Genomic DNA, 573,599 nt, shown 5'->3' with positions numbered 1-573,599 from the left:
CTTACAAAACTGAAATTAAGTTAGTTACTCAAATAAGTTTACTTCTACGTGAAGAATGCCTGAAATATCTATATTTTAAGGTATTTTACAGAATATAAACTTCATTCATAAATAATTGAACATGAAATTCAAATTCGCATGTGGGTTTCGGATTTGATACCCGGCCAGACAAAAATATAATGAATTTTGATACCTATTCTGAGTCTAGGTGTTTATGTATGAAATTGTTATATACAATTTCAGTCACTAAAACATTTTGTAAAATATTAAATTTCTTCAAAATCGACAACCCTAGCTGCCATCAGATAATCCTCCAAGATTATCTATAAACACGTAAAATCATTGAAGGCGCAAAGGTTATTAATAACGGAATTCCGATACACTGACTCATAATTTGCAACCATTGTTGTTACATGGAATATCTAATTACGCAAGATACGTCCCCGGAGGTGTCTACAAATGCCCGTTATTAATAATCAATCTATCCAAGGTTTTTTCAAGAAAAGATCGTCAAATGACAAGTGCTTCCTGCTTAACCCACTAGGAATTGTCAAATTTCGATCATTGTTAAAGAAAATGGATAGCTTATTGATAACGAGCGATATAGAATCGTCAAAGAAGTTTTAGATTTGTTCAAAAGTTCCCTGCTACGTCACCGTCCTGTAATTTGACATTAGGATCCGGTGAACTGCCATGTTTATAGTTTTTCAGGCAGGATTGACTCCTATATTGTACGGTTTATATGTCGAATGACTAATTTCCTTATTCGTCAAGCCCGTGCGAAAAATGTCTGTCCGGAAATTCCGGAAACTCCGGATATAATTGCGGATTTTGTGCATTTTATGCACGGGCAGATCCGTGTAGTAAATCTTAAATGCAGGGAGAATATTTTAAAAGAGATACATTAAAATAAAAATATTAAATGTATGCTTTGAAGGTGGTAGAGTCCTTTGTGGTTCGACTCTGGCGGCACCACCAATACAGCTATTTCGTTAACAACAGCGTTAAGCGCTGCTGTGTTCTGGTTTGAAGGGTGTGGTAAGGGAGAAATACTCTTCCGAGGCGTTCCAGCTTAGTCTTCAGGGGTAGCGGCGCATCTATGGCCGACCTCAGTTGGAATATCTTATCCTATCTGTGGTTGATTACAGATGTCCATGGGCGGCAGTAGCCACTTACCATCAGGTGGACTGCATGATCGTCTGCTACTCCCATATTATATTTAAAAACATGCAATTCACAATTTAAATATATTTATTGTAATTACCTACAACATTTTATACAACAGTTCTACGCAGGTATTGAGCAAGTTAAAATTTAATGTTGTGCCTAATACTAATTTTACGAAAAAACTGACCGAAAAATAATACGTCTGAAACTCAGAATTTAATCTTTTTAGCGACGCAACCGTGATTCATAATTTATCTACCCAATACCCAACTTCTACCAAAGTTAGATTAAGTATTAAATTTAAAGAGCCTAAACTTAGTTATCTAGATACCTAGTGCGTATCCTACACTACAACGTAATTACAAAGCCTAACCTTAGCTTCCTTAAATAGCAGTCTCAATTCAGTCATAGTTAGGTAGATTTATTAGCTCACACCGACGCTTCATTGTAGCCGCGTCAATCAAAGCCGGATAATATGTACGGAATAATGTACGATAGCGTCAGTTTGTGCGTAAGTATGAAGTATGTTCAACTAACTGTCTAAGTTACATATAATCTTCTTATATATAAAATTCTCGTGTTAGTTACCGTACTCCTCCGAAACGGCTTTACCGATTTTCACCAAATTTTATATGCATATTCATTAGGTCTGAGAATCGGCTACTATCTATTTCATACCCCTAAGTAATAAGAGTTGTTCACCCTTAACATTTTTTTATTTATATGGCAACACAACGTTTGCCGGGTCACCTAGTAATATATAAGGTTATGTCAGTCCGAAACAGTGGGTACGGACATGTGTCAAGTTTTAGGTAGAACCCTTCGTTCTACAATAGATGGAGTTAATAAAAATGGTTATAGATGTCACATACTCTACTTACTCGTACTATTGGGTGGACATGCTTGTTTTCTACTTAAATGGTATAAAAAACATGTTCCTTAAACAATTGCTACAAGCTTAATAATGCGTTTGATAATTACTTGCAGATATTTGACAGTTGTTCAATGTCAGTTGGATATGCAGATAATTCCAGATTCAATGTATTTACATTTGTTATATGCAGATAATTCCAGATATATTATTCCACCAAGCAAATCTAAATATAAACTTAACAAATAGGATATTTAGTTAGAATATGACACAAATTATTCAACACATATCTACTTGTGTGCTTAATTTTTTTGTGACATGTGAAGCTTTATCTAAGTGATGTAGCAGAAGATTCCGGGTTCAATCCCTTGTTAAGGCATTCTAATATTTTAATAAAATACCCTGATATCATCAAATCTTCATTAATCTTTTTATAGTTACCTCTATAAACGACTTATACGAAACCATCAATTCAATTTATTAATGTGCCCTATTTAAAATATCATGTTTAAGCCGATTATAATATTAACAATGATAATAATTTAAGATGAGCGTATCTTAAGGTTTTAGGCAATAAAAATAGAGACTCTTTCGTTTGGTAGTCTAATACCAGAACTATTAGTACCAAATTAATGTACCCGGAAAGATTAAAATGAAAAAAAATACAAGTAACATCTTCGAAGAACATTATTAAGACATCACATATTAATAAAATGGAGCACTAATACTTAGAATCTATTATTGATATAAAATTAAGTGACTCAGGCAGTCATTTTGATAGTTTTAACATACAAATTCAACTACAGCGCCACCTATCGGACGCAAAAGTATCATAACTTTCAATTCTGAAACCTATTTATTTTCTGAAATATACTAAGTAAAACTAACTGACAGTTGAGGTCATAATTACTATACTTTCATATTAATTTAGTGAAAAGCTGATATTATGACAGAAACTTCCATTTTATTTATTTGTATAGTATACGTATTGATCATGTACAACAGACTGTACAATACTGTACATACATACACACAGTAAATACTTGAGCTGTATATGTATATTACGACATACATGTGTTTGTAATTCGTTTAAATGAGAAAAAATGTTAAAGCGATTGACATAATCAATGCCTTTAGAACCATGTCAACAAGATACCTGCCCATAAGAGACACGAGAAGCGTTAATTAAATCGATACTCATTAATACCTAACAGTTCATAAATTAGAGGCAACGTAATAATTACATGGGGAACATTTTACGTGGAAATAAGTTCGTGACATAAAAAATGTTTATACATTTAAAAGAATGGGTGGAGGCTTCTTTAAAAAATGTTTTATTTTTAAATAGTTCTGTTTTTCGTATCATGTTTTTAGGCAGAAGACAGCAACGCTTAAAACTGCTGCTGCTGTAGGCAGAAATAAGTGTGGCGGTGGTGCCACCGAAATCGAACCACAGAGGGTTCTAGAACCTCTAAACATGTAACTAAAAGTAAAGACATTTCATATACGAGTATAGTTCGCGCCAAACTGCTAGTCCACTCTGAAGTTGTTACGAGCATAGTCATACTTTGCTATGGCGACGGATTCCTTTCTATATTCACAAAACATCCCACAATTTTACGTTACGTTTACTCAATCCATTATTATTTTCCGTTTGCTTAGTAGAGTAAGCGTAACAATAAGTAAGTGCTCAAGTCTTTTTGTCTACCTCACATGTTCGCCCAAATAGAGAGACAAAACATAAAGCGCCATTTTGTCAATTTAGACATTTAATGTTACGTTACTAACACTATAGTTCTGATACAATCCGCTAGAGGCGCTGATTGGAAATTGTATTGGCAAATACGTAAACAAATACCAAAACAGTCATATTTGTCAAAACGTAAAAACTCATGGCAAGGGTACAGAGCGGACTAGCAGTTTTACGCGGAATATAACTATTAAACAGCACAACCATAGTAAACGTACGTACGTAAACGTACCTATGATTATAAAACTCTACACCTACGTAAATAGTATTGTTATACAATGATCAGAGAGCGTGAACCGACACACGTTTCTAATTTAATTTTACATTCAGTTAATATAATTATACAATGGTTACTTTAATAACTATTCATATTATCTAGCTGTCTTCAACTATTTCCTTAACTTGAATCACATGTGTTGTGTGCAGCAAGTAGTATTCTTATGTAGACGTACGGTTTGGTTTAAAATAGTTATAATATTTGTGGTTAGTTTTTATGCTATTGTATTTATGTAGTTTGCGAAATTTTTCTTTTATTTCTTTTTTTTTTTTTTTGAGATATATATTTTACTTTAATAAATGTAATAAATGTAAGCGTGCAAACGTATTTCAAGATATTAGAATCTTTGTGTTCAATATCAGAGGCACCACCGCCTCACCAATTTCTGTATAATAACAACAGTGTTAAGCGCTGCTGTGTTTCTGTTACTTAGTCATCATTAGAGCAACAGGTGAACTGCATGCTCGCTTCAGTATTATAAAATAAATAGAAGAGTTTTAGGAATAGTACTTGTCAGTCCATTACAGAGTTACTACTGGGCACGAGTATCGTTACATATGCAAGTTTTCTCACAATGCTTCTTCACCGTAAAATCAAACGTAAACTATCATTTTTAATGAATATAAAGATAATAAATGTATGCCTGGGATTCAAACTTCCAACCCCTCGATTGAGAAGCCGCGTCTCAATCACTAGGCTATCACTGCTTATACTCGTAATCATAACTGCATATCTGGTTGTTATGCTAATAAATGGGCAATTTCTATACATCGCAAATACGTAATTTACACATACATTTGTAAAGCAACCAGTCAGTGAATGTGGATATTGCTTCACAGATAATTTGGTCGGAACTGACAACTGCCTGAGGCCTGTACTTTAGTAATTTATGAAGAAGTTCCTTAGAGTAGATTAGAGTATGTACAGTCGGGTTCGAATAATTTGTCAAAGATACAGAAACAACAAAATTAAGTAATAAATGGTGTACAGACTAAAAAAATCTCTTACCGTGAGAAAAAAATAAATTATAACGGAGAAAATCCCAGATGACCATGACAACTTTAATAGATAAACATACATTTATCAGCGCGAAATAACCAAGAGCCGTGAGAAGAAATCTTGAAAGGTCGTGAGATAGATATTGATGCCTGCTGTATGCGGTGAAAATTTCTACCAAAACCAAAAACATTAGAAATTAATTATCACTTACTAATTATTCACTCACTTGCTATACCTATATGCATCAGTTCTTTTTTAAATTACGGTTCAAGACGTACTGACAGCAGAGGCTTATTAACAGGATTCTATTTTTACCCTTTGTGTACGGATCCCTAAAAAAGCTCTATAATATTTGAGAAGTCTACCAATCCGCAATTGACCAGTGCAATGGACTGTGGCCTAAGCCCCTCTTGCTCTTAGTGTCCACCCGTGCACAGCAATGGGGCAATAATGGATTGATCACCAATAGACCCGACAAGAGGAGGAAAAGCCATCCACAAAGTATCTCTGAATAACAGACGTCTGAGTAGCAGACGAGCATGCAGTCCAACTGATGGTAAGTGGCTACTGCCGCCCATGGACATAATCAACCAGATAGGATTAGATATTCCTACCTGAGGTTGGCCACAGATGCGCCGCTACCCCTGTGGACTAAGCTGGAACGCCTCGGAAAAGTATGTCTCCCTTACCACACCCTTCAAACCGGAACACAGCAGCGCCTAACACTGCTGTTATTAGGTAGAAATAGGTGTGGCGGTGGTGCCGCCGGAGTCGACCACAAAGGGTTCTACCAATGTTCAATTAATGTGTCATTGTGAAGCAGAATGAAAGATTTTGTATGAAAATCTTGACAATATCTGGTCTTAGGCTCTGTCAAATATCACTTTTGGGAGGCCATACATAGAGAGATTATTAATAACATTAATATTTTTGGGCACAACAAATAATGTGTAAATATTTGTAGTTGACAGTACATTTCCAATCTCAGTGGATCAAGATGAACATAATCCGACAATATTAGTCCTCGGTATTGCACATAGCTGTTATTAGTTAAATTTATCGATGTTCTCGTAATATTCGAAACCAGACTAATTTCTTCACACGTGTAGATAAAGAACCTAATCCTTAATTTATGTTATAATTTTATTACATACATAAATTCGGTCATGGCGCAATGAGCGTCAGTCCGATTTGTCAAAGGGTTCCAGTTTCGTCCCCCGGTTAGGTAATGGTAAATTTAGTTGTTCTTTCTTGATCTAGTTGTGTATAAATTATTATTGGTTTTGTATATCTTCGACAAGAATAGAGTATAAAAATCCAATGGTAGGGCTAAAAGCTTCCAAAGAAAAAGAGCATTTATGTGATTTTTAATGTATGACGCACGTCACGGATTTGAATCCAGATATACTGCTTAAGAGATCGACATTCAAACAATTTTCTATCACTTTATACGTTAAGTATTATAAAATTATAAAAAATGACCAGGATTCTATATTAAGGCTCTTGAACTTATCAAACCTTAATGCGAGGCTACCGCGTATCCTACTCAAAACTTTTCAGAATAATACAACAAATACTAACTCTACGTCTTTTTCGTAGAGTCTTCAATTGAATGTATCCTATAGTAATGACATTTTAAAATAATACGTTGGAATTTGATACGAAATCATCGTTGAAATTAAATATCAATTGTATCAAAATGTATACCTTAGCGTAACTAGGCAGCGATTTCTTGTTTCTATAAGTATTAACTAAATTAAGTTAACCAGCCTTCACTGGATAGTAATAGGTATAACTCATAACTTAAAGGTGCCTTTCCACCAGAGATTGATTTTTATTATTTACATTACCTTCCTAATCCTAATGAAAATAGTTCCTTTTTTTTTCAAAATTATAAAATCAACCAAAGCCTACATATCACCTGATAGAAATGATCACTGCCGCCATGAACATCGGTTCCCAATTTTATACTGAAAGAGAGTTTTATCTAAAGCCGATTGCAGATGCTTTACCCTTCTTGAGGACTAAAATGGTCGCTTAGAATATGTAAAGTAGAAGATCACTAAGAAAGATTTCCTAGATTGCCTTTATTAAGGAAGGAGGGGTTACTACAACTACTTACTAAAGTGATAATATGCCTAATGTAAACTTTATAAAGTGTATCATTTGAAATGAAAGAGTGTAAGCACTCCGGTCACCTTAGCATTGCGTCGAATTATTTCAGTACAAAGAAGCTGAAGAAATCACCTACATTAAACCTTGAACATTTATGACTTTAGCGCAAAAGTTTCCATTAAGATGTAAAGTAGGGTCCGTTAACTACGAGTCAATGAACTTAGTTTGATGGTATCATGGTTCAGGTGTAGCAAAAATGAAAACAATGTTACACCATTTGGACGGAGCTCTACCCAGTGTAGTTCGACGCGGGATATTCCACCGCTTCACCTTTATCTAGCGTGTTCTTGCGTTTTAGTGGAACAATGTTAATGCCTGCTGACTTACATATGAAGCGACAAACTTAGTTGTCAGGAAAAAAAAACCAATCGGTGATTGGCTTCTGGTAGAGGCTCTGTTCTATATGAAATTGGTTACAGATTACATCGCCGACGACAACCACTTACCTGTCAACCTAATAAATAACTTACATTTAACCCCTTTCCACCGCCGGATGCGGGTCTTCCTCAGAACTGAAGGAGATATGAAACAGAGTCATAGTCAAATAACAGTAACCCAGAGCGTTATTATCGTAGGGCTGAAAACTACTGTAATTAGGCAATAGGTTTGGCGTTGGTGCTTCCAGAGTAGATCCATAATGGGTTCTACCACCTAGAACCTTGATATATAGTAGCGTAGGTTTATATAGAAAACATTAACTTTTAAGTTTCTTGTAGAATAAAATATTCAGTAACATTTCGTTGCCAAATCTATTATTAGAATAGTTACATTTATAAAAAGGACCTTTTTACAAGGCTATGGCATTTAAAGAGATGGGCACACACTCTGATCTAGTTATGCGGTAACACCGATAAGTATATTGATAAGCGGAGCGGGTATGAGAGCGGGTATAAGAAACAAAATAGATACAATAAATTATTACTTTTGGTTTATGGTTTATGAATAACCAAAACCAGAAAACGATATTTTGTGTTAAGTACCTAATATCGAATACGATTAAGGCGATTGTCACTTGTTTTATACTTTTTTGAAGTACTCATGGTAAGTGGTCACTGCCGCCCTCGGATAATTGTAACCAATAACCATACAGAGCAAAAGTTTTACCTAAAGCCGATTACACATGCGTTGCACTCACAGACCTATATCTAAAGTTGCACTCCTAAAGACTATGGTGGTCGCCTGATATACTAGCCAGGTGGCATCCACATTGTTACAGGTCGTATTATACGTATTAAAAACTAACTCTCTTCTTAGTAGCCGCGACTTCACTTTCATTCAAATGTTTTAATCCATGCCTGGAGAACAGAACTTTTCCGCCTAAAAGGTATATGTGCCTTTTCTAAACCCCTGACAACGTATGTACAAAGTTTTCCTAAATTACGGTTATGTAGTTAATGCGTAAAATTGTAGCAAACAAGAATGATTCGCATTTATAGAATTAGGATTAGGATATAACAAGTACAAATTACCCTGGTTAATAATCTCATCTTTTCTACATCCGCGCCGTAAAATTAAACCAATCTTCAATAAGCCCCCAGCTATATTACTAACCAATATTATAAGTAACACAGTAATTTATCGCCAGTAATTATTGTACAATTACCGTTCCATTTGGGGCTAATTTGAATAAAAAAGGTCACATTAAAATCATCGGCAAATGTTGATGATACGGAAATCAGTTACTTGTTATTGTAATTACTAACTCTATAATTATCTTTATCAATTTGTAAATGTCTGTACTTATATCTCGTTGAACATATAAGGACAACAGGTATTTATAACTATGAATAATGACTTTATCCTATTTTGAAAATTATGAGATTTTTTCCAAAATATGCGATACCCATGCTCTTTGTATGTAAGAGTATGTACTTAAAATTGGAGTAAAATATCTTATTTTGTATTTTATACTTTCTTATACGATCATCGGATCAAAATATGACCTTACCTGAGAAGACCCAACACCGAAACTCAGCGACTTGATCTAAATTACAGCATATGTTTTGTTTATTCTCTATCTACTATTTTTTCTTACAACAAATAAGCCAAATAAAAATACAAATAATAAGCCACCTTAAGTCCTTACATTTAACTCAACAACAATTAATAGTTACTTATTATGTGTTAAGGATATTATCTAAGTTAATTGGATCTACATCAACATTTTTTCATGCGTTGATATAGTTAATAGGTAACTCGGAAGTGGCACGACTTCTTTCCTACAAATGATTTAAATCAAATCAATTTATTAGGATTACACTTATACCAGTGGCATGCTCAACTATGGCTCAGGCCATCATCGTGACCCCTGTTGATCTGAGATAGCTCCACTATAAAGCCAATTATCTGTTGTAGGGACATCTACACCCACCTATATTTATTCTATTACAGGTTTAAAATTACATTAAAGTTTGTGGAAGTGGAAGTGGATACTCCTTAAAAGAACTTAATAAATGTTAAATAAGTATATATTTATTACTTATAACGCTAAATATAATATGTTTATATACTGCGCGTAAAATAGCAAACAAAGTATTTGTCTGATGGTAGGTAAGTAAGCACTTGTACCTGTAGTCCCGGGACTATAATAGGGCTACGGTATCCCCTGCCTGTCGTAAAAGGCGACTGAAAGGGGGCTTCCGGGCTTGCGGGCGACAAGAGTGGGAGCTCGAACCGTCCAACAAGCAACCCCGGGAAAGACGGCGATGTGTGTGGCCACAAACTGTTGTAAACACCAGGTGTGCGGGAGAAGCGTAAACTGCTCCCCCCAGGGCAGAGACCGATAGGGGCATCACGCTTGGAGGACTCCGGTTGTATTCCATCGGAGATCCCGGAGTTCTCCACCAAGAGCTGAGGACGGCCACCGGGGAGTTTTAGTGCGGTAAAAGTCCCACATAACCCGGCCTCGCTCCCACGTTGTCGGGTACCTTTTGAAGGTTTCTCCCTCGTAACACTCTAATAACAATAGGTACCTACTTCGTACTATCTATTACAAGTCAAAAATAGGTGCCCATGTCATAGTGCCCCCGCAGGCGCATTCTAGTATGGAGTTCTACCAATGTTAAACTTATAATTAGCCACAACTAAACGCTAACGCATGGAACATGATTAAATACATCGTTAATACCATCTAATCCATCCGTTGTTGAAACATTCGTATAATTAACCCATACGCTAATTACTACCTGATACAAGTTCCGTAACAATTGTTTTCCGATCACAATGCCGTAATATGGAGGTCCATATTACGGCAGTTAGCCTGTTACTGACTGATCTGTGACCTTAGCAAAAAGTTGATACGACCTTCGTTTTGTAAGGATGCAATTTTCAATTAATATTATTGTTGTTAGCATACGTAGTGGTGATGAAAGTGACGTAATAAATAATTAAACTATTTATCTTAAATATTTTAACTTATTTATTTTAATTCTAAAAGTAGAAATTAAAATACAGGTGAATAATTAAAAGTATTAATAGTAGAAGAATATAAATTGAAAGTAACGCCATCTATCTAGAAACTGAGGAGTTAGTTACTTAGTTCAATGCAATGGTGTAAGATGGCGCTATGCTCCATTACTTTTACATAGATTTTTTAAATAGAGCTTTGTTTTATAGAAATTTCATACACAAAGATGTAGAAGAATTGCTAGTGAAATAATAGTATTTAAATAAAATATTACTTGAAACATGAAAGAGGCAGTGAATTTTTAAACAAATGAGGTTAATGCTAGTAACTCTTATGATATGCTGTCTCGCTATTCACTTCCGAGTTATAATAGTTATTATTTATACATATGCATTGACTGGTACAATTAGATTTAGTGTGGTATTACGTCCAATATGGAGAAGCATCTTACTCAAAATAAGAAGGGACATGGGGTGGTTTAGTCTAGCATGCTGGCTGGTAATAATAAAATTACAGATATAAATTTAACAAACCTATGAAAATACTTTGAAAAATTTACACCTAACTATGTTTTCCTTCGCCCTCAAAGTAAGTTAATTATTTCCTAAAACACATAATATTATTAATCCTCAAAATATACTGATATGTGTCAGTTTTGAAACTTGATCTTCAACAAAATAGAAAAGCCACTGAGCATCTATATTCGCTACACAATTACTTACTCAACCTGACAAAAAAGTCTAGATAGCCGTCACTAAAACTAACATTAACAGGAAACAGATAAATTATAAGTATTAATTATTTACGCAATTGGGCGTGGTAGTGATGTTCAGCATAAACGGTTACGTTTGGTTGCTAACGTTAATTAGCGGTTATCAAATGGTTGTTATGTGGTTGTTATTAGAAATTAATTATCACTTGCTTCAACGTTGAAAGGAAATATCCATTTACATTTTACGTACTGATAATTCACTAATATTAATTAACAATTTGTAAATTCTACCAATTTGACATCGTTGTACACTTTGCTATCTACCAATTTGGTACGGCCTGTAATTGTGAGAAATTAATTAAATATTCTGTAATCCCAGCAGTAGTATATAGAGTATATCTTATATATAATATTCTCGTGTCACAGTGTTAGTTACCGTACTCCTCCGAAATGGCTTTACCGATTTTCACCATTTTATACGCATATTCAGTAGGTCTGAGAATCGGCTAGATACTATCTATTTTTCATACCCCTAAGTGATAAGGGTTGTTCACAGCCAGTGGTATATAGTAGTATAAGATGACGACAACTGTCAGTGGTATCGTAGTGGTTTGAAACTAGGCCTCTTAATCGGAGGTCCCGGGTTCGAACCCCAAGCACCTCTGATTTTTCAAAGTTTTGTGTCTATTAGAAATGAATGATCACTTGCTACAACGGCGAATAAAAACCTCGTGACGAAACCTACACACATACTTACGTTATTTAAAAAAAATCTGAAAACAACCAAACAAAGATGTGTTTTAATGTATGTGAAGTCTACTATCTCTTACTTGGCCAGAGTGATGAGTCCCTCATATAAGCCCCTCTCGTTCTGGGAAGAGAACCGTGCCCAGCAGTGGGACAGTGGGGCAACGAGTACGAAATCTCATCTCATTTTGTTATCACCTCCATTTATTACATTTCTTACATAATGAGAAAGAAATACCAAAGAAACATTTATGAAACTTGTGAAAGATAAATAAATAGACCCGATAAGCCTATTCAATCAAGCCTATTGAATCTTTCGCCACTAACCAAGGCGTCGATCACTCAACATGGCAACAACTTTACAAGTTATTACGCAGTCCACTTGACCCAAAACTTTACTAATAGTGGAAATAAAGATATGATATATTACCAAGAAAAGACAACTTTTTAAAATGGTATTAGATTTCTTTTTTGTTGTTAGTAGCATGCAGTCTAACCCCATAGAGGTCTGTTATCAACCTCAGGCTACCCCTGAAGACTAAGTTGTAATACCTCGTATAAATGTCTCTACCTTAGCACATCCTTAGGTAGGGTAGGGTAGGGTAGAAATTGGTGTGGCGCTACCTCTGGAATAGAACGACAAAGTCTTTCTACCACTTTCAAAGTGTTCCCTGACGTGGCTCTACTATTTTCTTCATATAGAGCTACTGACGCAGATGCACGTAATTTTGTAATAATAAATAATTTCCTATTAAAATCCTGAGTTTTTCTTCAATTCGTTTAAGGATATAAATAAATTATAGTTTAAAAACTAAAAGCCCTGTTAAAATCACATAACGAAAATCATTAATCCTCACGATCCTGATGAGGAGAACGGCACAAAATTATTGAATGTCATCGGTTCTTGATAAGTGTTCAAAATTTTAAATTAATCGGACCGTTCAAAGTTGGTAAAAATCGAGTTCAAAGATTACGCTACATACATACACATCATCACATGAACTCCATTACTGTCCCACAGCTGGGCACGGGTCTCCTCTCATAATAAGAAGGATAAGGCCATAGTCCACCGCGTTGGCCAAGTGCGTATTGGTAGACTTCACATACCTTTGAGATTATTTTTATAAAGCTCTCAGGTACGCAGGTTTCCTCGCGACGTTTTCCTCCACCGTTTAGCAAGTGATAATTATTTTTTAATACGCACATAAGTAACTTTGAAAAATCAGAGGTTTGAACCTCGGATCGAGCGGCCGAGTTTCTTAACGACTAGGCTATCATTACTTACACTACATACAGGTCAAACTAATAAAAGCGTGGTAAAAATAACAAAATACCAACAACAAATACTTAAATAGTTGTACATAAAACGTTAAAAATATCAGCGCATGCGCATTCCTATACATAACCTGCAATAAGCCAAGTGAATGTAGTCCGGAGATCTGCGCGCGCAATACTGCGAATGTGCGTCTTTATACAGTATTAATTGGATATACAGGCTGTTGTAGATAATTATCCCTATTCTCTTTACACTTTGTATTTGTTATGTCACCTTTTGTTTTTAGCGTTTGGTGGTAAAAGTTAATTACACTTTCATTAAGTAGAATAATTATTATATCTATATCCTCGTAACATATCATTTTTGTAAATTATATCGCTTTATTTTAATGGTTTATAGATATGTTTTAGTATTTTTTTCTGATAATAATCTTTTATAATGTTATATATTTTTTAAATATTAATAGTGCTATTTTTTATCTTGTAATAAACAATAATTGACAATATTAAAGAATGACATCTCTCAAATAATTTAAATAGTATTATTTATATTCTTACTTCTTATTATTATTCTAGGATGAAGTTTAATCTGTTCTACTCGGACAAAAACTCTTATAAAACAATCCTAACCATGTGAAGTTCATAGGTTACGTATAAATTAGTAATTATTCATAACAAAAATCAACTACCTGAAAATAATTAAGCGAAAAGGGAAATAGTGTGTAGTGTATCATCTTGTGGGTAGTTTGTCTCGAGCGCATATGACACCGAATGAGAGCGGACTGTGTGGGGGCAGTCATGCTAGACCGTCGGTGTGGACGGGCGTGCTGGTGCGTCAGCGAGCCAAAGGGGGTTTAAGTGATATTACTATCCCGACGTTGAGTCGGGAACACTACATAGTGTATAAGGCTATTTATCCCCCGCAATTTAGAAAAATCCAATACGATTTATATGTGTAAAATTAAAATATGTCAAGCCATAAGCGCTGTAGGGCGTGTCAAAGAATAAGTCATACAAACATACACAGCATACATACGCAAAAAAAACTTTACCATCCTCATTCGGGTAAAAAAACTTGAATATGTTTATGAAAACATATATTTTTTTAATTTAAACATTTCAGAAAAACATCAGGTTGTAGATGTACATTCGCTATATTGCATGCCCTATCGTGTATCTTACGTAAAGGAACCTATGCACTGCACTTAAGATATTATAAGATTTATAAGTACACTAGGCTTCGAGTGCAGTGGCATGTCACGTGGGAGGTCAAAGTTCGAATCCAAGTCATCATCGTCATTTCAACATATTCGTATTTAAAACATATTTTTGTTTCAATCGCAAAGGAAGGTATAGTAAGGGAGATTAATATTCAAGGTACGTAACAAGTATAGCTCTCTTTTCATTCTGATAAAAGCCCAGTTCCCAACAGTGGGACAGTGATGGGTTGAATGGGTAAAACAATTGGAAGTACTTTTGACTGTTAAATTTGATCTATACCTACCTACTCCAACAATTGAACTTGGTATTAAATAGTTATTATTATTTTACAAGTAGTTAAGATATTATAATAACATATTTAATTCGAGCCTCATTACGTCGAAGATTTAATAAACTATTTTAATCGTTAAGTATTTATAGTCCGCGTAAAACTGTTAGTCCGCTCTGAATATAGAAATGAATCGCGTCGTCATAGCAAATTGTATGACTACACCTGCTCGCAACAATTTCAGAGCGGACTAGCAGTTTAGCGCGGACAATACCATAACAATCGGTGTGTTCTAGGTTGGATTCTTGAAGAAACAGACATTTAAATAAATAAAGATTTCATTTCCCGAATATGATAATACATATGCATTTATATATTTTATAAATTCACCAATTCGACGTGGTGAACAGTAGCTTAAATTTTCTCATATTGAGAAGAGACCCATTCCCAGCAGTGGGACAGTAAACGGTGTGCTGATGATTCACACTTTACAGGCATACTATATGGTCCTTTACAACGCGACCTTATCTTCTTACGAGCGAGTCTCATTACTGAATTATCTCATTCACTATGATATAGTTCAAGATCCTCACGTCATATCTACATTTAATCGGTGCATGTTTCTCTTTCTGTGTGTATTGTTACATACATTATAAAAACGTAAGTAATGATTCATGTATTAAATGATCTTTTTATTTGTATGTAGTTGCAAACAAGTATGCAGTCCACCTGATGGTAAGGTGGTGGTCCATCTGTTACAAGCAGTCATAGCTCAGTGCTACGATTCTCAGCCTGTCATTCAGAGGTGCAAGTTTTAAATCTCAGGCACGCAACTCTGACTTTTCACTTAGAAATTGATTATCTCTTGCCTAAAAAGGGGAAAAAATACCCCTGTCACTTTCAAAGGAGACCCGAGTCCAGAAGTGGGACAGCAAGAGGCTGACGACAAGGATCTATCACCATCATGTCGCTGCATGCTTGTTAGCTATTTCAATCCCATACAAATTGGCCAAGTGCGAGTCGAGCTCGCACAAGGAGGGCTCCGTACCGCCAACTATTCACCTATATCATGGCAGCCATAGAAGTAACCTCATTGTGAAATTTGTCCACCTACTACGATTCAATGGAAAAATCGAAAAACGGACTGACTGAAAGACGAACAGACATCGAAAGCTAAGTAATAAGGTTCCGTTTTTACTCTTTGAGTACGGAACCCTAAAAAGTATTATCATTAACTACATCTTAACATTGCAGCTTTAATTGATAATAACAAGTTCATAAGCCGTTCTTACGACCTTACCTTCGTTTTGATTTGAAACGTTTATCCAAATAAAAACAAGTTAAATTTAATAAAAACATCATTCACATGCGATCGACAGCTTTTAATTAGTCAGTAGTTAGATTTACGATTGCGTGGTGTAAGTCATGAGCGATTAGCGATTAAATAAGTGAAGGAAAAACCCTGTGTGGTTCGACTCTGGAAGCACCACCGCAACACCTATGTCTACTTAATAACAGCAGTGTTGAGCGCTGCTGTGTTCTGGTTTAAAAGGTGTGGTAAGTTTGACATATTTTCGCGAGGCGTTCCAACTTATTCTTTATACGTAGCAACGCTTCTGTTATTGACCTCAGGCAGGAATCTTATTTTATCTAAGATTGATTATAGATATCCATTTTTTTTATAATATAGGAGTAGCGGACAAGCATGCAGTCCACCTGATGGTAAGTGGCTACTGCCGCCCATGGACATTTGCAATCAACCCCAGATAGGATTAGATATTCCTACCTGAGGTCGGCCACAGATGCACCGCTACCCCAGAGGACTAAGCTGGAACGCCTCCGAAAAGTCTGTCTCCCTTACCACACCCTTCAAACCGGAACACAGCAGCGCCTAACACTGCTGTTAGTAGGTAGAAATATGTGTGGCGGTGGTGCCGCGGTGGTGGTCCATAGGTGATAATCACCATTTACCTATAATTTACATAACAATCAGATGGACTGCATGCTTGTCTGTTACTACATAGCGTCGCGACTTGCGGCGATAGTCACGTACCCTTACCATGTATGGGCCAATACGTAAACAAAAACATAAAAACTCATGGTAAGGGTACTGAGAACTAAGTTAGAAGGTCTTGGATAAGTATATCTCCCTTACTACACAAAGCAAAGTTTCGTACTTTTTTAAGTGATCCGTTAGTGACGCTGCGCGCTTGAACTTAGAAGTTCAATGCTACAATTTCAACACATTAGCGATGATAGAGTGGCTAAAGATGTATATGTTTTGTAATGTATTGCAGATAAACGTAATGTAGTTATAGGTTTCATTTTGTAATACATGCCATGGACTACATAAATGAATAGACCTCTCATTCAGATAAGCGAACGTCACAGTTTCTATAGATCATAGCAAAATAACAAAGTTAGGAAATGTTGACCAGGGTCGAGGGTTGGATGGGTGATCTAAGAGTCACAGTCTGCTTCCTGTCCCTTTGCTCTTAAAACACTAAATAAGTCTGATGATGAAGTCTTATTACAACTAGTATCGTTTGACCGGATGCCACCGCCACACCTGCTTCTAGCGTGAATCAGTTCTTGCGTGTCGGTTTCGTGTGAGGGTCCGCTGAATTACATAAATTAGCCAAGTGCGAGCCGAACTTGCACACAGAGGATACCATAAAATTTTCATTTATTTTTTATTATTAGTATTTGTTATCATATTAGACATAGAAGTGAATGCATTATGAAAATTTTTACTGTCTACCGGGTTCAATGGATACAGCGAAAAACGCCGAAAAATATTGTTTTCTTGTATGGCAGCCCCCATTTATTTTCAGGATTTCTTTATTTTTAGTATTTTTTAGAGTGGCCACCGTTATGCATCCTCTGTAAAAAAATCAAGTGCCTATCTCCTACGGTTTCATTATAAATATTCTGTGAAAATTTCAAGCTTCTATATATATTACTGTTCCAGAGATAGAGGCCTGTGACAGACGGACAGACAGCGGAGGCTTAATAGGGTTCCGTTTTTACCCTTTAAGTACGGAAACCTGGTACACGAAGATGGTCAGAAATATCTATGGGCAGCAGAGGTCGCCGTGGCTACTATCATATATACACCATACCGGTTTACTTCTTCTTATAAAAATACCTAAAAGTAACCCGGTATTACAAATAAAGTTTTGTAATCCAATACCAAATGTATCTTTTGCAATAGCACTCTATTCCGTTACTTAATCTATGTTAGATAAAACATTTCTTTTAATTTTAAGATAAATATTTATAATAACATTCTATGCGATTAGCGTTGAATACACATAATTGCAGGTTCTATTCGAATGATATTATTTTTTTCTTTTTAACAGTCTTGTAATTTTGTTATTTATAATTCAGTGTAGAAACTTGTGAAATATAAGTTTAATGCAATTCTTACGCCTCTTTGAGTATGGATTAAAATTAAAGATTGCATTTTAAAATACTATTTCTGTCGGGTTGATTAAGACAGGCATATTTATCCGAGCGCTTCTGACATAGTAGGTGCTCAGGGGTAGCTATGCAACACTGAGAACTGTATAATTACTTAGTCGTGAACCTATTACTACCCCACTGTCGGGCGCGAGTTTCCTTTGGGAGCGAGATAGATGGTTTTAGGCGCCACCACGCTGGCCAATTGCGAATCACACACCTTTGCGGGAGCGTGAAGTTTTTTCACTATGTTTTCACCTTTAAAACAGTTTGAAAAACATTTCTAATTCCCACATACCTTCGAAAAAACGATGGCACTAGAAAATCGGATCCCCCGATCGAGAGGCCAAGTTTTTTTTAATAATATAGGAGTAGCAAACGAGCAGTCGAACCTCAAAGGGTTCTACGACCGTTCAACCAATACCAATTCTAGTATGAGACTTTAAAAGTAGAAAGTATCAAAAAATCGTCTAGACATCCTAGACCATATATTTATAGAAAGCAATACATGAGTCAATATTTCATTTGCACAAAATAAAATGAAAATAACATACACATACAACAAGATCGATTTATTCTCCATTTAACCGTTAAATTCTATTCTGTGACCTCAGTTCCGGTCTCCGTTCAATATGGCATGTGCTCTATATCCTATCGTAACTCTACATCGACGACTCTACATCGTCAATGCAATCCAAACTTTCTTCAACCGTAATAAAGTTTATTTTAATGAAATATTGAATATATCACCGTTGTATTTGTATTTCAATTGATTAGGAACTCTACCACTGGTGTATTTTAGGTTGGGATAGAGTTTTGTGGTAGTAAAAGGATTGTAGGCATGTATATTATGTATAATTGTTCGACAATAGAAACGTGAACGGATCGTAACGCTATTGTCGCCGAAATGCTCGAAGATGAACTTTAAAGTTACGCAATGCTGAAAAACCAGTTACAATTAATATCTTTGAGGTAAAGTTTTTGAAGTTATATTTGAGTTGACTGCGAGTTTTATGTCAACACTTTCAGATCAAAACATATTCAGTCGCGGATCTGTATAGCTAAATTTCCAATAATCAAAACCAATATGTTGAGATTTTTTAACTCAGCCAGTTATTATTTTTTAAATTGCTGCTAATCATTTTGTATGTATGTATGTCTTGTTGATAGGATGCCTTGCAGCCTAAACAGTTTAATTTTAACATATGAAGTGTCGTTGGAATCGTCTATAAAAAGGTGAATGGAACATAGGCAACATTTTTAATCATTACGTTTTTGTTTTTATAACAATTCTCTTGTAAATATAATGCCTCATATGAGATTTTAGTATATATTTAACATGATCGACATAATTCGGATGCGCATATATTTTTCGCAACATTAGTATTGTAGTAGTACTAACACAAAACAAATCTGCATCTTCTGGCATACTTCAATATATTATGGTTCGGAAGGATTTATCTTACTTTTTAATCTGAGATGCAATATTAAATCTTCAATGTGTAATATGTGAATAATGTGTTACTTGTAACGCTTCTAAGAATTATCTTTCATATGGAATTTTATAACTAATAAGGTAAATGTTTATTTCCTCTACATTTCTAGAGTTCAAGCTCAGCAGGATATGACTCTACCATCACATGGCTGTTAACATTCCTTTCGACTCTATAACTATGTCGCACGCCGCACTAATGATATAATCGTATTTATGTTAGGTTATGGTACCTCAGTGGAATGAATTTTGATCTTTCTCTTTACAAGTCCAAGGTTCATTTATCTGGTACATCTCTGTTTTTTTTTTTCAAAATTATATCCATATTTAAAATTAATAATAAAATTTTATCAGCTTCAACGGTGATGGAAAATATGGTGGAATGATTTTTAAGATTCGACCCTGGAAGCACCACCGACACACCGATTTCTGCCTATTAATAGCTGGGTAAAGTGCTGTGTTCTGTACCCTTACCATGAGTTTTTACGTGTCGACAAATATGACTGTTTTGGAATTTGTTTACGTATTGGCCCATACTATTTCCAAGTTCCGACACAATCCGCTAGGGGCGCTGATTGGAATTTGTATGGGCAAATACGTAAACAAATACCAAAACAGTCATATTTGTCGAAACGTAAAAACTCCTGGTAAGGGTACTGGTTTAAAAGGTGTGGTAAAGGAAACTTGTACGCTACATTTCTAGTCATTCCTCAGCGCAGCATAGCAATGCATTTGTGAACAACTTCATATTTGACTGTAAATTAATTGGAGTTAATTATAAATTTACATACTTAGGTAGCTGAGGCCATTTACCATCACGAAGAGGAAAGCGTTTTATTTTGCTAGTCTTATTTAAAAAAACTTATACGAAAATTATTAATAGTATTTTGGTATCCTGCTTAACAAAAAGCCGTTACTTTTTAATCACAGATGAACAGTTATTTTTTTATTTAATTACAACAATTGTAACTAGATGTTTAGTTCTCATTTTTAGGCTATATCTAGATAAGCATAGATCTTTAGATAACTTAGGTTACCTAGCCTTTATTGTCTCATTTCCGACAGATTCTAGTTCCGTTAAAAGATTAAATCTTTTATATTTCTTTATGATTACACAATAAATCGTAATGTGTTACGTTTAAAATATTTTTGAAAATTATTGGAATTGAGTACTGAGGAACTACAGAGTCACAATATGTTGAACTAATGAAGCGCACATAACTCCGTGATTGGTGTATATCGCGTTCGATCTGTATGTACCCTTACCATGAGTTTTTACGTTTTGACAGATATGACTGTTTTGGTATTTGTTTACGTATTTGCCCATACAAATTCCAATCAGTGCCCTTAGCGGACTGTATCAGAACTGAAAAATGTACTACATTTTTGCAAATATTCGATAGGAGAATAGATTAATTAATTAAAGCAGTTTCTGTCAATTTAATTTTTTTTATCTGTCTGTTTGTGTGTTTGAAATCGCTTGAACCCAAAGCTACTAAATTGAAATCCATGCATTTGCCAAATATTCACAGTTCGTATCTTTACTTAAAATTTAGTTTTTTTTATTTCATTCGATTCGATCTTCTTTTTCAAAAGTTATTACAATTTAAAAAGTATTTTTTCTAACGTAGCATGAAATTTCAGTTTACTGGTGTGCTCCTGGAGCTTGATTGCTTAATAGAATAAACTTGTTTCTGCCTGAAAAATATCTCGAAGGGTACAGATACGCGAAGCTGCCATTATTGTACTGGTGTATAGATTTTTGTACATAAGAAAATATTAGTAAATAAATTGAAAATTGGCAACCCTATTTTAGTAGGCTCGCATTGTCAGTGTTAGTTTAATAGGCAAATGTGTAAATTGGCCGTTATACAAATAATTGTGCCAAGATTTCGCACAAATTGGAGATCGTGACTTAGATGTTTTCGCGTATCATCTAAGTATGCATTTAGTGTTCATGTGTTAAGCGCTAAACAGAAGCTATTGGGATAATACTTACATAACTTATTGGCTATTCAGTTACAAAATCGAAGTATTAATAAAAAATCTTTAATTTTAATAGGACTTGTGTAGGCTATAGAATTTGTATTACAATTCTTCTATATTATCATTACTTCACGAGCATGCAGTCTAAATGGTAAGTGGCCACTGCTGCCCATGGTCATCTATAATTAACCCCAGATAGAAGTACGTGTTCCTACCTGAAGCCATAGATGCGCCGTTACCCCTGAGGACTAAGCTGGAATGCCTCGGAAAAGTATGTCTCCCTTACCACACCCTTCAAACCTGAACACTGCAGCACTCGACACTTACAGCTTAACTTACAATGCATGTTTAATTAGAAATTTAGTAACAGATTACTGACTGACGAGAATCAAACCCGGAACCGTCCGCGTGTCAATTAGATACGATGACCACGACTCCACGGGGGTCTTTTATTGACTTTTAGTCAATCCTTCCATAATTACCTTATTGAAATGATCTTTCAAAATACCACAGATGATATCAGACTCACGCAAACAATATCGTCCCTAAATTATACCCCAGAGCGATTATAGAAGGTCCTTGTCACCTATAAGCTTGCCCACTGGGTTCGCTTCTCTATTATTTAATTTAATAAAATCACTTAATTAAAATACTGTCCCGTACAGTATATTAGTGGCTACTGCTGTCCTTTTGTAATCAACTCCAGATCTCCAGTAGTGTCTGAGGTAGGCTACAGATGCGATGCCATTCCTGAAGACTAAGTTGGAATGCCTTGTATAAATGTCTCTTTTACCCTACCCACTCTACCTACTACACTACCTATCCTACAAACCAGCAACAGCAGCGCTTAGCAGCTGGCTGTAAAGTACATGTACGCTGAAGTGGTCGCTGAAGCAGAAACACAGAGGTTCCTACCAACTTTTGTTTGTTTTCTCTGCCAATTGTCACATTTTCAGTGTAGAGGTAGAAAATAGCTTGGACGTTCTAAACGTTCCACCAACACAAGCCCAAAGAATCCGTATCTAACCTACTTTATTGAAAATTTTAAACCTATACCGAATTAAATATGTTATTAAATGTCCTTGGATGGCAGTTATCACTTAACATGAGAAGAACTGCACGTTCATCAAATCCCTGGATTGCCGACACAGTTCTTACTATTGCAGTTGTTTATGAATGTACAAATTGTGAAAATGTTTACTGTTTCAATAAATCTTTAAATCTTTAAAACAAATTGCATTATAACACTAATTAACTACTCTCTAACTCTAACCTTATTAGTCTTACTAATCTCGAGTCTTACTCGGTAGATTGATAAATATCTATTGACTTATCTATCCACCAATACAAACAAACAAACAATTACACCGCTTGTATATGCGTTTAATTAATTATGGACTCCCATAATAATAAATGCTACAATGCCAGATAGAGCTTAACTAAGAGCTGAACTCAATACAACTTAATTAAGCGATGATACGACTGAATTCATTAAAAATAAATGACGTTTAAGCTTGTAAAGCTCTCTTCACAATAAACCATGTTTGGGTTTTAAAGCTTATGTCATCTTATGTCGCACGATGTGAAACAACTCTAAAACAGACATTATCTATCTATAAGTCTGATTCATAATTAGGTGTCTAAAATGTAAACAAAGAAATGTCATTGTCAAAATACGATTACAGGTATTGCAAACTATAACACATTAACAAGAAACGAAAACTTTCACAAACTCAACAAAAAATAAAAATTTAATAACTGCACACAAAATAAAAAAAACGCGCTATGAAAACTAGAAAACATTAGAGTTCGACAACGATCACAAAAATGAATAATATCAATTACGAAACCTAAAAATGGCGGCACAAAAAATGTTTTGGATCCCGATTGTGTTACCATTATCTCAATTTAATTTTCTATCATAAATCTTGTTTTTTATTATTATTAGTGTATTTAATAAATTGAGTTAATATGAATATTGCAAAATGTGAAATGATTTTAATTTATGTAGGTTATTATTTTAGTATCGTTGGATTAATTTAATATGGTCAAAAATAAGAAACTACCATTTGAAACATATTTTCTTGATAGGTCAACACCTTTGTTTACATTTTGGACACCTAATTATGAATCGGGCTATATATGTTTAAATAGTAAGGATAAAAGAATTATACTATTTCGTTTTAGTAGATTCTATGAGCTTTAGCAGTATCTAAGTAAAGTATTATTAAAGAAACATACCAACACACAAGAAACCACACTCCTATGAAATAACGCCTGTGTCATTCCTCCAATTAAAAAAAAACCATCAACATCATATTTGTTGAAATACATCCGTCAAGCTGTATGGGTAGGAGGACGTGCCAAAGTATGAGACACATATACCTATATTAATGTATGTACTCCTACTGCTACTGGTTCTGGGTGATTATGCACCGTATCTTTGTAGTTCGAAGAGAATAGAGCTACGGTATGCCCTGCCTGACGGATTAGGCGAACAAAAAAGACCTTCCCGGGTCGCGAGCGGTACGCGTTTGAACCCTTCAGCCAGAAGGTGGGATGGATATCGCTTAGTCACGTTTTTAATCTCCCTACTCCATGGCCTGTATTATGCACTGATCCTTTATTTTAGTGAAAAAGTTCCTGTATTTCAGTGCTTTCTCATGATTTTCCAACGAATAAATCATTGAACCTACACCACCGAACTAACAGTATAACGCCGCACTAAACACACTAATCTAACAATCCTTGCATCAAACATTTCGCGAGCGCACCAAACTCAACTTTAAAATCGCGAGGAAAGATTCCAAACAATTCGTAGGGATGTACGTAATGGTTTTGAACGTGGAATTCCGTGGAACTCATGAGTATATAACGCAGGTAATGCTGAACGGAGGTACATTTCTCTACCGACTTCTGGAGAAGACGCACCGACCACGATGAAATTCGTTAGTATTTGTGCAAGTGTTGTGTTATCGTGAAGTGGTTATCAGTTGGCAATACGCAATATCGATGTTATGTTTCGTGACATCGAGTTTATGTCGAGTGGTAACATTGTGTCAAGTGCCTTCTAGTTAACTGTCCCAAATTAAGGCTTTTTCACTTAAAGTAGCAGTTCTTTCTATTAAAAGATTTAATCGATGTTTGCTAAGTGTTAAGGGTTCAATAACATCGAAGGATTAGACATGGCATAAGTAAACCTTATATATGTACAATCGATAGCTGTGAGCTCTGAAAAGTTTGAATGGCTCATATTGAATCAAGATGGGGTAGGAATGCCTACTATCATTTCTACATTTGCAATTCTCACCAGTTCAATTACAATCCTGATATCTGAAATTATAACAAATGCACTTTCGCGATCGGGACGGGTATTACATGGATAGGACTTTTATGCGGTAAAATGTTTAAAAACAGACGTTCTGGAAGCTTCTAATGCTAGTCAAATATCTCGAAACTCGAAGCCCTTATTATATTTAATACCTTCATCATCATCATCAATCCATTATTGTCCCCCTGCTGGGAAGTGAGAAGGATTAGACCATAGTCCACCGCGCTGGCCAAGTGCGTATTGATAGTCTTTGAGACTTTTTTTGTTGTTTGTCGATGTTTTCCTACACCGTTTAAGCACGTGATATTTAATTTCTAATACGCACATAACTTTGACAAATCAGAGGTGCGTAAGGAGGTAACCAGGGATTTGAACCTCGACACCTCGATCGAGAGGCCGAGTATCTTAGCCACAAGACTTTCACTGCTTTTAGTTATATATATTACCTTATTATATCATCATAATTCTACCATCTCAGTTGAACAAAGCAATTTGTAAAAGTCGTAACATAAACGTAAGGTGCGTGATCGATTTTGGTTCATAGATTGTCGACCTACTAAAGGTCAGTGAGTCAATAGCAGGATTTAATAAATGTTAGTGTTGTACTATTGCTGTTGAACTGTTAATGACGATTTAATAGTACTTGGGCTTCATGGTTATGGGTTCCATCTCTGAACTTTTTTGTAGGATCCGTTTCATGTGCCCATCCATGTACCATTTTATGAAGTCCATGGAAAATGCTATAACTTCAAATATTTAAACAAAACCAGCAATTATTAATTAAAAACAAAAACCAGGCTGCTAAAAATATAGCTTATAAGTAGTTACTCCCGCAGTTTAGACGAATTCAACAATACTTTATATGTTAAAATCCATCAAACCATTTGGCCGAAGAATGTGATAAGTACATTTATTTCTGCGCTCGAAAAACATTACAAGTCGGGTAAATAGTCTCTATTCCTATTGCAACATCAACGTGTACGTAATGATGTTAAAATCAAATTACTGTCTTAACAAACAGGATTCGAATATTGGATACTGATACCCGTACAAAGCAGTGATATCCTAATGGTTCAAAAACTCGGCCTCTCGAACGGAGGGTCCGAGGTTCAAATCCTAGGCACGCACCTCTGATTTTTCAAAGATATGTACGTATTAGAAATTAATTATCACTTGCTTAAAACTGTGAAGGAAAACATCTAGAGGAAACCTACATACCTGAGAGATTTATATAAAAAAATCAAAAAGTATGTGAAGTCTACCAATACGCATTTGGCCAGCGCGGTGGACTATGGCCTAATCCTTCTCATACTGAGAGGAGACCCGTACCCTGCAGTGGGACAATAATGGGTTGATGACGTGACCAGTATTTATCATTATGATGTTTGCGGAAATTGTCTTAAAGTTTAGGCCTACAAATTAAACCAAATAATTAAAATAATTACTCTTAAATCATGACATTGGGATTATCACGCACTTTTCAAATTAAAGATTGAAGATCAATGAATCAATTAATGAATTAAATGTGATCTTGAAAGATGGAATTTCAATTATCTATATCTTTTAATCGTGCACATCTTAATCTATTGTAAAATCAATCTTTTATAGAGCTTCTTAATAATTGGTTTGGCATTGCAGCGTTTAAATTTTGGACTTGATATTTCAATTTGATCGATTTATTTCATTACTTTATAACGCTTTTATTTTTAATTATTGGCATTCATAGATTATATTATTTAATTATATTGTCCGTTAACGATACACAAATACCAACGTTTATAAATAAGTAATTAATCAACTTTGGTTTTTTAAGTATACTTCTTAAGACTTCATTATATAATCTCAAAAGTACCCAACCGAATTTTACCAACGTAGTAAACTGTGGTCTAATTCTTTGTATTCCGAAAAAGGACCTGTGACACCAATTGAAGGTTATAGAGCTGTTCGTGGTTCGACTTCAACGACACTACCGCCACACCTATTTCTGCATTAAAACAGAAGTGTTAAAAGATGTGTTCTGGTTTAAAGTATGTAATAAGAAAGTCATACTTATCCGAAGCCTTAGGGATAGCATAAAATTACTGTTCGATTTGATAAAGGGATGAGTCGACCTGGGATCGATAAGGTTCAGCAGTAGCCACTTTTCATCAAATGAACTGCATGCTCATTTGCTACGTCTACACAATAAAAAGAATAATAACACCCTCAACCTGAATTCCAGGCCATCCTCCTCACCGTAGCATCAATGGCCAGCGCGGCGCGCTTGGACCAGGTCTACCTCCCACCCCACTCAGCGGCATCAGGCGGTGCGAATGCCGGCCTCCAAACCCCATTCGCTAGCCCCGCGCGCTACAGCGACCAGAGCTTCGCTGCGTCAGACCAGACGAACGAGAAGAACCACGCGGAGATCCTCAAGTTTGAGAACGAGATGAACGAGCAGGGATACCGCTACGCGTACGAGTCCAGTGACGGGACGAAAGCTGAACAGGAAGGTGAGTTGATGCTTATTCCCGAAAAGGTGAGCCTTAGAAGTTAAATTCCAAGAGATGTCACGAGCTAATGTGTTCTGATTTAAAGTTGGTAACGTGGAAAGATCTTAATGAGGCATCTCAACTTAATTATCTGTGATCTTCCCTGTCAAACATGCAGAGGGTTCCGGATTCAATCCTAGCCTGACATGCCATGAAATTAATTTATATTCATGATCTGCGTTTCGATATTCTTGTGTATCCATTTCACCCATGACCACTCATAGCCACTGGTAACCTTTTTAACATTAGGATTTGCATAAAACAATAACCGCTCTGAACATTGTTTGGGCCCATTGCTTATTAGTGCAGCGTTTGGAGATATTTCATAGCTCCCAAAAGAGTAAGACAAAATATATAGCCAAAAAGATATATTTAAATAGTCGCAGCCAATTAAATCAAGCAATAAAATTAACTTCATAAGTTTTACTTAAATTGCAATAAAATTACGTAAGTAATGTTAAAACAAGTAACAAATTATCAAGTGAAAATTATATTACATTGCATGTTAATTTAATATTAGCGTTTTAACGTACAGATTTCCATGGGTGGCAGTAGCCACTTATCATCAGGTGGACTGCATGCTCGTCTGCTACTCCTATATTATAAAAAAGAATAGTTCTCGTAAACCACAGGGCGTATATTGTAATCGTATCGTAAATAATGTACTATTATTATGAAGCGATAAGGTATGCCTGCGATTTCGTTCGTGTAGATTAGCACGTTAATTATATAACGCTACCTTCACGGTACAAGTGCTTGTATAGTCCGCGCCAAACTGCTAGTCCGCTCTGAATATAGAAATGAGTCGCGCCGCCATAGCAAATAATATGACTTGTAGTTACGTAGTAACTATTTATTAATCTGTGACTACAACTGCTCGCAACGACTTCAGAGCGGACTAGCAGTTTGGCGTGGATTATACCGTGCTATCTATCAAGTTCACAAAGCACACCTTCAAACTGATGATCCGCGTGTCGGAGCGGTCATCATACCGGTCTGACGCGCAAATGGTTCCGGGTTCGATACCCGGTGAGACAGATATTCGTATTATGAATTTAGATATCTGTTTCGGGTCTGGGTGTTTGTGTATTCGTCTTTGTGTGTGTCTATGGCACTCACGATATAGGGAATCCTAGTATGGGGTTGTGAAAAAAATACTGAAATTTATTAAATTTTGAGTATTAACTGCTGAATCAAATTAAACCAATGTTATAAATGACATCTGAGTTTAAACTGTAATAACCTTTTATACAGTTATAATTAGATTTGGTTTGATACGATTTTAAATACAGACAAAATGACAGACGAAAGTTCTATAAATGTTAGAAATTTCTAAATATTATTACTTATTCACAATTCACATAACTACTTTTTTGCGAATACATTCCACGTATAGCGAACTTTACATTCTTATTATATGTAGGTATAGATAAAATCAAGTAGTTAAATCATTACTTTTAATTAGAAACGTATAATAATGTGTGCGGATAGTGAGTTAAATATTATACTTATTAAAATTGAACAGTAAATTACTGGTTGTTTATTTAAAAATGTTAACATTATATTACACTAGCTTTTCCCCGTGACTCCACTCAAGATCAGAGGTCGTTGACAATACCTAGATGTTTTTATCTATCCCTCGGAAAAATTACTTTTTTCCGGAATTAAAGTTACCCTATGTCCACACCCTTCAAACCAGACTACAGCAGTCCTTAAACCTGTTATAAGTCAAAAATGCAAGTGGCTAAGGTGACTCCGTCGAACCATGAAGGGTTCCACAATTGTGTACTATCTCCAATATTAAAACATCATCTCTGGATTCCAGGTCAAATCATCCCAGGTGAAGCGCCAGAGGAAGGCTCCCTCCAGGTGTCAGGATCGTACTCCTACATCGGGGACGACGGGCAGACCTACACCGTGACCTACACGGCCGGTGAGAACGGCTACCAGGCCTCCGGCGACCACCTGCCCACGCCCCCACCCATCCCTGAAGCGATATTGAAGAGCTTGCAGCTCACTGCTAGTGAAAGTAAGACAACTAATTGACTAAGTAGAATTTTTCGACAAAACAAAAGTATAAATATCTACCCCTTTTGTTTAGAAAGGCAAGGTTCAAATCCCAGACTCACCTCTAATTATTCGACATATTAATTATGTCTATAAAATATTTAAAAAAATAAGTATTTCTTAAATGTATTTGAAAACTACCAATCCGTACTCGGCGAGTGTGGTAGTCTACGTTCTTCACCCTCTTCGAACTGAGTGTGTCAAGCATGAGGATAGCATTGGGGTTAATATCATTTTGAAATCCTATTGTCAAACGAGATAGCAGTTCATCTAATGCTAAATGGTCTTATGGACATCTGCAATCATCATCATCCACCCATTACTGTCCCACTGCTGGGCACGAGTCTCCTCTCAGAATGAGAAAGATTAGGTCATAGTCCACCGCGCTAGCCAAGTGCAAATTAGTACCTATACTTCACATAACTTTGAAAACTTTTTTTTAAGATTTCTCAGGTATGTAGGTTTCCTCATGGTCTTTTCCTTCACCGTTTACGCAAGTGATCATTAATTTCTAAATCTGTATCAACTGTAATCTACTCCAAATAACTTTGAAACATATAAAATCTATTTTTACAGGTAAATACAACAGCCAGAAAAGCAGTTACGACGCCGACGCAGGGTATTAGAAGAGTGTAATTGGGTGCATTCCACTAGACGACCGCAACGACCGAATCTATTCTGAAACATCGATGATGTGCATCTCAGATTTGAATTCGAAACTCCTGCGCGAAATGCCAAATCTTACTTCGCAATTACTGTTCATTAGTTAATTATTGCCACTTTTTATTAATAAATAAAAAGTAAAAGAGCAGTTAGTATCGCGGTCGTTGCGATGCGCAAGTGGAAGGTGGGGAAATCCGACAGTCAATACCATAATACAGTCGACTACATATGAACAAACTTTATTTACATTAAATTTTGGACTTTTTGACTCAATATGTAGTGGATTGTAAAATGGTAAATAAGTGTTCAACTAGTATAATTATTTTTTGTAATAAACCAATTTAAGTGTAAATATAATTTTAACGTAACTTTGAGTTTAAACTTACATTCAACCTATTTGCATCGAATTCAAGTCTTCGCGTATTTCTTACTTTCACTGTATTGTTTGAAATAATTAACAAAAATATTTACATCTACAATGGATATAATTACCTATCAACTAAATACAGGTAAGGGCTCAAAAACGTCTGCATTAAATGTGCTACAAATTGGTTCAAAAGTGCTACTCTATTTTGCCCTAGTATCAAACAACATGTTTCATGTGATAAAATTATTCGAAACTTTGAACGCCTGCTAAAACATAATAGCAAATTATCAATTGAGAAACATACAGTAAATTCTAATAGTTGGACTGAATCATGTTACTAGGATTTGCGTTCATCATCAACCCATTACTGTCCCACTGCTGTGCACGGGTCTCCTCTTAGAATGAGAAGGATTAGGCCATAGTCTACCGCGCTGGTCAAGTGCGAATTGGTAGACTTCTACATATCCTTGAAAATTTTTTTTAAAGATTTCTCAGGTGTGCAGGTTTCCTCACGATGTTTCCTTCGCCGTTTAAGCAAGTGATACTTATTTTCTAATTCACACGTCTGCTCTTAAAATAGAAAGGCCATAGTCCGCCATGTTAATCTCATTAGAAAATATCACACACTTTTAATAAAATTTAATGTGTTATGCCATTCAATGTTATGCCTGCCAAAGATCGAATTTTGATAATTTTTGCCCATTATTTGTTTTTCTTTCGGATTTTGGTAAGCAAAGTTGAATAGATAAATTACAGGCGTTAAATCTTAAGGATAGCATGACGTCAAAATATGACACCCGGTTTATTTTTTTTAAAATGGTAGTACCCTTTGCGGGTCGACTCCGGCGGCACCACCGCCACACCTATTTCTAATAACGGCAGTGTTTAGCGCTGCTGTGTTACGGTTTGAAGGATGTCGGGACGGGTAAGGGAGACATACATTTCCGAGGCATTCCAGCATAGTTTTCAGGGGTAGCGGCGCAACTGAGACCAACCTCAGATAGGAATCTAATCTTATCTGAGGATGATTACAGATGTCCATGGGTGGCAGTAGCCACTTACTATCAGGTGGTCTGCATGCTCGGCTGCTACTCCTATATTATATGTATAAAAAATGAGTTGACTATCCATGGATGACATTGATCAATCTACATCAGATAGACTGCACGCCCATTTGAAAATTTAATGACACTCGCAAAACCTATGAGATAAGAGCGTAATAGCTAAAATTAGTAAAATACATTACGTGCGCAATGACATCACTTTACCTATGAAATAGCAATAGTGTGCAAATGTTTGATTTTATCAAATTAACTAGAATACCTACTGACGTAATACAGTAGTTAGAAATCGTTAATGATAGAAAATAGAGACAACATCAATTGTGTAAACGAGCACATATTGTATTACTCGTATAAAATTGTTTTTATTTTGCAAAAGATAAGTAGTGAATGGCTTAAGGTAATGTCAGTCCTACCATCCTGCAATCGTCGTCATCGACCACCCGTACTGTCCCACTATCCCACTACTGGGCACGTGTTTGGCCAGGGTTTGACTACGCTGGCCAAGTGCGATGTGGTAGACTTCACACACCCTTCCGAACTTTTAGAACTCTCGTGCGTACTGGTTTCATGACGAAACTGCCAGTCCCGAGGACTACATTAGAATGCCTCATATTAGTATTACGCTTTTTAAACCAGAAGTAAGCGGTGATAGCCTAATGGCTAAAAACTTAATTTCTCAATCTGGAGTTCCGATGTTCGAATCCCAGACACGCATATCTGATTTGTCAGTACCAAATGTGCGTATTGGAAATTGATAACCTGCTTAAATGGCGAAGGAATATTTTTTTGTCTGCCTGTATGTCTGTTGAATCATAGAATACGGTCATTTCTATTGTAGGACGGAAATTAGAATATATCAATCAATTATCTAGGCAAGCGTATTATTATTCACACGTGCCTTGATACGTTCGGTCGCCTCGAGGCTCTGTCGGCCTCGGAGTCACAAATTACTATTATACGGCAAACAGTGACACCGCGGAGTACGAATATTGTAGAGACTTTATAATATCAGTGATGTTTTGGTACATTTTTTGGAAGAACAAGCCGTAAACGAGCATGCAGCTCATCTGACAATAAGAAAAATGATCTATGATTTTAGACTAAAATTATCGCGGAATTGAGACATCTTACTATGTAACGTATTATGTACCTACTCAGTTTCGCCGTGACCACGATTCATGCAACTGAGTCGAAATATCAGCAATAAAGAAAATAAAAAAATACATATCGTGAATACCCATTACATAGTAAAATAATAATCTTCGTTAGGTGATTTCAGTCCTAGTTACCTAAAGACGATCACCGATGCGCTACTCATCATGAAGACTAAGTTTAAATGCCACGTACAATAAGTAAACAGTCTCTACCTTAAGATACCTTTCAAAACAGAATATCGAGCGCTTAAAATTACTTTTACTAGGTAAAAATAGGCATAGCAATCACAAAGGCAAATCATTCTGGGCTCTATTAACTTCAAATCATTACAAAATGATAAGCATAATCATAATTATTCATACTTATATTCCGGGCTCTATAAAATTCGTAATCCATGTTTGTATGAAACAATTCGTCACGGCTGAATAGTGACTTCATTCATTACTCTAAATAGGTTAGTATATTAATTATATGGCCGTAGACGATTTCATAAATAGTAAAAGAGTGTCTTTTTTTACCGGACTGGCGACTATGGAGGGTAATGTATGAGCGAATGTATGGATGTCTATGTCAATATTTGGCACCCCCTACAGTACCGTTAGTATGAGTTTTTACGTTTTTACATAAATAACTGTTTTTGTAATTCGACCCCTCCTACGTATAACATCGTAACTGCAAAATGACAACTTTACAGGAGAGCGTTTCAAAGTTTCTAATATGCTAAAATGCGAATAAAATCTGCTATTCTGCAGGTATCTCTATGAAATTTGGTATATATATTTTATTTTATAAGTTTTATAACGTTACTTGTGTCGATAAAACACATTAAAATAGGGCTGTCTTATTTTGACATTATGACAAGCGCCCCCAGCGGACTATATCAGAACTGATTGGAAATGCATGGGAATTACGTAAATAAACCCAACAACAGTCATTTTTGTAAAGACCTAAGAACTCATAGTAAGGGTACAATACAACCCGCTTGGTGGATTTTAACGAGGTGTCATTCAATTCGTTTAAAGTGTAGAAGTGATATAGGGTATAATGTTAAGTAATCGAGTCATTTGTTTTTATAATGTTTATCCTTAAAGTTTTGCGGGCTCATTAATCTACGAGTAAACTCGGTTGTTATTAACGGATAACAGTCGTTAGATCTCGTCGACCTAATGAACTGTTAAAACATCCTGCATTGATTGCCCTCTTCAAACTTCCTCTACCAATGCTTCGTACCCACCTATAGGAATGAATGGATAACCACGATCCTCCAGGTCCAGTTGCAGATTGCTAAAGAGCTACCAAGAATCAGAATTTTAGTTGTCACGTGCCTTTCCTTGTCAAAAAATCGTATTTTAACTTTTACTTATTTCATAAGTTTCAACTATACCAATTGGCACTTGCCCATCATGGTGGTCTATTTTCTAGGTACCTAACCTGCTTAAAATATAACATTTGTACCTATTCTACTTATATAAACTTGTACTAATTTACGCGGAGTATTATAGGTAATTGATGAAATTAGCCAGTCACCAGATAGAATCCCAGGGGAAAACATCGTAAGAAAAGAAATCGTAAGAAAAGAAAGGTGTATAAAGTTTACCAATCCACTCTTGGCATGCAGACTATGCCCTCAACCATTTCACTCTGAGGAGTGACCCGTACCCACTTGCCGGGTACGGGTCACTCCTCCTTATGTATCACTATAAAAGAGTTCACAACGAATTGTTAATAAATAAAAAAATACTGAAAAACCCAAACAAATAAGGTGATAAGAACTCCAATAACATATTAAATTAAATGTTTTAAATTTGGGGAAACCCAGTATATTTTATCTATGAGATATTATTATGACTATAATAGAGGAGTGTCTGTGAGTCGTTATGATAAAATATTTTGTCCACATTTTTGTGTCTATGAGATGAGAATCTGTATATGAGCCTAACTTTAGTATTGAAGGCATTATGTAGAGAAAACAAAAACGTTTGATAATGGTGCCACAAATGATAAATTTAGAAATAGTAGTATAAGTTTTACTGGTAGAACATTTTGTGGTTCGACTCCGGCGGCTCCACCGCCACACCAATTTCTATTTAATAACAGCAGTGTTAAGCGCTGCTGTGTTATGGTTTGAAGGGTGATATATTTTTCCGAAGCGTTCCAGCATTGTCCTCGGGGGTAGCGGTGCATTTGTGGCCGACCTCAGGTAGGAATCTAATCTTATCTGAGGTAGATTACACATGTCCATTGGCGGCAGTAGCCACTTACCATCAAGTGGACAGCATGCTCATCTGCTACTCTTATATTATATAAAAGTATATATTGCAAATTATCATACACATATTAAATAATTGATATGAAATTAGCGAACATTCGACATGCATATTCTGGGAATTGTTATCAAATAGCCTTGGATCTGAACTTCAGTTGACATTTTGTTTTAGCACTAAATGATAAGGTACCTTTGGATAACGCTAAAAGAATATCAAATTATACGAACCTAAGTAATAACTTTAAATATGAAGAAAAGCATTTTAAGTAAGTCCTTGATTTTATTTAGTCTAGAATAGTTTGGTCAGTAGCCCGTACCTACAATCCTCTTCCAATTTAAGATAGTAATAGATACTCTTTGTAGTTCCACTCCAGAGGCATTATTTCCACACCTATATCTGCCTTTCAAGTGACGTGTCAAGGGCTGCTGTATTTTTGAAAGGGTTTCAAGATAAAGACAATTTTACGAGACATTCCAACTTAGTCCTCAGGGGCAGCGACTAATCAGTGGCAGACTTCAGGCAGTTCTCTAATATGGGAATTCATTATACATGTCCGTGGACAGCAATTGCCATTTATCATGTATGTGCCTTTTGCTACACATAAAAAAAAACTTATTGTCTTATTTAAAAAAATGCACTTCTCAGCAGCGTACTCCGGGATTCATGCTGTGGAGACGATGCCTAATAGGGTGACACAAAAATCATATTAATCAACCTACATGCGCATTGTACTAAATCACTTAAAGTACACCGTTATTGTAACATACATCCATATGTATAATAAGTAGAGATGCGCCGAATATTCGTTTGTTATTCGGTATTCGGCGTATTAGGCATCTTTTTTGCTATTTGTATTCGGCCCAATTATTCGGTTTTGGTGCCGAATATGTTCGGTTCGAGTATTTCTATTTTCTTGTATACACGAAATGGTACAGGACATAAACAAAAACTTCTTATGTAAGATTTATGTTATATTATAAGTCAAACTCAAATCCTATTAAGAATGTGTTGAATAAAGCTAATAAAATAAAGCAATTAAACTTCAAATGAACATTTATTTTTTAATACTCAAGTCAACACATTTATTACTTAATCTATAGTTAGTATAGTCACCATTTTTTTAAACCTTAAATCAGTATTTATTTTTAAAACTCAAATCAACATTTTAAAGTGTTAACGAACACACATAACTGGCAAATTGACAATAAAGAAATGGTAAACCGAATAATTCGGCCGAATATTCGGTTCGGTAAAGGTTAAACCGAAAATTATTCGGTACTCGGTTATTCGGTGAAACCACTATTCGGCGCATCTTTAAAAATAAGTATTTACGGTAATAATTTGATAGATACAAAGTTGAGGAAACAAGTACGGCGAGCGGAACCGCACGCATAATCTAGTTAGGGTAATAAATGGTAATTTCGTGGAACGTATTGTTGTTTTAATTATAATTGAGACTCCGGCGCCGTGCAGATTGATATGTGATGTCACCAGAGTTGTGAATGAAGCTTTTATTTATAACGGAATAACTTTACTCTTGTAACAAACTGTTATTAACCTGCTTGTACATTTGCTTATTTATTTTACTTCAATTAATACAGTTCAAAACTCAATTACATTAAATTAAAGACAACTCTCAAGTCGTGCATCTCGCTCAGTTTTTTAACCTGATTTTTTAGTTCATATGAATGTAAGGGTAAATTCTTGGACCGGAACTATTTAAATTAGCAGTTAACAAATCGCGACCTCTTCGCTCTAAACCAGGGTCCTCGGCGCTTCTTAGATGACTCCGAGATCACCAAATAACTCAAACTTGTCGGGAAGTTCCCTAGCTGCATCCCTTCGCCTTGTCTTATCTCTCTCTGTCAAAACCCCTATAATAATCCTTATAATGATTTGGATTTGTAATGTTTTAATAAATATATTTTATGATGAGTTTACTTTGTCAACTGAGATGTAGGTATTTTCCCTACTGAAATGAAGAAAGAATCTTACCTGAAATCGTAATGCGTTGTTAGCCCTGTACCCTTACCATGAGTTTTTACGTTTGGACAAATATGACTGTTTTTGTATTTGTTTACGTAGTGGCCCATACAATTTCAAAGTTCTGACACAATCTGCTAGGGGCGCTGATTGGAAACAGTAGGGGCAAATACGTAAACAATTACCAAAACAGTCATATTTGTCAAAACGTAAAAACTCATGGTAAGGGTACTGAACACTAAACTGAAGAGCCTCTTCTGTTTCTGCTTTAAATACCTTAAAAACCTGAATAACAAAAATGATATAACATTATAATATAACATAAATATATTTATGTATCGGTGATACCGCTGGAGTCAAATTCTACATTTTTCAGCAAATGAAAATGGTGTATATTAAATGCGTGCAGTTAAAGTAAGAATTGTATTATTACATCATTTCTATGATGTCATTCCGTAGTATCTTCGTAGTAACCTTCCAATTCTAAGTATGATCAGACATTGTCGTACTAACACTTCTGTAAAGGTTAACATTCTTCTTACGTAATACCACAGTATAAGGATATACAGTATTTTATCTTCATACAAACGCACGAAACGCAAGCCACGCCTACTCGCCTCGGGCCGGTACTAACTCGGTACACGAACATTCGTGAATGTGCCACGGTGACGAGCGGGTGATGTGACGGTTTTGTAAGATATTTTGTTGTTTCAAGAATAATATGGCGAAGAAAAGTTATAGATTATATTGTGTTGTTTTTGGTTGCTTCAATTCGTCAATAACACATCCAGATATAACATTTCTTAAACTGCCTGGAAACTCCGAAAGGTAAGACAATTACAATGATTTTTATGTTAATACTAGATACTTAATCTACTAGGTACTACTACTACTAAATTAGATTAGTTTTTAATTAATACAATTTGATATTTTAAAAAAATACGTATGATTGTTGTAATTTTGGTTCAGTAGACAGGTGTCAGAGCTTGTTATTTGAGGTTATCCCTCTTCTGAATTAATAGAATAAAACTATTTCTTCGACCAATTTACAACTTTTATTATTCCCGCGCAAAATAAAACTCGAAACTGTTGATAAACGAAGGGCTTGCTTGCACAACGCACGCGTCGTATTTATTCGTCGTCGCGCGGCGCAACAAAGGCTGAGGGCGTGGCTTAGCGGCCTTTCGGCACCCGTTTGTTCGCGCGATATGCCGCCGAGGGACTATTCTGTAGGGGCCCTATTCTGTAGTGCGTTACAATGTTAATCTAATAGCGCATATATTGGCCATGTTTTGCCCTTTTTAGTGCATATTTGCATGCATATTTCGACATTTTGATAGTGCATATAAGGTAAAGTCACCTATTTCCGCGGTATTTTCACCAAAACTAGAAAGAGCGTCAAATATTAAGTATTTACTGCGGCTGAAAAAGGAATTAGATAATTTTATCAAAAGCTTTAGTATTTGTTCTTTTGAAATAGACTCGACTTTTTACGGTAAAATTCGCTGAAACCACTATTCGGCGCATCTCTAATTAAAATTATTATTTAATATTGTAATAAAAATTAAACTAAATTTTGCATAATTTATGTTAATTTATAAGCTATCATGTCGAACATATTTCATATATTATTGTTGTAACTGTCAAGTACCCAATTATAAAAATAGTTTCTATTACGTAATATATACATATTAAAAAACATAACATGCATTTTCATTCAACACTTTCTATATAATTAACTATAGCATTCATTTGTTTAAATAAAAAAATACAACATTTACAATCAAAAAATTAAAAAGAAACTAAAGTATGCAGATGTAATTAAAAACTGTAGGCAGGTAGCCCTAACGCGTTACCGTGCCCAGCGCAACCGTAGGTATCTAATTCAAGGTCAGGGCAGAGTTAAATTACTGTATATCCATATACTGTGGTAATACTATTAGATACTTGACTGCATCAGTCCAATATAGTTACTAAAGGCAATTTGTTGAAAATGTTGGAATATTGTAGTACCTTGTTAGAAATACGTACTTATTCAAATAATCGTTACTTTCTGGTTCAACTACATGGTGGATGAGAAAAATACTTTAAGACGTCATCACTCATCAAGCAAGTTTTTAAGATGACCTAAGGAACCGACTAAAAGTAAGGATATTTTATCGGAATTAGTAATCCTGGTCCAATCGCTGCATTTTAAGGGATCAGGTAAGCAATGCTGTTTTAATTAGGTATATAAGTAGGTATATAAAATAGAAATGTATAACAACAACAACAAGAACAATATACTCAACTTTTTTATAAGTTTGTGGTAATGGCAACTTAATGACTAATACTACTTAATTTCAAAAACGCACATAACTTTGAAAAAGCAGAGATTTTGAAAAATCTGAGATTTGAACCGCGGCCCCTCGATTGGTGGCCGAGTTTAAATAACTGAGCTATCACGATAAATTGCACGTTTATTATTAGATATACGAAAAAGTTAAAAAAAACACATCTGTACTGCTGTCTCATGATTTCGTTATTAACGTTATCAACGCTGGTGGTAGAGTCGGCGACATCAAATTAATGTATTTTCCGAATATAATTGAGAGCAGTCGTAACAAGCTTAAATTGAATAGCCGTACGCATGATACGAAGATCTGTATAGTATATATCAATATTGCATACATTACATACTGATTCTTAAATTGTATGTTCTTAATTTTATGATACGATGTATTGTAAACTCAGTGAATTCAAAAATACATAAACATTTGGAGGTTTACTTTTAAGGTTGGCTGAAAACATTATTACCTATTAATACGTAGTTAGGGCCACTTTTAAGAGCTCATATTTTTTAAAGTCGTCAAAATGTGACACATACATATGCTTGAAAAACATTACCTACCCGCCGTTGTCGGGTAAGAGCAACCATATTTCATAAATTGTAATTACCTGTTTTGTCCATTTATCTCATGTTTTGTCAATCTATTTCGCGTACGTTGGTGATCACTAATTAATAATAATTGGAAACCACGCAAGGAAAACCAAGTGTAAAACCTAGCTTCGCCTAAAATGTTATTACTTACAGTTAGTCGGTCCACATGCGCGGTAGTAGTTAGTTTGAGCTTAAATCAAATCGCCGTCTGAAGTGCGCTCGAAATAATTCTTGCTGTGTATTTTAGGTCCAACGCGAGCCGAGTGCTTTAAATTAGTCTTGCCGTGTATAGGTCCAATACGGGAAATAAGTGCTTTAAATTAGTCTTGCTATTTTAGGTCCAAAAAGAAGTGTTTTCATTGAATATTGCCGTGTGTGGTCCAACGCGGGATACAAGTGTTTTAAATTAATCTTGCCGTGTATAGGTCCAATACGGGAAATAAGTGATTTAAATTAGTCTTGCTGAGTATTTTAGGTCCAACAGAAAACAAGTGTAGTGTTAGTCTTACCGTGTATGTTAGGTCCAAGAGGAAAGTGTTTTAGAGTTATAACAGAACAAGAGTTAAGGTGGAGATAACGGGGTGGAAAATTGTGTAAAATTTAATTAGTGTTAAGGTGTAAACATGAAGCCTATTTTGATTTTATTAATGCTTGTGATAATAACGGATTTTGGTAATGGAAAACGTGTATGTTTATTTAAATTTTACTCCAATATGTTAAAAAATATGATTTATAACTGTTTTTTGTTGCTTCTTTTCGTTAATTAATTTGAGTAAGTTTTGTCATATTTTTATAAACATATTACTTTTTACTGTATTTTTTACTTTTTTACTTTTTTATAGTACATAATATATTCATTATTATTTAAATAATCCAAAAATAGATCTATTTATCAGACTAGTAATGTGTGACTCAAAATAAATACCTACACTCAATTAAAGGTAAAGTATTCGCACGTACAGATTATATCCTGTATGAGATAGGTGAGGTCAATGACCTATAGTCAACTAGGTCTACGTCTAGAATTTCTCAGGAAACAAAAAATGAAAAATTTAATAAAAAATATATCATCTCCTACCACAAATGAAAGATAAAACACAGTCGAAAATGTAACTATAAGTTTTAAAAAGTTAAAATTAAGTATTTAAATAATAATAATACGCGAATAAAACATAATGAAAAACACATTATTTATGTTTAATTTCCAAATTTGTATCGGAAGGTCTGACATAGTTATCATTGAGATAATTTTTTCCTTATATTACGTTACCCTATAGGGCTGTAGAGTTAACATTGTCAACATTTTTAACCGACTTCCCGAAGGAAGAGAGTTATCTATTCATACATAATTTCCATGCATCACAGGTGACATAATATATTTGAGATGTACTTATTACTAATTGGTAATAACTTCATGGACCTATGTCCGGTCTACTGCTACTCATATTTTATAGTTAATGGCCTATTTTTTTTATTTAATCTAAAGTGCTTTTTTTCTAAAAACAATATTACTTTGTATTGTAGTGCACGTTTTGCACATGTAAATTGTAAAATGCTATTTCTCATAACATAGTACCTACCGCAGCTGTACCTTAGTCTTGAAACAAGTCCTCATAAATATATTACAAAACATATAGACTCTTAATGAATTATCTACACTTCCGATCTATATTTGATTAGTCAAATAGGTCCTTTAGAAAGGTATCGAATTATCAATTTTTATTATATTAAACACTTTACTCGATTATAAAAAACTTAACTTAAGTAGTATTTTATAATATCTTCAAAATTTTTTTAGTACTACGGTTGCGTGGCAGATAATGCATTTAGGATAACCTTTTATCTGGCATATTTTTATAAAGTCTTATTCAATAACTACCTAGGTTCATAATATATATCAAGGCATTCTACAAGTTACGATTTCTATAACAAACAAAAGCGTAATTTTAGATTATTTAATTTCCTTTTTAAATTAATAATTGCTAGTAAATAATGGCGTAAGACTTAATGGCGTCAAGTCTACATAGACAAAGTTTCCCTGTCTTGTTTATGTCATTTAATGATATTGGAATTTACCTTGTACTTTTACGTCAATTTACCCCTCTATACGTCATCAATACGTAATTATACTTCATATATATTATACATTTGGATTTCCCACTTTATGGTTCCAGAATTAAATACCCAAGTACGCTATTCAGATTTTTCGGTATTATTTATTTATTAGAATATAATTATCAAATGCTTTAATGGTACGGATAACGGAATGTTGTATGCTTGAAAGCTCTGTACAAGTAGTAATCAAAAGTTTGTAAAGTGTAACAAATCGTACTTGGTCAGCTAGGTGGACTACGGACTTGTCCCAGTAGTTCCGGGACTAGAATAGGGCTACGGTATCCCCTGCCTGTCGTAAGAGGCGACTAAAAGGGGGCTTCCGGGGTTGCGGGCGGCAAGAGTGGGAGCTCGAACCGCCCGGCCAGCGGCCCCGGGAAGGACGACGGTATGTGTGGTCGCATACCGTCGTACACACCAGATGGTGTGGCGAGCGTCAAGCTCACCCGGGCGGAGCCCGACGGGGCAACGCGCTAAGAGGACTCCGGTTGCGTTCCTTTGGAGATCCCGGAGCCCTCTACGCAGCGCAGAGGACGGCCACCGGGGGGGTTTTAGTGCGGTAAAAATCCCACCTAACCCGGCGTCGCTCCCACGTTGTCGGGTACCTTTTGAAGGTTTACCCCTCGATAACAAAAAAAAAAGGTGGACTACGGGCTAAATCGTTATCTTTGTGAGCGGAGACCCGTGCTCAGCAATAGGAAACTCCTTAGGTGTGGTAAGGCATCTTTGATCACTTTCGATGTAACATATTTTCTAATGTGGAATTGGTTACAAGTTCCCATGAGCGGTCACTTACCAGGCCTAAAATCAAAGATTATTTAAATATTACACAGCAGTCTAATTTCCTTACAAACTTTCCTTACTTCGCGGACTAAGAATTTTAGCACACATTACTCTGTTTTATCTCGTTGGAAGTATAAAAATAGAACACTTCATAATTGTAGCACATTGCGGTACGGAGTTCGACGAACTACTATTTTAGTTTATGAGGGCTTTACTGTATTTCTCAGTAGGGGGATAAATATTTTATTGTTCTAGAAATAAATAAGTTACTCACATTTCGCTTAAAACTGATTCTACAGATATTTGTGCCATGGGTGCTACTAACACTCGTCATCAACCCTTTATTGTCCCACTGCTGGGCACGGCTCTCCTCTAAGAATGAAAAGGATTAGGATGGCCTAATCCTTTTTAAACTTAGAGATTAGTTATAGTTAACTATGGAGTGTTGAAGGTGGTAGAACCCTTTGTGGTTCGACTCCGGCGGCACCACCGCCACACCTATTTCTACCTAATAACAGCAGTGTTAGGCGGCAGTCTATGGGCAGCAGTAGCCACTTACCATCAGGTGAACTGCATGTTCGTCTGCTACTCCTATATAATAAATAAATAAAAAAAGTCCACCACGCTGGCCAAGTGCTTATTGGCAGACTTCACATACCTTTGAGTTTTTTTTAATCTCTCAGGTATGCAGGTTTCTTTACGATGTTTCCCTTGCCGTTTAAACAAATGATAATTAATTTCTAATACGCACGTAAGTTTGAAAATTCAGAGGTGCATGCCTGGCACTGGAACTGGCACTGGTGTTTCTTAACCACTAGGCAGCTACTTCACTATCACTAATAAACCCAAGTACACCAATACCTAGATTTAGATCAGCAACCTAAATTTTCGATTCGTTTACCAAAGCTTTAGCGTGTACTCATTTTGATAGTCAATCAAATATTATTGACCTAAATAAAGCTCGAATCCAAACTGTAAGATTTACCTGACCTCAACCCAAATACAAGTAAAACAGAAAAGCATCATTGCTACCAGTGCTAAAATTTCCATGGTAATAGTTACTTCAGAAAGGAGCCTTGTAATTGACGAACCACTAAGCGGAATTACAGCATCAACGGCTATTCAGACATCTAAATAATGAAATTAGAATTCCGTTTTGTATAGAGTGTCTTTTTATACAACTTATTTATACAACATATCCACGGCAACAATGATATGGGGAATCCTTGTGGCTATGAATGTAGAAAGTAGCATAAAAATAACTAAAGTCATCATCATCAACCCATTACCGTCCCACTGCTGGGCACGGGTCTCCTCTCATAAGGAGAAGGATTAGGCCATAGTCCACCGCGCTGGCCAAGTGCGTATTGGTAGACTTCACATACCTTAGAAAACTTGTTTTTTACCCGACTGCCAAGGAAGGGTTATGTTTTTCGCGCGTATCTTGTATGTTTGTCTTTCTTTATTTGATCCGATCTAACAAACGGCTGGATGAATTTCAACAGTTAAAGTGTCATTATATTTGTCTCAATGACCCGAGTGTCCTTAGATAGGTGTTAGTAAAAAAAAAAACAAAATGGCGGATTTTTGGCGCGAAATAGTAACACATTTAAAAAAAAAGTTAACCGAACCTATCGAGTAGGGTATCAAATGAAACGAAATTAAACGGAGATTATAAAAACATATTTGTATATATATAAAACAGTTAGGTGACTGACTGACTGACTAACTAAATGACTTTTTCATTTTTCAGAAATCAACGTACAGCCTAAACCAAGGACCTTACAGTTCTGAAATTTTGCACACAGGTTCTCTATATAGCTTGAATAAGTACTAAGAAAGGCCTTTTGGAAATTCTACCCTTAAGAGGGTAAAATAGGGGAAAACAGTTTTTTTGAAATCCTTTAATTTTGAAGCAACTACTATAAAATTTTGTATTTGGCTTTCTGGATAGGAATAAGGACGCACTTATTTATCCCCCTCCGAAAAATCAACCCCGTAGAGGGTAAAATAAGGGTTAAAAGTTCATTTGAACAATCGTCAATTTTGAAGCAAACACTATGACATTTTGTATCAGGCTTGTTGGATAAAAATAATGAAATGCTACCTCTAACGAGGTAAAATAATGACCGAAACTTTGATTTACTGAAGTTATATATTTTGTAGACCGTAAATGGTGAATTTTTTCGCAAAATAGTAACACGTTTTAAAAAAGTTAACCAAACCTATCGAGTAGGGTGTCAAAATAAAGGAAATTAGGAGATTACACATACTTTAAATAATATATCTTATATATAAAATTCTCGTGTTAGTTACCGTACTCCTCCGAAACGGCTTCACCGATTTTCATCAAATTTTATATACATATTCAGTAGGTCTGAGAATCGGCCTCTATCTATTTTTTTTACACCTAAGTGATAAGGGTTGTTCATCCTTAACATTTTTTTATTTATATGGCAACACAACGTTTGCCGGGTCAGCTAGTACATATATACTCGTATATACACATCGAGATGACTGTCTGACTAAATGAGAGAGTTGCTGTGCCAGAGATCAACGCAAAGGGAAACCGCTGAACTTAAGCGTGCTGGAATTTTACACATAGGTTCTTTATATAGCGTAAATGAACACTACGAGGATAAAATAGGATAATATTGTTTGAACATCTTTTGTTTTTGAAGCAGACACCTACTATGAAACTTTGTATTTGGCTTTCTGGATAAAAATAATGAAATGCCTATTTCACTGCTTTTGGAAATTCTACTTCGGCCTTTTTGGTGCAGTCGGGTTTTTGATTTTTAAATTAATTTTTTAAGAATTCTCAGGTATGCTCACGATGTTTTCATTCACCGTGATAATCAGTTTCTAATACGCACATAACTGAAAAATTAAAGGTACGCGCCTGGACTTTGAACTTCGGGCCCCTCGATCAAGAGGCAGAGTTTCTTAATCACTAGACTATCACTGCTTATTACTAAAGTCAATCGAATAACTGACCAATCTTTAATTTCAGTACGTAACGCGGTCAAGAGAGTCAGCATCAGTGGAATACCTGACGAGAAGCAATCAAGTCATTAACATCCCGATAATTATCCACATGGACCCCGTGCTTACGCTTAAGCTGTCCCGGGAATATGGATCCAGGAATAGAAGAAAACTGAAGGAGATATCCCATAAGCTCTTAAAAGAAGTAGAGAGTTTCTATCAACATCGAAGTCTGAACCAAACGATAAGGTAAAATATTATTATTACATAAAAAAATACAGTCGGAATTGAGCCTGCAGTCCACTTGATGTTAAGTGGCCACTATCACACCGGTGGCACCACCGCCATACCAATTTCTGCCTCATAACAGCAGCGTTAAGCGCTGCTGTGTTCTTGTTTGAAGGGTAGGGTAAGGGAGACATACTTTTCTAAGTCTATCCAGCTTAGTCCTCCGGGAATATGTAATCCTATCTGAGGTTGATTCCAGATGTCCATGGGCGGCAGTAGCCACTTACCATCAGGTGGAATGTATGCTCGTCTGCTACTCCTATATTATAAAAAAGACAACTCCAATCAACCCCAAATTGTATTGGGTCCCTTAAGTCGCAGCGAATGCTTTGCTACTCCTGAAGAATAAGTTGGAATGTATTGTATAACATGCACTCTCTTTGCATACTCTGCAAACTAGAACCAATCAGCATTTGAATTGTTGCTGAGGAGCAGAAATTATGTGATGCTAAACAATTATCTCTTATCTGACCTGACCATCCTTCCTAAAGTTACGACTGTTTGACTGGAATAAACTACCAAGAACTAAATTGGGCCACCTCATCTTACATATTTTAGTCACATTACATGAAAAGAGGAAATAACTAATAATACCAATTAAAATTTTCGTCTGTTACAACACCAATCTATTTGTATTCCAGGTTCAGGTTGATAGAAACAAGGTTTTTGAGGAACAAGACGAATATCGTGGCAATGGACGAAAATGCCAGCAAGTACCTGAAGAGCTATTGCGATTGGCAAAGTAACAAGAAGATGTTTAGGAAAAAGTGGTACTACTCAGTGTTGCTGACAGCTTTGGACTTGTACTATGTGAACAATCGAGGTGAAGAAGTCCGGAGAAGTACAGGTTGATATCCATATTATTTATCAGAGATCAGGCAGATCAGCAGACTGTTTACTTTTTCGTATAGATGAACCTCACGATGAATGGGCTATATGATGGAAAGTAGTCACCTTCTATAGGCCTTTGCTACACCAGCTACGTCTGGTACATCACCGAATTTGAAGAAGAGCTCTTTTTGCACCTTTCTTGTAGAAGCCCATATATTTTTATAATATAAGAGTAGCAGACGATTATGCAGTTCACCTGATGGTAAGTGACTACTGCCGCCCACTGTAATCAATCCCAGATAGGATTGGATATTTCTACCTGAGGTCGGCCACAAATGCGCCGCTTCCCCTGAGAACTAAGCTGGAACGTCTCAAAAAATTATGTGTCCCATACCAGTCACCCTTAAAACTAGAAAGCAGCAGCGCTTAACACTGCTGCTATAGCCAATTGCAATTTTGTAGACTGTATACTTTTTTTAATGTATAAACGATAATGGAGATGGGCTCCTGCAGATGGACTTAGTTTTACCTCATCATTAACTCAAGAGATAGCTATATTTTATAGATTATTTAATGATTGATTATTAAATAGGATAATTGATTATTTAATGTGATAATTGATTACTTAATGTGTCAAATAAACGTCATCAATAATATCAACGCCATCGAATGACATGGAATTTAAATTTTGATTTTCAGGTCGGGGTTACATGGGAGGTATGTGCAGCATGAGGAAAAGCTGTACATTGATTGAATGGCATCCGAAGAACATAGGATTCTTACTAGCTCATGAAATCGCTCACAGGTAAAAGTCATTGAAACGTCTTCAGGATCATTCTTCCTCATCATCACCATGGTCATTGACATTATCATATATGGATACCTGTTTAAAAATAAATTATATAAAATATTTTTTGCTCTATTGTGATTTGTAATGGGCTAATGTAGAAATACACTAAAGTAACTTACTTCTCAAATGTGTCTGAGAAGGGCCCAGAAATATGCAATCAACGCTACAGTTAAAGTTATCGTCGTTTTATCGTCATCTTTATCATTTTTAACATATAACAATTATCAAACTCATCGCCATCTTTGAAACCGTTATTCCATCATTATCAAAATTGATTAACTCCACAATAATCATTATTCTCAATACTATTAATTAGGATAATGTATTGACGTGACTATATTTTATACTTCACATTCTAATAATCGTTATAATGATGAACAGAATCGTCTTCTTTATCATCATTACTACATTAATGCATGACGATAACTAGTTTACATCATGTTTAGTCAGCCATACAAATATATTTTTATTAATTGAAGTAGTAACCAAACGATCATGCAATTCCTTTTCATTGATGGTAACTGGTCGATACCACTCATGGACAACCGTAACCAACTCATATAGAATAATGGTTTTACCACTGAACCAATTGATCACAGATACTTTGATCAATATGTGAATCAATATGTGAATAACTTTGATGAGTAGACCATCATGACCATTAGGAGTGGCCTAATGGTCATGATGGTCTACTAATATTATGTATTCATAGCCTTCCACTGAAATCCCAGAACGGCTTCTCACTAGGAACAGATTTGGTAGTACGTCCCCTTCTGAACCATATTAGTTCTACTATCATTCAACCCCATATACTAACCATAAAATTAATTCTATTTTTTTTATAAGAACTTTCATTGATTTTCAGTCTGAATATTAACCACGATGGACCTCCTTTCAACCACTGTAAAGGCAACAACTTGATGAGTGTCCGATATAACGCTGGCAAGCATCCGAAGACCTGGTCTCCATGTAGCCAAATGGCACTGAAACGATACTTACAGTAAGTAGTCAATAACTTCAAATATATTATAAGTGTAATCCTCAAATTACTCAGATATACATAGGCTGTATCCATCGGAGTAATTAGAGGATGTTACTATAAAGAGGACTAATAAATTTTATTAACGCCTTAAATAAACTGCATAGCAAATCTTTCGTCTTCAATATTTGTATTTATTAAAACTTTATTTTAAGTAACATTTATTATTTGAGTAAAGAATTGACTCAAAATAATAAAATACTATCATTTTTTCATTTTTATGTTTTAATAAAATATTATTGTTTTAATTGCAGGAGTGGGAAATCATGGTGTATAAGAACAGAAGATAACACGGTTTTCAACACTAGTACTTAAGTTAAAAAATAACCAGAGATATAGCTACCAATTGCAAAAACAAAAACACTTAATTACTTAAAATATGTCACTCCACAATTTAAACGAATCCAACGACACTTCTTATGTTAAAATCCTTACCCATAGTATGAGATTTTATGTTTTTACAAAAATTACTGTTTTTGTATTTGTTTACGTATTTCCCATACATTTCCTATCAGTTTTGATACAGTCCGCTAGTGGCGCTGATTGGAAATGTATGGAAAATACGTAAACATATACAAAAACCGTCATTTTTGTAAAAAGGAAAATAAACTCATACTAAGGATACTGTTAAGCTTTTAGGGCTGCAGTACTACGTACGTACTGGCTACGTAAAATGTACATATTTCAGACTTATGTACGCTGTAAAAACATTACTCTCAGTCTTAGCCAAATCTCGAATCTTGAAACGCTTATTAATATTAATTTAAACATAATCTATAATTCCTTTACAATGAATGTAAGAGGATAAAAGATAACAATGAGCATAGATAATGTCCTTTTATATGAAAGGAGCAAATATGCTGATCCTCAAATTAAGTCTATTATTTTTCTCCTAATCACCGAAAGTATAACTTTAATAATTGCATTTATTTTTAAAGATTTAATGCTTGTAGCATTTGTGATATTAGGGTTACTTTTGTGTTCTACACTTAATATAATAAACGATTCCTTAATTTACACAGTGTTATTATTTCTAAGGTATAAACCAATTTTCATTTTAAAAAAGAAATATAATTTCAATGAAGCTTAAAACTGTATTGCTTTGAACACATCAAATATATCAGGTGTTTGAATTTTTAAAATTCTCAAAAATATTTTCATTATGTATAGTTTTTCAACTTTAACATCTAGGATTTAAGAATTAATATGAATTATTTAATGAAAAATAGTTTTTTTAAATGTGAATAATGCTTTGTTATTACTAATTATATTGTAAAGATAATTTTGAAGGCTAAAAGAAACTACATAAGGCTCTATAGTAATTGTAAACATTTTAACAACGATAACACATTATAGGTAGGACAATTAGATAATAGGTATAGTCCACGCAAAACTTCTAGTCCGCTCTGAAGTTATTGCAAGCAGGTGAAGTCATACAATTTGCTATGGCGACGCGATTCATTTCTATATTTAGAGCGAACTAGCTGTTTTATGCGGACTATAACTAAAATAGGACAGGGAGAGGAACATAGATAAAAAGGCACACATGCCAGACACATATATACGACAAAGAGAATCTTATACACATATATACGACACAGAGACTCTTAACGCTTTGAAGGTAGAAAGTGTTATTTACTTATTCATTTAATCAGCATATAAAAGTTGGACACAAGCACTCACTAATTTATTTGCGGATCATATCTCCGTTACTACATCGGAAGCACCGAAGCAAAGCTTCGTTAACAAAGCACTTTCTCTCACGAACAATAGCCGAATGTTTGTTAACCGAATTGAGACAGAATTTACGTTAATCCTCGTGATGTTTCGATTTGTTAGTGGATATACTGATTTCATTAGGGTTTACGCAATTGTCGGAATATATCACGCCAAAGGTTTTATTATAAGACTGAAGCAGGAATAACGGTTGTAATCGATTGTAGCTGGTCACTGCCGCCCGTGGACTTGTAACCAACTCCATACTAAGTCCAAGATGTGTCCAATATGTCAAATTCAATCCAACTTAACTCTAAGATGGTCTTATTATAAGTCAGTCGATATTAACACCCTTCCACCGAAACACAGAACTGTTTCACGTTAGATGGATGTGGTGGTAAGTACCATGTCAAACCATACTCAGCTTTTATAGGCATATCAATGACGATACTGGAACTTCTACTAAATTTAACAAAACTGTGATCACTCTCAGACTAAACTTCAACATTATTTTTTTGCGCCCAGACAATAAAAGGACCATCCTGCGAACAGGGAAGGGATGACTCCTCATAATGTTCACTATCACTATCACCAGCGCTACGACGATGCCTGGTAGTGTGAGACTCATTCTTAAGGGATGCCTACCTACTGAACACCCCTTTCACGCTTTAGTTCTCGGGGACTCTACAGCCGACGTCGGATGGCGACCTCTTAGTATCAATATTTTCTAGGGGGGTTCATTATAAATGTACATAGGCACTAATGACTCCTTACCACCAAATGGACTGTACGTTCAATTGTTCCTTCAATTTCATAAAGAAAATATCTAATAACAATTCAAGTCACGTCTGTCCGTGCATCTCGCGTTACCATGTTAGTATTCTCTTGTTATACAAAACCGAAAGTGCCGTTTGCAGCGAAAGTGCTTTGTTTTATTGCGAGTTAGTATTATTGCATTAATGTACAGAACATTAGTATATATGTGCATATGTCACTCTAGAAAATATATGCTTTTCTTAAGTAATAGGTGCATTTTCCGTTGTTGGTTATGGATACTAAAACGTATGTCAATTGAGTACTAACAATTATGTGAGGAAAGACCGTCTTGTCGCTAAGTCAATGATGATTTCCAAACATCCTTAAGGTAGACAAATTAGTGGTATAAACAGGAGATGTAGAGTCAAGAATGCTTAAAAATAATTAATTGAAAAGGGAAGTAATGTAGCCTATTTCGCCTGTGGGGGTGACATAGGCTACATGACGCGAATATAAGGCATACTTTAGGCGAATCCTACGAAATCCGATTTGTTAAAATCCATCAAACAGTTTGGACTGTAGGACGTGCCCAAGAGTACATACATACGTCACTCATAAAAACATACTTACACTCATAAAACATTACCTTCCTCAATCGGTTTAAAAAACCGTGGCGGTAATGTTATTACAGTTAACCACAAAGAGTTACATCTGTAATTCAGATCATTATAAGTTCTGTAACAAAATCGAAAGTAGCTTTTTCTGCGAAAGTTAATAAATGTACGAGTAAAAGTATTTAGCTGAAAGCGCAACTTTATCATTGGACCGTTTTAATGACGGACAGACCGACAAGAGTAATGTTTGGATGTGAAAACTTATTATTGTTACAGTAATTACCGACAATAAGTCAATTTATATGTAATTGTGGAATAACAGACTATGTTTGCTAAAGAGAAATGATTACTGTAAATAACTGTAGATTTTATCTGTATCGTGATTGCGTATGATTCGTTAACCCCTATTACTATTTTATTTCTTATTTATTATTATTTATATTATTATTTTTAGTATAGTTGTACCGCCTTCAATTTTTCTGCACATCCCTAAGGTTGACTGGGAGATAATGCTATTTTGCATTAAGTCCGCCTTTTGTACCATACTGTTTTTAACATGGTCAATAAAGAGTAAATAAATAAATAAATTACTGGGCATGGGTTTTCTCATAAAATAACAAGGATTTGGGCTGTAGACGACAATGCTAATCAATTTCAGATTAATAAATTTCATACAATTTTCAGAATTTTACATATTTTCCGGTTTACCTTACGATATTTTACTTAGAATTTTAAAGAAAGCTATAATTAGTTTCTGAACACATTATTTCGAAAAGTCATTGCTAGTTCATACCCCGGACACCCAGGGTACAAGGTTTTTTGAATCAAAATCCTCCGAAACCGACCATCACATTTTTCGAAAAATTTACCTGATATAGCGAAATATTTCCCCAATTAGAAAAATTAAAAAGTTGCACATTATTCTAAGTTAAAACAAATAAAACCCTTGACACACAAAAACCCAGTGACCTACAGACAAACAAGACAAAACAACTACCGTTATAATTTACAGCACTTTCATTATAACATAGCTGACAATGACTGACAAACGGTAGGTGGTCACGGTCGGGAAGTTAGTAAAACGACAGTAAACTTTAGTACTAAAACAATAAGATATACTTAAAAGTGGAAAATGGTAATGATTTTGTATATAGTACCGTTTTTAAGTTTTAAACGTCGTCCATTTCTATGGCACTGCTGGGCAAGGATCTCCTCTCAAAGTGATGAGCATGAGGCATAGTCCACCGCGCAGGCTAAATGGGAATTGGTAGACTTCGCATCTCTATGAATATCTTTGAACTCCGAGGTGTGCATGTTTCCTCGCGATGTTTTTCTTCAAAGTGTTACCAATCCGCACTTGGTCAGCGCGGTGGACTACAGCTTTAAACCCTTGCTACTTAAAGTAGGCCCGTAACCAATAGTAAGACAGTAATATATTGATGGTGATATAGAGATTGCTCTACATTGGTGTCCTTATGAACTGTACTTCAAAACACAAACTCTCAGTAACTAAATGCAAGAAAGTAAAAAACACTGAAACATTTTAATATCAAATATCTAAAATAATCAACATTGTCTTTAATTTATTACTAGGCTCTACGTCTTGTATTAAACTAATGTACAGAATCTTCTGTTTTAAAATTGCTAGAATTCTTGAAGACGTGTAAGGTAGATCACGATTGTTGGTTGCAAAACCTACTCACAATGTAAGCTGCGCAACAAAGCATGTGAACTGAAGCTCTGTAAGTTAAACCTTCCGTTAAATTATTTTCAAAGATACGAATACTGTACGTTCAAATAATTACCAAGGATTATTACATTACGAGTTAGCCAACGAGTATTGATCATAAATCCACCAGTAAGCTCTGCAACAAAGTTTAACCAAATTTATGTCTATTACGAAAATAATATAATTTAATTTTAATATTCAATGAAAATGTGAACCTTCTTGTCCTACAAAGCACGGAAACGCCCCTGAAAAGCGACTAGCAGTAACCTTGAATTCATCAAACTCCCAGCTTTTTTATAATATAAAAGAAGCAGCAGCAGCAGTCCACCTGATAGTAATTGACTACTGCTGCCCATAGATATCTGTAGTCAACCCCAGATTCGATTACATATTCCTACCTGAGGTCAGCCACAGACGTGCCGCTACCCCTGAGGATTAAGCTTGGACCCCTCGGAAAAGTATGGCTTCCTTACCACACCCTTCAACCCAGAACACACCAGCGGTTAATACTGCTCATATTAGCAGAAATAGGTGTGCTTAAATTGAAAATCGCTTAAATCGCAAGCCTGCACTGCTACTTGCACGAACGATTTACTTTAAACATATTTTATAAGACAATTGCAGTAACGTTCCTACAATGATATCATTCGTACAAATCAAAAGTTGGCCCAATAGCTTAAGACGAGGCTTTCTCATCCAGTTTCCGAGATCGGAGGAACAATGCACACTCAGAGAAAGCCTATGCAGACAATGGCGTGTAACATATCCATACATTAGGACTTGGGATGCATGGAGACTTCTTTGAAGTTTAAAAATAATTATATTTAAAAACAAAAAACCCGCTATAATCGTACAAGGATAATTGTTAATCCTGACGTTACATACAGGTCAAGCTAATAAAGGCGTGGTAATGAAACTATTTAGTTGCACTATTTATGAAGTAGAATGACAGATTGGCGTTACGATTTTTGTAAAGGGAAAGGTTATGCTGGACTGTTAACTTAAATACTCGTATATTTAGTTATTATCCATTTCAAGATAACATATCATACGATATGTTACGATATGATATTATATGACGGGCTCTACTATTTTTATGATTAAAGTGTATTAAGGTAATCGTTCTTAATAAGTCGTTTAATTACGCGAAAACAACTTAATATTGTTTTTGATACAAGTAATATACTGTGGTAGTATAAGTGAGACGTTTGAATAGTCTTCAAAGGTAGAATTGGCAAATTACGTGACCTGAGTATAACCTCACGTAAGACATTATGAGTCTTACAGAGTAATGGTGTTTAATACATTCTTGTCTTACGAATGATAATAATATATTTCCAACAAAGTAATATAAATATGTCCATAATTCATGTGGCTGCTTCAATTGTAAGAATCAGGGTACCAGATTCAGTAGTGGAGACTTAAGATACAGCAAATGTACTTCATTTCAAAATTGCAAAATTCATCCATACATGCACTGTTAAATGCACAAAAACCGACACACACACACACCCGCACACACAATCTACCACATATGCAAAAATAACCATCGTACACCCACTCATACACTCGCACACTTACATGTACATGTACACACACATATGCACTACTACACACACGTCTACTTGCTTCCATACAAATGTTTATTGTTTAGTCTTCCGCGGGAGGGCACTGGTGACCTGTAATTCAGGTATTTCTTACCTTCAATAGGCACCAGTCTTTCACTACGTAAGGTTTAAGATATTAATATGTTGTAATCATGCAATTTAACATAAGACCCTTTTGTGAGAGAAATAAACTATTTTCATTTCATTTCTTTTCACTATTCCACAGACCTATATTGGGTACAAAACAAATACAGGTCTGTGTGTGTGGTCACTGTTACAAAAATAAAAATGATATCATAAAATTTATCTATTTATTTATTCATAGCCTTATTTATGTATTGGTTGAATTCTTATATCACCTAAAAGTCCATCAAATTACATAATACTATTTATGGGTTTATCTTAATTTAATGCCCATTTTTAGTGAACCTAGTTGAATCGTAACATCAGATCGAGTATAATTTTTGGCTTCCATATTAATGAGACTAAGATAAATTATTTTTTAAATACAATGTAATATTATGCATATAAATGTTGGTATTACACATGAAATTAATGATTATGTAGGTATATTTGTTTAAAATTCAATAGGGTTGAATGCACCTAATTTGGAATTTTTATTTCATATTAAATTTGCTAAAACAAAATGCAAAACTTTAATGTGATTAACTGTGTTTGACTGCTACAAAAAAAGGGTTGATTAAAAATAATGATGTAAATATATTCAAAGATAGTTATATTTTTTCATTCTTAATTCTGCTATCGGTCAGCTATGAAATGTATAATAATAAAGAAAATAAATAAGAACAGTCACTATATATCAATTTTAAAAATTCCTTAAATAAATAATGTAATGACCACTCCATAGCTCCCCTGTTCCGAATTGCTCTACATGTAATTGTCGAACTGGAACTCCTGTTTGGAGCCGATTTTCACATTTCACAATAAGTTAGATTGCATTAACCCTTAACTTGGCAAGTGTACTAGAGGGCACATGAAATTATGATATGAGTTTCGGCATGTGCCCTATAGAGCACGGATCAGTTTATAGATAATACAATAAATAAATATTAAATATCAATGTGTTTTAATAATTTTAGCTGTAGCTCATTTTATAAACATTCATCTGTCAACGTCGTAGTGTTAGTAAAACGTTTCTTTTAAACATTATCCGCCAAAATGTCGAAACGTCAAGTTCGGACCTCGCGCCTTACGATAAATTAACTTGTACTTTTTTATTTAGTTGTTTAACATGGTATCTTACACGAATTTTTTATTGTTAAATAGTCAATTAATGATTATATTGCTTTATTTGATCAGCATTCATTATGTATTGTTAGATATTTCGCTGTAAAGTTAACTGTGCCCTGAAGGGTACGCTGCGAACCTTATAGAAAACTTGTTTTGTACCCTGCAGGGTACCATGCCAAATAGGTTTACTTTAATTTATGTGCCCTATAGGTCAAATACTTATTTTACATTGATTATTTTTTGTGCTCTTGACCGTACAAATATACATAGATACATACATTATAACTTTTTTTTAATAAATTGCATTTTGTTTTAGCGTATTATGGATGCTATAATACCTCAAAAAGACTCAGACACAGATTTTGTTTGACGTGACGTTTGTGAGGTTTCTGATGATACTATTTTCATCATTTTGAACAAATATATATTTGAGCAAACGTATTGTGTAAGTGATACCGATTCGTCAAATCTAGATGAGATACCCGAGTCACCCAAAAACATACAATGCACAATCAACCCAGTCACATTTTTGAAAAAGAAATCGCCACTACTTTTTCAACCTGCAGTTCAGTACCGACACCAGCAGCATACATATCTATTAACTTATCATCTGTAAATTCAAATAACGAAATATCGTCGTATCAAGATAGCCCATCTCAGGAAGGTGGCGAAGCCCAATCTTCATTGATGGTACTTCACTGCAATAATACCCCACCGTTAGAAAAATCAAGTCACTGTCCGTCTGGTGCTAGTGATCTCGAAATGGATAGTGATCATGAAATTACTACGATCGTTCCAAGGAGGTCAAAGAGAAAAATAAGTGCTTCAGCCAAATCTAAGTTTTATAAAAGCTCTATCGCCCAAACCTACAACATCCAAAAACTGTCAAAGTAAAACATCAAAACAAGTAAAGGAAAGAAATAATGATATAAACCCGAAAACGAAAACCAAAACTGTAAATACAAAAGAAACATAAAATTTAAATAGGCGAAAAGATTTATTTTTGCATTAAATCCATAACACTAGAGAAAATAATTTTACACAAACGGAGAGAACTCGATCACCAATTGAGTATTTTAAATAATTCTTTAGTGACAAAATAATACGAAAAATTCGAGAGCAGAGTTTTCATAGATAATAGATAGACTAATATTATAAAGAGGAATATGTTTGTTTGTTTGATTGTAATGAATAGGCTCAAAAACTACCGGACCGATTTTAAAAATTCTTTCACCATTCGAAAGCTACATTATGCAGGAGTAACATAGGCTATATTTTATATGAAATATATTTGATAAATAGATTTTGAGGCGGTACAAAGTTTGCCGGGTCAGCTAGTAATTCATAATTGTGTTAAATTTTACGTTTGATATTTTTGATCTCATAAATGAGGCTGTTTCAGTTAGATAAACTTTAAAAAAAATAAACTAGTAATTACTTTTATTTGTTCAAAGTTAATTCTAGACAAGATTTATCTTTTGAAGTGTTAATTTTTGTTTAAATTTATAAGTTTTGTTGATATATCATGATATTACGTAATTTCCTTTAATAAATTACTTATTTTGTGAATACAAAATATTGTTTTATTGCTATTTTGTATAATAAAACCACGTCAACATTATTGTAGGCAAAAGCGGCAGCCCATATAAATGTGCCTTGCAAGGCACAAATAACAGTGATTACTAATTTATGCGAAATTGGTGATGTACCTATGGGCGGCGAGACCTTTTATAATATATAATATTAATTATTATCATGTTATTTTGATTGTCAATGTGGAATTAATATTTAGATTAAAATATGGACGACTTCCGGTAGTACTTCAAAACACTTTGTTAGTCATACCAAATAAATTATATGAATTATAATAATATTAAAATATTTATTCTCGTATTTTTAAAACAATATTTTAAATATAATGTTATTTTATTAATAGTTAAATTTATTGTGAATCACGTCACTTGTTATAACAAAACAAGTGATGTGAGAGGGTAGTTCTTACGCTGTTTGTCACTCGAGTAGTATTTAAGTCCACGCGCTGGTAGAGCGTGATTCATTCGCATTTAATCAGTCGTGTAAGCCGTTACTCTGCTCGAAATTGTAAATAAAAGTGATTCTCATGTTAAAGTCGTTTCGTTCAGTTTATTAATAAAGTGCGGTATTGGGATATCGCCGACAGCAGCGGTGGGATGGACCTACGTGTCCACATGGTCATGATGGAGATCAATGGTGACGTTTATTGGTTCGGGGCAATGGCGCGCACATTTGGCGCGCGTGTTTGGTGATTTTCCTGGGATTGCTTTGAACGAAGCCTTAGGAAGCCACGCCGTTGGCAAAGCGTTTGACAGCCGTTGGATGCTTTGATTATGGCGGGACTGAACGTATGGAGCAGTGTAATTTTGGGGTGGAGCCTGGTGTAGTATGACAGTTTATTTCATACGGGCGACACGTTGTCATTTTGATACTTATAATCACTTGGGTGGTCTATTGTTTAAATTTATTTCTATCTTGTAATTTTATAATGTTCACCTAATGTTTTGAGTGTTCACAGGATAAGAATTTACTATGGCTGCTTATTAGTGGTATTGCGACAACGCTGGACTTGTGTTGACCGCGAACGTACCGGAAGGTGGCAAATGTTACGGGTCGCTATAAGGCCGGATACTTTTAGACTGGTAAAACCAAGATACTTTTTGACTGGTAAAACTAAGGCGGTATGTTGGTAGGAGCCTTTTCGGTAAGTGACTTTATACTTAAAAAATTGAGGTACTTGACGGTTTGTTAATAATTTGGCTACAAGAATATGACCACTGTTGGGAAAGAATTTACTTACGAATTACGAATTTTAAGATGTTTGCGGGTACACTCATTATTTCTTGTAAAAAAATTTATTTTGAAGTTTATCGTATTAATGCAATTTTAATAATCTACACGTTGTTCAATGGAGACACTGGTGTGTAAAGGCTCAATAGATGTGTTTATGATATGGGTTCAGCGAAGATACGATACCATAGCGTTCAGTGGCGCTCATGTTTGAATTTAACGGTGTGTTGTATTGACCAAGATGAAAGTGATTTAGGTTAGAACATTTAAATTTTGAGTTTTAATGTCCTTGATGAACTTCCAGACTTCTGTCATTTTGTTTTTCTATATACAAATAGGGTATATTACGGGGTAATTGGTGCTAAGCTGACTAAATTTATTTAAAGTAGTTACAATAATGACTTGAGAACTTGAGTAAGCACTTTGATCGGACTGTACCAGAGGTTGTCGTGTAGCCGTATTATGCGGTGGGCAGGCAGCTATGGCGGAGGTCTAGTTTCAGTAGAAACTATGTGTATTCATGTAAGTGGATTTGCGTTAATAAAAAGTAACAAGAGGTTACTGGGTTATCCATCAATCATATGTAGTGGTTTAATGTCTCTAATTATTTGATGTATTTGGTATAAGTAATTTTAGTAATTAGAAGGAATTGGTCAGCTAAGCTCTTAGTTTATAAAAAAAAAAAAAAAACAAAAAAAAAAAAAACAAAAAAAATAGTTCATTGGAATTTATTTTACGCGTTTGAGTTTAATGTTAAGGGACTAATTCTTTTGTTTAAATGGTGTTGTAGAAAATGTGGAATCTTATACAGACAATGCGACCGATCGATTTTGTGTAAAATTTTGTTTAATCAGAAAAGTGATAGTAATGTAAAAGAGGTCGAAATTGAGTACGGTTGTATTGTGCGTTGAGAGATTCATGTGATTTGAAATAAACTATTTATCATTAGTCTTTTAGTTTTAGCGTGGCGAATAACCTTAACACGAGTTAGTCAGGATTGGCCGAGCGGACATTCTAATATTCGCCGTTTGTTTTTCTGTCTTACAGAAACAGCACACGAGGACGTTTGACTTATCACGATGGCCATGCCACGGATGGCCAGTGGAGGGTTGGTTTGAGTGCGCTAAGTATGAGATGGCACTAGCTGGAGAGACATAGGGGCGGTTTGTCGATACCTGCTACAAATAAGTGGTCGGGGTGCGCGTGGTCCTTGGGTGCCACAACGCCACAATTTGGACCGCTGAACCTTCATTTCAATTTTTGTAACAAATTATTTTCTTTAAAAAAAAAAAAAAGAAAAAGATGCAAATTTGCACACGTGGAGCCGTATGGGCACTGGGTAAATGAGAACTTTGAAACAATTTGTAACTACGCTTTATTTATTTCCTTTCCGCATTTCCTTTCCCATAACGCTGGCCGATCACCACGCGTTTCCTTTTCCCGGTCTTGGGGGCTAGATCCCAGGATGGGTGATGCCTATGTTTCCACATTTCCTGTCCCATAACGCTGGCTGATCACCATGCGTTTCCTTTTCCCGGTCTTGGAGGCTAGATCCCAGGATGGGTGATGCCTGATTTGTGTGTTGGCTAGATCCCAGGATGGGTGATGCCCGATGTGTGTTATTGTGTTGTGTTGTGTTGTTGTTGTCTTGTCCGCATTTCCTTTCCCTGACGCTGGCTGGCCACCATGCGTTTCCTTTTCCCGGTCTTGGGGGCTAGATCCCGGGATGGGTGATGCCGGTTATTGTCAGCTTGATCCCAATATGGGTGATGGTTGTTATGGTTGGTTTGATTTGGATCCTGGGGCTTACTGGTACCATATTGCAATACTGTTTATCTTATCTCTAATTTAAGTTTACAAATATTTATGTTCAAAGAAATGTTTTATTGTTATTTTTAGTTTAAAATGTTTTTATTATTTTGTTTTCTCTCTGTATATGTTCAAAGAAATGTTTTATTTTTGTTTTTAGTTTAAAATGTTTTATTTTTTTACGTTCAAGGAAATGTTATATTTTTGTTTTACATGTAAAATGTTTTATTGTTATTGATTCTCTTTTTTTTAAGTTACAAAAGAAATTTATTATTTTTATTTCATTTGTAATAAGCGCCGAGAGCGCGCTTGAATCAGTATGACCGTATGGGCGGCGAGGCATTTGATAACTATGTTTATGGGCGGTGAGGCATTTGATAACTATGTTATATTTATTGTGGGTTTATTTTTGTAACACCAGAATTGCGCAGAGAGCGCGCTGAGTCAGTATGGCCGTATGGGCGGCGAGACCTTTTATAATATATAATATTAATTATTATCATGTTATTTTGATTGTCAATGTGGAATTAATATTTAGATTAAAATATGGACGACTTCCGGTAGTACTTCAAAACACTTTGTTAGTCATACCAAATAAATTATATGAATTATAATAATATTAAAATATTTATTCTCGTATTTTTAAAACAATATTTTAAATATAATGTTATTTTATTAATAGTTAAATTTATTGTGAATCACGTCACTTGTTATAACAAAACAAGTGATGTGAGAGGGTAGTTCTTACGCTGTTTGTCACTCGAGTAGTATTTAAGTCCACGCGCTGGTAGAGCGTGATTCATTCGCATTTAATCAGTCGTGTAAGCCGTTACTCTGCTCGAAATTGTAAATAAAAGTGATTCTCATGTTAAAGTCGTTTCGTTCAGTTTATTAATAAAGTGCGGTATTGGGATATCGCCGACATACCCTTTGGGGCACTGTTAATATTGTATATAGTAACAAACTAATGTTATAAAAAATATTAATTACATGTATTTAAGCCCCCCCTAAAGCTATTTAAAAATAAATAACTTGTTAATTTTCAGTTTTATACTTTGCCAGAATACTGTACCAACGTGTGCTATGCATTTTGCCAAGTTAAGGGTTAATAATGATGGCAGGCCGTCTTTTACCTTTCAGACATAAGAGAACCTTTTTTCCGACTTTTGGTTTATTTTGGAGACGAAATGTAAATTCTTAATCCATTACGCTACCTCTCCTCAGTCAGACATATGGACTTACATTATTCTTTACTATTATTTGGTATATATTTTCTTCTCTAGATTTACCAGGTTATATGAAATAACACGGGCACACCCAAGTGTAAACTCAGAATGATAATGTTGCTTTCTTGTAAGATGTTATTATCAGTGTCTAATTGAAGGAATTCTCTAATTATCCTGCATGTATTAAGTATTGCAGCTTTCTGTACTGTAATGTAACTTTGGGAGATTTATCGTTTTAAGACATAATTGTTTTGGTATAATTTATTATTATTCCTTCCTCTTTATCTTTTAAATCAGAACAAAGAACGCTGCACTGTAGGAACTATTAGATATTTATTCATAAGCCTCAAATTATGGTAATAGTCGTATCACAAAATTCTGTACACGATTTCCCTTAAACCACATAAAGTGAACTGCCCATTACCTGCTTCATGCAAGTCTTAAACCACCAAATCTATATTTGAGGCGAGACAGCAGTATTTCTTGTTTAATTTATATATATTTAAAAAACGAGGAGATATTACATGTTAGAAGTAATTCCGTAAACCGAATTATTATTAATTGTAGATATTGTTTGAAACAAATTGAGTTGCATGACGTTTTCAAAATTTGCAGTTATGTTATGTGTGGAATTTCTTGCCGGGAAAAAAATATTTGGCCGTTACTATTATAATTTATACGGCTAATTTAGTGAATTAATTAAAATAGCTTCTACCAAAAAGTGGAACATCCAATACAGGAAAGAAAATTGTATTCATTTATATTATTTTATTTTAGAATAATAAGCACGGAATACGAACTTACGAATTGATTATTACGAACGATACAAAATCATGATTTACTTACATATAAAGGTCTGTTTTTGTTTAAATATTTTTTAAACAATTACATCGTTTAATTACTGGTAGTACCTATAATATACCTATTTTTTTGGAAACGGGAGTTTCTCAAACATAATTATAGTATTTGGCGTTATTTAAATTTGAACACAAAGTCATGTAGCGTGAGGTTAATTGCATATCAAAGTGTTGTGCCGTCAAAATCGATAGTGCCGAAAATCTTGAAGGAATTTAATTTCAACTTAATATTATATTATTTTTTCGGTACATTTTAATTATTTTTACGGCTTTCATTAATGCTTTTTAAATTTTATTATTCTATCTACATTTAATTGCGTAAATCAAGTGAAATTTATACTGAACTTATTATTATTATGTCTAGAACAACTACTTTATTATTTTTACACAGGTGATATAAATCTCAGAATTTATCTTACAATACTTTTAATTTCTCCAAATTGACATTAAAATCTAACATCACTATCGATACAGTCCCAACCCTACCCACTCTAACCGCGTTCTAAATCAGCTGCACCAAACAGCGCAGTCGCGATTCGCGAAACAAAGAGAACTGCCGCGGGCTGTTAATACTATAAAATAACAAACGAACGTAATAAATTCGCAAATAAATATAAGGAACTAAAATTTTATTTATAAAAAAATATATTTTATAAATTACAAGATTACAGACATGGCAGTATAATGTCATTTTCAAGTCATCATTAAAAAAATACAAATGTCAGTTGCTTAATTTGCGCGGGAAAGTTTTATCGCCGCGAAATATGAACTTTCTCACTGATTTTTTAGATAATATGCATTGTTTTTGTTTAGAAACAATAATAAAAATGTGAGCTTGCTATTTATGATTATAATTATGGTTTGAATAAGTGTAATTTTGTAAATAACGTTATGTATTGGAGGCGGGTGATCCTGGTTGCCGCACTTTCGTCCATCTTGAATGTCGGAAGCGAGGAATTTGGGAATAATGTAAGTTATTGTTTACTATTTTATAATTCATTGTTTTTTATATGTAGAACCAATATGTCCTTTTATATTTTAATTGTAGGAAATTGTTTTTTCTGAGGAAACTTTTTAATTTCATGTATCTTGTATATTCTTTAAGACTAAACGTTTATGTGACTACAACCCACATAGATAAGTATAGATATCTCACCGCCTTGTAATTGAAGAAATTAATTTACGCGAAACAATGCCGACATGCGCAATTAAGTGGTGCAAAACACGAAATCGAAGAAGAAGTAAGGAGATAATATATCGTTTCATTCGTAAATGATCTAAAAGCTACATTTTTTTGATATTTTTCAAACACGAAAATAGATAACAGTGACAATTTCAATTGTCAAAACTAGTTACTTTTTCTGGTTAGTAGTGAGTAATCTTTACTAATCTATGACAACCCCTATAAGTTATTACCCGTAATTGCAATACAATTTAGAACCCAACATTATATACCATAGGGATACAAAGCCACACCTAAACTCAAAATTTGAATTCGTAGGCTGTTACTTCAATGTAGATACCGAATCTGATATGATAATTCGTTTTCCACGATAAAAATCAGTACAAAATGTTATGATACATAACCTAACTTGTTAAACTAGTTTCAAATTACACGAGCAAAAATTAAACAAGTTTTACAAAATGAAGATCGATGATAAATAGAAAAACATTCACTGATAAAAAATATTAGTAAATAAACATTCGGCACTGATATTTTGAACTTGACCTCACGTGGTATATAGGTTCTTTACTTGTTTAATTGTTGTTGGATTATCCGTGATGCCATCACCTTTTTGTAGCCCTAGGTAAGTAGGTATATTCCTGCCCCGTGATATTGCTTACATTGTTGAAACAGAAGTGTTTATATGAGATACTCCAATATAAAATTAAAGTCAAATCTTAATTAAGTCGCGGTAGAACCCTTCATGAAACATGCAATGACACCACCGCCACACCTATTTCTATTTTATAAGAGCCTTATAAAGGTGCTGTTCTGATATTAATTGTATGTCTGATATACAAAACTTCAAACATGAGTCGATCTCACTTTCTAGGGTCAGCAATGTATTTGTGATCGACTTCAAGACACGCTGTCCTATGTATTTTTAAATTACAGTACCCATACCATGAGTTTTTACGTTTTGACAAATATGACTCTTTTGGTATTTGTTTACGTATTGGCTCATACAATTTCCAAGTTCCGACACAATCCGCTAGGGGCGCTGATTGGAAATTGTATGGCAAATGCGTAAACAAATTTGTCAAAACGTAAAAACTCATGTTAAGGGTACAGGTGTCCTTCGGTGACCGCTTAACAAGTGCTTAACGATCAAGTGGTCTGCGTGCCCGTTTGTTGCTTATATATACAACACTTTGTGGTTAGAGGTACGTCAGCATCTGTGAACGGCTTCATAGAGAAATCCATTCCTCAGGAGTTGTTTAATAACATCTTAAGACTGCATTAACCATTTAACATCTTGTGCGCTAACCAGTATAGTCCGCGCCAAACCGCTAGTCCGCTCTGAAGTTGTTGCGAGGAGGTGTAATCATACAATTTGCTATGGGGACGCGATTCATTTCTATATTCAGAACGGACTTTCCTTCTTCTCTCAATCTTCTTTCGGACGGACAGCTTTTTTATTAGAACTAAAATATATATATAAAGATATATGTAATACTATGTTAACCTTTTTAAAACTCATTCGACAGTCATGCCTGTTCCGGCTAGCAACGCCTGCTCATTCCAAACCATCCTTAGGAGTCACCAAATTGAGCCAGATTTGTGTGGGCTACATCCTGCATCCTGTGGGATACATTGGACACGTTGCCCACATTCCGAGGTCAAGGTTTATTAAAACAATGAAAGGAATTTAGACGTTGGGTCATATTTGAATTCTTAGCTCTATATCTCAGGCCTTGAACCGCGCAAAATGTCGTGCACTTGTTTATAATAGGTTCTTTATCTTTGCACGCGTCTTTGCTTGTGATAAACCTCCACATTATTTTTGCTTATATTAAACATACTGCTTACTTAAATGAGAGCTATGATAACGTTATAGGTATAACTTAATTTGTAAAGACAAATGTCAACGCACCTGTGCGCAATATCAGGATTCCTCTTCATTTTTTTTTTATTGACAGATACTTGTAAAAGACAGTCACCAATTGGAATAGGCTACTTTTTGTCCTAATATCGTATAAATATTTGCCAAGATCTACCAAGAGTTACCAAGACCAAGTGCTTAGTTAAAACTACCTTACTAACTGACTTTCCTTCAAACCAAAAAAAGCAGTCAGCTACAGTAAAGTAAAGTAGTTGGCGTCCATATCAATCCAAGATTTCTAATTTTTAACTTGGTATTATAGTACGAAATACCAAGCATCAGTATTCAGTGAACAGGAGTAAAAGTTCGAAATAGTATAGCAAGAACGCGGTCTGCATAATATGATGCGGTTTAAAAATTCCTGTGTCGTCTCGATGTACTGAGCTTTTATTTCAACATCCGTATCAAACGTGCATGCAATATGAATACTATTTAGAAAATCATTTGAGTTTCTCAAAAAGTAATTAAACGTCAAATTTTCATAGAGAAAGACCACTAAAATATCACTGCTATTCAGCCAATATTTAAAACTCGAAAGCCTCTTCAAAGTCCAAGTGAACTCATATAGACATAATTAAATAGATACCTAAAGCAAGATAATTATAATTATATCAGTCAAATAGATCCTATGTAAAGCAAGCCAACAAATATTATTGGCCTTGTTATGTTGCGCGCTGCTCTAAGCCAATCAGAGGCAGTTCTACCAAATATACTAACTAACTCTTCTTTGAAGATGTTGATGTTACAGATTTATGCGTATAAAATTTATTATGTCCTTAATTTGTCTATACGTGGTCTATTCTGAAAATCCTTGTAGGTTTATTATAACTGCTATCAAATTCGTTAATCTTTAAAACGTGTGGGTTCAAACCACATAGATAACACACAATAAACATTAACATTCTGAATGGACCAAATTTAATTATTATACGAGCTTAATAAAGTTCTAACTGGATCAGTCTCATAATGCGCTATAAAATAGATTAACATCTTTGCGAATATAACTTTCGAAATCCACAGTGGGAATTACACGTATTAAAAGTAAATTGTGAGATATGTGTCTCATTTATTGTTAGTATGTATTATATACACTTGTTATGTATTTTTATGTAATTAATAGCAAACGTACATACATACTGACCATTTGATATAAAGTGATCCTTTTTGTGAAGATATGTTAATGACAACTAGCAAGACAGGTGTTCAACTAAAGATGGATTACAGGCTCGTCCCTGAAGGATTTGTTGTAGTTCCTTAAATTAATATCTCTTTGACATATCTTTCAAACCAAATCTTTACAATTCGTGTAAAAATTCCGGGTTATTCAACAGACTTTTGTTTTTAAGAAAAAACTACTTGATATTTCATAATGTCACAAAATTTCGATATAAGCCCATAATTTGTAATTCTGTCCGAATGTGTTTATAATACTTAATAAGTGTTTATTTAATAATGATTAGTTAAAAATCAAAAGTATTATATTTTCATATAGGTTTTTTTTTTCATTTTAACATTTATATAACCGTGTTATGTACATACATAAATAAACTGCAGTCGTCCTTGTAATGTCCTTTACCTAAACACATTCGTATAGGTCCTTTGACATTTCGCAATCCCGAAATACTAAGCCTGCCTCGAATATTAATGCGCTGTTCCTGTGGTAAGTCTATAAATATAAAACAATTGTTACCAAAATGCTTGAGGTTTTCAAATCCGGTTCAATGCCGTTAGGATCTAAATCAAGCGTAGTATTTAGTATAAAAAGGAATTTGTTGTAGAGAAAGGGCCATCGTGTCGTTACGCACGTGAAGAACATACGAATAACTGTAGTAGGTACGCTTAAACATACATTTGCACTATATATACATTAGCGTATTAAAGTATCCACAAATCTAATAAATTATTGCTTATACATATTTGTAAGATTTGAACATTTGACAACCCAAACAATATGCCTATCAGGTTTGTGTTCAGCGTTTGGCCATGGTAATTTATTAATGATAATTGTAAATGTTAACTTCAAAAGGAATTGTAGGCTGCAAATTGAAATGGCAAATTTCAGCATTTTTGAAATCGCAACCATTTCTAACATCACAATATTACGGCTAGAAAGCAAGAAACAAAATTTCATTCAAAATTAAAGTGCGTTAAGATGCCTTGATTTTTGATGCCAGATTTTATAAAAACAACGTGTCTAACTAGACGCTTATTGTTAAAACTAAAAATCTAGACCTCTTATATCATTCCCACAATAAGGACGAATCCAACGACGTCATATATAAATCCGTCAAGCTATTTAGGGTATAGAATGTGCCAAAAAGACAAACATACACGTACATACTATGTATTACATAAATACATACGATCCAATGACATTATCCATGGAAATAAAAAGTACTAAAAGGTAAAAAGGTACTATACAAAACACTCCTCACAAACCAATACAAATCCTCTATCGCAAAGACAGGTGACAATCAACTTAAGTCATATTGATGAGTAGTTTATATAACTACATAAAATATCTCTTCAATCTCATATAGGTACCTAAGAACAAAAAATATATAATCCTGATCGTCCAGTCAAGTTCAGTGTCAAGCACCAACTATGGTGCGATCTGTAACGGTGCAGCACAGCAATCAACGCTGTGTGACGCAACGATTGCAGCGACTAGATTTACTGCATTCTCTTGTAATACTTGATTAAGGTTTAGGTTTAAGTTGGGTATCGAAATGTCAAACTTAATATTTAACGGGTCCTATTATACTTAATATTAGCTTGCTTAGCCTGTGTTAATGATCTGTTAAAATTAAGTTCTGCTGAATTTAGTAAGAAACGTTCGGCAACGGGAACTTGCTCGGGAGTGGTTGAACGATTATTGTTATACATATCGCTTTATAATCTTTGTACTAATCATAAACTGTAAATATTTTAGCGATAATAACTAGATTTAACAATGGAAATACCTACTATGGCACTTCCTATATCTGCCTTATGGAAACTTGAAGATGCAGTTAGTATCTACTAGTTCAGTGTGTACATCACTAATTTAGGCAGCTATAGGTATTGCGTTAATTTTGAAAATACCAGTTTTAATACCAGTTCGTTAAATTTATTAAAAGTTCATTACTTAATGTAAAAACTTTACAAAATTGAACACCATAGACTTTATATAGCTAGTATTCTTAACTTAATTTAATTGTTAATTCACTGAGTAGTGTTGCTAGCAGCCTGTGAGGTCCATGCCGCAACTTTGCTAGTAGCAATATTTTTCTTGGCAATTATCCACAATTTTTACACATAACTTTGTGTGACGACAAAGTTCAGTGTCAAGAGACAGTCGCAACCATTTAAACACCGTAACGGCATCTTGCAATCAACGTTCCGTTTCTCGGTTGCGCAATTTGCACTGCAATTGTAATTGTAGCATTCCAGATTTAGTGCGAGGGATTAAAGTTGTTTCTATCTTTTCTGATATTCGCGAAAGTTATTTTGATCTGGTCAAATCAATGATCAGGTCAACTAGCCGACTATTCATACGTTTATCAGTTGTCATGTCAATATATGGGCTTTTTAGGAGCAGATTGGCGTTTGTAAGTAGTTTCAAGACATGTTATTGGAATTAAATTGATCAGATCCAAAAAATTGGATCCAGATCCGTGAACCAAGGTTTTTGAAGTTGTAGTCAATCAGTAGTATATCAAAATCTCGTAATTAATATACGCGCAACACATCTGAAGCTAGAAAGATAATATAAGGTCTACGCATTATTTTTTACTGTTTCTTGTTTTATAAGTTAGCTCTTTTTTTACAATATAAGTGACCTCACTTCATAATAATTGTAAGTTCCTGGTTTCTTCAAATCTAAACAACAAGATAATTACTAATTTTTATAATTTGACCTTAGCTTGATTATTTATATATATTTTTTCCTAATCAGCAACGTCAAGATGTTGCACTGTGACCTGAATTGCTTGTGGATGTGAGAGAGCAGACACAAGTGGCAATTCATCTTAGTCCTTAGGAGTATATTACGAACTTAAAGTCCTGCTCCTTAAGTTTCATAAAAATAAAGATAATTGATATTTAGTTATCTTTCAACTCTTTTCCTCCTCTCAACAGAACAGGTCGCTGTTGAAATTATATAGAAAAATATTGTTAAGCAATCGTACCAATAAGGCACGGTCCAAGTAACACCAGTTTGCTCTATATAGCCCAGCAATTACTACACAACCATTACCTATTTCGTAGCCACTCATTGTAGCATTCCAAATACTATTTTCGAATTCAATTCGGACCATTTATGACTTAAAAACTCATGTGTATTCTGAAACAAGTTCCGGGTATGTTTTAATGAAAAACATTTACATATATTGATCTCACAAATAGTGCTATTCTATAAAATGCAGATTGAAATCTCGATTGCTCAGAGACGAAAGAAATTGAGACAAGTGCACTTAAGTTTCGAAAATAATTGATTTCAAAGTTCGAGATGCCAGTTACATGTAATATTATTAGTCCTCACACACACAATTCTTCATCATATCTCCATCCTCGAAGATGCAGCGCTACCGTCACTGCGCATTTTATCTTATGTATAAAATTCTCGTGTCACAATGTTAGTTACCGTACTCCTCTGAAACGGCTTTACCGATTGTCATCAAATTTTATATGCATATTCAGTAGGTCTGAGAATCGGCTACTATCTATTTTTCATACCCCTAAGTGATAAGGGTTGTTCATCCTTAATATTTTTTTTATTTATATGGTACCACAACGTTTGCCGGGTCAGCTAGTCAATTTTATATAAAATTGAAGTAGTAAACGAGCATGCAGTCCACCTGATCGTAAGTGGATCGTAACTCAATATAGGTCAGGGTTTCACGCTACTGATTCACCGCTATTTTATTTCGCTATTTTATTATTTATTTCGGGAGTACCTCACCAATTGAACTTTAATGGTCGTACCATCTTTCAAACAATAAATTACACTGCACATTTTACTATCGATTTTATAAAATGATCTTTCAGAATAGCTCCGTCGACAGTATTATTAATCGAGACATTTAGAAGTAGAGTAATTTATGAATGTATGAATGATTCATTCAATGATAAGCAATTAAATAAGATGTTCAATAAAAAACAGTTAAGTAAATACATATTCGTATGTGATTTCATGTCATGTAAATTAACAAACATATTTATGCGTTAATCGAATATTTATTATAGAAAACTTAATAAGCATAATCAATAAATACATAATTATTATAAAATATTAATTAATTACAAAACATTTCATTATATTTCACAAATCGCACGGTGCGATGTTATACAGCCTTAAAATGAAATAAGTAGTTCAAGAAGCTAATCCCCAAAGGTTCCGTTTCTTAAAATCCACGTGGATGGAAAGCATAGGTATAACTAGTGTCCATATAATATATTAATATGTATGACATTTATATGAATGAATAAATAAAACAAATGAGGTCGACAGCCGTATGACCACGGCCTCCTTGACACGCGTTGTCCAACTTAAATTAATAGTCCATCACATTACTCACAAACATACATTCATAACACTAATATTACAGTAAAAGCTAAATACACTAAGACATTAAGGCGAATTCACGAAGCGTTTATTATTCGCATCCGCGTGCGGATACGTCACCGCAATATGGATAGAAATGGGAAAATGTAGATACGTACGAGTAAATGATAGTTTCCGTTTCACCGCACGATTTATTTTCGACGCGTTTTTCGATACATCGTTGGATAACTTGGTGATATGGTGATATGCATGAGAAAAATCTAATTTAACTAAATAATTAAAATAAATATATATTGAGGTACAAATTTTAGTGTTTGTAGATAAATTCGACGATTTTTTTCCACTTATGTCATTGTAATTTTAAAAGAGCAAATGTGTGAATCAGTTAGCATTTAAAAATTAAACAGGAACTGAATTGCAATATCTAGAATATTATATTCAATATGAAATGACCATAAAACTATTTAGTCTTTTCTTATTGCTATATGTGTAGGTGGTAGTACGTTTTTACAAATTTTAATGGACATAACTACGTAATTTTAACATAGTTTGCATTCTTTCGTTTTCATGTGAAAAGGCCTTAAACAACGCCCCAAAAGCATTAAATAAACAGGTTCTTACAAAACAATACATAACATAATTGATAATAATGTTTGTTAACATACATATTTAAGAGCTTTTTATTAAAAAAAAACAACATAAAACTTATGTATCCTGTTCCTGTAAATAGGTAGGTAAGTAATGGAAAAATCAGACGATGAATTACTTAAGCATTATTATTAATTATGTTGTTGTGTTTTATGCCTCTAAAGCGGTAGGTGATATTAAGAATATTAATAATTGATTTCTTTTCCTTTTTTGTCTTAACACGTTTTTAATAAGAGGTGTCCTGATTTGAAATCATGGCGCATGTTATTTTAAGCCTTATTTGTTATGGTAAAATGGCTCCTTTTTTCTCTTTTCTTATTTTTAAACATAAAGAAGTTTCACAACTTGCACATAAATGAATCGTATTATGATTTATCTTAAAATAAGTAGAAATATAATAATGACATTATTATGTAGGTATGTGTAGATGTAGTTATATTTAGATAGGTTGGACAACGAAGACTTTTATATTGCATTTAGATTTAAGACAAAATTGAAGGTCAATAAACGTCATAGGCTTCGAGAGTAATGTTGATTTATAGGCCCCATAAATTAATTTATCTTTACAATATCTATTCATTATTATCGAACTGCGACAATATATTCAGAAAATAAAGTCGTGTAAATAACTCGATAAAGCTCTGTAAGTTAATTGTCATTTTATTCACGATACTTGCTGGTTAAAATTATAATCACAAAGTTTTACAAAACAAACCAACATTGAAACTATACATATGTATGGCTCGTTTCAATAAATATGAAATAACCTAATAAAATAATGCAAATTGTCGGTTTTATGAGTATTTAGCATATTTTTAGAGTGCGAACGAGAGGTAAATTTTTACGTTACAAGCACAGAGCATAATATTGAATTATAGGCACCATCATTTATATTTACAGGCACCATAAATAAATTTATCTCTACAATATTATTACAGTACTGCATCAGTGGTTTTCGGAAATAGTGTAATGTGAATAATCAGTCACAGTTCAGTAACCTTATAGTTATTTTTTTATTCGAAATATTGTATAGTTAATATTATGATAGCGATTAAGCTCTACATAGATAATCTAAATTGATGATTATTTCATTATAAAATCAAAATAAATAGAATAATTCAATTTCATGTATTGATTTGATTTGATGGATGTATTCAAGAGAATAAATAAAGATTAGAATTTTATTTCAAATCTGATCAGGTACGAAGTAGTATCAGCGATATAACCTCAGGTTCTAAACTTAAATCGGTATATCATGATTTTTGATAACTGTATCGACAATAATTTAGTTACATGTACGACTTGATAGACTTAGTCGTACATGAAGATTAATTAATTATTTTTTATGACAAGGTGATGTATTTTCTAGGTCAGCGCCTAACCTTAGGTCATGACATCTTTCAGCTGCGATTATATTCGAAATCTAGCACTACGAGTAAAGCGTTAATAAATAGTTAGTACAGACTAATGAAGAATATTAATCTTATCTAGATACATAAGGCCGACAATTAATTCGTTTTTATTTACATTAAGTGGTATCGGATGCCATTATTTTCTAACTCTGAATCATAAACTCTTGCATAATATTAATATAAATGCACCTTGTTGTATATATATCATTAATTTCCTCAGTGATTTTATGTGTAAACATAATTACTTATAGCAATACTTTTTTTGTTTTTATTAAACGCCCAGTGTATAACCTTGCCGTGTCTTTAAGTACTCTTTTATTTATAATTAAAAATCTATGATATGTTTTGGTAAATTAGATATTTATTACCGTATCGTGGATTTCTTATGGGTAATTAAAATTCTTAGAACAAATGTACATTTTCTCCAAGAAACGACTATAGGTAGTTACATGAAATATATAAGTCACTGTACCAATAACAAAACGTTTAAGAACAACCATGAACGTTAGCAAAAATCTAAAAAATAATCTAAGAACAGTTTAACGAAAGAAGGACAGACGTACACATACTTTGCATTTTATTACAATTATTCTAAGCTTTTTGCTTATTATAATTCAATGCTCTGTTTCTCATCGCGGTTCGTAAATTCACAGCGCCCGGGAGTGCGGCAGCCAAGTCTATCGGCAATTGCTCGATTGTTCGTGTCTACCTGTTAGGATAATTTTGGGTAATTTCGTAGCGCGAGATCGGTGGTCGTGACAAATTTGACGGGTTGGTGAGCGCACAAATTGCTGTGAATTTTGAGCACGATTTTTGATGTAATGATATTATATGCATGTGTGTCGTGTCGTGTCGTTGTTGCGAGGTTTTATGATTTATGGGTAGAAAGGCGGTAGAAATGTTGGTGTAACTGTTGTAGTAATATTACCAAACCTTCTATTCTAACCTTAAATGTGTGTGTGTGTGTGTGTGTTTTTAATCGAAACAATAAATGGGCATGCAGTTCGTTCTATGAAAGTGATCCCTTGATTATGAAACTTTAAAAAAAGACCTTAATTATGAACCTTTAGTTTCACTACACGCGTAGTTACCTTTAAGAACTAAGTTGAAAGGCCGTGTGTGTCTTTAACTCATACATTATTTAAACCAGAACACAGCACGCCTATGAGATATAAGACAGACATAGGTGTGGCGGTTACGCCATTATATAAAATAGAAGAATAATTTTATCTTTACCTTTATCTACCTTTAACTGCAAAGGGTATGCTACGGCACATATTCTGATAATCTTGACATATAGCGACGAATCTGTGAACTTCAGATTTATATCTCTTCTATTATATTTGAGTTAAAGGGTATCCAGGGAATATAGTTGTCACTTATGCGATGCTACATTCGTAAAAAAAAAACAAATGACGATTATTATTGTTTGCTTAATTCTACCAAAAGCCTACTACTAAAAGTTATTGAATAAGCCAGCAGTAGTACATACACCCACTTTACCGGCAGGAATTTATTTTGTAATCAATTTCGGGTTTTCAACAGCTCTATAAACATTGTTGCCAGATTGCATTTGGGCAAAGTACTATAAAGGTATATTATCTACTAGAAATTATTTCGAATTTAGACTGGAATTTAGATGGAATATAGGTACTTAGTTTAATATATGTCGTCAACAACTTTCAACGTATTAGAGCTATAATAAGACATAGATCTATAAAGAAAAAGGATCATTTACTCCATTTAGAAATCTACCCTAGACCTCAGAACTATAGCAGTTGTAACATCATTTTATAAATTTTGTATCATTAAAAAAACAAATCATAGGTAATAACAATCACTTTAAAATGACAGACACAAACCCCTTCATTTTATCCAAACACAAACCTACAGATAGTTCCGTTATGAGTGGGAACTTGGTGTCCATTTCCATAGCCTGACTGACCTGACCTTCGATGCACCACCGGTGTGATCATTCTCTTGCATAATTGAGCCATTCCCACTTATCTAATGCATTCTGAGCATTGTGAGCTTTGCATAAATTGTAGCTAATTGATATTAATGATGACTTTAACTACTGACCCTTTGTAATTCGAGCGCGGAGGTACCGACATACTTCTGCCTTATAATATGGTGTTATGTCATGCGCATGGATTCTGCTTTGAAGAAGGTAGGTACTCAAAGTGTATTAGATTAGTCCTCAGAGGTAACTAGGCACTTGTGATTGACCTCAAGTAGATCATCAGGGAGTTGGTTTTGTATTTATCTTTGTTAAAGATGCGAAATGTCATTATTTTAACTGCATTTTCATTTACCACATCCAGATAAAACTAATCGTATCTAATACTTTATTATGACAATGTTTAAGACCTTTAGTAATTACTAATAAAAGGCAGTCCAAAATAGTCCTGAAATGAAAAACCTATTGTACAAGAATACAATATGTACAATAGTATGGATATAGTTACAGATAGTTCATAACCAACCATGACCACTTAACAAAGATAGATTATATATTAGTTTACGTCTCCATAAATAGACTCAATCTTTTTTCTTTTCAAAGATAATTTGACACAACCATACACGGTCATAGCGTCACTAATAGCATTCAAATGTGTCGTGCGTCTGTCTGTAGTATAACGAATGCTACCTCCAATCAACAACTTTATGTCAGCGTAATAAGGCACGTCAAACTAAACGTTCGAGTCGTGATACTAGGGTTGTCAACTTGCAAATATATTTTCGAACACGTATCAGACGACCATTATTGTCCTTAGAAGTGACATCGCATCTGTGATCGGCTTATTTATGGAGTACCCCCGTTCTACATGAAATTGATTACAGTTGTCCATTGATATCAATGACCACTTGCCATGAGACATGCTTGTATGCTACCTTCATCTTATAGAAAAAGCGCAAGTTAAAATTATAGCTCACTACAAAAAACTACCCAAGTATTTTATAAAAACCAATCAATAAATTAGTTACTAATTTAATATATGAAATGAATATTATTGCATCTTTAATAGTACAAAATATATGTGTACCAACTATTTTGATAGTACCTAAGTAGTAGAAACCCAAAATACATATAGCACAATACCAACGTGCGGTTGACAACCCTACATAAAACCTCTTGTATTTTGTATAACGGAACAAAAAGTTTAGTTAAATGTAGGTTGGAGCTTTCTTGTGCAATTATTACATAATGCTTTCAGTTCTAATAGGAACGAAGCGTAATGTTAAGATTGTCGATAACTCTGTTCTTTACTTAAATAACCTTTTATGTAAGGAAAGTGCCATTGAGGTCGCGTAACACAGTGGTCATCGTACCGGTCTGCCACCCAAGGTTCCGGGTTCGAAAGTTCGGTTCGGATAAGTATATGTAAATGAGGAAGTTAAATTCCTATTCTGCGACTGAGCTCTGAAAGTTCATGTCTTTCTATGGGTTCATGGGTTTGGCACCCATAACTCAGGGACTCTTAGTTTAAGATCGTAAATATCGCCACCCATTAAAGTCACCAAACTGTTATTCTTGAGACGATCACCACATTGAACAACTGCGGATTGCTAGACTTCATATATACCTAAGCATTTTTTGAAGATCCCTCTAGTATGTAGGTTTCCTCACGACGTTTTCCTCCAACGAATCATTTTCTCGGATTAAATCTACTTAAACCTTAAGCACTACGCACCAACATACTTTACCAAGCAAATCTTACCGTGACTATCATTTTGTATGACTAGAAAATCACACCAAACTGAACATTACCACTACAGTGCACCATAATAGTTAAATTAGTTCTCATGAAATTTGTTATTTTAGGTAAAACGCTCTACTTAACAATCTTGCAATCTTAACGAAGAACTGCTTATCTAATAGAACCTTGCATAAAACAGATAACATAAAACAACAATATAATAGTTAACAGCGTAAATAAGTAGCTAGTTATTTCTTCAGAAAAAAACTTAACAGAAAGAATTTCCTAAAAAGAAATTTCTTATTTATGATTTACGAACTTCGTTAGCGTAAACGGAACAATGTTAAATTGACCTTAATCTATCCATTATTGTACCTATTATTGTCCCACTATCAGGCACGGGTTGCTCATTAAAGTGAAAAGGGTTTTAGTCACAGTCCACCACGTTGCTAAGTGTAAATTGATTGACTTCATACACACTTAAAGTAATTTTATAAAGAACATAAATGTATAGGTTTTCTAACGATATTTACCGCGTGCCACAATTACTTTCTAATACGCACATGAAATCGCAAACCCCGAATATGAGAAGCCTTTATAAACTTAGCCGATATAGATTTAAATATTAATTGTTTTTTGAAGGTGGTAGAACCCTTTGTGGTTCGACTCCCGCGACACACCTATTTCTACCTCATAACAGCAGTGTCAAGCGCTGCTGTGTTCTGGTTTGAAGGGTGTGGTAAGGGACACAGCTTAGTCCTCAGGGGTAGCGGCGCATCTGGCGCGTATCTGGGGTTGATTACGGCTTTCCATGGGCGGCAGTAGCCACTTACCATGAGGCGGACTGCATGCTCGTCTGCTACTCCTATATTAAATTTAAAAAGAAGCCTTTACATACCACTTGGCTAATAAAAATAAATTGGCTAAGATTAATTACAAAAATTCGCCAACATCCGATTAAAGCGAGTAAGAAATCTCCATCGGGCAGTGAAAATAGAAACTGCAGTGTCTCGATACGCAACGTTTGTTCGCAGATGAGACGCCGAGATTGCACTCGCTTCCTTACACCACCGTAGAAAGCAGATATCGGAGTATCAGTGAATGGAATTTGTATGAATTTGAATTTTAAATTATGTATGACGTAAATAATAGATAGATAATCAAAAGGCGAAATAATAATATAAACTCCTCATTATATAAAAAATAGTGACGATTCCCGTTTATTGTCAACTTTTTATCTCTAATATATAAAATTCTCGTGTCACAGTTTTCGTTGCCATACTCCTCCGAAACGGCTTGACCGATTTTGATGAAATTTTTTGTGCTTATCCGGTATCTATGAGAATCGGCCAACATCTATTTTTCATACCCCTAAGTGATAAGGGTTCTTCACCCTTAACATTTTTCAATTTATATGGCAACACAACGTTTGCCGGGTCAGCTAGTTACCCTATAAAAATTTCAAGTGTCTATTACGGTAAATGATATATAGCCCTATGACAAACGAACAGGCAGCGGAGGCTAAGTAATAGGGTTCCTTTTTTACGGGCTCTTGCCCTTTAGGGTACGGAGTCCTAAAAACTAAGTGATATAACGTCAAACACCGGTCGTCAAAACTTGGATATCTCTCTTCTTTAGGACACTTGAATTTCTTACGCTTCAATTCTTCGGAGGACAAATTAATCATTGGTCCACTAGTTATTAAACCTTGCCAATGGTCTTACGAGCACTTTGAAGACATCTGACACGGATTCGCCACTGACCTGACCTTCCTTCACCAAACCGCAAAGCAGTGGTGTTAAGTGTGTAGGTCACCGGAGGTCACCTCTATTTTTTTAGGAAATATTGGTATAATTACATGTAAATAAAGTATAATTTGAAAAAAAAACTAAAAAGCACTCTGTAGTAGCTAATCAAATTATAAGTGTAAAATATTTTTTAACTAAACTTTTATTACACGATAATAGTTCTCTAACTTCATATAATCAAACAATTTTTGGATAAGCCCAAATCCAAAATAAAGTTATTAAAAAAAAGTTGTGTGTAAACAAGCACGGGGCGTTTCATACAATTATTTTTAGTATAATAAAAACGTTTAAAAAGGTTAACAGCAGTTCAGATGAACCGCGCGAATCGAATGAGTTATTATGACAACAAAAACAAGTAAAAACATCGGCCTACTTACAAGATCGATCCACTACCGTGCCTCATCAAAGCGGCAGATCACAGACATTGCATAATTTGATACAGATCAAATCCGTACTATACCAACAGTTCCGATTATGATCGGTGTTGTAACAGTTTTTGAGAGAGAAATTATTTTTTGTTGAACGGGCAGTTAACCGTATCGGGGTGTTTTAGTCGCCATGCGCCGCTAATTCCGCAATACATATTGTAATGTTAATGGTCTAAATTAACTTTCACTGGTACTGCATAATAGTGGTATGGTTTGATGTTTAATAAATGGGTAATAGCGTTCTAGTTACTCGTTTATGAGTTTTATTATAAGGTTTTATTGGACTCGCCTTGTTAGTTCGTTAGTATATGTGTGTCAAATAATTCAACGACATTTTAAGAAACTTGAACTGAAATTTTGCATACACGTTTAGATTGGAGAACAATACATGATATGTGTGCAATGACGTCACTAAGCTATAGTGACATACGTACTTTTAAATTCAATATGACCGAGTCCCCAAGGTGGGGGACAACTTTTTTATGTACCCGATGATAATAGCAAAAAGACTTACTTTTAGAATCACGACACAACACTATTAAGGTGGTCATACCATCACTTTTATTGTATTTCGTAGATACCATTATTTTCATTAACTATTTCATCATTTTTATTTATTGTAAAGAATTGACGAGGAATTCGCTCAACACATTTTTTATCGAACAATAATTGAAAAATCAGCTTAAACTTACTAACAATATCTACGGCAGATTAAATAGAATGTTACATTACCTTCCACACAAGGTGATCAGGCGGAATGACTTCGTGACTTCAACGATCACTAACTATTCTTATGATCGCACGAATCCTATGCTTAATAGAATGTGCAATAACTGAATGAATTTATATTATTTTGATCGCTCATTTTGGATATGATTTTATGATATCCGCATTACATCACATTTTTATACTATACTTTAGCAGTTGAAATCTTTTTTACCCTTTTTTGATGTGAAACATCTATAGCCGCACGTAAAACCGATTTCTGGCGTGGCGACGCTATACGATGGTATATATATATACAGTCTATATGCAGTAGTGTGTACGGTGTGGCGACGCGTCGCCATGCGCAATCGACTGTGCGAATTAAGTAGTCACGATTTGAAATAAATTCTTAAATTTTTGTATTTAATGAAAATAAATGTTTATTCAATAAATAGTCATCGTTATCTGGAAAAAAAATCGTAATATTTTATTTTATCATTATGACATATTTAGTTCCTATCACAATATGTTCTTTTCTGCATATTACTTTTACAAAATAATGTCGATGTTTCACATCTGCCAGGCGTCCCGTGACGGCTCACAATTTTTTTTCGATTGTATGAATGTTCTTTAACACGGCCTGCAGCCTAAATACCTTGACGAATTTTAACATGAGGTGTCGTTAAATTTGTCTAAACATTGGGAGTGGCATAGGGTATATTTTAACGAAATTTAAATATTAAAATAAAGGGTAACCTATCTATAAATGACCTACATTTGTAATTTTTAGAATGTCAGCATGCAGTTTGAATATCTAGTCGTTATCTGATATAAAGTAAATCACTGCCACGCATCGACTTTGTAACCAACTCCATATAGGGTTTCTATATTTCGGGATGCTACCGCCCGGTTGAACCATACAGGCTCTACTATCTTTCAAGATGAGTTAAATTTGAAGATACAATTGATAAGTAAGTAATACATTTACTTATTAATTGTAAGTGCCGCCTATCTTAAAAAATCATGAAACCAATCAAGGTTATTTTGCTATTGTACCGACTAACATCTTATATGATAATTTTGTATACTAGTCTTATAATGAGTACTATATAAACTTTTCAAATATACACAGATACTTTAAACATATTTTTCCTTCGCTTCACTCATTAAATCAGATTTAAATACGCATGCATAAATGATAACAGCATTGATTATTGATATGTAAACAACATAAAACGTCTATTCACGAGAGAAACGGTACAAAAACTCGAGTAAACAATTATGTAATGATAGTTGACGGCCAGTGAGCAGGTTGCCTTACGCGGCTGATCGGCGGTCACTGACACTGATGCACCGATGCAAGGAAGTAAAGCCGCGTACAGACGTTAACACTAAACACTGCAATTTAAAAAAATTGGAAAATAAAAACGGCAGACCAATCTAAACTAGCGTGCACAAGTGGATTGTGCAGGAATATCAAAATTTTGCTCTTACTGTTGCGTGTCCCGTGAAAGGCAAAATTTTGTGACCTGTTGATTACTGTCGCTAATAAATTTGAAGTCCTACACTACATTGGTTATCTTAATATTATTTCTTTATTTTGCATTTAAACCAAGGTCTATTTAGGTTATACAAAATAAAACTTAAATAAGAATTTTCCTTGTTTTCCTTCCAAGTAGAGAACACGCATTTAAATATGCGCTATTTGGCTAAAAGCCCATGGGCTATTTGCCAAGTAGCTATTGTGCAGTTGGTTAAGCTTATGCTCAGGTATCCAATTTGTCGTATGAGCGACCATGGACGTATCTGATATTACTGGAAGCCGACCAATGATCGATTGTACGTATTAAATCGCATCTGAATAAACAAGCACATACATAATAGCAGCTGAACTTTTAAAAAATCGCGTCAACCACTGCGATTTAAAAGATCAACTGTTCTAGTGATAATAGCCAATTAGCGCTCAGCCTTAATTATAACTACTGGTTAGTATTGTAAACACAACCTTAGCAGCATCTCGCTTGCAGGAATGTTGCGAGTGTCACGTTTCCCGCTCTTCCGATTACTGATCACGCGACTTATGTGCATCTATTACGTATAAGAAATTGTATTGATTACCCATACTAGCAAGTAGCTGTTTTTGTAGCCATCCTATCTTAGTAAGGTACTTAGCGTACTTTGGCATTTTATGATGTCTATTTAAACAACTTTAAAAAGAAGTAAGGTATACGTTTGTCCTGTGTTTTTAAAGAGTACCTTTTAGGGTCGTTAAATCTCAAAACCTTCAAATGATACTTATATTTATCTAGTTGAGATCGAGTAGTTTTACTTAAAAAGACGAATAATGTATATTGATTGTATATCAATGGGTGAATTTTTCAAACGGGCCTTCAGGGCCAAATCTGAAACTATAAGGATTAGCGAAAAATGCTGAAAGGAGTTACGAGGCCGATTTTGATAAAACTGCATCATTACTTTTTTTAAAATATCTTTTCCCTAGCCGGGAATCGAACGAGTTCGTTTTGAAGAAATACACCCTCTATATTATTCCACTGTCTGATAGTGTTGCTTATAAGGATCAAATTCTGGGAAGGAACATTGCTCAGGCAGTTAATTGTTTTATGTTCAAATTATTTAATCTAATGTCGAATTTGATATTTCAAAGAAGTTACTCAATACCTGACCTTAGAACAATAATAATTCCAGCACATCGTCTCAACAAATAATTTCGCACGTTGCACCCCACAATAGGTTTACGAAACTCTTTGAATAGAACAATTTGTTATTATATTTTGATTATACCTTATATTATTTTAATAAGTGCTGCCATATCTATATTTTTTCATTTCATGATTTTAATTTGTCGTTATCGTTGTCGTCAATTCATTACTGTCCCTCTGCTGGGCATGAATCTACTCTAGAAATGAAATTATTTAGTTTACTAATTGGTATGTTTAGTAATTGGTAGAGTTCATATACCTTCAAAAGCTTTTTTTAAATATCTGTCATTGATGCAGGTTTCCTTATAATGTTTCCTTCACCTTTATAATAAATGATAATTAATTTCTAATTCGCACGAAACATTGACAAATTTTAAGTGTGTCTGGGGTTCGAACCTAGGATCCCCTGATTAACAGGGCGACCTTCATTATCACTATGCCTTTGCCTTATTTGACTGACTGCCTTTACATTTCAATTTAGTATACATTTCAATTTGAACATTTGAAACTTCTTTATTAGTTGTATCCACCACGTGTTATCGTATTATATAATGTTAGCAAATGTGTAACAAATCTCTTGTAAGAGACGTGACAATGTGCATTCAAACAACCGGTAACACACGCTTCATTAAAGGTTACTGTTTTGCATAACAATTATTGCGCCTAACTGAATAGAACCAGTTTTGCGGTCATTGACGGATAACTACGTAGACTCCTAATACAAGATATAAGCTCTTTTCTGATTATTTAAGGTAGAGTTAATATGAGTAACGACTATAGAAATAACTTTAATCAGCCAATAAGATCACAAAATCTACAGGAAAATCACACTTTTTACTACAACTGTGCCAAGAACATAATTACCTGTTTCCTATTAAATAAAACTATTGCATACGAAACAGTTTTTATGCAAAAAAATGCCATATACATATTTTTCTTTAAGGATATATTTTTTTTAAAAAGCATCAACATATTTCAACATAACTGTTTTAAAATAACGCTCTTTTATTAATTTGTTTCTAATTCCTTTACGCCCACTTATCGACTTAATTTACTGTCTTAAACACACTAATTTACATGCTCTCATTTAGTGATACAAATACCCGTGACAGTCAATTTATAAGTGTTGCCGTAGGCCTATACAAAATTAACACGTTTTATTTCATTCTATAGGTACAAAATGAGTGAATAAACATCTCATTTCATTGTAGGAGTCTATTTGTAAACTCAATCTACGTTCACAGCACATCGCGCCGGTTCCAAATTGTTATGAAACCCCTTCCTACCAGCTCTCGAAACCTACATAAATTTGAGCACTAGATCTCGCTACAGTTAAACTGAACTGACGCTGCAATATTACTATATTCACGCCACTGCATTGTTATAGCTAAGTAACACGATATCTTTACATATAGATAAAAGTGCATGTATTTTAAAATAGAGTGCTTTTAATATCAATGTATTTTGTACGTTATGAAAACTTAAAAAGTAGTGTAGTGAATATAAAATGGCATACAATTATCTTATAAGAAAACCAAAATCACACAGTTGTTTTATTTTATTTTATATTTATAACCTCTCAAAAAACATCCGTTATTTGTTCGAAAAAAATACATTATTATATTTTTATTGCTACAAATTTACCTTACCTCATTAATGACAATATTTATTTTTCTTGAAAATTTCATCTTAAAGTTCTTTCTACGCTTGACATTATTTAATTAATTAAAATTTTCATCAACATTTGTACAAACAGATAAGTCTGTAAATAACTAAAAATAAATGCCTTTTAAACTTAATTCTTATTTCAAAACATGAAAACATTTTAATCTAGCTAATCATGAAAGTTTTCATAAAATACTACTTTGAATACTAGCAAGTTTCATAGAACCAACCATAGCTAATCTGAGTGATCACAGAAAGCCTTTCTGTACTAAGGTTCATTGCTTCACCCCGGGGGCAGATTTCTGCAATTACGTTCACTCGTCTTCGAGTACAATGCAACACTTGCAATTTGTATCTACAGGATCTTTTCGAGCTGATTTCTGTGTGATAAATGAGAAATGTTAAGCTTTATTTCATTTTAAGAAAAATATGTTTGTTTATTGTTTTTCTAACTGATAATAATTGGGATTATTATTTGAGATTCGGACCGTCAGAGGAGCTCAAGTTTAAATTTCTCTATTTTGTGTGATGTTAATTGCGTCTGACATACAAATTTAAAATATAATGTATTCTAAGTATACTATGTAGAACTCATTTATAACCTTTAATTCTCCCTACTATTTTCCATATTGTAAAAACAGATGGGTAGGATAAAATTTCATTTTAACTACAAAAACTTACATTGCTGCAACTGATTTAATCTGGGACTTACTCCACCAATTCAGATCGGTGGTGTAAGGAAGGTTAGTATCCAAACAGTTTCGGATATTTGCAAATCAAACATAAGGTATTCGGAAAAGTTTAACGACTGGTAAGCAATGATAATAAAATAATCAAGTCGCCGAGCCGAGACGACTTAACATGCCCTTAACTTGCCCTCCCAAGAACGAAAGCATTGTAGCCACCTGCGGCCACCCATCCAACTCCTAACTGCCCAACGTTGCTTAGCTTTACATGTAATTGTATTATTACACACATAATAAACATGCAAAGATATTTATCTGAGGAACTCAAAGCCTTGGCCGGTTTTCGTGCGCTATCGTAAGAATTTCGACAAAAATAGTCGCGGATCTCCAATTACTCGTAATTAAATAAAATCTTATGACGAAATGATTTGTGCGTATATTGCGACATAGGTATTTAAATAAAGCTATGCATGCAATTATATTATTTAAATTACGTTTTATTACGGTTATTGTGAAATTTCGTTAAGTGAAAGTGTTCTTTGAAAGTAACACTATGTTTGGATATGTTGATGAAAACTACTGCAAACTACTGCAGACAGATTTTAATTTTCTTATAGAAATATATATTATCAATAAATAGAACTCAATAGAATTATACCATCCCTGCACACCTACCATAATGAAAATGTCGGTTTTAGTATTGTTTTAGTTTATAATATAATATATAGTAGACATACCACTTATCAATGACAATAAGAAGCAATTTTATTGTCGTTGTTGAAACTAGCCACAAAATTGTGTTAACGAAATGATATCAGGCGATCGATTCGATTCGATACGCCAGATTATCGAAATCATGGGGCAAGCACGTAGTATGTCGATTTGGCCATAGGTAATGTGTATGGAATATAGTTGTTTCAAAATATATTGCAAGTGCGCACAATTGTGTCCAATTGTATGCAAAATTGCCTAAACGTATGCAGTACCTACGTTATTTGAAATTCGCATTCTGGCTTAGTCCTCGAAATGTTTGATTAACTTCTGATAGGATACCTGTTTCGTTTAATATGTTCACTTACCTACAAAATTATCAAATAGTAGATTTAAATATTCAGAGTATCTATCTGGAGGCACGGCAGTGCCTCCGCCAAGTCGAGCCAAAATTATAATTGAAGTAAGAACAATAAACCATGTAACCCGTAGCACGCTCACACCTAGGTACAACTTAATTAGTCTATTACCCATAACTAATTATATTTAAACTGATCAATATTACTCTTTGTAAACATTACCAGCACAAGTAATTATGTCAAAAACTTAATGACAGATATTTGTAAATAATTATATTTTACATACGTATTACATAACAGAAGTAAATAACCAATTAGTGCCTATATTATGTTAAAACAAATCCAATGATTTCCTTTTCCTTTATTTGATTATTTATTAAGTACAATACTTTATAATCTTGTACAATCCAGTAAATGACTAATTCCAACTGGAAATCTATTACTTTGGTTAAATGTCACGCTCAAACGTTAAAAGTCAAGGTGGTAGGACATTTCTGACGCTACCGGAGTAATTAAGAATTATGACCCGTTTTGACCGGAACTGTTCTTTTTTAGAAAGAAAAACCTAAGCAATTAATTTAAATGAACCAATTTGTCGGCTACCTGATTTAAGGTGATTTTATCTGAATATTTAGTAAGAAAACTGTAATAAAGTATGGTAAATTTAGTGTTTTTAAGACGCTTTCGCTTTCTACTCTTATGGTGTCTTGCGTCTTCTGGTGTCATGCGTACAAAAATAAATAAGTACACAACTACTGTTTTTGTGTACTTATTTATTTTTTGAAACGGAATCTAAACTCTAAATTTAACGGAAATCTTAACTCATAATTAAGATGTTTACTTAACAGGAAATCGGCTGCAGTGATTTAATATGCGCGGGGTTTCGAATCACGGACCTCTAAATTTCTAATTATGTCTAAAATAGATATTGATTATATCACTAGCTATAACGATCCTTAAAAACATCATGAGAAAAATTACTTGAGAGTTCTCAAAAATATTTTTCAATAAAATGTTAAGTGTTAATTCCGTCAAAAAAACGTTTCCTAACGATGGAACAATATTGAGTTAATTATGGACAATCCAAACAAACTAAACCAAGTATTCTTGGGTTAAGCCACTTGCTTGATATAATTTAGGTAACCCCGAAAAGCCTACATTTACGAGTACGTAAACAACCTAAACCAGTACCACTTAAATCTACCGCAGTGAAGGGACGAAGGGGTCCCAATTAGATCTAGTCTAAAGCGGTCTCTAGCCAATATTCGAGTATTAGTGGAATATTAAACTGACATGTCTAAATTGTAGTCCACGGTCATATCAATGTAAGTAGCAAATTTGAAGTAAGTACCTATTTCTTTATTTAGGATATATATTATAGGTACTGCTGTTTAGGACTACGTAGTTTATTGTAATTTAATTATTTATGAAATGCTCGGAAAATTAAGTCTGTCTTATTATTATTATTTTTATTTATTTCATTAATGGGTTAATTCTACATATAATCTTTAAAACGCTGATAAAACGATTATACTAAATTTTAATACATATCATTTATTGTATTTATTTCATTAATTATGTTTTCATTATTTATTTGATATTAAAAAATGCATCATTTATATAAAAAACAGTGGTAGCCTATTGATTTACAGCTTGGCTTCCCGATCAGGTAATCTGAGGTTCCGGAGTTATCACAAACTTTTTTTTCAAAACAAGTTTTCGGAACGTGGGTATCTCTTTGTTTACAACGCAAATAAATTACGTCCTTAACTTAGGTGCTCGTAAATTAAGAATTTAGAATACCATTAACATTTTAATCACCTTGATTTAGGAGTGCAGATCAAAATCTTCTGTTTTTAAATGATTTACGCCTCTTACGGTGCAGGGGATACCGTAGGCCTATTCTAGTCCCGAAACTATAGGGACAAAGCAAACATACCTATATATAAGGTTAGCTAGGCACCTGTGATTTCTATTCTATCCGATGGCTCAATTGATACTTCAATTCCATAAAGGAAACGCGACAACTTTTGTAAAATTCATACCTCACCTAAGATACCGAGTAGGTATCATACCATCTAAGAAAAATATCAACACCCATTTAAAGAAACTAGCAATTGAGTAATGCATTTCTCTAAACCATATAAGTAGGGGACCTTGAGCCAAGACCTTGTACAATTTACGGAACCATAACCACAATAAGAAACCCATCCAACATCCTATCAGGGCATTCGCCTCAGAGTTACTCGTACTATGAAGAAAGTGGACCCTCACTTTCTTCGCTCGGACGAAGTAAAACTAGACGGGCAATACGTGCAATCATAAATATTTATTATAGCTCTAGTTACATTTCTATTACAGTAAAAATTACACTGTCTAATACTAATTTATGTCAGAGATACTTTAATTAATCTGAGGGATGCTAAATTATGTCTGAGGGATTCATCTCTGATAAACCTCAGGTAGAACTCTTGTCCCTTTTAGGGCATTGACCACACAAGACTTGTTTTTTTAACAACGGGTTGATTAATACATCGTAGTACCACAGTATAAGGTATATATCCTTATACTGTGGTAGTACTGAGATTGGATACGGTTTCTGCGAAATCCATAAGTTTGTAATTTCGCTTGTGATGTTGCATATTACGCGACAGAGGTACAAGTGTAAAAGTAAAATTCTGCTATTCTTGCTCGGTCCATTTATGAAAATTTAAGATCAACATGTGTAACCTCTCATTGCGGAACTTTTCTTTAATAATGTAAGTGTCTACTGCCGCCCATGGGCAACTGTGATCAACCCCAGATAGGATTACATATTCCTAATGTGGTTGAATCATACCAAACCACATTCTTCATTACATAATAAAGTGTTTTGACGAGATAAAGATATTTGATCGATAGATTTTTAAAGTTCTGCGAGGTAATTTTATCATAGTTTTATTATTATACCTATTTTTCGCAAAATAATATGTAAATGTATGTCATAAAACTTTTTATAAACAAACTTTTTAATGGCGTCATGTTTTGGCGTTTGTTTTTTCCATTTCTTATGAAAAAGCTGTTTCATATTATATCCCTTTTATGAGGATTCATAGAAAATAATTGTCCGCCATATTAGATCTAAAATGACGTCGCTAAGCTAATCGTACAGTATGATATTGCACTAAACTAAACATGTATGCAAATTTTTCTTCTGCATTGATAATAACTAGTTATGGTCTAAGATTCAGTTGTAAAATTTTACTCTCACATACGAACAAGGAATGCAAGATAAATAAAATCTTTTAAAAATGGATACCTACAATTTGATATGTAACAAAATAATGATGAACTCTCGTACACAAGTGGTATTGAATACAACAATGTAGCGTCAGCCGCTCCACTATTCGTTTCGACACCTGCTGTGAAATTTTCAATGTTTTGTACTGTTTGCTAAGTAGGGGAAAGATTAACTATGCAAACGGTCCATGCTTGCAATTGGGTTTATTTTTTTATATTCATTTTCTAAGTAGATATATAGGTACATGCTTTAGGTACCTATTTGTCCCATTCTAACGCAAAGTAAATATCTGCAGTTTTTACAATTCCTGTATGGGATAAATTTGTAAGCTGTTCCAGGCGTTTACGTAATAATTATGCCTATAAATAAATTAGAAATCATAATTTTGAAATTAGGAGTAGGTAGTTTATATATTGCTTTGAAAATATATAATTAATTAATTATACAACGTTTCAATATACATAGTCTTACATTGGCTTTTAATTTGTTGTGGGTTCCTTAAACACCCAACCTAGACAAAAATTTAAATTCATTTAGATATCCAGCAGGCCGTAAAACACGCTTCCTTCAGCGTGTCGGACCAGTATATTATACCCACACAGGCTTCGTATTTGTAACGAAATTTGCCTAAAATACAGTAACACAAACTGTATATATTATAATATTTGACGTTAGCAAACCGCATTGCGTATAATCAGTTTTAATATATAGTGTTAAATGCATAGGCGCGGCCACCGTCCACTGGTCGAGTTTCTCAAACACGCCCTGTAGTACGATTTATGTTAAGAACTGAAGCGATTTATTACACCATACCTATGAATGTTACGAAATATCAGTTTAAAACCGATGTCGCACAGGAAACGACCTTAGACGCGATGTTAACCATTACCGTCCAAGTATATTTGTCATAATATAGTCGTGTACTACGATCATGAGCTCTGTAAGCGACTTCAAGGAAAAGAAAAGTACTACGATGAGTACCTATGACGAAGTGCGACGAGTCTATCGACAAAGTTGGAACATCTTATATTGGAAAGTCTGCCTTTTAACATTATTTAACAAGAACACAGACTAGAGGTAGTGACACTGGCGCAGAACTGACAATAGTTTTACCATATTCATTGATTGACCCGCAAACTACAAACTGGCCAAAGAGGCAAGACTTTTTTATACTTTTAGACAAATAATATTAAAAAAATATCTGAACTAGAAATGAACAACAAAAGGTACCGTAATAAATTTTGAAATATTACTCGTAATTCGCTCAGCTTTGTAAAATTGTACCATGCCTACAAATACTCCGTTTATAATTATTTCTCTATCAAATAAACTTTTCCCTAGCCAGCCGGTTCCTCCATATTCATTTCCCCTGTACAAAATACCACCTATTAGACACAGACCACACAGAAGCGACAAAAGGCGAGGAACAACGACTTCTATTTATAAATACAAACGTGTCGTGTTACATCTGTTTTACGTTGTGTACGCTAAATGAAACAGGTGTTGGTTTTGCTTTTAGTCCGCGCTCTACAACCCTTCTGTCTGGCGATATATTGAAACACATTAGACGTATATTGTACACTTTTTGTGCCCTAAACCGTTTATTGTAACTGTATACAATTATTTTGTTTGACGTAAATGGACTCATAATGCATTATTTAGACACGTGTTCCATTTGAAAGAGTCATTAAAGCACTGACCAAAATTTTAGACACAATTATAATCGTAACCGATAACATGCTGAATGACCTGATTTTTTGCGTGTATTTTAAACAGGGCTGTGGCCGGACTAATAAATTTGAGTCCAATTCTATAAGTACAAATACGTACTTAGTGGAAAATTATTTTTCATACATACATCTGTGATTAAGATTTCTATTTTGGAGCGATGTTTTGTATTTTTATCTTCACATATCCTTGTTATGCGGTATCACACAAAAATCTGTCAAACAATAAAATAAGGAAACGTAATAAAAATCCCCATTTTGTTTCTATTAAAGTTTGGTATTTAACGTATTTGGTCAAACTTTAAATACCAAGCTAATAATGTAATTTGAGGACATTTTAAATGAACCATTGCTTTATCCTTCCTATTTCCATGTGAAATAATAAGTAAGTGGCCACGTAACTATGTACATAATTATACAAGAAGTTACAAATAATTGCGTTTTTGTATGAAACTAATTTGGATGTTAACGTGAACACGCAATAGGACATATATATATATATATAATATACAATTATATTCAATTAACATTTTTATTACATGCATATTTTTATCAAAATAGATTTTTATGACAAATCTAACCTTCGTAGAATACAACAATGAATTAAATATTACGGAAATCCATATTTTTGACAAGTCATAAATCATGGCAATATGTTCCCAAAGTGTATTTAAGTTTCTTGTTTTCATGGCTAGAGAATTTAAGATAAATGCTCTTTATAATATGATTTCGACAGTACCACTCCTTTATTTGCCCTAAAGCAACAATATACAGGTTGCCTTTGTGACTTAAGGCTGATGTATACGAAGTGTCCTTACTTAGTACTTAACGGAAGCCAATATAGTGAATTTAATTATTAACGTTGGATTTCATTAACTGTCTTCGAAACACAGGAGGCTCTTTTACGAAAACAATCAGTCATAATTGCAATATTTTACTTTCTCTGAGCGACGCATGAGATGCTACACTTTGTACAACTCTTGGATCTTGAATCTTACTCAAGTCTTTAGTCTCCAAGTTTTAGAAAGATACATAGAGAAGGTAATAATTCACATACATTTTAATTAATCTTTTCTTCTATAATTCAAACTACCTTTTCACAATCAATGTTCAACGTACCATTAGGTACACCGTAGATAAAGAATTGCCAACAAACAATTTGACACCATAAATCACGTTAATGTGTAATCGTAATCCAATTTCTAAACCCTTTCTTGTTTATGGAAATCAAAACACAATATCGCACCCACTTTGATAGGAAAATAACTTAGATATTAGGTAATTGTTCCACTATAGCTATATAAGCTGCAGCAAGGGATATTTTAATAGCGGAGCGGATTGTTTATGCATGTTATTTTTTGTCTCAACCTGCCTAGAACACCTCTCTGTATATAGTTTAGGTACCTGTTATACAATGATAACAACAACTAAAGTTTTAACATGCCCTCCGACCCAAAAAATAATGTCCTACAGGTATTATATTTTAACCAAAATTTTATATAACTAAAGTAACTATTAGGTACGTATATACGAAAAAAATGGACACATGTTAACTATTTTGATAGTAACGATAGTAGGTTCATAGAAAAAAGATTTATGGGGTTAAAAATGTATCGCCCATCGTTCACCGCTTTCTATCCGACCCATAGTAATAAGGTAAGGCACATTAATTCCCATACGCGGGCACATAACTCACTCGTTGCTAATTACATAAGGCACGTAACTGTTTTGCTGAAATAATTGCAGCATTGTGCAATGTGGTGTAGTGCTCTGGTTGCTCGTGTCCCATGCAAATCGGAATGACGGTTGGTTGCAAGCAAGGATGTAGGATTTGACTGTATGTCGAAATTAATTAAAATAAAATTGACGAACGATAAAAAATATTTGCTTGGAGGAGCGGTTACTAGCTGTCTTAAATGCAGAGATCCAGATTCGATCCCGGGCAATTTTTGACATTTGAGTGATAAATTTATATTTCAGCCCTCTGTTTAATTCTTTGTGTATTCGCCTTTGTGTACGTCTATGATACGTGTACAGAGAATTTTATTGCGACGTGTATGTAGAGAGCGTAATTAAACTAAATCTCAAATTCCATTCCCGGATATTCTTACAATATATCCCTGGACTAATTTAAATTTATCACTATATGATCACTATGATAAATTGAAAGTTTTGTTCTAAATGAATTCGTTTACACGTCTTTGAGCATGCCAAGGAACCACAAAACAGGGAATCCTGGTATGGTACTACAACATTTTACAAAATATTTATTTCTAATTTGCACCTACTTAGCAATTAGATCGATATCACAGACAGACCAAATTCAATAGATACGATAATGTTAACTGTAGATTTATCGAGCTACTAGCATTGCACAATGTAGCAAAGAAACAAGATTGATACTGACAAGTAGTTATTGCGTATAGTTTACGACTAATTATAATAAGTTTGGCGACATAGTAATTGCTTTTAGAGACTGTTATTGATATGCAAGGTGTTGAATAGAGCGAAGGTAGAGTTTGAAGCATTGAATGTAAGTATCATGTACGAGTTGAAAATTTTAATGATGTTGACAAGTAGATTGCTTTATTTACAATACAAAGTAATTTGATTTTAATTGTTTCATTAATAAGCATTTGTACTCTAATAGTTTGAAATTCAACTTCACACACTAGGGGTTCAAGGTTCTCCTATTTTTCGATGTTGTATTAGAAAATAACGTATTGGAAATATATTTTCTGTAATAATCTATCCCTTGTTATAACGGTGAAGGGAAGCTCTGTGAATAAACCTATATACATGAAAGCTTGTTTTAAAGATTTCACCAATTGCACTAATGGACTAAGGCATAAATTCAATGTGGACCCATGTCCATCAGTAGAACAGAATTTGTTTGATGATAACTAATTGTTTTATGGTATTTACAAGCGTGGTAACCTAATGGAACTTTTTTCGTGCGGACGAAATAAGGTCATGTCATAACAATAGGACAAGACTCATAAGAATCATCGCAAGATGCATCAAACGATGTTAGAACACGCACAATTAAGGCTCATGCACACGACGCATGAAATTAATTAAATTGCATTATGTTATTTGTCTGGCCTAACGAGTTTTATTTTTGGGTCCCGTACCTATCCAAGGCATAAAAACCGAAGTTTATTACTAAGCATCCGCTGTGTCTCCTTCTGTTAAATTTTCACAGTGCATATAATTAATGGCTACTACTCGTATAATAACGAATACTGAAAATCTTATATATAAAATTCTCGTGTGACAATGTTAGTTACCGTACTCCTCCGAAACAGCTTTACCGATTTTCACCAAATTTTATATGCATATTTAATAGGTCTGAGAATCGGCTACTATCTATTTTTCATACCCCTAAGTGATAAGAGTTGTGCACCCTTAAACTTTTTTTTATTTATATGGCAATACAAAGAAAGTTTTCCGGGTCAGCTAGTAAAAAATATAAAAAAATTGTTGGTACGGAACTCTCGATGTGCAAGTTCGACTTATAATCTCAATCATAACAACCGAGATGAATTTCTTAACGTGCCTTCCGAAGCATGGAAATGCTCATGAAATAATGGAAACAGTGATCACCCGACCAAGAATAAGGGTGATTGGTGTTTCTTAACCTAAACCTAGTTAACCTAATTACAAGTAATATGATCGCCGTTTTAATTTAAATTTTCAAGGTGCTAAAACTCTTTTTCATTTATTTCTGCCTTATACTTCATCAATCCTATTTAGAGTGAATAACAGTAGGTACCTATCCTGTGAATATCAGTTCTGATACAACCCGCTGATTGGAAATTTATGGGCAAATACAAATAGGTACATAAACAAATACCAAAACAGTCATTTTTGTAAAAACGTAAAAACTCATACTAAGGGTACTGATGCCCATGTGTAACAGTGCCTACTTAAAATCCGGTAATAAATTGGTTGTAAATAGAATATTTCTTTTGATTTCGTTTATTTAGACAAATAACTTTTGAACGATCCACTTAGTTTATGCATATACCATACTATGACACAATATTTAACAATCGAAATGCCTTAAACTTAACAATAATGTATAAAGCTTCCTTCAAAATCTATTTCCATAACAGTTTGTTCAGTCAGCGCCTTAATGCTGACAGCACAATTACAACAATAATGACGTTTTATTGCTCCGACCCTGTGCCCAACACGCTTGAACCATCCTAGTTCCTTATCTCTGCCATTTCTTAAATTGTTTACGTGTGATCTTGAATAAAATTAAACAATTGTGCATTTATAATATGTATAAACGTATTTATGATTACAGCATCAAGTAATAACAGCATACCTACTCTACATGCTAAAGTACGCTCTCGTTGTGAGGGAAGATGCCCTACAAAAGTAGTGGTGGGGTTGCAGGCATAACTCCCTTAGTTAGAACCCTTTGTGGTTCGACTCCGGCGGCACCACCGCCACACCTATTTCAACCTAATAACAGCAGTGTTAAGCGCTGCTGTGTTCCGGTTTGAAGGGTGTGGTAAGGGAGACAGACTTTTCCGAGGCGTTCCAGCTTAGTCCTCAGGGGTAGCGGCGCATCTGTGACCGACCTCAGGTAGGAATTTCTAATCCTATCTGGGGTTGATTACAGATGTCCATGGGCGGCAGTAGCCACTTACCATCAGGTGGACTGCATGCTCGTCTGCTACTCTTATATTATAAAAAAAAAAAAAACTCTCAGTGCAGGCTTTAGATGCGGGCGGTGGCTGTAGCAGCACCAGACTTAAACACCAAATTAACTCCTGAGCCAATTTTTATTTAAAACTCTATACCCTATAACCTATTTCCAATATGCCCCTTTTACATTACATAATTGATAAAACATGTAGACAAAATATTTTTTCAATATGATATTCTGACACATTCATTTCACATACTCTATGCGTGTAGATGTAAATGAATAATATATCATGTAGGTATTACTCGCCCAAAGCGTTTCGGAGGCTAAGGCCGGCACTGACTACTATATTTAGAAATATCTACCTTGTTTAAACATAGTTTTTAAAAATCTATCATTAAAAAGCTATTAGGTACCTCCATAAACATAAGCGATCATGAAAACACCGAAAAACAAAAGCCTAGACTAAACAAACATTACCAGTTCGAAGGTCGATAAAGTAATCATTCAAATTATGATGATACTATATTTGCATACGCGGAAATTTGTTTTTCTCTCGCGTGCCTCCCGGTCTTTTGTTTAGGTTCTTTGTCTACATAATCAAAACAATGGATCCTTTATGCGCTAATCGTATAATTAATTGGTGATTACACTTGCCTAAAATAAGTTTTTAAGACATTCATTGTACTAAAAGTATAGGTACAGTAGTCATGTACAACAGGTATACATTAGGAAAATTGGATTTAATTAAGATTTTATTCCTTATGTTGAATAAGTTTAGTTTCAAAAAATATTCTTTATTACTTTCATGACATTTGGTTGCATTGTCGCTTTATATTATTCTAAACAAATAGGGATATTATAGCTTTATCAGATTAGATTACATTACGATGGTACTTAATTTATAAGTAATTATTTCAATACAATAACAAGGAGCAGGCATTATTTGTAAAATTCAATATCGCCCCCAAATCTTCCCAAGGCATTTATGATTATTTATTTATTTCCAATTACTTCACATAAAATCCTTATTTTGTCGATATATTTTTTGTTATACATTCGACTTAGGTCATTCACACCGGCTCACTCTTACATACGTTCAATATTTTTCACTTGAACCTAAGAATAGGGTGTAAGAAAAAGTTACCTATAGAAAGGTTTTCTCATTAACAAAAAGCTGTAGAGAACGCGTTGAAGTCTATTGCTCCAGTGATGACGGCTGTTCCAGTTCACACGGAATTCAATTGATTTCTAATTAGATGCGAATTTCATAGATACTACACAGATATTTGCATTCATTGAACGAGATGTTTAAAATAAACGTAAACTACGATAAAATCGTATGAATTATTGTTTGCAACTAGTCCTAGGAGTTCAATCTACTTTCACTAGTAGGTACGTGAAAGTGGATTTATGTTTGATTTTTCAATATAAAGTTCATATTAATTCGTTTCAATAAAAGTTAAATAATTAACAATTGTTTTAACGACGAAAAGTATATTTATGAGGACATCTACATTTTTTTATGAAACGGAACTTTAACGTGCTCCTAGTCTACCAATCCGCACTTGGCCAGCATGGTGGACTATGGCCTAATCCTTCTCACTCTGAGAGGAGACCCGAGCTAAGTAGTGGGACAATAACGGTTTGATGATGATAACGTGCTCCTGCTCTAGGGCAGTACTGTGGTGATGTGGCTACCGCTGTCAAGTGTCGAAAGGTTTTCTACTTTTACACACAAATAAGATATTTCTATACAACGGCCATACCAACTAATTTTGAATACAATTGTTATACTCCTCGTATACAAAAGATGTTGCATTTTTCGTCTCGCATCAGCACTTAGCTGGGTTTAATTACGTTCGAACAAAGGCGTCGAGGTTGGCGATTTTTAAGATATCTTTTGTGTGTTCGTCGGTACTTAAGTTAAGGATATCTCGTACTCATCTTGTATAATTAACTTTGTATAAAATGTATTTTTGTGAAAAGCAGGTTTTTGTCATTGTGTTCTAATTTTTTACTCAATTAAGGCCTTTATTTCGTTTTAGTTCTCACTACATAGCTGGTGATTTTTTGTACAGGCATTCTTTTCATTTGTATATTTATCATACATTTAAATGTATTTATATTTCTTTCTTTCATACTAACGTCTTTGAACTTTGCTAATCTGAGTATGTTGGAAGCTAAACCATGTTTGTAATTACCTTTTGTAAAATATTTTGGTTATTATATTACTATTTTTATCTCATTTGCTAATTTTGTTGGACTTTTATATTCTCTGCGCTTTATTAAGGCGATAGAAAAACTTCCAGTATAACTTCGGTATTTTGAATCTATCTCTTAAAAAAACCTATCCGATACTTTTTGCGCCAAATTCCATTGTAATCGATCAAAATAAAATTCCATCTCTATTCTATTTATAAGCACAAAGTGGGCATGTTTGCGACCTAACACGAAGTCGGTGACCTATAATACCTAATAAAAAGACCGATGACATTAAAAACCTAATCGCATGTCGGATCGTGAATGGGCGGGTTTACGGATCAATTTGACAACTGTCAAGGTGAAATAACAATTGGTACCCATATTGTTATGAAGCGAACAGAACCATTTATTTTTTATTCTAATTCCTAGGTGTTTGTGTGTATTATTTTTTATTACTCTTTTATTTCTTATTTGTTAATATATTATTTTTACTCACATTCTAAAGCTGACCACACCCTTTAAAGCTACTACTGTTACAAGCTTACTATTTGAAGGCAATAAATCTTTCGTGGCCCGACCCCGAAACTACCGCCACACCTACTTTTGCCTTTTTATAGCAGTGTCAAGCGTAGATGTCCACGAAATGATTTAATAAAAGAAATACATTTTCTCAGTACCTTTAGTATGAGTTTTTACGTTTTTACAAAAATGACTGTTTCTGTATTTGTTTACGTATTTGCCCATGCATTCCCAATCAGTAATTTTTGTAAAAATGTAAGAACTCATACTAAGGGTATAGGACGCTTTTACTTAACCATGTGTAGCAACGCATCAGTGATCGAGCCAAGTTAAAACTTCATATTTCGGATTGATTACAAATATATTTTAGCGGCAGTGAAAATTTACCATTAGGTGGGTTATATTTTCCGCTTCAGTTTAATAAAAAATCAAAGTGTCCAAGTATAAGATTTTCCGCTTTTATCAGTACCCTTACCAGGAGTTTTTACGTTTCGACAAATATGACTGTTTTGGTATTTGTTTACGTATTGGCCCATACGATTTCCTAGTTCTGACACAATCCGCTCGGGGCGCTGATTGGAATTTGTATGGGCAAATACGTAAACAAATACCAAAACAGTCATATTTGCCGAAACGCCAAAACTCCTGGTAAGGGTACAGTTCCAGTTTCGATTCCTAGGCAGTCAACATCTAAATGATGTATTTAGGTTTCTATTTCGAAGTATATGTTATTTACTAATCCACTGTCCTCTTGATTTCAGTAACATAATCTAATCTATCTTATAATCTGTTGAAACGTTTACGTTACGTAAGTCAAAAGGTAACGATCCGTTAAACACTTTCGTTGCGTTACTGACGATCCGTATTTTTGTTACCGACAAATTTCAGGGACTAAACATTTGCCGACCCATTGTATAGGTGCAAAATAAGTGGCCGCCCATGGACATCTGTAATCAACCCCAGATACGATTAAATATTCCTACCTGAGGTCGGCCACAGATGCGCCGCTACCCCTGAGGACTAAGCTGGAACGCCTCGGAAAAGTCTGTCTCCCTTACCACACCCTTCAAACCGGAACACAGCAGCGCCTAGCACTACTGTTATTAGGTAGAAATAGGTGTGGCGGTGGTGCTACCACCTTCAAAATAATGCTCCTCTAATTGGAATGCAGCAGCTTTACACGGCTATACCTAAGGCTAGGTGTGTTAATAGTAGGTACCACTACAATTCAGCAATGAACATTTCTACTTGTAATTGTTTGGCAACTTTAATAACTCATTCATTCACTCATTGTTGCCATATTTTTTAAACAAAAGTACATTAAACAAATAAACTTTCACTCTCAGCTTTGCAACGGCAAAATTAATGAAATTGGGTAATTTTAGGTAGAAAGTCCAAAATTACAGCGCGCTGCAGCGTGAAGGCCGTAAAACTTTTGATTAATTTCATTTTTAATTAAGCTAAAATGAATAATTAGGTATAGTTAAGTAAAGAAATAGTTTGGAACTCTTATCAAGATTTAGAGTAATTTTTAAGCAAAATTATTTGGTAATTTGTTTCATTTAAAGTTTATAATGTCATAATGTGCACTAACGGATTAAATAATAAAAGCGAGTTAAAAACACGTGATAAATTGCCGTCATCGCCTAGTTTTGGTGGCCTCAATAAAAAAGTCCGAGCTTCGAATCCCAAGCATCCCTCTCTGATTTTTCAGAGCGTATTTAAATTAATTATCATTTGCTATAACAATGAAGGAAAAAATCATGAAGAAATTTCTCAGGGTTCTTTAACGTTCTCTCAAAGATGTGTCAAGACTTTCAATTCGCACTCGGGGTTAGCGCTGTGGGTGATGATAAATTTAGACACACAAAAATAGTATTTTTACATATTGGCATGAAAATGTGCACTTAGGCTTAAAAGTTGAAATTACCTACATTCACTATGAAATCACAGACAGACAACAGCGTCTTATTAGGTCCTTACTATTTTACAACAAACTACGGGAAACAAAGAGTGGAATTAAGAGAAAGAATACCGACAACTCTCTACAAAAACAATACAATATTCTTAACCAAACAATACTGTTCAATGAGGTTTGGTTTAAGTTATAAAATTCGGGCGATTGATTATTTGACGTTTATGTAGACGTGTGTAAATGTAAATTGACGGATGCGTATGCGGATTGGATGGATTTGTTAGTAGTTAGGGTACAACAATGGATTATACTATACTTTTCATTAATATATTGTCTTTGCTAATATTCACTAACCACTTACTTGTTTAATGTAGACTTGGATCTTGGAATTTCTTCACCATTGTTTAAGCATCATAACCGACGTCGGTTAGGAAGTTATTAAAATTATAATATTTATTGATTAAATAACAAAATAGGATATTTTATGGCAGCATTTCTAGGCCATAACGTGTAATTTTAAAATAATTGTACCGTATCACTTTTAACACTAAACCTTGATCGCATAATTTTCTTCACTTAGACCATCTACCAATTTCGATTAAGACCAGCATCCGTGTGAATAGTAGCTATTGTCAAAATTTTTATGTCGAGGCTGTCCTCCGAGCCTAATCTGTGTAGAACAATAGATAGCTGTTTGATTTTAGACGAGGTTAATGGTCAAATTTTCTTTCCGTGGTTTTTGTGCATCAATGTCGTGAATATTGCCGCTTCCTGGCTGTAATTGTTGATGCGTATTTTACAGTATAAGCTTACTGTTATGGTATTCTGTAAAACTGCTATAAAAACCTTGAATGATAAATTCGCGATGATATATCGCGGCTTAAAATGAATGTGGAGATGCGATGAAGTATGGGTGAGGAATTCTATATTACCTACGTACCTATACTTAGAACCGATAGAAATAGTTGTCCGAGAATAACGACAAGTTGCCTTATTAACGAAATCCAAATTCGCTTTCAATTACTTCAGAACAATCTAGATTATAGGTAAAGGATCGTTATTCAAATTGATTCGAAGTTGGTATTGACAGGATATCACTTCTACTTCGACATTTCCTATAATATTAAACGGTAATAGTTTTGTCCATTATTATTATCAGGGCTCTTATTTCATTGTCTTTCGCTGCATACAAACCATACCTTTTTGTGGTATGGTTTGTATGCAGCATAATATTAGTACCTATTCACTTAACTTCCAATGGTCCTTTGTGTGCGATAACTGTTTATTGATTTTTTGTTTTCATGTAGATTAAAATTATAATCAAAATTTTATCTTCACCTCAAAATATTAACATACTATAAATGCATATTATTTTGGATACAAGATAATAAACGAACATATTCCTTTGTTTCAGGAACACACGAAACAACTTCTAGATCATCTGACTGAGTCAGAAAAAGTATTCCTATTTGGTGCCAATCCTAACAGTAAGTAAAATAATAATTAAGTTACAACGAACCAAGGGAACGCTTGCATTAGATGGTCGTGATCGTTAGCTACATAAAGTTCATAATTCTAAGACAAGAAACAAAGTAAAGTTTACGATATTTCCGTTTACAGAAGCACAATTCGACATAGCACATCTAAAACAACCGAAGCGTCGAAAACGATCTCTCTTCCACGAGAATGAAGACTTAATAGCGTTGAAGAAGCATCTAGATGTAAAACTGAGTCCTAGAAATACTTTCCTAGACCCCCAGTTCCTACTCATGAGAAGATGGTCCAACGGTACAGAAGCTGTGCTGGACCAACACACAGACGAAGAATTAGATAACTGTTACTATAAGAGCGATAACGCAGCTCTATACGCTTGTAATGATGTTGTAAGTAAACATTTGTATGTAAACCATTGTTCTTTAAGTGATAATAATATGGGAATTTTTCTTTTTAATTCACATTGTAAAAATAACAAATACATTATGTTTGTAGTTAAACTTTGTACGTACAATCTACGGAATCAGTTAATTAGATTCATTAGCAATACGCCATGAAGTAAAATGTACATAAATGTATATTATTTTCAGAGAGGGCTAGTCAAATCAAATGACAGTTACTATTTTATACATCCACTACCGGATAGATTTCACAATGATGACTTTAAGCACCACGTGGTAGTTAAAAGACATATAGATGATACAACACAGGGAAACAACGATGAGAATGGTGATGTATGTGTGGAAAAAGTTAATATCAATGAAGTAACATCAGAACCTTTAAGGATATGGACAAAACATAGAAGAAAACGAGACGTACACTTAGAAGAAAATAAAGGCACTAACTTAGATATACTAAAAGAAAATTTAGTTAATAAGAATAAGACAATCGGAGATACCGTTAAGAAATTAATTACAAAACAAACACGGCAAAAAAGAGCTATATTACCCGCAATCTTTGTAGAAACTGCCGTATTCGTAGATAGAGATTTGTACAAACATATGACTGTCAATTTTCCAAAAGATACCGAAAGAGAATTAGTGAGATTTGTATTAGCTATGATAAATGCAGTACAACTAATATACCATGATCCCAGTTTGGGGAGACCAGTGAATTTTATTTTAAAGAGATTAGAAATTTTACACGAAGATCCTGTGAATTTGAAGAGACCTCATGATATTGATAGATTTTTAAGTAATTTCTGTACGTGGCAACGCCTTGAAAACCCACCGGGAGATAATGATCCGTTGCATTGGGATCACGCATTGATTTTAACTGGATTGGATTTGTATGTCGTAAATAAAAACGGCAAAGTGAGCAGCCAAGTTGTTGGTAAGTTTTAACGACCATAAAATTGATGTTTCATTCAGTAAAATATCTCTTATTTCCTGCAGAATTCTTGATTTAGTAAAGGAACTTTTTGTGTTAACGTTTTAAATATTTGTTTTATTTCTATACTAAAGAATTTCATAAATACTTCAATACGATAATAGCAATTCATTACAGATTATCAACGCTCTCATTTTCGTCACATTACGTACCTATTTATGGCAATATAAATGATCTGTCGCAAAATGACTCGTCATTTGTTGTTTAATATCACACTTATTATACTAATGACAGTATTAGTTAAGGTACTTTCTCAAGAGACACAGATCACTGGTTTGATAAAATTACAACACAAAAGAATCTTTGAATCTGAGTAACTTGGTGGATAATTACTTAAGAGACTAAAAAGTATAACAAATTGTTGTGAGGAAACGTATATAAGTAAATTCTTCGTAAAATATCCAAAATTCTGAAATCTTAAAACGAATGCTTAGAATTTAAAAGTCTTCTTATTCTAATTAAAGATCCTCCTGATAGAACGGTACGTTATTAATGACGAATGTACTCAGCATAGAACTTTTCAACGAATGATTAATATTATCCGATGTTTTCAGGTCTTGCTCCGGTAGCCGGCATGTGCACAGTGACCAGCAGTTGTACAGTCAACGAAGGGAGACACTTCGAAAGCGTTTATGTGGTCGCGCATGAGATTGGACATAAGTGAGTTATATTTTTTTTAAAATACCTACTTTTTTGTCAGAATTGTCAGAAAAAAACGAATTTTAATTCTCTTACAGTTTAGGTATGCGGCATGACGGGCCTCTAGCAGACAACGGCTGTGATCCCAGCGCCTACATAATGAGCCCCACCCTCGGCAGCGGGAAGATCACCTGGTCAGAATGCAGCAGAAACTATTTACAGAAATTCCTTGAGTAAGTATCTTGTATCTTGATAACGTCCACTAGACCACTGATGAAGAATTGGTATTTTCCAGTGGCACCCAATTGTTTGTCAAATTCATTGGCAACCACATACTATTCAAAATACTATTTTCAGTAGTATGTGGAAGATAAGCAAGCGTATGATCACAACCAGGGTCATCTTGGTCTTTGGTCTGGTTCATGTCCATGTTTCTTGCAATTCGAGACGACCTAGAAAGTTCCATTTTTGGATGTTCACGACTTTTACTATTGCTCCACGTACGTCAAGTAACGTCTGCCTTTCAATATGCTCATCAGTAATTGGCGGTAGCCATTTTAGGAAAACAGGTAGAATGTATGTCATTACACCTTTTAGAAGACACATTTTGTGGAAAACGTATTATTTGGTATAAACAACTATTCTGTTTACTTAAAAATCTTGTTCAAATGTGATTTGTTGCAAGTTTTAGACACTAATGGACATTTACCTTTTATCAAGTTCAACAGGAGTATATTTATTTATGTCTAAAGTGTTTATCTATCTATTACAGTACCGTCCAATCTCGGTGTCTGCTGGATCATGGCAACTCTGCAGGTCAGTTGGATCACAGCGCTGAAGGCATCCTCCCTGGAGAACGGTTCGATGCTGATCAACAATGTAAGTATTTGGATACATCTTGATATTGCAAAGCGACATCTTCTAAACTGACACTACCTTCAGTTACGTTTATTGGACCTCTTAAATTTCAGGTATGCTCAAATATGGGCGTGGAAGTCGGCATTCAGGCGCCCAAAACTTAGAAGACATTTGCAGAGATCTCCATTGTCAAAGGGAAAGATACACGTGGACATCGCACCCGGCTTTGGAAGGAACGAGATGTGGTGATGACATGGTAAATATCCCTTAAGCAAAACGATTACATCTATTCGTCACCCATGAACGAAGTTCTTTTTTGGCGACGTTTCTGATTTAAGTTTCTGAGCCACATTAAAAAGTAGATTTAGCAGCCCAAATCAATAATCTTATTCTTACATCGACTTGATTTGAATTTAAGCATTGTGGGGTAGTTACAAATATCTTTACACTTTTAAAATTCCCATACTTCCAAAGAGGTAAAAATCGAGGGGTACGGTTGAAGTGAAGTTGGAACAAGGTTAAAAGAGAGAATAGAGATGGATGAAGTAGCAAAAGAAAGTGGGGATGAAACCGATTTGTAGAGATGAGACAGTCATAAATTAAAAATCCGATTGCACTTACTGAAAAAGCATAAGATTATATATTATTATAGAGGAGGAAGTATCAAAGGAAAACAGGGATAGAATTCATTACACAGTAATTCATATTTGTAGTGTGCAGAAGTTCCTGTGTTTCGCTGGACAGGTGTGGATAGTGACTGATTATCATATTAGGCAACTATTTTAGTTCACAGAAGTCACGACGCATTTTATCACTTTCACGTAAAACCTCTATCGTATTTCGAGTCTGCTGTGAATGTACGCGGTTGGCAATATTCACTAAGCTCATTTGCTGCTTCAAGCTTCTAAAAACAATAATAATGTTATATTGTCCCCAGTATTGTCGCGGCGGAGAATGCGTGGAGCGCGCCGGGTCAACAGTGAAGCGCGGGTCGTGGGGCCGCTGGTCGCGCTGGTCGGAGTGCGCGTCGGCCTGCCTGCTCGACGACGCGCTCGCGCCCGCCGCCGCCGGCGTCGCGCTCGCCACGCGCCGGTGCAACCGCCCACGGTGAGGGGGGGAGGGAACTGTGTGTAGCGCGGGGCGGGGGACGCTGAGGGAGAGGACAGGGGACTGTGTCCAGCGCGCCGGGGTGACGGTGAGGGGGAGGGGACAGGGAACTGTGTGCAGCGTGCCGGGGGAGAGAGAAGCGCTGGGCGGTTTGCGCATTAGTGTCACATAGCCCCTAGCACTGTTATGCCGAAGAATGCTTAGAGTCAGGGGAATGGGATATCAAGGATATGGGATAGGTCAGGTCAGGTTATAAAAATGACATGAAATAAACAGGATAAGATGTTCAGGCAAAAACAACTACCGATGAAGAATCATTTAGGTTAGGAGCCTCATTAAAGAATTACATAATATGAGGATCATATTAAAGATAAGAATCGAAATTAAAGTAAATCTTTGAATTTTTAAATTGATTAAATTATAACCCTATATTTTTCAGACACGACAACAGTTACTGTATTGGATACGACAAAAAATACCAATCCTGTCACGCACACCAGGTAATTTACAACATAATTACCAAAACAAGTTGAATTCAATTTCATACATTTGTTCAATAATTCTTGTTTGTTTTGTACAGTGCGGAAACGTTCCCAGAATGACAGTCAGAGAATTTGCTGACCAGATCTGCTCCAGAGCCAGAGATGTGGATCCGGATTTGATTGGAACTGGCTTACAAAGAATAGACGCTGAAGGTATGAATACTTACTCAGTCTTCAAAACTCCAACTGATTTAAGGGTCTGCCACAATGCGAAGCTACCCCTGAGGTCTAAGTTAGTGCGCCGTGTAAGACAGAGAGACTAAGCACACCCTTCAAACTAAGTTGTATACTCTGCATGTTTCAAATCCATCCAAAAGTAAATTATCAAATTTTCCAAAACTTTGACGAGGTAAGGTAAAATATGTGTGAACTGTGAAGAATGTGTCAGACAAACAAGCCAAAAGTCGTAGAACTTTTACTTCAAGATACATGTACGTTTTTCAGATGTAAGCAGCGCGTGCGCAGTGTGGTGCGACACGAGGGGCGGAGGGTACAAGTCTCGCGGCTGGACCCTGCCCGATGGAACTGCTTGTTCGCGGATATCCCCCATGTTCTGTATCTCTGGGGTCTGTCAGGTAATTCTTCTTTTTCTGTTCTCTTCTGTATGACTTCTTTGACTTGTAGCGTCTCTGTTTTTTCTCGATCTCCTATCTCTTAATTTATGTCCACACGGGCAATACCAAGAGTTTATTGCATTTTGTACAATTTCAGCCATGTTATTCCATAATCTTAATTTCTTCTTTCTTCCAGAAATTTGCATGTTCGGTGAGCACAGACACAGAATTCTCATTACGACCAAGCGATTGTGAGTGGGAAGCGTTACAACTGCAGACAGCTACACCACATAGCACGTGAGTGCTTCCTATTATTATTACAAACAGGGTGAATTTTTCAAATGGGTCTTTAGGTCTAAATCCGAAACTATAAGGGTTAGCGGAAAAATACTGAAAGGAGTAACGAGGGCGATTTTATTAAAAACTTAAAACTGCTTCACTAAATTTTTGAAAAATCTGTTTTCCTAGTCGGGAATCAAACGAGTTCATTTTGAAAAAAGAAACAAACGCCTGTATTATTCCATCATCGGATAGTGTCGCTTATAAGGATCAATTTCTTGAAAATAATGATAAATGCCAAATTAAAGAAAAAGCCTCCTATTGAAGAAAATACATATTTTTTCATATAACGTTGGCAACTATGTTCCCGCCGATCATTAATCTGAAGATTTTGCTCGTTAAGCAGCTGGAAGTTGACGAAGTAAGATGCGAAGTAGTTCATTTAGGAGCTGCGAACTAAACTGAGCGATCCAAGACTTTTAATTTCGATTTTAGAACAAAGTCTTCGGGCACCTGGCGTCGAGCGGCGGACAGCCAGTGGCGGCCCACCAGCGGCTGCCACTACCACTGCATCGCGCCCGGCGCCGGCGTGCGCCTCGTGCGGGCCGCCACCCGCCCGCTCGCCTCCATACAGCTGTGCCGGCCCGACGCCACTAGACCCGACCTGGTGAGACATCCTCCTGTCCAGCACACAGTGCGGGCCGCCACCCGCCCGCTCGCCTCCATACAGCTGTGCCGGCCCGACGCCACTAGACCCGACCTGGTGAGACATCCTCCTGTCCAGCACACAGTGCGGGCCGCCACCCGCCCGCTCGCCTCCATACAGCTGTGCCGGCCCGACGCCACTAGACCCGACCTGGTGAGACATCCTCCTGTCCAGCACACAGTGCGGGCCGCCACCCGCCCGCTCGCCTCCATACAGCTGTGCCGGCCCGACGCCACTAGACCCGACCTGGTGAGACATCCTCCTGTCCAGCACACAGTGCGGGCCGCCACCCGCCCGCTCGCCTCCATACAGCTGTGCCGGCCCGACGCCACTAGACCCGACCTGGTGAGACATCCTCCTGTCCAGCACACAGTGCGGGCCGCCACCCGCCCGCTCGCCTCCATACAGCTGTGCCGGCCCGACGCCACTAGACCCGACCTGGTGAGACATCCTCCTGTCCAGCACACAGTGCGGGCCGCCACCCGCCCGCTCGCCTCCATACAGCTGTGCCGGCCCGACGCCACTAGACCCGACCTGGTGAGACATCCTCCTGTCCAGCACACAGTGCGGGCCGCCACCCGCCCGCTCGCCTCCATACAGCTGTGCCGGCCCGACGCCACTAGACCCGACCTGGTGAGACATCCTCCTGTCCAGCACACAGTGCGGGCCGCCACCCGCCCGCTCGCCTCCATACAGCTGTGCCGGCCCGACGCCACTAGACCCGACCTGGTGAGACATCCTCCTGTCCAGCACACAGTGCGGGCCGCCACCCGCCCGCTCGCCTCCATACAGCTGTGCCGGCCCGACGCCACTAGACCCGACCTGGTGAGACATCCTCCTGTCCAGCACACAGTGCGGGCCGCCACCCGCCCGCTCGCCTCCATACAGCTGTGCCGGCCCGACGCCACTAGACCCGACCTGGTGAGACATCCTCCTGTCCAGCACACAGTGCGGGCCGCCACCCGCCCGCTCGCCTCCATACAGCTGTGCCGGCCCGACGCCACTAGACCCGACCTGGTGAGACATCCTCCTGTCCAGCACACAGTGCGGGCCGCCACCCGCCCGCTCGCCTCCATACAGCTGTGCCGGCCCGACGCCACTAGACCCGACCTGGTGAGACATCCTCCTGTCCAGCACACAGTGCGGGCCGCCACCCGCCCGCTCGCCTCCATACAGCTGTGCCGGCCCGACGCCACTAGACCCGACCTGGTGAGACATCCTCCTGTCCAGCACACAGTGCGGGCCGCCACCCGCCCGCTCGCCTCCATACAGCTGTGCCGGCCCGACGCCACTAGACCCGACCTGGTGAGACATCCTCCTGTCCAGCACACAGTGCGGGCCGCCACCCGCCCGCTCGCCTCCATACAGCTGTGCCGGCCCGACGCCACTAGACCCGACCTGGTGAGACATCCTCCTGTCCAGCACACAGTGCGGGCCGCCACCCGCCCGCTCACCTCCATACAGCTGTGCCGGCCCGACGCCACTAGACCCGACCTGGTGAGACATCCTCCTGTCCAGCACACAGTGCGGGCCGCCACCCGCCCGCTCGCCTCCATACAGCTGTGCCGGCCCGACGCCACTAGACCCGACCTGGTGAGACATCCTCCTGTCCAGCACACAGTGCGGGCCGCCACCCGCCCGCTCGCCTCCATACAGCTGTGCCGGCCCGACGCCACTAGACCCGACCTGGTGAGACATCCTCCTGTCCAGCACACAGTGCGGGCCGCCACCCGCCCGCTCGCCTCCATACAGCTGTGCCGGCCCGACGCCACTAGACCCGACCTAGTGAGACATCCTCCTGTCCAGCACACAGTGCGGGCCGCCACCCGCCCGCTCGCCTCCATACAGCTGTGCCGGCCCGACGCCACTAGACCCGACCTGGTGAGACATCCTCCTGTCCAGCACACAGTGCGGGCCGCCACCCGCCCGCTCGCCTCCATACAGCTGTGCCGGCCCGACGCCACTAGACCCGACCTGGTGAGACATCCTCCTGTCCAGCACACAGTGCGGGCCGCCACCCGCCCGCTCGCCTCCATACAGCTGTGCCGGCCCGACGCCACTAGACCCGACCTGGTGAGACATCCTCCTGTCCAGCACACAGTGCGGGCCGCCACCCGCCCGCTCGCCTCCATACAGCTGTGCCGGCCCGACGCCACTAGACCCGACCTGGTGAGACATCCTCCTGTCCAGCACACAGTGCGGGCCGCCACCCGCCCGCTCGCCTCCATACAGCTGTGCCGGCCCGACGCCACTAGACCCGACCTGGTGAGACATCCTCCTGTCCAGCACTACCACTACCACTGCATCGCGCCGGGACCAGAATAGGGCTACGGTATCATCTGCCTGTCATAAAAGGCGACTAAAGGGGGGGCTTCCGGGGTTGCGAGCGGCAAGTGTTGGAGGTCGAAACTTCCAGCAAGCGACCGCGGGAAGGACGTGTGGTAGCATACCGTCGTAAACATCTGGTGTGCTGGAGGAGCGTAAAACTGCCTGATAGGGCATTGTGCTTGGAGGACTCCGGTTGTGTTCCGCCAGAGATCCCGAAGTTCTCCACTAAGCACAGATAACGGCCACAGGGGGAATTTTAGGCCGGTAAAAAAAACCCACATTAGTTACCATAATACCTTTTGAAGGTTCCCTGTCGTAAATAAAGGCTCTTAATCTACGTCCGGTTCTGCAAGACCAAAATAACCAGATTCGTAAAACCCTTCATTGAAAAGAAACCACCCAAACAATAGACGTGATTTGTTACCACTCCCCTCTCTTGACGAACATCGAACCATCATGACATGATGACGTAACCCCGAGCACTGGAGGGGCGGCCGGCTAGTGTCACCGGCAGTTCGATCGTAGCCTCCGACCGACGCGTACGCGCTCCACGTACACGGCGGAATGCTGTCGACTGTATTTAATAATGCCACTATTATAAAATAAGGATTGAGTCCATAGTGTTTCTTTTCGGCGTAAAAAATATTTCCTATGTATATAATACCCACGAAGCGCATATAAATTTGTAATAAATGAAAAATTTGAAAAGACTCCTACGATATTGCTTAAAAATTTATCCAGCGATATCAATCCACTAAATATCCATTTAAAATAAAAATGCCAGATCCCAATTAATCGTAAACAAATATTGTATCCAGGGTTGCGCTCAGCGGAAGTCGCCGTACCAGTACGCTACGATGGTGTGCTCGAAGTACAAGGAGAGAGTTAGAAGACTGTCGGGTCTTGGCATGCAAATATCTCCGGCTTTAGGTAAGCATAATAGTTTTTTTTAATGTAAAGTATGTTAGAAATGTCAAGTAGTATGCACATTAATCATTCTACCGAATGTAAAATAGTCATGGCCACATTTGACACCAATTACCATATGTGCAAACATCAAACAGGCGAACTGGCAGACTAAAGCACAAGAACAGATTATTTGGCGTTCATACAAAAATAAGCATGAATTTATAAACCTTTGCTGTATTTTTAAGGTTTTTAGGTAATGAGTATCGCTCTTCTATTATAACTTACAATTAAATTTGGTAAGTAAGATGGAATTAACGCACGAACCATAATGAACACCTACCTAATTTATAATAACACATAATTCTAAGCTTTATTACAATTACAGAGGACCCCGACAGACCGTGCCGTGTAGCGTGCCAGGACGAGCGAGTGGCGCATCGGTTTTACTTAGTCAACGGACACGAAGGCTGGTTCCCTCTGGGCACTTCCTGTGGGAAGAGGAACGCTTCATACTGCGTTAGTGGGAAGTGCTTGGTATGTTAAGTCATAAAATACCGTTTAAATATAATAGATAAAATTTGTCCTTCGAGCCGGATTGTCCGCAGTAAGTGGAGACTTCAAATATTGAGTTTACATTTCTTTTGGCACTTTTCAAAACCAGAACAAGAGGAATTTTTAGTGTGGGGGAATTTACGCGCTAATGTAACACATATTTTTAGACTTAGATAACCTTGCATGTTCTGATGTAACACAATGTTTTTAGGGTGGTATATTTTTTAGCTTCATAGGTTAGCGCGTAGCTATATCACGTAATATTTCTGTAATATTTATTTTCGTCTACTAGTCGTTTATAAGTTAACATTTGTTTGCATGCACGTAGAATAATAGAATAATAACAATAAACTTTACAATAGAAATACACTATCTGTAAACCAATAAGGAATCTACGCGAACAAATAAACAAAACATTATTGCTACCTACCAACAATCTCTTTCCTCCTCCAGGAGTTCGGTCCCGACAACACCCCGCTATCGGAGATCACGTTCACGCTGCCGCTGCTGACGCGCAACGAGAGCGTGACGGTGTCGCGGCGCTCGGCCACCCGCCGCCACCGCCGCAGCGTGCTGCGCGGCCGCCTCGCTGTGAAGGCTGCGCTCGATAGAGAACACTTGGATCAGATTATTGCTACGCTTAACTTTACAGGTAAGCAAGTATTCATGGGTCGTCATTGGTTATGTTTACCTGCTGTAAATAAGTTTGAAGCTGAAAGAAATCATTGCAGTTCAAATCTGAGCTATAGTCCGCGTAAAACTGCTAGTCCGATCTGAATACAGAAATTAATCGCGTCGCCATAACACATGGTATGACTAAACCTGCTCGCAACAACTTCAGAGTGGACTAGCAGTTTGACGCGGAGTATACCTTCGTCACATCTGTTTATGCAATATTTTACGCTGCTATGGTTCTGTTTTGATAAAAGGAGAAAAGAGCAGTTTTAAATTAGTCTTCTAGTTTAGCAACACATCCGTGGCCATTCTAACTGATGTTAATCATATATGTCGTAGTAAAAAACATAATTCATAATTTAAAAATTAAAAAAAAAACTCTTATTTAGTTAATCATACAAAAAAGTTATTATTGCAATCTATCGTACAGTAACTTAGCCATGAACTTTCTGTAAGGCGTTTAAATAAATCGGTAAAATTGTTAATCTTGATGATCCTGATTCCTAATTAGCAAACTATTATAATGGGGCAAACTATTAAAATCGTGTATTGTCATCGGTTCTTAATAATTATTAAAAATTTAGAATTGAACTTACCATTCAAAGTGGGTGAAATCAAGTTAAAAGATTCTGTTACATACAGGTCAAGCTAATAGTAGTAGTAATAGTAATAACTCATAAAGCAATAAATAACAAAGCTCATACCTTCCAGATAAAAACCGCGACCACATAATCTACCTGGACTCTATACCGGAGAACATCGAACTGGACTTCAGCAACCCCATCCACATTTCCCCTGAAGACACGTTACTGAGGAAGATACCACGACCCACTTGGGACTGAAATCTATGTCAAACATCCTCCAAGGATAAATGTTTACATTACTTTATTTTAACAGGATTTTCTAGGATCTGGATCCTGTGAATGTACATACCATACGTACCAGGATTAGTAGGTTCACTAATTATCCTGGTTAAGTTTTAAATATTTCTAGATATCACTTCGAGAAAAAGGCATGAAAATTGGCTCGAATTCTAATTTAATGTGTGTAACATAGACCATTGTATTATACTTTAAAATATAACTGTGTGCGTCATATAATGCCGCAAATAAATCTTGGCGATAAAGCAACACAGTCGAATTTAAAAATGTCATTTATGCTGAATTTTCCTGAACTAAAGTGTCAGACATATATCTTTGGAAAAGAAAATAACTACTGTAAAGTCCATTTTAGAAATATTTAAATGTTATACAAAAATAACAAACTCTACTCTCTTAGAGGCGAAGAAAGCATTGTTACAATGGTGCTAAAAGGTTGTGAATGTAAATATAAATGTATGTTAGTCTGTTAATTATATTTTTGTATGTGAATGATATTCCTGTCAGTTGAAATAAATTATTTTATATTGGAAAACTAAGACAGAGCATTATACTGTTGTGCCCATCATAAATTAAACGAAAGATTAGTAAAAATATGATTAAAAAATATTCTTATTTTTTAAGTACATTTCAGAAATATACGGCTCAAAATATATTTTTGATTATCTGCAGCGACATTTTTGTGTTATCTATTACCTGTACGCTGTCAAAATACAGAGTAAAATTAAAACAAAATTTTGTACGTAATGATATGATGGTGTACATAATTATATTGTTCTTTAAATTATATTTATAAAGTACGTAAAAATTGTAATTAGTTTTATTATCATTGAATGTAACCAAAAAACTTGTAAAATTGCGCTACTGCTGACTGTATGAGTATTGTGATTTATTATTTTATTTATTATGGAGATCTGTTTATATTCTCATTAGTTATAGTTACAATAAAATAATGTAATTTAAAAATATGTTTGTTTTCACCAACTTTGTAACAAGATGTTTTCATACATATCATTTATTCATTCACATTTGTTCAGTAGTTAACAATAAATCTAATAGTATGTAAAATTACCTTAGAATATAGAAGCTTTAAATTCGCAAGTTTAGTACAGCGGGATTTTTATATAGGTGTAGTGGTACCCCCGAACAGACTCTACCACGGTCAAGTCAAGTATGTATAAATATTTCCCAACTACTTTTACTTATAGCTGAAGATAAATTAGCTAATAATAGTAACGATCAATAGAAGTTTATTTTTTTAGCTTATAACAATAATGTTGTACATGTTTCATGATACTTTATGTAAGAGAAAAACCGTCTCATAAAAAAAACTAAAAGTATATTACTTATCATTTATTTTGTATAACTCTTAGTTTGCACATTCTTAATGGCTGCAAATAGCTTCGCCGGGTCTGTCAGGAACCACTGCCAGAGTTTCCTCAAGTTGCGCTTGTCACCATTCTGTTAAAAATATATAATTCTGAAGTAGTCTAAGGAATGAAACGTGAGTATTCAACAAGCACAGAATACACTGAGTGGTAAGTGGTGACATAAACGTCTGTAATCAACTTCAATTGAAGAATGGAGCTGTATATAATTTCGCGCTCCGCATTTACGATCCGCATCGCATTTTTAACAAGGTAGTTTTAGATTCGATCCCAGGTTAGCCAAGAATTTAAACGATGCATTGTATTTCTGTTCTGGGTTCTGTTTGTGTATATTTATAATCCACGGCACAGAGCATAATAAAGTGGAAAAGGACTTTTAAGTGGACGCCGGTTGACATATGAGGCGACTATCTTAATCTTTAAAAGTAGAAATACATCTGCGATCACCTTCAGGGAGAACTCATTCTATATGCAATTCATCACACATCTATGCAGTAACCATCTAAACAGCGGGGTTGGTATAATTTTAATTTTGTCTCATTATATTATGATATTATTAATAATAATATATTATTATGAAACATATTAAAACAATCCGGGGGGTATTCACCCCCTTGAGAATTTGCCCGGGCAAAGAGGGTACCCTCGAGACCCGAATAATCCCTACCCACCCCCCATATTGCAAACGCATACGCGGCATATGAGAGACCGGTGGGTATGAAGTCCCATCTTGCTGCAGTAACCACTTACAATCAGATGAATTTCAAGCTCATTGACTTGCATGTTATATAAATATCCTGAAAATTCGACCCTCACCTTAACAGCCAGGAACAAACCGCTAGCTTCGAGCACACACTTGTCTACGCGGTCCACTTCAGTTCGCAGACAATGGGCCATACTGGCCAAGCCCCTGTCGTAGCAGTTCGGCTGCTTAGTACACCCATCGAACACATAGTTCGTTAGAGGTTGTATTGCTGCTTTGCTGTAAAAGTGTAAAATTCTTGTTAGATACTTATATTACTAACAGAATTAAAGTATGTCATATAAATATACTCTTTTCTCTGTTCTCGTCTTATATGCTTACGACCGATAATGAGGAGCGGTCATCATGCAAGTGAGTTAAAAAGGGCCCTGGGTTCGATTCTTCATAGACACCTAAATTTTTTTAAATCTTTATTTGTATCCATCGGACTCAAAATAAATTCTGCAGATTACGTAATAATAGAACTACCGTATCGATTTGAATCAAGCTTTCAGCTAAAGATAAAACTAACGTATACTACATTCCGAAATTTTGGAGTCCTAAAAAACATTATAAACCCCTTACGATTTCAACCATGTCACAAAATACTTACTATTCTTCCAACATTCTTTCCTTCCCCGCAAATCCTTCAAGAACGCTATTCTTCAACTCCTGAATATTACCCACCAGATCATTATAACTCTTCACCAATAGTAGACCATCTTTGGACTCTACATTCAGTATCGAACACAAAGCGTTCAGCAAACTGTCCGAGGATTGTAGAGCGCGCTCGGTAGAGTCGTGTTCCAGGCAAATTTCATTCATTGATTGCTGAAAATTGAAACAAATTGATTTTGTCACACATTCTTCAAATAAAAAAAATAATTTAATGAAATCAAAAAACTGGTCTTATAAGTTATCTTATATATTTTTATATAATATAGGAGTAGCAGACGAGCACGCAGTCCACCTGATGTGAAGTAGCTACTTCACATTTTCTTACCGATCTACTGTAATTTACACCAGTGCACTGTAATATTACAAATCTGATATGGCAAGACTGTATAAGGGTAATAGTGAGGTGATAGAACCCTTGTAAAATTTAAACACAGTCCAACAAGGATTCTATCACCCTTATGACTTATGACAGACAATTCTAAGCACAGGGGTATAACGCCCTATACTTTTCTAAAAAATGTATGTTAAGTGGTCACGTTGCCAAAAATTAGACAAACGCATATAAACACCTTCGCCTTCGAACTGCCCAGTACTTATACAAGCCACGTCGTACATTCGTTAGCGTGATTCAAGGGATTGCACAACGCCATCTACGTAACCCCCCTAGAATGAATTAGCACCCTTTGAATCAAAGGGTAGCAATCTCAGTTTACGAAAAAAAATCCAAAAAAAGTACTACATTACAATTAATAGAATTGGGAAATGCCTGCTTTTTTATAAGATTGAAGTATGCAGTCCACTTGATGGTAAATGATCACTGAGGCCAATAGACATCTTAAACACGTTTATAAACACAAACTTCCACAAACTTGCCTTTTTTATATGACAAATCCATTATTTATCATATAACCAATGAAATATAGCAACCACATTTTATTATTAAATAGTTATTAAATATGACTTCTTATTGTAATATATTAAAGCTATAAAACTAACTTACAACTCTACTAGACACCGCCTCTCTATCTTCCAGCACGTAAAGCCGCAAATCACAAGCGAAGTGTAACAGCTCCTCCATAGAGCGCAGTTCGTGTCTGAGAGCGCAATACACCAGTCTATCCACCGCTAGAGCTTGCTGCGTTATGTCCAGAAGGAACGATAGATCTTTAGAAATCTGCCTGAAATTAATTTTAAGGTTTATTTATTTGCTTACATTTTGTTAATATAAATTTGTATTGGTAATGTAAAATAATAGATAGTGATAAAATAATTTTGTTTGTAAATATGTGTAAAATTTAGAAGTTTTTGGAAGAACTTTTTAAGCGTGACTTGAAAAGACTAATCTTTCCCAAATGAACAAATAGTAAAGGAAGAAAAAAATATTTATTGACAATATATAAAAGTTTAATACGAAGATTAAACATTCATCTTTTTAATTCATATTAGTAAGCAAAAAAAAATAATTTATCAAAGGAACAATTATATATTAGCTTATTAAATGTAGCTGACATTTCTGACCGTCCATTTTTGACATTGGTGACCATCACACAAAAACCAGTATCATAATACTCACTGTCGAACCACCAAAGCCGATGTAGTGGCGCTGTCAACTGCAAGTCTAGTACGTCTCTCCACCAGGTCCTGGGCGGCACTGCGGAGTTGCTGCTCTAGAATGGACTCCTCTTGCTCCAGCAGTTCCAACGCGCTCTGGGCTTCCATTAGACATGACCTGGAATAGCAGGCGCGATCGCAGCATAAGATTTTAATTTAAATTGGACAGACATTTTTTTTTTATGTTATTAATTTTATTTTTTTGAATTCATATTAGACAGGAAAGTTGGTTAAAGTAGACCATTTTTTTGTATTTATTATAAAGTCCTGCATATCCTCTCGCTACCCCCGCGGCAGATAGGAATCCATGCAGTTTACCCACGAAAAAAAAATGATCCCACTAGCCAAGTCGAGTCGGACTTGACGGTTTTGGGTGGGGGGGGGCATGACCCCTGCTCCCCACCCCTTCTGGGACGGTGCATGTGGAATAACTTAGCTTTAAACTATGTTGTAAGCTCTGCACGTAACTATTATCTTTTATTTTGTATTTAAGTTTTATTTTAACCACAAAACCTTATGCCATGGTGTGGTAGAACAATTATATAAGTTTTATATAATATCGTATAAGTTTTACCCTAAAATAGACTCTTTTATATGTTTCTCGCTTACACATTATAAAACAGATAACGGTGTGTTAATCAAATCAAATTATTATTCTTAAGTTACACCTGCAAATAATATTTTGCATATAACCTTTCATGCTATAATAATGTGAAAATCATTTAAATTAAAATTAAACTTATAAAATTCTACGTGTATAATATATTAATCAGCGATAAATTAAATTATATTCTATGTGTATAATATATTAATCAGCGTAAAGCGATAAATTAAATTATTACATCATCAACAATATCGACATAAAGGAAGACGGCAACGGCACATTGACATGGCCAAACAATGATAACGTTCGAGCCGCCTTCCCAATCTTCCCATAGATTCTGGAGGGGACAGCGCGCACGCAGTCCCCACTACCAAAAATTACGCGTCCGAGTTATCCGCATTAGGGATAATCGCAAGGGTCAACCCGTCCGGAGTGCAATGGACAGGCCTCGCCCTGGGGGAACCGCCTTCCTGATCACGGTGTCCCCTACGCCAGGTAAGTATGAATTGCTTAGCTCCGCCCCCGGTACTTATAGTAGCTACGAAAGGTTCTCAACAGCGTGAGCTAGAGGTTTATACACTGACATCTAGTGACGGTTGTGGTAAAAAGTGTGACGTTTGACAAGTAATAGCAGCGCCATCTATATGTAATATGGATAAACTGAATAATATAGCAGACAAGGTAACTTTTCATAAATAGTGAGAACTGCAGTTAAACTGGAGAAATTATATTATCTGGATGATGTTACAAAATACGACATTTCTATTATAGAGCGGGAAAAAGGACTCTAACTACTATACTTTAAGTCATGCTTGAGATAATCACACAAACAATATTTTTTATAAGAAGTTGGTTAAGGTAGATGAATAAATAACCATTAACTATAATATTCACTTATTATTATTAACTTTAATATTTCCTTGACACTGGTATAATGTAATTTTCATAAACAAATAAATAAATTGTAAAAGGAATGCAAGAAAAAACAATTATGTAGTCTGGGTTCTGTAATCTGTTTTTACCAATAAAACTTCCTAATTTTTACTACTACTATGTCGTTAATCAGTCTATAATAATATTTTGAAATGAAATGAAAATAGTTTAATATCTGATAATAAAAAAACCTCATTTACCGAAAAGTATTTAGTGCTAGCATTATGTGAAACATTATCATGTTACACATAATTTACCAGATTTATATATTATTTTTGTATATCTTTTATTAGGTTAATATTGTAAATAATTAATGTAAATTTTAGAACAATTTAAATTCTCCATAAATCCCTGCAAAAGATTATAGACTTTTATTTTCGAAAATTACCACTAAACTGAGTTTATTTAATTAATAGAGATTACTATCCCGACCTGATATATTTTCTGGATATTCATGGAAAATTACAATGTATTAAAAAATAATCATGATAATATTATTTGTGATGTATTACATATATCTGATTCTAATATATCTGTCTTACATAATCGTTAATATACGGAATATGTACATTGTAGTTACATACATACTACTTTTTTTTCGGTTGAAAATGTTGAGCGAATTTCTAAGTTGAAGTGCATGTAATAAGTGAGTCTCCCACTTATCAGCTCAAACTAAAATACAACTGAGCTTAACACTGCAATTATTAGACAAAAATAAGTAAGGAGGTGGTAACTCCGGATGCAAATTATGCAGGGTTCACCTTCATAAGTATCTATAGACATTCTCTATATATATGACTAAGTGAGATCAAGGGATGTAGTAGGTACAGCATGTATATGGCCTATGTATTATATCATATTATACATTATATCTCATATCCACAATTTCTTAAAATACTACTGCCCTGATCCTCAGACCTCATTATGTAAATTCCGCAAGTAAAAGGATATTACACCTTTTACTCAGCAAAAAAATTGGGTTAGTGGCCACGACTACTTTTTCAAGTAGTCGCGAATTTGCGTACACAGAGTTCTTCAGAGTCTTATACCATCTACAAGTATACATCGTTAGCGTGATTCAGAGGTTATACAGCGCCATCTAGCAATAAACATCATAACATACTCCACACTATTGAGTCAAATCCTATGTAGGTATTGAAATAGAATATCAAACATCATTTAAGTTTAATTTTATTAAAATATCGTAAGAACATACCAATATTTCTGTACTTTTCACCTTTTAGGTCTTCATACAATAAAATATTAATGCAGAAAGAAATGAAACATTGAAATATCAAATATCATTATAATTTGAGCCCTGACATAATTGCTTTTTTATTTTAATTACATTAAAATTGCAAAATATGTGTTTTGCATTGTATATGCAGAAGTAATATAAGGAAAATATGGTAACTCACAATTTATTACTGTCCCTATGAACCAACAAAAGTAATATATTTCATTTCCTTTCATATGCCTGCGTAATATATGTATCTCATATTTCCTATGTAATATATTTCATATTTTGTTTTGAAATTAATTTAATTTTTTTTGTTCCTATTAAAATATGCTGTGAGTATGTAATGTAAGGTTTGTCTAAATTGTGCATGGGATTTGGCTATATTTTTAAGGAGTCAGATTTATTCATTTATGATAATTCTTTAGTTATCTCTCAGGAGCTTTAACACCTCGGAAAAGTGTTTCTCCCTTACCACGCCCGTCAAACCAGAACGCAGCAACGTTTAACGCTGCTGTTATGAGGCAGAAATAGGTGTGGCAGTGATGCCAAACCACAAAGGTCTCTACCACCTTATGAGCATTAGACCATAATGGTCAATTATAAAGATTCATTATGCAGTACTTACGTAATCTGACTCGGATGAACATTATTATAGTTGCTTACAAGCGCTAGTTTCGCCTGCTCGCCACTCAGCACCGACTTCGATTCAATATACGCGCTTAAAGCCTCTGATAGCCTGAAAATGTTATATAAATTATATTAACAATTGATTACATGTTCAACATAGTTTATAAAAATGAAATTAGTCATGTTGAAAGAATGAAAATTTTAACATAAATGTTATAAAAATTAAATCAATGATCAATAATAATTTCAATAAAGTTCTTAAAGTTGGTGGTGGGATGTTAAGACCACAGGTTAATATTAGTCAAATGTGACAAAGTATGAAAAGTTCAACAACAGTGCACCAGAAGTCATTTCAGTCAGCAGCTCTGGAGGCAGTATAGCCACACCTAAAAATAATAATTTTAATAATGGTGTGTTCCGCTTTGAAGGGTGCGATAAGGGAAAAATATTTAATCAATATGTTCTTACTTAATCCTCAAGAGTAGTAACACTGTCCAACCTTAGGTAGGAATGTAATCTTAAATAGGTTTGATTATAAATGTATGGGCCATGGGTTGCTGTAGCCACTTATCATGAATTGGTCTGCATTTCTTTTTTTTTATAATATAGGAGTAGCAGACGAGCATGCAGTCCACCTGATGGTAAGTGGCTACTGCCGCTCATGGACATCTGTAATCAACCCCAGATAGGATTAGATATTCCTACCTGAGGTCGGCCACAGATGCGCCGCTACCCCTGAGGACTAAGCTGGAAAAGCCTCGGAAAAGTCCGTCTTACCTTACCACACCCTTCAAACCGGAACACAGCAGCGCCTAACACTGCTGTTATTAGGTGGAAATAGATGTGGCGGTGGTGCCGCCGGAGTCGAACCACAAAAGATTCTACCACCTTCTGCATGCTTGCTACTTGATTAATGAGCATTTGACCTGACAGAGCCACCCAGCTCTTACTGTTAACACAAGCTACATACCTTCCTTAAGAGTAGCCAATAGGCAGTGAGCCACCCAGTTTATATTGTAAATATAAATTAGGTACCTTCCTTCCATGCTCTTAGCTTCAATAAGAGCGGCGCGTAGATCATCCTCAGTCACATCATCACTCCTCTTCTCAAACTTCTTGGTTGTGTAGAGATCAAAATGTGACCTGAACAAAGCTTGGGATTGCCTGTACGAGTCAAAGGGACCAAAGGTTAGGAACCTCTTGGCATTTTCCTGAAACGTGATAGTGTGGTATTTTATTATTAATACATCTTACAAATGTAATGAAAATGGAAAATTACAGCACATAACAAAATAACAATGCAAATAATTTTAAAGTGGACAGGCTATCTACAATTGCATTGTAGAAACTAAAATTAGACATTTAATAGGGTTAAAGTATTTTTAAATACACCATTTTGTAATAGGATGTCATCTACATAGACAATGAAACATTCTTCAAAGTAAAACACAATAATACATTATTATTGCCCTGGGAAGCTGTTACCGCTTCACTGATGTACTTGATATTCGAAATATTTATATCATCTTTATACTTATATATAAAATTCTAATGTCACAATGTTAGTGTCACGTGTTACTGTACTCCTCTGAAACTGGCTTTACCAATTTTCACCAAATTTTATATGCATATTCAGTAGGTCTGAGAATCGGCTACTATCTATTTTTCATATCCTTAAGTCATAAGGGTTGTTCACCCGTAACATTTTTATTTATAAGGCAATACAACATTTGCCGGGTCAACTAGTATAAATATGTGAAATATGTATATTAATTTTCATATAAGTATTAAGTTTTTGGATGAATGTTATTGCCTATTATAACTTACATTAATGCAAAATCATGTAAAAATTATAATTATTCCTCTTTACCTTATCCTTACAACAACTGGCATACACACTCAGTGTATCAGCCACCACATCCACCACCCCCGTGGTGATGTAGTCTACATCCCTTGCCAGCTGGAGACACTCCTGGGCAGCAACTGCCTCGTCCTCTTCACATTGATGTTGTGCCGCCGTCAGCTTTATTATCTCCATGTCCAACTCTTGCTTTGTTGTCCTGAAATTTTTTAAGTAGACATTTTGAAATATTTGAGATTACCTACTTGCTTTGTTCTTTGAAAGCTTTTATCAGTGACGGTAGTGAAACTGAAAGGTGGTAGCACAAACTTTGTTTTTTAAAATTGTTTGTAGACCAAAAGCTTTTTTTTTATTTGTGTGTTTGAACAGTGTGAATGCCAGGTGTCTTTCATACAAGGGGATTATCTTAGATCTCGGGACAGTAATGCATTTGTGATTGGTTTCAGGTTGAACATTTGTTTCATATAAATTATATAGTTTAATCTTATATATAAAATTCTCGTGTCACAAATCACAATGTTAGTTACCATACTCCAAATGGCTTTACTGATTTTCACCAAATTTTATATGCATATTCAGTAGGTCTGAGAATCGGCTACTATCTATTTTTCATACCCCTAAGTGATAAGGGTTGTTCACCATTAACATTGTTTTATTTATATGGCAACACAACATTTGCCGGGTCAGCTAGTATAAATATAAATACATATAAATAAAATATTTGGTCTAATGAAAACATGCGAGTAGCTCGATCTCCTTTCTTCAGACAGATCCTGCGGGATACAATTCAGAGGTAAAATCCAGAAAATGAAATATTAAATATTATCTATTGCAATCATCATTTCACACATAAAATAATACTAATATAGCTTGACAATCAGATATTTTATGAGTCAATACCAATTAAGATATAGAATATAAAATATATTTTTAATAATCTTACTCATTTTGCTTGAGCAAGTCATTCAACACCCGTTCATGTTTCTCCAACACACCCAGCCTTTCTTTCAGCATCATCATGTCCAATTTCATATCTTCTACAGCTTCCTGGTCCCCTGGTATGCAAATACCACTGTACTCTTGCTGTGTCGAACATAATGTTGCTTCTAAATCTTCGGAAGAGAGTAAATTTCCCTTTTTTTCAATTTCAGCATATCTGGAAAGTTTATTTAGTAATTATAAGCAGGTATTTTGGTCTTTATTTTGTTGTGAATAGGCCTATGTTTTGCTTTTTACAAATACTAGTTGAATAACTTAATGGAAATTGATCCAACCCCTATTATGACAAAAATTTGTTACATACACTAAAACATTTTTGTTGTTTAATATTTAGTATCGTAAAAAAATCCAAAATATTATTACCAACCCTTATGAATGTAATAATAATATACATCAAATCAAATCAAATCAAATCAATAAAGAGTATTGTACCCAATAAAAGAAGATACATATAAAAAATAGATAACTAATTTAAACGACAATACAAAAGGCGATCGCTAACCAGCGATCTCTTCCAGACAACCTTTAGGTGAGGAGTTATAGTAGGGATGAATAGAACACACATACATGTCAATTTTTAACTCGAAAAGGTTGAATATCTGAAACTCACTTTGTATGTGCTGGATCCTTTTCATTTAAATGGATGCAATTAGACTACAAAGTGGAACAGCATCATGACTAATCTTATAAGATAATCAGGAATGATGTAGTGCCACGGTCGAGTCACAAGGACTCACCACTTTTACTTGGTGGTAACTCTTGTCCCAAAGCTGGGCACGGGTCACTCCCTACAACTAGAGAACGCATGGAACATGCTCCACCGACCAATGATATTTGATGTCTCTGACTGGTAAAAGACGCACTAGTAGAGAATAAGTCTTAGTATTTGTATTTATAAAATTTCAAGTTTAAGATACTTAGTAAAGACCAGTAGGTACCTGTCGGCGATATCCCACTACCGCACTTTATTAATAAACTGAACGAAACTACTTTAATATGAGAATTACTTTTATTCACTTTTATTTACAATTCGGGCAGAGTAATGGCTTACACGACTGACTAAATGCGAATGAATCACGCTCTACCAGCGCGTGGACTTAAATACTACTCGAGTGACAAACAGCGTAAGAACTACCCTCTCACATCACTTGTTTTGTTATAACAAGTGACGTGATTCACAATAAATTTGACTATTAATAAAATAACACTATATTTAAAATATTGTTTTAAAAATACGAGAATAAATATTTTAATATTATTACAATTCATATAATTTATTTGGTATGACTAACAAAGTGTTTTGAAGTACTACCGGAAGTCGTCCATATTTTAATCTAAATATTAATTCCACATTGACAATCAAAATTAACATGATAATAATTAATATTATATATTATAAAAGGTCTTGCCGCCCATATACCTATAACATTTCTTTCCGGCAAAACTTTTGTGAAATTGAAGTTTACAATAAATACCTGCATTCTTCGCGAGCACTCAAAGCATTATTCTGGTCTAAATTTTTATAAAACCATCGTAAGACATCACCAAACTCCTGATCACTTAACATCCATTCAAAAGACTTATTGTACGTCTCCACGCCCAAATCATGTAGAAACGAAATGAACTCTTCATCACCAATGCTACTCAAACTATTCATTTTTTAATAAAAGTTATACACGTTAATGTAATTTTCGCGACAAAGTATTAGTAAACAACGCCGTTTACGAATTTGAATTTTGAAATCAAAGTCACCTGTCACACTTTATTGACGTAAGATTAATGTTGTCAGTATCTAATTTAAAATTCTACTAAGTATAAAACAGATATTCGTAGTAATTTTATTGTAGTTTTATGTCTATGTAAATAAATTCCTCATTTTTTATAATTAAGTATTATTGAAGTGAAAGTATTTTTTTACATCTTGAGCTTAACCGTTACAGGTAACCCCAAAGAGTATAGTAACCTATGGTAGCCCGACTATTTATAAGTACTTATATGTGTACTAGATGTCGCTACATGTTGCAGTTTTCCAATTTATTTAAATGTAGTTTTTCCGTTTCGTGATTAAAATTTTGATTTACCTCACAGACCTGTACCTATCGAAGATTTTCGTACAGAAGTAGGAATTTAGACCCTATAGGTATTTTAAAGTGACGTAAAATTTAAAAAAAATATATTTATTTGGAATGTTATAGTATAGGATTATGTATAGGTTCATACAACTTGCAGTTTGAAGGGCATGATAAATAAGAGACCCTGACGTATACCTCTCATCTGAGATAGGGCCCTGGTAATGGGCTAGTGGTAGATCCACTGAACACATGTCTAGTCATCCTCAGATGGGTGTTCACACGGTGCGCTGCGTCGACGCGCGCACCGTGTGAACACTATGATTATTAGTATGTAAAACGACGCACCCACAGCGCAACGTCGACGCAACGCTGACGCAACGCGCCGTGTGGACCGGCTCTAAGGGGATTGGAAATAACGTGTATTGGATTGAATCTAACTTGCAGATTTATTTTCCGAATGACGCAAAGCATTGCTCACATGTTATTAAGAACTATATATCATTTTTGAAATCTAAAAAAAGTAAAGAAAACCAACTTGACAAGAAAATTTTATTGGATAATTTATAAGCAATTTCGATGGATAAGATCACTATAGATCTCACGCGATTGTCGTCAGAAGGTAATAAAAGCACAGTAAATCATTCGATTCGAGTGACACGAGGAATGGAGGAAGAGTGGCAAATTGGGCGATTACCCAATTCAGAAGCCCCTCGGTTTTGGCATATCCTCGCACTTGAACGGTTTGTAAGTTCAAGGTCGTGATCTTGTCGACACTAGTGAAATAACCCAGGTTCAGCGGTAGAGTATTCATATTTATAAACTCAGGTCTCAGCTTTAAAATACGTTGAGAAAAAAATAACATAGGTACTTAAGAATAGAAAACCTTTAAATATATACAGACATTGCTTATTTATGGAAATATAGAATTTGTTTAGAAAACCTTTAGATATAGGTACACATAGGAACATTGCTGCTTTATGCTAATACAGAATTTGTACATACAACTGTTTTTGAATAAAAAGTCATATTTATTTCTATTTGCTAGGAAATATAAAACTGAAATAACCGTCTAATTCCAAAATTGCTGCCTATTAATCAAGAAACGCTTCATATGTAGAATATAACTTAGTCACTTAACAGTCGTCGTATTCTTCAAAGGATCAAATTATGCGACGTACCACATAACAATCAACAACCAAAAGACAAAAGAGCATTGTAGGCGGTTTCAATGGCTGTTCAGATTTGCTTCCGTCGTCAGCTATCGGATACTCCTCGAGCTTTCTATTGACTTTGTTCCCATTGATGATTATGATCCGATTCTTATATCGCCCGGTGTTATAACACCCAGTTTTTACCCACGACTAGATGGAGACGTTATATGCGTTTGGGGTGAGAGGATGTTTGTACAAACCTACATTAGCATTTATGTTTAAAAAACCACTTGTCGAATTTAATTGCGATTTTAATTACTTTATAATTTTATAACTAAAAAAGAACTTCTTTAAGATCTTAAACCAATTTGCTACAATATATAATATCCTGATAGTTGAGAAGTATTGATTCTTTCTAAAAATGAGAGATAAGCTTATTTACAATTAACACAATACGTTACAAATAAAATATGAATTCGTTAAAAACATACATAGCTTTTGTTAGAGTACAATTAATAACAAATCATCGAGCATTCACTACTTGACAACTGTGAACTGGAAACGGACTCAATACACCATTGAGTAGGAAGTAGGCGAAGTCGAGTATCCTTCACAACCGTTCACAACGCAAAACGCACGTCGTCCCCGCTAGAAAAACAATAGTCAGCCGCCATGCCCCTTCCTAAACATTGTCGACCTAATAATTCCCAATAGGGATGGCGATCTTTTTTTCTACACTAATATTATAAAGAGGAAAACTTTGTTTGTTTCGTTATAATAAATAGGCTTAAAAACTACTGGACCGATTTTAAAAATTCTTTCACCGGTCGAAACCTACATTATTCACGAGTAACATATGCTATATTTTATATTAAATATATGTGATAAATAGTTTATAATATAGGAGTAGCAGACGAGCAAGCAGTAGTCCACCTGATGGTAAGTGGCTACTGCCGCCCACGGACACCTGTAATCAACCACAGATAGGATTAGATATTCCTACCTGAGGTAGGCCACAGATGCACCGCTACCCCTGAGGGCTAAGCTGGAACGCCTCGGAAAAGTACCTATGTCTCCCTTACCACACTCCTCAAAACGAAACAAAGCAGCGCCTAACACTGCTGTTACTAGGCAGAAATAGGTGTGGCGGTGGTGCCGCCGAAGTCGAACCATAAAGGTTCTACCACCTTCAATCGAGAATCGATCTTTTGTACAAAAAAAAAATCGATCATTTTCATCGATCTCCAGTAATAGATCGATTAATATAGTTGAATGTATAATAATTATTTTTTGATGACGGATACGTTTTATACTGTTTGTTTGGTCCTAAAGATTTTTTCCTAAATCTTCGCCCCTTTTAGCTGAAAGAATCAATTATTTGGGCCTCGATTTTTTTGTGAATCGATTCAAGAATCGATCTTTTTCGGAAAGAATCGCCATCCCTAATTCCCAATACTCTATTACCAAGCTCTAGAGATCAAAGTAGAATACGAATACTTAATCATAATGTGTGCCGTGTCAATAGTCCTTTAGTCAATGGATCTTCAATCTTTGAATTATGAAAGTCTGGTACTCGATACTTTCTAAAAGTGATACTACTTTATTTAACGACAATTGCTTTTATATAACATTTAAATGTAAATTTTGATAGTCATTAATTAGTAAGTTAATTTTACTATCAGAAAACCACTCAATATTATAGAATACTTCGGACTGCATCCAGCATAAGAATATCAGCTAGTATACCCAAAAGAAATGAAAAGAATTTGTGTATATTTAAAATTTACCAAGAATTTTATATATATACCTAGGTAACACTACAAAATAAAAAGTATTCTGTTTTTCGAATAATATACAGCAAAAAAAAATTGATAAGCTTCTATTATATCGTTCTTAAAGAGATTTTTTACACAAAGAATATATTATTAGCTCTTTGTGTGGAGTAACATAAAAATATGTTACTTTAAAATTGAGTAGCTATCTATCTTCATCTTCTTTTATAAATAAATTCATTCTATAGAGAAAAAGATTATTTATGGTAAGCTGTGAATTGAAACTATTCTTGACCGTGTTAAACTTAACTGTTGGATCTATTTATGTGATAATATAAACCCACCACAGTTACCGCGGTATGTCAGGGTGTCAGTTTGTTTGTGTAGGACGGCCCACGCCTAGCTCAAGTGCAAGTGGATAAGAGAGGCTTGGAAACGCCATGTTTTATTATACTCAACATTTTATATTATTGAGTACTTCGATAAGTGACTACTTACTATTATTGCTAACTGTAGTAGCCTATCTAAAATACCAGCACAGATTAATATATAGTGATACCAGTTTGTTTATTGTCTAGTCATACAATTTTCATCATTTCGACACATTCTATCAGATGATATATAAATATGGATTGGTACAAACGAAGTCTCTGAGTTTATAAATGTTAATTGTTAATATAAATACTTAATCTTTTCTGATAAGTAGATAAGTCTTTATATAGTAGATAAAAAAGTGTAAAAGGATACAAAACATCATATTTGTGTAATTAATTAGAAGCGATCAGTAGGTAGGTATTAATAAAACAATACAAAGTCCAATTGATCGTAGTATTAGAAGGTTACACGATAAGTCATGTCAATAAACTAACAAAAAAAAACAAAAAGCAAACTGATAAGCTGTTAATCGGTCGTAGCTCTAAGTAGATCAGGATTAATGTAAGACATAAGCTACTTAAGGCTAATTTCAACATACTTTCGCTTAATACTTAACGCTACTGTTAGCAAATTCCTTTTACTCATAATCGCATTACTGCTACTTAAGTTTACGAAGTACAGTGCATTCTAAACTCGCACTTACCGTCCCATCTGTCATCATAAGATGACAAGCTGTAATGAATTTGATATCTGGAAATGTCGGCTCTTATATAACGGCCCATAATCGATATCACAATTAAATGACCAGTAAAATGTTTGTAGGTTTAATTTTGTAAGTAACTGCAATGTGTCAGTAAAAATAAGTTAACATTTGACATTCAATACGTAATTAATTGTTAAAATAATAGATGTAAAAGGACCTAAATGAATTGAAAAAAAAATGTTAGTCAAATGTATTTATAAATAATCTAATAATGACGATAATGATTCGTAAATTTTAAGTCCTAAGTCATCTAAACCAACAATTGAAAGAGGCTAATGCCCTTGCAGATAAAGTAGTAATTTGAGATAAGAATAAAACAAATCTAAAACCTTCACAATGAAATCAAAAGCAGGACCATCTCCATTTATTTCTGTTCCACACCTAACATTGTTTACTAAGTACGACGACAGGATTATCTTGCTGACGTCCGAATGCCTAACAAAAGGATCCAAACAAACGCCTTCACAGGACCGTCCAAACTAGACATCCTTTGTAGATAAACATTCGTGCATTAAAAATCGTGATGTGACGTGTTTATAAATACATTCAATTTAAAAGCTTTTGAATGTCCCGTTAGTTGAGTCTATTTTGGTATTCGTTGGCACCTCCGTCGAGAAAAGGATATTTAAAATACGTTATGATATAAAATATCAAACTGCAAAATTAAAAGCAAACATAAAGCAAAATCTATAATGGAATCCATAAATAATTTATTAAGACAACGATTAATGAATGCCCTTACTTAACATAATTCCGTCGTGCTACAAATCACTCGACAACATTGCCACCATTTTTTTAAAGCTGTCGACATCATGTTTAGTTATTTGACACTTCACTATAATTTATTTTTGATAAAAGGATATTTTCGTGCGCAATAAAACGGTTGAGTTTAAAAATTAAAAAAAAAAAAACAACACCGCAATTCTACCATTTCGTAACTTTTTAAAATAAAAATGTGACATTAGCAACACTTTCTATTTTATTTCTTTTAAAATTACACTTAGGTGCTCTGACTGTAATATTTTGGAATTTGACGGGATTTCGAAAAGTTGTCTTGAGGCTGATGGTATACGAAATAAATAATTATGATCAATTTATATTTTTAAGCGGTGATAGGCTAGTGATTTGAAATTCGGCTTCTCAGTCGAATCACAGACACTCACTTGTGTTTTAAACAAACATTGTGAATTAACACTCTGCACATTGAATCAAAGAGAATGTAATCAACTAATCACTACGTTTTACTTTGAATGTGGCGGACTATGGCTTAAACCTTTATCACATTGAGAGTGAGGCTCCTCCCTAGTAGTACCTAATAGGGGTCGCAATACCGGACCATCTAAGCAAAACCGGTATTTTCGGTACTGACCCTAGACAATCCCGGTATTCCGGTTTTTTCGATATTTCCGAGATTTAGATAAAGTTACTAATTTTTATTGAGCATTTTACTATGTAATGTTAATTTAGTGGTATTCCGAAGGAAAATAGGTCCTATTACTTAATACCAAGTTAATTACAGAAGTTTATGATTTATTAACGACGTTATGAGTTCCGAATTCATCAATAAATAAATTATATAAAAATATAATTATGTGGAAAGCTGGAAAAAATATCTCTGTAGTCGTGCACTCTTGACAGAGTGGTCGTGGCATGATGATGACAACTGGTCAGTCAACCACAGGTGCCTTGAACAGTCGCTCTTGCGATCCTTCGCCACCGCCTTCTATGCTGGCCTTGCGACAACACTCGACGAGGGAACATTGTGTGCTAGATTTTATAAGGTCTGTTCAGCGAGTAGGCGATCTGCCGCGTGACCTCTTTCCTTCTACCTTTCACTGAACTACAAGCCGTACTACTGAGTTCTTGTCCCTAAATATGTGGCCGAAGTATTTTAGTATACTAATCCAGATAATCGTAGATCCAGGGAATAGTATTTCTAGGGCATTAATTTTACGGCGATTGCATCCGAATCGTCTACGTCTCCGCAGCGTACAGAAAGATAGGAAAAACTAGGAGGAGTCGCCAATGCATCGCCTGCTTCGAAGGAGAGCTCTTTTTACACCCCTCTTTAAGAGCCCCATGTCATAGTCCTGAGGGAACACCTCAGGAGGAAGTTCATTCCACATTTTGCACGTACGCGGCAAAAATGAATGATCAAACCGAACCGTGGAGGACCGCCACGGGTCCAGTTGATGTGGATGGAACTACATCCTTCGGCGAGTGGTGCAATGAAGGAAAGGCAATGTAGGCACCATATCAAACAGTTCCTCGGAACACTCACCATTGTAAAGTTGGTAGAACACGCAGAGGGAACCTATGTCCCTCCGCAGGCTTAAGGGTTCTAACCGATCAGAGATCGCTGGGTCATCGACGATTCGCACCGCGCGTTTCTGTATGGAGTTAAGTGGGTTAAGCTGGTAATGTGGTGCCCCTGCCCAGAGATGCGAGCAGTACTCCATGTGGGGCCTCACTTGCGCTTCATAAAGCAGAAGGAGTTGTCCCCCAGTGAAGTATTCCTTGGCTCTGTTCCGGACGCCCAGTTTCTTTGAAGCCAGCTTGGATTTAACTTCCAAATGACTCCGATACTGCACGTCACACGAGATGTCTACTCCCAGGATCTCTAAACTTTTACCAATGGTGAGCGGGGTACTTTGGAACCTAGGCGCTATGACGAATGGGGCTTTTTAGCGGTAAACGCGCAGACTTGGGTCTTCGTGGGGGTTGAACTCAACAAGGTTAAGACGACCCCATTCCGAGACCCGCTCTAGAGTATTCTTGATTTCAGTTCATCCATTGATCGAAACACTTCAATAGGAATATCATCTATGTCAATTGCTTTGTCGCGTTTTAATAAATTAAATAGCAGCGCGTACTTCATCTTTGAATATACATAGATGGTTTGTATATCATTTTTGGCATATGTTGTGTATAAGGTGTTGCACTATTAGAGAAAGGTGATATGCAGTATGTTTCCATAATTTGACGATTTCGGTAACAATCACACCATCAGAATCTTCAATAGCCCATGTTCTGGATTTAAATTGATGGTTTATAAATCGGATTTTTTTAAGAGATCTTATATTTCAAATCGATCAGAGTGTCCTTTTAACTCTACGCTGATGTTTTAAGATAATTATTAAGTTTTCTTCTGTATCCAGCTTGTATTTGTGCGTTCTGTTGATTTAGGTTCTGAATAGACGAACCTTTTCTTTAGCTCTCCGACGAAGTTATACAATACGCCAAGTCTCACCTGACATCCAATGTGATGTTTGTTGATTTTCATAGGTTGTGTCGATTGTAACGCTTGTTTAATATGGACTTTTGCATTGTGCCAGAGTCCATTGGAGTCAATTTGTATGACTTTAACTTTATTTTGTTTTATTTTACTAAAAACCGAAAATACCGAATATCCCGGTTTTTGTAAAATTAAAACCGGTATTAATAAGACCTAAATTTGGCCCGGTATCCCGGTATTTTCGAAATCTCGAATACCGGATTGCGACCCCTAGTACCTAATGAGTAGATGAGAGACTTTAAAGTAGGTATTTGTAATTTACGTTGTCTGTCATTGTTAGTGTTTTAGATGAAGCGATGATACACTATCTTTTAATAGAACATGGCCATTGCTCTGGCATGGTTTTAAATAACGGTACAGTGTACTCTACGCTAATCAGTGTGTCATGTTTTCGCAATAAAAAAATCCTATTGTAATGTCAATCACTTTTATCTTATTCGAACTTAAACTAACTATAAATAGTATTATAGGTAGGTTACTACATGATCTTACTTAAGATCAAACTCAGTTACATTTATCCTAAAAACAAGTAAGAACGCCTATATTTCATTACATAATTACATAGTAGTAAGATAAGTACATGAGCAATATTATATCTTCCTTCTACCACAAAATATATTTGTTTTTATTTTGTGCTAATACTGTGTATACTGGAGAGTGGCTACCAAGCAAACGAAGTCGCGGGCAACTTCTTCGTTATTATTTTGACTAGGGATGCAAGTTGGTGAAATTATCGTTATAAATATTGATATTTATTTCAAAGTTAATATATAGTATTGGTATTATCTTTAACGTGATTTTTTTTTGTACCTATGTATAATTCATATCTATCACAAAATTTTCAAGTAGGGGGGACTTAGTTTATAAAATATCAAAGAAAATCGATATTTATATGCCATTTCTTCTATATGGTAATATAGATAAAAATGACAATATTTTACGGTCAATATTATCGAGCTTTTGATATATCGTTGCATCCCTAGGTAACATATTTTCCGAGAGAGTCCACAAGTAACAAAAGCACCTTTACTTATGTTTTAGCAAGTACCTGCCAAACTTTCGTGGATAAAGCTCTCGTCATTATCTTTGCAGACCTTCTGAAGTTGAAGTAGTCACAATTTTGACACGTAGTTGACTATTTATTGATGTACCTTTGATAAGTAAAATAGAAAGATACTTCACCGCCTTAAAATTGCATGAAGCCACAAAAGGATGATTTTATCATTTATTTTTTGAATTCTTGAAAAATAAAAAACATTTTTAGAGTAGATTTACGTATGAATAACTAATACGTAATTTACGTAATAAATAAACAGGTATTTTAAACATTTTAGGGAAATTTTAGAAGGGATACGTAGCAATACTTTATTTACGCAACAATTTTATGTTGGGAAATGGCCACAAGAGAACGAGAAAATAAACTATGAAATATAATAAAATAAAATTCACTCCAAAAAGATACTTTTTATTATATCGAATCATTGACAAGAATGACAAATCAGAAGAAGCAGAATAAATGTTTTTCAGCTGCCAGATTTATCATATACAACCTACTTGAATATTATACATTATGAGAGGCTTGGATTTTTGCTCTATTCCAACATTTTAATTCTCAAAACTGTTTACAATTTCTTGTTACGAGTGATCAATCTATGTATTATACTTATCTAAGTGATGTACCTACTACTCAGTGATTTTGTTGGCACTTAAACTTTACAAAGCTTTCCAACAGCTTTACTGTAATGTGGCATAAGTGAAAGCTCACCTTTATAAAGGTACCTTATAGACAAAACCATAAAGTAGCAAGTATTCAATCTCTTTGTTTTTAATAAGAGAAGATTTCTTAATTATTATTGCATGTGTATTTCCCTTCGATCTATTAGTGATCGAAGGTTTTGCCACTATACTATTTTCTAAGTCTACCTTCACTATTTAAAAATGGGATCTATTTAAACTACTGAACTGTACGAAAAAAGACGGTGCGGTAATAGCCGATATGACACTATGATATGATATATAATATTACAACTCCAGCTCCAACATCAATAATTAATTATATGTACCACTATGTAAAATTGTATATTATTTACCCTTTAAAAGATGCAAATATGCACACGTATGGAGTTTCTTGCGCCGCTTCTTCTCCATAGCGAAATACCTTCCGAAGCGGTGGTAGTTTGTTGACTTTCAAAAAGTATTCTATATGAATCAATTTTGAATAAATGAGATTTGAATTTGAATTTGAATTTGATGCTTTCACCTTCTGGAGACCGGGATTCAAATCCCAAATAAGTACTGGTTTTCAAAATATTACTTATTTGCGTATCATTAATTATTATCACTCGCTTTGACGTTAGAAGAAAACATCGCAAAGTAACATACACTCAAAAAATTTCCAATTTCAAATAAATAATTTAGGGTGAAATTATTTTGGGTTCCTCCGTAAAAGTTGAAAACCAACAGAACCACAAGGAAACTTATAAATACAGTGCCTAGTCCTTTTATTACTTAAACAAAGGTCATTACCCGCTCTCATAATAAACATTTGCTAAAACAATCAACCCGTAAAATTACACTAGTTAATTATGTAGTACCTACTCGTTGACTTAGTACAATTAGTCCCGGGTTTCATGCTTATTCCTTAGCTAAGTATACATATTGTTAGTATAATACAATTATATTGGCAACACTTGTCAAGTGTCATATTAGTGACATCCGGGTTTGACTTTTTCTCATTTGACTTTTTCTCATTGTTTGTGAAATGTAATAATTAAAATAAAGTGTAATATTAAAGCAGTAAGCTAAAATAAACAGTAATTACAGAAGTTAACCATATATTTTATTTCGCACGACCATATTTTCACATATAAACAGTATTTTGAGTACTGTCTAATTCACGGATGGATAATGTCCAAACGTCAAAAGTTTACCGACGAACATATCGGTGCTCTTAGCAGTTTTTAATATAGAATTGTTTTCCATTAATCTCATGGTTGGTGTCATCTCATCCACCTCATTGTTTATCATCCATTGCGCTCCATCTCATAGTAAGTGGTTGCCTTACTTGCCCTCCAAAATATGAAGACGCATATGATTTACCAATTATTCGTCATCTATTTAACTCCTGACCGCGTCCGAGGTTCAATGTTTAATCCATAGATTAGTAAAGATTACTCACTCCTAACTAGAAAATGTTACCAATTTTGGCAATTGAAATTGTCACTGTCATCTATTTTCGTTTTGAAAAGTATTAAAAAATGTAGTTTTTAGAGCATTTACGAATGAAACGATATTTCTCCGCACTTTTTCTTCGATTTCGTGTTTTTGCACCACTTAACTGCACAGGTCGGTATTGTTCCGCGTAGATTACACCATAACAGTCATTTAGTGGCTTCCTTCAATTACAAGGCGGTGAGATATACCTACTATGGTTTAATCAATAAAATCCCAATTATTCAGTAATTAGTACACAGTATATCCCTGTATTAAAAGTAATAGTATAATAAAAGGAAAAACCACCAATACATTTCACTGCCTACGTGTTCAAAAACATTTGCATATCGGAAATTAATAAAGCCTGCCGCCACTCGCGTGTCTAGCCACCGTTAAAAAGGCTAGGTCTTTAGTCATAGGATTTCCCTACATTGTACCTAAACACGACATGTACGGTAGAAGGGGTTATAAACACTAATTACACCTTTTAAGCTGCTTTTCAGGTTTACCTTTAACCTTTTTCGACTTATAAGGCTGTAAACTCATGGAGCGGATTTTTGTTATTGTAATATAGGAGTAGCAGACGAGCATGCTGTCCACCTGAGGGTAAGTGACTACTGCCGCCCATGGATATCCGTAATCAACGCCAGATAGGTTTAAATATTCCTACCTGAGGTCGGCCACAGATGCGCCGCTACCCCTGAGGACTAAGCTGGAACGCCTCGGGTAAGTATGTCACCCTTACCACACCCTTCATACCAGAACACAGCAGCGCTTAACACTGCTGTTATGAGGTAGAAATAGGTGTGGCAATGATGCCGCCGGAGTCGAACCACAAAGAGTTCTACCACCTTCTAAACCATTTTTAAATCAGGTTTTAACCAGATTCTCGCATGAATACGACCCAACTGATTTATTATTATAAACTATAAACTTATAAGACCGCAGTGCCGTGCGGTTACGAAAGCATTCGTAAACTCTGCGAGATACAACCGCAAGTCGGGTGGAAAAAGAATAATAAAAGCTGCCCGCCGATGAAGTAAAAACCGAAGACAAGGGCGCACGCGGCGGCTACAAACTGCGATATGAAAGTGGTGACTATCCCTATTCCCTATTGTGTATGTCCTTCATAGAATCGAAAAGTATGCATTTGATCATGTTTGATGATCATTAGCAAAGTTGTTGTGCATGAGCCAGTTTGGTACGACCAATTTTCAATAGATGGCGCCACTGTCATTCCAATGAGGGTACACATTTTCAGTTTTTTTTTATATATATTTGAGCCTAACGATAAAGCAGACGTGCTACCTGATGGAGAGTAGTCAACGTCGCCTATGAATATTTGGACACCAGAGGAGTCGCCAATGCATCGCCGGCTTTGAAGGAGAGCTCTTTTTGCACCTTTTTTGGTATGTATGTCATGTTTATTTTTAAAGGCGGGCGAAGCCGTGCGCTCTACTAGTTAAAGAGTAAGGTAATGATACTAATATTGGAGTGATTATTAATGCTTGATGTCGCCAATGCATCGCCGGCTTTGAAGGAGAGCTCTTTTTGCACCTTTTTTGGTATGTATGTCATGTTTTTTTTAACGCGGGCAAAGCCGCGCGCTCTACTAGTTTAGGAAGGTAATGATAGTAATAGGAGTAATTATTAAGGCTTAATACGTTTATGGGCGTCAACGATCACATAGGTACCATCATGAAGATTAAGATGCCTTTTTAGTACTTAAATTACAAAAGAACTGTGCTTATTAATTCTTCAAAAACTTTGTTAGTAAACGCATTTGGGTACCTATTACGTATGAGGAAGGGAGGATCCTATAAATCATAATACAGCTGATTGTTCCGACGGACGTACGAACAGGACGATATAAGTCTCCTGTTATTGTTGTTGTGTGTTTTAATATAATGGATAGTCTGAGACTAATATGATAGGGCACGGATTGTCATTATGAGGTCCCAGGTTCGCATTCCAGGCACACGTTGAAACTCTGCTTGTCAATCACCTGTAATTTTTCAGTTATTTGCGTAGGTAGAAAGTTACCTATCACTTACAAAAATGGAGAAGAATCTTAAATGCCTGAGAGTTCTTAAAATAGTTCTCAAAGGTATGTGAAGTTTACCAATTCGCTTTCGATAGACAGTAATCTAAACCCCTCTGAGATCTAGCAATGGGACAGTAATGTGTTGATACCGATAGAAGTGGAAATGTTGCAAACGAGCACCTGCTTTTCTATTTTTATAGAAAATTGAATTACAAACGAGCATGCAGACTATGCAGTGCTGGGAAGGGGATACTGCCGTCCATGTACATCTGTCATTATACTCGAGATAAGATTAAATATAAGCGTAGTTACTGAGAACTACGAGTAAGTTGGGACACGTCGGAAAATCAATCCTTACCACACCCTTCAAACCAGAAGACAGCAGCACTTAACGCTGCTGTTATTAGGCAGAAAGAGTTCCACCAACACAAGTTCGAAGTCCTAAGATAGAATGCATGAGATTATCAAAACTATAAAAACTTGCCGAAAGTGTATGTAAGGTTATCGAATGCATCAGACGTGCCGTCAGTATCTAACTGTGTCAGTGGTCCGATACACGGAAATAGTCAACAATGCAATAAATAACCAACGAACACATGTTTCTTTCAGCAATGCGGTGCAGGGGTTGGCAACCTTTGGATTATTGTATGTTATTTTTATTTGTAGAATCATCGGTGGTCCTTTGTCTCTTAAGTACGTATTAAATACTTGTATATAACTACTGTAAATAAGTTACAGATAATATTATTTGTTCATTATGATTATGAATATATATTTTATACGTATAAAAGATGAAGCAATAAAAAAAATTAAATCCTTCTACCCGACAACTGAATTTATTTTTTAACAAAAATAATATTTCTAAATTCTACCCTTTAATAGCAGTATTTCTTGTGCTAAACATATTCTACATTGAAAAGTGTCACAAGGTAGACGTGGCACACGAAACGTTCGAACTTCAAAATGTCATCGCATTTGTAACAGACTAGAAATTAGGGCTATCCAATAGGAAACCATTAAAGATGTCCATGGAAACACTGACTACTTACTATCAGGTGAGTTGCAAGCTTCTTAACTCCTTAAATTTCTTTAAAAAGAAAAAAATCGTAGTAACTAATTAGTATTATGAAGAACTTGCTTAATGACGAATAACCTAATGGACAATGATTAATATAATTTGTGGTTATAATAGTGGCTGGTAAATGTTATCGACGCCTGCCACAAATCACAAATAGGGTATTGGCGCCAATAAATTAAAATACATACTTTAAAACAGGTTTTGGGCGTTTATAATTACTGTAACATTAGAAAGCAATCAAATTGTTACTATTATTCGATCGGTGCCTAAAGATGTGGTTTAATACAATTAATTACGAGTATTTATACCTACTACGTTAATGGACTAAATATTGTATGATTTCCCGTTAATAATAACATACATACACTAACATTTTTTATAGTTTTTAGGAACTTCATTACAGTAGTAAGCTGCGGTAAGGGAGACAGACTTATTTTTAGCCCGTCAACTTAGTCGTCGGTGGTAGCATTGTATCTGTGGCGGACCTCAGGTAGGACTCTAATCTTATCTGGGGTTGATTACAAATGTCCATGGGCGGCACTAGCCATCAAGTATAGAAGTAGCAACCGAGCATGCAGTGATGCTCGGTTGCTACTTCTATATTATAAAAAAAATCAACGGGTTGACCTCCGGGAGTGCCGGCAGAAGTGAAACTTTCAAAACCCAACCTGAATAATAAAATATAATAAATAAAAAATGAAACTGACACCCATTGACATAGTTTTTCTATGCTGACACCGCATGACATCTTGACTTTTGCAGTTTGTTTTGCCATCTTACGAATTTTCGATCAGGACACGTGTCCTGACGCGAGTTTAACATTTTTTGCCCATCAGAAAAAATGCACAACACTGCTAAAGAAGTTTTCACATCAAAAATGCAAAATACCCATGTTACTGTAATATAGCGCCAGAATACAATACAAAAGCCCTTATTCTCTATTAAACTTATTCAAAACTCAAAATAGGTCTGACATGATTTCGATTATCAGTTTCGATTTGCGTAAACGTAGTTCCCAGAACAGTTATTGGGGTAACATTGTTAGACTGGAGCAGAGGTCGCGGCGCTAACGCAGATTGATACTGCAGACAGCTTGTGCAGCGATAATTAGCTGGCACAGTTATCCCAGATATCCTGTGCTATTTAACATGCTATTATACTCGTCTATAATAGTTTTTGTTGAAAAGTGATAGCACTTACATAGTACCTACTGTTATTTTTCAACAAAGTAGTACATAGTACGAGTAGGTACCTACTATTATTATACACAGCCCCACACTAGGATTCCCTGTATCGTAACCATAAAAAGACAAATACGCAAATACCCAGACCCAGAGCAAATGTCTGTCTGGTCGGAGTTTGAGCCCTGAACACTCTGCGCGTCAGTCGTAAGGTGACCTCTCAGGCCACACAGGTCTTCATGTAGTGTAGTTTAGTAGGTAAAGTATCTGACATGTGTTCATCAGGTGTCTATCACAGAATTAGGTCCGTCACCAATAATCAATCTATGGAGTTTTTACCTATCAAAGATTGAAATATGATATTGTACTAGACATTCGATTTGTCGATCGTCGACCTATCTGTATGTCGAACGGTAGAAAGATTATTGGATAGATTGACTATTAATAACGGTCATAGAAAATAGTAGAGATATTTTTTACGTGTACCAATAGCATTAACATGCTATAAGAAAGTATTTTTATTTTTGTCATGGTTTAAAGATTTCAAGCCCTTTTATAATACAACAGATTGAAATACATAGGTACTACGTTACTCGAAGTACGGTATCCCCTGCATCTTTTATCCAAACCCAGTTATCCAATAAAGGCCCTGTCCCAATTTAGTACCGGACCCTTTCACACGTGTAATAAATGGATTGCTCAATTGTCGTGACTCAAATGAGGATGTTCGGGCTTCAATACATTGATGGAGTAGGGAGAAAAGGCACACGTAGAGGAGTAGGCACCATACTGGTCTGACATAATGCGTCCCGGGTTCGTTCCCGCTCATAAGGTACGAGTACGTAAATTCACAGACCAGACAATATACTTAATTTTAAATTTTTTGAGTCTAGTGTTTGTGTGTGTCTTTGTGTGTATCCATGACAGAGTAAAAATCTCAGTATGGCGCCAAGAGTGTAGAAGCGTCATATGCGTTAATTATCTCAATTAGTTAACTGAATATTACGTCGAAATTATGACAGCAACAAATAAGAATTTAGATACAAGTCTGTGGAGAATATTATTCGCCTATATTTTTATTATCTGCTTTACCACAGACAAAGGTATAGGTATATTAAAAGTTTATACATTTATAGAATAAATTTATACGATAAGGTAATTATAATTAATTAATAATTCATAACAGCTTAAATGCTGTTATAATTAATAAAAAACGTTTATAACAACAATCATTTTAATAATATCATAATTATTCTAAACAATTTATTTACAAAAAACTTAAAATAATGGCACTAATTTAAAATGTACATCGAGCGCATCTTAATTAAAACATTATCTTACAAATAAATTAAATTACATAGTAATAATACTGTCATATTTAAGTTATATAATTAATTACGTTGAGAAAAATCCACGAGAAACATAGAAATTTATACTACTGGTCAGTAGTTTTCTTAGAGATGGGGTTTATTCCGTACCTCATTATTAGAAATTGCCTAAAATTTAATTGTCGTCGAGAATTTGTCATACAATCTGATGAAAATTCTGTCATGTTTTCCAAAAGGGTTTAAAGCATCATTACCTCGTTACCTTCAACCTATTACTATCCCACTGGTAGGCATAATGTCTCATAATGAAATACAAGTTGCCTCCAAGAGGCCTATATGTCTTTAAAAAGATTTCATCTTTCCAAATTAGAGGCTAGATTAATTTCCTATTTTTATTGTTTAACTATATCTATTATTTTATTCAGAATTTCTATCAATTCAGTAATCAAAAACTACACAGTTAATGCACGACTTAAAAATCCGGTGGGTCCAAAAACATTAATTTTGTACAGAAAGAAACTTTTTTTTTAAAATAGACGAGCACCATGAAAGTATTTTTGATAAAGTTCCGTATAATCATTATAAATATACATAGGTATAAATAAATGATTATTTGCAATACGAAGATTATGTTAGCTATAATTAATATTTTAATGATACTACAAGTATAATCTACTATTTACATATAAATAATAGATACTGTCCATTTACTGTAAAGATGACCAAAGAAATCGATCCGACAAAACTAAACTCCAAAAATTAAATAGTTTCCCAAGGTCGTAAAGACATTAAATCAAGCTTAAAAACTTTACACCATAGATAAGTATAGATATCTCAACGCCTTGTGGTTGAAGGAAGCCATTAAATGGCTGACTGCGTGTCAGCCTATGTATTACGTCTTCGACTGTCATGGTGTAATTTACGCGGAACAATGCCGATATGTGCAGCTATGTGATGCAAAAACACGAAATCGAAGAAAAAGTGCGGAGAAATAGTTTCATTCGTAAATGCTCTAAAAACTACATTTTTCAAACACGAAAATTAGACGACAGTGACAATTTCAATTGTCAAAACTTGTTACATTTTTTTGTTAGGAGTGAGTAATCTTTACTAATCTATGCTTTACACATAATAAATTAGATAATAATGTCTATTTTTGTAATATAACTTTCGTAAGTAACTTATTCTAACTTCCTCAGTTACTGATATACTTGGACCAAAATGTCATGTCACTTGAAATAATATATTTATCTACAAAGATAAGATCCATACAAAGTACACTACGTAATCCATTCAATATGAATATTTCATAAGTCTAACACAGCTCGTTTAGCTATACCTGATCCAAAGTTCCTAATTTTTTTCGTAACCTAACCTAACCTACGCAACTGGTTCACTTTGCCGTCCGTCACATATTAAAGTTCTCACAGATTGTTGACTTTGTGTCATCCCCTCTTCTGCTGATTTGTTAGACTGTGGTGTGAAGTTATTGCACATAACTACGGCCTGGAACAAAAAGAAAAATATTGTTAGTTTAGAATAAAATATCCTAAAAACACAACAATGAAACAAGACAATATTACGGTATCTGAGCAAATCGCTTTTTCATTTTTAGCTGAGCAAATCGCTCAGATGCCGTACAGATTAAAAAACTATAAAACACTATATAAAAGAAACGTTGACTAATCGCGTCCTAAGAATAATTTTCACAATGCAAAAATGCTTTCATGATTCTAACGATTTCACTATTACTTGAATGGGTAAAATTACGTTATAGTGTTGTTTAAGTAATTCCAAAAGTCTCTTTAAAAATGGATGACATTTCTTTCCTCCCAGGATAATAAATTATAATATGATGTTGACACAATAATATCATGTTTTAGATTCTAGACTCCTATTTAGTACCTACGCGTATGTTTACATACAAAAACAATTATTTCATTATTTACTTTGAAACCTATTTAGTTCATAGAGTTTCATACGAGACACAACTCCACGCAAATATTTGACTGGTTTGGGGTGTAACTAATTTCGGGCGATGTTTGACAAAGTTAATGAAGCCCTGGAATTCTAGATGTAACTTCCCAGGTTAACGAACTCATCTCTTAGATTTAGTACTATTCACTTGTGTGTTACGGTTAGCCTTTATGACTGTATCTATACCTAAACTAATAAGGTGGTGTAGAAATAGTCACCTTATTATTTTGTTCCTTTTTTGTAAGTTTCATATTCTGGTATTACAAAATATTTTTTTACAACAATTCTTATCCCTAGATTATTAGTTTCAGCAGACTTTTAGCCCTCGCTTTTTTATAACAGGATAGCTACAAAAATAACTCCCTTTTAACCTTTACTAAATAAAACTGTAAACATTTTTTCAATTTATTTGATGGCTAATAAAAATACAATGTTATCTATCTCTTTTTTCTTAATTTATTCATCCATTATTTATACTTACAATACTCTTCAACTTAAATATACTTGTGCTTATTTCCTTAACGATGTCCCTAATTCTTTTCGATTTTATGAGGGTTAGTTCACGGCCAACGTAATGGTTATTAAAGATATTTTTATTGACGTCCCAACTTTCTTAACCATGACATCAATAAACTATTTGAATGAAGGGTGTCATAAATTATGAAGTACTATTGACCGATTTAAGAGCCATCTTATTAATAGAGATCGTGGACGTAAAAGATCTATATTTATAGTATACGGCCCTTTTAAAAACTCGACAATTAGGTACAGTGCTCATATCACTGATTTTAGCATAGAATTAATCAAATTTATTTTTAAGTTCTACACTAAACCACTGATTGGATGTCAAATATTTTGTATACAAAAAAGCACTAATACTTTCCACAGTCATAGCTCCTGCACTAGGATTCTCATATTATGAATGCCATGGACATATTGGGCACCCATATTAACATATTGCACACATACCTGTATTTCGTTACTGATTATCAATGTTGTCATCGGATAAGATTAAGGGGAGAAATAGAACAGTAGTAAGAGAATCAAAGGTATAAAGATAGAGGGAGACATATATATGAAGCAGTAAATGTAAAATTCTGGTCACACAGTTAATAACTTACCGCATATAAAGTACAGACAACTCCGATGACGGCGCCAGTGAGAACATCCCACCAGTGGTGTCTCCTATCAGTGATTCTGGTGAGCGATGACACAGCTGAGTATGTGAGACACAGCATCTGGAGCAATGGGACCGTGAAGATGGTGCGATGGCGCCAGTCGAAGGCACGACGTTGAAGATACCACTGTGGAATAAAAATATAAAATAAGAATATTACATATAACAAACATGAAATAAATGATAATGTAATAATAATGTTAAATAAAATAAAAAAATAGGTAATTATAGGTAAGAATTATTGTAGGTAACAAAATAATGGTCACAATGTTGTGTTATCTGTATAGACGGTGTAAACAGATTATTATTATTGCAGCACTGTCCGCTTACAATATGTTCTAGGGAGGAACAATTTTTACCAAAAAAAAGAATAAGAATGAAACAAATGAATATAAATATACAACTTTATCTATTACAAACATACATATGGAGGAAGATAGAGGCAAATATAAAATCGTAGTAAAAAGACTAACTAAAGAAGGTAAACTTACCGCCATGAATAATCCACAATAGACAGAAAGCGAAGTGTGACCAGATGGAAAACTGTGGTACGAGTCGCTCTGGAACCACTTGGAGAATCTTGTGGACGTACATTCAAATGTGCTCACGTATTCAGATCTGAAATAAGACAATATTGAATATAATATAACTGGAGTTATTACACATAATAACCTTACATATCGTAGTAATTGTTAAAAAATTATCAAAATCATAGATTTTCATCGGATAATTCCAGATCACCACGACGATTATACTGATGATAATTAGGTTGACAACAACATTAATATTGTTGTTGAAATTTACGATAATGATAATTATTATTAGGATGATAATAGTAATGACAAATTTCTCTGATGATAAAGATGCCTTTAGCTTATAATGTAGGATAGCTTTTTAGAAGTCTGTTTTTTTAACAGCATTCGTTTTAGAGTTGTGCAGGAGACCCTGGCGTTCCTATGAGCTATAATCGTCCACAGGATACTTCTACAATTGACTGATTACGTCTATTGCGTAATACTGAAGCGGTGAGTAACTACTAAACCGTCTGATTGCTAAGCGGACTTTAAAAATAATGTGTTCCCATAAGACGATTTATGCTACGGAAAAGTTTTATTAATGTTTTCTATTTTTAAAAAGATAAAATGTGCAGATCAAAATATGTTATTAAGTTAATTGTTAATTCTCGATTTGAATTTGAAATCAAAACTAAAAGTCACGATGGAAAGTGTTGCATGTTTGCACATGACTAAATTTCTACTAAATGTCAATTATGTCGTAAGCAATCGAAAAAAATCTTTAGTCACATCTTTTTTACAGTGAATTTGTATTTTGCTACAGTCGTGCATGACTGTAGGTAAAAAGGTGTAGATGACACACTGCACTATGTACGAAATTAGATAATAGTAAAAGACATACCCTTTGCATGTTTTCGCTGTATCAGGCTCGCAGATATCGAAGAAGGTAGGTCTAGGGTTCCCAGATATTGCCTTCATAACCTCGATGAGACCGAAGTTGAAGAATAAGCCGTACACGTAGCTCCTGTAGAGCCAGAGAGTCTTCCTGAAGGACTGGTCCAGTTTTGTCGTGAAAGGATGTGACTTTTCAATAAAGATGAATTCTGTTGGGAATATCTGGAAAAAATAATATTGGTTATGATCTAAAACATGTATCGGTTTCGACAGTGAGATACTAATTATCAATTTATTTATCTAATTCCCAAACAGGGTTCTCAAGGGCCAGGACAAGCGCGGAACCGTTAACTTATGTAGGAGATTAAGGTAATAATAGATATAAGATAGGATTCCTATTATTTCTTTAATTAATGCCAAATTTAATAATTTATAATATGCCATTCTTTGAAAAAACGAGCATATTGATAATATGCTTGTTTTTTCAACACACACACCCCCGACACAATTTGTGGATCTGCTATAGTGTCTGTTATAGTATCACAATTTGTGGATAGACAGTAGCCGATTCTCAGACCTATTGAATATGCATTTAAAATTTGGTGAAACTCGGTAATGCCGTTTCGGAGGAGTACGATAACTAACATTGTAACACGAGAATTTTATATATAAGATGATAAAACAATAACTTACAATAAGCACCGGGAAGAGTATGATGGAGACCACAATGAGCTGCATGGAGACGGTGTCGCCGGTGAAGGGGTAGGAGAGGGCAGGGTCGTTGCAGAAGAAGCCGCTCTTGTGCTGCGGGATCACGCCGAACTCGAACAGACCCACCACGATCAGAACTGTAACAAGGAGTAGAATATTTGAAATTTGAACGAGTTTTCGGAATATCTTAAACGGTTACAATACTTTTTAATTGTATTCGATTGTAAGTCGTTATAGTTAAGTGTGATCCGCTATGACAGGAAGTAGTCAGTGAAAAATGTCATTTTAACAGTTTCCGCTTCAAGTCGGACTATTTTGAAAAATTTAATTTTTGAAATTGAAACATTTTTATGAAAATAAATAAATAAATAAAAAAAAATGTTTTCTTCCGTAAATTTTTCAATATAAAATATATTTCAATTTCATAAAAATACTAATGATACTAATGTCATTTAATGTCAACATTTTAGCTTCTTTACGATAAATTATTAATGATAGTCCTAAGTTAGTACCTAAGTACACAGAAATCGAAGGAAAGATTAAAACAACGAAATAGACTTCTAATGAGCAAGTTTGAAGTTCCCACGACATAAAGCACTGGAGTGCACTCTGATTAGCATGGGCTGGACGCTAATTAGGTCAGACTGTGATGATTAGCTGGGAATGCTCAGTGAGACAAGCGTGTTACAAAATTAAATAATGCCACACAAATGATCACACAAATGAACTATTCAAGTATTTTTTTGTGGTTTGATTCCGATGATACCACCGCTACCCCTATTTCTATCTAATAACAGCAGTGTTAAGCGGTGATGTTTTCTGATTTGATGGGTAGCACAACATTTGTGGCCAACTTCAGCTTAGACTGATATTACCTGGGATTAATTACAAATGGACGGTAGTCGCCACTAACCATCAAGTGAAATGCATGCTAACTTCCTACTTCTACTTAAAAATATACCTACAACACCCGAAATCGTCGCCCATACCAGTCTAAGCCATTCCGTCTACTACAATTTGACCACGTAATGGAAAGTGCCACTGGCACGCCAGTCGCCAGCTCCACCACCCTCCATCCGGCTCCGAGTTCAAAGTCAATGTCGAGAGACAATTGCGTAATTGTTACAGACGAGGCCCGAATTTGCCTAACCACAAAATTGGCCAAGTGCGTTGACAGACAGTTGTGACGATTCAATAAAGGATGTCCAGGCTATAAGTTATATTGTGCGCAATAAAACAAATTGACTAAAAAACAAATGTACCCTTAGTATGAGATTTTACGTTATTAAAAATGACTGTTTTTGTGTTTGTTTACGTATTTCCAAAACATTTCCAATCAGTGATGATACAGTCCGCTGGGGGCGCTGATTGGAACTGTATGGGCAAATAGGTAAACAAATACAAAATAGTCATTTTTGTAAAAACGTAAAAACTCATAGTAAGGGTACTGACAAATGAAAAGAAATTAAAAGAGTTTTCCAAAGTTAACGATGTTTTGATTACTTCTTTAGTGTTGATAGATTGATGAATTTGACCATTTACAGTTAAAACACATGGTTAGATTATTAGGATCAACTTATTATTGTCCCACTCATGTATATGGGATCTATTCTTAAAATATGTTAATTTTAGACTACAAATATAATCTACCAGGCTCCTTAAACAGAGAATAGTCCACTTTACACACTGATTTTTATTATACAGAACTCACACTACATATAACTTAATGTTCTCTATCGTTTATTAGTGTAAATGTTAAAAAATTGTCAAACTTACTGCCTTACTTAGATTAATTTCAAATAAGCATACTAGGTAATTACGGGAAAAGTCCAGAGATGATTAAGTTACAATTACATCTATTGAGCATAAAAGCTCTATCAGATATAGTTACCTAATCCTTAACAAAGCTGACGTGTTACCAAGTCGATACACGCATTTCAGAGCCTCGCTTACGCAAAATCGTATTTCATTTGATCGTGTTCAAAGGGGAGATGCCACGCAAGTTACGCAATTTAAGGATATTTTTATCATAAGCACTTATTTCGAATTAAAGGATCGAATGTGGTGACGCGTACTCTCACTGCTGACGCTTTTAAATCTGAGTTATTTTGAGAAGGGCGAATTCATGAGGGATTTACGTAAAAGAGTGATTGTTTGAAATCCGGAAAGGGTTTGACGCCAGTCCTTGTTTGACGCCATAAGGATGTTTTAAATTTTATCAAAGAGGAATTTGACTGTACTGACGTACAAACATTAAGAGCTTCTCTTGGAAAGATTAAGGTAATTTAGCCTTTGTGTTGCATGAAACAATTGTATAAGTACAAAAAGTAGTTACTACAATTACGAGAGACGATTTCCCACGTTCAAAAAGATAAATTATATCTAGGACGAATGATAGTATAACGAATGAAGTTATTCTACCTAAAAACCTACGTATATAAACAGTTTTTGTCATTGACGTAGCAGCCACGTAGACCGATTGGAAAATTTCTGTTCCCAAATACCAATTCGATATTTTTCTATCCAAAACAGATATGAGGTAATCAAAACCAAAACTTTCTCAACAACGTACTTTACCATATTTTACTCAATTACACATATAATCTGTAAATTTCCTATGATTAATTCAATATTTACTTCGTGTTTTAAGCTATATGTATTCTTATTGTTTCTAAAAGGCCTAACCTAATTAATAACCAGGGCCATAGGATCCACGTAACTCTGTTTGTTACGCTAAGTGACAGCGGGACGTGACGCAACAGGTAATCTGCGTGTCGCAGACCTGATGATTAATCAGAGAAAATGAGGATTGTCTTAATTCATAATCGACTGTAGGTTACAGCTCGGTTTAGTCAATAGTTATCATGGCTTCAACGAAGATGCTAAATTTGATGTCGTCTGGTTTTGGCTACAACTCTTTTGGTATCCCACTGCTGGATAAGGGTCTCCGCCGATGACCGAGGGAGACCTGAATGCTGCTTCACTACGATGCCCCAATACAGTTATGGAAAGTAAACTATCTCGAATATAATATACACTACAATAAACCAAAAAGTCATTAATTTTATTTCTGATTGAGTTAGTACAACAAATACCCACGTTGCCCACGCTCATTTCGAATCACCTGGAACTGTCCCTTCGTATTATCAATACGTAAAGTTTCCAAAATAATATTTGTTTCTTACATAGCTCGACTAACTATCTTTAAACTTCACTTACGAGTCGGATTTCCATTAATTTTTTCTAAAGCCCTTAAATATACAATGACCCTGAAATACCTAGCTTGTACGCGATATTACTGAATTACCACACTAGCTGCGCCATGCAAACCACGTTGCCCCACACGTGGTGGTCCCCGTTGCACAATGGCGAATGATAGGATAATGTGCTAAACGGCTGGAGTAGGCCACTGGTACGTAGGCACATAACTAAGGTGTTGGGCAACATTGAATTAGTCATCCATTAAATACTTTGGTACTGTTTTATAAGAGGATTTTTTAAAACAAGCTCCTAAATATAATTGTTTAAATTATGCCAAAATTAGGATACATAACAATAATTATGATCGATTCGACCGATTTAAACGAAAGCTCCCTTTTAAAAGTTTTTTCGCAATTGAAATGTGACATTTAAAAAAATATTTTTGTATAGTTTACAGTAACAAAACTTAAATGTATTAACAATTTTCTAATTAACAACATTCCAAATTGAAATAAATATTAAGTAAGGTTTACAATACAAATAAAATATTTTAGAGGAATTGCGATAACAGCTAAAGATACATTAATATACTCGTATTAGGTATTCCATTTAACAATATTTAAAATGACAATAGCACTCTGTATTTATTTGAAGACACTTTAAAATTAACTTTCAAGTTGTGAAAACTGTAACTTGTACCTTGTACGAAATTTTGTACTTTTAAATTATTCGAAATGCATCTTACTTTTGCTACTCCACAACAGATGGCGCTATGAGTAGCTTCGCACGAAACATTTTTCGCTGTCGCTTTAATTATTAAGCAAATTTGTTTCTTAGTTCGTTATTACTAAATTCAATATAATAATATAAGGCAGATCGCGTGATTTATATACTTCACATACATAATTTGTTACACTCGAGTTCATTTCCGTGTATGAGAACCAATTTTTAACTATTGGCATTTGACCGTTAGTTACATTAAAATCAGGGCATTGCTTAAACTTAATAATCAAAATTATAACGGGTCATGCAATAAACTATTATTTTGACATATTTAGAACTTTTAATATCTATGTTATTGGTAGAGGTTATAATTAACAAAATTAGTAATATTTCAAGAAAGAATCGATTAAGGCCGACACTTGTAATATCCGTTAAATTAAGAGCCTTAATTTCATAATGCATTTTGGATATTACCAATAATATTACATATTACTATCTATGGATATTACTAATTTTTTTTTAAAAAACATGATATGTTTAAACTGATTATATTTTGATTAGTAATGCATTTTTATTTAGCTAGTAGGTAAAGGGTAATTACTATTATGACCCTTCTAGTTTACCATTAGGATTCCCTGAACGTGTACTAGGGACACACAAGTACAAGTGCAAAAACACCCAGACCCAGAGATTTATTATGAATTCATCGTTTAATATAATTTAAATTTATGATTTGATATAATTTTGAATTCATCATTTAAATCTACCTGACCGGAATTGTACCCGGAACTGTGCACGTCACACCGGTAAGCTAGTCAGCTTCGTCAGCGTATCAGTCGATACGCCACGCGAATCGTCATGTATGTCCGATGTAACAATGATAAAATAACATCATATCAAACATTAAATAGCAGATATATAATTATGATAATACAAGTGACTCATTGCACAAACATTGCAACTTTAGCGTGTACCGGAAATTATGTCCACCCGAGCGAAAAGGGGTGTGCAATCATGATTAGCACGGCAGTTGGTCGCGAAAACCGTTTTTTGCACTTTTTGATCAATAATCGACCTAAAATGAAAATTACGGAAGTATCTTAGGTATAGTCCGCGCCAAACCGCTAGTCCACTGTGAAGTGTTTGCGTGCAGGTGTAGTCATACAATTTGCTATGGTGACGCGATTCATTTCTATATTCAGAGCGGACTAGCAGTTTTACGCGGACTATAATAAGGTGAAATATCGTGAACTTTTTCGGTAGCCAGTTTTAAATATTGGAGTAGCAAACGAGCATGCAGTCCACCTGATATTGTGATCACTGCTGCACATGGACATCTATAACTTTATACAGGACAAGGATTCTATTTGAAGCCGATTACAGATGCGCTGCTACTTGAAGTCTAAGATTGTCTCCTCAAAGTTATGTCAGGGGGCATTCATATCCAATTATCCATCCACCGAAATGCAAAACTACCTTACTTTAGAATTCCTACATTAGAACGGTGTACGGTGAACGGTAGTACCTCCCCGTTTGAACCATACCTTCAAGTATACTCTTTGAACCATTTTTAACAACCCTCAGAAGTGTAGCTTCTTCTCTTATGTTTTCCATCTTCCTTAATAGAGTTTAGAAGTAAAAGTTTCTTTATCTGTTTAATGTTTACAATAAATACCCACAAATTAACGTATGGCTTACAAATATGTGTATTTTTATACGTACTGAACTATTACGAGGTTTTTTATCACAAGTTTTGATTTAAAAAGTAATTATAATACACGTTTTATCGAAATTATTTGTAGAAGTTAATTTTTAAAGCAATTAAAATTAAATTCTGTACCGTATCGAATATTATATTTTCATTTAGTGGTCATTAACACATGTTGTAAGGTTTGCTCAATCGGTCTATTTTCTAAGGTAACTTTTCTACCGTTAGCGATGCGAAGTAAAGAAGATATTTTATTTAAAAACGAAATATTTCCTGGGTATGAAAGTCTTGTGAAAAGTAAGATCAGAGATTAGACATCAGATAAATTGAAAGTTGCCAGTTTCAAAATTCGTAAATATTTTAATTTTTCCTATTATCACTGTCTATATAGTCTAAATTTGTGGTCGGATGTTCATTTAAATGTTAATCATGTTATATTTTTAGTACTAATATTGTTTAAAACACTTTCCTGTGGATGGTTATAATAAATAATTGATTTTGTAAATCTATGATTTTGCATTCATTGAATGATTAGGAAACTCATTTTTCTTAAAAAAAAATAATGATTTTTAATTAAAATTTAGGTAGAAGACGCGCATTTGCCGGTTATTATATAAGACACGTGAGCGAAATAGATTTTAATGCTTATTTATATAAGGGTAGCGAGGAAGACGTTAGTTCATAGATTACCCCATCGTAGTGAGACCAGTCACGTCTCAAGTCATTTCATAATTACAAACATTTATTCCTAGGTTATGTAAATGAGAAGAAAGTGTATGAATATGGATTACGATATTCATTCATTCGTTATCATTAAGTTAACTTTTACGTAATCTTACATAATTATTATGATCATAGAGATTTTTGATATAAACGCCATTTCAATTTAAATTTGACACCTGTAGCCGTAATATTAATTTCAATCATTAATTTTTAATTGCTTTAAAGTATAAAGTTACTATAGATTGATAGATACTTATAGATTGAAGTTATACTTTTGGCGCGTTAAGACAGAGAGCTAATAGTGTATTTTCAGCACTTTACGAAAACTATGACTGAATTCATATTTATTTTTTGACTACGTACGCAAAAGTTTCCGGCTTTGATCCCCGCCGGTCCAGTCAGCTAAATTAATCTAGATTACTTTCTTACTTTACTTTGATTCTTTCTTCTTTATTTTCTTTACTATGTTAATGGTCTGGGGTCGAGTATTTGTGTAGGTACCTAATCAGTTGACTTTCCATGACACAAGTAACACTATTTATTATAAGGCAACGAGTACACAAAGCGTTAAAAACCTAAAACAGCTGAAACCGCAAGTCGCAGTCAGTATCAAAAAGTTCATTAGCACGTAACTTTTTTATTTTCCCCAGCCGCGATTGCGTGCCGTGGTGCCGCCACATGGTGCACGGTGCACCGAGGGGCGGCCACGTGTAGAGCATAAAGCATTCAACTTTTTATAATCTGTCCCCGAAACAGTACGATAATATGTTTTTAATTGCCTTTTTTCTTAGGCTGTTCACGGACTAGGCTTTTAAAACGTCAAATTGCTGTGAGCCTAATTGACGTCTGGGATATTCGTAGCGGAAAAACCGTCACACAAAAAGGACGGTTTTGAAAGTCATTGCATGCGTTACTGTCGAATGTTGCAAAATTTGAGATTAACTGGGTCAGTATTAAAAAGTAAGTAATTAAATACAAATTAAATATTTTAATGGAACCAGGAAGTAATAACAAAAACTAGGTAGTTTTATTAAATTACTCTAAGTAATATAATGAATTAATCAAATTAAGTAGTAAATTGTACTACAAATTAAATAATTATACTATGTTCAATTAAATTTGTAAGGAAAACGCAAAACTATATTTAGATTTGTACAATGCGGACAAGGATAACTTCGCTTTTTTATATTTTAATCCAATCAAACGCCCAGTGCGATCTTGCCCTAAAACAAACTCTCCTTGGGGTATTCTGCATTTCAAGTGCAAGTTGTCTCATAAACATTGCTCAGATTTTTAAGGCCACAATAAAATCAAAACTAAACTTCGGGTTAAAGGGTTAAATATGTGCTTATATTAAAACATATGAAAGCAAAATGGTGTAGATATCGACCTCCCAAGGTGTTTCAACACCGTGTTTGAAGTCTCTTAATTTTTTGGTTTACCTAGTGAGTATAGAGGGTTAGTAATATCTGCCTCTGCCTGTGCTGTTTATCATGTGCTTATGTCTAAGGGCGATTACATACGAGCGACAGTAAGGCAATTCACTATCGATAACCTGCGCTTTGACCGTGGTGATAGTCGCCGTCTGTCGTTGGCAGGCGACAATAAGTCTCCATATGCTTATGCGTTTCATATCAGTACATCAGAGTTAGAATTTTATTAATCAAATATTAGAAATAGCCTAGCTATTTCTAATATTTGTAACATTATCATTTATAATAAATATTACTATTAGACACATGTTTTTCTTTTTAAGTAGGTACTTTATATTATACTAGTCGACAACTCCGTGAGATTTTAAAGATGTGTCTGCCGGAACACTTGGCGTACTATAACCTAAACCATCTTAACCTAGACTTTCTTACTCTGATAAGAGATAAGAACATAGCTTTTGAACAGTACATAGGTATTGGGTTAATGATGATGATATTATACCTACAACTACATTTGTAAATATAAAACTATTTAAAGTTTATTTTCTTTATAATTCTATGTATGAATAAATATGCCTTTGCATAATATAGGTAGTCCAATAGATGTTAAAATAAAACTGTTAATGCATTCTACATTAGCACAAGTTTTTTGCCTTTTTTCTAAAGTCAACACGTTATTTACGACTTTCGCTGAATTGTAAAGGAAATTAAACACTACGTCATACTAATAAGGTGTAAAATCAAAAAAATATTGAATTGGTGTAAAATATAGGGCTGTAATTTCAAAATATATGTTTGTCTAATTGTTTAAAGGGTTTTAGCGTACCTACGCAATGTAATTTATGTAGAGTGCTATTGACAGATATTACGTAATTAATCTTTCTACATGCGAAATGTACTTTTAGGTATAATTTATTCCGATAAAGATTGTAAATTAAAATGACAAACCTGTTTATATTTCTTGCTCATACAATATAGATAAAGACATATTAGTGAGAGTAGACAACTGCGATCTCAGTTATAATATTTATATTAATACGTGAACCAAAAACTTTGTACGTATTTGTACGAAAATTACGCGGACAGACGAGCATGAAATTTGCCACAACTTTTGTTTATATATCGAAGAAGTGCCGAATGCTAATATTTCTTTAAATAATGTAATAAAACCACACACTACCACGCATTTTGTGTCAAATGACGTACGATGACGTACGTGTGACACGTACAATTTACTAACCATATAATTACGGTCTTATTCATAAAAAATGCTTATAGAAGGTTTTAAGCACTCATTAGTTAAAGTGTTCGATAAGCTTATAAAACGTTCTATAAAATTGCTTATTCATAAACGTTCCATAAACCTCCTATAACTAATGTGTCGCTAAAGTCAACTATAAATGAAAATGTTGCCATTATAGTGAAGTTCGGCGAACAAATTGACAAATATCCATAGATAAACACCATTAAATGAGATTATTTCGTACTAAAAAAATATTCTGTCTTGACATTCTTGTCAATGCGTTGTCAATAAAACCAAATAACATGTCAGTGTCATTGTATTTGTAAATACCGCGAATTTAAAAATATTTTATTTGTTAAAATAGGATATTAAGCAAAAGTTGTTAAAAGATAAAGGAGTGAAAATTGGTTGGATATAAATGTTTTGTTAAGTTTCGTTTTGTAAACATTCGCAATATCTTATGGCAGTAAACATTGTATTTCAGAAGGTGTACCAGGATCTCTGCGATCTAATTTACGATCATTACGTACGAGATCAATTATAAAATTTACTGTCGATTTATTAAAGCGATAACGCTTCCGAAAGTCTTCGTCGTTTAAAGAAAACGGATCACTCTTTGGTGCAATGTTCTTCGAAGTGGACGGTTTTCTAGATTATTAATAATATCTAAGCTTTGTAAAATTTGCATTGTAATTTGAAATAGTGATATAATAATGTTATTTATCGGATATTTAAATAAATTATTTCAAGTTTATATACAAAACGGACATTGCCATTTAAAATTTATTCAAAACATATTGTCAAATTAGGTTAGTAATCACTAATCAGCTGATGAGAGTCCGCCATCTTTGTCTTATAGCACTGTTATAGTAGGGTTCTGGCCTCTATAAGTTATAGAAGGCTTATAGAACGGTTTAGTGCCTAAAATACGTTTATGAATAACACTTTTTGACAATCGTACTATAGCAACGTTATAAGTGTGCTATAACTTTTTATGAATAAGACCGTTAATATTTTTTTATAAAATTACACATTGACGTTATTATTTTTTATCATGACTAAAAAACATTATCATTATATACAACCTACATGGATGCAAATTAAGCGAACGTAGCTTACACATATATACTTTTTGGTTTATAGCTATTTTGTTGTTTATTTCTGATAACAATTTTTATATAATTATGGTCGAATTTCGACTAAACTACTGGCGACCACTAGTATTTGTTGAAACAAGTAGATTCAAATAGTCAAATAAGTCTGTGCAAAGTGCTTGTCAATAAGTTTCAAAATAATCACATAATGGCAAGTATGTACTTGTCTAAAATTAATCTTTATTTAAATTTTAGAGCACTGGCAACCCTATCCAAGAGTGATCTGTTGTTAATGGCGGCATTAAACTCCCCTTCGATGAAATCAGATCCTTATTTGGTAGTCAATTTGTGATTATATTTTTTTATTTAATGATTTAGTGGAACGCGATCCAGATTATAATTGCTTTTAAAAATAAAAATTAAAAGCAATTTGACATTCCTTCTTCTTTTTTGACATTCCCCAATTTTTTTCAGAAGTAAAAAGTGTGCATAGAGTAGGTATAGAATGGTATTTTTTTTGTAATTAAAGTTGTCGCTACCTGATTTTATTGAAGATTAATAAATTTTAAGACAAAAGATGGTAAATTGAAAGTCGTGAGACTTTGATAATTAAAAAGGAAAACTAAATTGCTCAAGTAAACAATACTTAACATGTTTAAAAAGAGATAAAAATACCTATAATATGAAAACGAGTTTCAAATGTTGAACATATTGCGAAACCGGCGAATAGAACCGCGAGACAACCCAGCTAATATTAAATTTATAAATTTGTTACGTGTTCTTCAAAATGTGTAAAATTGGTATAGTCCGCGTAAAACTGCTAGTCCGCTCTGAATATAGAAATGAATCGCGTCGCAACAGCAAATTGTATGACTAGACCTGCTCGCAACAACTTCAGAGCGGACTAGCAGTTTGGCGCGGAATTATAACATGTGTCGTGATTTATAAAACGGTTATTGCAAAATAGTCTACTCACCAACAATGAAAAGTGGCAGATCAATGGCCAGCCTCCACCAGCAGGTCTTACTCCTGCAGCTGGACCCTGTCTCCAACAGCTGGGACTCCAAGTCGCGTCTCTGTAAACACAAAAATAACTATAATAATCTTTGCCTAATATTTTGTAGGAATATTTCAATTAAATACGTAAATTATAGTTATTTTTATTTTTTTCATGACAAACTCCGTTACAAGTCGCTTCCCGCCACAATTTACGAGTATTTTTCACTTTTGTATTTCGAATTACGACGGTCAATTTATACATCGCCAATATTAATTTATGAACGATTTAAAAACGTTTTGTAAAGTAATTCTAAAATGTTTTTTGTTATACGTTGAAATAGTGCAAATAAATAGACAATCTTACAAACTATAATATTTACAGAGGCGCATTTTTTTCCATACAGTCTACACATACTTACAACTAGTTACATCGTATTTTTTAATTTTACGAACAATTATTTGGTGTAATATACCAGTGTAAATAACGTGTTAATTTTCCGTAATACTTTATTTATAAAAAAAAATCTATTTGTTTTTTGGCTTATTTGAAAATGATGAACAGCAGATACGAGTATATACTTTATTTGCACGTGGTACGGTAACACCATAACGTAAATTTTAAAGTAATTGCTGTTTTCGCTTTCCTGACTGAATAAAATAATAAAAATATGATAATTGTTCCTTAATGTTGAATTTTTTTTTTTTTTTTTTTTTTTAATATGAGAGTAGCAGACCAGCATGCAGTCCACCTGATGGTAAGTGGCTACTGCCGCCCATGGACATCTGTAATCAACCCCAGATAGGATTAGATATTCCTTACCTGAGGTCGGCCACAGATGCGCCGCTACCCCTGAGGACTAAGCTGGAACGCCTCGGAAAAGTCTATCTCCCTTACCACACCCTTCAAACCGGAACACAGCAGCGCCTAACACTGCTGTTATTAGGTAGAAATAGGTGTGGCGGTGGTGCCGCCGGAGTCGAACCACAAAGGGTTCTACCACCTTCAAATAGGAACATTATAAGCCCATGGGGAAAAAAACATTATTTGATTATTTGTGGTTACGTAATAATAAACATTTATTTACTTACGTAAACTTAGTAGATTGATTTAAAGGAATGACTTTAGCTGTTGTGTTACGAACAAACAATAACATGTTTGTTTCTTCTGTTCCCCACAATAGGTTAATTATTTACACAAAAGGATACAATATTTTACAAAAATATTGTTTTTACAGAGGGCAGGCGTTCAATATTATTATTAATCCTATTCACAGACGCACACATAAATACATTCCGTTAGTTATCTACCAAAAGAAATTTCGAATTTGTTTGAATAAAATTTTACTACTCGTACAATCAGAAAGGTTTTCGAGTGGCCTGAGGATTAAATAATTAATTTTATCGAGCGAACCGTTTGCAAGGTCAAACCTTTAAAGGTCGGCGCGGCCTTGAAAGCTGGTCCTTCGTAGTGACCTCTAGCGGCAACACAATGACCCTTTCACAGAGCATTTAAAACTAGAAATGCCTAGCCCGTTCCACAAATAGGTATTTTTTTTCAGAATATTATTGTTTTCTAACTGTATCTATCAATATTATCTATAGGTAATTATTATTTAAACACAATGTCATTGACTGTGACTCCAAATCAATCTTTTAATTAATCAGTTATATAAAATGTCAGATAGTCAGAACAGTGTTTATCTCTGTCAGCCGATAATTAACCCATGTTATTACAGGAACATAGATTATTTAGTATGGTAATGCTTTATGTAGACTTAATAAATTTAAAGACATCTGTAAGAAATTCAAAGATGGAAATAGTCTTTTTTGTTTTTTGTAATGTATTCTGCGTAACCCTGGGTCTAGAAGTGGGGGATAAATGGGCTAATAATGATGACTACACACAACTACCTCCCTATAGCAACGATCATAATTCAATCGATACAACAGAATCAAAGGGCACGTAGCCGAATCCACTCAATGTTAAAACCTTTTCCGTTGTTACAAATTATACAAGATTGGGTTTTAGATAAGACGGCAAAATTTCTTGAACTTCTATAGTAATGCTTTTACGGAGTAATATTACACGATTTATTAGAACAGTAATGAGTTCATGACGTTATTGTGAGGTAAATTACTTAGGAAAATAATCACATGAACGTCATTATGTGAAGTACCTAGTAGCTTTATACTGTCTTACACAATTGTTTATTTCTAATAAATTGTAGATGACTTTCCCGATCCATTCCCACTGGAATTCGGATACAACTTAATTTTTATAGTGTTAACACTCTAGTCAAAGAGACCAAATTATTTTAATTATAAGAATATCGGCGCAAATATCGGATGAAAAATAATATAAATTATAATATCTCGTTAAGTATACATGCATTCCCTTCGAACTAAAACATATCGACTCCAATAGTGGTATGCGCATACAGATGAAAAACGTTCTGAACATTTATTTAAATATGCATCTGATTCTACGATTATTAAATCGGATTATTGACAATGTAACCCTATGATAAACGAAGATACGCGTATATTTAATGAATGAGGTTTTACTATAGAATTACTATAGGTTAATGAAGATTTGATGAATAAAGCTAAACCATATAAAAATGTAGTTATATTGATTCAAAGAAATAAATAATACCTGGACAGCCCCATAGTGCTGCATTCTGCTGAATACACCCAGTGTTAAGGTTACACACACAAATCAAATTATATGATGAAACACAACCCAGTCACTCAATAAAGGTATGCAATATTTGTCAGACTGATCTAAAGGCAAAGTATTCAATACTATAAGTAGGATGACGAAAATGATAAGAGTTATCTTATCAATAATGTGATTAATGACGAGCCAAACGCAAATATTTCAAATCCATAATATGGAAAAATCAAAGGATAATAATGGAAATTTGAAAGACAATTACGATGTCAACGGCACAGAAATAACAGATTATACAGATTAAAATAGGACACTAACAGAGTTGCATAGCAATTTTAACATACACCTATTTCAACCTAATAACAGCAGTGTTAAGCGCTGCTGTGTTCCGGTTTGAAGGGTGTGGTAAGGGAGACAGACTTTTCCGAGGCGTTCCAGCTTAGTCCTCAGGGGTAGCGGCGCATCTGTGACCGACCTCAGGTAGGAATATCTAATCCTATCTGGGGTTGATTACAGATGTCCATGGGCGGCAGTAGCCACTTACCATCAGGTGGACTGCATGCTCGTCTGCTACTCTTATATTATAAAAAAAAAAAAAAAAAAAAAATACAGATAAGTTATATACCTACTATAAAAGAGGCAGCAACGACATAAATAAGAAAAATAAAAATAAGAAGCAGAAAAAATAAAAATATTGCAAGCAAATTTCATAAATAATAATTAAGTAACGACTATCTCAGTGTTTGTAATTGTTGTTAGATTTTTGCTTTTGCTTATCAATCTATCAACAATGTTGATAAGCGTTTATTAGCTGCTACATAACTTACCTGTAGACACATCTCTACCTGATAAGGTTATTTGCAGAGAATACTATGAACTTGGCTTTCTCGCGATTTATTGTAAATAGATAGAGTGAGATTAGGGTCTTTGACTTAAAGATGAGTCATTTTATTGGAATCATGATGCATTTTACAAATAAATTGAAGATGGATTGATTGATTAAAGATAAGCTGGTAGTAAAAGTGACTTCATGCTTAAAACGGGGAAAGACGGCCGCGTGATGGAAAATAGGTATCGCTGTTCGTCGACGTCGTTCGTCCTGGTGGTCATTGTCTTCGTCGTTATCATCGTCACCGTCGTCGTTCTCGTCATCGTCGTCGTGAGCAATACGTACGACGTCAGAGAAGTCGCATACATTACTAATTTTGATATAAAACTCATTTTGCGCCTGTTTTGGAGGGACTCTTATCAAAATGTCTATATCCATACCTGGACACTAAACTGCGTTCCAGTCATCCTTTTGATAGCAGACTCCAAGCTCATCCGAATCGAAGATCTTGTTTGAACCATTTTAACACAAATAAAATTACTTTGAACTATCTTTCACTGAATGTTTAACACTTAAATGCTTATCAGATATGTCACATGTTAGTATTAAATCCACATAATCCGCATAAAATGTCGTATTCGCACTAAACATCAAATTTGTGCAAAAAAGACGTATCCACAAGGAGCGTTCGAACACAATTAATTGTGATTCGCTCTGCTCCAATTATTTATTTGAAAATCGCAGTGTCTTTACTGACTAATAGTAATATATAATATGGGTTTCCTTAACCACAAACCGTATTGTTACTATACAAACCATATGAAGTATATATACAGGATGTCCCCCCAATTAATGAATAAGTAATGAATATTACCTTCGAGTAAAATTATAATAGTATTTTTTTCTGATGCAATCCAGGAATAGTAACTTTTAAAGCTTCTGTGATGAAGGGATTGCCACTACAGTCTGATAGATTCAGGTTCGATCCCCGGACAGAAACATTTAAAACTAAGTTAAGAAAATGTCCTTTTTTATAAAAGAAAGGATAGACAATGAAAGTCAAATTTTCAAATTACGGAATAATACTTCAAATTTGTGTCTTACATAACTATTTATGAGACACCCTGTAGTAAGTAACAATACCGTTATACTATACAATAACTATACAAGGCAATAACAGTATATATTTAACCAAATATTGTAGATTAATCTATCCTTTAATTAAAAGCCATGACTCATCACTGGTTAAACAGGTAATATTATAGGATATTAAAATTTCTTGCCTTTTATAGTCAAAACAGAAACAGCATCTACTTTTCCTTACTCTTAAGAATAACTTTTGGATCAATAATTATAGTGACATAAATAAAACGTCTCTATGTAACACATTTTTTACAGAAAATGACAAAAGCATGTACTAACTTCTTATGCACTTCTAATTAATAAAATATTTTTGTATCTTTGTACATACCTATCCATTAGAGCTTGTACACAAAACTGCGATGCGTCGTCCCATCGTAAAAAATTGCGAGCTCCCTCAACACATCGCAAGAACTTGCGAATTGATTCGCAACGCGCATTCCTGTGATGTTTCGTCACATTTGTTGTTGTTGTTGTTGTTGGTCACCCTGGGAGACGCTATGCCGCACGATATCGCATCGCAGCAATTCGTGTCGCAATTTTCTGCGTTGCGAATTCGCATTGCGTCGCATCGCAGTTTTGTGTACGAGCCCTTAACACAAAATTTAAATGACCAAATAGCCAGTAGGCGAATGTAAAAATAAATAAATAAAAAATAGGTACTACAAATAAATTATGTGTTGCACGATGTGCGCAACTTCGCCCCACGCTAAAAATACACTATACGCTAAAAAAGTATAACCAATAATTTTATTCTAACATTTATAGGGTTAAAGCAGATCTATAAACATTAACCAGCGACAAATGGCATTAATATTTAACCCTCCAACGAACACAGTATGAATGGCTAACAATAAATATACTCGTTGCTAGCTCGCAGAGGTTATCAATAATATCTGAGCGCGGACAGCTCTATGCATCACTGCACCAATCACTTATTATAAATTTATTTGTATTGTATTAACCTGACAAGCTAGTGATATATTGAAATATTAGAACTGTTCGTGGCAATAAACTAGCAGAGCAATGATTTATTGGTATTAAGTCGTTTGATTGATTGAATTTGTTTTATTATATTGCTGTTACGTAGTTATTTTCTCTCGTGCCTGGGACTGGCGCCTTCACGATAAGTTATAAGAAAACTAGGGTACTATTTTAGGCCTCCCGTAAGGTCCGTGAATGCGATACGGAGCAGGATTAATTATTATATCAATGGTAGGTTGAGCGCAGAATATTGAGCCATACAAAAGAATTTTAGTGTTGAATTTATATTTAAATTCTTGGTCTGATGTCTGATTATTCATGAGTGAGTGTCTATGCTACCCACGACAGAGAATCCTAATATAGATGGGCTTAAAATACTTTCTTATATTGCATTATATTTATAATATTTACTAGCTGATGCGGCAAACGTAGTGTTGCCATATAAATTATATAAATTGCATTATATTTATCATATTTATAATGAGTTTCAGCACGTACATCTTTTTTACTATATAAAGTGATCAACGCAATAATTCACCATAAATTGGTCGTTTTTAAGCAGTTATTACCTGCGTGACGTGTTCCTGGACTTTTATCCATACCAAAAAGGGGATTGAACATATTAGGTTTACCCACGTGTTTTGATTCAATTTTGCGCTTTAGCAATATACGTAGTAATAATGATTGTTGTATTTTCCCTCAAAGGGACTACGTGATGTGTGTCTTGAATACATAGCAATAATTATTGTCGTTGCAAAATTACAAATAACAACAAATATATACAAATTTACCCGGTTTGTTATGTAAATACCATCAACACAAGTACAAATTATATTAAAAATTCCCAAAAATAAAATATTATTATTAATTATTTTAATTGTTATAATGTTTTTGCTGTATATATTATTGTAACAAGTCTTGAAAATAAATTGGTAAAATAAAAAAAATATATAAAAGTAAGTTATTGGTACCAATTCAATATGTTAGTTTTTTTAATTTTATAAATCTAAACTTAATACCTATTACCTAAATTTGAATGAATGATTCTGATTCATTACCCGATTGTGGTCTAAATCCCTATTTGTATGGCATCCACTCATCGAGACTTATTCAATGAACCTAAACACAATACGTCTGCTGTCAATTGTCGAGGAGTTAGGCATTCTGCAGACTTTCCTGGTTGTATTAGGTAAGGTACGTCATATGATTGCAGTGTCACGGGACCAGTACCCTTAGTATGAGTTTTTACGTTTTTACAAAAATTGCTGTTTTTGTATCAGTTTACGCATTTCCCATATATTTCTAATCAGTTCTGATATAGTCCGCTAGGGGCACTGAATGGAAATGTATAGGAAAATACGTAAGCAAATACAAAAACAGTCACTTTTGTAAAAACGTAAAAACTCATACTTAGGGTAACTGCTTACTCTGTATTAAAATTCTAACAGTCAGGTTAACGTATATTATAATCAAAATTTATTGTGTAAAAAAATTGTATCGACCTGAAAACAGCTGATGATTTTCAAATACTTTTAAATTTTAATCCGAAATTTCGGGTTTCCTCAAAATGTTTTAGAAGCACACACGCTGCCTCTATTGACTTGCTAGGAAGAGTAAGTTTCTAAATCTAATGAACTTAATACAAATAAGCTCACGATACGTTTGCGCCTTTCTTGAGAATTTGAGGTAATGATTATTATTTTTTTTTATTATATTAACACTTTATTTAATAGTTCAGTCTCGCATAAAGCGGTTATATAGGAGCAAAGCAACAAATAAATCCTGATGTACTTGATAACCGAAGCGCTATGCTTTGAGCTTAATCACATAATCACCTTACAATGTAACGATGCATATGCTATATACCTAACTATACATTTATTAAGAGATTGAAGTATAATACAAACATAGAAAATATGTCGTTAATCTCAATTGTGGTAAGTGGATGCTCCCTATTATCTGTAATCAAGTCCAAAAACAATCTGACGGGATGTCTGTCATTTGAACTCAAGCCTTGCTAAGAAGTAAACCACAAAAAACGGTAGAGCACATGACCTTTAGTAGTAGACCCTTAAAAATTGTCCAGGTAAATAGGCCTCAAGGCCCTTATACTTATTTTGGAGGCCTAACAAGACATTGGGTACTACGCCCGCTTTCATTTATTTGAAAAAAAAAATACTTCTTTATAAAAGAAATATAATACGGATAAAAACAAATTTTAATTTTTAAAAAGTAAAGAATCTAATCATTAGAGCTCGGATTCGAACACGGATCCCTCTAACGCGAAAAACACATTCCTACGACTAGCGGAGGTAAATGTAATTAGTAATTATTCTCTTGTTTCAATTTCCGACGGATCGCATTATTATTACTATAATAAAAACTAATCATGTAAATTTTATTACAATATCGTGACCTGCTTTGAATTGTGAGTACCACAACCTTAGACTTGGGTATTATTATTTATTACATAGAAAATTACATTAGTTATAATTATAGTTGTCCTAATTATTTCGTGTAAAAACATTATGTAAGATTTCAGTTGCAATTTTGAATAAATATTTGCAAAATACTTAAATATTTCTTCTATTATATTTTTATAAAAATATTTTTTTAAATAACTCGAGTATAATTAAAATTATCAATTGTTTACTTATAAACAAAATTGAAATGCTAATATATTTTTTATTTTAATCTTATGTATAAAATTCTTGTGTCACAATGTTAGAAAGCGCACTCCTCTGAAACGGCTTTACCGATTGTCGCCAAATTTTATATGCATATTCAGTAGGTCTGAATGTAGTTTCACACCCCTAAGTGATAAGGGTTATTCACCTTTAACATTTTTTTATTTATATGGCAACACAACGTTTGCCGGGTCGGCTAGTAACTTATAAAATTACTATTAATACGAGTATTTTATCTATATCATTACATCATAAACAACGCCATCTATCGGTGAGTAGTAAACGCTGAACACGTAAAATTTATGTCACTCTCTGATTTTAATTATAAACCAGTAAATCAAAGGGTGTCAACATTGTCTAGAATTAATTAGAAACACGTATCAGTTGTAATATACAGCTTAATTTATAGGACAACGCCGTATAAATTGTTGCGTGCTCAAATGAGTGAGAGTTGAGTCACGATTATACCGTAACCTTATAGTATATTAGTAGTTCAATAGTACGAAGGAGTATAGTATAGAAACTTACCATGACGTCATGACGTGAAACAAATTAAAAAAAATGTTATTAATTTGCTTACAACTTAAAAACTAATAAGAATTTGTTATTCTACCGAATCAGTATAGTTCGGCCTGGGAGGTACCACCACACCTATTTCTAGCAAGCATTTTTGGGTTCTGTTGGAAGGGTGTGCAATTGTGCATACTGGCTGGTTTATCTACATGTGAGGCGCAATGCATCTGTGACCACCTTCAAACGGAACCACCGATCGATATGGAGCTGGTTCCATGTGGAGGACTAAAACGGGGCTTCCGGGGTTGCGGGCGGCAAGAGTGGGAGCTCGAGCTACCCGGCTAGCGCCCCCGGGAAGGACGGCTGTATGTGTGGTCGTATACCTAGACGTATGCACCAGACGGTGTGGCGAGCGTCAAGCTCACCTGGGCAGAGCTCGACGGGGCAACGCGCTAAGAGGACTCCGGTTGCGTTCCGTTGGAGATCCCGGAGCCCTCTACGCAGCGCCCAAGACGGCCACCGGGCGGGTTTTAGTGCGGTAAGAATCCCACAAATATGTGTCGCTCCTAAAGCCCCGGGTACCTTTTGAAGGTTTCCCCCTCGATAACAAAAAAAAGGTTCCATGTGGAGAATTGTATGTTCATCTTATGATTTAAGCAATCGATAAATACAGTTTTTCGTTTAAATTAATTAATACATAGTATTCTGGTATCTACTTAATACATTACAGTAATTTACCTATTACATACCAGATTTTTTCAGATAGTGTCCTTAATAATAAAATTAATTGCAACAAACAAAATAAGTACATTTACATAAACATAATAACACGGATTAAATGAATCATAGTCTCTAATGCTATATCTTCCCACCCATTGTTGTATAGTAATCACGGTAATTGCCAATGACACATACCTACTGATTACAACATACAATTATATTTATATATAATTGTATATGAAAGATGATAAAAATTGTTCCTATGACAGAATTTCCGGACAACTCAACATGTATAGTCCGCGCCCAACTGCTAGTCCGTTTCGAAGTTGTTGCGAACAGGTGTAGTCATACAATTTACTATGGCAACGCGATTCATTTCTATATTCAGAGCGGACTAGCAGTTTTACGTGGACTATACATACACGAGCAAAAACGATAAAAATGGCGGACTAAGGTCGTTGGAGGCCCGGGACGGAAATGTGAGGCCCCCCGTTTAAAACGTTGAGTTTGATTTTACAAAATTATTTATACATTTATAAATACTTCAGAGATGGTTTGATTTTGACGACCTTTTTTTGTTGATTTATACACATTTTTCAGATTGACATTGTCTGGTTCTGACGACATTTTTTTTAGCTAATTGTGTTTGGAAGCCCCACAAGACCAAGTGCCTGTGGGATAGAGATGTGCCGAGTCAGGTCGACTCGAGTCAGTACTCGAGTACTTACATAAACTCGCATACTCGAGTACCAATAGTGATACTCGAGTACCAATAGTGATACTCGAGTACCAGTAATACTCGAATACTGACGATACTCGTATACTACAACTACTACTCGTACAAGTAAAAACTTGTTTAATTTTGTGTAGTGAGTGGCGTTTTTTTTTTTTTTGCTCTTCCGTGCTATTGGACTGTATATTGTGCAAAGTACTCGAGTACTTTGTGAATAGTTTGGACTCGAGTACTGACTCGATTCTTTTTTATATGAGTACTAAAGTACAAAAATGGCCGACTCGGCACATCATTACTGTGGGACCGCCCCTTTCCCCCCCGCCTCCTCCTCCCCTTAGTCCGCTAGAGCATCTAAGTGTCGAATCACGCACATTAAAGGGTTGTGAAGTCAAGAAGACCTATTTTATCGAGTATATATTCACACTTCCAGCATCTATCTGAAAATATGTTACATATTATTATTATCTGTAATACTGCACCATCAATCTGATGTATTCCTAAATTCTATTACAGGTGATTTTCTGTAAACCTCAATATTACCTACGATATCTATCAGTATTTTTTTTCTTTAATCCTAATTTTTATCTATTCAACTTTCAGAAAAGTCCGAAACTTCGTAGCCGATTCATTGTCATATTATTACCGGACGGACAGTGTTTATAAGGTGTATCCATTTATATTATTTTCGTATATCAATGACAAACGCTTTTGATTAAATATGAAACGTCTAAAAGACATCCGTAAGTAACGCCTGAAACTTCGAACAAAATCAACCATTTCCTTTAAGAAAGCTCTTAGTGACGTAATGACGTTGGCGCCATCCGATCGACATGAGCGAGGATGCGTCACACGTCATTGGATCACTACGTCATTGTATGAGTACTACGATTCGATGAACGACTCCTGATTGTGGCTTAGTGCAACTGAACTGGGAGATTATGGTGGACTTTGGTACTGCACTCAAAAACATCCGATCTAAAAGTGGTATAAGAAGGAAAAGTACTACAATTACAATTAAAGGTGATAGAGCCCTTTGTCGTTGGAAATCGGTGGTACGATAATAGCCTTCTGGGCTTTTGTTATAGTTTGGAGACATTTTATTCGAGGCATTCCAACTCATCCCTCAGGGGTAGAGATGCATCTGTGGCCAACATCAAACGGGAGTCTCGTCTTATCAGGGGTTGATAAAAGATGTCCATAGGCGGCAGCCGCTACCTACAATCAGGTAGATTTTTTCGCTAATACGTTTCACAGGTTGTTTGGTTCTGATATTTTTTTTTTTTTCGATTTGTGTAGTTACTGTTGGTCCTAGCGACCTGTACAGCTTCACCGGGTTTTAGGAGGCGAACCTAAGGCTCAGCCGGGACAAGAAGACTATGGGCTGGAAGGGAGGGATAGCTTTGGTCACCGTTGCCGCCCTTTTTTTAGCAACTTTATTTGGGAGCCTCCCCAGGACCGGGTGCCCGGGGTGCCCCCTGCCCCCCCCCCCTAGTCCGCTAGAGACTAGAAGTTAATCCATCCAACCAGCGTTAATTCAGCAATATAAACGTCTGGACTTAGACCTCAAAACAGGGGCAATACGTTATTTTTCAGAGAAATAAAATGATTTAATGGATAACCTCAAGAAACACCTGCGGTCGACCTTATTTTTCAGTGACGTAAGTAAAGGAATTCTCTTTTCCCTCTATCATTAATAACGTCATAATTACCGTTAATCACTTAGTAATTTCATCGTAAATGTTACTACTTAATAGGTTGTGGTCGAGGGTTAGCCTGCAATACGTGATGAAATGTTACATTTAAAGGAATCCTTCGTTACGGCGAAGGCTTGACGAAGGCATGTTTAGCGTCAGTGGCTTAGCGTATCATTGCAATTTTGGGAAAAAAGTAGTTGTCGAATTCTGCCATCAAGGCTCTTTCCCCAGGAAGGTACCGGAGTACCCACTTCTAGCATCAAGCAATTATGCGTTTGGGTAGACGGGTGTGGATATCCGCTAATATATACACGATCATTTTAGTCCTGAGAAGTCGCAACGTATTTTACAACAGATTTATGTATTTATTATAATATAGGACTAGGAGTAGCATGCATAGACGAGCATGCAGTCCACCTGATGGTAAGTGGCTATTGGCGCCCATAGACATTTGTTATCAACCCCAGATAGCATTAGATATTCCTACCTGAGGTCGGCCACCGATGCGCCTCTATTCCTGAGGATTAAGCTGGAATGCTTGGGAAAAGTATGTCTCCCTTACCACACCCTTCAAACCAGAACACAGCAGAGCTCAACACTTCTATTATGAGGCGGAAATAGATGTGGCGGTGGTGCCGCCGTAGTCGAACCAGAAAGGCTTCTACCTCCTTCAAAATTGTTATCCTTTACTGTATTTTAAAGATAAAAGAGCCACATGCGGGTCGTAACTTGCTCTTTATTCTATAAAAGACCTCCAACGTGGAGATAAAACAATTGAACCTAATACCTAAAGACAAGTAGGTAATTAATCTGACGATACGGGCGGTGTCCCTATATCATGTATAATTTACACCATGATGTAAGTAATATGTCACCTTTGTTAAAATAAAATACATTTATGATTCACTTGTAAGAAATATAGGTGCATCGCTCGTGCATTTTTTCTAATAAATGAAGAAAAACGTTCTTAAATGTGTGCGAAGTCTACCAATACGCACTTGGCCAGCACGGTGGACTATGGCCTCTCCCCCTCACTCCAAAAGGAGACCCGTGCCCAGCAGTTAGCCAATAATAAGTCAGTCAACTCCAAACGAATTGACAAATTAATAAGGGTTTTTTATCTACCACTCTACATCAATACACATTATTGATATAATGACAGACAACGCTATGAAACCTCCAGAGTGAAATTAAAATCAAAATCAATTTGTATAACCTGATCCGGGAAGGAACCCGGAACACTGCATCAAATACAACGTTTGAAAACACAAAGTTCCTTGTCCTACGTTCCATAAAATATCAATTAATGTTCTATGCACAAACAACTCGACGCTTATTTCCATTAGAAACGACTGGGCCGATACGTTGTTATTAAATTAATTTATTATTAGCCTACAGGCCGAGAGGTTAATATTAGACTCGTATCTTTAAATAGAATTACGATCGCAGTTAAATAACCGATCTTAGATGGTTAGTACGAAACAGAAAAGTGGTTTCTTTAAAGATCAAAGACGGTAATTAAATTTTAGTAAAATCTAACCTTCTATTAATTAACATTGGGGCAGCGTGGTAGAGTATGTGCCAGTCCTTTTTAGTTGTGAGGAAGGACATGTGCTCAGTATTGGGACATACAAAGGATCGCAACCATAATCAAAATGTCTAAAAATTAAATAAAAAAATAAAATAATTTTTTGCTTTCTATACTCACAGCCCCGCACTAGGATTCCCTGTATCGTGGGTGCTATGGACACACACAGAGACAAATACACATACACCCAGACCCAGAAACACGAGCCTAAATTGTATTAATCATTTAGTTATCTGTCCGACCAGGGATCGAACCCGGGACCCTCGGCGCGTCAGAGACAGAAAAGTATGAATTTTACAGAATTATCTAGGACACTTCTTAATATTTCAAGATAGCATTTGATCACGCTGTAAAATCCTTTATCAGTAAGCAATGTTCAATCGAGGTAGAACCCTCTTTAATTCTATTCCAGAAGCATTACCTACTCACACCTATTTCTGTTATACTTATATAACAGCAGTGTTAAGCGCTATTGTATTCTGGTTTAAATGGTTAATGCTTATCACGTTCTTATTTTAGTCTTTGAGTAGAGTAGAGTTACTTTTAAGAGTAGCGATTTATTTATGATCTAACTGAGATAAAAACTCCAATCTTGTTTAAACTGGATTTCAGATGTTCATGAGCAGTAATGGTGGTTGAATTTTATCAAAAAATAACATATAAATTTAAAATGATTTGTGGTTTTATTTCGTGCAAGTCATCGGTAATTAGTTCGAGTTGCTTGGTTCATGCATGCGCGCTACGTAATGAGACCAATTTTATTTATTTATAAGCATAGCTTTACAGGTATGTACCTAATATTCTGTCAGACGAAATACTTGAAGTAATTGTATTTTAGTGCATATACCATGTGACCCCTGAGTACCACGACAAACTTGTGAGGAACATACATTAATGAATGACCTCTTAGACAAAAAAACAGTAAAAATAAACGTGTCTCTGTTTGGCTCTGGCTCAGCCTTGTTCACAATGTTTTCCTTCATATGATACAGAAAATGCAATGCACTGAACATTAGGTAAATTCCACATTGTCCCTGTAGTACCGGGATCAGAATCGGGCTACGGTATCTCCTGCCTGTCGTAAGAGGCGACTAAAGGGGGCTTCCGGGGTTGCGGGCGGCAAGAGTGGGAGCTCAAACCGTCCAGCAAGCGACCCCGGGAAGGACAGCGGTTTGTGTGGTCGCATATAGCTGTAATCACCAGGGGATGTGAGAGGAGCGTAAATTGCTCCCCCCAGAGCAGAGCCCGATAGAAGGGCATCGCGTTAGGAGGACTCCGGTTGTGTTCCGTTGGAGATCCCGGAGTTCTCCATCAAACGCTGCGGACGGCCACCGGGGGTGGTTTTAGTGCGGTAAAAAGCCCACATATCCTGGCGTCGGGTACCTTTTGAAGGTATCCCCCTCGTCAACAAAAAAAAAGGTAAATTCCACATACTAAACATTAGGCGTCTATTCGTTTCTCAGTCCACGGCATGCAGGTAATCCCTTATAAAACGTGATCTGCCCAATCAGCAGATAATTGCAGATGGAAGCAATTAGGTAACAAGGACGATGCAGATCAGAGGATACGCTCATTGGCTAATCGCCCTAATCGCCCTAATAGCCACTACTTGTACAACGGCAGTGGGTTATTAGAAGTGGGATGTTTGTTTGTTTATATTTTGACTAGCAAAACCCGGTTACGTTTTGTTGTTTAGTCCGCGCCAAACTGCTTGTCCGCTCTGAATATAGAAATGAGTCGCGTCGCCATAGCAAATTGTATGACTACACCTGCTCGCAACAACTTTACAGCGGACAACAAGTTTAGCGCGGACTATATCTATGTGACATTTTATGTTAAAATTTTGGGATTAAAAGTATGCATAAACATTCCTACATAAGAAAGCATCGCTGTGTAAAATTTTAAAGTTAATTCGTCGGTTGTTTTTCGTGTTTTGTGGATACAAACTTGCCTAATTTTTTACATGTAATACCACATAGTACGTAACACATGTTTACATCTATACTTATAATAAACCTGTAGAGAGGTCAATTCTGTACATGAAATATATTTCCAAAATAACTATCAGAGGGTGATTAGGGATCGATACTGTACCCTTACCGGAGTTTTTACGTTTCGACAAATATGACTGTTTTGGTATTTGTTAACGTATTTGCCCATACAAATTCCAATCAACGCCCCTAGCGGATTGTGTCAGAACTAGGAAATCGAATAGAAAATTTGTATTATTGTATTTGTATTGTAAAATGTCAATCGTTGGTAGGCATATCGGATAGATTGATTATTAATAACGGACGTTAATCTCATTAGTATGTATTTCGATTGACATTTTAATTGATCGATTAGAAAGCTATGAATACCGGCCGCCAATCCAATTTTAGTTAACCGCATGACACGTGACCATAACCACGTGACATTTCATTATCATATCAGATTTATTATTTTATATTCTATGCATAATTTCTTAAGTTATCCTTAATATATCATGGCACGACTGAACACAATTCAATAATAACAGAATAGTAGCATAAACCTGATGCCACGAAGTAAAATAAGTCGTTTTTAAAATGTGCTGAAAATGTAACGACTTTTGTTGGAGGACGTCATCGGCAGCTGGTTTAAATGTTTTTGTTTTATATGTGACGTCATGCGCAGGTGCTTAAAAGGATTTATATTCAAGGTTACATGATATATTCATAGGTAAGTTGGAACAACTCGTTACCTGCGTGTAAAAATATTTTAATTATAGAGCTATGTGCTAGATTTAGAAAAGATCCCTTAACAGATGCATTTTAGAATTAACAAGCCATCCATCGAATGCATTCCACCTGACAGTCCGTTGCTACTATCGCCCATACATTTGTAATCAACCCCCAGTAGGATTGGAGTTGTCGCTGAGGTCTTCTACAGATGCGTTGCCACCTATGAGGACTAAGTTGTAATGCTTAAGCGTCTCTACCTTACAACACCTTTTAAACCAGTGCTAACTAATTAGCAACCAACACAGCAGCGCTTAACACTACTGTGATTAGGATATTTGTATATGTATTGATGGTGCGCCCAGAGTCGATTAAATATTCCTATCTGAGGTCGGTCACAGATGCGCCGCTATCCCTGAAGACTAAGCTGGAGCGCCTCTGAAAAGTTTGTCTCCCTTACCGCACCCTTCAAACCAGAACACAGCAGCGCTTAACACTACTGTTAGGCAGAAATAGGTATTCTTTAACTTTATCAGTAGTTAAAATTAATTAAAATTAAAATATAACTGTTGCCAGTATCGAATGTAGTTTTTAGAAACCCAATACCTATAACATCGTACGCTGAAGGAAAACATACTTCGGAAACCGTGTTTGGAAAATATGTGATGTGTAATCCTAATAGTCACGTGTGAAGCGATTTGCCCAATATTGGGCATTTGTGGGCAAATCCGTTCATTGTTTGTGCTTGCTTATTACAAATTGTCAAGCTACTCATTGTCGACGTCATTCATCGATGTCATTTGAGGCATTCCATATTAGTCCTTATGAATAGTAGCGGTTTTGTAAACGATTTCAGACAGAACTTTTGCTTCATTTGAACTTTATTTTTGCCTAATAACAGCAGTGTTAAGGGTATGGGGGTTGGGACAAGGGAGACTAATCTGAGGCCTTCCAACTTAGTCTTTCGGTGTACCGACTTATCTAAGCACAGACCTGTATTTGTTTAGATATAAGTCTGTGTATTTAAGGTAGGACTACATTACACTTCAGCCATTTTTTTTTGTTTATGAGGGGGAAGCCTTCATAAGGTACCCTAAGCCGTGGGAGCGGCACGGGGTTATGTGGGATTCTTACCGCACTAAAACCCCCCCGGTGGCCGTCCTCGGCGCTGCGTGGACTCCTGGATCTCCAAAGAAACGCAACCGGAGTCCTCTTAGCGCGTTGCCCCATCGGGCTCCGTCCAGGTGAGCTTGACGCTCGCCACACCGTCTGCCTACACAGTACACTTCAGCCTACAGAACTTTTTTAATAACTGTCAGACGTGAAGGCTTCACACAATATTTTCCTTCGCCATTTTAAGCACAGGTTAATTAATTTTTAATATGCACATAACTAAAATCAAGAGCGTGATAGGATTCGAACTTGAGGCTCTGCGACTAGAGGAGGCTCTGTTTCTAACCACTAGGCTACCTTAGTTTTCCTATTTATAGTTTCTAATTATTACCCAGTTTATAGATCAATTATTCAGATCGCTTATTGATCATGATGCGAATTAATTATGGATCACGCAATCATTAGGAAGATCACGTTTTAATAACAATTAGCTCACAATACTGATGTCATTTCTGTGTTCATCTGCACGAGACTACATCTTACTTTTTTTATAGGAGTAGTAAACAAGCAAGTCTACGTGATGGTAAGTAGCTACTGTCACCCATGGACATCTGTAATCAACCCCACATAGGATTAGATATTATTACCTGAGGTCGCCACAGATGCGCCGCTACCCCTGAGGACTAAGCCGGAACGCTTCGGAAAAGTATGTCCTACCGCATCCTATAATCCAGAACACAGCAGCGCTTAACACTGCTGTTATGAGGCAGAATAAGTGCGGAGGTGGCGCCGCCGAAATCGAACAACAAAGGGTTCTGCCGCCTTCAACAGGCAGAAGTGACATTACTTTTTGAATGTACTTATCAACCTTACATTTGATAATTGTTTTGTGAAAAAAGATTGGAGTTTGATCCACTTTGTACTATGCAATTGAGCTGGAAGTACATAGGCAGCTGTGCCTCTGATTAAAATACAATACAGTTAAGAGTATTGTATTGTAATACGGCAGATGATTCAAGATGGCTGCCTAGATACGCTTTTATTTATCAGAGGGTCAAATCTGGTCTCTCATTATTAAACTAATTTATCTGAAGTTTTCTATACATATTTGGTTTGACAATGCATGATGAATGTTAGAATAATGCCACCATTATTCTAAATCTAAAATGGCGTAGGCCCTAATATGGTGAGCAAATATTTTTTTATGTTTCTCCATGATATACCTAACAGGTATATGAAATATGCAAGTATCCCAATCTAGGATTATTGAATGAACGTGAATTGCATCACTCCTATAGTCATATGTCACCTAATTTATATGTATTTGAATAAAAGTTAGTAGAATCCTCTGTGGTTCTATTCGGGCGGCACCACCACCACACCGATTTCTGCCTAATAACAGCAACTTTAGGCCCTGCTGTGTTCTAGTTTGAAGGGTGTGGTAAGGGAGATATCCTTTACAGACTATTGAAGCTTAGTCCTCACGGGTAGCGGCGCATCTGTGGCCGACCTGTGGGATTAATGACAAATGCATATGTGCATTTGTTATGACAAGCAGTAGCCATTTACTCGTACCATCAGGTGTACCTACTGCGTGCTCGTCTGCTACTCCTATATTATAAAAAAGTTAATAAATTCTTAATCTATTTTTAAATAGAAATAAGTATCCATATCAACATTAAATAACTTTTCTTGTATTTAAAATATTGAGCAAATTCTTGACTTATGTAACTACTCTTGACTTGACTTATGTTGAACCGGAAAACTGCAGCAAATTCATAATGCTGCGGTCGGCTTCAGTGAAAGGAGGTAACTCGGCAGGCGATTCTGGGAAGTCCTCACCACAGACTCGTACGAAATTTTGTATAACTATTATTACATTATGTTTTTTGGGGTATTTATAGTGACTTGGAGTTAGGTATCTCACATTTTGTAGCTCAATGGTGATTTGGATACCGTCCATGGTTCGGATCATATTTAGTTCAGTTTTCGTATATTTAATGTTCAAATTTAAAGGGGTTGTAAACCACCACTACTTAAATTATGTACGAGTAAATCAAGAAATTATACTTAGTATTGATAAGCGACATAATATATTTAATTGCGAAAGATATTTTACTTAGACTAACGATTACTTACTATACTTAATCTTGCATCAAAAGAATTTTAATTAAATAAAATACAATGTTTGCATAATTACAAATATAGCAATTAAAATATAATATATACAAGGCTAAAGTAATTATACGTTACTCAGACAGATATTATAATTTAAAATAATATTTTCTTACTTATTTATGTATTTTTAATATTTACCTCAATAAAAATAGATAAAAAATTTTGTCTAATTTTAAAATTCAGGGCAACATAACAAGTGGTTATTACATTTAGAATGTAAGTGAGTGGAATTTGAATCCAAAATATTTCGAAAAGTTGTACATACCACAGATGTACCACATATAAAGAAAAAGATCTTAGTTGTTGTAATAATAACTGTGCATAAAATAAATAGCCAAACGTTTGATTAAGCCACAAAAGTGGTACAAACAAAGAAACAAAAAGTGTTTCACATTAAATTTCTTACTCGATAGCTTTGATTAATTTTACTATTCCGCGCCTAAAATCCGAATTTTTTTTCAAACATCTTTCTAAGGGCACTTGGGGTTATAAAACAATAATAACGATACCTTAACTCTTAAAATCCATCCAGCGGTTTGGAAGATAACCTCGTATATAGAAACTTACCAAACATAAGTAAAAAATACGCGCGAAATACAACTCTTGGCATCTTAAAAAAGTCTTTTTAATAAATTACAGATGAATAACAATATGCATTCCATCTTCAGATTATTGTTATTAACCATAATTAAGAAATAATTAACTCTGTAAAAATAATATTTTAATGTGTATATAATTATGTTATTTTGATACTTATCAACCAGTTAATCATTTGAATTTCAAAGCAAATAACTTTAATACTAGTATTATTTAACAATCAACTTCATATTTTTATATAGGTACCTACATAAACAGAGGTAGATCTTATAATATATATACGTGCAAATGTTTTATTACTTTCGGTTATATTAAACAGAGTATTTTACTATAAATTTTCTTATCTTTAGTAACAAAACAATTTGAACATTTATTACGAGTACGTATCATTGATATACATCTCACATAATGAATAAATCGTCAAATAAAAAAAAACTGATTTAAACAGTTTTTCTACAAATATTATAGGTACTTGCTTTATTCTAAACTAGCTGACCCGGCAAACTTTGTACCGTCTCAAAATCTATTTATCAAATATATTTCATATAAAATATAGCCTTTGTTACTCGTGGATAATGTAGCTTTCGAATGGTGAAAGAATTTTTAAAATCGGTCCAGTAGTTTTTGAGCCTATTCATTATAATCAAACAAACAAAGTTTTCCTCTTTATGATATTAATATAGATTATTTAACAATCAACTTCATATTTTCATAAATGTACCTACATAAATAAAGGTAGATATTATAGTATGTATAGGTGCAAATGTTTAGTTACTTTCGGTTATATTCAAGGGGTATATTTAAAAAAACAGTTTTCTATAAATATTCTTATCGTTACTAACAAAATAATTTAAATATTTATTGTCATTGAAATACTTTCATACAATAAAAATTCGATAAAATTAATAAAGAACACTGATTTACATCTTTTTCTACAAATATAATACTAGCTTTACTCTAAACAAACTTTAACAAAGTATAATTATGTAGAGTTTATGGTAACTAAATTAAGACAAACTTACCGGTACATTCAAAGACGTTTCCGAATTCATTTTCACTGTGAACACTTCAGTACTCTCCGTTGTAGACAGCTTATTACTAACACAATCCAGAGCACCCATAACTCGTCACAATTTATGGTTCAATTAATTACTATTAAACACTAAAAAATGTCTTAACTTTCAAAATGGTAACTTAGTCTTTAGAAGGGTTGCTAAAGAAATCGTATTTCTTAAGGAGTTCGTTGAAAATCGTGTTTCAACGTATGATATTGTTGGACAACTGACGTGCGGTGCGTGCGCGCAGGCCGCGGATCAAGATAACAGCGCTACTAGAAACGACTTGGTTTTTATAGTTCGGTTATCATCCTCTCATGCTATATAATAAGTATATGTAGCTAATGTTTCGTAGTGTTTATTTGTGACTTTTTTGTTTATGCTGTACGGTTTTATAACTTCAAGTTGCTTTGCATTTATAGCTTGAAATGAGCTTGGCATAGGTATCTTCATGTCGATTTGATATGCATAGGATTCGATTCCTGGCCAAGCAGATATCAAAGTAATAAATTTAGTTTTCTACTAGTTTTCGCCCGCGGCTTCGCCCGCGTTAACAAATATAACATACTAACATACATAAAACTGAAAATTCGTACCTTCAACTTTTCTAAAGATAATCACTCGATCAAATGCATAGTTTACGATTCAATCCTTACTAATATTGATTAAAATAATCGATGTTTTGGGTCCAAAAGATCGATTCTCCGATTAATCAATCTTAGATCGCCATCCCTAGTTCCCGTGGGACAAAAACTATCCTATGTCCTTTCTCGGGTCTCAGACTATCTTTGTACAAAATTTCATTAAAATCGGTTTAGTGGTTTAGGCGTGAAGAAGAGACAACCAGACAGACAGACAGACAGACAGACAGACAGAGTTACTTTCGGATTTATAATATTAGTAAGGATTTTACGCACAGACCTATATCTAAAAAACAAATACAGGTCTGTGTTTTTAAGTGTCAATGTTTTTGTATTCATCTTATAGCCATATAATCCACGACAGAGTTGTGTAGTAAAATTTTATTTCGGGCTTTGAGTGCAGAAAACGTTATTTTTCTCATATTTTAGGAAGTCTAAAAGATATGATTCCACATGATGTTTTTAATCAATTTCATATATGTTATATATAATCTTATAACTATAATTTAGAATAATGTTTTTATGTACAAAATACATTCGATGATTTTTATTGATTTTATCCGCGAACCAAAAAACAATCCTCCTAATCTAATCTAATCTAAGGCAACTCTAAATTATCTACATCTATGGCAGCTATCTCCTTATGAATCACACGTGAGCAAGTCGCTAGTTTGTAGGTCGGGGTCTACAATGAGCTCTGTCTGCCACATTAGATCCGTTATCATTGCTATTGATAATGAATGGTAAATAAATACGAGATTTTGTGAAAAAAAAATAAACATAAGCTTTTAATTTATGTACTACGAGTACTAAGTAAGTACTAGTAATGGTGGCGGTGAGTTTTTAATTAACGTAGCAAAAGAAGGTTCTCTCCGAGGGTAAGTGGTCACCAAAAATTAAATCCTAACCCATCTAAGAAAGATGTCCATCACTGCCTCCCATGAACTGTAATCAATCTTAAATAGAGATCTCAGAGTCACAAACGAGCTACCTCTGAGAACTAAATTGGAATGCTTCGTGAGTCTCTCCCATTCTACACTTCTCTAAGCACAAGTAGCGCTTCATAACTTTTAAATATAAATAGGTGTAGCGGTGGACCCTTCGGGAGCGAATATAACCTAAAAATACATATAAGGCAAAATAAAACAAAAACACGTGTGACTTCTGACTCTACCTAGAATAAAATACTCAGATACCTCAGATACCTCAGGTTTAATGATGCAGGAAAAAATCAGAGCCTCTTTTTAACGGCTAGAAATACCTGAAGTATGAGTCATTTAATGACCTTAAAGCCTTATTCTACGAAAGGCTTAGCTTATAAATAAGTGCTGAATAAAGGTAACGAAGTTAGTTGCCAAGTAGGTAAGATGTTTTCGTTATTACGTTTAAATATAATAATAATAATAATAATGTAATTGTTTATTTAAAGTAGGTACATTACAATTTTATATGTAGGAAACTGCAATGGGAAATAAATCTACAGTCTACTCTATTGCTTATCATCTTCAGGATGCTGTTGGTGCTACCCCGGACACGGTACATCAGGGAGCTGCATCTTTTTCTCATTATGGTGTAAAAACAGTTTACGTGAGCTTCTGCAAACATCCCTGATGCACTACAGTACCTTGGTAGTCCCATCAGCATCCTGAAACCATTATTATATTGAACTCTAAGAGCATTGTAAGATTTTTGATATACATAAGAAAAAAATATAATTTCAAGATTAATGTTTTACTTAATAATTACAACTTTGAATGGCAAAGTATTATGTTGGCAATTAAGTTCCCGCCACTTGTTTAATAAAAATATTTCGCATCAAAATTATTTTATGTTTATTTTGCCCTAATCTTTCGTTCATTGGAAAGAGGACGTTCTCTTCTTCAAAATGTATTTTTTTATATTTTAGTTAATGCAGGTTTATTTTTTAGTTAAATCTTGGATCACTGAATTATGCGTTCAAAACATTTTTTTATGGAATGGTTGAAAGACTTTCGAGAAACCAAGTAATTAGATTATTAAGTAATCAGTTGTTAATTTTTTTCATGAAAAACGTAGTGTAAAAGAATGGCGGGAACTTAGTTGCCAGCCTATTACTTTCTTTACTAATACGAATATAATCGTCTCGTCATCACAATTAATCAGCGTACATGCATATAAAATACCTATTAGGAGTCTATCAGTGTAGAACATCTATGATACAATCACTAAGTTATTATGACTACTAAAGAAGTAGGTACACATTCGCCCACTCTGTGCATACTACATGGTTACTTTATGATAACACTAGGTAAATAATTGTGTTTGTTATGGATTATTTCATTAGTAATTATACTTTTTATTGCTGGTAAATTACTGATTACATTGTAAGTTTTAATCACTTTTGTTATGATGCTATAAATAAAACTACCATTCTAGTATGAAATGTCACCGATTTTTAATTTCAACTGCTAAATAAAAAATAGTGTTTGGTTACCTCAAATTATCGTCGAAAATACTTTTTAAAATTAAAATTTAATCTTTGAATCAAGCACTAAACATAAATTTTGTTTTGATAGTTTGGTCACAAAAGTATATAAAGCTTAAATAAATTTTAACTAAATTTATTTACAATTTATTTCGTACTAGTTTTTGCCCGCGGCTTCGCCCGCGTTTAAAAGAAACTAATATAACATACTAACATACATAAAACTGAAAATTCGTACCTTCAACTTTGCTAAAGATCATCACTTGATCAAATGCATAGTTTACGTTTCAATTCTTACTAATATCGATTAAAATAATCGATGTTTTGGACTCAAAAGATCGATTCTCCGATTAATCGTTCTTAGATCGCCATCCCTAGTTCCCGTGGGATTTCCGGGATAAAAACTATCCTATGTCCTTTCTCGGGCGTCAGACTATCTTTGTACAAAATTTCATTAAAATTGGTTCAGTGGTTTAGAAGTGAAGAAGAGACAACCAGACAGACAGACAGACAGACAGACAGAGTTACTTTCGGATTTATAATATTAGTAAGGATTAAGAAAATTAAGATGATAAAAATATTAAGTATTTTGAAAGAAAGTATTTTTTGGTTTTACAAGCACAATAATCCTATATATAAAATTCTCGTGTCACAATGTTAGTTACCGTACTCCTCCGAAACGGCTTTACCGATTTTTACCAAAATTTATATGCATATTCAGTAGGTCTGAGAATCGGCTACTATCTATTTTTCATACCCCTTAGTGATAAGGTTTGTTCATCCTTAACATTTTTTTTATATGGCAGCACATGAGCACAACGTTTGCCGAGTCAGCTAGTAAATTTATATATGTAATAATATTCCAACCGAATGGCGTCAACAAAATTCTGCGTTTGTACTGAAACAATACCTAAATAAAATCAAACAAGCTGTTCAAATAATTTTATTTAATCCTAAGTACATTGTGTGTTGAGCCATCTTTATATACAAATATGTAAATATACTCGTGTATAGTGTACTTACGGTGAGTCACGGATCGAAGTTATTTGCGAAAGTAACATGACGCATTTTATAGCAAGCGCCGCGTCTGGTTCCGTCTTGCATAACTGTATAAGTTTTATAGGTACTTTTCGTATACTGAATACATTTTTTGTTAAATAAATTCTCCTAAATACTCCTTGCTGTGTCTATTTTTATCCGACTTTTTTATGGAAGTAGCAAACGAGCGTACAGTCCGTTTGATGGTAAGTGACCTCTGCCGTACATGGACATCTATAAGCAACCAAAGATAAGGTTAGAGTCTTACCTGAGGTCGGCTACTGAAGTGTAACTACCCTTGAGGACTAAGTTGGAACGGCTTGGGTAGTTATGTCTCTCTTAACCAGACCAGAATACACCCTTCAAACCAGATTACAGCAGAGCTTAAAACTGCTTTTATTAGACCAAAATTGATGTGGCTGTGATGCTTCCGGAGTCGAAGAACAAAGGGTTAAAATGTTCAACGTACATTAATCTTTATTTAAAATACGGTGGATCTTTCTCTGACTAATCCCTTAGAGACACTTAATCCCGAATAATATAGACGAAAGAATAAAGTATTTTTTAAAATATGTCGTACATTAAAACAAAATAAAAATATTGTTTATCAAGCATTTATTATTTTATCTGTTTACAAAATAAATATTGTGTCTAATGTCAAATCCAATTTTATTTGATAATAATAAGGTTATATACAATATTTGAAACAATAAAATTAAATACTAATTAAACTAAAAAAAAAACAAAATCAAATTTTATACTAATAGAAACTTATTTACAAAATGTACATATATACAAAAACGAAATACAAAAATATAAAAACATAAAAACTACCATAAAAAATGATCACCATCGCTGTCCTTGGGCAAGGTACTCAAGATGCTGGCAGCATTTCCTCTTTGAATTGCTATAGCAATTCGTTGAGCGAAATGCGTGCCAGCTCCTGGATTTCCAAAGATGTCTAATGTCTATTGTGATGTGACATTTAACTGACTTTTTTGTCAACTTGCATTATTTGCACCCCTTTGTCGTTTTAATATAAAAATATCTTTTATCTTTAAAGGTTTTATCTTTGAACAAAATGAACAAACCAGAAATAAAATCATACGAAGAGCAAGCAATAGATGCAGTGACATCTATTCTCAACAGAGCGAAAGAATCTTTGGGAGATCGACAAACTTTGAAACAATTAGCAGGTTATGATTTTTACCTTAAAGGATAATCCTTTGTGGTTTGACTTCGGAAGCACCACCTCTGCATCTTTTCCTGTAATAATAGCAGTGTTAAGCGTTGTTGTTTTCTTGTTTGATGGTTGAGATAAGGGAGACATACTTTTCCGTGCCATTCCAGCTTAGTCCTCAGGGGTAGCGGCACATCTGTGGCCGGCTTCGGATAGAAATCAAATTTTACCTAGGGTTACCGTTCATGGGCGGTAGTAGCCACTAACAATCAGATGGACTGCATACGCGTTTGATACTTTAATACTATACAAATCCTTAAAAAGGTTTGAAGTCCACATACTGAATGGACATTCAGATTATGCGAGTTGCTAATATCATTTAGGATTGATTACAGATGTCCATGGACGGCAGAATCACTTACATTAGGTGGACTGCATGCTCGTTTGCTAGAAGTAATCTGCTACTCTTATATTATAAAAAATACTTCTATATTATGCTACTTCTATAATGTTAAAAAATGCTACTAATACATTTCTGTCTTCTTATAACATCCTGGTGTTGACTGATTTTTTGCATCTATTCTGAGAATCGTTTACTTTGTAATAGATGATGCGATCAGTAGATATTTACGAGAACTAAGCATTTATTTACTTAATTATCAGAATTGTTTATTTTCAAACCACACTGAACTCTCCAGAAAATTCTTTGCAAAGCTTTCGGCATGTTTATTGGTTTAAAAACTTTACGGAAATTTATTAGGCAACTCAGAATAATAAACTTTGTGTGGAATTTAACGTCTACTACAAAATAATACCATAATACAACACTTTTATCGTGGATACTAATTTTATTTTTTTCTGATTCTGACCACGCGTTGATATGCTTAAAAGTGTGTGGCAAGGGAGATATAGCTTTCAGAGACATTCCAGCTTAGTTCTCAGTGGTAGAGCCGTATTTGTGGTCGACGTCAGGTAGTAATCTAATCTTATCTGAGGTTGATTACTGATGCCCATGCGCGGTTGTAGCCACTTACAATCAGGTGGACTGCACGCTCGTCTGCTACTCCTATATTATAAAAAGGTGTCTTTATACGTTGTCAAATAATCTGAAAAATGTCTATCGATTAGTTGGAGATCCTGTGAATTAGTTTAGGATTAATAAATAAATATTTAACACTGTCTACACTTATAATCCATTCGTAGCGGATGTCAAGAAGACACAAAAACAAGTATAAAACATCTAGGTAAAAACTTCGATTCGCCATTCAGACCAGAAATATTCTGCACGCGAACTCTTTGCATAACTAATTAAGTCGATGACCAATGTTTCACTAGAAATGAATAGTTTGCATTGATATTGGTGTGATTTTTTATAACAGATCTTTTGAAATAAACCAGAGAATTATTAAAAAAAAACAGCCCGACTGTTTCAGAATATAGCTTATGTTTCACAATTTTGAAAAATCCTTTGTTTGTTCTTGAGTTGAGTCCGTTTGTTCTTCATACCAAAAATCCAAAGTCCTCTTATTTAAATAATGGAAGAAGCTGTCACACTTACAGCCCCATACTAGGATTCCTTGAGTCGTGGGTGCCATGGAAGCACACATAACCGAATATATAAACGCACAGACCTTTAAAATCTAAATTCATCGTTCACATCTGTCTAGCCGGGAATCGAATCCGGGACCCATTGTGCGTCTGTCTTACTTATCCTTACTAATATTATAAATCCGAAAGTAACTCTGTCTGTCTGTCTGGTTGTCTCTTCTTCACGCCCAAACCACCTAACCGATTTTAATGAAATTTTGTACAAAGATAGTCTGAGACCCGAGAAAGGACATAGGATAGTTTTTATCCCGGAAATCCCACGGGAAGTAGGGATGGCGATCTAAGATCGATTAATCGGAGAATCGATCTTTTGGACCCAAAACATCGATTATTTTAATCCATATTAGTAAGGATTGAATCGTAAACTATGCATTTGATCAAGTGATGATCTTAAGCAAAGGTGAAGGTACGAATTTTCAGTTTTATGTATGTTAGTACGTATGTTATATTATTTGCTTGTAAACGCGGGCGAAGCCGCGGGCAAAAACTAGTACGAATATAAAAAATAAACTCAATTCTTCAGAGTATCATCTTTATCATCTGAGCCTTTCAGGTACCCGAGACAGTCTCGCGCCACCAGCGAAGGTGTTGTTGAGCACCCTGGGCGCGCCCCTGGCCATCACCAGCGAGCACCTGATCAAGGATACCATTGAGAGGACCTGGCACCTCACTGACACCTTCAAGTATATCTTGAAGTATATGGGAGGGTCGCAGGATGAATGCTCGCAACATTATTATTATGAGGCAAGTGTGATCGTGCATGGAGTAGGTACAGTTGCCACCTTTGAGATAGTTCTGCCAAGTATTTGGCGAGATATTTTGCTAGATTACGTAGAAAAAAATTGTAAAGATCCTTACTATCCTTACTTCCTTACTAATATTATAAATCCGAAAGTAACTCTGTCTGTCTGTCTGTCTGTCTGGTTGTCTCTTCTTCACGCCAAAACCACTGAACCGATTTTAATGAAATTTTGTACATAGATAGTCTGAGATCCGAGAAAGGACATAGGATAGTTTTTATCCCGGAAATCCCACGGGAACTAGGGATGGCAATCTAAGATCATTTAATCGGAGAATCGATCTTTTGGACCCAAAACATCGATTATTTTAATCGATATTAGTAAAGGATTGAATCGTAAACTATGCATTTGATCAAGTGATGATCTTTAGCAAAGTTGAAGGTACGAATTTTTAGTTTTATGTATCCATGTACGTTATATTATTTTCTTTTAAACGCGGGCGAAGCCGCGGGCAAAAACTAGTTGTTTGTGTAATTGAAGTGTCGTGTAGCAAATTCTGTAACCACAGTTAGGATTGGTACTCGTATATCTTATACAAATCCTAACTGTGGTTGGTTTTTCATTTCTGCTTATGTCACTTATATAAATAAGTATGTATTACTTAAATAAGTAACATCACGATAAAATTACAATAATTTTTTGCAATTGAGTTGATCGTAGCCAGGTGCGAGGTACTAGTATACATCTCGAGCTTTCACTTGTTCGGTTTATTTTAACGAGTCCCATAAATCACACTTGAGGCGAAATCGTAATAATAGAGCCTAGTTGCTGAAATGGAACTATTCATTAACACATTTTTAACTTATTTCATTAAAAAATATATTTATTAAGATATTTTATTAAAATGAGAGAGTTGAGATATTATACGTTTTTCCATAGTTTTAAGAAATAAGTACGTTTGTCCTAATTTTCAGTTCGTAATGAAATTCATGATTCATTTCTAGGCCATCTTCAGTCAACCCACTGAAAAATATCCTATACCTCAGGCAACAGTCTCTGTATTCTTCAGGGTGGAAGAAAAATACATGGAGACATCGGAAATCAAGGGTGTGCCCGTGGTTAGTTATTTTCTCTTTTTAAAATCCTACGAAACCTTATTATTCAGCACTCTCGATTTCTATCCTTCCTCATGAATTCAGGGTGTAATAACATTCATAAAATTATATAACTAGGTACTGTTATCGACTTGCTCTGTATGGTTCTATATTATGGAGTAGATTATAGATGTCCAATTGTCCATAACTTCTCAAAGTAAGGTGGGTTCCATACATCAATTTTCAAATAAACATAATAATTATCAAAACAAAAATCTTTGGGGCTTGCTAAAGAATGAGACATACCTACAATCTACATAGTTATAATACATACATACGCTCGAAAAACATTACCTTCCGCACTACTAGAAGTAGTCTACTACTAGTAGAGACTACTATACGATTTACCTATTTAATTACTAACTATTTTAGATGACATACACGATTGAGGGTCAGCATGGACAGCACGATGTGAGGTACGTACTCCTGTCCGCGGATAGTATTTTGGCGACATTGAAAATGAAGCTCAAGTTCTTCAAGAGGATTGAAGACATTCGACTATTTTAATCTTCGTGTATATAAATTCTACGTGATTTTGTTAAATAAATTGATACCATGAGTAAATGTTACAAACATCTATGTAGTGTATCTAAATATGGGTAGTTTTTCTTGACGCGGGGTAAGAGCGGTCTGTTTGTCAGTTAGTTAGACAACAAGGTAGGAAACACTACGATCTATAGATTTTTGATGAAATTTAATAACCATGTGAAATGACATAGTCTTCTTAAAAAATCTCTGGCTAATTAAATAACTGCGTCTGATTCTTATTTTGTGTACAGATTAGCACCACATTGCAAAATTTAGTAAAATAAAATATTTAATTCAAAAAAGAGGCACAATAAAAATAGCCCATAAATCAATTTAGTAAATATAAGTAACGCTGTGAGCATATGCTAATATTTTTATCCTTAACCAAGAAAATTCTAATAATCTATTTGTTACGGCACACCACTTAATTTACATAACAATCCTTTTGAAACATATTATTCCTTTAAAAATTAAATCTACAACGTAACAAATGGTTTGTTTCCACGAATATTTCCAAGGATAACTAAGATTACCATCTGTCTACATGTTTGTCTTTAATTGGCTATTTTTGCAATAATAGACCGTTTATGCAGGTATCAATAATTCTGCTTATGTAAATGTGGTGAGACTCTGCGTCAGAGGCCGGCGACTCTTTATCGCCATGGGATATATATAACTTGGAATATTATATATTTCAATGGAATTACACGAACAAACATAAAATTGCACGTCTCAGCAAAGTAAATAGGTACAACAGTGCACTCTACAGGTCACTCTACCTACTCTGAATCCTGCAGAGCATGGCACTTGCCACTATCTGCAAACATCTACAGTCCACCGGATGGTAAGTGTCTACTGCCGCTCATGGACATTTGTAATCAACCCCAGATAAGATTAGATTAGTCGACCACAGATGCGCCGCTACCCCTAAGAATGGACATACTCGTGAGGCTGGAATGTCTCGAACAGGCAGACAAGCTATCTGATTAAAAGTCAAGTCAACGTCGCCTCTCGCCATTTGCAACGCCACGGGAGTTGGCCATGAAGAAGAGTTTTTTTGCACCTTGCTTGAAGAACCTCATAAATCAAGAGCCATAGCGGAAAATTAAATCAAAACAAGTTATATTTCTTATTCTTAGAATAAGAAATATAACTTGTTACAAAACATACTAAATACGTACAACAAGATAATATAGTAATTATGTCTTTGTGGTGTAACCACAAAATACCTGTTCCGAATGTATTCATAATTATAGGATTTTCTTACCTTTTTTAATATTTTCCTGCATGATTCAGGTAATCATTACATGCATTTTTTTTCAAATATTACAAACGGTTTGGTAACAGCACATGACTCAGCAGGAATAGGGAAATCGTTTTTTCCAACTTGTGGAAAAGCCGAGTAATTTGCTTCGAAGTCACGTTTAAGTTCGGTTGGCAAATTACTACCTACCTATTCATCTCCTTACTACGTATAAAGCTTCGTTTGTCGGAGTATAATGTTTAAACTATTTAATGATACATATTTTTCTGAAATACAAATTTATTATTTGTAGGGTCAAATACAAATCCACATTTTTTTAGGTCACCGCCAAAAGTCTTATGTTTGGTTTTAATGCAGTAAATATCAGATATAATATGTTTCCGCTATATCGTGGTATCTTTGAAACTTCCCCTTCACCGATCCCTGGATCCTCTACTCTAGAAATCTTACATATCTTGGCTTCTCTTGTGCATCATGGTACTGTTTGAAGGTTGTCCTTGTCATAAAAAAGTATATTTCTACATATAATTAGATTAATATAATGTTAACATATCTATACTGGTTGTTCTGTGTTCTCAAACATAAATAATAATAAAAGCAGGTATTTTGGATTACTATTTTATTGAACTAATTTGTTTAAGAAATCTATTTGGCAGCCCTACTACATATGTATCTTGATGAGTACAGTTTTTAGTTTTCCCACAGTCCAACAATCATCAGACTATTAACATGTTTCTAATAAAACATTCCGCATGTCTCAGACTACACGTGAATCATTGGATTACTTATATGCGAGTGTATGTAAAAGGATAAATAATGAACAGGTTATTATAAAAATGTAAATTAAAATCAACACATACAATTCATTGTCGCCCGTGGCGAGCGTGTGCTTTCTGCGTTTGTGCGATTGTTGGAAGGAAGACTCTGCACTTTTTATGATATAGGTACTTGGTTCTTTGTGTTAGGTTCATTACCGTCGATGATTGCCTCGATAAGACGGTCCAAGACACGCTAGAGGTATGCCTTGCTTCGATGCAGGTGTACGGAACGGCGTAGGGCAACTTTCGTGGAAAGCCACCCTTTCCCCATCCTATATGCCCACAGAAATAGATTCCAGGTAATACCAGCGTCAGCCAACGTTGAAGGATCGAGAATGTAATGCTTTCTCGTGACACCGAGCGTCCAGAGGAATGCTGCGGAGCTTTAGTCGATAAGAGTTGAACATACCCGTTTAATTCTCCCGACCATGAGGATTTTATTAGCGTTAAAAAGAAACGTCTATTGTTCAAGTGGACAAAGTCGCGGGAGATTAGTAATATATTATTACATAAACTTAGGCAATATGCCGCATGTATATTTGGAGAATTGATTCTAGGAAATTATCTGATTCAGATCTTGCTTAATTAAGTTTGATATATTCTAAGAAACAAGAATTCATGGCCGTCTCGTCTACATAACTAAAGTCAATTAAACAAAAAATATTGGCGCATTAATTAGCTAAGGTTATATTCAGACCACAAAAAGATACTTAGCATCTCGAACAAAACATTGACGCATACCAAATACGGTTGATTTGCATAATGCACATGAATTACAAACATGTATGGTGCATAAGCAGTGATAGCCTAGTGGTTAAGAAACGCGGTCTTTTGATCGAGTGGTCCGAGATCCAAATCCCAGGCACACCTCTGATGTTTCAAAGTTATGTGCGTATTGGAAGTTAGTTATCACGAGCTTAAATGGTGAAGGAAAACATCGTGAGAAAACCTGCATACATGAGAATTCTTAAAAAACAAAAAATACGTGTGGCACTCGGAGACTGCCGCGGTAAAGCTATTGCATAGCATTTTTTATGCTATGAAAACGCTCAGAAGGAATTCCAGAAATACAATATATTCTTCCATAATCATCAACATTTACGTTAATACATCTTTATCCACTATTTTATCATATCTCCATTATATAAGACATTGCAAATATCAGCTGACATTTCATAACTCCAAGCAAGACTGAACATTCTAAAATATAAAATAGAAAAGTATTTAATAAGTGACATAAAGTATTAACAACCAGCAATATAAATGGATCAATGTCTTCGATCACTAATAGGAACTTCTTATTAGTTCTTATTAGTGATCGAAGATCAATGTGCCTGTGACATTTGGCCGAATGTTACAGGTACATCGCATTTTTCATTAATAAATGCACTTTGTTTATTCATATTTAAAACACTTTGTACACAAATTATTTGTACCATAAATCATAATGGCGTTTTGATTTTGTGCTGTCAAGTCTGTCAGTTGTAATTGTACGTTTAAAAATAACAAACACTCTTTTACGTTATTTTATCAATCCAGAATTCAACATATAGACCAGGGTCGATAATTTTTGAAACCAAAAAAAATTACAATAGAATGAAACCCATTGGAAAAGGAGGGAAATATGATCAAAATGAAAGGAAAAATAAATTACGGTCGATCCGAGTTCGGGAAGTGGGAGGGGATGAGTTTTTAAGGGTAAAAAATGGTTTATCTTGATTCCCGGATAAACTAGACGTCCTATGCGAAAAAGTTCAATGGCAAAGCTGTAGGTAATAAAAAGATCTACAACTTTTGTATTTGCAATTTTTTCACATAACCTCAAAATTTGGGTGAAAAATTCAAAAAACCAAGTTTTTGGTTTTTTATTTATATCTTATTCAAAAACAATTTTTTTTTACGAAATTTGGTGAAAACTTACCTTATTATGTCCCAAATACACTGTAATTTATTTGATTAAAAATATTTATTTTTTCGCCTTATTTTCACTTAATATAAAAAAAGCACCCTAATTTTCAATCGAAAATTCTGACGTCAAAATATCAGCTTTTTTCAAAAAGTTTGGGGGCTTTTTGTTCGTTGAAATATCTACTTTCTGATGGTGTAAAAAAAATATACATTACTATAGGAAATGTTCTCAGAAAATGCAAAAAATTGAAAAAAACCCAATTGTATTTATTGTCGATTCTCTTCTTGCTAGACTCCACTAAAAGATTCAAAGCTGATTTTTTTATTTCATACACTTGCTTGTCATCTGACTTATTGCAGATTATACAAACAGATCCATCCATACTGATAATCTGAAAAGACAAAATTAAATTAATAATGCCTTCAAAGTTTTATCATGAGTATAACTAAATTTGTTTGTATAAAATAAACGAAATTACTATTTTTTATTCTTGTACTAAAATATCATTCAATTTTAATTTTTTAGGTTATGTTATGTTAAACATACTATTTATGAAATAAAATATTACTATTATTATTTTAAAGTTGATTAATATAGATTTAAATACAGATTGTATTTACCTTGCTATGTAGATTCCAAACGATTTTTTGAATAAAGTAAATTTCTCACAATTCACTTAGAGTAACTGAGCCTGCACGTGTATTTTTAAAAACGATGTTGTACACTGCTCTGTATCTCGAATACTGGCTAACGGTTTTTACAGCAGCTACGAAATATCAGGTATGTAGTAAGGCCCAGACCCTCCTAGGTCCGTCCCCACTTCTCTATGAAATAACTTACAATGGGCTAAAATTTACCGAAGGTCACTCAGGTATATAAATTATCTTAAAACAGCAGTAAATAGACATCTACAAATATTATTTAAATAAGATTCTACAACTTTTTCAAAATATTGTAGATGTCTTATTAAATATTAACTTTATTAACTTATTTGTTTGTTAATTATTGAAGTATATTTTAATTTGCAACTTTTTCATTTATCAATAAAACATGAAATCTTACGTTTTTTGAGTAATTAAAGTGTAAATTTTAATAAATACCTCAAAATTGTACATAATGATATAAAAAAAATTTTCGAATTTGGGTTTTTTTCAATTGTTTGCATTTTCTGAGAACATTTCCTATAGTAATGTATATTTTTTTACACCATCAGAAAGTAGATATTTCAACGAACAAAAAGCCCCCAAACTTTTTGAAAAAAGCTGATATTTTGACGTCAGAATTTTCGATTGAAAATTAGGATGCTTTTTTGATATTAAGTGAAAATAAGGCGAAAAAATAAATATTTTTAATCAAATAAATTACAGTGTATTTGGGACATAAAAAGGTAAGTTTTCACCAAATTTCGTATAAAAAAAAACATTTTTTTGAAAAAGATATAAATAAAAAACCAAAAACTTGGTTTTTTGAATTTTTCACCCAAATTTTGAGGTTATGTGAAAAAATTGCAAATACAAAAGTTGTAGATCTTTTTATTACCTACAACTTTGCCATTTAACTTTTTCGCATAGGACGTGTAGATTAGCCGGAAATCAAGATAAACCATTTTTACCCTTAAAAACTCACCCCCTCCCACTTCCCGAACTCGGATCGACCGTAATTTATTTTTCCTTTCATTTTGATCATATTCCCCTCCTTTTCCAATGGGTTTTATTCTACTGTGATTTTTTTTCATTTTTTACCATTTTTAAAGGCTTCGGCACTGGTCTAATAGCTTATGTTGATAAAACATATTATTTGGATAATATGGTAATATAATTTTGAATTTTATAATGGGAATATAAAATATATTTCACGCAATTTTAAGATTTCTGCACGGATTATAAAAAAATGTGTATTACTGCCATCTGTGTTCAAGTTGACGAATTAAGGTTATCAAATAAAATAATAAGGAATGTAAAATAATACTTTATTCAATTATATCCATATTTTTCTATTGACAGTCAACAACTCGGTTGCCTGGAGACTTGATATCCAACAGTCCTCCACCGCTATTTCCACTTACACCACCAGGGGCGCCGGCAGCATTTGGTCAAGGTGACGGCGCACCAGTATGCCATTTTCAGTTCTGACTTCATAATGGAGTCTACCTAATCTTCGGATGACGACTCCGAACTCCCATTTAACTCTTAGGTTGGTGTAACTACGGACTTGTACCTTATCACCTTGTCCGAACTCCTGCGTTGGCGGTGCATTGTAATGTAATCTGGATAGTGGGGCGGATTTCTTAAATAAGGCATGCATATAGGTTCTTACCTCTCTGCCGAACATTAACTGATAAGGTGATAACTCTTTTGTATTAGGTGTACGTCTCAAGCGTGCCTTGACAGTTAACAGTTTATCAAATAAACTTCCGCTCTTGCTGATATAAAAGAACATTCAGGTATTAGCCGATTATTTTCTTTTTGTACCTTCAAAAATTTAAATTTTAGCTTTGTATATATTTCTTCAAATTCGTACCTGTAATGTTTGTAAGAACCTCAAGGGCTATTTAACATGCACTGGCTCACCACTACACCAGCTCCGAGCAGGGCTGCACGTCCGATCCGTATCTCGTACGTCACCAGACTGACTTTGACAGCTACCCTCTCTACTGGCATACGTGAGACAATGTTCATACATATCTATTTAATAGATACATACACTACATCCCTTCCTTTTTAACAAATTTTAAGTAATATCTTATTAAATCAATAATATTACTTAAGTATATTTTATTCTTTAACTGTCGATTCTTCGATTGACAAGTCTTCATCTTCAACCGCTTTCCATTGCCCTTTCGCACGCTTTTATTGACTTATGTTTCTCAAAGTCTTTAGCCAGTTTCTTTATTCCTTATTGTTATATCCCGTCCGACAAATTATTTTATTATGTGCGGTGTGTTATTATTTTATTTATACTTTATTACCTTCACCAATTATGGTTTTTACGCTCTCCTTTTCCGGTCTCCATATTCTTTCCCTTTTTTTCTAAATTATTTTAAGTCGTTTTAAACATCTCGGTTTTGACACTCAATTCCGACAGTGGTGAATAGTAGATAAAAGATTGATGATATACCAAGGAAACTCACTATCTCCACTCATCCACTTCACGTCTCCACTCTTCCCATTCTATGCTTTCGTCTGTTATACAAATCCAAGTATCTAATCATATTCGTTGACCTTCCCCGTTAAGATCACAAGTTAGTATTTTATTGTCAAATATTTCAAATTAAAATATGGAATATGTTATCCTATGATTACAACAGACATAGAAACAGAATAACTACAAATTTTACTACAAATTTTAGCTATGGTTTGTATTTTAGTCAGCCCATTAAAAACAAAAATGTTATCGTGCATACTTCATTTTAATGATCCTGCTCAGGTTGTACTCATAATCCTTTCCAAACTATTAATCCAAATTACATACTAAGTATAAAGAGCAAATGTTATTATTATTATATTATATATATGCATATTTTAGATGCATGAGTTTTTAAAAGAATTTATTTGAATAAAGATTATATTTGATATCTATTAAACCCTTCGAACCATCAACTTAAAATGTTAAAATTTTTAAAACATAAAATGAGTAATTGCGGTTACACGTAAAAGATAGACATATGCTGTCGCGGACTACCCTGTAGAACTTTTCGTGATATTCAATAGTGCCATACACGACTTCTACATAATTATAACCATTACTGCAGCGTTCGCCAAGATAGGAATATGATGAATTATCCTTTTTTCAATTTAGTCGATATTTAGTAATTAATTTCACAAAATGTACTGAAATTAGCCTATTTTAAAGTAGAACTTATTTTAAAATATTGATTGAAATTGAACCAATACTTCCAGACATTAGCGCATACATAAAAAAAAACTCTTCCGCTTATTAGTAAAGAAGTGTCCTTGAAAATCGGAACTATTGGAGAAGTCCACGGTGAAGTTCATGTAATCCTCCTATTATCTCTAAATCTATCAATTCTTTCAATTTCCTGTGTCCTTTCTTCTAATATTCGATATCGGTATTCTTCGATAGTATTGCATAACTGGTTTTATTGAAGTATTTATTGGAATTTGATCTAGGGTGTCTGATCAATGTTATTTATGTAATTTTAATACGCCCAATTGCATTGATGTGAACCACTAAATTTCGAGAGCCATTTTCAATAATATAAATAGTTCTGCGTTCTATTTTACCTTGGGCTCTTATAGTCACTTCAAAACCCATGAACATTAAATTTGTTTCATTTTTATATGATCTAGTAATAATACTTTATTCAGTCCTTTTACTTGCTTGTTACAAACTATCTTATTTTTTTCTTTAAATACTCCCATGCTTTATTAGATATTAAGTCTCATTTAGAATCTGAATCAATCAGTATTTCTAAATCTATTCCTCCTATTCCCTATTTAATTGTTACATTATCAAATTCAAATTAAATATGTATTCAACTGCTTCATCATCATCTTCACTTTGGAGAGAATTAACTGTTCTTTTATTTCGTTGCCGCTTATAATATTGTTTGTTTCTTCTTCTTTTCGTTCTAATTAACGTTTTTGTTTACAAATTTTAGTCCTTTAACTCCTTTGATAATGATCAAAATTTTCACCACCGTTACATTTCTTTCCTTTTGCAGAAAGCTCCTTCCTCTTTGTCAGACTTTCCTCCTTTCTTAGAAAATTCTAAATTATCTTTGCATCTTTTGATTAAATTCACTTAATTTACATTCGTTTTTTCCTTTTGTTCATAACTTTCTACCTGACAATTTATAATTTCTAAAGTATAAGCTACTGTTATCACTTTTTCAAGTGTAATTTTATCAACATTCTCTGCTAACTCATCGTTTGCTCCAGGAAGATATATCTCTTGTAGGACAGCTTCACCTAAGAATAAAAATGTAGCCCGTTTCTTTGAAATGAAATATATTTATTTTGTATAAACCTACGGTGGTACTTACAAATTGTCAGTTACAATATTTTTTCTTAAATTACTACTGGATCGGAACACGACCTTAGCTCTCAGCAAAGATCTGGTAAGAAACTCAATGTGTTTTTCTTCTTTCCATAACAATAATTATTCCTTTTTTAATGCCATCATTTTTACATATAATTAAAAAACACTAGGCTGAATTGACTGAATTCATGATATCAGCGGTTTCGAAATAAATTCTCGGTGATCGCTTCCATTTCTCCCATCTCAGGTTCACCGACGTATTATCGCCTTCAAGATTCAATTTCTCAAGAGGCGTTTTGTCATTATTGATTGTATTAAACGACTTGTTATTTAAAAGAACTCAATTAGGTATTTTTACTAAATTTACTTCCAATTTAATAGAAGTCTTGTTAATTGTTGCCAAATTTAATGCAATTCTGTAATTCAATATAATTCCAATTTAATGGAATCCCGTAGTTCAATACAATTCCAATTTAATGGAATCCCGCAGTTCAATACAATTCCAATTTAATGGAATCCCGCAGTTCAATACAATTCCAATTTAATGGAATCCCGGTGCAATTCCAATTTAATGGAATCCCGATGCAATTCCAATTTAATGGAATCCCGAAGCAATTCCAATTTAATGGAATCCCGAAGCAATTCCAATTTAATGGAATCCCGAAGCAATTCCAATTTAATGGAATCCCGAAGCAATTCCAATTTAATGGAAATCTAAATGTAGGTACTTGCTAAACGAAAACGAAATATGAAATTCTAATCTATCATCACAATCGATTTCTAAGTTACTTCTTTTAACACATTATAAGCTTTATACTCAAGCTATTTTTATTACAAATATAAAAATGAAATCAATAGGTATCTATAATTAATTAATTAAGACCGTTATTTTCTGTCATTCTAATATATCGCACATATATGTACGTATATGTATGTATATATATGTATATGCACCGCACGTACACAAATGTATATGTAATTTATTTATTTATGTATGAATTATTATATTTGCTTATATTTATAACATTACATTATATATATAAATTAGTCTAATCCAAAATGATAATAAAATAAAACTTTAAGCAAAGTAAATTTAAAAACAGTAAAAATATATCTCTAGTGCAATCTCGTACTAATATTATTAAATAAATGAATATCAAGTAAACTTGCAAATACTGTATTATGTTTTAATATTTTATGATTATAATTGTAATAAATGCAAATAGCAATATCTATAAAATTTAATTTTATACTTTTTTATTTTTTATTTAGTATTTCAACATTCTTGGCATAATGTAAAAATAATGCACGCAACGCAATAAATAAAAGAAATATAAAGACCTAATAAACATAAAAAACAATTGACAATTGATAATGCGCAAATAAACAAACTACGCACTTAATTATATTTTACTACTTTGTATAAGTACTTTAAAATCATTGTTATTGTTTTTTTTTTATAAAATGAGCTTCGTAATTTTAGAACCATATTTTCTGTATGTTCCATACCATAACAACATTAAATCACTAAGTATTACATTCAATAAATGGTTGCTATATGTTAACAAAAGCTAGTACCTACATAGTTTAAACTTTCATTTATATATTTTAGTCTCACAATTTAAATGAATTTCCATCTATATTACGAATTTATAAATACATTCTTTCATTATAATGTTTTGCCGCGTTGCTATAAAATCTATAAGTCCTATCATACATACCTTATTGTTTTCGTCACAATATAACACGAGATTGAAATGGTCACTACCTTCCTTTACCTTTTTATTTTTATTTTTTTAACACGCCTTTCACCTTTATCCTCGTCGCCACTTGTAATGTTTGTAAGAACCTCAAGGGCTATTTAACATGCACTGGCTCACCACTACACCAGCTCCGAGCAGGGCTGCACGTCCGATCCGTATCTCGTACGTCACCAGACTGACTTTGACAGCTACCCTCTCTACTGGCATACGTGAGACAATGTTCATACATATCTATTTAATAGATACATACACTACAGTACCTGTATTTTATTTCCTCTTCTAAATTTTCTTCTTCTGTAAGCCATTCAATTTTTTCTTGAATCGCGTAGAATTTGTTCAAATTTTCTTGTAAAGAATTCAGTCGTATATTTATTTCTTCAATGTCAATTTTTTCTATTCCCGAAATGTAATTTTCGGTTCGTTTCATTAACCCATTAACGTAATGTGGCTCGTATTTCCTTATTGTTATTTGGTTCATTCGACATCTCGTCGCCAATATCAAATAAAATAATAAGGAATGTAAAATAATACTTTATTCAATTATATATCCATATTTTTCTATTGACAGTCAACAACTCGGTTGCCTGGAGACTTGATAGTTGGATATCAAGTCTCCAGGCAACCGAGTTGTTGAAAGGTGTTACTTATTTTCGTTACGGAATTTCTCGATTCGGTCGCCGCGCTCAAAGCCCGCGATAAAAGCTTTCAAAAGTTAAAAAAAGTTTTCAAAAGTATGTGAAGTCTACCGATTCGCACTTGTCAAGCGCGCACTATGGCCTAATCCTTCACATTCTGAGAGGAGACCCGTGTCCAGCAGTGGGACATTAATGGATTGATGATGAGAGAGTGCATAGATGCCGTTTGCATTCAGTATAAACAGTAATCTCGGAGGAGCCGTTACGATTGACATTCCACATCACATAAATCCACACCAACTGGCCTCGTTGCGTCCACTGTCCTGTTAAAACGCTTGTTTCTGCCTCAAATGTGAAAGATTTTGAATGAACTTCTTCTTTAATAAACTATTTATGTATTGTAATTACTTGTATGTACGTAATTGTATGTATTTTTTAGGCTCATCCAAAAAATACAAAAGGATTTTTCAAACCCGACAACACATTGGCGACCCTTTAGTGTTGCAAATGTCTATAAGCGATAAAGCGGTTTAAGTAAAAATGATATGTAAAAATAATACTTATTGCATGTCTGTATAGAGTGTAGGTATACCCTCCAGCGCATGAGATAAAGATTTGTATGGACATGCTTGCGGTACATGGACAAGTAACTTAGTACAATTACACCTGAGACTAATAAGAATACTGTCATTATTGGTTTCGTAGAAGTTGATCGAATTTAAATTTTAAAGCTTTATTTTCTTTAAATATATTTGCCTTTTTGTACTCATTGTAATCTTGTATTTAAAAAGTTCGCGGACAAAGCCGCTTTGTCGAAGAACGTAATACTCGTATCTAGTGACACTGTATACGTCCCGTTTTGAACGGGACTGTCCCGTTTTCAACATTCTACAGTCCCGAAGAACTCGATGACGAAAATATCGAGTTTTTGTAAAAGTTAAAATAGCGACGGTTTCAGCAAATAGAAGTACCTACCTTTTCCGTCAACAAAATGCAGAGACACATGCAATGCCTTGCTACGTTACTAAAATAAAATCCCATGTATATTTCAGATTTTACCCAAAATTGCCTACTTAGTAAAGTTGGGCTGTTTTTAATTACGTCAAAAATGGTCGGTTAAGTATAATCGTCAAAATTTTAATACTATCGCGACATTTCTCGGCCAGACAGTTTGCGTAATAGCACAACTAACTTTCCCTGACATTAGCGATGCTAATATACTTATCAGTGTGATGGGCTTGCAGCAATTAAAATATCCACTTAGCATACATTGTCTGGAATAAATAAGGCACAATTAGGCTTACGATTATGTATTACGATTAAAATGAGGCACCATTTTGATTGGATGGTTAGTAATTCTTATTACTTAGTTGAGAAAAGACTTATGTGCTGCAAGGAAAATTGTATTATTTTGTTTTTTGCAAGTAAGTAGCAGACGGTTATGAAGTGAGCTGATCTATAATAGAAAAAAATACTTTAATAATTAATACCAATTTATTATTGTTAAAATGCCATCCATGGACATCTGTAATCAACCTCAGATAAAATTAGATTCCTACCTGAGGTCGGCCACAGATGCGCCGCAATCCCAGAGGACTACACTGGAATTCCTTAAAAAAATATGTCTCCCTTACCACACCCTTCGAACCAGTACACAGCAGCGCTTAACACTGCTTGAGTTTCGGGTGGTGGATCCCTCTGTAGTTCGTCTCCGGCGGCATCACCGCCACACCTATTTCTGCCTAATAACAGCAGTGTTAAGCATTGCTGTGTTTAGTTGGGTTTGTTAAGGAAAACATAATTCTCCGAGGCATTTCAGCTTAGAGTTCTCAGGGATAATAATGCATCTGTGGCCGACCTTAGGTAGGAATCTAATCTTATCTGGGGTTGATTACGGATGTCCATAGGCGCAAGTAGCCACTTACCATCAAGTGTACTGCATGCTGGTCTGCTACGTTAACCGGTAAAAATGGTTTGAAGGGCGTTAGGCAAATATGACATATTTCTATTAAGTCCTAAAAGGTAGCAACGTATCATTCGACCTCAGTATTCCAATCCTGTTTCAAATACAGATGTCCATGACACGGTCAGCGTGGTAGACTAACCTAAACCCATCTCACTCTAAAGACCCAGTAGTGGGACAAAAATAAGACTGGAAGTTCAGATCTAACAACCACAGGAAAGCCATAACGTAACCATACTTACGTTATCTAATCCCACGATTAAGTCACCTGTTCGTAACCGCAGCGGCAGTGTTCCGGGTTGTATATCCGACGGTGCCACGGACCTATTTGAGACAGGCAAATATTGGACGAGATTGCCGACTTTAAGTTAAATATTTGCTTACTTACAGCGTGTGTATATTATAGTGATTCGCTTTAAGCGGAATAATTTAACCTCGTTTTTAATTGGATTAATTCAGGTTTTTAAAAGTTCCTGTTTGACTTGGTCGACTTTTAAAAACGTAGTTTTGGTAGTTTCTTAGTTGTTTATTCTTAAAATCATTATTTACTAGCTATTTGTTTTAATAAAATATTATTATTACTATTGTAATTTCAATAAAACCAACCAAATTACTAACATAAAATTGTGATATCATAATATAGTCCTTTATTTTATCAAAAATTTAATGCCGGTCAAACTCAACCATTAAAATAATTATGGGTAAAAAATCTTAGAACCCGTTTTTTTAACAGACACGCCATTCATTCAATTCTTTTCGTACGCAAACCCATAAATCACGGGCCTAATTCCTAGAAAAACGCAAAAACGTGCCGAAGGCTTTACTTTCGGCGCCATTATTATTCTTAAGACGATTACTATTTATTTCCACATCTACCTGGGGTGAGTCACCGTTTTGCCACCAGCCGCCATAATGACCGAAACCTGTCATTCGAGCGCACTTTACTACTGCGCGCGCACGTTCACCACAGATTTTAAATATCGGTACATTTATTATCCTTTAACGGTTTAAATCGACCGAATGGTAATCGTCCCATTCGTTCACAGTTTGAATTTCGAAACCGCGAGAGATTTGTTTTGTTTACTATTTGCTTATGAATCACTGCGATTTTGATTTACTTTTTTGTTATTATACCTACTTATTAGTGATTAGTTACGAAGATTTGTGTTAAATCTAAAGTGAACAAAATAGAATCAGAAGTTTAAAGCTGAGCTTTAGTTACAAAAGTGAAGTAACAAGTGAAATAGTGAGAATGGTGCGTACATACAGAGTGGTCAGCTGTTTCAAGATGCCGAAGCGGTCCAAAGTGGTCCCGGCGCCGACAGGCGAGGGAGTCTTTACGATAGACCTGTCTTCCACCTCAACTCTGGATATAGCTGTAAGTTAACTGGTTTCTATAGCAACGCAGTGGCATGGTATTTACGGGGTCGCTAAACCGACGGTGAGGTATGCCTCAGGTAAAAATATGCTACGGATTTTGTAAACCTTTAAACAGAGGAGGTATTACAAATAGATAGATAATGTGGTCTTATAAGGGGTTTTGTTTTGACATACGGAACCCTGAAACTGAACGTGACGATTGTAGAACCAATACGGATTGTCTTTATCGTAGATAATTATAAGTGTGTGCCGTCATACTGTTACCTATGCGGATACAAGCATTCTCTGGATTGTTTATATTATGTGCAGTTTTTGAATGTCTACATACAAAATTTAATTTTTACTTATAGAAACCTAAATGTAGACATCAGTTTTATCAATAATATTGAGTGTGTTTTAATAACAGGTATACTTATCTATCTTACCGATACCTACCTATCAGTATTACGTATCATATTGAAAGGTCACGTATTGAATAATTTAGTAGATTTTAATACACTTTGGGTATCTGTACTTACTAATGACTTCGATTATTAATTGTTGATGACTTCTTGTACAAAGACTTTCATTAAGGAACTATTACGTTTAATTCATTATTTTATGCCCGGTTTTTACGTTGATTGAAGCACGTAGAGACAAATAAAACAAAATGAAACGTATTTTAATAATTATACAATTAGTTAATTTTATATTAAAAAATACGAGATTCTTTGTTCTCTTGTTTTCTTAATAAGTCTTTAAACTTCTGAGTTTAGTCTTTTCTTAATTGTCAAGGACAGATTGGTAATATTTGCGCAACTTAGGCGAAATTTTGCAAAGACCTTTGCAAATAACTTACAAGTATTTTCTTATATTTATTTAATTAAAACAAAAATATTTATTATTCATATTAATGAATATTTAATTTAAAAAGCCTATTCCTAAATTTTAATTACTTATATCGCTCTTATAACAGTTGAAAATCCTAAAATTATATTATTATTATTTTTAATTATGTTTCAGTACGTAGGTACCATTCACCCATTCTTTCATTCATTCAATCATAAGGCGGTTTTTATTTTATTTTCCCTAAATCTTACGATTTATTTCTCATTGGCAAACGGCTTCTGTTATTTTCTACATTCTATAATCGTGGCCTATTTCTTATTAATGAATCGCCCGTTCATCTAAGGCATGGATAATGGTTGCTCAACAAACTCGTCTTAAACTGGTTTTGTTCAAGGTGGTCTGTCAAGTTTAAATATAATTGCATTAATATGCGCACTTATAACCATTATATCGTATTTCTTACAGATGATTCAAATCGTTTGATCACGATTCGCAATCGTTGGGCAGGTGTCATTGTTCGCAGAAATACATTTTTTTTAATTGAATTACGAGTATTAGATTGGTATACATATTTTCCTAGCAATGTAATTCAAATAATTTACAGTATCGGTGTAGCAGTTCCTGAAGTTATGTTAGTATTTTATATCCCACTGAGTTTTTCCCCGCAAAGCAGTGATAGCCTAGTGCTTAAGAAACTCGTCCTCTCTATCGAGGGTTCCTAGGTTTAAATCCCAGGCACGCGCCTCTGAATTTTCGAAGTTATGTAAAGTTATGTGCGTATTAGAAATTAATTATCACTTGCTAAACGGTGAAGGAAAACATCGTGATGAAACCTGCATACTTGAGATTTATAAAAAAAAGAAATCTCGAAGGTATGTGAAGTCTACCAATATGCACTTGACCAGCGCGGTGGACTAATCCTTCTCATTCTGAGAGGAGACCCGTGCCCAGCAGTGGGACAGTAATGGGTTGATGATGATGATGATGAGTCTTTCCCCACACCTGGGGAAGACCTGAGCATATTTCTTTGCACTGGTCCAATGATGGAACATAAAAAAGTAAGATCTATATTTCACGGAACAAACCATCCTCGAAGTCAAAATGACTGCAAACACGTGCGTTTCGATACTCCATAAATACAATCGAGTTAACTGTATGCGATTTATGTGGATTAGAACTAATTACGTAGGACGTTCAGCATGTGTACCTACTGTAACTGATCTACAAAGTTAAGTGACGTCAAGCGCGGACAAAAGTTGGATAGGTGACCGCTAGTGTGTAGTAAATATTGCGCGCTTTCGTAACGTGGCGAGGTTTTCATTTAGTAATCGATATCCGTATTAGTCTATATCCAATAAATCTTACCAGCCAGTGATTATATAAAAGGAAACTTATTTACTTATAACAATAATCCATCATGAAAATAACACTAAAGAAATTAATTAAAATAATACTCTAATTATTATTATACTACTAGCTGACCGCGCAAACGTTGTGTTGCCATAGGTATACATAGAAAATGTTAAGGGTGAATAACCCTTATCACTTAGGGGTATGAAAAATAGATAGTAGCCGATTCTCAGACCTAATGAATATGCATATAAAATTTGGTGAAAATCGGTGAAGCCGTTTCGGAGGAGTACGGTAACTAACATTGTGACACGAGAATTATATATATATATATATATATATATATATATATATATATATATATATATATATATATATATAGTATTATAAATAATAAAATAAATTGAAATAGTTTTCTAGCACACTTAACGCTGTTCATATTTTCCTATAATCATCATGTTTCTATAAGATCTATAAGAATCATACGTCTATAAGAAACAAAACCAAGACCTTTAAGGACCATTGTCCTTATTCTCAAAACGTATCAAAAATAAACATTGTTTATGCTATTCCAAAAATAGCTCGGTTCTCGCGTATCGCGTCGTACTTCGAAACCAACGCACAATTAATTATTATATTAAATTTAATTAAGTGCATACTCGTACAATGTTGGCTTATCGACTTCCTAGAATTATTGTGTCGTACATGCGTCTAGTTTTTTAAAAAGACAGTTTGACCAGGTATTTTATTTTCTGTTACATTTAAAATAAAAATTGTACGAGCACACAAACACCTACCTTTATTTTGTTTTCGGGCGGGAAACCTTAACACGTGGGGGCGACGCCGGGTTATGTGGGATTTTTACTGCACTAAAACCTCCCCGGTGGCCGTCCTCAACGCTTGTTGCAGAACTCCTTACCACACCCTTCAAAGCGGAACACAGCAGCGCCTAACACTGCCGTTACTAGGTAGAAATAGGTGTGACGGTGGTGCAGCCGGAGTCAACATCAAATTAGAACAGAATTTAAACTCATAATGTCTAATCGGGAATCGAACCTGAAAACCTACGCATAGAACGGGTATGTTGGCAGCCATTCCTCGGGCGTTTGTTCATTAATTCGCCCGAGTGTAAGAACGTTCATTCGTTCACACAATCTTTAATTTACTGATTCATTCACTTATTCATACATGGAGTCATTCACTCAAACCTTCACTCATTTATAACCTTTAAAAGTTGTAGATTGCAATCTACATCCCACATAGGGTTGGCCAATGACCCATAACCTGAGTAATCTCTTACCAACTGAAATTCCGACAAAATTTAGACTCAGAATTCTAGGAATTCCTTAGTCAAACTAGAAGTTTCGTAAGCTTTGAGACCTTAAGAATGCTTTAGCTTCAAAGCTTAGACCCTAAAGCTCGGTATTCTTAGTATGGAACAATGGAATTCGCAGTGCAATCGAGTTTAAACTTTGTTTTATTAGAAATAAAGTTTATGTTAGCAAACACTGCTAGGTTGGTATTGTAACATTTAAACTACCAACTTAAAGAGAGCTCCGGTTGAAGCCAAATAGCTTTGAAATATAGGTCTTGTAACACTGGATTTTACGCGTATAAGTAAAAAAATTAAATGGCAAGGACGCAAGTAATCGAAAGTGTGAAGAGTTAAGAAGTATGAATTACTTGTTTTGTGAGCGGGACAAAACATGTAAGGATGCACATTCCTAAGGTACGATATCTATAGGAAACAATTCAATAGTATGAGCGGTGTGTATTTTTTTATATAAAATCGTAGTGGCAAATGAGAATGTATCTATGCTGCCTTACGAAAAATGTTTTTGAGTAATATAAATGGTACGCTCGCTTGGTCGCTCGTGTGGTATCAGCCTAACTTTTCAAAATGGCAACGTAAAATAAAAAAATCTTGATTTCATAATATGGTCTATTTTTTTAACTAAAATGCTCTCTCCATATGTAAGTCAGCCGGCATCCACAATAAAACATAACAACTTCACACATTTTGCTGATAGAAAATTGACCGTCAATGGTCATTGAGCCTGTCGTTTTTCTGTGACGATTCATGACGTTTATATCTCACAATATGTTTTCCATAACGAAATTTTACCTCACATCAAATAGAAAAATGTAACAGTGCCCTTAGTTATTAAGTTTTGACAAAAATTCCTGTTTTTGTTTTTGTTTACGTATTTTCCATATATTTCCAATCAGTTCTGATACAATACGCTAGGGGCGCTGATTGGGCAAATACGTAAACAAATACTAAAACAGTCATTTTTGTAAAAACGTAAAAACCCATACTTAGGGTACTGATCTTTTAGTCATAACTTGATGAATCCATCAAGCCCATACGTGATTCCAGTCGTCTACGGTCGACTGCTTCCCTGTAGGTACATTACCATAACCACAATAGGTCACGCTTCGCTTTGCAGGCCACTGGGATTACCTGTTTACCTGTTAAAAGTTACTTTACTGCACTTTATATACCTGTTGTTTTATAAATTTTGAACTAGCCTGTCCATCAATTTATGTGGCAGAATGATTTTTAATCTGTGGTGTGGTGTGGTGAGGCGTGGTGCGGCGTGGCGGGAGAAATAGAGTTTTGGCGGGAAGCTAATTGTCATAATCGTCATTGTTATAAGTATTGATGAAAATATATCATCTTCCTCAAAATGTTTCTTTTATTGTGATACACTCAAGAAATATAGCGTTATATTTATTTATTAGTAACTACTTTATTTATTAGTAGTTACTAATAAATAAATCGATGGACAGCAACTACGAAAAATCTTCTTTTTTTTCTTTTACAATAACATGTCTCAAATTTGGCGATTGCTGTACATTCCAGTAAGCATACTCGCTTATATCTTGTAAATGTTACTTATATGAAATGTGTCTTAAATAAATAAATAAATAAAAAATAAACGAAACAATCACTGACAAATCCATTTTGTTGGATGGTTAGAGGTTACCGCCATGAATGTCTGATGTAAATATATGAAACTTTAGAATTCATAAGTTGGAATCTTGATTGTATCTTAAAAGGATCCCAATAATAGAGATTTTAAAACCACCGAAAACAATTTTAATTATGAGCAAACAAAGTGACACAAAAATGTCGTATAACAAGAAACAGATATCCATCCATGAATCCATCAGTTCACCCATGAATCCATCCGTTAACAAATCACATACCTCACCTAGAATGAGGATACGTGAGAAGATCTCCCTTAGAATGAGAATTATCATTTTGGAGGAGGTATGTGATTAGTTATGTTTTTCCCGTCAAAACTTTACAAGAAGAGACTAACCCATCTTCTGCGAGTAGTTAATTTAACTCTTAGTTTTTTTTTATATGTAACCTAACGATAAGGCAGACGGGCTACCTAATGGAAAGGAGTCAGTGTCGCCTATGGGCATTTGCAACACCAGAGGAGTCGCCAATGCATCGCCGGCTTTGAAGGATAGCTCTTTTTACACCCCTCTTGAAGAGCCCCATTTCATAGTCCTGAGGGAATACCTCAGGAATACCTCCGGAAGTTCATTCCACATTTTGCACGTACGCGGCAAAAATGAACGTTCAAACCGAACCGTGGAGGACCGCCACGGATCTAGTTGATGTGGATGGAACTTCATCCTTCGGCGAGTGGTGCGATGAAAGAAGGGTGACGTAGGTACCAGATCAAACAGCTCCTTAGAACACTCACCATTGTAAAGCCCGTAGAACACGCTTAGTCTTAGTTTCGTCATCACGGCTGCTTAAGTAATACACACGTTACACAATTAAAGTTATCGATACCAAGCAATCAACGACCGCTGGACGCACGCGACACATCGCGTGACTGAAATGCCCATTGTTACAGGCACTTGTATTTTGTTTTCGTCTACACGTTACACTGGAGTATTAGCCATAAAACTGTATAGGAAACGAGTCATATGTTTTCAACTAGAAAATTATTATAACACAAAAACAGCAACCTCATATTGAACGTTTCACGTTTAATTAAACGTTAAATCACAGACTTGTATTTGTACCCAACGTTAAATTGACGACCCGCGTAGCGGAGCGGTCACCATACCGGCCTGACGCGCAAAGGGTTCCGGATTCGATCCCCGACCTGTATTCGTCTTTGTGTGTCCATGGCATCCACGATACAGGGCTCCTAGTATAGGGTAAAAAGCGTTTATTATTATATTATAAATTAAAATCTATTAAGCATGTTAAAGAATGAGATATACTTACATGCATACATACGTTCAAAAAACATTGCCTTCCGCTGTCGGTTAATGAGAAACGTAAATAAATCGCATAATTATGCTGCACGGAAAAGACTAATTACAGACATCATTCTGATTTTAACCTACCTATTGGACAACAAAAATAAAACTCTAGCAGGATTGATTCAGAAATAAAACTCAAGTAGGATAGAAGCCCTACCTAAGGTTAACCAATGTATAGTCCGCGTAAAATTGCTAGTCCGCTCTGAATATAGAAATGAATCGCGTCGCAACATCAAATTGTATGGCCACACCTGCTCGCAATAACTTCAGAGAGGACTAGCATTTTGGCGAGAACTATGCATTGTATTCCTGAAGACGTTTAAGCCCATGTGCTTCTAAGTATCTCTCTACACCTGTCATTCTACTCCTTTTAAACCAGTACCCTTACCATGAGTATCGTATGGGCCTAACCAATTGTATGGGAAAATACGTAAACAAATACCAAAACAATCATATTTGTCAAAACGTAAAAACTCATGGTAAGGGTACAGAACACATCACAGCTTACGACAGCCGTCTAAATTTTTAAACTCACACCTAAATTACAAAATATTCACTCTTATTTTGTCGTAACTTTTTGTCGTATTTTGTCGGACTAGATCTATGCACGCACGCGCCGCCTCGCGTGACTTAAGCTGGGTGCACATTCTCGCATCATTACTATTGGATCCAACCATGTCACGCTTTGTCATACCATAAGTTGAATAAATGAATAACTTGATCGATAAATGAATAATGATTAACGGCATATTTTATGCTTTGATTTTATATTTGTATATGTGTTAATATAAAGCATTGGTAATTTCTAATTTAAATCTGCGTTCATCATTTATTCAATACGCTTTCAATTAATTAAATAAAATATAGAGCGATTATTATTAGAAACTAGTTTTTGCCCGCGGCTTCGCCCGCGTTTAAAAGAAAATAATATGACATACTAATATAATATCTATACATAAAACTGAAAATTCGTACCTTCATTGGAACGACAGTGGCGCCATCTGGCGAAAATTGGTCGTACCAACTCTGGAACCTTCGTGGGCTCATGGACAACAACTTTGCTAAAGATCATCACTTGATCAAATGCATAGTTTACGATCCAATACTTAATGATATCGATTAAAATAATCGATTTTTTGGTCCAAAAGATCGATTCTCCGATTAATCGATCTTAGATCTGGGGATGGCCCTAGTTCCCGTGGGATTTCCGGGATAAAAACTAAACTATGTCCTTTCTCGGGTGTCAGACTATCTTTGTACAAAATTTCATTAAAATCAATTCAGTGGTTTAGTTAGGCGTGAAGAAGAGACAACCAGACAGACAGACAGAGTGACTCTCGGATTTATAATATTAGTAAGGATTTAATCATATTATTTTATTATTGTCGTACCGTCTGTCGTAATGATGACCTTAGTGTTATCGTGTAGGTATAGGCCCATTAGGATAAGGTAGATAAATCATATCTCAAGTATGAGAACGTTTTACTTATAAAAGCCTTTGTCGCCAACTTTTAAGTACTGAACGACTAATTACTTTACTTACAGTCCTTATTAATCTATCTATCCAATACATTGCCTATCAAAGATCGAAATAAAATAACTCTATCAGGAAGAAAAAATCAAATTTAATTTTTTGGTAGACGAAATATTAGATAGATTGATTATTAATAACGGCGTTAATCTATACCGTAGACTAACACAACTATTTGTAACATTTTCTATGTTACTATTCTATGAATAATTGCACCTTTAAAATTTATTGTAGGTACAACTTCGGCACGTTTTCTTACGTGGTTTTATTAAACAGTAATTACCACATACCACATGCCATATGTACCTATGTAACATTACCTTTACTTAGTAATGATACGTTGACTCAAATTTGTGGTATGTTTCCTTCAAGTAGCGTTTATTTCTTAAGAAATGTATATGCCTCCTTATTATTTTCCTTACTTTTTAATGTAGGACAAATGTTATTTAACTATGTGTTTTTATGAAAGTATGTATTTAAAGTCCTTAGATGTAATTCGTCTGTAGCCGATCTCAGATAGAACCGACAATGTAACTGGGGTTGATTATAGACGTTTATGGTCAACAGTTAACAATTACCATCAAGTGTATGTAATTTTTCTCTTTCTATAATATTTATAAATAAGACACTATCATCATAAAGTAATTGTATGTTATTTATAGATGGTAAAACCCCTTGTGGTTTAAATGCTGATGGAACATCGCCACAACTATATTTAACCTATTAATAACAATGTTACCTAAGCGCTGCTGTATTCTGCTTCGAATGGTGTAAAAAGACAGGCAATAAAACGAGGCATTCCAACTTAGTTCTTACAAGTAGCATCTGTAATAGAGTTTATGTAAATAAAGGGACCTTTAAATTATCTACTTCTCAAATCTACTTACACAAGGCATTCCAACTTAGTCCTTGGGCTACGTTTCTGTAAAAGAGTTCAGGTAAATGAAGGGACCTTTAAATCATCTATTTCCCAAACAGTACTTACACGAGGCATTCCAACTTAGTCTTTAAGAGTAGCAACGCGTCTGTGATCGAGTTTAAGTAAACAAAGGTAACCTTGATTATCTATCTTAAATCTTACTTACACGAGGCATTCCAACTTAGTCTTTCCTTACGAGTAGCATTTTTGACAGAGTTTAGGTAAATAAAGAGACCTTTAAATTATCTACTTCTCATATCTACTTACACAAGGCATTCCAACTTAGTCCTTGGGCTACGTATCTGTAAAAGAGTTCAGGTAAAGACTGGACCTTTAATTATCTTCTCACGGCCCTAAGAATTCACGTTTTTGTCCCGTGCGAATGACATGTAATCCGATTAAGGTGACTTACGGCCGTCGCAGAGTATAATCCAATTAAAGTATTTAAATACGAGTATTAGTTGTAACTCGACCTTTTAACACTGTTTGTTACATATTGATATTAGTATTTTCCTTACGTTTGTCGTATGTCGTTCTTCAACTTCTCAGAATATGATCCTTATAAGCGACACTATAATAAAAAAGTGTCGTGGGTGCCATGGACACACACAGACAAATATACAAACAACCAGACCCTGAAATCTATCATGTAGATATCTGTCTGGGCGGGGATCGAACCTGGAACACTGCGTGTCAGACCGGCATGGTGACCACTCCGCCACGCGAGTCGTCTATCGATGAACTCGTCCGATTCTCTTCTATAGATATAGATAAAAAATATATATGCAGTTTTAGATTTATCAAAATCGGCCTACGTAACTACTTTCAGCATTTTTCGCTAATCCTAATAATTTGAAATTTGGTCCTGAAGACACCTTTGTAAAATCCACTATGAAGGTATATTTGTTTATTGATGATATAACAAGGAAAGTTCAAATGATAAATAGGTACATAGGCAATAAGATCCCAATTATATTTATATATATCATAATTAATTAATTTAAACTATAAAATGCTTGTAATTAACATAACCTAATTACTTAATTAAAACATTATATGGCAATTCTATTTGTGTAAGTTTATACGTAATATATTAATAAGGATATATATATAACGAAAGTTCAAATGGTAAATCCCAATGGTGATCCCAATTATGTTAATACATATTAATAATAAGGATATGTACGTCCAAAAAAGTAGAAATGGAAATGGATATAATACTCGTATGTCCAATTGTTTTAACTCGTGGTAATATAAGCGTAAAATAAGCTTTCTAGATTAGTACTCAGGATCACTGGCGCAACTGTGGCCGACCTCAGGTAGGAATTTAATCTCATCTGGGGTTCATTACAAATGTAGTGTTTGAATGTGGTAGAACCCTTTGCGGTTCGACTCCGGCTGCACCAACGCCTCACCTATTTCTGTCTCATATCAGCAGTGTTTTTCGAGACGTTCCAGCTTAGTCCTCTGGGGTAGCGGCGCATCTCTGGCTCGATCTCATTGATTACATATGTTCATGGGTGGCAGTAGCCACTTACCATCAAGTGGACTACATGCTCGTCTGCTACTCCTATATTACAAAAAAAATGTGGGTGGTAGTAGGCACTTGCCATCAGGTGGACAGCATGCTCCTCTCCTACACAAAAAAGCGTTTCCGATTACCGGCGGTATTGCTTTTTTGAGCGTACGTATGTCTTATTCTTTGGCTTTGATTTTAATATTTAAGAGTTGTTGGATTGTGTGTGACGCCTAAATTGTGGAAGTGATAAATTCCTTAGCGGCGTTTTTCAATTTTGTAGTTGCAATAAAAATATGTGTATTAAATAGTGTGTATACAGCTTAACATGAATATGAAAGTGACAATAGCTGTGAACATTATTGTTAACTGCTCTCACCAATTTAGATTTCTAGACGCAATTAGTTTAGCCTGGGATTCGCTAGCTTGCCTAGATTTATGTTATTCACCTAGGCACGCAAGAACCCATTTCGTACGAGACACTTTCTACACTTGTAGCCCTAGATTTTACTGTGTTAGATGCTAGGGACACAGACAAAAACACCCAAAATAGAACTACAGAAAATGTTCACATCTGTCTGGCTGGGAATCGAACCCGGAACCTTGTGTGTGTTAAATTGTAAGTGTCCGTTCCATCAATAAATTATAATTAAAATTTATTACTAATTTATTGTTTTATTAAAATTAATAGAACTTGTGGGGCGGGAACTATTTCAGATTATTTTCACAGCATTTTATTTAATGAACTAATCAACTTTTATTAACTTAATTAAAAGTTTCTACAAACTTTTAACAAAGTTACGCCTGATACTATTAACTAATTAAACTTTTAAAAATAACGAATAAGTATGCTTATAAAATATTTGTTTAGATATACCAATCTAGATATACCAATATATTTAGGTACATCTAACTTATCATCTGATATTAACATTTACATTATCTACATATCAATAAACTGTCATTTATTATACCTTAAACACCTAAAATATCTTTTACTTAACAATGGCGTGCCAAAGGTACCATCTATCTTTTACCTGACACACGATTTTTGGCCTGCAAACTAATCTACCTGGCATTGAACCCAACACCCGATTTAAAGCTAAACCTTAAATCAAGCGTGGGAAATGTCATGGCGTACCTCAAATACAATGGAACAGGTAATAATGTAACTTCTTTGTTATTTTGAGGCAATCCCATGACACAATGGTTTTCTTATCGCGATGCATCGGTAGAATAATTACAGGTAGCTTGTTTCAATTTACTAAAACTCAGGTCACTCTGGTATTCAGGAAATGACGTATGTTAACTTTTGATGTCTTGATTGTGGACATACATTTTGGTATATAAAAAAATCAGAATTGAAGCAGTGCTAGCCTAGTGGCTAGCACTGCTTTAATTCAGATTTTTCTGAAACCACTAGGTTTCAGAAACTCTTAATCAAAGGTTCGAATCCCAGATACCTCTGATTTTTCTAAGCTATGTGCGTATTAGAAATTAATTATCTCTTGCTTAAGCGGTGAAGGAAAACATCGCAACGAAACTTGCATACCTGAGAAATCTAAAAAAAAAGTTTTCATAGATATGTAAAGTTTACCAATACGCACTTTGCCTGCGCGGTGAACTGTGGCCTAATCCTTCTAATTTATAGAGGGGACCCTTGCCCAGCAGCGGGACAAACATTACATTACATTATTAACATTGAAGTATCACGATGGTAATAATGATATTTTTCTATTATAAACACTTTTATTGTACTACTGCTGGGCATAAGTCTATTCTTCAAAGGAGAAAGATTTAAGCTAAAGTCCACCACGACGTAATGAGGTATGGTATACTTAACACACCTAGCGCCCTAGACATTTTTTTTTGTAAAAACTAGCACAAACCTCACAATGTTTTCTAATAAAGCAAGTAATAGACTTATTTCATTTATATAAATAATTATTATTCTTTTATCACAAAAAAAAACATTAACACAGTACTTAAAACACTCAAACAACACAGATTTTTTTCTTTTACTCAAACAAACCAACATATTAACACAGATAAAAAAATGAACCCGTATCGTAACAACAAGGCTTTTTTGTAATGTTTTATTTAACCCGAAATAAGGTCACGCTCTACGGAGAACCGATAAAAATAAACTTGAACTTTTTAAATAAAACATAACTAGATCTTTTGTTGTGTTTCAGCTTCATATGGTTTTTGTATGCTGCTAGGGTTGCCACCTATAATGTAATATAGTACCGTATTTTATTTTACTAAATTGCAGATAATATTAGAAATGCAGATATATTTAGAAAAAAGATTAATTCGGAAATCAGATTTCACATCTCGCAACTTCATGACACTCAAAGTGAGGTTTTAAAAAATATAAATTAATGTTTAGTGTATGTTAGAGTAAAAAAAAACAGTATAATCAGTTGCTGAAAAACGATTGTCATAATAAAAAAGTATGTGTCTAGTGAGACTGAAAAATACGTACTATTTTTTCCTGAATTCTTCAAATACTCTGATTTTGCATTTTTTACATAAATAATATTTTTTTAAACAAAGAAAGAAAGAGGCAACCCTATATGCCCAAAACATCTAAAAAGACGTTGAGTAAATGTTTCTCTAGCTCATCAACGTAACAATAAAAAAATCTAATTCAAAAATTAGTAGGTGTGTTACTTTTTTATAAGTATGTAGTGTGGTTAAGTTTACCCGCGTATCGTGTCCATATGAAACCTTACCCTCATACAGACATTGTACTACGATAATATTTACTGCTTCGTACTATTTAATAACACGGTAAGTAATTACCATCATCAAGTTATTTATAAATCAAAGCTCTTAAAGACTCAAGTTGTAACTTTACGCCTTGTATTGGTACATAGATTGTAGCGCCATCTAGTAACGAGTAGCGTATAACCTAGGATATACGATACTAACGCCATCTGTTGTTCAATAGCAAATTTACTTTTAAACAGTTTTCGTATTAGATTGTAAATGGATTATATTTTTTGTTTATTATAAAATAAAATAATTAGTTAAGCACAATATGAAATGGGAACTTGGTCAGAATTCCTACTTAGAAATAAACCAAAGCCGATTTTCATGCTTTTATGTTGGACCTACATATTAAACTTTTTCTGATAAAGTTTGCAGTTTTGTGTGTAGTTTTAAAGAAAATAATCACTTTATAGTAGGAACATCTGTAATATTTCACAATACCACTGAAATAAGATGCTCCACCCTAATGTATAGTTTAGGGAAACAGGTTTACGAATATAGTATATATGCGAGTTACGTGACATTTTTATTTACATGTTCATCCCTTAACCACTAAACAATGTGTAACATGTTCTTAGGAATACTTCGAGATTTCTACATTAACGAATATTTATTGGGGCTGTTGCGCTGGTCTTCCAATCCTCACTATATCATAGGTATATTATTAGCCCAGCCCCAAGACGAAAGCACAGGGAGACCTAGATGAAATTTATAATCCTAGATTTTTAGTCGGGTCTTATTGTAAGTTTGGAACCTGCTGAAGTTGGTCTGCAGTTAACTTCGTAGGATACCTAAAGGAACATAGGGAAGCTAATGTGAAGTTGGTTCAATGGCTAGGGCCTAGTGACCGGTCCAAAAGACCTTTAGTGTTAGTATTTTATTTTGGTAGCAAAGGTTAACAAAATTGGAGTAAGTGTTTATACAGCCCACCTACCATCGTAAGTGGCTACTTTCGCGTGTACATCTAACAAACTATAGAGCTGAAGTTTTACCTGAAGCTCTCCTCATCATAAATGCGTTGTCTCCTGAAGATTTAGATGGTCGAACCATACGTAAGTCAGCGGCATCCACACCTTTCCATCGAAACACAAAACTGCTTAACCCTAGAAAATTTAGGTATGACAATTATACTTCCCCTGTCAAACTACACTAGTTCCTAATGAAGGGAACATCATGTTTCTTAAAACCACTGACAATTCTCTAAGCCTAGCGGTTCAAAAGCCTTCATAACCCTACGTTGGCTTCTTGGTATTCAAAGTTTATTCTTCAGGTTACATTCCCTAATCGAGACGTTATCCGAGAAGATTCCATTCCGCTGAGATTACAAATTGCATTACGTACTTAGACATCCGTTGGAACGGTGGGTGGACCGATTGGAAGAACTGTCGGGTTCAGTGTTCAGTGTTCATTCGGACCGCGGTGAAGACAGCTGCTTCTACCGCTCCTCGCACCGCGATCGTACGTTCGAAATACGAAATACGAAATAAATAATTCAAAGTTTATTTTATTTTGGAAGTCGTTTCTGTTTTAAATTTTAAATATCGAATTCTAAGTTGTGTTGTTTGATTTCGATCGCTTTTATATTATACGATTATTTTTTTTTGACCGATTTGTGTTTGTGTGTGCGAAGTGCTTATTGGATTTGTCTTTTTGTTATTTTGATTTTTTTATAATAATAAAAAAGAGGTGAAAGAAATGCACGCGATAACTTCGGCTGTGTAAGCTGCGATCGTTTGTTTGGTAAGTTCTATCTAAGTAATAACTTCTTTTTAATTTTCTAATGTGTCTTTCTGAAATGATTTTATAGAATTCTCATTTAACGAATAACCTACCTACCTTGCTAACAAATGCTACATTAATTTATTTTTTACATATAAAGTAAAATATTTACGTTTTGTCCAAAGTTTTTGGACGTAATGAATTTAGCAATGTTTGTTCGAAAAAAATAATAAATCTTCGTAATCGTCTCATAAGTTTCCCAATGGCACCGGCTCTTAGAAGGGTTAAAGACATGGTTGACCATGATGTCCAAGGGGGAGTGGAGAGATGCACTTTTGAGAAAAGATCTGACATCACTTTATTTTCCTTCACCTTTAATTAATTAATTAAGTCACACGTAAGTATTATATATTTTTTCTAATACTAATATGGTTTCAAAAATTACTGCATAGGTACTCATCACTGCATACCTAATTAAAATTGATCGCGGCCGGTATAAGAAAGTACAAACAGTTAAACATCGCTTTACAAAATGAAGCAATTTAGTATTAAATAGGTGTATTATGTGGATGAAATTTAGATTTATATGAAAAACGTATATTTGTTTTAACAACGGAACTAAATCGATAATATCAAAACATTTAAAACTATCGCGGCATAGAAATCTCGTTTCATGTGTCACGCGTAGATTTCAATAAAAAAAAACATGCGAGCAATAAAAATATAGAGGTTACACGTGACTTACGCGTTCCATTTATGGAATTGCTATTCCAAATTCAAATGCATAAATATTACATTATAAAATTTGTTATGCTCAGGTCATCGACACGAGTTATTTTAGTGTTTTACACAATTAACGTAAAACTCGTGATTAGCCTAACGACCTTCTTAATTTAGGGGCAAAACAATTGCCCCAGAAATTTATTTTTTCTGTAGAAATTTCCATATTATACAGAGAGCATTAATTGCTTACATTGTGCACAAAGATATAAATTATATGATTAATATCATAGATTAGTAAAGATTACTCACTCCTAACAAGAAAATGTACCCAGTTTTGAGAATTAAAATAGTTGCGTAAAAAAGTTTTGCCACGTCTCTGTGCTAAAATATTCCTAAAACATTTAAAATAATTATTTATTTATTATGTAAATTACGCAGTATTAGTATAATACTAACTAAAGTATTATAATTTTCTCTAAAAATGTTTTTATTTGTCAAGAATTAAAAAAAAGAACTTACGATAATAAGCCGTTTGTGGCTTCATTCAATTTCAAGGCGGCGAAGTATCTTTACTAATCTATGATTAATATAGACGAATTTAATGTAATACGTAAGATTTTAAATGAGTAATCAAAATGTTTTGGTTACTTATTCAAACTTAACTATAAGCTTATTAAATAAATAAAATAAACTAAATTTAATTAGACTAAAATTTTGGGAATTTATACACTACATATGATATTTGAGCACTCATAAATCAATAGAAGTAAAGATAATAAATCTGAAAGTTCTGTCTAATATTGCAAATTATGTGATAACTATCAAAGTCTATATGTAGGAATATATCCAATTTTTGTTTTTAGCAGGTAACCCAAACAGTCATTATTACTATGGGACTATTACACTTTATTATTTACATTAACACATAATTTAATAAAGATTGGTCCTCGGGATTTGAACCTCGGACCTCTACGTAAAACCCTTTGGAGCGTTAGGCTATCGCTTTAAAAGCTTTAAATAATTAAGACTTGGGCTAAGTCTTATTTACATACACTATGTTGCAACCAACCTGATCTGGTTTAACGTATTAATAAAACAAACATATTCAAATAACGCTAATTTTATTCCAAAAATGCAAATCGACCGCATTGCATCCACCATTGCGCTAATGGCCGATTCTAATTAAAATTTCCATTATCTAATCATTTACTTGACTACGCATGGGCAGTATATTAGTGATATTAGTTTATAACATAACAACCTACTTCTATGGTAGAACCCTTTGTAGTTCGACAGCGGCATCATCAGCACACCTATTTCTGCCTAATAACAGCAGTGTTAAGCGCTGCTGTGTTCCGGTTTGAAGGTGTGGTAAGAGAGACATACTTATCTGAGATGTTTCATCTTAGTCCTAAGGGGTAACAAAGCAGTGGCCTCAAGTAGGGATTCCTTATCTGGGGTTGATTACAGATGTCCACGGGCAGGAGGTAGGTAGGGTCAGGTAGACTGCATAATCGTTTCCTACCTCCATGTTGCCAGAGTTTTTTTTTATAATATAGGATTAGCAGATGAGCATGCAGTCCACCTAATGGTAAGTGGCTACTGCCGCCCATGGACATCCGTAATCGACCCCAGATAGGATTAGATATTTCTACTTGAGATTGGCCGCAAATGCGCCGCTACCCCTCAGGACTAAGTTGAAACGCCTCGGAAAAGTATGTCTCCCTTACCACACCCTTCAAACCAGAACACCAGATCCATACGCAATGGCTTTAGAACTCAGGCTACTAAACAACAAACAACAACATAACCTTTATATAAAGCGTGATGTAACAACAGTAACAACAAAGTGGCATACGGAAATCGGCCGGAACGACCAGTTTACCGGCATGAGGGTTTGACCCCTTGCTAACCTTAGGGGAACCAACTATTATTTAATTAATGAATGGTGTATGAGTGATTAAGATTGATTATCGTCTGTGTATAGTACTGCCGGAATTTGGTGAAATGTATTTATTTTGTTTTAGTCTACGGGGGATTATAAATTGTTAGTTACAATATTTTTAATAGACTTCGAAGTGGTATCAGGTCTATGATTGCCTGTATTTTTATACTAGTACCTTATTTGGAACTAAAGGGCTACTTAATATAGTATCTAAGGTTTATGCTTAGTTTATGATCATAGGTTTTATAAGGTACTACAACTGTTTAACGTTTTTTTGGCACTGATACATTTTTTGTAGCATGTAGCAGTGTAAGCAGCGCTGTGTTTTGGTATAAAGGGTAGTAAAGCAGATTAGTTTTCGAGGCGCTCCACCAGTCTTTAGTGGCAGCACACCTGTAATCGACTTCACTTATACGTTCCAGCTTAGTCCTAAGTACCAACGCACCTGTGATCAACTTCACTTAGAACTTCTGACCTATTTGCGGTCACTACAGGTGTTCAAGGGCAACAATGACTCCTTACGAACGGCTTGCTACCACATTTTCATAAAAAGTATATATACCTACTTAATACCTAGATTTTAGAAATTAATAGTGTAAAGCGCTATCGTAAAAATACTCGCCTTTAATTTATGTGCTTATTTATTATATAATTGCAAACATAAAGTTATGTAACATAACTGCTATCATAAAGTTTTAATAGGAAACCTCAATAACTGATGGATTTCTAGCCATTAAAACCTAAATATAAATATTGGCTGAATTACAAGTAAATAGGCACTGTACTAAAAGTTCACACAAGATTAGATGGGTAGGAACTAGACAGGATTGAACCCGGTACCCTGCAGTACCACGCGTCACTACCTAAAGATACTAAAAGACAACAGTACACTCAGTAAGAGTTTTTATATCACGGCGTGCGTAAATTGACGTTTTACGCACGCTTCGCGTGCGCAAAACCCCCATTTCCGACCCCGTAATATAAAATTTTATACAACACGCGGACGAAAAATGTTTTTCTGACTCGTGTGATTGCAGTCCTCGCCTGCGGCTCGGCCTGCAAACTCACACTTGTCAGAAAAAAATTTTTCGTCCTCGTATCGTACTGTACTATTACGTTTTGATAAAAATGACTGTTTTGTTTTTGTTTACGTATTTCCCATATATTTCCAATCAGTTCTGATACAATCCGCTAGGGGCGCTTATTGGAAATGTATGGGCAAGTACGTAAACAAATACCGAAACAATCATTTTTGTAAAAACGTAAATACTCATACTCAGAGTACGGAGTACTAAATGACCGCATTACATCACATTAATTAGGCTATCATCAACTCTACGATTAGTTGCCAAAACAGACGCTTGATAAGAACTTCAATTAATATTAATATTCGCAACGACAGTTACAAGTGAACAACAAGATAATTCTTTGACCCGAATATCTGTTATATAAGAGCATAGCTGGTATTCAATGAATATTAGCTATTCATTGTTTTGAATGAAATTTAATGCTAGACGCGTCTATTTTTAGCGAAAGAAATCCGAAATTTCCTAAGAAGTATGGGTCAATTTCGACTTCGGATTATGTTTGGATTTCCGCATCGACTAATTTATCTGAAATTGATTCCTGTTTTTCTAAAACTGAAAATCTGTCGTTTTCAAATTGGTATGCAGTTGCGCTGCATTGTTGCATAAGTCAAATGTACTTATCTACCGCCGCAGACTAACTTCCAGTATTTTTGCCAGAATCCATTTCTGGTAAAAAATCTGTACCTCTCTGAGAATATAATTTACAATTCTGTAAATAAGATTTTCTTACGATGTTTTCCGTTAACAAATTAAAAATAGTATTGTTTTAAGTATTGTTCGCACGACGAACTAGAATGATAAAACATTAAAATTCGTATCACCAAACTATCAGACCTTATTTTTTTTATCAATGTGATTCAATTTTGACATGATGATATTCAACTTTTTAACCAATGTTAAGTTAATCTTCTGCATAATTTTATTTTATTCCTGGTTTTAAAGCTAAGCTACTACATATTATATTGTTACATATTTCCATTCTTAGTAAACTCTATAAAGAAGCTTTCAAATCAAATGTTTCCGGTGGAAAGATATATCGTTGTGTGGGTGTGTCCAACGGCGTATTCGTGTTCGATACACATACAACAGTAATGACATAATGTTGTTATACAGGGTGAATTTTTCAAACGGGCTTTCAGGGCCAAATCCGAAACTACAAGGATTAGCGAAAAATGCTGAAAGGAGTTACGAAGCCGATTTTGATAAAAACTAAAACTGATGCAGTTTTAGTTTTTATGTTTTTAGTTTTATATATAATATATAAATATCTTTATATCGATATATAAATCTTAAATCTTTTTCCCTAGCCGGGAATCGAACAAACTCATTTTGAAAAAAAAAACACCCTCTATATTATTCCACTATCTGATAGTGTTGCTTATAAGGATCAAATTCTCACCATATCCCAATAGATGGCACTGGTAGCATGTAATCTGCATGGTACTTAACATATACATAATACAAATAAACAATTATTACTTGAGTAATGATCACGACTAATTATATTTTATTGCGTCCTGAAGATTTAATAGCCTGAATTATTATTAATTGCCTATTAATAATAATCGGATGACTATTAATTTATTAATAATAGATGTTTATAGTGGTTTATAACTGTACGCAGGACTGTTTGCAGACCCATAGTTCGATTCTAGAAGCATTACCGTCTCATTTCCCTTTGCCGAATAATAAAAATATTGAGCACTCCTGTGTTAGTTCGAAGAGAGTATAGGACACACAGCACTTCAGTAGCCCTCAGGGGTAACAAGGCTAAGTTCAGGCAGGGTTAATGCTGGTATATTACTTAAATTGTATTTCAAAAGCAGTTAATAATAATAGATGTGACTTTGAGGGAATCTATATAATTAAAAAGTTAGGATTTAAACTACTTCGTAACATTTCACCCACATAAATAAATAAACGCTTTCTACACTCGCAGCCCCACACTAGGATTCCCTGTGCCGTGGGTGCCATGGACACACACATAGACAAATACACAACACCCAGACCCAGAAACAGAAAGCTAAATTCATCATTTAGATATCTGTCTGATCGGGAATCGAACCCGGGACCCTTTGCGCGTCAGACCGGTATGGTGACCGCTCCGCCACGCGGGTCGTCGAACATGTAGGCTACGTGATATTAAATAACAATTAACTGTCCTTACTTATCCTTACGTTGCTCTATTTTGGAGCGAAACACGTGATGGACGTATGTATATATGGTGGTGGATGTTTTATTTTTGTATGCGCATGTATTCTATGCGGCAGGGAGGGTGGTGCTTATTGCACGGTTTAAAGTATATATCATCATAATTATATCAGTTATATGTTAACAAATGCCTTTTTCAAACATTTAAGAATGTTTAATAAGTTTCATTAAGTAAGCTATACTAATTTACCACACTCACAGTAATATATTAATTTGTATCCGGATTGGTTGCAATGGCCATGTACTTACAGCATGTACACTTGTTCTTTATAACCTCAGACCAAAAATATAGACGTAGCTTCAGTAACAATGAAACTCATTATAATATGATATTTTCAACACTTTAAAAAACATTTTTATATAAAAAAAACATGGAATAAATATTATATTACTGAATACATTTATATTTGAACCACGTGAAAGTATTCAAATAAATTGCACTAGTATCTGCGCCGAATTGGCAAATTTGGGGAGACAACGCCATCTAGTGTCTGTGTTGCCTGCGTCTGACAGACTTGTTATTTTTTTCTATTTCTAAATTTATTCTGTAATATGTTTAATGGCATTTTTCTTATCACGCGGGTTTCAGTCCGCTTGTGGATCTAGTTCGCACGCGTGTCAATTATATCCTCTATCACTCCTTTTTATAGATACTTTTCCTGTCATGTAAGTCCCACGCAAGTGGAACACAAAGTTACGTAAGTGTATTCACGCATGCAGTTGAGATATGCATGCATAGATCTGCGTGACAAGAAACAGGCCCTTACTCATAACGTGCATCTACATACATTATAGTATTTATTCCAAGTGTATAAAAAATGCCTCTGATAAACAGCGCAGTTTCTCGCACCTTATCGATACGCCGTGACCTCTGTTAACACGTGAATGACACTTGCTGATAGGAACCAGTTCCGTCATAAACAATGTAGTGTATTCAAATTTAATGGAACTGGGAGATTTACTTGGAAGGTACCCTGCATTCTCATAGAAACCTTTATTTCAAAAATCTCTAGGGGTCTGGAATAAATATAAATGAACTTAGTCTGTGAATGACAAATAAGGTACTCCCGTTTGAAGAATATTTCATTTCTCGCCTCCTAATGTGAAGAAATTAGGAACTTTAAGTACCCTTAAACGGCTTGACTGATTTTGATGAGAATTTACTTATTGGATCATTTTTTTTATATTATGAGAGTAGCAGACGAGCATGCAGTCCACCTGATGGTAAGTGGCTACTGCCGCCCATGGACATCTGTAATCAACCCCAGATAGGATTAGATATTCCTACCTGAGGTCGGCCACAGATGCGCCGCTACCCCTGAGGACTAAGCTGGAACGCCTCGGAAAAGTCTATCTCCCTTACCACGCCCTTCAAACCGGAACACAGCAGCGCCTAACACTGCTGTTATTAGGTAGAAATAGGTGTGGCGGTGGTGCCGCCGGAGTCGAACCACAAAGGGTTCTACCACCTTCATCTGGATAATTCTTTGCTTTAAACCCGCTAGATGGTGGTCTTATCAAGACTGATTATATTTTCAAACCAAACTTTTATATTTTTTTTGTGGGTTACTCAAAAACATACTCTACTCAGTCTCTCAGCTACTCTCAACATTTTTAATTCAATATTTTTTAATTTACAAATTAGTAGTTCGCTACTAGAATAATAGAATCAAAGGAAACAGAACACTTTTCCTTACTAACAGTAACAGTTAGAGCGCATTGTCTGTTTGTGTGTCAGTTATGACTGCAACTTTCTTCCTTCAAATTGGGTCACACAGCTGTTTGCACTCTTTTCGCGGGTGTCCTGCTTTCAGGCGCGTCCGGGTGTCAAAGTTATATAAATCTGGTTTACTACCTATATTTATCTACACTAAAATTATAAAGAGGAAAACTTTGTTTGTTTATTTGGTTGTAATGAATAGGCTCAAAAACGACTGGACCGATTTTAAAAATTCTTTCACCTTTCGAAAGCTACATTATCTACTAGTAACATAGTCTATATTTTATATGAAATATATTTGATAAATAGATATTGAGGCGGTACAAAGTTTGCCGGGTCAGCTAGTAAGTTATAAATTAGTTTTTTTTACTTTTCTTCCCCTCGGAGTCCGATATCAGAACCATAGACCGTTCAGTTTTCTAAAATTCATGTTTTGTGATAAATATTCATGATATTATATGGTCCGCGTAAAAATGCTAGTCCGCTCTGAATATAGAAACATATCGCGTCGCATAGTAAATTGTATGACTACACCTGCTCGCAACAACTTCAGAGCGGACTAGCAGTTTGGCGGGGACATTGTAAATCTAGCAACATATATATTTTTTATAAACATTTTTTGTCGTCAGACAATAATTAAATTGTTTTATCAGTGTTTCATTAAATACGTATTTAATCGCATATGAAGCTGACCCGAGGTTAATAACATTAGAGATGATTACCTACATAATAATCTAAATAACCTATTTGTAAGATGGTTTTCTTGCTTTGATTTGAAGCTACACTAAATCCATTACTCAATAATTTATTTGCTATAAAATACGGTAAATTGCTTATAAAAACTTCATTATTTATTTCTTTTCAATAAATCGCTCCAAAAACATTATGGCATTATTTAATTACGCACTTAAAATATATTCAACCTTTTTTTTACTCTATGCGCCTAAAATGTAGCATCAATAATATGATTATACTTTTGAACCGCAATAGATATGAAAGGCGTTTAACCGAATTGAAGACGATTCAAGCATTTATTGTCATTCGTTCAATGAACCGTAAGTACTTACTTACTAAGTTGTTTTTATACTTGTTCTTATATACAGATTTACAGAATAGTTGTGCCCAAAAGCAATTTTAACTGTTATTAAGGTTCGTCATATTTTTTCTTTTTATTAAGGTAGGTATATTTTTTATTACTTTTTACAGTACCTCAGTACATACATAAGTAAATAAGTACCTACGTACTTAAAGTTACATATTATGTTCAAGCAGTAATTACACCTGAAATTAGGAGATCACTTCCATCTAAGGCAAGGCAACACGCCCATATAAGAAAATCTTATTATAAATAAAATCTCTGATCATAAATCTATTTTGTTCTGACTAAATTTGGAACGCCTTTGGTACCAACTTAATTGATCCACAAAAAGTTTATAGGAGTGCATACTTTTTAGGTAAGGTAACATTCTTTACTCGATTCACATAGTTAAAAGTTAATCTGTAAATTCTGTAGCGGCATAGCTTAGTCACTTGTAATTACATCGCGCCGAGTGTGTGAACGCACAATCCATAAACAATCAACAGTGAGTGCGAACGAGACACAAATATATCACCGATTCGTAAGTGCGAGCGAGATGACACGATGCAATCATTTACGCGTTACGCACATTATGCCTTGGATAATAGTCATAGAGAAAAGTGTAACAAAAGGTGCATGATAAATTATGTTGTTATGCCAAGTGCAAGTAAAAGAACAGGATTATTAAAATGCATATAAAAATGTAAGTACTATAAAATATTTATTTAATATTAAAATATATTATATACTTACATATTTTAGGTTAAAAGCTTAATATTTACCTATCAACACTTTTAAAGGAAAACATTTATTTAATCGGAAATGAACCTATGACATATGATGAGGAAATATTAATTATAAGTTAAAAATAAATTATCAAAGATATGTGTTTTTGGGAAAAAACATTTTAAGAGGATTTAAGCGGAAATTACGCGTTATTTAGTATGCGTTAGTTTTAAGAACTAATATATTATTTCCAATGAATATTTCTAAAATAAATTTAAGATAGAGAAAGATATTTTTGGATTGCACGTAATAAATATAAAATAATTCAATAGGTCTTCCAAATAATTAAAAAAATTAGTCTTAAATGCACAGATAAATTTTATGATATTAAGTATAATTTATTAAAATCGCAGACGTAAGTGGAATATTTCATAATTTTTGATAGACAACACAAGCATGTGGCATCCCCCACATTGTATCTTGCGACCTCATACATGCGATACAGCATGAAGCCGGCTTTGTTTATAAACAGCTGCTCTCTGTACCGTTAAAAGCTAGGAAATGACGGACAAACTTAAGAATACACTTAGCTTGAGATACGGGCTTTTACGTTTGTATACTTTAAAAACATTGCTTTCTTTTGTATGAGAAAAAACTTAATGCAATATTTATTACACTATCAGATAGTGTCGCTTGATATGATCAAATCTCTGGGCGATAATGATATTGAAATAAAATTTATGATTTATGAAAAACTAAAGAAAAAGGTAGTTTTTAAAATAATAGTTTTTCATAACTTTTCTTAGTAACAATTTTTTATTTTTTTATTTTCACTTAATCACAGTCCGACTAGGATTTAAAATAGTTTCTTTTTTACTAATTGAACAGATTTTCTTATTCAAATCTTCTATTATTTCCAGTCTACACTACAAATTGACAAAAATAAACGGAATAATTGATACAATGGCGGAAATTTATTTATTATCTGTTATTGACCGAATTGTCATTGCGTAAAATGAAAATAAATTATGAAATAATTCACAGATTGGTTAAAAAGAAATACGTTATAAGAATTTAAGTATGTTAATGCTCCTTTGGCTTACAATAATAAAACGTTTAATGGTTATGACATATCTAATTGAGATAACAATGGCTGCGACGCTAAGCAAAACCATATTTTGACAACTTCCATCTTTATGTTAATTACTTAAAAATAAATGAAGAATAGATTTTTTTCTTTCCTTTCTTTTGGGACGTCGATTGAAAAATAAAATATAGATTAAAAATCACGCGCGCACATCGACATCGGCATGCGCACCTGTCAATTGCAGTGTTGCACAACAATAAATCGATGAATATTTTGCTAGTAGTTTGTTCAGTCATGTGGAAAATATATAGTATTATATTGGTAATACTATGGCGTATTTGTAGCCACTAACTTTTAAATAGATAAATGTGTGCAATAAAATACATTTAACAGTTTCAAATTGGTAAAGCCCGCGAAAAAATGCTAGGCCGCTCTAAAGTTGTTGCGAGCAGGTGTAGTCATACAATTTACTATGGCGTCGCGGTTCATTTCTATATTCAGAGAGGACTAGCAGTTTACGCGGACTATACCTTCTAATATTATTTATACTTCGGATAATGTGGGATTTAAAACAACTGCTTAAGTAGGTATTTATACGTATTTTAATGCGACAATTTTCTTAATCTTTAGGGCATTATTTGGAAGTTTACTGATTTATAGGTGATTCTCGGATCCACAAAAAAGTTATTTAAACAAATAAAAAAGATATATTTAAGCCTAATAGCGAGTATAATAGCCCATTAACATTGGTGACTCAAATCTTGTCCCGGAATTGATTCCCGATTCAAATAATTTGTATGCGTACCTTTAACTATGGTTCCGGTAGCTTATAGCTTCGGTATAACCGTAAAAATAATCTCAGATAAGACTTTCTATCGCTCGGTGCTTTAGTTTACGCCGAATGAAAATAGATGGCGCTGAAAACACTACACTGAAACATCTATGTGAAACATGAAAATATTTTTCTGTGTATCATCATCATCAACCCATTACTGTCCCACTGCTGGGCACGGGTCTCTCCTCAGAATGAGCAGGATTAGGCCATAGTCCACCGCGCTGGCCAAGTGCGTATTGGTAGACTTCACATACCTTTGAGATTTTTTTTTTATAAATCTCTCAGGTATGCAGGTTTCCTCACGATGTTTTCCTTCACCGTTTAAGATCGAGATGCCGGATTTCTTAACCACTAGGCTATCACTGCTTTTATTTTATATAATGTTAAAATAATCTTTTATTTAATATATAAATATTATTTATTTTTCTGTGTATATTTATTGTATATTCAAGTAACTATCCAGCTATTAATATGGATGTATTTTGCAATGACAGTTTGGAAAACCGTAAAACGCCTGATGAAAATTCTAAAGTGACGTACTGATTTTCCCGCCATTATTTATTCCTTTTGCGACATCTGTGGCGCTTGTAAAGTTTAGGCACACTCAGAAACTTAATGCAGTTCTTACACGTACCCGGCGCCTCGGCTGTCAAACAGATAATAAAGTTGTTGTTGCAAGTTGTTGTTTTTTTCGACACGACTCTATAATATTGTTTATGCATAAACTCTATGGTACAACCGCGTGTTAAATTTAGTAACCACTACTTAATACGGAATTTATTAATATCGATGACACTTTTATATTTTCCGGGATTTCTATTTTAGTCTATAAAGATCAGAAATAATTTCCCGGGAAATAAGCCCCGTTTGACATTTCTTTATGCGGAAGTGCATTTTATTGCATACAGTTTATGTCGGCCATGGTGTTATAAAATGGAAGTAAACATTATTTTCTTTTATGGGAACTCGTTTTATGCATTAATTTTAATATTAGTGGCAGTATTGTTGCGAATGTTCATACTACCGGTGTTAAGCAAGGTTCCGGGTTCGATCCCCGGCCAGACATTTAATGTTATTTTTTTCTGGGTCTGGGTGTTTACGTACTAACACACGCCGAATTCTTTATGTGACTATCAGTGTCCCTATAAGTGGACAAGGATTGAACCCGGAACTCTGTGTAACAGACCGGTATGATAGCCACGCAGTTAGCCCTATCTTCATTTGCAGTCAAAGAGTAAAGTCTAATAGAAAATTTGATTAAATAGTTGAATGATAAGTCCTTCAACTCGTAACTATGATTTGGCGTACAAAATTGCCCCTTTTATATCTTTTATCTTGTAAGGGGCCCCTCTCAGCGAGTATGATTCCTAATTGTTCGGAATAATAGCCCTAAGACTAGACCTAGCTGAAATAATGGTGATATTAAAGATTTTCCGTACCAGTTCACTTTTGCAAAGACTACCGTTGAAAGGTCGCACAGTCATTTACAACCTTTTCCTGCTAATAAATACTCTTGGATTTCACACTTATATATTGTAGTATTAGGCATTCTAACGGCTTTCATTAAAACATAATTATTCTCACATCTGTACCTATGTAAATACGAAACCACGAAAAAATAAAAATTACGATTTAATTTGAGGGTGGTAGAACCCTTTGTGGTTCGATTCTGGGTACCACTACCAAAATCTGCCTAACGACAGCAGTGTTAAGAGCTTTGTTGTAAGGGTGTGGTAAGGAACACATATCCGAAGCGTTTCAACCTAGTGCTCAGGGGTACCGGCGCATCTGTGGCCGACTTCAAGTAGGAATATCTTATCCTATCTGGGGTTGATCACAGATGTCCATGGGCAGCAGTAGCCCCAATATCCACTCACCATCCACCACCTCGTGCTCACACACCCACGTGCTCGTCAGCTACTTCTATATCATAAATGCAGCAAAAGGCACGTCGGTGGCTCCATGACAGTCGAACTACATAGGGTATCTTTGAAATTTATTAGTCTAACTCCACACGGCAGAGTGGGTGAAAGTTAATTAATCATGAAGATAGTAACCGTTTCACTACAGTACCACTACCACACCTAAGGACAAGCATATAAATAAAATTTAAGTTGTATATGATTCTGTTAAATAAAGAAAGCTATATTTTATCTAACACATATATTAATTAACTAGCTGACCCGGCAAACTTTGTACCGCCTCAAAATTTATTTATCAAATATATTTTATATACAATATAGCCAATGATACTCGTGGATAAAGTAGCTTTCTAATGGTGAAAGAATTTTTAAAATCGGTCCAGTAGTTTTTGAGCCTATTCATTACAACCAAACAGACAAACAAAGTTTTCCTCTTTATAATATTAGGTATAATAATTAATATAACATATATATTAATATTAGTTATTTAATATAACACATATATTAATTATTATAATTACTAAGAAATAAAGTAAAAAATAGTCCATTAAACAATAAATTAAAAAATAAATTATTTAAAGTTTACAAATACGAAAAACAAGAATATAAGTATTTTTTTGAAGTAATTTAGAAGATACCAAAACTACAGGACTATAATACCCGAAAACCACATTAGAATAAGCTCATTATTAAAAAAATGTTTGTTTGTCCGTTTTAAAAATCGCTATTATACTCAAAATTTAATTTACGTAAAGAATTAGGAGTAGATTATTTGTTACAATTAGACTATGTTTAATCAAAATTTCAGTGCTTTAGGAGAAAAACGTAATAAGAGCAAAAATGGTTCGCTGACATTATAAGACCAAACGGAAGAGCTTCGTGATAACATTGTCAAAAGAGATTGATGTTAAAAGTGCAATTTTTGCAATTAACAAGTATGTCTTCTAGACCATCGATTGTAACTTTATTATATTTCCTTAAGCCTGTATAGATATTTTTGTAGAGATGTTGCAGGGAGGTTTCAGTAAAAGAGGCGTATTGCTTTGATGATGTCTTTATTATAACTGTTTTATGTGACTTAACGTAATTTATAAGTATGAGTCTTACGCACACGACATTTTAACGCCAGTAGGTACATTTTTGTCTTTAAATATAACATCGGAAGGGAAGAAAATCATAAGATTATTAATTTAAGGACAAATATAAGAATATCCGGTTTCATTATTGTGGTCATATGTAGATATAGGGTATAAAAATGCTCATTATTCAATGAGTAGCATAAGTATATCTTTTAACCACAACAATAGCCTTATGTTACACTTATTCATGTAAGTTACGTGAACTCAGACCAAAAATAAATAGATTAAGCTTCTACTTAATATTGAAAATTACCGTTTTAAATGAAGTAAATACATGCACAAGTTATGCCTATTACTTTAGATATAACCACTTTACAATATTGCCATAACATTCAGTTATATAAAAGTTCAATATAAAATCATAAAATTTTAGTGTGGATTAGTGACGTTCTTTAGCATCTGTTATTAAAAGAAGTTATAAACAATTTCTAAAACGCAACTAAGATAGAAAAATCAGAACCAACCTTTAATGTAAGAAATTTGAGCCACTCATATTATTTTATTTTGTGTGTCAACCCTAATTTACCCTAATTTAAAAACAAAAATCTGGCAACCCTAGAAGCGAGTGCAGTGAAATCACCTGCCACTTTCAGCGGAGATCTTGCAACACCAATTCCGTCGATACTGCATGCAAAACTGCATCAATATTCAGCTGCGCCTATGAATTGGCTAAGACTAAAGGACTTATCCCATCGCGAAAGGTAAACGATAAACGATTCGTCAGATTAAACGGGATATGAGAAATTCTAACGCTTAACATTGCTATCAAAATATCGACATTGACGCGAAGCGGGTCCGGTCATAGTCAAATTTTACATTTAAACTTTAACTTATTTCAACTTACTATAAAAAAGTCTCTTTTTTAAGTTTTAAATATATTTCAACTTTTATGAGGCTTATTTACCATCGCCGACTTATATTACTTTAATAAAACATAATTTTATTATTAGTATTTCCATCCGTCAGCGTTTGTAGGTCAACTGCTGGCCTCAGGCCATTCATTTCACCGTAGCATGAATTCCACCTGATGGTAAGTGGCTCCTGCCGCCCATAGACATCTGAAATAAACCCCAGATATGATTAGATTTCTACCTGAGATCGACCACAGATGCGCTGTTATCCCTGAAACGCCTGCAACCCCTGAGGACCAAGCTGGAATGCCCTGGAAAAGTAGCCTCCCTTTTCACACACTTCAAACCAGAACACGGCAGCGCTTAACACTTCTGTTATTAGGCAGAAATAGGTCTAGCGGTGGTGCCGGCGAAGTCAAACCACAAAGCGTTCTACCACCTAGAAAATTATTTTCTATTCGCTTAATATTTTTCGCTGATGGTACAACGTGTGAATAAAACAAGACGGCAACTCAATAAATCAATACAATGAGTCCATGTAAATGTAAATCGGCACGCATTTCTTTATATAGGCTATCTACGATACATAGTAACACGTAAATATTGTGTGCCGAATGCGAAATTTCTAACTCAGACCAAAAACATAGACTAAGCATCTTGAACGAAAAAGAACCATACTAAAATCATATGGATTAGTCTACACTAATATCTTATACCTTAACTATAAGTAGGTATAATTCGCGTAAAGGACTAGTGCACTGTGAATATAGAAATGAATCGCGTCGTAATGGTAAATTGTATGTCTACACCTGCTCGCAACAACTTCAGAGCGGACTAGCAGTTTGGCGGTAACTATACTACTATTGACCTTAACGCTAACAAAAACATAGACATCCCGTTTTAATAAAATTGAAGACTAATAAAATTATACAGATTGTGTAGTACCCTAACGCGCGTTATTAATAATCAATCTATCCAATCTTCACTGTCCAAAGGTTGAAGTTTGACAATGTCTAGTATGAAGAAATTTTCAAATGTCAATGTTTGGTGATTATTTATTAAATTAAATCAAATCGATCCCTTTTTATTAAGGAACATGGGTAGAATATTAAGCGTGTTGCGAAAAAGGCTTTGCAATCCTCCATATACCCGCCACAGATGGGCATACAATAAATTATTAAACAGCAATTAATGAAATACATACAATGTTAATCGTGCCTATTGTTTTAGAACGCAATATGGAAGGTGTTTGGAATAGTCATTAGTAATTCAGTAATGCGAATAATGTATTTCGATGTCATATAAAAAGTTAAAATTAGTGTTCTTCACGAATCCACCCTTGCATTCAATTGCAAGTCTGCGTCAACGGTCCGAAAGGCGCTATCTTTATTTTTTGTTCTAAGACACTTATCTAATACTGATCCAATTATTAAATCAGCCAATCAGATGTATGTATGTGTAAATACTGCTAATTCTTTAATTCTTTTATTCGCGAGATCGGCATTTAAATTCGCAACAGGTACCTCCAATTGTTATCGAAATCATGATCTTAATATAAATTGCCACTTGCCAACGAAAGACAAATTTGCATGACCACCGTAGTCGATAAATCCATCTAATTTTAAAGGTGGTAGAACGCTTTGTGGTTCGACTCCGGCGGCACCACCATCACACCTATTTTTTTGCCCCATAACAGCAGTGTTAAGCGCTGCTATGTTCTGGTTTGAAGGGTGTGGTAGGGAGACATACTTTTCCGAGGCGTTCCGGCTTAGTCCTCAGGGGTAGCGGCGCATCTGTGGCCGACCTCAGGTAGGAATATCTAATCCTATCTGGGACAAATGTCCATGGGCGGCAGTAGCCACTTACCATCAGGTGGACTGCATGCTCGTCTGCTACTCCTATATTATAAAAAAAAAATAATTCCGATGTTAGATGATTGCCCAGCAGTGGGACAGGCATAGGTATGCCTACTTTCAAAAGGTTATATTTACTTTCATGCAAAAATTTTCATCCCACATCACACTGACACAATCTCGGATCGATCGATAGATCAGACATATTTCAAAACGACTTATTACCAATTGGCAGAAAGTCGTTCTTCGAACGACGAAGGGTTCTTTGAACTATAGTAAAAGATTGTGAAAATACAAACACTGCATTACTGTAAATAACTGAAAATATATAATTCAGTCACGCGACCATAATAATGGTACCCTTGCGGTCCTTGGCGTGTGACGTGAAAGGTTAGCTAGGTATACCTCAGGGGCAAATAACCTTTTTATTTAGATATTAAATAACGAAAACATTTTCTTATGTATTTTTGCAAGTTTAATTTGGTTACCATTTTTAACGAAAGATATTTTTTTAGGAATCGTTTATCTTCTCTTATTGCGGAGGGTAATGTTATTCAACCGTATGTAATATGAACGTAGATATGAGAAAAAGCTTTGGTATGTCTTTCACCCCAACTTAATGGATTCTCACATATGTCTCACATTCTATGAGGTGTCGTCAAATTAAGTTGTAAATGAATTAAATTGTTGGAGTGACATTTTTGTTTTCATAATAATAATTAAGTAAAGTCTTCTATCTTTCCGTGAGAGGCTTTTCAAAGTCGGTTCAGCTCTTAAGGTCTAAAAAATACTTACTTCCGGAAAATAGAAATAGTCACGTTTAAATCTCAGACAGCCGCTTAATTTCTGGTTATTAGTAAATATACTTTACTTATGTACTATATAGGTACCTACATAGAATATTTAACGTACATACATATACAATTACATGTACATTTTAGTAGGAAATGTTAACAGACTTGCATCGTGTTAAGAGCTAATTAATTTTCTTGGTCGGCGCCTGCATGACACTTCCATGTTGATAAAATTTAATGTTATGTTTGTTTGTGAATTTATGGATGTTTCTGTTTTTATACTACATTTGAACACAACGAAGTGTTCTACTTAAAAAAAGAGTTATATAGTGTTTTATATCTCATTCAAATCGCAGATATTCTTAAATATTATTTATTAACGTATGAACATACGTAAAATAGTTTTTATATATAGATTTTATACTAGGTTTTTCAATAACTCCTTTCTCAGTAGGTACTTTTAAATATACTCGTATGTAGATCACGGGTGACAGGATTCGAGATCGTCCCTTTTCAAGACAACATATCTGCTAATATACAGGGTGAATTTTTCAAATTAGCCTTCAGGGCCAAATCCAAGTCTATATACCTATAAGGATTAGCGAAAAATGTTGAAAGGAGTTACGAGGCCGATTTTGTTAAAAACTAAAACTGCGTCATTAGTTTTTTCAAATATATATTTTTCCTTGTCTATACTAATATTATAAAGAGGAAAACTTTGTTTGTTTGTTTGGTTGTAATGAATAGTCTTAAAAACTACTGGACCGATTTTAAAAATTCTTTCACCATTCGAAAGCTACATTATCCACGAGTAACATAGGCTATATTTTATATGATATATTTGATAAATAGATTTTGAGGTGGTACAAAGTTTGCCGGGTCAGCTAGTATATTAATATATCTACTTAGCCGTATCGTGTGCCATCTGTTATTAAATAGTTAGTTATCGCTACTCAATCGAGTTAGCAAGTGTGTGAAATCACTAAATTTTTCTCACAATCGGATTACTTATAAATAAAACTATAATATATCCTTAATATAATAAACAATATTACCTTAAGAATAACAAACAATAATTCATTATCATAATCAGCCATTAATTTTTTGTGTCAATTAATTGAATAGATAGCATAATTACGAGAACACAAACCATATTATGAATTATCGCGACAATTAATTGAATATTTCAAAGAACATAGCATAAATTATAGTAATAATTAATTGGATTTCTTAGAACCACTTCCTGATTGAGCAGTTGAACGAAAGCTGTTCTTAAAACCTGCCGGAAGGGTATTGTGACATCAAAGTTGATCCTCAAAGGGCCGGAGGTGGGTTTTTACTGCACCTTCATCCTATAAACTTGCCCTGCGGTTTTCATTGAAGTACCTACGCCTACCACAATGACTGCGTAGATATAGAATAATAAAAAATATAAAAGTTTGTGACGCACTATTGAAGAAATAAAGTAGATTTAATGAATAGACACGTTCTAGTATTTTTCCAGGTTAATTAAGAGTACATACTCGTAGGTATAAATATATGCCTATGTGGCTAATAACAACAATTTTAAGCCTATATAATTTAAAGATTATGTAAAATAAAAAATAAATCTTGGAATGCCTTGCTTCAATCAGGACGTTCCAAATTAGTCCTGAAGGATAGCAATGCATCTGTATCCGATAGCGGGAAAACAATCTTATGGTTTTTAAGGGTCTTTTAAAGTGTCTTTGGGTAACATTTACAATGTTTGCACCATGAAACAGAACTTGCTTTTCTGTTCTATGGTTTGTACAACATGAAAATGTTTTTATCCCTTTTTTAATGTAGAGAGACATAGCTATTTAATTTTACAGTTAATATGTGGTAATAAAACACTATATAATTGATTTTAAATTGTAAACGGTCGGCAGAAGTGAAAAGCTTGTCACTACACGACTATAGAAAGCTTATAAAGTATGACTAAGTTTCTAAGCAGATAAATTAAGACTAACTAGATTTTACAATACATTATTCATAGCAGTAGGACGCAATGAGATGGCACCACCGTCACACCAATTCTGCCCTGCTGCTCTGTTTGAAGGATTGTACAGTTTTACGAGATGTTTTAACTGTCTTTAGACATAGTGAGTCTTCTGTGGCCGACCTCAGGACTCTAATCACATTTGAGGCTGATTAGATGATAAGGCTTTCACGCAGTGATAGTGTGGTTACAAACTCGGCCTCTCGATCGAAGGGTCCGAGGTTCAAATCCCAGACATGCACCTCTTGATATTTCAATGGCCTAATTCTTCTCATTCTGAGAGGAGACCCGTGCCCATCAGTGGGACAATAATGGGTGGATGATGTGATGATAAGGCTTAGGTGGTATGTACTTCTAACAACAGAGCCTGCATGCTAATAAAACAGTAAATATCAATTTAATGTATTAACACATAAATGGGATTATGCAAATCAATATTTGTATTTCACTTTACATAAAATTCAAAGTAATAAATTATACAATAAAACGCATCGAATATCAAAGCATCTTTGCGTTAAGCTTCAAGTTATTACCATCGTTTCAGTTTGCCATAAATCATGGCTTTGCGGTTACCGCGCGGTGCTAATTGCTTGCGGGTGTTAATGTGTGCCAATAGATGGCACTGTGTCCGTTATTCGACAGATAAAATATGCTCTTATATTATTATTGACTTTAGTTATTGAAATGTATGTTTACGATTTTTTTTAATGATCTTTCTGTAAAAATTACATACTCACATACAAATCTATTTTTGTAAGAAAATCATATTCAAATAGGTTTAGTTATTGATGAGATTTGCAAAGATATTATATCTAAAAGCATTTATTTATGCAAAACTGGTGTCATAAAAACGGGAAGCTAAGTTTCCAACATATTCCTCAGGTGTAGAAACGTCTGGACACGACCTCGGGCTCAGGTAGAACTGCAATATTATCTAGGAAAGAAGTACCGCGACGTATAAAGGCATCTTTGCTTTAAGTCTCTAGTTATTACCATCGTTTCAGTTTGCCATAAATCATGGCTTTGCGGTTACCGCGCGGTGCTAATTGTGCGCGGGTGTTAATGTGTGCCAATAGATGGCACTGTGTCCGTTATTCGACAGATAAAATATGCTCTTATATTATTATTTACATTAGTCATTGAAATGTATGTTTACGATATACTCTCTTAATAATCTTTCTAAATTTACAGACCTTGAACTCTAATTTGATTTACAACGTGTAAAAATTACATAGTCTCATACAAATCTATTTTGTAAGAAAGTCGTATTCAAATAGGTTTAGTTACTGATGAGATTTACAAAGATATTATATCTAAAAGCATCTATTTATACAAAACTGCTGTCTTAAAAACGGGAAACTAAGAAAACGTTTTCAACATATTCCTCAGGCCTAGAAACGTCTGGGCACGACCTCGGGCTCAGGTAGAACTCCAATATCTAGGAAGGAATTATCACGCCATATAAAGGCATCTTTACGTTAAGTTTCTAGTTGTTACCATCGTTTCAGTTTGCCATAAATCATGGCTTTGCGTTTACCGCGCGGTGCTAATTGCTTGCGGGCATTAATGTGTGCCAATAGATGGCGCTGAATCCAAAATAATTACAGTTATTCCACAGATAAAATATAGCTTTTATATAGTTTTTGTTATTATTAAGGAAATTTGCGGTATATTTTTTAATAAATAGATAAATAGAGACAAAAATTAGCTTTCTTGTAACGTTGTAACTTGCTTCAATAAAATGTAATCCATAATAATAAGAAGATGTAGTATATAAACCTCCATTTTGATTCACATTTTTGCTAAAAAGAATGATATAAAATCACTGTTCGCAAAAAAGGACTATTCATTAAGACTGAATCGTTACTAAGATTTGCACGTATTAAACTGATACATAGAGTTAAAATCTTTAAATTTAAATAAATGAATAATATTTTGATGTAAAAATTTTGTAAATTTAATTAATTGATAAAAAAATTTAAATCACAACAAGACTTATCAATTTAATTCTATATATAGATTTGAGCGCACAATGAGGCAGTGAGGCAACGAAGCACAGAAGGGATTAGTGGGCGGTAATGGTTTACAACTTGTTGGTTCAAAGTGTGACATAAATCAACACTCATGTCGCTTCAAGTGCCGCTAATTGCTCTACGTAGCCCTCCTAGGCAAGTTTACATTATATGTATTTTTAAGCCCTGTTTTTAATAATTATCTTATTAGAATTAGTATTATATTTTGTAGGCAAATAAAACATTGAAATTTAACAATTCCTGTCTCCTAAACATCTTCAAATTCGATCAGGAATTGACAAATTTAGCTCTTTGCACAATTTTTGCCTAATGAAGATCGAAACTTAACTAAAAAGAAATTGTAAAATTCCGATCTTTGGTACGCAAAAATTGGGTAAAGACAAAAACATTGTCTGGGTGACAGTTATACCTATACGATGGACGTTATTAAGAAATAGATGTAGCTAGACTAGAGAGACTAGCGGTAAATTTCCAAAAAATAATTTAAAAAATACGCTTAAATATTTATTCACATTTTTCCACTTCTGCAGTGAGTTTTGCATTGGCGTCTTTTGCTTTGAAAAATGGGATTTTGTCCACTATTGTAGCACTTTTTGTTCGGCCGTACCTATCTAAGCATAGACACATAAACATATTTTATTCGTACTAAAGTTTTATCAAATAGGTTCAACTATTACCAAAAATTGTCCTTGCTACGTGACAAACAAAAATTTCAAAAACTTGTAAGTTTCATAACAGTCTTCAAGTAACATCACTCCTACTATATTAATACGAAACCACTTTTTAAACAGGTCTTTATAATGATATCCATCTGTTACAATTGTTACGTTCAGCCCGGAAGTCTTGTGACCTGTTCCGCCCACGCTCACCGCACCCCTCAGTTTGACCGAGTCCTTAATCATCCTTGCACTTGAAATGCAGGGCCGTAATTAACTATTCAATTAGGGATGTCGCAGACATACTTCTTGTGCATTGTCGATCGACAATTTAGGTGCTTTTCAGAAGCTAGATGCAATGATGAAACGCAAAACTCTGCACAGGTTAAAGGGGGTAGAACCCTTTGTGGTTCGACTCTGGGTGGCACCACCTATTTTTGCTTCATAACAGCAGTGTTAAGCGCTGCTGTGTTCTGGTTTGAAGGATGTGGTAAGGGAGACATACTTTTCCAAACGTTCCACCTTAGTCCTCAGGGGTAGCGGCGCATCAGTCGCCGATCTCAGGCCGACATCTAATCCTATCTGTAAACATGTTATTATATCGTTTTATTTATTTCATATGAAAATACAATCACTGCAAACAAAGTACAAAATGGGCTCAAATGACGCTTTCACTCCCATTCGTTTTTCGTTTAACCATGTTGTTGGGAAATGGGGTTAAAAACATAATTTTATATGTCGTGAATGGTTATAGTTAATAATAGAAAGGCAAATCTATTGTTATGTTACGTGGGATGACGGAAATGACAACTTTTCGTGTCGTGTGAACTCGGCTACGTTATTTTTACGGCAGAACCTTAGAACGTTATTTTTTAGTATATTTAAGTAGTAAGTAAGTAAGTAGTTTAAATCATCATCAGCAACCCATTACTGCCCCACTGCTGGGCACGGGTCTCCTCTCATAATGAGAAGGATTAGGCCATAGTCCACCGCGCTGGCCATGTGCGTATTGATAGACTTCACATACCTTTGAGATTTTTTTATAAATCTCTCAGGTATGCAGGTTTCCTCACGATGTTTTCCTTCACCGTTTAGCTAGTGATAATTAATATATAACACGCACATAACTTTGAAAAATCAGAGTTGCCTGGGATTTGAACCTCGGAACCCTCGATCGGAAAGCAGAGTTTCTTAACCACTAGGCTATCACTGCCAATGACATGGACATCTGCAATCAATTCCATGTCCATGTTCCAATGTCCATGGACATCTGCAATCAATTCCGATGTATAATTAAGCGAGGTATCCCAGTTTCATTAACAGAAGTTTAAAAATGCTGTAATGTTCAACGTTTTTGAGATTGGATAATCGTAACATCATCAAATTTCGAACCTCGGTAATGACAGGCGTAAATGTAAGAATTATTCAATGGTTTATAAAAAAATATTCCTGTTACCCAAAATTTAATCTAGTGCTAACTGCTAACCAATAGTAGGTATTCGGTAGATTAACACGCATACAAATTATTGCTTAAATTAATATAACGGTTCAAAAATTACATTCGTTACATCACTAGTGTAGCTTATACCATTTTTGGTGGCCATAGACAAATATTTAGTAAGTAAGAGTTTGTTGACTTTGAAATTATTTAAAGTAGAGTCCACCTCTGGGACGCTACGTAAAACATTGTAGAGTTTGTACAGCTGCGCATGCGCTGTAAGCTGTATGCATATGCTAATATAACTTATAAGTTTCCGGATTAAACTCTACTAGAAAAGTAAAAAAAAGTTAACTTTTTATGACGTATGATTTAAAATTTATGATAAATCAATGTATATTAGAACATAAATATGCATGTTCAAGTATTTTATACTAAAGCAAAATTCTTTTAGGTATTATATCAGTTAAATAGATTTTATGTAAAGCCGCGCTTTTATGCACCACAATGAACATTTATCATTAGGTATTTATCATTATCATTTATCAAAAGTTATAAAAAATGTTTTTGGTTACATGATATGGACAAATATCTAACAAAATTTTTAGCTGTAAAGTCAAAACCGAAATTAAAATTATATTCTAATACGTTAGCCCAATGCGCCAAAGTATAATCTCAAAAACATCCCTGTAAATAACATCTATAGTTCATATAATAAAACTCAATGACGAATCCTAATGGAATTTCAAATTCCCATAAAGACCGAAAATTCCAACTGAAACTATAAGAAAATGTGAAATATCTTTGCTATTTCTGCTGTCCCGGTAACGTGGCTATTTTCTGTCGTAACTTATTTTATTTTGTCGTAGGAATTCCTAGCAAAGCAACTTACCCCATGATACTCTTAGGCCGAGAGCATGTTTAAAAATAAAATCATGTTACAGATTTCTTTGAAAATATTTGAATGCTCTTCTATATTGGTGGCAAATGGCGTAATGTGTCAAAAGGCACCGGGTTCAAATCCCGGTGAATAAGGTGAATAGGATGAGTTGAAAATTCTGTTATAGGTGCCTGTATACTTATTTTTGTGTTTTTATAGTATTTTTATTAAGAGTGCAACCACAACCCTCTACTAACGATTTGGTTGAATAGGTGCTACTGATCCATTACCCGTTATGTCCCTAATTGGCCACCTGTTTCATGTGTCTAATTTTAACTCAAATTTTAAAAGCAATATAGAAACAACATGCAAACTTTTGCGGTACAAAATTTTTCGTGTGAGTTTAAATTAATATTTCTTGATCTACCCATTACTATCTCATTGTTGGGAAAATGGTCGAATGGCCAATTGTGTGTCTGTGTAGTAGTAGATTTCACATGCCTTAGATCACTTTTCTTAAGAACAGGACCCTTTTTAAGAAAAATCAGATAGCCCAGGATTTGAACGGAACACTATTAAGAGGCAAAGTTACAAACCTCTAAGCTACTATTTCTTTTAAATGTTGTATTTTGAATTGTTTTTTTTTTAAGAAAAAGAAAACAAAATATATCTACTATACTTTAAAAACGAATTTGTTCATGTATCGTCTACATGGATTTTTTTAAAAAGAAAAATGTCTTATTACGACAGAGGCCGTGACACATAGACTATTTATAAACATATTATATTCGTTTATTTTAGTAATACGCATCCAACTCTCAGCCTATAGTTTTTAAAATATGTTTATGTTCCTGTGTTTGGTATCATGTGTGCATGTTTATGTGCACATGTGTGGACGGCGCGGAATATGGGTCTTTGTTTTACTTTTACAGTTTTTTACTTTTTTACGATTGAAACTTGTTTACGATTCCTTTTAGAATTCCTAGGAATTTGTAAAATTTTAATATATGTAGGCACTTATCTTCTGTAATAAAAATAATCGTACATACTTTATTTAATCGTAAAAATCGTACTTAAATCCAACAAATGTTGCGAAGAAGAAATTTTGTTTATTAGTAACGGCGGTGTTAAGAGCTGTTCTGGTTTCAAGGATGTGGTAAAGGATGGAAGAAAGGGAACATACTTACCAAAAGGATACCAAGGCATTCCAACTTAGTCCTCGAGGAAAGCAAGTGTACCAACGCAGCTGTGGTCGACCGCAGGTAGAACTCTAATCATTTGAAGGTGGTAGAACCCTTTGTGGTTCGACTCCGGCAGCGCCACCGCCACACCTATTTCTACCAAATAACAGTAGTGTTAGGCGCTGCTGTGTTCCGGTTTGAAGGGTGTGGTAAGGGAGACAGACTTTTCCGAGGCGTTCCAGCTTAGTCCTCAGGGATAGCAGCGCATCTGTGGCCGACCTCAGGTAGGAATATCTAATCCTATCTGGGGTTGATTACAGATGTCCATGGGCGGTAGTAGCCACTTACCATCAGGTGGGCTGCAAGCTCGTCTGCTACTCCTATATTATAAAAAAAAAAGACCTAGATTGTGTCCATGGGCAGAAGGACCATGAGGTAAATCGCAGCCTCGTTCACTACTTTCATGTTATATAAAAAAAGTTATGTCATTGTTATGGCCAGCAATAAGAAAATCTCTATACTGCTCACCTAAAATAATATCTGCTTATTTATAAGTAAATCTTTATCACGTCTATATTATTGTTTATCGAAAGTATAGTCTTAACCTACTAATAATTGGACCGTGTATTTTAAACAATTTGTCTATTCTTCACACATAATTTCAAAAGCTATAAAATAAGCATGAACAAGACAATTGGAAATCACGATACAAGCAGGTCAATGTTACCATAAACAGGCAAACATTTACAACCGAATATAATTTACATTTGTAATGAGAAAGCAATAAATGCTTCATATATTTTATATGCAATTATTTTACGAATAAATCCTTCTCAAGCCGTAGAAGTTGCTGGCGCCTAAGACCACCCGAAATGTTACGTGGTGGGTTGCACTATGTAACTTTAACGTTAACAAAACCTTAACCAGCGGTAAAAGTTATGGCTAAACAATACATGGCTAAATTGTCGTTACAAGTAACATGATGTCATAACTAACTTACCGTTATTACTACTACTCACGTAACCGGTCGATTTCCGCCGGTTAAAGTTATTGTTTCTGTCAATGTCCGCATCTGTCTCCGTCGACTAAAAATTATGCCGATAGCGGAACACATGACGTCAATGACAAATCACTTGTTGCACAGAATTGTTACATTCCATCGTAATCGTCAGTTAACTATAACAATAACTTTGACAATAGAAACAGACGGGTTATAGTTAAGTGTTTGTTATGACGTGATTCAACCTTAGCTAAAGTTGTGTAAGTAATAAATTGTTTGACTGTATAATTGACAGCTGGTTAAGCTTTTGTTAACGTTAAAGCTACATGGTGCAACCCTTATACTATATGCAGAAATGAAATTGTTTGTCTGACACACCATTGAATTGTAGCAACGCCATCTAGTGGCAGTAATGTAAAATTAACTGCATTTTGACGTGTTAAGATTCACATTCCGTTGTTTTGATGCAACGATAGTCTAATTACAGTCGCAGTAAAGTCGGCCATAAAGTTTACAGTACAGGTTGCCATGGCAACCGGGGTGCAACTCACGTGACTACTTATTTTTCTTATGCAGGACACTTTTGGAATATTTGTGAAAAATAAATATTGGTACTTTGGTTTTCGTAATAAAACAACAATTTATTTAACCGTGCCTTACAGTTGTTTTATATTTCTTAAAAGACAAAAATCAATTTAAATATATTGAGTCTAATTTTCAGCTAGATTTTTTAAATGAAATAAAAGTAATAAACGAGCATGCAGTTGACCTGAGGTCGGTGCACAGATGCTTCACTACTCCTGAGGACTAAATTTTAAATTGACATCGATCACACACACACATACACAACAAGATAAAATTAAAAATCCTTATGTCAAAAGGGGACATTTTTGTCCTCGCACGAGGTAAAAGACTAAAAAACGCAACTATCTAAAGAAAATTGGATGGTCACATTACAGCTAAGCCGAAGTTCGTTATGCGTCATGAATGTAACGCTAACAAGCGTCGCTACGGGTGCGTTACGTTAGGTACGGCGCTGGTGGCTAGATTTGTATGCTCCAAACAAGTTCACACTGTAATCAACCCCTGAGAGGACTGCAAACCTACCTGATGTCCTGAGATCAATCCCAGATGCGTTGCTACGCCTAAGCACTGAATTTTGAATTTGTCATTCACATACATACACACACAGACACGCACGCATGCACGAACACACACACACAAGACAAAATTAGAAAATTTAGTTAAATCGATTGTTCCCTATGTGAAAACGGGACATTTTTGTCGAAAGCAGAACTGTCCAAGGAAATTGAGACGTATGGACACTTTATAGCTATGCCGAAGTTTGTTTTATGTGTCATAAATCTGACGCTAACAAGCGTCGTTATGGGTGCGTTTACGCTGGCTTAGGCGCTTGTGGCTAGATTTGTATGTAGGGATGTCTATCCGAGATGGATTAATCTAAGAATCGATATTTTGGGCCAAAATATCGATTATTTGAATCGATAGCGATCGATTCAAATAATCGATATTTTGGTAATGGATCGATCTTTTATCCTAGAGAATCGAAAGTCGATTTTTTCGAAGTTGGTTGAATGTGTTTTGCTGAAGGATATTTGTGGCGATAGTGCTTGTTTGGTGTTGATGCCTTTTATTCTCGTTATCTTCGCTCTTTCTAGCTGAAAAGATCGAAGATCGATTTTTGGACAATGGGTTCTTTGGGTCTCAATTTATTTGTGAATCGATTTGTTACACTTCGATTCGAATTGATTCAAGATTCGATATATTTCGGAAAGAATCGCCATCCCTATTTGTACGCTCCAAACAAGTGTTCGTAATAAGCAAATCTTCGGATTAAGGCTACAATTTATGATTTATAATGTTGATCTATATACTTGCTTAAATTATTTTCGGATTAAATCCACAAATTATAGCTTGTAATTCACATTATTTCTAATTATAACATAAGGCGTTTGAAACATGCTTTATCACTTGCCGCGAAAATCTGTTTTTTTTTCAAAATGGCGACTTTGGTTTTTTGAAAAGAGTCAATTTGTGCTCTTTCGTATCACTAGTATATAGTAGCATGCGTTATTAATACTCAAACCATCAATTTTACTTACCAAGCATCGAAATTTGACAATAACTTATAGTAATAAATATTACTAATAGTAATAAATACTAGAAATTGTAACAACCTTTGGTAGGTAAAACATTGGAGAGATTATAACGAGCGTAGATCTGACTAGATTTAAACCTCAGCAAACGCCCTCATTGCCTGGCAACTTAAACTAATTTACGCTACACTTAGAAAATAGCTAATTAACGGCTGTTTTGTTCGTTTGATCAGATAGTTTACACCGTTAGATGTCGCTATTTCTAATTATATCTAGACCGAGGGATAGGACTAATTAAGATCGCATCGAGCGCCGCTGATCTATCGCTGTGGGTGTGACGGGGGCAGATACCGTTGTCAAATTGAATTCCAGGCCAATTATCTTTACAAATTAATTAATATGCGTCTGTCTGTATCTTGAAATAAACTGCATTTTGTAATTAGTTTGATTATTATATTATTACTAGTGGTGCCCGCATTTTAAAGAAATAATATGACATACATAAAACGGAAAATTTGTACCTGCATTGGAATGACAGTGGTGCCATCTGTCGAAAATTGGTCTTACCAACTCCCAAACCCTCGTGGACTCTTGGACAACAACTATGCTATAGATCATTTGATCAAATACATAGTTTCCGATTCTATAAATACTACGAATTAAAAGTTTATTAAAAAAACCTTTTCCAACGAACTGAATTGTGAATCTAAACCATTCTCAAGTCCCCTTGAACACACACAACAAATTTCATCAAAATCAGTCCAGTCGTTTAGGAGGAGTTCAGTGACATACACACGCACATAAGAAATATATATATAAAGATTAATGTGTTACAGAGAACGTTTTAAATAAGTATGGATTTTATTTGTGTGTGCTAACTTTGAAATTTTATTGAAACCAATCGAATTTTGAATTGCATTTTGAACCATATCTACATAAAGTTGGAAAATATAATGGATTTTGTTAGAACCTTTAGTGTTTTAGTAGTTCAGGTCTATTACAATGATGCTATATAATAGAAATATGATATTATAGCTATATTTATATGTGACATATTATGTTATTCTAAGGTCATATTTTTAATAACAATATAGATAATGGGGTAATATCCCACATAATGAAAACAATATGTTTACAATATCTATATGGTTAATGGTTATAATATGTTTATTCATTGCATAACTCAGTTATTTTCCTCACATTAGTCTAAGTCTAATGATAGGATTAATTACGACTACCACAGAATAAATAACTTACGACCGATATTAATAATTAATCTATCCAATGTTTTGTAACAAATATCGACATTAATTGATATTTCTGCCTATTAGAAGATCATATTTCTATCTTTGGTAAACAAAAAATAGATAAATTGGTAATGAAGATGGAAAAACCCTTTGTGGTTCGACTCCGGCGGCACCACCGCCACACCTATTTCTACCTAATAACAGCAGTGTTAGATGCTGCTGTGTTCTGGTTTGGAAGGGTGTGGTAAGGGAGACAGACTTTTCCGAGGCGTTCCAGCTTAGTCCTCAGGGGTAGCGGCGCATCTGTGGCCGACCACAGGTAGGAATATCTAATCTTATCTGGGGTTGATTACAGACGTCCATGGGCGGCAGTAGCCACTTACCATCAGGTGGACTGCATGCTCGTCTGTTACTCTTATATTATAAAAAAAAAGAATAACGGGTCTTAATAACTTAGTAACATAGGAGACAATTTAACTACTAATTAATATAATAAAATAGCACTTTCTTGTATATGGTCTACTAAATTAAAATAGGTAATTGATTATTTAGGCCTTTTTATGTGTTTTTCAAAGTCATGTAGGTTTTAGGTTGTTGTAATCAATTTGTGTATTTGTCTACTTGTGCGCTGGGTAATAATCCGATGTGACCGAAATTACTTTCAGAATAGCTCAAACTGCTATTAAATTAAATTAAAACCCCCGTACGATATATCGGAAACTTCGTACGAAACTACGGATAGCTCGAAACTTATATAGTCCGCGCCAAACTGTTAGTCCGCTCTGAAGTTGCTGAGAGCAGGTGTAGTCATACAATTCGCTACGGCGACGCGACTCATTTCTATATTCAGAGCGGACTAGCAGTTTCGTGCGGACTATACCTCCCTATAACCGATGGGTAGCACTATTTACAACTGTTAAATAGGCTACGTGGCGCCATCTAGGCATAGCCGATACTGTTCATACTGGTCATAGTAACGTGCTGTGAAATGTTATGAGCGCGCACGTCCGTCTGTCTGTCGATAATTAACGCTGACACCCGATATCCTTGAGGAGGCTGTCGTTTACTGTTACTAGTCGCTACCTGGCTTTACTTGCCTATTTATTGAAGCAAATCTGTAGGCGGTGTCAGAAAGTAGCTCATATCCAGATACATAGATTACAGGCATAGATTATTAAGATTCCTCACTCCTAACAAGAAAATGTAACCAGTTTTGACAATTGAAATTGTCACTGTCATCTATTTTCGTGTTTGAAAAATATAAAAAAAATGTAGTTTTTTAGATCATTTACGAATGAAACTATATTTCTCCGCACTTTTCTTCGATTTCGTGTCTAATTGTCGGCATTGTTCCGCGTCAATTATACCATGACAGCCATTAAATGGCTGACACAATTGTCAGCCGTTTAAGCCATTTAATGGCTTCCTTCAATTACAAGGCGGTGAGATATCTATCCTTATCTATGCCTTTCGGAAATAATAAGATACATTCACTTATTTACTTGTATACTAAATTGTATTTCTCTTATTTTTTTATAAAGTTTTAAACAATAATAATAATTATTAATTTATACATTTTATTAATAAAGGCAATAACAGACGTTCGTAGAGAAAAATATCTAATTTAAATAAACCAAAAAACAAAAGTATATGTTTTTTTTAATTAGGTAAGGTTATATTTGAATAGCCCTTCATTAGGTATTTGTTGTAAATAATAAGTACCTAATATTTATTTAAATGTTAACACTACTACCTACCTTCCATAATCATCAAAGTTTTACTTCTATCTATGCACGTGCGGCATAAATAATGTTTTTTTCTTGCTGTTTTTACAGTTAACTGTTTTGCATACTGTGATATCTATCAGATGTTATCTTATATCGATTAGGACCGATTACCTGTCATTTTATAATTGCCAATGTCCAATATTTTATACAGATGTCAGTAGGTATGTCTCTAATAAATGACCATAGACAAGTTGTTTTAATCTCGACTAAGATCTGCCATTGGTACTCGAATATACAACAAAATAGGATGCTATATACTAATATACCGAAACATAAGTAGAACCCTTAGTTGTTTGAAGGTAGAACCCTTTGTGGTTCGACTCCGGTGGCACTGCCGCCACACCTATTTCTGCCTAATAACAGCAGTGGTAGGCGCTGCTGTGTTACGTTTTGAAGGGTGTGGTAAGGGAGACAGACTTTTTCGAGGAGTTCCAGCTTAGTCCTCGGGGGTAGCGGCGCATCTGCGGCCGACCTCATGTAGGAATATCTATCCTATCTGGGGTTGATTACAGATGTCCATGGGCGGCAGTAGCCACTTACCATCAGGTGGACTGCATGCTCGTCTCCTACTCCTATATTATAAAAAAAAAGTAGTTGTGTTATGTTTTGGTTTTGAAAATAAACGAACAAGTGTGTCAAGAAACACATCTGTAGCACAAAATAAAAAGGATAATACTTTTTATCATGTGCCTGTAGATACTGTCGCGACATCGTATCACGTCACATTTAAGGATTAATTTTAGAGATTATAAATGACAAACTAAAGAAAAATCTATATTTCAAGAAAATACATTTTTTATTTTTTCATACTAATCCTTACCTAACCAATTCTTCAATCCATAATTAGGTAGGTATGCACTTAAAAATTTAAATTATTTAGAAATCGCAAAATAACACAACTTTTATCTTTGTGGACACAGATAACATAAGGCGTGTAGTTTTAGTTTAACTAAAATTTATTTTTAATGTTTACAAACTTTCGCTTAACCTTAATGATAATGAGTCCCTATGTCATATTCGACGATACGGAACGGTCACCGGTTACCCGGATACCGGTTTAACACGCCGGTTTCGGGTTCGATCCTAGGCCAGACAGAAATCAGAGTTATTAATTTAAATCTATGTTCTGGGTCTGGGTGTTCGTGTATTTGTATGTCCGTGGTATAGTCCGCGCTAAACTGCTAGTCCACTCTGAAGTTGTTGCGAGCATACAATTTGCTATGGCGACCCGATTCATTTCTATATTCAGAGCGGACTAGCAGCTTTACGCGGACTATAACTATGACACAATGAATCTTAGTGGGCTATGAGTGTAGAATATATTTTTTTGTTTTTTTAAGGATTTATTTGTGAATGCCCCAAATAAAAACAGACTTACAACAGCCTTATCGTAACTGGACTAGACTAATCAGCATATAACAAATAGTAATCGATTTAAGCTGTCGAATTTTAATTACTTATATGAGCAGGTGTCAGTACGTCTCTAAAATACCAGATGGCCATAGACAAGCCGTTTGTAATGCAACAAGAATACAGATTATTAACGGTTATTTTTCTGCGCGACATAAGCTAGATTATCATATTATTATGCCATGTAAGATTGTAACGATTATATTTTTAAAGATATTTTCAAACTTTGTTATAATTAGTTTTTAAGTTAAGTATTTACTTATTTTGCAAAAAATATCACCCATCAATTACAGATAGTAATTGAAACGCCTTATAAAATACTTATGCATATAATTTGATAGTGTAAATATAAAAAGCAAAAACTAGCACAATGACGATGAACTAATCAAATACTTTAATTCGATATCCAAAGATACTTAATGTACATTACATTATATTACATTACATTACATTGCATTACATTCTTCGATCACTAATAAGAACTAGATACACAATCCCATACAAAAATGAACTTAAAAAGTGGCGTCAAACGTGTTTAAAAAATTCTAAGCGACAGAATCTAAAATTAATACAAAATCAACTTTATTACCATTATTTCAAGGTGTTTTTTTAAAAACTGCTTACCAAAAGCAATAATTTTTTACGACATAAGCTAGCTGTCATAAGCTACCATAAAAAATTTAACCCTATTTGAATGAAGTTAAAGTCGCATTTACAAATCAAAAAAAAAAGCCATTAAATTTTACGACCGTGGTTTGTCACTTGGACAAGGGATGAGTGGAGACGAACTGTCAGTACTTTAAACGGTTATTATAAATTATCACTTAATATTTTTATTAGGTCGAAGTAATTAATTTGAATGAAGATAATTATATTTTACCTGAATGTAAGTAATAAGATAATAATAATTTATCAATGAAACTAATATATATATGCAGTCACAAAATTTATATTATAAAATAAAAATAAATCATACAAAAAGAACAATGAAGAACACAAAAAGGATTAGTTATAGTTTAAAATTAAAATATAACCAAATACAAGTAATTTAATTAAAAAATCAACAAGCTGTTTACGCCGTTGTGTCCAACGAAATATATTGCCGCCGACTAAAGAAATATGTACCAAATCAACATTTATTTCAATTATTTTTTACTCTGTAGTGACATAGAAGTCTGTTGTGTATATTTTGTTAAAAAAATTGATTTTTTTTCAACACCTATCTAAGGACACTGGTATTTGAGACGAATATAATGACAACTTAACTGTCGAAATTCAATATCTTTGAAGATATAGATATTGAAAAAAGACTGTGAAATATTATCGTCGAAACTCAATGAATCCGAATGTAGATCTGAATAGTGAATATATAGTGGGATATGGAGCTGGAGATTTAGTACGTTATGTAGTCAAAGCTACGAAATGTGACGCATGTGTAAGTAGTTTGTTAGCCCACGATAGATTGTTCTTTCACAATCTTATTGATGTGAAATATTTAGGTGGTCTGTTTTATTCATCTCTAGACGTTTTTGTGTTTGCAAAAAAACAGAAGTTACAATTAGGCTGTACCAGATGTGTCCTAAAAAGAATTTAGTTTCTATAATTTCCACCAAAGTATTATCATCATTTTTGGGTGATGATGTCTTTTCATCCAACTGCCACGACAATAATCATAGAATTATTACAATAAAGTCTATTGTCGAACGATACACTAAAATAAGATTGCATTACATAACCAAAAACGAAAAAATAAAAATCCATCGATATTATATAATATTTTACTTAATAATTTAATTTTACTCATTTCCTATTTACATTTGGTATCTAAAACCTCTACCTAACCTTTTAAGTAAACCAGGCATATATTTGATTATTATACAAAACAAATATTTTTATAAAACAAAAAAAAGAAAAAATAATTAAAGAAAAAAATATAAAACAATAGCGTCTCCATTCAAAATAGAACATAGTCACCATGTTACCCGAACAAATCAAGTGGGCATGCAATAGTAATAATTGTACGCTTAGTAACAGACTTTACAATTTACATGGTTTATACATTCTGTTGATAATTTCCAAAACTTAAAAATAAATTAATTACGCACGATATAGCAGTATTTATAATTGAGTGATAGCAATTACATACTTATAATAATAATACTTACCGAAAATACGATATTCCATCCTTTTTTAACGTCCTAGACGTGTGATTTTTGCAGTTTTTAAACGAGCACTGAGGCATGTTTATTCTCCGATCGTTCAAACACTACTAACCTAAAAAAGCACCCAAATGTCAAATTGGGCGCGCTTTTCGTCGCGTCATTCCGTCGTCGCTGATTGTGTATCTAGTTCCTATTAGTGATCGAAGATTACATTACATTTTATTATATTTTTATTAAAGAGACAGCTATAAATAATTAGTACGGAGTTCAAAATAAAAAAGCAGGTAATAACTAGATCTAAAAATTAACTAGACTTGACTTTAAGCATAAATTAAGGCGACGATAATCAATCCGCAAAATTAAATGCATATTTAAATGACAACTTGTATATAATATTAATTAACACATTCAAATTATTCCATTGACTTGTTCTAGTGTTAAAGGAAGTGTATCACTGACAACATCTAGCGAGGACAAGCTATAAACGTAGGAATTAAGACATAGAGGTAATATTATAGAGGATAATATAAGGTCTATAAAAATAGTCATAAATGTTCTTCAAAGAACCAAAATGACTTTTCATACACGATAGTAGAGTCATAATCAGGATATGAACCTATGTGTTGAGATTGTGATCAAAGGTCATCGAACCTGTCACTTTAGCGTGACAATGATGCGTATAGTAAAAATTCACTCTCGTCTTTTTAAAACTATTTTAAAGAAATATTGTCATCGTTAACCCATTACTGTCCCAATTCTGAGCAAAGGTCTCATCTCAGAGAAGGATGTAGGTTATAGTACACTGCGCTGGTCAAGCGCGGCTTAGACTTCACATGCCTTTGAAAACTTTTATAAGAACTCTAAGCGTGTAGACACAGAAAGTTTTCGTTCAATGTTAAAACAAGTGATAATTATTCTTAATACGCAAGTAACGTTGAAATAAATTCCTGGGATTGGAACCTCGGACCCTACTCGTACATATGGAAACTGACCGCCGACCGCCTGATTAAGACAAATTTCAAACCACCACACTGTCATTAAAAAGAAACATTCCATGGCTTCAAAAACAGAATTATATGTTGTTGGACTTGAAAGGGCTTTAAGGAAGGGCTTTATGAAGGGATAAGGGACATTGATACAATTGATGTCAACGTACCAAGCAAACAAAGAGGCAAGGGACAGTTAGCCCATGGTTTATTCAACGGTATTTATAAAGCTTTATAAGCACTCTTGGCGTGTGCTCATAATGCTAACAGCATCAGCTTTCGTAAGCTGTTACTGTTCTCTGACTAACTTAATGTTATTGAACATATACTTCTTTTGGCGCGTTTGATTTAAAGCCATTTACTATCAAAATAAATAAAAAAATACATTTTGACAAAAAGTGGAGTTGGCTGATTTGCGAATTAAAGTATTGATATCATGGAGCTAAGTAGGTATGTTATCGACTCTTGATAAAGTTATCTTTCAAAGAGAAAAGCAACTAAAAATGAAAGTAAGATGTCATAGACATAAACATATTAAAGTTATAACAATTATTATTTTTGCATTGGCTTAATAAAATCATCACAAAATACTAGACATTTTCAGTTTTCGTTCATAGATTTATTTTAATTTTTTCACCACATTTTTTCACATCATTAATTTCTATTTCTGGTCGGGAATCGAACCCGGAACTCTACGCCAGGAACTAACGCTTCAGAGCAAAAGCACCAGCGTGAAATTGATACGTTATGCTAGAACGGCGCTCCAGTATTCCCGGAGCCAGGAAATGCACTGCCACTAAAACAGGATACACTTTATTGGTTCAAACTTTCAATCGCATAAAGATGCTTAAAATCACTTTTTTCAAAGTTACATACGGTTAATAACATATAGTTTATATATCAATCAAAGTTTTTTTATTAGTATTCTATTAGTATTATATTATAGTATTAGTAATAATGGTAGTTTAAGTATTAGTATTAGTAGTATTAACGTGTTAAAGGTATTAAATTGAAAAGTGTATTTAATTAAAAATTAATAGTGATGATGTGATTCTTAGCTTTAGTTCATTTTACATAGAAAAGATGAACTTAGATTGGTAATTTTATCTACATGTAAATTGACGACCAAAAATAGAAGTATTTCTTAAAATAAATTAATTACGTAAATCATAATCATCTTCATAGATATGGATTAAACATTTTAATCATCAAACTTAATTGAAAAATTATAATTTTGGGAAACACATCAGGGAAAACCTTAGGTCAATAAATTCTAAATACAAGGGAAAATCTGATCAAGTTTATTTTTTACGAGGGACAAGATGCGCGCTGATGTATCACATAATGCATTAATTTTGATAGACATCATTTCTATTTATAGACATAGAAGGATATATGCTCAGACAAAAACCTTAACTAATTATTTTAAATTAATTACTTAAAATAATCGAAGTCTTCATAGCTGTTACAATTTTAAAATATTATCTAGGTATGAATGCTTTTCAATTCTTAATTCCATTTTTATTTAATTCCTTTTTAACAACTTGTCCTTCGACAAAGGCCTTCTCTAATCATTTCTATTTTTCCCTGCCTCTCGCTATCTTCATCCATTTGGGGCCAGCCACTTTTTTAATGTCAACTTCCCAGCTCTTTGTTTGACGCCCTTTACTTCTTTTACCACCCCTAGAGTACTACTCTATTAGGGTTACTATTTTCTAAATATCAAAATAATTAATTTAAACGCCTGTCCGAGGATTGAACCCGGAACCACCAGTACTCCACCATATGGATCATAGAGAGTTAAAAATATCTGGTTACCATTCAGTTACTACCATATCAAACTGCTGGCGCCAACAAAAGGAAATACCAAATTAAGAGCAACGGCCTTAAATAGGCAGACGCCGTGCATGACGAATTAATTGACATGATTTGAACACCGATTATGAAGATGCTTCTTTTTTACCAGACGAGGAGGGTAAAGTTTTTAGAGCATATACGTACGATTTTTTGACAAGCTCTATCGCTCGAATGGCTTGATGGATTTTAACATTGTTTTATGAGTTGATAGTAACAAGCGTGCAGTTCATATTTTTTATATGTAATATAAGAGTAGATGAGCATGCAGTCCTAATGGTAAGTGGTTGTTGCCGCTCATGGACATATGTATTAACCCCAGATAGGATTAGATATTCCTACCTGAGGTCGACCATAGATGCGCCGCTGCCCCTGAGGGCTAAGCTGGAACGCCTCGAAAAAGTATGTCCCTTACCACACCATTCAAAACAGAAAATAGCAACACTTAATGCTGCTGTTAAGGCGGTGGTGCCGCCGGAGTCGAACCACAAAGGGTTCTACCTCCTTTCACATAGCGTACATACGGCCAACTATTTGACACGCACTACAACTCCACAAATGGTTAAACAAGTTGGATGTAACGAGCTTGAAATTCATCTGGTGGTACATGGCCAATACGGGCACAGCACCGTGGTCATTTACCACCAGGTATACTGCAGTTAACTACTTTTTTTTTTTTTTTTATAATATAGGAGTAGCAGACGAGCATGCAGTCCACCTGATGGTAAGTGGCTACTGCCGCCCATTGACATCTGTAATCAATCCCAGACAGGATTAGATATTCCTGTCTGAGGTCGGCCACAGGTGCGCCGCTACACCTGAGGACTAAGCTGGAACGCCTCGGAAAAGTATGTCTCCCTTACCACACCCTTCAAACCGGAACACAGCAGCGCCTATTAGGTAGAAATAGGTGTGGCGGTGGTGCCGCCGGAGTCGAACCACAATGGGTTCTACCACCTTCAAATTTGTATAAAAAGATGTAGTAAATTGGACTAACTAAGGTAGGTTGTACGCCTCCGCACTCGTTGAATCAAATTGACATAACATTTAATTATTTCAACATAAATTAAACAGGGTGTTGTGAAATATGAGACACAAACATTGGACACTTAAATCTGATATCACAAAGATTTTGCCAAATGTATGGCACAAACATTTGTCATCTTAAAACAAATTTAAGGATTCTTGACAAATATACGGTATAGTCCGCGCCAAACTGCTAGTCCGCTCTAAAGTTATTACGAGCAGGTGTAGCCATACAATTTGCTATGGCGACGCGATTCATTTCTATATTCAGAGCGGACTAGCAGTTTTATGCAGACTCCTACTACTCCTACAAACTAAACTATTCCTACGAACTTTTGACACAGAATATAAGTAATAATAATATTTAAAAATGTAAGATCCTTAGCCAACATTTGCTATTTGGCACAAACATTTGCCACACAAACATTTGCCAGTAATCAAATTAAACTGAAGGATACATTTGTAACGCAACTATCCCTTTAGTAACTTCGGTAGAGACGGTAGAGTCATCGATTACTGACACAATCGTGACCGATAATCAATTACATACTCTACACTCTCATAGTGTTAAGATTGCAAAATGTACCCATAGAGTAGTAATAAAATAGAGCGAGCTTAGGAAAATATATTCTGGCTTTAAATATGCAACATTCTTAGTTCGAACATTCAACATACGAGTTCTATATGAATAATACTAGTGGTGCCCGCGGCTTCGCCCGCATTTTAAAGATATAATATGACACACATAAAACAGAAAATTCGTACCTTCATTGGAATGACAGTGGTGCCATCTGTCGGTCTTACCAACTCCCAAACCTTCGTGGGCTCTTGGACAACAACTTTGCAAAAGATCATCACTTGATCAAATGCAAATAGATAGATGATCGACTAAGGGCCGATTTCACCAACGTCGCATAAATCTTATTCCCAGAATAAGTCGTTAGTTACTTGCGAGTAAGCCTATTTTACGTTTCACCAACATTTATCTGGACACAACCACAACACAACACCAACATGGATAAGTAAAGTAACTGTAGGTAAATTATGAAAAAAATCGAATTTCGATCTTCTGGGTTGAAAGATCGATTCACTGAATCGATCCATTACTGGAGATCGATTAAAATAATCTACTTTTTGGTTCAAAAGATCGATTCTCCGATTAATCGATCTCAGATCGCCATCCCATCCGTAGTTCCCGTGGGATTTCTGGGATAAAAACTATCCTATGTCCTTTCTCGGGTCTCAGACTATCTTTGTACAAAATTCCATTCAAATCGGTTCAGTGGTTTAGCCGTGAAGAAGAGACAGACAGACAGAGTTACTTCCACATTTATAATATTAGTAAGGATTAGTAAGGAAGTAAGGATTTGCTGACGGATACATATTTTTTTTGATCCTGATAACCTTTTTTTTTCGCTATCCTCGAAAAAAGATCGAAGATAGAATCGATTCTTAGGGCCTCGATTTTTTTGTGAATCGATTTATTGCACTTCGATTCGAATCGATTCAAAAATCGATCTTTTTCGGAAAGAAACGCCACCCCTAATATAATCCCAATAAATCTATATAAACAAATATAATATTGCAACCGTCTTCGATTGCAAGAATTGATATTTTTAAACTCATGGTTATTTAGAGTACGCCAAAAGACCCACAAACGTAGGTAGGATCCATTACTGGAGACTGATTAAAAAAAACCGCCTTTTTTTGGTCAAAAAGATCGATTCTCTGATTAATAGGTCTAAGATCGCTATCTGGGATAAAAACTATCCTATGTCCATTCTAGGGTCTCAGACTATCTTTGTACAGAATTTCCTTGAAATCGGTTCAGTGGTTTAGTCGTGAAGAAGAGACATACAGACAGACAGAGTTACTTTCGCATTTATAATATTAGTAAGGATATCTATAAAATAATCGACATTTTGTTCCAAAAGATCGATTCTCCGATTAATCGATCTTAGATCGCCATCCCTAGTTCCCGTGGGATTTCCGGGATAAAAACTATCCTATGTCCGTTCTCGGGTCTCAGACTATCTTTTTTTTTGGCCAAAAAGATCGATTCTCTGATTAATAGGTCTAAGATCGCTATCTGGGATAAAAACTATCCTATGTCCATTCTAGGGTCTCAGACTATCTTTGTACAGAATTTCCTTGAAATCGGTTCAGTGGTTTAGTCGTGAAGAAGAGACATACAGACAGACAGAGTTACTTTCGCATTTATAATATTAGTAAGGATATCGATAAAATAATCGACATTTTGGTCCAAAAGATCGATTCTCCGATTAATCGATCTTAGATCGCCATCCCTAGTTCCCGTGGGATTTCCGGGATAAAAACTATCCTATGTCCGTTCTCGGGTCTCAGACTATCTTTGTACAAAATTTCATTAAAATCGGTTCAGTGGTTTAGGCGTGAAGAAAAGACAACCAGACAGACAGACAGAGTTACTTTCGGATTTATAATATTAGTAAGGATTTATTTTTGATATTATTTAATTATTATTATGTGGAGTAATTATTGATTATTATGTTATCAAATCTACAATTTTATATATTTTTTTTAGTACCTAGTGTTAAAATTCCATTGATTATGACCAAACACAGAAATAACGTAAAAATTTTCATTAAATCACATGTAAATTTATTTATTTGTATTTGTTATATATTTCAAACGACGCAACCCCCGCTTCGGGGGTGCTATTATGGAGAAGACAAACAAGAAACTCCATAAGTGTGCACACGTATGTATTTTAAAATATTTAAAACATGTTTTCATTCGTCATTATTTATTGTTTGGAATTACCTTATATATCTAGTGAAATCAAACTACTTACCAGACGTTATCAAATTTCGATCTTTAGTAAGTAAAATTTGGAAAGATTAAGTATTAATTACGACTGCAAAATGTAAATCCTTTTAATTTTCAGACGAGACCCGTATCTTAGAAAATGACTATACGAAATATTAAAGATGAGACCAATGCTTCGAAGGTATTGACTTTCTCACATTAATAGTTCATTTAAGATAAAAAAAATATCACAAAACATTTTCAAATTCCGAATACCCTTTTTTTGAACTCCTAAAATCTCTCCAGCCAGTACATAAACATTTATTATTTTAAACATTTTGATATCGTCTAAATAAGATCAAATAATTAATTAAAATAATATGAAAAAAAAAAAAATTTGGTAACAGAACAAAATATATATTTATCTATACGTAACATTATTGTTAACACTCTCAGGGCAACGAAACAATATATCTTACTCAATAGCAGTTATTAATCAAAACTGTGTGGGAAAGTGGAAAATATTTCAAAGTAAACCTGCAATATTATCTGTGCCATTTGTCAAAATGGTAGTTAGTTATACGGTGGGCAGACATCAAGGTTATTTGGATATTGTTAATCGCTACTGGATATTAATTTTAGTTAGAAAACGCCCACGATTTCAATAATATTATGCAATTGTGTCGTTAAGCACGTTGGGAATTTTGGTGGTATTTGTAAATATTTTTGTAATATAGATAGATATAGATATCCGCCTTGTAATTGAAGGGCTTAATGGCTTAAAATGGCTTAAACGGCTGACAATTCTGTCAGCCATTTAATGGCTGTCTTGGTGTAATTTGCGCGGAACAATGCCGTAATACACAGTTAAATGGTGCAAAAATACGAAATCGAAGAAAAAGTGCGGAGAAATATCGTTTTATTCATAAATTATCTAAAATTAGATGACAGTGACAATTTCAAATGTCAAAACTGATTACATTTTTTTGTTAGGAGTGAGTAATCTTAACTAGTCTATGGTAATTAACATTAAAACAAAATTGAAAGTGAAGATTATCAAGTTCTGTTTTAAAAGATAGAAGTAGAAAACTTGGATGCATTCCATCTATCTTTAACCAATTCCATATAAGACAGAGGTTCTAACTGAAAATTTAATTTCTTTACAGATGTTGAGTTGACATTACAAGAGTTGAAACCCACTCTTGAGGATCTAAATCCTCCTCCTCACCATAAGAAAACACATTTTACATATGAAAATACAGTAGTTGGGTTTTAACATTCAAACTTAATTTCTGACGTAACATTCTCACCAAATCAGAGGTTTCCCAAAATGTCTACCGCAAACTTTTATAATTATTGATTGATTTCCCAAAAAAAAAAACCTGACATAGTTTCCAAGCGCACACAACACAACCAATAGCGCCGCCAATTACCTACGTACGATTACGTCATAATTCTCCACATAAGCTACTAGGGATGTTGATGGTGTGATCAGAATCGATTAATTAATAATCGAAATGTCTTTCTTAAAAATATATCGTAACGAGCTTTTGCCCGCGGCTTCGCTCGCGTTACGAAGTAATATTTTCATCCCCTATTTTATCCCCTTGGGGGTAGAATTGATCAAAATCCTTTCTTAGCGGATGCCTACGTCATAACATCTACCTGCATGCCAAATTCCAGCTCGATCCGTCCAGTGGTTTGGGCTGTGCGTTGATAGATCACTATGTCAGTCAGTCACCTTTGAGTTATATATATTTAGATAAAAATTGATTGTACATAATGATCGACCAATAAAAGTTTTTTTTAATGGAATTCAAAATTTTACGGCGAAAAACATGTCACGAGATTTGCTCTTAATTGAAAAAATGTATTCTCTCAAATTTAAATAATCTATTTGTAAAAAGAAATCGATTTTTTAACTATTAATCGATTGATAAAATCGATTTCTTAAAAATATTGCCGGTTATTCACATCCCTATAACGTAACGAGAATAAAAGCAGTTAAAAGTGTATAGTTACGACTTGACCGATAAAATTGTATTGCATTTCCGGTTCGGATTTATTATTTAGGTGTGAAAGTTGACATTTAGAGAAATACTTTGTTGCGAACTAAACAGTATGCTTAACAGTTACATTACTTATAGCAACAGCTCTTCTGCAAGAGACGTCTGTGTAAGTGCCAAGGTGTAGACGATATGTTAATAAGAAACAATATTTATGGGTAGAACGTTTTCTATGAGGATTAGGACTCCTCATATCATATATCATACTAGCTTTTGCCCACGGCTTCGCCCGCGTTTAAAAGAAAATAATATGACATATAATCGATTATGATATTAAAATAATCGATTTTTTTGGTCCAAAAGGTCGATTTTTCGATTAATCGATCTTAGGTCGCCATTCCTAGTTCCCGTGGGATTTCCGGGATAAAAACTATCCTATGACCTTTCTCGGGTCTCAGACTATCTTTGTACAAAATTTCATTAAAGTCGGTTCAGTGGTTTAGGCGTGAAGAAGAGACAACCAGACAGACAGACAGAGTTACTTTCGGATTTATAATATTAGTAAGGAGTAAGGATGATGATTATGATTATGAAATACGGTATGAGAAAATCTATTGTAAGAAAATAAAAACTTTCTGTATTTATCATGTTAAAGCGTACGAGCATGAAGGTAACCACCTGAGGGTAAGTGGCCACTGTGTATCGACATTTATAATCAACCCCGGATAAGATTAGAGTCATATTTGAGTCTTGATCTCTGGCGCAGTTGCATTTCCCGCTGAGGAATAAGCTGGAACGCCTAGCATAAGTCTATTTCTTTCTTCGTTCTGTTTTTTTTTATTACCAAATTTCGATCCGTTATTACTTTCAGAAAAAAAATTGTTTAACAATTTGTAAGGTGCCTCCGTAGGCGTATACAAAATAAATATAATATTTTATTTCATTTCAAGTGCGCAAAAACTAGTTGTACCAAAAATAATGATGGTAAAACTACTATAAAGAGAGTATCGAATTTATATTATTAGTAAGGGAGGAATCCTTAACTAAACGTTTAGGGGGGGTAAGCTCCCTATTGAACCGTATTATCGGCTCTGTGCACGTCAGCCCTTATTTTACGGTTTTTACGACATTCGACCTGATTCTTGAAGGGTTTCGTTCAAAATTCGGTAAAGAATTAAGGTCCACTCACACTACGTCGGATCGATGGTAATTTAGCCACACAATATAATTAAGTTTAATCGAAAAATTATTAATTTCGTTAACAAATGCAAATAAGACGAATTTAATCAAATAAAAATGCATTTATTATTTTAAGGCACACTACTATTTTTATGATAGTTCCAGGCTTTGAAAATTAAACAAACCTCCACGAGAAAAATTACATAACATTTTGTCCTTTGGAAAAACTATTATGGAAAACATAGTAATCATAACCTATCCATACTTATAATTTCTGTTATCTCAGTAATCTAAATCTGTAAAACACATCAACTGTTCTTGTTTTATTTTTAGAATCGTCTACTCTACCTCATCCTAATGTAGGTTAATGGTAATCTACCAGTATATTCTTAATGCCTTTTGTGTATCATTTGATGCGTATATGTGGAGACGTATATGCTGAGGGAGCTCAGTTGCAGCTGTGCTGAGTAGGTATGTTGCGCCTATATATTTCTAGAAGCATAGATACCCTAGTGGTTAAGAAACTTGGGCTCTTGATCCTTTCTTTCATGAATCTCGGACTCTTCGGTCCGAGGATCAAATCTCAGGCACGTGCCTCTGATTTTTCAAAGTTATGTGCTTAATGTAAATTAATTATCACTTGCTGAAACGGTGAAGGAAAACATCGCGAGGAAACCTGCATACCTGAGAGATTTATATATAAAAATAAATCTCATAGTTATGTGAAGTCTACCAATACGTACTTGGCCAGCGCGTAGACTTCTTTCTTGGACGCACAAATAAGACTATTTGCGTTTTAACAGTCCGGAGTGCTGTGCATCACACTTTACTTTCGTATTCCGGTCAATGTGCTTTTTCGTTTAGCAGTTACGGAGTTTCGTAACGATGGCGTGGCGTACCTTTGTTGATCTTCGGTGAGGTATACTTTTTTAGGAAATAGGGTCGATGCAGACTGCTATAATCGTAATAAAATCCTTCTGTAAGTATGTGTCATAAATCATAAATAGGCAATGGATTGCCTTTAATTTTTAAACACTTTTATTATGAACACCTCGCGGGAACCACCAAGTTAAAAGTTGAGCTAACAATATTATTTATAGAATAACCGAAATCCCGTATTAAATTTTTTATATACAGGTCTGTGAGAATAACCTTTGAAAATACGGAGTCACAATACTAATTAAAACGCTCAATATAATTTTCTTTAGTTAATTATCCCTCTAATAGCAAACAAAATTAAGATAAATTATTTCGACTAATTTACTTTCTTAATACGAGTATTAGTAATTTATTGATCGAACAAAGTCGCAGGACGCAATCTTACTGTACATTTCATAATTACATCTCGTATCTAAGTGCATTGTAATAAAAAGATGTATTTTACGCAACATAATTGGACAATAATGTGTAATAGCCATCAGCGATCATTACTGAAGATGGACCATCAAAGGGATGTTATCGCGTCCATAAATAACGAAGGGTTAGAGGTGAACTAACAGGCCTAGGGTTGGTACTTTCTAGAATTTAATAGTAAACGAGTAAGCAGTATACCTGATGGTAAACGGCGCTCATGGACATTGTGATCAATTCTAGATGAGATTAGACCAATCTGAGGTCGGTCCTAGCGTTGTTACCCCTTGGGGACTAAGTTGAAATACCACGGATAAGTATGTCTTTTACGGCAGCGCTTAACACTGCCGTTTTTAAGCAGAAATAAGATTTTCGGTGGTGCCTCCGGACTCCAACCGCAAAGGGTTCTACTACCTTCAAAATGAAAACAATGAATTTTGGTTTTAGACTTGGGGTTAAAATTTATTTTTATATGAAATGAAACGCATCTATGGCTGACCTCAACTAGGATTCTTTATCATATCTAGGGTTGATTATATATGTCTAAGGGCGGGAGTAGCCACATACCACTAGCTGGACTGTAGGTATGTATGTTTGCTACTATACAATATTACATAATAAAAAATACTGGACTTAACCCTTCGAACCAGACCACAGCAGCGCTACACACCACAATGAGGAAGAAATAGGGGTGTCTATAGTGCCGCCGCAGCTAAAGTAATTTCAAACTTATTTTTTAATGAATGGCAACCCTAAGCGTGTTGTGCTGCCACTAACGAGGTATCTTGTAAGATTTTTTTACAAGGTTAACGACCCTTATTATTTCAAGGATAACCATTGAATGTAAAGGGATTAGCTATTGTTCACTTTTATCTTCTTTTTAGGGTCATCACAGATTCGTCAGCGGAATTTCTGTTTCGTCCAAAAACGGTCTTGCCGTCTTAACAATGATAATTTGGTAACTCATTTTTAATCAACTTAAATCCATTTTAATTGTTCTTATAAATGTTCTGCGTGACGTACAAATTGCCTTAAAAAGCGTCAAAACGATTTGCACCCCTTTTTGGAGATAGCGGTTGAAGGAGAAGAATTTTGACTCCGCTAACTCCTCCTCGATATTCAAAAAATAAAATTGCGCCCTCCAAGGCCAGGCCATACCTACATGGACTATACTTACAGACTTTAATACAGGTAACTGGTAGATGTTAATATTGGTTAGGACAAACTAGTTCAAATCTAACATTATGAGTAAAGGTAGCCAATGTAAGAATTTATGTATTTTTTTTATTCTATAATTTTAGATCGTGATTGTTACGTTGTCGACGAAGACCCTAGGTGTTAAAAATAATTGGATGTCGTATTATTATATAACTGGTCAAGCGTGAACGGAAAATAAAAAGAAAAACTCCCTTCCGGTTGGAAAGTGTGACCGGTAGAAAGCCAGTGCAATGATAAATATAATTACAATCGTAGAAATTATTTACGATTTCTCTAAGTTATTAGGCGCACATGACTACACTGTTTTCTAGTATTCTATATAAATAGGGAAAATTCATGTCTGTATTGTTATTTTTTAGTAGAATGTTACTTTCTACAAAAGTCATACATTACCATTGTAAACGTTATAAAACTTAAAAGATTTTTATTCAAAAAACTGCATTTTTAACGATTCGACCCCATGATAAGATTCACAACTAATAACTTTGATCGAAGGACACCTCCTTAAAATCGGTAAACCATTTGTGGTGTAGGAAGTTGAAGAATGAGACATAGGTATTGTCCGCGCCAAACTGCTAGTCCGCTCTGAAGTTGTTGCGAGCATGTATGTGAGGTGTAGTCATACAATTTGCTATGGCGACGCGATTCATTTCTATGTACAGAGCGAACTAGTTTTACGCGGGTTTTGAGAAACATTACCCTCCACAATCGGGTAAAAGAGACGACACAACAAAATGTATGTTACTGTAATAGTATATTTTCATTACAATACTTTTTTAATTATTTTATAGTAATAACAGTCTATTTAATTGCAAGAATAGCAATCACTATCACAAAGTAGATATATAAAAGAAAGAAGGATATTATATTGCTTAAAGAATGGAATGTCAGAGAAAATAAATAATGGAATTGTTACATATTGAATCTTATTACATAAAATAGTCTTTCAGGAATAACCAGTCTACAATACTTATAATCAAATAGACCCTTAATTTTGTTGTGTAAGTGGTGAAAATGTTTGAATCAGTACCCTTAGTATGAGTTTTTACGTTTTCACTAAAATTACGGTTTATCTTTTTGTTTACGTATTTCCCATACTATCCCAATCAGTCGCACAATACGCTAGGAGCACTGATTGGAAATGTATGTGCAAATACGTAAACAAATACCCAAACAGTCATTTTTGTTAAAACGTAAAAACTCATACTTAGAGTACAAAACATACAATGTTAAGGCCTTATTTGTATATCTCATAGATAGCGATGGAATGTGAAAATGGTTTTCGAATTAATTCATTAAGATTTCTAGTCCACCACATTCTTGCTGCTAAATAATTCTTGCGTCTACTACTCGTTAACAGATGGCGCCACACGTATCTTAAATCACTAGATATTTATTTTTAGTGATAAACTTAGCAAACGATATTTTTTATATAATAACTAGCTGACCCGTGTTGTGTTGCCATATAAATAAAAAAAATGTTAAGGGTGAACAACCCTTATCACTTAGGGTTATGAAAAATAGATAATAGCCGATTATCAGACCTACTGAATATGCATATAAAATATGATGAAAATCGGTAACGCCGTTTCGGAGGAGTACGGTAACTAACATTGTGACATGAGAATTTTATATACAAGATATTGAAGATGGTGCAATCCTCGTGGTTCAACTCCGGCGGTATCATTATCACATCTACAATATTTTGGCCTAATAACAGTAGTGTTAAGCGCTGCTATGTTCTGGTTTGAAGGAGGTGTTCGAACTTAGTCCTCAGGAGGTAGTGACGTATCTGTGACCGACCTAAGATAGGAATCTAATCTTATTTAGAGTCACTCACAACACGTTTTTTATAAAATATGAGAAACAGACGACCAGATCAGAGAACAGCCCACCAGTTGGTGACTACTGCCGTCCATATATATCTTTAAGATAGATAAGATTAGATTCCTAGTTCAGGTTGATATTGTTACTTTTGAGGAATAAGATCAAACGCCTCTGGTTAGTATGACTCCCTTACCACTTACCGAGAATTCACCCCTAAGGATAAATAGGGAATAAACGCTAATAAAATAATCCATTTGAACACTACATCAAAATCCGTTACTATATGGCACATTGCCACAGTATTCGTACAAATGTAATTGATATCGCACAGCACGCCAAAGTCAACGACAGTTTGACAAGCCGCCAAAAATGGCATGACAGCTGACGTGTTTGCCATCCGTGCCGTGCCATTTATGGCTTGCGATTCGAAGATTCGCAACTGTTTGCCATTCGGATAGCGTGGCGGACGCTCACCGAATACTAAGCTGTGTTTAAAATTGACATAATCTAGCACAGAGGCGTACTTTATCGTAATGTGTTCTGTCGCAAGCGAGTAACGATACGACATTTCAAAGCTATTGTATGCCAAGCGTGAATTTTATTGCATTGCCAAGGTCAAGATTTTTATAAGATGTACCTATTCGGCTTTTTGGACTTGTTCTATTGCAAGCGAGAAAATAGAAAATAAAAGGTGGTAAACCCATTGGTAAACAATTCTCAAGGTGGTAGAACCCTTTGTGGTTCGATTCCGGCGGCACCACCGCCACACCTTTTTCTGCCTTATAACAGCAGTGTTAAGCGCTGCTGTGTTCTGGTTTGAAGGGTGTGGTAAGGGAGACATACTTTTCCGAGGCTTTCTAGCTTAGTCCTCAGGGGTAGCGGCGCATCTGTGACCAACCTGAGGTAGGAATATGTAATCCTACCTGGGGTTGATTACAGATGTCTATGGGCGGCAGCAGCCACTTACCACCAGGTGGACTGCATGCTGGTCTGCTACTCCTATATTATAAAAAAAAATGGGACATGAAAGTTGGGATAAAAAGTTATCGCGTGCTCGCTGGTTGGAAATACCCAAATATTGTAACACTATTTTGTTTTGGTCCTCGTAACAGTATTTCGTAACGGTTATCTTTTACGAGGATTACTGACCATTGTTGTACTGAAATGACATCAATGGATTACGGTATCATTTGTAAAAACGAGATTCTCAGACCGATTTAGGATTCACGAGAAACTTTTATTGACGAGTTTTATTGATGACTTAAAAGTCATTAGCTTTACCGACCATGGAAAGCCAGATAGGATTAGATTACTTATTGCTGTCGGCCACAGAAGAATCGCTAATCCTGCGCACTACATTGCAACTCGGAAAAGTATGTCTCCCTAACCATAACCATCAAACTAGAACACAGCAACGCAGAAGTAGGCATAGTGACGTTTCAAACAAGCCATAAAGGCTTCTACCACTGACCTAACATTTGAAACTTAGCGGAGTCAGGAAATCAGAATCTAGTAGATCGTATGTAGTATCTGTATCTAGTTTAAATAAATATCTACACGAATAGACAACCGTAAATACCCATTAACGAGTTTCCCTATCTGTGCTAAGCAGATTAGAAGATAGAAACCGAATAGGCTGGATGTGGACAATGATTGAGCTAATCTATTCAGACGGGGCCAGGCAAAGCGGACTCGACCAGTCGTTAATATTAATACGATAACAGTTTGACATGTTTGGCGAACATTGGGCGAATATTCGATGTAATGTTGAAATGACGTTTAAAATGTTTTCTTACAATATAGAAGTAGGAGACAAGCATGCAGTCCAAGGTCTGATGGTAAGTGGCTACTGCCGGCCATGGACATCTAGAGTCAACCCCAGATAGGATCGGATTTCTAATTAATATACGCATCTAGAGCGTCGCTACTCGCTACTCCTGAGAAATAAGCTGGAATGGCTCGGAAAAGTATATCTCCCATCCTTAGCCTTCAAAACGGAATACAGCCTTAACCATAACCACGGTACAAATATCTATATCCTTATACTGTGCCATAACGCAGTCAGAAAATCAGAATCGTATAAACGTTTTTAGTATTTTTATCTAGTTTAAATAAATATCTACACAAATAGACAATCGTAAATACTCGTACCAAAGGCATATAGCCTTTTTAAAGCAGGGTTTTCGGGCAGGCAGTTCGGGTTTTGTTATAATAATTGCTAGATGTTTATTAGTTTTTTTGTTCATTAAAAGATTTGTAGGTATCTTTGACGTCGTCGATACATAACAGTCCCACCAGTATCCTGAAAAAAGTACAGTTCTCGAGGCATAAAAAAACACCTATTGTCATCGATCGCGAGTGAAAAGTGGGTAAAAGATAATATAAAAAATATAATATTACTTAAAGTTCAACAACCATATCCTAAAAATAGTATCCACGTAATCGCAAATGCCATTCAAATATTGGTCCCAATATTCGAGCCAAGGACAAGCCGCGTGCCTATGTAAAACGTCTAGGTGAATCGCATCGAAAGCAAGTTACATGGGCCTCAGGGCCGGACTTAGACAACTTAGTATTCCTTTTATTTAAGACAGGTGGCGCCGGCCTACTTATGCGAGAGTAATTTTAATTAAGGTGCAATACAAATAAGGTATAAACTTGAAAGGAGCCTGTAGTGCCAAAAATTCGATTAAAATTAGCCATGAGCGGGTCGATGTCGCAACCCGGAGGGTTCCGTTCCACCAAAATTTTCAATTATTTTTTAATTGAAATATTTGTTAAAATAAAAAAAATAGTTATTACGGTTCAATAGATAAAGCGAAACACGTCGAAATACTGCGGTATGGTGATCCCCATTTATTTTAAACATTTTTTTCTTTTAGTATTTGTTGTTATAGCGACCACCATTATACATACTCGGTGAAAATTTCAAGTATTTATCTATAACCTAATCATGTAGAGTAGCGACGCATCAGCGGCCGATCTCACTAATTTGGTGGTTAATTAGTTTGGTTATAAGAATTATAAGCTTATTAAGTGCCTATTTTAATATGCCACCACCTACTACCTACCACTACCTACACTGATCAAATGCGAGTTGCTACAATAACATATTTGATAAAATATCCTAATTTTTTTAATCATACTTAACTTAGAAATCCTAGGTCGTTACGAGATAAATACGGTCCTGTAAGAGTTAAGGCGTCTCACTTATAACCTGGATACCTAAGCGCCTAAATGTTAGGTTCATGGTAATCAGCCCCTGCTATACAAAATATACCTAAATACTGGTTCTGCTGGTTGCTTCGTTCGCATGGATATTGGTCACTGGCCAGGATAAGTTGACGACGCGCTGGCGGAGCGGTCGCCATACCGGTCTGACGCGCAAAGGGTTCCGGGTTCGATCCCCGGCCAGACAGATAGCTGAATGATAAATTTAGATGTCTTTTCTGAGACTGGGTGTTTGTGTATTCGTCTTTGTGTGTGTCCATGGTACCCACGACACAGGGGATCCTAGTGTGGGGCCATGAGTGTAGAAAGCTTGGATTATAAGGTATGGATTGGATAAAGACCTCTGCGACAAAGGGAGATCTCCCGCCAGGTTGATAATGCCTTGCTCCAATAGTCTCAGTTCAATGCTTGTATATATGCAAGATGTTGAAAAAACTTCTATAGCGTGATTCAGAAACATATGGCGCAATCTATTGATCAGGGAAGACGCCTTACCCCTGAAAAATTATTTGGCCAAGTGCGATTTGAGGGTTCGGAGGGTTCCGTAGCATAAAAAAAAGTTTTTTTTTTTATTTTTAGTATTTGTTATCATAGCAGCCATAGAAGTAAATGCGTTGTGAAAATTTGAACTGTCTACCTATTATGGTTCAATAGATAAAATGAATAATTGACCAAGTGCGAGTCGGACTCACACGAGTCGGTTCTGTTCACCAAAATTTTATTTACTTTCATTTTTAATATTTGTTATCGTAGCAACAAAACAAACTTACTTAGAGGAATATATTCCGCGCCAAACTGCTAGTCTGCTCTGAATATAGAAATGAGTCGCGTCGCCATCGCAAATTAAATGACTACACCTGCTCGAAACAACTTCAGGGCGGACTAGCAGTTTGGCGCGGATTATACTTACCATATCTTTTGTTAGCTTCTCTTAAGTCTCTCGTTAGCATGTCTACCAATCCAACCAATAAATAATACCAATATTTGTTATTTCTATTTTATGAAAATAAATTTCTACTAGCTTAGACAGCTTTTATTTATCAATGAATTCCTATGAGATTGAAGAGTGAAAGTACGCAATGCCACAAGGGAGCGACTCCGTGTGAAAGGACTTGACGAATAAATTGACAACACCCATCCAATCCCCCCTGAATTATGTATGACTAGCTGTTTCACGCAGCTTCGCTCGCGGTCAGAGGTTTTTGTCATCGATTGGTGAGTGGTATCTTACAAGTTATGTTATCTTTATCGAGACTAGTACTTTTTTCCTGATAAAACGACTTCTGAACCCCTGAGAACGTGCGTACAATATATTTCATGGCAAATGATTCTGTAGTACTTAAGGCGTGAAAATAAAAAAAAAACTTAGAAATGATCAATAATAGTGAACAAATGATGTGCCCATACACATCATTACGAGTCTATTTCATTAGTCGTTCTACGGCCGCTTTAATATAGTTCAAGTCGTTACGTATACAGGAACTGTACAGTCGTACAAATAATCAGTAAAGTCAATGTTTAGTTATCTTTGTTTACACCATAAAGCAATGTAGGTCTAGCGTAATAATTAGCTTGAATTTATTTTTGGATCCCGTTTTTATATTTTTTATATAACATCTCTCATAACCCTGTGTCGCTCCCACGGCACCGGGTACCTTTTGAAGGTTTCCCCCTCGTTAACAAAAATAAATAGCAAACGGGCATGCACTCCACCTGATGGTAAGTGTGCAACTGTGCACTGTCGTTCTTGAAAAACATATTCTCCCATACGTAATGTATGAAAAAATATATTTAAATTCAAACTGAAAATGTAAGTTTGTTCGTTAACTGTTATTGTAAAACTATAACAAAAATATATTTGAGATCCATTCAACAAGCCTTTCTATTTAATCTGCCACTCGATACCGTTTGCAAAACTTTACTTCACGTTTTTCATTTTGCCCAACCCCCAACATTTAACATTCAGTTGTTCAGTTATTATTCCTTCGTTTTCGAGTGACAAAAAGAGCACATGAGTAACTTACATCTGGTTTAGTCGTATATTTTTTTAATTGATGTAGTCGTGATATATTTAGTTTAGTGGAGTAAAGTAGTTGTGACAGCCATACGATTGATTCTATAACGTATGGAACCCTAAAAAGACTTGACTTGGGGTAACTACCATCTCTTAAAACAATATTATTTTAATCATACATCAAAATTTCATACCACGACCTCGTTAAAGTAAGATTGTTTTTCTAATATTCTTTTTTGCAAATAATTTAACTTTTAGACCGTGTTACGAAAGAGATGACAATAGTTTCGATGTCTCGTTCCCTCTTGGATAAGGAATAGACAAATTACTCATTCTTTTACATCACTCAGCAGAAATAACAAAATACTGTTTTAAGGAGGTCATTGTACAAAATAAAATAATGTTGATGCAATATTGAAATAAAACTTTCCTGAACTATGATGGTTTTTAAAAGATGGTGGTAGGCCCCCTGGCGATCGTTAAGGTAACACGGTCATTCTAAATGTGTGTTTAGGTTGCATCCTAAATGGAGCGAGCCACTGCAATTGAAAAACAGTTGATGTTACTCGTATAATTAGAAACAGAGGTGTATTAACCGAAACTCTATGCGGTAGTACAGTTGAACTTTTTAACTGCAGAACCCGATACGAATTTAACATCTCAATTTTTTTATTTATAATATAGGAGTAGCAGACGAGCATGCCGTCCATCTAGTAGTAAGTGGCTACTGCCGCCCATGAACATTTGTAATCAACCCCAGATAAGATTAATTTCCTAATTAAGTCAGTCACAGACACACCATGAGGACTAAGCTGGAACTCCTCGAAAAAGTATGTCTCCCTTACTACCCTTCAAACCAGAACACGACAGCGCCCAACACTAACGAACTAGTACAACTAATAGTGACTAATACAACAAAAACTACTGTTAGCTGTGTTGGACGGTGTGGCAGTGGTACCAACAGATGCAAACCACAGAGGGTTCTACCTTCAATTATAGCCTATTAGCAAAACATTACTTACATAATATTTAAGTTACCCTATGTCACTTACCAACTTTTGCCATCAATTTTGCCGGCGTAAATCTTAATAATATAATATTTGTACTTTTTGTACGCTATCTCATTTATTGTGTTATATGTATCTTATATGGTGTACAAATAAAGAGTATTTGTTGTTGTTAGTGTATTTTACTCCCTACGGGTTGAGAAAAAAACAGTGTAATAGTTATTTCATTGTTTCTAATCTCATAGAGCTTATAGAGCTTACTGCAAAATTTGTGGATTTTAAACAAGCTCTAAACCATTTTATAACAATATTAATGGTGGAAAATAAAAAATCCTACCTTAGTGGATGCCTACGTCATAAAAGGAACTTATTGTCCAAATGTCACCCTTTTATCTGCAGTAGCTTTGGCTCTTCGATCATAAGTCAGTTAGGGCAACTCTTTTTTTAAGTATATATAATGTTAGAAATATATTCTAAATATTTAATTATATTTTATTTTAATAATTTTGTGTTATTTTCATAATGTGTTATTTTTATAATAATAAGTTCCAATTTATATAGTCACTGGCTGTATGCGTTACACGATTGTATTCATAAACATAAAAAAAGAAACAGAACGCTCTTGACGTTAGACTTATATTTTGCGCGGGAATAATATAAGTTGTAATATGGATCAGGAAATAGTTTTATTTTATTAATAAATATTTATTTGTATTGTATGTTTGTTACAGACAGTCTCGGAGCAAAGGCCGCCGCCGCCAGAGGAGATGCAGACGAGACGCAGCATCCTGTGGCATTTGCTGATCGATCTGCCCATCATACTACTTGGTAAATTTCTGTCATATTAATTAAACTAAATAATCGTAAGCAACGATAGTAATACAAACTTTGGCAAAGGGAGATCTCCCGCCGGGCTAGGTGATCATGTCCGGGGAGCGGCCGTGCTCCGACAGTCTCAGTTCGGAGCTTGTATATATGCAAGATGTTTAGAAAACTTCGGATAGCGTGATTCAGCAGCGCCATCTCTTTACGAATAGCGGGAAGTCGCTACAAAACTAACAAACGCGTTGCAACAAGCGTTGAAACGTAAAAAAGGCTGAATGGTTGGCTACGGAAGGTACCGTACCGTATAATTTTCATTTAAATTTACCACCGAATTATTTTCAAGCTTTTTTTATTTTTAGTAATCTGTTCTTATAGCGGCTACATATTACACATGGCTTACTACTACTACATAATATGTTATACATATACTGTAAAAAATATCAACAAAAATGTATATAGTACGATTCAAAAGAAAACTCTGTGACAGACGGACAGATAGTGTAGGCTTAGTAATAAAAGGGTTCCGTTTTTATCCTTTCGGTACGGAACCCTAAAGTGCCATAAAGTAGAGGTTGTAAAAACTGAGGAAGAGCCAAAAAGGCAGACGAGTCGTCAGTTGCCTTAGCAGCGATCTAAGATAAAATAATTACAATATTGAACCTGGGCATAAAATATATTGTCTGACAACCAATAGGTAGGTATATGTAATTTAATGACAAGCGGCCGACTGCCCTAGAAACAGCTGTGAACGTTGCACCACAGATAATAAACGAATAAATAAACAGATTCCAATTAGTTTTTCACATTAATGTAAAATATGATATGACTATCGGCGTCTCATATTAGAGGTCTCTGATACAAATTACAAGCAAAGAAACAGCTAAAATAACTTCATAAGGAGCGGCATCATCTTTAACTCATTATTGTCTCACTGCTGGGCACGGGTCTCCTCTCAGAATGAGAAGGATTAGGCCATAGTCTACTGCGCTGGCCAAGTGCGTATTGGTAGACTTCAAATAACTTTAAATTTTTTTTTATTAAATCTCTCAGGTATGCAATATCTTCCTGACGATGTTTACCTTCACCGTTTTGACAAATGATATTTAATTTCTAAATACGCACATAAATTCGAAAAATCAGAGGTGCCTGGGACTTAAACTCGGATCCTTCGATCGAGAGACTAGGTTTCTTAACCACTAGGCTATCATCTCCCTAGTGGTTATGAAACTGGGCGCGAAACGAGGAGCGTCTTATTGGAACTAAATTTCAAAAACGTTTAGTGTTTTTACACTTAATAAGTTGAAACGTAAAATGATGATAATAATGATCACTCGCTGAAGGGTGTGGTTCCATTCATCAACTAGACATGTAGCGGTCCTTCACGATTCGGGTTATTCCTTTTTGCCACAAACGCGCAAGATGTGGATTCATCTTTCTCTCAATAAATTATCATAGATGTCACACAAGATCTTCTAGAAAGATGGACAAGGAGTTCTTCTTCAAAGCCGTTAATGCTATTGCCGTCTTAAACTCCTGGTGAGGGGGAGGAGCCAACATTACCTCTGCGCTTGGTGGAGATCCCGGAGCCAAGCGCTATAACATTTGTTAATAGACAGAAATAAGTGTAGCAGTGGTGCTTCCGGAGTCGAACCAAAAAGGGTTCGAAGTCGAACCAAAACGGGTTCGACACCTTAACGCTAGGTTTTATTATGAAAAATCTTATTTAACTGTATATGTACAGGTCAACGTCTTAAGTATTAAGTTACAATAAAACACATCTGTCAGTGCATTCCATATAATTTCGTAACCTTGTGGTATTGGCATGTATACATTCAACTTACTATCTTCAAATAACGTCTAAAAACGATTGTCATTGGATTTCTAGCTTTACAGTATAGAATTTCGCTGATTTATAAAATTGGATACTATTCATATTTTGGTTTACAATAAAAAATATTACGTCACCCTAAAGCATAATTCCAAAGTAATGATATAAAAGAATCAAATGAAAATAAAATTATATTTTTATAATAATATGCATAATTTTATATTACCTACAGCATGTACTTAAATATATAATATACTGACATAATGAATCATATTATAAAACGTCATAAACACACTTAAAGTACATACACACAGTGCGTTTTATTTTGAAGTTTACAGCGCCATCTTTACAGATTTAAGTAAATTGTCAGAACTTGTATTTTAATAAAATTAAAAAAAAACTTTTTAAAAACAAGCTTTTATTACTTGTTAGAAATCTTGTTAGTAAAAAAGAACTTAAAAGTTAAACATATATAAAACCCGATGTATTAAATATTTGCGGTTTTTATATCAGACACATTTTTTAATAAATAAAAGCGTGTTACATTGTGATTGACTAACAAAAAATCAAATCAGTCAAATGTTTGACAACATATGACGACGGACTATGGAGGCCGATGAGGCTCTGGCTAATCTCTGAAATGGCTGGACCGACTTTGACGGGACTTTTATTGGCAGGTAGCTGATGTAATAAGGAGTAACTTAGGCTACTTATATTTTAGAACTAACTGTGACCCCGTTTCTTTTTAACGCGGGTGAAACCGCGAGGCACAGCTAGTCCTAACTAATATTCATCATCATCATCATCATCAACCCATTACTGTCCCACTGCTGGGCACGGGTCTCCTCTCAGAATGAGAAGGATTAGGCCATAGTCCACCGCGCTGGCCAAGTGCGTAATGGTAGACTTCACATACCTTTAAGATTTTTTTTTTTTATAAATCTCTCAGGTACCCAGGTTTCCTCACGATGTTTTCCTTCACCGTTTAAGCAAGTGATAATTAATTTCTAATACGCACATAAATTTGAAAATCAGTGGTGCGTGCCTAGGATTTGAACCTCGGACCCCGCGATCGAGAGACCGCGTTTCTTAACCACTAGGCTATCACTGCTTTAATAATAATAACTAATATAATTAATAATAATATTATAAATACGAATATACGGCTAACTAATATTATAAATACGAAAGTGAACAAGTTTGTTTGTTGGTATGTTACGTTTTACTGTTCGCGCGTCCTGACCCGAGGGCTAGATATAACAACTTTTGCCATCGACTTCTCATCATGAGAAAACCTAGCTAGTGCTTTACCCGCGGCTTCGCTACTAATTCCATATTATTATTTTCCATTTAAATAAAGTTAAATTTCAAATCTCAAAGCAAATGTTACAGGAGGTAGTTATTCTCATTTGTTATGTAAATGGGTTATGTAGCTCTTAGCATTAGAACGAAGCCATTGTTTTCACAACAAAGCTGGAAAAATTCCCATTATTATTCGTAGACTTTAATCGGAAACAATAGTATTGTCGATAGAACTTTGCTTTAAACAAATTTAAATAATATAACATTAGGGTAGGCACTTCTTAATTTTCGAACTTTACTATTGTATATACCTACTGTATATATAAGGTAGGAATGACGATCTGCGAACTAGATTGAAGATCGATTTTTGGATTCTTGGCCTCGAGTTTTTTGTGTATCAATTTATCACACTTCGATTCGAGAATCGATATTTTTCGGAAAAAATCCCCATCCCTAATACGAGTATAAGAAGTAACTTAAGAACAGTAAATCGTCGTTAAAAAAACCCTTGTAAGAAAACACACCCATTTGTTTGTTAACGTCGAGGGAACCTTTAAAAGGTACCCGGTGCCGGAGCGACACGGGGTTATGTGGGATTTTTAACGCACTAACCCCCCCCCCCCTCCCCCCCTCTTGGCGCGTTGCCCAGTCGGGCTCCGCCCAGGTAAGCTTGGCGCTCACTTTTAGTCGTCTCTTACGACAGGCAGGGGATACCGTAGCCCTATTCTGGTTCCGGAACTACAGGGAAAGAGAAAACACACCCTGACAAACAATTTACAATAACTATAAATACAGATATATGTAAAACTTTTAAACTACAGACAAAAAATGTCTGGGAAACATATAACAAAATTATTATCAATTTTGTTATATGTTTCCCAGACATTTTTTCGTGAATTTGGTACTAAACCTGAGGTCAATTTGTAAGCCAATTTACTTGTAGTAATCATGATAATAAAGCTTATATTACAGAATGCAGTACTTGCTGACCCCATAACACTCTGTGCTAATTGCCAAAGTGACGGCGTATTCAAAATATATCCACCCTTACTACCTTGATATACGTGCTATTTCCATTTCATATCAGTCTTTAGTAGATTGAGGTCAGTATGCAACGTGCTAATGTAATAAAACTATCCCGAATATTAGCTACTCGTACGTAGATTTAAATCATATTACAACTCGATGTGGCATTTTTCAGAATTAAGGTTATTTTTTCAAATTTCATATCATTTTCTGTTCACCACAAACGTTTGTAGAAATTGCGAAAAACACTATAAGTACTTGCGAACTGCGAAGTGCGAACGCGGCATAACAATGTAAAATTTACAATTTGAGTTTTGACATACTTCCCAAAAGTGTAAAATTTTAACGATTGTTCATGATACTATATATTATTATGAATATTAAAAAAAATACGAATGTCTATAAATAATATAGAAAAATAATAAGTGAAATATATTCATATTATTGACAAAAACATAAGGTCTAGTTTTTAAGATCGTAATTTTATTAAATTAACGTTAATATATATTATTTTTAATCGGGAAATTGAAAAATTCCTAATATGGAAAGGATATATTTATAGGTATTAGGTTGAACCAACAATTGGTGGTCAACGGGTAAGCCCGACAGTAAAACTGACGGGCTACCATTTTTTTTTCCTACCTAATGTGAACTGGCACATAGGCGGTTTCAGTGCTTTTATTTAAATTTACGAAATGATTGCAAACATTGTGTTGCCTTATAAATAAAAAAAAACATGGTAAGGGTGAACAACCCTTATCACTTAGGGGTATGAAAAATAGATAGTAACCGATTCTCAGACTTACTGAATATACATATAAAATGTGGTGAAAATCGGTAAAGCCGTTTCGGAGGAGTTCGGTAACTCACACTGTGACACGAGAATTTTATATATAAGATGATATTTTTGAAGTGAAAACTTCTTTAGCGGCGTTGTGCACTTTTTGTGACGGGCAAAAAAAAATGTTAAACTCGCGTCAGGACACGTGGCCTGATCGAAGATTCGTAAGACGGCAAAGAAAACAGCAAAAGTCAAGATGTCATCCGGTGTCAGCATACAAAAAATATGTTAAAGGGTCAAACCGTTGTTTTTTTTAGTTGATATACTGTATAAAAGTTAAGTTTCTTTAAAAAAAAATAATAATGATTATCATATAATTTTTATGCATAGTGTCTATCTTGCCACATTTTTTAAATAAGAACACAGCTTTTAACAGAGCTATAATATGGCAGAAATAAACATGAGTGCTGCCACGAAGCATGAAGTTATTCAAAGTTGACACTAGAAGAAACTGCAATGCGTACCACTGACCTTATTTTGTATCGATCCAAAACTAAGTTAGCGTAATGCATATAGGTCATGTTTATAACCTTTCGGCGCGGGTTCACCTGTGTGCAAGCCGTAACCGTATTCTATTTTTATCTTTATGTACGTTTTCGTAATAGAAAATATATATAATATATATTCAAAACATTTTAAAAATACTTGTTTAAAAAAACTTGTTAAAAACCGTGCATATACATATCTAAGCACAAAGTATAACTTAAAAATCATACTCGTTTTAGGTTAATATCAATTAACACTTCAAAATAAATTTGAATTAAGATAATGAATATAAGTTGACATCAAATGCTACCAATAATAATAATTATAATTTATAAAACAATAAAAATTTATATTACCCGATATAGTCTATAGTTCTATTGAAAGACTTACTTTTATATAATATTATATACCAATATTCATCCGACCCATATTAAATTTATTGAACCTTTAATTCTGTCAAACCGACATAATATGGTCTTGTACTTCTGTCACATTAAAATTTCTATTTACTATCATTATTAATATTTATTGCTAATTTTTGCCTATCAAAATTTATAGTCGACAGTCATTGTTCAATTTCGATCTTTGGTAGGCAAATCATTAAATTAATTATTTATTTTATTAATAAAGTAGGGCTTAACTGGCATTACAAAATGGCAACACAGCAAGTGATAGCAACACTGCTTAGAAATTAAAAAATCCTCTATCGTTGGATACAATTTTGAATTGAAACAACTGCTTTTCGAATAGAAAAGAAATATTTAATATTGAGTTGTGTCAAACATAATAAACTATTACGAATTTGGAATTCATAATGCTATAATAATTTAATCAAATACGAGATTTAAGTTTTAAAAAATCGTAATCATTCTGTTGAAAACTAAAACCAGATTTTGTCAAGAAGACTTTCAAAGGATAATTTAATCGTTGAATGTAAGTTTGTTTTTATATCTGAATTTAATATTGTTGTGCACATGACCATTGTGCGTATATATAGTGTATAGAGTAACTGAATAATCTTAGCTCATATTTAAATTTTAAGATGGTCGTATTCAACCCAGTCCCAACTGCGTTGACTACGAATATCTTAAATATTACGAGTATCTTAAATATACGAAAAAAAACGACTTGGGTTGGGAGTGTAATGGGTTACAGTCCCAACCCAAGTCCTTTTTTTTGGTATACAGGTGTATCAGACGAGCATCCAGTCCACCTGATGGTAAGTGGCTACTGCCGGCCATGGCCATCTGTAATTAACCCCAGATAGGATTAGATATTCCTACCTGAGGTCGGCCACAGATGCGCCGCTATCCCTGAGGACTAAGCTGGAACGCCTCGGAAAAGTATGTCTAATATTGAACAAGTAAATAAGTATGCACGAAATGCATGCTTATTTACTTGGTAAGTTTTCACTGATGCTTAACATCTAGAACTATTTACATATGAAACGAGGGTTCCAGCTGGAACTAATTATTGATGTATTGTCACTCTTGAAGACTAATATATCACCTCATACATAGTTCAGCTGATATCCACACACCAACATAAAAATATTTCTAATTGCAGGATGAAAACCACAGTGCTTCGTGATGACAGTATGTTCGTTCTGTCCTTAGAAATTTTAAATACAAGTGATGGGGTTCAAACGTTCAAAAGTGAAGATTTTTGTATAATGGATGCTATTATATTCCAAGTCAAACATACATCATATAGAGTACACGCAAATAGAACACTTACATACTATAATATTGATTCTGTTAGATTAGAATTAACAAATGAAATACAATGTAAATATGCTATAAAATTATCATGCCCTGAATTTAAAATTCATAATAGATCTTTACAACTAGATGATAGTGGTTGGAGAATTATAAATGAAAGCAACAATGTTGCGGACTACAACTATAATATAACGATCCAAGTTGAGCCGATAGGATCTCTTACACCATTTGCTGTACTCTATGATGACCCAGTCACAGATTTTAAGCTGCAGTGCACAGATGGGTCTGTTGCGATTCATAAATCATGTCTCGCTGCTATTAGTCCAATGTTTAGATCTAAACTGGTGGAAAATACAAGTGAAACTGAATCTGTGATGAACTTACCGAACACAGATGTACTTACTCTGCAGAATTTCAAGAAATGTCTATATTTGAACACTCTTCCTGAAGATAATTTGGAGCGCTTACTGTTGCTATTGTCATTTTTTGGAATTAGACTGTTAGAAATCAGGTGTGTTGACAAAATTATGAGCAACATGCAGCCGGCTGAAGCACTGATGATGCTGGAATTTGCACTGGAACACAAACTAATGGCTCTGTTCTTGGGGATCATGGAAAACGTACAGAAAGGCATTATTAAAGTCTGTGACATTAGAAATAACTACCTCAAATAGATAATTAACAATTAAAGTTTAATTATTACTTTTCATATTCCTTGATTATTGTTTTATTTGTTTATTTGGAAAAACCATTTGAGGCAAAAATTATGATTCATATTAGATTAGATATTATGAGAGTTTTATAATTTTCCATTTGTTGAGTATTATAACAATTATTCTATTGGTTTGCACATTATAGATTTTTTTAAAGTGATATTTAACCACTTTAAGCAAGTATAATATTTATAAAACTGACTATTTATAAAAAATATTTCTTAAGTTGAATAATATATAACATTAATGGTTAAAGTTAAGTTATAAATATGTTACTTGACTATTTATGATAAATATTTTGGATATTTTCAGATAACTATCTATCTATAACTATCTGAAAATATCTATCTATATCTGAAAGTATCTGTAAGTAACTTCTTACGTTTGTGAAATTTGAAAAGTACTTGGAATAAATAATTTCATTATTGTCATTTGTTTTTATCATTTCTTTAATAATTGTACTTGTTTTGTGGACGTAGTCGATTTCTTAATTTAGTAAAATTTGGCAAACAACTTAATGCAAATATAACATTGATTAATATATTTTTTTTACTGTTCATTATTATTTTTTAATTTTTGTTTATCTTTTTTGTTTGTGTTATCTGTTAAGTATTTATTATATAATAATTGTTTTAGTTGTATTGCAGATTTTAGATTGAGTCTCAAATATAAGTCTTATTACAGAATTGTCTCTTCCAGTATGTGATTTTTTAATTATTTGTGTTGATGAAACTCTTTAGAAGTTTTCTTAAGTTTGTTTTTAGTTGTCATTAAAGTAAATAAAGGATTATAAACAGATATGTATCATTTTTTTTACATAATATGCATAATTCCACAGCTTCCTGGTTATTTGTATCTTGATCCCACTACATAAGTGAAATAATATTAGCTGTAGGTACTATTACAGTATTCTTCATGGATAAGCAAATTCGAGAGCATGAGAATTATTGCAAAGCTCAAATGAGTGATAGGGATTTTGAAATAAACTTAAATTTTGATTTTTATAAATAGTTGTAAAGAAAATCTATATTTCTAGCAGTAAATAAATCGAACGCGTAAGTATTACGACACCATGTGTTGGAGTCGCATAAAATTATCAACTTCTAGAAAATGAATGAAAAAGACTTAAGTGACAATGTAAGAAAAAAGTATATCTAGTATTATTCTTAGGCATCCGTAAGGCAATATAATAGTATCAACGTATCTTTTTCTTTAGCTTTAGTGACGTTTTTAAAGCATCAAAGTACCAGTTGCTGACTGATGGTAGGTCTCTGTCGCAGTCCCTGTAGTTCCGGGACCAGAATAGGGCTACGGTATCCCGGCTAGCGCCCCCGGGAAGGACGGCGGTATGTGTGGTCGCATTCCGTTGTATACACTAGACGGTGTGGTGATATAAACTCACCTGGGCGGAGCCCGAAGGGGGAGTGCGCTGAGAGGACTCCTGTCGCGTTCCTTTGGAGATCCCGGAGTCCTCCACGCAGCGCCGAGGAAGGCCACCGAGGGGGTTTTAGTGCGGTAAAAGTACCACATAACCCCTTTTCGCTCCCACGGCAGGTTTTGAAGGTTTCCCCCTCCATAAAACAAAGGTCTCTATCGCAAATGATCCCCTGTGACCAATTCCACATAGAACTGGTTACAACTGAGGCAGATCGTAGATGCATTGCCACTTGTAAGGACTAAGGCGGTCGTGTCATATACGAGTATAACTCTGCCGACATCCACACCCTATCATCTTAACGCTATAAATAGGCTTAACAGTGGTAAGAATACCACTTTTATTTATGCTAAGGCCTACGCTACCATCTAAAATAAATTTGAAGGTCCATCTGCCGAAAATTGGTCGGACCAACTCTGAACCTTCGTGGGCTCATGCACAACAACTTTGCTAAAGATCTCATGATCAAATGCATAGTTTACGATTCTATAAAGGACATGCATACAAACATTATTTTTTTATATATTAATAAATCTTTTCCTGTCTCCTCATCTCCACGTTGGATCTTTACGTGTCCTTCGAAAAGTGGAAAGGCGCGAGATTTAATCACGTTTATCGGATACACTACTGAAATCATTTACCCATACATTTCCAATCAGCACCCCTAGCGGAAGGTATCAGAACTGATTGGGAATATATGAGAAATATGTAAACAAATACAAAAACAGTCATTTTTGTAAAAACGTAAAAACTCATACTAATTGTACAGGATATCCCAGTATGTGTTTCTATGCGCAAAATGTAAGCGTTTCTGACTATTTTGTTTTGTTTCAGTGGCAGCCCTCTGCATCCTGCTAGAAGTAGGAGCTTTGCCCAGTCGCCAGAGTGGTTTCCGATGCAATGATCCAGCCCTCTCTTTCCCCCACTCGGGTGATACCATCTCCATCTCTCTCGTAGCCGTCATTACTGTCTTCGTGCCGTATGTTATAGTAAGTCGCGGTTTTTAAAGTTGTAATAATTTAAATGATAAGAAATATCTTAATATGAGTCTAACAATGCCAGTAAAAGGCACTGTCTAGAAAAAAGACTAATAGGTTTCTTTGTTTTTTTCTTAATATTAAAGTAGAAAACAAACTCGAACTCCACGTGATGGTGAGCTACTTTTTATGGTATGTGAGTAGCAGACGAGCATGCAGTCCACCTCATGGTAAGTGCTACTGCCGCCCATGTAATCTGTAATCGACACCAGATAGGATTAGATATTCCTACCTGAGGTCGGCCACAGATGCGCTGCTACCCGTGAGGACTAAGCTGGAATGCCTCGGAAAAGTATGCCCCCCTTACCACACCCTTCAAACCAGAACACAGCAGCGCTAAACACTGCTGTTATGAGACAGAAATAGGTGTGGCGATGGTGCCGCCGGAGTCGAAACACAAAGGGTACAAATAAGATTAAATTCCTACCTGCGGTTGATCCCAAATGTAGTGCTATCCCTAAGGACCAACTTGGAACATCTCGAATAAGTATATCTCCCATACCACACTCTTCAAAGAGGAAAACAGCAGCGCTTATTATTGCTAGCGGAGTCGACTAATGAAGGATTCTACCATTTTACTCGCTATAGTCCGCGCCAAACTGCTAGTCCGCTCTGAAGTTGTTGCGAACAGGTGTATTCATACAATTTGCTATGGCGACGAGATTCATTTCTATATTCAGAGCGGACCAGCAGTGTTACGCGGACTATACTTGTCAATCATTTATTATAAGATGTCCTTGGTCCAATTTTCTATTATTATTTATCAGATATGGGGCGTCGAGGCTCTGTTATACAGAGATGATGAGTATTCCATGAAGAAGAGCAAATTGCTGGCCAGCGCGCGAACAGCCGGCTTCATCTACAGGGATTATATATACGGAGCTGTGGTCAACCTGACCGTGCTTGAGGTGGTCAAGTGCGTCGTGGGCTCTCCAAGGCCCACGTTCTTTGATCTCTGCGAACCAGACAAAGCTAGGACTTGCAATGGGTAAGTGGTCAACCATACATCTAAGTCTAGTGCAGGGGTTCCCAAAGTGTGCGCCGCGGCGCCCTGGTGCGCCGTAGAAAGTAAAGAGGGGCGCCGTGAGTCGATCCTCTAATCATTGGACACCACAAATATTGGCGTTTTGGTCATCGATTCAAAATGAATATCCAAATTTAACATCCAAAGCATTAAAAAATTTCATTCCGTTTGCAACATCATATCTATGTGAAGCTGGGTTTTCAGATGTAGCTGTGATAAAGAACAAATATCGGATCAATGTGGAGCAAGAAATGAGAATAGCAGTGTCAAGTGATATTCCCCGCTTTGAAAAACTGCGCGGAGATCACTTAGCTCACCCTTCACATTGATTTGACTGAATAAATATCGCATTTTATTTTTGTTATCCTCAAGTCTTTCTTGTTGTTTTCCGTTTAAATTATTTTATAATAACGTATTGTACAATTTCATATTGTGGTGTTTTAAATTTCGTTTCGATCAACCTAAGGTAAGTACTATTATTGTAGTTACCTATTTCTTTCGACTGTCTTCTTCAAATAGTTAGCTAGGACAGGGCACAGGGCGCCGTGAAAGAATATTAAACTTGTAACTGCGCCGCGGGTTACAAAAGATTGGGAACCCCTGGTCTAGTGGGTAAGCAGCACGATGAAACTTCTAAACTAGCTTTTTTTTTTATAATATAAGTGTAGCAGACGAGCATGCAGTCCACCTGATGGTAAGTGGCTACTGCCGCCCATGGACATCTATAATCAACCCCAGATAGAATTAGATATTCCTACCTGAGGTCGGCCACAGATGCGCCGCTACCCCTGAGGACTACGCTGGAACGCCTCGGAAAATTATGTCTCCCTTCAAACAAGAATATAACAGCGCTTAACACTGCTGTTATAAGAAAAAGGTGTGGCGGTGATGCCGCCGGAATCGAACCACAAATGGTTCTACCACTTTCTAAAAGAAAGAAAAAAAACCTTCTGAAAGATTCACGTTGATGTTCATTTGTGATTATATACAGCATTATTGTTTTAGGTCGGAATATGTAAGCAGTTATCAGTGCACCTCGACGAAGTACTCCCGGTACCTCCAAATAGACTCCATAAGAAGCTTCCCCTCTGCACACACGTCGCTCTCTGTGTATTCCGGTCTCTTCCTGGCTGTAAGTAGAAAGAGTATTAAACTTTATTCACTTTTTTTTATAATATAGGAGTCCAGATTAGCATGCTGTCCAGCTTTCTTTTTATAATATGGGAGTAGCAGACGAGCATGCAGTCCACGTGGTTGTAAGACTCGTAAGTGGCTACTGCCGCCCATGAACATCCGTGATCAACCCTAGATAAGATTAGATTTCTACGTGAGGTCGGCCACAGACGCGCCACTACTTGTACGTATTTGTCGGCGAATAAGGCGAATATGTAATATTTGTAATTTTGTAAAATCAAATCAACTTTTTACACTGGGGGCTCCATTCAACTTTCCGCCCGGCCTTTTCGTCAGCTTAGTCCTCAGCAGTAGTGGACTAAGGTCGTCACCTTAGTCCACTACTGCTGCGGACTAAGCTGGAATGTCTATAAAAAATATATCCTTTAAGCTAGAACCCAGGAGCGCTTAGCGTTTGTTATTAGGCAGAAATATGTGTGGCGGTGGCGTGGATGCCACTGGAGTCGAACCATAGATAAATATAGATATCTCACCGCCTTGTAATTGAAGGAAGCCAAAAAATATTTAAATGGCTGACAATTCTGTCAGCCATTTAATGGCTGTTATGGTGTAATTTACGCGGGACAATGCGGGCATGCGCAGTAAAGTGGTGCAAAAACACGAAATCGAAAAAAAAGTGCGGAGAAATATCGCTTCATTCGTAAATGATAAAATCTACATTTTTTTAAATATTTTTCAAACACGAAAATAGATGACAGTGACAATTTCAATTGTCAAAACTGGTTACATTCTTGTGAGGAGTGAGTAATCTTTACTAATCTATGTATATAACCCAACCCATATATTATAAAAAAACCTCGTCTGTAATCTGTAAAGTACGTACCTATCCGTTGCCACATGAATAGAGTTAACCCATATATTATAAAAAAAAACCTCTGTAATCTGTAAAGTACGTATCCGTTGCCGCGTAATAGCACAGCAACTGTTCGCAGTGGTATCTGCAGCGGCGGGCGTTCAGCTGGCACAACCGCTCCGCGCTGCTGGTGCCGCTGCTGCAGCTGCTGTGCGCGCTGTACGCAGTGCTGTGCCCCCTCACCAGGGTCACGGACCGCCGCCACCACTGGTGGGACGTGCTCGCCGGCGCCGTGATGGGACTCTTCACTGTTGTTTACACGGTAAGTCACTGCCCATAGAGATTTTTTTGTCAACCTTCAAATGGTACTATGCCGTGTGCCCCTCACGCGGGTCACGGACCGCCGCCACCACTGGTGGGACGTGCTCGCCGGCGCCGTGATGGGACTCTTCACTGTTGTTTACACGGTAAGTCACTGCCCATAGAGATTTTTTTGTCAACCTTCAAATGGTACTATGCCGTGTGCCCCTCACGCGGGTCACGGACCGCCGCCACCACTGGTGGGACGTGCTCGCCGGCGCCGTGATGGGACTCTTCACTGTTGTTTACACGGTAAGTCACTGCCCATAGAGATTTTTTTGTCAACCTTCAAATGGTACTATGCCGTGTGCCCCTCACGCGGGTCACGGACCGCCGCCACCACTGGTGGGACGTGCTCGCCGGCGCCGTGATGGGACTCTTCACTGTTGTTTACACGGTAAGTCACTGCCCATAGAGATTTTTTTGTCAACCTTCAAATGGTACTATGCCGTGTGCCCCTCACGCGGGTCACGGACCGCCGCCACCACTGGTGGGACGTGCTCGCCGGCGCCGTGATGGGACTCTTCACTGTTGTTTACACGGTAAGTCACTGCCCATAGAGATTTTTTTGTCAACCTTCAAATGGTACTATGCCGTGTGCCCCTCACGCGGGTCACGGACCGCCGCCACCACTGGTGGGACGTGCTCGCCGGCGCCGTGATGGGACTCTTCACTGTTGTTTACACGGTAAGTCACTGCCCATAGAGATTTTTTTGTCAACCTTCAAATGGTACTATGCCGTGTGCCCCTCACGCGGGTCACGGACCGCCGCCACCACTGGTGGGACGTGCTCGCCGGCGCCGTGATGGGACTCTTCACTGTTGTTTACACGGTAAGTCACTGCCCATAGAGATTTTTTTGTCAACCTTCAAATGGTACTATGCCGTGTGCCCCTCACGCGGGTCACGGACCGCCGCCACCACTGGTGGGACGTGCTCGCCGGCGCCGTGATGGGACTCTTCACTGTTGTTTACACGGTAAGTCACTGCCCATAGAGATTTTTTTGTCAACCTTCAAATGGTACTATGCCGTGTGCCCCTCACGCGGGTCACGGACCGCCGCCACCACTGGTGGGACGTGCTCGCCGGCGCCGTGATGGGACTCTTCACTGTTGTTTACACGGTAAGTCACTGCCCATAGAGATTTTTTTGTCAACCTTCAAATGGTACTATGCCGTGTGCCCCTCACGCGGGTCACGGACCGCCGCCACCACTGGTGGGACGTGCTCGCTGGTTCTGTGATGGGACTCTTCACTGTTCTTTACACGGTAAGTCACTGCCGATAGTGATTTTTTTTGTCAACCTTTAAAAGGTACTATGCTGTAGGAGCGGGGTCACGGACCACCGCCACCACTGGTGGGACGTGCTCGCTGGTACCGTGATGGGACTCTTCACTGTTGTTTACACGGTAAGTCACTGCCGATAGTGATTTTTTTTGTCAACCTTTAAAAGGTACTATGCTGTAGGAGCGGGGTCACGGACCACTGCCACCACTGGTGGGACGTGCTCGCTGGTGCCGGGATGGGACTCTTCACTGTTGTTTACACGGTAAGTCTGTGCCAATAGGTGATTTTTGTCATCCTTCAAAAGCTACTATGCCGTGGGAGCGGGGTCAGGGACCACCGCCACCACTGGTGGGACGTGCTCGCCGGCGCCGTGATGGGACTCTTCATTGTTCTTTACACGGTAAGTCATTGTCCATAATGATTTTTGCCAACCTTCAAAAGGAACTATGCCGTGGGAGCGGGGTCACGGACCACCGCCACCACTGGTGGGATGTACTCGCTGGTGCCGTGATGGGACTCTTTACTGTTGTTTATACTGTAAGTCACTGTCTATAGTGATTTTTTTTTGTCATCCTTCAAAAGATACTATGTCGTGGGAGCGGGGTCACGGACCACCGCCACCACTGGTGGGATGTACTCGCTGGTGCCGTGATGGGACTCTTCACTGTTGTTTACACGGTAAGTCACTGCCCATAGAGATTTTTTTGTCAACCTTCAAATGGTACTATGCCGTGTGCCCCTCACGCGGGTCACGGACCGCCGCCACCACTGGTGGGACGTGCTCGCCGGCGCCGTGATGGGACTCTTCACTGTTGTTTACACGGTAAGTCACTGCCCATAGAGATTTTTTTGTCAACCTTCAAATGGTACTATGCCGTGTGCCCCTCACGCGGGTCACGGACCGCCGCCACCACTGGTGGGACGTGCTCGCCGGCGCCGTGATGGGACTCTTCACTGTTCTTTACACGGTAAGTCACTGCCGATAGTGATTTTTTTTTGTCAACCTTTAAAAGGTACTATGCTGTAGGAGCGGGGTCACGGACCACCGCCACCACTGGTGGGATGTACTCGCTGGTGCTGTGATGGGACTCTTCACTGTTGTTTACACGGTAAGTCACTGCTAATAGGCGATAGCCATTTTTTGCCAACCTTTAAAAGGTACTATGCCGTGAGAGCGGGGTTACGGACCACCGCCACCACTGGTGGGACGTGCTCGCTGGTGCCGTGATGGGACTCTTCACTGTTGTTTACACGGTAAGTCTCTGCTTGTCCCTGTAGTTCCGGGACCACAATAGGGCTACGGTATCCCCTGCCCGTCGTAAGAGGCGACTAAAAGGGGGCTTCCAGGGTTGTGGGCGGCAAGAGTGGGAGCTCGAACCGCCCGGGCTGCGACCCCGGGATGGACGGCGGTATGTGTGGTCGCATACCGTTGTGCACACCAGACTGTGTGGCGAGCACAGGCTCACCTGGGTGGAGCCCGATGGGGCAACGCGCTAAGAGGACTCCGGTTGCGTTCCTCTGGAGATCCCGGAGCCCTCTTATCCTACCTGAGGTTGATTACAGATGTCCACGAGCGACAGTAGCCACTTACCATCAGGTGGACTTCATATTTGTCTACATATACTTTGAAAAAAGACGTAAAACCGAGGTCTGTTGTAGGTGGTAGTCCTGTGCAAGAACTTCTCCCAGCCGTCGGTGGTGAGCACCAGCGACATATCGAGCAGCGACGGGAACAACCACCAGTCGGTGCGGCGGCTGCTGTCCAGAGAGGCCAGGGTCGTGGTCTCCTAGCCACAAGCGGTTTGAGCCACGGACAGTGACGTCACAGGACATGCGGTGTGAAGTGTGGTGTAGTGACGTAATAAAGTGGGGACTTCCCTTATCATTAATGATGTAATAGACTTTTTTTTGAAGTGACGTAATAAAGTCGGGGCTTGAATAATGATGTAATAGACTTATTAGTATTAGTTAGCCTATCGCAGGATTTAAGCACTAAGTCTAAATTAGAAGTGCTACAAGGAGGACAAAATGCTACAATCACGCATATCCAAGGAATGGACTAGATAAAGTTGTTTCGTATTGTGAAATAATAATAAATGTTAACGCTTTATTCTTTACGTTATATACAAAAATGTGGTGGTAGTACACGGCGAATGTAGTGTATTCGCTAATATGCCATGTTAGAACTTCTTTATTGAAAAAATTTAGGAAGTTTTGACTATTTTGACAGCATTGGGAGGATAGCCAGCTTTACTGCTAGGTACGTGTGGTGTTTGCCGCAAACTCCAAACCCCCTAACAATGTTTGCTTCATCAAAAGTTGTGCACTTGCAAATCTACACAAACCAAGTCAAACTCTCTATCCACACATTTGAGTTTGTGGTTCCGCAAGCATGCAAACGCGGCATAATAATATATTTGTGCAAATACCAATCCGTTGTTGGCGCTAATATAGGAATCATTGAGCCGCCCTCGATAAAAAAAAGTCGTTGATTCAAAGTTATCTAGATCGAATCATGTTTAGATAAGTTTTGTATTATAAATGATTTTTATTTGTCCAAGTTTGAAAATAATGTGCTGATGATGTATGTTGTAAAAATAGGCAATTAAAACTTAAAATCTTGTTATAAGCTATTTTGCAAAAAACACAAGTATAGTCCGCGTAAATCTGCCAGTCCGCTCTGAATATAGAAATAAATCACGTTGCCATAACAAATTGTATGACTAAATCTGCGCGCAACACCTTCAGAGCGGACTAGCAGTTTGGCGAGGACTATACCTAGGTATTTATAACAAGACAAGTGTCTAATATTTAAATAGACTTATTTTAAGCTAATTGTTCTATGAATGTAAACCAGTGATTCTATTTGAAATTTCGAAGCCTAATTGTAATTATGATGTGTAAGTTTGTTATAAAAAAATGACTTAATGTTATTATTATAAGCTATTGATGATTTTATTCAATGAAAATTGCATTAAAATGTATTGTTCTCAAAATGGCAGTAATTCTAGTCTCATTTATTCTTCATAAAGAGTGAGTGAGAAACATACAAACACATTGATTTCAGATGATAATCTTTATTGAACAAGGTGTCCACATATCGATTGACAACCTTGTATATAGCTCTTTCATTTTTTATCGCATATTAGAATGAGACATGTATCTATACAGTTGCACACACATTTCGACTGTCGTAATTGACTGAATGTAAAATGATGGTTTAATTTTTTACAGCATATAACATCATTATTATATTAGCCGACAAAAAATAGGATAATCCTATTTTACAGTGTCTTTGTGTGCTAATATATTGTAATGATATTCAATTGAGATGAAATATGACTGCACTACAGTTATTGTATTACATTATATTGTAGTAACGATTATGGTCGCTACTACAATATAATGTAATACAAGAACTGTGACTAAAACATGAAATTAAATATTTTATGTAATGCTGTTAACGTTGACTTATTGTTAATTAAATAAAAGAGGAATTTTAATAACCTACAATTTCGAAGCAGCATAAGTGGCAGAAAGCTTGCAAAATGTAGAAATTGTAGAATTTTGTCATGTAATTAGTCATGACCCTCTGGGGGTTAACGGACCTTTCCAAAGGTTCATATTCACATAATGGATGAAATATTATATAAACTAGCTTTACCATTTGTGCGCTTACGATTTCTAACAAAAGTGCAAACATAACAATATTTAAACAAAGAATATATATTGTAATATTTTTAAAGCGACCCGCTTACTGGAAAAGGTTGAGAAACACTGGTCTAGATTTAAATTATCGAACTAATAATATCTACTCTACTTACCATAATTTATTTTAATATAGGAATGTATATATTTAGTTAATTTATTTATCAGAAACATTGACTTAGGAACTAATAAATTTCGGGTGTGCGCTCCAAAACGTCCATACAAAAAGTACTACAGTAAAAGTACTACAATAGTTGGCAAGTTATCACTTGTTCGAACACCTAATTATTATTATTAACACGAAACGGCGTTATTACGCCGTTTCGTGTTATTAAATTATTCAAAATTTAACTTGAAAGTAGAAAAAAACTTGGTACAAATTAATTGGTACATAGTTTATTCATATAATTTGAGTTTTTATAAATAGATTTCAAATTAATATGTTACTTATGTTTGTCAATGGGTAATTTTCCGAAAATTTGTAAACCATGAAATTTGAAAAAATATTTTTCCGAAAATTAAAACAAGGCGAAATGTTGACTATTATTATCTATCGTAAAATTTTGATTACCGTAAAGTGAAATAAGGACTTCTGTCGCCAGATTCTGGAACCGCCTGATTGTTCTAGAAAAATATAGGACATTTTCTTCTTTCTAGATTTGATTGTGCAACTTTTCTGTTAGGATATTTTTCAAGACATTTAGACCCGACGTCTATTAATATATCTAAGTCAGTGACATGAAACGACAGTATTTACTGTACAGTACCTGTCTAGTCGTAAGTTTTAAAATATTAGATTTTAAATATATTTTGATATAGATATCCCACCATAAAAATAATCATGTATACATAGCTACCATACCTAATATATTCATAAATCATCACAAATAATGAATAACATAAGTATAAAGCAGAATATAAATATATTATTGATAAAAAGAGGAAATTTTTAAAAGTATTTTTTATATTTTTGTCTCACAAGCCAGAGAAATATCTTTCCACAACTAAAATTGGTTTTGAAATATTTAATAAAAGGATTTTTTAGAGATTTTCTTTCCACAAATCCATGGTTCTGTGGAGATTTGGTTTTCTTTAAAAAAATATATGTGAAAATAGTTGAGTTGGCAACACTAGAAGTAATGGAGGGAAATACTTTTTAAATTTCAATTCTTGTAATATTCTACTACATTCCTTGCATTTAGGTGTAGAAGTGGGCAGTTGTAAATATTAATTTCAAGTGTATGTGTGTGTTTTGCCTTTGACTATGAAATATAGAAATTGAATAATTATAATTTAGTTTTAATGTGATTTTTCCCTTTTTTATCCTATTATTTATAATATAACTTTAAGTTATACAAGTTGATAATCAATAAAGCAGTAATTGAGCTTGATTTAAAATTAGGTATCACTTGCTGAGGGGCTGCGGGTTCCAACCTAGGCAACCTACGTACCTGAGAGTTTTATAAGAAAAAAAAGTTCTGAAAAACGTCATGTCTGCAAATCTGCACTGTCAACACGGTTGAGTATGGCCTAAACTCCTCTGTTGATGAAGTTGACAACGACTCATTAATGAAACTTTTTAGAGAATAACATAAGATGGCAAAGACGGGACGTGGAGCCTAATACAAAATACAAAACACATTGAAATAAACACCTACACCAGTAAATAACACAGCAAACAAGAAGCATTTCTATTTGTTTCTCGCTCACTTATTATAGAGTACAAGCGAGAGGTATTATTATTAAAAGATTTGAACATATTTAAAACTTCTCAAGCATTAATTGTAGGAGTTAGGCTGAATGGATTGTATTCGTAACAATATTTTCATTTTGTTTCACAAACTACGTCATTACGTATGTCAATCTTCTGTCAAGTAGACAGACAGGTTTCAGAAAATTCTAAGTTTACGATTAGGCCGTCTATAATGTAGCGGTTCGTGACTATAAGTATAGGGTGGGACTGGCGGGGGCCCCGGCTCCACGGGGCCTCTGGCCCCAGTGGCAGTGAGTTCAGAAGTGTCCATAAGAATCTCTGAAATGAGGATAAATCACTGAAATAATTCGTCAGGATAAACAATCACTAAAGTACGTATCCGTGAGCGAAAAAAATCTATAAGACATTTGTAAATTGAAATTATAATGTGACTAGTTTTCTTAATGCCCCAAGCAATGATTTTGCCGATTTTTGCCACGCATCACATACGTTGTTTAGATACCCCACTGGTAGCAGTTGTAAAAGAAATAATATTTTTTTTAGATATGCTTAATGCCTGCTAGAACAATTTTTGAAAATCCACTTGTGCATAGTTTTTTTTGTTATTTGGAAGCAGTGGGTACTGCCCATGAACAATTATAATAAATACCAATTAAGATTAGATTCCTACGTGTGGTCGGCCACACATTTTAAGTTCTTTCTTAGGTTTTTCTGATCCCCAACGGATCTATAAATTTCAAATTCTTATTAGGTTACTTTTTAAATGAATATTCCTCGTTAGCAATCAGCCTTACACTTGATGGAACTACAAATAACCACTATAGATTTAAACACCACTTTCAAATAATAGCCCGCGTATACGAAAGATACATTTGCAAACCAAAAGTCGTAATTTTTGCAAATGATGCTCTTAACTGATGTATAAGAGTATTGTAAAGAGACAAGTAGGTATTTTTGGAAACAATCAATGCGAATTACCTACTTATGCAAACAAAATACAAAATACTTACAAATGTAAGTAAAGAATAATGATTATTTAAATAATACATACCTAAGTCAACGCGGTGAAGAGACAATTCGACCAATTTTTCAAATTATTGTACATATAATTAAATTATAAGTATAGTCCGCGCCAAACTTCTAGTCCGCTCTGAAGTTGTTGCGCGCAGAGAGCGAATGCGGTCGAACACAACTATAAACATATAGGTACTCCGTAACAACAGTGAGGGCACACTAACGCAGCTACGAGTATGTACCCGTGGGCGAGAGCGGGCAGCGAACGGGTGCTGGGAGGGTCCCGGCCTATTTTCGTCACGCCAATATCTATAATTTGCTGATGCGACGCGACTCGTTTCTATATTCAGAGCGGACTACAAGTTTGGGCGGACTCTACTTATTTACAACTATGTCGGGCGGTTTCACCCGTGTCGTGCGTTTAATCTCATTTTCATTGATCTCTCGTGTACTATATGACAGCACATACTATAGAGAGCTCAAACTGGGTTCCCTGGTTTTAGATTGCCGAAGCTTCCGCAATGGAATATGACATCTAAGTATCTAAAATTTATTTTAACCGGAACTCTGACTTCTGATGAACACTTCCTACAACAGTGGCATAGTATATATCGGTAAAAAGGAATAAGTATTAGAGTATTGGAACCAACAAAATTTTCGCATTATATGTTTTAAAAAACTTAAAAAAATTACAAATATAAATATAATGCATTTATTTTTACATTTTTGTTTCAATATCGATAGCGTTAATGTTCCGTTTTTGAAACTTATAACGTGGAATTTTAGTTCCGATACCGTCCACGGAGGCCCAGTGTGAGCGAAATCGCAAACGGTGAACGTTTTCGAGCAAACATACAAACTCATACTCATCAACTCATACTAAGGGTACCTTATGCCGGACTTTATTGGGTTTAAAATGATAATTATACTCTTATCAGAACCCATAATATAGGCGTTTATGTGATATATAAAGTTATTTTATGTCAGCAATGTGTAATTATTATTAGGTACCAGTAATTAGTATAAGTGCCGTGTTTGTCATTCTTTAGCATTTTTGTTTGATATTCAGTTGGGTATATTTACGGAACAATAAAAACTAATTATTTATTGTAGGTGTTTGAAGGTGGTAGATTTGACCCTTTGTGGTTAGACTCCGGTGGCACCACCGCCACACCTATTTCTACCTAATAACAGCAGTGTTACGTGTGGTAAGGGAGTCATACTTTTTTGAGGCGTTCCAGCTTAGTCCTCAGGGGTAGCGGCGCATCTGTGGCCGACCTTGGGTAGGAATATCTATCCTATCTGGGGTTGATTACAGATGTCCATGGCGGCAGGAGCCACTTACCATCAGGTAGACTGCATGCTCGTTTGCTACTCGTATATTATAAGAAAAAATGTGAATATTTTTCTTTATTTATTACTTTTATCCATGAAACATTGTTAAATGTTCAAGGTATTTTATCATGTCACAAAAAGGTTACTTGATACAAAATAAATCCTTATAATACATTTTGTAAATCAGAGGTGGTCCCTAAAAAATACAGATAATAAACTGATTTGTTATCATTCGCATTCTTTGGAAAATGAAACAGAAGCCGTTATCCCTGATAAGACTAAACTGTAATTGACCATTTAACAGGTGGTCTGATGTCATTAGTGGAAAAACACATGTCGTAATGATTGCATTCCGAGCCTCATTATTGGAGATAAGAGTGTTGCCAGTGTTTAATGACATGTTAAGTGTTAATGTTAAGCTTAATGACAGTGTTACCATTTTTTTTTTGTTTACGAGGGGGAAACCTTCAAAAGGTACCCGGTGTCGTGAGAGCGACGCAGGGTTATGTGGGATTCTTACCGCACTAAAACCCCCGGTGGCCGCCTCTTGCGACAGGCAGGGGATACCGTAGCCATATTCTGGTCCCGAAACTACAGGGACAAATGACAGTGTTACCATGTCGTATTTGTTAACCATTCAATAGTGATAGTGTCCTTATTCAACTAACTAAGCAGTGCTTTATAGTAGGAATCCCCGTCAATCCAGTAATAATAGTGGGGCTGTTGGGCACGTATCCTCTCTCGAAGTCAGACTTCACATACCTTTTAGAACTTTTTTAAAGACGCCCAGGGGGCCTACCACCATCTTTTAAAAACCATTATAGTTCAGGAAAGTTGTATTTCCTCCTTAAAACAGTAAAATATTCCGTCATATATAGTTGAACAAACTTAAACCCTTATTAATCTTTCGCTTATCCATTGTATAAAACTGAAATTGTCATATTTTGCTTAAAAAGTTAAATTTTCTGCAAAAGTAGTAAAAGTATGATTAAAATAATATTGTGTTAAGAGATGGTAGTAACCCCCCAAGGTGTGTAGGCTTCCTCACAATGTTTTCCTTCGACTTTTAATCAAGTAATATGACTGTATTAAAGTAATGTCCATCTTGGTAGGCAACATTTGGTTCGATTGAGTATTAATCTTAGTAGGTGCCTATTATTATTTATAATTGTATTTATTGTATAACGGACGTTAGGCTATATGCCACAGGCGAAATTTTTCACCTCGACAATTTTCTAAATGTAAAAATGAATGAATTTAAAGTAAAAATAAGGATGCGTTATTTCTGCACTTAACTCTTGATGCATGCAGTGTAGCTGTAGGCTTTATTTTCGTGGCCTTAAAATTACAAATCTGTTTACTGCTCTAACATTTACGTTGCCACGATTTAAGCTCAATTCACATTTACAGACACGTTAAAACAGTCTCAACGTATCTCCACTTAAAATATTTGTGGCGACTTTCCGCTACTCATCAATAGATGGCGTTACGCGTATTCTGAATCACGCTATCGAAGTTTTCTCACCATTGCATACTCGTATATACAAGTTCCGAACTGAGACCGTCGGAGTACGGGTGCTCCCTGGGCATGATCCCCTAGCCTGGCAGGAGATCTCCTTTTACCAAACATTCCTCTATAAAATCTGATAACCATTTTCATTAGCGTCCCGCTTATACTGAACACTTATATTATAAAGATTAAGCTGATTGTCTAGTTATAGATAGCCGATTTTTATTGTCATCGGTTAAAACCTTTCTTAATTATGGGTCAAAACACATTTTAAAACCCAACTTTTTAAGGTGATAGAATCCTTTATTGTTCGAATCACGAGGCACCATCGCCACACCTATTTTACTTTTACCTATTTGCTTTAGAAAAAAAATGGGTTTTTTCCATACATTTTCAATCAGCGCCCCAGCGGACTGTATCAGAACTGATAGGAAATGTATAGGAAATATGTAAACAAATACAAAAACAGTCATTTTTGTAAAGACATCACAATTCATACTAAGGGTACTGTTACTGTTTGGCATACAGTGTCTGTATGTGAACATAGCCTTACGTTACAGAGTTGTGATTGTCGTTGCACGGAAATGTATGGGCAAATACGTACACAAATACAAAAACAATCATTTTTATAAAAACGTAAAACCTCATACAAAGGGTACTGTTACTGTTTAGTATACAGTGTCTGTATGTGAACATAGCCTTACGTTACAGAATTGTGATTGTGATTGCACGCATTAATCAAATTGCCAAGCGAGAACATTACAAAACTAATTTCCGACGAAATAACTCAGTGTTGCAGTAAATGTCAGCCGGCTCATTATCTATAATGTTTGCTTTAATCTAACCGTCACTTCGAATAATGTTACGTTGGATAATATTGGCTTTGAAGTTATAAGAACAGTGGTAGAACGCTTTGTTGGCTATGAAGCTTCTCTAGCTAAAGTGTATATTGTAAGCTATTCCGTTTTAACCCTAAGATGCCAGGGGCCCCCGACATAACAGGGGCCCCGAAAAGCCAATGATTGAGACGGTACGCTAAAAGTTATGTTTAACATTTCTAAAATTATGACTATTCACTGCTATATTGTCCTTAAATTATTTCCAAGGGCCCTCGTGCCCAGGGGCCCCAGCATTCCTAATTGTATGCTCAAACTTTATTACTACTGGACACAAAAGTTGAAAGGTGGTGGAGCCAGTGGTTATTGCTGTCTCACTGCTAGGCTTCTCTGAGAACGATAGGGTTCTAGCAACAGTCCATCGCGCTGGCTAAGTGCAGATTGATAGGATCTCATAGATCTACATTCATTATTTAGATGAATATGTCTGGCCAGGGATCGAACCCGGAACCCCGTGCGCGTCAAACCTGTATGGTGACCGCTCGACACGGATCGATTACCAGCATTATTAGCTAGTGTTTATAAAATAAGATTCAGTTTGTAAACGTGTAACAGTAATTGTTTCATGGTGTCTATCATATTACATTCTGGCTACGTTTTGTTATGTAAATCACACGTTGTATCAAGGAAACAGTAGTTTTGGAAAATCACTGGTTATTCGCTGTTTGCGAATAGTAAAGAAGTAGGTATTATGTACAAGGACGCCTATTATCCGGGGGGAGCATTTCTAGTAGGGGACAACTGCTCTTCTTAGTTGCGCCCCGGTCCCCTTTTTACCCCTATTAAATCATTTATTTCCTGTGAAAGTAAGACAATACCGTTTTCAGATGACGTTCCATCTTAGTCCTCAAGGGTAACGAAGCTTTTGTGACCGATCTCAGGTAGAAGACTATTAGCTTATTTATTTTAATTCAATCAGATTGGAAGTAGTAAACTATATCAGGTGGACTGCATGCATGTTAACTACTACATATAATTAAAGTGCATAGGTACTATGTATAAAGCCCGATAGGGGCACCCCGCTCGGAGGACTCCGGTTGCGTACCATCGGAGATCCCGGAGTTCTGCACCAAGCGCTGAGGACGGCCACCGGGGGTTTTTAGTGCGGTAAAAATCCCACATAACCCAGCGTCGCTCCCACGTCGTCGGGTACCTTTTGAAGGTTTTCCCCTCGTAAAAAAAACGACGACGACGTACGTAGAACCCTCGTCTTCTTACTTTTAAACTCCAATAAAACTCAAAATTTCTCACAGCGGAAAGGTCAACCTTTGATAAGAAAATCTTAGGAAACCCTATAAAGTTCTTATCATCCTTCATTAAAAGCTCCGTTAATACTAATCCCGAACAATATTTTATCTGTGGCGTTGTAAATTATCTGTGCTTAAGCGGTTCTCTAGGACACCGTGACCACACACGACGGTAAAAAGAAATAAGGCCAAGTGCGAGTCGAACTCGCACACGGAGGGTTCCGTACGACATTTTTTATTTTTATTATTTGTTATCATAGCAGCTAGAGATGTTTGTACATTGTATGAACTGCCTACCTATTACGGTTCAATAGATAAAGCGAAAAACGCTGCAAAGTGACGGGTTCTTTTATTGGGACCCCATTTTATTTCGAAGCTATTTTTATTTTTAGTATTTTTTGTTACAGCGACCACCAAAATTTCAATTCCTACCTACTACGGTCCAATGGATAGAGCCCTGTGACAGGTGAAGAGACAGCGGAGGCTTAGTAATGGGATTTCGGTTTTAACCCTTGGGTACGGAACCCTAAAAGTAAAAAGTGTGTGGTCCCTTCTTGTGTAGTCTTGTTTTGATGGTCTGTTGTCCTTAATTTTATGTATAGCTCATGTAATCTTAGACGAAAAGTTAATAGCGTAGCGAAAAAATTCTAAGTCTATGGTTAAAAGGTACTTAAAGTCGTCGAGTTGTTATGATCGCGTTTTTTGTTACGTATAGAGTGTTAATTTTATTGGTTTTTATGAAGTAAGTGCTTAGGGTCGTAACATACGAGCGACAGAGCTAATACTCGAACGACAACTCGTCATCATTATGACATTATTGTCCTACTGCTGGGCACGTGTCTCTCAGAATGAGAAGGATTAGGCCATAGTCCACCGCGCCAGCCAAGTGTGTATTGGTAGACTGCACATTTGTTTTTCTTTTTAATTTCTTTGAGATGCAGTTTTCCGAGCGACAATACTTGCTGATGATTATAAATAGGTAATTTTTGTGCTTTCTAAACTCACAGCCCCACACTAGGATTCCCTGTATAATGGATACCATGAACACATAGACGAATACACAAACACCCGAACCCAGAATGGTAATCTAAATCATTTACATATGCAATAGGCCAGGGATCGAACCTGGGACCTTCTACGCGTCACACCGACATGGTGACCGCTCCACCACGCAAGTTGTCCGGCAAGTTGGAGAACCTTGAAAAATAAAAAATAATTACGCTTTGCTATACCTTCAAATCGTAACAGCAGCTCTAAACTGCTGATACAATGCAGAAATAGGTGTGACACCGGTGCCACCAAAGCACGAAGAATTCTCTCACAAACATTTAAAAAAATGCGTCGATACAAAAAAACAGGTGTCAATAACAAACGAGTGTTGTTTATATAGAAAAACGAGTTTTTCGAAAAATAGAAATACACAAGTGCGCACCTTGTATGCATTTCCGGAGGTTTGTTTGAGCTACAAGTTAGCTTTTGGGCATGTTGTAGTTAGACTGCACTTTAGGACAATTTGGAAAATATCAAAAGTTTAAACAAGTCTTCGTTTATTATTTCTTGTAGTCATTTTTTTTAAATGTTATGACTTTTTTCGCCGCTTCTTCTCCAAAAAAACACCTTATGAAGTGGTGATAAATATATTGACGTTCAACCAGAGTTCTGTAAAGAATCCACCGTGAATAAAATATTTTTGATTTCATTCAAAGATTTATTTAAGCTACATTGCTTTTTGAAGAATAATGACTGATGGGTTATCGTCGTTTGGTTCGTTTTGGGCTGGACTATGAGTACCAAAAAAAAAAACAAAGCACTTCATTCACTTTTATATAATTTTAATTGGATTGGTATTAAAACCAATAAAATTATATAAATCCGCTCCTTCAAAAACATTCCCCAAGCAGGATTAATTGGACAAAAAGATAAATGTAGGTACATATATTTAGCAATATTATTAATTAGTGATTGAAAAACTGCCAGAAAACGCCGATTTGAATTATAAAATGGCCTATAACTAAATACCTACATATTTATTACAAAAAAATATTAATCAACTATTTGTTTTTCTATAAAATACTACGTTTTAAAACTCTCTACAACGAAAGTCTAAAGTTTAAACAATCAAACAAAAGTGGGGATTAATGGTGAAACCGACCCATTTGTTTTTTGTACCATAGATCAAGTAAATAATAGAGTCCTAACATAATATAAGCACTTTCTGATATTTCGTTACTAACACCCATTATTGATATTCAATCTATCCATTTGTACCAACCAAAGATAGAAATTTTAGATTTTAGTATGAATAAAGTTGTCAAAAATCGATTCTTGGTAGGCAGGACTTTGGATATATTGGTTATTCATGGCTGTCATAATTGCTATGACAAGATAAACTACCGTAACTAATAAGTTATAAAGTTACTGTAGACTCATATAAAGTTAAACATTTCATTTCATTCTATTTAACTCATTAATTGAATATATAAAACTGCATCTATAAAATATATTAATGAGCAATCTGACTGTTAATCTGACAAATAGATACATTTTTGTTTATATATTGTATCTACAAATTATTTACAATGTTTAGCGAGATGTCACCACTCATAAGTGTACTGCAATTTAGCATGTATTATTCATAGTTTAACAAATATATTTAATAGTGAACAGTATGTGCCCATGATTAAATAAATAAATATGAGTCTGAAATAAAATATAGTCCTTAAAAATTGGTTAGAAGTCTATTTGGTTATTCCATCAACGGTTTGTTCAACATTGGCGAGGCCATACCAAAAACTGTTGCTTTTACAAATCTCTTTTTGAAGGAAATATCTTAGGCAGTACCGGTCTGATGTCAGGGTTCCGAGTTCAAACTCTGTTGAGGCAATTGGAAAACATACCTGTAATCTGTGTGGGTTTTTATATTTATCTTAAGAATCATTGACACTTACAATAAATTGCAATAGTGCAGAAACATAGATATACTTTATTAGTAGTATATCGATGTGCAGAAAGCATTTTTTTTATTTAAATTCAACCCCTATATAAACCAAAATGTAGTTGGAATTTTAGTTGGGAATGTACTTCGTCTTATAAATGTATGTACATATCTACTTATGCCCGTTATTAATAACCAATCTACTCTTTGTTTTGCGTATCAAAGATTATTTAAGTGGCTACTGCCACCATCGACATCTACAATCAACCCCAGATCAGATTAGGTTCCTACCTGAGGTCGGCTATAGATGCATCACTACCCCTGAGGACTAAGCTGGAACGCCTCGGAAAAGTTTCTCCCTTACCACACCCTTCAAATCAGAACACAGCAGTGCTTAACACCGCTGTTAAGAGGTAGAAATAGGCGTGGCGGTGGTGCCGCCGGAGTCAAACCACAGGGTTCTACCACCTTCGATTAACTACTTATAATAATTGTTTTCTCCATATATTCTTTGCGGTAGATATTATTTATTCCCAACAATAGGTGGTAACCCTAAAACGGTCATTTTATATTGTGCAATGCTCATAATAATATGTTAATACTTTATATCGAATTGAATGGGATGTTGAGAAATTGACAGGTCTAGTACAGTCGCTGACAAAAGTGTTAGGAATATTTCAATTATTTTATTTGACTATTGTTCGGTTATTTGTATGACATTTAACAACAGAAGTATTAAATACTAGCTGACCCGGTAAACTTTGTACCGCCTCAAAATCTGTTTATCAAATATATTTCATATAAAACTAGCTGACCCGGCAAAAAAATGTTAAGGGTGAACAACCCTTATCACTTAGGGGGATGAAAAATAGATGTTGGCCGATTCTCATAGATACCGGATAAGCACAAAAAATCTCATCAAAATCGGTCAAGCCGTTTCGGAGGAGTATGGCAACGAAAACTGTGACACGAGAATTTTATATATTAGATATAGCCTATGTTACTCGTGGATAATGTAGCTTTCGAATGGTGAAAGAATTTTTAAAATCGGTCCAGTAGTTTATGAGCCTATTCATTACAATCAAACATACAAACAAAGTTTTCCTCTTTATAATATTAGTATAGATTTCTGTATATATTTTTGTGTGCCTGGGATAAGTAGGTATGTTTTACTTACATTTAGCCTTCAGGGGTAGCAACGCATCTGTAGCCAATCATAAGTAGAATCTAATGTTCCCAGGTGTTCAGGTGTCTGCAAGCTCGTTAGCCCCTTTAATATTTATAAATGGAAATAGTTAACGAGTAGGCAGCCCATCTTAATCGTAAATGGTAATATTTATGAATGTAATCTTACTATATTACTCATATGTACCCGTATGAATGTTTTAACATGATATAAATTAGAATTTGGATATTTTAAAAATATTTACACCTTTATAGTTTTTTCACAGCTCTTTTTCCTTTGCAAAATGGCTTGTGAACCGGTAACGGACTGATAGACTTTGAAATCGAACAAAAATATGTATAATTAAATAGCTGACCCGGCAAACGGTGTGTTGCCATATAAATAAAAAAATGTTAAGGGTGAACAACCCTTATCACTTAGGGGTATAAAAAAAATATAGTAGCCGATCCTCAGACCTACTGTATATGAATATATAAAATTCGGTGAAAATCGGTGAAGCCATTTCGGAGGAGTACGGTAAGTAACATTGTGACACGAGAATTTTTATATATAACATTGTATTTTATAAATTGCATTTTGTTCGGGAGTGTACGAGTCTCAATCAAGCTGTGCGTAAATGTATGGGAAGATTTGTTTCAATGGTTAGAATGATGATAGCGTCAGTAATAGAATACTTATATTCCATAGCGCAGCGGTTCCCAAACCGTTACTTTTTTTGGTTTTATGTATCTATTTTAAAACAATCGTCCAAAAATAGTATTTTTTTTATTAAAAATGTATATTATGTTTTCGACTTCAAAATGAACCTAAATAATAAATAACATTGTGTAAAATTCATATAAGTTGTATTAAAATATCCTGTATTAAAATTGTATTAAAATTCCGGAATACCAGTTTATAGAATTACTATAATACTATTACTAGTACTAACTTAGTAAATCCCTGAAAATTAAAGAGAAAATAACTAATGGGCTAATAAGTAGCTAGGTACTTACTTACTTTCTTTTTAAATGATTTTTATAAGTATTTTTTATTTAATATAATATAAGCTATATTATATTAAATAAAAAATACTCTCTCAGATATACTGTATGTAACATTCTAATTTACACCTAAAGGTTGAGAACCGTAGAAAAGCAGTTTTATCATTGAAATATGTACTTTTCACAGAATGCGATATAATAATATTTATGATAATTGTTTTGGAATCGTAATAAAAAGGCAATTTTGGACGCCTAACATGAGACAATCCCGCGATTGTAATGTGTTTGTATCAATTATGTGGGATTGTGTTGAGAAATAAACTATTTTTTCGTTTGGCACAAAAAAAAATATGTATGTGTGTATGCACCCTTTTTTATTCACGAGGGGAAAACCTTCAAAAGGTATCCGACGCCTTGGGACGCGGAATTATGCGGCATTATTACCGCAGTAAGACCCCTCTGGGGCCGTCCTCATCCCTTGGTGGAGAACTCCGGGATCTCCGGGGTAACACAACCGGAGCCCCCAACTGCGATGCCCCTATCAGGCTCTGCCGTCCCTCCCGGGGTCGCTTGCTGGAGGGCCCCCTAACGAAAAGCCCCCTTTTAGTCACCTCTAACGATAGGCAAACAGATAGACTACAGGGATATGTATGTATGTATGTATGCACTTACATATTTACAATATTTCATTGTAAACTGGCTTTGTTTATGGTTAACATTACACCCCCACTGCTGGGCACAAGTCTCCTCTCAGAATGAGAAAGATTAGAACATAGTTTATCGCGTTGGCCAAGTGCGTATTAATAGACTTCTCATATCTTTAAGAACATTTTTTAATTATCATGAGGTAAGTTTCCTCACGCTATTTTCCTTCGCCATTAAAGCAAGTAACAACTCATTTCTAAAACGCACAAAAATCTGAAAGATAAGATGTTTTAATAGGCAGATGTAATATTCTCTAATTTTGAAAAACATTGGAACAAAACTTTAAAACTTTAAATCTGGAGGCACGGCAGTGCCTCCGCCAAGTCGAGCCAAAGCCAAAAAAAGCGGCACGGCCGTAGCATACTTTTCTCGAAGCAATTCGGCCCATTTTCGACCCCCTGTAACTTCGTTGCATATGAAGCTAGAAGCTTGAATTTTCAGGAGCCAAGCAAGCATTGTGTAGACACGGTATATTTCAAATTTCATTAAATTTGAACCAGTAGTTTAAGAATTACAAGTAGTCAAAGTTCGTAATTTTGTCACTCACTCACTGACTGACTGACCGATCATCAAAACTTTAAGGCACTTCTAGCAGACATAGAAGGTTGAAATTGAGAATACAATTAGTGTTTAGTATATAACTCATGGGAAAACTAAAATATTTTGCAATTTCTGTCCAGTTATCTAGATACACCAACTACATTAAATAACTTTGTATCCTATATAAGTTATATAGGATGACAAAGTTACATTTGCCGTTAATGAATCTGTGTTTCTGTCCGCGAAATGTAAGAGTAGTAGGGGAGCCGATGATGTTAAATGGGTAGAAACTCGAGCGCCGATAGGTCCTATACGATTGTGTAGATTACACGTTAGAGTGAAGAAAAGGTTGTGTGATATTTTTCGATTCACCGTGGGAATAGTGTCTAGATGATTCGAAAGATGTTAAAAGCAGAGTCAGACATACTCAAGGCGCGGCAGGTTAGTGATAGAGTATATATCTCTGATGCCGGAAATATGTTTATCTGCTGGTTTGGGATAGTCATACGAGAGGTAAAAATGGAAAAAAAAGTAACCAGCGCATTAGATTTTCAAAGGGGATATGAAGCTACCTCAGATGAGTCGCCCATTCGAAAAACTGACGATTCGATTCGAAAGACTGTCAGTGACTCTTCGAAGATTATTATACAGGATAAGATTATTATACAGGAAATTCCAACTGATGTTTTACTTATCATAACCCTTCATCTGACGATTTAGTGGAGGGGTTTTCTATACTGACGATTTGAAAAAAAAATAGAATGAGAATGTATGAAGAATAATGTATTTTCCATAAAATTTGCCTTTTCCTTTAGTTTGTTATACACCATTACTTTCCAGGGATCCAAGCTAATAAATGGCGCTATCAGATAGTGCATATTTTCTAGCATTATTTCCTTTATATTAAAAAAATTACCGCACTCGAGTATGTCCAGGTATAGATTTTTTTGCAACCTTATTACTCCCTAACGCCGCCCTCAAATCATCAGATTATAAATTTATTGTTTTCAGAATGTAATTAAGCTACTATAGATAATACATTTTTTTATTAATAGTCTGATGGACTTCCCTGGTTGAACCCCCCAAATGGATAGTTTAAGATACTCTATAGGATGTAAGGTATCTCCCATATCTTAATCTGCCGCGTTCGAGTCACTCTCGAAATCCCGTCTTGGGCTCCCCTACTATTATAGGCGACGTCAATTGTTTTTATTCTCGAGACAAAAGACGTTTTCAATTCCAACTTCAATTTAAATTCAATTCAAATAATGGGTGAAGTGCGAATCGAACTCGTACACTGAGGGTTCCGTACCACAAAAACATTTGTTTATTTTATTTTTATTTTTACTAATTGATATTATAGCAGCCATATAATGCATTGTGAACATTTCAACTGTAACATCTATTACGGTTCAATAGATAAAATGAATAACGCCAAAAAATAGCAGGTCCTTATATATTTGTCCCTGTAGTTCCTGGACTAAAAAAGGGCTTCGATATCCCGTGCCTGTCGTAAAAAGCGACTAAAAGGGGGCTTCCGGAGTTGGGAGTGGCAAGAGGGAGCTCGAACCGTCCAATAAGTGTCCGCGGGAAGGACGGCGGTATGTGTAGTCGCATACCGTCGTGAACAAAGTGTTTGAAGGTGATAGAACCCTTTGTGGTTCGACTCCGGTGGCACCAACGCCACACCTATTTCTACCTAATAACAGCAGTGTTAGGAGTTGCTGTGTTCCGGTTGAAGGGTGTGGTAAGGGAGACAGACTTTTCCGAGGCGTTTCAGCTTAGTCCTCAGGGGTAGCGGCGCATCCGTGGCCGACCTCAGGTAGGAATATTTTATCTTATCTGGGGTTGATTACAGATGTCCATGGGCGGCAGTAGCCACTTACCATCAGGTGGACTGCATGCTCGTCTGCTACTCTTACATTATAAAAAAAAAAAAAAACACCGGATAGTTTAGGAGGAGCGAAAACTGTTCTCCCAACGCAGAGCTCGATCGAGGCATCGCGCTTAGAGGACTTCGGTTGCGTTCAGTCGGAGATCCCGGAGTTCTCCGACAAACGTTGAGGACGGCCACCGAAGGATTTTAGTGCGGCTAAAGTCCCACATAACCCGGCGTCACTCCCACGTCGTTGAGTACCTTTTGAAGGTTTCCTCCTCTTCATAAAGAAAAAGAAGGTCTTTGTATGGCAACTCTCCTTTATTTGAAAGTTTTTCTTTTTACTTTTATTACTTGTTGTTAAAGCGGCCACCATTATAAATATGCCGTAAAAAAATTTAAGTTTCTATCTATTAAGGATCCAGAAATAGAGCTCTATGTCAGACAGACAAACGGACAGCTTAGAAATAGGGTTCCGTTTTTACTCTTTGGGTATGGAACCCTAAAAAGTTATATAATATCAAAAACATTCCGAATTTCTGACAAATGTCATAAGAAGAAAACTAGATGTTACGGCTAATGTGCCTAAATCAGTTAAAACGCAGATTAGCTTGTCCATTACCTAAAGTACAAAACGAAGATTGTATCAATTTTTACCCCTTGACGTCGACCCATGCATGCTATGATGCGTCGTCGTGTCATGAATTTACGACAAACTTTGTATATTTTCACGAAACAATATCGCTTTGCGGCACGATGTCGCTATGTATCACACTACGTCGTCGTGTCGTAAAAAGGCATGTGTTTTAGTCCTAAGAACAAGTCTGAAAAGATGTTTCAAATTTTAACTACATAGTTAATCTGCATATTTTCTAGCTAATCTTAAGACTGCCTAGTTAATGTGTATGCTAACGTATTCTACAATCTAACGGCAACATACACAAAATACAATAACTGTCGTGAGGTAAAGCAACTGTCACCGTATTATAAAATAATAATAAGTTTGTTTCCAAGGAAACAAGTGTTTAGGCAAATTTCGGCCTTATTGCGCATAAATAAATGTCTATGAAAATAAGCTTACATATAAAAATTTACAATGTTCACAATGGAAAATCCCTAATAACTTCTAAAAGGATTACCCTAATTACACAATTCCTTTTGCCCTATCCGTTTTAGACCTAAACCTACCAAATGGCATTAAAGACAAACCAATATATATACGAACAAAAAATCATGTTTTCAACTTACGTAATATTAGGTACCTAACATTTCAACGCAATATTACAAAAATTTAGTTATATTCATTTCAAGTGATTCGAAATAGGAAACTGTTATATAAATCGAGCTTAGATAGCCACTTTATAACATATTCTTGCCATGATCACCAAAAATATCAGCTCCTAGTGGCTTGATAATTGATAGCTATAAAAAAAACGAAAATCCACAGTTTAATGTTGAATTTAAACAACCGTCCATTGCACAATTAGGGTATTTTTTTGCTCCATTGCTTGCACAAAACAGTTACAAATGCGTGTAAAAATGAACTGACGAGTCGAGTCGAGTCCCCCCGAGATAACTAGTCGGTAAGTGGTGTCTATGTGTGCGTTACTCCAGCCCACTTTGTATGAAGATTGACTTCTGTTAGTTTTTATTTTGTGGTAATACCTACCCGGAAAAAACGTGGAAACTATTATAAGAAACCTTTTTAATATAAATTATTTGTAATCTATAATAGCTATATATAAAATTATATTGTACGGTGAGTTAAGTTTTAAATAGAAGTGAATAAAAATATAGTCTAGCTGAAAATATGTATTATTAATATACTCTGCAAATAATAATTCTAAAAATAACTACAGTTGAATGCAAAAGACAAATGCAGACTAATAATTTTAGTATGAATTTGTTAGCGGTGAGTAAACTTATTGAAAAAGGATTTACTGTTAATTTCTTGAAAAACGGTTGCACTATTAGTAACTCTATGGATAACATCATCGCAACTGGCCACAACGTACATGGTATATATAAATTTAAACAATTTGTCAAATCACCGATATGATATTTGACAATGTCAAATAAATATTGGCATAGAAGACTAGCCCATATTAATCCGGAATATAAGAATATTATGACCGGGCTTGATGATGTGAACATTACGACGGATATGACGACTAGTAAGAAACCATTTCCAAACCTCTGAACGCGAACGAACGATATACTGGAGATCGTACATACAGATTCATGTGGTCCCATGGAAGCTACTTCACTCAACGGTTCAAGGTACATGTTATTATTTATCGACTATTATTCACGAATGACACATGTTTATTTTCTCAAATATAAGAGTGAGTATTTACGAAATTTCAAAAATATAAAGTGTTGAAATGGGAACTAGCAAGTCGAACAAATGTAGGTATGAGATCAGATGGATGAACGAAATTTTGTAATAGAGCTTTCAATATTTTCTTATCAACAAATGGAATTCTACATCAGAAGGCGATGCTATATACCCCTAAACAAATTGTTGTGGTTGAAACAGCTAACAGAACTATTATTGTAAATGCGAGAAGTTTAAAACGAATGTTATCATTATTAAATAAACATTTCATTTAATTTCATTTCAGAAGTCAGAAGTATATTATAAATTGAACCGAATTTGAGCAAGAGCAGTAAATACTGTGGTTTATATAAAAAACCGGAGTCCGACGAAGTCAGTGAAAGATTACCAATGATTTTTGTCGGATATTCAGAAGAAAGTAAGGGATGTCGATTATTTAATACGAAGACACGTTAAATCACTATAAATAAATAAATAAATAAATCACAATCAGTAGAGATGTTTTTTCCTGAGGACAATGGGAATAATTTCAGTTGTCAAAATAGTAACTTTTTTTGATTTAATTTATTGTCATGTTCGAATGAAAGTGATGATGAATGGCAAGATTATTTACATAACTACAAAGACTAACTACAAAAATTTAATTGGCTTTAAAAAATCTGTTGTTGAGATTCAACTAGTAGAAGGTACCGGAAAGGAAAAGAGTAGAAATATCTACAAAAAGGAATGAGATGCCATCAAAAACAATGCTTGTAAAAAGATCCAAGTCTCGCCATTCAGTTCTTCTACCGTAAAAAGTTTTGAGATCTATGTAAAACCAAGCCGGTAAATGTATGCAGTCCCTACTTAAGGGACCTTCTGTCTTAAGGTATTATCTCACTATCTAACCTAACAACATCTCATGGGACCATACCAATATTAAAAATCTTTTATGTTCTAAATAAATCGACGTGGCAATCGTACTAATGTTACCTGTGTGATGCGATATGATAAGATGAAAACACAATGTGACTTGCAGTACGATTGCCACGTTAATTTATTTAGAACATAAAAGATTTTTAATATTGGTATGGTCCCATGAGATGTTGTTAGGTTAGATAGTGAGATAATACCTTAAGACAGAAGGTCCCTTAAGTAGGGACTGCATACATTTACCGGCTTGGTTTTACATAGATCTCAAAACTTTTTACGGTAGAAGAACTGAATGGCGAGACTTGGATCTTTTTACAAGCATTGTTTTTGATGGCATTGCTATTTCTAGTAGGCAGATATTGGCAAATTTCGAAAAACATAGAATTGATTGATTATTATTTATTAGTAGGTAACGAACACAAAGCCTTGCAGTAGCCGGTGATTTTACTTAGTTAATAAGTAAGGAGCAATAAACATAAAACTTTACTACGGAAGTATAATAAAACGTTCACAAGTGAAACTTTCCTTTATTGATTAATCATAGCTACACATCTATATCTTAGGATCTCTTAGATACGAGGCATGTAGAATTACATTCACGGATATTCTTCAAAAAAACTCCTTAGAAAATGCTTCTCATTATCCTTTTACTCCTTCTACTTTTTTAAATGCAAAAGTAGCAAACAAGCATACAGTCAACCGCACTGTAATCAACCACAGATTGACTAGGACTAAATTGAAACGCTTCAGATAATCATCTTTATCATCATCATCATCATCAACTCATTATTGTCCCACTGCTGGACACGGGTCTCCTTTCTGAATGAGAGCATTAGGCATAGTCCGCCGCGCTGGCCAAGTGCGTATTGGTAGACTTCACATATCTTTCAGATTTTTTTTTATAAATCACTCAGGTATTCACGATGTTTTCCTTCACCGTTTAGAAATTGATAATTAATTTCTAATACGCACATAACTTTGAAAAAAAGCTTCGAATTTGAGCCTCGAACTTCAATTTCAACCTGGCTATCGCTGCTACACAAACACTTTTTATCCACTGTTTTAAATGTTTAAGTGCACAGTTACGTTAACTAACGGTACTAGTACTACCAATCCTTAAATAGCTCAAATGCCATTAACTTCAAATTCGAATTCCCCAAAATTAAGGGTAATGACTACAATGTATGATCCCCATTGTTTTTATCGCTCCATTCTCATTCCCTTCAGTCTTAGGGTGACCATACTACATAATTAAAATTCGAATATTTTATTCAAAGGATTCTTTACGGAATTTTATTGAATTGAATGTTAATAAACTGAGTTACTTCTTCATGGGATTCGTTCATACATCTATATATACATAGGTATACTCCTCCGAAACGGCTTTACCGATTTTCACAAAATTTTATATGCATATTCAGTAGGTCTGAGAATCGGCCACTATGTATTTTTCATATCCCTAAGTGATAAGGGTTGTTCACCCTAAACCCTATATTTGACGGTGTGCACTTAAATGCACATTCAAATGAGATTTTTTTTTTCTGAAAAACGCAACATCGAATCTTTTTTTATAATAACCCAAAGCGATTTAGCAAACGTTTCTTTACGTCAGAAAATGAAATCTATATCTGTCCCCTTCACACATTATCAGTGGTAAACAAAATAGCGAGCCGTCGGTCAGCGCCTGCGCAACGCTCTCAAAGTATTTTATTTTATCTGAATGAAATCAAGTTATATCTATGGAATTTATATAATTTTACTTTCTGCAAGCTTTATGCAGTTTTTTGGTAAAATTATTTTTGAGTTATAATGTTTTGAATATATAGTAATTCATGACTTTTGTTATGTGTGCATTAAAATGCACACTGCCAACGACATACACTATTACTGTTTGAGAATACGGTGTCTTTAAATGCACATTGCCAACTTTGCTACTATATACTAAGGTTCTGCACACAAGATAGGGGTAGGGTGAACAAAGTTGAGGCAGAGTTGTTTTTTTATAATTCATGACTGCAATTCATATTTCCCCCCTTCCACTAAATTTCTAGTCCTTAGCTTGCAATATTTTTCTTTCAGATGATTGGAGACCGAAAAATTCTAGCTTTGGTGCTTAAATTGCGTAATTAAATCTGATGTAAAATCCAGCAAATCTTAGAAAGATTAATTCCAGATATGCAGGTCTCATTAACACGTCTCTGAACTCAAGTCCTGTCCATTCAATAGCGTCTTCTATCAAATATGTAACCATATCCAATAATGATGACTCGAGAACATCTACAATATTAATCCCAGATAAGACCAAATTCTTACTTGAGGTCGGCCATAGATGCGCCACTAGCCCTGAAGACAAAGCTGGAATGCCTCAGCAAAGTATATCTTCTTACCACAACCTTCAAACAAGTGGAATAAAGTCCAGTTATATACTCAAATTTAATACAGCATTATAACGGAAATATGGATTAAGGTATAAACAGACAAGTCGCTTTATACGGTACAGATGTGATAGGCCATCGTTAGTATTGACTTCACAGATTCTGGACATCTTTGTTTGTAATTCCTGGTTACTGTTTCGTCATGAAAACAGTGGTAAACAAAAATTAATGCCACTCAAAAAGTTTCGAGTCGCTTTATGGGAAACTGCGTTTTTTTGGGAGGAGGTCTTCTAATCTCTCAACTCAACTAAAATATCTTCAAACTTGTTGATATGTCAAACCTTTTGAGATTTTTATCTTTAGTATTTTCAAAATATATGATATTTATTATGTTTTTTAATTATTTCTTAGTTTAGTGAGTACTTGGCGGTGTGCATTTAAAGACACATTTTGTTTTGCTTGTGAACCTGGCAGTGTGCACTAAAAGACACATACTATATCCTGAAAACTGAAATTCAGAGATTTTTTATTTTATTTTTCCTAATATCCTTATAACCCAATTAACGCAGGGAAGTAGCAAAAGTATATTTTTTTTAGGGTAAAATTCTCTGCCAAGTATAGGGTTAACATTTTTTTATTTATATGGCAATACAACGTTTGCCGGGTCAGCTAGTATATTATATTATCTAAAACGTCATTTCAATGCTATTAACAAAGTAGCATGCAGTTCACGTGGTAACTGTTTCTTACATCTTTAATTAACCCCAAATAGAATAGGAAACCTTCGATAATCATAAAATCGTTGCTACATTGAGGACTATTTCGGGACTAATCGTAGTGTTGTCACCATTTGGGCAAGTGCACTTGCAACGTGAAGTTGGGACGGCTTCACCAAACGTTGTAACCTTGTAACCTTACACATAAAACGACTAAATTGAAATTCCTTGTGTTAGTGTCCTCACCGAAATATAGCCCCCCTACTCCTAACACAGTGACTACACTTTGTACTTTGAGGACTAAGTTGAAACGCTCCATGTTTTTTATAATATAGGAGTAGCAGACGAGTATGCAGTTCACCTGATGGTAAATGGCTACTGCCGTCCATGGACGTTTGTAATCGACCCCAGATAGGATTAGATATTCCTACATGAGGTCGGCCACAAATGCGTCGCTACCTGTAAGGACTAAGCTGGAACGCCTCGGAAAAGTATGTCTCCCTTACCACACTTTACAAACCAGAACAAAGCAATAGAAGTAGAAATAGGTGTGGCGGTGGTGCCGCTGGAGTCGAACCTCAAAAGATTCATCACCACCACCACCACCACCACCTTCAAATGTCAAAATTTATTGTCTCAAAATGTCTTTCCACACATGTAGTATAGTAACCCTACTCCCAACATAGAAATGCGAGTATTTATGGAGCCAGGAGCAACTTGATAAACTCCACGTGATATTTAACAAACAGATAAACAAGCCGTTGGTTTCAAACTAACCGTTGCTTGAGAAATAAATGTCCGTTTTATCTTCACGATTAATTTAATATACATTTGTAATTATTCAACGTGGGTAATAGCGAGATTACTATGGTATTCATCAATAAACATAAGAGAGACTAGATAACCTAGCATAGCAGATATCTTAATGGTTAAGAGGTTTTTAAGGTAGAAGCCTCTGTGGTTCGACTCCGGCGGCACCACTGCATCTATTTCTGCCTAATAATAGCAGTGTTAAGCGCTGCTGTGTTCTGGTTTGAAGGATGTAGTAAGGGAGACATACTTTCTCCGAGGCTGTCCAGCTTAGCCCTAAGGGGTAACGGCGCATTTATCGTCAGTAGGAATCTAATTTTATCTGTTGTTGATTACAGATGTCCATGAGCGGCTTTAGCCACTTACCATGAGGAAGAAAAAAAATCTTGAAGTATTAAATATATTTTTTTGTTTAATTGTAGTGGAATCCTTTGAGGTATGACTCCGAAGGCACCACACTTAAGCCAGCCAGAACCACGAAAAGGTAAAAGATATAAGAAAACCACCAAGAAAAACATTTTAGACCACAACCTTATATGATACAGGTTTGATTAAGATTTAATTTTATAGTAAGTATTAAACCGTTATTTAGTCACAGCAATATGTATGTATCTTTTATCTTTTCGACTAATTAAATACTTACCCAAGCACTCATAGTTAAGCAATGTTATTTTCAATCAAGAGATAACTGTCCTGTGTCTATTAGGGTTCCCAGTATATATCTTATATATAAAATTCTCGTGTCACAGTGTTAGTTACCGTACTCCTCCGAAACGGCTTTACCGGTTTTCACCAAATTTTATATGCATATTCAATAGGTCTGAGAATCGACTACTTCCTATTTTTCATACCCCTAAGTGATAAGGGTTGTTCACCCTTAATATTTTTTTATTTATATGGCAACTTTTGCCGGGTAAGCTAGTAAAAATATAGGATTATTACTTATCTTTTACTGGATTTTTAGGAGTGTAAATGTAAAACTAAATATCTTTGTAGAGTCCATCTTTGTCTACAGACATTGAACGTGTCAGACACGTGTTGCGGCAGACAAAATTATAATTTTCTACGCAACATTTTGACTGCGTGGTTATGTTACGGTACATCATAGATTAGTAAAGATTACTCACTCCTAACAAGAAAATGTAACCAGTTTTGAGAATTTAAATAGTTGCGAAAAAAAGTTTTGCCACGTCTCTGTGCTAAAATGTCCCTAAAATATTTGAAATCCTTATTTAGTTATTATGGAAATTACGTGTTAGCTATTTATTCGTAAATTTTCTCTAAAAATGTTTTTTATTTTTCAAGAATTCAAAAAAATAACTGATAAATCATTTTTGTAGCTTCATTCAATTTCATGGCGGCGAAGTATCTTTACTTATCGAAGCGGTCGATATAAAAATAAATATTGTATGCTTAAGTTCATAGATTATAGATTACTCGCTCCTAACAATAAAATGTAACCTTTCGACAATTGTCACTGTCAATTATTTTCGTGTTTGAAAAATATTTAAAAAAATGTAGTTCTTAGATCATTTACGAATGAAACGATATTTCTTCGCACTTTTTCTTCGATTTCGTGTCTTAACTGTGCATGTCGGCATTATTCCGCGTAAATTACACCATGACAGCCATTAAACGGCTGACACAACTGTCAGCCGCTTAATGGCTGTCATGGCTTAAACGGCTGACAGAACTGTCAGCCGTTTAAGTCATTTAATGGCTTCCTTCAATAACAAGGCGATGAGATATCTATACTTATTTATGACTTAAGGGGTGTTTTTTGTCTGCCACGCACGCTCTGTGTCTGTTAATGTAAATTAACACTAGTCATTTGTTTCAAATATCGCTACTGCACCACAACCATATAATTATTGTACACATAAAAAACTTTCCGAGTTACGTTATGTTTGCAATGTTATCCAATACTATATTTGGTAACATCTTGACGTGTCAAAGTAACTGTCTCATTTAAATTCGGTCAAAATATTTGCAGAGCAGAAATATTTAATATTTACTGAGCCGTGAAACGTGCCAATCGTAGAGTTAAAGCAATAGATATGTCCTGCCTTGTGACTTTTTAGGGTTCGTACCCAAAGGGTAAAAACGGAACCCTATTACTAAGACTTCGCTGTCTGTCCGTTTGTCCGTGTGTCACAGGGCTATATCTCCGGAACTAAAAATAAAACAAAGTTGAATATTAAAGGGGGTCTCCATACAACAAACCGGTATTTTTCAGCATTTTTCGATCTAACTGTTAAACCGCACTAGGAAGACGGTTGAAATTTTTACAATCCATTTACTGGTATTATAATAGATACAAATAACAACCATAAAACATATTTGTTAATATAGTTATTTTATATCACCCCAACGTCATCTGTTTTTGTTTAATAAGTTTATTGTTGAAAATTTACGTATCATTCATCATGACCCCAACGCCATCTATTGTTGTGTCATATAATTAAGTATTGATGGAAATAATAAAATGAATAAAAATAATTAAAAAATAAACATTTGATGGTACGGAAGCCGCCATGTGCGAGTTCGACTAGTACTTGGCGAATTATGTTATATTTTTTGTATAATAATGAAGAATCAAACGAGCATGCAGTCTACATATAAATAAAAAGCCTTTTATTTTTCCTATAAACCTAGATTGTAACAGTTGCAATTATTTTGTATACCTACATATAGTTCGTATAAATGCTACTGCCGCATCTATCTATTTGTAATATGTCGTAGATAAAATTAGATTCCTACCTGAGATTGACCATAGATGCATCAATAAGTATGTCTCCGTTACCTCACCTTTTAAGGACTATGGCCTAATCTTTTTCATTCCGAGAGGAGATCCGCGTCCAGCAGTGGAACAGCAGTGGGTTGACGACATTAATAAAATGGATGTAACAACTAATTTAAAGATTGAAATTTGTCAATTGCAGTAGGCAAAAATTGAGAAATTTCGATTTTTCGTATGTCATGACAAAGATGGCCGTCGTCTCGAGGGCGCATCTAGTCATATCTTTATATCTGTGTTGTTTAATGATATTGACGAATAACTTGCTTCCTTGTTGCAATTGGCTTAGGATCATGTGATTGTGAAAACAAACAGACAGACAAAAAACATTTGATTTTCCTTATTTTATGGCAATGAACTGCAGTGTAACTATTATTACGTTATATTTACCTTATATATAAAATTCTCGTGTCACAATGTTAGTTACCGTACTCCTCCGAAACGGCTTTACCGATTTTCGCCAAATTTTATATGCATATACAGGGGGTCTGAGAATCGGCTACTATCTATTTTTCATACCCCTAATTGATAAGGGTTGTTCGCCCTTAACATTTTTTTATTTATATGGCAACACAAAGTTTGCCGGGTAAGCTAGTTTACTATAATTATGATGGAAATTTAAAAAAATATATACCTATATGAATCATTCCTGGTTACCATCTGGTACATTACCACCATAACACAACCAGAATACAGAAGTGTTAATGTTTACGTTTGTTCTTTTATATTTTTTTATGTCTGATGTATTTTTTATAACATTTAAGTGGCAGTCGAGCATGCAGTCCATCTGATGGTAAGTGGCTACTGCCGCCAATGGGCATCTTAATCAACGCCCACGTGTATAATAATGTCTAATAGCGAAATACTTCAATATTTCACCATGACAAGTTTTTTGCCAAGAAATATCTTCCAACACAATTATGCACTAAAATCGACCGTTCATTAACATTCTAAGGAGCTTAATGTGCAAGCTTAAAATCTTACAACAGCCTGAGCTAGATAAATGACCTTAGAAAAGCTCTTCAAAGAAGCGCCATCTCTTATGAAGTAGCGGGAACTCGCAACTAGTTCAAAGTGGTCTTAACTAACTACAATAGACATAATGTCATGTAATTTGATATTATATGGACCGGTCCACAGATAAACGTTACGTTTTATTAGATGGGATAATTGCTTACCTCTACGTGGAGGCTGTATTTACGATGAAAGCTCTGATTGCGCGGACAAATTGGGTATTCTTACAGTACTGTTAACATTTATTGTGGGATTTGTGAGTCATTATGTTGTTGTAGGTTGTTTTTTTAATACCCACTGACTGTTTGACGGTAAGCTGTTTGAGGCAGTTGTAGCCTAGTGGTTAAGAAACTCGGCCTCTCGATCGAGGAGTCCGAGGTTCAAATCTCAGACCTCTGATTTTTCAAAGTTATGTAAGTATTAGAAATAAATTATCACTTGCTAAATGGTGAAGGAAAACATCGTGAGGAAACCTACATACCTGAGAGATTTATAAAAAAAATCTCAAAGGTATGTGAAGTCTGCCAATACGCACTTGGCCAGCGCGGTGGATTATGGCCTAATCCTTCTCATTATGAGAGGAGACCCGAGCCCAGCAGTGGGACAATAATGGGTTGATAACGGATGTAGTTGTAGGTTGTTTTTTAATGCCCACTTACTGTTTGATGGTAAGCGGTCGATTTTTTTAAGTTTGAAGTAGCAGGCGACCAGTTCACCTGATGATACTGTCATGCATAGCATGCATGTACATTTGTATTTAACCCCAGATAAGATAACACTTCTACCTTATGTCGACCAATAATGCGCCGCTACCCGCTACCCGTGAGAACTAAGCTCGAATACCTCGGAAAAGTATGTCTCCCTTACCACATCCTCCAAACCAAAACACAGCAGAGCTTACTACTGCTGTTACTTATTTAGTTTACTGCTTGCTGTTATGAGGCAGAAATAGGTGGCGGTGGTGGTACCGGAGTCGAACCACGAAGGGTTTTTATTTCGCTGTCAAAGTTCAAACATTATAATATATTTACATTTTTGATATCGATATTTTAATATTGTATCGCCAATCGAAAATTCAATATATCGGTGCATCCCTAGCTGTCTTACTAGATTATTTTTGAAATAATCTTTTTTTAAAAGACATAAGTAGAATACAGTATTACTAAAACAGATGATCTATATAGTTTGTCCCATCATAACACAAGTAAAAAATATCTTGTTGTCAAGATGTCAATTACCGATCACTAGTAGTTTCTAAGAATGAAGCTACCATAATTATTATTTTTTCGCCAACAACTCACTTCTTAGAAAGCTCTTGGAAAATCTAGTTGAACGCACATCACGTTTTAGTTTTTATTCGATGTCTCACGCAGCTTAGTGAGCTTTCACACAAAAGCTTCTAACTTTCAACGTGCTACTGATATTAAATAACGATTATATTGTTTTATTATGTATTCTTTTTTTATTAATAAAAGCAGGAAAGTCTTAAAGTAAATTTAATTATAAACAAGTTTTATTTTCCAAAATTGTCTGAATAGGTTTCATAAATTATTTTTGCTTTCATTTATTCATTTATTTGCCGTTAAACAATCGTCAGATATTCATGGTTCAAATGTTTTTAATAAAATTGTTTAATTATCTGACTTAAGTTATTTCATATTTATTTATTTTTGCTTGTTGTTAATCTAAGGATGTATTTTTTTTAGCAAATCAAAAGGAATTTGCTGAAAGCATTTTTATAAAAAACATCCTTATTTTATTATTTAACAATACAAAAAATAATATGATAGTCGAGCTATAGCTGTCGTACTTTTTTAGTAATTATTGGGCTCAATGAATAAAGTTATTTCAATCCAATTCTAATCAGTAGTTTCCTACAATAGCTCCAATATCATATTATTTATTTGTAAACGATGTGAGAATGCCTTTGCACAATGAGAAAACACAGTAGTTCGCAAGTCACAGTACCGTTTTAATTGCGCAAAATGATCACATATCTATAATCGCTCTCTTTCACATCACTATTATTGAACCGATTTACTAATTAAGAATGAACTCTTTCCTTAGTAGTCATTATTTTTTAATTTATTCTTGATTGATTCCAAAATAGTATCTATATAGTTTCTGGACTATGTTGGAATGCCCAGGAAGCAAGAAAACGTAAAGAAATGTTATTGGTAAATAAAAAAAACATAATTATAATTATGTAGGCTGTATTATCTGTATTTAGTACTTTTACGAACTGCTTCTTGAGTCATAGAAGCAGTTCGTAAAAAGTACTATTTTTTATAATATAGGAGTAGTAGACGAGCATGCAGTCCACCTGATGGTAAGTGGTTACTGCCGCCCATGGACATCTGTAATCAACCCTCATTAGGATTAGATATTCCTACCTGAGGTCGGCTACGGATGCGCCGCTATCTCTGAGGATTAAGCTGGAACGCCTCGGAAAAGTATGTCCTTACCACACCCTTCAAACCAAAACACAGCAGCGTCCAACATTGCTGTTATCAGGCAGAAATAGGTGTGACCGCCGGAATCGAACCACAAAGGATTCTTCCACCTTCTTCTGCTAAGTAAATCTAAGTTTCAAGAAAAAATGCAATGGAAAAATTGCAAGCGCAGATAATAAAATATCATTTAAATAAAGAAGGAATTTATGAGCTATACCACAACTATTTATTTTAACATAGGGCTTACAATTGCAACATTTCAGAAAATCCGCGCAAACAATGCCTTAAGGCAATTATTTATTTTGCCACAAAATTTTACGAATACGATATTTTGGACGGAAACCGCTAGTTTTAAACAATTCACTATTAAAGTAGTTGTTTCCCGTTAGTTATTATGCCTTCGTACAAGCATCCTACTATGGTTTAAACACATAGTTACTAGTGGTTAAGCTATAACATTTAACAATGTAAATATGAATTATTGACATTTTATCTTAATAAGAGACCACCGCGGCTTAGAAAATGATATAAGCTGATGTCTTACTTTAAGACAATAAGTAATTTCCGCGTGTAAGAAAATTATTTTGTATTTTGTAAAAGCCAGGAATTTTTGAATGTACCGTATTTTGAGGCATGACTGTGACATGCGTGCAGACTTCGAAGTCCTATATATGAAAAATTAAAACCTGTTTACGTATCGCGAACCAAAGGTATAAAGGTACATTTAGTAGGTTCTAAAACAACCCGGACGAAGTGACCAAATAGACTCCTAGGGGATGATATTTTTTACAAATAATTGTGTACCTGATATATTTTTTTAGGCAATAATTGTCAAATTTCTTCCTTTTTTATGCTAAAATTGGATAACATAGATTATTACTAAAGAGCGGAAGACTACTAATTTACTTAGTGTAAGCTAAATATCTTATTTGAGAATGCTAAATAAATCGATGAAAATAACAATAATTGTACATGCCGTTATAGGATTTATTTGACAGACACATTTTGACGGCACAATTCTCTTATACTAAAAACAGAAACTTTTAGGAGTCTATTATCTTACTCGTCCGCGTACATTACGTACACGTAACCTACAAAAAGGTAATTTCATCAAACGATAGCAAGTTTCGTAATCAGTTATAATTGCATTACTGTTTATAACCCTCCGTTTGTGTTACATTTAGCGGTTGTTCACGGTATTTTAAATTAGCGGCTTTTACAGCTTTCTAGCGTTTACAGAAGCTTTGTTATCGGTTGTGGTCGATGATGGATTAATGATTAGCGCTTTGGGATTCTGTTTCTTGTCTTTCCTGTGTGAAAAGGTTATTGAAATGTGTAGAAAATTACGATAACATTTCTTGTTACTTAAACCTCTACTCTATAAGTAAAAATACTCTATACTGTTATCGTCGTTAATAAGAAGCTTGGATGTTAACTATATCGCATTTTTATAACATTACATTAAAATAATAAGAGACTCATTTGACATTACAGTTTAAACACAGATGCAGGTATGTGAAGTGGGGACGACACCATGGCGGCGCTCGAGTTAACAGAGAGCGACATGTCGCAGAATGTTGCTGAAGCAAGAACAGTCGAATATCGGAGATACTTGTGTAGTTATAATACTTCTAATCACTAGTGTGAACTTACTTACGTATAGTTATTAATTCGTTACTCTGTACCTTTTATGTGACTATATTATTACACGACTTTAAGACCTTCAAGATGACTTTCATTGATAATACTTGTAGTAATATCGTAGTGGTATGAAAGGCTTCTTATGTCGGGTGGCCTTGCCGTCGGGACCGGGGACGAGTGTTATTAGTACCCGTGGTCCCGACAAAGGGCGTCCAGAAGAAGAACACCGTGGGGTTTTAGGCGGTAGGAGTCCGGCATATCCTCTCCAATGCCTCCGCGGCCGAGAGGAACCCATAAAGGGTTTCCCCACGAGAAAAAAGGGTTCAAATCCCAGACCATTAATTTTTGAACATATATGAAAGTATGAAGCATTAATGGCTTGAGAGATTAATAAACATCTAAAATATGTTAAGTCCGTTCTCATTCTAAGAAGGGACTCGTGCCCAGCAATGGGCTAATGATAGGTTAACGATAAAAAGTTACTAGCTTTTTTACAAACTCTTTTATGTCAACTCTTGGACAGTACCCAACATTTGGACAAGAAACCGCTACGCTACGGCACACAAAGTTACTGCCTACTATGGATCAACAATCGAATTAATTTTAACAACTTGCTCGCTATACTGTAATTCTTACACAACATAGGTTGAGAACCACCGACCTACCTGAATTTGCGAACCATATTCTTGTTCTTCGCCACAGGTTGAGAGCCGCTGCTCTAGAGCAACGTTCACAAATCGTTAGTCGGGTGTCATAAAAGCGGAGCACGCAGCGATGTCGTTACGATATCGTTGAATAATGGACGCAAGTCGCTACTAACGCACTTTCTTGCTACTCGGAAGCTTTGTGGGGAAAATAGATTACACATACTTCACATTGATAGCAATCGGTAGTTAGAAAGGCCATGGTAGGTGTTATTAGATTTTTGAAATTTTCAATGCAAAGAAAATTGTAAAAATATATTTAGGGTTCCGTACCCAAAGGGTAAAAACGGAACCTTTACCCTTACCATGAGTTTTTACGTTTTGACAAATATTTAATAATACAAGTTTTGGTATTTGTTTACGTATTTGCCCATACAAATTCCAATCAACACCCCTAGCGGATTGTATCAGAACTATAGTGTCAGTAACGTAACATTAAATGTCCAAATGAACATAATGGCGCTTTATGTTTTGTCTCTCTGTTTTGCGTTTACTCAGTCTACTGAAGCAAACGGAACAGATTAATGGATTGAGTAAATGTAACGTAAAATTGTGGGATGTTTTGAAAACTCATGGTAAGGGTACTTATTACTAAGCCTTCGCTGTTTGTCCGTCTATCCGCCTGTCAAAGGGCTCTATCTTTAAAACTGTAATAGATAGACGGTTAAAATTTTCATAATGCATTCACTTTTATCGCTTCTATAATAACAAATACTAAAATTATAATATATTTTTGTTGAGACGGAACCTTAGCGTGCGAGTTCGACTCTCACCAATTATTTTACAATATGAATAGTAAACAAGCTTGCAGTCAAACTGATGTTAAGTAATCACTCTCACTTGTAAACAAAGGGGTTGTACCCGAAGTTGTACCTCATATGTAATCAGTCGGTAGGTGTATACACCCTTCCACCAAAACTCAAAATTACTGAAAATAAGTATGACGGTGGTACCCTTGAGCGAACTACATATACTTGTTCTATCACCTTTCAAAATTGAACAGGTAAGTATCAACAATTTAAAGTCAAATACAAATATTTCCAAATATATACGAGTATAATAATGATACTGTTAGGAACCGTACCCAAAAAATGCGACTAAAAAAAGGTCGCAAGGCAACTACATCTGGATATAAAATAAGAAAAGGCAGCTGTAAGTAATTAAGTTACGTAATTCTTGTGCACGCACTCTAAAGTAAGTAGGGACTAAAATAAGTATAAGTATTCTAGTACATTAAAGTTTCTAATAAAAAGCATTACATTTGCGGAGGTAAATCTTCAAGTACCTTACGACTATATTAAGTGTTCAATTACATCTGCAATTGCGTACATTAATTATAGCAATTGTACCATAAAGGTGACAAATAATGTTTGTAGGGTTGTGATTAAGACGTGAGAATCGGATATAAAATAGTGAAGAAGCGTTTATTCAAATCTGAAATAACGAGGAGTAAATTTGAAATATTGGATAATAAATGCGAATTCAAGTGTGAAACAATGAAGAATTAAAGTTATTTAAATTAAGGCAATGAAAAATAATGAAGAATAAGTGAAATATTTCTAAATTTCAAATAATTAAGAACGAATGCAGAGAAAGAAGAGCGAAGCGAAATGTAAAAACACAGTGCGGAAATTCGAATCGAAACAAAAATGGAGAACAAATGCAAAATAATGAAGAATAATTGCGAGCGTGAACGTAGAACGAATAAACTCGTTGCCGTAGAACGTAATTAAACTATAACGCATTTTTTAGGGACATGACTTACCCACTCTTTGTATCAGAGTAGCATAAACTATAGCTCTATTTTTATTAGCTTTTCAAATGATTCATAGAGTAACTTTAAAGCAGGAACTCGAAAAAAGAGACAAAATAAAAGAAACAATCGAACCGAGATTTGAACCCAGGTTTCCTGTATTTTAAGGCGATTTCCCGATTTATTCAATGAAAACACGGTTAAAACGACATTTTCTGAAAACAAAACCTAGCTAGATCGATTTATCGCCACCGAAACAAGAATACAAAATTTCAAGAAAATCGTTGGAGCCGTTTCCGAGACCGTCGATATAAATATACAAGAATTGCTCGTTAAAAGGTATTAGATAGATAAGAACTTAATTAATGTGAATTGCATTCGAACATCGTAATAAAAATTGCAAATTATGTTAGTCATTCCGTTGATGTAATTTATTCACATATGTAATTTATTCACATAGTTGAATGCGAATAATTTGCGAACGAAGATACGTTACAACCCTATTACAAAGATACTATCTTTCACAAATTACGACTACAAGTTAGTTACAATACCAGGAATGGGTAATTTATTTTATTATTTACGTTAACGTATGGTCTATGACTTTAATCTATGGTCACTTAGATGCGCACGCAACACGAGCTTTGGAATGTGCAATTTTGAAAAAATATCGATTATTCTTTTTAAAATTAAGTGTGGTAGAATTCTTTTTCTTTTTAGTAGCAGCATTAAGCACTCATGTATTCTGATGAAGGGTATAGTGAGGGAGCCATAGATTAGTAAAGATTACTCATTCCTAACAAGAAAATGTAACCAGTTTTGACAATTGAAATGGTTGCGTAAAAAGTTTTGCCACGTCTCCGTGCTAAAATGTCCCTAAAATATTTGAAATCCTTAAGTATTTAGTTATTGTGTAAATTACGCAGTGTTAGTTATTCATTCGTATATTTTCTCTAAAATGTTTTTTATTTGTCAAGAATTAAAAAAATAACAGACAAATCGGACTTTTGTTGCTTCATTCGAATTCAAGGCAATATCAATGGAGGGAGCAAATGAAGTAGCAGAGGAACTTGCAGTCCACCTGAAGTCGGCCACAGATGTGTTACCTATCCGAGACATTTCAGCTCAGAGGTAGTGGAGCATCTGTGGCAGACTTCAGGTAGGAATCTATCTTATCTGGAGTTGATTATGGATGTCCATGAGCGGCTTTAGCCACTTAGCATAGATTGCACGCTCGTCTGACAATTACTTCTATATAATAACAAAGTAATACCTTAAACCCCTCCTCTTAAAAATTCCCTTCAAATCAGTGCCCTATGCCAGTATGAATTTTGTGTTTTTACAAAAATGACGGTTTCTTGTATTTGTTTACGTATTGCCCATATGTTTCCAATCAACGCCCCTAGCGGACTGTATCAGAACTGATTGGAAATGTATGGGAAATACGTAAACAAATACAAAAACAGTAATTTTTGTAAAAACGTAAAAACTCATACTAAGCTTCAAGAACACAGGAGTGTTGACAACATTTAACATATTAGAAACTACTTACTTGTCAATAAATAAATAAAACAAGTGACGTCATAATATATAAAACCTACTTTGTTTAATACACTAAATATTTTGACGTGCGCCGCTCCGGTAACAAATATTTAATCGTTAAATCTGTGTAACTGTAACGGTGGTACTGCCGTCACAAAGGAAACTGCATTTGAATGACCACAATGGGTTATAGGACAATAATGTGTACAACTAGTTCAATTTAGTACCGTTGTACAGCGTAATGCGTTTACTAAATAGCGAACATCAACATTATTGTACCACAGCTGGGCTGGATTCTGTAGATTAATGCTAACCCTTTGCTCTCTAAATTCTGGGTCTACTGTGGAACTCCTGGAAAGGAGTTTCTCTCCAAGAACTAGATATAGGTACATAAAAAGAACACAAAAATTACTCACACACAAGAATATGATCATTGCCAAGAGGACTCCGGGATCTCCTACGGAACGCAACCGGAGTCCTCTGAACGCGTCGCCCCTTCGGGCTCCTCCTAGGTCAGCTTCAGGACTCACCACAACCTCTGGTGTTTACGACGGTATGCGACCACACATACCGCCGTCCTTCCCGGAGTTGCTTGCTGGACGGCTGGACCTCCCAATCTTGCCGCCCGCAACCCCGGAAGCCCCCTTTTAGTCGCCTCTTACGACAGGCAGGGGATACCGTAGCCCTATTTTAGTCCCAAGACTACAGGGACAAAATATATTATGTACCTATACTAAAGTTCGCGTGTAACCTTAGATAATTAAACCAACTTTAATTATCTAAGCGTGTAACCTACCTTTAATTGGCTTAACGTTGTCTATTAATTACGCTATTTTTACATACAATAATAATTAATAAAGAGAAGATGGTGGTTCGACTCCGGCTACCTCCTACCTAGCTACCTGCAGTATTACGTTACATTTATCTGCAAAGTTCACTTTGATCTACATGATACGCCACGATATCACGCACAACACGACCTCTTAAAATCGTGATAGCTCCACCACTTAAGGACCTTGGTGTGAGACATCAATGCCGTGTGGTCACACTCACCCACCCAGCGACATGATACCGACATTGTGGTTACACATGAGATGAACAATCACTGCTTTAGTTTTAGGTAAGGTGATGTTGACACATGTGGTTTTCGTTGATTCGTAGGTTTATAGATACCGTTTTATTGTGCACCATAATAGGAAGCCGATTTAGTGACAATTACAAATTTAAGTTGAAAATTACGTGTTACACAAGTTGACTTTATAGGTATCGTCGTGTAACCGATCCGAGGCAGACACAAATCAATCCTCTTCCATCCATTCGTTTTTTAAGGTCCCTTACTGGACAGCCCTTCCTAATTGACGCCCCCGCAATAACTGCCGTAGTCCACTTGGTCGGGAAGCCTGTGCTCCTTTTGCCTAAACGTGTTCACCACTTGAAGTACTTTCTTTCCCATGTCAACCAAACTCAGGCACAGATACTTACATATAATATGAAATGTAAAATGTTCTAATTTACACCTTCAGCAGTATCTCATCTCCGGTAACAAAAATATAGCGTACTACATTTAACTCCACTGCAGTAAAACTAAACTAAAGAGTAAAACTTTACACACAGTAAAACTAAAGATCCAATAAATTTTGACGTCATTTAATCAGTACTTTTTATGGTTCCGTTAATAAAGCCTATCTATATTTTCACATATCTGTGGTAATCACGTGAACTAGGATAACGGACTCCTAACCGCAGTAACTGATCAGCCTGCGAGATATTTGGGAGCTCAGTTTCATGATGAATAATGTTTCACCAACATAATAATAGACAATACGTAGAGATAAGTAATAGGATAGTGGTTTAAAATAACGTTTGAATCCCAGGCACGTCACTCATATTTCGAAGTTGCATGGATTATAAATTAATTATCACTTATCGTTAAAACGATGATGGAGATGTGATGAGAAATCTAACGTACCGAGAGTTGTAAAAAAGTAGTCCTTATATTCAATGGTATGTGAAGTTTACCAATCGGTATAAGGATTTTTTATAAAATTGAAGTAGCTAGCGAGCCCGCAGTCCTCCTAGTAAGTGGTCACTACCGACCGTGAACATTTATAAGCAACTTTATATAGAACAGGGATTCTGTTTTAAGCCGATCACACTTACGTTGAATCTTCCGCGAACTATGATGATAGTATTAAGACAGTCGACATCCACACCCTATAAATAGGTATAGTTTAATTATTAATACCAACTGAAGTTAAATATGAGATATTTTCAGTAGCAATAATATTAATTTCCGCTACTTATAAATCAAGTCTTAAGACATAAATGAACCACGTTAACTATAATAACGAGGCATAACCTATTTTCTAAACTGAAAATCATGACCACATGGAAACTTGCAATACTCGCAATAGACAACAATTTATTGAGACATTTTCACGCAATGAACAAAAGTACAGTTAGGTGTGAGTGATGAGCGGTAGCGATAAGCAATTTACTAGAAGGCAGAATAACCAAAATGCTAGTATGAAACATTCCAACTTAATCCTTAGAAACAGTAACGCATTAGTCACTGACCTGGGACAGGATTGTTTTAAATGGTGGTTACGCTTCGACCGGGGTGGTACCTTTGTTTAAATATAAGAGTAGCAGACGAGATCAAGCCCAGATAAGATTAGATCCTGAGAACCTGAGATCAGCCACAGACGCGCCGTTACCCCTGAAGAAGAATAATAAGCTGGAACGCCTCTGAAAAGTATCTCTCTTACCATACCTTTCAAACCAGAATATATCGCTAAAAGTGCTGTTATGAGGCAGAAATAGGTGTGGCGGTGGTGCCGCCGGATCGAACCACCGAGGGTTTTACCATCCCTCTACCTGCGCTGTATTTATTTAGCGCAAAGCAGTTCTACATTTCAATGAAAGGTTCTTCTTAATACATACTACCCACGCTACACTTCTTTTCGCCGTAGCATATCTGCCCATAGTCATTAAGACCTTATTTCCAAAAATAATTTGAAATATTATTGTTAAAATACTTCGCTTTAAAAGCAGTGATTAAGAAGTGGTTAAGAAACTCGGCCTCTTGATCGAGAGGTCCCAGGTTCAAATCCCAGGCACGCACCTCCACTCCAGGCACCTCTGATTTTTCAAAGTTATGTAGGTACGTATTAGAAATCAATTATCACGTTCAATCAAGTGATAATTCAAATGATCTTAACGGCGAAGGAAAACATCGTGAAGAAATCTACATACGTGAGAAATCTTAAAAAAGTTTTCAAAGGTAGGTATGTGAAGTCTACCAATACACACATGGCCAGCGCAGTGGTGTACGGGCCTGTACGGCCTAATCCTTCTCATTATGAGAGGAGACCCGTGCCCAGCATTGCGACAGTTGTTGACGATGATGATGACTCCGCTTCTCTCTTCACAGTGTCTGACGCCTACAGCCTACGCTGACTCGCCATTGAGGAGTAAAGTTCCAGGTTACGAGAGAAAGTTTGATAACTAAGGATAAGCGCCGCACAATTCAGTTTTATCTCCTGTTATGGGAGCAATATCGTAACTTTTGTCTCGACCTCGGATCTCTGTTGTGAAAATATTTGTGTCATCATAGTTACTATAAGAAATAAGTTTGGAATTCCCGGTTTAGCTGATTTTTAACCGACTTCACTTATAGTAAAGGAGTAGTAGACAAGCATGTAGTCTACCTGATGGTAACTGGCTACAGTCGCTTATGAACATCTGTAATCAGCACCAGATCAGATTAGATTCCAAATTCCTATGAAGTTGACCACAAATGTGTTGCTACTCCAGAAATCGAAATTGATATGAAATCAAAGTCATCTTGAAGGTCTTGAAGTCATGTAATAATATAGTCACATAAACGGTACAGAGTAACGATATAACAATTGTACGTAAGTAAGTTCGCACTAGTGATTAGAAGTATTATAACTACACAAGTGTCTCCGTTATTCGACTGCTCTTGCTGAAGTCTCCGACCAGAATGTCGCTCTCTGTTAATTCGAGCGCCGCCAAGGTGTCGTCCCCACTTCACCTACCCGCATCTGTTTTTAAACTGTAGTATCAAATGAGTCACTTATTACTTTAATGTAACGTTATAAAAATGTGATATCGTTAATATCCAAGCTTCTTATTAACGACGATAACATTCGGCCGTCCTGCTCACACGTTCGTCCTCGATCGTGTATGGTCTGATGCAAGAGCTGCAAAAGAAAACCAGTTGTTTAATGCCTAAGTCCAGAAGAGTTACACATTTTCTTGTAATACCGACTCGCACGTAAGAGGCCCGAACTGTTTATCAAAAACATGGCTTAAACTATACGCATTTTCTTGCAATACCGACTCGCATGTAAAAGGCCCGAACTGTTGATCCGAACCAAGGCTTAAACTAGGTGATGTTCATATAGAATCACACTAGTTGTGTATTACCTAGGTTATAAATCTGCCCCAACAGTGTTCACCACGGATTTCTGTTGCAGGCATAGTTCATAAGGACTCTTTACATAAATGTCATATGCGCGACAGGTATTGAAGCGAATGCATTAGACCATTGTTAAATAATAAAAAACACGGTTATAACTAGGTGATGTTCATATAGGATCACTCTAGTCATGTATCACCGCAGTTTTTATACCTTGTTTACGATAACATTCGGCCAGTGCTCAACTCAAATTTACTCTAAAAATGCAATATTCACTTAATGTCTTCAAGGTACTCGATGCCTTGGGTCAACCCAACCATATGCATCACCAAGAGACACCCGCGAACATCACACTGCTCGAGGCATCTGCACTAATCCATCTTAACTCCAGATAAATAAAAATCAAACCACAAAGTTTCCTACACCTACAGTAATGACAACATCTAGCTGCCCACTTTACTTATGCCTGGATTCTAAGTCCAATAGTTAAATCTCCAACAACTATTGATTCGATAAAGTTACGCATCAGAATAACGACGTTTATCTTATTAGTCCATTTCAGAATGTTCAACAACCTGTTCAATAACTGATAGATAGATAGATCTATAGTTGGCCACTAAATGAATCTGTGCGACTCAAAATAATAGTAACATTATTTTATTATTACTTAGTACTTCTTTTAATTATTACAATGTTATTTTATACGAATAGTTGCCTTTCAACGTACGTCTTTTATCAACTGATGAAGCAGTATCAAAATAGGTAATAATATATCGTGAATATTTGAAATGAATGATATCAAAGTTAAAGACTAAATAATGGTAAACAAACCATGAATTTCACACAATATAACACGTGATAAGTTGTATGAACCCAATTTTTTACATTATTTATCACAAATTCAAATTATTTCTTTCAAAGTAGGGCCATAACCCACTTTTGAAAGTCAGAAAGAAATTTCATTACATTAAATTTAATTTATATTCAGTTATAATAATACATACTATTACATGAATTTCAAAATTTAATTAATAAAGCAAAGGACCCATGCGTTCACGTCAGCGACATACTTGTCAATTGTGTAATAAGCTTAACTACTTAACTTTTTTTTATTTTTTTATTTCACCAAAAGTTTTAAATTAAGATTCCCATAAGGAAGTTATAGTTTGGGCTATTTTACTGTAAAAGTTATGCATTATACTAAGGAAGATTTGCTAGACTTTACGCAAAACGTCGTTGTTAAAATAAAAATCAAATAATGTTATGGAAAGAATAAACACATTAAAATGGTCCGTTAATCTAAACGGAGTTTAAACAGACCTTGTCTTACATTGAGTTCCTCGGAAGCCTCGTAGGTAGTTATCAAACGGATAGTGTTATTGAATACATACTCGTAAACTACCTACCAAGAAAAATGACTTCAGAAACCGGCCATTATTTAACTTTACTTATTTGTGTCTACAACTGATAAAAGATTTTTTTAAACACGCTTTTAATTTTGCCACGCTTTTATTAACTTGACCTGTATGTATGTAACGGAATATTTGAATTCGATTTTTACCTACTTTGAACGGTCAGATTTATTTAAAAATTTTGAAATACTTATGCCATGACATGATTTTAATAATCTTGTCCAATTCTAATTTTGTCTCATCACTATCGTCAGATTTAAAACTATAACTGTTTTACATAACATGTGGCTCCTTATCAATCACAACCTAAAATTTCTATGACCTGAAAAAGGTCTATTAAAGTTGATCATGATTTTATACCAGCCAGCCAAACAAACAGTTAGTCAAACTATCTTATGATACACCTTATTACCGAACAATTCATATTTATTATATATATTTCAAACGCCTCGGCTTCACCTGACTTTTATATAGTTTGTAATAAAAATTATATTAGTGCGTAATATCTGTATAGATTATATTAATATAATATGTATCATTTACAACCAACACTCTCAAGGAGACGCTCGATGTTTCTATAGAGTAAACCTAGACATGACGCAATTGTGAACCGTATGAAATTTATATGAAAAGTAAATTATTGTATAAGAAAATCCCATCGAAATGTACCTATGCTTTTATTTGATTACATTATTAAACAACATTATTATTCATTTGGATATGATATACATATAATAAGAATGAAATCTTTACGTGTTTACATCGAATATATTTGAAAAAGAAAAATTTTTGTCTGTCGGTTTGTATGTTTGAAAATGCATTAAAACCAAAACTACGAAGTTGATGTAAAAAGTATACATTTTTTTTTAAACATTACATGACCACGTAATGGAGAATTCCAAATTACCAACGTACTCCGTGATCTTGACAGAGGGCATTGTATAATTCAAATTATATTTTGAATCCACATGAACAAAGTCGCAGGCAAGACTCGTTTTAAAAATGCAATTCAAATTATATTCTGAATCCACATGAACAAAGTCGCAGGCAAGACTCATTTTAAATATGGTATACAAAAGACTATCTAAATTTATGTAGGCTTCAGTGACCGTTTCTCACTTAATACGTATAATAACTTAATTGCTGTAACTTGTAAATAGAACTAAGCTCAAGTTATAAAAGCATCGATTTATTATTATTATTATTTTACTTAAAATAATTTATTCTCGATCCCATACAAAGTGGATCCCGTTTATCATTTCGTAAGTGGCTCACATAATTGATAATATCGATAGTCTAAGCGTCTCAACGTTTAAGGTACAAACTTCATTTACCAGTATTTGATAGTGCCCAATTTTCAAACCAAAAGGACGTGTAATGTGTCAAATTCAAATTCAAATTCAAAGGTTTAAAATTACGAGATGTAAAGAAATATTAATACAAAACGAAACGTTGCATACTAAATTTAAAACAGACATTTAATATTCTGTATAAGTGAGTCAGTCAGAAGTAAAATGGGAGATTGTTTTTTTATATATAATATTCCAAAGACCGCTGCGCATTCGTTTCTCAGTTTTCTTATAGATCATTAACTAATGTGCATTTATACTTTATGGGAGTCAAAACACAGTAGTACACAGTACTGCGTGAGTTCGCCTAGAATTGATGGAAAGCTAAATTTGGCAACGTACGTATGCTTCTTTCATAACAATTACGTACCTATCAAGTATATGAAATCAAAAGGAAACTTTCATTGATTTATAAAATGAAAATGTGAACAATGTAGATGTGAATGCAAGTTTATTTTTAAATATAGTCAGTCAATAAATATCCAAAAAAAACAATAAACCTTAAACTCATTTACCAATTCCCTCGTGGGTACACTCAGCCACTCAATACCGTGGTCGTGATACTTATTTGCAGGCAGTTAAATATGTACCACGTAGATATTATACATTTCTGTACAATTATGAATAATCAAAATTTTGCAACTTAATAAACGAGTCACTTATATCAAGTAGGTATACTGTACTCTGTAACTGCGTTTGTTGCTACCGCATAGTCCCTTCCATACAATAATAACAAACGCATATACGTAAACCCAGTTTGAAACATTAAAAGTTATCAAAAAGAAATTCAAATCTAACCTGTATCCAATTTCTGGCGTACATTAGCCTATATTAACAACCATTAGGTTCCCATATCTATAAAGCTTGACATTTAAGATTAAAGATCCTTAAAATATTTTCATAAATACGTGTATTTCTATATATTTCAAAGTAGGTGTAACTTTAGAACAATTAGGATTTACTTTTTACACCACAGACTTTAACCAAATGGACAGATTTACCACAAGAACTGCCTTGCAAAATTACTTTTAGACACTTCTTCACAGAAAATGCACTTATTTTGAAGCAAACACCTCAGTTTACAATGTTAACAAGTAATTTGATAAGAGTAAAGTTTGTTCACAAAATTTAAGTATATCATTTTCAGAGGGTATTAACATTTCATTGAATTACTAGTCTCAATCTATCCATTTTCTTAATTCAAATGAGTTTGCCCTTACATCAACGACATTTATCTACCCCCATTTTTACTTATTCTACCAAGATGAATTCACATATGACAAAATAATGTTTTAACTCACGGTTTTTATTCCTGTGTCAAGTATGTTCGTACTTACGAATCGCCGTCCATGATTGTGAGCTGGTTCTGTTTTTGTACACTTCTGATGAAATCAAAGTCATCTTGAAGGTCTTGAAGTCATGTAATAATATAGTCACATAAACGGTACAGAGTAACGATATAACAATTGTACGTAAGTAAGTTCGCACTAGTGATTAGAAGTATTATAACTACACAAGTGTCTCCGTTATTCGACTGCTCTTGCTGAAGTCTCCGACCAGAATGTCGCTCTCTGTTAATTCGAGCGCCGCCAAGGTGTCGTCCCCACTTCACCTACCCGCATCTGTTTTTAAACTGTAGTATCAAATGAGTCACTTATTACTTTAATGTAACGTTATAAAAATGTGATATCGTTAATATCCAAGCTTCTTATTAACGACGATAACAGATACACCTAGGATAAGTACCTGTGTTTTCGTCCAGGCCCATCAAACCAGAATAAAGAAACACTTCTCACTGCAGTTATTAGGCAGAAAAAGGTGTGGTAGTGGTGACGTTTGAGTCGAACCACAATGGTTTCGTCCACCTTTACCCTTAGTATGAGTTTACATTTTTACAAAAAATACTGTTTTGGTTTTTGTTTACTTATTTGCCCATACGTTTCCAATCAGCGCTCCTAGTGGATTGTATCAGAACTGATTGGAAATATATGGGAAATACGTAAACAAAAACAAAAACAGTCATTGTTGTCAAAACGTAAAAACTCATACTAAGGGTACTTATGTGCATAAAATCTCAAATTAAGATGATAATTCTTATATACAGAACTTTTATTACAAAATAAACTTTAAAAAAATGTACATTATATAGATAGGTACATATCTTTTACAAAACACTTAAAAATATAAGTTAACGAAATAATTTACTATAGCTTGTATTGTCTTATACCCAGTAGACAAGATTTAAGAGATGATTCTGAGCCTCAGAAACTCAGAAATAAACAAAATAAGCTAGCCCTCGTGACCACAAAACTGGACGTAGGCGGAGTCACGACTGAGTTATGTATGCCCATGTTCGTGATTCTATGCGCCTACCATCTACACGCCTTTATCTCGACAGGTTAAGCAGAATTAACGTGTTATTATAATGTGCTATACACATCTAGCGTATAACGTATAACACATGCTGTAACGTGTTCTTAAATATCGCACGCTATTTATGTAGCTAAATAGCGCATTAGTAGAACGTCATTATCGAAATAGCGGTATGTTATCTATTGCAACTTAGGTACAACTATTTGCTTTTGGAAAAAATGTTCTATAGATAATCTATTCCTCAAGGGAAAAATTAATTATACGTTATTTTTATACTAAACCCAATTGCTGGCTACATTGCGCATATTTTAAAGGTGGTAGAACCATTTGTGGTTCGACTCCGGCGGCACCACCGCCACACCTATTTCTACCTAATAACACCAGTGTTAGGCGCTGCTGTGTTCCGGTTTGAAGGGTGTGGTAACTTTTCCGAGACGTTCCAGCTTAGTCCTCAGGGGTAGCGGCGCATCTGTGGCCGATCGCAGGTAGAAATATCTAATCCTATCTGGGGTTGATTACATATGTCCATGGGCGGCAGTAGCCACTTACCATCAGGTGGACTGCATGCTCGTCTGCTACTCTTATATTATATAAAAAAATCTGGAACTCCGAGAGTTCGAAAAATACACTGCGCGTCTACGAAAGTTAGTGTCTATCTTTTTCCAAACTAAAAGCTGATAGCCAAATTTAAATGTATATTGTGCGTTAGCACGTTATAGGACATGGAACAAACGACACGCTATATAAAATTATATTATAGCGCGTTCCTGTTATATAATAGCAGTTTGGACCACCGCCGGATGAAGTGAATTTCATAATAATATAAACTTTCATATCAATAAATTATGAAGAATGATAAAACAACTTTTTATACCTATAGGGACGATACTGCATTTCGACCAAATATAGTATGTTTCAAAATAAACGGTAACTTCCATAGCTACTTACTTATGGATATGATTGATATGAACGTAGGTATATAACGAAGCAGCAAAGGTAAAAATCGTGGGCGGCAAACAGAGGTCTTGACAGAGTTATGGCCCTACTTTTATTCTTGTTTTATTCAGAAAACCAGCTTGACTATAAAACGAGATACAAGAAATCGGTATCAGGGATTGTGTTTTATTTAATTTTGCTTTTCTCGCATATTACTCGTATGCTAGCATATTTTACTCTACTTACCTTACTTACTTACCAGAAAAAAAATGAAAACGAATAATGTTCCACTATTTTTGACTATTAAATCACGAGAGCAATCTGAAAATTAATTCAACCAAGCAATCCAGTAATTGGCTACTTGACACTTTTTGGGAAAGTGTTTTAATGAATTAGTATACGTATTATATATGCCTTTCATTGGTCACTTTTTCGAAAAAAGGGCTATTCATTAATAAAAATCGAACTTTCTTTACGGTGAACGGAACGTCGCGTTAAATCAGGCGGTCAAGTGTCATTTTGTGGCGGAACGTCATTACACTGTAAACAAACAAGGCTTAGAAGAAAATTGAGAGTTATTTAGCTATTATAACTAAAATTTAAATAAATGACAAGTTATAAGACGTGTGCAGTGACGATGTGTACAAGTACGATCGTAACAAATTTGCTTATACAAGTTCCTAAACCCAAATCTCATAAACGTTAAAGAACTTGCAGACTCTTATATGTTTAAATCCTCTGTTTGCAAGTGTTGGAATATAGCAAAAACTCAAGCCTCTTATAATGTATAATATTCAAGTAGGTTATATATGATAAAGCTGGCAGCTGAAAAACATATATTTTACTTCTTCTGATTTGTCATTCTGTCAATGATTCGATATAATAAAAAGTATCTTTTTGGAGTGAATTTTATTTTATTATATTTCATAGTTTATTTTCTCGTTCTCCTGTGGCCATATCGCAACAGCAAGCAATGACATTTTATACTATCTATGTAAGAGAAGTATTATTGAAAAAAAGGAATAAATTTAGTAACTCTCGAGTGATTCGTCAATTCCAAATCATTGGAACGGGACGTAATCAAAACAAAACAGCAAGTGGAAGTATTCATATTTAATATATTATATGATAGATGTTATATTATATGATAGATATTATTATATATTAGATGTCTATGATAAGAATAGAATTATAAGATGTCTATGAGAATTCTATTTTAAGGGCCCATTCTGTAATTAATAGGACACCATTAAAATATTTCATGACTGTGTTATTATTGATGGTGCATGTGCACTGATTAAGTTACAGGACTGTATAATTAAAAATACATGATTTGCTAATATTAGTATTTTATTAACCGATTTGTTTGTTAATTGGTTTATATGGTTCTATTAGTGAGTACACACAGTAGAACTTTTGTATATATTTATCATATGTTACAGTTACAATAATTATTACAGATCACCTAAGCTAAATTTTTGTGCTGCTTGCGTGTCTGCTTTTCTTCATTACTAAAATTATTTTCCGTAACAAATGGATATATATTTTTATCACTGTCATTTTCAGAATTAAATTGCAATGCAATAATAGGAACTGTATGGTCACTTTTCTTCCTTCATCTTGTTGGGTAGGTTACGCAAGTAAAGAAGTACTATTTCCCGTGTACTTTACTTTATGTATTTCAGACTGGTGCCCACTTTCGAAACTTTTGGCTCCTCACTTCTTCTAGGCAGGACAGTCATCACATTTTCATTGATGTACCTTGTGTTCAGGACAACTTTTACTTTTAATGAAACACAAACTTGCCTTCCTCTTAAACTGCACATACTCTATAACGTCGTCACTATACGATTGTCGGGAAGATCTGTAAATATAAATATAACCAATTAATAACCTTAAAACAGTTCACATAAGAATATAAGTATATTTAAAAAAAATAATAATTACTTGAAGACAACCTTTCTTCTGTCTGAAGTCAGTTAAGAAATGTTTCAATTGTCCGATATGATTAAATGTAAATATAAAGAATGTTTTACTTACGTTGTTTATTTGATATTTCCATAGGTTATCTCACGGAAGTTTTTGTATCCATTTTGATTTATTGCACTGCATATATGGATCTTCTTTAAGCAGGTTCACGCTATCAGCTTTAATATAGTATGGCTTCATTTCGGTTCACAACATAAATTCAACCAACTCTAACAGCAAACGATTTAATTATTATTTGTCTTGTTTGGTTTCGATGTAGTGACGTCACATGACATTTGAGGCAGCACTGTCGCCGTTTTGGGATTTAAAATCCACAGATAAAAAATCGAAAATTTCTTTTTAAAAATTAAAATACTTAGAACGTATTAAAAAATAAACGAAATACTGCAAAATTTATGTTTACTTATAAGCTATCATATCCAACATATTTCATATTTTATTGTTATAACTGTCAAGTACCCAATTATTATTACTAGATTATTTAAACAAAATTCAATATTTTATGTATTCTGAGGTAATGAAAGTCTATGGATTTACTTAAAAATACTTATAGCTGCTTTATAAGCTGTTCCTAACTTAAACGTCATAATACTCTTATCTAATTGTCATTGTCTATGACCATGTCCTTCGACCGGCAAGTTTTTGTGAAAATGTTTTTGTAGTTAAGTTTTATGTGTAATTTAATGTGTCAATTATCTTAATTAATAATTAGCAGCATGCGCAATGAATGTACGGTCTACATGTATTTATATCTTAGTAGTGTAAAAGAGTCGATATTCGTGAAACGTCTCATCGTAAACTTACGTATTTCCGAGTGATTCAATTCAAATTGCTATTAGTTAAGTGTTGATATTTGAGTGTGTGGTCGCTGAAAATGTGGCGTAAATTGCAGCTTCTGTGGAAGAAGTCGAACCGTTGGCACCGAGGTACTAATATAAATATTAACATAAGGGCTACTTATAATATTTTTTTACAATGGAAAATTACACTTTTTGTATTTGGAAAGCGATTACACCATGTTTTGAAGATCGTATTTTACTTATAAAATTAATTTATTGTTTATATTATGACTTAAATTGCTATATATGGTTACCAATTTTCATATACATAGGACCTAAGTCCTACCATATCATTTAAAATTAAAAAAATATACCGATCCCATATTTACTTATGAAACTATTACTAAACATGATGTAAGCACCTGTTCTTCATATAAATATCTATCTGCGATAGACTACTGACTAATTACATAAGCCTTGAAGTATATAACATATACCTTATATTCATATAAGGTATATGTTATTATGCACATGTATAATATATATGTGGTAGATATTTGAAAGTATGCTGCATTATCCTGAACAGAAATAACCTTGAATGTACACTTTCTGTTTATATTGTTAGAATAATAAGTAACATTTAAAGGTTATAGGTATATTAAAAATTTCGTATAAGAAAATTGTACTCAGTATTATATAATTACATTAGTATTCGAATTAATTAAATAACCATACAATTAAATAATTAATTAGTAAATCACTCAGTAATAATCAAATTAATCTTATGAGATTGCAATTTTATTTTCAAGTTTGCATTTGTTTTTATACGCTGTATACCTTTTTTCAGATAAAATTACTGTGGCATCTTTACAATTTTTTTGTATGTATGTAATGTATGTAATAAACTGAATCAATGTTTTTTTCATATAATATTTTTGTGGTGGTGAGCAATAGAAATAAATGATCTTGGGGTTTATCTGCGGTACTAATTTTCCTTATAGTGACGCCCGTTGACTGTGGAATATATTTTAAATGTTTTTTAGTAGAGGTACATGCGTCAGTCCAATATAGTTCTCAGAGTTAGCAATGCGTGTTACATGAGCGTACCACCATGACCATCAGTAGTGGCAACGAATTTTTGTGATCAATTGGTTCAGCGGTAAAACCATTATTCTATATGGAGTTGGTTACGGTTGTCCATGAGTGGTATCGATCAGTTACCATCAGTTTCAGTTACCATTAAATGAACTACATGCTAGGTGACTAAACATGATGTAAAGTTATCGTCATTCATTGATGTAGTAATGATGATAAAGAAGACAATTATGTTCATCGATATAATCATTATGAGAATGTCGACTGTAAAATATAGTCACCCAATCTGCCAATACACATTAATAGATTATCCTAATTGCAAATTGCAATGCAATTGTGTTTAACTTCAAATAAGCTTCTTTTACTTGTTGGCACCCATTTTCAGTTTTTTTAGATTGAAATCCACTTTATGGTAACTTGTGAGAGTAGAATACTATCATAGGCTGATTACATTTGTTGCTATTTCTGATGTCTAATACTAATGATAATAAATCTATCTAATGTGGTAAACATTCCAAAGTTGACAGAAAGTTAACAATATCTACTTTGAAGAAATTGTCAGAAGTCAATCTTTGGTGGGTAAAATATAGGATAGATTGATTATTAATAATAAACATAAAGTAGTCCTACATATGTAGTCAGGCAGCATCATCATACATCTACCAAAACATAAGAATTGCTACATAATCACCACCCTGGATGATCTAAACTGGTTCTACCACCTCTCAAGCTAAACATTGTCTAATTATCTGATATTCCTGTTAAATAGTTAACATACGACAAATACAAAATATAAATTGTGTTTTTCCATTCCAGTTATCTTCATATTCCTTGTGGTGGAGCTGCGCTTAGTTCCAGGTGGTCAGATTGGGTTCCGATGCAATGATCCGGCATTATCCCATCCATTCACAGGGGATACTGTCAGCTGGAAATGGCTTATTGGTATCAGTTTGCTTCTGCCCTTGGCTGTGGTAAGATCCATTAATCATTTCAATAGTAATTTAAATGTACATTAGTTAACTAAATAAATTATTTATTTCCACTATCAACTTAAATGGAAGCAACATTTTTGTAGTTGAATGTGTGTTGTGTAAGACTTGGGAACAGGAACTTGCACCAGTGATTTGAGATTTTTCCATTTTTCCTCATAACTGTTTCTACTCAGTCCATGTAAAAAATATTAGAGGTGATGAAAGGTTAGGTGGATAGAATTATATTTCATAACACTTCATTACTTGATGCTGTTACTTGGTTTGTAGTTATATACTTAGACTCCGCGCCAAACTGCTAGTCCGCTCTGAATATGGAAATGAGTTGCGTCACAATAGTAAATTGTAGGTATTAGCGGGACCAACGCAGCGTGGGACTCCCCGGCACCTGTCCGCTACCCGCTCTCGCCTGCGGGTACATATCTGCGTTAGTGTGCCCTGACGTTGCTACGGAGTATATGCTTGTAGTTGTGTTTGACCACATTGGCTCTCTGACTACACCTGCACACAACAACTGCAGAGCGGACTAGAAGCTTAGTGCGGACAATACTTACTTATTACATACAATTATTAACATCTTTTAGTATTATTTGCTCATTTTATTATTTGAATATTTTTTCTTAATTTATTCCAGATGTTATTAGTAGAAAGGTTGCAAGATAAATCAGAAGAGAGCAAAAACCAAGCCTTATTCTGGTACAAGGAGTACTTCTTTGGAGCCCTCCTCAACCTGACCTTAGTTCAAACCCTGAAGCTGCTGGTCGGGTCACCCAGACCACACTTCTTCGACACCTGCAAGCCAAAAGAAGCATTGACTTGTGTTGGGTATGTATTTCTTTTATAACACCATTTTTAGACGTGGCTGAACCCTCTGTAGTGACTTCAACACTGCCGCCACACCTATTTCTGTTAATACAGCAGTATTAAGTGTTGCTGTGTTCTGATTGGAAGGGTGTGGTAAGGGAGACATACTTATCTGAAGCATTCTAATTTAGTGCACAGGGGTGGCAACACATTTGAAGGCGACCTCAAACAGGAATCTAATTTTACCTAGGATTGTTTATTCTCCATGGGCTTTGGTAGCCACCTATTACATTATGTAGCATTACCATTATGTAGCATCTGTAGCAACTGTAGCATGCAGCATTTATTAAGTCCATTTTAAAAACAAAAATCCAATTAATACCAAATTGTTCAGCTGTTTTTGAAAATTTTGTGGTTTATGATTAAATACATTTTTGTGTCCTACACATATTTGCTGTATATATTTTTGCAGTGTTCGGCTGCAAAGTATAAGGCACACTTAATAGTTTTATTACATAAAAGAAGCCTATTGATAAACTAAGCCTATTTTATTTGCCTGGTACAAATTCTACTATAGGTTATCTAGCTATTTGTATAAATACTGTTTGAATTTTATTTGAACTAAATTAATGATTTGATTCGATTATACAAATTTAGAAACATGAACATTCGGTTATACAAATTTAGAAATGTTATACAGTTTAACAGATAATCTATTTATTATTAATTTAATTTTAAACCATTAAATCAGCTCCAGTTTTTTATGGAATAAAATATGTGAAATGGAGTTCTTGTTAAACGAAATTTTAGCCGCCTGGTGGAGGGTCCCCATAATGTGTACCGGGTTCGATCCCTGGCCAAACAGATTAAATGATGTACTTGACATCCACGATGTACGAAACACTATATACGTGTAGAAAGCGTTATTTTATTGGTATTTGTACTCAAAAGAAGTTTTTATCGGCTATCAATAAAGATGTGTTACTCTAACATCAGGTCTGAATATGTGTCGAGTTATACATGCACGAAGGCTCACTGGTTGAATCAGTCGGACAAGAGTTTTCCTTCCGGTCACACGTCACTTGCGCTCCACGCCGGCTTATTTATAGCGGTGAGTGTTATATTATGTATTAGGTAACTTCCCAGACGTAGTCCTGCCTATCTCTGGTAGATGGCGTGGTATTTTCAATTTATTAATTACTTATTGTCAGTGGCGGACTAAGGTCGTCGGAGGCTCAGGGCGGTAAGTTGGATGGAGGCCCGCAGTGTAAAAAGTTGCATTGATTTTACAAAATTACAAATGTGTGATTTATGCACATTTCACAGATTGTTTGGTTTTGACGACCTTGACCTGGTCGGGGAGGGGAGGGGCACAGGGGTCATGACATCCCAAAATCCGTCGAGTCGATTTCTAAAGTAGTTTGGGAGGTGGTAGGACCCTTTTTAGTTCGACTTTGGCGGTACTACATCTATTTCTGCCTGATAACAGCAGTGTTAGGCGCTGCTGTGTTCTGGTTTGAAGGGTGTGGTAAGCGAGACATCCTTTTCCGGGGCATTTCATCTTAGTCCTCAGGCGTAGCGGCGCTGCTATGACCGACCACAGGTAGGAATATCTAATCCTATCTGTTGTTGATTACAGATTTCCATGGGCGGCAGTAGCCAGTTACCATTAACAGAATGCTCATCTGCTATTCCTTTGAAAAATGTGTTGACAGCCTATCAACGTTATGATCGCCAGTGGCACCTCTGCCACACGCATAGAAAAGTTATTAGACTGTACCTTTACTATTCTCCACAGTACTACCTCTACCGCCGGACATCTAACCCGACCCCCCGGAGCGCGGTAGCATGCCAGGGGGCCAGCGTGGTGGCGGCTGTGGCGTGTGCGCTGTCGAGGCTGGTGGACCACAGGCACCACTGGTGGGACGTGCTCGCCGGAGCCGCTATCGCTGCACCCATCCTCGTTTATACCGTGAGTTAACACCATACTGGTGACCATACATGAGATATCTATACATAAGTATAGATATCTCACCGCCTTGTAACTGATGGAAGCCATTAAATGGTTTGAACGGCTAACAATTCTGTCAGCCATTTAATAGCTGTCATGGTGTAATTTACACGGAACAATGCCGACATTTAAAGGTGGTAAAACCCTTTGTGGTTCGACTCCAGCGGCACCACCGCCACACCTATTTCTACCTAATAACAGCAGTGTTAGGCGCTACTGTTTTCAAGTGGTAAGTGAGACAGAATTTTCCGAGGCGTTTCAGCTTAGTGCTCAGGGGTAGCGGCGCACCTGTGGCCGACCTTCGGTAGGAATATCTGGTACTATCTGGGATTGATTACAGATGTTCATGGGCGGCAGTAGCCACTTACCATCAGGTGGACTGCATGCTTGTGTGCTACTTATATATTGTTATTTAAAAAATAATCTGACCCACTGATGATATCATATCCCCAGTTCCAATGGTCAGTAATTCTGTTGTTCTTATCGTTAGTTTTAAATGTATTTCCCTGGGCACACTTTATAAAGCTTAGCAAAAACTTTAATTAATTTAGTTTTAATTTTCTTCATAGCATAAGTGGTCTATTTTTTTTATTAATATGTGATATACTTTTCCTATACAGATTAAAAGTTTATGTGCAGACTTCGAATGTTCGTGTCCACAAAGTGCACCAAAGGATCCTCAAATAGACCCACAATCTCACACAACCAACCAAGAAGTAGTTAATACGTAACCAAATATATTGTGATCTTATGCAGTTTACTGCATGTAAAACTATTTATTTTAGTTGCATATTTTTTAGGTGGAGCATTTTTATTTAATTTTTATGTAATGTATAATGTAAAAGTATTTGCAAAAGTTTATATAATTTAATAGAGACTTGTAGTATTGAAATTGATTAATTTGCCTGTAATTTAGATCAAAAAATAAATAAAAATATTAAAGACTGCTTAAATAATGGTCTGAAAAAGGAAAAATAAGTATTACAATAATTATATATTAAAATGGGTATTAAACATTATAAGAAGAAGGCTTTTTTACCCGACTAAAAAGGGTAATATTTATCAAGTATATTATCGCGTATATTATAATTCACAATTATTTATTTGCAGAGAATAAGGTTAATAAAAGGTCTTAAAGCTACTAATCTTTTCTCATTCTGTCGTGTCAGCGTGCAAATTTTTACAATTAATAAGAAGAAACAATTTACTAACATAAATTAAATTTTATTAACATCAATGATAATAATTATAATAATTCAATGCGATATAATTTGAATATTATACAAAGTTATTGATGACATGAAGTAATAGTTACATTATATCTTCCTTTGGCACATCCTACATCACAATTATTGACAAAATTTAACATACGATGTGTCGTTGAAGTCGTCTAAATTGTGGGAGTAACATAAGCATATATTTAAGCAGTCTGGTTCTTTGTTATTATAATAATGTTTATAGTCTGATTCATAATTAGGTGTCCAAAATGTAAACAAAAGTGTTGACCTATCAAGACAATACGTTTCAAATGGTAGAAACTACCATTTAAAACTATTTTTGACGATATTAAAGTAATACAACAATAATAAAATAATAATCTAATTAAATTAAGATTAATTCACATTTTCTAATATTTATATTACCTCAATTTCTTTCCATACAGTAATAATAATAAAAACAAGGTTTATAGTAGAAAATTAAAATGTGATAATGGTAACACACTCAGAATCCAAAACATTTCTTGTGCCGTGATATTTAAGTTTCGTAGCTGATATTATTCACTTTCGTGATTGTGATCGAACTCGAATGTTTTCTCGTTTTCATAGCGCATTGTTAAATTTTGTATAATTGATAAAGTTTTCGTTTTTTGTTTAATTTGTTAAAGACTTTGTTACTTGTTAATTTTGACAGTGACATTTGTTTGTTTACATTTTGGACACCTAATTATGAACCAGACTATAGTTTAATGTGGCAGTTAAAAAGTGCTCCATCTATTTCATTTACAGTATTGTGTAGCAAATTATATTTATTGTATTTTTGTGTTGTTTTCACAATAAAGACTACTTTTAGTGTCAAGTATTACTAAACTGAAAGTACACTGTATAAAAATATTTTCTATTTTTATATGCAAAGTGAATTGTGATTTCTTAAGTTATTTTTTGAGGTTATTTGTTTTATTTTTTATTACAATCGAATAATAAGTAGATATTTTGTGGTTGGAGATTATTTGGTATAGTCCGCGTAAAACTGCTAGTCCGCTCTGAATATAGAAATAGATCGCGTCGCATTAGCAAATTGTATGACTATTCTGTTCGCATCAACTTCAGGGCGGACTAGCAGTTTGGCGCGGGTTATATTACTCATAGTATTTTCTTCTATATGAGCTTCCCGTCTGAGATTTCTTTCTGTGATTCTTTGCAAAGTTTTTATTTTACTTACACTAGATATTTTCGTAAAGTGACTAGTAAAAATAGATAGGTGATCTAGTAAAAATAAATAGGTGATTTCTTAGCTTACTATGATTGCATCAAATTTGTATCAACATCGGTCTAGTTTTCAATATATCCCCCTCAGATAAACAATTTTAAAAACAATAATTAAAAAAAGTGGTTTGACTTTACAAATAACTGAAACTTTGTCCCACTATTGGGCAACGGGTCTTCCATTAACTTTGAAACGCGTAGGCCATACTCCACCACAATGCTCCAATGAGATTTGTGAGATATTTTGCAAAGAAACATAATTTATTAACTTACAACTTACTTGGCTTTACAATGGTGGGTGTTCCGAGGAACTATTTGACCTGGTGCCTACGTCACCATTCCTCCATCGCACCACTCGCCGAAGGATGAAGTTCCATCCACACCAACTGGACTCGTGGCGGTCCTCCACGGTTCGGTTTGCACGGACGTTCTTGCCGCGGACGTGTAAGATGTGGAATGAACTTCCTCCTGAGGTATTCCCGGAGCGCTATGACATGGGGCTCTTCAAAAAAGGTGCAAAAAGAGCTCTCATACAAAGCCGGCGATGCATTGGCGACTCCTCTGGTGTTGCAAATGTCCATAGGCGGCGTTGACTACTTTCCATCAGGTAGTACGTCTGCCTAATCGTTAGGTTATAGGATAAAAAAAAAAAAAAAAAAAAAAAAAATTTATTAACTTATAAAATGCCAATTGGAATTTGTCTGTTTTTAATTGTATTCATATACAATGTGATCTGTGCATATTGTGATAATCTCAACATCCCAGTGAGAATAGTACCTTTGTTTATGTCTAAGAAATGTTGTGATGTAGTGTATTGTACATAATACATTTTGTATTTCTGTTTGGTATAAGATGAATTGGTGTAATATCGATGCAGAGGTAAAACTGTTTAATTGAACTATAAATAAGACCTCATGTTATGACCACTAATCTGATTTTCCACCGTGTCATGCCATTTTGTTCCATCACACATCATTCCGTATTACTATATTTGTTTCGTGTGTGGTTGTTACGTTTTAAGAAGGAGTTTAAAAGGCCTATTTTATATCGTAAATATATAAATGAACATGTACGGATTATGGTGGTAGATCGAAGGAAACGAGCCCTTTAAAGGGATGGCGATCTGAGATAGATTAATCGAAGAATCGTTTTTTTTTGCAAAAAAACAGGATTATTTTAATCGATCTCCAGTAATGGAACGATTCAGTGAATCGATATTTATCCTAGAAAATCGAAATTTGATTTTTTCGAAGTTGATTGAATATTAACAAATGTGTTTTAGACATTTCGCAGACGGATACGTATTTCAGTGATTGTTTTGATTGTTTGGTCCTGACGACCTTTACTTTTTTTTCGCTATCATCGCCCCTGAATAGATCAAAGATCGATTTTTTGGAGTATCGATTCCTTAGGGACAGTTTTGTTTTTGAATCGATTTTTTACACTTCAATTCGAATCGATCTTTTTCGGAAAGAATCGCCATCCCTAGACTTTATCTAGATTGTTACTTTAATACTTTCATTTTTATTTCTGGTTTTGAGTAGTCTTTCAAAACATCTTCTGAAAGATGAGTAGACAATCTATTCTATGCTTATTGTTTCTAAAGCAATATTTTTCTAAGTGTGGTGTTTACAAATAAAACAAATATTTAAATATCTAAGTTTTTTATTTATTCATTCACCATTTTTAATAACGTACAATGACAGTACATATTCTTAAAATTAATCATCATGGAATCATTGATTAAATGCGCGAAAATATGCCTTTTCTAAATATAATAAATTACTACCGAAGGATAGATGAAAAAAGAAAATAACATATCATTATGTTGTGTAATAAAAGTTAATCTTCCTTTATAACCATTCAAAATTTCTTTTATAATTTAATAAATAAATATATACAAATGAATGATAATCTATTTAAAAACAAACCGTAATATAAATAATGTTGAAATTCCAACCTAAATGTTTGTAAACTAGTAACCATGATAGATCTAATGCTCAAATTTACGAAAATCAGATGCCAAAAATAAACAGAAGTGAAATGATAGGAAAGCTTTCGTGTCGCAACAAGAAATTTATAGTAATTTACAATAAGTAATTTATAGTTTTACGCCCATTATTTATAATCAATCTATCCATTGTTTTTCCCACTAACGATCGAAATGACAATTTCTCTACTAGACATTGTCAAATATTGATCTTTGGTATGAAAAACGGATAGATTAATTATTAATAACGATTTCATGTACAGTGGATTAAGTATGTAAATGGCGGGAAACATCATTTACATGTGGCAATGTATGCGACGACGAAAAGTAACTATTTTTTTAATTAAATCAGTTCTAAAGAGATGCAAAAGCTACTTTTACTTTGTACATTATCTTTTGACGGCCACGTAGCATGATCAAGTGCACATGCATTGGTTACACGCATGCAACTATGCATGGATGCGGGTATGTGTGCATACATGGTTCGTGCTTACGAATATCTGTAAAGACATCTATGTATAAAATAACTTGAGCATGATGAAAAAAGGAACCCAATATTATCCTTTTCACTGGAGTATTACTTCTTATATTAAATACATTATCAAATTTACTTTACCTCTATTGTTACATTAATTTGTAAAGTTGGCTTATGATGACTAATAATACGATAAAATGATGAAAATATATTCTTTTCTCGCTACAATAGGTGTATGAATCATAGTTTTCAATGTAAACATCATACAGTAAGTTACTGCTGTTTATTTAAATATTAGGGATAAAGATATAAACATATACGTCTATAGGCAAATATATAATCAAAATACGTCGACTTTTAGATATATTTAAATGTTTTTGAACTGATTGGACAAAATTACATATTTTGTAACAACAGAAACTGGAAGGTAGGGAATTAAAAAAAAACAACTTAAAAATATGAGACATACATACATGTATGCGCTTGAGAAACATTATACTCTGTCTGCAGTCGGAAAAAAAACAACGTATTTTTTAATTTAAATTCATTAAAGATTGCGGGCTATTCAATATTTAGATACTAAGGATTTAATGTGCAGTAATGTCTCTTATTAATATTCTATCTATACAAGTTTTCCTTTCTTTGGTAGGCAAAAAAATTGAATAGTTTTATTATTAATTTAATTTACCTTAGTTTAACAAGAATTGAACCCGTGACACTCGTGCTGCTACTGTATCGTGTCCTTAGATTGAATAATTTTTTCTAAGACATCGACAATCTTTAATGAATTTAAACTTACCGTTAAAAAAATTTAGATTTCTGTGTTCTGTGAGTCGTATCGTCGTGTCATTTCCGATTACATTTTCCCAAACCAGACGTATAACTTATATCTTATGAGTCATATAATATAAATGAGTTATTTAAGTAGTTGACTGTCCTCGGAGAGCGTCTTATCACGGACCAGGGCGTTGAAGTGTTCTATGAGGGCGTCGACGGACATCTCGCCGTGCACCTTGTTGTCGCGCGTGCGTACATTCACCGTACCGGAGGTTTTTTCACGTTCGCCGACCACTGGAATTGATAAATTATTGTTTAATTAATCAATGTTTAATTTTTTGATTAGTTTATCAATTCTGCGAGTTAATGCTGCTATCTTGGGTACATTTCCACGAGTCGACGACTTGGCTCATGTATTTTATTTATAAAATTGTAGAGTAATAAAAAGAGTAGAGTATTTATAAACTGTATTGTATTTTGTTTTAATTATACAATATTGTATAAATAATGTACTATGAAAATGATAAATTATTGTTTTATAATAATATGTTTTTAACGGTAGAGTTCTTCATAGTTGGAATTTGGCGGTACTCATTATTTCTGTTTTATATAAGTATTACACACTGTTATTGTTTGGTAGATACTGCGGCAAGGCAGAAAAATTATAATTAAATTTGTACCTACCTAAATTGCCATTTTTTGTAACCGTGGTAGGTGAAACTTTATGCTAGACATAGACGTAGGGACATTGTCTTACCTAAAATGTAGTTAAACTGGGCAAGCTGAGCGTTCCTGACTTTCTTGTTCAAAGTGTCGCCAGCGTCCGTGTCCACTTCAGACATGAAACCGGCTTCGAACAGTTTCTTGTTCACCTGGAAATATTTAAACCAAAATGTAATATCTCTAAGAAAACAAAAAGGAAAGCTCATGTTTTTACAGAGGTATGCTGTACATAATAACGTTACAAAATAAAACAGTAATTTTCACATTAAATAAAATAATATAAGAGATAATAACGACATATTTTCGCTACAAAGAATCTTCACATCGTATTACAAATAAATCGTATTGACGACGACGACGTCTACATATGGACACATGCGCACATATGCACACATGCGCGCGCGCGAGCGTAGGTATATGTGTGTGCGACGTGCGTGCATCATCATCATCAACCCATTACTGTCCCACTGCTGGGCATGGGTTTCGTCTCAGAGTAAGAAGGATTAGGCTATAGTCCACCGCACTGGCCAAGTGCATATCAGTAGATTTCACATAACCTTGAGATGTTTTTTGAAGATCTCTCAGGTATGCAGGATTTTAACAATGCGTGTGTGTGCGTGTGTCTATGTGTAGGCATGCGTACATTTGCGTTGGTCCATGTGTAGGCGTGTATGTATGAGAGTGTGTATGTGTAGGCATGCGTGTGCAATGCATCCTTGCGTGTGTGTCTATGTGCAGGCATGCATATATGTGTGTTGGTCCATGTGTACGCATGCGTGTGTGCATGTATAAGCATGTGTGTGCGTGTATATTACCAGCTCTGCGTACGCGTCGTACTGCGGGCCGACGGGCACGAGGCAGGCCTGGCGCGGGCTGAGCCAGAAGGGCCACTTGCCGGCGTACGACTCGCTGAGGATGGCCAGCATGCGCTCCACCGAGCCGAGGATCGCGCGGTGGATGATCACCGGACGCTTCTTGTCGCCCGTCTCGCTGGGGAATGAGAAATTCATTCAACAAACAAAAAATATTTGTCAAAACTGAATTCCTGTAAGGAACGTTTAGTTTGTAGAGGAAGTATTACTGTCCTGTCACCATGGACGTTGATACAGGGTTGCAAAAGCAGTGGCGTAGAAAAAATTCAGCTGATATCTGAAATATATCGACGATGTATGTTATCATGTTGAGGGGCTATATGGAATAAAAATTCAGAAATTTGTTTGCGAAGCAAATGTTTACCTGTTTGAGGAATTTTTCAATTTGAAACTTTTGATAAGTGGATACATTTAACTAATGTAAAAGTATTTCCCTTACCACACCCTATAAACTAGAACACAGCACGCTTAACAATGCTGTTATTCGGCTGAAATAACTGTGGCAGTAGTGCCAGAGTCCACCTACGGAGGGTTCTGTCACTAATACATTTATTAACTATGTTAATAAGTCTATAGGTAGCATAATATAGATAATATTAACTCAACTTATGGATGACCCCTAGTAATCTCTGTTCAATACCATAAAAAATCACACAACTCACCTAACATAGCTCAGATTGAACCTCTCAGGCAGTTGGAAGTCTAGCTGTATGGTGGCGCACTGGTGGGAGCGTCGCAACGCGTCCTGGATCGTGATGTCGATCTTCGGCCCGTAGAACGCCCCATCGCCCGGGTTCAACTGCCACGGCTTGCCAAACTTGTTCAGGGAGTCTTGTAAGGCCTGCAATGGGATAGAGATTTAAAATGTATGCTCTAGCGGATTAAGGAGGAGGGCCCCTCTATCCTTGGGTCTCAGTGGAAAAATAGTAAAATTTATTTTCAAACTTTAGCATTTATTGCATATCCTCTCCGCTATCCCCGCGGCAGAGAGTAATCCATGCAAGGGTTCTCCACAAAAAAAACGTGACCAAGTGCGACTCGTTACCGACTGTTTTGGGGTGGGGGGGGGGGGGTTGTCATGACCCCTGTGACACTCCCCCCCCCCGCAGGGGCCGCGCTTGATATTTTATTTCGTTGTTTATTTGTTTTGTTGTTGTAAGCAAACATTATATCAGGCTGTCGAGGAAATCCTACTATGTTTTTTGCGGTTGCCAAAGTCCACCCAATTACAGTGCTGGTGAGTCTTCTTTCCGTTAGAGCTATTTCAGAGCTTATAAAAGGCAACCAACAGATATATTTGTCTATTGTTTAAATTCGTAAAAAGCTAATATATCTAATAGGTTAACCTTTTAAATTATGTAGGTAGTATTCAAAAATCACAAAAGATTAGTCAATTAATTTTTATTAATGCATCTAATTATATACTATGGTGTTTTGGTATAATACTGAAATCAAACTCATCTTGAAGGTCTTGAAGTCATGTAATAATATAGTCACATAAACGGTACAGAGTAACGATATAACAATTATACGTAAGTAAGTTCACAGTAGTGATTAGAAGTATTATAACTACACAAGTATCTCCGTTATTCGACTGCTCTTGCTGAAGTCTCCGACCAGAATGTCGCTCTCTGTTAATTCGAGCGCCGCCAAGGTGTCGTCCCCACTTCACCTACCCGCATCTGTTTTTAAACTGTAGTATCAAATGAGTCACTTATTACTTTAATGTAACCTTATAAAAATGTGATATCGTTAATATCCAAGCTTCTTATTAACGACGATAACATTCGGCCGTCCTGCTCACACGTTCGTCCTCGATCGTGTATGGTCTGATGCAAGAGCTGCAAAAGAAAACCAGTTGTTTAATGCCTAAGTCCAGAAGAGTTACACATTTTCTTGTAATACCGACTCGCACGTAAGAGGCCCGAACTGTTTATCAAAAACATGGCTTAAACTCTACGCATTTTCTTGCAATACCGACTCGCATGTAAAAAGCCCGAACTGTTGATCCGAACCAAGGCTTAAACTAGGTGATGTTCATATAGAATCACACTAGTTGTGTATTACCTAGGTTATAAATCTGCCCCAACAGTGTTCACCACGGATTTCTGTTGCAGGCATAGTTCATAAGGACTCTTTACATAAATGTCATATGCGCGACAGGTATTGAAGCGAATGCATTAGACCATTGTTAAATAATAAAACACACGGTTATAACTAGGTGATGTTCATATAGGATCACTCTAGTCATGTATCACCGCAGTTTTTATACCTTGTTTACGATAACATTCGGCCAGTGCTCAACTCAAATTTACTCTAAAAATGCAATATTCACTCAATGTAATACATCCACCCAACATACATACATACATACACCCAACCATATGCATCACCAAGAGACACCCGCGAACATTACACTGCTCGAGGCATCTGCACTAATCCATCTTAACTACAGATAAATAAAAATCAAACTAAAAAAGTTTCCTACACCTACAGTAATGACAACATCTAGCTGCCCACTTTACTTATGTCTGGATTCTAAGTCCAATAGTTAAATCTCCAACAACTATTGATTCGATAAAGTTACGCATCAGAATAACGACGTTAATCTTATTAGTCCATTTCGGAATGCTCAACAACCTGTTCAATAACTGTTATACTGATAGATAGATAGATCTATAGTTGGCCACTAAATGAATCTGTGCGACTCAAAATACTATTATAAAATTATTTTATTACTACTTAGTACTTCTTTTAATTATTACAATGTTATTTTATACAAATAGTTGCCTTTCCAATGTACGTCTTTTATCAACTGATGAAGCAGTATCAAAATAATAATATATCGTGAATATTTGAAATGAATGATATCAAAGTTAAAGACTAAATAATGGTAAACAAACCATGAATTTCACACAATATAACACGTATAAGTTGTATGAACCCAATTTTTTTACGTTATTTATCACAAATTCAAATTATTTCTTTCAAAGTAGGGCCACATAACCCACTTTTGAAAGTCAGAAAGAAATTTCATTACATTAAATTGAATTTATATTCAGTTATAATAATACATACTATTACATGAATTTCAAAATTTAATTAACAAAGCAAAGGACCCATGCGTTCACGTCAGCGACATACTTGTCAATTGTGTATGGCTTAACTACTTAACTTTTTTTTTTTTTTTATTTCACCAAAAGTTTTAAATTAAGATTCCCATAAGGAAGTTATAGTTTGGGCTATTTTACTGTAAAAGTTATGCATTATACTAAGGAAGATTTGCTAGACTTTACGCAAACGTCGTTTTTTAAAAAAAAAATCAAATAATGTTATGGAAAGAATAAACACATTAAAATGGTCCGTTAATCTAAACGGAGTTTAAACAGACCTTGTCTTACATTGAGTTCCTCGGAAGCGGATTTTTTTTTTTTCCGTAGGTAGTTATCTAACGGATAGTGTTATTGAATACACACTCGTAAACTACCTACCAAGAAAAATGACTTCAGAAACCGGCCATTATTTAACTATACTTATTTGTGTCTACAACTGATAAAAGATTTTTTATATCACGGCGTGCGTAAATGGACGCTTTACGCACGCTTTACGTGCGCAAAACCCCCATCTCCGACCCCGTAATATAAAATTATATACAACATGCGGACGAAAAATGTTCCTCCGACTCGTGTGATTGCAGTCCTCGCCTGCGGCTCGGCCTGCAAACTCACACTTGTCAGAAAAAAATCCCCCGCCCTCGTATCGCAATGTACTATTTTAAACACGCTTTTATTTTTGCCACGCTTTTATTAACTTGACCTGTATGTATGTAACGGAATATTTTAATTCGATTTTTACCTACTTTGAACGGTCAGATTTATTTAAAAATTTTGAAATACTTATGACATGACATGATTTTAATAATCTTGTCCGATTCTAATTTTGTCTCATCACGATCGTCAGATTTAAAACTATAACTGTTTTACATAACATGTGGCTCCTTATCAATCACAACCTAAAATTTCTATGACCTGAAAAAGGTCTATTAAAGTTGATCATGATTTTATACCAGTCAGCCAAACAAACAGTTAGTCAAACTATCTTATGATACACCTTATTACCGAACAATTCATATTCATTATATATATTTCAAACGCCTCGGCTTCACCTGACTTTTATATAGTTTGTAATAAAAATTATATTAGTGCGTAATATCTGTATAGATTATATTAATATAATATGTATCATTTACAACCAACACTCTCAAGGAGATGCTCGATGTTTCTATAGAGAAAACCTAGACATGACGCAATTGTGAACCGTATGAAATTTATATGAAAAGTAAATTATTGTATAAGAAAATCCCATCGAAATGTACCTATGCTTTTATTTGATTACATTATTATTCATTTGGCTATGATATACATATAATAAGAATGAAATCTTCACGTGTTTACATCGAATATATTTGAAAAAGAAAAATTGTCTGTCGGTTTGTATGTTTGAAAATGCATTAAAACCAAAACTACGAAGTTGATGTCAAAAGTATACATTTTTTTTTAAAAACATTACATGACCAGGTAATGGAGAATTCCAAATTACTAACGTACTCCGTGATCTTGACAGAGGGCATTGTATAATTCAAATTATATTTTGAATCCACATGAACAAAGTCGCAGGCAAGACTCGTTTTAAAAATGCAATTCAAATTATATTTTGAATCCACTATCTAAATTTATGTAGGCTTCAGTGACCGTTTCTCACTTAATACGTATAATAACTTAATTGCTGTAACTTGTAAATAGAACTAAGCTCAAGTTATAAAAGCATCAATTTATTATTATTATTATTATTATTTTACTTAAAATAATTTATTCTCAATCCCATACAAAGTGGATCCCGTTTATCATTTCGTAAATGGCTCACATAATTGATAATATCGATAGTCTAAGCGTCTCAACGTTTAAGGTACAAACTTCATTTACCAGTATTTGATAGTGCCCAATTTTCAAACCAAAAGGACGTGTAATGTGTCAAATTCAAATTGAAATTTAAAGATTTAAAATTACGAGATGTAAAGAAATATTAATACAAAACGAAAAGTTGCATACTAAATTTAAAACAGACATTTAATATTATGTATAAGTGAGTCAGTCAGAAGTAGAATGGGAGATAAGAGAGATATTTTTATATATAATATTCCAAAGACCGCTGCGCATAAGTTTCTCAGTTTTCTTATAGATCATTAACTAATGTGCATTTATACTTTATGGGAGTCAAAACACAGTAGTACACAGTACTGCGTGAATTCGCCTAGAATTGATGGAAATCTAAATTTGGCAACGTACGTATGCTTCTTTCATAACAATTACGTATCAAGTATATGAAATCAAAAGGAAACTTTCATTGATTTATAAAATGAAAATGTGAACAATGTAGATGTGAATGCAAGTTTATTTTTAAATATAGTCAATTAATATCCAAAAAAAAAAAAAAAAAAAAAAAAAAAACAATAAACCTTAAACTCATTTACCATTTCCCTCCTGGGTACACTCAGCCACTCAATACCGTGGTCGTGATACTTTTTTGCAGGCAGTTAAATATGTACCACGTAGATATTATACATTTCTGTACAATTATGAATAATCAAAATTTTGCAACTTAATAAACGTGTCACTTATATCAAGTAGGTATACTGTACTCTGTAACTGCGTTTGTTGCTACCGCATAGTCCGTTCCATACAATAATAACAAACGCATATACGTAAACCCCGTTTGAAACATTAAAAGTTATCAAAAATAAATTCAAATCTAACCTGTATGCAATTTCTGGCGTACATTAGCCTATATTAACAACCATTAGGTTCCCATATCTATAAAGCCTGACATTTAAGATTAAAGATCCTTAAAATATTTTCATAAGTACGTGTATTTCTATATATTTCAAAGTAGGTGTAACTTTAGAACAATTAGGATTTACTTTTTACACCACAGAATTTAACCAAATGGACAGATTTACCACAAGAACTGCCTTGCAAAATTACTTTTAGACACTTCTTCACAGAAAATGCACTTATTTTGAAGTAAACACCTCAGTTTACAATGTTAACAAGTAATTTGATAAGAGTAAAGTTTGTTCACAAAATTTAAGTATATCATTTTCAGAGGGTATTAACATTTCATTGAATTACTAGTCTCAATCTATCCATTTTCTTAATTCAAATGAGTTTTCCCTTACATCAACGACATTTATCTACCCCCATTTTTACTTATTCTACCAAGATGAATTCACATATGACATAATAATGTTTTAACTCACGGTTTTTATTCCTGTGTCAAGTATGTTCGTACTTACGAATCGCCGTCCATGATTGTGAGCTGGTTCTTGTACACTTCTGATGAAATCAAACTCATCTTGAAGGTCTTGAAGTCATGTAATAATATAGTCACATAAACGGTACAGAGTAACGATATAACAATTATACGTAAGTAAGTTCACAGTAGTGATTAGAAGTATTATAACTACACAAGTATCTCCGTTATTCGACTGCTCTTGCTGAAGTCTCCGACCAGAATGTCGCTCTCTGTTAATTCGAGCGCCGCCAAGGTGTCGTCCCCACTTCACCTACCCGCATCTGTTTTTAAACTGTAGTATCAAATGAGTCACTTATTACTTTAATGTAACCTTATAAAAATGTGATATCGTTAATATCCAAGCTTCTTATTAACGACGATAACAATACCTTCTCAGCCTGATCCCAGGTAGCCAGGTCACCAAGGTACTTCTCGGGCCTCGTGGACAGCTTCAGTTGGAAGGTGAAGCCGAAGGTCGTGTAGACGCACTCTAGGAACTCTAGACAGGACACCTGCAAATAAACAAAAAAGTATGTGAAACTTTGCAAAATAGTAATGAAAAACTTGTGGTCATGACTAAACAATTAGGTTTTTTTGGTAATATTGAAGTAGCAGATGAGCATGCAGTCCACCTGATGGTAAGTGCTGCTGCCAATTAAGATCAACCTCAAATTTAATTAGTTTTCCATCTACGATCAGTAGATCGTAGTAGTATTTGTAGTTACAAATGCGTTATTACTTATGAGAAATAAGTTGGAAAGTCTGGGAGATGTATGTCTCCCATTCCACACCTTTCAAACCATCTTCAAACCATATCTTCCATGGTCCATGTTTCACGGTTTATGTCTGATACGGCCCATGTCTGCCACGGTCCACAACTGAGCCGGGACATGTTTATCTCGGTCCATGTCTGACAGGATTCATGTATGCCACGGCCCGTGTCTGACACGGCCCATGTCTGATACTGCCAGTGTCTGACACGGGCCCTGCCTGTTACGGTCGCACTCACCATCTCCTGCTCGATGTGTTGCGGCGCGCAGAATATATGCGCGTCGTCCTGCTGGAAGCGCCGCACTCGAGTCAGGCCGGTCAGAGCGCCGCTCAGCTCGTTGCGGTGGAGGACACCGAAGTCCGCCATACGGAGGGGCAGTTCTCTCCACGAGCGGGTACGGTTGTCGAACATCAGGCTGGAAAGAAATTAAAAAGAAGATAATAGAATAGCATAGTTAATAGTTGAAAGTGGTAGAACTCTGTGGTTCGACTTCAGTGGCACCACCGCCACACCTATTTCTGCCTCATAGCAGCAGTGCTAAGTGCTGCTAGGGAACTAATCTTTTTTTTTATAATATAGGAGTAGCAGACGAGCATATAGTCCACATGATGGTATGTGCTACTACCGCCCATAGATATCTGTAATCAACCCCAGATAGGTTAAGATAATCTTATCTGGGGTTCATTACAAATGTCCATGAGCAACAATAGCCACCTACTGTCGAATGGATTTCTTTATTATACAAAATTCAGTATAACCAACTCACCAATGCCCCGGGCAGTTCATGGGCTTAAGCGCGAAGGTCTCCTTCTCCACGTCGAACGCGAACATGTTCTCCGCGTAGTGAGCCCAGTGGCCGGAGGTCTGCCACAGCTTAGCGTTGTACATGTTTGGTGTTACCACCTCTTGGAAGCCACGTTGTCTGGAAACCAAATTTATTTCGTTAATAGTAAAGTACGGGAAAACTCCTTTTAGTCTATTTAAAATAAAATTCGAAATTTATCTTTCATGCATTTCATTAAAACTTGTTGTATGTGAAACTTATGAATAGACACATAGTTGTAGATATAATATTATAGAATAGACTTTTTCATCTTATAAGTAGATAAATGGACTTTTGTCTTTTCACCCCAACACCATAAATGTTTTTATAATAAAACTTAGCTTCAACTATTTAGTAATTTATCATATTTCTGTAATTTTTACAATTTATAATTTTCTATAAACGATCTGCATTCAATATGAAATCAATTCGAATCTACATATGAAAAGGCACTCGAATATTTTAACTATATACATAAATGTATAATGAACTAAAGTTATCAAATTACCTGTATTGTTCCCTGATAAAGGTGACCAGTGTATTGTATATGTGTGCGCCTCGCGGCTGGAAGAAACACGACCCCGGCGACAGCTCGTGGAAGAAAAATAATTCTTGCTCCTGTCAAAAAATAATAAATTTTAGATTTGATACCCTAAATACAAATGTAGTCAAATATTTTTAGGTTACAATAGTTAACCTGTGCTGTTCAATGTAGTATTATATTCGTAAAATTTCTTACTCGACTTTGTTCTTTAATTGTATTTTAAGGCGGTATACTCGACACTAAAAAATACGACTACAAAAAATATTTTCTGTACAAAAACGTTTTACAACTTTGCATTCATATCATTGTCATTACTGATACAAAAAGTGTACATTGGTACGATTCAAAAGAGCCCAAACACAATATCCGTACCTTTAAGTATTGAGGAGTTCCTTACAACGGAATCTGACTCCATCATCACATCCCTTACTGAAAATACCCAAGAATAAACCTAATAAGCTAGCTTTTAAAAAACCTGGATTTATGACAGAGATAGACGCCTAGGGCCTATTTCAGACAGTTTAGACATATATAATCTCACCCTTCCAATCTTCCTGTGGTCCCGTTTAGCGGCCTCTTCCTGTATGGTCTCCCACTCCTTCAGCTGTTTCGATTCTGGGAATGACACCCCGTACACCCGTTGCAGAGTTTCTGCTTCAGCTTTACCCTCCCAGTACGCGGATGAATTCTGGAAGAATAGTTTTACACTAATATAATGAAAAATGATATTATTTTAAGAAATATATTATAGCTTCTAGTCTTCTATATTAAGTTTTGGGAAGTTATTGTAAAAGTTGTGAAAAAAGCGAGGATTATTAAATTAATAATAACTTAATATCAGACTTAGTGCGATTTTCAAAAATAAATGTTTTATTAGATACAATCAGATTTCATGGCTCTATTATGTATTGGATTTTCAGCCTCATGTATAAACGCTTTGCTCGTTTGCTTGTTTCTTATATATAATTATATCTATCTTATAAAATTAAATATTGGTTTCCAAAACTTAGGAGCTGCTACCATAGCTCAAAGTTGCCTATTCCTTCTTAAATAACATAAAAAATAAATCAAGTTCAATAACATACCTTAACAACTTTCACCGCTTTAACTTTCCCCGTGTGCCTAACATGGGGGCCCCTGCACAGATCTATCAGGGGCCCACATCGATACACCGTAGTGGTGGGCGTATCCACCTTCTCATTGAGGATCCTAACTTTGAAGGGGTTGTAGTCGAACATCTCCAGCAGTTGCTCTTTAGTTAGTTCTAGACGCTCGAATGGTTGCTTTTCCTTTGCTATCTTCTTTATCAGACCTTCTAGAACGGTGAAATCTGATGAGGAGATCTGTTAGATAAGATACAATAAAGTGGTCAGTTAGGTAAATATTATTTACTTACTTAAGTTTCGATTTGAATATGATAGCTTAATTACAAATAATATTCCTGATTTAATTTATATCCAAATGCTTTTACACAATGAACAGTAAACAAATGAAGATATTTTCTAGAAAATAAAAAAAAAAACTTACCCCTTTTTCTGGATAAAACATGTCATAGTAGAAACCTTCTTCAATTGGTGGACCATAGCAGAGGCAACCGCCATACACCTGAAGAGGAATTATAAAATAAAGTGTAAAATACTTAAAATAGTCAGTTTTAGTTTATTACTCTTCACATTTATTTTAGTTTGAACTGTACATATAGTTGTTTTACAGGTGCTGGTCTCTTCAGAAACGAAACGAGTTTATTTGTCTATTAAAAAAATATAACAACTTACTAATAAGTCTACAAGACTCCAAACTATGAAGGTGTCGCCTTCGTGGTTCGACTCCGGCGGCACCACTGCCACACCTATCTCTGCCTCATAACAGCAGCGTTAAACGCTGCTGCGTTCTAGTTTGAAGGGCACAGTAACATACTATTCCGAGACGTTCCAGCTTAGTCCAGGTAGCGGCGCATCTCTGTGTTACAGATGTCCATGGGCGGCAGTAGCCACTTACCATCAGGTAAGCATGCTCGTCTGCTACTCCTATATTATAGAAAAAAAACGAACCCTCTCCATAGCCTCCCCGAGCATATGCGCGGAGGAGTGCCAGAACACCGCCTGCGCGTCCGTGTTGTCCCAGCGGAGCAGCTCCAGCTTGCAGTCCGCCTCCAACGGCCGGTCCAAATCCCACAGGACCCCGTTCACGCGGGCCACTATGGTCGAGTCCGCTAGACCTTGGCTGGGAACAAGGTTTGTTGATTTGGTTTCATGGTAACACCATAGGAAGTCGGACTACAGTCGCAAACCAAAAATCAAAGACAAAGGCTCTCGAATGTAATGTTGATTAACAATTTAATAAACCGTGTTGTTTAATATAACAGATAGTAATACATAATATAAGTGCAATTGCATTTAGAAAATGTAAATTGCAATTCCTTGAGACTTTACCTTTATTTTTTTGTCTGCGTCTAGTGTATATACATACATTTTTTATTGTACAAAAGATTAGAAATTCGTCTTTTATCACTGTGTTGACCCTTTATCTGATTTTAAATGATAAACTATATCAAATTTAGTAATTGTAAGGTCATCCCTCAATATAATGTTGACCATAATTATGGGTTTATTATACTTTTTACTATATGAGAACATGTATATAAATATCATTGATTTAGAAAATTTCTACTAAGAAATCTTATAGTTTATAAGATTTATTTTTTGTAATAAATAATATTTAAGAAGTTACACTTCAGGTGATATACTTTATACTTCTGTTATACTGGATAATTTGGAAAAAAATATGTACATATAAAACCGACACCATAAAGTTGGTTAGTAAATATTGCAGGTAAAAATATATTTTATGTATGATATAATATTATTTGATACAGTCGGTATGTCGTGTCGTATCATTTTGTAATACATTTTTTGTCTTAGTTTAACTCCTTGCGTCACTCCTAACTACACTTTAATAAACACTACTACTATTCTTTTTTTATTATTTTGTTAAATATGCCAAAGAAGTATAACTTCTTACATGTATAAAAAACAACAACAGATTTTATCTTTTTGAAAGTAGCAATTAAGCCTAAATGTCTTTTTTTATTAAACAAGATCTTTAATAAAATCTTTATTAAAACTAATAAAAAAAATGAAACACATCAATATACTAGATACTATGTACTTACTATTGGCTCCAAAACTCGCTGGCGAGCAAATAAATAAGGAACAAAGTTACTAATTATGACAATGCCGAGTGGTTGTGTTGCTCGAGCTGTAATAGCTGATAGCATGCGGTGTTGCTATTGTATATAATATAAATAATAAGCGAATGGCAACATTAATGGGTAACACATCATTATTTATGGTTAAAAAATTGTAATATTTATATTTAAGCAGAGATGAGGACTGTTCATAAAATAAGTAATATATATTTTCCGTAGCTTCATTTTTTGTTTTATCAAAAATTTTATTGATTGTACAGTATTATTTAGTTTTTATACTTTAGAATATCTGGTTTTTAATAATAAACCTCTGAAACTTGTTGAGTTAAAAATGTTAATAAATAATAATTGTTTATATCAAAAAAATTATCTTCTTAAGTTGATATAATGCACATACATGTTTTCATCTTTTCAAGTATTAGTTACATGAATAGCCTTTTGTTTTACATATTTTATGAAAAGTCCCTTTTCGCTTTTATGAGCAATTTATTCAGTTGAGCAATATAAGCTTTATTTATCATTCATTAATTTAAAAAAACACTTTATACACTTGACATACAACTCAAGTGAAGTGTTTTAACTAGTTTTTAACATGCATTTAAATTTATTTTAATACATAAATCATAAAAATATATTTATTATAGTGCCTTGGACTATGTGAGGAATATAAATAGGCTATATGAATATATGCTATGGGTATATAAGACATCAAAATATTTAAAACAGTAAAATAATCTGGACATTTTTTAGTTTAAAGTGTCAATTATGATCTTAGGGAAGGTAGTATGGAGATTAAGGGTATTTATGATATTTTCTCTACATGTATGTATTTTCAAGGGCCTAAGTAACATGGCTAATATTATCTTATAACAATATAACAATTAGTAATATTATAAGAACATCATTGGTAATAGCCATTGATATGTAAATGCATAATTAGGGCAGAAAATACAGAATAAAGCCCTTCATTTTAATGTTAAAATTGTAACTATAGAGCTAGGTATCACCATACGAAAATGTAAAATTAACGGATCCTAATTGAAAATTTTAAATTATTGTTACATTACCTTAGTATGTTTAATTATAATTAATTTAAATTGCTACACCCTTACAGGGTTTCATGCCACTGTATCAAAATTTGTAACACCTTTATATGTATGTGATAACTGCATGATGCAATAAAGATTATGAATTATGAATTAAAACAATTAATATTGGCATTAAGTACATAATTATACATCATACATTATTCACATTTTAAACAGTGGTCATGAAATAATAGGAAAATGGCTCATATGAAACAATAATCGATTATTTTACAGTTGAACAAATAGTATCATATTTCGTACTCTGATATGCAAATATAATATTGTTGATTCAGATGTCTTTGAGTGACGTGTATAATAAATATAATACAATATGATATATAAAAGTGAACTATCAAAATAAAATGGTGCACATAGCATGCATAGCTAAGATTATAATCCACAAGTAGGTGCATAAATTCAATTTGCGTACATATTAATGTTTTACATCAAAAATCCTGTTTTTATCAAACATTTATTATATCACTGTTTAATTTTTTTTTTAATAACTCCTATTGTCCTGCAATCTGCCTCTCAAGGCATTTAAATGAAATATAGTATTTATAATGTGCCTAAACAATTTGCAACTTTAGTTTTCAATTTAAATCCTATTGGAATCTTTTGTCATCAATTCATTACCTTCTCATTGGTGGCTGTGGGTCTAATCTCAAAGTTAAGGGTTAAGAAGTAAAGGGTTAAGACCATAGTCCATGGTTCTGTCAAAGAGTGAGTTGGTAAACTTCACACACATTTGAGATCATTTATTTTTAATTCTCATGCATGTAGGTTTTTCATAATGTTTTCCTTCCATTATAGCAAATCAAAATTTATTTGCAATACACATTAGAGCCTTAAAGAAATAGCCTTAAAGAAATATAATAATTATAAAGAGATTAATTACATGTATATTTGATATTGGTCATTCTATTAATTAATATTGGTTAAGAATATGTATTAACATGACATTATTTCGCAAGAGCTGTATAACAAAGGTTGTGGTAAATTATTTTGTGCTTTAGCTTGCATGTGTAACTTTATCCAAAAATACAATTAATATTATTATGTCCAGTGATCAAAAAGTTGTGTAGTTAAAGTCATAACCAAATTGAAGTTACACACCATACAACATTGCCAACATACCTGATACCCTTAGCCACGTCATAAGGAGTGGTTTGCCACGCTTTAGCCTCGACGGTCTTGCCGTCGGGCAAAGTGACCACAATGCTCATCTCTGGCTTCGAAGCCATGTCAGCCAGATACTGTGCCTTGTATTTGTCGAAGAGTTCTATCCTCTTCTGGATGTACTCCGGCCATGGGTTCAGCTCGGAAACCGTACCGGACTCCTCTTTTTTCTTTTTTTCCTTCATCGCTTTGGATTTTGACTGCAAAAATAAATGCATTTGAACGATTTGTTGTAATTAATTAATTTATTGTAGGAATCATATAATAATTAGGGGATTAGGTTGACAGTGAAGATTTCTATATGAATAAAGAAAATAAAATTGTCTTTTGCAAGAAAAATTACAGCAAATATAATCTTAAAATTAAACTAATGTAACAAGGAGTTAGTACCACTTATAGGTAGCCCTTCGACCATCAAAATTTAAGGGCAAGAGGGGAATAAGGAGTTCTAAATTAAGATGATCTATACAACTATATATTCCTGAAGAGATCTTAGTATCAAATAATCGACTAAACAAATCATGCATAAATTGCCTGACAGAAATTAAAACTTGTCTTAATTTTCTAGTCTAAAATAAAATTTAAAGCACGAAAATATTAAAAAACATGAACAATGATTTGTACATGGTACTCTCATGATAGTGAACTTAAAATACTATTTCATTTTCCAGGAAATTTAATGTCAATTCTCGAATGTTACAATATTGAATGTTAAGCTTGCATCATTTAAATTTGAATGTAATGTAACGTAATTACAATTATTGACAGATGCGTAGTAATAACAGGGAATAGACACAAAATAAGCTAATAAGATGCAAAATGAAAGGGATTTGCGTTCTTCTATGATCCAAGATTTTGGTCTGTCCTACCCATGTGGCATAGCCTTTCACGCGAACCACGCAGACTCTACGGAAACTGACCAAATTAAACATCACGATTAAAACTGTAATACTGTTTGTAGGTAATTAGATAAATAGCTCAAAATCCTGCCTTTTCGTTTATATTTAGATTTTGAACTCCTTCGGCGGCCGTATCTCCCATCGTGTCGTGTATGCGTTTGACAAGTGACAAATGACGACTGACACATGACATAATCCTTTTAGTACGTGTTTTGTTGCTAGTGAACTAAAATTTAAGATGCGTTCATTTATAAACATATAAATCTTAAAAAAATTAGAGCAAGTATTTTTATACATTTGATGAACAAGAATCTTGGACGTGGAAAATCTTATTAATAATTATTGTAAGTCATCGGGTCTACGCACCCTACGCTTGCAAAAGAGCACGACGGCCTTCTGTGTCGCCGAGGGCTGATGAACACTAATCCATGGGGTGGATAAAGGAATTTCAACGAATTTAGGTTTTAAAAAGATACTCTCACTACACTAATGATTTGTGTCAATAACGTCATTGTTTTGAAAATTTGATAATATGTGTGTGACAAAAAAATAATCTAACAAAAAAAAAATCTAGTGTAATCCACGCATTAATTTGTTTGTAAAAATGTCCTTACAGAGAACTCGTCCTATAGATACTTTACAACGTATCATGTCTTCATTCAAACATTTCGAAAAAAAATTAGACAAGTTGCAAGAAGACGTGGACTATCATGGTCACACTCTCTCAGAGCTTCGAGTGATGGTGGCAAATCTCTCTGCGGGGACCATGATGACTCCAGACACTCATATAGAATCTATGAAACGGTCTGTAAACAACACGGCTATACAATACGATGAACGATTTCATATCGAGGAGCCACCAAAGACTAAAAGAAAAAGTGCCTTACAACCTTTTCCATCTAAGATAAAAGCCAAAAGTCTTCAGAGTCAAAAATATGGAGTGAAAAGAACCACAGACGCGCCCTATAGGATCAATAAGCTGCCGTCGAGCCCTAAAAGTACTGGAAAGCACTTTGCAAGGCACAGGAAGGTGGAAACGCCATGTAAGGCAACCATGTTACGCGCCCAAAAAGCGTTGGAGAATAAACTGATGGTCGACGTTGAAAATTAAGAGTAATTTTATAGATACGCATTAGGATTACACTAGATAAATTACACCAATTTTATTTTACATTAATAAAACATTTAAAATGGGATAAAAGGCCTAACTGTTTATTTCGATTGACCTATTCTTCCTATATACTTAGTATATAGGTTACTATACTCTTTGGTCCTATTCTACCTTCTATTTAAAGTCCATCAAAGTTGAGGTCTGATATTTTTCTATTATTTTCACTTTATATCCTATTCCATTATTTTATAGGTATTTTGGTTAGGTACTCAACTCTGAAATTGAACTGAAATTTTAAAGGGAAAATAACGATAAAATAAAGGTTACTAATGAATTTACAGTTATACCTATAATAAATAGAGGGTCAAATTATGTCTCATGTTTTCAATAAAACAATTTTATGATGTGCTAAAATTTATTCCTTCATGTGATACAAGAATGGTGCATAAAAAGTATAAGTCGCCGGACTAAACATTTTTTATTTTCCTTTTAATACCTTAATATTTTTCGAAATTACTTTTGGCAATTCCCAATGATTGCGATGGGTCCTGCAAAAAATTTATTATTAGGTATATAAAGAAATAACAACTACTCAGGCTTATAGATTTTATATATACATAATGGCATGCCGCCAAAAGTAAGTTCTGGGAACTTTAAAGTAGAGACAGCATTAGGGAAAAGGTAGGCAAAGGAAATAAAATGATTTAAGGCTAACAAAACTACTTACCAACGAAAGTAAGCAATCTCCAGGACCACGATAGCGCAGGACACAGCGATACCATACAGCATGAGGACCAATACCGGCTGCAAGTCACCAATGCCGACGCTGCTGAATGAGGAGACTTTGTACGCACAGCGAGGCTTCGCAACCTGGAGGCGCTCGAACTGTGCTGAACGGATGCCCGACTCATGGAGCTGTTTGAAACTGGAGAAATTGTGGAAAAAACGTAGAAGTGACAATAAAGATTATTTTTATTAAAAGTAAAGACTGGACAGAAAGGAGCAATGGGAACTTGAATACTGGAATGAAAAAAAAAAGAAATGAGATGTAAAATTGCAGCAGTTTTTAAATGCATTACTTTGAAGACAAATTGATTCATTATTGCGATATTGATGATGACACTACACTATAGTTACGTATTTGTGTGTATTTTAAATGTGGTCCACCAAACCGTACTTAGCCAGTTTGGTGGACCTCCAACACTTTTATTCTGAAAGGTATTCTCTGTATTCCCAAGTAATCCCCATGCTTCACCGGCAGACTGTAGTGACTAGACGATGGTGACACATACACAACTCTAAGCAGTTCCAAATATGGCGAGTCCTTCTTCACAGGCACCAGGGGATCGAATCCCTTCATGAAGTCCACCTCCATCAGATCACATTTCTCCTGCTGAAGGAAAGTCTCCTCAATGCGACGGTACACTGGCTCCACAATTGAGTGAAACGCGAACAAGCCCTGAAAATCGTATTTAAAACACAAACACAAATGGGGTAAATTAAAGGAACCGAAATTATCAGAACAATGATAAAATTGTATCTGCTACTCAACATCATAGTTATTATTTAGGTACGAGTGAAAAATGTATGATGTTCCTACAATTCAGTGTTTCTTAAAGTGGGCTCTTGCTTCGCCCACGAAGGGAGCTTTCGTGGGCGATAAAGAATTACAGGGAGAGTGTGAAAGGTACAAAGAAAATTGAAAGGCATTGAAGCAGTTTAGGGGCGCTATTTACAAATGATAATATCTTACCTGTCTTATTCTTTCGACTCCCTCGTCGATCTCATAAAACTGTGCTCTACCTCTTTCTGGCTCCAGTCTCTTATGGATCATGATTCTTATAGGATCCTTATAAAGCTAAAAGATCATGGTTACACAGGTATAAGTTGACGAAAATGATAGTATTCTGTTCCCGTAACGAACATAATTATATATTATTATCTTCTTTATAATAGTAAAATGTGGTAATTTTGTCTTTAACCTGATTGATCGAACACAATCGACACCTCATAATATTATGTTAAAATTCGTCAAGTTTTTTGAGCTGTAGGGAATACCAAAGAATGAGACATACAGACTTATGCTCGAAAACATACAGTAAAAACAGTTGAACATACTTATATATATAGTAATACATAAGTATGTATAATTACTATATTAGTATAATATACTTATATATAGTAATATATAAGTATACAATCCATGCTTACAACGTACAAAATAAATAGAATAACTTTTATAATCGCTTGCCTTAGTAGTAAGACCTAGACTTACACGAAAAATAAAGTGGTTATAATCAACTTCGTTAGCGGCGATGGTGATTTTTGAGTTGGCCAGCTGCTCGAGGCTGTGGATGGCGTTGGAAGGTGCCTGGAGCAGCACCACGATGTTAGCAGAGTACGCAGCGTATAACGCCATCAGAGCTGTGAATACTACTAGCACCATTATGCGACCTAAGGAATACAATAAATCTACTGTTTATTATGTATTAAAGATTTGACGATATATAAAAGAATTATAGAAGGAAGCTGTATATTAAAGTGCTGACGTCCACAAGTATTTTTTGGATGTCATAAGAGGGGCGTACACTTGAATTGATAGCTTAAGGAAGTTCTATCACGTAGAAACAACAAAATTAGTCCTGTAATATGAATTGAACCTACCGGAAATTCTCCTAGGTTCCATAGCACATCCTTGCTGGCTAACAGCACTCATAGTCAGTAGCAATGCGTCTCCGATGGTGCCATCCAACTGGGCTGGACTCTACAAACATTTATGGTTTACGAATCTGAACTTTCTTCTTAAATCTACATATATAGTTAAATCTATAAATCAGTGTTTTATTCTTTGATCTATATTAGTAATTTTACAATGCCATGAACTAATCTCACAAACTCTTCGAAGTTACTTGAATTTTACCTTCCCATGCCTTACTTCCCACCTACTGGCTAAGTAGATCGCAAAAGAAGAGAATAGTGAACAGACAGCCAAAGCTATCCAGACTTGAGAGGAGAACGGCAGAGAGAATATATTAGCAACGTATGGCAATGGTGGCTGTCGGAATATAAACTTGACGCGGTAAGGCGCGATCGTGTCGGTGTATGTGACGATGGGTAAACGTTCTGTGTTAGCCATGCAGTTGGTTCCTGCAATTAAAAATAAGTTTACTTAGCTTATCATCATCATTCATCAAGCAGTGGTGAAGCAAAGTAAACTGATTTAATGACAAAGAAAAGTATAACGAGGAAACATCCTTCACGCACCTTCGGAAGCGGTGGTAGATGTTCAAAAACAGCTCTATTTGAATCTGAATGTAAATGAATGATTTTAGATTTTTATAAATTTCGTCGAGTTGTATGTAGTTGGTAATTTATCTGAAAGAAGCTACTGATTTTGACACAAATCACAAAAAGTCAGACAGAATAGACGTTTGATGCAAACTTAATTTCGAAAATAAAGACAGACCTTAGGTTGATAATGAATTTAGCATGAATCGTACCCAAATCTGCTCTGCCACTGTTGATATCAGCGATCATTCCAGTCCACGTCCCATTTTGTTTATAACCCCATCTATGAGAGAAGATGTAGCGAGGAGTTGCGTTCAACATCTCGAAGGCAATCCGCACGTTATTCCAGGATATCTTTGTGTAGGCGTCGAACTGCGGTTCTCTAAAAATTGTGACTTGTGTGAAAAGAGCAGTGATAGCAATAAGGCAGTAATAGCCCAGGCGAATCCCAAGCATGTACCTGCTTAGGCCCATCAACGTTATTAGTGATGTTACAGCGGAATGTTGTAAAATAAGAAAGAAAAATCCAGTATCAGTAGTTTAATTGACTCAAGAGAATGTTAAGAATACTAGATAAAGGTCTACATTTCAATTAAAAAAGGACGATTACGTGCACAGATTAATCTAAAAAGTTTAATTTCTTTAATGTAACGGTATAGATTCTTTCCGCTGTCCTTCGTAGGTGACCTAGGTATCATGACATAGGTAACGAAATATTACTTCCTTACAATCTATCTTCTCTGGGCAAGTGGTACATAGTTGAATTGCTGTCCTGAATCACATTTGCCATCGTCAGCGGATGACCCTTGATGTCTCTTCGTCTTCGAAATAGTTCTCTATGGGGTCTGGTATCAACAAATGTGCTATTAAAGTAGCCTCTGGGTGTGTATATTAAGGAACCATTTGGAGTAGATTTGTGTACTGAAAGGTGATAAAAATTAATAAAAATAATGCTCTACACATATCTGCACATATCACAGTTGAAAGATATTTACAATTTATTAATTATGCCGCCTCTTAAGTTGCCGCCCGAGGGGGCGCAAGTTGGGTTTGAGGGGTTTTCCCATAGTATTATATAAATACCTTAAAGTAGTTATTTTTTCTAAAATTAAGTAAGGTTGGACAAATATAAGAAATGCATGCGTTTTAATCATTAGATAAACTTGAAGATCCTATAAATATAAACTAGAATCTTACATTCAGTCATCGTGTAAGTGTCCCCAATCTTCTCTGCTAGCACAAAGTCACTATCATTTAGCAGAGATAATTCCTCAAGATCATTCTTCATGCCACTATCAGAGCTTGCTAGGGCCAGCCAGCGGTACGGAAAGCGAAGATTATTTGAAGCCTAAATTAATAAAAACAAACTAACTACAGTGCTTCTTAGGTGTTAAGTTGGTTGAATTAATGAACTGTGAACATTTCAAGATTTGGTACTTCCAACGGGTATAACAACATCTCTAAATTATAAAAGAGTTTCTTGCCGAAAATATTTGTGTTAAAAGGAGATGAAAGGCGCCGGTGAGGAAGGGAAAGCACCGTTCCATGCATCAGCCCTGCCCTGGATACGCATGCGACGTCCGTATATTTTTTTCGTTGGTTTTTTACGTCTCACAGTTTAGCATGGATTTCCCCCACAACTGTCCCACAAGTGGGATATTGTGTGATGTTAATTCCACCATCCTGCTCCAGTGTACATTAATAAACAGACAGAAATATAACATTTATAGATAGTTATGTAAGTACTTACTTTCAAAATCTTCATTCCATTCGCGCAATTCAAGTCGACGAAGAATAACATGTGATGTTCGTTATATACGTTAACATTTTCAAAACGAGTTGATAATCTTATATTTGCTTTCGATAATTGTTTTTGTAGAGCAATCTGTACATCTATTAACATAAATAATACTATAGTTAATAGATTTAAGTTTTGTAGCGTAGGTACTTATATTTTCGGAGGAGGAGGAGGAGGAGGAGGAGGAAAGGAATCATGTTAATTTCTATAAAGTAGTATATTTCTGAATGGAAATTGCATCAAAAATGGAACTGCTGTTACCAAAATTATTCTGTTCAAAACGATTTCTTTTTCCGTTTACAATTTTAAAATAATGTAGGTATTACGTAGATGTAAAGAACGTAACTAGGTAAATAAATAAATGTTACTTATGTTGAAATTAAAATGAAAGTAGGAATTTAATTAAATTAATGAAATACTTACTCTTCTTCCAACATAAGCCCATACAAACTAAAAATGTAGGCGAATGTTCATTTTTTACATAATTTATAACAAAATCAATCGTATAAGTATCATTAAAGGTATCTCTTGATCGAACATTATTATAAAGTAAAGATAGAAAGTAAATCAATATGAAGCCTTTCATATTCTCCTCTTTTTCCAAAATGAAGTTGAAGGTACTATTCAAAGGCTTAAAGCTCACGTGAACAAGTTACTGTTTAAATACTGCTCTAGTCGTTTATACTATCAAATAAAATTGTCTATCTGTCTGTAAATTTAAACAAAAAACCTTGTAATAACTCCATAGGGAGTCTGGAGTTATTAAAAACTGAATCTGTAATAGGTACATACCTATAGAGGTATGTACCTATTACAGATTCAGTTTTTCATTACCACTTTAACATTTAATATCCAAAAATGTAGAATTTTTCATAGAACTTGATACATGCCGATATTACTCTTCATTTAGATATTGTTTTTACTGTATAGTCTAAATATCTACCATTTTTAGAATAATATGTCATCAAAATTTAAGGAGGAAAAGAATAAAAAAAACAGAACAATAGGCTTAGGTCTAATTCACAATTTACTCGTACTTGAAAATTCTGGCAGTTGTGATCATTGTAGAAACAATAAGGACAAAGCCAGGAGTCCAAAGCTAGTTAATTCGGTAAATATTATTTACCATTCATATTTACTTAAGCTTCATTTCTGAACCGATTTTCATAATAAATCCTAAACACACGTTAGAAACCACTTATAATTGCCTACTTGGTGAGCTTTAATTCTTGTTTCAACAAACGAAACACGAACATCAATTAAGTGAATTATAAATTTATTTTGTGAAATATTAGGAACTTGTTACATAGATAGCGAGATAATTCTACTAAGTTGAGCTTAAAAGGCGCTAAATGCACTGCGTATTACTAAACACACTAAAGATGCCACACATATTTCTAGCCTTAAGCAGTTCTTGCGTTTGTAGAGGCAGCCGTATAGACGGTAGACAGCAGGGGAGATCAACATGCCGTATAACGTGGCGATGATTGCAGGGTACATGTCATTAACAATATAGATTCCCAAAGAGCCCATTTGACCATTCATGATTAGCTTGTGGCATAACTCTCTTCTATATGAAGAAGATTTTGAAAATAATGTTTCTGTCGTCATTTTTTAGGCTCATATTGTTGCCGCCTGTCGCTTCCTCGTTCACAGTGAAGCAAGCAGCTAAATGGTGCTTTTCTATAAATAAAATGTAATCTAATATCCAAGTAAATGATTCTCTCTCATCAACCTCTTGTTATTACGCAATTGTATTCTGTAACAAAACAAGTTTTAAAATATTTTTTTTATGTTTGAAGCATAGGAAGATTTAACTTTGTATGATACTAAAAGATAAACTTAAACATAATCAACATTTTATCAAAATTGCACGTAAAGTATGAGACATGCCGTATAAAGTGAAAATGGTTGCAGCCAACATGTCATTGATGGCAATTATTCAGATCGCCGTCCACGTGAATGTCTTAATCAAAATACTTATAGTCTCCGGTATGTGATCTCCTGATTTTCCGCAACAAGACGGGAGACAGCAACATGCAGTATAACGTGGCGATGATTGCAGGGTACATGTCATAGACTTAATACTTACAGTCTTCAATACGTAATCTCCAGCAACAAGACAGCAGGGGACAGCAACACGCCGTATAACGTATCGAGGATTGCAGGGTACATGTCATTAACAAGATACTTACAGTCTTCGATACGTGATCTCCAGCAACAAGACAGCAGGGGACAGCAACATGCCGTATGACGTATCGATGATTGCAGGGTACATGTCATTGAATTAATACTTACAACCTGCGATATGTGAACTCCAGCAACAAGACAGCAGGGGACAGCAACATGCCGTATAAGGTGGCGATGATTGCAGGGTACATGTCATTAACAAGATACTTACAGTCTTCGATACGTGATCTCCAGCAACAAGACAGCAGGTGACAGCAACATGCCGTATGACGTATCGATGATTGCAGGGTACATGTCACTAACAAGATACTTACAGCCTGCGATACGTGATCTCCAGCAACAAGACAGCAGGGGACAGCAACATGCCGTATAGCGTGGCTATGATTGCAGGGTACATGTCGGTGATACCAACGCTGCTGAAGGTGGAAATAGTGCCGGAGCAACGAGGCCGTGGGACGTGGAGTCGGTGGTGGATGTTGGACTGAATGCCGGTCTCGCGGATTTTCATGAAGCTGAAAATTAGTGAATTATTAAAACGGGGGAGCCTTGTCTGCCTAGTATGTTGCATTTCCGAGAATGTTCTCGAATTCGAATTATCTTTAGTTGCTGTCTTTCAGATTGTAGCCAGCTAGATCTTAAGTAATTGAAGAATATTATATTCCTTTTATGATTTTTTTGTTTGACCCACTATAAGATTAAATGATGAATAAATCGTACTCGTATCTTTATTGGCTTTAGTTATTGAGTCACTTTTGTGATCAATTATATGATATTATATATGGATATTTATTATTACTCTTACTTGATTTTAAATAAGTCTTTGAAGGGAGATCGCTTCTGTCCGGGCACCCAGGGATCAATTTCGTTGATGTAGTCAATTTCAACCAAATCACATTTCTCTTCTTCTTGATAGGTCTCTTGAATTAGACGATATCCTGGGTTCAGTTCCATATGAAATGCGAATAGCCCCTGAAATAAAGAACTAAAATTAATTCATTCGTTACATTATTTAAATAGTGGCTTCCGACGGTCTATAAATTTGTGGATTTTTGCATGCACGGCGAACATAACCAATAGCAGTGATAGCCTAGTTTTTAAGAAACTCGGCCTCTCGATCGAGGGGTCCGGGGTTAAAATCCTAGGCACGCACCTCTGATTTTTCAAAGTTATGTGCGTATTAGAAATTAATTATCACTTGCTAAACGGTGATACATCGTGAGGAAACCTGCATACCTGAAAGATTAAAAAGAAACTCAAAGGTATGTGAAGTCCACCAATACTCACTTGGCCAGCGCGGTGGACTATGGCCTAATCCTTCTCATTATGAGAGGAGACCCGTGCGCAGCAGTGGGACAGTAATGGGTTGATGATGTTGACGGCGAACGACTATAGACAGCAGCGGATCGCACTAAGGCTTTTTTTAAGCTGCCTGTCGGTCTGTTCGTTTCCACAATCGAAACCATTTACCATTCCAAAATACAAAGTCAAGAAGACATGCAAAGCGAGAGGCCCCCAACGTACTATAGAAGTTACAAACTCACAACATATTCGACGCTACGAAATCTTTCGTGCGAATACAGACGATGCTCTTCCTACGGTCGTCGGTGCAACTAGTCTATAGCTGTACGCAATATCAATGACCATCGGAACCTGGTATAATATATTCTTATACCTTCCTAATCCTCTCTACGCCATCCTTCATGCTATAGAAATTTGGTTTCTTCCCTTTTGGTGCTATTTTCTTGTCATAAATGGCTTTGCGTATTGGCTCATTCAGTTTCTAAAAAGTTAAAATTAAAATATTAAACGGACAAAAGTCTTACATAGTAATTATTTTAAAGGTACTATTTTAAGAAAATATGGTCTCTACTTCTTAAGCAGTGAAAAATCGTAATAGTTTTTATATATTTTATTTCATGACAAGATCTTAACGTAATATTATGAATGCTTAAAAATCTAAACTAAACAAAGCATAAGTTAACTATAAAACTAACCTTGAAGAAATATCTATTATACTCAAAGTCACTGGCTCCCAGTTTGAGGGGAGAGTTCAGGAGGTCGGGTAGAGTCCTGACTGAAGAGCTCGGAGCTCGGAGCAGCACGACGATGTTCGCTGAATACGCCGCATATAAGATTGTTAGAGCCACGAATAGAAGGAGAGTTACGCATCTTCCTAAAATTGTATTTAATAATAGATAATTTGATAGCAATTATTGTTTTGGTAATACTTATAAAAATGCGCTGTTTTATGAAAGTATTAGAAATAAGGAAGGGGTTCAGAATTTACAAGAAGACGGCTATTTTAATCTGCCAACCGACGACTATACAAATTTACAAAGTCCGTTATTCATAAACATGAAATCCAATTGTTGTCTATCAAATATTGAAATTTAACAATTTCTAGTAGCCTGCGATCTTAATAATCATCACCGTCAACCCATAACAGTCCCATTACTGGGCACGGAACCTCAGAATGAAAAGGATTAGGCTAAGTGTAAATGGCAGGCCAAGTGTTAATAGGTAGACGACTATACATATATTTGAGTTTTTTTTATAAATTTGTTAGGTATTTTCCTTCACCGTTAAAGCAAGTGATAATTTCAAATACGCACATAACTTTGACAAATTAGAGATGTATGCCTGAAATTTAAACCTAGGACCCCTCGATCGAAAGGCTGAGTTCCATCCACTAGGCTATCATTGGTTTTTAGGATATTTTACTATCACTGTTTTTTTATTAATCATATAGAGCATTGAATATTCAAAAGCTAGAAAAGACAAACCCACCTGCAGCATATCTTGGCTCCAAGGTGCATCCTTGTTGTAGAACAGCTCCAATTATCAATATCAGTACATCTGCCCACGATCCATCCAGTTGCAACGGATGCTACGATAAATTATGTTCATTTTTTCTATTGACTATTACAGATCTAGGTCTGCCTTAGATCTAAGAATAGACATGCAAATAGCGTACTAGTTGTGGTAATCGTTTCTATTGTGTAATTGATTGGTGAATAAGCCGGGACTTGTAATGAAGTCTTGTTACGTTGAATTGGAGCAAAAATTACAGTCGGGATCTATTGGTAACGTTATACTTTACATTGTAATTCGTAGAAACCTAATTTTAATAGTTAGTGTTACAATAGGTAATAAACAACAACAACAACAGCAACATAACCGGTTTTTACAACAATATATTGGATATATCTTTTCTGTCGATTGTGGATTTTCTTTCACTATGTTTTAGTGTTACATATTTTTAAAGATGATAAACTGGTGGCACCAGGGTCACGTTTTCCATTAATTAATAAGTATTGAGCACTACTGGGTTCTGGTGTATAGGATGTTTTCCAGGAAGTATACGATATTTATGCGCTTCGACAAAGTCCACAAACATAACAAGGAATCTGTAGTCAACTTAAAGTAAGACTCAATCCTATTTAAACTACTACTACTATAAAACTACGTGCCAACTTTTATATAATGATTTCACTTGTTTTTGCTAGTTTGTCTAAGATTATACCTAACTACTTACCATTCCCATGGTAGCCTCCCATTTCGACGTAATAAACAGGAACAGTGCACAAGCAAGGACACATATGACAATAGCCCACCACACAGCCCCAGTGAAGGGCAGTGTGAAGATGTTAGACAGCAGCGCTAGGGGCGGTTCTCGGAACACAAATCTGACGGCCGTGGAGCCCACCATGGCGATGTAGTCGATGTACTTCATGCGCTCTTGGGTGAAGATTGTCAGAGTTCCTGTTAATTGTGAAAAAATATATATGAAGAATAAGATTTTTTTATCAAATATTATAGGACAAACGACCTGGATGGGTAAGACAAGATTTGAGAGAGAGGGCTGTGCTCGACATTTTGCCACAAGACATGATTTGCAACGAAAAAATCCGTAGAATCACTAAGCTTAAAGACAAGCTCTTAAAGTCAGCAAGTCAATGAAAATTTCTCCATAAAATATAATTTATAATTAAAACATTTATTCTTATGGCGCAAGCACAGCATGAAGCTGGTGCTATTTTAGACTACACTTCGTTTATAATTGAAGTCATTATTTCGTTCATAATAAGTTGTTATACAGAGTTTTTATAAAAATTACTTTAAAAAGTTACTGGGATAGTCATGATGTTATCCTTGTAAGATATGTCAGTAAACAATACACCTAAAAGGTATAGAAGACTCTTCAAACAGACGACTCTACTATTATTCGATCTACTTTATGCAATCTAAAAGATTCTTAAATAAAAGAAACATTCATTCTCCAATCTTGTTCTGTTATGGGTACCTAATATCTTACCGAGGTCAGCCTCTTTCTTCAGCAGATGGTCCACAATTCCTTGCCAGTTACCATTCTTGTCCTTATACCCCCAGGTATGTGTGAAGATCAGTTTCTCCGTAGCGTTCAACATTTCAAAGCATATCTTTACCACCATGTACGACATTTTGGTGATGGAGTCTTGGTGCAAATGTCTGAGAATGATAACGGATTCTTCAATCCTAGCCTAGGACTGTGTAGGAATGTGTTATGAGTGCTGTGGCCGTGTGGACACACGCAAAAATGAAACCATTTAGATTTTTGGTGGGGCGGGAATCGAACCCGGAACCGATTGCGTGGTATATAGTAACTGCTTCGCCACGCGGTAAATCCATGCTGTGACAGTGATCAAGTGTTGTGACAATCCTTTTCTGTCTCAAAATGTAGTAATGGAGCGTCATTTTTTCTACGTATAGGTATAAAGTATAATGCGCAGGTATAGTAAAACAAGTAGCTCGACTTGGCGGAGGCACTACCGTGCCTCCAGATTACATATTACACATACACATTACATATTATATACTATTTAAGTTTTAAATATTTGAATTATTCTACGTAATACTTAAATTATCATTTATCGCTAATATATAAAATATATCTTCGCATATTCAAATAAATAGCACGACAAATTAACATCCATATTAATATCATATTCCCACACATGCAACATGTATTTGAAACCTAAATTAAACCAGTTCTACCAGTTAATGTCTGTGGTCATTTGCATAGAAATGTCCAGTTATGATTTTATAGAAATCGAAAAATAGATAAGACTTAAGGTCAACTTAATAATCGACACCATTTTATTTAATGACTGCAAATCTAATGTGATATTGCATATCCTGTTTGCTGTGGTCTTAGAATTAAAGTATACATAATATTAATTAGATTTCGTCTGGTTTTCCAAATTCTACATTTTATGGTAGTGGAGTGGTATGGAGTGGGTAGTGGAGATATTTTATTGATGAATCAAAAGTCGTCAAGATACAGACGAAAATCGAAAAATTCGGTTGAGAAATACAATAGAAAAATGTAGTTAAATAAGTGTTTACGAGTAGAGTATACAAAATTTATGATGATATAACAATTTGAGATTTTTTTTATTGAAACTGTGAAATTTTCTATCAGTTTTTTTTATTACGATAATATATTACAAATAAAATGAGTTACACATATCGCATACGATAGTCGATGGACAAGAGTTCTGGAATGGAGGTTGTAAGTCAGCAATGTTTTTATTTCCCTTACCAACCAACCCTTCAAGCCAGAACATTTAATTTAGGCATTCTTGTCTTTACTCATTAAGACCTAGTGATAGCCTAGTGGTTAAGAAACTTGGCCTCTCGATCGAGGGGTCCGAGGTTCAAATCCCAGGCACCTCTAATTTAAAAGATATGTGCGTATTAAAAATTAATTATTACTTGCTTAAACGGTGAAGGAAAACATCGTGAGGAAACCTGTATACTTGAAAGATTTATATAAAATAAAATCTCAAAAGTATGTGAAGTCTACCAATACGTACTTGGCCAGCACGGTGGACTATGGCCTAATCCTTCTCATTCCGAGAGGGGCCGTGCCCAGCAGTGGGACAATAATGGGTTGATGATGATGATTAGAACCATCGTGATGATAAGAAGTAGAAATGACAAGCTTACAATCGGTCATTCAAGTGATATCTCGTCAGGTTGCTGTCAGTAATAACATTGACCATCGTCAGGGTATGTCCTCGTAGATCCCTTCGTCTCGACGCCAATGCCACATCACTCCTACCATCTACAACGCCATACATCTCTGGTCCCTTAAGATCTCTCTTTCTCCTCTCATTCATTATTGAAATGTCTGTTGTTATGTGTGTTTGTGTGGTAGAGTTATTGATGTTTTTGGTGCAGTTTTTTATGCTTTTTGGCGGCGCTTGCCAAGTTCCTCGCTCCGTGAATATTAGGTCGGAGTTCTTTGAGACTCTGTAAACTGAAAGAAAATATAATTATTACTTTTACTAGAGATGTTATATATGGTGCGAATATCGGCTGTTCATTATTTTTATTAATTTAAAGTAATAGTAGGAAGCAAATGAGGATGCAGTCATCAAATGGTAACTGGTCACTGCCGCCTATGGACATATGGATCCAATTCCACATTATATTCGTAGAACCTGAAGTCAATTATAGATGCCTTGCCACTTCTGGGGACTGAGGCCTCGTATGTAAATCAGCCGACATACACACTCGTCTCTTGAAACGCTATAACTGCTTTAGAAAATGTTGTACAAATAGATGTGACGGAAGTACCTCTACGGTGGAATAATTATTTCGATCGATTTAATAACATCTGTCAGGGTATCTACATATTTCGTGATAGCACACTTATTAGTGATCGAAGTAGCACACCTTCAGATAAGTCTTATGTATAAAGTTTTGACAAAGGGAAATCTCCCTAAGCTAGGTGATCATGCCTGGGGAGCGGCCGTGCTCCGACAGTCTCAGTTCGGAGCTTGTATATGCAAGATGTTTAGAAAACTTCGATAGCGTGATTTAGAATACTCGTGGCGCCATCTCTTTACGAGTAGGGGGAAGTCCTAACAAAGTAACGCGAATTCTTGTGTAAAAATTACATGTAACACTTATTTAGCCACCCACACAATTCACATTAATTCACATATCATACATCTAGGCTGGCCTTTAGAATACGAATAAGTTAATCTCAAATCTCCGTACTCGATCTGTGTCGGCCGTAATTGACATAATTAATAGTGGTACGGACATGCGGTCAGATTGACACGTTAGATGAAGTCGTTAGCGCCACACCGACAGAGGTCTAATGTACTATTCTGGAAAATCCTAACGCGAATTTTAAACTAGGTACGTTAGTAACTCGATTGATCGAGACGACTGAAATTACTGTAGAAAGTGAGACTTGGAATTTGTCATGCCAATTGCATGTATGTTATGTCAGAATTTCTCATGATCAATGGTTTACTAACCGACTTCAAGCAAAGGTTCTGTATTTAACTATAAAATGTATTTAAGTAGGTATGAATGTATGTAAACTTGTTGTCCGCGATTCTCTCAAAAACTACTGCTGATCCAATTTCTAAAAGGTTTTGATATAAATTGCAAGTCTGAAATTGTAACATTTATTATGTATAATATATGTGTTTATGGCATCCACGACACGGGCAATCCTAGTGTGGAGCTGTGATTGTAGCAAACAGTGTATTTTAAATTGGAAATGTATCGAGACTGAATAATGTGTGTCTATTCCAGAATAAGACGCCAAATGCTAATTGTTTTAATGGCCACAGTGGTGCTTAATTAATAGCGAATAGACGCGCTTTCAATTACTTGAATGAATTTAGAATTTGTTAGACTTTTCATCTAGGACGGCTCCATCGCCGCACCTATTTCTGACTTAGCAATTAAATATTTAGTATCTATAATTCTAAGAAATTTTAATTAATGAATAGCTTTATAACGTTCATTATTATTTAGAGTCTTAAATTATTATAGCTGTGGATTTAAAAATATGAAAGGATATTTTCATAATTTCCATTTGTGTTACGAGGTTTCTGTCATCATTTTTTTCTTGATGATTACAAGACATTGAGAAAAGGTAGTGACTTAGTGAGTAAATAACTAACTCTACAGATCTGTGAAATTTGGTAAAACACACGAACTTTTTACTCGTCTATGCTAAGGGGGAGGGGGGAGAGGTTAGTTCATTTAACGTGCTCCTTCCTATATATGCCCATGCTTCATTGAAGGTGACCAGAGGATAAATGACCGCCACCCACAGACGTATTGCTACCTCTGAGGACTAAGTTGGAATGTCTCTTGCAATTTACATTCTCGGAATTTGGTGGACGCACAATCCTTCGCCTAAATTCCTACATACATTACGTTTACATAGAAAATACATACCTTCAGTAAACACAAACTCTCTATCACTGATTCTTTTAGCAATAACCACGTTGCTATCCACCAATGCTTCGACGTCGTTTAGTACATCCAAATTCTCTCCATTCGAAGTTATAAGTAGCCATCTGTACGGAGATCTGAAGTAACTGTTGTCACTTGCCTGGTTTGTAGAAAATAAAATTTAATTAGCTGCATGGATAACTTAGTGGTACCGAATGGAATGTCGGTCTTTATTCCGATTATATATAGAAGTAGCAGACGAGCATGCAGTCCATCCGATGGTAAGTGGCTACTGCCGCCCATGGACATCTGTAATCCAGATAGGATTAGATATTCCTACCTGAGGTCGGCCACAGATGCGCCGCTACCCCTGAGGACTAAGCTGGAACGCCTCGGAAAAGCATGTCTCCCTTACCACACCCTTCAAAACGGAACACAGAAGCGCCTAACACTGCTGTTATTAGGCAGAAATAGGTGTGGCGGTGGTGCCGCCGGAGTCGAACCATAAAGGGTTCTACCACCTTCAGATTGATTTATTTGTATACAAACTTCAAGAATATTTTTTCAGAATTAAACAAACTATGAATAGGAAAGTTAGTTTCGCTTTATACCTACTTAAGCAGCAATGTAGAATTGCAATTATCAGAATTTCAATGTAATTTATTACATTCATTTTTTTTACAAAAATAGCATATTTGTAAACATTGCAAAACGAGTAGTAGTACCTATTAATATTTATATTTTTAGATATTTCCTTATAATCAACAAGTTTCAAGCTTTATGGTCTTTGCTTGTTATATTATTATAGTCGCTAGTTTAAAACATCTATTTAAATACACGACAATAAGTGTCAAGTACTAAAGATGCATCCAACGATACAACGCCTCTAATTAAGGGAACCTAACTATCAATCAATTATTAATTAATTATTGTTTCTTGAATTTAGTATTAGTATGCACTATGCAGTGTTAGGTGATGTAATCAGGATGTATCTACTGTATCGTACGTTTGCCTCGCCAACAAAGTTTACTTACATATAGTATGAAACCCAAGACGGCTTTTTCTTTGTGCGATTTATCAGTATTTGACATACATATATTTGTTGAAAATCTCTTCTGATTGGGTTACATTAAGAGACATAAATAGATAAAACCCATTTTACTTATGTTTGAACAAGATATATAATATATAAAAATTATATACCTACTTAATGTTTTTCACATTGAGTTGTTAAGTTCAAGGGTGGGCAATCGAAAAAAAAGGTTTTTCCTCGCCCTACCAATCGTGCTGCCCTGAGCGCCATTTGAATTTTGCTTCCCAGATTAAGTCGTCGAAAAAAGGGTCTTCCAATTATCCATATTTATGTTAATAATATACCTAAATGTCATTATATTATAAAATAATATAAATTTATATTATAAAAAAATTGCCCGTTCCTATAATTTGCCGCGGGTCGGATCCTAACCCGAGGCGGGCCAAATCCGGCCCGCGGGCCGCAAGTTGCTCATGTGATTTAGGTAACGCCATCAACATACCCATAACAGTAATGTAGTAGTTTCAGGGCAGGTAAAATCGACCATTATCATGACATGGTGCAGGTAGTACTCCGAGGCGGAAGGCTGCATAGCGGACGCAATATTGATACCATTCTCATTTAGTTTTTTTGCCAGAGACAGTGATTCATCTGAAAAAGATAGAAATATTATACTGGACTAAAACACTGTGAAGTGAACAACATATTTATTTTATGGATTTATTGTTTGTGTTTATGTACGATATTTTTTATGGTTTTGAATGAATTTTTGAGAATATTTTTTTTATAAAATGAAGTTTGAATTTTTAAGAGTTTTTAATTTTAACACGAGAATATAAGAAAACAATATAACACACTATATTTGTTATCTGTAATTTCATTGTGTTGCAATAATCGGAATTAAGATTTTCTTTCTTTGTATTGATTATTTTCATTAATATCTATTTATAACAATTAAATATTTCTTATCTGTCTGTTTGATTATCATTTATACCTAATACAATTTATCAGCATAGAGAAAATTATAAGACCTAACTCAAGACAATAATAATAATTGACTGATTATTCGGTAACAGATGCGTTCACTTACATTTATTCCAGCACAAATTAGGGGTCAGTAAAACTGTTGGTCTTTCTTGGCGCAAAATGAATGACACTACCATATCTTTAGTATTACTAGCACACGCTAAAATTAAACTATAAAATAAACTAATTATAAAAATAGTTTTTAACTTCATTGCTGCTTCTACTTCAAGTGTTCTAGAAGAAACAAGAAGACAACCACAAAGGAACAACAAAAGAAAACTAATTCTTGGACCTTATAGACAGTTACAGTTTTAGTATGAATATATTATTATGTTTTGCCATGAAAGAAACGAAATATATTTTTTATGTAAGTAGGTACAGTCACAATGTTAACTTAATGTAGGTACCTTTTTATTACGAGGGAGATACATTACGAGGGGTAAACCTTCAAAAGGCACCCGATGACGTGGGAGCGACGCCGGGTTATGTGGGATTTTTACCGCACTAAAACACCCCGGTGGCCGTCCTCAACGCTCGTTGGAGTACTCCAGGATCTCCGACGGAACACAAGCGGAGTCCTCCAAGTGCGATGCCCCGATCGGGCTCTGCCCTGGGGGAGCGTTCGCTCCTCCCACACCATCTGGTGTTTACGACGGTATGAGACACATACCGCCGTCCTTCGCGGGGCCGCTTACTGGACGGTTCGAGCTCCCACTCTTGCCGCCCGCAACACTGGATGCCCCATTTTAGTCGCCTCTTACGATAGGCAGGGGATACCGTAGCCTTATTCTAGTCCCGGAACTACAGGGACTAATGTATATTAGGCACATGATATGATATATTACTTAATGATATATTGAATAATGTGATTTATTTCATAATGACATACCACCACCTATTATTTAATGGTGTAGCCGCCACACCTATTTCTAGGGTGAACAAGTTCGATGGAAGGGTATGGATGTCGGATGTCTTACACAGATGTGGTGACCATCTTAGTCCTTAGCACTGACAACGTATTTGTGATCGGCTTCAGGTACTTCTTGTGCTATATAGAGTTAATTACAGGTGCACTGCAACCTCGTTTACTACATCAATCTTTATTAATTAAATTAAAAAAATAGTAAGTACAAATGTTTAGTCATCAATTCATTCAATAAAATAGTTTTTTTTTTAATATTTATATCTAACAATAAGGCAGATGGGCTACCTGGTGGAAGCAGTCACCCTTGCCTATGGACATACCGCAGCACCGGAGGATTCGCCAATGCATCGCCGGCGCTGAAGAAGAGCTCTTTTTACACCCCTCTTGAAGAGCCCCATGTCAAGGAATACCCATAGATTAGTAAAGATTACTCACTCCTAACAAGAAAATGTACCCAGTTTTGAGAATTGAAATTTTTGCGTAAAATTAGTTTTGCCACGTCTCCGTGCTAAAATGAGCCTAAAATATTTAAAATAATTATTTATTTATTATGTAAATAGCGCAGTATTAGTTATTTATTCGTAAATTTTCTCTAAAAATGTTTTTATTTGTCAATAATTCAAAAAAAGAACTTACTAATAAGCCGTTTGTGGCTTCATTCAATTTCAAGGCGGCGAAGTATCTTTAGTAATGTATGGGAATACCTCAGATGGAAGTTCATTCTACATTTTGCACGTACGCGGCAAAAATGACAGTCGATGTGGACGGAACCTCATACTTCGGCGAGTGGTACGATTAAGAAAATTTATTGTTATTTGAAAAACTTCATTTTTCTCGAATCTGTTTTCCTCCTATCTGTACTAATGCCCAAGTATTATATTATTCCGTTTAAGCTCAGCATAATGACATGGTTGTCGTTTAGTAGCATATTATCGTGTTTAGAAGCGGTTAACATGTCATTACGGTAATATCCTACGTACCGTACGTCTTAAATATTAGAAAAATTGTGTATTGCACGAGCATAAATGTTGCCAACCCTTCCGAATCAAAACAGTAAATTGTTCATAAAACAGTAGAAAACAATAAACTTCATGAAATGTGATCAAAAAGTTGTGTAGACTAAGAAATAGTCGACAACTTTTTTTTAAATTGCAGCAATAATCTAGACCACAACGAACTTGAATACTTAAACGCATCATAGTACATTACAATACGAGGACGAAAAATTTTTTTCTGACAAGTGTGAGTTTGCAGGCCGAGCCGCAGGCGAGGACTGCAATCACACGAGTCAGAAAAACATTTTTCGTCCGCGTGTTGTATAAAATTTTATATTACGGGGTCGGAAATGGGGGTTTTGCGCACGCGAAGCGTGCGTAAAACGTCCATTTACGCACGCCGTGATATAAAAAATATTATATTTAGATTGCTAAGCAATATGCTTAAATTAAATTAAATTGTTCATTCATTAATACGTAGATTAAAATACAGTAGGCTTATAGATATCTATATCTGATATCTTAAATTTATTGTCTTGTACGCTACAATACCCAAGGTACCTTATGGTCACAATAACTGTTTAACATGCAGAAGGTCCTGGATTCGATCCCTGGGTAGGCAGATAAATAAATGATAAATTCTGGTCTTGGGTTATGTACTCTTTGGGTAATGTACAATAATGTAAGTATTTGTTATTGAAAAAAGTAATAAATTCAGAATATCTAACCGATTTAAATAACCGATAACTTATTTTTGCTAACACATGTTCAAAAATCACAGCACCTTTTCTAAATTTCCTTACCGAGGAGTCGAACTCAAGAAAGCACAGATTTACCTCACTGAGCTATCTACGTTCGAATGTCAATAACACGGTAATAAATTTCAAAAATTGCAGCAATTTTCGAAATGACACCTGCAAAGTTATGATGATTGTGTGTCGTGACTGAAATCATCATTTGTATACCTTTTGTATTTCTGCGTAAGTATTTACCCTAAGGGCATATTCGTAATATCCTTTGCATAATTTAAACGTTGTGTTTGACTGTGTGTTATAGGAATAAGAATGTGTTATATAAGAAATGTTATACGAGGCGATCCAACCTAGTCCTCAGGGCTTATAACGCATGTGTGACTTCTCAGTTAGGAGTCTGAATTTATCTAAAGTTAATTATTTCTTTATTTAATAGATGTTTTATTAAATTATAGATAACAGAAGCATTAGTAACAATTCGTCAAAAAAATTATGAATGAAACTCTTTTGTCGTAAACCGTACTTATTGCATTCTTGAAATCTAACAATATTTGAAATTAATGACAAATAACTTACAGCACATTGCAATAAAAGTATTTTTCCCAAACACAACTTGAAACCTCTCGCAATTTTTTTTTAATTTTAAATAATTAAACCGCATTTTATAAACAGGCGGCAATAGTAACTAAAGTTAGTCATGAAATATGATGAATTGAAATTCTGTATAGTATCCTAAGTATTTAGTAATCACGTATCCTCGGTTAAGGAAAACCGTGATTCGTTACGAAATGGGGTCACTGTGACCATTCATTTGTGGCATATAGACGTAACTAACAACGTAATGGACACATATCTATACTAATACTAGTGGTGCCCGCGGCTTCGTCCGCATTTAAAAGAAATAATATGACATACATAAAACGGAAAATTTGTACCTGCATTGGAATGACAGTGGTGCCATCGGTCGAAAATTGGTCTTACCAACTCCCAAACCCTCGTGGGCTCTTGGACAACAACTTTGCTGAAGATCATCACTTGATCAAATGTATAGTTTCCGATTCTATAACTACTTAGGAATTAAAAATTAATTAAAAAAACCTTTTCCCACGGACTAAATTGTGAATCTAAACCATTCTCAAGTCCCTTTGAACACACACAACAAATTACATCAAAATCAGTCCAGTCGTTTAGGAGGAGTTCAGTGACATACACACGCACAAAAGAAATATATATATAAAGATTATAAAGAGGAAAATTTTGTTTGTTTGTTTGATTGTAATGAATAGGCTCAAAAACTACTCAACCGATTTTAAAAATTCTTTCATCATTCGAAAGCTACGTTATCCACGAGTAACATAGGCTATATTTTATATGCAATATATTTGATAAATAGCTTTTGAGGCGGTACAAAGTTTGCCGTGTCAGCTAGTACTATATAATTGGATAATATGAATAATTATTGAAATAGATTAATTAATGAAACTATTAGGTAGTGTTTAATGGTAATTTTGTAATAGTTACATTTTTTTGTTGTTTCCTGTTTTTTCCTTAAAATAACGTTTCTAACATTTGGTTTGAAATTTATTTAAACTATATTGGGTATGGTAGAGGAAAATGCGTTATTTATATATTATTTATTATGTTATTTTGAAGGTGTTAGAACCCTTTGTGGTTCGAATCCGGCGGCACCATCGCCACACCTATTTCTGCCTTATAACAGCAGTGTTAGGCGCTGCTGTGTTCCGTTTTGAAGGGTGTGGCAAGGGAGACATACTTTTTCGAGGCGTTCCAGCCTAGTCCTAAGGGGTAGCGGCGCATCTGTGGCCGACATCAGGTAGGAATCACTAATCCTATCTGGGGTTGATTACAGGTGTCCATGGGCGGCAGTAGCCACTTACCATCAGGTGGACTGCATGCTCGTCTGCTACTCCTATATTATAAAAAAATAGTACAGAAGTTAGTAAACGAGACTGCAGTTCACATAATGGTAAGTGACTACTGCCGTCCACAGGCATCTGAAACCAACCTATAGCTGATATCGATCTCAGATGTGTTGCTACCCATGTAGAGTCAGTAGGAATTATTTAGATAAGTACGTCTTTCTTATAACATCTTTCAAACCAGAGCACAGTAGCACATGTCACTGCTTTTTTAGGCAGACAGGGGTATATCAGTTGAGCTTTCGGGGTCGAACCACAAAGGGTTCTACGACTGCGATATAGTTATACCAAGCGGTCCAAATAATTCCAATTTAGTCCTCCGGTGTTGCAATGCATCTATGAACATCCAACGTGCCCCGGTGTTGCAATGCATCTATAAAATCTCCAATCTTATTTAGAATTCTTTATAAAAGTCGGTGGCCACTTATCATCACGTAAATTGCATAACTCATTTGCCACTTCTATTAACCTTACTAGTTCTTCCAATTTTCAAAGGAATACCCAGGAAAAAGTACCATAACCCAATTATTATCGATTTAGTCATATTTCGCCCTAAATCATGAGTAACTCCAATGCAACCTTGCATCTGTCCAGTTTTTTATCTAAAGTACCACAGAAGTCACCTTGGCCCGCTAAATTGATACAAAAATATTCAAAATGAGTCGGTTGTCACGTTTCGGAGAACTACTGAGTTTAAGAGAAGATATTGACGCTCCTTTGGACCTTGTGTCAAGGTTTTGAAGAGTCATAATTAATTCATCTGAAATGCAGAAAGCGCTTTTTGCGCAATAAATGAGTAGGTCTGTTTTTAATTAAGATGTCTTAATATTTTTCTGGAAGTAAAAATTAAGGTATTTCACACTTTGCACATTCAAGAGATGAATATAGAGTATACAGAAAAAGTAATTATAAAACAAAATATTTTTAACGGTTACAACCTACCTGTATGGTACGGACGGACGGACGAACGGATTTATACATTTTAAAATTGACAGCTGCAAAGCCAAAAGCACTTTTGTATGACGTAAGTTTTTAAAATGTTTATAAATTAAGATGTTCTTACATATTTAGTATTTTGTCAAAGTAAATATGCAAATTCTTGAAAATATGGGTGAGTCTCATTAAAATCAGTTCAACTGTTTTAATGATTAGCTTATACGAGCAAACACATGCACACATACAAACATGCACATAAACAGACAAAAATAAAAAAGCAATATCGTGCGAAAAATAATTTAAGAATTTAATTGGTCCTTCTACATCTACATATATGAATTCGTAAGTACAGACTACATTTGTGACGATGCCCTAGGTCTAGACCTCTCTAGACGTTTAAAATTAGATCATTCAAGTGCTATTACAATTACTTCTAACAATAACCACGGTTTAATCACCGTGGAGGCGTCTACACGTTATGAATTTACTACGAATTAATGGAATTAGTAATAGGGCGATAAATTGTAATTACTCATTTTCCATTTGTTTTACGAAGAATTCCTTAAGCGCCAGACATGCTATATTCAACGCAGTTAGTGACCTGATATTGAAGGTGGTAGAACCCTTTGTGGTTCGACTCCGGCAGCACCACCGCCACACCTATTTCTACCTAATAACAGCAGTGTTAGGCGCTGCTGTGTTCCGGTTTGAAGGGTGTGGTAAGGGAGACAGACTTTTCCGAGGCGTTCCAGCTTAGTCCTCAGGGGTAGCGGCGCATCTGTGGCCGACCTCAGGTAGGAATATCTAATCCTATCTGGGGTTGATTACAGATGTCCATGGGCGGCAGTAGCCACTTACCATCAGGTGGACTGCATGCTCGTCTGCTACTCCTATATTATAAAAAAAAAAAAAAAAAAAAAAATATTATTTAAATTGAGTTCTTTATCTGTCCTTAAATGGTTCAGTTAGCGTAGTATGAATGGAGCTATACATGAGCGCTGACAGCTTCAATATGTCAGTTGACTGCTGGACACGGGTCTCCTCTTACAGTAAGAGGGGTTTTGTCTATAGTCCAGAGCGTTGGCCAATGCGAGTTGGTGACCACTTGAGAACTTTTTTTTAAGAATTCTCAGGCGTCTAGTAAACCTAGACCTCGCGACGTGCATCTGGGACTGGAATCTCGGATCGTCCGATTGAATGGCCGAGTTTCTAACCACTAGGCTAGATAGAACCCATGTTGTCCCTCTAGTCCCGGAACTAGAATAGGGCTACGGTATCCCCTGCCTGTTGTGAGAGGCGACTAAAAGGGGGCTTCCGGGGTTGCGGGCGGTAAGAGTGGAAACCCGAAACGTCCAGCAAGCGATCCCGGGAAGGACGGTTGTATATGTGGTGGGATCCCGTCATAAACACGAGATGATGAGGGAGGAGCGAAATTTCTCCAATAAGCGTTGAGGACGGCCACCTGGGGGGGTTTAGTCGGTAAAAATCTCACATAAACCGTCGTCGCAAACCTTTTAAAGGTTTCCCCCTCGTAAAAAAATAGCCCCTGTTCTTTATCGAATTAGTAGTATCTAGTATCGAGTGGTCATTTGTTACACATGTAACAAATGACCACTTAACATCAAAGGGACAACATGCGCACGTTCTACTTCAATTTACAACAAAAAAGTATTTCAAAAATGTAATTGGCACTGCATCTAATATTTATGTTAACACTTAACAGCCTATTTATAGACCATTATATTAATCTAATGACGTGTTACGACGTAAGCAGGTGAGGGCGTGCTAGCGGCATTATGGATGTAATCCAAGTCATTGCGGTATCGAATTAGTAATCACATGTTTCATAAACATTACTCATGCACCACACTCTCGCGGAGATGTCTTCGTGACATCCGCGTATGTGTGTGGTCATCATAACGTGCTATTAATCATCGATTTTTTGTAAATCATTAGTATGGGAAGTAGTTGTGAGCAAAGTAAAGGTAGGAAGCTGTTTCCACCAACATTAGTTGAAACATTTAAAAGGATTGAAACTTTTAAAAAATAGTATTCGTCAGGAAGTTATCACAGTTATTTCTAGGCTAAAGCATTTCTCCGTTTCTGTGGAACAGTGAGAATGCGACGTATCTGTGATCGGGTTAAAGTGGAACGCCTACATGTCTATAGGCGACAGTGACGATCAGATGGACGCACCTCATTTCGTACAGTCTTATAAAAAGAAATATTAGTTATGCTTCCCTTAAGTCATCCTAAAGGCCTTGGAGACGCAGGAATTAAGAGGCGACACCGTGTTCCTTTTAAATTGTTGTCAACAGGCCTTATCTTTTTGAATGAGATCTTACCAAGCATTGGGTCAATTTGTGTGGATGAGGTACCATTAAACCCTTCTATCCAAACCACTCCATAATTACCGCATAAAACCCAACTAGCAATTAAAAACATAATTTTAATTCATTTATATAATTGTTTTTCAATAAAACGAATGTTTATAGGAATTACATGGCCGACCTCGCAAACTTGAACACAATAATGTAGACACATTAAAAGTAATGGTATAATTGTTAGATTGATACCTACCATCAGAAATTAATTATATATACATAAAAATATATGTATGTCATATAATCGCCGCCTGTCGTCAGCGAAAAAGTTCAATATGCAAAGTTCTAAACATGACATTTCCCTTTTTTTCTTTAACCCGACAATAATTATTATTGTCAATTGTGTAATTATTAAGAAACAACCGACATTCCTTTACCTCTAAAATCGGAGATATTTTGTGACGTAATAATAAAAAAGACAACTACGTATGAACCTCACAAGCAGATACACGTGCGAATGATTGTAACTAATAATATGATTTAGGAATGTAACGCTGGTAGTATTAAATAAAGCAATTAAAATACTAACTCTGAATTCTAGCTCGCAATATGGACAGAGGACGCATGGAACGGCTATCCGTCCTCTGTGCATTGAAACATAAACACTACGTATCATAATTGTGAGGAGAAACCGGAGCTCAATCTTACATTTTTTTTTTGTTAACGAGGGAGAAACCTTCAAAAGGTACCCGGTGCCGTGGGAGCGACACAGGGTTATGTGAGACTCTTACCGCACTAAAACCCCCCCCGGTGGCCGTCCTCGGCGCTGCGTAGAGGACTCCGGGATCTCCAACGGAACGCAACCGGAGTCCTTTTAGCGCTGTGCCCCGTCCGGCTCCACCCAGGTGAGCTTGATGCTCACCACACCGTCTGGTGTGCACGACGGTATGCGACCACACATACAGCCGTCCTTCCCGGGGTCGCTGGCCGGGCGGTTTGAGCTCCTACTCTTGCCGTCCGCAACCCCGGAAGCCCCCTTTTAGTCGCCTCTTACGACAGAGGATACCGTAGCCCTATTCTGGTCCCGGAACTACAGGGACGGAGCTCAATCTTACTTGCAACTTTTTTAACGTTCCACTGGACATAAAAAATCCATGTTAAGTACACAAAGATTTAAATAAAGATTGATACCTTTCACTTTTAAAGGGTCCGAGGTTTGAATACTCCGTGGTTTGATGACCCTTGTATCCCTTCATCAAGATTTCCCAATCGAAATCTAAACTCACCAGTCTTGGATTGAACCTAAAGCCTTCGGCGTGTCAGCTACAGACCTTTGCACCATGCGAGGAATATTAACAACTATTAAACAATGATAAAATGCAAAATCGTGATAAATATGACGGAATATTAATATTCCTTGCAAGTTGTAAACACGGTGGATATTCTCTTTGTCAATAAATCATAATTATTGGTTATGATTATAAGCGTTAAATGAATAAACCGCTAATGTTTATTAAGAATAATTATCATATTATAGCTTCGCGGTTTAAATAGAACGTAGCAGATTTATAAACTGCGTTGGCAGCTTTTACGAGTTGGATGGGTGACCGCTTGTTGCGAAAATGCAGCTTTCCTACTTTCGGAGGGGCCCGTAAAGCCTTGTCAAAGACTTAATGAGCGGTTTGGGAAATCCTTCGGTTGATCAATAATTTTGCCCTCGACGTATTGAAACACGATGTCCAACAGTGGGATGAATATGACAAATTTAAAAGTTGTTTATTAATAAAAATGAAATTACCTCTAAGGGGGAAAACATCATGATCTATCTATATAATAAAATATTCAATGCAGAAAGTGTAATCGGACTTCAAGCTGTCAGTCGGTATGGTAATTACCTTTTAGCGTATCGTACATTGCTTCCAAAGAGGCATTAATTGGACATAACGCATGATAATTGCACAGCAGGTATGCAGGTATGTCTCAAAATAATGGTATGGAGGCGCATTACTTAGCAGTGACTAACCAAGTCTGGACTGATCGAATGAATAAACAATTTAAAGCATCATCAATTCAAAAGGTACAAAGTTCTACCAAATCATTTGTGGTTAAATTCCAGGCTCTACCGCAATAGTTCGTCGTCTTCGAGTTTAATGGTACATTGTTATAATTAAAGGAGACATGCCTGAAACACGTCTGAAAGTTCTTTAAAAAATTCTCAAACTCAGTCTTTAAAGTCTTTTATTTCGCACCTGGCCTTCGCAGTTGACTATGGAGTCTCTCTCACTGGAGATTTAGATCCGAAAATGGCCATGGGCGGTACCACTTACAACCAATTTGATTATTTGACCTCGTTGACCGAATCCTTGTCTATCCAATAATTTATTATTAATATATTATACCGATGGGGTCAAAAGGTCCTCGAGTGGATACCACGGCAAGGCAAAAGAAGTACAGGTCGACCAGATGGACAGACTTGTAAGACTGCAGGAAACCACTGGATTGCAAGAGCACGCGGCCAGTTGCAGTGGCGCCAATTTGGGGAAGCCGCTGTCCAGCAATGACCTAAAAATATAGATGGATGGAGGGATGCAAATATATAGAATGATCGAGCAGAAATAAGGTAAACCGCTAATTTAGTTTATAAACCAAATCAACTTGATTCTTGTGAAGATAATTTTGCAATCTTTAACTTCAACTAGGTACTGCATGACACCATAGCCCATAAAATGACTCATAATAAAGGTAGACAAACTGACAAACATAGCGACATTGATCGAATAGGCTGTCTACTAGATATTTATCAAGTGAGTCTTTCTCCTATGAGTAATTGGAAAACTTATAATCGGTTTAGATTGCGGATTACATACTTAGTTACGGTAATTAACCATATAAGTAGCTATATCGATTCTCACTATAAGTAATTATAGACTACATGAGATCAATTAATGAATCAGATTAATAATTTTAATAACTGAATGAGTTTTCCATGATGGTAAATTTATTTATTATTACTTAATTATAGTTCGGCCGCCCAAGGAATAATTACTTGACAGGTCGTATTCAATTGAGTGAACTATGTAACTAAATTGTGACAGTTCGGTTTGAGAAACACTTGTAATATTAGAGTAGTGGATGTGCATACAGTTCACATGATGGTAAGTGGCTGGACATCTGTAATCAACCCTAGTAGTAGGATTAGATTCCTATGTGAGTGGCCACAGATGCGCCGCTACCCATGAGGATTAAGCTGGAAAGGCTTGGAAAAGTATGTCTCACTTACCACACCCTTCAAACCGGAACATAGCAGCGCTTAACACTGCTGTTATTAATTAAAAATACGTGCGGTGGTGGTGTCGCTCGAGTCGAACCATAAAGGGTTCTACCACCTTCAAACCCATTATGCGTTTTATTTTAACTTCGTACTTAATCGAAAGTACTATATGTAACTATATATCCGATTCAGTTATGGTTTCGGATAGTTTATTATTTTGGGTATCAGATAGTTTCGGTTACGATAAGCTTCATAACATTCCTAGTGCAAACCTATATTACGCCTACAGATATTTATTTTAAGGGATATATATTTCTTCGTATTTTCCCGGACACACCTGAATGATGCGATTGTTAGACACTCAGAAATACCAACACGCTTTTCCTCGGAAACGTTAAACGTGCGTACGCGCAGATACACGCATAGATTCATGGTAAAATTACGATGCTATTATATTAATAACTAGGATTCCTTGTGTCATAGGTGCCGTACACATAGAAAGACAAGTGTGCCTATAGGTAACCTGCATAACTTGATTGATTTAACATTTTTTTTATTAAATCTGAAACAATATCAGACGTTTGATACATTACCACTGTTAACAGGTGGTGCGGGTCCCATAAAATCGCTCATGATTCTGTTTGATGAACTAGTTTTGTAGGAACCACAATTAGACGCAAAATCGAGGCAGGCGAGTGTTGAGATAAAATTAATAAGCACAAGCCTAATTATATAAAATACGGAACAAATACGAAAACAGTAACAGCCAAATTCGGAAATGGTATAATAATAGGAAGTAGGCATCGACGTTTTCACCTGACCTCTGTTATAACTTTTTTTACGATCTACATAAGCCACATATGTAGACTTTATACTTCTTATTTCATCTTCTTAAAATGAAAAATAAATACATTTAAATAGATAAAAAGAAAGAGGAAAAGAAATTAAAAACGTTTGGAGTATTTCTTCGAAATATTAAGATCTTTGCCGTTTCTGCGTAATGCAATCTGTCTTGTATGTTGCATAACGTAATGAATAACTTGTTTTATTTTATTTGGTCCCTCAGTGTCAGCCAGACACAATATTATACATTGAAAACGATGGTTTTATGTTAAAGAGTTGCTAGGGATTCCGTATAAATGTTGTTTTTTAAGGTTTTATGATGCAAGGTTAGCCTCGTCAGTCATTGATTTAAACAAGTTTATCATTGTGATCTTCACTGATGGAAGTATATCGAGGTATTACCTGTGATAATTTAGGCTAAAAGTTTGTAAACTTTGGTTCGGTAAAAACTATGGTTTCGGTAAAAACTATGGTTCAGGCTAAGAGTTTGTAAACTTTTAGCCTGAACCATAGTTTTTTACTCGATTGAAGTGTCAATTGAGCATGCAGTTCCCCTGATGGTAACTGATTATTTCCGCCCATGGATATCCTTATCCATCCTTCATGGATTAAGCAACTCCATATAAAACAGGTGTTCCACCTGAAGTCGATCATAGATGCATTGCCACTCATGAGAACTAAGATGGTCGCTTCTCATCTCAGTCGGCATCTCCTCTTCCATTGGAAGGAAGGTAGAAAGAACTGCTTCCCGTCGAACTAAACTATTCTCTACTACTTTTGCTACTTGCACATTGGTTTAACTTCATGCAGCATTATTTAATATTAGTTAAAAATATAAGAAAAACATACATGCATAACTTCCTCCATCAATTTGTAAATGAGCAGTATAATGGAGTATGCTCCAAGCTTACCCTGCCCAGAAAACACAAAAAGGACTGTAGCCAAATATAGTAACACTATGCCGTCTATATGATTCTGTACCAATAAATTTTGACATTTAATTGCATATTCGTCTCTCAATTCAACGTCGATAAAAAAGAGGAACTCTAAAAATTGGATAGCAATTATCGAAGCCAGCGCAACTGGTTTGGGATCGAGTTTCGAACATGGTCGATTGCGATTTCGGCCATTGCTATCCGCTGTACGCTAAATACTTGCGCATAATCTGCTGTCGCGAGGGTCGTTCCTGTTTCGTTAAAAATATGAAAACGTTTATTTTTTTTTTTATTGTAAACATAAAAATATGTATATACTCTTCGTTATTCATGTTATAAGCTTCTATAGTTATTTAACGAGCAACATACATTACACAATATATAATATTCTTGAACTCATAATCATAATTTGAATTAACTTCTGCTGCAAGTTGTGTCCGTGTACGATTTTACAATTTAAAAAAACAATCCTAAAATGTATTTAATATAATAAAAATAACTTTGATATTTTTTAGCAAATTGTTTAAATTTTACTAAAAGTAAAGTTAAATTTGGTTTGTACAGACAGACAAATACTGACAAGACTGATTGTTGGCAAGATTAATAAGAACTGCACCCGCTGTCTGTCTAAATTTAAAAAAGGCTTTATCTTGAACCGTAATAGACATACACTTTTTAACCGACTTCCCAAAGGAAAGGTTGCCTATTCGTCGTGTATTTTTCTTTTTCCTCTTTATTTTTTAAGAAACAAGAACCGCCCGGTATATCTTACGTCGCGACAACGTTATTACTTCAAGTTTTTTGCGCATGACAGTTTATGTAATTTCCTTCGCAAACAGTTTTTGTGAAACTAAGTAGTTAAAACAGTAATATTGATTTATTATTATTATTCGAGAACCGAATTAAATATGTATAGGATGAGAAATAGTACTTAAAGTGCTAAAAATCGTTTCAGCTAATACTAATATTACAAATACGAGACTAAGTTGGATCGCCTCGTGTACACGAGGTCTTCCGGGAAAGCAACGATATAAATGTTGGTTTATTACTTAGTTCTGAATTCGGGTCAACGTATTTAATGATCTAGACTAAACCATGCCCAAATCTTTTAAGTCCTTTAAAAATGCATACATCCGAATGTAGTTCCTATATAATCTCGAAGTCTATAATAAAAGATTAAAACTATAAGTTTTTAAAGTTGCAAATAATATGTAAATACATATTGATCTGAGCTTAAAACTGTTTTTTTTTTGCATATAAGTAGACAAAATATTCTATTATTCTATTTACTTGTAGGTATGTTATGTATGAATTTAAAACTGGATTATATTCGTGTAAAATAAAGTAGACACAAATAACTTTTTGCCTGTATAAATAATAATCATAAACATGTTTATTTGGTCTGGGCAAACTTGAATTAATTTGCGCAGACACTATTTCTTTATCAATATACGTCGCCTTATCGACTAATTTATTCAATAGACAAGAATTTACTTATAAGTAGTACACTTACTGACAAGTTTGAGCTTTATACTTTTTCCTGCATGCAGTCCACCTGATGACAAGTGTGTACTGCCGCCCGTGGACATGTGTAATCAATAGATAGTATTAGATATTCCTACCTGAAGACAGCCACAAATGCGCCGTTACTCCTGAGGACTAAGCTGGAATGCCTTGGAAAAATATGTCTCCCTTACCACATCCTTCAAACCAGAATACAGCAGCGCTTGACACTACTGTTAATAGGCAGAAATAGGTGTGGCGATGCTTCCATAATCTTCGGCTCTCTACCTAAGCCCTATGATTTATGCAATTTATTTGTTTCATTGTCTGATTAATATTTGAATTTTGAAATGTTGTATGCAATAAAATGTTTTTTTATTATCATATTAATCATTGTTTTTAAAAGTGTTTTCTTTCCAAGTGTTTTACCACTTTTGGAAATACTGTGTTCCTCTGAACGCACTTTGAACGGGAACTCTTTAGCACACTTCCGCAGTCTTTCCGCAGCTACGTTAGCCCTTCTTTGAGGCTATATTCATACCTACAAGACAACAATTAAATTCATCTGAAAACACCAATATCCGTTCGCGATATCAAAATAAATATGATCCGTTCGATGTATTATTTATAAATAGGGAATTAAACTACATCGTATGCCTGGATAGGTGCCAGGAATTTCAATGTAGATTATTTATTACAATTTAGACTATAACTTTTGTTGCTGTTCAATTCACTGAGTTCTTAGCACTAAAAGAGAATTTATAGCACTTTCGAAGAAAAATCTTTAATACATTTAATAGTATAAGTGTGAAACTATGTATGTTTGGATGTCTGTTATACTCCGCGTAAAACTGCTAGTCCGCTCTGAATATAGTCCGTTGAAATGTTACATTTTTTAGGCCTAACCTTGCGTTTTTAAGAGGACGCAATTTTTTCGTAAAATGATCAAAAGCAAAGTTATATCGAAAAATATAATTTCCTTTCTAGAATTTCTTAACATTTTCGCTTATAACTTTTTTATTTATAGTTCTACGACAAAAAGTTACTGGACCAAAGTTGTAGAGAATTTAATTTGCAATAAAGAATGCTTATAATTTTTTTTTATCTGATAAATAGTTTAAGAGATATATCGTAAAAACCATTTCAACCCCTATTTTCAAGATGGCGGCCGTGGGACAAGGGTGGCGACCCCACAAACTTGGTTTTAGCTTTACACTGACCCCCCCTACACTTTAAAAAAATAAAATTGCGTCCTCTAAAAAACGCAACCCCAAATCTCTTCAATGGACTACACCTGCTCACAACAACTTCATAGCGGACTAGCAGTTTGGCATGGACTATACTCAATCACGCATAAACAGCTTAACGGATTTAATTTGGCCCACAAAGAGTTTATGCCGTGGTTCAAAACATAGGATTGAAAGATAGTTATAATTACGATATGTTCGTTTAATTTTTTATCCTATTTCTTTATTATTTTTTTCTATAGCATCAATTCGTGGTTCATACAGAAGTATTATTTTCATACATAAGTCGAAGGTATTTATTACACTATATAAAACTTTTTGAATACTTTATTACGAATTTGGAATCGTTTTATTATTATTGACTCGATTTACTATGCAACGCGTATACGAGTAGGTCTATGTCAGTTTTCAGAAGTAGCAACCATAGAAGTGAAAAGTAATTTTCTGTTTCATGGTAGCCACGCTTTTATGGCAAATTAGGCACAAGTAAAACTTTCATATTTTAAAAGTTACATTAGTTAGCAGTAGCCACTGAAGAAGTAAAACATAAATAAATGTATGCAACCCCAAATATGACTAAAAACTCAACTGACCTTCGGTAGGACTCTGAACTTATCTAGGGTGATAACAGATCGTCCCTGTAGTTCCGGGACTAGAATAGGGCTACGGTATCCCCTGCCTGTCGTAAGAGGCGACTAAAAGGGGGCTTCCGGAGCTGCCGGCGGCAAGAGTGGGAGCTCAAACCGTCCGTAGAGCAACCCCGAGAAGGACGGCCGGATGTGTGGTCGCATGCCGTCGTAAACACCAGATGTGAGGGAGGAGCGTAAAGTGCTCCCTCCAAGGCAGAGCCCGACCGAGGCATCGCGCTCGGAGGACTCCGGTTGTGTTCCATTGGATATCCCGGAGTTCTCCACCAAGCGCTGAGGACGGCCACCGGGGGGGTTTTAGTGCGGTAAAAATCCCACATGACCCGGCGTCGCTCCCACGTCGTCGGGTACCTTTTGAAGGTTTCGAAAACAAAAAAAAAGGGTGATAACAGATGTCCATAAGAGACAGTGACCACTTACCTTATCAGGTGGACTGCAAACTCGTTTGCTACATCTACATTATAAAAAATAGTTAAGTCGCAGTATTCTAGCTATAATTGGATATACTAACTTTCTTGATTTGCATAGAGAACTTATTTGCACGTAGTCACGTAATTGCCAATGATGCGTGCAAAATACTTAGTACACATTAGTTTACGAGTTTAGAGGAAACTATGGGGATGACAGTGACACATAGTGACGTGACGATGTAACGACCTTTGGGAATCACGGTCTACGGCTGTTATCAAATACGTATTAATAGTAACGCGAATTTGGCGTCTGTACGTCAGTGTAGGGTAGCAATGATTGACTAAATAGAAGGATATAGTTAGGAACTTATTTTGACAATTTAAATAGTTATAATTAAAGTATATAGCGTAAACATAATGTTATCGCCAAACTGCTAGGCCGCTCTGAAGTTGCGAGCAGGTGTAGTCATCCAATTTGCTATGGCGCGCTATTTAATTCTATATTCAGAGCGGACTAGCATTTTTATGCGGACTATACTTACATAAAAGTAGACGTATAAAGGTATTGGTTTAATATTGTTAGCTACAAAGTAAGTAAGAAAATCTTTCAAACGAAATACCTTTAGTACTTTAGTAGTTTCTACCATCTTTAAAATTACTTAATAATTTAATTGTTTTATGAATAAAATTATGTCTCGTTAAAAGTTACATATTTTGTTTTAAATGGCCACTGTAAATAACCGAAAAAAGTAGGTATGTATAACAAAGTATCTACTAATAAATATTGCTGTACCGACAAGTACTTTAAATAATTATTATATTAATTACGATTTATAATTGTACCTATAAATCAGTTTCAAACGTTACACGTTGCTTCTGTACAACGTGTAATTAAAAATAGTTTACATTTTTTCTGTATTTCCATATATAAGTAAAGATTACTCAGTCCTAACAAGAAAATGTACCCAGTTTTGAGAATTGGAATAGTTGCGTAAAAAAGTTTTGCCACGTCTCCGTGCTAAAATGTCCATAAAATATTTGAAATAATGATTTATTTATTACGTAAATTACGTAATTATTACGTAAATTACTTATTTATTCGTAAATGTTCTCTAAAGAAGTTTTTATTTGTCAAGGATTCAAAAAAAGAACTTACTAAAATAAGCCATTTGTGGCTTCATTCAATTTCAAGGCGGTGATGTATCTTTACTAATCTATGTGTATTTCAATAAAATTCTATTTACTTATATCATGGTCACCCTACATAAACCGGCGCCGGCGCAGAACCAAAGTTTCGGCCGAAGATATATCCACACGCTCAACAACCCATCGTCACTTCGCAAGACGAACGCGCGCGAAACGCTCCGTCGGAAACAGATTAAAAATACGCATAAATTTAACAGATAAAAAATTAGAACCCGCGGGAAATAGTGCGTGTGTGTATTTATAGTGTTGTGATTGACTTGTTGGACGAGGTAATTTTTTATTTCTTTTTTATTTTTGTGTTGTTTGACAGGTGGATATTTTTGGTAATTTATAATGAAAGACTATAGGTATTTAAATTAATTATATATAGGGCTATAATGTATAAAAAATAATGTAGAATATAGGCAAAAACAAATGTTTCTCTGATAGTAAAACTTTGTAATTTTTTTCATTACCATTTTTAATTTTTCATTTTGACTAAACCCTGGGCTTTTTAAAAAGTACAACTCAATATAACATAACGTTTCTGAAATTTTAGTTTTTGGTAACTTATTAATAGATACAATTATCTATGTAATAACTTCTCATTAATGTCCATGTCTAGTAATTAAAATTAAGTTATCTCACACTGCGGTAGATGGCCCCAATAGTTTAAAAATGTAAATAATTAAACTTGAACTATCAACTAATTTAAAATAGTCGATGTTATTTTTCTGTTATATCGTAAACTACATTTTACTATGTTCTATTGTTAATTTATTTTTTATATTCTTCATGATTGAAATATTTAAATTTTAATGTAATTTTATGAAACGTATTTTTTGTAAGTAGCTTTTTAATTTTTTTTTCATGTACTTTATTGGCATCATTTAAATGACTATCATCTGTTGAAAACTGCACTAGAAACTTTTTAATAAATGCAACTTCTATTACCGTTTTCTGTTAAAAAACATATAATAATATTCCATTTACTTTATTAAAAAATACCCCCAATTATTATCTAAAAAAAAAGTAAATACGAGTATTTACTTTTCTTTTTTTTTATAATATAGAGGTAGCAGACGAGCATGCAGTCCACTTGATGGTAAGTGGCTACTGCCGCACATGGACATCTGTAATCAACCTCAGATAGGATTAGATATTCCTACCTGAGGTCGGCCACAGATGCGCCGCTACACCTGAGGACTAAGCTGGAACGCCTCGGAAAAGTCTGTCTCCCTTACCACACCCTTCAAACCGGAACACAGCAGCGCCTAACATTGCTGTTATTAGGTAGAAATAGGTGTGGCGGTGGTGCCGCCGGATTCGAACCACAAAGGGTTCTACCACCTTCAACTTATTACCTTACCGTACTTACCTTACTTATTTACTATCAGCCTTTCATAGACCACTACTGAACATAGGTCTCCCCTGACCTGCCATTGATTTATTAAAGTAAAAATCTATATTCAATAATTTGTTAACAATTTTCGAATTATATCATAGTTAAGTATAAATCTGTATCGAGGCGTTACTCATAGATTGCATGTTAGAATTGGCACACGACAAGGTTGTTCGATGTCTTCTGAGAAGTTACACCCAATCACACCAATGAGCACGTACAGTATCTACCTATAAATTAAACAGCTGTTTTAACTTCTCATATCACTGATATGGCCTTTATATAACTAAGTACATACAATTTGTATCGACAATTCATCTTTGTCACTTAACTAGTCTTTGTATCGATAATTGACGCCCGTGGCGGAGCGGTCACCATACCAGTCTGACACGCAAAGGGTTCCAGGTTCGATCTCCGGCCAGACATCTGGGTCTGGGTGTTTGTGTTTATGTTTCTGTGTAAATAGAGCTCAGAGGGGTTAAGGTCATAGCCACAGCACTAGCCAATTGCAAATTAGTAAACTTGACACCAATGTGTCCCTTCAGCGCTTAAGCTTGATAATTAATTTCTAATACATACATAACATAGAATATAGTGGTACGTGCCTCAAATGCGAACCTCCGACCTCACGATTGAGATACCGATTTTTAAGGCTAACCACGGATTTAAAACAGTCGTGTATCAATTATACATATCAAAACATGTATGCAACTACATAAAATATTTCGCAGCTGCGTCATCACCACTGACCATAAAATAATGATATAAAAACGTAAATTCTCTCTCCTATCACTAAAACCTGAATAGAACAGACATAAAGATGTCAGAGCTCCATTATCTTATTTGCTATTGTGGGTTGAGTGGGTGTATCTAAAAATAAGAAGATTTTGGATCAGGTTTTATAGCTTACCTACTTACCAAAGTGAAGCTTGAATTATTAAGCTTTATGCATCTTTGAATACTAAGGGGAGTGCTTAAATGCGACAAATGTAGTATCTTAAAGAAACTAGTCATTATCATAATTTCTAGCAAATTTATTCCGCAGCAGTAATAGCCTAGTGGTTAAAACCCGGCGTCAATCTAGAAGATCAAATCTCAAGCACGCAACTCTGATTTTTCAGTTATATACGTATTATGAATAAATTATCACTTGATTTAACGTTTAAAGGAAACATTGCGAGGTAACCTATATAGTTGAAGAAACTTTCAAAAAATCTTCATTAATGTATGGTCTACCAATTCTCACTTGACCAGCGCGGTAGACTTTTGGCCTTGTCCCTGTAGTTCCGGGACTAGAATAGGGCTACGGTATCCCCTGCCTGTCGTAAGAGGCGACTAAAAGGGGGCTTCCGGGGTTGCGGGCGGCAAGAGTGGGAGCTCGAACCGCCCGGCCAGCGACCCCGGGAAGGACGGCGGTATGTGTGGTCGCATACCGTCGTATACACCTGATGGTGTGGCGAGCGACAAGCTCACCTGGGCGGAGCCCGACGGGGCAACGCGCTAAGAGGACTCCGGTTGCGTTCCTTTGGAGATCCCGGAGCCCTCAACGCAGCGCAAAGGACGGCCACCGGGGGGGTTTTAGTGCGGTAATAATCCCACATAACTCGGCGTCGCTCCCACGTTGTCGGGTACCTTTTGAAGGTTTCCCCCTCGACAAAAAAAAAACAAAGACTTTTGGCCTAATCCTTCTAATTGTGAGACGAGATGTGTGCCCAGCAGTGGGATAGTAATAGGTTGATCATGAAGATGATGATGATGATGTTTAAGATTGATGGTGAAGTGTATGACTTTTTAAAATCGAACTTCAGGCTCCGGAATTATTAATTAAATTCGAAACTCGACACCACAACCTATAAACATTTTTTTCTTGATAGTTTAAAATGTTTTTCTTGTTATTTTGATATTACCTCTATATTTCCGGGTAACCTGTATACGTTATTATAGTTATTATAAAACAATTATTTTTATGAGATGTTATTGGTTTTTCTAAAAACTTCTTATGTTATTTTTTTCAAAATGCTTATTTAATTCGAATCTTAACATTTGATATGTCGTTTTTGCGAATTAAATCTTTTAATATTAGAGGCCTGTGATTAAAATGTCATAATAATAAATTTAAAGATCTGTTTAAAGTATTAACGATTCGGAGTTTATGATCTGTTAATTGTTCTTCATAAAAAGGCTACAAGAAACAATTTATAGTACGGGCTGTTCTATTTTAATATAAAAATAAGATTATCACTGTTATCATCAAACTTAACATAATATTATTATTTTTTATTACAAAGTTTTAATAATAATTTACTATGTTCTAAACTCAATTATTGCGTTTAATAATAGTTTACTGTGCTAGTCTAAACCCAATGATTGCATATTTTCAAAAAAAAGCTACTTATTTATAGCTATTCCACAGGAAATGATTTGACATAAAATTTTATTTTGGTATCGCCAACGCTATTTTCAACAAATTTCTATGACAACACGCCAAACCACTGAAATCTAGGCGTTTTTCACTTTTCGAATCTTTTGATCTTTGAGTATATTTAAAATTTAGGATACACGAGTTAATTACTGCTCTCAATTATAGTTCTCATTAGTTAAGACTATTTGTAACGCTAATTGCAGAAAATCTGAGCTGTTCCTAAATATACTCTCACCGTAAGAAACCTACTTTATATTTTAATACATGTTTTCTTAAAATAATAAAAAAATACAAGCAATGAAAAGTAACAGAATAATTACTTATATTTCAATATTCTGTTGTCTAATGAAAATAAGCCATCATTTCCTATACTCCCTATATACATTTGCGATATAATTTTTTTAACATGTCAAAAAAGTTGGCAACGAAATGGATAGCTTAATATTCTTTGGAAGCTTAAAAACAAAATTCTCAAAATATATCTAGCAAAATTCAGCTATGTAAATCATATGAAGTTTTTAAAAATATTTTATTTACAGGTACTTAATCCAAATTAATTGAAAGATGGAGCCACTTGTCGTAGACGTCGTCCATTTCTACCCTCGGGAGAATTCCCAGACACATAACACTGTCAAGTAAGTTTTATTTTAGATTTAGATTTTTACACTCACTCACACTAAGATCCTGTTTCGATGCCATGGACACACACAAAGATGAATACACAAACATCCAGACCGGGAACAGATACGTATAACTCAAATGTCTGTCTGGATGGGGATCGAACCCGAAGCCTTTGCGCGTCGTCAGATATTTTGATTACCTAATATAAAAAAGAATAACCTACTTTCAAATAAATCATACAACCACATTAAAAGTCAATTTCGGATTTACTTACGCCCGTTATCAATAATCAATCCATCTATTATAGTTTTACCTACCAAAGATCTAAATACCAAATATCTGTCAATTTCTGCCTCATAAAAATTCTAGCAGTCACAAATTGACAAACGGTCTTTGGTAAGCAAACCTTCGATAGATTGAAAATTAATAACGAGGGTTAATTAATTTAATAAGTATCCAAACACCATGTTGTATTTTAATAATGTTGCAAATATTAACATTTAATGTGAAGCCGGTTTATATTTGCATAGTTAACGATTGTGGCACTTTAAATTTATTCCAAGCGTTTGTCGTAAAATATCTTAACAACCCAACCAAGATTCTTACTAAACAATGCATAATACATTGTATGTGCCTTGTGCATGGTTCATGTAAAAATATGTAGAACGAAAACTTTTCGACGGACAGATTTTTGAAATTATACTTCTTTGGAATAAATGAGAGTATTTTTTTACAAAACCAGCGAATATTGCAAGAATTGCAAAATTTTGTAGAGACCGTCGCTTTAAGGGTTTCATGCCCAAAGAGTAAAAACAGAACACCATTTTTAAGCCTCCACTGTCTGTCCATCTGTATGTCTTTCAAAGGGCTCTATCTCTTGAAACGTAATAGGTAGACACTCAAATTTTTACAATGCATCACATCTATGGCTACCATGATAACAAATACTAAACATAAATAATTACATGAAAATTTGGTGGTACTGAACCCTCCATGTACGAATTCGACTCACACATAACCTATTACTATTATTTAGGTATATCATAGATACGATAACGTTACCATCCCCATTGATAACATGCATCCCTTACCAGATTCGAGGCTGTGAACGATGAGAACCCTACAACAGCGATCGTGCGTCGTGGCCAGCCCTTCAACGGCGTCATCAGGTTCACGAGGCCCTTCGACGAAAACGAAGATATGGTGCAGCTTATATTCTCACTGGGTAAAGACTTTTGGTATTTAATCATATAAAAGTTGAAAACCTAATCATATAAAAGTTGAATATTAAGGACACATTTTTCAGTGGTAGATTGATGACGTTCAACAAGATCAATTTTTTTTATAATAGTATAGGAGTATCTACTTAGCAGTTGAGCATGCAGTCCGATGGTAAGTGGCTGCCGCCCATGGACATCAGTAATCAACCTCATATAGGACTAGATTCATACATAAGGTCGGTCACAGATGCGACGCTACGCCTGAAGACTAAGCTAGAATGCCTGGGATAAATGTCTTACCACAGTTTTCAAACCAGAATACAGCAGCGTTTAACACTGCTGTTATTAGGCAGAAATATGTGTGGCGGTGCTGCCGCCGGAGTCGAACCACAGTGGGTTCTACCATCTTCAAAATTAAATATTTTTTGTAGGAGACAAGCCAGCGCTGGACACCCAGGGTTCAGTGTTCCTCCGCAGAGACGTCATCACTGATAAGCACAACTGGAGCGCCAAGCTTCAAGATGTTCAAGGCGATACCCTGTCTTTTGAGGTAAGTTTAATATCATCAGATTTTGAAGCTCTTTTGTTGGAGGCCGCTAGAGTTCTTTATGCGACATGACACAGACACGGCATCAGGAATAACTAAAGGGACTCATATTCTTTGAAATTTTACTGCATGCTTTCACTGATCCAGCGCGTCACCGATATGCCTCTGTTGACGCTGACATGTCGTCGGTAGCAACGGGATGTCGGTGCCGTACCGTGTAGTGTCGTGTTGTCCTAATGAAACGCCATTAATTACCATGGTCGATTCATACAGAAGCTCAGTACCCAGCGTGCTATAGGGAGAGCTATGTTTGATATTTTGCTACTTGGCAAAATCTTCAATGACGAGATCTGTAGATAAACAAAATGTACAACATAACTCTCTACTTTAGTAGGCTGAAGTATAATCAACCCGTTACTTTCCCACTGCTGAGCAAGGATCTCTTCCCAGAACTTTTTATGTACCTACGAGTATAAATAAAATATGGTTGTAAAAAGAAAAAAACTATATCGGTTTACTTTATTACGGTTACTTAAATATAAATAAAATGGAAAAAATGTCGGTCACATTGAGGTACAAAAAACCGAATGACCGATTGGATTGCGTATCAATATTTTTTGTTTTCGGTAACCTTTAGACAAGTCCTCCAAGAAGCAAAAAATAGATACATTTTTGAGTGTACGTCCTTTGCGACTAAACCACTTAAATTATATACCTACATAGCTATATTAAGTAGAGACGCTGGGTAAAGTTATCGTCATCCCATTATTATTCCACTGATGGGCACAGGTCTCCTCTGTCCCTGTAGTTCCGGGACTAGAATAGGGCTACGGTATCCCCTGCCTGTCGTAAGAGGCGACTAAAAGGGGGCTTCCGGGGTTGCGGGCGGCAAAAGTGGGAGCTCGAACCGCCCGGCCAGCGGCCCCGGGAAGGACGACGGTATGTGTGGTCGCATACCGTCGTATACACCAGATGGTGTGGCGAGCATCAAGCTCACCTGGGCGGAGCCCGACGGGGCAACGCGCTAAGAGGACTCCGGTTGCGTTCCTTTGGAGATCCCGGAGCCCTCAACGCAGCGCAGAGGACGGCCACCGTGGGGGTTTTAGTGCGGTAAAAATCCCACATAACTCGGCGTCGCTCCCACGTTGTCGGGTACCTTTTGAAGGTTTCCCCCTCGACAAAAAAAAAAAAAAAAAGGGCACAGGTCTCCTCTAAGAGAGAGGTGTGAAGAGTAGTATCTACTAATTGGACACAATCTACACTTGGACTATCAATAAATATTGGCGAGTATTGATGGATCAAAAAAAGTCAGATTTTTTGTCAATAAAGTTTATGACGCGACGTACACATAAATAAACATTGATGGAATCATGGGTACCATGATATTTATTGACGTGGTCAATAAAGATTGGCTTAGTGTAGACTGTCCCTATAGTTCCGGGAATAGAATAGCGCTACGGTATCCCTTGCCTGTCGACTCTAAGAGGCGACTAAAAGGGGCTTCCGGGGTTGCGAACGGCAAGTGTGGGAGCTCGAACCTTCCAGTAAGCGACCCCGGGAAAGACGGCCGTAAGTGTGATCGCATACCGTTGTAAACACCAGATGTGCGGGAGGAGCGTAATTCGCGACCCGCAGGGCAGAGCCCGATAGGGTCATCGCGTTTGGAGGACTCTGGTTGTATTCTGTCAAGTCTCCACCAAACGCCGTGGACGGCCACCAAGGGGTTTTTAGTGCGTTAAACATTCTACATAACCCGGCGTGGCTTCCATGACGTCGGGTACCTTTTGAAGGTTTTCCCGTAAACAAAAAAGAGCCTTGATGTAGACACGGCAAAAAAACATCATTAATAAATATCTTTCCGGCACTTTTACAAAACACGTAGATAAAAATCACCTTACAGTTAGAAATCTCGAATTGAAATAATTATTCTTGTGTAGGCGTGAGACTTGGCCGCCTTCCAACCCCGGCGCCAGCAAGGTGTTTTCCTAATCACATGCCGCCAATGTCTCTATCAGTCTGTCCATCTTAGATCTGATTGACGTGATTTTATAGATTGTCCTGTGTAGCATCAAGGTTTGTTATGGTTTTCCGTCAATAATGATCTTGGTATGATTCTATTTATTTATTTGAAACTGTACTGACAACGTGTTAGAATTTTGCGTAGGAGTATATTTATAACGTTGTATACCTATGAACGTGGTAGAGCCCTTTGCGGTTCGACTCCGGAAGCAACACTGCCGCACCTATTTCTCTCTTCTTCTCTTCTCTAATAATAACTGTTAGGGTGTGTTAGTTTAGACTGACCCAGAATCCCCAAAACCTGATTAGTTTAGACACGGCCAGATAGATTTCTGAATGATTGATATCTGTTCTGGGTCTGGGTGTTCGTGTAAATGAGTTTGTATGTTTCTATTGTACAGGAAAAATCCTAGTGTGGCGCTGTGAGTATAGAAAACATTATTATTCTTTGTATTCACTTCAAATAAAAACAAAGTTTTTAGCGCTTACCACTGCTACTCTTATAGGGCAGAAGTAGAAGGCGGCACAGTTGCACCAAAGGGTATTTTACATGTATAACAATTTTATAGTATACCTTGTACATATATATTTTTGTCCGCACCCAGGAAGTAATCGAACCTCAACATGCAACAAAATTGATAAATTATTCAAAACTTAGACAGCATATTAATAACCTGATTATCAAATATTATCTGGATATAGGTATGTATGGAATGTTTGTTCTGAATTAGTTACAACTACAATACATTGTATTGTAGTTATAACAAATTAAGCTTTGTTTTGTTAATACAATAGATAATACATGTGTCTATGGTGGTCATTGGTCTTGTATTTAAATTTAATATGTCTAAGCGGGTACTTTGATTTCTAATTTGGTATGATTATTCAGTTGTTGTTTACATCTATAAAGAGAATAGTTAAGTTCAATTTGCCCCCTTATTAGTGTGAGTTTCAGGTGAATTTCTATATCTACAAAATTTGTCTATGCCTGTAATATTATTCTCAAAACAAAATTTTAATTAAAATTTTATATCTATTTGATACCATAACAAATTTTAAAAGTGGTTCTGTGTGTTATGTGATGTTACAATATCAAATATGTAGCGATTTTTAATTCATTTTGGATAAAGACCTGTATCTAAATCTGTGCTTTTTGTGCACCAAATATTTTAAATTAGGTTTTATTTGTTTCCCAAGGTTAGTACGTAAAACACGACCACAAGACTTGAATAATAATTGTATTGACATACAAGTTGACCACAAAGTACGAAACTTCCTTCTACATTATATCAATGTTAGGTTAGCTAGGTTACCTAGGTTTTTGAGACCTAATTAACATAGCATTAGTGTATGTAGTATCGCTTCACTGATGCTTAGAATACAAGTAAGGTCCCGTTTATAATAAATTATTGTATTTCATTTAAAGTTTTTTTTTTTATAATATGGGAGTAGCAGCATGTACGAGCATGCAGTCCACCTGATGGTAAGTGCCTACTGCCGCCCATGGACATCTGTAATCAACCCCAGATAGGATTAGATATTCCTACCTGAGGTCGGCCGCAGAAGCGCCGCTACCCCTAAGGACTAAGCTGGAACGCCTCGGAAAAGTATGTCTCCCTTACCACACTCTTCAAACCAGAACACAGCAGCGCTCAACACTGTAATTATGTGTCAGAAATAAGTGTGGCGGTGGTGCCGCCGGAGTCGAACCACAAACGGTTCTACCACCTTCAAATCAAAGTTATATTATCAAATGATCTATTACAATTTTGATTTGTCTATACAGTATTTTGATAGACACGAGCCCTTTCTGAGGCTGTGTTTCGATAGTTACTTCAATGCATTAAGAATTACGATATTATTCACCTAATGTGTTCATGTACCAGAATGCCCCTAGCAACTCCGCTCCGCTCCGCCTCAACTAAACAAGAGACGATATTGAGCCATTCATCTTAATCAATCTATATTTTTTTCCTACCAAAGATTGAATCATGACAGTGTGTAATGAAGATGTCAAATGTCAATCTTGAGTAGCCAAAACACTGGATAGGTTATTAACAACGACCGTCAGTGTTTAGGAGTCTTGTATTTATCTCGACAATTAACTATAATATATTTCTATAACTATAATAAAAACTTGTTTGAAAATACAAAACTTGAATCATAAAAGTCAGAAGAATGTTGGTCTATTATAATATTCGACAAGATTTACAGTTACGAGAATTTAATAGTCATAATTTTATAACATGCGAAAAAAGTAATTTTATATGATAATACATTTGATTGCTTGTTGACAAAACTAAAATATTGAATATAAGGCGAGGAGCACACTAGGCGAATAACCGCGCAGTGAATTTTACATTTCATCTTGACAAGTAATCAATAAAACTGTAATATTTTACGGTAATAAAACAAAGGTGGTCAGGAATAACTTACTTATAATAAGAATAAAATTAATATAGTTGCTTATAGAATTAAGAAAAAAATAAATAAATAGTAATAATTATCTATTATTGGAATTGGCTGAGTTTCTTACCGGATCTTCTCAGTTGAGGACGCGTTCCAATCCCGTAAAAGTTTAAGAAAAAATATTGTAACTAAAACTGCCACCGTAGACCTATACAAAATAAATATAAATAAACGCTTTCTACACTCACAGCCACACACTAGGATTCCCTGTATCGTGGGTGCCATGGACATACACATAGACAAATACACAAACACCCAGACCCAGAAACAGAAATCTAAATTCATCATTTAGATATCTGTCTGGCTGGGGATCGAACCCGGGACCCTTTGCGCGTCAGACCGGTATGGTGGCCGCTCCGCCACGCAGGTCGTCTTAAATATATTTCATGTCATTTCATTAAAGAAATAACGCGCACGAAACGTATCCGTGGGCCGCGAGGAGAGTATCTAGGAAAAACCACGGGCCATAACCCAAGGGCACAAGGGTCGCGGGAATCGCGGCGCACATGTGTGCGTTAGTAGTTGTAAACTTGTTACACAATATAATATTACTCAAAAATGCAGCATTATGCAAAATGCAACAAAGAGAAACTATTATAGTCCCGTGGATACTGGCAATGCAAAATATGTAAATATACATAGTAACCAAACCGAAAACCTGGACAAACAATATTATGTATAAAACTCTCGTGTCACAATGTTAGTTACCGTACTCCTCCGAAACGGCTTTACCGATTTTCACCAAATTTTATATGCATATTCAGCAGGTCTGGGAATCTGCTACTATGTATTTTTCATACCCCTAAGTGATAAGGATTGTTCACCCTTAATATTTTTATTTATAAGGCAACACAACCTTTGCCGGATCAGCTAGTAGTTTTATAATAAATAGTGTAAATCAGATTTTATCAAAATGGTAATGAGGTAAACGGACAGACAGACTTTGTATATTATATTAATTAATATTATAGCTACATTGTAAGTTGCCTTATACGTAACATTGTCAATTTTCACACCAAACCGGTACTATATTTATGTTAATACAATTATTATATTTACATAACTCGTTAGCTCAATTGGATTGGAATTTTATTTTCTACAAAACAGCTACGTATTAATATATCTTTATATATATAATGCTTATGTGTGTGTGTATGCCACTAAACTCCTAAACGACTGGACTAATTTTGATGAAATTTGTTGTGTGTGTTCAAGGGGACTTGAGAATGGTTTAGATTCACAATTTAGTCCGTGGGAAAAGGGTTTTTTTTTAATTAATTTTTAATTCGTAAGTAGTTATAGAATCGGGGACTATGCATTTGATCAATTGATGATCTTTAGCAAAGTTGTTGTCCAAGAGCCCACGAGGGTTTGGGAGTTGGTAAGACCAATTTTCGACAGATGGCACCACTGTCATTCGAATGCAGGTACAAATTTTCCGTTTTATGTATGTCATATTATTTCTTTAAACAAACAACAACAAACAAATTCTGTATAGCATAATGAACTTTATGTCAATTGTGGAACGTACAAACTAAATACGTGCCAAAAAAAAGGTTGCGCGTCTTCCGGGGAATCCTCGTGCATTCTCGTAAATTCCCTAAAGAACTGTCGGCGCCATCTGTGGATTTTATCACAATTGACATAAAGTTTATTATGCATTATGTTAAAGTTTATTATGGAGACAGACTTTTCTGAGGCGTTCCAGCTTTGTCCTCAGGGGTAGCGGCGCATCTGTGGCCGACCTCAGAAAGGAATATCTAATTTTATCTGGGGTTGATTACAGAATACAGATGTCCATGGGCGGCAGTAGCCACTTACCATCAGGTGGACTGCATGCTCGTCTGCTACTTCTATATTATAAAAAAAAAAAAATGCTATGCAGAATTTGTTGCAAAAATTCGCTTCCATTCCGTTCCGCGGCAATGTAAATTGAGCCTAAGGGTGGTATGGAGGCCGGCTAACTTACATATAAGGCAAATATTTATGGTCGGCTTACGATAAAAAAATGCAGTGATAGCCTAGTGGTTAAGAAACGCGGCCTCTCGATCGAGGGGTCCGAGGTTCAAATCCCAGGCACGCACCTCTGATTTTCAAATTTATGTGCGTATTAGAAATTAATTATCACTTGCTTAAACGGTGAAGGAAAACATCGTGAGGAAACCTGCATACCTGAGAGATTTATAAAAAATCTTTAAGGTTTGTGAAGTCTACCAATACGCACTTGGCCAGCGCGGTGGACTATGGCCTAATCCTTCTCATTCTGAGAGGAGACCCGTGCCCAGCAGTGGGACAGTAATGGGTTGATGATGATGATGATGATAAGATAAACCGCCTATATGTTCTATGTGGATTTATGATATTACTTCCAAATAGATATATGCCTAAGATTTAAAAAAAAACTTTCACGTCAAAATCTACCAACACCCACTATGAAAGTAATGTGTTCATTGAACAAAACGTTTTTCACTCCGAGGGATGTCGAGTAAGACAGAAATGGATTCAGGATTATATATGGGCATAGTGGCTTTAAAGTGGTACAAAAAGGTGTAAGCAAAGATAGTAATAGCTAGGTATTGAACGTAAATTGTGGACATTTATGTCTTACGTTTTCTAGTAACCTACACTTAACACATTAACAACACTAACAGAACGAGGATAAAGCACTAAAACGGTCAGGTTTAGCCATAAAACTTAGATAGGTATCATTGGAAAATCTACTTGAGTATTCAAAACCTGTTTTTCAAAATGACGCAGCGTTTTTTACGTTTTAGTAGCAAATGGGAATGCGGTTGCATTAAACTATCGTATAACTAAATATTTATTCGTTAAATCTGTAAATATTTAGTCTAAACTTTCGATAATTTCCGAATACCTTTCGATCTTTTCCGAACTTCCTCCTGAGGTATTTCCGGAGCGCTATGACATGGGGCTCTTCAAAAAAGGTGTAAAAGAGCTCTCCTCCAAAGCCGGCGATGCATTGGCGACTTCTCTGGTGTTGCAAATGTTCATAGGCGATGGTGACTGTTTTCCTTCAGGCCTAAACGTTTAGATATCATTATAAAAAGAATATTTCTTTCGTTAATTAAGTTAATCAGTTAACGCCAATTATATATATTCAATCTACCGTTCAGTTTGTCTACTGCAGACTAATTGACGAATATATGACGAAGAATATTTGAAGATTTCTTCATTCAGACATTGTCATTTTTCAATCTTTGATAGGAAGAAATGGATAGATTGATTATTAATAATGGGCATTAGCCCTACTCTGTATTTATGTTGACAGTTTTTTCATCGGATAGTTATGTCAAAATTTAGTAGCAAAGGGATCCCAAACTATATTGTGGATGTACCATGATATTAGTTTATCTAAAAAAATAAACACTTTCTACACTCACAGCCCCACAGTAGCATTATCTGTGTCGTGGGTACCATGGATACACACATACACAAACACCTAGACCCAGAAACAGAAATCTAAATTCATCATTTAGATCTGTTCGGCCGGGGATCGAACCCGGATCTCTTTGTGCGTCAGACCGGTAATATGGTGACCGCTCCGCCACGCGGGTCGTCAATGAGGATCAATGAGTATGAAGATAAAAGATGCCCAGAATAAAACAAATCTAGATCTCAAGGATATCACATCTGGAATCAAGTAGACATACCATTGTTACTTATATTACAGAAAACAGAATATAGTTAGGCGGACAGAATAAAACATATCTAGATCTCAAGTGTAACATCTGGAATCAAGACTACATGCTTTGCTATTTCTATTTTGACAATCAGATTAAAGTTGATACGTCTGCGCCATGGAACAATAAATGGACTAGAGGATATTTTGAGAATCTGTGTAAAACTATCCTATACTAGTATGCCGCACAGTTTAATCTCAATTTGAAAGCTTTACCAAGAAGCGAGTCTAGAAACTCGGATACAATACATTTGCTAAAAAGTCGCTATAACTACATTTACCTACTACGGCAATATGACGGCGAAAAATTGTAACTCAGATCAAAAATTGTGAAATCTCGTATCTCTCGTTTTAGCAACAAATCTTTTTGTCATTAAAAGCATATCATAAGTCATTATTTATAATTTATCAACTATACTGCCGCTCTCTCCAAATGAAAAAGCCCCAAAAGCTGTTTTCATTGTTCTCCGACATGCAGACATGGCAAATACTATACAAAGTATAGTCAAGGTCAAGCTAGCATAGGTTTCAAAACATATATTTTATTATGATTTTTAACCTTAATAAATATATATTAATGGTAAGTAACTTATCGAATTCAAAAAGATTATCTTATATCTAAAAACTATTTAATGGATATTACGGCTAAATCTCTTCGTTTCCATCATAATTACTAAATAACTTATTTAAATAATGATACCTAGACTTCCAAAAAACATTATTTAATACCATGTCTATTTAATTTGCATAATAAGCTATTTACTATTCTTAATCCTGTTGGGAAAATCAAAAGATATTATCAGAATACACGAGATGTCTTTTATTTTAAACCATTATGTTAATTGCATTAAACTTCTAAAATATGAATAGTATAAAAATCTTGCGTAGATAAAGCAATTCCGTTACGAAACCTCTTATTTTTGCATAAATAACTTTTAAAAATTAAATAATTATGTAGTGTAATTAATCACTATTTATTACACTCGGGTTTTTTTTAGTATTTTTATAATATTACTTAGGAGTTTTCTTAATAATATGAAAAACGTGTTTTACATCTAAGTATCATTGCTAAATAAATAAATGAGGTAATATTCTAAGATGCGACTGCATGATTTCTACGTGCATCTGTGTTTTAATCATATACCTACTTCATAACTGACATGCATGAGAATTTTATGGAAACAAGTTTTCTAAAACGAGAAATCCTATTACATACAACTAGTATTAGTCGCTTCGAAAAAAAAAACAATTTTGGTAAAGACACTATTTTGATTTTTTCAAAATTCCTCGTACTCAGTGTCAGTAGTGTTAATGGCACCTTATATATTAAAATCCGTGAAGCCCAATTTGATGTTGAGCGCGCCAAAGAATTAGATATAAATTCATACATGCGCTCAAAATATATTACATGGCCTCTTGTCGCAGTCAGGTAGAAACTTGAAATGTCGATTATGGTTTAAACCTCTCGTATCCTGAGATGCTAAACATGCGGTGAGTCAATAACCTATTTGTCTCTGATTCTACATCAATAGTACAAAATGCCCTTGTCAACAGGTTTCCACCCCAGTGACCGTGCCAGTAGGAAGCTGGGCTCTCCGCGTGGTCACCAGGCTGAAGAGCTCCACAGCTCGTGAGGTCTACGACTTTGACCAGGACATCTACATCTTGTTCAACCCTTGGAATCCTGGTAAGTTCTAACTCTTCATAATTGGTTCGCTAATTCCACGGCAACTAAATTCATCATCATCTTGGAAATCACCGTCAATATCATCAACATTATAATCAACGCTTACTTTATGGCCTTCTTTATCTTCTTCTTCACTTCATCATCACTGCCAATACTATCATCTTTTATCATTACAATGATGTTAATAATTCAGTTATCAAAACTGCCATCTTCATTGTCATCACCACGATAACACTTTCATCATCATTGTCAATACCACGATCAACATTATCATCACAATCATAAAAGACGTTAAACTCTTGTTCTCTCTAATCACGATGTTAGTTGATCTGCCATGTACAGCAAGCAGTCATCACAGAAACATCACGCTAACTATAACCATCGCTCCCCAGATGACCAGACCTACATGGAAGATCTGACCCTACTGCAGGAATATGTACTGAACGACGTGGGCAAGGTGTGGGTGGGGCCGATCAAGACCACGCGTGGGAAACCCTGGTTCTATGGCCAGTTCGATGCAGCTGTTCTACCAGCTTGCATGTTCATGTTGGACCGAGCTGAGATTCCGTTCCATCTGTAAGTTCATTACCCTCTATGAGACACCTTTACTTTTTTATAATTTACCTGTGGCTATTCCGCCCATGGTCTTTTGTAATCAACCCAAAATAAGATTAGTTTTATAGCCGAGGTCGCCCAAAGATGTGCCGCTACCCCTGAGGACTAAATTGGCATACCTTGGAAAAGTATGCCTCCCTTATCACACCCTTGAAACCAGGACACAGCAGGGCTTAATATTGCTGTTATTAGGCAGAAATAAGTGTGATGGTGGTGCTGCTGCCGGAATTGAATCCCAAATGATTATACCACCTTTACTAGAATTACATGTTGTTAAGTCACCGCTTAACTATGCGTATTCTGAGTGTTTCGGCATAACCAGATGAACGGGCAACAAGATAAAAACTTAGAATATGCTTGACAAACATTATCCTCCGCAGCTAAGTAAATGCATCTAATTTATTCTTGTAAGTTAAAATTATAATCTCCTTTCTAGTCGTGGCGACCCAGTAAAAGTCTCACGTGTGATCTCCCGGATCGTGAACTCCAATGACGATGGTGGTGTGCTCGTGGGGCGTTGGGACGGAGAGTACGAGGACGGTACCGCACCATCTGAGTGGACCGGCTCCGTGGACATCCTCGCGCAGTACCTGGAGACGCAGCAGGAGGTGCCTTACGGACAGTGCTGGGTGTTCGCTGGCGTTGTCACCACAGGTAAGGAACTAGTGATGTGGGGAAATCTAACTATGTAGAACATTACTCCCGGTAGCTCAGTTGGAATAAGATCGAATCAATCGAACTGTTTGCTAGTTCTTCGGTCTACATAATAATTCTAAATAATTTATATGCCATTATTCATTTTTGAAGCTTTCGAGAGACTTCTTATACTAATTTCCTTTCAAGTTATATAAATTATTGATTATTTAAATGCTGTATCTTTTTTCTTATGTAATTTCTAATTCGTATAAATAAAGTTATAAAAAACAGATTATTCAAATCAGATCAATTACCAAAATTTACAAAGCTCTCTATAAATTACAGTCACAGGTTATCTAAAACGATTAACTAAAATAAAATTGATAACGTTAATTGTTGTAAAATTCAAGTCTATTGCGATATCAAGAGTATTATCGAAAGGCAATAAAATAGATAAGTAAGACGTTCAAAATAAACTAGTGTAAATATTATGTTATTAATTTTGCGATTACATACATATAACATAGAGCAGAGAGACTATCTCAGGAATGTCTGTTACTATGGACATTTGCAACACTAGAGGAATTGCAATTCGCCTTACGTTTCGAGAGATTTTCTATAACATAAAATAAATTGATACAAACGAAAGATAGGCACATAGACCTCAGTATAAGAATTTAAAATGAATTCCGTATGTTAATTGATAAGGTCTCCTTTACACTGTTCCGTCTCCAGAGCAAAACCTTATGAAATTACGGTAGTATCTTGACTCTTTAAACCTCCATGGTAAATTATAACTCCGTGCCTCGAAAAAAATACGTACTATGCTATAACGCCAAGATTTTAAACTATATGTTGTTTTAATAAATATAGTTGTGCGCTAAATTGGTTTAATTTATTTCTTTTATTTTTATTTCCAGTCTGCCGTGCCCTTGGCATCCCATCACGCGTGGTGTCCAACTTGGTGTCAGCTCATGACGCCAACAGCTCGCTGACCGTGGACAAGTACTACACCGAGACCATGGAGGAGCTGAACTTCGACCCCAACAACCCTGACGGAGCTGACTCCATCTGGAACTACCACGTGTGGAACGACGTCTGGATGGCGAGGCCTGACCTTCCACCAGGTAACTATCTATTATTGTTACTTTTAGATTTAAATTATCTGCGTAGGTTTCAGATAAAAAATGAATCCTACCCCACTTCTGCCAGAATTTGTCGCTTATAATGTCAAGCAGTCGCATCCGATCTGCAAGAATAATCCTGGTTCGATCCTCAGCTCGGATGAAATCTGATTTCTGGTCCCGTTCTAAGCATCGATGTATACGGTCTACTCATACTTACCTGTATCCATTGCATCCTCGTAGAAACTAGGTTTTAAATGTCTGAATCTAAACGAGAAGATTGGATCAAAACGTTCATCATGCTGGTTAAATAGGGCTGATACCTGTAAACTTTTTGAGAACATAGCTGAAAATCCAGCAAATTTGCTGCAATATGATTCCACTACCATTTCATTCATACCATTCATCATGCTGACCAAATACTTTTAAAGGCTCAATGTTTCCTTGACAATCTTTCCTCTACTGCAAGTTTTGCCATACGTTGAAATGTCATACTTACCTTGGATTCCAATAAATTCACTAGGTTACGGAGGCTGGCAAGCGATTGACGCGACACCCCAAGAGAAATCCGCCGGTATGTACCAGTGTGGCCCGGCGCCACTCGAGGCGATCAAGCAGGGCGTCATCGGCCTCAGCCACGACGTGGAGTTCATGCTGGCTTCCGTCAACGCTGACCTCATGAGGTGGCGAGTGGACCCTGAAGCGGAGACCGGCTACTCCATGGTCGATACTAATAATTACCAGTAAGTATTTGGTTTCCAACAAATCATTTCATCAGCGTAATAATCACTTGATGTGCACATGTTTTATCAATTGGTTAATGATTTACTTAAGTACATCAATATCCTGTGACATAAGTAAGTTATTAATTATGAATACATCTAATTAAAGTTCGACGATTAAGCAAGGACGTGTAACTGTCCCTGCCTTATTTTCAAACCAGATCACAGTAATAACAAAGATAGAAATTCTTATGTGTGATACATTATACAATATCCAACATACCAAGATTTCGGTATTTCTATGTTACTGTCGTGTTAAGGACTAATGCATGCGTCATCTGCTTCCATAACATAATTTTATTTCCACAGCATCGGCCGCATGATCCTCACCAAGAAACCGTACGTCTTCGACCCCCTGGGTGACGAAGATCGGCAGGACATCACAGCTGAGTACAAGCATAGAGAAGGAACAGCTTCTGAACGACTGGCCCTGATGAACGGCGTTCGGTACTCGGAGAGAGCTAAGAGGTAAGTTTGGCTGCATAGTGACTTCTATAACGAACAATTATAAATTAAAGAGGCTATTGATACTAAAGCATACTTAAGACTAGGATTCTAACGACTTGAGACGACGACTTGACTAAGAATAAATAAAACCTTACTGTTACTCTACTGTAATATATGTTACGGTATGGTTACTGTTATATCCGTACCACGCGTGAATAAGTTAATAAGTTGAAAATGCACAAGGTTCATTGCAGCTATTTGTACTCTTTAGTGAGAGGGTTATTTTAAAATTTGACAAGTTGTGTATGTGCGGAAATTAAGACCCGTTACTTACTTATTGACCCTATAAATTAAGATTATTAAACAACCGTAATGTTTATTATGACTAAAACAAAATAATGTACATAATTATATTTACAGTAGATCGACATATCAACATATTCACGCGTGGTACGGATATTACATTTACAGCTAAGAAACTCTGCTAAGCTTAGAAACAGCTTAAAACCAAATGCGTCTGCACTACATATTTATGATTTAAAATTTATTCTTCACAGGTACTACGCCGTAGCAAGCAGCCTCCAGAATGACATCAGCTTCAAGCTACTAGACATTGACACAGTCCAAATCGGCAAGGACTTCAGAGTCACTGTGGATATTCAAAACAATTCTGAAGAAGTAAGTACCTAATCTAGGATTTCTTCTCCCTAGATAAACGAACTTAAAAATTTTTCTTGCCTTTTTCAGAGCCTCTTGTTTAAAGCTTTAGAAAATATCCTTTTAGCACTTAAATACAAAAATATTTAATATAAATGAGACTTAAAGAAAGTTAGAAAAACCTAGCTATCTTTAAGTCTCGTCCCACATCACGCTTACCAACAATGGTTTTGTCTTTGTGTTACCGTTTTCAAATAATATCATTATTTTATATTTTTCCATAGGTCCGCAATATCAAAGCAGCGTTATCAGTAACCAGCGTGTTCTACAATGGAGTCAAATCCGATGTCGTGAAGAAAGTTGAAGGAAAGCTCTCTGTTGGACCTCAAAAAAGTAATTTTTAATTTATTTCGTAACTTCCATAAATAGTACATGAGCACGCTCTTTATAAAAAGAGCGTGTTGTAGGGGGATCCCTTAGGACCTATTTCCTCAAGTTGTAACTTATCATTCCGCTCCGGGTTGCGCGAAAGTACACTTCGCCACAGCTTTTAAAAAAGCCCCTTATAAAGCAAAGGCATCATCAAGCAATGGTTCGCAACGTCATCTGTGCCAGACTTCTTGTAGTTGCTGATCTCGTCTGCTACTACAATGAGAGTTACTGACTGAAATCGTTTGAACTCTGACTACTTAAATTTTATAAACAAGGGATTATTCTAGCTCTACATTATCCCTGTAGAAAATTTTAAGATAATTTAAAATCCCTGTGGGTAAATTTTAAAATTTGTTACCATTCCAGCTGAACAGGTTGGCTTCCTGGTGAAAGCTGATGAGTACATCCCGAAGTTGGTGGAGTACTGCAACATGAAGATATCGGCGATGGCCATCGTGGACGAGACGAAGCAGTCCTGGGCCGATGATGACGACTTCCAGATCCTCAAGCCGAATATCAGCATCAAGGTAAGCAGGATTTTTGTGATTTAAGTTGACGAAACCAAGTTAATTATTCGATTTCATCATGTTGATAAGCTTGAGGATGATGATGATGTCGATCTGTGACTATGATGATGAGAAATGTGAAGTTTCTGCTTTTGAAATTGATTGATTGTAAAACGAATATAATAACTCGTCCTTGTTTGCCACTTTTGAAGCAGATTCTATTAAATTATAAAAAAAAACTATTAGTATAATTTCATGACTATAGGACACTGGATAAGACTGATTTTCGGTGATAAAAGATGTTTTAAGTACAAGCAAAATCACATAGGTTTTTTACTGAAAATCATCGAGTTGTTATATCAGCATTACCTTTTTGAGAGTTGATTTTGTGACAGGAAAAAAAATGGTAGAATTTCCACTACTTAGATATTTAATAGTAATGATAATAACGTACTAAATCGTTGACTTTGACTTATTTAACCATTTACCTTCTTTTAGCTGACTTTTTTGGCTGGCATGCTGAGAGTGACGTCACATTCGCTACTTTTTTAACAACTTACCCTCTTTCGGCTGTCTTTCTTGGCTGCCACGCTGATTGCGACGTCACACCTGCTATAATTTCCAAACTTCAATAAACTACATTTAATTTCCATTCCAGTTCAACGACGACTTGGTGATCGGGGAACCAGCAACAGCGGTGCTATCGTTCGCGAACCCGCTAGACCGCGGGTTAACAGGGTGCGAGTTCCGCGTGACGTCATCCGGCATCGCGGGCCGCACGCTGCGCATCGCCGCCGCGGACGTCGCCCCCAGAGCTGTTGTTACCGCCGAGCTGCCTGTGCAGCCTAATGTAAGTATACAGTATAGGTGATGATCCGCGATTAAGCAGTGGCCCGAGGTTCAAACTTCAAATCCCAAGCACACATCTCTGATTTTTTAAAGTTATGTGCGTATAAAAAATAATTATCACTTGCCTAAACGGTGAAGGAAATCATCGTAAGGAAACCTACATACACGAGAAATAAAAAAAATCAAAGATGTGAAGTCTAACACTTCGCTCTTAACCAGCGGGATGGACTATGGCCTAATCCTTCTCATTCAAAGAGGAAACCCGTGCCCAGCAGTAGGACAGTAATGGGTTGATGACGATGATGATAATGACGACCCGCATGGTGGTTTTGAAGGTTGTAAAACCCATTGTGGTTCGACTTCGGTGGCACCACTGCCACTCCTAATTTACCTAATAACAGCAGTGTTAACTTAGTCCTCAGGAATGCACACATAACTGTAGCTAATCTTCAGACAGAAATCTAATCTTGTCTGGGGTAAATTACAAATCTCTATAGATAGACAGTACCCATTTTCCACCAGATGGACAGCATGCTCATCATACTGGGTCAAATGAAATCTTTGAATACGAAAATCGAATCGTGAGAAGCCGTTAAAGCTAGGGAGAAAAAACAAATGTAATTAACATTTTAAAACAAGTTTATTCATTTTAAAACCATGCAGACAGCATTTTCGCTTACAACAAACCATATTTGTTCAAAGGGGCGAAAACAACACTATTATACATATATATTATCATATAATAAATAATACGTATCGTAAAACTTATACATATACCATAATCCTTTATTAACTAGCAAATGCTTATTTGAAATTAATCTTTACCACACAAAAGATATCCTAGATTTTTCAAATTCATGCATGTAATTTTTAAATACAACATAATCTGGTCTACGTAGCTAATAATTATCTACGAGTATATAATATGAAGATTACAGCTTTTCATAAAGAAAATTTCAATTGCCAATATTTTCAAAGAGTAATTGATATAACTACGATTGTTAGGTTAGATTGATTTTTTTAAACAACTTATTTGTATTATTTTGTCTTTTTCTTTTTGAAGTTATACTTCTTGGGGTGTGTGCGAAAAATGTTGAGTGATCTACAAAGACGACAGATAACAATCGACACCATTAAGTTGGCTAGTTTATGCAAGTTTTGAAGAACATTTTATCTTTAGGAATATGATACGAACAACACTTAGAGTATCATTTTAGTAGTTTTTTGGTTTTAAATAGATTTACTTCACGTGGCTGTACACATACACACACTCTTTTTATTAAATAAGCCAAAGAAGTATAACTTCTTACATGCGCACAGAAGTACACACTTTATTTTTTATATATTTATTACATGAAAGCTCATGACCAATAATTTTTATTAGTATTTCTGCAATTTACTTAAAAAATCATAAGGCTACATCCTTCTTACTGTGAAGCATACACTTAAGTTTTAAGTTTGACTTATATTTGACTTATATGGTGCGACACAACGAGTGGTGATATTAAACAACAGTAAGTTATGATTAGTGAATAGATTTGTAAGAAATGACTATGTATTTTGGCATATAACCTGTCGATAATTGACTATTTAAAAGAAGTAGACTAGTTGAATACTGAAGATGTTATATATGTCTAGATTATGTATATTGAGACGAAACAAAAACTTGACAGTACCCATTTTCCACCAGATGGACAGCATGCTCGTTTGCTACTTCTATTTCAGAAAAACTATATCGTACTTTTCATTTTATTAAGGAAAATAACAATGTGTTTATTTTACAGAAACTTGGCAAAATAAACTTCGTGGCGACGTTCAAGTCAGTGGAACTGAAGGATATCAACGGAGCGGCTTCCGTCGAGGTGTTCGAAGGATAAAGTACCATATTATCAATATTTAATTGTAAGGATTTCTGCGTTGTCAGGTTACAGCTTTACTTTAAGTTTATTTGTTGTAAACTTTCCGCTTAAAAATGAAATTATGTTAACAACTTTTAAGGTTTATGTTTTGACCAGAATTATTTAGTACACGAAGCATTTCAGCTTAGTCCTCAAATAATATAATTATATTATACCATTATGAATTGGGACTAAGACAAGATAAATGCGTAAAATATTGCAAAACGTATGTAAGTACTAAATTTTACGTAATTAGTATATGATCACATTTATATTGATATAATTTAAAAATTAATCCTTGCATCAAGCTGTAAGAAGTTATCTGCTTATAATTTTGAAATTATTTAGCTCTTAAATTCCTCAGCAACGGTAATTTTATTGAATTACCTAAAAAAACCATTCATGTTGAGTTATTTTAGCATTTCAAGTTTATTAAAAATATATTTTAAATAACTTAGTTATTGTTACTTTTAAGTTTAATATTTTTTATACGACTTAATATGTTATGTACATTTATTAGTTTTAAGATAATAATATATACCAAGTGCCATATGGCAACATTATCTCTGGTAGCTTATATTTTTGTATTTCACCATGTATAATGAGCCCAAATAAAATATTGTTTATCAAATTGTTTCTTTTATGATAACGTGGTAACCCTAACTTTAATATTAGAGTAAAATTTTACTTTACTGAATTTTTTACTGGCCTTACTATATTTTTTAACCAAAACTTATAGTCCGACAAACTTATCAATGTTTTTCCGAAGCAGCTATGTTCTATTGTGTATGTCTATGGTCATTACTTTTATTTATTAAAATAACGACATTAAAAACTTATATTATTTGGCAATAAAATACATATTTTTAACATTATAATTACAGATTCGTAATAATCATTGGCTTTATCCAGAAACACTTAATACTGGGTCAAATGAAATCTTTGAATACGAAAATCGAATCGTGAGAAGCCGTTAAAGCCAGGGAGAAAAAACAAATGTAATTAACATTTTAAAACAAGTTTATTCATTTTAAAACCATGCAGACAGCATTTTCGCTTACAACAAACCATATTTGTTCAAAGGGGGCGAAAACAACACTATTATACATATATATGATCATATTTTAAATAATACATATCGTAAAACTTATACATATACCATAATCCTTAATTAACTAGCAAATGCTTATTTGAAATTAATTTTTACCACACAAAGATATCCTAGATTTTTCAAATTCATGCATGTAATTTTTAAATACAACATAATCTGGTCTACGTAGCTAATAATTATCTACGAGTATATAATATGAAGATTACAGCTTTTCATAAAGAAAATTTCAATTGCCAATATTTTCAAAGAGTAATTGATATAACTACAATTGTTAGGTTAGATTGATTTTTTAAACAACTTATTTGTAATATTTTGTCTTTTTCTTTTTTAAGTTATACTTCTTGGGGTGTGTGCGAAAAATTTTGAGTGATCTACATAGACGACAGATATAAATCGACACAATTAAGTTGGCTAGTTTATGCAAGTTTTGAAGAACATTTTATATTTAGGAATATGATACGAACAACACTTAGAGTATCATTTTAGTAGTTTTTTTTGGTTTTAAATAGATTTACTTCACGTGGCTGTACATATACACACACTCTTTTTATAAATAAGCCAAAGAAGTATAACTTCTTACATGCGTACAGAAGTACACACATTATTTTTTATATATTTATCGCATGAAAACCCATGACAAATACTTTATATTAGTATTTCTGCAATTTACTTAAAAACATCATAAGGCTACATCCTTCTTACTGTGAAGCATACACTTAAGTTTTAAGTTTGACTTATATTTGACTTATATGGTGCGACACAACGAGTGGTGATATTCAACAACAGTAAGTTATGATTAGTGAATAGATTTGTAAGAAATGACTATGTATTTTGGCATATAACCTGTCGATAATTGACTATTTAGAAAAATAGACTAGTTGAATACTAAAGATGTTATATATGTCTAGATTATGTATATTGTGACGAAACAAAAACATGAGAAAAAAATGTATATTCTGACTTATCAAAACCATTTGAAAAACAGTTTGATTTTCGTTGATGTGTGCGTAGTAAACGCGCGTATGCCTACACTGTTACGTGCGTGTGAGTACGATTCTTAGATTATTGTGGGATTTAAAAAATAATAAAAAACGTATTATTTTTTAACATATTTTTATAACGCAAAGAATAGACATGTAATACTAGACATATGCATCAGTCAAATAGATAGATATGAAAAGCCAAATTCAACCAATCAGCGTGCAATACTTGCATTATTTGCAAAATTATTGAATAGTAAAAATGGTGGATTTTGAAATAAAAAAAATCTAAATTTTCCTATATCTTGTTAGCAATCTAGACATTTATAATATCATATATCTTGGTTAAATAACTAGATCTATTATTTTACATTCGATTTCTCATATTATTATTTGGTGAACTACAGAAACTAGTTTGATATACCCAAATACTATCAGCAACTTACTATTTAAATATAACAGAATTTCGAAATTTCTCCTTTTCCAAAATTAATATTTATTTTCGAAAACTATACCGACAGAACACTCATACTTACATTAAACTCAAGCAAACATTCCATTTTAATATATTGATATTTATTATAATTAATTAAAATTATATTTTATTTTGTATTCACTGCATTTAAGGAACTTTAAGCTAGGACGGCGAACATAATATATTATTTTATAAAGATTATGTGTGTTTAAATTGACCGGTTGAATATAGAAAATAAAGTTATATAAATGAATATAAATTGAAAGGTGGTAGAACCATTGGTAGTTCTATCCTAGAGAAACCACCGCCGCACCTATTTCTGCTTAATAACAGTAGCGTTAAGCGCTGCTGTGTTCTGGTTTGAACGATGTGGTAAGAGAGACATACTTATCCGAGGTATTCGTTAAATCTGAATGTCTATGTCTCCACATCCTTTAAAAACAGAATAGCAGCGTTACATTGCTATAATTAGGCAGAAATAGGTGTAGCGGTAGTGCCTCCGACGTCGAACCACAAAGGGTTCTACCATCTTGCAAATAATTATTTGCTGAAGGCCATGAGCGCAGAGAATAATATTGAATTTATTTCACAATACTATATTATCATATATATATTTTTTGCTTATAACTTATATTTATTTATATGGGTTTGCATTGCAAGTCTAAATGGTATATATTATAGTTATTACATATTTGAAGAAAAATATTTGAAAGATAGAAAAGATAACTTCGAAATATCCCCTCAAACAATTATAATACTAAGCAACGTGAGAATATTAAATTAAATGTATTAACGTAATAAATAAAATTCACAATCCGTTCACCTTAACATTATGAAAAGAAACAAAAGTTCCTATTCTATTTCATATGCTATGCTTTTTGGAAAATGTCTATAATAATGACAAACCGGGCGGAGCGGTCACACAAACCGGTCTGACGAGCAAAGGGTTCCGGGTTCGATTCCTGGTTAGGCAGATATCTGAATGATGAATTTAGATATCTGTTGTGGGTCTGGAAGTTTGTGTATATATGTCTTTTTGTTTGTTCATAGCACCCACGACACCGGGAATATTATTGCGGGACTATGAGTGTATAAAAGGTTTTTTTTTGATAAATTTTCGTCTGTATACCATATACCCACCTCCCTCATCAGAACGTTCCTCTAATGTAAAAATCGAATATTCTATTTTGAGTATTACATTACTGTGTTACTGACTGAACCTAGTAATAACTTACAGCATTTTATTTTCAACAAACTAAAATGTCGATATAATTATATTTCAAAAGTGTTCATTAATACAAAACAAATTATAGACAATTTATTAATTATCAAAATACTAATTTAAAATATTTAAATTAATATTAAAATATTTAAATACTTTTAAGCATAGCATAATGAAAAGAATAGAAGTAACACCTCCTTAATGAGTACAAACTTCAGTGCGGTCAACATCCCGATACAACCCAATACATTTTTGGGACCCAAGACTTTATGGGGAGTGCGGTGCGAGATTTTTATAGATGACATACCCATAATATAATATGTATTTTAATTACACCCTAACAGTGTTTCTGCAATATCAAATTTGGTTGACTTACGACTTGGCTTTAGGGTATCGTTACCAAAGAGTAAAAGCGGAACCTGTTGCTAAGCCTCCACTGTCTGTCCGTTTGACCGTGTGTCACAAGGATTTTTAGACAGTGCGTATTATTACTAAAAAAAGTTTATAATACCTGGAGATCCACATACAAGAAATCTGTATTTTTCTGTTAACTCATAATAGATTGTCCAGGGGATGCACGGACAGCGCCTCTAGCGAAAAAACCTAGCAACCTCTCCCCACCATTAAAATAATAATCTAAACATTGTTTGATATAGCTGACTGTACTTCCTTATTAATCTACGTTGTTCAACACTTATAATTAAAAATAGAATTTATTATTACTGTTGAGAAAAATCTAACAAGAATAATAAGAATTCATTCTATAGATTTTCAAGACTTTTTTTTATTTTACAAAACATATAACTTTTTTAAATTTGACGAAATCTTTATTTTAAAAATTATACGTAATTATGCTTCGTACCTTTCTTCATACAATATTCCATACAATCAAGAAAGAGTCATTTATATTTAACATTTTTCACGCGAACAAGCTACTCTATAAACTACATCAATACTTTTAGAAAAGATACAAAAGTAATTTTAAATTATTGCTCTCTTTCTAATAGTAAGTTTAGAATGCTATCTCCTTAGCACTACAACCCCCGAAAATATCAATTGCAATCATTCATGTTATCTATACTAATATTATAAAGAGGAAAACTTCGTTTGTTTGTTTGGTTGTAATGAATAGGCTCAAAAACTACTTGGCCGCTTTTAAAAAATCTTTCACCATTCGAAAGCTACATTATCCACGAGTAACATAGGCTATATTTTATATGAAATATATTTGATAAAGGATTTTGAGGCGGTACAAAGTTTGCCGGGTCAGCTAGTTTTTTATAATTTCATTAGCAAATGAGTACATACTTCACATGATTGTAAGTGATTACCGCCCATGGACATCTGTAACTCTATATAGAACATTTTCTATCTGAAGCCGATTGATTACATATGTGCTGGCACTCCTGAAGACTTAAATTGTAGCATATATCAGTGAGTAAACATCAACAATGTGTTTTTAGAATTTTGAAATACAAAAAAATGAATGTTTCATTTATGGTCATTACACATTTGTCTAAATTAATTATTTTTATTACTTACCCCGAAATATAAAAGAAATAAATAGTGAGTGGAATACTATTATATTTACTGTCTTTTATTAACTGACTTCAAAAAAGCAGAAGGCTCTCAATTCTACTGTATTTTTATCTTGACATTTAAGTGAAACGCGCCGACAACTTGCAATAAAATTTCAAGACAAAGCTCCACACAAATTAATCAATAATAATACAATTTATTAATCTTTATAATAAAAGGTTGATTTACAATTGAAATTGATAGACTCAGGAGCTTCGAAACTTGCGTTAAATCTACAAGAGAATTAAGAAATGTACACGTAACTCCTACTACCAAAAATCTACCTTCTATCTACGCTATCACGAACGACGGATAGAAACTCTATTTTATTAAAAAGCTTAACAAAGGCTCCTGGGTTCGATTCCAGGTTAGATAGACATCTGAATAATGAGGATAGATGTCTTCGTAAAGTTTCATATAAGTGGAAGTGGCCAATGTTACTTGTACGTCAGCATAATTCGAGGTACACGCCACGTACCTTGATATAATTAAGAGAGTAATTCTTTTTATCATCCATAATTATTTTATGTGGTAATGTTTTATGTACGTTAAGAAAAGTTAAGTGGATAATATTTGTACATTGGCATTAGTCAAATTGTCAATGTACCTTGTACCTTGTACTAGTAAAATGCGGATATCCCTTGTACAATTGAATTTGTTATGTAACTTTAAAAGGCTGACATTTAGTATACCTTACGTACTTTGGAATTTGCTAAAGTTGTTGATTTATCTTGTACCTTGCATTACAGTAAGGCTAATGTACATTGTACCTAGACAAGGATAAATGCCTAACACTTTGTACCTAAGCACGGGTAATAGCCTAATATACCTTGTACCTGAGCACAGGTAAAAGGCCAATGACATTAATATAGACAAATAATTAATTTCCCTTGCATCTTAGCATGCGAATGCAAGGATAAATGCCTAATACTTTGTACCTGAGCACGGATAAAAGTCTAATATACTTTATACCTGAGCATAGGTAAAAGGCCAATGACATTAGGGTAGACAAAAAACGAATATCCCTTGTACCTTGGGGTGGAATTGGCGAATGTCTTGTACCTTAGCACTAGTACCTGAGCATAGATCAATGACATTAGCATAGAAAGGAATAATTTCCCTTGTACCTTGGGGTGGAAGTGTCCCTTGTATTTAGGACTACTGCTCCTTGTGTTTGTTCGCCACGAAGCCGGCGTAGTGTTTGTAGAATGTAGGGAACAGCTGCAGTGCGCCGTACACCAGCGCGAGGTACGCCACAATAGCGGCTGTTAGCACCAGCTCGAAGATCGCTGGTTTTACACTGAGAACAATACATGAGGGTTGGTCAAAATATTATACTTATATGCAGATTTTTCGAAAAAAGATAACAAAATTAAAATGAATACGATAGAAAGATTTATATTGTTTTAAATAAGCGTAACATACGTATTATAGCATCTTGTACAATCTACAGATATATAAATATGTTATTGTGTCTGCCACGATACGGTAAATGGGATAGAAGTTTTTGTTTATTGAAAACTTTATGGTTAGGGACTGCTAGTTTAACTACATTTTTGCAAAACAATGCATATTATTAAAAAAAGTCTGATAATCTGGTGTCAATAATCTCAAACATCCGTCGGTAATGACGTCATCTTTTTATCTTCATCTTTTTTCTTCTTTATCTTTTTATTCTCATGGTAAGTGGCTACTGTCGCCCATGGACATCTGTAATCAACCCCAGATAAGATTTGATATTCCTACTTGCGGTCGGCCACAGATTCGCCGCTACCCCTGAGGACTAAGCTGGAACGCTTCAGAAAAGTATGTCTCCGTTACCACACCCTTCAGAACGGAACACAACGGCGCTTAACACTACTGTTATGAGGCAGAAATAGGTGTGGCGGTGGTGTCGCCTTCAAATTATCTTATTTATCTAACTTTTGCAATGTAATTTATAAAAGTGTATATTACGTTGAATTACGTAGTTTATATAAGTGTAGTTACGTTAGGAATTTATTTATTTATTATCTTTAGTAAATAAATAAATTCCTAATGTTCATAGGCGGCAGTATCCACTTACTATCAGGTGCACTGCAGGCTTGTCTACTGCCACTATGTTTAAAAAAACGAGTCAGTTAATAATGTCAGTTTGTCACCTGTATATGTTGAGCATGGCCCTAGTGGGCGAGTAGAGCGCGTACTCCGGCTCGCGCTTGTCCACCGCGTGCGCGCTCACCGACATCTCCATGTAGCGGGACATCGCGCGCTCCAGCGCACCTGTCACACCTGGGAGTAACAGAACGTGATGAGAACAGAACGGATACGACGTGATGAGAAAGAGAATGAACATGATGAGAACAGAAAGGTCATGATGAGAAAAAGAAGTTCGTGATGAGAACAGACAGGACATGATGATGAAGAAAAAGAACGTGATGAGAAAGAAAAAATATCATAATGATAAAGAAAAACCAACGTGATGAGAACAGAAAAAAAATCGTGATGTGAAAGAAAAAGTTCGTGATGATAGCAGGAAAATATCATGAGATGAGAAAGAAATAGAACATGACGAGAAGAACTAGACCATGATGATAACAGAAAATATCATGATAAGAAATAAATAGAACATGATGAGCACGGAAAAATATCACGATGAGGAAGAAAAATAATGTGATGACAACAAAAAATATTATGAGAGCATAAAAATTGACAGGTCGTGATAAATAATGAATATTGCCAACACTTTTTTTTCCTAAGATCGAAATTAGACGATTTCTGCCTACTAGAAATTGTCAAACTTATAACTTTGCTAAGTAAAAAATGAGTAGAATCAATATTAATAACATAACTAATTTATTTTTTAAATTGGCAGCCTCTCGATTGAAGGCTCCGAGGTTCAAAAGGCACACACCTCTGATTTTTTAAGGTTATGTGTGTATTAGAAATTCATTATCATTTGCAAAACGGTGAAGGAAAACATCGCGAGTAAACCTGCATATGTAACTGCGAGATTTATAAAAAGAAATATCTCAAAGGTATGTGAAGTCTACCAATACGCACTTGGCCAGCGCGGTGGACTATGGCCTAATACTTCCCATCCTGAGACGAGACCCGTGCCCAGCAGTGGGACAGTAAAGGGTTGATGATGATGATGATTATAACTATACTCGGTTTTTCATTATGACATAATCTATGAACAATTCTTACCCGCATTAGGCGATGATGTAGTTACCACTTGTGGCGATCTCGACTGCGACGCCAAGTAGTAGTACCAGTTTTTCACTGCCAACTCGTCTACACCCTGAAAGGAAAATGAATAAATGAAAAACCGAACAGTAATAAAAATTTTGTTTGCAGGCGAACATCTATTTATTACAGAAATCTTAATCACTAATAATTTTTCTAACACTTTTTTTGCCACTGGTTTCGCTAATTGTATAAAAAAAGTTATTAAAGTAACGAAATTTTCTTTATCGTATTCTTCTAAGAAAACTCTTTCTATTGATACCGATATCATAGCATAGAAATAATTGACAGGCCATCTTGGTGCGTATTCTATCGTATTCTATATCTTGGCCATATTGGATTTGGGATGACGTCACTAACAAGCATGCATTGTGATCCAAACTAAACGTGTTCGAAATTTCAGCTCATTGGGTTGAGCGTAACCAGTTTAAAATTAAGTTCTTACATACGAAGTACGAACTTACAAGGCAAATTAAACAAACTTTGCTATTCATGACAACATTGTAACAGTCTTACCAGCGCATCATCATACAGTAACGAGTCCTCATCATTTTCTTCATCTGTGAGGTTGTATATATGCGAAGCGAGCGCCCTGGCAATAGTACCAATGTTGGTCACCAGATTCTTCAAGGAGGACTCCGATGGTGCATCCAGTACTGTGATACGGGATGGGTCCTTGTGACTCTGAAAATAATATAAAAAAATTAAAATTATTAAAATAATATTATAATAAGTCCTTTTAGGGGTGTTTGTGTACTGTAGGCACTTCGACAAAGGAACTAGCGTCCCCCTAGCTCTCTGATATGGAAAGGAACTCGCATAGAGAGCAAAAATGAATACAATAATACTGAAGCCATTTTCCCCCACTCCCCTTCCTCTCCTACCTCCATTGAGCTAGCCATGCACCCGCAGTGAACTGGCCGTGAACACGCCCATCCTTAGGATGCTATATCGTTAATAAATACAATCCCCAACCTCCCCGTTGCATTGATCATTTTGTAGTATCTTGTCTGCCCAAGCAGGCGTAGCCAGATTGATGCTGTGCAGTACCTCGCCCAGCTGTCCCCCCCGTCTCCCCAGGCTAGGCACACACCTAGGTGTGGTAAGGGAGACAGACTGTTCCGAGGCGTTCCAGCTTAGTCCTCAGGGGTAGCGGCGCATCTGTGGCCGACCTCAGGTAGGAATATCTAATCCTATCTGGGGTTGATTACAGATGTCCATGGGCGGCAGTAGCCACTTACCATCAGGCGGACTGCATGCTCGTCTGCTACTCCTGTATTATAAAAAAAAATACCTGCAGCGAGCTGAGCGTGAAGGCGGGCATGCGGCGGATGCTGAACCGCTCGTGCTGCCAGGCGAGCGCCTCGTCCGCTAAGTTGATCTTCTTGTGTGTGAGCGGGGAGCGGAGTCGCCCGCGGACCGAGTGCGCCGCGGTGCCGGGCTTCGGCGGCTTCGACACGTGCATCGTGAGCGGACCGGAGGAGATCGAGTCGAGGCACATCGCGAACGCTACGTCCTGGGGAGATAAATCATTTGTGAAATATAAAGAGGAAACATCTACAGAGACCACTAAGTAGGTATTGAATATTGGTTGCTTGATTGGTATATATTTTTTTCTTAGACTTCAGTATTGAAGCCAGACTATGAATGTAAGATTTTTCATGTTGTCAAATAAGTCTTTTAATTTGTTTCCATTGTTTTGTATTTATTTTTATAATTTGTTTAATATAAAAAATAGGTATATATAATAGATATTCACAAATAGTCTTTAAGACATTAGACATTAAATTAGTTAGAGACACAGAAAAGGGTACCTCTATAATTTTCTAATAGATTTTAATTTCAGACTTTAACATATCTCATTTAAAAAAATGTTAAGCAAAAATTAAAAAGAAATAAATAACTTACTTGTAGCAATGTAGTATCAGTGGAATCCAACTGCTCTTCCAGCCACTTCTTAGCGGAGAAGTAGTTCAGCGAGTGGCCGACAGACGTCAGCACGAACACAATCGTCGGTCCCCCTCTAACAGCAGCACTTGAATAGAGACGGGAGAAGATCCTCGCGAGCTCCAGGATCGCTACAGCGCCTGACGCGTTCGAATCTGCCCCGGTGGCCAATTCCTGTGATATAATTTAAATATTTTTATTGATGTTCGGGAAAAATAATATTCAGTCAATCTGATGATAACTTAATGCTGTCTTTTGATAAGTAAAGATACTTCGCCGCCTTGAAATGAGACGTGGCAAAACTTTTTTATGCAACAAGTTTACAATTGTCAAAACTGGTTACATTTTCTTGTTAGGAATGAGTAATCTTTACTAATCTATGGCTGTCTCTATGAACTATGATGAACCGCAAATGGAATTAAAGCCCTACTTAGTTTATAGTACATATTTTACTTTTATTTTTTTCACATTTCATCTTATGCTTTTCTTTCATGTTTATATAATTTTATATTTAACAAAGGGAGATCTCCTGCCGAGCAAGGTGATCATGCCCGAGTAGTGGCCGTACTCAGTCAGTTACAGTTCGGACCTAGTATATATGCAAAATAATGAGAAAACTTCGATAACGTGATTCAGAATACCCGTGGAGCCATCTCTTGATTAGTAGCGGGGAGACGACACAATATTATAACTGACATCGAAGAACAATATATTGTTAAATTAGGATTTAATAATGATGCGATTTAACCAAGAAGCCTCATATAAATACTTACAGGGATCATAGCGAATGAATCGTAATGGGCAGCAATAACAATAGTTTGAGTGGTGCCGAAGCGCCCCACAAGCTTCCCGTGAATTGTCACAGGCTTTGAGTCCATCTTCTGTGGGCTGGTGGCAGACACCGCTGCAAATAACTTTTATTTTACTACTGGTATAAAATTAATGAATGACGAAGTAATGAATAAGACTACTAAGAAAAAAATATAAACTTAATTGACAATTTCTATGATGTCCCATAGGTGGATACGAAATAAATTTCATATGTCCTTTACATCAAAGATGCTTACAAATCTGGTATCCATTCGACGACACGGTTTTCATCATAGCTTGCAGGGCAGTGGCTGACTTCTCATCAGTAATAAAGCTGTGCTGCAGGTCTTTGAGGATGTCCTCAAACTCCGGGAGCCACTGAGCGAAGTAGACTGGTATGTTGATCTCCTGTTGCGCCATCGCTGTCTCCAGAAGTTGCATATGCTAGAAAATGAATTAATTTATTAGCTGTGAGCATTCTTTCATGTCACCATATGACTTAATTCACCTCACATTCAAACATTCTCTTTTGTATTTTGGTGTTTGAGACCTTTTAAAAGGCGGTAAAACTAATGTAGTTTGACCTGGTAGGTAGCACTGCCACACCTGTTTGTAGGATGAAGTAGTTCTTGCCTTTTAGTAGAAGAGTATCAATGCCAGCTGACTTAAATAGCATCACGTCTATGTTTGCCTTCAAATAGAAGAACCTCTGTCTTATATGGAATCAGTTACTTATCCTTGGGCGGCGGAGACCACTTACCATCTGATGGCCTGATATAAAATAAAGCGAATTTGAAGTTTGTTCGTTCATTCCATTCGTTGCCCTTCTAAAATTCAATTGATAGTATTGTGAACTTATTTTTTTATACATATTTAAAATATCCAATTACCATTTTATCATAACCGTTGAGGACCAGAAATTTGTTTCAAGGAATTTTTTTAATAACGCTGTATAATCACTTTTCTTAATTTGTTTGTAAAGATATTTTATTGCTTTCGATGCTCTGTTAATCACTTTAATGACAATGCCGTCATAGCCCGAGATATTTGTATTTATCAAATATTAATAATTAATTTAATACCTCGTAAATGAATAAGAACAAATAATATTTGTTACATAAAGAATTTGAAGTGCTGATTACAAAAAAAAATTGAAGTTAAGATAATCTAACTCACATATTAATATAACGTTACATCCATTTTGTAGTGATATTGTTCTCTTATTTAGTGCAAATATACAATGTAAACAATATTGTAACAATTCACCTGTTGTATGACTTTCAGTGTAATCATAGATAAGATAAAGGTTTACTTTTCTGAACAATAACAATTTTCGTTATTTTCATCTAATATTACAAATATGAATAATTCCTTCATATTTTATTATTAATATAAACTAACTGTGTATTTAAATAAATTTGGATATACATTTGTGCTGTTATCCATAGATGCCTATATTTCAATCCATGGTTTGTGGCTATAGTCGTCAAAAGTAATGTTATGTTAATATTATATCTTTAAAATTTCCAAAAATCTATAATTAAAGGTGTTAGAAATCTATCAATTTACACTTGACCAGTGTACCAAAACCCTCAACACTCTCACTTCAAGAGAAACCTATCAGTGGAATAATAATGAATTGCAAAAAATGACACCACATGAACAAAAGTGCAAAATAATTTATTTTAGTTGAAATATTTGAATTGTACAAGCAAAGATAAAAAGATTCTCAAAAAAGATTTACCTGAATCTCCTCGGAAGTCATCATAGTTTCATTTTTGGGCAGCACCAGAATCAGGGCTCCGGCTTTGCTCCGAATCTCCAAGAACTGTTCCACTGAGATGTCCTGGATCCTCGCGACAACGCAGTGGCGGGACGAGCTCCAGGAGCTGAGCGAACGGCCCTCCAGATTGAAGCTTGCTGCACGGCATCCTGAGATAAACACATTGTATATATACAGGGTGAATTTTTCAAATAGGCCTTCAGGGCCAAATCCGAAACCATAAGGATTAGCGAAAAATACTGAAAGGACTTACGAGGCCGATTTTGATAAAAATTAAAACTGCATTTTTCGCTAATCCTTATAGTTTCGCATTTGGCCCTGAAGGCCCGTTTGAAAAATTCACCCTGTATATATGAGGCTGTTAGAACCAGAGTAGCCTAACTACAAAAAACGATTTACAATATGGAATAAAGTAAAAGTGTATAGTCCGCTCTGAAGATGTTGCGAGGAGGTGTAGTCATACAATTTTTTATGGCAACGCGATTCATTTCTTTATTCAAAGCGGACTAGCAATTTTACGCGGAAAATACAGATAGGTCAAATATTATTAAAATGCAGTTAGGCCACTCTGGTTCTAGCAGCCTCATATACGCAATTAAATTGTATGTTATGAATGTTTAGTGTCTCATGGCTGAAAACTACTGAAAAGTAATTTACATTATCATCGTTGTATCTCATATCATGTTTTATAATAAGTTCTTAAAGGTTACGTGATTGGAATTGCAGTGATAGCCTAGTGGTTAAGAAACTCCGCTCTCTTGTTTGAGGGGTCCGCCGTTCAAACCCGAAGCACGCACCTCTGATTTTTCGAAGTTATATGCATATTAGAAATTAATTATCACTTGCTAAACAGTGAACGAAAACATCGTGAAGAAACCTGCATACCTGAGAGATTAATTAAAAAAAATCTCACGTGTATGTGAAGTCTACCAATACGCACTTGGCCAGCGCGGTGGGCTATGGCCTAATCCTTCTCATTGTGAGAGGAGACCCGTGCCTAACAGTGGGACAGTATTGGGTTGATGATGATGATACTTGGAATTGAAGGTGGTAGAATACTTTATGGTTTGACTGTTGAGGTATCAACGCTACAATGTTTCTTCCTTATAATGGCAGTATTAAGTACTGCTGTGTTTGGCTAAGATGGGTGTGGAATTAATTTCATATGTCTACACTTATATACCTACAGTTACACAATTTCTGAAGAAACAAAACTTTCTACAAAATCAATAATAAATCATATTTTTAAATAAAAGTTATATGATTATCAAATAAGAATACAGTAAGTGAAACTATAGCTTAAAATAAGAATTTTACTAGAATATTTCATGGCCTACTTTCTGAAATTCAAAGATAAGTTTGGATTACATGTTATGGATGTTTAAATAACCTACTTAATAATGTCACTGTTTACTTGACAAATTGAGGACTTGATGATTTGTCTCTGTGTGTCCATAGCACCCACGATACAGTGTGTGCTGTGAGTGTACACAGCATGTTTTTTTTTTAAATGTAGGCTATGCACGTGTTGAAGGTGGTAGAACCCTTTGTGTTTCGACTCTGGAGGCATAGCAGTGTTAAATATTGCTGTGTTCTGATTTAAAGGGTGTGGTAAGGGAAACATACTTTTCCGATGCGTTCCATCTTTGTCCGGGGTAGCGGCACATGTGTGCCCGACATCGGGTGGGAATATCTAATACTATCTGGGGTTGATGTCCATACCATCAGGTGGACTGCATGCTCATCTACTACTCCTTATATTATATACGAAAAAAAACTCTCAGAGTGAGAGTGGTTTAATCCAGTGCACCAAGCTTGTCAAGTGCCAATTGATATGATTCACACACTATATTTTTAAATAACACTCAGGTATGCAGGTTCTCTCAAGAGTTAACATTTACTACTTTACACAAAATTTTAAGAAATAACAATTAACATTTCGTCAACCAGTACAAAAACAGCAAAAGCTGCTGCTCGACAGCAATGGATGTTAGCTATTTAAAAATAACAATAACTTTTACTGTGCTTATGTACTGCAGATCAAATCTCAATATTGGGGAGTTATAAAAAACAATATTAAGTTATTAGTCTTTATTTAAGGGCTTAACAATCTAGGTACTAAATATCAATTTGAAGAGCAATCTTCAGAAGGAATGATACAAAAAATACAAATTTAAGTTCTAGCGGTATATATACGTGAAATGAATCGCCTTCTTTCAACAATTACAGAAAAAACTCCAAAGAAGGCCCCAACCAACCGTGACCATAACCTCAAACAATAATCGATTTTTATTTTTATCAATTCATAAATGAGACAAAGGATAATTATTTATACTTACCATGTGGAACAGTGTGGAGATCGTATTGCTGCATTCGGTACACAGAGAACTCATGAGAAGCAGCCACAGGGTTAACGGGCGAGATTATAATGAAAATCGGAAAAACCACAAGCAAATAATACGGTAAATAACCCTTAAATATCTCCGCGAAACCGTCCGCCTGGTCGAGCCACATTTTAACAAACAACAGATGGTATCTCTAATGTAATTAACACAAAAAATCAATTATTCATAACACTATCCTATTAGTGAAACCCTACGTGTGATATCGGAATCAGGAGTATCAGAACTCGGTCAACGACTTGACGTTTGCATTAACTTTGCGTGACTTGACACAACCATTTTGTCTATGTTTTTGTTAACATTATGCTTCATTATGAATATAACATTGCATTCGATTTAAAATTAAGAATAATTGTAATTCCGGTACAAAAATATTTAACATGCATTAATGTCATAATTCGATTTATTTTTAACATAATATACTACTTCTTTTCTGGCAAGAAATTCTAAGTCTGAAAAAAAAAACCGCTCCCTTGCGTTTTGGTTCTACACTAATGCACGATGCGAATCGATGTTTTAATTTTATTGGATTTATTATTACAATGAGGTACAAATCATATACATTTCATATTTTTAAAGGCAAACTTTCTTTCCTTATGTAATTATCTAATTTGTAATGTATCTATTTTCCTCAGGCCATGTTGGAATGCAAGAATTACATGCCCTGCTTTTATATTATTACTTTTTAGGCATACACTTAACGTTATCGTTAATTACAATAAATTAATAGTTATAAACCATCGCCACCTAGGTAGGTATAGCCTTTTTTTATTAACGAGGGGGAAACCTTCAAAAGGTACCTGGTGCCGTGGGACCGACACATGATACCGTGAGATTGTTACCGCACTAAAACCCTCCGGTGACCGTCCTCGATGCTGCGTTGAGGACTCCGGAATCTCCAAAGGAAAACAACCGGAGTCCTACAAGCATCTTGCCTCGTCGGGCTCTACCCTGGTAAGTATAAAACTCGCCAAACCATCTAGATTGTACGACGATACACGCCCGCACATACCGCTGCCCTTCCCGCGGTCGCTTACCGGGCGGTTCGAGCTCTCACTCTTGCCATCCGCGACCCCAGAAGCTCCCTTTTAGTCGTCTCTTACAACAGGCAGAGGATACCGTAGTCCTATTCGGGTCAAACAAAGACAGCCCATAATTATAACTAAAAAAAATATAATTTTGTATTAAACGAAAATAAACACAACTCGTAGAGATAGATTTTAGTTTTTCTTAATGCGCAGAAATCATGAAATAATTATGAATATGAATTCCGTCCCATCCGAAAGTACGGAAGGTGTATGCCAGAATCTTAATCACTAAAACAATAGAGTTTCTTTGGACGCTCGGTGCCGGATCACGAGAAGAGTTAACACTACATTTGCGGCGTGGCAACGTCGGCCGATTCTTCTCTGTGGTCCCTCAAGAGAAGCATCATCCTCTATAGCCCTCTTCTTTCGCAACTTGGCCAGCTTCAAAGAAGGATCACAGCACCTGCTACAACCTGACAATTTAAATCATGGTACGAACCACGGTCAGTATCGGGACCTTAGCCTGTGTTGCGTATTCCACGCGAGGCATACCTCCAGCTGAGCCTTTTCGTCGAGGTAATCGTCACAGTGATGACTTGGCCGTGGCCCCCCGCCCCATCCAACAACGATAACTCCCGACACAACCATGTTCCAAGACCACCTGAATCCGATGGAACGACAGGGTGACGAATCGCTAACCCAATCACTGCTAAATGATTAATAAACGAACGTTAAAATATTTTTAAATAGTACTTGTTGACAATGTAAACATATTTTAAGCTCACCTCTAGCTTCCATGTCCAAATCTTTAAAACTCAAAGCTGATACGTGGATGAATACTTATTGAATTTAAATGGGAACGTAAAAACTAAAAATAATTGAGAGGTCACAAGTGACGTGGGTTTGAAATGTCCTACTTTCTTTTTATTGTTTAACTATAGGTCAAAGATACTTTAAGTTACTTTAAGTTTAGGTAGTTTAAGGTGTTTTCCCTGTAGTTCCGGGACCAGAATAGGGCTACGGTATCCCCTGCCTCTCGTAAGAGGCGACTAAAAGGGGGCTTCCGGGGTTGCGGGCGGCAAAAGTGGGAGCTCGAACTTGCCAGCGGCCAGCGGTCCCGGGAAGGACGGCGGTGTGTGTGGTCGCATACCGTCGTACGCACCAGACCGTGTGGCGAGCGCCAAGTTCACCTGGGCGGAGACCGACGGGGCGACGCGCTAAGAGGACTCCTGTTGCCCTCTACGCAACACCGAGCACGACCACCGGGAGGGTTTTAGTGCGGTAAGAATCCCACATAACCCTGCGTCGCTCCCACAGCACCGGGTACCTTTTGAAGGTTTCACTATCACTAGCTATCACTTTTTTGTATTATTCATTTATTGTCAGCCATAGACATAATTGTTATCAGCGGTGTTTATTGCGGTGCATGTGCAACTTGTATGAAATTACATCTACATTTGTTGTGAAAAACCTAACCTAGTTATCCGTGGATGGCCACTTACTATATAATAAACATATAATATATAATAAACGAATTTGATTTGATTTGATTTGATTTGATTTACCATCCGGTAGACTGCATGCTCGTCCGCTACCCCTTTATTTAAAAAAAAGAAAAAAAGTGAAAAAAATCACACTACACAAAATTAAAGTTGTAGAATGGTAAAAATAACAAACTTTAATTTTCATAACAAGATTTATCTTACTTACATGTACAGTAAAGTATTACACAGTAAAAGTAGAAATTTATTTAATGATATCATATATATTTTTTTTTTTATAATCTAGGTGTAGCAGACGAGCATGCAGTCCACCTGATGGTAAGTGGCTACTGCCGCCCAAGGACATTTGTAATCAACCCCAGATAGGATTAGATATTCCTATCTGAGGTCGGCCACAGATGCGCCGCTACCCCTGAGGACTAAGCTGGAACGCCTCCGAAAAGTCTGTCTCCCTTACCACACCCTTCAAACCGGAACACAGCAGCGCCTAACACTGCTGTTATTAGGTAGAAATAGGTGTGGCGGTGGTGCCGCCGGAGTCGAACCGTAAAGGGTTCTACCACCTTTAATGACACTTATGTCTAAAATATTAATACCAACACATTAATGAATTGCATGACGCGAGTGCGGATTGAGATAAAACGCATAAAAATATCTCGACCGAGACTCAAATGACGCACGTTTGAAATGTTCCAGTTTCGTGAAATATGTAGGTCTCTGTGTTCAGAAAACAGTACGACAGCTTTCATTTGAAGTTAGGGTTGTCCCCTTTAAAAAAATAACAACTATTTTAACTATAAAACATAACCCAAATTATATTAATTAAATTGTGGCCTAAGTTACGCCCACAATTTAGACTAATTCAATGACATCTTATATACGAGTATTATAATCCTTCAAGCTGTACCCTTACCATGAGTTTTAAAACATCCCACAATTTTACGTTACGTTTACTCAATCCATTAATCTGTTCCGTTTGCTTTAGTAGACTGAGTAAACGTAACAATAAGTAAGTAATCAAGTCTTTTTATCTGCCTCACATGTTCGCAAAAAATAGAGACAAAACATAAAGCGCCATTTTCTCAATTTAGACATTTAATGTTAGGTTACTGGCACTATAGTTCTGATACCATCCGCTAGGGGCGCTGATTGGAAATTGTATGGGCAAATACGTAAATAAATACCAAAGCAGTCATATTTGTCAAAACGTAAAAACTCATGGTAAAGGTACCCCTTGGGCTAGAGGGCGTGCCAAAAATTAGAAAAACATAGCGTATGTACGCAGAGCGTATGTACGCACAAAAACTACTGCAACTACTATATTTATTGTAATAGATTACGTTTGTATAGGAGACATTTATAATGACGACTTTTTTTTTGTCTTATTTTTAAAAATATGTATATGATTTCCAAACCATGAAACGATTGATGGAAGGCTCCACGACATCTGAATTAACCATGTAATTATATTACTTTTCGGACTACATTATTATTTTGTAATAGTACTAAGTAAAATACTATATAATATAATACAGATGGCAACCCTATTTAAGGTTTATTTTTCAAGTCTACGTGATTTGTGATGCTCGCTAAATCACATGAATAAAATATGTAACATAAGCATTCATATAGTATTTTGTATCCGTTTAAAATACAAACTAAATTAAAAATATTGTTTTTTTAATATTATGAACTAATGAAGTACATTTCTAATTAATCAGCAATTCCGAAAGCTTTAATACAAAATTATACTTCCAAGACTAGACCACAATTTACCAAACTTACCAAATTATAAAAGTAAAAATAAGGCAAACGAATAATCATTTAGACATTTAATGTTACGTTACTGGAACTATAGTTCTGATACCATCCGCTAGGGACGCTGATTGGAAATTGTATGGGCAAATACGTAAATAAATACCAAAACAGTCATATTTGTCAAAACGTAAAAACTCATGGTAAAGGTACTGTTTGGGCTAGAGGGCGTGCCAAAAAAATTAGAAAAACATACATACGCTCAAAAAACTACTGCTACTACTCTTTTTATTGTAATAATAATATACGTTTCTATAGAAGACATTTATAATGACGACCTTTTTTCATCTTATTTTTAAAAATATATGATTTCCAAACCATGAAACGGTTGAGGAAAGGTTCCACGACATCTGAATTATCCATGTAATTATATTACTTTTCGGACGCCATTATTATGTTGTAATAGTACTAAGTAAAATACTATATAATATAATTTAGATGGCAACCCTATTCAAGGTTTATTTTTAAGTCTACGTGATTTGTGATGCTCGCTAAATCACTTGAATAAAATATGTAACATAAGCATTCATATAGTATTTTGTATCCGTTTAAAATACAAACTAAATTAAAAATATTGTTTTTTTAATATTATGAACTAATGAAGTACATTTCTAATTAATCAGCAATTCCGAAAGCTTTAATACAAAATTATACTTCCAAGACTAGACCACAATTTACCAAACTTACCAAATTATAAAAGTAAAAATAAGGCAAACGAATAATCACCTTTTTTGAAGTCGTTTAATTTAAAACTAGTAGATACAGTTCAACCTCAGTACCACCATTACACTTATTTTCCTATTATAAAACAGTTCTTGCGGTAGAAAATCAGATATCCATAGGTGGCACTTACCATCTGGTGGACCTCAAGATTGTTTCCTACTCCAATTTTGTAAGTAAATATTTTCCTTTCCATAATGTCTGAAAAGAAACACGTTGATCATATTTACATACAAAATATTTAAATGTAATGTATATTTCTGCCTTAAGACAACTCATCTCTCAGGGGTTATTTATCTATGTCCGACCGAATACACTTCCAATCTTATTACCGTTGATGTCTATGGGCGACAAATTATTAATATCAAGTGGATTACGCGCCAATTTGAACTAATTTTCAGTAACTACTATCCCACCGCTGGACGCGATCCTCGCTTCGCAGAGTGAGAGAAGTTTATGACCTAGTGCATCGGCCATCGAGTTAAATGCGGATTGGTAGGCTTCACCCTTGAGATAATTATAATAATTCTTGGCGTGTAGATTCTCTCATGATGATTTTCTCCGCTGTTTAATACGCACATACTTAGCTTTTTTTAAACACAAGCCTGGAATATGAACCCTGCAATCTATAGACCAAGTTTGTAACTACTATACATATTTGCTACTATATTTTCATATATAAAATTATAGTTAGTCATTTCTAAATTACGATTTAATTGACATTTCAATCTTAACGCTAATCCGCGAATTACATGACGTGTGGAGCGTATCACCATACGTTCGTTAGGGGATGGAGGTTCAAAACAATAATTTTAGCGTGTAGTAGTACGGTGTGAAGACATGTCTATTCATCGGCGGTGCAAGTGTTTGCAAAGAGAATGTTATGAACAGAAGTTCCAACCTTTTTCCATACTTTTACCTGCCTGCCTATCTAACGGATCTGTGTTACTTTTGTGGATAGCTGATTATAAAAGGACCTTGACTCTACTTTTACCCGACAATGAAAGGTAGTGTTCTTCGAGTGTATATTTGTATGTTTCATTCTTTGGCACGCTATAGCTAAAACGGCATGACGAATTTTTACATATAAGGTGTCGTTGGATTCGTCTGATTTGTAGCAGTGATAGCCAAGTGGTAAAGAAACTCGGCTTCTCGATCGAGGCGTCCGAGTTCAAATATCAGGCACGCACCTCTCATTTTTCAAATTATGTGGGTATAAGAAACTAATTATCACTTGCTTAAACGGTGAAGGACAACATCGTGAAGAAACCTGCATACCTGAGAGATTTATAAAAAAAATCTCAAAGGTATAGAAGTGTACCAATACGCACTTGGCCAGCGCGGTAGACTATGGCCTAATCCTTCTCCTTATGAGAGGAGACCCGTGCCCAGCAGTGGGATGATAATGGCTTGGTGATGTGACGATGTGATGTGCTAATACACTATAAGCTATATTTTTAAACTGTCAGACAGCCGTTTTGTTTTTAAAACGCTGTCTCCTGATTTAAATGAAGGACACCAAATGATCCAATAATTATCGCTAAATTGTGCGATAATTATTACCTTAACCTTGTACGATAATTATTAACCCAGAAACTAGCTATATAGTAGTAAACTACTAAAAGTTATCAATAGCATTAAATAACATGTCAATGTCATACTGATTACGACTATCGGAAGAGCACATATTGTTTACATAGTAATTAAAATATTACAATGATGATACTACTGAGGTCATTTCAGACGGGCGAATTTATTCTCGTACTTCGGTTGAACTGAGGTTTGATCATTTATACAATGAGATTACGCGACTCGATTGATAGTCGATCGATTGTATAATCGATCATTCCATCCGGATTGTTAATTGTTATTATACCAATCGATACCTTCCACATCAAACCGATTGATAGTTTTATTAGTAACTAGTTGGAGTGACCAATCAATGCACATGTAGATAAAACACAAATGTAGAGAATAACAAAATAAATCTTTTAATTAGCAACAGCTCTTTTTATAATTATGTTAAAGAATAGGTAATGTTGCTCAATATTACACTTTTAACGATAGGCGAATGCTCCAACGAATGTTTAATGCCTAATTCTACTACTATATACGTAAATGATCTATGGCGGTGCGGGCGGCGGCGGCGCGGCGCAGTGCGGTGCTATCGAGCGGACGGCGAGGGGGGCCGCATAGACGCGCCCCTTCCCTATCGATTCGCGATGTTCCGAGTTGGGAAAATCGAATGATCAAATAAAAAGCTCTATTTTTAAGACGTTTTTAAAAGGTACAGATGAAAGCTTTTGCGTCAGGGTTTATTATGGGTGGTCTATGATATGGAATTGTTATTTTTTTGTGATATTTGATAGCAATTTGAGATACGAATAAAATAAATATGGCTTATAATTTTCTTATTAAAATATTTACTTACGTTCACGATTTTTCGTACAGGGAAACATAGAAATTCATGATAACTAGTAAAATAATTTAAAAAATATTTAAATCATTCACTCAACCTAGAATATTTAAAATCGATTCGATAAGAACGCGAGTAACTCGAATGAGCGGTATCAAGTAGAGCGATCGAATTCCGGAGCAGGTTCCATTTCGATAGCGATCGGCACGCGTCGTGTGTCGGTCGGCAGTGTGCTCTCAGCCCCCGGGAGCGCGGGATGGGTGGCGCGCTGCTGCTGGCGCTGCTGGCGGCGGCGCGGGCCGGCGACCCCAACGCCACCGACCTCGCCTCGCCAGAGCCCGACCTCGAGGAGAAGGCCCCGCTCTTCCCCACCGACCTGTTCACCGATGAGCAGCGCCGCTCCGGGGCCGTCTTCCTCCACGTGATAGGCATGGGCTACATGTTCGTGGCCCTCGCGATAGTCTGCGACGAGTTCTTCGTGCCCTCGCTGGACGTGATCATCGAGAGGCTCGCGATCCGCGACGACGTCGCTGGGGCCACGTTCATGGCGGCGGGGGGCTCCGCGCCGGAACTCTTCACCTCCATCATCGGAGTGTTCGTGTCGTTCGACGACGTCGGCATCGGCACGATCGTGGGCTCGGCCGTGTTCAATATCCTGTTCGTGATCGGTGCGTGCGCCCTGTTCTCCCGCACCACGCTCTCCCTCACCTGGTGGCCACTGTTCCGTGACTGTACCTTCTACTCGATCAGCCTCATGGTGTTGATATACTGCTTCCGTGATAACGTGATATACTGGCAGGAGGCGCTCGTCCTCTTCTCGTTGTACGGCGCGTACGTGATGTTCATGAGATGGAACCAGCCAGTGGAGCGGGCGCTGAAGAAGCTGATATACAAAAACAAGGTGACCAGAGTTCGGAGTACGGATCAGCTGATGCCAACGGTGAGCTCGCCCGCACAAACCTTGCATGCAATTGACGTGGATTTGGCTTCCTTTCGGCTTTAAATTGTGATATACACTTTAAACAAACTTTTTACGAATCTAACAATATTATCAAAATTATTTGCTTTTTTAATTTACCAAATCCACGTCTCACCCTAGGAAATGTTTAGTTTGATAGAGCCTGTGATTTAGAACAAAATCGATCTTTGAATTAGTGATCCTAGTAATAGCATTGATGTCGTAACGTATTTGAGTGTGCTGTCATATTTCATAGTATTATATTGCGATTAGCATTTATTATTCAAACTCGAACATAAGCCGAACTTTATACTAAACAAACACTGCTCGTAATTCAGATTTGGTAGGCGACAGAATTGAATACAGAACGGAATTACGTACTTGGAATACCGAAGCCAGTGGACTATTTGTTTGAATATCGAATTAGGCGTATCCAAACGGGTCTTGTTTCGCGTGTTCAATCACTGGAGTTTCGCTCAGTCCGTCACTGTTCGTAGAACAGTTTTTTTTGCAATCGGACCGGAATCGTACGCGATACGAACGTTGTACTCGTGGAATTACGTGTTTATCGTACGATTGGCCGAGTTCGCGGCCATGGTCGTTGTCTATCGTTGTTTATTAGAGTACTACCGTTGTTTGAGGTGCGTTGTTATGGCGACTGCACGGCAGGCTCGCCCTGCGTTGCTTACGTAACGTTAGCGTGATCGGTTCACGTGTGGATTTTGATTCGATTCGGCCGATTAAGGTGTATTTTCATGGGAACGATTAGCGAAGTTAGTTCGGGAGAGCCGAAAGAATTGGGTTAAGTTTTTATTGCTGTAACGATCGCTTGGGTCGCGTGTCTCAGGACCGCCCGCCCACCGCCCTTCCGTTCGCTCCTTAATCGTGCCGTGATATCTATGATAAATAAATAACGCTTTTTACCCTAATAGTTCCAAACTACGATTCGGATAATGGGCCTTATTACATACACAGTGATAAGTACGTACATAAATATTTAATCGTAGAAGTCTAAATTCGTTTAGATTAATGACTAATTGGGTGTAGAACCTATAATCTTATATCTGCTAATACATCGAGCCATTAAGTCGCTCGAATCGTCATTTTAATCAAAAATTACTATTATATGGCATTTGATATGTAATGAATCCAAATTAATTTCCGTTGATTATTTATTGAGGTCCCGAATAATCTAAAATAGTTTCTTATTTATTATCTAATTATACTGATCTTTCATCTACAATACGCGGAAATAATTTTTCGCAATGCAAAATTGTGCAATTTATACCATATCGCGAATAATAACTAATAAATCATTATGTTTAAATAGTTAAGCGTGAAACACGAAATACAAATGCGGCATTGGAAAAAATACTGAAAAGATGAGCTCAAAAACAAAGCAACAAAACAAAAATCGTAATTTCAAAGCCAAGCATTACGTAAGCTAAACAGAGGCTAAAACGTGTATTTTTATTAGGGACTGGAACCTCCGTTTGTTCATTGGGATTTGTACTAGAAAAATAGAAAAACGTTTAAACATTTTCGTTTTGGGAATGAAGTTTATTCCGCATTTTAGTGCTATTTAGTTGAATTAGCCAAAAAATCTTATAATGACCTCGACCAATTTTATTATACTTCATGACTTATAAAGAAGCTTAAACTTTACACTGTTATAGTCCTCAAATAAGATGCCTTCAGAATAACCTTCGTAATCTATATAACTTAATCTATCCGTAATAATTATATACACATTTACGTTACTTCTACAATGTTAACCTTCAGTAGTAAATCATTAAGAATAACAATACAACAATATGGTAGCATTAACCACTTCACATAAAACGTGTAGAGAAACAAAAAACCAAGATCCGTTACTGCAATTACCTACGAGCGGCCTACGTTACGCCACCGCTACGAGCCTACGAGGCTACGCCGTAGCGATAGCCGTAGCGCTAATAGCCCTGTCGACTATTAAAAGTGATGCATTGTTTTGAGCGAATGCAAGCGAAACTCGCCATAAAGCTAAAGTCTCGTAATTTAATAACAATTTCGCTCTTACATTATATTCGAGATTTATGTTCAATAGCGTTAAAATGTGCTTGATCACATTACAACGCTTATGTTTTAATTTTTAAGTAATTTAACTAAATTCACACTCACTTCTATAGGTCAGTTAAAAGACTTGACCCAGTTAATAGGAAGAGTTGTCCCACTTACATCGTTTCGACTGATAATTTCTTTGCCTTTAAAACTAACAACGTAGTCCAGTAAAGTCGAAAATAAAATACTGCTTTCTCCACTAGCGTACCCACCCATTTGTGTATTTTTAGAATCAAGTTAACCTATCTAATGGAAACCTTGTCATATTTTAATTAACACAAACAAGGTGGACCTTTGGTGTGTTGACCTTTCTCGTGTCAACGTGGTGTTGAAATAAAACATATGTACATAACTCTGTAAATAATGTCCCCTCGAATAAGCGCCACCGCGCTGTATAATTATAACATAAAGAAAACGAGTTCTGCTATGAAGAGTTTTTCGATATGCTTTTTTATTTTGCCTGAAGCTTTGTTATTGAATGTGTTATTCTCTTATATCATGGATCTGTTTCTGCTTCACTATAAGGCACGGAGCTCTTCGTAGCGTATTTGCTTGGTGTACGGTTAGCTGGGTAGATGTCATATAAACTAATGAACTCTTTATGTTGATATATTTTCGGAGTTTTTATTTTCAAAATGGATAGGATTTATTTTTTCAATAAGTGGTGCGTGAAATTGAACCCGGAAGAACAGCATAATAACACACATCTTTAGCATATCTCGACTATATGACTTCTTTCTTCTACGTTACGGGATATTTTACCTGGCCAAAATTGCGTGATTGCGTGAAACCACAATTATTCACATAAATTATAAGAATTATACGCAAAAAGTTCAAATAGCATAAACGGAAAAAGCAATTAAGTTACCATTTTAAAATAAATCCAAATTCTATCTAGCAATTGTAAAATTCGTTACAGAATTGGGTCGTTCGTTTAAATGTACTTGTGACGAAACTACGGCCAATCTGTAGCAAATCTGAATAGTATAGAATTTTATTCTATACCACAATCTACGCTAAATTGAATTAATTGCCAGTTTTAACATTAAATATTTTTTATTCTGTCTTAAACCTATCTTACAAGAGTAGAAATTTTACGTAGTATCCCGATTTATTACTATTTAGATATGGTGAAAGTAAATTTTAGTATCAACGTTTTGGCTGAAACTCTTTTGTATTCCACTGCTGGGCTGTTTCCCCACAACTACAGAAACTAGAGCGTAGTCGACGATGCTACACCAATGCGGCGGACATCTGAAAAAATGTAAAAGAATACCTATCCTTAAAACTTAACCCATCCTTAAATCGTACCCGTAATACTAAACGTAGCTTAACAGAATACGAATATCCCATTCCACGTATCGCAATAGCAGATACACTTACAGCCAGTAATTAGGTTTAACCGAAACGTACGCCTGCATCAGCACATTACGTATATTAACGTTAGGGAGCATGCCTTAAGAATTCCTTATTAACTTGGCCCGCGTTTACGTTCTCTCTACGCTAACACAATTTATTATTGCGAAGTTTTCACACATTTTATTTAAAGAAACCAAAGGAAAATAGCATTTACTAAGTATTTAACGACTTAAAAATATTTTTAAAAAGATTTTTATGTTAAATTTCTTGAATTTCTTTTCGGTAAGAGTTTGGGCTAGGTTTAAATTGCATTGATTCTTTGAATCATTTTAATTGACAATTAAATATGTATACACAATTCAATCATAATAAACACGCTTGCTAATGGTTACATTCCGGTTCTGAAATCGTAAACGGTTTATAAAGCTTTTTAATGATACTTCCTTTTAATGCTCTAGGGACGCCAGAAAGATTATCTTTCTAAATTGAATTGAAAGGAGATTAGCTAGACTTTACATTAAATATATCTATGATAGTTCTGGGTTACGAAAAGTATAGAACACTTTAGACCTTCATTTGATGAAGAATACTTAACACTGTGCATTTAGCCAGTAAAATCGAACAAGAGATAAAAAATCAAAATCACATACTACCAATACATTGGAAGTCGCTATAGACAACTAAGCCTTTGGCCGCTCGCCAAAGTGTCATACTGTATTTTGCAGTTTCAATAACGCAACCTAAATGTAAAATTTATGCCAATTTGGCCCACGCGTGCAATTTAATGGGCGTTAAATACGACCGCTAATGCGAGAATTATAACCACAAATCGACTCGCAGGAAATTTGATAAATCGTTTGTTATTCGCCGCAACAACACGTATATTAATCAGCTAATAGATTAACGATCTATCAATAGAATAATTTGGTATCGGAAACACATTAATTCGAGTCAATAGTATTATTTTAAATACAATGAAATGTAATTTCTGTCTGCCTTTTTATTTTATTTGTGATTTAATTCGCAAAATTGATATTAAACAATCGATAATAGATTGTATATATGGAAAAATCACATACTCTTGTAAATAAGTCAAATAGACATGTAATAGACAAAGTGAGCATTCAGTGCACGCACAGACAATGCACCCAATGTAAATAAGCGCTGTAAACTTATGACATTGAAATTAACATAATAATTAAGTGTTCTTTTAACAGGACTTACACACTATGTGTAAGTCCTGTTAAAAGAAGATAATACGTCATTGAGTATACTTTGAAACAACTCATAGATAAGTATAGATATCTCACCACCTTGTAATTGAAGGAAGCCATTAAATGGCTTAAACAGCTGACATGCGCAGTTAAGTGGTTGAAAAACACGAAATCGAAGAAAAAGTGAGGAGACATATCGTTTCATTCGTAAATGATCTAAAAACTATTTTTTTTAAATATTTTTCCAACACAAAAATAGTTACATTTTCTTGTTAGGAGTGCGTAATATTTACTAATCTATGATAGAACTTTAACATTTTGAAACCGCTAGTAACCATTGTGCTTTTATAAAAAAAGAAATAAAAGTAACAGTAGTACTACAATATTCAAATTACAGAGAGGACCACCTCTACAGTCGGAAAAAGGTTAAATCTACTTTATTCCAAGCTTCATTAAAAACATTAAATTAACGACTTAATTTTGTTGCGCAAATCCTTTATTTTTACACATCCCCAAAATAACATTTTTCCTCACGAGTATTTGCTCTCTCGCTAATTATTTTTAAGCGTTCCCATCCACAAAGTTGTTATGACAGACAAACACACGGGCACTACAATTAAGGTCAAAAAGGCAACGTTTCATTTATGTTTCATGCTCATGAGAGCTCTACGTGACACACTACGCGTGGAATAGACAATTATTTAGATTTTTTTATCTGTTGCGGGTTTGACGTAATACTTTTTTAAAATAGTAGGTTAAGTAAACTTTACTGTATATAAGACAGTATTTGTGGTTTCACTCATTAAAACTAAAAGATTTTATAAACTTACTTGCTGACCCGGCAAACGTTGTGTTGCCATATAAATAAAAAAATGTTAAGGGTGAACGACCCTTATCACTTAGGGGTATAAAAATAGATAGTAGCCGATTCTCAGACCTACTGAATAGGCATATAAAATTTGGTGAAAATCGGTAGAGCCGTGTCGGAGTAGTACGATAACTAACATTGTGACATGAGAATTTTGTATATAAGATAATGTCATATAGTTTTTAGCAAATAAAATCTGTAAAAATATCTTGAGTTAGGTAGAATTTCTTACAATTTCTCCTACTTTATAGTATGGAATAAACGAAAAAATTTAACTCGCAGACTCGCAGACTCGGTACGTACTGTGGTTATAATACTAGGACGCTCAAAAATCCATTACTAGTATTGAAATAAAATACAATTACATACTTAAAAAGAGTTACCTTACTTTTAAGATAAACAAACACATTCGAAAATTAATTACTACTTTTTACTGTTACCTATCTCCAAAACATTTCAAATTCCCGACACATAAGCGCAAACAATAAAAATAATTATAACAGTCTAGAGCCGTTAGGTTCTACTTAAATGAAAATACACAAACTACAGCATATGTACAAACTACTTTGTGGTTTCATTACAATTGGCGAACAAACAGTGCTGTGGTTCTACAATTAAGAACAAAATGGAAACGTTGCACTAACGCTCATAAAGGCTCTTCAGCCTTGATATGCGCCGCGAATAGAAAATGATTTAGATTTTTTATCCATAGCAATTCTGAGTATGCAATATGCATCTTCACGGTCTATTCTTTCGTTTTTAATATATTTTATCTGGAAGCCTCCAAAGAAGACATTTTGATAAACTTTGATCAATTATCTGTTAACAGTATTGTTATTAGTCATCTGTAAAAATGTTGAATATATGAAATAATGTATTGAATTTAAGACTCAAAAGCAATATAGAGTAATAATATTAGTATCTACATATTATATATCCATTATGTTTTATATTATTAGTATACATAGAAGGAATAAACAGATTAAATAATAAACAGTTTTCGTTATAAGAATTGGGTTACAAAATATTCAATGGCAACGTTTACCATATTCATAATGAATTGTGACGAAATCTTTAAACTGTCTAAATATAAATACTTAAATAATAAGAAACATTTATTATTTAGTGCCATGCTCATAAAAGCTCCTAAGTTGTTTAAGTTTAAAACTCATATTAGTACAAACAAACAGACATTGCATATATCATATATGTGACATATGAAACGTGATTATGTTTCGCTAAAAAAGATTTCATTTTTATTCATACATTTTATATGCTAAAAGTGTGATGCAACGTTTAAAAGAAAACCAGTAACTCCGTTTTATCACAGAAATAAGAGACAGTGAATCTAAAATAGTTTTACTGAGCACCGCATTTACTATTTTATTCTATCATCATCATCATCATCATCAATCCATTGCTGTCCCACTGCTGGGCACGGGTTTCCTCTCAGAAAGAGAAGGATAAGGCCGTAGTCCACCGCGCTGGCCAAGTGCGAATTGGTGAACTTTTAATGTATAACTACAGAAAACACAATTAAGTTGTAATAATCTAAAGTAAAATTAATTCTTTGCGATCATAATTTTATAAATATTCATTTAAATAAACATTATCGTAATGTTTATTAAGCTGTTCACCGATTTTGTTGGGGCTCTCTTGGGAAATTATATAATGATAAGGAAGTAATTTGGACTACTTTACCAAGGTCTAGAGGTTTATAGCACTTGTATATCGACATTTAAGAATAAATTACCAATAATCGTTATTAGTAAAGTAGAAAATGAAGATTAGGTTTTTTATCGTTATTAGTAAGGTAATTAAAGTTAAATTTACCTTTATAGAATATGACACACTTAACCGGCAAGTTAGACCACGGCATAAATCATTCTCATACTGAACAGAACAATTCAGCATTAATAAACTTTACATAACAAGCATGATCTCAATCTAAGACCAATATTACATTATATTAAGGTAGATATTGATAACATTTGTTTACTAAAACAGTATATGTTAAATTCAATCAGAGGTTCCAAAAAATCCAAGTCGCTAAACTCAACATCACATATACAGATACATCACACACATTGAAGGTGGTAGAACCCTTTGTGGTTTGACTCCGGTGGCACCACCGCCACACCTATTTCTACCTCATAACAGCAGTATTAAGCGCTGCTGTGTTCCGGTTTGAAGGGTGTGGTAAGGGAGATATACTTTTCCGAGGCGTTCCAACTTAGTCCTCAAGGATAGCGGCGCATCTGTGGCCGACCTCAGGTAGGAATATCTTATCCTATCTGGGGTTGATTATAGATGTCCATGGGCGGCAGTACTCACTTACCATCAGGTGGACTGCATGTTCGTCTGCTACTCCTATATCATAAAAAAAAGAAACACATCACATAATCTTTTTTTTTGTTAACGAGGGGGAAACCTTCAAAAGGTACCCGGTGCCGTGGGAGCGACACGGGGTTATGTGGGACTCTTACCGCACTAAAACCCCCCCGGTGGCCGTCCTCGGCGCTGCGTAGAGGACTCCGGGATCTCCAACGGAACGTAACCGGAGTCCTCTTAGCGATGTGCCCCGTCGGGCTCCGCCCAGGTGAGCTTGATGCTCACCACACCGTCTGGTGTGCACGACGGTATGCGACCACACATACCGCCGTCCTTCCCGGGGTCGCTGGCCGGGCGGTTTGAGCTCCCACTCTTGCCGTCCGCAACCCCGGAAGCCCCCTTTTAGTCGCCTCTTACGACAGGCAGAGGATACCGTAGCCCTATTCTGGTCCCGGAACTACAGGGACAACATCACATAATCTAGAAAGTTGCTAACACTAATTCTAGTAGAACTGTTATTTAAATCCCGTAGTTATGGACAAAAATCTTTTTTTTTTGCACCCGAAAAGTGACTAAATTACTTATATCGCTAAATCTTTTTGTCACTAAGACTATATAATAGTCGCCAACCCTAACAAAGTCGCTAAACTGGCAACACTAACAACAATAGTAAAAAGCTAAAGCAACATCGTCAATCCACGATCGGAAACACATTGTCCGAAGCGACAAGCACTTAGCACCAGCACTTCATTTGCCTCTTGGTTTCCGAAAGAATAGATAAGATCTTTTACGCTTGTGTACGCGGCCTTGGCTTAGTCGCTGCTTAGTCTATATCTACTAATATTATAGGTAAAGTTTGTAAGTTTGTTTGTTTGTAAATGCTAATTTCCGGAAATACTGAACCGATCATGAAAATTCTTTCACAATTAGAAAGCTACATTATTCAGGAATGCTATAGGCTATATTTTATTATGGCTGAACAAAAAGCTCAGAGAAAAAAATGGCATATGTATATCAAGTGAATGGAAATTGGGCAAGATGTGATGCTTTACCGGCGTGCGCTGACTAAACGGTTCTTCTCAAAATTCTCAAAAAGAAATATCGTTCTATATTAGCATCACAAAAATATAATTAACACTAAACGAAGTGGGCACGGGTCGGCTAGATTTACATAAGCATCACAGGGAGTTGATCAATCTATATGGTTTTTGCTACTAATATGTTGCAAATTTTGCAACTTTGTTGTTCCGAGACATAGATTAGTAAATATTACTCACTCCTAACAAGAAAATGTACCCAGTTTTGAGAATTGAAATAGTTGCGTAAAAAAGTTTTGCCACGTCTCCGTGCTAAAATGTCCCTAAAACATTTGAAATAATTATTTATTTATTATGTAAAGTACGCAGTATTAGTTATTTATTCGTAAATTTTCTCTAAAAATGTTTTTATTTGTCAAGAATTAAAAAAAAGAACTTACTCATAAGCCGTTTGTCGCTTCATTCTATTTCAAGGCGGCGAAGTATCTTTACTAATCTATGGTCCGAGGTTTAGTTTTTGTTCACTGTAAAACGGCCTAGACCTATCGGTCTAACCTAACTATTGTTTAGGATGGATCACACGAGCGACTATGAGCGTTATATTTAAGCGACATTTCGTGTCGACGGTTGCTGTCGTCGGGCCGTGACGGTTGGCGGATTGCTTTCGAGAAGTGTTAGTCTGATCGCTGATCTCTGAGGCTGGCGTATTTTTATTTTTGCGGCATGGATCGATTATAATGAAATACTGCCACGTCATCTAACATTCGAAAACATTTTATTCGTCTATCGCGGTTACTAAACTAGTTAGTCTGTGAGACCCCTTATCTTTCAGTATGAACAGCTATACCCAACAGTCTCCAAGCGGTAAAACTGTTGGACCAACCTAATGTGAACAGACACTAACGTTTCTTATGTTAGCGTGCTTCCGCCAGAGTCCGTTCAATTTCAAGATTACTCTGTTCGCTTCGATCCTCGACATTTCTTCCTTACTGTCTAATGGACCATTTCGAGAAGGTGCTGTTTATAAGATTTATAAGCTTAAGCTTGCATACATACAATAAAACACATGACGCCATAAATCCGCTTTAAAGATATTTAGTGTAGGTAAATGCGAAAATTTAATTTAAATACGTAAATTACATTAAAAAATGTCATTTTATGTAGGAGCCTTGTTTCAGATTTCCTTTAAAATTCAAACATAGACTTATATATTTTTTGCTATACTATACATTACATGATATTTTATCTGTATAAAGAGATCTAATCCTTTTTAATCCTTTGCTTAATGGCCTTAGCTTCTAGTCTGTTGGCCTATTTATTTACGTGTACTATTCTAACACAACTATAGTATAGATCCAAAGACAATATCACCAAGAGTGACAAGCACTTACTGCAAACTCTACTTGTGTCTGGTTTCTAGAGATAAAATGTTTTTGCACCATCTCGTATAACATGATGACACTACACAGACCGCTCTCGCTCAGCCGGCTCCACAATAAAATTTATTACAGTTTCTATGTTCTAACATTGCAAAGTTAATATTGAGAAAGTAATAGCAATATACGTAATAAAATTATGTTCACATTTAATGTGTTACAATAGGAGAAAATACTTACGCTAAGTAAGTGTAAATAAATATGGTAATTTAAAAATTAAAGGAATGATTTAAATTTTGCGACACAGACTATAAAAAATACCAAACCGAATTAGGGAATACATAAAAATATGTCGAGGTAAGTAATCGTAATTCTATTGAAAAAGGAAATTTAATTATAAATAATATTATTGTCTTTATTTTTAGGGTGAACAGAAACACATTTTTTAATTTAATATCTACGTAAAAAAAAACAGCTGCGAATGACTTGAATTCGAACCAACTTCTAAAACAGCGTAAAAGACCGGAATTCATACTACGTTTCGAAATTCAAATACAAACGTCTATAGAATTTTGTTATCTGTGGAGATGTCGTCATCACACTAGTTTAAACTTGGCCGAGTTCGTCACACTTAGCGCGATCCGCCCTTGACACCCGTATAAGATATAAATTAACGAACCAATTAACTTTTACATTTGGCGCTTTAATTTCATTCTGAATTCTAATTGGACTCCGTTCCAAATTCAAACGTCATTAGATTTTTTTAAGTTTTTAATTATTGGAACTTGCAGTATGAGTTTTATTACGTAATTGTTATTTTGGCTAAAAAGCAGAATTTATGTTAAGAACGTTAAAGAATAAGATACCTTATTTCATTATGAAATATCATCATTTACATAATGAAATAAGGTCTCTTATTCTTCTATCTTCTAACAGTAGCGTAGCGCTGTGGTGTTATGGTTTGAAGATTGTAATTTTCAGAGTCATTCTACCACAATTTTGAAGATTAAAAATCCATTCACAAGTAAGAGTTAACTATAATTGTGTACAAATCTATATGAGTTCCAGTGGCATGTAATATTAGACATAATAAATATGGGGACTATGTTAAAACGCCTCATGACACCTCTCATTTCTGTAGATCTAGTGTCCAAAATAGCATATATGTGTCCATTCTACAAACAATATGCCAGATAAAGCAAGAATTCAACGATAAAACTCCTTAGTCTATGGTAAACATGTTGCCCAGATAATAGACAAGGTAAGAACTTATAAAAGATACTTCTATACAAAGATTACTATACATTTTCTTTGGAAAAACCTTGCCAGTTTTGTAGCTTAGCTACCCTTGACATGGCCACCTCGCTTCGTAAGATAACTATTAAGGAAAGCTTTGTTTGAAATAGGTCGACAATCACCTTGCAACTACATTGAAGGTGGTAGAACAATTTGTGGTTCGATTCCGAAGGCACCACTGTCACACTTGTTTCTGGTCAATCTAAGCAGTCTTAAGCGCTGCTGTGTTTCGCTTTGAAAAGTGTCACAAGGGAGATATACTTATCCGAGATATTCCAACTTAGTCCTCGGGGGTAGCAAAGCGACTCTGGCCAATGTGAGATAGGAATCTAATCTTATCTGGGGTTGACTACAGACGCTCATGCAGCAGTAGGTACTTACCATCAGGTGGACTGCATTCTCTTTTGCTACTTCACTAACATGTATATCTAAAAAATGAAATCCAAACTGAAAATAAATTCCAGAAAATTCTGATATATGAATCCAATATATTAGCTTCAATTCATGAATGTCTTTGAAAGGAAATATCTTATTCCTGAAAAGTCTTTAAGACGAAAATGATTGAAACACTTTTAAGTAGGTCAGGTTTTATCCATTTAGGAAATTGTCATAGATATTTTATTATAAAAAAGATATTATATAAGTTCATGATTAATGATTGCAGAGCCTAAAATACTGAAGATAGGAACTTCAAATTTGGAAAATAGGTTCCGTTTATGACATCGAAATTCACTTAAGTTTTTTATATTTTACCCCTTAGGAGATTAAATTAGGATTGAAAGAACTACAATTTTTTTTTCTTCAATTAGGTTTAAAAGTATTACAATAGACTAAATAAAAATGAGCAAATAAACTAATTTAGATTATAAAAATACATACTACATAATTAAATAACAAATCAATCCCCAAAGTCCTCATTAGGAGACTCATAACATTTCTTAAATAACTTCCTATAAAATCAGTATTATATTCACAATTATACCTCAATTCGAACATGTAGAAACTCCGCATCTCGTACAAACGAACCTCTTTACCTCGCTAGTTTTAATGAGGAATCATAACCGTGATATCTTTCGAAAAGGTCTTTGTGGTTCTACACCATCGTCACATCTGCTTCTGATTTATAGTGTTGTAAGGCTGACCTATTTAGAACCGCTCCGTTAGTCCTCAGGGGCAAACGGTTTCAAATGAGAAAACTGGGTTAAAAGATCGTGATAAATAAGTGAAGCGTTTCTCTGTGATATTTTATGAAATCGATGTAACTTTGACGTCGAAAATATTTGAATGGTAGAGCTTTCTGTAGAGCACGCCTATGTCGGTCCTATAACAGCAGTGTTAAACGCTGCTGTGTTCTGGTTTGAAGGGTGTGGTGAGGAATACATACTATTCCGAGGCGTTCCAGCCTTCTCAGGGGTAGCGGCGCACCGGTAGCTAACCTCTATATAATAAATATATTATAAAATAACTAGGGTAGGGTAAAAAGCTAGGGTTGATTTCAGGCAATAAACAGCACTAACCACTTATCATCCGGTGGATTACATACTGGTTTGGTACTACTACTTCTTTCTTTGCTAGTTCTTTTATAATAATCTTTAGGGATCCGATATAAAATAGAAAAATGGAAAGAAGCTCAGAGAGACTCGTATTTAAATACGCGGTAATTTTAATAAAGGGGCAGTTAATAACGCACTGATTTGAATTGGTAATGGCCGCTTCTTTTAATTGCAAAGTAGCTGCATTTTATAAGTAATGAATTCTTTTCTGAATACTTAATTTACATTATAATTATGCCGTTTATTACCCTTACATGTTTGTACTCTTATGCTAATGATTTTATACATAAGAAGTCATTCAAATTAATTCACCCCTGATTTTTCAAAGTAATGTTTATAGTTCAATATTACGGTTCAAGAGATAAAGCTCTATTTACAGACGGACGAACGCACTGACAGCGGAGGCTTAGAAATAGAGTTACGTTTTATCCTTTAGGTACGGAACCCTAAAAATAAAAACTCTCAAATACTATTTACCAGCGACAAATTTCCGAGTTTTTTATATTTACACCTAAACGGGGCAGACGGGCATCCTAATTGTTTATTTTATACTGACAATCCATTTTCGAAACTCGTTTTCTACTGCAATTTTGTAAAATAAACTGGGGTGATATTGCGCTCACCCAAATTCAACTTTACGATAAATGGAACAATTATGTACCCTGAAAAATTCTCCGTAGAAACTAATATTACGCTTAACAGATACACTTACAATGAAACACTACATAATCTATCTTTTTTTAACCAATCTAAACCTATATTTTTAACGAAGACTGCAAAAACCATTGAAAATAATTGTAAAATAACCGATATACAAAGAATTTTCGATACGTCAGCTAATATTTGTGCGAAATCAAAAGACGCATTATGTTTTCTTAAATATCTCTCCGGAAACATGGAAATAGACAGCTATTTACCGTAATTTTGAAAATATCTTAGAAACGGTTAAACCAATTTCGTCACGTTACCAAAGATTATAGGAAAAATATACTTTTTAATAGGAAAAACTAAATAAAAGAAGAACAAGGCTCTTCTAAACTAAGCTAACAATAGATAACGTATTGCTTAAAGTTAATCTGAATCTATTTATATCTTTGTTAAGTAAAGTTAACATTACTTAACATCGCTGTTTCCTTCACTTGCCGGCTTAACTGACTAAGGCCTGTTTTTGCAGCACCAGACAGCCGCTCAGACTTTGGTGAGTCCTCTTCGGTGAGCCCTATACTTAGCATTTCTTTTTCTATCTTTTCTTATCTTATCTATCGCTTGTATTCTTTTCTCTTCTCGCAGCTTCTCTTGGTGCTAAGGCTTTGAACCACCTATTACACCGGAAAATGTATGTTTCTGTAAAAATATGTTTTCTTCGAATAGCAAGTAAACTCTTTCTATTTAATGGAAATAGGATTTTAAAAACATGTCTCTCTCTCTTTTTCTATAGGAAATATAACTTAACATTAAGTTAACAGCATTATTTTACAGAAACATACATTAACCCAAACTTTACGTAACGTTTAACCACCTATGTATAATGTATATAATAATTTCTTCGGACACAACACAAGCAATTACACGATAATTTACACATTACTTACAAACGCTTCTGAATTATGTTTGGCTTTCGTATGCCGTAAATAACGCTTCAAAATAACCCTTATTGCGTCAAAACAGGGTTTGTATTTATGTTCCAGTTATGTTTACATTTAAGCTGGCATGCTTCGCCGCTCCGAATTCAAGGGACGCAATGGCAAGAATTGTTAATTATATTATTTATTTTGATTGTGTTTTATGTTTTCTGAATTGTAATAGCGCGATAGCCTCGTGGTTAATTTTGATCTGTTACACTAAAGGTCCGATGTTCAGATCCTAGGTATGTACTGATATTTGAAATTCACAAGCAGGAAATCTCATTTATCTCTAGAGTTTTTTTTATATATAATATAGAAGTAGCAGACGAGCATGCAGTCCACCTAATGTTAACTAGCTACTGCCATCCATGGCCATCTGCAATCAACCCTAGTGCAAGACCAAATTCCTACCTGAGGTCGTCCACAGATGTGCCGCTACCCCCGAGTACTAAGCTGGAATGTTTTGGAAAAGTATGTCTCTGTTACCACACCCCTCAAACCAGAATATAGAAGCGCTTAAGAGTTGCTGTTATTGGGCTGAAAGGTGTGGCGGTGGTGCCGACGGAGTTAAACCGCAGCGGGTTCTACCAGCTTTAGTGCTTAAATCTGTATGAAACCTATCAATGCTTACTTGGTCAGTGTAGTGGATTACAGCTACAGGAAACTGTACCTGTTTAGTCTGGGAGGAGAGGAGTGACAAAAAAGATTTCCCCCTGGTACGTGGTTACAGTCATACATGGAGTACTGATAACCCCAAATAAAATTAGAGTTTTAAAAGAGAAACCCCACAGTTAGGTTATTACGGAAGACAGTTGAAATGGCTGGTGATAAGCTTTTATCTTACAACTTCAAATTCGAAACAGTACAACGCTTACCATTTTTACAAGGCAGATTAAGGTATACATGGTTGCTACTACATTCGAACCCTAAAGATCCTATCTTTTAAGTTCATGCCTATGATGTACTGGTATTATATCATACAGAAATGCCACTGTGGTTTCTATTCAGGTTATATTATTATATAGCATAGGTTATTTATATATCAGTGCACATAACTGACCTCAAATAGGGTTGCAGATCTCTAAGGTCGCCTGGTTATATAACTTTTATAGCACAATTTTTCTTGCACCATAGTATCACTATTCACCATATTTTATTATTATATACAACACGATATACGGCGCCTCTACCCCCAAATACAAATCAAACAATGAATATATATAATATATAATAATAAATAATGAATACGAATGAAATTCATAGAAAGTAGAACACGTAAATTAATTTAAGATTGAAGCATGTTTAAATTAATCAAGGAGCCATTATTAATTTGTTTGTTTGTAAGAACTAATCTTCGGAAATACTGAATCGATCATAGAAATTCTTTCACAATCAGTAAGCTACACTATTTAGGAGTGCTGTAGGCTATATTTTATTATGATTGAACAAAAAGAAAAAATAATGGCATCTGAATATCAATTCAGCGGAAATTGGAAAAGATGTGATGCTTTTCCAGAGTGCGCTAGCTAAACGGTTCGGTATAGACGAACACAATTTTCATCAAAAATGTTGTTCTCTATTAATTCTCATAACATAATTGCATCACAAAAATATGATTAACTCAACGAAGTGGCAAGTTATAATAACCTTATTATAATGATTGTAATTTACAAAAGTTTAGTAACCTGTCTGTCAAAGTAAAAAGAAAACATATTTATAAGTACCTAATGGTTGGACTCCGATACTTATTATCTCTACAATTCGAATATTCTATTATCTGTTACGAAATATTACTCCCAGCTCTATATTAATACATTCTTAATTTGTGTGAAATAAATTACTAAATATTCGCGCATTTCCCAAAATATTCTTGAAGGTCATAATCGTTATTAAACCTCCGAATCCCATTAACAGTATCAATCACTGGCACCTCCCTGAGGAGTGTTGTAAATTAGTACTCTATCCCGGACCAAAATTAATCATCTTTGAAGCGAGATGACTTGCAACTTCATGTAGGGTTGCCACTCTTGGAATTCACTCATTAAGATATTGTGGTGGAAAATGTTCCCCATCTCAATTTCTACTAATTCCTTTGCATCCCAAGCTTTCATGCTTTTCCAAAAGTAGTAATAGCTTAATAGTTATAATCAGGGGGTTCAGGGCGAAGTTTTCAACAGTTCACATCAGTTTTTCGTTAAATAATTTCAACTAATTCGTTCTTCCTACAGTTTTCACATTTTATTTATGTACCAAATTACAACATATTTTTTACTCGTTGTTTCTACATTATTTTATCACACTCTTTCTTCATATTCTTTCATACCACTATTTCCATGTATTTGTTCTTCACACTATGTTAACAGATTCTTTTTTCTCATTGATTTAATATCTTTTATCTTCCGACTACTTTTACTTATTCGTTTTTGTTGGATTCTAGCCTTTGTGTCCCATGATACGCAAAATCATAAACGAAATTTTATAAACTTATTAGGAAAATTTGCATATCAACCCGATGTTGAACCTAGATCATCATTTTTACAAATTTAAATACATCAAATGAAATGTACACTTCCAAATCAAAGTTAATCGGTTTTTAGGTAACAAAGGAATCTGTAACACATAAAAAACCCTAAAAACAACAATGGAATTGAGCAACTCCTCCAAAAAAAGTCAAATTGAGAATTTCTTCTTTTTCGAAGTAGGTATAAATCTACATATTTTTTCGATCTAAAATAAACATGTAACATACACCAACGCTTCTCAAACCCCAGCTAGTATGTAACAAAAGCATCTTACACATTTAATCTTACTTATAAACGCAGCTGAAAACATACCCATTCTTACAAGAAAAGCCTAGAAATGGGCGTGTTTATTAATGATCCCCCATTGTTATTTGTTTCTGTGGTACATAATGCTAGTGCTTAGTACCCCAACAATAGGGTTGACACGTACGATAAATTATGTCTAATGTACCTGAAATGACTGATGGAGCATTTATGTTTGGTGGTTTAAAATGTGCTTAAGTATTGTATACTTTGAGATTGTTTATTATGAACTTTCTTATCTTGTTTTGAAATTTTTTCCGCTACATCAATTCCATTATAAAGGTTACTTCAATATTTTGCGTGATTTTTTAGGTTTAGTTTTGTTTACAGTAGAATTTATTGAATGCGTTTCTATAGAGTCTTAAGTTTATCAATGCATTTATTATAATGCTTTGCTACGAACCTTATACTAATGGATTAGTAATTTACTAAACTCACTTTGATACTAATGTTTGAATGAATCCTTTGTGGTTCCACTCCGGCGATACCATTGCCACACCTTTTCGGCCTACTAACAACAATGTAAACCGCTGCTGTGTTGTGATTTAAAGAGTAAGGAAGACATGCTTATCTGAGGCGTTCCAATTTAGACCTCAGGGGTAGCAACGCATCTGTACCCTTAGTATGAGTTTTTACGTTTTTACAAATATGACTGTTTTTGTATTTGTTTACGTTCCATTTGCCATTCCAATAAGTTCTGATAAACTCCGCTGGGGGCGCTGATTGGAAACATATGAGCAAATACGTAAACAAATACAAAAACACTCTTTTTTGTAAAACGTAAAAACTCATACTAAGAGTACTGTGACCGACCTCAGGTAGGAATTTTACCTTATCTGGTTAAAGACAAATGTCTTTGTCCACCGTCGGCATTTTCTTCTGCTACTTAATATTAAAAGAATACTATTAATAGCATATTGACTTAAATTGTCTTTTCAAAAAGATTCGTATACACAAGGACTTCAGCTTCACGTCTCTCAAGATCGCCAAGTTGGTCACGAAAAGGAAAATACGCGCTCAGAATAACTTAGGCGGGAATTCGTGAAATTTCAATAGAAAATAATTCCATTACATAGTACCTACGCTCTTATTTTAATAGTAGTTCGAGTAAAGTTTTGACTTATAATGTCTTATAACACTTTACGTCGCGCATGTGTTACAGTTCGAAGGGTATTAAAAATAATAATGTTAAATTTGTGAAAATTTGAACTGTCTACCCTTTTGCGGTTTCATAGATAAAGTGGAAATCGCCGACAGGCATTCACTACCTGAAGCTGCGCTACTTTTTTTTTCTTTTTTTATAATATAGGAGTAGCAGACGAGCGTGCAGTCCACCTGATGGTAAGTGGCTACTGCCGCCCATGGACATCTGTAATCAACCCCAGATAGGATTAGATATTCCTACCTGAGGTCGGCCACAAATGCGCCGCTAAAAAATCCCAGAGGGCTAAGCTAGAACGTCTCAGAAAAGTATGTCTCCCTTACCACACTTGATGACAAGAGACCACTTCCGCCCGTGGCCATCTGTAACCAACTCCATAAAGAACGAGGGTCCTATCAGAAGCCGATCAAAGATGCCTTGCCATTCCTAAAGATTAAGGTGGTCGCCTCATATTCATGTCATCGGCATTAATACCTTACCACCATAACGCGAGAACTGCTTCACGCTAGAAATAGGTGTGAGGTGAACCTTTACCGGTTTTACCACCTTTAAACCTTTGTACAGGCTTCCAGTAATAAGCAAAGCATGATACAGCGTAAAGTTAAGTAATCGAGGTGTGTCCAAATTGATATATCTTGGCCATCTCTGCACCGAATATCAATACTGATGACAAATGGGCTCGTGGCACGCGATATCGGATTCCGAATCATTCTATTATATTTACGATGTAAGTTAATAAATAGCTGATATATTATCATTCATAAAACAAACTTATCGTATTAGAAATTTATTATCGCTTTCTTAAACGGTGAAGAAAAAACTCGTGAGCAAACATGCATACGTGAGTGAAATCTTAAAAAAAAGTTTTCAAAGGTATGTGAAGTCTACCAATTCGCACTTGGCCAGCACGGTGGACTATAGCCTAATCCTTCTCATTCTGAGAGGAGACCCGTGCCCAACAGTGGGACAGTGATGAGTTGACGGCCATAGATGCACCGCATAGCACAGAACATAACAGAGAAAACGTTTTTAATACAGAGCAGTAATAGGTATTGTATGTCTTTGGATTGCACCTTTACGTTGGAACCCGTCAAAAGTTCTGCCAGTCAGCTGTAAACTTGAAATTGCAATAGTCACGTATTTTGTACAACATTCGGGTTTCATTTTTGATTTATTTTCTTGTATGTTGTATAAATATGTACAAATAAATGCATGAATGGCTGGTACTGCACGAAACACATAACCTTATTTGACCTTACATGTGTATCTTGTTCTGTAGATATTTTCCAACCATTCACTTTGGTTTGACATTGGAACACGCAAAAGGAATGAAGATTTAGTCTTTTATGGTTTAGATTTATGCAGTCTACTTACATTTTATGTATTTTAAACTTATATCTGAAAGTGATGAGCAACGATAATCCATTTACGATCCTGAGTAAGGATCCTACACAGTACAGTGGTCAATCAGTTTGATAGTGGTAAAACCCTTTGTGGTTCGACTTTAAAGACAACATTGCAACACATATTTCTGGCTAATAACAGAGTATTAAGTGCAGCTACGTTGTGGTTTGAAGGGTGTGGTAAGGTAACTAGATATCATAAACCGAGACTACAGGTAGGACTATAATCTTATAGGGTTTGTTTGCCTCTTACCATCAAATGAACTGCATGCTCCTTTGCTACTTCTGTATTATAACAAAGGCGGTTTAAAAAGGCAGACGTCGTAACCGATGGATATAATCAATCTTCAGTCAATATGTCCAAAATCCATGTATAATAAAAAAAAACATACCTTGATCATACTATTGCACATTGATAAGACGATATCAGTCTTAACCTCAAAACCGCTTACCCTTTTTCGATCATAACCTAAATAAAAAGAAAAGAAAACAGAAACAAAACCACAAAGTCTACAAACCAAATACTTCTACAAAAGCCAAAGTATCGCCAAACCATTTTATCTGACCGAAATTACATTACAACTGCATTGTGTTCAGCAGTTTCCTTACGTAAGCCGTTACGGAATTGGCTCTCGACTCCCGACCTCCCTATTTATCTGAGATAATGCATCCAGCTTTGCCAATTTATCCTTACCTCCTTTGCATTTGCGCGGTTTCTGCGTGTGGAACAATTTTCCGAATGCAGAATTTAGCGAATTTGCTTGAGTCTTAAGCTTTCTTGAAATATTTTGCGGACTAGAGGTTGAATACTAAAAAAGTATGTTATTGAAGTAGTACATGAGGTTGCAGCTCTAGGTAAAACCCTTTGTGGTTCGACTCCGGCCGCACCACCGTCACACCTATTTCTACCTAATAACAGCAGTGTTAGGCGCTGTTGTGTTCCGTTTTGAAGGGTGTGGTAAGGGAGACAGACTTTTCCAAGACGTTCCAGCTTAGTCTTCAGGGGTAGAGGTCCTGTGGCCGACCTCAGGTAGGAATATCTAATCCTATCTGGGGTTGATTACAGATGTCCATGGGCGGCAGTAGCCACTTATCAACAGGTGCACCGCATACTCGTCTGCTACTCCTATATTTATAAAAAATAACATCAAATAGAATGGGAATTCTATCCAAAATTTTACCATTTCTTTGCTTTTCCTAAGGTAAAATTGTAAGTGTAAAATTGGAGCGATTCCTAAGTATTATTTTCATATTAAAAATGTTAAAAAATTTAGATTGAAATTAATGTGGCATTATTTTTACTACCTCTTAACCCTAAAATTGTAATTTCATGAACAATTGAAGAGGATATATAGAAAATATACAATAACCTTTACCTAAACAATTTATTACTAACATTAAATAAAATATGAACTGTAACGTTTGAATACTAAAAACTATCTATGCAATACGAAATAAACACTTCTGAAAATTAAATTAAATTCACTTGAAAACTAATTCCTCCCAGCGTCCGTCCAACAAAATCTTGTAGGTACTCTATTTGGTTTATCTGGATTAACTCCCAGTTGTGCCCTTAACTGCACTGGGACGTCCTCGCCGCAACCTAGATTTTCAATTTTCTTATTCCCTCTTTCAAAATCATTCTTATCTATCGGTTTTCTTACTTGAAAGCAGCTTTCTTTCACGCTTCTGTCCAAAAGATCAACTTCTCCCAATTCCTCCTCATCCGAGCTACCCACCCCTTTCACTTGAAGGATATCCGCACTTAATTCTTCTAATCTAGACGCTTTTGTTGTTTTCGATGCTGCTGTATACGTTGTACTCGTTTTATCTCTTGTATATAAATCAAATTTCTCTTCAAAACTTGTCAGTTTTTGATAAATAGCCTCTATCTTTTTTGTTTGATGCGCAATAGACGTTTGCATGTTTTGCAATACTTTTAAATGTTCATTATTCAATTCTACTATGCATTCCTTCAAAGCTCCAATAACTGGCGCCTGAATATTCTCGCAGAATAAGTTTTTGTCCCTCTCATTCATTAAATGAATCTTAATCTTAGTATCGCTGGATGTATTCATGAATTCAGTCGCTACAGCTTCAAAAGATTCTGAGACGGCAACTTTTTGCATTTCATTTCGCTTATTCCTCTTACAATGCCGATCTTCTTTGTGATGTTTTTGCTCAGACATTTCAGACAAAGTGTAAGATAAGGTTCGGTTTTCATTTATATCGTCTAAAGTGTTGTTTTGAGAGGAGCTTACTGTTTCCCGCGCGCTAATACTCTCTCTGTGTCTTTTAAGTTTTTCTCGCTTCAAATTATCGAGCTCATGCTTATGTTTTTCTTTATCGTAAGTAACATCTTTAGCTGATTCGTTTTTGTGCGTGCAGCTTGACTTCTTTCTAGCCTTTTTTATTGTCTTGATCGAATATTCTGGGGGTGGCAAACCATTTGCACTTGGCGGTATTGTTAGTGGAATAATTGCTTGAGCAAACCGAATTGTTTGTTCCATGAGTGGATCTTTATTGCTACTGTTTTTGACTGCTTCTCTAATTTTGTAAGCATCTGTGTTTAAGTTTCCGCTATCAAATTGCTGGCACTTGTCCAAAGTTCGTTTGGTTTCGGGCGCTTCGTGATTTTTATTATATTTGCTTTTATATTCAGGTAGAAACTTCTTATGTACGTATATAACTGAATCGTAAGAGCATTTAGTAGGAAAGTAATTATCCAAATTAAGTCCAGCTGGAGGAGGAATGTCTAAGTATGGTGCTGAAAAGTATAATTTTAGTTATAAAAATGTATATTGAAGTTCAACTTATTTATTATAATAAAGAGAAAAAATCCGGATTATACGCTGTATACTGCGTAATGAAAATAAACTTTTAATTACTCTCGCTTGCCAAGCACGAGTTGATAGACGTTATTTATATTTGAGAAATCTAAAGCTTATGGAATATAAGAGATTAGAAATAACTCTCAGACATTTAGATTTCTTCACAGTGTTTTCCTTTTCCGCTAAAGCAATTGGCAAAAATAGGTATGAGCTGAAGGATGTATTGTCAAATAACATATATTACTAGGCTGTAATAGCGTCGATGCATAATTAGTTATTAAGTTAAGATTAAAATTAGGTTGACAGCGTCACTTAACGATTAACCGTCGTAGAGTCAACTTACCCTGATGATGCTCCGTTTTGGAGCGAAACAAGTGTTGGTGGTGGTATGTATGGTGGTGTATAATTTTAATTTTTGCATCTGCACGCATCCTTTGTGGGAGGGAGGGTGGTACATACTGCATGGTTTAAAATATATACCATCATACATATTTGTAGCGGATTGTTGCGAAGTAGTTTTAATCTTAACTTAATAGCATGGATTTCCGCAAAGTAACGCCTGATACAATTAAGTAGCATAATTAGTTAATACTGTACCTGAATCCATCCAAATAATAAATATATTTCTCAAAACCAGAGCAAAATCTTTGTTACGTGGTTAATGTTTTGACATTTGAATTTTTAAAAGTCATTCAAAGGCATTTTTTTTTTAAATCATAAACTTCAAGGTGGTTTTAATTCAAATCCTAAAAAAGCAAATGTACAAAAAATGTTTATTGTAATTTAAATGATATTGTCAAGTAGGTATATAAAATTAACTGTAAAAATAGGGATATTTTTCCATATTATTATATGATACCATAGATTAGTAAAGATACTTCGCCGCCTTGAAATTGAATGAAGCCAAAAATGGCTTATTATAGTAAGTTCTTTTTTTGAATTCTTGACAAATAAAAACATTTTTAGAGAAAATTTACGAATAAATAACTAATACTGCGTAATTTACAATTACAATGTACAATTTACATAATAAATAAATAATTATTTCAAATATTTTAGGGACATTTTAGCACGGAGACGTGGCAAAACTTTTTTACGCAACTATTTCAATTCTCAAAACTGCGTACATTTTCTTGTTGGGAGTGAGTAATCTTTACTAATCTATGTATGATACATAGAAAATATTGTTATATACAATTAACATCCTACTTTTGGACGCGGAGCATTGAATTGAGAGATATTAGAAGAAATTATCCAAACATAACGCTGCAATATGTATGAAGATGTCAGTTTAACATTGTGGAATATTTTTAAACCAGCCGCAAACATTCAAGTAAGTTTTAACGATTGTACAACAAACCGGGTTGACTTCTCCACGCCTCCGCCAATTAATTATTTATCTCGACCCAACCATATAAAAAAACACTACAATTTACAACATTAAAATTCACAGAGTAGTATTAACTTAGACTGCACAGGGAATGAACCCGGAACCTACATGGCAGAACATAAACACAACTCCCCACGGTCTATAGTCTTTCTCGCCAAACCATTACTGTCCCATCGCTGGGCACGGGTATCCTCTCAGAATGAGAAGGATTAGGCCATAGTCCACCGCGCTGGCCAAGTGCATATTGGTAGACTTCACATACCTTTCAGTAGTTTTTTTAATATCTCAGGTAAACAGAAAACAAGTGATAAATATTTTTTAATACTTACATAACTTTAAATAAAATCAGGGATTCGAACCTGAGACCCTTCGATCGAGAGACCAAGAGTCCCACTAGGCAATCATTCCTATTATTCCTTCATTACATATTAATTGTACTAACAGTAACAAGGAGAAAATTGAGCAAGTTAATCTATTCTCGCTGACTGGAACGCACAGGCTTCTTCTAATTAGAAGAATGTAGATTAGGGGTCAGCAATTAATTTGAAGTGGGTCCCAATTGATGAAAATGTTTCGATTGCAAAGCAAAAAATCCCAAAATGTACAAATATAAAAATATAAGAAGGTATTTAGTAGGAACTTTTTAAATCGTCCAAATGGTATTAAAACTATAAAAAAACATGAAATATAATAAAATTACTAAAAATAAATCAGTCATTAAATTACGAATTAAAAATATAAATAAATAGTGACAATTAAAAAAAGAAGGTATTCAGTTCATTAAAATTATATATGGCACTCTTTCAAGCGATAAGCTCCGTAAAATATAGATCATGTAATCTTTATTATCAAAATAAATACGAAGAAGAAATAAATACGAATACTTTTGTCGTTATGTTCGATGTACTCTTATAATCGTCTTATAATTATGTGACCATTACTCCCCCCACCAAAAATAAAATAAAAGGTAAATGTATTACATTATGTAGATGATATAATAGAAATGAACAAACAGTTGCAATTCAAATTTGCTATTTGCCAAATTCTCGTTCTCGTAGATCGTCTACGAGATTGAGATGGTCTACAAGATATAGATCCTCTACGAGATACAGATGGCCCACAAGATATAAATCGTCTACGGAATGTAGATGGCCTATATCTTTATAGTTTACAGGATATAGATTGTCTACAACATGATTATCATCTATGAATATTAGAATGGCTACGGGAAATACGCTTTGACATGTAGATGTTCTTGTCCCTGTAGTTCCGAGACTAGAATAGGGCTACGGTATCCCCTGCATGTCGTAAGAGGCGACTAAAAGGGGGCTTCCGGGGTTACGGGTGGCAAGAATATGCGGGCGAACACCAGGTGTGCGGGAGGAGCGTAAAGTGCTCCCCCAGAGCGGAACCCGATAGGCATCGCGCTCGGAGAACTCCGGTTGTATTCCATCGGAGATCCCGGAGTTCTCCACCAAGCGCTTAGGACGGCCGCCTGGGAGGTTTTAGTGCGGTAAAAATCCCACATAACCCGGCGTCGCTCCCATGTCGTAGGGTACGTATTGAAGGTTCCCCCTCGTAAAAAAAAGGTTATAAATATAAATTTATGGCATATACGAGTAGGTGGCCTACAAAATATAAATCATCTACGGAATGTTGCTATGTCGTAGAACATCTGTAGAACGTCTTCTATGCAATGTAGCCCGTCTGCAGGATGTAGATCGTCTACACTAATTAAAGTGAAAGTGGGCACATACGGCGTTTAATTATGTTCATCACAAGACCTCTTAATTGAAGGTCTTGTGTCTTGTGGTCGGGTACTGTAATGATGTGCGGTTAATTCTGGGCACAAGATTTATTGTTGGGCTTCATTCTGATAAATGTCAACATATGTTAGGTATGTAGATAAGATATAATGCAATTGTATGTTAATTGGTTTAAGAGCATATTTCTTGGTTAATTATAGTAATTAAAGCCTTCTCATTAGAAAATAAAACTTTCTATGGAGATACTGGGATTTCTGCACTGGGACAATAGGGATTTTGAAGGTGGTAGAACCCTTTTATGGTTCGACTCCGGCGGCACCACCGCCACACCTATTTCTACCCAATAACAGCAGTATTAGGCGCTGCTGTGTTCCGTTTTGAAGGGTGTGGTAAGGGAGACAGACTATTCAGAGGCGTTCCAGCTTAGTCCTCAGGGGTAGCGGCGCATCTGTGGCCGACCTCAGATTACTGATGTCCATGGGTGGCAGTAGCCACTTACCATCAGGTGGACTGCATGCTCGTCTGCTACTCCTAAATAATAAAAAAAGGATCTGTGAACGCGCAAGGACAAATATAAACATACCCATTTACCCCACAGGTTATTGACATTTCCCTGAGAAGGAGGAGGGTGCAAAAATACTTTAATTCTGCTTACGTAATACTTTAATGACCTCGAGGACTTCCGAACAATCTGATAATCCTATCTGAGATCGCTTATATGTCCATTGATGTTGCTACATTCTTGTCCCTAGGCGGCAATGGCAGTCAAGTAGACTACATTACAGTTTGCTATTTCAATATTATAAACTATTACTTACTATGAAACTAAAAAATCCCACTTTTTAACAAACATTAACTAAAAAGGGAAGGAATGTCATTTCAGTAAATATTTCAAGTTTGAACTTGAAACCGACAAAAAATGAGCCTATATTATATTCTATTCCATTCGCCGGAAAAACATTACCCTCCGTGGTCGGATAAAAAGACATTCTTATAAAGACGTGACAGTACGAACGAATCCGTAACCAAACCTACTATAATAAAAATAAAACCTACATAACATACATATAACGCGAGTAACAAATCTTTTTAAATATCAGCAAAAATGGGAGCACATCTGCACTATATCTCGCAGGATGCAGCCAAGTGACACTTTCCTGGCACGACTTCAACGATAGACCTGCATATTTATGTTTTCTTTAAGCAGACGTCTTTATATAAACAGTTTAGGTCAGGAATATAAAAGGAAACTGTATTTTGTTTGAAAATTAACTGTTCTAGTCCGCGCCAAACTGCTAGTCCGAAGTTGTTGCGAATCATACAATTTGCTATGTCGACGCGATTAATTTCTATATTCAGAGCGGACTAGCAGTTTTACGTGGACTATACTTAGGGGTTTGTTTATAACAGACATTGAGCGTGTCAGACGTGTGTCGTGCCAGACAAAATAGTATTCTCCCATAACGTATCTATCTACCACATGTTAACGTACTTATCTACCTCATGGGCTCAGACACACACCGTCCCTTTAAAATAGTGGATAGAAATAAATATATTATCTCATTGTGTCTGGCTCTGCCGTGTTTGATACGTTCAATGTCGGTAGATATACGGTGGGCATAATTGTATCTGACAGATAACACATAGCTTAAAACGGCATAAAAGCATAAAAATTCCCACAAAAAGTCTTATATTATGTACATAAATATTTCTGTAAATTTATCCCCTAAGGGGCTTATGAACGGTGCGTTTTAATGATATTAATTTATTAAACCTTCCTGTTAACTTAATGTTAAGGGCCCATTTCAACACTTGTAATTTTTTATGGCTTTCTAGTGGACTAGTCTCTCGTCACAATCGAGGAGGCCTAGTTAAATCCTGGACTCGAGTCTCTCACAACGAGGGGGTCTAATGGGCATACTTGCGGTCACCCATCCAACTCCTGACCACACTCGACTTTGCTTTACGACCAATACAAATCTTCTTGGTCTTTTGTAGCTCAAGTTAACTTACTTTAAATGAAAGTTCACACAAAATCGACTTTACCATCCTCGACATACCTTATAAACGCACGTACTTATAAACATAACAAAATCTATACATTTTTCCATACCCAATGTTTGTCACAATTGATTACCAAGCATTACTCTACACAGCTTAATTAGCTTATCATCAAAGCCAACAAACTTTAACCCTATTCTGTCTCACTTAAGTGACTTTTCCTTTGAATCTTGCTTCCATTTTATAAAAGAGTTTCGTGTTACGCCATTATAACCTCTATAATGTTGTCTTAAAGGCGGTTTTTCTGTACATAGAGTTATGTAGAGACGATAGGGCTCTCTTTGTGACAAACGACAGGAAATCCCGACATGGTCTAAGCGCTTTACGCTCTACTATGGGTTCTCGATGATAAATCACTTGTTTTATTCTTTGTTATATGAGAAATGTGATTGATGGCGTTGATAAAGGTGACTTAAGTCGAAAGTCTTTGGCTTTGTGAGAATTGTACTCGTAGTAAACCTGATTTTAATGCTCTATATTTGATGATAATCATACTCAAAATTAAGTTATTAATATTAAGCTGTCAGAACCTGTAAGTTTCGGCCAGGGAAGTATTATCACATCTATTTTTAGCGTAAACTGATTCTTGCGTTTTGGTGGAAGTGTGGAGATGGCGACTGACGTTTTTTTTTTATAATATAGTCTACCAGTTACAGATGTTCATGGGCGACAGAGACCACTTACCACCAGTTGGACTGCATACTCGTTTGTATCCTATATACAAGGTATAGACCTAATATATTATAATATCATCCTTACTGATCCTTACTAATATAATAAATCCGAAAGTAACTCCGTCTGTCTGTCTGTCTATCTCTGTTAATTTCTTCTTCACGCCTAAACCACAGAATCAATTTTAATGAAATTTTGTACAAAGATAGCCTAAAACCCGCGAAAGGACATAGCATTTATCTCGGAAATCCCACCGGAACTAGGGGTTGTGATCTAAGATCGATTAATCGGAGAATTTATCTTTTGGGCCAAAAGGTCGATTACTTTATTCGATATTAGTAAGGATTGAATCGTAAACTATGCATTTGATCAAGTGATGATCATTAGCAAAGTTGTTGTCCATGAGCCCCCGAAGGTTTCAGAGTTGGTACGACCAATTTTCGCAAGATAGCGCCACTGTCATTCCAATGAAGGTACGAATTTTCAGTTTTATGTATGTTAGTATGTCATATTATTTTCTTTTAAACGCGGGCGAAGCCGGGGGCAAAAACTAGTATTATTATAAAGACCTTTGGTATTTCTTTTCCTTTTAGCACAACTTACGAATTAACATTAATGCCTGTTACTATAATCTAGCTGTACTATAATGTAGCTGTTGTTTTGCTACCAAAGATAAATTTTGATGTTTGGTAAGGAAGACATCGGATAGATTAACTACTAATATACACGTAAACAATGGATTGTATATCTATATTTTAGTTCACCGCAATAAGCTAAAATAGCGACATACAGCTCAAATTGGTTCACTGGCTCGAGTTATGAGCACGAAAAGCTACGGAAACGGCGAAATTGCGGCATGAAACATACAATAAGCTCGAAAAATAACTGGCTAACTATAAGGACATACTTAAACTAGTTACTTATTTATATACCGTTAAGTCTTAAACTTAAAACTACAGACTGATTAATTTTAACTTATGCTGAAAGTTAGGGTACTTCTTTTTAAAAGATTAAAGTAGCAAAAGAACTTGCAATCCAGGCAGATTACAGATGGGAGGTGGTTACTGCCGCTTATGAACATAATAACAATTTCCATAGAGACCAGTACCCTTACCATGAGTTTTTACGTTTTGACAAATATGACTGTTTTGGTATTTGTTTACGTATTGCCAGTAACGTAACATTAAATGTCTAAATTGACAAAATGGCGCTTTATGTTTTGTCTCTCTTTTTTGCGAACATGTGAGGCTGACAAAAAGACTTGAGCACTTACTTATTGTTACGCTTACTGAGTTTAATGAAGCAAACGGAACAGAATAATGGATTGAGTAAACGTAACGTAAAATTGTGGGATGTTTTGAAAAGTCATGGTAAGGGTACAGTTCTGCCTGAAATCAGTTACACATGCTTTACTAAGCAAACTAGCCGACATGGCAGGTGTAATTCAGTCAGCAGCTATGGCCTCCCACTAGAACGAACATTCTGCTTCACGCTAGAAATAGACGATGATAACTTTTCGGTCAAACCATATTAGCTCTACCATCTTAAAAAAACATTAGAAATGGGACAATACTCGCTTCTTGTGTATTTTAACGTATGGTACGTTCGATCGACCTCGATCTACCACCATTTAAAAAACGCTACCAGCAATAACTGTTAACCCTACTGCACTTGATGGCCGTTTAAATAAATATCAAATAAATCTTCGTAGTGGACAGAAAATTGTTAGAATGGAATGTAATGTCCATTGTCCCAGTTCAGGCCTGTCCCAATTCCGACGCGGAATCCCAACGGCTTCCACAATCTAATTCTACACTCTAGAATATGTAACATAGAAAGAATACTTTATTTTGCGGCACAGACGCTATCTAATGCTGTATGATGACATACGAATGCTTCTAACACAACTCTTGTCTATGCAAGGAACGGTTTGCGAAATAGTAACATTTAGCCTCAAAAATAAATAAATTAAAAAAGGTTTTCTACTGTCAGAGCCCCACACTAATATACCCGGTGTCGTGGAGGCCATAGAAGACCAAACACCCAAACTCAGAACAGAAATTTTATTTATCACTAAGTGTTATAAAATATCCATGTACTATGTATTTAAATATAAATACTTTTAGTTGACTTAACAATTGGCATATGGCAAGTTTAGACGATTATCACCAGAAAACTGAATACGTACTAAAAAGTTTATAGATACATTTACCTGCGTCGGCACCACTATCACATCCATCAGATTAAATATACAATTATGCTTTATTCGAAGGGCTATGCCCTTATGCTATGTGCTCAATAAAGGGAATTTGCCGTATAAAATACGAAAAATATTGAGCACTTAAAAATGGTCTTGGCCCTCTCCCTCTCCTTTTTTTCGTCAATTCTATTAACATTAAAACTGAAGAATATGTTCTACCACATACACACATTTGAAGGTGGTAGAACCCCTTGTGGTTCGACTCCGGCGGCACCACCGCCACACCTATTTCTACCTAATAACAGCAGTGTTAGGCGCTGCTGTGTTCCGGTTTGAAGGGTGTGGTAAGGGAGATAGACTCTTCCGAGGCGTTCCAGCTTAGTCCTCAGGGGTAGCGGCGCATCTGTGGCCGACCTCAGGTAGGAATATCTAATCCTATCTGGGGTTGATTACAGATGTCCATGGGCGGCAGTAGCCACTTACCATCAGGTGGACTGCATGCTCGTCTGCTACTCCTATATTATAAAAAAAAAAAAAAAAAAAATACTCCAGAACACAGCAGCGCTACTCCCTAAGCAAGATAAGTGCATTATATTACACGCAAAGGAGTTAAGGTACTACATTCATAATTCAACAACTACCTAATGTGATGTAACGGAATGAGGCAGCTATTACGCTGCAGTACCGGCTTACATATTGCAACGTAATTACTGGGTACTTGCCTGAAATTTATGTACACATTAGCTGTTTAAGCGAGCTTTTACTGTTTATATAAGCTTTGAAGCTTTGAAGGTGGAGCTTGAATTGAAAGCACCATTGCTCACTATTATTTCGGCCTGATTGCTGCCGTGTTCTGATTTAGTGCAGATGGACATGTATAAGGCGTCCTAACTTAGCCTTTAAACATAGGAATACACTTGTTATAGTCCGCGTAGCTAGTCCGCTCTGAATATAGAAATGAATCGCGTCGCCATAGCAAATTGTATGACTACACCTGCTCGCAACAACTTCAGAGCGGACTAGCAGTTTGGTGCAGACTATACCAAATTAATTATTTGTGTTAGCGGTAATAAATTTATAGAAGCGTCAAAATTACTCTATTCGAAGTTATTTTCGCGTAAACCCCATCAAAATTAGTCATCCATTTTAGATATTAAAAATGGAGCATTTGTTTCAGCATCACACAAATAAATATAATATTTACTCATAATATCTCAATTGTTAGGAAATGAAAGACAAACATTTTCAATTTATATTTATGTATTTATTTACTGTCTTATTGTATAATATTAAAAATAACACCGAATGACAAAGATACAAAGCACACCAACCAATGAGCCTTGAAACATAATATTTCATAGCACTGCTTTAAAATATAAAACATACCTACTTGAAAAATAAGAATAAGTAAGAAAGAAAAAATAAGTTAATTGTATCCACTTGCAGGACGCTAAATATAAGATAAAAGTTAATTGTTCAAAGTATTTCCCGATTAATAATATAATAGTTCGCTCAAAATATTAATCTAGCCCAGTTTATCAGTATTTCCTGTAAATAACTCAATATCTCGCGTACGGCCCGGAAATTGCAAAATAGCAAAAACAATGCGAAATAGAACAAAAACAATGAACACAAAATAACAATAAAGTTTAAATCCACTAACGTTTTTAATAATTTCTACTGCACAGCAACTGTTTTTTGTTTAACTTCCGTAATTCAAAATGAAAGTATTTTCGAAATGTAGCTAGCACAAAAGCGACAGATGTTACTTAATTTCGAAAACTTTAACTTATTGTTTTCGTTTACTCGCGAATTACTAGATGATCCCGAGTCACAAAAGGTTTTCAATTCAATCTAGGTAGATTTATTTTTTTATATTTTCGTGAATTCAATCTTTAAGTGCCTTAAAGATTAACATATCACCATTTAAGAATGAAAAAGGTAGAAATAGAAGCTGGTTGAACCTTTATTGGTCCGAAACCAACTTCGCTACACTTATTTCTACCTAATATTAGCTGTGTTAAGCGCTCTTGTGTTCCAATTTGAAAAGTGCGTTAAGGTTTTCAGTTTTCAGGATTTTTTAGTTTTCAGGAGAAGCAACGAATCTGTGGCCGACCTCAAGTAGATTACTTATCTTATCTGTGGTTGATTACATATGTCCATGGGCGACAGTAGCCACTTACCATCAGAACTGCATGCTCTCCTTATCCTATATTTTACAAAGATTTAAGATTTAAAAGATTTATTTTGAAGCAAAAACCGTTTTTCAAATGATATTGTCGTTAACTATAAAAACTGTGTTGCCACTATTTACGTCCACCTCGGAGTACAGAAATAAAATTAATATTATAAAAAAACTTCCCTTCAGATGGACTGCATGCTAGTCTGCTACTTATATTATAAAAAAATCTTCTATAACTTGTTACAACACGTACAATCAACTAAACGAGTGTAATAATTACAGCTCATTCCATACAAAGTCCAATGTAGACTCGTTTGTGAATAATTGATGTCTTCACACGCTCGCCGGCCGCTCATAAAAACGGAACTTAACGGAAACAATGTGACCGCAGCTGTAAATAAAACACATTGTAAACGAGATTTTGAAAAGTAATCAACGAAGACAGATGATATTAACGTATTTTTATTATGAGTTCTTAAGTTATACATTTACTTGATACTAAAATAGTTAATATGTATTTTTGTAAATAATGTGTACTTAATAAATGTTATACATATTTGCCTTTTACCGTTATAGGATTCATTTTAAATATCGATTTAATAATGCACATTGTCTTTTTTAGCATTTTTAAGTGTGACTAAATGAATGTATATTAAATTGTGTCCATTTTAAAATGTAAAGTTAAATTGAATCTTATTCATTTTTTTTTTAAATGATATTGTACTAAAGTACACATTTTAAAGCTATTAATGGCTTGTATGTAACTGCTGTAAGTTATTTTCATTTTTTGTAAATCAGAGTTGTCTGGCAAACCCCAGACCCCAGTGAAAGAGGCTAAAATACATACTAACAGGAAGTTAAAGTGCCATCCGGTAGCGTTCATATGTAGCCATATTTTCTCTGTTACAGAAACAATATTTCAAGTGGCCCCATTGCCCGATTCGATTTCACAGTATAAAGACTGGTGCACACTATATGTCTTTAGATAAATATACCAGTAGACAGTACTAGCTGACCCGGCAAACGTTGTGTTTCCATATAAAAAAATGCTGAGGGTGAACAACTCTTATAAATCTTCTGAAAAATAGATAGCAGCCGATTCTCAGACTACTGAATATGCATATAAAATTTGGTGAAAATCGGTAAAGCCGTTTCGGAGGAGTACGGTAACTAACATTGTGACACGTGAGTTTTATATATGTGAATACAAAAGTAACGTAACGACGATACGTAGGTACTTTCCTTCTACTATTTTAAGGCCCAATTAACAAATGTTTTATCAATATTATTTAATTACTTTTATCGACGTGCCTACGTAGATTTCCGGAAGTAATTCATTTCACTCTGAAAGAAATATACATACTACTCGTATATCAAAATCTTAGGCTGCTCATATTTTACATTTGAATTGCCTTGTATACACGTTTTGTGTAAAAAGATTTAAACTGAACAAAACAACAGACTTGACAGAGTATAAATAGAACGTTTACGAACTACATAAATACTTCTGAGGTTTGCTTAATCAAAAGTCTCTTACAAAAAAAAAATCGCAACTCCACACGATTAATGTACGGAATACCCAATATTTCCGGGAGTGTGCAGCTACCCTTAGCGTGTGGTCTTGAAAGTGATTAATGGTCGGTCAAAATGTCTCCCGCTTTGTACAGTGTGCCGAGAATGTGTTTATTTTGCGTAGGTCGCTGTAGTTTTCATTAATGGTCAGTTACCAGTACGTGTATGTACTTATACATTACAATACTATTTTGATACTACGATTTAGTAATACGTTGGATAGACTTTTCAGTTGTAAGACTTAAAGAGTTTTCTATTTTTACACAGCCGCGGAAGGTCATGCTTTTAATTTCATGTGTGTGTGTATGTATGTAGGTACCGTATTTATGTATGAATGTTATTATGTATGTAAGTATGTGTGTATGTCTGTATTTCTATTTTTTGGCAAGCCCTTGAGACCGAAAAATCCTGAAAGATTTATAAGTAGGTTCGTCTAAATTGTAGGAATGACATATATTTTTTAAGCAGTCAGATTTTCTGTTTTCAAATAATTGCAAATTATAAGGTTGAAATAGCAAATTGACATGCGATTAATCTGATGATAAGGAATTACTGCCACCCAAAGACATGTATGAACTTTAGGTAGAATTCCAATCCTAGGCATTGACTTTATGCTTGATTTTACTTAACAACTCAAAATATAACCATCGGAATGAATTAAAGAAACTTCTTCACGTTCAACTTTAGATTAAAGTTCTTTGGTAACATATTGACACGTTTCAAAATGATTTACGGTTTTAACGAAGAAAATTTGGACTTCAACTATGCCAGAAGTTGGCAGTCACGGCGGATCGATTGAGCGGAATAGTTGGGTATTGCAACTAGGCTTTTGGCTTTGTTATATGTTATTTATTGTTATAAAACCCAAAGATCACTTTAAAATATGTTTATCTATAACTTTAATTTGGTGACAATTTTACATCATCTATTGAATTTATTATCTACGTATGCTTATTAATTGAATTTAATTATTTACATTGAATAATTATCTCCAATCTAATTTTTTTTGTAGATTAATTTATAAATCCTAAACGCCAGACCATAAAGCCAATAACTCATACGAATAATTATTTATCATAAAACGTAAACTCTAAAGAATAGTCAGTTTATGATGGTAAATGACTGCATCCTTCCGTGCCCAGCAGTGGGGCAGCGATAGGTTGATGATGATGTGTCGTAACGGTGCCTCCAAAAACAAACCACAAAGAGTCACCTTCAAACTCCATTCCTAATGAAATAGACAAAAATCTGCCCTACTGAACTAAAACAGCGTTCCATTCCAGCCGCTCCCAGCCAAAATTCAACCCATTCCATTTCCGAAATCTCCAAGCAAATACAACTTTATCGCTACGTTCTTACAATCCAATTTCCTATCGGCTTAGTGGCGCCAGCATCTGCATTGAAGGCGTAAGGACCACATTACTGCAGAGAAATCGCGAAGCCTATTACACTCTTATGCTCAGCTTTACATTTAAACTAAATAGGTCTTAAGCTCTACGGTTTAAGTTGGAAATATGTCGAATATTATTTCACTTTAAATTCATAAAAAAATTCTTTATGTGTACTATGCTTTGAGTGAGGATGTACCACCGACACAACAATTTCTAGTGTGTACTAATTTTCGCATTTGGGTGAAAGGGTGTGAATGAAAAATGAGACAGATCTAAGTCCTCAGGAGTGGCATCGCATCTGTGATCACTTCAGATAGAACCCATGTTCTATATGGATTGAGTTAAATGTCCGTTAATCAGTATTGACCACTTACTATCAGGTGGAAAGCATGCTAGTTTATTCCTTCTTTTAAAAAGGTCTGATATAAAGTGCTCTGTAAAGAACCTATTTTGAATAAATAATTTTGATTTGAATTTGATATACCTCTGACGGTGACGTCATCAAAGTCTAACTCCATACTCTGACACCTTCAAAGATGATAATAAATTACCTAAAGCAATGAATAATAAAATATAAATAATAAAATCTGTCTAATATACAAAAAGAAAATCAAAAGTCTGTACTTACTTAAAAATTAAAATTACTTTAAAATGTCTCCTTTGTCTCTTATATCAGTATCATTCTATATTCTATACTAAATTTAATCAGTATTACGATACTTCCATTTATAAGGGATGGGAAACTCACCCCGTTTTATTACAGTGTAACTGACACACTCTAGATAATAAGATCTGTCTGTCACTTGCATTCCCGTTTTCCTTTATCTTTTCGTATCTTGTATTTTAAATTAAGTTTATCTTTTAAAAGATTATTGGGTCATGCAGGAAATGAAATTTTACACTTTGTTTCTTGTTTCACTCCAAGGATATTATTATTCTTTGCATAAAGTTTATTAGAACTAAAAATCTGGTTTAAAAGGTATGATATACTTTTCTGAGACTAGGGACTAATCTGGTATCCGAGGTATACCAGATTAGTTCTCAAGAGTATTGGCGCATCAGTAGCCGTTAGTCATAAATCTGATCTTATCTGGGGTTGATTACAGATGTCCATGGGCGGCAGTAGCCACTTAACATCAGATAGACTGCATGCTCGTCTGCTCCTCCTATATCATAAAATATACCGGTTTCATATATGGAGACTGCTCTTTTATTTTTATGTATTGATTTTTAATATTTTCTGCGGTAAAACAATACACACTGTGGAAATATATCAAAGTCTATCTATTTTGCTTCAAGCAATAGAGCACTGTGACAGACAGACAGACATACAGCGGATGCCTCTTTATAAAATCCCGTTTTCCATCATCATCATCATCATCGACCCAGTATTGTCCTTCTGCTGGACATGGGGCTCCTCACAGAATGAGAAGGATTAGCCCATAGTCCACCGCGCCGGCCAAGTGCGTATTGGTAGACTTCGCATAGCTTTGAGATTTTTTTTATAAATCTCTCAGGTATGCAGGTTTCCTCACGATGTTTTCCTTCACCGTTTTAGCAAGTGATAATGAATTTCTAATACACACATAATTTTGAAAAATCAGAGGTGTGTGCCTAGGATTTGAACCTCGGACCCCTCGACCGAAAGGCCGAGTTTCTTAACCACTAGGCCATCACTGCTTTTTTACCCTTTGGGAATTTCTTACAGAACCTTAAATAAAACCCTAAAACAAGGCTTACGGAACCCAAAAACATATTTTCCGTAGGCACTACCCATTATTCTTTTTATAATTCTTCCGTATAACGCAAGAGAACTTCAATTGTGGTACGGGCTATTCTTTTCAAGCCATTGTCTGGCTTCTTACACAAACAGCCAACGATGCATAAATATGCTATGTTAGGCGCTTTTGTGTGCATGTATGCTTGAGAAACTATCGATGTGGCAATTGGTTGGTTTTAGGGCGCTATGTATTAGTAACTAGATGAAATATTATAAAAACTAAAAAGCTGATTGCTTAAAATTATTGTCTGTGTTACTGTTATAATTTAGACGAACCCAAGGACACCTTATATGTTAAAATCCGTCAAACCATGGGCTGTAGGGTGAGCCAAAGAGACATACATACCTTAAATACCTTTGAAAGAATTACCCACTTCAGTCAGGTAAAAAGAAATTCTTATTTCTATAACACTCATCTTTCGTCCTTGCGAATGACAGTTTGTATGTCAGTATACTCCATAGATATAATATCCTACCTATCCTGTATATACCGGAAGATGTTAATACTTTGTTCTAAGAATAATGTAGGAAATAGACACGCAGTCCACCTGATAGTGAGGGGTCGCTACCGTTCAGTGACAACAGTACCCAAACCCATATAGAACATAGGGTCTAAATAAAGTCTAAAACATAAATCCTATCATAGATGTTTTGTGTTTAGAACTAAGATGGTCACTAATTAAGCAATTTATTCTACTTAACTACGTTCTTAACTACGTTGTTTGAATAATTAATGAGTGTAATTATAATTACACTCATTAATTTAAAATTAATTATCAAGTTTTAAACCCCATAATTCAGTGCCAAACTTTAAAGTTCTATTGTCACATGAATATAAATAAGCTTACTTAAATCCAGATAAACAAAGAGAAGCTCCGTATTCCACTTAACTGCACATTAAATTCTTTGTAACAGTTAAATTCCACTTACTAAAGAGATTTACGAGCAGAACCTAGATAAAACTAATTTAGTTATATTAATATTTTTATTGGAAATGTTAATACGAAATGAAACTATCGGCATAAAACTTATCTGTGGGCCGTTCGTCAATATTGTATTATAACTTTTAACGTATTTCTCAATGTTATTTTATAATCATCATCAACCCATTACTGTCCCACTGCTGGGCACGGGTCTCCTCTCAGAATGAGAAGGATTAGGCCATAGTCCACCACGCTGGCCAAGTGCGTATTGGTAGACTTCACATGCCTTTAAGATTTTTTTTATAAATCTCTCAGGTATGCAGGTTTCCTCACGATGTTTTCCTTCACCGTTTAAGCAAGTGATAATTAATTTCTAATACGCACATAAATTTGAAAATCAGAGGTGCGTGCCTGGGATTTGAACCCCGGACCCCTCGATCGAGAGGCCGCGTTTCTTAACCACTAGGATATAACTGCTTATTTTATAAACAGTAATGATATGACTTTTTGAAATCCCTACGCTGAGCCCTATAAATTAATGTCTATATTGTAATGCCTAAAAAAATTATGTATTTACCGCCCAACTTGCGATCGTGTTCCGCCGAGTTTGCGGACGCTATCGCAACCGCATAAACCTGCGGCTGAGTTTTGAAATAAAACAGTTGTAAGTGCACAACGAATGCAGTTAAATAAATAACTGGGCAAGTGTAAATCGAACTCGCACACAGAAGGTTCCGCACCACCAACATGTTCATATATATCTATTTTAGTATTTGTTGCTATAGCAGCAATTGAAATAAAATGCATTGGCAAAATTTGAATTGTGTATCTATTATGGTTCAATAGATAAAGCGAAAAATGTCGAAAACTGGTGGTTTCTTGTATGACGATCCCCATTTATTTTTTAACTTTTTCATTTTTAATATTTGATGTTTTAGTGGCTACCGTTATACATACTTTTTAAAAATGCCTAGTGTTTATCTATTACGGTTCAAAAGATAGAGCCCTGTGACAGACGGACAGACAGCGGAGGCTTAGTAATAGGGCTCTGTTTTTACCCATTGAGTGCGGAACGCTAAAAACTCTCAGTAATTTTTTACCTTAATACAAACCGTATGCAATTAGAATTCAGAATCTGGCTAACGCAGGAAGTTTTCAAACTAAAACTTAAGATTCATCCTCGTAAAACAAATTTATTCCGCCTAAACGTCTTAAACATTAAGTCAACACATAATTTACCCGTAACTTCGAAGTTCTGGCTCTAAACAGCTAAAGAGATTGCCGTAGTTAACTAAGTCGCAGTTTAATACCTGTGCAGTTTTCGGTATAACTATCACAGAATATACTTTTTGTAATAAATAACTGAAGTATAGGATGCAGATACAAATCTGCGTTATAGCATCCTTTTGCTAGATCAATCATTGTACCTGTACCCTTACCAGGAGTTTTTACGTTTCGACAAATGTGACTGTTTTGGTATTTGTTTACGTATTGGCCCATACGATTTCCTAGTTCTGACACAATCCACTAGGGGCGCTGATTGGAATTTGTATGGGCAAATACGTAAACAAATACCAAAACAGTCATATTTGTCGAAACGGAAAAAACTCCTGGTAATGGTACTGGAGTTTTAAGACCAAGATATAGCTTTATAGCTACGGTATCCGCTGTCGTATGACACGACTAAAAAGATTGGTGATAGAAAGGGAGATCGAACTACCTAGTCAGCGACTATGGGTCGTGCGGTGAGAGTAACTGCTCGCCTGGTCAGAGCCCAATAGGAGCAACGTATTCGGAGGACTCCGGTTGTGTTCCGTTGAAGTTATTGGTATTCTCCACATAGCGCTGAAAATGACCACGTGGTAAAGTTTTTTCATAGTTCAAAGGGTTATCTTCATAACCCAGTGTCGCTCCCGCGGGTACCTAAGTGAACTGACTGAATGATCATAATTGATCTGGATCGCGCAAATGAGACTTAGCAAAGATTTACCGGCAACATGTCGGCAACGGTACTGCGTGAATACCTATTAAAATCTTTATAACTACCTGAACCTAACTCATTATAAAACATTTTTTATGGAGAATTCTACCATTTCCTTGATAAGTATTCTCTTCCTTTATAAGATTGAATGTTCTTTGTATTTAGATTTATAAGTATTGTATGCAAAAATATGTCATGAAAAAATCAAATAACTTCGTTATTACATAATATTAATTAATTTTCAGGTCATAGCATTAATATCATTACGATACCTATCATTAGTCATTAATGATTGATTCTAGAACATAGAGCATGGTGTAATACCTAAGTCTAGTCTATATAATCTAGAATTAGTAAACCTTAGAGTGCGGGCGGGCAATCGTATTGTAAGTTATTGATAAGAATATAGAATAGAATTGAATGATTTTGTAGAGAATGTTCATTCATACTAAGTATAAGCGGTACATTTTTGTATTTTGGTCAAGCAATCTATGGAAAATGGGGTCCGTCGCTAAGGGGTTCAGGTTCGAATCCCTGGCAAGCTACCTTTGACGTATGTATAAAATTATATATCGCTAATTTAAAATGTCGAAAATATCGAGGGAAACTTTATACATATGATTACCAATGCGCTTGGTGCTGGTATAAACCAGCCTATACTGGTGGACAGACAATAGGAGTAGCAGACGAGCATGGAGTCCTGATGGTAAGCGGCTACTGTCGCCCATGGACATCTGTGATCAACCCCGGGTAAGACTAAATTCCTATCTGAGGCTACAAATGCGCCGCTACCTGAGGACTAAGCTGGAACGTCTCGGAAATGTACGTCTCATTACCACACCAGAACTCATCTTCAATGGTAGGTTATATTTACCTTAATATTGACTCTGGCTAAGCTTTTATTTTCAGTTCTATGGATCATTCTGGTCTACACTCACAAGCGCACATACTCGTCATAATGCGTGGTATGGACACACACAATGAACACAAACCCTGATCAAGACCACATTGACCAGAATTGAAGGCAGAAATCTTCGTTGTAGATTCTTTTGTACTCCGACCTCAGAGGCACCACGGGTAGACCTATTTCTGCCTAATAGTAGTGTTGAGCGTTGCTGTGTTCCTGTTTGAAGGGTGTGGTAAGGAAGACATACGTACACGAGGCATTCCCACTTAGTCATTAGGAGTAGCATCATATCATTAATCAAACTCAGGTCTTATCTGAGGTTGATTACAAATGTCTATGGAATGCATGCTACTCCTGTTTTGCGAAATTCGATTCGGATGGCAGCACCATCTCATCTATTTCTTCTTATGTTAAGTTAATGCCTTGGTATCAAAGAATTTAAATTTTTATACGATTGGAGTTTCAAACGTGCTTGCGATCCATCTGATGGTAAGTTACTGTCATCTATGGTTACTTGTACTTCTGTAACTTCACATTTTTTTATATATTATATAGGAATAGCAGACGAGCATGAAGTCCACGTGATGGTAAGTGGCTACTGCCGCCCATGGACATCTGTAATCAACCCCAGATAGGATTAGATATTCCTACCTGAGGTCGGCCACAGATGCGCCGCTATCCCTGAGGACTAAGCTGGAACGCCTCGGAAAAGTATGTCTCCCTTACCACATCCTTCAAACCGGAACACAGCAGCGCTTAACACTGCTGTTATTAGGCAGAAATAGGTGTGGCGGTGGTGCCGCCGGAGTCGAACCACAAAGGGTTCTACCACCTTTAAACAGTTCTATCACATAGAACAGGTTTTACCAAAAGCCCATTACAGATGTGTTGCCACTCATAAGGACTAATATGACTAGACGCAAGAACTGCTTCACGCTAGAAATAGAAATGCCGATGGTATAATCCGCGCCAAACTGCTAGTCCGCTCTGAAGTTGCGAAAAGGTGTAGTCATACAATTTGCTATGACGACGCGATTCATTTCTATATTCAGAGCGAGCTAGCAGTTTTACGCGGTCTATAGTCTAGTCAAACCATACTGGCGCTACCACCTTTTCAAATTAGCAGGGCTACCAACGCATTTGTGACTGATCTGAGAACGAATATAATTTCTATCTGGGGTTGATTACAGATGTCCATAGTCAATAGTCACTTATCATCAGATGGACTGCTCCATTACTTCACCCTAACTAATATTATATCATAGCTATTATTATTAATTTGAAAGTAAGTTTATTGGTTCTTTCACGCCTTAGTTTCCAAACTGATAGTCATGAAATTTTGTACACACGTTGTCAGGGGTCCAAAAAAGGACAGAGTACGTTTTATCCCCAAAAAAGTGCTGTAATTGTCATCGAACTCTGACCACCAAAGTTGTGGGTAAATGCTAATTTTCATTATCATCATCAACCCATTACTGTCCCACTGCTGGGCACGGGTCTCCTCTCAGAATGATGAGGATTAGTCATAGTCCACCGCGCTGGTAAAGTGCGAATTGGTAGACTCTACGAGTACATATATTTGAAAACTTTATTTTAAGATTTCTCAGGTATGCAGGTTTCCTTCGCGATGTTTTCCTTCACCGTTTAAGTGATAATTAATTTCTAATACGTACATAACTTAAAATCATAGGTGCTTGGGATTTGAACCACGGGCCCCGCGATGAAGAGGACAAGTTTCTTAACCACTGGGCCATGACAGCTTACATACAATACAATTTTCATATAAATGACCAACTGGCAACCACAAGCCACTCATTCAAGAATAAAAAATGACCGAATTAAATTAATCTACCATTGACCATAATTGGCTGAAATTGCAACAAACGTGAACTATAATTACGCTATTAATGTATAATTTAAGCCTGAAAATCCAATATGGGCATGCATTATTAATAATTCGCGAAAAGAGCAATTCAGTAACTTTTAATTCAATTTCATTTTAGCTTAAACTGCAAATCGTTTTTACAGGGTTTTATTACTGCAAATTTATAGTGACTGTTTTATTATGCTTTAAAACGGGACACATTGCTATTGTTGGCGATTCTGGAAAAAAAGGAACAATTTAATTTCAGTGACATGGTAGGTGTTCCGTCTCCCCCACCATAATGAATAAGTTTACGAAATATGATCGGGTGTATAGTCCCAAAAATGTGTATTTGTCTGCGATCCAAGGTATCATGTTTAGTTTAAGGTTACTGCCAGCTTCTGAGTTCACCATAAAATCAAATACTATTTACAATAATATTGTTTTATGGTGGTAGAAGCCTTTGGCACCACCACTAAACCCAACTGCCTAATAACTGCAGTGTTAAGCGCCACTGGATTCTCCTTTGAAAGAAGTGGTAAGGGAGATATAGTATTTATTACCTGAGGCGTTACAGTATAGTCTTCAGGGGTAGCGTTGCATCTGTGGCCGAACTCAGGTAGGTTTTCAATATTATCTGAGGTCGATTACAGATGTTCATTATTGTTCAGGGGTGGCATTAGTTGCTTACTAGTACAAATCTTATCTTGGGTTGATTAGATAAGTCCACGGGCAGCAGTAGTCACTTACCATCAGATGGACTGTATGCTCGCCTGCCATTCCCACGGTATAAAAAATCTTTCATCATTAAAAATCCAATAGATCTTATTAAAATCGGAACGTTTCTCCCTATAATTTATCACAGTACTTTACATGGCAGCATATAAAATACGCGCGGAATCCTTTAATACTGATTTATGAGGCACAAAACATATGGTTCAGTAGATTGACGATACTCATGATATTGATAAAGGTATTTTGGATACTTTAAGCTTTTAATGCTTGTTGTGACTTGTTAGTCTTATTTCAAGGTGCTAGAATCCTCTGTGGTTCGTCTCCTGTGGTACCACCGCCGCCTATTTTTGCCAATTAACAATGTTTTTTTTTCGCAGAAATATTTCGATTAAATTCTTGCCGTCAAGCAATTACTATGCCGCTGCTGGTCACGGGTCTCCTCTCAGAATTATAAGGATAAGGCCATAGTCCACCGCGTTATCCATGTGCGAATTGGCAGACTTCAAACACCCTTCTTTTTTTCCAACTTTGAAGCGTGCGAGGATTCCTGACGATGTTTTCCTTCGCTGTTAAGGCAACTGATAAATAATTTCTAATACGCACATAACTTTGATAAAACAAAAGTTCGCGCTTGGGATTTAAACCTCGGACCCCCCCGCTTGAGAAACTGAGTTTCAACCACTAGGCTATCGCTGCTTTTTATCCCCTAATATTTTAGACATTTTAGACACCTTAACAAAGCAAAGCTTAAGTGTACATTTATATGTGACTAGCTGACCCGGCAAACTTTGTACCGCCTCAAAATTTATCTTTACCTATTTATCAAATATATTTCATATAAAATATAGCTTATGTCACTCGTGGATAATGTAGCTTTCGAATGGTGAAAGAATTTTTAAAATCAGTCCAGTAGTTTTTGAGCCTATTCATAACAAACAAACATACAAACAAAGTTTTCCTCTTTATAATATTAGTATAGATTATTATGGTTTGGACTAATCAAAACATGAAACTTAATCAAAGCCCATGGGTAACGCCGCGAGATAAATTAGTTTAACGTAATTCCAGCAACACATTGACCATTACCCGTCAGATATTATTGGTTTCGGTTCTGTTGATCGGTGATTGCTTTTATAGGGAACTATTAATTGGATAGCCGTGAGCCCAAATGAATTCCGACTTATTAACGATTTAAACCCAACACGATACGAAATTGTTTCACTCATCATAGCTCTACATTTGCATATATTCATGCTATATACAAATAATAATGTGTAAGCGACTGGATCCAGTTTTACTCATCATAGCTCTATATTTGTTCAGGCAATATACAAATAGTTTGTAAACGACTGGATTAATGTTAGTGGAGTTTTATGTTAAATATGGAGAACATTAGGAAAATTGTGATACTATTTATACCATTACTTTTGTAATATTCCATTTTTTATCAGGGAATATCTTGGTTTATGTTGAGGTTTATATATAATAGAAGTAACAATCGAACAGTTTATTTGAAAGTAAGGTAACAACTGCCGCCCCAGATACGGTAAGAGTCCCATCTAAGATCGGCCATAGATGCCCTAAGAACTAAGTTAAAACGCCTCGTATAAATGTGTCAAAAAGTCTTCTTTTAAAGCAACATAAAAGTCATTTTACACAGACCCCGAAAAAATAGCTAACATTACTGATAAGCGTTTGAAAAAGCAACAACAAAAAAATTAATAACCCACATAACTAACCCTGATTGTCCACTAACACCGGCAGTTTGGGGCAATCGCGGCATTGTGCGAAATTACACGTGTTAAATGTCCCCGCTATAACTGGCTGTGTATCACGCTTACAAATATAAAGAATTAATGAATAAGACGAAAAGTAAAGTAGATACTTTGCCACCTATATTATATACCAGATACTAAAAGAGTCATATCTGAGGTCGACCATAGCTGCAATAGTAACCCTGAAGACTAATTCGGAACGCTCCGTATAAATATGTAAATGTAAAAGGTCCCTTTTAAAACAACCTAAAGTTCCCTTTATACAAACCCGAAGTAAATAGCTAACATTAGTGATAGGCGTATCAAAAGACCCACGACAAGAAAATTAATAACCCACATAACTAACCCTGATTGCCCACTTACACCGGCAGTTTGGGGCAATCGCGGCATTGTGCTTAATTACACGTGTTAAATGTCCCCGCTATAACTGGCTTAAAAATATAAATAATAAATGAATAAGACGAAAAGTAAAGTAGATGCTTTGCCACCTATATTATATACCAGATACTAAAAAAGTTGTAGTTGAGGTCGGCCATAGCTGCAATAGTAACCCTGAAGACTAATTCGGAACGCTCCGTATAAATATGTAAATGTAAAAGGTCCCTTTTAAAACAACCTAAAGTTCCCTTTATACAAACCCGAAGTAAATAGCTAACATTAGTGATAGGCGTATCAAAAGACCCACGACAAGAAAATTAATAACCCACATAACTAACCCTGATTGCCCACTTACACCGGCAGTTTGGGGCAATCGCGGCATTGTGCGAAATTACACGTGTTAAATGTCCCCGCTATAACTGGCTATGTATCACGCTTACAAATATAAATAATAAATGACAGATAAAATAAATGTAAGTTCGTCTTATCAATGTCATTTTTTGTCTATGAAAAGAGCTCAATAGCGCCTCTAGCGGCAAAAAATATTTGCGAAGGTATATGGAAAAAGACAGGGTGTCATCTTTTTACTAAAGCAAACGGTCATGCCGTCCACCTAAAACTAAAGTAGCAACTGTCACCAAATATCTACCATTGATTCCAGATGTGTTACTCTGAGGACTAAGTTAAAACGCTTCGTATAAATGTGTAATAAAATCGTCTCTTAAAATAACGTAGTCTCTTTACACGGACCCCGAAGCAAATAGCTAACATTACTGATAAGATTCATCACGCTTACAAATACAAAAAATAAATGACTAAGACAAAATAAAGGTGAGCTTTTCGTCTTGTCGATGACAATTTTTTGTCCGTGGCAAAGTGCTCAGTGGCGCCTCTAGTAACAAAAAATATGTGTGAAGGGATATGTAAAAACTGGGTGTCATATTTTTTTTATTTAAAAGTAGCAAACTTGCATGTTGTCCCTTTGTCCGCGTTGCTTCCCTTAAGGACTAATTTGTAACGCCACAGATGCGTCACTACCACTGAGAACTAAGTTAGAAGGCCTTGGATAAGTATGTGAATATAAAAAGCGTCTCTACCAATGACATTTTATACTTATTAGTAGTATATCGATGGTCTCTACTATATAGGTATTCGAGAAATTTGAAGATAATTAACTCCAAACCTTGTGGCATTATGAAATCCTGACGTCAGCAATTTCGTCTTCACTTCGAAATCTTCGCAACAATGTGCACTGAATATTAAGTCAGACCTCCATCATGTTTTTCAACGTATACCTAAGTAGAATGTCATATTAAGCTTTAATAAGCTTTTCATAAACGCTTCGTTTTTGTTATAAGAAGTTTAATAATGGATTATAAGGTTAGGATTAAAACTACTTCGCAACAATCTGCTACCAATATGTACGATGGTATAGTCCGCGTAAAACTGCTTGTCCGCCCTGAATATAGAAATGAATTGCATCGCCATAGAAAATTGTATGACTACACCTGCTCGCAACAACTTCAGAGCGGACTGGCGTTTGGCGTAGACTATATATACTTTAAACTACACAGTATGTATCCCATACATATGATGCGTGCACATACAAAAAGTTTGGAAAATCCAAAAGTGCACGCCTCATAATCTCATTTTTTTTTACAATGAAATTGATTATTTGTAAAAGTGTATATTATATAAATATACAAATACACTCGTTCTCATGTGCCAAGTTCTTGTACTGTCTCAAGATCTTTCACGGTGTCACTACTGTTGAATTGAGTGGTAATTTAAATTAAAAATTTAAATAATAATAAATGGAGTAAAGGAGATCCAGGTGACAAGTATAGTGTAGTATAAAGAAGCAACATGTGAATTTAAAATCGTTTTGTTTAAAAAATTCAAAATTTTAGAGGCTCTTTATGAGAAAGCTGTTAAATGCTCAATAACAATCGACTCAAATGAAAACAATTTGTAATCACACCCACCTCCACCCTCATTCCACCACTACAAATCTATCGAAAGTTTTAATCTAGGTAATTAATTAACAAATTAAGAGCAGAGTACGAAAAAAAATAAAAAAGAAAAGAAAAAGAAATACATACCTACCGTTTTGGAAGTTGAGAACAAAAGAGCTAATTGTTTATGAACTTTTATTAATTTCTATGAAATATCTTATTTTAGTTCTCATGTAATATGTATCAACAATTCACCGGAAATAACTCTTTTTCACTATTCTTCTCTCGTCCTTGTAAACATGTTTGTATAAATAAATAAAAACATATAATAAACCAATAAACCATAAAGCAATATAAATGAAATGAAAAATATCTTCACAACGTACTATTAAAAATATTAAAATGTAGAAATAGAAAAACACCTCAATAGTCAATGTAACTTTACAGCGTCTTGTAAAAAAGTACCATTTATAGATATCAGATGGAGTTATATTCACGAGGTTACAACTTAAGATTTTACATTTGACTTTTTTTTTTAATTTTTTATTATTTATTTCTATTCAATAAACAAACAAAAAAAATGATTTTAAAGAAGTTTAGCAATTTTTTTTTTGATTGTTGTTGTATTAGTTTTTTATAAATAATAATTTAATGACAGTGAATTAAACGCTCATATTGACTAAGAAATTATTTCGTGTGTTACTTTAGATAATTAAAAAAAAATTATTCCGATACGATCATTTTTTCGACCAATTTTGATGCCACATAAACCCGTCCATACACGGACGTCCAGAAAAGATTATGTTTAATATTATTATTTACTATGTTAAACAAAAAAATTGTTATTAAAATATATTTTATGTGCCTGATAAATTATTTGACTTGATATTAGTGCACTCTAATTAACCTATAAGTGCAATATAAATAACAAAAAATCAATTTCAGTTTCGAGAAAACTGCTTTTTTTGAAATGTCGAGAGTAGAGCACAACCTCAACGCTTCGCTTATGAGGCGTGCAATAATAAAAATATACTTCACCATACACTACCACTAACTGGTTGACTGGTAGAGAATGCCATCAGGCATTAGGTTTGCCCTTTTCTACCTTAACTTTCTGTTAGTGTTACAATAAATAAATAAATAACACATGTTTCGCTCCAAAACATAGCATTATCAGGATAGTAAACTCTACGACGATTAATTGACAAAAATATAAGGTGCTACATTTCATCGGCTTTTTAAACTACCAACTAAACCCAATCACGCTTCGTTGTAAGTATGTCTATCATTCCCGTTCGTACTTCGGGATTGTCGACAATTGGAAAAATAGCAAATAAGTGTTTTAAAAAAAAATGCTATATTGACGTTCAAAACGAGTTCTATATAGAATCTACTTTGAATATTTTTTTTTATTTTGTCTTTGAAAAATCATGACTACTTACTTAAAAATGGAGCCTATGTCACTCACAAATTAGATGAATCCAACGACACCTGTGTCAAAATCTGTCAAATTTTAACAGAGGTGTCGTTTAAGCTGCAGTACGTTCCAATGAAACACACACACACATACGTTCAAAAAACATTACCCTCCATCGGATAAAAATAAATCCAAATCAACGCTAATTAATACCCACTCCAATCCCGTCTCATGTGTCCCATGACATTTAAGATCGTTGACATTCACGTGTAATCAAAATCTAATAAAGATCGATTGTTTACGTCACATGCCATCAATTATGTAAGGCCTCATTTATGACATTTATGGATGAAGGACACGTGTAATCTATAAGGGTGGTGAGGGGTTGATTGGGTTGAAGTAATAATTAAAATCAGTTTTCCAAAAAAATATGTGTCCGGTCCGGAATGATGGTTGTTTTGAAGGTGACAGAATCGTTTATTAGTTCGACTTCGGAGTCACCACTGCCAAGTCTTTTTCTGCCTAATAACAATAGTATGATTATTGAAGTCAGTTTTGAAAAAAAAATATGTACGGTCGGGACCGCCATCATTTTGAAGGTGACAGAATTTTTTATTGGTTGGACTCCGGAGTCACCACCGCCACGTCTTTTTCTGCCTAATAAGAATAATGTTAAGCACTGCTATTCTGGTTTTAAGGGTGTGATAAGGGAGATATACTTGTCCGAAGTATAGCAATAATGTTTTCAGAAATAACAATGCATCTGTTGGTGACTACAGATAGAATACTTATTTTATCTGGAGTTGGTTATTATTAGCTGGATGGCTTCATTTGCTATTTCATATTGTTAAAAAGCAACCGCGCATGATGCTCGTCTGCATCATTCATGATACTCACACGACCACTCTTGCTGGTAGGTATATGATAATAAGCAGAGATAGGGCAAAAGTGACATTGAGAGGGCTTTTTCCTAACTTGACGATTTCCATCATTCAATTCTTACACTAAGCTACGCTAATGAACTTAGTTCCAAAAACATTTTTATCTTCATATTAATCATTAAAGATGACAGGACTTCAATTAACTAAACTTCAGATCCATAACTTAATTAATCTCTTTACAAATCTATCCCTAGCTAGATGGACAATTAATATCAGAGCTCAGAAATCCACGCGATCCACACAATTCATATAGACGGGAAAAATAATTCTTTCCCAGATAACATTAAAACGGTCTATAGGCTCAATATGTCAGTGTCACGGCCAGAATGGCTTCGCCTGAACAGTTGCAGGGTTCCTCGCCACCCTTTCAGGCAAAAACAGGGTTTTTATTTGAATACGTAGCTTTGGTATCATCTATCAACTGTTTCATCCAACGTTATTTAAACATTTAAACCAGCAGTTCTCAAAGTTATGTTATCTGCGGTTCACGTTGAGAATCAAATACTTTCTAGATATCATCTCAAATGATTCTTTACCAATACTTTGTACAGTATTTCCGAGGGCTAGAACTTGTCTTATTGGGTTGCACATATGTGATCAAGCTCAAGTACTTAGGAGTACATAGACGGCATTGATCATTTGCTTTCTATAAAACTGAATGTTCGTTTTCTGCTTTAAATTAATATAAAGTCTTGTCTAATTCTATGCTGCGTTTTAAAAACCTACGTATAAAGATAAAACTGCAATCAGCATCGTAATTAGGGGCTGGTTAGACTGGCAGTTACAAAGGGGCCAAAACCTCAGGGGACGCATTTGTCGACCCACAGTCTGCACCTTATTGGTGCACAAACTCACAAAATTAATTGTGCTAAATCCAATAAAAGAAAACTTATGAGTTAAGTACACATTACACTTCCTAGAAAATAAATCTTGAGGGCGCAAGATTCAAATCTTGTCAGGGACGATCGTGACCGTAGTTAGGACCCTGCTCTTATTTTTTACACTTCAACACCATAACTTATACTTTTTCTTAGCATTGTAGTTCACATCAGCTACAAAACTAACTCAAGCTGTCTTCCCCAGCACGGCAACGCGACGACCTCGAGCGAGACGTCGGTGGGCACGAACACCGCGACGGCGCCCACCGCCGGGCCCAGCAAGGCGCCGCCCCCCGCCGCCAAGTTCCGCCACGGGTTACTGCAACTCATGATCCATACCATAGACCCGATGCACGACGGTGAGTTAGGTATGCACTGCTTCGCTTTTTACTATTTATTAGTATTTTAAAAATTGCCAAGGTCATTCGGAAGACTTGGCCAATTTTAACGGAAGTGACTTGGTAGAATAAACAATGTTATTTTTTCTCTTATTTCGGGTTTGCCTTCAGCTTACATTTTTTCAACTTTATTAATAAAGGTTGGAAAAAATACTAAATTATTCTCAAGATCATCAAATAAAAGAATTTTTCAATTTTCAAGAGAATTTTGTGGAATAACTTAAAGAACAATGAGAAAAAAATGATAAAACATGCAATAAATAATCATTTTAAGTGCAAATTGTAATTACTGAAAATTAATATCAGTCTTCTAAACTACCAGTCTAAAGAAGTTTTATGTCAATATTATTTAATATGGTTACAATAAAGCTTCCGATTAACTTTGTAAGCTTAAGATAATAATTATAAATTTGAGTTATTAAACGAAATGATAAAAAAATCAGCTTCTATCTTTCATTTGTGCCCTTTGCTCGAATTTTATTCTTTTTAAGCATTCATACGGTTAATTTATGATTTCGTTTAAAACCTGATCTATTTTAATATTCTTATTGCCTACGTTTATTCACGAGCTTGACTTACTTTTAAATTTTGTCTTTATTTGTCAGCCAAATCTTAGTCGCCAAGTTCACACAAGCCAGTTTTGCCAAGCCAACTCGTGCGTCTATGTCGTCTCACCTACACATCGTGTCGTATGTCGTATCGTATACTGTAAATGTGTTGTCTCTCCACAAGCCACTCACTCTTTGTCTTATAGATTTACGCTTATAAAATATCACTTTCTTATTTTATAAAATTACGCTTATAAAATACAAGATTTTATATAAAAAATATTTTCATTTTTTGCTTAATATGATTTTATTAATATTTTTACCCTTAATTCTTAATCCACATTATACGTGTATCTACTTATTAATATATTCTTATTTCACAAAAGCAAAAACTCTACATATTATATTTATTATGCGTCCATGCAGTAATTAAGAGGCATACTAACTCGCTTGTACCACCTACCAAGTATAGTTACAGTTTGTTCGACAACACTACCTTGTAAAGTAAAGTGCCTGTGCACTGCATTCGCACCAAGTATTACTGCCAAGTTTATTGCCTCCTACATGCCAAGTACCGTGCTTGCATACCGAATGCGTTTGTGAAATTGATTCAGTTTATATTTTACATCTCTAGGTAGATCTTCGTGCCAAGAATGTTTGCCAAGATGTGTTTTATCTAATTCTTATGGAACTTCTAATTTCGTTTACATTAATTACAATAAGGTGCAATAGATTTTATATAATATATTTTATGAATGATTCAATGAGTTTGCATTAACCTGAAGTTTGGTTACGACTGCCATCCATGGATGTCTGTAATGTACCCCAAATGACACTGGTGTTTTATCTAAAGTCTGCCACAGACGCGTTTAGGTTGGAACGTTTCATGTCTTGTAAAGGCACAGCATCGCTTTCTACTGTTATTATATGTAGGGAATTGAGTGTGGCGATGGTGGTAGCACTTTCTGTTCACGTGTAATTCTACCACCTTTAAACTCTGATGAATTAAAAGACGTAATGTAACGTTAACGTAACATGAACTTGACGTAACGTTACATAAGTCCAACATACACAGGATTATGATTATTTGTTCACGTTAGATACTCTCCCAAGCGGAAATTTAAGTGATCCATTAAAATGTATATTCTAGATATGACTTAATTAACTTATCTTTGTGTATGCCCATGGGCACTACAGAACAATACTCTAACAAGGGAATAAAAATGTTAAGTGCACTTTTGTAAAGCAAAATCAATGTTGATTTGTAAAATACGCTAGTTTTATTTATTTCGATGTTCCAGAAGGTTCAATTGGTTTTAAACTTTTGTAAAGTTGTAAAGTTGTATCATTTCTTTCTAACTTCTTGAAGTAGCATGGATTTGAAATGTCGCAGAGTTTTCTTTACAAAAAGTCTAAAGTAGCTGAAGTGGTTTATTGTTTAAAAGCTGCAGTCTTCGACTTCGACACAGTTTGACGCTGAAAGATATTGTATCTATTTGGTACGAGAATTTGTTAATTCGTCTTTTCAAGTTAACTTATCAACTGACTTTTTACAATAGGTAGAACCTTACAAGGTGGTAGAACCCCTTGTGGTTCGACTCCGGCGGCACCACCGCCACACCTATTTCTACCTAATAACAGCAAGGTTAGGCGCTGCTGTGTTCCGGTTTGAAGGGTGTGGTAAGGGAGACGGACTTTTCAGAGGCGATCCAGCTTAGTCCTCAGGGGTAGCGGCGCATCTGTGACCGACTTCAGGTAGGAATAGGTATCTAATCCTATCTGGGGTTGATTATAGATATCCATGGGCGGCAGTAGCCACTTATCATCAGGTGGACTGCATGCTCGTCTGCTACTCTTATATTATAAAAAAAAAAATCAACCCTTGTTAAATATTTGATGAACACGTTACCTAACTCTTATTCTGTTATGATATTCCAATCATAAAAGCGAGGTAACTTAGTATAACTTAAACTACCAAATGAACTATGCAGTACTATAAATTAACAGAGCACCTCCTATAGTCAAAGTTAAACATATTCTATTCGAATTAGATTCTTCGCAGAATTCTTTTTAAATGTCAATATATCTGCCACTTCGCGAAGTGTTTCGTTATGGAGAAGGCGCGACTCTAGACCATAATCCACTAAGCTTACCATGATTACTTCACAGACGCAATTTGAGAAACTTTATAAAATTCTCTCAGGCAATTTCTTCACAATTTTATCTCCAAGTTAATCCAAATCCTTAATTTTATCTTATAAATATTATTTTTATATAAGTATTCTTAAGAACTGTTATATTTTAGTCATCGTTGAAATCAAATTGTTTGTAATTTCCGACAAACAATTCGAATAATGGTCCCGGTACCAACCATAAAAAGTGAATTATAATACCAGTATTATTTATTACTCAAACTGTAAGGTATGAAAGCGGGCTCTGTTATGATAAAATCAATACAAGATAAGTATGCTGTGGTATTTATTTCGTTAAGTACATCAGTTAAAAACAACCAACTAGATATTTATAAGGGATAAATAGCTAATGGTTGGTATTAACTAAGATTAGTAAGATTTTTTACTATAAAATTGAAAAAGTAAAAGAGTATACTCTGTACATGATTGCATACTGGTTATCGCCTCCTATAGTAATGTCATCGGGAGCAAATAGGATTAGCTTCATCTGGTCATCTGCAAAAGCATTACCCTCAAGCTAGTAGTTTTTACAAGATTACTAGCTGACCCGGCAAACGTTGTGTTGCCATATAAATAAAAAATGTTAAGGGTGAACAATCTTTATCACTTAGGGGTATGAAAAATAGATAGTAGCCGATTCACAGACCTACTAAATATGCATATAAAATTTGGTGAAAATCTGTAAAGGCGTTTCGGAGGAGTACGGTAACTAACACGAGAATTTGATATGTAAGATTGATACATTTTTACCCTATATCCCATATACAGTATACTATTAATTCGACATATCGAAGATTCATTAAATGAGAACCAAATTAAAACTTGGCATTTTTTAAAACTTGGCTAAAACTGTATTAAGGATTTAAATTGCTCATTATTTGCCTATTACGGGAGTCTTCGTTATAATTCAGAAGAAAGAAGATAAAAGAAGAGAGAAGAAGAGCTAGGGGTTCTCGGGTTTTAGTAACATAAAGTATTAAATTTATTTATTTTGATTGCGTACTTTTGCTTACTATAACTCGCGTTCTCCATATCGTCGTATGAAGAAGGAATTACCGCAAGAAGAAATCATTATAAATTTTAATGTTTTGGAAGGTTTGCTAACAGTTTTAACATACGATTTATTTTGTCATTGATGTGTATTGTTGTATAAAGTATTGGACACAAGAGTATAAAACAATTTATTTATCAAATACGGTAGCATAAAAATGCAGCACTGACCTCGTATATTTTAAGAACGCTCGAGACATATTTTTTTGGAATAGTAGCTTTTCAAAAAATGAAACAAACGCCTTATTAATTTATATGTATATAGTATTTGAAGGTATTATGTAAATTTTAGTAATCTTTGAAACTAAATTTTTTGCATAATGCAAAAAAATCTCCTAAACTTAAAAGTATTTTTTTCAATAATATCACGATATTTATTTATATAAAAGCACATTTTAAAGCAGAGGATATTAAATTTCTATCACGTATTCAAATAATAAATAGTTCTAAACTTCTAAAAATGGTTTCAAAGATACAGATGAACGCATTCCCGCACTAATCACAATAAGTAGTCGGAACCGAGAAATACCGACAAAGCAAAGGAAAATATCTGAAAGAGAAAATATACATAGCTTTGTCTAAAACTCAAAGCCATTTCGACATCGAGTGGGAAGCGTATTTTTAGAAAGCAAAAACGTAACTATTTACGTCTTTGCTTTTTAAAAATAAAAAAATGCTCTCTAAAAAAAGCAAAAAAGTGAATAGTTACCGTTTTTCCTTTCTATAGCCGACTTTATACGTTTATAACTAAACTGATTTGTAGCTTCCCTTGTTCTATTATTGCATCAGTCAAAATGATCCTATGATTATGATATGATTCTTTGACAGACAACTTCTAAGGTTGGTACTCGCGATCAGTACTCTTAGTATGAATTTTCACGTTTTTACAAAAATGATTGTTTTTGTATTAGTTTACGTATTTCCCATACATTTCCAATCAGTTCTAATACAGTCCGCTAGAGGCGTTGATTGGAATTGTATGTATGGCAAATACCTAAACAAATACAAAAACAATCATTTTTACAAAAACATAAGAACTCATACTACGGGTACAGATTTGTAACTTGCCTTATTCTGTTATTACATCAGTCAAAAAGATCCTATGGTTCTGTGACGGACCACTCTTATGATAGGTACTCGCAATTATGATTATTTTATGCACTTATATAAGCCAATCAGCATTTAATACTTTAACCCTTCTTACTGCCAGTTTAAAAGTTTTGCTATACGAAAAGGTAGTTTTTGATATTTAACATTTTTTTGTTGATTATCATAACTATTTAACATTATTTCCCAAAATAACGGAATTTCTTAAAATAATTAACTTATAAGTAGTTATATTTTTTTATATCTGGATTGTTTTTTTATACAGTATTTCTCGCAGTAGTATTATCTACAACTTGGATTATGCCAATCTTTTTTGTATGCTCGATAAAATAACGAAAGGTTCACTATTTTGACATTTAAAGCAATACTGACATTAAGGTGTCAAAGGTACAGAACCCTCCGTGACTCGACGTCAGTGGCACTGTACCCTTACCATGAATTTTTTACGTTTTGACAAATATGACTGTTTTGGTATTTGTTTACGTATTTGCCCATACAAATTCCAATCAGCGCCCCTAGCGGATTGTATCAGAACTATAGTGTCAGTAACGTAACATTAAATGTGTAAATTGACAAAATGGCGCTTTATGTTTTGTCCCTCTTTTTTGCCAACATGTGAGGCAGACAAAAAGACTTGAGCACTTACTTATTGTTACGCTTACTGAGTTTAACGCTTACTAAGCAAACGGAACAGAATAATGGATTGAGTAAACGTAACGTAAAACTGTGGGATGTTTTGAAAACTCATGGTAAGCGTACTGATATTGTGTCTATTTCTGCTTTATAACAGCAGTGTCAACCGCTACTATGTTCTGTTTCAAACCGTGAAGAAGTTCCAAGTCTTCAGGATAGCTAGGCACGTATGGCTGACGGATATCGAAGTGTAACTCATTAATAGTATATATTCTATTAAATTTAAAGACCAGTTACCATGAGATGGTTTGGTTGCTCGTTTGATAGTTCAATTCCAAAAAATCGTAAGCTAAAGAGAGACATCGTAACCAAATTATTACAATCATTGTATGTTTCGTGAAAAACCCATACATATTTATGTATGCCGACCCAACCTTTCATTTCAATCATCAATAACAAAACAGAGCCACGACCATACAAACCAAAAGATAAATCGTACCAACATATACATATCTTTTACGACTTTAAAAGATAGAGGCCGCTTGTAATTGTCTTTCAAAATGAGGAGAAAGAAGCACGAGTTACATCATTTAAGTTTAACCTAAGTCACTTGTCAATAGTATCAATTACGCGTAGCTCCACGGATAAAGCGAGCTAAGCCTAGCTTACTATCTTGTCACAAACATTTTCTAAATAAGACTATTAAATATTATTTTATTAGAGATAAGTTGCTTATCTGCAGTTGCTCGCCTTGGAAGAGACCTAGGTTCGGCAGAGAACCAATATTTGCAGGAGAGAGAAGATATCGCTGCAAAAGTTTATAAATCCTTACTTTTTTCACGTTTTACCTAAAACAAAATGTAGCAAGCATTTTATTCGTACTTACATTGGTGTGTCGACCGGAAACCACAAGATTTGGGGCCACGATAACGTCACCGGGACGCACGTAATCCCTATTGGCCCAATTGGGTGCCCACTGACCTTCTGGTTTTGTTTCTTAATTATTTAGAAAACGTGAACAAAAGCTCTGGTGTTTTTCGGACTTTGTCACTTTTGGAAAAATAGATAAGTAAGATAATCCTCGACGATATTTCTTTATTAACGCGAACTTTGAGCTCGTGCAAGTGTCTCTACCTAATCACGTTCTTTAAATAGAACTTATCAGGCAGAACTAAGTATATTTCTGTACATTTTTGTTCATAATAATACATGACAGTTGCCAATTTTATACAACTTTATTCGGGTTTTAAATATTTTAATTATTATCTTTATCAATAAAAAGTATATTAATTTTATAAATAACATACATTATAAATATTATACATAACTTTACGGTGTTGGAAGTGGATAAGCCTATACTGGTCCCATGATAAAACCGGATAGATAGAGTTACAAACGTAGACAGAGTTAGCGTAGACCTCCCAGCGACATTGGCATTTTTTTACAGCTACCTGACTAACTGAAATTCATACCTAAATATTACAAACATTGCTTCGTAAAAACCCATACATATTAATGTGTTCCGACACATCGTTTCATTTTAATCATCAATAACAACAGAACGACCGTACAAACAACAAAAGATAAATCGTACCAACATATACATATCTTTTACGACTTTAAAAGATTGCTATTTTAAAATATGGTAAAGAAAACCTTTTTACAAGCGGCGTCCCGCTCGCGTGACCTTGGCCGACAAAGCCTCATTCCGCTAATGTACACGCTTAACATCTATGGGAGGCTGCCTTTTGATCAGCATTATGTCACAGATACTGAGCAATATGAGCATCGTTAGTCAAAGCTGTGACTAACCCATTTATATCTCAATGCAGACTCGTAGAGATGATTAGTTGGATTGATTTTAGAAATCAACGTTTATCCCAAATTAGGACATAAGATTCTAAGACAAAAACATTATTCTTAAGACAAAAAAATACAAAGAAACCTCCATTCGAAAAGTTTAATTCACGACGGTAACTATTTAAAAAAAAAAAATATGGTATCTGTAATATTTTAATATCAACTTATTTGGTCACTTTTGATCAGCATTATGTCACAGATACTGAGCAATATGAGCATCGTTAGTCAAAGCTGTGACTAACCCATTTATATCTCAATGCCAACTTATATCATCGGTATTAGGAACGAAGTTTGATTTTAGAATACTAAAACATTGACAAAATATTGCAGTATACAGTAGTGTATAATAGTGTATTTAAGGCAAAAATAATTATAAAGTGATACTCGAAAATTTCAATGCACTACGGTTGGCTTACTGTATAGGCAATAGTTTCATAGATTTAATTCAAAATGGAGTATCTGTAATTATTTTAAAATCGTCTTATTTTATCAGGATTATGTTACAGATACTTTAATTCACGACAGTTAGTATTTATTACATAAAATTATTTAATAAAATATCTGTTACTACATATTTTGAGGACAATCTATTTGGTCAGTTTTGATCAGAATTATGTCACAGATACTGAGCAATATGATCGTTAGTCAAAGTTGTGACTAACCCATTTATATGTCAATGACAACTTATATAATTTGTATTAGAAATGAAGTTTTGTTAATTGGATGTTTAAAGAACCAAAGGTGTATGCATCTACCTGATGTTTTTTATAGCATTATGCCTTCATTCTAAAACAGTACAATTATTGTACCTATTGTACTTATTTCGAAATTAGTAAATACGAAAGTAAGAAAACCCGTGCGTTAAATATTAAATGCTTGTAATCATGATCATATCGGTCAAACTTAATTAACAACGAAGTTAAAGTTCGGACATACTTTGAACAGATTAAACCCGTTTGATTAAAGTTTAAAACATGAAGTTTGCGATAAGGAGTGCCACAGTTATCTGATGTACAGTAACAATGTTCTTCGGAGCAGTTAGTTTTCGTTCTTCACAAGTAGTTACAAACTTAGGTCGTCGAGCGAGCATTAATTGAGTTGTTTTGTCACAGATTTAATAAATAAGTGCAGTGTACCTGGTATGACAATTGTAGTTAATCATTGTCAATCCATTATTGTTCCATTGCTGGGCACGCGTGTCCTCTTAGAATGAAATAACTTAGGCCATAGTCCACCACGCTGGCCAAGTGTGGCTTTGTATATTCCATAAACTTATGGGAACTTATTTTTTCTTAAGAACTCTAGGGTTTGTTTGTTTTCCTTCACCATTGCACTTTCCCTATAAAGCAAGTTCTTTATATGCAGTATTTAATACGCACATAACTTTGAAAAGTTGGAGGAGCTATGCCTTGATTATCAAGGGATAAACTCAATGAGACTCAACTCGTTTTTTCCCATTTATTTTGGTTTTAAAGGTTAAGTTACTATTACTAACTAATTACACTATTAATTAATTAAATCAAATTGCAAAAAAATCCAACAATCACTTCACGTATTTTTTGTTGGCTACTAGAAAAGCAACTTTGCAACAAAAGCGTAGAGACTGTACTACAGATAATTGGGAATGTGAAGAAATCATGGAGTGGAATGTAGGAAGTGGGTCGGAGCGGAGTCAAGTCGTGGGGCGTGCGTTCAGGAACCGACTGGTACAAGTGGTGTCGAGTGGCACAGGGATATCAAGTGCCTACCAAATCCTAAGATCCATATTTCACACTTGTGTCTGTGTTCGTGTGGCGAAAAAATGTTTGATCAGAGTTTTCAAGGGGTTAGGTTATATACGGTACGTTATATACTCGAAATTATATGATGAGATTATTCAATAAGTTAGGTTATATACGCAATAGATTTAGGTCCCCTTAATATGTCAAAATTTTGAACATGTCAGACACTGGCCGTGGAAGTCAAAATACTACTAACCAATCAAATGGATTATGAGTTTCATTGATATTGAACTGTTTATTGAACTCGTAGTGAAGTAAACTTCATACCTCTCCCAGTTGTGGCGAAACTTGTGGCCAGTATTGAAATATAAATACCACGTAACCAATTAGTTTACAATTACTCCACCAGATGGCCTACATTCTCCTCCAATGAAAAAACCAATTCTTGCCAAAAACACAACTTACTCTAACCAAACCTTTCCCCAGGTAAAGTAGACGAGAAGGCGACGCAGTTGCACGCGATCGCGTCTCTGAAGGTGCTGCTAGAGGCCACGAGGCCTACCGCGGGGGGTGCGGGGGCCACGGCGGCGAGACACTCCGCTGCTGCCGCCCAGGCTAAGGAGACCCCGCTCGACCTCCCGAACGGAGGGCTCGCGGATGTCCAGCTAGATGCAATAGAAGAGGTGATTTAGATTTAATGAAGGTTTATTAAGAGTATGATGGTATGTTCGTAAAGATAGCAGAAACCGTGATATTTACTCCGTCGGCACCACCGCCACACCTGTTTCTGGCTAATAATAGCAGTGTTAAGCTGCTGTATTCTCATTGACATACCGCAGCATTCCGACCTCAGGTAAGAATCTAATACTTTTTGAGGTTGATTGTAGATGTCCGTGGGAAGCCAAAATCACTTACCGTCAGGTGGAGATTCAAGTTAAACTATGTCTAAAGATTCTTCAAAAGAGAAAAGGAAATAGAACGGGATTCCAAACAAATTGAACTTAGTGACGTTTAAAAAACAAAAACTCAACAGACCAGATTCACTGCGGAACTTAACCTCACAGAATAACAAATGGCTCCCCGGGGACTCTCAACTGGCTAGCTCTGGGAATGTCTATGGACAAACCGTCACACTGTTACAACTTTACTATAGTAGCTGTCGAAGGATTTTACAAGAATGCGTTGAATAGACTTCTATTCGTTCGGACATTCTTAAATATATTTAAGGATGTTTAAACTTAATTATATTTAAGAAATGTACGTTTTTATGCCTTAACAACCAACAAAGTTTGGAGGAAATTGAAATTGACAACTTATAAAGCCTTTGAGAAACAATAACTCGATCCGTCCAATATTCATGTCATTTTCATTTAGAATCCTGAAAAAATTGAGGTAAATATTGCAAATATGTAGCAAAATTTCCTAGAAGAAGATATGAAGAAGATATGTTTATACATATATTTAAACATGAGGAAAGTCAAAATCCTATTTGAGTCCTATCGGATTTGAGATATCCTAGTCGGTGGCGGTCGAGGACGGTCACTGATGACAACTATCACTGTCACTGATGTGTTAGCTTCCAGGGTTAAAAACATAGTTCACATATTCTATAGGTTACTTACATATATGAAAAGCTGTAATGTAATTAACACGCTATTTCTACCCTATGATAAGAAAGGTTCTTCAACAGTACATTTTGTTGCAATTCACCATTTGGCACCTAGAACCTAATATCAAACAGCATTAAGATGGAAAAGATTTGGCAGCTGCAACGTGTGAATATTAGATTCAACTTACTAAAACTTTTTTAATAGTAACGTGGGAATCTCTCAATTCTTTCAGCAATTGTTTTAAAGCCATATGAGCATTTACTCGTATGGCGGTTTTTCAAAATCTCAGAACTAAGTATATATAAAATTCCTCGGAAGCTGTGGAATGAAGTTCCTCCCGAGGTATTGCTGGAACGTTACGACGTGGAAGTACGTTAGATAGACTGTCTTGCGAAAGTCTATAGGTGACCATCAGGTAGCCCAGCTGTCTTATAGTAAGATTATTATACAAAAAAAACTCTTGAATTTAAAAAAAACTTATGTACTGTAAGCAGCAAAGGACACCAAAAAATAGGACAGGCTATCAAATTACAAAGAGTTGTGCGTACCTTCAAAACGGGTATAACTGTGAATCAGTAGAGCAACTAATATACTAATTAATAATTAAGAGGTTAGCTTGTGATGGATATTTGTATATTTCATCAAACTTGTTCATCTACCCCAATAATCAACACTACCCCTTTTTAAAAGAGACTTAGGCTTCTTCTATAAATAAATCCTGCAAACATCTAAGAACTTTTGATAACGCAACCAGTTATGTTGCCAAGAGTTTAAAATCTTTGATAACTCTGGTTAAAACTATGAAGCAACTTAATTATAACACTATCCAGACGAAGCGGTTCCAAAATATTCTGGATCTAATTGTAATCCAGCTCACCAACGCTGCCAAGTGCAGCGAAGTTTAACCCGTAACTACGTAACTTTGTTCCGCCCGTCACCTGGGATAGTCCCTGGAGCCCCGTTTGTTATCCGACTGATTCTCTTGATTCTGTGAGAAATATTGGAACTATTCCGGTTTATTTTTAACTGGCTTCGAAAAAGAGGATCTGTATTCGGCTGCATGTATTTTAACGGTACGGTTCTTAAAATAGCTGACTGCTAAAGTCTTCTGGTAGCGCAGGCTGTCAAATATACATGCTACATTTACAACGCCAGATAAAACTATGAATCAGTAAAGCAGCTAGTAAGATTACGCCAAAAATAAGGATTCAGTTCAGATAGAGCTTCAATCAAACTTATTCACCTGCTCCGATCCTTTTAGAATAGAGCTATATCCAGCAGAGATTTCTACCACAAAATATTGTGCTTGTAGTGACTGACAAAAGGGAACTTTTGCTGACGAATCCAACGAAATTGCACAGTTTAAAAACTTTGGAAACCGTAGTTAAAACTATGAAACAACTTAATAATAAGACTATCCGAACGGTGCGGCTGCCAAAATATTCTGGATCTAATTGTAATCCAGCTCACCAACAGTGCCAAGTGCAACGAAGTTTAACCCGTAACTACGTAACTTTGTTCCGCCCGTCACCTGGAATAGTCCCTGGAGCCCCGTTTGTTATCCGACTGATTCTCTTGATTCTGTGAGAAATATTGGATCCATTCCGGTTTATGTTAGACGGTACGATTTTTAAATGCGCTTTTCGAAATATTTTCAAATCGCTTTTGATGACAAAATAAAAGTAGTAAGAGCCCAGGTTACAAATTTGGCCTGATGCGTAGTTACCTCTGAGGACTAAGTTGGAACGCCTTGAATGATTATGTCCTCATTCAAATCAGAAAACAGCAGCGTTTTACACTGTTATTATTTGGCATAGGTGTGGTAGTAGTACCTCCGGAGTTGAACCACAAAGGATTCTAACACCGAACCGGGTGGTTAACTTTTTTAAGTTTATGCGTAACTTAAAAAAGAGAACAACAATTCTTAACATGAATAGAAGTACATAATGCCCTTGGTGGTCATCAAAAGTTTCTTGTTCTCTAACGATCTCGTCTTTCAGATAGGGGACCTGGACGAGGACACGACGCCGCTGGACATGTCGTGGCCATCAGGGTTCCGAAAGCGAGTGACGTATTTGTTGGTCGCGCCCATTGTCTTCCCGCTCTGGATGACCCTTCCAGACACTAGGACGCCGAAAGGTAAGGATTTTTTTGAAACTGCCCAAAGTATTCATGCATTTGGCTTTTCTTTAGATAAGACAAAAACTTAACTGTTTTTCAAATTTTTGGAATAAGATTTAGAACAGCTAACCATAAATAAGCCATTTCAGCTTTTTTTTCTGAAAGTGATATAATGCCATACACATGTAACTCCAAAACTTAATGTTTTATACTTAAGCGAGTCGCATAAACATTTCGGAGGTCCAAGTCTGTATACCTATATGTTTTATCATACACAGTTCAGATCACAGCAATATATAAACTAAATTATTTAGTACAATTATTGCCCTTCTATCTTCTACCCAGAACTGTCCTAGTCTTCTCCGAATCAAAAAGGTCGTAGTCAACTAAGACGGACAAATGCAAATTGACAAAGATTATTGACAACGTTTCTTAAAGAATTCTCAGACATTTAAGTTATCTCATAATATTATCACAACAAAGTCAAAACAACTGATCATTAATTTCTGGCGATTAAGACCTAAATTCTTTCTGGTCTTCTCCTAATAAGACTAACACCATCCTATCTTTTCCAGGGAAAAATTTGTTTCCCATGACGTTCATAGGATCAATAGTATGGATAGCGTTCTTCTCGTACCTGATGGTGTGGTGGGCGAACGTGGCCGGTGCGACCGCGCACGTGCCGCCCGAGGTAATGGGCCTCACGCTGCTGGCTGCGGGGACCTCGGTGCCGGACCTCATCACCTCCGTCATCGTCGCCAGGAAAGGGTTCGGTGACATGGCGGTCTCGAGCTCCGTTGGCAGCAATATTTTTGATGTCACAGTTGGGTGAGTAGATTTTGTTTAGCTTATCTCTTTACTATGTCTCCCTGCTAGTCAATGGTTTCAGCTGGTGAATTTTGTAAAGAATACTATATATATGTTTGCTTTATTAGATATTGTAAAAATATTCTATCAAAGTAAGTTAAGACAAGACGAATTAGAGGTTTTTTTCTATGCTATGTAAAGTGACATAGTTTACAACGCACATACACTTACCACCACACACGCACACATACACACATCCGCATTTCATATATTACGGTAGATTTTAATTTGCAGGCATATTTACTATACTAACTAGGGTGGTCTTAAACATATAAGTAAATATACATTGTTCAACTTTGGAATATGAGAATGTGGAAAAAAAATGGTAATATATGAGTTTTACTGAATGTACGTATATACCATTTAGTAAAATATTACATAATAGTACACAATATTTAGTAAAAGTCATATATTACTAATCTTAAATAAACGATAATGAGTTTCAATAATACCTAGTAGTGATAAGACAACGATACCACTAGAAAGGCACATACGATACATACTTGAATATTCTGTGCACAATACCATACGTCATGGTAAAACGGATATACGGATAAACTGCAGGAAATAATCAAGAGAGAACAGCCTGCTATGCGTCTGCTGTAGGTAATATATTATGAAAGTTCAGGTATAAGTCAAAGGTCTCACTTAAACCATTCTGTAACAACTCCAGGCACGAGTCTGATAACTTTTTTTTATGATATAGGAATAGCAGACGAACATGCAGTCCACCTGATGGTAAGTGGATACTGCCGCCCATGGACATCTGTAATCAACCCCAGATAGGATTAGATATTCCCACCTGAGGTCGGCCACAGATGCGCCGCTACCCCTGAGGACTAAGCTGGAACGCCTCAGAAAAGTCTGTCTCCCTTACCACACCCTTCAAACCGGAACACAGCAGCGCCTGACACTGCTGTTATTAGGTAGAAATAGGTGTGGCGGTGGTGCCGCCGGAGTCGAACCACAAAGGGTTCTACCTCCTTCAAACTTGCGTATACGTGGACTGAATGGTAATTTTCTAATAAAGGTTACTAGTAAATAATCTAACAGAACACACTATTACAAGGCAGGCATAATATCGGCGTTTTAAGCCAAGACGTAAGCCAATACATGCTATGCATGCACGAGAGGCCTATGCCAGGAGCATGCGGCGCTATTGTTCACCTTTGTTCACGTTTTATCCTTGCCTCTCGAGGTAGACAAAGCATAGCGCTATGATTGAACTACATAGCTGTGTTTCGAACTGAAAGGATTTTCTTTTACACAAGATCTATGTACATACTAGGTTTTTCCCGCGACTTCGCTCGCGGTTAGAGGTTTTTAATCTAACCCTCGGGAACGTTACTTTTTTTCGAAATTAAAAGCACCTGAGGTACATTTCTGAACCCCTGACAACCTCTGTAAAAAAAATTACGTCAATCAGTTTTGTAGTTAAGACGTTTATGTGAAGCAAACATACAAGCAAATAAACGTACATTCGCGGTTACAATAATAAGGGTAGGGAATCCTTGAGGTTATCCCTGTAGTTCCGGGACAAGAATAGGGCTACGGTATCCCCTGCCTGTCGTAAGAGGCGACTAAAAGGGGGCTTCTGGGGTCGTGGGTGGCAAGAGTGGGAGCTCGAACCACCCAGCCAACGGCCCCGGGAAGGACGGCGGTATGTGTGGTCGCATACCGTCGTATGCACCAGACGGTGCGGTGAGCGATAAGCTCACCTGGGCGGAGCCCGACGGGGCAATGCGCTAAGAGGACTCCGGTTGCGTTCCTTTGGAGATCCCGGAGTCCTCTACGCAGCGCTGAGGACGGCCACCGGGGGGGTTTTAGTGCGGTAAGAGTCCCACATAACCCTGTGTCGCTCCCAAGGCATCGGGTACCTTTTGAAGGTTTCCCCCTCGTCAACAAAAAAAAAAAAAAAAAAAAAAAAAAAAAAAAAAAAAAAAAAAAAAAAAAAAAAAAAAAAGGGAATCCTTGAGGTATCGAGTTCTTTGTCGGTGAAAAAAGGTCACCAAGGGTTCGGCCGTCACATTTTTGCCTCTAAAACAATGGAAATTTGTCAGTTTTTCGATACATGTATGTATACATTTCACGAGTACGATATGTGATTATAGCGCCACCTGTCAAGGCAAAAGTATCCTTTAAGCTGGAACCTTCCGTAACTATTCAATTTCATTAAAATAGGTTGAGCGTTTTTTGGAAATAAGTGTGTACAAACAGTGTTACGACTCACTCATGTCTAAAATTAATCATAGATACTTTGGGAAATGATAAAAAATCCTTTTCAACGAATCCAGTACTTACACTTATTTTAGAGAACTGTAGGTTTGATCCTCAGCCCGGCAAAGATCGAAATTTAGATTCAATTTCTGGGTCTGGGTGTTCGTAAAGTTTATTTGTGTCTCCATAATACGGGCTATAAGTATGATCAACAACCCATTACTGTCCCACTGTTGGGCAGAGGTTTCCTCTCAGTGAGAAGGCTTAAGATTTTAAGATTTCTATGCAGGTTTCTTCACGATTTTTTCCTTTACCATCAAAGCAAGTGATAATAAATTTATAATAAATAACTTTGTAAAATGACTGCGTGCCTTAGATTTGAATCTCGAACTCCTCGATTGAGAGGCCCCCTTTCAAGTTTACTAACTACTAACTTTTTTTTTATAATATAGGAGTAGCAGACGAGCATGCAGTCCACCTGATAGTAAGTGGCTACTGCCGCCCATGAACATCTGTAATCAATCCCAGATAGGATTAGATATTTCTACCTGAGGTCGGCCACAGATGCGCCGCTGCCCCTGAGGACTAAGCTGGAACGCCTCGGAAAAGTCTGTCTCCGTTACCACACCCTTCCAACCGGAACACAGCAGCGCCTAACAGTGCTGTTATTAGGTAGAAATGAGGTGTGGCAGTGGAGCCGCTGAAGTCGAACCACAAAGGGTTCTACCACCTTCAACCAACTATACTATACTAACTACGCTATCACAGCACTATAAGTATAAAAAGCAGTATTTATTGTATCTCTTTGTTCCTATGATTAATTTTGTCTATCTTTTAGTAATTGTCCGCTGACATGCTAATCTAAGAAACTAATGGCTAAATCGATTTTGTCGAAACTTGCACGCGAAACAAACTTTTATAAGGACTAACAAACTACTTATTCTTGTAAATCATTCGTAAAAAATCCAAAACTCGTAACGATGGCATGTACTATCCTTGTAAAAATCCTACGTAAAATGTTCAAATATTATTGGATAAAAAGCTGTTAACCATTAAATAAGGAGGTAGAATCATGTGTGGTTTGACTCCAGCAGCACTACCGCCACACCTATTTCTGCCTCATAACAGCAGGTTAAATGCTTATGTGTTCTGGTTTGAAAGTTGTGATAAAGGGGAGATATTTACCCTATTCAACTTAGTTCTCACCCCTGAGATCTATCGATCGATTCATGTCCATGGGCGACAGTAGCCACTTACCATCAGGTGGACTACATGCTCGTCTGCTACTCCAATATTATAAAAGAAGTATAAAATATTGCCGCCGTTGTATAATAACTTTAACCACATTATTACCTACAATATAATCCCTATTTTATATAACCAGTCTTTTTGCCTAAAAATTTCAGTTAAACTTCACATTATTAAGACTTTTGTTGGTAGAGATCTGTAAGAAAGGAAACAAAGTTCGTAACTACAGAAATCTCTGAAAATATAAAATTTTCGCTAACAATACCCTCGAGGCTTCGACGATTGGTTTGGCAAGACTGCGGAGATGAGAATACTGGATAGGGTTGCCACCTGTCTATAACATTTTATCGTAGGTATTGTATTTTTGTCAATTGTACTATGTATATATGTCGTATGTTATTTACAAAAGCTACTATATATTAATCAGTAATTCGAAGGTTCAGTGATTCAAAAAAAGGTCGTAAAAAGAGAAACACGTGTCGTTCGTATGTAGCCTTAATTAATATAAATGTACACTTTATTATTTTTCTGGATTTTGTCGAATGCCTTACCTATATTTTAAAATAAAATATTATTTTTCTCAAAAAGATGGCAACCCTAATACCTACTACCTACCTAATGGAGGTATTTTTACGGGTATATTACTTTCCAAATCTGCAGTGTTTTAACTGCAACAGAACGAAGACGTTTTTATCACATTTAAGTTAGTTCTGATGTCGATATTATTTTATTTTAACACAATCAAATGTCAGTGATATGAAATTTCGGTAAAGTTTACAGCTACACTAAAAACCAGCTCATTAGTATCTTTGGGTGCATCCTGATTTTTTTATAAAATTGCAGTCACTGCCACCGATGGACATCTATAATCAACCTCAAATTCTTATCTGGGGTTATAACCTTTTAGATTTTTGAGGTCTGCCAAATTTGCGCCGCTATCCGTGAGGACCAAGCTGGAAAACCTCGGAAAATTATATGCCTTGCCCACACTCTTCAAAGTAGAACTTAGTAACAGCAACCAAACCAAAAAGGGTTCTACCACCCTCAAAGTAAATATATAAGATATACCTGTATAGGTAGTAGGTACACAAAAATACTGAAAGCCGGAAATCTAGCACAAACAATACTCTAGGAATTAACGGTTCTTGAGGAAAATTCCACTGAGATGAGATGAGAAAACTCGAGTACTATATAAAGTACAGTATGAATTGGAACGGTTATCTTTTCTGTATTGAATGCAAGCTTAACTTTTCACTTTACTATTTAAGTTAAAACTAACTGTATATAGACAATCATATAACATACTTATCTTCACGTGATGTGAAGGTATCTTCACGTGATTGACTTTATTTTGATAAAAAAATTAAATCGGCCTTCCAAAACATTTCTTAAACAATTAATAATATTTGTTTTCTATTAATCGAAAATGTTATTATCAAGATGTTACGTTCACAAGTATATGATAAATTTTGGAAATATTGAGTTTATACTACACTGAGTGAAGTTTATACTACATATAAATTGACTGAAGTATATAGCGATCTTTAATAATAAAATTAATTTCTTCGTTGTGAAACAAAATAAAAAAAATATACAAGAACTACAAACAACATAACAATTTAAAACCAGAAGCAAATAAATAAATAAATAAATAAATAAATAATTCTATAAACATTAACACTTGACGATTACTTGAGAAAAATCCACGGAGATAAGAAAACGTAAGTACTATATAAAGTACAATATGAATCGAAACCGTTATTGCTCCGATTGAATCCAAACTGACAAGATTCGAGGGAACCTCCGAACAGCCTCATGAATGTGGATTATTAAACTTTTAACCAAGCGTACGGATCCAAGTAGAACAGTAGGTCAACGGTACAAAAGATTTAAAAAAATATCTACAAGGTATAACCTTCTTGGCTCTTGCCCGGATACGCGGGGTTTTTATAAATTTATAACAAACTTGCACCCTATTTAGTCGGACCCTTTTAGGGGATCACTTTTCAAACCTTATTTAGTGTTCACGGGTGATCATGCACAAAGCAGTTTGTTGAGACATATATGTACGAACAATAATATATTCTGAATTTTGTTTTGTTTATATTCCGGGAAGACTAGCACCTAGGAACAGTATCCAATCGCAGTGTCTTAGAAGCTAGATTGACCCACCGAAAAACAATTATTAAATCTGTATTTAAAACCAAAACATAGCTTTGTGAAAACTTATTTAGTAACGATACTCATATGTTCTACAGAAAGTACTTTCGGAAAATTTCATGCTTCAAGACCAAGTAAATGCGAATTATATAATTCGCCACGATAATTATTATTTATTATGAATTAATATACATTTATTATTTATTATATCCATCATATTTTTGGAATTTGGTATTAACGAGCTGAGTGGCGAAGAGGTCACCATATCGGTCTGACGCGTGCAGAGTTTCGGGCTCGATCCTGGCCAGACAGATATCTGAACGATGAGTTTAGTTATAGATAGAGGTAAAGATAGAGATAGAGTTTTACTCTTCTGGATCTGGGTGTTTGTGTATTCGTCTTTATATGTGTCCATGGCACCCATGGCATAGGGAATAATACTATAGGGCTGTTAGTGTAGAAAGCATATATGTAATTTCCTGATATAATAAAAGATGGCGCTAATATCCATAAAATAACGATTATACTAACTGCGTCTTGATTGGACAGAGAAAAAGGAGATATAACCTGCAATCTCGCAGCAGTTGGACTGCCGCCAACTACGTATACTCGCGGGAACTCCGTTTATAGCATAATTTGGAGAGCTCTCAAGACAAATGAACAGTCAGCTTCTTTCGATTATGTTCTGTAGTGTCATTGGGTGCTCGACACATCGAGAAGTGGAGGAAACCGCGTCTTAAAGTATTAAGTAAGAATATTAGGTGCTTTTTTTCTTTTTATATTGAGTTTTTAAAGAGTAAAAAGTTTTCCAAAAAACGTTACACATTTTTAAATTAAGATTAAATTTCTTTGATAAAAATTATTCAAAAGTTGTTTTTTTTTTTTAAGAACTACTCAAAAGGAAATGCTGTTTATATTTCATTCATACAACATGTCGGATCAATATTATTGTTAAGAGTTCTTTGATTGTGGATTTGGGGCCTTCGATTAAGTACATGTACAAGTACAAGTAGTACTCGTCAATGATAACAACCTAGACAAAGGTCTTTCATGCCCTCCAAAACACGAAAGCGCACGTGCTCTCTCTGCGGGACAAGAATGTGGCTCTTACTTTTTAGATCGGACACGATACACACAAGCCGCGAAGCGCTTTTGTTACGTATTCGAAATCAAGCGATCCTAAATGAGGTCAATGTGAATTATTCCATTTGTTGGAGTTTTCATTCAATAACAGTTACTGTGGCCATTATGTGTATAATGGGGAAAGTTATTATCCTTGTAAGGGTGGTTGGTTATTTGTAGGTAATGAATTTGAAGTTAATTGTAAAATTGAGAAAGTTTGTTATTTATTTATTCATTATTGTTTGATAATTTACTTGACGTAAATTTCTGTTTTTACACAACCGCAGAGGGTAATGTTTTGCGAGGTTGTGTATGGATCTGTCTCATTCTTTGGCATGCCTTTCAGCCCAAACGGCTTGACGGATTTTTTCATATAAGGTGTCATTGGATTCTTCAAAATTGTGGGAGCGACATAGGCTACATTACTATCCTTACCCTTACCCTTTCAGTTAATTATTTTTAAATCTTAATTTGTTTTTTAACAATTTCTTCCCATACCACAGAGTTCTAATACATCATTCGCATAAAAATAAGGCACAAACTCAGTTTGTTTCGAGTAAATCTTCAGAGGCTCTCAAAGTGTGGTTTCTGGCTAATCACGGCTATACAAGTGCCAGCGGTTTCCAAATGTCAAGGAGAACCACGAGCGGCGCGAGTTCACGGCCTTTGTTCCAACCTGAAGACAGAGAGTATCTTGAAAAACATAATTCTGAAAGTAGCTACGTATAAACTACCAATATTTTGTGAGCTTGTGTTAAAGTAAGGTATAACAGAAAGTGGTTTTGTCTTTATCATTTTTAAATGGCTGTTATTGTTTCTGGTTTATGTTTCGTTGTTTGAAAACCAGTGGTCCCTGCTCCAAATTTAATTCGCAGTCAGACACATAAGTAAACAATAAATTAATTTTAGTTCTGATTCTGAGTTTCTGCATGTCTTTGCGTGTGTTGAAGGTGGTAGAAACAATTGATGGTTTGATTCCGGCGGCACCACCGCCACGCCTATTTCTGCTTAATCATTGCTATTATTAAGGAGATATACTTATCAGAGTGGTTCCAACTTAGTCCTCGGGGGTAGCATCTGTGACCAATCATCAGGGAGGATTATCATACTTTCTATTACATGTTCATAGTTGCCACTTACCATCAGGTAGACTACATTTTGTAGGTTCGTTGGTTCCTTTATAACATCATCATCACCAACCCATTACTGTCCCACTGCTGGGCACGGGTCTCCCCTCAGAATGAGAAGGATTAGGCCATAGTCCACCGCGCTGACCAAGTGCGTATTGGTAGACTTCGCATACCTTTGAGATTTTTTTTTTTATAAATCTCTCAGGTATGCAGGTTTCCTCACGATGTTTTCCTTCACCGTTTAAGCAAGTGATAATTATTATCTAATACGCACATAAATTTGAAAATCAGAGGTGCGTGCCTGGGATTTGAATCTCGGACCCCTCGATCGAGAGGGCGCGTTTCTTAACCACTAGGCTATCACTGCTTGTTTTGGTTTGCACTGGATCCTTTATAACATAAGGGTATAATTAATTTGGAACCAACTTCTTATTACTTACATAACATAAATACTAAAAAACATGCTTCATAAATTAGGTAATACTAAAGAAACATTTTTATTAGCATAATTGACGGGACGTAGACAAAAGCCAACCTTAACTCTTTAGGCTTTGTAAAGGCAACCTTTAGCATTTCGTAGCTACTTGTTGTGCTTACAATGTAAGCGGGGGAAATGGACGGCTACTATTGTGAGTAGCGCGGAGTGAAAAATATATAAATAGTCGAGTCGGTACACGAATATCTATAGAAATAAATTTTAAAGTGTACGTTTATCTTATATATAAAATTCTCGTGTCACAATGTTAGTTACCGTACTCCTCCGAAACGGTTTTACCGATTTTCACCAAATTTTATATGCATGTTCAGTAGGTCTGAGAATCGGCTACTATCTATTTTTCATACCCCTAAGTGATAAGGATTGTTCACCCATAACATTTTTTTATTTATATGGCAATACAACGTTTGCCGGGTCAGGTAGTAATTTTATAAATAAATGCAATTTACTAAGCTTGTAATATTTTTATTCGCTAATTCAAGTGATTTTAAAACGCCACGGCTACAGATTACAGTCCTACCTAAGAGGTAGTAAAGTCAACCAGGAACTCGTAAAGTCCACAGAGACTTTACTACCCCTGAGGACTAAGTTGTAATACCTCGGATAAGTAGGTCTCCCTCATACTCCTTAAACCAGAACACAGAAACGCTTGCTGCTATTTGGCAGAGATAGTTGGCGGTAGTATCTTCATAGTCGAATCGCAAAGGGTTCTACCACCTTCAAAAACAGACGTAAGGAGAGATCTAAGCCCAACAGTGGGACATTCAAAACATTGCAGCCAATAGGCCATTCTAATCATACAAAACTTGACTATAAAACATCAAAGAGATCATACAAAATGTGGTCCGCAAATTGATAGCAGCTTTATAAACTGCAAGCTTGCAAGTGGCCCGATCGATAAGACGCAACACAAACAACCAACCTTATCACAATGAAATAGAGTTTAAAATTGTTCAACTGGACATGCCTTCAAACTTTCTTTGGATATGCAAGACCTTTATTCCATTACAATAAGGTTGAGAATCGCTGGATATATTCTCTGTGGAACCTATTTTCGTTTTCCGGTAAGAAAATTTGAATTTAATGCCGTATCTAAGAATTTTCGAATGGCCTCAAGATGTTCGGTTTCGATAGTATTGTCAAAAAGAATTGCGGTCAATATTTGTGACATGGTTTGAATATACCTACCAAGCACTTAAAAAACACAATTTGTGTTTGGAAAATTCTATGGATTTTGGATTTTCGTATGAGGTAGGTCATTTGGGTAAGTAAAATACTTTTTACCGATTTGCAAAGTTAAGCAATGTCTGAAGCTAATGCAGGTTGGATGGGTGAAACATGGTTCCGTGGGAGCGCATACTGGAGTATGATTTAAGCTTTTTCCATTTTAAAAATACTTATTGCAATCTGACGACCCGCGTGGCGGAGCGGCCACCATACCGGTCTGACGCGTAAAGGGTCCCGGGTTCGATCCCCGGCCAGACAGATATCTAAATAATGAATTTATCTATATATCTCTCTCTGGGTCTGGGTGTTTGTGTATTTGTCTATGTGTGTGTCCATGGCACCCACGATACAGGGAATCCTAGTGTGGGGCTGTGAGTGTAGAAAGCGTTTATTTATTTAAGCGTTTATCTTATTTTTTATAAATGGACAGTGGACGCCGCCTTATAGCAGCCGTATTCTTGTCTGAGGCAATCCAACTGAGTCCTCAGTAATAGCACTCCCAACATCTGTGGCCAAGCTCGTGTAGGACTCTAATTCTATCTGGGTTTGATTAAAAATGCCCATGGGCATTATCGGCCACTTACCATCACGTGGTATGCAGGCTCGTTTGCTATTCAATATTAAAAAATATCTGTACTTTTTCCTACTTCTGTAATAAAAAATCCATTTTCAATTCAATTTCAAAGGGAGGGTCCCTTTAAATAAAACGTACTCGTACATACGCTGTCAAACTTGAATGAAAAATGGTACTAAAAACTTTAATACCTCATATCCAATTCCACAAACTTCACAAATAGGTTGCAGTTTGAAACGGCAAATTATTTTTATCTTCAAAATGTCTGCCTTGCCACCGCAATGCGACTATCATCTCAAACGGAATCTAAACCTACATTACGTCTTATAAGAGCGATACGATGTTGATACGTTTTGGTATTTTAGACAGTTTTGATAGTAGATTTGTACAGTTTGTAGTGGTTAAGAAACTCGGCCTCTCGATCGAGGGGTCCGAGGTTCAAAGCCCAGGCACGCACCTCTGATTTTCAAAGTTATATGCGTGTTTGAAATTAATTATCACTTGCTAAACGGTGAAGGAAAACATCGTGAGGAAGACTGCATACGTGAGAGATTTATAAAAAAAGTGTCAAAGGTATATGAAGTGTACCGATACGCACTTGGCCAGCGCGATAGACTATGGCCTAATCCTTCTCATTATGAGAGGAGACCCGTGCCCAGCAGTGGGACAGTAATGGGTTGTTGATGATGATGATGATGATGATAGTAGGAGTAATCGTAGAGGTCTCTTAATTCACATTTAAATGCCTGAGACATTATAAATAAGTCTGATAATTTTCTTTAAAAGGATTTTCAATTCGGTCTTTAAACTGAAAATAATTAAAATGAAACGAAAATGTACACGTAATTTTTCGTAAATGGAAGAATATATATAAAATTTCTTTTTAAATACTCCGTTGATCCTCTAAATAAAAATATTGTCTGATATCTACAGAATTAAGCATCTTACCGTTTTCAAATACATATGTAGTAGCTACGAAACTTCTGTAAATTAAATAGAGATCTAGACCCAGAACAGAAACTTAAAGTCATAATGTGATCCCTGTGATGCTGTGATGTGTTCTGTGCCCTTACAATGAGTTTTTACGTTTTGACAAATATGACTGTTTTGGTATTTGTTTACGTATTTGCCCATACAATTTCCAATCAGCGCCCCTAGCGGATTGTATCAGAATTATGGTGTCAGTAACGTAACATTAAATGTCTAAATTGACAAAATGGCGCTTTATGTTTTGTTTCTCTTTATTACGAACATGTGAGGCAGACTGAAAGACTGGAGCACTTACTTATGGTTACGTTAACTCAGTAGCACTACCATGAGTTGGCATAGAAACGCCACTATAGAAATTGTAAATAGAAAACTATTGTCATTTTGCTAGTGAATAACATAACTACTATCGTTACGGTATTTCTTGACAACGTCTGTCAAATTAATGACACATGGGACCGAATTTGTATGGCAATAGATCATAATGACATTCGCTAGCGATTTGATTTCGATAGGTTTTTTACGTTACGAGTGGCTCACACTACGGAATTTAGTTCTACGAGTAACCACCAGAGGCGCTGTACAATTTTTCATACATTTATTTTACGCAGTCGCTAGCGAGTAATACTTTTGTAAACTCATGGTAGTGCTACAGTATACTGAAGCAAACGGAACAGTACCCTTACCATGAGTTTTTACGTTTTGACAAATATGACTGTTTTGGTATTTGTTTACGTATTTGACCATATAATTTCAAATCAGGGCCCCTAGCGGATTGTGTCAGAACTTGGAATACAAACAATGTAAACAAATACCAAAACAGTCATATTTGTCAAAACGTAAAAACTCATGGTAAGGGTACGGAATAAATAATTGAGTAAACGTAACGTAAAATTGTAGGATGTTTTGAAAATTCGTGGTAAGGGTACTGATTGGCCGGGGATCGAACCCGGAACCTGCTACATATCGGACCGGTATGATTGCTGCACGCGGGTCATCAATCACTACTATCCTCAAAATACTTTTAGAAATATTAAAAATCTGAGATGAAACACAATATGAGACCATCTGAGCCCAGAAACAAAGGCCCGAAGGCTCTACGCACTGTAAAACCGCTAGCACGCAATACGGGTATAAAACTTGTCACGACTTACAAGGCAGCGGCCTTACTTTCAGTTAGAAATAGGGTCACGGCTATTTTTTTATACAAAGTCAGGACAGTTAACACCTAAGCTTTTGCGTTCCGTATTAAAAAATCGTCAGGTTACGTCAAAGTTGCTTCTACCACTACTCTTACGCTCCATAGACGTTATGAGGCCCTAAGTCCGTTTGTCCACCGCCACAGTCACTGAGCCGATACCGAGAACGAGATTATTTCAGGTCGATTTTAATATGACGTGACGGCGATAAGTCCAAACGTGTTTTATATTACCGGCACATCGGCCCGACAAAATCTCGGTTCCGATCTAGCGGTCACGCCGATGGTGCTCGGGTGACGGACATGCGGTGGACAAGCGGCTATAGTAAATGTATGTACCGCTACTTCGGCGCTGTCATTAATTATCGGTAACGGCTCGGTGACGGTGGCGGTGGACAAACGGCGTAAGGGATCTAATTTAGTTAATCATAGTGACTAAGGCAAATAGGGAAGATGGAGGCATATAATAATTCCTCTACAATCCCCTTTAGCCTAGAACATAAATAATAATAAATGGGCAATTACGAGTCGAACTCACACACAGAAGGTTCCGTAACACTAAATTTTATTTATTTATTAAGTATTATATTTGTTCATTTTGTTATTATGGCAGCTACTAGACGAGCAACGGATTGTAATAATTTAAACTGTCTTCCTATTACATTACAATAGATAGTACGAAAAATACCGTTTCTTATAAGAGGCTGCCTTTCTATTTTTACCTTGTTTATTTCTTTTTGTAGCGGCCATATAAAAATACCTCTGTAAAAAAATCAATCAATTATTTATTACGGTTCAAAAGATAGAGCCCTGTGAGATAAGGACAGGCAGCGGAGTTTTCGTAATAAAGTTCCGTTTTACCATTTGTGCTCGGAACCCTAAAAACATATTTTACATCAAAACTGTCCCGCAAAACCCAAGAAATATGGACCACGCAGTCATAAAACGTTTCCCTACCCACCACCGACGCGAAAACTAACCACTTGATATTTATCTGGCCATTGTGCCAGCCTTGGCCCAAATATTGGGTCAAATAAGTAATAGTAATTGGCTAAGTATGAATGGTTTTGAGGAGGGTTGTATTGACGCTAAAATCACACAAGGAAAATCGTTAATCCTGATTCCTGACGATCCTAATGAAGATAATGGTATAAAACTATTGAAATCGTGTATTGTCATCGATACTTGATAATTGTTCAAAATTTTAAATTAATTGGACCGTTCAAAGTGGGTAAAATTCGAGAAATAAATTCCGTTACATACATACAGGTCAAGTTAATAAAAGCTTGGTAAAAAATAGAATTCCAATTTACCGTTCGAGTACAGAACTCTAAAAAGATATTTTACATCACAACTGTCCCGCAAAACCCATGAAATATGGACCACGTAGTCATAAAACGTTTCCCTACCCACCGCCGACGCGAAAACTAACCACTTGATATTTATCTGGCTATTGTGCCAGCCTTGGCCCAAATATTGGGTCAAATAAATGCCAACGTGCGTACAAACATAACATCGCGTGTGGGTCCTTTTTAGGGCTTTTCCGTGTTTTGAAAAGAAAATCACCAATAGTTTGTTGAAAACTCTTTACGATAAAGCCTGGGGACATATTGTCTTTCTTTGATAGTTGATAGAAAGAACAATTTATATGTGATGCGTTTTAATCTTATAATATAAAATTTTCAATTTTACAAACTTAATAATGTTGTTAAAAATCTTTTTTACTTACGCGCTTCTAACTCGGTTGGTCGGTAAACTAAACAAATACCTTAACAATGAATTCTGGTATTTGGAACTATAAGACAATGACCAAAAAACATTAAGTAGACTAAACTTTCTGCTGACTACTGACAAAACTAAACTTTGAAGTCTATGCAATTCACCTGATGGTGACAAATCACTGCCGCCTACGGAATAAGAGTCTTACCTAAGGTCGAGGCTCGAGACGCATAGCTACGCCTAAAGACTTATTTGGGACTCCTGGGAGAAGTATATCTCCCTTACCACCCTTACACCCTTCAATTCGGAACACAGCAGCGCTTAAAACTGTTGTTATTAGACAGAAAAAGATGTGTGCAACTGACTGTCGGCGCTGATCGCCGGCGCGTTCGATCGCTCATATATGAGAACCCTTCGTGAACTCCGTGATTACCGCTACTTTGTTACCACGGAGACTTGCGTGTTTAAGCCCTTGGTACTTTCCCTTACCTTTATTGTATAAGCAAACAGGACTCGCCCTTGTAGATTGAATCTTATCAGAACATTGTTTAGGTTTCGTTTTCGTGAACGTAACGAAGGTTACACGTTATTAATGGTTTAAACAAATAGGTTATAATTTTCGAAAAACAAATTTTTTCCCCCATTTTCTTCAATTAACAAAGTTAGTTGTGCCCCGCGAATTCATATGCCGATCTTAATCCTTTCTTAATCGATGGCTACATTAGAAAATAAACCTAACCTAGATATAAAATAACCTAAGCTAGACATCTTCCCCCCTAACTGGAATTTATTTTATAAGTCCTCTAGGGGAACAACACCTCTGTGGCCCACCTCAGTGACCACCATTTACCCTCAACTCCTGCTCGTATGCTACTCCTATTTGGAGTTTACTCCTTAAGAAACGATTTGAGTTATAAGGCCCGGTACGGAAATTTTATGAGGAGTAAAATCAAGTGTAACACGAAAAGTTGAGGCGTAACGGAAACCAAAATATGAATCAAGAGTGCTTTTATTAATTTAAAATACAGTAAGTTCAAATCCCATATGAAAGTAATTATTACAATAAAAATAATTAGCAATATATAAAACATTAAAACGTCATTAACTAATTTGTTTACATTTTTGCATAAATTAAGTTATAGGTTTGATCATTTATAAACACTGTGAAAAATATGAACATTGGCGCCATAATATGATTAACAATCTTTTATGAACGTTTTTAAAGAAGAGTAACATATAAAATCAGTAAGCAATTGTATAAGATATAATATTAGCAAAATAAGTTTTTAACATAAAGAGGCTTTTGTAAGTTACTGATATATTAATTTAACTTATAAAAATGGATGCATTATTGATCAGCACCATCTATCAACGATAAACGGGTAAAATCAAAACAGTATTATTTAATATTTATTACAGAATTATTGCTAATGAATTATGTTCAAAATAAGTTATATAAAATTAGCAATACGTTTTAAATGAATTCTAGAATTATAAAACATTCAGAAACAATCCAAATTACATATAATAACATGTTTATTGAGTCTCATATAAATTTCATCCGTAAATTGCAACAAGGATATTTTATAGATGGCAAAGAAATTATAATTATTAAGTTTTAAGTTATAAAACGTTTAACATTGTTTTAAATATAAATAATTATATTATATTAAAATTTACTTTAATATAAACAATTATATTAAGTTACCATTATAATATTTGGAACCAAAATACATAGATTGATAAACTTGCAAACTTACAATTTATAAAACTTGCCACTAGATGGCGCTATTTTATATTATTTTGTAACATACTTTATGTAATACGCATTATTGAAGTAATATAAATAATCCGAATAATTACAGATATATGTTTGTTTCTCTTATCATTTTAGCAGATGCGTTCATTTACCTACCCTTTTTTCTATTCGATATATATCATAATTATCATTCGTAAGGAGTAAACTCCAATCGTGCGTCGTAGCTGACACACACACACTTTTTTTTATAAAATAGGTCTATATTATAATACAATTACTGCACACACATAATGTAGATTTTGTTATAAAACACTAAAATAAACGTTACTCACAGAGCTAGTAAGATTGCTAACTTAACTTTCCACATTCGTCCAAATGGTATCGTTTAACGTAATGACGAATAAGGACTCCCGCACACGAACAGCATTTGCAGTTAATATGTAAACTATATCAGCAGTGATAGCCTAGTGGTTTAGAAACGCGGCCTCTCATTCGAGGGGTCCGAGGTTCAAATCCCAGGCACGCACCTCTGATTTTCAAATTTATGTGCGTATTAGAAATTAATTATTACTTGCTTAAACGGTGAAGGAAAACATCGTGAGGAAACCTGCATACCTGAGAGATTTATAAAAATTCTTAAAGGTATGTGAAGTCTACCAATACGCACTTGGCCAGCGCGGTGGACTATGGCCTAATCCTTCTCATTCTGAGAGGAGACCCGTGCCCAGCAGTGGGACAGTAATGGGTCGATGATGATGTAAACTATGTGCGGAAGGTTTTACACTGCACGAAGTCGCGACCTCAACTGCACACAGTTGCTTGAACCGTGCGAAGTCGGCTGCAGTTGTGTGACGCCGTGGCTTGCTGTCAATCGACAACTTCAGTCACAGCCTCACACTAGGATTATCTGTGATATGGTTGCCTGAACACAAAGAAAAAGCAATACATGAACACTACCCAGATGGGATAACTAAATTTATCATAGGTTTTCTGACCGGGGATTGAACCCGGAACCGTGTGTCAATCACACAGGTAACCATATGTTACCGTACCACGCCACGCAACTTGTCACAGAATTGAAGCTATCGACTTAACTCATGCGGTTCGTTTTTTACCGACTGCAAACGCAGACTTCGTCTGTGAGCACCCTAACATCGCGTAAGTTGCTCGTAATGACGAAAAATCTCACGCAAGTTCGACGTAATGACGAGAAATGTAGCGCAAGTTCGACGGAATGACGAATAATCCCCGAGGTTGCGGTAATGGCGCTTTCTAAGAACTATTTTGTGCTTTGTACGGTAAAAAACTTAGCGGTTTAAGAAAATGAGGCTTATAAGTTCGTTTTATGAAGGCAGTTTAGTAGTTTTAAGGGTAATTACTGCTAAAAATGAATGTAATTGTTTTCAGCTGATTTGCTTACATCAAGTAAGCAATCAGTTCTTAGATTTTCGGATGAGTTAGAATATTTACTGTTGATGAGCACACAAAAAACCCTATGGGAGTCGTCACTATACACATAGACTAGGAAAGTTTTTATAAATATTTCTATTATAATGTCTTAGAAAACCCTCTCATTTAATACCTATACCTACCACGCACACCATTTATAAATAACTATCCGACGCGTGCGTTAATTATATCTTTGTGATCAATTGTGTTGTGAGAACTAATAAAGTACAACATTTTTGATGAACATTATGTTCGTACCGAACCGTTTTGTTAGCGCACGCCGTTAAAGCATCACATCTTGCCCAATTTCCATTGACTTGATACATACATATGCCATTATTTTTCTTTGAACGTTTTGTTCAATCGTAATAAAATATAGGCTATATCACCCCCAAATAGTGTAACTTTCTGATTGTGAAAGAATTTTCACGATCGGTTCAGTATTTCCTAAGATTAGCCCTTACAAACAAACAATCAAAGTCACAAACTTTACATCTTTATAATATTAGTATAGATCATTAATTTCAAAATCTAAATCCATCTTCAAATTTAAAACAAAGGTGACTATACCGGCAAGGTCTCAAAATGTGTAAAATAATATAAATATGGCAGCGGCTAAAGATATGAAATTAAATTTAAGTTTTTATTTAAAGGCAATCAAAAGTTCTTCAAACATCGCGGAGCGCGCCCGTTAACCTAATTACTGAATAAAATATTAAGCAAGCGGCTTTAAATTCGTTTTCAGGGCTAACAGTAAACAAAAATATACTGCTTAATCCTTTATTATGCGAAATCCACTAACATTAAGTATACAAATTTAAGTAAAGTGAATGATCTTAACAAATAATGAACAGAGGAAAATGTCTTTATTATTCATAAAAAATATAATGTTTTAACTACATTAAACTGTTTTAACTAGGTAGAGTTCAGTAGTATGACTGAATAATATTGTCTTACTCAAATATTGATGTAAATAATGAAAGATAGCAAAATATTTGAAATCCAAATATACAAGTTCTCTATACAGAGAAAATAGAAAAAAAATTGCCACCATAATCGCTATATTAATACAGCTTATTAGAAATCAATTGTCACTTGCTTTTATGGCGACGGACAACATCGTGGCAAAGCTGCATACTTAATAGAGCCTTAAAAATTATCAGAGGTATTCGAACTGTTATGATTCATATCTGGTCAGCCCGGGGGACAATGGCCTAACCTTTTTCATCCTGAAAAAGATCCGTTTCCAAGAATAGTAATTTATTGATATTTAATGAAACAGAAATATCTTTCACCACGTGTCTTTTTTCCAATTGTACTATTCACAATCCAACAACCCTGATCATACTTGTATTTCGTGAATATTTCGCCAAAATTATTCATTCCGTTAGTGTTCCAAGGTGACTGAAAAACCCTACAGCCAAAGCATTGTGAAGTGTCGCTGAGGTGATGCTCAACACCTAACCGATTCGAAACTGTTACCTCAGAAATAGCATCGTTGCATATGCATTAGCATGGCCTGAATTAAGCACCTCATACATATGTTTGATTATGTAATCCGTTCTTATCTCAGATAAAGTGCTGTAAATGCTTTGCATGGAATCTTCGCAAGGTTCAAAAGCTTAACTGATGTTGTCTTGTTTTTAAATAGTTACTACCACGCATATAAATTTGTTAAAACCTTCATTTAGGTCGACAATTTTAGAATTGATCACATACTTAATGCTCTTTAAAAGGTGGTAAAACTAGTATTCGTTGACTGCGAGGTACCAACGCCAAGCCTATTTTAGTGTTTAACAGTTTGTATATTTCGGTGGAAGTGTGTGAATGCTGCTATTATCGGAACCTCTAACATCTAAAGTCATCATGTAGATATCCCTATGATGGGAGTACAATCTAGAACTTTAACTAGCAGGCTTGTTTAAAAGGACCGCTGGGGTACTTGGGTCGAAATTCTTATCTCCACACGTTCCCGATATGTAACTTTATTCTAATGTCTTACATATCTCAAAAAACTATCACGATTTTTTCAGAACGACTTACCACCAATTGATTAAACTCATGGATGCCAATTTTCCTCCCCAGCGTCTATTGCTAATTTATATGTACTTGAATTTATTTGGACAAAACTACAGATAGCAAGAACCACTTGAGATAATCTATTTCAGTAAAAGATTAAAATGTAAAAGTAAAAACGAAACAGCTAAAAACAAGCACGATGCAAGGTATATCTAAAGATATGCGGAAAGCTCAGGAAGTAGGTCAGCTTGCAAGCAAAGGTCGATCTGTCAACTTTGCATACCCGAGTGAGACACTGGCGTATGGTATTTTTAGATGTCGGTTCATGGTTACATTTGGTCAAGAATCTATAAATATGAGAATGAAAAAAGAATCTATAACTGGACAATTTAGAATCACAGATAAAAATATGAGTGTTGAACTGAGTGCGAGTGGATATACAAAATTGTGCCTTAAAAGTCATAAGTTCACACTAAGATTAGTTAACAAGGGACCTAGGAGTATTTATCCCATTGATCCATCCATCAGCTATTTGAGATCCACTGCAGGACATAGGCTTTCCCTAATTGTTTCCATTCTAACCGGTTCCTTGCCTTCTGAACCTAAAGTTTCCGCTGTCTTCTTCGGATCATCAGTCTACCTAGTTGGGTGGATACCGAATAGAAGCACGCACACACCTTGAACAAATCACAGATTACGCAGCTGTAAATGTGACACAAATATTTAAAAAGTATTATTTTTGCAAATTCCAGACTTCCACTGCCCTGGCTCCTGTACGGCCTGATATACGGGGAGCCTGTGCAGGTCAACTCGAAAGGCATGGTCTGCAGCATAGTGCTGCTGTTCGCCATGCTGCTCTTCGTCATCCTCAGCATCGCCTGCTTCAGGTGGAAGATGAACAAGGGACTCGGGTTCACCATGTTCCTGCTGTACTTCGTGTTCGTCGCAGTCAGCTTGGGCTTAGAGTATGGTTACCTCCACTGTCCGAGCGAGTAAAACTTCCAAAATATCAAGGGTTTGATGGTGTCAATGATACGGGTAACAATATAGACTTAAGGGCCATGGATTGAGATGCGCAGAAGTTTAAAAAGAATTCAGACAGAGAAACGGATGGTAAAGCATCTACGATATACGATGCCTCATGCAATCTAGTATAAGAATAAGAAATAATCGGGACTAATGATCATGTAGCGAAACATAAACATGCTAGTTAAGAAAACGAATAAATTTACAAAATAACCAAACTTATAGTATAAAGTATTGTAGGTAAAGTTTTCATAAAATGAATATCGTTTTTCAAACAGTAGCAGACGCGATACAAATCTGAATTATTTACAAATTAGTGTAAGCTTTATTCTATACAGCAATAGTAGTGTAGAGATAGCAACGTCAAAGTATACAGGGATTGAAATTGAATTCCAGAAGGATATAAACTTTAAGGGATCAGACCACAAGAAGTCTATTGTCTACAGTCTGTAAATGTTACAAATACCGATTTAACAGCGTTATATTTAAATAGATTTTGTTGATTATATGAAAAGAAATAATGAAGAATGAAGCTTCTTACACAGATGTGAACGATACAACGAAATCAGGAACAATGGATTTTGTAAAATACAGAAAAATGTAATAGCACCTTAAATGTGCACAATCTTTGACATTGCTATCTCATTATAACAATATTAGCTGCCATATTTTGCCAATTTATTAATAGCCGGTGATTCGCCTTAATACTCACTAATTCTTATGAAAAACAAAAAACAATAAAAAGAAAGCCAGAAGATAAAGGCAATGTGGGTAGAGATGATGGTGTTGTTAATAATTATTTGATGTTTTCTCATTTTGAAAGATTTTTTAAATGTTCAAGCACAATCGTTGAAAATCATGATTATTGCTCAATCGCACACAAATATGTTAATTACAGGACATGTTTTAATAAATGATGTTATTATTTAACATATTAATACTGTAGATGGATTAAAAGGACGATAAACATGTAAAATATGAACAGTACTTAAGTAAAACTCAATGAATGCAATAAAAAGCTGTGAATGGAAATTTCTTTACCTCGAAAGTAATGTTTGACAAAGACAGATATTTGTATAAGGATAATATTAATATAATGTAGCCATCAATAGAGACTGTAGTCATTTATATGAATGTTAGTAGTTAAATCAAATTTGGTGGCGCTTACGATAGTTTCGTACAACTAAGTTTTAATGTCTTAAAACTTGATGTTGTGTGTGTCGATTAGTTTGTCGTAACTTTGTTTTGTAAATACGTTTTTTTGTATAGCGCAAATGGCGGTTAGTGTCCAATATTACGTCTTCGTGTTGTAATTATTTAATGGGTCGTATAGACTCAGTCCATGTGTTGATAATTTCTATTTTATTGTATAGCGAAGTGACGAGTGATATGACGGCAATATTTTATTCCTTACAATTGAAAGAAAATGATAAATACTAAAGTCTTGACAGCGATGTTAATCATAATGATTTTGAATAAACAATAAATATAACTAATTCTATTAATATAAAAATACAATAAAAAAGTAAGGAATACAATATTGTTGAAGAAAATATTGTCTATGCACAAAAGCTAGATAGAACAGTGTAAATACACAAGTAGGGAATGAAGATGTCGCAGGAGCGGGGCAGATGCGGCTGAATATTTAATTATTATATTAACGTCATTCCATAAAATGTGCCTAAGAGTTCCTACGAGCTCAGACATTTAGCTTCGATAGTTTTAAAGTAACACTCTGTGGAGTTTTACACTTCCATCTATTAATAGAGCTGTAGTAATGTAATGAGTGCACATATGTCCCGCTCTTTCTTAAATTGTAATTAGAATTACACTATCCTTAAACCTCATTCTTTAACTACAAACATGTCTTCGTTTCCACCGTTCTCCTTATCTCCGAATCCTACAGGTGATGCTTCGGGTACATTGTTGTCAATTCTATGATTAATATTGACATTGTATTCCCAACAGACACGGTTTAATATGGCACGGTAACTTCGTCTAAACTTACTAATTTAAGATATTAAAGACGAATGTCTCGTAAACCGTCCGTAGGTTCTTTATTTAAGTTCTCTGCTGTCAATCACGTGTTCCCCTCTCGTTTGACGGTCACATGACCGGTAACAAAGATTTTTAATAACGTTTTTGTAAACTCAATTGTTGAAATCCCAGAAAGTTTTATATTGATAACCCGCCTATTTGACATAGCAATAAATAGACTAGAATAGATAGTTAAATATTTATATTGTTAAGCTTTAACAACTCAGACCATTGTGACGCTCAAACGATAGAATGTTTATCATCAAATGTCTATCAATAAACATAATCGTTTTACATGAATGCGCACAAATATTCCACAATGATAGTAGAGACGCTTTAATCAAAGCTATGTTATTCAATTCAAATATCAGAAGTGATATAAAAGGAACATTAAAAGTTGCACAAACTTTCAAAATTATGATAAGAGAACAGCAAAAGGGACAAAAAAGTGACATATCGATAGTATCTGAAAAATCGATTAGATTTACTGTGATAAGAGCATGCTTATGATGTATTCTTATAACTTTAAACGAGCCATCTCTGTTCGGATCGCATGATACGTGTATATAATACTCTAAGATTGGATTTGATAATAGCCTTCTGTAGATCGCTTAGCGTGCCACTTCTGGTCAAGCAGTTTCATCTACTAAATTTTCCTGTCGATCATGTTTCAAATCAAATTCTTCTAATATCTTCCTATCTACTGCTTCTTAATTATTTACCTTTCTAAAATCAAGATGACTAACAAATGAAACTGTAAGATCTTTACGTGGCCACTCTGTACAATTAATCTAAGGTTCGAACGAATTTTTCTCTGTCTCAATTAAACTTTCTTTAAGGGTTGGTGATATGATATATTAACTAGAGTTATGTAGACGCTGTCGTACCTATCTCGTATGTATATTTACTGAGAAGCACAAAGTACGCGGTGTAACTATCGTATTATCTAAACGCCACACGATTCTACATGCTATATTGATCTATAATTATACACTAGTGTCTTCTATCTATCTCTTGAATAATATTTACTTAGTAGAGTCTGTAAATTAATCATCCTTCCATGATTGTTTCTAGTTATTCTATTTGCGAATAGGGATTTGAAGTGATGACGGGTTCTTGTGGGTTTTTATCTAAATCTATCATATCATGGCGCGGACCTGTCACCTCATGCGTAGTTACATTAACAATTGCATTTGTTCAGTACCAAATAGCACGAGCCGATCTAGACTTCATTGTATTTCAAACTTCGTTATTAATACTAGAAACTGTAAGAGTTGAAACGATATTAATCTCGGTATCGCTACGATTTGATACCTTTTAACACATAAATAACCTTTATAACTTCTTCGTAGTGTAAGTCTAGGCTTAACGTATCGTAAAAATTTAAAAATGTTAATTACATAACAAAATTGAAATATGATATCCAGGTAGAGTTGTTACTAGAGTGATGGTTTTTATATAAAATAACGAAGGGAAAACTATTAAAGAAAATAAAAAAATATATTTCACTTCACTTTCTTGGTCATGTGACTTGATACGAACACCATAATGTAATTTCGTCTATTGATAAGCTCTAGTTGCTCTCTCTTCTTCTCTTAGATTCTTTAAGGGCCCATGTCAAAGAAAGTGGGGTGTCCTTAGTGATCCATTTTTTTGTAGCTGACACATCTCGATTTCGAGAGATTATACGATTTTCATATCAGTGTTGCGTTTTGTGATTTATTTCTAAGTTTTACAACTTTCCATCAATCGATATATTTATTAATAATATAACGATACGTATGTATATTTAATTATATTCATGTTTATTTTTATAAAATATTATTTTCAATAGTTTTAATTTCACAGTGTTTATTATAATTGTTAAGTTCCCTTCCATTCTTTAAAATATATTTTTATTATAATACTTACAACGAATAAATATTCGCGAAATGCATGATGACCAAATAAAACTATAGAAATCGTTATAACGTAACATTTTAATGTTATATCATTATCGTTTAATAGAAACAAATATATTTGCAATATATTCAATTTAATAATATGCAATTGTAGCTTAAATGTAATCTTCCAATAATTCTTAAAGTAGAATTTAAAGAAATATACTACTTATTATGAACAAAATTACATTTTTTTATAATAATACAAGTTAATAAAAACAAAAACTGTCGAACTCGAGATGCCAGCGTAGATTGTTAATAGTGATACTATTAATTAAGTAAAAATATAAAATGTTATTAATTTTAACGAGGTAGCTAAGTTTTAGGAATTTTTAAAACGTTGTAACGATAATGGGAAGGCTCGAACGGATTGATTTAGAAGATACGTTGTTGTAATTTTGGAATATTCCAGCAGTATTATAAGTTCTAAGTGAATTGTGTGATCGTTTCAAAATCTATGTTCTCATGAAATCTGAAACTGAAGAAAATCTAAGAGAAAGTACAAATTGCTTAAGCAAATACGGTATTAGATATAGAGTTGTAGGCAACGGGTTTTTATTACAAAGGTACATAATTGTACTTTTATTATTTTAAGAACTATGTTTGAGTATTAAGATTTTTCATTATTTCAGCATTCTGATTATTTCAGATTTAAATTTTATTTATGTAGTAAGTGTGTTACCTCTTATGGAGATGTAGCCTAATTATTTAGTATAATTGATTGATAAATAATTTAAAAAGGATAACGTCGCAAAGTTTCAGATTTCATGGACAATAATACGATGGAAGGTAAATTTTTTATTGTTATCACATATAGTATGAGTATAATATTGCACTTTTATTAATAATAATATTATATATACAGAACAAGTTTCAACGAATACAACAGGAACATTAAACAAAATAATATACGAATAATACAGTAGTTATAATATTTTCAGAGTTGAAAGTGTATTTTTATATTTTATTGTATAATAAGTGATAGACTTTTGTGTAAAAGATTATGATATTTTTATGTAGATATACTTAATTAATGTTTTCGTAGTCCCAGTACAAACATTGTGAAATAGTAGTTTATACATAGTTATAATATTGTAAAGAAATTCGTCTTTGGCGAAGGATTTCTTTGTCAAAGTTAAACTGATTATTTCTTGTACTATTAATGTAGAAACAGCAACTCTAAACTTTATGTTTGCACTGATGTTTATTTAGCTTAACATATGTATGTTGTCGCCAGTTTATTTAATATTTGATAACAAAAAACTAAGAGATGCATTAATGTGATTTATATAAAACGAAACAGCAATGAGTCAAGCGTTTTTTCTTCAATTATAAATGCAAAGTGTTCTACCAAGTTTGAAAGACGCTCTATGTCAAATTATGAATACCTAAAGCCGTTGCTGTTTTGGTATTACTAACCTAAATGTGCCTACAACAACATTACTATTAATCTCCATTGTAACTTAAGTCCTTCTTTATAATCTCTCTTTAGTTTAATATTTACTTTTATTCTTCTTCATCCTTCTTTTATTGAAATATTCAGCTCTAGCTAGTAATTACTCTTCCAATTTATAATACAAACAAATATTATCAAGTACAAGGTAATAATTGTTTATATACAACATAAGTTTACCTTCCATCGTCCATTTACGATGCTGCGTTAGAAGTACATTAAAATTGTTTAAAATATACGAAATAATATACTTAACTTTTAAAAACATCATATGTTTGAAAACTATAACATGCATAAATCTTAGTTTATTCATCTCTAGACCAAATATGACAAAGCTTAGTTAGCTCTTTGACTATGATTTAGAAAACAACAGCAACCTTAAGTGTACTAATAACCAGACAACAATAATCAATTGTAATATTGTTCTTTGTAAAAAAGCTATAGTTTGACACAAGAAATATCTATAGATAATAATGTCAATAATTTTACTCGCCTGAATATAACTTCGGTACATAATTCGGTACAACGGTACTTATAACTTCGGTACATAATTTGGTACTACGGTACTTTGTAATGTACTTTTGACGCGGCACGTCTTTCTCCCGTACTATCTATCAACGTTGTTCTTATCAAAGCTTTTATTGATTGTTGAATATTGTGATAGTTTTAAATGATAGCTCGCAGATGTTTATAGTATATTGGTTTTTATATAGTTACTTAAATAATTTCTGCGTGTAATGAGCAATGGCGGATGTCGCCTGTCAACCGTATTATGAAAAATTACAATAAAAATAATAAAATAGTCAGTTATATGGCGTATTCATTTTTATGTTTATCCTTTTTTTTTTTTTTTTATATAACCCTGATAAACATAGTCTTTGTACTAATTCTGTTATTATTCTCCCTCAGTGGAAGGACCTATGGCTATATAATGGCTGACATGAAGTAAGACTGTAACTTGACGTAGGAGGGTTGATTGCAGATGTCCACGTAGTCCAATGTTACTTAACATCAGGTGACCTGTGAATTTCTTTATATGACAATTTCAAAATAAAACGAATAATACAATTAAAAACATTTAATTTTCAATATTTCGAACGAATATATTAGTTGAATTAATGTATCATTTTTATACAAAAATATATAAGCCCGGTTACGCACTAGCGGTTAACCGTGGGGGCGGCTAACCGCGCGACTAGACGCCTTATCCGTTTAATATGCATCGCTTGAAATTGTATGCACTTACAGCCATTATTTATAATCAATCGATTCAGTGTTTTGCCAATCAAAAATATATAAGCCCGGTTACGCACTAGCGGTTAACCGTGGGGGCGGCTAACCGCGCGACTAGACGCCTTATCCGTTTAATATGCATCGCTTGAAATTGTATGCACTTACAGCCATTATTTATAATCAATCGATTCAGTGTTTTGCCAATCAAAAATCGACAAAGATATCTGCATACTAGATGTAGTATGGAGTAATATTGAGGTACCGTCGTCTCATGTGTACACGCCGCGAACAATGGTATGGTATGAGCGGGGCATGGTCCCCCCTCACTCTGCTGGAAGCTACGGTGTAAGTCGAATGTGCGAGCGGTGTGTACATCAGTGAGCCGATACTTTAACATAAAATGAAACACAAACAGTACACCAGACATTAACAAAATTCAACCTTTGGTAGGTAAAAATGTCTAGGTTGATTATTAATAATGAGCGTTAGCTATCACAAAGTAATAGGAGATGCTAGTCACGCTGTTAGCCGTTCTCTCGGTTAATCGCTAGTGCATAGGAGGGATAACATTAAATACATACTGTTTTATATAAAGTCTAACTATAAAAAGAAGTTAACACAAACTAATACATAATATTACATGAGAATAATACTATAATTTTACTAATAATTTTTAATGTTTAAATTCATTCATAATATATAATACTGAGTATGACATGAATTTACAAATAACATTGGCAAATAGACCTACAGAATCAATTTTATATTGACAATTTTTTCATAAATATGATGATGATGTGATGTGATTACTCGTAATAGTAAGTAACAGTTGGAATGTATCCTTTGAGCTTATTTAAAATGTATTCATGTAAACACTGTTTCTTATTTGGGTAATCCATTTAATAAATAAATAAATAAATAAAAATAAGTAAACTGGAAGTGTCTTTGTGTGATTTAAACTAATTGCATTTAAACTTATATGGTAATTTGGATGAGCTCAAAATCATTTTTTGCCTGTTTATTCATTAATGTGGAAAGCAACTTGACAAATTTAATGTGTTACTACATACAGGCACAACACAAGCGCTTTATTATAATTAGCCATCAACCGTATTAGATTTTTATAGACGTAGAAAGAGGTAGACTGCTGCTGACTTGTAATAAGGACCTTATTAGGAGGCGAAAATTAACTTTCAATATTGATGATGATGATGATTGATGAAAGATTTATATGTTTTCATTTCATTATTACTGTTTTTTTTTAATTATAATTATTTTGGACAGGTTTTTACTGGACAGTGATTGGACAAATTACATCATAATAAATATATAAAATCGGCGTAGATTTCAAAATACGTACTAAAAATATCAAAGGAATCATTTGGTTGTTTATACTTTATTTTTTTATTTGGACACAACAATTACGAGATTTTATAAAGCAAGAACTAAAAAGATTATTAGATATTTTTTATGTTTTACCATATTAGACCACTTATTCAATGAAAATATATATGTATTTATCATAGATTAGTAAAGATTACTCACTCCTAACAAGAAAATGTACCCAGTTTTGAGAATTGAAACAGTTGCGTAAAAAAGTTTTGCCACGTCTCCGTGTCTAAAATGTCCCTAAAATATTTGAAATAATTATTTATTCATTATGTAAATAACGCAGTATTAGTTATTTATTCGTAATTTTTGTCTAAAAATGTTTTTATTTGTCAAGAATTCAAAAAAAGAACTTACTATAATAAGCTGTTTGTGGCTTCATTCAATTTCAAGGCGGCGAAGTATCTTTACTAATCCATGGTATTTATAATAATAAAAGGGACAAATATGGAAATAAAAAAAAATAAATATCAAAACAAAACATTTATAAGACAAAATTATTTCTTTGCGATCCGCGACCAGCATATACTAGTATAAATTTTTTAATCGGGCAACATACTCGTACATACCTAGAAGTCACATGTACGGGAACAACAAAAATATACGAGTACATGATATCGCGGGCTCCAAGCCATTGGGGAGTATAAAAAGTAGGGTTTTTTTTTTTAATTTATTACGTAATTTGTTTAAAATTCTCTTAATGGATCATAATAAAAGGTTATTTTTCAAGAAAACAATGAAATACTTTTTGATGTAAAAAAAAGTTATAAAATTTTTGTCTTCTCAAAAGTAGAAGTATTAAGTATACGCCCCTGTGCCTTGAAACCCACGATATTATTTTTTTTAACCCATAGTAAAAGCTATGGTATAATTATTTGATTTCTTATGGCTAATATATAAGTACTTCAAATACTTCATCTATTGAAAATTCATGCCATTTAATACTTCTGGTCCATCCAAATTTCTTCACGACTATCCCTGCAGCTCTATAATTTTGTAAATTAAAATCATTTTGAAATAAATAAATACGTATTTTTGAGATACAATACATTTCAGTGCAATCAATCTGATTGTTTAAAAAAATTCCTTAGATACTTTTTTATATTTTATCAAAAAATGCCATTATTCTATATCCACGCTTAATTAAAATAATTTAAAAAATCACTTCATAATAAAATAATAACGCCATAATTAAGATACCATTTCACATGTCTAAGATATTAATATGTGCCTAGAAGTTAAATATATCTATTTATATAAAAACATCGACCACATACAATCCCTAAGCAAAGTTAAAAAATATAAATACAAAGCCGTGTTAATTAGTATTAAATACATAGTTACTTTTATAATTGCGAGATATAATAAATGTACTAATTAAATATAGGTAAGATGAAAAAACGCTGTTATACAGACTTCCTATTCAGTACTAATACTATAAAGGTATTCCTACCAATTCTGTTAAACAATTAACAGAACGTTTAGACAAATATTTCTCAGTTCATCTTAAAAGTTTGTGACCAAAAATTCTGTCACATTATCCGCTCATACAAGCTTAAGGTAGGTTTCATATACTTTGCTACCTTCAAGAACCTAATAAAACTAGACTGGTGCCTAACATCAACACAGCAACGACTCTGCAAAGAGATGCGTTGTCTCCAACAGTCATCCTTCCATGAAGGGAACATTTAAAAGACAATACTTGACACTCATTTTGCCCTCACGTTACTCAAACTGAGACGTTTCTGGGGTTCCATTTTCAAATTTCAAATCCAACCGCATGCGGCTCACGTGGTTTCATTGGTGGCGAGGGTAGTTAGAGGAGGGCGTGGCGGAGGCGCTTGCGACAGAACAACAAAAACGCCAGTAGCGCCGCGACCGCCGCGCCAGCCAGAAGTGTCGTCTCATCTCTACGTGTAGCCCCCGCTCTTTCTACTACCGCACTCTGAAATGGTAATTTACAAATTCTAATCACACTATTTGAACAACTGTAGAATATTAACTAGTTTAATTACGAAAATGCTATTAAGGAAAAATAAATATTAGTAGCATATTATACTAGCCCTGTCCAAAAAATAAATGTACGGAATTTTTGAAAATATTTTACAAAAAAAATCATGTATTGTTTTAAATTAGTACATAATCGTATTACTTAAGAAAATTCTCCCTATCTAATTACTATCTGTAAGGAAATGATTTTAAGTATGAAGATATATGCTGCTAAGTAAAAATGTATAATGGATTTGTTTTTGTCATAAGTATAAACTACTAAATAGCATTGTTAAATTGATACGTGTATAGTAGCGAAAAAAATATATGTATATGATGTATAACACCATAGAACTGAATAAAAGACTGTTAACTATGTTCTGTAGATATAGGGTCTGAATATAGGGTCACATTGAAAACGACAGGAAATAAGTTAAAAAAATATCTGTAAGTAAACCTAAAATTATTTGTGTAATGAACTCATTGACAATGATTACAAAACATAAATCGAACGAAGTCTCACCCATCCCCCATGCCGGATGGCCCATGGCGTGGCGCACTGCGCAACATGCCGCGCCGCCCAGTCCGACGCACGACACCAGCCGCCCACGCGCACTGCGCGCGCGCATACCTCGCACAGAAACGCTAGCACCAGCAACGCGCGGTGCTCTACGTGGCTACACGCCTGCAATTACATATTGATGTGATTTTACACAGTATTTCAAAATAAAAATAACCCATTGACATTTATGATGAAACAATATCAGTATTAAGATTTTTTTAACTGCGTGATAAAGTGGAGACAATTACACGAAGTGATCAAATGTATTGACTGACAAATGACTGACTATTGACTAAGTTGACCAGTTGTAAATTGATGAAATTCAATTCTAAAGGCTTTGGAGAAATCTCTCAAACAACTGGGTTTCACTCTCACTATTATTAAAAGATTATGGTACCTGACATAGCTCTTGCATGATATCCTCGAAGGCGACCTCATCAAGACACAACAAGGGAATGCTCTCAGCTCTATCAGCCAACCTCGCCCGAGCCTTGGTCTCTCGGAACCTCTTCGCGGCTCGTTCTAGGGCTCTCCAGTCACGCCAGTACATCCACCAGCCCCTGGAATTGTATGAATCTTTTTTCCAATTTTGGATTCCAATTTTCATTAAGTAAAATTTTATATTTGATCTAAGTTTAAAGATATAAAACTGTACAGATTAAACATTTGGGATTCTTTATTCGGAACAAATAAAGCTGATTTAAAATTTTTAATGGAATTAAAAAGCAGAAAAGATAAGTTAAATATTGAAGACAAAAGAGCAAAAATCTAAATGGGGATCTGGTATTAATTACTAAATCAGTATAAGTAATATTTTAAAACAAAAATATAACACACTTTAGAGGAAAATATGGATATCCCGATCTTTGTACCTTGGATCAGGATTAGCAGGTGCCAACATGCAGAGTGGTGGTCGCAACTCCTCAAGTCTCAAGTGCTGTAGAAGTAACGCCCTGAACAGCCTGACCCCTTTCTCCTCTTCCTCGCCCTCAAGGTATGGTCCTCGCCAGTGTCCTTGGCAGTCATCACGACGTTCCTCATCCAGGGACACTTGGCGGATAAGAGGTGCTCTGGGAGTTTCGTAATCTTCTAGAGGTTGGACCACACTGCATGCTAGAATATAAAGATTCTTTTTAACAAGAATGTAATTTAGGAATCATAATAATTTTAAGAGTTTATAAACAACTTAAAGATCGGAAGACAAAGTAGGTATTCGTTTTTGATAACTTAAATAGATTGTCTTATTATTTATCAAAAAATTATTAAATAAGAACTTCACATTAAATAAACGCAATGTAGCTCTCTCATACAAAATAATGAAAAAAATATAAATTCAACCTAAAATCCTTCTCTGCGGCACAAAATATCCGAAACGAAGTTCGCTTAGAAACTAATTATGTAATTAGGACATAAAACAGGCTAATCCAATAAACACTAAAACACTTCGACAGGTAAACATTTTTACTGAAACACTCGGCGACAAAGTAAATAACCTATCCATTGAGCATCGGTGTTCAGCACAAATCAAAAGATACATTGGAAGAATTGACTGAAACAAACACTTACATTGTGTCGCGGATATTGGAGGCACTAAGTCCATTTCTAACGCCTTGGTCTGTCCAGCAATTCCTTGAGTTTCTCCAGGAGACACGACAGGAATGACAGCAGACGCTAAACACTTGTGACCTTGGGTTCCGTGTCATGCCACGGCCCTGACACAGATCGCCACGCATGCGCGTACGAAACCCTTTGTGAGGGAACTTTGAAAGGGGTCCATACTATTATATCGTATGATGAATATAGTTTGTAAACTGTAAAATGGTTACTAATGCTTGGTCTCTATGCTGCGATGTTTCTTTTGTTAGCCGTTTCTTCACGTCTTTTACTTTGTTCGAGCTTCTCCGCACACATGCGGCGCACTTCTAACTTTTTATTTGTATTCAGCTTTCCTAGTTATTTTCAAGATAAAAACCTATAAAGTCCTTTCTTGTTTCGTAAGAGTCGCATCAAAATAAGTCCTACATTTCGACGACCCGCGTGGCGGAGCGGTCACCATGCCGGTCTGACGCGCAAAGGGGTTCGATCCCCGGCCAGACAGATTTCTAAATGATGAATTTAGATTTCTGTTTCTGGGTCTGGGTGTTTGTGTATTTGTCTCTGTGTGTGTCCATAGCACCCACGATACAGGGAATCCTAATGTGGGGCTGTGAATGTAAAAAGCGTTTTTTTAATTTGTATATTAAACTTACCAAGGAATTATATTTTCAGAAGAACTTCGTACTTTTTATCAACTTAAGATTTGTTAGAAGTGCGAGTAGTTTAACAAAATACAATTTAACGTAATCTTAATAGTAATAAATGACGATATGTATGTATTAATGTACTATAATACATGAAAACATAAAAGAAGATGAGAATAATCACGTTACTTTGCAAATAAAAATCCCTCGCCACCAGGTTCACCAAGTTCAGATTGGTAGACTTCACGTACCTTCAAGAAATAAAATGGAGATCTCTCAAACGTTTATAATTCCTCTGTATTGATGAATTAAAGGATGAATTGATGAATTCATAATTATATTATTGATGAATTAATATAATTATGAATAGAATTAAAATTAAGATGAAATATAGAATAAAGCATCTAGTGTGAGAACATCTTGAGACAGCTCAATCCTGCTGTCGAATGTGATTGAATTCATCGCGCTAATAGCCCGGGACTCAATTGGTTATCGTTGTGCGCGCTTGTGCAACTCGTATCGTACCGGAAGACCCATATTTGTCCGGATTATATTCAGATAACTCAGTAACCCGCTAACAATATCAGCTACTACACTTACACACGGACGGGAGAACTGATTTCGATATAGACGGCCCATTCATCGATGCCAAAAGTGACAAATATTCGAAAAAAGTTGCTGTGATTGGTTTTAACGTTTTGGTGTAAAAAGTGAACAATGTAAAGATGAAGCCGGAAAAGGTGAAACGGAAAATATCAACTGAATGTGTAGTGGAAAGTTCTTGTTGTAGGAAACTTTCAGTGTTTGCCTGCGTGTGCGCAGTTTTGTCGTTATTCGTGCATACGTACAATTACGTGGGAAATGTGGAGCTTAAAGAAGTTCTGGATAAGGAAGCTAGAAGTTTAATGAAAAGCGTCATGCAGGATCACTTAGAAGAAACTATCGAGGCTTATTTGAGTAAAGCAACGGAGCCTACGCCAAGAAGACTGAAAAGGGATGCAATGCTGGTACTGGTAGAAATTTAGCCGTAAAATTGGCAATATGTCGTTTTATATAATATTTTTGTATGTATGAAGTAAAAAACGCGATTTTAGCACCTCAAATTATCGCGTGCTGTAACCCTATTCCTACCTAAAAGGACAAGGGATATAAGGAGGGATCTATTTCAGATTGAAACAAGTATATTTTGCGCAGAATTAGTCGACATAACCATTCATCACAGCATAGAAGTCTACTGCTAAACATAGTACTCCCTTATAAATGAATAAATAAAGCAAAAATATCCTGCTACTTATCGTCTGCATTAAGCCCCGTACTCATCTACGAAATCCCTGAGAAGAGAAGGAGTGGTCCTATCTGGGGATAATATTGTACAACAAATTAATCACTATTTTAATTTAACAGTTTCTCTTGTACCATACTAATTATTTTTTTATTGTACCATTGTGTTATTTACCATAACCACAAAATCCAAAAGAATTCCGATTTCTTAAGAATAAAAAAATCAATCTACCAGATGTCCTATCAAAATTATTGTTTATCCAGCAACTTTATTTCCTCTCAACCCAAAACAACATTGTTAATTATGATTGACCTTTGATTTTTTGAGTGGAAACCACTGAGGAGCACTTGGCTTGGCACCGAAGTCTATTTCCAGCTCCATTTTGCTCTCCACATAAAGCACACTTCTTGCACTTTTTCTTCTTATGCATTGTATTTGTTTAGCCTATTATCTTCAAACACTATATCACCGATAACCACAAGTCTTCTCGTAAGACAAGTTTAGGGCATAGTTGATCGCGTTGGTCAAGTGCGGATTTCAAGACTTTACATACTTTTGAGATTTTTTTACAGAACTCTCGATCATGTAGGTTTTCTCAGGATGTTTTACTTCATTGTTAAAACAAGGAATAATATAATTTGTAATATTTGTTTAAGTCAAAGTCATCAAATGCTTTCAATATCAACTGAATAAAATTCACTACACGATTCAATTTACGGTAAACCTATGAAGACGCTGAATTTCTGGAATAGGAATCTACCTGAGGTCAATAACTGATAAGTTATCCCCAAGGACATAAGCGTTATAACCCGTCACATATCATTGCTCTACACATAATATGTTTACTTAGTCCAACTAAATAAACAAATCTTTGATTTTGAACTTACATCTCTTTTTTGGTATTATATGCAACATAAAAGTAATTGGGCTTTTCTAGCGGTCAATATTGGCGATCCTTGAAATTGGCTAAACTGGTATTGATAAAACTTTCACGCAAATAAAATTTTAATTCAGAAACCGTCACCAGTTCAAGAAGACAACACAGTGGCACCCCACGTGGAGTTCTTCAACCCTAAGATGAGAGCAGAGCTGGAAGAGAAGGATGCTGCGGAGATGCGGAAAACTGGCGCTAAGGGTCCAGCGCCAGGTGGTGACACTTGGGTGTGGCTTACCAGCTATTCAAGAGTTCCTGTAAGTGACTAATGAGAATTATAAATACGTTTTACAATTTAACACTTTTATAATCTGAAGAAAATTATAACGATATTTAATATTAAGTGCCTAAAATTTGATTCAGATGTGTTGTATCAGAATTTTCTTCTTTGCTTTTTAGTAAGTAGATGATTTATGATTTTGATGGTAAGATAAGTAGTCAATATTGCTCATAGACATCTATAATTAATTCCAAATACGATTGAACTTCTTAAGTCAATCACAGATGCGATCGATGCAAAACCAAATGTATCAAAAATCTAAATTTGAAAATTTGTAATAACAAACATTCTTAAATTTGGATATTTGGTGGGCAAAATATCTAATTGATTTACTATTTATTTACTGATAAGGGGCACAATTATTGTCTTACCATAACTTGAAAATTAATATTGGTCATAATTATGTAGATACTGTAAAAACTACACAGGAAACAATGCGACAAAAATTAATTATTTTTTATGGCTTCAACTCTAGTCATATATAATGTACTGGGATAATCCGGATTTAAGTTAAATATAAAAGAATGTGTGCTACAATGTGCTACAAATAAGCACGTTGTTCTGTTTGTAATCAGATCAATCGACACATATATTTTTGCCTAGCCCTGATTTCTTGTTTAAAGAGTAACAAGGCAAAAATTGAAATACTTCTAGTTCTTCTCTGTCTTTTTGTTCTGCTACTTTAGCATAATTTCTTCGTTCAATGCTACGATAAGTAATAATAAGACCTGATTTTTAAAACCTAAATTGAAACACAGACTACACGAAAAGAACTGGAAAGATGGCCTCCTGACTTAAAAATATGATCTATGACGCCCCTGAGATGCCAGATCTAACGGCTTCTCGCATAATAAAAAACACGAGTATGTAAACGTGCATTCACGGACGGACAAACACAGATGCAGTCAGTTTTTTGTTTAACCTTTACATAACCTTTGAACCTTTTGCTATATTTTCGCAGTACAATGTCGTGCAAGGTTTCTGCAAAGCCACCCAGAAGTACTGCCCGCCTGGTGTCCAAGGGCCAAAGGGTCCGACCGGTCTACCCGGACCTAAGGGTGATAGAGGCGACGCTGGAGCACCTGGTACGCCCGGACACGCGGGGCTTAGAGGACCACCAGGTCCCAAAGGTATATAAAAGTCAGAGGATTAAAATATTTTTTTATTAACTGAAAAATATTTATAATTATAATTAAACTTATAGAAAATTAAATATAATAAAATAAACTATAAGTAAATATAAAACAACTTATTTACAACATTTACATATATACAAAAATGAAAAACAAAAATATAAAAACAAAAACACTACCATAAAAAATTGTCACCATCACTGCCTTTGGGCAAGGTTCCCAAGACGTTGGCAGCATTTCCTCTCTGAATTGCTATACCAATTCTTTGAGCAAAATAGTCAGAGGAACAGTTAAACTTTCAGTAAAGTAGGATTTAATGTAACTTTTAAAATATCGTATACCTTCATTATACCGAAAAAAATGAAGATGATTAACAGATAATAATGTACAGTGAGCAATGGATCTTGAAACAAAATACGATTTTCCCAAACTACGTAGATACGCACTAAGAAAGGATATTTTATCATAGCATATGATATACATAAATAAGGGGAAGATAATATTTTAAGCTTATAGTGGTAATTGTAATTTGTTTTAATATACGAGTATTAATTTTAACTGTGATCTAATCCACAACTTCATTCGATTCGTAGGAGAACGAGGCTTTTCTGGTAATCCTGGCCTCGATGGCAGAGATGGTGTGCCAGGAGAACCAGGTCTGGATGGACTGTCAGGTAGAAACGGTGCTGATGGTGCCCCGGGCATGGACGGCCGTGACGGTATCCCTGGCAAGGATGGTAGCCCAGGGAAAAATGGGAAGGATGGAAAAGATGGTAAGAGATAATTTAAATAAGGTTACTAAACAGTACAAGAAAAAGAATATTAGAAGCTACTGTTTTAGGACCGATATAGAAGAATGTGTAATTAAGCAGATTCAAATCTTTGTAAATTTATAGCGTAGGTAAACATTGCCAAGGAGACGACATGGTTGCTAAGTACAAGTTGATAGACTTCACATACTCGTAGAAACTTTATAGAAAATTCCCAACGATGTGTGTTTTGTCGCAACGTTTTCCTTTAATGTTGAAGACATGTTAATCAGTTATATTTATTTAAATCGTCCTCTTATATTTCAAAATTGAATCTTTAGACTTTGTAGCATTTCACTTCTTCACTTCACAACTTCATACTACTGAAATATCAGTGGCCAAAGGTCATCAGCCAAAAAAAATGACTTAATGAATCCAGGCAGACCAGGAGCTCAAGGCCCACCAGGCATCCGTGGTCCAAAGGGCGATCGTGGACCTATAGGCCCTAAGGGACAACGTGGTAATGACGGGCGCGATGGCGCAGCCGGCAGACCTGGTCTCTCCATCTACAACTACACCAAAGAAAATCAGCTGTTCATACCACCGAGCTTTGCACGTAAGTGGAATTTGGAAATTATATTTTTGCTCTGGTTTTTTTGGTTGGTTTTCTGGTGTTTCTTTGTTGCGTTTATGATTCTTTGAAGAGATTAAGCCTTTAAATAATAACATTTTGCACGACTCATGATGCGAAGCATCAGAGAGTGCTTTACGATCGAAAATTTTTTTCGCTTCATTTTGGCGGCTATTTTTATTATTATAGCCTTGATAGTTCACGGAATCAAGATATTTTGCATACTATTGTCGAGATAATTTAATGGAGATTAATTCCATACTTTTTAAAAATTGATTTACTGCAATAGAATTGGAAAAAACACCAAAATAGGTCAAAAAAATTCCTGTCCGTCATGTGTGAAACCTGAAAACACTGTAACTTGTGAAAAAATCCATCATTTGAGTTAAAAAAATTTTTAAAAATTCTAATCGACGATTGTAGGTCACTGAATGCGAATGATTAATTAATTCAGTGTCGTTTAATTGCAATTAATAAAAATATGGATGGTGATATACATATGTACATTTATTATATATATATGTACATTTATTTTATTATATTGTGACTTTTTATTGATGACATTCAACGAACTTCTCCATGTGCTAATAAATATTTTCTCAGAAAAAGAAGACCTTTTTACTTCTTTAAAATCGTTCACCGAAATATTAGCCAAACTGCCAAAAAAGAAACAAATCATCTAATTCATCTCGATATTCAAACATTTCTTTTTCTAGTAAATAGTAAATAGCTACGTACATTTTAATATATTTTACTTGCAGTGGATAACCCAAGACTCATAGTCCGGGAAGGGGACACAATGCGCATGGACTGTAACCCCAAAGGATTTCCAGAACCCACCATCGAGTGGCGCAGAGCTGACGGTACTCCTATCATTCAGGTAGAATTACATATTTAACTTAAACACCCTTTTTAGGCTTCCGTACTCAAAAGGTAAAAACGGAACCCTATTAGCTTCCGCTATCTGTACGTCTGTCTCAGGGCTCTATCTATGTTCATATATGATAACTATGTAACAGAAATCAATAGATCATGATGAAAGGCGATCATGATGAATAAAATCCTTTTGATTTAAATCGGATAAGAAGTCGGATAAAAGCGTAGCTATTTCTGAATACTAAGTAAAAAATCGAGGGTAGAATGTCTTCCTTACCACACTTTTCAGATCAGATCATAACAGCACATGAAATACTTAGTAGGGTGCCATCAACTACTGTATGATTTGTTGACAAGCGTTCATATTATTCAGTTACCACTTAACATCATCTAGATCTCATACCAAAAACATGAACTGCATCAGTGATTACATTACTTTATATAACTTACATTACATTTTGATCTTCCAGGGTTCGTGGCGCGATGCGTCAGTCAGCGGTCACGTCCTCAACATCCCAAACGTGTCTCGCTGGCATACTGGCAAATACGTGTGTCTGGCCAACAATGGTATGCTGCCACCTGCCAACCAGACCACTGACGTAGAGGTGCATTGTATGTATCTTAGTAGAACATAACAACATAACATACATAACCGGTATATTTTAGCTCTTTTCAAATTTCTCTGTATAAACGATTTTTGTAATGAATATCGTACTGGTTTCCCTGAGATGCAGTGGTTTGAAATAGATATACAGTTTAATCTTGTCAACAATCAAATAAAAATTTAATAATTACGCTCAAAAAATTGAACTTAAATTGAAATTGAAATTAATTGAATTAATTGAAATTGAAAATAATTATTTCAAAATAATTTCCATCCATCCATGAGCCTCCCCTAATTGGCGCCATCCAAACGGTGGAACCCTTTGAAACTAGCGGTTTTACAACGTCCTCTTCAGGTCGTCGGTTCACATGATCGAGGGGCGACATGTATTCATTTTGTCTAAGCGTGGTTGGCACTTGAGGACCTTTCGTGCCATTCAGTCATCGGTCCTACGAGCGATATGACCGACCCATTGCCACTTCAGGTCGCTAATTTTGAGAGCTATGTCAGCAAGCTTATTTCGCCAAAAAAATCTAAGCTCAATATTTTACTTTACAGTCAGCCCTTACATAAGGGTACCAAATAATGTGGTCTACGTGTTCAACAAAACAGCCAAGATCGAATGTGAGGTACGAAAAATTTTGTGAACAACTAAATAAAATTGTTATGTATATTGTTAACCTACTTATTAACACACAGCTTATATTATTTTACTAAAATTAACCCAAGTGCAGTCACGCACGCACGCATGTTCACTGAAACTTAACTGTGCATTTTAAAATAAGTGTGAGTTATGTATAAAAATATAAATGTAATGTAATTTTGATACCGCAGTCTATTAATAACTTATAGTCTAGTCAGTAAGAAGGAAAAAAGACTTGGAAGAAAGGTGGCCTCAGCGGTTACTCCTGATGGTCACAAATTTGGATTTTTCATCAGAGTACAAACCTAATCAACATATTATTGTAGGGCAAACATCCTCACTGACTGACTATTAGTTTCTAGCACGTAAGTAAGTACGCAAACACGCACACACACAAACATACATGCATGCGCACACGCCCACATACACACATTCACGTACACACACGCGCTGACGCACACTCATTCACACACGACTTTAACTGGAAAATGTGTTAAACTTAACTAAAGAAATATTTTATTTTCTCTCAGGTCCAAGCCTGGCCAGAACCAGTCCTCGCCTGGGAGTGCGACGGCGTTACCATCGAAGGTCCTCGGTACAAAACCGAGGTGGCCACCACGGGAGACCCCTGGCGGTGGATCATGAGGCTGGAGGTCCCCGGGATAAGGGAACATGACCTGAGGCAGTACAGTTGTGTCGCGAAGAACGAGCTCAATAACCAAACTGTGAAGGGACATATTCGGTTAATGTGTATGTTCGACATTGTTGTTTTTTATGTAATAAAAGTAGCAGTTATTAGCGTGGCGGTTGCTAGCGCAACTGCTGATGTCAATACAGTGACACACACACACACACGTTAACACCGGCGTATTAGTGAACACCATATAGATCAGGAGGGCTACATTAAGTCGATCCCAGAGGACAGCTCCTGTCAGTAGTAAGATGAAATTCATCGATACAGTTAATGCTCGAATCGGCCACATCCACTAAATACAATACGGCGCTATGCTACTGTTGTAAGGAAAGTTATAAAATAATTCTACTGCCTAGAAATATATGAGTATTGCAATTATGACCCAAGTTTTAACTATGGTACGAGTACTTTCACACTTTCTGTTATGAGTCTTTTCAATTTAACATTGGCATGTTGCTGACTGGCATAGACACGTATTAGACACATTATACATAATTTCAGATCCAGGACCCAACCAGCACACTCAAGTCCAACAGCCCATGGAGTACGGCTCCCGGCCGCCGACCCTCACGTCATATGAAGAACTGTGTCACGTGCAGCGCTGCCCGTCCTGCCCGCGCTGCGACCGCGCGCTGCTGCTCATCTCCTCTATGAACTCCACTACTGGGTATAAGCCCAGGCGGAATACCAGTGAGTTTTGTTTGGAGAAAGGGTACAGGAAAAATAGCATATTTCGATGCATGGAAGCGCGTATTTAGACGCGTAGGCTTTTGAGTATTTGCAGTCATTAAGCAAATTATCGACTGCACCAGACCTTCCATAATTTTATTCTGCACATGACCGTCGCATAATTATCAATTACAATTAATATTCATAAATTTTAGATTTAAACCTAAATGCCTTGCTTGGGAAACTGGATTCCTCCACACGGCCATAATTGTTCTAGATTTGTTGGATAATTATCACCAATAGCTAATTTGAAATACATTCCGTTAATGTTGAGGATTTAATTAACATCCCATGGAAGAACGTTCAACACACCACCACCTTTACTGTAAGAAAAAGTTTCCTGAATTAGTTTGTAATTTTTTCAGCCAAATATTGCAAAGATTTGTGCTCTCTTCTTGACGATGTGACTTCTACACAGACGTGTGTATGTAACTGGATGCTATGGAGCATCCAGTACAAATGGAACCTTTATGATAGGAAAATAACATATTTTTAGGAAACAGAATTTGACCTTTATATTTCCAGATTGTCAACTGTATGCTATTGGTAAGCCAGTGTACCATCGCTACAAGGACGAGTTGTTCGGAGCGTGGTTAAGAGACTCGAATGCGTCTGAAAACCAGGTAGGAAATGAAACCATACTCATTCATTCATAGTTATTATCTATTTATTTGCATTCGTTTAGACGTTTAGGTATTTCTTTATCAAAATAAGATTTTTTATCAAAAGAAGGAATTTTTAACATCATAATTGGGTTATTCTGTAATTTAGATAGTGTTTTATAATATATATATTTAATCTCTAATTTATCAGAAAGAGAAGCTCTGGACGACTCAAGAAAATGATGTGGAGCGACTTCGGGAATACAGGACTAAATCCAGCTTCAAGGCAGACCACGTGGATGAATTCCATAAGCTTCAGAAACCTTTCTATGTAAGTGCAACAAAAAATATTTAATGTATCTGTACTTTCAAAATAATATCTTAATTTATTTGTCTATTATTTATCTATTGATGACTATCACTTACTAAAATAATCTTCGCAATAAGAGCTATTCTATTTTGTAAAAGATTGTAGGAGATTTATTGGCAACGTACACTGTAAAGTACTACGTACAACGTAAATTGTAAACGCGTATATTTATCTTCCTTAGTGTTTATAAAATGATAACTTAATATCTTTAGTAACTTTAAGGGATCAAGAACTTGTTTAATAAAGATTTTATTATAAATATTTCCCTTCATCAATAAGCACGAAGTGTGTTTCCAAATTCAGTTAAATATTTCCCTTCCCTGCCCTAAATAAAATCTTAACCCATATACAAACCAGGGCAACGGCCACATAGTGTACAGCGGGTCGTTCTTCTACCAAGCCAACGAGTCCGGGAACCCCGGGGACATCATCCGGTACGACCTCACGCAGAGCAGGATCAAATCGGTCCACTTGCCACACGCTGATGGCAGGCTGTACACCTCTCAGCATAATCAGGTGATTACAATTTTACTTAGCTGCATCAATCCTTATAAAAGGTTTTCAAGGTGATAGAACCCTTTGTGGTTCGACTCCAGCGGCACCTTCGCCATACCAATTTTTTTTATTGTTTTACCTAACAATTGGGCAGACGTGCTATTTAATGGAAAGTAGTCAACGCCGCCTATGGACATTTGCAACATCAGAGGAGTCGCCAATGCATCGCCGGCTTTGTATGAGAACCCTCTTTGCACCTTTTTTGAAGAGCCCCCATGTCATACCGCTCCAGGTATACCTCACGAGGAAGCTCATTCCACATATTTATATTCCACATATTTATCCATATCTTATAAGACACAACAGCATTAGGCGCTCCTGGGTTATAGTTTGAGGGGTGGGGTAAAATTAGCCCCCAGTAAAGACGCATTACCAAAAAAAATATTTTAGTTTTTTTTTTATTTATTCATTCATTTGTATAATAACGTTTGTAGACCTAGAATGTGTGAAATAAATTTTATTTAATACTTTAGGTCGACTTCAGCGCAGACGATAATGGCTTATGGGCCATTTATTCTATCGAAGGATCTAACAATACAGCTGTTGCTAAGGTAAGGCTTAATTAGAATTACATATATCCGACCATAATGATCATATAATGCTTGGCACAAATATCAGCTTTTGAATAAAATATTAAATCAATTGAAATCTTATATATAAAATTCTCGTGTCACAATGTTAGTTACCGTACTCCTCCGAACCGGCTTTATCTATTTTCACCAAATTTTATATGCATATTCAGTAGGCCTTAGAATCGGCTACTATCTATTTTTCATACCCCTAAGTGATAAGGTTGTTCACCTTTAATATTTTTTTATATGCAAACAGGTTTGCCGGCTCAGCTAGTATACTTATAAGTGTTTGTTTTTTTTAACGCATCTCTTACCTATTTTCATTTCAGCTAAGTTTCGACCCAAACAAGGACGATCTGAACATTGATTATATCTGGAATATTTCGTTAAATCACAAACAAGTAAGTAATATATTCTCAGCACACGCGTAAAAACGAGTGCACTAACACCCAAACACAAAACAGACACATATACTGTATATGTGTGTATATGATATACATAATATTATGAGACAACCATATAAATTCCTCAGAAATGGCAACATATCTGTGAGCGGCTTAAGGCAAAACATGTTCTATTTAAAACTGGTTATAAATATCCCAGGGTTGCCCTGGTTAAAAATTTCAAATCTAATTTTTATATAAGCCGAGTGATTATTTTATAAATTTCTGTTGCTTCTCATATTTTTTTATTATCTGATGTAATTTTACTAACTATTCATATTATTTTGTAGGTAGGTGAAATGTTCATAGTATGTGGCGTGCTATATGCCTTGGAGTCGGCAACGGAGCGCGACAGCAAGGTGACGGTGGCCATCGATCTGTACCAGAGCAAGCCAGTGGAAGTCGCGCTGCAGTTCACCAACCCCTTCAGGAAGACCACACAGCTGGGATACGACCACACCCATAAGGTATAATACTGATTTGGTAAAGGAGGACTCCCGTAGTTGCAGTTCAGAGCCAATGTGCAGAGAGATGACGAGAAATTGATAGCATGATTAACATACTAGTGGCGCCATCTCTTGACGACTTACGGAAAGTAACCGCAACTAAAGTTCCCGCGTTACTTTTCATCGGGATATTTTAAAAAGATAAGATGTCTTGCTTACTCCTCATTATCGGCATCCACAAAATTTTAATTTAATATTAAGAATACCTTCCTTAATTTTAATTAATTAATTATTTGTTTTAGGAACTCTACTCCTGGGATCGTGGCAACCAACTTACTTACCCCGTACGATACAATGAATTACCCAGTCGCTAAAATAGGCCGAAATTAAGATTCTCAAGTGTGAGGGAGACCATATTTACGACGCCAATGATAATTTTCCATGGCGTCGTAGATAAGGTCTTATAATAAGAAATTCAAATTTTATACAAACCCTTCAAGTATCGAATACTACGCGGAGTTGGTTTCCTCTTTTGTGTATAGGAGTAAATAGGTACATAAACTTGTCGAAATAAATATGACGGATTATTTATTTATTCCTTCATGAAACGGAAATAACGAGCGAATAGAAATGCCGTCATTTTTTTTAATCTGTAATAAACACAAAGACAATGTTTTATATCCATTTTGAAACTTAAAATAAGTATTCATATTTTTCAACGCTCAATATTCGATGAATACATTTTTAGATTTTCTTTTTATATTGATAACAAGAAACATTTTAAATTGTACACATTTAATTTATTTTGCATTTTTGTATCAGTGGGGTATGTTTTAATAATTATTAAATAAGTGAATCTTTTCAATGTTTGCATTTTTATTAATAATTTCACACATGTACAGAATTAATGTAACAAATCTGATAATACTATAAGCGCCATCTATTAGAATTCTTATAAACTCCGCGACTCCGGTGCACTATAATCACATAATGTATAAACACTTAATGTGAAAAAAATATATCACATTAACCATGTGTAAGTAATGATAGACCTATTTATACACTTAGAAAAATAATTGTAATATCGTTATCGTTTTTGTAACAATACTGCAAGCTCGGGACTTCTGTTATACCAACGCCATCTATTGTAATTCTGACATACTTTTATGAAATCTGCAATACATTTCAACTATTTAGTGTAAACTTAGCTCAATAGATGGCGCTTCACCCTTAACTTACGATACCGACGTTAGATGGCGTTAGTAATAGTAGCGGTACGATCCGGTGCAATTAACCTGTTTATAAAAGCTAATTTAGGGAACAAAATAACATGAGATGTACCGATAACGCAAAGTAATTTGTTTTAAGTTCAGATGGTTACTGCTTTTGCTATCTTTAGTGGTCCGTTCATCAAGCGCAATTAAAGCAATAATTTTCTAATAACTGTCAAGTTATTAGTATGATTAATCATTATCGACTTGCGCAATGGAATACTTAATAGGTACGTTATTTTATTCTATTTGAACTACAATGACTTGTACCATTTTAACATAAAATAATCATTATAACTGTAAGCGCCGGCATTACCATAAACCTATACTAAAAATTTAATTAAAAATTAATGCGATCTTGAGCGCCGCACGTCAACCGAAGCACCATTAAAAGTGAGTACGTAAGCAGTCAAACGGCTGTATTCGAAATTGGAACGCAAACGCACCGAATGGCAGCGTTCAAAGCGCTGGGGGCCGTTTAGTGTCCCATCTAGACCCCCCTCATTTTTCGCCACAATAGCTGGCAATACATTCCGTGACTTGGCAAAACTCGTACAGAACTTGGCCCCCAGTGCGCGATCAATACTTGCGCATAGCGCCATCTACCCGCCATCGCGCAGCCAAATTGCAGTTTAATAGTTCATTAGATCCAGCAAAAATGGCGGGGACACAGTTTAAATTCGGCACGCGCTATCGATTCGCGACCACTTTTCTAACTACGTAGGTATTCACAGGATTGTTATAGACATTTCAACTGTTATAGCCTGAAAGGTATTGCTTTTTGTTATTCAATATTCATCTAACAAAAAAAATGTTTTAATAATAATAATTTACATGTACTACGTGTTATTATTTCTTGACAAGTTTTGGTATCGTATGTACTATTTAAAGTAGACTCATTAGCACCTTATTTATACATGAAAGGCGTTCCAAATTCTTTAATTGTTCACAAAATCCAATCTTTGATAGCTGTTTAAAATATATACCTACCTAAATTATCAGTACGAAAATAACCTTATTTCGCTCTGCATAGATAATCAAGGAAAAAGTGAACCCTCCTAAGCAAATATTTGAATTCAATCAACGTTTGAATGCGGATTACGTCGTAACGAGGAACCGATTTTCTCGTGCTAATTAAAAATCAGCGCAAACAGTGGAAACTCTGTTTTTAAAGACATATACATACGATTTATTTTTCGAAAATAATAATAATGAAAAATCTTACGAGGAAAAGAAAACTTGTTATTGTAAGGCCTGTGCAACCTTATGTTTTCAAAGGTATATGACGTCTACAAATTTTCATTTAGCAGTGTGATACTGATCTTAACTGTGGAAAACGCAGTACGACATGTCCTAATGGTTAAATCCGTATTCTGTGTATATTTTTTAAATGAACTGTACACCTTTAGCCAGTTTTTCATTAAAAAGTTAGTCAAACATACGTGTCTAGACCGACCCGAGCGGTGTTATACAAATGCGAGCCGCCCGCCACCCCCTACCCCCTTTCCCAACCCCACCCGTCCGAATGAATGAATGATGGCGTATTCTGTTACACATTTATTCTTAGAACTGATTGCAAATATATTTCAGGCGAATTAGTTATTAACGTGATGGCAACACATGGAAAAGGTGTGGTAAGGTATTTTTACTGTAAAACGGCGTAAAACTTACAGCATATTTTTTGAAATCTTGTTTATTAGCTATTTAGACGCGCTAGGGGAAGGATGAAGAGGGAGACATTGTAGATATATACTGAATGTTTGGAGCAATGATGTGTCGGATGATAAAAATGTTCCGCGAAACAAGATACAAATACGAATCATTAGCGTTTATAATACGCATCGGTTTCGGATCACAATCATTTACTCATTATAAAGATTATATAATGATATAAAGGGATAATGACTCGATATTGTTATAAAGTAATGTACTTTATAACAATATCGAGTCATTATCCCTTTTTAGATATGTGCGGATACGAATATTTGGCATCACTAGCGCACCGTCCCACTAAAACTACAGCACGAGTACCAAACATAATTAAAGGCTTAACAAAAAATCGAACTAAGAACATTACCTACCACCACACATATTTCTACCTAATAACAGCAGTGTTAGGCGCTGCTGTGTTCCGGTTTGAAGGGTGTGGTAAGGGAGACAGTATTTTCCGAGGCATTCCAGCTTAGTCCTCAGGGGCAGCGGCGCATCTGTGGCCAACCTCAGGTAGGAATATCTAATTCTATCTGCTGTTGATTACAGATGTCCATAAGCGGCAGTGGCCACTTACCATCAGGTGGACTGCATGCTCGTCTGCTACTCCTACATTTAAAAAAAAAATCGTAAAGCATTTATTAGCCGCAAAACTTGGCGTATACATTTTTGTCCTTTTAAAAGGACCAAAAACCCAGCGACATAATTGAATCCACTAGAAACATTTCTAATTAAGCATCGATTCAGATATTTGCATCAGAACTCTAGCCTTTGGAGTGTTTGATTAAAAACTAGTTTGTGAAGCGACAGTCTGTTTATACAAAAAGTGCCCCCACCCCGTACCCCCACCCACTGAATGAATGATGGGACATTAATTTGAATTATACATTCATGGAAATATCGTTACTTTAACAATTTTTGTGATCAATGTCGAATTATTGTATGAAGATGTATTTACTTATGTAGTATGACTCTACATACTAAGAATACGAATATTGTTGAATTCGGTATAACTCTGTTTGACTTCGGCGGCACCACCGCCACACCTATTTCTGCCTCACAACAGCAGTGTTAAGCGCTGCTGTGTTCTGGTTTGAAGGGTGTGGTAAAGGAGGCATACTTTTCTGAAACATTTTAGTTTAGTCCACTGATGCAGCGGCACATCTGTGGCGGCCTCAAGTAGAACCTAATGTCACCTGGGGTTGATTACAGATGTCCGTGGGCGATAGTAGCCACTTGACATTAGGTGGACTGCGTGCTCGTCTACTACTCCATATTATAAAAGTTAAAGAAAATACTAAGAATACGAATTATTTCTGTAAAAAAATCTTCCAAACCATTCTTGGTTTGGAAGAATCACTTCGTATAATCAAGGAATATTGTGATTATAACTTTATCCAGAGTATCCAGTGGGTAACCAAGTGGAGTGCAAGTCCTCAAGTTAGTTAAGATGTAGTTTCCTGTCTGACGTTGTTGACGGATGTCCAGCGGCCGCTTACCATCTGTCGGCACTAACCTTACGTATTTTGTTACAGCCTGTAACCGAAGAGATAGTTGAATGTCTGCTTCTACGTACATATCAATATAACTAGCATAGTTTGTACTGTCTTTACACCTCTTTTGTTGCCTTTTTGATTTAAAATTGTATAGTATAGACTTCTTATAACAATTTACCCGATTTTAGAGGATAATATTTTCCGAGTGTATGTAATTATGTTTGTTTTTTAATATAGGTGTAGCAGACGAGCAATCCACCTGACGGTAAGGGCTACTGCCGCCAATGGACATCTTTAATCAACCCCAGATAGATTAGGTAGTCCTACCTGAGACTTGCCACAGATGCGGCGCTACACCTGAGGACTAAGCTGGAACGCCTCTGAACAGTATGTCTCCCTTACCACACCCTACAAACCAGATCACAGCAGCGTTTAACGCTGCCACGCTGCTGTTATGATGCAGAAATAGGTGTGGTCGCCGGAGTCGAACCACAATGTGTTCTACTATCTTGGAATGTATGTTTGTATGTCTCATCCTTTGGCATGCCTATGGTATATTGGCATGGACGGATGGGTTATATGTTGTAACGTGTATGGTGCCGTTGGATACTTGTGGGAGTGTCATAGGCAATCATTAGTAGCAGTTGGGTTTTAGGTTTGAATAATAATTCTCAACTTGAAGTAACCTCTTTTAGGGCGTTTTGGAAAAATTAAGAGTGTTACAAAAGCAACAGATTTTTTAAACCCGGAAGTTGGCCAGTTAATATTGCAAAATTTGCAATATGTTCTCCAAGACATTATTCAAAAAACTTACTAAGACCTACTCCAAAAAGGGCTTTTTGTAATAGTATTTTGTAATAGTGTAGTAGTTTGCAATGAAAGAAGTATAACGTTTTACACATTTCAATTACAATTACGTTAGATAAGTTTTCAGTTTTTGTTGGGTAAATAATAAAAAATAATGAGATTATTTGGATAACTCCCTTTTTCTAATTAAACTCTTTTATTAAAACACATTTACCTTAAAATAATTACTACGTGTTTTTTGATGAAATTGAATTACTAAACGAGCGTGCAGTCCATCTGATGACAAATTGTCACTGCCGCCCATGGACATCTATAACCAACTCCATAGAACAGGTTCTACCTGAAGCCGATCACAGATACGATCCTACTCCCGAGGACTAACATGACCTCATATTAACATGTAAATCAGTTGTATCGTAGACGATATGAAGAACCATTCTCATTCTAAACCCATACCCAGCAGTGGGACATCATTAGTATCAATCATTCATTAACATAAACATTATGACGTCATATAACAAAAAATAAACAAGAAACAGCTGAGTGCTACGTAATTATAGGTATTATGTGTATGTAGATAGCGTAACAGACTGTATATATGTATATAGGTAGGGAATTCCTCGCGTCCGAGACATAGATATTTGGAACCCGTCAGCGGATTAAGCGCTGCAAGCATTAAAATACTTTCTCCTTCAATTATGACTTAATTTTCTTTTGTGAATTTTCGTTTAGTCCTTTTTAGCGGTTTTATGGTTGATTTAAATGTATCGTGCGGGAATATGGTGATTTATTGTTTAGTAACAATAATTTAAATTAATTTTGTTTTATAATTATGTTAAGGAGAAAATAATTACTTTTCATATGTAGATTAAATCCATGCAATATACTTGATTATATTTCTTTTGATTTAGTCAAATTTATTATATAACATACCGATTGATACCAAATTGATTTTTTATCGATAATATCACCTTGTAACATCAACATGTGCTTTTATAAAATGGACATTTTAAAAATAATAAATTTGTCGAGTTGTATAAATTCAAATTCATCATGAGAATTTCATTTCACATAAGTTACTGTAACACATTATTTATTCATGTAATTTATTTGTAAATCAGTGTCTATTTAGACATTTCGTAGTTTTCTTGTACTTAGTTCTTTTTTAAAAACAAATTGGATTACATAATACAGGGAAAATACCTTAGTAATCTTAGTTTTCACGGTATTGATGTACTTTGTGGTGTAGATGTATCAAAGAACGTGATTATTTCTGATAATACATGATATCATTTCATATACCTACTCCTTATGTTAGGAAATACGGCACTAAGAAGCGTTAAAACGTCTAATACGATATGTATTTATAGATAATGCACGGCACATTACAAGATTTTATTATTTATTAATTTTCATAATTATTTGGAATTAATATAACATTAACCAAAGTGTCAGACGTAAAACTCAATAAATAATAACGATTTTTGACGAATAACCCTTGCAATAAACCCGCTATTGATATTACAAAGTGTAATGTAATTCAATCTTTTTATTTTATGGTAATATCCACTCGGTAACGACGACGTTAGAAAAAGATGTCATTTACATAGGAATATTTGAATAAAATATTTATTATTCGTCCCTTTTCTTACCTGCACAGCTATACAAAGGCTTTCTTACCTGTGCCTTAGATTACAGAAAGAGATAGATGGTGTTAAAAAGCTAAGCCCTGGGGTCATTGTTCGGTAACTAAATCTTTTTATTACACCTTTTCTACTATACTTGAATACATTATCCTTGGAATATTTATATCACAGTAAATAGCGAAAATTTATTTCCAAGTATAATGACACAGGTCTTGCTTGCGGCTTTTTTGCTTAACCTTGCTTATTAATATATATTTCTTAAGTAAAAGCACAATTTTATTTTAATTGTAAGTACCTACTATTACAATTAAAATAAGAATTTGAGTATGTGTATGTAATTATAACAGTAATAAAGTACATTGAAATTAAAAACACACACCATTTACACCAAACAATATTTTACATAATTATAAACACGATAGATAAG

At 35.2% G+C, this 573,599-nt stretch overlaps 18 protein-coding genes and 1 non-coding gene across 26 annotated transcripts; 10 read left to right on the top strand and 9 right to left on the bottom strand.

Moving 5' to 3' along the window:
• The first annotated feature begins 24,666 nt into the window (after window positions 1–24,666).
• CPR52 (cuticular protein RR-1 motif 52) lies at window positions 24,667–30,768 on the top strand. The gene is made up of 4 exons (XM_073086534.1): window positions 24,667–24,756; window positions 27,361–27,631; window positions 29,496–29,699; window positions 30,314–30,768. The coding sequence occupies exons 1-4, from the start codon at window positions 24,748–24,750 to the stop codon at window positions 30,361–30,363; spliced, it is 534 nt and encodes a 177-aa protein (XP_072942635.1). The 5' UTR covers window positions 24,667–24,747; the 3' UTR covers window positions 30,364–30,768.
• A 9,552-nt stretch (window positions 30,769–40,320) lies between these two features.
• Window positions 40,321–49,359, top strand: LOC140752566 (snake venom metalloproteinase fibrolase). The gene is made up of 6 exons (XM_073086904.1): window positions 40,321–40,842; window positions 46,065–46,285; window positions 46,966–47,171; window positions 47,855–47,960; window positions 48,871–49,005; window positions 49,299–49,359. The coding sequence occupies exons 1-6, from the start codon at window positions 40,780–40,782 to the stop codon at window positions 49,357–49,359; spliced, it is 792 nt and encodes a 263-aa protein (XP_072943005.1). The 5' UTR covers window positions 40,321–40,779.
• Window positions 49,360–63,965: 14,606 nt separating this feature from the next.
• stl (ADAMTS metallopeptidase stall) lies at window positions 63,966–114,357 on the top strand. The gene is made up of 18 exons (XM_073086387.1): window positions 63,966–64,401; window positions 102,651–102,723; window positions 102,857–103,119; window positions 103,321–104,062; window positions 104,674–104,779; window positions 104,857–104,991; window positions 105,531–105,637; window positions 105,730–105,872; window positions 106,554–106,723; window positions 107,163–107,223; window positions 107,304–107,418; window positions 107,710–107,840; window positions 108,016–108,116; window positions 108,594–108,765; window positions 111,951–112,062; window positions 112,427–112,575; window positions 113,047–113,245; window positions 113,980–114,357. Exons 1-18 carry the CDS (start codon window positions 64,324–64,326, stop codon window positions 114,108–114,110), a joined length of 2,988 nt encoding a protein of 995 aa, XP_072942488.1. The 5' UTR covers window positions 63,966–64,323; the 3' UTR covers window positions 114,111–114,357.
• Window positions 114,358–115,484: 1,127 nt separating this feature from the next.
• On the bottom strand, window positions 115,485–126,586 carry LOC140752180 (augmin complex subunit dgt3). The gene is made up of 10 exons (XM_073086386.1): window positions 126,305–126,586; window positions 124,774–124,986; window positions 123,840–124,029; window positions 123,005–123,180; window positions 121,968–122,078; window positions 118,528–118,683; window positions 117,955–118,132; window positions 116,890–117,107; window positions 116,351–116,516; window positions 115,485–115,607 (listed from the first exon to the last, which is right to left on the bottom strand). The coding sequence occupies exons 1-10, from the start codon at window positions 126,484–126,486 to the stop codon at window positions 115,500–115,502; spliced, it is 1,698 nt and encodes a 565-aa protein (XP_072942487.1). The 5' UTR covers window positions 126,487–126,586; the 3' UTR covers window positions 115,485–115,499.
• Window positions 119,510–119,672, bottom strand: LOC140752623 (U1 spliceosomal RNA). The gene has a single exon (XR_012103444.1). It is a non-coding gene; the product is annotated as a U1 spliceosomal RNA (small nuclear RNA).
• A 16,403-nt stretch (window positions 126,587–142,989) lies between the features above and the next one.
• LOC140752350 (phospholipid phosphatase 1) lies at window positions 142,990–180,960 on the bottom strand. 2 transcript variants are annotated; one of them, XM_073086612.1, is made up of 7 exons: window positions 180,671–180,960; window positions 159,477–159,576; window positions 148,358–148,512; window positions 147,672–147,886; window positions 146,747–146,873; window positions 146,200–146,382; window positions 142,990–144,607 (listed from the first exon to the last, which is right to left on the bottom strand). In XM_073086612.1, the coding sequence occupies exons 1-7, from the start codon at window positions 180,767–180,769 to the stop codon at window positions 144,482–144,484; spliced, it is 1,005 nt and encodes a 334-aa protein (XP_072942713.1). In that variant the 5' UTR covers window positions 180,770–180,960; the 3' UTR covers window positions 142,990–144,481. The 2 variants fall into 2 exon arrangements, with proteins under 2 accessions (XP_072942713.1, XP_072942714.1); XM_073086613.1 differs by lacking the exon at window positions 180,671–180,960 and adding an exon at window positions 163,443–163,678.
• Window positions 180,961–185,845: 4,885 nt separating this feature from the next.
• LOC140752096 (uncharacterized) lies at window positions 185,846–190,101 on the top strand. Its single transcript, XM_073086261.1, has 4 exons — window positions 185,846–186,042; window positions 188,188–188,378; window positions 189,379–189,492; window positions 189,901–190,101. Exons 1-4 carry the CDS (start codon window positions 185,928–185,930, stop codon window positions 190,033–190,035), a joined length of 555 nt encoding a protein of 184 aa, XP_072942362.1. The 5' UTR covers window positions 185,846–185,927; the 3' UTR covers window positions 190,036–190,101.
• Window positions 190,102–204,338: 14,237 nt separating this feature from the next.
• LOC140752400 (phospholipid phosphatase 2) lies at window positions 204,339–296,987 on the top strand. Of its 2 annotated transcripts, none has more exons than XM_073086680.1 (7): window positions 204,339–204,787; window positions 276,849–276,945; window positions 287,129–287,283; window positions 288,099–288,319; window positions 289,361–289,487; window positions 290,482–290,664; window positions 293,647–296,987. In XM_073086680.1, the coding sequence occupies exons 1-7, from the start codon at window positions 204,662–204,664 to the stop codon at window positions 293,776–293,778; spliced, it is 1,041 nt and encodes a 346-aa protein (XP_072942781.1). In that variant the 5' UTR covers window positions 204,339–204,661; the 3' UTR covers window positions 293,779–296,987. The 2 variants fall into 2 exon arrangements, with proteins under 2 accessions (XP_072942781.1, XP_072942782.1); XM_073086681.1 differs by lacking the exon at window positions 204,339–204,787 and adding an exon at window positions 219,404–219,750.
• LOC140752399 (BOS complex subunit NCLN) lies at window positions 229,689–447,502 on the bottom strand. 2 transcript variants are annotated; one of them, XM_073086679.1, is made up of 12 exons: window positions 447,169–447,502; window positions 444,791–444,978; window positions 443,304–443,490; window positions 443,010–443,140; window positions 442,198–442,410; window positions 441,584–441,805; window positions 440,806–440,973; window positions 440,251–440,344; window positions 439,203–439,332; window positions 437,898–438,361; window positions 435,787–437,863; window positions 229,689–229,699 (listed from the first exon to the last, which is right to left on the bottom strand). In XM_073086679.1, the coding sequence occupies exons 1-10, from the start codon at window positions 447,341–447,343 to the stop codon at window positions 438,220–438,222; spliced, it is 1,650 nt and encodes a 549-aa protein (XP_072942780.1). In that variant the 5' UTR covers window positions 447,344–447,502; the 3' UTR covers window positions 229,689–229,699; window positions 435,787–437,863; window positions 437,898–438,219. The 2 variants fall into 2 exon arrangements, with proteins under 2 accessions (XP_072942780.1, XP_072942779.1); XM_073086678.1 differs by having other exon boundaries at window positions 435,787–438,361.
• Window positions 343,792–349,698, top strand: LOC140752393 (phospholipid phosphatase 1). Its single transcript, XM_073086666.1, has 6 exons — window positions 343,792–344,120; window positions 345,885–346,039; window positions 346,692–346,882; window positions 347,858–347,972; window positions 348,660–348,833; window positions 349,493–349,698. Exons 1-6 carry the CDS (start codon window positions 344,069–344,071, stop codon window positions 349,601–349,603), a joined length of 798 nt encoding a protein of 265 aa, XP_072942767.1. The 5' UTR covers window positions 343,792–344,068; the 3' UTR covers window positions 349,604–349,698.
• ThrRS (threonine--tRNA ligase) lies at window positions 353,003–371,234 on the bottom strand. Of its 2 annotated transcripts, none has more exons than XM_073086798.1 (14): window positions 371,148–371,234; window positions 370,116–370,357; window positions 366,734–366,905; window positions 366,210–366,287; window positions 365,768–366,025; window positions 365,224–365,370; window positions 364,647–364,756; window positions 364,082–364,237; window positions 363,553–363,730; window positions 362,933–363,055; window positions 356,855–357,033; window positions 356,136–356,310; window positions 355,355–355,469; window positions 353,003–354,891 (listed from the first exon to the last, which is right to left on the bottom strand). In XM_073086798.1, exons 1-14 carry the CDS (start codon window positions 371,196–371,198, stop codon window positions 354,737–354,739), a joined length of 2,139 nt encoding a protein of 712 aa, XP_072942899.1. In that variant the 5' UTR covers window positions 371,199–371,234; the 3' UTR covers window positions 353,003–354,736. The 2 variants fall into 2 exon arrangements, with proteins under 2 accessions (XP_072942899.1, XP_072942898.1); XM_073086797.1 differs by having other exon boundaries at window positions 371,027–371,167.
• LOC140752472 (uncharacterized) lies at window positions 371,539–372,260 on the top strand. Its single transcript, XM_073086796.1, has one exon. It carries the CDS (start codon window positions 371,661–371,663, stop codon window positions 372,165–372,167), a length of 507 nt encoding a protein of 168 aa, XP_072942897.1. The 5' UTR covers window positions 371,539–371,660; the 3' UTR covers window positions 372,168–372,260.
• On the bottom strand, window positions 372,358–376,371 carry LOC140752471 (probable glutamate receptor). The gene is made up of 8 exons (XM_073086794.1): window positions 376,184–376,371; window positions 375,668–375,837; window positions 375,088–375,314; window positions 374,832–374,931; window positions 374,443–374,621; window positions 373,921–374,025; window positions 373,460–373,626; window positions 372,358–373,092 (listed from the first exon to the last, which is right to left on the bottom strand). The coding sequence occupies exons 1-8, from the start codon at window positions 376,243–376,245 to the stop codon at window positions 372,891–372,893; spliced, it is 1,212 nt and encodes a 403-aa protein (XP_072942895.1). The 5' UTR covers window positions 376,246–376,371; the 3' UTR covers window positions 372,358–372,890.
• LOC140752470 (ionotropic receptor 75a) lies at window positions 378,523–389,961 on the bottom strand. Its single transcript, XM_073086793.1, has 12 exons — window positions 389,814–389,961; window positions 389,226–389,374; window positions 387,694–387,850; window positions 385,432–385,744; window positions 383,759–383,931; window positions 382,979–383,205; window positions 382,231–382,330; window positions 381,438–381,616; window positions 381,116–381,223; window positions 380,246–380,412; window positions 379,758–379,955; window positions 378,523–379,012 (listed from the first exon to the last, which is right to left on the bottom strand). The coding sequence occupies exons 1-12, from the start codon at window positions 389,959–389,961 to the stop codon at window positions 378,955–378,957; spliced, it is 1,977 nt and encodes a 658-aa protein (XP_072942894.1). The 3' UTR covers window positions 378,523–378,954.
• Window positions 407,791–432,326, top strand: LOC140752469 (hemocyte protein-glutamine gamma-glutamyltransferase). The gene is made up of 15 exons (XM_073086792.1): window positions 407,791–407,952; window positions 412,026–412,121; window positions 413,202–413,332; window positions 413,759–413,877; window positions 423,617–423,749; window positions 424,142–424,325; window positions 424,801–425,018; window positions 425,921–426,127; window positions 426,648–426,867; window positions 427,216–427,374; window positions 427,911–428,031; window positions 428,295–428,403; window positions 428,809–428,969; window positions 429,607–429,798; window positions 431,582–432,326. The coding sequence occupies exons 2-15, from the start codon at window positions 412,051–412,053 to the stop codon at window positions 431,672–431,674; spliced, it is 2,118 nt and encodes a 705-aa protein (XP_072942893.1). The 5' UTR covers window positions 407,791–407,952; window positions 412,026–412,050; the 3' UTR covers window positions 431,675–432,326.
• Window positions 447,503–454,850: 7,348 nt separating the features above from the next.
• On the top strand, window positions 454,851–546,586 carry LOC140752276 (sodium/potassium/calcium exchanger Nckx30C). Of its 4 annotated transcripts, none has more exons than XM_073086503.1 (7): window positions 454,851–455,652; window positions 469,979–470,002; window positions 507,624–507,777; window positions 517,414–517,610; window positions 520,538–520,676; window positions 521,234–521,486; window positions 541,583–546,586. In XM_073086503.1, the coding sequence occupies exons 1-7, from the start codon at window positions 454,969–454,971 to the stop codon at window positions 541,824–541,826; spliced, it is 1,695 nt and encodes a 564-aa protein (XP_072942604.1). In that variant the 5' UTR covers window positions 454,851–454,968; the 3' UTR covers window positions 541,827–546,586. The 4 variants fall into 4 exon arrangements, with proteins under 4 accessions (XP_072942604.1, XP_072942603.1, XP_072942605.1 ...); XM_073086502.1 differs by having other exon boundaries at window positions 454,855–455,652; window positions 507,624–507,786; XM_073086504.1 differs by lacking the exon at window positions 469,979–470,002 and having other exon boundaries at window positions 454,856–455,652; window positions 507,624–507,786.
• On the bottom strand, window positions 477,191–479,389 carry LOC140752277 (uncharacterized). Its single transcript, XM_073086506.1, has 2 exons — window positions 479,248–479,389; window positions 477,191–478,586 (listed from the first exon to the last, which is right to left on the bottom strand). Exons 1-2 carry the CDS (start codon window positions 479,255–479,257, stop codon window positions 477,313–477,315), a joined length of 1,284 nt encoding a protein of 427 aa, XP_072942607.1. The 5' UTR covers window positions 479,258–479,389; the 3' UTR covers window positions 477,191–477,312.
• A 4,588-nt stretch (window positions 546,587–551,174) lies between the features above and the next one.
• LOC140752413 (uncharacterized) lies at window positions 551,175–554,175 on the bottom strand. Its single transcript, XM_073086699.1, has 5 exons — window positions 554,026–554,175; window positions 553,332–553,572; window positions 552,857–553,019; window positions 552,421–552,582; window positions 551,175–551,853 (listed from the first exon to the last, which is right to left on the bottom strand). The coding sequence occupies exons 1-5, from the start codon at window positions 554,057–554,059 to the stop codon at window positions 551,725–551,727; spliced, it is 729 nt and encodes a 242-aa protein (XP_072942800.1). The 5' UTR covers window positions 554,060–554,175; the 3' UTR covers window positions 551,175–551,724.
• Window positions 554,176–555,252: 1,077 nt separating this feature from the next.
• LOC140752411 (uncharacterized) lies at window positions 555,253–566,653 on the top strand. Its single transcript, XM_073086697.1, has 17 exons — window positions 555,253–555,706; window positions 556,996–557,172; window positions 558,157–558,325; window positions 558,922–559,101; window positions 559,517–559,693; window positions 560,470–560,588; window positions 561,055–561,196; window positions 561,747–561,817; window positions 562,362–562,581; window positions 563,027–563,215; window positions 563,780–563,877; window positions 564,068–564,187; window positions 564,584–564,742; window positions 565,255–565,332; window positions 565,683–565,754; window positions 566,087–566,263; window positions 566,545–566,653. The coding sequence occupies exons 1-17, from the start codon at window positions 555,425–555,427 to the stop codon at window positions 566,614–566,616; spliced, it is 2,502 nt and encodes an 833-aa protein (XP_072942798.1). The 5' UTR covers window positions 555,253–555,424; the 3' UTR covers window positions 566,617–566,653.
• The last annotated feature ends 6,946 nt before the right edge of the window (window positions 566,654–573,599 follow it).

The sequence above is a fragment of the Epargyreus clarus genome, unplaced genomic scaffold (genome assembly GCF_041222505.1).
Source record: "Epargyreus clarus isolate Ecla_fem2 unplaced genomic scaffold, WU_Ecla_fem_2.2 ptg000024l, whole genome shotgun sequence".
Lineage (NCBI taxonomy): Eukaryota > Metazoa > Arthropoda > Insecta > Lepidoptera > Hesperiidae > Epargyreus > Epargyreus clarus.
The sequence above is the reverse complement of the archived record's forward strand: the minus strand, read 5'-3'. Positions and strand labels throughout refer to the sequence as shown.

Coding starts and splice junctions, on each gene's coding strand:
- CPR52 (XM_073086534.1), top strand. Junction 27,632..29,495: donor GACGAAAGCTGAACAGGAAG/GTGAGTTGATGC, acceptor TCTGGATTCCAG/GTCAAATCATCCCAGGTGAA. Junction 29,700..30,313: donor GCAGCTCACTGCTAGTGAAA/GTAAGACAACTA, acceptor CTATTTTTACAG/GTAAATACAACAGCCAGAAA.
- LOC140752566 (XM_073086904.1), top strand. CDS start 40,780: ATGAAGCCTATTTTGATTTTATTAATGCTTGTGATAATAACGGATTTT. Junction 40,843..46,064: donor ATTTTGGTAATGGAAAACGT/GTATGTTTATTT, acceptor CTTTAATTTCAG/TACGTAACGCGGTCAAGAGA. Junction 46,286..46,965: donor AGTCTGAACCAAACGATAAG/GTAAAATATTAT, acceptor TTTGTATTCCAG/GTTCAGGTTGATAGAAACAA.
- stl (XM_073086387.1), top strand. CDS start 64,324: ATGTATTGGAGGCGGGTGATCCTGGTTGCCGCACTTTCGTCCATCTTG. Junction 103,120..103,320: donor TATACGCTTGTAATGATGTT/GTAAGTAAACAT, acceptor TATTATTTTCAG/AGAGGGCTAGTCAAATCAAA. Junction 112,063..112,426: donor GCAAATATCTCCGGCTTTAG/GTAAGCATAATA, acceptor TTACAATTACAG/AGGACCCCGACAGACCGTGC.
- LOC140752180 (XM_073086386.1), bottom strand. CDS start 126,486: ATGAATAGTTTGAGTAGCATTGGTGATGAAGAGTTCATTTCGTTTCTA. Junction 117,108..117,954: donor AGGCGGTGTCTAGTAGAGTT/GTAAGTTAGTTT, acceptor TTCAATTTTCAG/CAATCAATGAATGAAATTTG. Junction 116,517..116,889: donor GAAAGAATGTTGGAAGAATA/GTAAGTATTTTG, acceptor ACACTTTTACAG/CAAAGCAGCAATACAACCTC.
- LOC140752350 (XM_073086612.1), bottom strand. CDS start 180,769: ATGGGTGCTCTGGATTGTGTTAGTAATAAGCTGTCTACAACGGAGAGT. Junction 159,577..180,670: donor AAACGTCTTTGAATGTACCG/GTAAGTTTGTCT, acceptor TTGTGTTTACAG/AGACGCGACTTGGAGTCCCA. Junction 144,608..146,199: donor TTGTCTGTACTTTATATGCG/GTAAGTTATTAA, acceptor TTTTTGTTCCAG/GCCGTAGTTATGTGCAATAA.
- LOC140752096 (XM_073086261.1), top strand. CDS start 185,928: ATGAACAAACCAGAAATAAAATCATACGAAGAGCAAGCAATAGATGCA. Junction 186,043..188,187: donor AACTTTGAAACAATTAGCAG/GTTATGATTTTT, acceptor TGAGCCTTTCAG/GTACCCGAGACAGTCTCGCG. Junction 189,493..189,900: donor AAATCAAGGGTGTGCCCGTG/GTTAGTTATTTT, acceptor TAACTATTTTAG/ATGACATACACGATTGAGGG.
- LOC140752400 (XM_073086680.1), top strand. CDS start 204,662: ATGGTGCGTACATACAGAGTGGTCAGCTGTTTCAAGATGCCGAAGCGG. Junction 289,488..290,481: donor ATTCCGGTCTCTTCCTGGCT/GTAAGTAGAAAG, acceptor AACTGTTCGCAG/TGGTATCTGCAGCGGCGGGC. Junction 290,665..293,646: donor TCTTCACTGTTGTTTACACG/GTAAGTCACTGC, acceptor GGTCTGTTGTAG/GTGGTAGTCCTGTGCAAGAA.
- LOC140752393 (XM_073086666.1), top strand. CDS start 344,069: ATGTGGCGTAAATTGCAGCTTCTGTGGAAGAAGTCGAACCGTTGGCAC. Junction 347,973..348,659: donor ACGCCGGCTTATTTATAGCG/GTGAGTGTTATA, acceptor TATTCTCCACAG/TACTACCTCTACCGCCGGAC. Junction 348,834..349,492: donor CACCCATCCTCGTTTATACC/GTGAGTTAACAC, acceptor TTTCCTATACAG/ATTAAAAGTTTATGTGCAGA.
- ThrRS (XM_073086797.1), bottom strand. CDS start 371,089: ATGTTTAATTTGGTCAGTTTCCGTAGAGTCTGCGTGGTTCGCGTGAAA. Junction 365,371..365,767: donor AAGCGGTGAAAGTTGTTAAG/GTATGTTATTGA, acceptor CTATTCTTCCAG/AATTCATCCGCGTACTGGGA. Junction 356,311..356,854: donor TTCAATCTGAGCTATGTTAG/GTGAGTTGTGTG, acceptor CTCATTCCCCAG/CGAGACGGGCGACAAGAAGC.
- LOC140752472 (XM_073086796.1), top strand. CDS start 371,661: ATGTCCTTACAGAGAACTCGTCCTATAGATACTTTACAACGTATCATG.
- LOC140752471 (XM_073086794.1), bottom strand. CDS start 376,245: ATGGCAAATGTGATTCAGGACAGCAATTCAACTATGTACCACTTGCCC. Junction 374,026..374,442: donor ATAACCACTTTATTTTTCGT/GTAAGTCTAGGT, acceptor ATGATCTTTTAG/CTTTATAAGGATCCTATAAG. Junction 373,093..373,459: donor TTGGAACTGCTTAGAGTTGT/GTATGTGTCACC, acceptor CAATTTCTCCAG/TTTCAAACAGCTCCATGAGT.
- LOC140752470 (XM_073086793.1), bottom strand. CDS start 389,961: ATGAAGTTAAAAACTATTTTTATAATTAGTTTATTTTATAGTTTAATT. Junction 383,932..385,431: donor TATCACTTGAATGACCGATT/GTAAGCTTGTCA, acceptor TATCATTCTCAG/ACATTTGCACCAAGACTCCA. Junction 382,331..382,978: donor GGGAGGCTACCATGGGAATG/GTAAGTAGTTAG, acceptor AATTTATCGTAG/CATCCGTTGCAACTGGATGG.
- LOC140752469 (XM_073086792.1), top strand. CDS start 412,051: ATGGAGCCACTTGTCGTAGACGTCGTCCATTTCTACCCTCGGGAGAAT. Junction 412,122..413,201: donor CAGACACATAACACTGTCAA/GTAAGTTTTATT, acceptor ATCCCTTACCAG/ATTCGAGGCTGTGAACGATG. Junction 413,878..423,616: donor GCGATACCCTGTCTTTTGAG/GTAAGTTTAATA, acceptor CCTTGTCAACAG/GTTTCCACCCCAGTGACCGT.
- LOC140752399 (XM_073086678.1), bottom strand. CDS start 447,343: ATGTGGCTCGACCAGGCGGACGGTTTCGCGGAGATATTTAAGGGTTAT. Junction 440,345..440,805: donor TACTGTATGATGATGCGCTG/GTAAGACTGTTA, acceptor TTTTCCTTTCAG/GGTGTAGACGAGTTGGCAGT. Junction 439,333..440,250: donor TACATCATCGCCTAATGCGG/GTAAGAATTGTT, acceptor TGTTACTCCCAG/GTGTGACAGGTGCGCTGGAG.
- LOC140752276 (XM_073086502.1), top strand. CDS start 454,969: ATGGGTGGCGCGCTGCTGCTGGCGCTGCTGGCGGCGGCGCGGGCCGGC. Junction 455,653..469,978: donor CGGATCAGCTGATGCCAACG/GTGAGCTCGCCC, acceptor CTGTTTTTGCAG/CACCAGACAGCCGCTCAGAC. Junction 517,611..520,537: donor AGCTAGATGCAATAGAAGAG/GTGATTTAGATT, acceptor CTCGTCTTTCAG/ATAGGGGACCTGGACGAGGA.
- LOC140752413 (XM_073086699.1), bottom strand. CDS start 554,059: ATGGACTTAGTGCCTCCAATATCCGCGACACAAT. Junction 553,020..553,331: donor CCTGCTAATCCTGATCCAAG/GTACAAAGATCG, acceptor ATACAATTCCAG/GGGCTGGTGGATGTACTGGC. Junction 551,854..552,420: donor CCATCCGGCATGGGGGATGG/GTGAGACTTCGT, acceptor TTACCATTTCAG/AGTGCGGTAGTAGAAAGAGC.
- LOC140752411 (XM_073086697.1), top strand. CDS start 555,425: ATGAAGCCGGAAAAGGTGAAACGGAAAATATCAACTGAATGTGTAGTG. Junction 558,326..558,921: donor AGGACCACCAGGTCCCAAAG/GTATATAAAAGT, acceptor TTCGATTCGTAG/GAGAACGAGGCTTTTCTGGT. Junction 559,694..560,469: donor CATACCACCGAGCTTTGCAC/GTAAGTGGAATT, acceptor TTTTACTTGCAG/TGGATAACCCAAGACTCATA.